This window comes from Dromaius novaehollandiae, chromosome 20, assembly GCF_036370855.1.
Source record: "Dromaius novaehollandiae isolate bDroNov1 chromosome 20, bDroNov1.hap1, whole genome shotgun sequence".
NCBI classification, from domain to species: Eukaryota; Metazoa; Chordata; class Aves; order Casuariiformes; family Dromaiidae; genus Dromaius; species Dromaius novaehollandiae.
The window spans coordinates 1,846,122-2,364,081 of record NC_088117.1 but is presented as its reverse complement, the minus strand read 5'-3'; the positions used below and the strand labels follow the sequence as shown (position 1 = coordinate 2,364,081).

General features: G+C 49.8%; 14 protein-coding genes across 40 annotated transcripts; 7 read left to right on the top strand and 7 right to left on the bottom strand.

Moving 5' to 3' along the window:
- Window positions 1-9,896: 9,896 nt before the first annotated feature.
- LRRC26 (leucine rich repeat containing 26) lies at window positions 9,897-13,898 on the bottom strand. Its single transcript, XM_026106221.2, has 2 exons — window positions 13,080-13,898; window positions 9,897-12,087 (listed from the first exon to the last, which is right to left on the bottom strand). Exons 1-2 carry the CDS (start codon window positions 13,621-13,623, stop codon window positions 11,828-11,830), a joined length of 804 nt encoding a protein of 267 aa, XP_025962006.2. The 5' UTR covers window positions 13,624-13,898; the 3' UTR covers window positions 9,897-11,827.
- A 5,464-nt stretch (window positions 13,899-19,362) lies between these two features.
- RNF224 (ring finger protein 224) lies at window positions 19,363-21,476 on the bottom strand. Its single transcript, XM_026106248.2, has 2 exons — window positions 21,218-21,476; window positions 19,363-20,478 (listed from the first exon to the last, which is right to left on the bottom strand). Exon 2 carries the CDS (start codon window positions 20,475-20,477, stop codon window positions 19,971-19,973), a length of 507 nt encoding a protein of 168 aa, XP_025962033.2. The 5' UTR covers window position 20,478; window positions 21,218-21,476; the 3' UTR covers window positions 19,363-19,970.
- Window positions 21,477-26,860: 5,384 nt separating this feature from the next.
- On the bottom strand, window positions 26,861-29,465 carry CYSRT1 (cysteine rich tail 1). Its single transcript, XM_026106217.2, has 2 exons — window positions 29,391-29,465; window positions 26,861-28,732 (listed from the first exon to the last, which is right to left on the bottom strand). Exon 2 carries the CDS (start codon window positions 28,643-28,645, stop codon window positions 28,247-28,249), a length of 399 nt encoding a protein of 132 aa, XP_025962002.2. The 5' UTR covers window positions 28,646-28,732; window positions 29,391-29,465; the 3' UTR covers window positions 26,861-28,246.
- A 2,831-nt stretch (window positions 29,466-32,296) lies between these two features.
- LOC112986754 (zinc finger protein 239-like) lies at window positions 32,297-39,077 on the top strand. Its single transcript, XM_026106190.2, is given in 2 exon segments — window positions 32,297-32,738; window positions 37,358-39,077. Coding segments are annotated over 2 exon segments (1,164 nt in total). The 5' UTR covers window positions 32,297-32,731; the 3' UTR covers window positions 38,515-39,077.
- Window positions 39,078-57,320: 18,243 nt separating this feature from the next.
- On the top strand, window positions 57,321-63,667 carry RNF208 (ring finger protein 208). Its single transcript, XM_026106270.2, has 2 exons — window positions 57,321-58,639; window positions 60,139-63,667. The coding sequence occupies exon 2, from the start codon at window positions 60,950-60,952 to the stop codon at window positions 61,769-61,771; it is 822 nt and encodes a 273-aa protein (XP_025962055.1). The 5' UTR covers window positions 57,321-58,639; window positions 60,139-60,949; the 3' UTR covers window positions 61,772-63,667.
- Window positions 63,668-72,371: 8,704 nt separating this feature from the next.
- LOC135330363 (uncharacterized) lies at window positions 72,372-74,529 on the bottom strand. The gene has a single exon (XM_064523569.1). It carries the CDS (start codon window positions 74,003-74,005, stop codon window positions 72,956-72,958), a length of 1,050 nt encoding a protein of 349 aa, XP_064379639.1. The 5' UTR covers window positions 74,006-74,529; the 3' UTR covers window positions 72,372-72,955.
- A 2,228-nt stretch (window positions 74,530-76,757) lies between these two features.
- On the bottom strand, window positions 76,758-94,788 carry NDOR1 (NADPH dependent diflavin oxidoreductase 1). 3 transcript variants are annotated; one of them, XM_026106254.2, is made up of 16 exons: window positions 94,675-94,788; window positions 93,054-93,188; window positions 92,486-92,563; window positions 91,848-91,945; window positions 90,943-91,041; window positions 90,376-90,477; window positions 89,622-89,828; window positions 88,891-89,012; window positions 86,794-87,014; window positions 86,307-86,414; window positions 85,304-85,418; window positions 84,139-84,285; window positions 83,517-83,615; window positions 83,285-83,403; window positions 80,516-80,610; window positions 76,758-76,983 (listed from the first exon to the last, which is right to left on the bottom strand). In XM_026106254.2, the coding sequence occupies exons 2-16, from the start codon at window positions 93,186-93,188 to the stop codon at window positions 76,839-76,841; spliced, it is 1,890 nt and encodes a 629-aa protein (XP_025962039.2). In that variant the 5' UTR covers window positions 94,675-94,788; the 3' UTR covers window positions 76,758-76,838. The 3 variants fall into 3 exon arrangements, with proteins under 3 accessions (XP_025962039.2, XP_025962040.2, XP_025962041.2); XM_026106255.2 differs by lacking the exon at window positions 94,675-94,788 and adding an exon at window positions 93,285-93,626; XM_026106256.2 differs by lacking the exon at window positions 83,517-83,615.
- Window positions 94,762-96,947, top strand: TMEM203 (transmembrane protein 203). The gene has a single exon (XM_026106269.2). The coding sequence runs from the start codon at window positions 94,995-94,997 to the stop codon at window positions 95,403-95,405; it is 411 nt and encodes a 136-aa protein (XP_025962054.2). The 5' UTR covers window positions 94,762-94,994; the 3' UTR covers window positions 95,406-96,947.
- Window positions 96,948-100,380: 3,433 nt separating this feature from the next.
- Window positions 100,381-121,667, top strand: LOC112986757 (ectonucleoside triphosphate diphosphohydrolase 8). 4 transcript variants are annotated; one of them, XM_064523565.1, is made up of 10 exons: window positions 100,381-100,502; window positions 111,807-111,943; window positions 113,187-113,304; window positions 114,443-114,593; window positions 115,701-115,860; window positions 116,828-117,061; window positions 118,150-118,422; window positions 119,146-119,256; window positions 119,966-120,103; window positions 120,456-121,667. In XM_064523565.1, the coding sequence occupies exons 2-10, from the start codon at window positions 111,821-111,823 to the stop codon at window positions 120,636-120,638; spliced, it is 1,491 nt and encodes a 496-aa protein (XP_064379635.1). In that variant the 5' UTR covers window positions 100,381-100,502; window positions 111,807-111,820; the 3' UTR covers window positions 120,639-121,667. The 4 variants fall into 4 exon arrangements, with proteins under 4 accessions (XP_064379635.1, XP_064379637.1, XP_064379636.1 ...); XM_064523567.1 differs by having other exon boundaries at window positions 120,460-120,618; XM_026106195.2 differs by lacking the exon at window positions 100,381-100,502 and adding an exon at window positions 111,108-111,365.
- A 1,692-nt stretch (window positions 121,668-123,359) lies between these two features.
- On the bottom strand, window positions 123,360-130,756 carry LOC112986795 (ectonucleoside triphosphate diphosphohydrolase 8-like). Its single transcript, XM_064523564.1, has 10 exons — window positions 130,569-130,756; window positions 129,936-130,073; window positions 129,117-129,234; window positions 128,147-128,297; window positions 127,449-127,608; window positions 126,669-126,899; window positions 125,735-125,998; window positions 125,050-125,160; window positions 124,537-124,671; window positions 123,360-123,751 (listed from the first exon to the last, which is right to left on the bottom strand). The coding sequence occupies exons 2-10, from the start codon at window positions 130,059-130,061 to the stop codon at window positions 123,542-123,544; spliced, it is 1,506 nt and encodes a 501-aa protein (XP_064379634.1). The 5' UTR covers window positions 130,062-130,073; window positions 130,569-130,756; the 3' UTR covers window positions 123,360-123,541.
- Window positions 130,757-131,498: 742 nt separating this feature from the next.
- ENTPD8 (ectonucleoside triphosphate diphosphohydrolase 8) lies at window positions 131,499-141,383 on the top strand. The gene is made up of 10 exons (XM_064523563.1): window positions 131,499-131,609; window positions 134,607-134,738; window positions 135,235-135,352; window positions 136,468-136,618; window positions 137,157-137,316; window positions 137,866-138,096; window positions 138,767-139,030; window positions 139,605-139,715; window positions 140,094-140,228; window positions 140,888-141,383. The coding sequence occupies exons 2-10, from the start codon at window positions 134,619-134,621 to the stop codon at window positions 141,077-141,079; spliced, it is 1,482 nt and encodes a 493-aa protein (XP_064379633.1). The 5' UTR covers window positions 131,499-131,609; window positions 134,607-134,618; the 3' UTR covers window positions 141,080-141,383.
- On the bottom strand, window positions 140,492-156,489 carry NOXA1 (NADPH oxidase activator 1). Of its 3 annotated transcripts, none has more exons than XM_064523562.1 (15): window positions 155,886-156,489; window positions 154,681-154,763; window positions 153,523-153,631; window positions 151,372-151,506; window positions 150,484-150,591; window positions 149,628-149,687; window positions 148,954-148,991; window positions 148,073-148,214; window positions 147,022-147,081; window positions 145,741-145,813; window positions 145,462-145,520; window positions 144,251-144,420; window positions 143,571-143,676; window positions 143,360-143,483; window positions 140,492-141,654 (listed from the first exon to the last, which is right to left on the bottom strand). In XM_064523562.1, exons 1-15 carry the CDS (start codon window positions 156,057-156,059, stop codon window positions 141,617-141,619), a joined length of 1,479 nt encoding a protein of 492 aa, XP_064379632.1. In that variant the 5' UTR covers window positions 156,060-156,489; the 3' UTR covers window positions 140,492-141,616. The 3 variants fall into 3 exon arrangements, with proteins under 3 accessions (XP_064379632.1, XP_025962027.2, XP_064379631.1); XM_026106242.2 differs by lacking the exon at window positions 140,492-141,654 and adding an exon at window positions 141,922-143,120 and having other exon boundaries at window positions 155,886-156,472; XM_064523561.1 differs by lacking the exons at window positions 140,492-141,654; window positions 149,628-149,687 and adding an exon at window positions 141,922-143,120 and having other exon boundaries at window positions 155,886-156,472.
- A 371-nt stretch (window positions 156,490-156,860) lies between these two features.
- EXD3 (exonuclease 3'-5' domain containing 3) lies at window positions 156,861-490,094 on the top strand. 20 transcript variants are annotated; one of them, XM_064523548.1, is made up of 24 exons: window positions 156,926-157,316; window positions 164,760-164,827; window positions 190,247-190,328; window positions 222,623-222,737; window positions 224,618-225,407; window positions 251,429-251,493; window positions 255,705-255,875; window positions 257,148-257,315; window positions 266,699-266,752; window positions 267,404-267,543; window positions 268,349-268,449; window positions 276,347-276,420; window positions 279,777-279,815; window positions 298,005-298,171; window positions 303,380-303,518; window positions 303,923-304,136; window positions 304,926-305,035; window positions 306,124-306,334; window positions 307,607-307,773; window positions 310,127-310,297; window positions 316,830-316,883; window positions 318,595-318,726; window positions 476,298-476,391; window positions 489,497-490,094. In XM_064523548.1, the coding sequence occupies exons 5-24, from the start codon at window positions 225,365-225,367 to the stop codon at window positions 489,829-489,831; spliced, it is 2,649 nt and encodes an 882-aa protein (XP_064379618.1). In that variant the 5' UTR covers window positions 156,926-157,316; window positions 164,760-164,827; window positions 190,247-190,328; window positions 222,623-222,737; window positions 224,618-225,364; the 3' UTR covers window positions 489,832-490,094. The 20 variants fall into 20 exon arrangements, with proteins under 20 accessions (XP_025962010.2, XP_025962008.2, XP_025962021.2 ...); XM_064523549.1 differs by lacking the exon at window positions 156,926-157,316 and adding an exon at window positions 157,376-157,506; XM_064523553.1 differs by lacking the exon at window positions 156,926-157,316 and adding an exon at window positions 157,794-157,926 and having other exon boundaries at window positions 255,708-255,875.
- Window positions 490,095-504,901: 14,807 nt separating this feature from the next.
- Window positions 504,902-508,405, top strand: NRARP (NOTCH regulated ankyrin repeat protein). The gene has a single exon (XM_026106259.2). The coding sequence runs from the start codon at window positions 505,188-505,190 to the stop codon at window positions 505,530-505,532; it is 345 nt and encodes a 114-aa protein (XP_025962044.1). The 5' UTR covers window positions 504,902-505,187; the 3' UTR covers window positions 505,533-508,405.
- The last annotated feature ends 9,555 nt before the right edge of the window (window positions 508,406-517,960 follow it).

Here is a 517,960-nt window from a genome sequence, read left to right as displayed (position 1 = left end):
GTACCGCGTCGGAGGCTCCGGGCAGGGCTCTTGGGCACGCCAGCCCCGAGGGAGAGTTCCTGCCTGGCTTTTGGCAAGGAGGCGGCAGCAGCGGCAGCGGTCTTCCGCTCGCCGGCACAGGAGCTCCTCCGTGCCCCTTTATGACCGTGGCCCCTCGGGGGCGCGCGAGAGGGTGCGAAGCAGGTCCCTGAGGCGGGACCGTGGTGGCCAGCGTCAGCCTCAGCCCCCAAGGGGCAACGCCTCCTTCCTCCAGAGGGTCAGGGCCGAGGAGCGGGGCTCGGGCGACCACCGACGACGACAGGCGAGCTCCTAGCTCCGAGTCGGGGACGCCAGGCCTTCTCGGGGAGGACCGAGCGGTGACACCAGAGAGGAGGCCAGGAGAGCTGCGATCGCTCCTGGCAAAGGCAGCGAGCGGGCAGACGATGGCAGCGGAGGTCCTGCGGCCGTCCTGCGCACAGGGACTGGGAGCACGCGATGCAAACCCAGGCTGCCCAGCGCTTGCCCTTTGGCCACCGGGGCAAATCCGTGCTTCGCCTCTGGTCGAGTCGTGCTTTTGTGGAAAATAAACCACCTCCTCCATGCGCCAATCTCCTCGTGCTGGAAGGGGCGTTTGCGTCGTGCTGGGGGGGCACGGGGAGGGGCTGGGCGGGGCTGGGCGGGGAGACAGGCCTTGCTCTGGGGCAGGAAAGGCACTTTCCCCACTTTGCAGGCTGTGACGCCCGGGGGGGTGCCGGGCGGGTGTCCGTCGGCACGGGGGGACACTGCCCGGCGGGGAGTCGTGGTGCCGGCGCTGCCACGTGCCGCAGCTGTCTCCCGGCAGCCATCTTGGGAGCGCGGCTCCGTGGGGGAAAGGCGTGGGAAAGCAGGCGCCAGGTCCTGTCCCTGCAGCGCCAGCGCAAACGCCGCGCTGCCCCAGCTCCAGCGGCCTTTGCTGTGGCCCACGAAGCCCTCAGCAACCTGGCTGTGGCTGCGCGGCTGAGGCGGCACGGCACGGCCGCACGGCCACTGGCGCCCAGCTGCCGAAGCCGTTCCCCGCGTGGCCGACCTCGCCGACAGCCCCGAGAGCACGACACAGACCTCTTAGCCAGGGGCCTTGCTTTCTCGGCTTTCTCTGATGGCCTTGGGAGCACGGGCGGGGCCCTGGCAGGGGCACTTGCTCGTCCCTGGGGCTCTGTCCACTGCTTTTCTAGTTTCTGTAGTGCTCTAGCAGGCAGCACATGGTGACAACGCAGACAAGGAGCATCAGCAGCATGATCTCTGCATAGGAAACAGGAGCGAAGCTTTTCAGGTGCTCCTTCACTCCTTCCAGACGTTTCTACATCCGCTCGAGGTCGCACACCGACACCTTTCCTCCTATGGAACGTGCCTGTCCCTCGCGCCGCCAGTCCGGCCGGATCTGGTTTGAACCGGCAGCTCTGCTCACCGCTGGTTCATGAGGGAAAGTGCCAGAACAGCTGAGAAGACTCCACCATAGGCCTCAGCTGCGATTGCCTTTTACATCCCTAAACAGTCAATAAACCTTAAAGTGCAGCCCATAGTGTGTACGTACACACCAGCAAGCACAACCAGCAACAGCGATGCTGCGGGGACCCGGGAAGAAATGGCCTGGGCTACGCTGGGGCTGGGGGTGGGGGCTGCTGGAGCTGGGGGGGACAGGCCCAGCGTGCAGAGCCGCCCGCCTGCCCCTGCCTGGGGAGCCCAATGCTTCAGCTCTGTATTTGGGAAAGTGCCCTCAGTTTCTCTGGGTGCTTTTTCTCTATTAAAAGACTCATGTTCTTCCGCCTGCGGGCTGCTGAGAGCTGCTAGTCCACCTCTTGCCCACCCCCCGTGCTAGCCAGCTGGGGCTACCATTTCAGCCTCCAGCTGGAGCTGCAGAAAGTGAGCGAGCTTGTTTCCCAGAGGCACCCACTGAAGGACGGGGGACTCAGTTTCTGCTCCCATCGCAGGGCACTGCTCGGCGTGGGGCTGTGTTGCCTGCTGTTGCTTTCTGGGTGCTGCCAGGCAGGTCCTTCCGGGGAGCCGCTGGCATGCCGGGCTCCTGCTCAGCAGGCAGTCAGCTCTCAGCCAGCACTTCTCAGGGTGGAGTTGGCAGGGCAGCAGCCTGACCTGGCATCTGGGGCGCTGGGGACAGCTGCGTTGCTCCGGCCCCAAGGCTGCTCTCATTTACTCGCCAGGGGCTTGTGTTCAGCACAGGCGGTGCTCTGTCCCTGAAATGAAGCGCCCAAAGCCCCTGTCAAGGAGCACAGCCCTGACAATACAGGAGCCAGGTGCAGGAGGAGATGCTGGGGAAATGCCGCCAAGCGTCGAGTGACCCCAGCTGAGCCCCGCGGTGCCTTTGGGCACGCTCAACACCCCAAGCCTGGAGGGTCCCTTGTTCCCAGCACAGCCGGGCAGGAGGGCCTGGAGGGCACGCCTCGCTGCCTGGTGGCCCCATCGCGGCCAAAGTGCCAGGGATGGCCGTGCAGGTAGGCCTGGTGCCGCTTAGCAACCTGCCAGCAACAGCAAGGCTGTTGGGGCTGGGAACGGAAGGCCGGGGAGGGGCTGGGGCTGGGGCCTGGGAGCTCGGAAAGCCATGCGCAGACTGCCAGGCAGGCCAGCCGCTGCTCAGGCTCCTTCCCAAGCAACAAGAGCATCCCTGCCAAAGAGCCCAAAGGAGGGAAAAGGGGCGAAGCGTCCTGTCAGATGGACTTCCCAAGCACAGGGTTGGGCTTCCCAGTTGGGGGATCTGCCGGCTGCTGCCCCTGAGAGTCCTGTGATGTCACTGGGGCGTCCCTGTGACTCCCCTTACATCACGCCTGTGAGGCGGCCGCAGAGGCGGGGCCTGCTCCGAGTGCGGCAGGTAGTGTGGGGGGTACGTGGGGTGCTGGGGTGGCTTTGAGCTGCCAGCTCTTCTCCTGCCAGGGCTGCGGGGCAGGCAGCAGGGGCTCGTGCAAAGCGCGGGGCAAAGCGTGGCTCCCTGCCTTGGCAAGCGGAGCGGGAAACAGGGCCTTGCTCTTGTGCCCTGCCGGCCACGCACCACCAGACTGTCCCCAGCCACCAAAGAGCTCTCCAAAGCCCTGCCAGAGCTCTCCTCTTCCACGGCTCGTCCCTCTCTGCTCCGGCAGCAGCAGAGACAAAACATTCCCACCCTGCCCCTTGGCCCCACGCCTCCCTTCCCCTCGCTGGCCACGGCCACTCTTTGCCCAGGAGCCCCACTTGCCCAGGGGAAGCCCACCTGCAGGAAGCCCAGCACCGCAGGTGTGCAGGGGGGCCTTTTGCCCGGCCACCTTGCCAACAGGGCTCCGGGGGGGGTGGTTTTCTCAGCCCTCAAGGAGAAGCCTGGGCCTCTCTGGAGCTCTCGAGGTCGGCAGCTTTGCTGCCGCTTCGTTCTCAGCTTGCGTGGCTGCTCATGAGCTTTGTCCCCCCCTTTCTTTGGTAGGACTCAACGTTGGCAGCGGAGGATGTTCCAGAGCACAGCGGCTTTTCCCCGGGAGCCAGCATGAGCCAGGTGCCCGGGACAATGCCGCTGGATGCCTCTGGAGAGCAGACGTGCCCCATCTGCCTGGGCACAGTGGAAAACCTTGCCTACCTTGCCGTTTGCCTGCACGAGTTCTGTTTCGGCTGCATCCGGGAGTGGTCTGCCACCAAAGCGGAGTGCCCACTCTGCAGGCGGCCTTTTGAGGCCATCCTCCACCGGATGCAAGGGGACGCTGCCGTGCAGGAGTACCGCGTCGGAGGCTCCGGGCAGGGCTCTTGGGCACGCCAGCCCCGAGGGAGAGTTCCTGCCTGGCTTTTGGCAAGGAGGCGGCAGCAGCGGCAGCGGTCTTCCGCTCGCCGGCACAGGAGCTCCTCCGTGCCCCTTTATGACCGTGGCCCCTCGGGGGCGCGCGAGAGGGTGCGAAGCAGGTCCCTGAGGCGGGACCGTGGTGGCCAGCGTCAGCCTCAGCCCCCAAGGGGCAACGCCTCCTTCCTCCAGAGGGTCAGGGCCGAGGAGCGGGGCTCGGGCGACCACCGACGACGACAGGCGAGCTCCTAGCTCCGAGTCGGGGACGCCAGGCCTTCTCGGGGAGGACCGAGCGGTGACACCAGAGAGGAGGCCAGGAGAGCTGCGATCGCTCCTGGCAAAGGCAGCGAGCGGGCAGACGATGGCAGCGGAGGTCCTGCGGCCGTCCTGCGCACAGGGACTGGGAGCACGCGATGCAAACCCAGGCTGCCCAGCGCTTGCCCTTTGGCCACCGGGGCAAATCCGTGCTTCGCCTCTGGTCGAGTCGTGCTTTTGTGGAAAATAAACCACCTCCTCCATGCGCCAATCTCCTCGTGCTGGAAGGGGCGTTTGCGTCGTGCTGGGGGGGCACGGGGAGGGGCTGGGCGGGGCTGGGCGGGGAGACAGGCCTTGCTCTGGGGCAGGAAAGGCACTTTCCCCACTTTGCAGGCTGTGACGCCCGGGGGGGTGCCGGGCGGGTGTCCGTCGGCACGGGGGGACACTGCCCGGCGGGGAGTCGTGGTGCCGGCGCTGCCACGTGCCGCAGCTGTCTCCCGGCAGCCATCTTGGGAGCGCGGCTCCGTGGGGGAAAGGCGTGGGAAAGCAGGCGCCAGGTCCTGTCCCTGCAGGGCCAGCGCAAACGCCGCGCTGCCCCAGCTCCAGCGGCCTTTGCTGTGGCCCACGAAGCCCTCAGCAACCTGGCTGTGGCTGCGCGGCTGAGGCGGCACGGCACGGCCGCACGGCCACTGGCGCCCAGCTGCCGAAGCCGTTCCCCGCGTGGCCGACCTCGCCGACAGCCCCGAGAGCACGACACAGACCTCTTAGCCAGGGGCCTTGCTTTCTCGGCTTTCTCTGATGGCCTTGGGAGCACGGGCGGGGCCCTGGCAGGGGCACTTGCTCGTCCCTGGGGCTCTGTCCACTGCTTTTCTAGTTTCTGTAGTGCTCTAGCAGGCAGCACATGGTGACAACGCAGACAAGGAGCATCAGCAGCATGATCTCTGCATAGGAAACAGGAGCGAAGCTTTTCAGGTGCTCCTTCACTCCTTCCAGACGTTTCTACATCCGCTCGAGGTCGCACACCGACACCTTTCCTCCTATGGAACGTGCCTGTCCCTCGCGCCGCCAGTCCGGCCGGATCCGGTTTGAACCGGCAGCTCTGCTCACCGCTGGTTCATGAGGGAAAGTGCCAGAACAGCTGAGAAGACTCCACCATAGGCCTCAGCTGCGATTGCCTTTTACATCCCTAAACAGTCAATAAACCTTAAAGTGCAGCCCATAGTGTGTACGTACACACCAGCAAGCACAACCAGCAACAGCGATGCTGCGGGGACCCGGGAAGAAATGGCCTGGGCTACGCTGGGGCTGGGGGTGGGGGCTGCTGGAGCTGGGGGGGACAGGCCCAGCGTGCAGAGCCGCCCGCCTGCCCCTGCCTGGGGAGCCCAATGCTTCAGCTCTGTATTTGGGAAAGTGCCCTCAGTTTCTCTGGGTGCTTTTTCTCTATTAAAAGACTCATGTTCTTCCGCCTGCGGGCTGCTGAGAGCTGCTAGTCCACCTCTTGCCCACCCCCCGTGCTAGCCAGCTGGGGCTACCATTTCAGCCTCCAGCTGGAGCTGCAGAAAGTGAGCGAGCTTGTTTCCCAGAGGCACCCACTGAAGGACGGGGGACTCAGTTTCTGCTCCCATCGCAGGGCACTGCTCGGCGTGGGGCTGTGTTGCCTGCTGTTGCTTTCTGGGTGCTGCCAGGCAGGTCCTTCCGGGGAGCCGCTGGCATGCCGGGCTCCTGCTCAGCAGGCAGTCAGCTCTCAGCCAGCACTTCTCAGGGTGGAGTTGGCAGGGCAGCAGCCTGACCTGGCATCTGGGGCGCTGGGGACAGCTGCGTTGCTCCGGCCCCAAGGCTGCTCTCATTTACTCGCCAGGGGCTTGTGTTCAGCACAGGCGGTGCTCTGTCCCTGAAATGAAGCGCCCAAAGCCCCTGTCAAGGAGCACAGCCCTGACAATACAGGAGCCAGGTGCAGGAGGAGATGCTGGGGAAATGCCGCCAAGCGTCGAGTGACCCCAGCTGAGCCCCGCGGTGCCTTTGGGCACGCTCAACACCCCAAGCCTGGAGGGTCCCTTGTTCCCAGCACAGCCGGGCAGGAGGGCCTGGAGGGCACGCCTCGCTGCCTGGTGGCCCCATCGCGGCCAAAGTGCCAGGGATGGCCGTGCAGGTAGGCCTGGTGCCGCTTAGCAACCTGCCAGCAACAGCAAGGCTGTTGGGGCTGGGAACGGAAGGCCGGGGAGGGGCTGGGGCTGGGGCCTGGGAGCTCGGAAAGCCATGCGCAGACTGCCAGGCAGGCCAGCCGCTGCTCAGGCTCCTTCCCAAGCAACAAGAGCATCCCTGCCAAAGAGCCCAAAGGAGGGAAAAGGGGCGAAGCGTCCTGTCAGATGGACTTCCCAAGCACAGGGTTGGGCTTCCCAGTTGGGGGATCTGCCGGCTGCTGCCCCTGAGAGTCCTGTGATGTCACTGGGGCGTCCCTGTGACTCCCCTTACATCACGCCTGTGAGGCGGCCGCAGAGGCGGGGCCTGCTCCGAGTGCGGCAGGTAGTGTGGGGGGTACGTGGGGTGCTGGGGTGGCTTTGAGCTGCCAGCTCTTCTCCTGCCAGGGCTGCGGGGCAGGCAGCAGGGGCTCGTGCAAAGCGCGGGGCAAAGCGTGGCTCCCTGCCTTGGCAAGCGGAGCGGGAAACAGGGCCTTGCCCTTGTGCCCTGCCGGCCACGCACCACCAGACTGTCCCCAGCCACCAAAGAGCTCTCCAAAGCCCTGCCAGAGCTCTCCTCTTCCACGGCTCGTCCCTCTCTGCTCCGGCAGCAGCAGAGACAAAACATTCCCACCCTGCCCCTTGGCCCCACGCCTCCCTTCCCCTCGCTGGCCACGGCCACTCTTTGCCCAGGAGCCCCACTTGCCCAGGGGAAGCCCACCTGCAGGAAGCCCAGCACCGCAGGTGTGCAGGGGGGCCTTTTGCCCGGCCACCTTGCCAACAGGGCTCCGGGGGGGGGTGGTTTTCTCAGCCCTCAAGGAGAAGCCTGGGCCTCTCTGGAGCTCTCGAGGTCGGCAGCTTTGCTGCCGCTTCGTTCTCAGCTTGCGTGGCTGCTCATGAGCTTTGTCCCCCCCTTTCTTTGGTAGGACTCAACGTTGGCAGCGGAGGATGTTCCAGAGCACAGCGGCTTTTCCCCGGGAGCCAGCATGAGCCAGGTGCCCGGGACAATGCCGCTGGATGCCTCTGGAGAGCAGACGTGCCCCATCTGCCTGGGCACAGTGGAAAACCTTGCCTACCTTGCCGTTTGCCTGCACGAGTTCTGTTTCGGCTGCATCCGGGAGTGGTCTGCCACCAAAGCGGAGTGCCCACTCTGCAGGCGGCCTTTTGAGGCCATCCTCCACCGGATGCAAGGGGACGCTGCCGTGCAGGAGTACCGCGTCGGAGGCTCCGGGCAGGGCTCTTGGGCACGCCAGCCCCGAGGGAGAGTTCCTGCCTGGCTTTTGGCAAGGAGGCGGCAGCAGCGGCAGCGGTCTTCCGCTCGCCGGCACAGGAGCTCCTCCGTGCCCCTTTATGACCGTGGCCCCTCGGGGGCGCGCGAGAGGGTGCGAAGCAGGTCCCTGAGGCGGGACCGTGGTGGCCAGCGTCAGCCTCAGCCCCCAAGGGGCAACGCCTCCTTCCTCCAGAGGGTCAGGGCCGAGGAGCGGGGCTCGGGCGACCACCGACGACGACAGGCGAGCTCCTAGCTCCGAGTCGGGGACGCCAGGCCTTCTCGGGGAGGACCGAGCGGTGACACCAGAGAGGAGGCCAGGAGAGCTGCGATCGCTCCTGGCAAAGGCAGCGAGCGGGCAGACGATGGCAGCGGAGGTCCTGCGGCCGTCCTGCGCACAGGGACTGGGAGCACGCGATGCAAACCCAGGCTGCCCAGCGCTTGCCCTTTGGCCACCGGGGCAAATCCGTGCTTCGCCTCTGGTCGAGTCGTGCTTTTGTGGAAAATAAACCACCTCCTCCATGCGCCAATCTCCTCGTGCTGGAAGGGGCGTTTGCGTCGTGCTGGGGGGGCACGGGGAGGGGCTGGGCGGGGCTGGGCGGGGAGACAGGCCTTGCTCTGGGGCAGGAAAGGCACTTTCCCCACTTTGCAGGCTGTGACGCCCGGGGGGGTGCCGGGCGGGTGTCCGTCGGCACGGGGGGACACTGCCCGGCGGGGAGTCGTGGTGCCGGCGCTGCCACGTGCCGCAGCTGTCTCCCGGCAGCCATCTTGGGAGCGCGGCTCCGTGGGGGAAAGGCGTGGGAAAGCAGGCGCCAGGTCCTGTCCCTGCAGCGCCAGCGCAAACGCCGCGCTGCCCCAGCTCCAGCGGCCTTTGCTGTGGCCCACGAAGCCCTCAGCAACCTGGCTGTGGCTGCGCGGCTGAGGCGGCACGGCACGGCCGCACGGCCACTGGCGCCCAGCTGCCGAAGCCGTTCCCCGCGTGGCCGACCTCGCCGACAGCCCCGAGAGCACGACACAGACCTCTTAGCCAGGGGCCTTGCTTTCTCGGCTTTCTCTGATGGCCTTGGGAGCACGGGCGGGGCCCTGGCAGGGGCACTTGCTCGTCCCTGGGGCTCTGTCCACTGCTTTTCTAGTTTCTGTAGTGCTCTAGCAGGCAGCACATGGTGACAACGCAGACAAGGAGCATCAGCAGCATGATCTCTGCATAGGAAACAGGAGCGAAGCTTTTCAGGTGCTCCTTCACTCCTTCCAGACGTTTCTACATCCGCTCGAGGTCGCACACCGACACCTTTCCTCCTATGGAACGTGCCTGTCCCTCGCGCCGCCAGTCCGGCCGGATCCGGTTTGAACCGGCAGCTCTGCTCACCGCTGGTTCATGAGGGAAAGTGCCAGAACAGCTGAGAAGACTCCACCATAGGCCTCAGCTGCGATTGCCTTTTACATCCCTAAACAGTCAATAAACCTTAAAGTGCAGCCCATAGTGTGTACGTACACACCAGCAAGCACAACCAGCAACAGCGATGCTGCGGGGACCCGGGAAGAAATGGCCTGGGCTACGCTGGGGCTGGGGGTGGGGGCTGCTGGAGCTGGGGGGGACAGGCCCAGCGTGCAGAGCCGCCCGCCTGCCCCTGCCTGGGGAGCCCAATGCTTCAGCTCTGTATTTGGGAAAGTGCCCTCAGTTTCTCTGGGTGCTTTTTCTCTATTAAAAGACTCATGTTCTTCCGCCTGCGGGCTGCTGAGAGCTGCTAGTCCACCTCTTGCCCACCCCCCGTGCTAGCCAGCTGGGGCTACCATTTCAGCCTCCAGCTGGAGCTGCAGAAAGTGAGCGAGCTTGTTTCCCAGAGGCACCCACTGAAGGACGGGGGACTCAGTTTCTGCTCCCATCGCAGGGCACTGCTCGGCGTGGGGCTGTGTTGCCTGCTGTTGCTTTCTGGGTGCTGCCAGGCAGGTCCTTCCGGGGAGCCGCTGGCATGCCGGGCTCCTGCTCAGCAGGCAGTCAGCTCTCAGCCAGCACTTCTCAGGGTGGAGTTGGACCCCCGAGGGGTCATGACTCTTCAACCCAGACGGCCAAGGTGGAGGAGCAGGGATTGGGTGACCACCGACGACGACAGGCGAGCTCCTAGCTCCGAGTCGGGGATGCCAGGCCTTCTCGGGGAGGACCAAGTGGCGACACCATAGAGGCGGCCAGGAGAGATGGGATTGCTCCCGGGATAAGCGTCAAGCACATGGACAATGGAAGCAGAGGGACCGTCAGCATTCAAGGAGTTGTTGCAGGTGTAATGGGCCTACATTTTCTGGCTTGCTCTTCTCCCCACAGCCCTCACACCCCTCACCATGGAGCTGCGCTGTGGGAAGAGTTTACTGGGAACTGGGCACTGTAACACCTTGTTGGTTTGTTTTTTCTTTTGGAAAAAATAATTGGAGCCAACAACAGTTGAGACAAGGTTTCATTTGTTTTTTATCATGGCATGGTTTATTTAACCTCTGGCAACGGCTCTTGAAAGGATTTCCTCCACCCCATTCCTAGCTTTTTCTTCAGCTTCTGTGTGGGGAAGCATTCCTTGCTGCTCTGCTGGACCTAAAAGGGAGTAGCTGATAGCTGCAGCCGTCTCACTGGGGCTGTTACTGTCTTACAGTGCTTAAGAGCTCGTGTCAGATGGGGTGTTTCTCCTTCATGACTGATGCTCCCTTCACCCTGCTTGCACTTTCATCTTGCTTTTCTGTATCTTGGCTGTTCTAATCATAGCTCCAGCTAGCTCCAGTGTATATTACAGTATCCCCACCGAGCATTTCCATGCGATGCAGGAGAGGAGCATTTCTGCAGGGAAGTGCAGGTGGCAGCAGGGTTGTGGGATGGTATGGGCTGCCCCATCCCCTTTTTGTGGATGGGGATAGTCAAGGAAGCACCGAGGGAAGCAGGCACTAAGTGCCTGCAGTGGGGGCTGGAACCCCATGGGGCTTTTTGTCCCCCACATAACTCACACAGGCTTTGTAGCACATGGGTCTGGCCCTCTTCCTTGGATGCTCCAGCTAAGCTGGGTCCTGCCCACAGTCCCCACCATGGGAGCCTCTCAGTTCCGGGCCTTTCCTGCTGCCCATGGCTGCACTAAAAGGGAATCTCTTAGAGAATTTTAACAGTTTTATGAGTAAAGTCTCTGAGAGACTTCCTTTATGTGTGGATGCCAAAGGAATGCTATGGAAGGCACCAAAAGGCACCCGGAGGCCACCAGCATGCATGGAAAGACACATGGAGGTCTGGGGTGCATGGAAAGGAATCCAATCATGCTGGCTTAGACTGACAGGTAAAATGGGGACTTTGGGGGCAACAAAGTGAGTATGAAGGTTTTGGGGGCAATTATCTTACTCCCAACCTTAATGCTAAACCTAGACCTTCACCCCAGATGAGCTTTGGCCAATCTCCCAACTATAGCACAGTGGAAAAGCTGTCGGAGAGAAACTTTTTTGCAGTCCACACCTTCTTTTGGCAGCTTCTTTGCAGCCCCACACTAATAGGAGCTCTAGGCATTCTCTCTTTCCAAACTATAACTTTTACCCTAACCCTAGTCCTAGGCTGTTGGCTGAGCCAACCCAGCTCAGGGGAAAAGCTATCAGGGGAGAAACATTTTGCAATCTATTCCCCTCTTGGGCAGCACATGGTGGGGTCTTCGGCTCTCTGAGAGACACATGGAGACTCTGGGACACCCTGAAAGCCAAATAAAGGGTTCTGGTTTGCATGGAAAGGCATACAGGGTCTTCAGGTGCACCAGAAGGCACATGGATGACTCTGGGGTGCACCAAAAGGCAGACCAAGGCCTGGCAAGGGTACAGAAAGGCAAACAGAAGGTGTTTGGATGCACCAAAAGCCAAAACAAGGGATCTGGGGGACACTGAAAGGCACCCTGAGGCTGCTTGGGTCACTGAATGCCAGATGGAGGAGACGGGGGCACCAAAAGGCACAGGGAGGGCTTTGGAAGGCATTGAAAGGCAAACAATGACCCCTAGGACGCACCCAGAGGCAGACAGAGGCCTCTGGGGAGCAGGAGGGAGAGGATGGGATGCACTAGAGGAAAAAGGTCCCCAGGGAAATGGATGTGCAGATCTAGGGGTGCCTCCTGAAACGTGGAGAGTATTTGCAACCAGTCTGTGTCCTGCATGGGGGCTGGGCTGGAGGCTGTTTACCCTGGTAGAGCGTGCAGAGGATCCTGGCTTGGCATCAACTCTGGGGACACTGGGAGGAAGAAAGAGAACAAATTCCAGGAATAGAACATCCTCTCACTGGTTCGCGGGGAAACATTTCCAATGGCTGGGTGTAGGCATCTGCGAAGGGCATAGACCACGGCCTGTCAAGTGCCTCCTTGCCTTGCCTCAGTGCCACCTGCAGACAGGAGATCTCTTCCAGGAGTGTGATTGTTTGTGCAGGTTGTGGCAGACAACAGTGATGGAGCCCATGAAGATGCAGAGGAAGATGCTGGCCAGGAAACAGAATGGTCCAATGAGCAGAAAGAAGGCATAGTCCTGGGCACGCAGTGAGTTCTCCTGGCATTGCCTGAAGGACTCATTCGTGAAGGCCATGACTGGATAGTTGATCAGCTGCTCTGGGGACGTGCACAAGAGCAAACTCTTCTCTGGAAGAGAAAAGTAGCACTGAAGGGCAGGTACCTGGGCACACTGGGCAGCTGGGACAGGGTAGGTGGGTGTCATGGGCAGGGGGATGGTAGTTCTGTATGGGACAGATGGGACCAGGGCAGGTGGACAAGGACTGCGCAGCCAGGTGGACCAAGACAGTCCAGGGTAGGATGCTAAGATGGGGAGCAGGAAGGGCGTGGGGCTTTCCTACATCCTGTGGCTTGGGGAGAGGGAGGAGATGGTGGGGCTGGGACAGTGCTGGAGAGGGCATGACAAGACTGGAAAATGGGGTTGGGGCAGGATGGGATGTGATGGGACATGGGGAGCAGTGGGCAGCCAGCCTGGCAATGCCACAGAAAGTCCCCAGCCAGCTCAGGCAAAGTCAGGCAGGCACCCAAGGCAGCAGCAAATGGGAACAGACGGCAGCAGAGGAAGAGACCTCACAGACAGCTTTCTCTCACTAAGGTTCCCAATATAAGGAAATGAAGGATCAGACTGACATGAAGACACTGGCGAAGGGGTGAGGCAATGAAGGCAGTGAGCTATGGCAGAGCCAGGGGTAACGCCCATCCTGATATGCAGGCTCTTTTTGGCACCTCAGGTGCCCATTGCCCAATGCCCATTACCCTCACCATGGCTGGACTGGTGTCAGTGGTGGTGACATTGCCCCATCCAGCTCTCCAGAAAATCCTTGCTAGTGGCCGAGGACCATGCACCAGCCACCTGAGGATGGACACCAGGGACCAGACCCAGGGACATGGCCACCCAGGGAGACACAAGAGACTCCATGGTCTGGTATGGGACATGGGGAACCTCACTGTACTGTGCACCGGGCAGTGGACTGTGTTGTGGTGCCCAAAGTGTAGGCTCCTATATGGGCCCACAGCTGCTGGCAGTCACGGTGCTGGGGTCCAGCCTCAGGCCTGACACAGGTGCCTGGCCTGCCTGGAGAGGGTGAGGAGGATGGGGACAGAGCCCTCTGCACACTTACCTTTAATTTTTTCCTTGTTGTGGCTGAGCCAGTACCAGAGGGGCTGGATGCTGCAGGTGCACACCCAGGGGTTGCTGTGCAGGAAGAGCGCTTGGAGCTGGGGCAGGGCGTACAGGACCCTGGGCTCCAGCTCCCCCAGCCTGTTGCTCCCCAGGTTGAGTGTGACCAAGCTGATGAGGGGCAGGAAGGTTTCCGAGGTCAGCACAGTAAGGTAGTTGTTGCTGAGGTCCAGCTCCTGCAGCTCCCCAAGCCCCACAAGGGCCTGGCTGTGGATTGTCCCCAGGTGGTTGTGAGGCAGGCTGAGTCGCAGCAGCACCGGCAGGAAGGGGAAAGAGCCTGGTCTGAGCGCGGTGATGAAGTTGTAGCCAAGCCACAGAGTGCTGGTATTGGCTGATAGGTTATGTGGCACCTCGTGCAGGTCATGTTCGGTGCAGTCCACGTCCCCCAAGGAGCAATGGCAGGCAGCTGGGCATGCTGGAGAGGGCAGCGGGTGCAGGAGGAATAGGCAGGTGATCCAGGTGCCCAGGCCCCTCCAGCTGCCCATAGCTGCCCACTGAGATGGCAACGGCTCCCTACCTCCAGTGTCGGGATTCCCCTACAAGTGCGTTCCTAGTGCCCGTCGCCCTGCCCAGCCACGCACAGCCTGTGGGCCTACCCTGCTGGGCACCCTTGGGTGGGCCCGAGGGTGCAGAGCAGAGGTGCCGCAGTGTGCCTGGCTCCGAGGTTGATGTGCTCGGCTCCTGGTAGCCACTCGCGTTTGCCGGAACGCAGCTCACCACCACCCTCCGTCTGCAAACCTGGAGCCAGCTGCACGTCCGGCCTCAGCTTTCCTCAGGGTGGAGCTGCACTTTTCTTAGCAAATATTTTTGCAGTGATGCCTGCCCTGGCAAGGTGCAGAGCCGTGCCCTCATCCCTCCCCCTTCCAGGCACTGTTCCAGCCAGGTAAGGAGCCAGCTCTGCACAGCCTGGGATTAACTGCTTGTGTGTGCTGCAGGCTGGAGAGCTGTAAGAAAAACAGACTCATCTCTTGGTCTCCATATTCCCCTCAGAGTAGCCCCCACAGATGTGCGGGCCCCCACCCCGCCATGCACAGAGGGGTATATGGACCTAGGGCCCCTGTAGCTGGCTGCGATGGGACAAAGCTTAAGCCATATTATGGACAGATCTAATCCCATCTCCTGTGCTGGCCCTACCATGGCCAGGAACTCCTCAATGGGGAGCTCTGCTAGGAGCCACTGCCCACCCCACTCCTTGCTCTGGGCTCTGTTTGCATGTAGCAGGAGACCACAAGCCATGTCAGTATGTGGAGGGATGGAGGGCTGAGTCTGCTGGGTCAACCAGCCTCCTTATCCCCAGAAGGATCCTCTGGAGCTCCTGCCCTGGGGTGGTGGAGGTGTATTGCAGCTGGTGGGACACAGGCTGCTGGCCCACACCACTGCCAGCCCATCCAGGTATCCTTGCTGACCAGGGTACTCTGACCACTACTCCAGACTGCCCCAGGACAGTTTGTGCTGAAGGAGTTGGGAGACTTGGGCTATCCCCTCACACACACGCACATGCAGAAATACATCAGCATGCACGCGGGGGCAACCTGGGAGCCTCCACATGAGAACGAGTGAGAAACATGAACATTTGGGGCTTTAGCCGCCTGACCTGAGCGTGCCTTCACCTTGGAACGGCAGTGCCAGTGTGAGAGGGCTCAAAGTCTAACTCCACCCTGTTTACACCTCCTCTGGTTTCAAAGCTGTCTGATACCCCATAACAGAAGGCTAGTGAGGAGAAGGTTCAATCCCCCGCACCTGCTTTCCCTGGCAAAGCTGAAGTCTGCTGGCCACACCAGAGCCAGAGCCAGGCTTTCCTTGCAGCCCTGCAAAGGCCTGCTCGATGCCTGTATGGAGACTTGTGGGCAGCAGGACATTTTACCCATCAGCAAGACACAGAAGACTCATGGGGGAGGGTCAGCTGGAAGTGCTGACCCAGAGTCAGGCACCCCACCCAGAGTCCAACGTGATGGCTGGAAGCAAAGAGACTGTCCTCAAAATATGCTCTCACAGCCCCTTTGCCATTTGGGATCCCTCAGCATTCGTGGCCCAAAGGGAATCGCTGCCACCTCTGCCCCACGGCAAAAGCACTAGAAGGGCAGCAAGGCAGAGTGTACACCTGCGCCCCAGGCTGGGAATGAGGCGCACCTAGAGCAGGGGCAGAAGCGGTGGGCAGACCGGTTTATTAACAGCATCTAGAGGAACTTCGGTTTGTTTATCTATCCTGCAGCAAACTCAGTTTGCTGCATTAATCCCCATCTGGAAATAATTCAGAAGAATCCTCCAGCCCAGCCTAGCCCTGCCCTGAAGCAGGGCATGAACCCGCAGCCACGTGGAGTGGTAATACTGACTCACCCTGCTAGCACCCCCAGCAGCTGCAGACTCTTTGGGGAGCTGAATCATAGGGGACCCCAGTCCCACAACGCTCTTCCTCCTTGCAGGATGCATTGCCCACTTCTTCTGGCTCTGAGGTCACGTGGGATGTGCAAAATGTATTGCAGGGAAAAAAACATCTTATCAAAAGCATGGCTATTTCCAGCTATTGTGCCTAGAGAACCCAGGAGGCCCCGAACCCACCTCAACTCCCTCTTCCAGCCCCCTCATTGCCAGTCTGCTGCTCCCTCTGACGGTACGCAGGATGAAGAATGTCCACGCCGTGCTCCCTGCTGTAGCCACAGGCCGAGAACGGGGCCGTCGCTAGTCGTGCCTGGCCTCGCTCCCGTTTCGCATGCCTAGGCTGCACCCAGCAGACTGCCTAGTGTGGTGCATGCCGCAGCTGTGGGGCCACAGCTTTGCCCTCTTGCCAGACTGGTTTGGAGTTGGTCGGGAGGGCTGGCACCCGCACTGTAGCCCCACCAACCCTGCTGTTGCACTTGCGAGCTGGTGACTCCCCTTTGCGGCCCTGTGTCCTGGCAGTACCCACCACTATTCCCCCTCATTTGTACTGCGAGCACTCAGCAGCGTGCTGGGCCCCTGGCATCACTGTCTGTTTGGCCCTTTCTGGGTGCCCTTGCATCCCGCAGATGATGTCTCCTTTGTGTTCAGAGAGGTGGATACACAGGGCACAAGCATTTCTCTTAGCTGTCCCCTTGACAGCCTACCCAGCTGCTTTCTTCAGCCCTGCAACCTTGCAGCTAACTCAGGGCCATAGGAAAGGGGCACCAAGGACACCCAGTCTCCAGGCACTCCTTCCCAAAGCCAATCTATCCCATTTGACATAGTCCCCCTCTTGCCTGGGTCCCTGTCGCCACCTCCTTCACCTGAGAGGGGGACATAGCACCCTGCAGAAAGAGCCCAGGTCCCATTCCCTGGAAAGAGTTGTAGTCACTAGGCCAGATGCTCACAGGGCAGCAGTGGCAGTCCAATGCCCTCCTCCCTTACCATGATGCCTCCTCCTGTGGTTTTGGGCTCCAACCCAAATGGCACTGTCTGCAACCCCCCAGCCCAGGGCTCAAAATCACCAGCTCTATGGGGCTCCCAGTCAGTGTCCCTACCCTCCTGGGGCACCACTGGCTGTGCGGGGAGCTGCTGTCTCCCTCAGGAGCCTTCCTGTGCCTAAGCCCATCACCAGGTCTGGGGCATAATGTTTCGGGGGGCCCAAGTTTGCAAAGGAAAGCTCCCTGTGTCCCTGCAGGCTGGAGCTGTCTCAGACTGCACGGAGCAGTGTGATGTCGTACTGCAGCTCCCAAGCTTTGGGTTCACAGCACAGGCCTGCGACCTGCACCTTTAACATCTGCTGCATGGAGCACCACGCAAGAACAGATCTGGAGAGGAATGATGAAGCAGTTCCCAAAGGCAGAGGACTCAAAGCCAGCCCTGCTCTGACTGAGGAGAGTGAATCCAGGGTGTCCAACCAGCATGCCAACATCATTCCCAAAATGATGTGGTGGAGACACAAATAAACTCCTTCAGAGATCAGCCCCTGACTGCATGCAGCAGGGACATGCAGAGACGCATGGCCAGGGACACAGCTTTCTAGTTTGTTCTTGAGGCTGGAGGGATGCAATGGAGCAGGGGTAGGGGGCATGAAGGTGAAGAAACAGGACCAGGGACAAGGAGCCAGGGGCATTTGTCATCCTCCACCACTGAAGAGCCAGGCCAGGGTGCCAGGTCAGCTCAGAGTCCCGCTAACAGCTGCTCTGTTTTGCATGGAGCTATGACTGGAGCAGAGATGGAGCTGTTCCCAGCCAGTTCTCACCTCCCAGCTGTGGAGTATTTGCAAACCAAAGCAGCTCAGTGAGGACTGGAGCAAACATGTCCTGCCAGGTGACAGCAATCTCCTAGTGATGGCCTCAAACCCTCCAGCAGTGGAAGGCATTGGCAGCTCCTCCACAGCCCAAGCATCTTGGTGTGATGGGACCCCTCCCTTTCCAAAGGCTCCAACACCAACCCAGGAGAGGCTGTGTCTCTACTGGGAGCAGGATGTTCGGGGCCTGCAATGCTCAGTTTCACAGCACTGACATTTGCATTTACCACTCTGCTATTGCATTTCTCTGAGGCTCCCTGCTCCAGTGCTTGCTCCCAAGGGGAGTTCTGCTCGGGTAGGGAGGCAGGAGGTCTCCATGCCTGAGCCTGCAAGGGTGAGAGCAGGACCCTGGCCAGCCTGGGCCAGGGAAACATAAAGATGGAGGGGGGTGAGCTTTAGGACTCTATGGCCAATTTTTATCCCATCCTTGAAGACTTTAATTTCTTGAGTGGTTCCATGTAATTGAAGATCTGAGGATCTCCCCTGACTCCCACTGTGCCTGGGCTGCTCCCACTCAGAGCGAAGGGGAAGGGGTGAGTGAGGGGGCTTGTCCAGTGGCAGGATCCAGCCAGCTCAGCCCAGGTACACCAAGCCCAGTAGAGCACCTCACTGTGCCACCATCCCGGGAGCACTGGTGGGGCAGAAGGCTGGGGTATGGTGCTGCACTCACAGGAACTCATACCCTGGTGCCAGAGAGGCTGACAGCATCACACAGTCAGTGGTGGACCCATGGCACAAAACAGATGCCCTCAAAGATGCATCTGAGCCCATTCAAGAGAATAAGGAGAAAAAGGCTCACTGTTCAGACCTTGAAAAAAGCAGGGGTCCTGGAGGGGTCCCCCCCACAACTCGAGTCTTGGTGGTCACCAAAGGACTCTGGTGAGGGTGTAAATACAGAATGGAGCAGAGGTGCAGAGGGGTTACAGTCCCTGAACCACACCATGCTTCTGCTATCCCGCTGGGCACCCTCACCTCTGCCCAGTCCTGTCTGACTTGGGCATGCCAGGTAGCACTATTTCTGCAGTGCCTGCTCCTGTTGCCATAGGGTCCCCATTCTGAGCAGATCTCAGAGCACTGACTTTTTTATAACAAGTGACACCCTGTGGCAGAATTGTGAACGGGCATCGCACACAACATGGGTGCTGTACATGGCATGGGAGCTGGGCTCCGGCCACAGCCCTGGCAGCCAGTGCAGTGGACAGCCAAGTGCCAGGAGGGGAACATGAAATCACTGCTGGCTCCAAGGAGGCACACACTGAGGTCCCCTGCTGAGGCCTGAGGGCTAGCCAGCAATGCTTCAAGCTGGGATACTGTAAGAGCTCGTAAACCACATGGGAAAAGGAAGCAGAAAATGGACTCTGAGGAAGGACCACAAGAGCTGCACAGGCAACCCTCAGTCTTTCCAGCCCTACCTAAGAACTTTATGATCACCCCAGTGTGCCCCAGACCTCTCCGTGTGGTCTCTGATACAATCCAGAGCCTTCTGTTTAGGGTGTTGTCTTTGCAGCCCCCCATTTGGATTCAGGCAGGGAACGCAGTGCTGACAGCCCAGGTATGGAAACAGTGGTGGGGTTTAGGTACAGGCTATGTATGTGCATGCAAGCAGGGAGGTGGGAAGAATTTTAGACAGCACAACTAAAACCAGCATGAGCAGCAGAGATGGGGCCAGTCAGGAGCTCGCTTTGGGTGGGCCTCTCAGATCTGAGCAAAGCAAGTGACAGACAGATAAATCTCAGATGGAGCTGTGTCATGGCAAAAGCCTCCTTGCTACTGCTACTGGCCCCCTAATGACTGTGTTGTCCTCACTCTTAACTGTCCAGCTACCCCAGCACCCAAATTTCTCATGCAAATGACAAACAGAGCAAACAGAGTAGAGTAACTGGCAAGCCACATCACTTCGTTCTCCTGCACCAGGCAGCAGGGCTTACCGCAGGCTAACGTGAGGCTTGCAAACAAATAGGACTGACACATGCAGCACAGCTGGGCCAACAGAGACTTGTTTAATAGACATGAAGTTTTTGGGTATCAGACATACTCTCCAAAGTATCTCTGCTTTGCTGTGTTGTGCCAGGCTCCCCTTGTACCCTGCCTGATGGGACACTTGGCTGAGGTGTCCCTGCTGTGGAGTGGCACGCATGGAGAAGCCAGGCATCAGCAAGTCCTGGGCCAGGCTCCAGGGGACATCTGTGATGGCTGGACAAGATTTCAGAGTTGTCAAAGGGATAAATAGGCAGGATGAAGGGGCAGATATATCCTCATCCCACCCTCTGTTGCACCCCAAATCCTGGCAGGATAGGCAACGAGCTCTGTACAAGCTGAGTCCCCTTACGAGTTGCTGGGACCCGGGAACAGCCCCTCTGCGACTCTCCACATGTGGACTCAGGGCATGGTTGGGGCTGAGCTGCTTTCAAGGGGCGGCTAGTCCTCAAAAAGGGCCCAGGCAGCGCCCTAGGAGCTTGACTGCCTGCAGCATGCTGGGCACAGGAAGCCCTGGCTCCATCTGCTGAGCTATGCAGAGCTTCTGCCTGCCCTGCCAGTCCGTGTGCCCCCAGGCAGCACCATCCTCCCACTGCCCACAGCAGCCCCAGCCTGCCAAGAGCCTGCTCAGCTCTCAAAGTCAGCTGTCACCCCACAGCAAAGGCATCGCCGGCAGCAGCCACTTCGGGGGAACGGTGCCTGGGGCACTGGGTCTTGGCACAGTCCTGACGGCTGCTGGGTGACCACCTTCTCTTTGCATGACCCTTTGGTGGCCAAGTCGGGCTCGGGCCTGCCAGCCACCCAGGGATGCTCCTTGTCGGCCTTAATGGCAAGGAAAGTGGCCAGGTCCAGGTCAAGCATTGCCACTCCGCCACGTGGTGTGGGTGTGTTTTGGCGGCATTGCGGGCAGGGGATCCAGCGCTGTTCATTGGCGATGGCGTCAAGGCGTTTGAGGCAGGCCTGGCAGAAGGTATGGCCACAGTACAGCCGGCGTGGCAGTCGGCTGCACAGGTCGTAGGAGGAGTAGCAGATGATGCAGTCAATCCTGTGGCTACCTCGGCTCAGGGTACAGGAGTGGGCTTCGGTGCCTGGCCCTGTGTCCTCTGCACAGGCATTGCCACCAGCCTGGGACATGCTGGAGAGGGGAAGGTGAGAGATGTCCATCAGCCCTGCAGCTGGGGAGGGCATCTGGACATGGAGAAGGCCAGAGGGATGGTTGCCACCCCTGAGAGGACCAGGATGCATCAGAGATGTGGGAGAGAGACACCAGCACTGCGTGCCAGGTTCCTGGGGCTGTCTGGGCAAGTCCCCTGCCCAGCACATCCCTGCCTGCTCCATATTGGGCCCTGCCTGTGAAAGCAGGACCCTGCTGCTACAGTGGGTCCTAGAGTCTCCCCTGCAGCCATGGGAGGATGCATTTTCCCCCCCGTGCCACTCAGCATCCCTGCTGGGAGCTCTGCCAAATGCCCCTTCCTGCTCCAGGCAGTAAATGCAGATGAGTAGCTACTGGCTGGATCTTGGCCACCTGCCTGGAGGCCTGTGTGGGCCCTGGGTCCATGAGAACCCCTCTGTAGGAGGGAACGGGTCAGCCGTCTGGGCTGGGGAACAGCTCCTGGGGGCTAAGCTGTGCCACATCTCTACTCCTCCCCCACCCAGGCTGCCCCAAGCCACCCCCCAGCAGCAGGGGGACAGCCACACAAGCTGGTGGAAATGAACTGAGGGGTCCAGCCTCATGTGAAGGGGGGGCCTGGTAGCCGCCAGCATCTTTCAGGCCCTCTCCCATAGCCCACCAGGACCCAGCTCCCTCTATACCCATGATCTCAAGCATTTTGGTGTGTGCAGGCATCACCTCCTCCCCAATACCCCATCCCCACCTGTCCTGAGGTGCTCTTCTCCCTCCAGGGCCTCAGGTGAGGTGGCAGAAGGGCTGCACTGTCCCAGGGCTGTGGCGGTCCCACAAAGAGCATCAGGGGCCTGAGCTGTGAGCAGCTCCCCGGCCAGGTCCAGGTGTCTGCTCGTGGCTCTGGCAGCGGGAAGAGGCTCACCTTTCAGGGACAAGTGTGCTATTGGATCTGCCACTGGGAAGCCAAGCCTGTGCGATTGGGTTACAAGCATCCAGATAACAAAGCCCTCCGAAATCTAACCCCTCCCTCCCTTACTGCTGCCTTGGGAGTGTTTACTGCATTAACCAGCAGAAGAAACCCTCTGCATGAGGCTGAGGAGCCCTGGGCTACACCCACATGCAGAAAGGTCTTGGAAATCAGCTGTACTTGAACAGCAGCAGCCCAGTCCTCCACATCCTCCAGCCACTTGCCAGCAGCAGGGCACATCCAGGAAGATGCTGGCCAGCGGTGATTTCCCGCGACTTGCCACCAAAGCTGCTCCTGGGCACACACGGCTAACACCTTTCCAGGTGGTCAAGGCTTCTGGGGAGGGGGTGCAACTGGAGGGTGATGGGTAGAGCGGGGGGCCCAGACTAGGGAGACTGGGCAAGCAGCAGGGGAGATGTGGAGGGCCTGGTGCTGGGGCAGGTGCTGGCACAGGTGCAGGGACACTGAGACTCCAGCCTTGCCTGGCATGTGGGTCCAAGCTGGCAGTGCCCATGTGTGGGGCAGTGCAGCAGGATAGGCTCTGTCCGGTGTCTGCAGGTGACCACTGTGACTGGTGCCAGCAAGCTGCCAGGGGTGAGTAGGTTGTGGAGGGGAGATGAACTGGGCAGATGTGGGAAGTCTGGATGGAAGGACTGGGGCACTTCAGAGATGTCCCAGCTCCCCTGTGCCTTTCATAAGCTTGCTTATCACAGGAGCTGAGGGACACAAGCTTTACACTAGCAGAAGTGGCTTGGAGGGTGCCTGATGCCTGTGGTCAGTGTGCGGGCTGGGAGCAGGGGCAGAGTGGGATTGGGGGAGACCAGTAGCTCACCTTCCCTGGAAAAGCCACCAAACACATCACTGGGACCTGCCCTTGCCCTTCCAGCAGAGGCTACAGGCTCTCATGTTGAGTACGTGGAGTCCAGGCTTTCCACGCGGCTGTTAGCACCCCACTTTGCTGTCTCAGGCTGCATCCTGCTCAGTCCTGTGCTTTCCTCTTCGGGTTGGCCCCAGAGCATCCTTGGTCTCCTCCACCCTGGAGCAACACTAGTATGGGGCATATGGGAGAGAAGGTTGCCAAGCAACCCTTGGTCCTCAGCTCTGGGTGATGATGGGATGATGTTGATCACTAGGCATGGCTGGGGAAGGACCCGGCACCCCCTCAACCAGGCCTTCAAGGTTTATGCTTATGCATGACCCAGGGGAGGTGCCAGCAATGCCAAGCTCTGTCCCTGCGGCTGCCAGCCCCCCTTGCACAGCCTTCGGTCCAGCAGGGAATCGCACCCTCTGCAAGGAGGGTGGTCAGCAGGAGTAGCAGGGAAGACTAAAAAGGGGATGTGCGGAGGCAGCCCCTGAACCCAGCCTGACTCAGGATCCTGGGCAAAAAAAGCACATCATGGAGCGAGGGCAGGGCTGCCAGGCCTGGGACACCCAGCAGCATTTCTGCTTGGGAGCAGGAGAGGGCAGCAGCCCCTGCTCCAGGCACGAGCAGGCCGTGAAGCAGGCAGAGAGCCAGGCAGTGCTCTCCTTTGCTGCCTGCTTGCCAAACATTTAGGCCACCCTTGGGCCACATTTCCAGCACTCCTTGGCAGCAAGAAATAGGTTTTTTGAATTGGAGACCGAGCCTCACAGAGTCACTGTACTCGGGGAACTGGGGCTTTGTGGAAAGACTTGACTCTCCCACTCAGTGCTCAGGAGCAAGGCAGCAGACCTGGCAGCACAGCAGCGTCCAGGTCACAAGCTTTCCTCAGGCTGCCCAGATGCTCCCAAGCTCCCCCCACACTGCCAGAGAGCCCAGCATGGGGCTGGGAAGTGCCTGTCCTCCCTGGGTGTGCAGGGCGCTGGCACCTCCTGAGCAATGCAGCCATGTCCCATTCCCCCCTTGGCACCGCGATGCCCTGACACTGCCCCGGCCAGTCCCATAGCTTGCCATCCCACACGTGTGCCCTCTTCCTGCCCCGCAGCAGCTCAACAGCCATCGCTCCTGTGACACAGGCTTTTCACCACCTCTGGGCGTGAGGCAGAGCTCTGCTGGCCCAGGCTGCGAGCACTGGGTGGGCTCCTGATGCATGTGTCCACCCAGGATGGCACCCTGTGGCAGGGCTTTGCGCTCCCCTCACCCAGCTGGCCACGGTCCAGGGGCTGAAGGGCAGCAAGTCTGGAGAAGGTCTGTGCTGGGGACCTCGGGCGGCCAGTTTCCACTGAATCAGCTGACGGCTTGTGCCCCGGCTGAAGCAGGAACCAGCTGAGTGGGATTCCTGCTGTGCCCTGACATCCGAGGGCAAGGCCAAGCTGGGATCCGTGCTTCCCAGCTTGCTCTGTGGAGTTAATGAATGTTTAAGACCAGTCCCCCCCCCCGCCACTTCTCCCTGCCAACAGCCATTTGGCATGTTGCCACGCTTGCCTGCACACAGCTGCACACTCACACATGTACGTTGTCGAGACGCAGTTGGTGGACTGTGCAAACAGAAAGGCATGTGCACCTGCATGCAGAAAGCCATGCACATGCATACACTGCCATCTTGCCCTTGATGTGTGCCCAGAGACTGGCACATAGGTGCACATGAAGCCACACAGCCGCACGCGCGCACACACACACACACACACACACACGCACACAGAGCTGGAAGGATTCACCCCTTCTTCCAGCTCATGGTGGTGCCTCCCCAGCCGCCCGGCTGCCCATTGCTCCCAGCCTGGTAAATGGGCAGCTTGGAAAGGCTCATTCGGCCCAGCAGCAGCGATTTCCCATGCATGCTTGGGGGATGTGAGTGGCAGCAGGTTCCACGCCAGCAGACAGGGGAGAGCTGGGCACCCCGACAGGCACCGCTCCAGCTCCTCCCTGGTCACAGCGTGCTCCATCCAAAGTCTGTGTGCCCAGGGATGCCCTGCATGTCCCAAAGCTGGTGAGAAGTCACCCTCCCTTCAAAAGAGTTGCAGTGCCAATGCCAGCCTGGCCTGACTCACCTGCCCCAGGGTGCCTGGCAGGCAGACATCGGTCTCCTTTGGCCACAGGAAATCAGGCCCAGGGGAGAGGGATGGTCTCGGCTGTGCACACACCCAGATATACACATGGCCCTGCCCAGGGACAGCGATCACTTCCCTGTGGCTGGCCATCCTCATAGAAACACCCCCCCCCCCAAAAAAAAAAAAAAATACACAGACATCTCTCTGCCCTCTCACCCCATCCCAGTGCTTGCCAAGGCCCCTGCCCCACACATACACATTCAGCCCACTGTGTCCCTGGCCCAGAGGGGTGGCAGGGCCTCTGCAATGCCCGGGTGCTGCGTCCCACCCAGGGCTCAGACATCCAGGCAGCTTTAGCCGCATCTGCCTATTGCACATGTGCCATACGGGGCTCTCCCGCACCGGCCCACCCCCTCGCAGGGCCAGGAGCCTGCAGACACACTCTGTCCCTTGGAGGCTGGTTGCTGCGGCTGTGCACAGCACACAAGGGCCTTGGCCTCCCCAGAGCTACAGGTGTGGGGGAGCCCTTGGGTGACAAGGCACTGGACTACACATCTGCTAAGCCATGCAGGATGGCACCAAGGGGCACGCTGCCTGAAACCAGCCTTCAGCCCTGGCTTTGCTCCCTGTGCCCTGCTGCAGGGTGTACCTGAGAAACCCCCCAAATCTGGGTACAGTGGAGGGTATATCTGGAAACAGCAGCTACAAGCACTGGTGGGAAAAGGGGGAAGGGCCTGTCAAAGCCAGACACTTCCCTATCCTCTTCCCAAGGTCTAGCTTAAACCCAGCCCCAAGAGCTGCAGAGACCTTGAACACAGCGGGACAAGGAGCAGGTGCCATCAGGAGAGTGCAAAGGTCTGGGCCGGATGGGCCAGGCTCTCCTTGGGCTATGCATCACCGCCCGTACTTAATGCACGTAGGCGATACCAGTCACCCAGCACAAACCTCCATGTGCCCAAGCCTCGGTGAACACAAACCATACCCAGGGAGCACCCACAGGACCTGGATGCACGCACTCAGCAAGCTGCACACTGTGCAGACAGGTGCCCGCCACTGTCCATGTCACCCAAAGCCCTGCACATCCATGCCGAGGCCTGGGCCCTCCGTGTGGGTGGCAGTATTCAGCCCTCTGGCACTCTGGTCTCTGCCCACCACTATTCCTCTCCACCTTTTCTGCTGGCTTCAGCTTAATTATTGCCCAGGTGACTGGCGGGGAGTGCTCTGCCCGGCCTCTTCTAGCTTGTTTGCCATCACCCCAAGGTTAAGCAGAGCGAAGGGCAGTGGTGACACGTACCGTGCTGCCAGCGGACACTGTGTCCTGCCAGCACTTTGCCTGGGCGAGGCTACCACATCCTCTCTTCCTTCAGCCACATCATGGGGGCAGAGCAGAGCCGCCCGACCCTCCCCAGTGAAGCAGAACCTGCCAGCCTGAGGGCTCTGCTGAAAGTGCCACGCATGATGCTCTTCTGCTTTGGGCCAGCCCCTGGGAACCACATTTGCCCACGCAGAGCTTGCTGGACCTTAGGGATGCCAAGCCACCTCTGTGGGCAGCGCATTTCAGCCAAGCACCCATGGTGGCTGTGACACCACCTCCCTGCCCAGAGGAGCTCAGCCAGCCTGTGGGTGGGCTCTGCGGCAGGGAAAGCCTGGCATCAAGGACAGGGCAGCGGGGAAAGCAAACAAGGGGTGGATCTCCCTGGTTTCCATGTTAGCACTGACAGCAGTCCAGACAGGCTGAACAAGAGCTCCTTGTGCTGGGATGGGCTGTGCCCCTGCCAACATCTTCCTGCAAGCAGCACCACCCCTCCACCACCCACAGGCACAGGCTCTGCTGGCAAGTGGGGGGGGTCTGGGCAGAGGGGCTAGACTGGCAGGGCCATGTCATGCACCTCTGCCAAACCCTCACCACCCAGAAGCACTGCAAAGGGCAAAGCAGAGCCGCAGGGCTCCCAGGGGGTGGTGGGCTCCTAGGTGGGTCTCAGCAAGCTTGGGCAGTGCCTCAGAGACCTCCCCCCCAGCACCCAGCTGACCCTGCCAGGAACCTACCCGTTCCTCAGCCCCTTGCAAAGTTGAGCTTTCTCTTTCCAAGGGACGGACATCCAACCTGGCACAGGTTGGCCTAGCACCAGCCAGTATCTCCAGGCAAGCAGTGGTGATGTTGGAAATGCCTTGGCGATGGGGGCAGTGGGAGGCAAGCTAGCAGCAGGGGCAATGGGCAGCTGCAAGATTAACAGCTCAGCAGGCCATTTCTGCTGCTGCAGTCAGCAGTGAAGCAGTTAAGTGTCCTGCCCCCTGGTTTTGGGAGGAGGAGAAGGCTGTGTGCCATCCTGCACTGTCCTGACACAGCCCTGGGTCCCCCAGCCCCACTTGGGGCCTGGCACAGCCTAACTGAAGAAGCAAGAAGTAACATAAGGAACCCGGAAAAAACAGGGTGGAGGGAAGAGGCGTACCTTGGCAGGGGAGGAGATGTCTGTAATTTTATTTGCAGTGCACTGAAGTCATCTGCTAACACACACATTCTTTCCAAGCCCCTGTCCTGACCGCCAGCCTGGAGACAGAGGCAGTTCCTGCAGCAGACGCATTTGCTTGCGCAGACTATTACCTGGCAGTACAGCCAGCCAGCCGTGGGACGCGCTGCTCCACAAGGACAACAGCATGCTTGTTCCAGGTCTGGTGTGCCAGCTTCAGCTGAAAATGAAGTCAGAGGCTGCCCCAGCAAGCTGCAAAGAGGATAGTGGGCTCCACACTTGCCTTTCTCCTCTTCCAGTTGTTGTAGAAAGTTCACACTGGGAACCCACTTTGGGAACTGCTTGAAGCGGGATGCCCCAGTACTACCCCACTTCTGATGCTGGGTGCCTGGACGGTGCTGGGGCCAAGCCGAACCGGGCTCAGAGCCCAAACACAGATGAGGGTGGGGGGATGTGCTGCCACGGGGCACTCCACCAAGCCTGGTGAGCCCAGGAGGAGGAAATGAGGCAGGCCAGTGGTTTCCTAGCACCCGGACTTTAGACACCTGAACCTGTGCTGTCAGGCACTGCCCTGGAGCAGTGCCCAGCACTCTGCCACACTTTGTCTGCCTGTCCTTCCTGTCTCCTTCCCTCCGTCCCGTGGGCAGTGTGGCGAAGAGAAGCGGTATCCACTCAGACCTGCTTGGCACAGGGCTTTACGGCACCCCTGTGATGTTGCATGGAGGTGACCCCTTGGCTCTGAGGAGGTGGGGATCTCTGTCCCAGCCTGGGGGGCACAGTCTGAGCTCCAGAAAGTCCCAGGCATGGCCTGATTGTTTGCCCCCACTCTGAGACAGCAACGCTGCCTGCCTTCCCCACCAACTTCTGCCACGTGCTAATTGTTGCCATCATCCAGATTTGCCTCCCGGTGTGCATACAAAGCCTGGGCCTTCTTCAGAGTTGTAGGTTTCCCTGCAAGGCTGGATTGGCAGCCATGGCCAAGGATGGCAGGTTCACAGGCTCAAACTGCCCCAGCCCCAATTTAAGCCTTTCTTGGTGGGCATCTGCATTGGCACACACCATCCTCAGGACACTCCAGACCTCAGTGGGGCAGGGGGGAGACTTTTGTTTCTACCCAGCCACACCACATTGGGCTCTCAGGACGTTGTAGGTGCCTGTCACCGATGTATCTGGCTGCATTGCGCTCAAGGGTGACAACCAACAGTGGAGTCAAATTAGTGCTACCTCCAAGCTGCCAGCTCTGGTGGGTAACGGGGGCAGCTCTGCTGCCACCTCCCAGCCCAGCCCACCAGGAAGTCCAGGCTGGGCAGCCAGGTCCCATCGGGGCTGCCCGGCACCGACCCGAGGTTGGCACACCCAGAGCTCGCAGTGAGGGTCTTTAGGAGACGACACAGCAGCACTTTCTGCAGCAGGGGCAATACTTAGAGCAGCAGTTTCCCCCATTCACCTGGTGCTCACGGCCCTTGGATGGCTTGTCCAGACTGACTGTGTAGAAGGAGTCAGGGGATGTCCCATTGGGCATCTTCAGGCTGGCATAGGGGTTATACGGCCGAGACCAAGACTTCTCGGTGGAAATGGTCTGACTATTCCAGCTGGCCATGCCGGCATGGTTCGCCTGCTCCTCCAAGCTGTATGTGGGCACGGTGGCAGGGTTGGCAATCACGGTGGGTGAAGAGGGCTCATCCTGCAGGTATCGAGTGATGAAGCTCTGCTGAAACTGAGCCCGTGGGATGTCCACAGTGGCATAGGGATTCTCGAGGGTGACACCACGATCCATGTCCCCTGCTCCTCCCAGCTCCTCGTCAGCACACACGTCCCAGCTGGCAGCGGCAGAGCACGCAGGTTGCCTCTCACCTCCCACCACCTACAAAAGAAAGACCGCTTTAACCCAGGACACAGGGGGATCTGCCAGCTCCAAAGTGCCGTAGGGCATCAGTGCCAAGGGCTGTTCCCATGGCACTAGGGAAAGGACCCCCAGTTTGGGACCAGGGTACAGAACTTAGTTCACCCCTCCCTGCCAGTCCCATGAGCCCCCAACGCACGACTGTCCATTTCAGATGGGTGGTCTGAGAGCAGAGATGGCAGAGCAGGGCGGGAGGAGGCAGAGGACACTGGGGCAGGGTGCTGGGATGAAGGAGGGGGTCCTGGGTGGGTAGGTGGGGTGCAAATAGGGCAGTGGGGTGGGGTAAGAGATTTTGGGGGGAGGCCGATTTCTGAGAAAGGAGAGGCAGGTGCCGGGGAGAGGTGGGGGAGGAAGGGGCTGGGGGCGAAGGGCAAGCAGAGGCAGGGGCAATGGAGGGACAGGGCAGGGGCGAGCAGGCAGAAGGGAAGGCGGACGGCAGGCAAAGGGGAGAAGGAGAACGGGAGCAGGGGGAGAGGGGGGAAGCGAGGCGAGCTGGGACGGGACCGGGACGGGGCAGGCAAAGCGGCAGAGAAGGGGAGCGAGACAGGCAGCGAGGGGTCCCGGGCAGGCAGGGAAGGGCCCGAGCAGAGGGAGCAGCCGGGCCGACCCCGGCACTCACCGAGCCGCGCTCCGGCCGGCCGCGGGCGGCAGCTCTGCCCGCGGGCTGCGCTTCCTCCGCCGCACGGCCCGCCCCGGGCGGGGCCGCCCCGCCGCGCACCCGCGCCGCGCCCCGGCCCCGGCCCCGGCCCCCGCACGGGCACGGGCATGGGCACGGGCACCGGTACCGGTACCGGCACCGGCACAGACACCGGCCCCGGCCCCCGCATGGGCACGGGCATGGGCACGGACACCGGTACCGGCACCGGCACGGACACCGGCCCCGGCCCCCGCACGGGCACGGGCACGGGCACCGGTACCAGCACGGGCACCGGCACAGACACTGGCACCAGCACCGGCACTGGCATGGACCCCGGCATGGACACCCGCACCAGCACTGGGCACTGGCATGGGCACCAGCACTGGCACTGGCGTGGACACTGCCAATGGCATCAGCGCCGGCCCTGACACCAGCACGGACACTGACAGCGGCACTGGCGCAGACACCGGCAGCAGCACCAGCATGAGCACTAGCCCTGACACCAGCATAGGCGCAGGCACCAGCACTGGCACTGGGCACTGGCATGGCCGTGGGCACAGGCATGGGCACTGGCATTAACACCAGCACTGGTACTGGACACCGACATGGACACCAGCACAAACACCAGCATGGGCATGGGCACAGGCAATGGCATGGGCACCAGCATGGACAGTGGCCCAGACACCAGTATGAGCATGGACACCGGCACCAGGCATGGACACCAGGACTAGCATGGGCACAGGCACTGGCATGGGGCATGGGCACTGACACTAGCACCGGACACTGTCACCATGCACCAGCACCAAACTGTCATGCACACTGGCACCAGCATAGAAAGTGGCACCGGCACTGGGCACCAGGCACCTGCACTGGGCGCTTGGTATCCACCCCACACTCCAGCACCGAGTACAGTGCTCCAGCACCAGGCACCACACGCTGGAATGGGTCACCACGCACTGGCTGCACACTGGCTCCAGTACTGGCACTGCACACCTTGCACCAACACTGGGCACCGCGAGCCAGGCACTGTGCACCAGCACAGCGCACCAGCACCAGGCACCAGCACTGCTCCCCAGGCACCAGCACTGCACTCTGGCATTGGGCACTGGCATTGCAACTGGCACCATACGCCACACACTGCACCTGCATCGGACAGGGGACCCTGGGAACCTCGGGCCAGGAAGCACGGACTGGGTGCCCAGAGCTGCAAATGGGACACTATGGACCAGGCAGAGCGCACCGGGAGCTGGGCACCAAGATCTGCTCATGCCCTACCCAGAGCCGTGCACCAGGCACTGCACACCAGGAGCTGGGGACCGAGAACCGGGCCCTGGATACCTGCACCCTCCACATCCTCTGCCAGCCCTCAGTGTCCCCTGCTGCCTTGTATAAAGTGCCTGCCTGGGCCCACAGAACAAATCCTTTTTGAGGCAGGCTTGGGTGGTTTAGCCTATGGATTGCCAGGGCCCAGGCTGTGCCTACCCCTAGGACATGCTTGAAGGGTGAACTACACTGGGCTGGATGAACAGTGAGGGACACAACTGGAGCAAGGGCAAGGGAGAAGGATGCTGGCACAGATGCCAATCCGCAGGACAAGACATTCTGTAGAAGCCGCTAATTTTTAGCACCTTCCACCTAAGACCCAGGCAGGAGAAACCCTGTGTGAGCTCCCCCCTGGCCAGTTCTGCTCTAGGGTAAGGCTTTTCAGAAGGTGCCAATTTGAAACTCAGCCCAGAGGCCAAAGTGCCTTCTGCAGTCCTGCTGCCTTGGAGCCCTGACCCTGCCACACTCCCACAGCCACAAAGCTGGCTTCCCTGCTCCCAGCATCACTGGCCAGCAGGCATCTGGGGCTTCTCTGGCATTTGCCTTGCTCTGTACCCTGCCAGTACCTGCTGGGACCATGGAGAGGCTCTGGAGCAGTGTGAGCCCTGCCTGGCTGCTTGCTTCCGCTCTACCCCCTGCCAGGGCAGCAGAAAGGGGCTTGGGCAGGGCAGTACTGCCCAGCAAGGTCTCCAGCCTCCTTGCTTCACTCCAGCAAGAAAAATGCTAGAACTGATGGAGCTGGGCTCCAGAACCGGCATGGGGACACTGCCCCAAACACCAGAAGCTATGGAGGGTGTTCCCAGCCTGCTGCAGCTACCTCTGGCATCAGCTCTGCAAGGGGCAGTTCCTCTGGGGTACCATGATCCTGCCACCCCGCAGCAAGGGTGGGGCTTTTCTGCTGGGCAGAGTCACTTTTGGGGAGAGAGACCCAGCATGGAGCTGAGCTCTTGAGTCAAACCCCAGCGGCAGTGCAGCATCTCCATGCCCTCCCGTCTGCTGCAACAGCGCAACTCCCACTAGCCTGGCCCTCGGGGGAAACCGCGTATGAATTTTGCTGGCATCTGCTCCAGCATGACCCTGGCACACCTGCCCAATGGCTCCAGTTGTGGCTGCCACCTTTCCCGGATGCAGTGGGAAGGCCCAGCAGCTTGTGATACTCCTGAAGGGAATGTGGGAGGTGGTGAGGCAGTGGGAAAGCCCCCCACACAGGTCCAAGGTGGGGTTGTGGAAAGAAAGGGGGACTGTCTAGCTGGTACCCAACAGCAACAGCTCCTGCAAGCCCCAAACTGTGAGCAAAGCCAGAGGGCAAATGGCAGAGCCCCACATAACCAGCCCCTCCACCCCAAACATCTCCACGTGCTTGCACAGCTACCCCTGGCTCAGCCCCTACACTGGCGGTATGGGGCAGGAGGAAAGGGCCATCTGCAGATGGAGGTAGCTCAGAGCAAGAGCTGAGTCCTGGCAGGGGGCCCGGCCTGCCAGCTGTGGGCACCCCATGGGGAAGGAAGCATGGGAGCACAGCCAGGCCCACAAGCAGAGCTGGCACCCTCCTTCCAGGGGGTCTGGGTCCCCACACCGGCCAGTGCTGCTGGGTCCTGGGGAAGCTGAAGGGAAAGCAGGAAGGTGCAGGGAGATGCTGCTGGCCAGGCCTGGAGAAACAAGGCTTGGCACAAGTCACAGGGATGTGGCACTACCATGGGCAGGAGCCTTTGCTGCTCTGTCCTGCCCCAACTCCCTGCCATGGGCAGCGCACCCCTGCATTCCCTATGTTCCTCAGCGGGTCTTGAACTACGTTTCCCACAGCACTTTGCAAAGGGAAATGCCTCATTGCACGGGTTATTGCATAAGAAAACTACATTTCCCAGAGCCCTTTGCCAGAGGAAAAATTACACAAACGAGGAGAGCGGCCAACCTCTCACTGCAACGAGGAGCGGGGGTTGCACAGCCCGGCCGGACCGCCGCTCACAGCAGTGCCCTCCGGTGCCCCTGCCCATCAGGTGATGCCAGGTGAGTGCGAGTGGGGACAGCGGGCTGGAGGGCTGTGCCATTGGCACCCACAAAGCCATCTGGAGAGCTGGGCAGCGGGGAGAACCCCTGGGCTGGCAGAGAGGTGGCCGGGCTCCGGGGGTTCCCGAGGGACTTGCTGCCTGCCTGCAGGGCACTGAGACCTAGGGCTGCAAGGCAGAGCGATGGCACGATGCTCCTGAGCTTCCTGCCTGGGTGGCATGGTCCTCTTTGGGGAGTTTCTGCAGCAGAAAAATTCCTCCGGAGGGTGACATTATCCTGCCTGGCCGTGCCAGCGCAGATGCTGGTGGGTGCTGGGCTGGCTAGGCACCCACGGTATCCTCCGAAAGCTCCCCGCTGCCAGCACCTTGCATGCAAATCCCAGTATCCCCTGCCTACCGTCCTAGGCTGATTCTGCAGCTGATCCCTGTGTCTTATGCAAGCCTTGCTGGGCTTGCAGGTCCCAAAATGTGGTTAGCACTGTAAAGCAGCTAAGCGACCTCTTTGGAGGCTGAAGGAAGGGAAGAAGGAGCCCTGGGAACTTTTTTGGAGAAGCTATGGAGAAGGTGGAAGGTTAAACCCCTCTCTAGTTCTAGCCCCATGTAGCTGGCAGCTCTGTGCCTCAGTTTCCCATCTGGCTGGGGACGGAGAGCAGGTGCGCAGTAGAGCATGCACTCTCCGTAACCAGCACAGCAGCCAGCTCTTGGGTTTTCCACAACCCAAGACTGGCTTTGCTCAGCCCCTGAGGGGAAAAGCCTGCTGCTCCTCCTGGCAAGGGAGACTAGTCCGGGGAAGGCTGTCTTTAAGCCTCCGTGGCTTTAATTTCTCATGCACTGCCAGCAAAGATGTGGCTCCCAGCAGGTCTCCTGGGGGAGAGCAACTGATAGCCCCTGTCCCTTTCCCATGTCTTGCTGCTGCCAGGCTTTCCCATGCTGAGCTGTCTCCCCAAAGCAGGACTGATATTTTTTCCTATGTGAGCTTACAGGAAGAGTCCGCATCCTCCCCTTGCCCAGCATCTGTGGTCTGCTGGTGTGGACGTGCAGCTGGTGGCTGTGTCGGCAGTGCCGCCGTGTCCTGCCCACCTCTTCCCTGTTGTTGGCCCTGGACCAACACTCCCACGTAGCTCGGGAGGGGTTGTAGCTCCCTCCTGCCTGCTTGAGAGCAGGTACATGTCACTTCTCACACGGAGGATGTCGCTGTTGTCACTCTTCAGCTCAGTAGCTTCTTTTCCTTCCAGAGCAGCCCCAGTGCCTCAGGAGCACTGGCTCGTTTTGGCTTTCTGCTCCAGATTTCTGTGTTGTAGCCCTGTTTGCAAGAGGCTCTGCTTGCACGTAGCAGAAGCTCTAAAGCTGCACCCTAGACACGTCTCAGAACAGCATGCCCTGGTCTGGGCAGCCAGCCTGCACCTCTGAGGTGCTTGAGGGCTGCTCAGCACTCCCCTCCCACCTCAGCTGCTTGGCAGGGCTATGGACCTTGCCAAGGAGGGTCTTTGTACAGCCTGTTCAATCAGGGTAATAGCCTTAATGTGAAGAGCCTCTGTCCCACTGTCTGCCAGCCAACATCCCTTTGTGGTGTCTTGCAGCAGCAACACGAAGCGCTGGGGAACCAGCTGCTGGCAGGCAGAAAACAAAGGGGTCCTGGCTTTGAGTCCAGCCCTTGCTCTCACAGGCGCCTTCTGCATAATCTGATTCATCAAAGTACCTGGTGCCAGCTCTAAAGCAGCTGGGCTTTTTGCAGTCTTGTCTCAGGAGGGCCATTCCAGCCCATGCTGCTCTCATGGTCCACAGCTGCTTTCTTTCCAGCCTAAATTTACTGGTGGCCAATTTGTTCTTGTGCCAACAATATCTTGAATAACTCTTCTTCCTGCTGGATAGTGCTGCTGTGTATTTCTAGGCCTGCAGTTGGCTAGGCTGAACCTGCCGAGTTCTCCCCATCTCCCCACAGGACAGATTGCTGTTCCCTTCCAGGCTCCCCTTCCAGGTTTGTGTATCCGTTTTGCACATGGGTGCCCTGGACACATGAACATTTCCCGTGTGAACCTTTTGCAACCAATTTCTCTTCTCCCATTGCTGGAAGTGCCTCCCCTGGCCCTGGGGTCTTTGTTGTCCCAGGCATGCCCTGTTCAGCTAGTCCATGGAGTGTCCCTCGTCGATCGTTTCTGACGGTAGAGGTCCCAGTGTGACATTTCTGTGGCTCGTCCACACTAGCCTGAGGTCACAGATATGCAAAATATCAAGGGTATGCCTGGCATGTCTTGCCTGCCAGGTTTGAGCCGGTAACCTTGGTCTTTAAGAAAAAAGGAGAGGCAACCTCAGGGGAAGCAGAGGCAAGTGAAGCTTGAAGGTACCCTTGCAAGACGGGGGTGGGCTGGGGAACAATGCTGGGGAGGCTGCAGGATTTCTGTCCTGGGGAAGGACCAGCTTGACCCAGCTCTTCCCTTGCTTCTGCTGCTAACCCCATCCTGGTCTCCAGTAGGACGAGCCCTGGAGCATTTAGGGCATACAAACGATCCTTAAGGGGAAAGGGATTTTGTGGTTGCAGAAGCCGGGCTCTACATGAGATGTCCATGATGCTCAGAGGCCGAGCGCGTGGCTGGGAGCGTGGCCAGCCTGCAGCAGAAGCAGCAGCCTACGCTCTCCCAGGAAGGAAGGGCTGCACTTCGCTCTTCCTGCCCTGCTGGGCTGGCAGCGCCCCTCACCTTGCTCTCGTACACGCCCGTGGGGTTGGGAGGGGGGACGCTGTCTTTGGGAAGCCCAGGGGCTGGAACCCTGCACACGCCCTGGGAGGAATCCAGCCAAGATGATGTGTTCATACCCGTGTTCAGTCCCCTCCTTGCCCTTAGGCTTTCCTTAGCCTGAAACCAAATCCGATGACGTTAAACCTCTTCCTTCCACAGTTGCCTTGAAAGACCCCAAGGCTATGCAGAGAGGGGGCAGGAACTTCTTAAGACTCTCCCATGCCTCCTGAGCTACCAACAACTGCGAGCCTGAAGACCTTCCCAAAAGCATCCTTTTGCTTTGCCTGGGTTGTACCAACACCAAAATCCACATGTGCTCTTGTGCACCAGATGTGTCCACAACAGTAATGTACTTCTGCCAGCTCTAGTATGAAACCAGTCCTAGAACAAGGTCCAAAATAGCATGCTGGCATTTAAAACATCACCAGTGATTTAAAGACATATTAATGTGTCCTGAAGATCCCAACCTGGTGGCTCCAGAGCCTATTGAATTCAAAGTCATAACAGTGCCCCCCTGCTTTGAAGCTGCCTGGTTACCAGCCCTGCAAGTTTCTAGGCCTGCTTCAGCATCAGGGAGCTTCAACCCTCTTCTTCCACATCTTAGATAAATTCCCCAGCAGTGAGGCTGGTAGGAGGGCACTGACCTTGCATGGAAATGGGGCTGGAGACACCAGGAAGAGCTGGGCTTTCCAGCAGTGCTTGCAGGCCTGGCGCTCCAAGCCAATGCATTTTGTATTAGACACTTGGAGGATGAAGAACTCCCTGTAAGGATGTTGGGAGCAAACACGGAGGCCTCCACTCCCTGTGAAGCACCCTTGCTCCCAGGCAGCAGAGTGCCTGCAAGCCCCTGGGCCTGGGAGGTGCCCTGAAGCGGATGGGCTGGGGGCAGAGCAGCTTGCTGAGAGCTGAGCCCATGAATTCCCTCCTGCTGCAGCTCCTGCAGTTGAAGATCGCAGGCCCTTCTGGATATAGCCCCTGCTTCTCCAACTTCCAGTGCTGCCAAGTTCAAACTGCTGGTGAAATATCTGCCTCCAGGCACCTGTGCCAGGTTCTTCTTGTTTTCAGTGCAGGTGATTAGGGAAGACTGTGGACCCCTGAGTTTGTCTCTGTCACAGTCAGACAGCTTGATGCAGTGCTTGTGTTTGCCACCACGTGACACTTGTCATCTTTTACGAGGCCTGGGAATTGCCAGCCACCAGCTCTTCCTCCTGCCAGCTGTCCTGCTTCATGCCAGTTCGGGCCATGTCTTTGTTCTGTCCCCAGCTTTTGAACATTAACGCTGCCCTCTGGGGTGCTTGTGCGCACACCCTTACTGGGCACTGGCATCAAAGGTGTACCTTGCCTACCTTCACATCCATGCAGTCAGTAAAGTATCCAGTGTGCTCTGCTCCTTTTGGTCCTCCTTGAGGCTTCCTTGGTGTCTCAGAATGAAAGCTGGTGGTTTCAAACTCTTTCTCTGCCATCCCCAGGCCTTTAGGAGGTATCTGTAGCAAAATGAAGCCGGGCAGCTGGACCAGCACTGCTCCCCAGTACTCTCTCTGATCCCTTGGAGGGATCACCTACAAGGATTTTACTCCTAGCCACTTTCTTTATTTTCCTCATTTCTGCACCCTTCTCATGCATAAAGTTAGGGTTTACTGCATGCGGTACATGTTGTGTGTGTTTTCCTCCCTTCCCTGAGGATATCCAGTGTTACCAAGTGACTCCTCAACTGAGGTCCTGTGCAGTCCCTGGAGGTGTTTGTGTCCTTGTGGGTACTTTGAATGGGCTCCTGGCTCCAGCTCTGCTTGGGGTGATTTCCGTGGAAGCAGGGGCTCTGCCTTGCGCTGGAATGTCTGGACAGTCCATGGGAGAAGTTACAGCTGGGTTTTCTTTCTCCTGGCAGATGATGAGAACATGGAAGAGGAAGAGATGAAGGCTCCTGCTGCTGAGATGGCTGAGCCATCTGGCATGCCCGGGGACCCCAGGGACACCCTCTCCCAGGCTTCTGGGGACAGAGCAGAGTGGCAATGGCAGGCCCTCACTGGCCCCAGGGATCTCAGGGAAGGTGCGGAGAGCCCTGCTCCCAAAAGTTCCCTACCCAAGGTCCCTGCAGCAGAGAGAACCTATAAACGCGAATGCGGGAAGGGCTTTGTGCAGAGCTCTGACCTGATAAGACACCTGCGAATCCACACTGGTGAGCGCCCCTACGAATGTCCCACTTGCAGGAAGGACTTTGGCAACAGCTCCATGCTGCTGAAGCACCACCGCATGCACACCGACGAGCACCCCTACAAGTGCACCGAGCGTGGCAAGGCCTTCATCCTCAGCTCCTACCTGATCCAGCACCAGCATGTGCACAGCCAGGAGAAGCCCCACAAATGCCCCAGCCGTGGGCGCTGCTTTGGGCTGAGCACAGAGCTGGTGCAGCATCAGCGAGCCCACGCAGGTGAGAAACCCTACAAGTGCAGTGAGTGCTGCAAGGCCTTTGCCCAGAGCTCCGACCTCATCTGCCACCAGTGCACACACACTGGTGAGCGCCCCTACAAATGCCCTGCCTGCGAGAAAGGCTTCAGCGACAGCTCGACCCCCATCAAGCACCAGTGCACACACACCGGCAAGTGCCCATGCGTGTGCCCGGCTTGCAGGAAGGGCTTCAGCGAGAGCTCAACCCTCATCAAGCACGAACGCACGCACATGGGCGAGCACCCCTATGCATGCACCGCTTGCGGGAAAAGCTTCAGCCTCAGCTCCACTCTCCTCAAGCATCAGCGCACGCACACTGGTGAGCACCCATAGCAGTGCTCCCTGTGCGGCAAGACCTTCGGCCTCAGCGCCAACCTGCCACAGCACCGGCAGACACATGCTGATGAGCAGCCGTTTGCCTGCACCCAGTGCGGGAAACACTTGACTCAGAGCTCCAACCTGCTGCAACACCAGTGCACCCACACTGGCGAGCGGCCCTACCAGTGCTCCCAGCGCGGCCGCCACTTCAGCCTCTGCTCCAACCTGCTGCAGCATCAGCGGACGCATGTGGGCGAGCGCCCCTATGCCTGCGCCTGATGTGGGACGCACTTCAGGGACAGCTGAAGTGGGGCACTTTGCAAATGTGGACTTGTGTAAACAGTGCTGGGAAGGGGGAGACCCACAAGAGAGGGAGATGGGAGGCAAAAAACCACCATGGAGTGGGAAAGGAGGTGGTAGCTGGTGTGAGCTGGAGGGGCAAATGGAGGCCACGCAGCAAACGCAAGCCAAGGGGAGTGAGGCAGCCTTGTGTAAAGCTGGGTTAGGTACAGACCCTTTTCCTCGCTGCGAAAATCCATGTCCATGAGCAGCAGAGCCGTCAGAGGGAGGTGTGATGGTTGGAGCGATGGGAGTGTGGAAGCACTGCACAGGTGCCGTGGCAGGAGCCGGGAGGGATGCTGTCCAACACGTGTGCAGGGGGGGCACCTGGTACCCGGGGTGCGAGAGGGCTCACTGACAGCAGCGGCTCTTCCTTCGCTCCCCTCTCAGCACCCTCGCCACAGAGCATGTGGTTTCTGTGCACAATGTTTCTGTGAGCTTTAATGGAGAGGTGTCACAGCACGCAGCCAGTAAACACACTTTGTAGGGTTAACATGACAGAACTGGTTGCCCTGTCTTTTCTTTCTGTGCCCTGGGGTAGTGTTTCTGTCCCTCGCTACCTGCAGAGTATCTTAGGCATCTTTCGGCCTTGCATCTGCACAGCTGTCTGGCCCTGGATGCTAATGGCCATCCCTCTGTCCCCCAGGACAGATGTCACAGCCATCACCAGGCCTTAGGGAGGGAGCCAGTGCTCCCCACCAGGATTCCCACAGGCAGGAAAGGCAGCTCAGAGCCCCCCTCTCCTGGCTGGTGGCTGAGGACAGGCAGCAGTATCTGCAGGAAGGTGCTCAGGCCACATCTCTGAAAGGCCTCCACTAAGTCCCTTGGATGGAAGTAGACAGGTCCTTCAAATGCAGGGCTGTTCCCCAGGAGGGAAGTTCTGATGTGAAAGCCTTCATCTGCCCTCTTAGGCGTTCAGATGCTACTATGAAGGCATCGTTCCCTTCTCTGTCCCTGGGAAGCAGAAATCGGTCCATGCTGTGAGAACCATGAAGGGAACCTTAGTCACAACAGAATTATTTCGTGTACCTACCTCAAATGCTAGAAGCTGCAATACAGACGATTAGGTAGATCTGCGGCATAGCAGACCCCGCCCTAATATGGCCGAGGTGAATTACTAACAGACTGCAAATAGTAACCAGTAATCTTAAAGTCACATATTGAAGTTCAAACATTTAATTGGTTGGCAAGATATGACTCTGAATTGAACTATGAAAGCCACATCTGGCAGTCTTGTGCGGCTCCTTAGAGGTTTTATAAGTGGTAGATAATCCTCAGATAGAAAAGCTACAGCGCCCAAGACAAAGTTGCTATTTTGGACTCATCACGTACAAAGGGAAGGACTCACTGAGCTGGAAGCCGGTGGTTGCTTAGGAACTGTGCATTCATTATGAGTAAACGGACGACCCAAACTAATGCATATCTATTTGTCGCTTCAAAAGAGCCTAATTTCCTGCAATTGTTTTGAAGAAAAATTTCAGCAGAAAAATACGAATGAAAACTAGGTGCCCACTTGAGCGAAGTCCTACTCTAGGAAGGGGAATAGAGAGTGAGGTCCTCATGAGAAGTAGTGGCCGCACTTACAAAGAAATATTTTCTGACTTTCTATGCATCCTTTTCTCCATTTGCAAACAGAAGTTGTGACGCAGTGATGAGGTCAGAGGAGCGACGGAAGAGAGAAAAATCCAAGAGCTAAAGATAAAAAAAATGTGGGCTGCACAAAGTGAGGCCCTTGTATGTGGTGCAGCTGTGCAAGCCATGTCCTCCATCATCTGAAACCTCTGGGAACATTGCACATGCACCCATGAGACAATCTGAGTGATTCAAGGAGGAGACTGGGAAAACCAGGAGAAACAGGAAAAGATCAAACCCTCATTTGCCTTTTTTTAACTGATTCTGTGAGCTGCTTGCTTTCAGCCTGTGCCAGCTCCCAGCAGCCCCTCGCATTCAGCCCTTAGTCATGCGTATTTGAAAGACATCCTGGCTATTTAGGGGATGCAGTCAGTCCTGGCCTTGATTATCAGTGAGCACCATATGGAAAACTGAGCTGGACACTCAGCGGTTTACAGCTCTTGGGAAGAGTCCAGCAGTGCCTGTGGCTGGGCTGGTCCCCATGCCCTCAGCAGAGGCTGGCCCTTACCCCAGCACCCACGGGCGGTCCCACGAAGGAGCAGCGGGTGAGCAGCCTGCACCCGGGAAGGAGGTCTGCACTGCAGGAGGTGGCCAGCAGCATCTCCATCCCCAAAGACAGAGCAGCTGCTGGGAGAATATGGGAAAGCGCCGTTCCAAAGGAAGGGAGCTGGGACGGGTACTTGCAGTGACGCCTTCCCAAGGGCTTGAGGACCCTCGGCTGGACTTCAGGAGGAGTTTTGTCCTGCAGAGGACCCCCATTGGAGTATTTAAGCTGGAGGCTGCTTCCACCAGGGAAAACACTCAGATGTGAAGTGGATCCAGCCCCAGAGAGGTTGAAAATACTGCCTTCGCAGATGCGAGCTCCTGCCAGACATGGGTGATGCGTTGCTTTTGGGGAAAGACCCGCAGGGCCAAGTCGTGAGGCAGCACCTGTTTGTGCACAGCCTCGGAGCGGAAGGGCCCAATTCCTCACCTGGATGTCTTTCTCAAAGGAGGTTTGTCCCACCGCAGCCTCTGGGCTGCACTGGGGTCGGCTTCAAGGGTCAGTGTGTGGGATTAGGGCACCCACGAGTCCCTTTGCCTCTGGGTGGGACCAGGCTGGGATAAGCAGGCAGCAGTGCAGGGCTTGGGTGAGAAAGAAAGGACGAAAGATCTCTTGCATGTCCTTCCTGCAGCACTGCTGGTGCTCCCCATGGGTCCCTGGCGTGGGACGCAGCCCCCTCGGACGTGGCCCCTCCAGCACTGGGAGGTTTCACATCCCGCCGTGAGGGAACGGGTGCAATTTCAGCTTGGAGCTGATCTCAGCTCTACACACCAGCTTTGGCACCTCTGTTCTGCAAATGCTTCTGTGCTATCCTGGCCTGGAGAAAGGTGCTGGGCTCAGAGCAACTCCTACAGTATCGATCCAGAAAAGATCTTGGTCTTTGCACCAGTACTGGAGTGGAAAACCCACAGTGCCTGATCCTGCATAGCTGAACACAAGGTTTTAGGAGCTACAACAATCTCCCAGGATGCCTGAACTCACTTGAGTCTCAAGAAACTTCTGGCTTCACCACACAGCAAAAGGGACATTTATTTTGTCAAAAGAAACACCAGAAAGCCATGGGTATGTCCAGCTGCGGGTTGTTGTTCACCAGGGGACAAGAGCACGTGTGGCAGCAGGGTCAGTCTAGCAGGGTCGGGGAGGTCCCAGTTTCCTGCAGAGCTCAGGGGCTCTCCTAGTCACAGCAAACCAAACCACCAGACCTGTTCACTGATTGTTTCCCTTCCTCTAGTGGGAAGACGCAGTGTCGCATCCCAGGCACATGAGGGTGATGAAGTTCTTTCCAGCCCATTCGTATCTAAGGATGATATCAAACAGCATCTCCTAGAGGGAAAGATTTTTATATCAGCAGCCCAAATACTGTCTCAAAAGCTGGGAGTCTTAGCACAGCATTGTGAACAGCTTCCCCCTGCAAATGACAATTTTTCAGCAAATCTTCGCATGCTGAGGAGTTTTTCAAACCTAAAGAAAGCTCATAGTTGTGCAAAAGGGGCACATGAATGAGTTAGTCTGGACGGAATAACAGGAAGCCAATCCCTAAATTCAGTCTGTGCAAAATAGTTAAAGCCAGACAGACGGGTTCATTGTTTTAAGAACGTCACAAGACTCCCTCGGAAGGGACCCTCCACTGTTTGACATATCCCCTGAAGTGTTTGGCTTAGCTGAGGTAAGGGCCCTTATCGAAAGGGCAAGGCAAGGCAAGAGCGGGTGGCTGGCCACCAAAACCGGCAGGATTAGCAGCCAGGCCAGCCCTGAGGGCAATTAATAGCTGGAGGAACATGGCAAACTCCAAACCTTTCCAGAAAGAGAAATAAGCCCACCTGCCTGGCACCATCACTAGGATGACTCACTTCATTCGGAGGCTAGATCTGGGCTTCTCCCCAGATTTTCTCCCCTGTGAAACGTATGCCCAGGCTTTTCCTGCTGCCTGCCCAGTGGGGTTTGGTGGCTCACAGAGGCCACAGAAGTTTTTGATCTGTCTAATGAAGGGCCCTCAGAAATGCTGGTGTCTCTGCAGGGGCTGAACAGGCATCACCTGCACAACCTGGCATTGCAGTTGTAAACCCCCAGCATGGTTGCTGCCCTTATGCCCTTCTATAACACAGCCCAGTGTCCAGCACTCTGGTTTGGAAAAGCCTAGTAAGGGTAATATTAAGGTTTTCCCTTCAAACCAGCCCTCAGCCTGTGCTCTGCAGCACATGCCATGTGTCCCTGTGCCGAGCTGTCCCTGCTTTCAGTGTCGTGAGTGAGTGCAGCACTTTCCTGCACATGCAACCTGGCTACCGCGCAACCGTGTCGCACAGTGGGGGGGGTCCAGGCTCGCTCACGCTGCATGCACCAAGCCTCAGTGTGTGCAGTCACAACCTTGCACTGCTCACCTCGGTGTATTATGCTTGTGGCATGCGATGAGTTTTCTCATCCTCAGTTCTCGAGAGAAAGTGATGTATCCCAAAGGATAGCATCAGCTTTTAAAGCCAAAATGCAACCTGCAAATGACCTTCGAAGTCTGCTCAAAAGGGGTGATTGCCTGCTCTGCCTCGGGATGGATGATACAAAGCCCAAGTGTGATTTTTTCCTGGCTGCGTTGGCAGTGCCACGTGCACCCATCTGCTTGCAGGGACCTGGCCACATCCGTGCTGCCACATTAACTCTTTTCTAGTTCCTTCCTGTGATCCCACCGTGGCTGCAGTGCCAGGACATGTCCCACTGCTTGGGTCAACATGCACGCTGTGCACACCAGGGACAGGAGCTCTAGGCGATGCACCAGTCATGGGGCAGGCCTGATCCTGCTCTCTAGACCAGCTCCTAGGATTCAACTCCGTACCAACAGATTGGAGTTGGAGTTTCCTGGGGGCAGCACAGGCTTGTCTACAAAACTCCCTGATGCTTTTGCATGATGAATGAACCACGCAGGGCTGGTGCTAGCCCTGCAGCAAGAGCCCCTAGCAAATCCCTGGAAAGGATTGGCAGCTCCCTAGATCCAACAGGATCCCTCATCAGCTCTGTCCTATATGGATTATACAGTCTCCTGCTGGGGCATCTCAGCCTGCACCACAGGGGTGAGAGTCAGGAACAGGCACCTCGGGAGCACCCGGGAGGCTGAGCAGAGCGGAGCATCGCTGGGGGCATGGAAAATGCCACGGGCATTGTGCACATCTGGGCGTTGTGCACGTGTGCGCATACAGCGTGTACAGGCTTAGCGAAGGAGCACGGCGCCCGTGCAGTGCATTCACGCAGCCCTGTGGTTTTCTGTGTGTTCCTGCAGGAGGGAACGAGGGTGTTGGAGAGAGTATTCCCCAGCCCACACACAGGTGCACGTAGACACACACACGTGCCTGGTGCATTCGGGTTCTTCCAGGCGTACCAGGCATGTCATTGCTATACATGGAGGGAGGCCTTGAGCTGTGGCTGCACAGCCCAGAGCCTTTCTATTTTAAGTCCCCGTTGTGCCCTGGCAAGGGGATGCTCACATTCCCCAAGAGTAAATGCTGTCAGAAAAATAAATCGGTGCCTGGGCTGGCACGGCCAGGGCAGGCATCGCATGAGTCACTCTGCGCCTGCTCTGCTGCCTGGTGTCTCCCCGGGCCTCGAGCTGGCCTGCAGGAACCAGGAGAGGAGCTGGTTTCCTTATCACCTCCCCGCACTCGCCCTGCGTCGCTCTTCCCTGCGGCTCGCCGGCCGGGCTGGCCGGCCCCGGGTCAGGCAGGGCCTTGGCAGCGGCGCAGGGGGAAGCTCACATTGTGGCTGCCCACTGCGGGCCTGGCTGGAGGAGAAAGCAAGGATTTCCTGGCCTGGACTAAGTCCTTCCCGTCTCCTCCCAGCAGCAGCGTGCTTTCAGGGCTGAGGGGAGGCCATTCCCACCGGGCTTTGTACTGGGAGCCAGCAGCTACCCCGGCGCAGCACTGCTGTGAAGCAAAGGGTCTCGAGAAGGGCAGGGCTGCCGGTGGCCCTGGCAATCAGGGACCGTCAAAGCCGGTGGGGCAGCAGGCAGGGGCTCCAAATGCAGAGCTGGAGGAGGAGATGTGGGGACAGGCACGTCAGCCGGGCAAGCACAGCCCCTGCCAGGCTCTGGTCCCCGGCAGCCCCTTGCTGGGCTGAGAACTGCAGGGTCCCACATGTGAGAAACCCCCCCAAAACACCACCTGACACAGCACAGCTCCCAGATGCTGCAGTGGGACCAGCACCAGTCCCTCCACAAATCAGCCAGACACCGGAAGGGGCCAGTTTGGACAATGCCATCCTCCCCGAAAATCTCACCCTGCCAACTCTTTCCTACCCAGGCAATGTCTGAGGCTGGCGCGGAGGAAGCCTTCACCCCTTCTCACCATAGGAGCATCACGCCACCGAGGCTGGGACACTCCAGGGACTTGTGCCCCTGCTTCTCCCTCGCTGGGGAGAAGCAATGGGAGAGAGTAGCTCCACAGGTCCCTGCAGCTCAGCCCACTACACACGCCCATCTTCAGGGCCAGCCTGGTGCCTTGCGCAGCACTGTGGCATTGCACAAAGATGCACCCTCAGGTGAAAGCCCGACCTGGGAACAGCAACACTGCTGCTGGCCCAGCGCCCGTGGGCTGTTCCTGGCTGTGGAAATTGTGTGCAGGTGCTGTTCGCATGCAGCTCCCCGCTCGGAGTCTAACAGGAACTAACAGCCCGGGGTATCTTCTGAGGCTGAATACTCACTCGCATGCTGAGACCCAGAAAACTGGCTGTAAGAGCCCCAGCTGGGGACACCTGGTATGGCACTTGCTGCTCACATGCGCAGCCAGAGCTTTCCCTCCTCAAATTTCAGTTCCTCCTCTGAGCAAAGAAAGCATTTCCTGCAAATGAGCAAGGCGAGCCAAGACTTGGGTTAGCTGTTGACATTCACATTTAAACAGGGTCCCTGCACACATAGGTTTTGGTTTTTGTTGCAAAGAGCTGCACTCAACAATGCCGTTGCTTCACGCTTCCGGTACGCTGAAACCACATGGAGAATTGTGTGTAGGCTACACCTGGCTATATTTTTTAGGACAAGTGGCTGATTTCCTGTTATTTTTTCATGAATGAAAGTTTTACGTCCCAGAGACAGTCTCAGTGGGAGGGGGAGAAGGGCTGCCCCCCATGTCCTGACCTGGAGCATCCAGGGCACTTTGCCATCATTCATTGCCCTGCCCTGGGGAAGGACTTAGGGGATGGCACCATCCTGCCTGATATGAAGAAGGGAAGATCTTCTCACTGGGAACAGGAGAAGCCCGAGCCAACGCCATGCAGCAGCACCCTGCTCCTGGCTAAGCCCTTGGCTCCAGCTCTCTCCCAGCAGACGTCTGTTTTCTGTCCTGCTGTCTGCTTGTTCCCCCTGCTTCAAACAGTCCCCATTTGTTTGGCTCTCGCTGCCGGCAGGAGCTGGGGCCGTGTGCCTGGGCCGCCTGTGCACAACAGCTCCTTGTTCCCCGCCTCTCGCTGGCCTTCCTCCCTCCTTGCTCTCCCCTCCTTGGCTTTAGCAAAGGATGCCCCCGTTTTGCTCTCCACCTCTCCAACTGCACTGCAGGTCCTTGGCCCTCCTGACCCACAGCAGCCAACCTGGCCGCCGGGCAGCACTGCCTCGCGCCAGGGGCCACCTCCCAGGCCACCAACACTTGGGCACCTGCGAGATGGCTACCTGCTCCCAGAGTACAGCTTGGGAGTTGGAAACGGTTGGGTTGTGCAGCGATGGAGGTGTCTGGAGGCCCATGCTGGATCCAGGGGTCTGGGAGCTTCTTTGAAGCTCGTCAGAGGCTGGAAGAGGATGCACAAGTCGTGCTTTGGACCTGCACCTTCCCAGCTGGCTGTCGTGGTCCACCTAGGTCCACCTTTGCTTCTCCACGTCTGCTCGTGCCTTCGGGCCGCCCCACTGTGGCTGCACAGCCCTGTGGGAGCAGGCACGCGCTGAGCGTGGGCGCTGCAAGTACGTTTCCTGCGCGCTTCGAGCCGCACTGCAGCACCGTCACCTTCCTCCCACAGCCACCGGCTTCGCAAAAGCCCCTGGCAGGCGGTTGAAGTTTCCACTCGCGGAAGGAGGCCAGGGCTGCCACACAGGCTACCACGGGAAGTGAGCTTTCCGAGCCACAGTGCTGCGCAACATTTCCCAGCGGGGCTGCGTTTCTGGGACCACCTTCCCCTCGTCCTTCCTGAATCCGTGGAGAAACCAGGCCACAGCCCTGGGCTGTCCTGGAGAGGTGCCAGCAGGTACCAAGCAGGATCATCCCCATCTGCCCTAACAGCTGAGGGGACTGCTAGAGCCACAGCTGCTGAGGACCAACGCCATTCATTACCTGGATCCTGGCTGTGGCATGCGCAGCCACCCATGTATCAGAGGTCCAGGGCAAGCGTGTATCCCTAGATGCTCTGTATCCCTGCTAATTAGCATGGTCCTCAACCATGGGGGAAGAAGCGAGGCCAGTCCATGCTGCGGTTTCTCCCCCCGCAGCATTGCAGTGCTGCAGCGTGACAGCAGTGTGGGCTGGCTCTGCCCTCAGCCTCTGCAAGCAGCCAGACAGGATCCTATCCAGCGCTCTGCCAGCAGGACTGCACTGCAGTCGCGCCGGGACACAGCTCTTTTGGTGGGGGCATCACCAGGAGGGGCAGGCGATGTAGCAGCAGCTGTGCCTCCAGCTCCTGGGATGGCTCTGAGTGCCTCGTCTTGCTGACAGCAGCCCTGGGCTCCCGGGATTTGATCTTTACCACTCGAGCCAGCCTGTCTGCTTCCATTTGTGTCTGTTGTGCTTCAGAGGGACCGCAAGCGCCGGGCACACAGCATCCTGCCTGGCAGCTCCGTGCTGGCACCCTGACAGCTGCTGGGCAGGCAGCGGGCCTGCAGCTTCTGCCTTGGGTGCTGAGCCTTCTCCACAGCTCTCCAGGCCCCAGATCCCTGTGCGCAGGTCAGGGTCCTCCAATAACCTCTCAACAGGGTCGGCAGGGAGCAGCAGTGCCAGAACCGGGGTAAGCCCAGTAGGCAGTGGGTCCCCCAGAAAGCTGTGATTGTGGCTGTGAGATGCCAAAGGTGTTCAGCGAGAGGCTGGAGCCATCCTCCTCCCAGAGGAGAGTCGACGGGCGGGCTGGATGGGGCTTCATGCTTCTTTTCTAGGGGACTGCCCTTGTCCTTGAGCATGCACACCTGACAATACCTTCTTCCCCAGCACTGATGCTGCTGAGACCTGCTCTGTGGAGCAGCCTGAGGACAGCGTCCATGCCAGGTACTCAGCACAGCCTTCCTTCCCTTTTCAGCTCCATTAGTGCCTCCAGCGGACAGGGATTTAGCTCATGGTGGTACAAGTTTCTCTGGATACCTCTGTCCTGCCCCAAGGACACAACTCAACCCTGGCACCTCAATGGCTCCTCCAGCAGCCTGAGCATGCCAGGGTCCCCTTCCCGGCTGGGGCACTGTGTGGGAAGGCCTCACATCCCTGCACCATCGGAGCCTGCAGCGGGGACGGAGCTAGCTCCGAAGTGACTGCTCGCTTCCCACCTCGGCCTACACAAGGGCACCAGGCTGGAGTGACTCTCTCATTCCTGAGAATCCTTCCCCTGGACAAGGGGGCCTCTCTAGAGGGAGCAGCTTTAAGAGAGGGGCCACAGGAGTCGAGAGGAAGTGATGCACAGTATTGTGATTCAGGTGAGCCCCAGCTCATCTCCATCTCAGTAAGGCCAAAGAAACTCTCAGGCCACCCTTTCACCAGGGAATGAGAGCCCTAGACCTTGGTGATGAGCCCTGAATTAGAGAGAGGTCAGGCTTGGGTACCATGTCAGCCTGATGGAAATAGGAGCAGGACCAATGCCATCAGCCCGCTTGGAAACAACATCCCTGGCGGTGCAGTTGAGAAAGGAGGGGAAGAGCCCCGGGGCTTGCTGCCAAGAGCTCTGCAGCCACTGCCAGAGCTGGATTTCCAGCTCCCTGCTGAGCTGAGCTGCATTAACAAGCCAGCCCTGGCTTTGCAAGTGCTCTCTGGGCAGATGCATCCCGGCCCTGCTAAGTGGTGGCAGCCCCGCAGGAGACACGGGCTGCATGCAGGCAGGCAGTGGCTGGCCTGCCAGCGGCCACCCTGCCCGCCCACTCTGCCCTGGTGCCACCGCAGCCTCGGAGAGGCTGCCTGCACGCTCCAGCAGCCCACTCGTGGGTGCTTGCTCACTGGCATTTGGCCTGGCCCGGGAGCAGGGACACAGCTGGTCTTTCTCTCGGGGGGGACACCCCCCTTCCCCCTGAGCATCTTTCTCCCTGGCCATCGGGACTACTCGCTGCCCTGGTGATAGCAGCTGAGACCTTGGAGGACTGAAGAAGTGAGGGAGAGGAAAGAGGTTGTGGGTCTGCCTGGGGTCCAGGTCCCACAGGGCCAGATGGGAGGATGCTCCCACTCCCTTCTGCAGTCATTCTCATGGCCTCCTGCTCCTGGACACTGCCTCTTCCCAGATTCCTGAAGACTCCCATACTTTGGCAACTAGAGGCTGGAGCATGGCTGGAGGCATCACAAGCAAGTGCTTTCCCCTCCCAAGTCAACAGCCTGAGCTCTGTGCAACCTGCCCCATGCCAGCACCTGGCAGGGACCCTTGGAGCTCTCCACATGCCCCTCCCCACGAGCTCTGTCACCCCACAGAGTACATGTCCCCACCTTGGCGCAGACTCAGCAGGATGCCTGTCAGCCCTATGGGGAGCCTCCCCAACTGCTTGTGACTGCCTGTAGAGCTGGTATAACACACACGGTCACCGTCGCGCAGGAAACAACCTCCCCCAGTGGTCCCCCACCACAGACCCTGCATGGCTTCAAGCTTTCAATCAAGGTGATGCCAGGGAATTAGCTCCCATGTTTCCCAGGATCACTCATCCCTCTGTCCATGCATCCCCTCATCTCCTCCATGTAATAACCTTTCTGCAGGTCGGTGAGCCACTGCTCTCTCCCCAGACAAGCCCCTGTTTGAAGCTCTCCCTGCTGCCTGCTGCACGCTCAGAGCAACCAGCAGCTCAGATCAGCTGTGCTTAAGCCACAGCAAAGCAGCAAGCGCTTCCGCAAGAACGCATGCAGGTGCAGGCCTCACCGCTGCTGCTCTGTGGAGCCGGGTGGGCAGGAAGCCACCAACGCGCAAGAGGGCTCAGCCCAGCCAGACGCGCAAGGCTGGCTCCAGCAAACGTCAAGTGGGAGCCACGTGGGGAGCAGCTCCTGGCCAAGCAATCACATAGCTCCTCAGGAGCTTAGGGGCACCTATGGAAAATAAAACCTCAGCTTTCTGAGGGCCTTCGCTGACAGATAAACCCAAACTGACCTAGGACTATAACCATCATCCCCTGTTTAAGAACATTAATTATACAAGCCAGCAGCAGAAACTATACTGGGAGACCAGGTAGGCTCCTTCCAGCTGCTGGTAGCCAGGACTGGGGAAGGAAGAACAAGCTGTGTCTCCAAGTCCCACTGTGAAACCTTAGAAAGCCGTGTTTGGATAGCAGGATCACCCACCCGCAGGCACAGCCAAGGCCTCATGTGTGGGGATGCCTTCAGAGCACGAGATTGCACCAGCCCCATCCCGGAGCAAGCCAGGGCTCGGTGGGGTCCTGTCTAGTGCAGTTTTCACTGACCCTGAAAAAGCTGAAATTCTGCATGGGTATACAAAAACTACAAAACCAAATGGCTGCTTCGGTGCTCAGCTGCTCTTTAGAGCTGTACCCCATCTAACCCAGTCCTTCAGCCTTTGGGAGAGATGTGCAGGAGCTTGGGCAGATCCTAACCAGTGCCAGAACCACCTTGTGCTTGGCTGTGCCAGGGAGCTAGCCCATCCAAAATTGTGTGAGGACCCTGCTGAGCTGCTGACAGGCATCTCAAAGGCACACACAGCCAGCATGCCGCCTCCTTCTCCGTGACCCAGTTTGAGTCTCACTGCTACATCCAGTTGAGCAGTGCTGTCAGGTTACAAGCTCAGACAGCGCTGAGCTCTCCAAGGAAGGCAGTAAAGCAAACGCTAAATGCCACTGAAATTACAAGGAGTCTGCCTCAATATCAGCATCTCCAGTGCCAGAGATGCTCTACCAGCTCTGCAGCCACCAAACCCAGCAAAACAGGGTGAGGAAGGATTGCCATATCCCCACTCTGATACATGCTCTGGCTTCACCTGAGCTTAAAACCCCTCAGGCTCTAATAAACCCAGCTTCAGCTGGGCTGGATTTGAAGGGGAAGGGTTTCTGTTCCATTTCTCCTACATGCTTTTCTAAAGGACACTGGTCTGCCTTGCTTTCTCTTGCCCCCAAAATGCAAGACTAGGTCATGTGGCCAGCTTCCCTTCCAACCTCCCCAGCCAGCAGCCCTTCGGAAGCTCCAGATTTCCCCAGCAGTCCCTATAATCACAGCAGGATGGGGAGGGAGCTTCTCATGTGCTGCTACTCAGTCACAGGAAAGACGTGAAAACCTCTTTGCCTTCAGAGTCCACGTGAAGCTTTACACACATGGGGCTGGGGCAGATGCAGCCTCCAACTGAAGAAGGGGGCTTGAAGGGGAGCCGGGGGATCCCACCTGTATCTGTGCAGCCACGTCTCTAGCACGCCCAGAAGAAGCTTTCTTCTGAGCACAGAAATACCTTGTTCAGGCCTGCAGAGTCTGTGCTGCATGGACCAACACCCACCGCTGCCTCTGGGTCTCAAATGTCTGCTTACCCCATGCAGTATCGCTTACCCTGGAGCACACCCTGAGAAGGCAGCTCGGGCACAGCCCTGCAGCGATTGTGGATGTTCCCACTTCCATAGTGGAGTCCAAGTCCCAGCTCAAAGCATGACCAGCAGTTTGCTCATGGCCTTGTGCAGTGGAGTTCTGAGCATCTCCGAGGTCAGATATCCTACTGCCTTGCTGGGCCCTGGTCCAGTGTTTGACCTTCACTGTGAAAAAGTTTTTCCCTATATATAGTTGGAATTTCCCATGTCCCAGCTTTTGGCCATTGCCTCTCGTCCTTTCAGTGCACCCATGTGAGAAGAGTCTGTCTCTCTCTTCTTTCTTTCCTCCCGTGAGATAGCTGTGGAGAACGACATGATCTCCCCCAAGCCTTCTTTTCTGATGACAGAAAAAATCCAGCCCTCTGGGCAGAGATGTGGCAGGGAGGGGAATGAAGGTCACCACTTTTGAGGAGATAGGAGACTGTTTTTCTGGCCCTGCTGCCATGCTTCTTTGCCCCCTAACTCTCTCTGCATCCTCCTCCTCCCTCCTATCCTACAGTTGAAGGATGGAGATCTTCGGGGTGCCCTCCTCGTGCTGCGTGAGGTACCATACCAGCACGGTGGGGTCCCACTTCATGCCAGTGGCTCCCAGAAGTGGCCCCAGTATTAACCACTGAAAAGAGTTGGCAATAAAGACAATAATTAGACCTCTTTGGATCACTTCAGAGCTTTAGGAATATCCATAACCCTCGAGCTAGTCAAATCGTGATCTCTCTAAGTCTTTCATGCCATTAAGGATATAATTCATATAATCTCAAGAAAGAGCAAGACTCCTGTGTGGTAGTTTGTTGGTAGAGTGTGTAATAGTTAAAGGCTTTGGATCACTTTGCAGACCTTCTGAGCACCATCCTCCTCACAGCAGAGTCTCTGTGGAGAGTTGTAAGCCTAGAAACGACCACTTTCAAACCATGGAAAATGCTTTAGGACTGTACTGCAAGTGCTTAAATGGCTAGCTGCTGCCCATCATCAGCACACACACCTCTGCTGCTTCGTAACAGCAGCCAGGGCAGAAATAATTGGCTTGCAACAAAAAAATAGGATAGTTTTTTGGTAGGTTTTTTTAATAGCTTTTCTCCTTTAAAACTCTGTTTACTCTGCCTGGACTAGCTGCACTTCCCAGGAGCTGCAGACAACTTCTGCAACTGTTTTGGTAGAGCCGGGTGAAAACGCATGCCAGGCACGCAGCATGAGAGCTGCCTGGCTTTCCATTTATGAACGCGTTCCCTGCACGTCCCCACTGTTTGTTGGTGTCTCTGCACACTGTCAAGGCTGGGAGCATGTGAGCGAAGCTGGAGCCCGCAGCCCTGTGCCCTGATGGAGACCGTCCCACAGAGCTCAACCCTCGCCGCCCCGGAGCCGCCCCGCCTGCCCCGCTCTGAGCCAGAACGCACCTTCGGGGGCTGACGGCGTGCTGCTGCCTGGCTGGGCGCCACGCCAGCTAGGCCCGGAGGGACTCCAACCTGGGAGGGTGGTGGCCACGGCACCTGATGCCCCCTCCTTGTCCCCTGAGCACCGTGCTCTACACGGAGCAGGAGCAGGAGAGAAAGTACTGAGGGGATGGAGCAGGGCACCTGAAAAGACTTAATACAGGGCAAGATTACAAAATATGAGTCTCCCCCAGCGATGAGATGAGTGCCAGGCTGGGTTCGCTCTCCCAGCGCTGCGGAGTGGAGCAGTCACCGGTACTAGCGCCTGGTCCGTTACAGACCTGTGGATTAAAGCTGCTCTCTGTAAATCTGAAAATGAGCTCATTTTTTTGTGGGTGAATTGTCTGCATTACGAGTGATTCACTAGCAGAAAACAGGATCATTGCAAGAAATAGACTGGATTTTGGAAAGAGCTGTTGATGTTGCACAGGACGCGGTCAGACAGACTCTTTAACAAAAGCAGTAAGCAGTAAATAAAAGAGGCATGAGTCATTGTAAAAGCACCCCGAGGTACTGAAGCCAGATGCAGAGACAACAAAGAGCAATGCCCAGGTGTGTGCCTGGTAAATGGGATCCGGGAGAGCATGGGAAGAAGGCCTGTGCGATGCCAGGTTTAGCATTCATGGAGCTGTTGGCTAGCTCAGGTTTAATGAAAAGCGGTCAAAGATATGGACGTGATCACAGGCCAGAGGTCAGTGCCAAGCAATGAAGAATTACCGTCCTGGTAAAGCCACAAAGATCACAAATCCAAAAGTGTAATAAAATCCTGAATGTGCGGCTGGAGGACCAAGCTGATGACGACTGATGTAGATGATGAGGAAGAAACTTTGGGTCAAATTATCCTCTGGCATAACTGTTCATCTTGGTGGAGTTATGCCAGCAGAGAAACTGGCCAGCATTATCACATCTCTCAATACATTTGTAAAGCAAAGGATGAGAAACAATTGATCTGTGACACTGTAAACAAATGAACTCCCAGAGAGAAGCTGTAGTCAAATGCAGGACAATCACAGCAATCCTGTACCAGGGAACAACTACCACTGGATTTTGAAAAGCGAAACTTAGTTTGTCTGGGTTGCATGAAATAAACCTCCTGGCAAAGCTGCTGTTGTGTGTCTGTCCAAGTAGAGCTTGAAACAGCACAACAGGAATTGCAAGTATACTTGACCTAAGAAGTTCTCTCCAAATCCAGCGGCCTGCTGGAAAGGTCACAAAGAAAGGTAGAATAATTCAGTGATGTTTATAATACCCAGAAATCCATGATATATCACATCAACAGAGAGCTCAAAAGACACACTTAGAATATCCCCATGCAGCATAAAGATGTATGTTTTTGATAACACATATAAGATACATGCTTATGAAGAATAATGCAGCAGATGGACTTGTGCGTATGGTGAAATTAGATGGTATAACCAGGGACCAGGTAGCAGGAGGAAGAGTATGGCCATACATAAAGCCAACAGGTTAGAGATGGCAACAAGAGCTAGGATTTGTGTGAAGACCTCACATGGAAATGCAGCTTCCTGAGCCCAGCTGAAGAGTAAGTGTCCAGGTTTTGAAAGACAAAATTATTTTCAATTTGGGATGGAAACCAGAAAACCCAACTTGCAATCAGGCACAAGTAACTCTCAAAGACCTGCTGTTCTGGGGCAAAAATAGCCAAGAAAAGCAAGCCTAGAGGAGCTCTGTAAGTCTTATTCAGTGCTCACTTGTTGAAATCAGTGGAAAACTGAACGTGTCAGTCAGTGGAAACTTGGGGGCAAAAGTCTCCCTTGCAGAAGACATAACAAGTAGCACTTGCTCCCAAGGACCACACTAAGCCTAATACAAGAAAAGGAAGTGCCAGGACTTGGCTCAGGCTGTAAAATTTGCAAGTAAATGAATAGGTAGACAGTGACCACAAAACTTCGAAAGCTACACAGAAGCTTTGCACAGATTTGCAGCACAGAAACAATTGTTTGTAGTTAATTAAGACTGCAGGGTTGAACTGCTGCAAGTAAGAGGCCAATTTTGTGCTCAGTCAGTGGCTAGCGATACTACGCAGGCGAGTGAGAAATGCTCCCTCACTCGCAGAGGCATAGAGGCACTTGAGAGCGTAAGAGAAGGGGCCAAACAGTGCTGCTCCAGCATGTAGGAATACTGCCTGGCTGGGGAGGAATCCAGCGTGACATCCACCAAGCACAGGAAGCAGAGGACAACAGAGCCATTGGGGCAACATGAGGATCCCCTGCATCTTGGCACGAATACATTCTCATTCAGCAGAAAAGACTCCTGATACCATTTATGATTATTTTTAAATAGAGCTGTTGCTTAACTCACTGAATAGCAGTGTAATAACACAGTGTAGCTAGGTCAGCATGGGGATGCCATATGAATTAATAACAGAAAATGGCTCACAATCGCTTACTTCCTGCAATTTCCTTTGCTCTGTGAGTTCAAGCATAACACACCAGTTCATGCTTGCTGCATCCGAAAGTGTTAGCAGGAAAGTAAGCAAAAAATGGCATAGGGAAGATTAAGGGAATCCCTATTTAGCACTGTTAGGGTGCAAGAAAGCAGGTGCCTCATGCTGATTTTGACATATACTCAGATCAAAGAATTATGCTTAGAAGGACTAGAGGCAAAGTTGTTAGAAAATCTCTTATCCAACAAAAAAACTAGAAGATTAAAAATACAACCACTAACACTGTCCACAGGAGAGCACTGATTTCCAAACAGAGGCAGCTGGCAGGTGAAGCAAAATGATCCCAAACCACACAAACAGGCTCAGTGCGGCCAAGCCCAAGTGTTTGTCTCACCGAGTTGGGCTTGGTTGTCTCCTCCAAGCCAGACATCTTTTGGGAGACAAATTAGGCAGGACGAGTCCCTTCCCCATACGGTCAGCAGAGGAAGAAGCCCCTCCAGACAACAGTTCATCGTGTGCTAAGATAAAATCTACGGGATGCATAAAGCCCGATGCAGCTGAGCGCTCCCCTGGCCTGACAGCAGGGATGCAAACCCCCTCTTGAAACACATGAGGCTCCAGCTTCTGTACCAGTCCTGGGGCTCAAGAAGCTGTGGGAAAGTGGTGGTGTAAAAGCAAGACGTGACTGTGTGGTCAGAGAGTGGATCCAGGCCAGAGATCCTTGCAACGCCTCCACATAGACCCCTTATTATAGAGGGAATTGTGTGGCTGAGCCGCGGCCGGGGCTTCGCTGCAGCGAGGGATGGAGGGCCAAGGAGCAGGGCCCAAGCATGGTACCCTTCGCCCATCAGAAATAAATGCAAGGCAGGGGGAAGGGGATCAAAATCCAGTCAGACTGATTCAAGGAGATAACTGACCAAAGGGAAGGAGGAGGATAAAGAGCTCCAGGGTGCCCAGGGGAGACGGGAGCAGAGAAACCCCAGCAGCACCTGAAAGACCCCCCTGGAGAGCTGCTGGCTGGAGCCCTGCCGTGGCCCGGGTGCTGTGGGGGACTGGAGCGTTTTGGGTTGGCGTGTGCGTTCACCCGGGTCACCGCTGCTGGTGGAGTTTGGCTGTGACCACGGGGTTCAAACGTGGCTGCTGTCGAGGCTGCTCTGAGCTGGGGGAGACCGGGAGCTCCTCGCAGGGCAGGACCCTCACACCAGCTGCGTGCCTGGGGCGTCCCCCAGCCGGAGACACCTGCGATGGGGAAAAGGGACCCGCTGGGCCCCGGGACATGACGCGGGGTGTCCCCCACCCGCCGGCTCAAGTTCACTTGTACCAGGGAGGGGATCAAAACATCACGAGCAGAGCAAAGCATGATGCTTCCCCATACAGCCAGGCTCTCCAGGGACCAGACAGCATTGCTGCCCCCCAGACGGCAATGTGACCCCCACGTGCACACCGGGTGCACCAAATCCCTCGCAGATCAGCGGGACCTGTGCCCCGGCCCCGCTCCCTAGAGCCCAGGGGGGATCGGGATGCTCGGTCGGGTTTTCAGCAACGGAGAAGCCCCTCTGCTCCAGGGCTGGGGCGGCCGTGGGTCCTGGCTGCCCCCGAGGGTCCCTCCGTATCAGGTCCCAGATGTGGCAGTGGGGTCGGCAGGCCGTGGGGCGCGGAAGGGGCAGCCGGGACAGGGAGGGGAGGCCGTTCCCGGCGCTGCGGCTGGCGGGGGGCTTCTCTCCCGGCCGCGACGCGCTGGGTTTTCTCCCCAGGCCCCGAGCGACGCGGTCTCGGGGCGGCCGGGCCCCCTCTTGCCCCGTCCTGCTCCCCGCGGAGCCGTTTCCAGCAGCGTCGGCTGCTGAGTCACCGCAGGCCCCTCCGAAGTCCCCGCTGGGCCCCGGGCTGCGCGGGGCAGGGGGAAGCGCCGGCCCGGCGCCCTGACGGGCGGGAGGCCGCGGGGGTGTTTTGGGGAGGCTCGGGGCCCGCCGGGGAGGCTCGGGGGGCCTCGCCGTGGCGCGCGCATGGCGGAGCCGGCGCGAGGGGGAGGAAGGAAGCGGCGCCCGCAGCGTGTGCCGCGCGCACCCGGGGCTGCGGCCGGCCAGGCGGCGGCGGGGGACAGGCCCCCTCGGCCCCAGCGGGGCCCCGGGCGCCCGGAGGGAGCCCCGCCGCTGCGGGAAGGCCGCGGCTGATGAATGGCGAGGGGGAGGGCGCCGGCGCGGGACGGAGGGCACTGCGGCCCGCCGGGCTCCGCGCGCTGCTGATTGAGAGAAATGTGAGCCGGCTGCATCACTGCAGTACCCACTGCAGACGCGGAGCGAGGCAGCGAGAGCGCGCAGCGCACCGGCAGCCCCTGGGCGCGCAGCATCCCGGCCGAGCGGCCGCCAGCGAGCAGCCCCCGCCGCCCATCGGCCCCCGGCGGGGAAGAAGCGGAGGGCGGCCGCCTCCGCGAGCCGGGAGGGCGGCCCGAAAGCAGCCTCCGGCCCCGGGCGGCCCGGAGGAAACAGCGAAGGAGCCGCCGGCGACGGAGAGCATCCAGCCAGGCCGCCTCTGCCGGGCGGCCCTGCACCTGCTGCGCGGCTGAGCAGCTCGTCCTTGCGGACACGGGCACGGCGGAGAGCCCGCAGCCTCCCGCGTGCTGCCGGCAGCCCCGCAGCCCACAGATACCCCGTGCCGGGAGTGTTGCATCAGCTCTTATCGGGGCGAGCGCGACTGCGGCGTGCCGGCCAGCGCGGGGGCACCGGCTTGCCCAGCGCGGGCAGCGGCGGCGGAGGCAGCGCGGGAGGCACGGACCCCGCCGGGGGAGGCTGCCCGTTAGCGCTGCAGCCCCGGGGGGGCGAGTCACATCGCGGGGACCGGAGATGCAGGCACAGGCGGCAGCGCGGAAGCTGGCTTGCTGACAGCACCCTCGTCGGTGTTACCTGGCAGGTCTGAAAGCCTGCTCGCCCCGAGGCACCCCGGACATCTGGCCTCTGCAGAGCATCTGGAGCAGCCGGTGCTGGAGAGGAGCCTGGCTCGGCCAGCACTGCCTTTGTGCCCTGCCGCCCAGGGATAATCCCCCCTCGCTGCGGGCTTACAGCCGAGGAAGCCGCTCCAGCCGGAGGTGGGGGGGCCGCGGGAAGCCAGACTGGACGTGCGGCCCAGCGGCGAGGTTTGGGGAGGCTGTGGAGACCTGCCAGCATCCCCAGGGAGCCAGGACCTTGTACAGGCAGTGCCAGGCCGGCATCCCTCTGCCTTTCAGATAACCTTTAGCAACTCAGGCCTCCAAGCTCCTGCCGGGGACAGACAGGGGCTCCGGGGGCTAAGCCAGGGAGGCAGCGACACCGGGATCCTCTGCCCGAGGCACGGCAGTCCAGCGCTGCAGCCCGACACAGGTAACCGCTGGTAGGGACTGGCATCCCCCACCAGGCACGCACGCGCAGGCGTGCGGACGTGTGTGCGTGCACATGTGTGTGCACACAGCTGGGCCGTGAGTGTGCCAGTGCTGCACGGGGCGCGGGGGTGAGCACTGCATGGGGACGCGCGTGCCAGGGCGGCCGGGGTGTGCACGTCCGCGGGGACTGCAGCGGGGGACCGCGCGCCGGCGGGAAGGTCCTGACCGGGCACCTGTGCATGTGTGTTGGGGTGGGTGCTGTGCATGGCGAGAGGGCTGTGTCGCCTGGTGCAAACGTGGGGTACGACCGGGGCGTTGTGCGAGGGCCGTGCACGGAGGGGTGTGCCAGCACAGGGGCTGCGGGTCAGGGTGCAGAACTGCCGCAGCCGTGCGCGGCGGCTGCCCGCGCGGGTGCCCGTCGGGTGCTGCAGGTGTGTGCCGCGTGGCACTGCAGGCCGTGAGCCCGTGGGGGCTGCTTCTGCGTGGAGTGGGGGTGCGTGTGCTAGCTGCACGGTGTGGGGTGCAGGAGTCAGGGCTGCAGGGTGCAAGGCACAAGGTGCAGGCCACCCTCCTTGGGATGGGTGTCACGATGCTCCACAGGACCCCATCCTGCAGCCGGGGCACGTCCCCGCGGGAACACGCGGGCCAGGGTCGGGCAGTGGCTTTGCCCACGGAGCACCCGGCACCTCTCGGGGATCCAGCGGGTGGGAAAGGGCTGAAATCCACAGGCCTCTCCCCGACCCTGAGGGCTGTTGTCGCAACCAGATGGTCCCCTTGGGCCACCTCCATCAGGCCTGGCAGGGCTTGACTGGAGCAGGCATCCCGCTAACAGGATTTGCAGCATGATGGAGGAGAGTGCCTTCGCCCTTCCCAGAGGAGAGGCAGGCTGTCGCCAGGGCTGCCTAAGGAAGAAAATGGCCACGGGCTGACTAGTGCCCGTCCCCATCTCCTGCCCCCCAAATGCGTCTTCTCCAGCAGCCCCTGGGCAAGAGCGGGGGGCTGCAGAGGCAGAGAGGAGCAGGGCCAGAGCAGAAGGAGGGAGAGAGAATAGCAGGGACAGATCAGGAGCAAGCGAGAGAGGTAAAAATAGATCCACAGAGCAGAGGAGGGGCTAAACGTGAGCGAAAACCCTGTGGAAAGGCAAAGCTGGCTGGGGAGCCCCTCCGGGAAGGACCCAGCAGGGCACAGGGGCCTGGGGCTGGCACCGAGGATGCCGAGGGCAGGTCCCCCAGGGCAGCGAGGGGCTGCGGGCCCCTTCCCAGCCATCCTCCTCTTGGGACCGCCTCGGAGTCGCCGGGGGGGAAATACCTGGCTTCTCCCACTTCCGCCAGCCAGCCGAAGCGCGCAGGGCAGGTGGGTGGGATGGGCAGGGCCACTGCCTCAGGGAGCAGAGCGCCAAACTGCCAGGATGCGGCCAGCCACCCCTCCTGAGGGAATGCTGGCGGCCAGAAGAGCCCCGAAGAGCCTGGGAGCCAAATCCTTCTTGCTTTTCGTTTCCAGCCTTTGCGCGAAGCTGAGCTGGGGACAGAGGCGCCGGAGCCCGTAGGGACGGTGGGGAGACGGCGCTTTGCAGCCCCAGCACAAGCCGAGGTGAGCGTGGCCCGGTGCCGGCCGGCACGGGATGCTCTCTGACCCCGGGGCCGGCCCTTGCCCGGTGCCCTGCGGGAGCTGCCGGCTCCGCGGATACCAGTGACGGCACGTGGGAGAGCCGGGAAGTCAGAGCAAAGGAATTTGCAAACACATTCTTCAGCGCCACGAGGATCCTACAGCACATAAACAGGAATAAAGGCCGGGCGGAGGCAGGGGCTGGGGCGACGTGTGGGCCGCCCTCGGCACGGGCAGCACTGCCCACATTCCTGCTGGGAGCCGGCCGGGCCGCGGCCCCTCCTGACTCACCTGCTCCCGGTGAGCACCCGGCACCGGGAACGCCGGGCCTCCCCGCGGCCTCCGGGTCCAGTTTGCTGTTTCCAGCTGCAGCTGGGAAGCGCCAGCAAAACCGAAGGGGGGAGCTGCCGAGTGACAGGCAATGTCATCTTATTAACGTGCCGGCAAAGCGCGGCGGGGAGCAGATGCTTTGATCGCCCGCCCGCGCCTTGTCCTCAAAGGCGGGTGGGCGCAGGCAGGATGTCGCCGTGAGCGCAGCGCCTTCCCGTGCGCGCCTCCGGCCTCGCGAGTGGCACCTTCGGGGCTGAGCGCCGACGAAGGACCCCGGGCCTGCCCGCGCCGCACCGGTTCCCCAGGATGTGCTCCTGCTCCAGCCGCTTTCCCCGGTGCTGCTGCTTCACGGCCAGAACGCGATTGAAAGCCCTGCATGCTGCCGGCATGTTTTAGCCTCATGCAGGCGTCCCTCGGAGATCCCAGAGCAGTGGACAGTAATGTAAAAACGATACTCATGTCGTGTCTGAAAGGGCAACAGGTCATCATTAAAATGGAGGCGATGAAAATCATCCACCCGGAGAAGTTCTCGGAGCTGCAGGCCTCGCAGCCCCGCTACACGCCAGCCCCGCGCCGCGAGCCGCCCCTCGTGGCCAAGCGCGCCTGGCCGTCCGAGTCCGAGATCATCGTGAACCAGGCCTGCGGAGACATCCCCGCGCTGGACGCTGCCCCCGGCTCCCTGGGGCTGCCCCGGACTCCCCCCCTGCCGCGGCGAGAGCGACTGTACCAGGGGCAGCGGAAGGGCAGCTCGGAGGTGTGCTACCACCGGCAGCCGCCGTCGGACGAGGTGATCGTGAACCAGTACGTGCTGCACCCCTCGACGCCCTGCGAGCCGCTCGAGTGCCCCACCTGCGGCCACATGTACAACTTCACCAACAAGCGGCCCCGCATCCTCTCCTGCCTGCACTCGGTGTGCGAGGAGTGCCTGCAGATCCTCTACGAGTCCTGCCCCAAGTACAAGTTCATCTCCTGCCCCACCTGCAAGCGGGAGACCGTGCTCTTCACCGACTACGGGCTGGCGGCGCTGGCGGTGAACACCAGTATCCTCAACAGACTGCCCGCCGAGGCCCTGGCCGCCAACCCCGTGCAGTGGAGCAGCGACACCGACCGCAGCTGCTACCAGACCTTTCGCCAGTACTGCGGGGCGGCCTGCACCTGCCACATCCGAAATCCGCTGTCCTCCTGCACCATCATGTAAGCTGCGCGCCCAGCCCCGCCGTCGCCCGCGCCGCTCGCCGCACCCGCCCGCGGGCCCGGCCCGGGGGAGGGAGAGGACAGCGCTGCCACCGCGGGGCTGCGGCACCCCCCTCTTTCCCGTTTGTGCAGCGGCGGGGGGGGGACGCTCCGATCCGCTCCACGGCCCAGAGGCTGCCCGGGGGGCTGGGGGGGATGCTGCAGCCTGGGACGTGGCGTGGACGCGGGGCACGGCGTGGACCTGGGCTGGGATGTGGTGGTTCCCCACACCCTGGCGGTGCTCAGGGAGAGGAACGCTGGGATCGGGAGCAGGTCCATCAGCAAGTCCATGGGCTCCAGTCCCCCCGTCCTGCGGCTTGCACCCCTGCCACCCCCGTTGTCGTGCCGGGCATCGAGCAGCCCTCTGTGCTCCTTCCCCGGGTGGCTTCGCGCTCCTCTTTCCCCTTGGCTCCTGAGACACGGCTGAGAGCGGATGCTCAGTCCCCACCGGTGACCTGCCAGCGACACCATCCCCGTCACCCTGCGGCCAGCGAGGCCGCCTGAGGCGGGCTGGTCACGGGACGAAGAGCCCTGGAAGTGCACGGTGCTGTGTGGGGTCACCCAGGCGGCACGGGACAGGAGTGTGCTTGAGGACAGGCCCCCAGCTGCCCCTTCTTCTCTGTAAGTTATTTGCCAAAGCTTTCATCTCGGTGGCCAATCCAACATGCGTCTGAGTCACTGTAGCCAAGTCAAGCCATTGCGCTGGCCCCTCGGTTACGAGCAGACACGCGGCCCATTTCCTCCGCAGGCCCTTGAGGAAAGCTCCAGTTTATCCTCGTTTTGGAGGATTCTTGTTTTCTCCCGTCTGTCCCAGGCCGCCCCCTTCCAGGCCGCTGTATGTTAATAAAGGCATTGAGTTGTGCCCGTTCTCCGGGGGCCCCGTGCGCACGGGGCTTGGGGGGGGACCCCCAGGCTCCAAACCGGCGTCCTGAAGGATGGCTCGGGGTCACGGCTACGCAGCCGCCGCGCTGGGTCCGATGCCCTTCATATGCCTCCGACACGACCACCCAGCTCCTGCGCAGCCCTGGGCTGAGCCGGGGGATTCAGCTGGCCGAGGCAGGGAGGGCCGGAGGCAAAGCCTGGCTCCTGGCCACGGTCCCGGCCATGGTCCCTTCTCCAGGTGAGCGGAGCCCAGGGGCTCTGGCGTAACCAGCGCCAGCCTCAGCAGTCTCTGTGGGGACGCGGTGGGGTTGGCAGGGTGGCAGCGTCCTGTGCACAGCCTTGCTTTCTCCAGGGCTTCTGGAGGGGTAAGTTTGCCGCCAAAAAGCAAAAAAACAAATCTAAAACAAAAAAAAAAAAAAAAAAAAAAAGAAAAAGCCATAATTTGCAGGTGCTCCCGAGGGGCTGAGAGCTGCACCCCGGGGCAGCCACACGACTAAGGGGAGGAGGCTGGGGACCGACACAGCCCTGGGGATGCGCGCATGTGCCTCCTCGTCCCAGGACACCAGGGAAGCAGGAGGGAGCTGTGCGGAGCCGCCCCTCTCCCACCCCGGCAGGCTGGCGCTTCTGGAGGGAAGAGCAGCTCCTGACACTGGCCGAAGCCCAGCATCCATCCGGGGAGAGGGGCCAAGCTGTCCCTCCCTCCCGCGGTGCTGGGGCTGGGCTTGCCCACCCCGGGGTGCCAAGGGAGCAGGCGATGCCACCAGCTCTGCTAGCGAAGCCCTGGGGACCACCTCGCTCCCAGCCCCTCTGCCCGGGGCCCCGCAGGGGAGGGTGGGGGGACTCGGAGAACAGGGGCCGATATCGTTTCTGTTTTGCTCTGCCAATGCCTCCCGCTGCTGGTTGTGATGATGATCATGTTTTATACCCGGCCTTGTTCAACCCCGATCAATCTCCCCAATAAAGATTATATTGGAACGAATGGCGAGCCAGCGTGTCGGTGGCGTGTTGCAGCGGGGAGAAGCAGGGCCCAGGCACCAGCACGACCGCTGGGATGTCGCCCGCCTGTGCTGGCACCAGCATTCCCACCTCCAGGCCCCAAGCTGATGACAACCCCGTATCTCTCAGCACACAGTGCTCTGTCCCAGTTCGCTCGTGGGGAAAGTGGTGGGGTGAGATCCCTGGAGGAAAGGCTTTCTCCAAGGACGAGGGGCTGCCAGTTCTCCTGCTGACCTGGCGCTCAGCTCTGAAATGGCTGGGTCCTTCCCCTGGACTTGCCATATCCCTGCTTAGTCCCCAGTCTCACTGGATGTGACTCACCACCCTGCGGTGTCCTGTGGTGGGATCCTGGCCCCCATCTGCCTTCCTTCTGGGCAAGCAGAGTCCCCATCCACACCAAAATCTGCTAAAAAGCTGGAGGGTTTCTGGTTCCTTCCGTAGTGGCGTGGAAGGGCTCTTGGCACCCCTGGCTGCTCCGTCTTGCTGCCTGTGCTCCCACCTCAAGGCAGGGCCACCCTTGGCCTTTGCAGCAGACACCCAGCACGTGGGCTGCTTCCCGGTGGGATGGCTGGCGCAGGGGGACCCGAATGGGCTGGCAGCCCGTGGGCAGCAGGCATGGGGCCGGGCACTGCATCTCTGAGCAGGGAGCGGGGAACAGCACCCAGAGCCACCGCTGGATGTGACCGGCTGGTATCACACTTCAGTCACCTTTGGGAGGGAGCACGGGGGTGCGAGTGAAAACCCACGGCACAATTTGTAACCTCCCGCGTCTTGGACACGGCCCACCAGCCAGCACATGCACCGGCTGCAGCACCGCTGCTACGCCAGTGCCAGGCAGCTGTTTTTGTGCTGAGGAGGAGGTTCTGCATGAATCCGAACCCTCGGCTGTGCACAGGCACCCGCTGGGCTCTGCCGCGCTCGCAGCCCCTTGCTGCCCTACTTGCCAGGCAGCAAGGTCCAGATCGGGCATGGGAACGGCCCCAAGGGACTGTACCCTGCCTGGGGCAGCATGTGCAGCTAGGAGCTGCAGGGAGTACCCACGGTCTGCTCCAAAAACAGTTTGCTGCAATGGGAAAACTCTATCTGGGACGGGCAGACAAAAAGGAGGGAGGAAGAGCTGAGGTTATGTTCCCTGGGGCACCTTTCTTTGGCAGGAGCAGCGTGAGACTCTGTTTAACCAGGGAAGCGATGTGAAAGAGCCTCCTCTTGGCTGGAGCCGCTGGTGAGGCCAGGGCAGGGTGGGTGCCAGGCTGCGTGCATGCAGGATGGCGTGTGCACACGTGTGTGCATGCATGAGGATGCTTGTGTGCACGCACATCTGCAGCGTCCTTTTGTGCTCACGTATCCGTGCCGTCTGTCGCTGTGCTCTGCTAGCGCCCTGTAGTCAGGGCGTCTGCTCCCGAGGGAAGCCCCTGGGGCAGCCCGTGGAGCATGAGGGAACCTTTGCCCCGCAGTGCGGGATGTCTGCAGACCCTCCCCATGCCCCCGCAGCCCTGACCGTGCTGGAGGGGTGCTCGGCTCCAGCTCACTCCATTCAGCTCGGCATGAGCACTGCCAGCTCCCAGCAGCCCAAATACTGCCTTGGCAAAGGGAAGGAGACAGAGTGGGTCTGGCGAGGGGCTCCCAGCCAGGCGCACGGCTCACGCTGGCAGCGAGAGCTTACTTGTCCAGCGCCCATGGCCCTGTTGGAGTGCACCCAGCACTTCGCGTTTTTTTCTTTCCGGTGAAAACGAAACCAGTTAAGAGTCCATTGGTGCTGAATTACAGCATCAATAATGCAGCCTGTGCTGTCCCTGGCCCTGAGCACACCACGGGGCGGTGACCCGGCTCCTCCGGCTCTGCACCTGAACGCCTGCCATCGCTTGATGGATGTGGGACACGCGCGCTGCCCGGGCAGCAGCGCTGGGTGTTTTGTGGGTCAGGCTGCGTTTTCTGGCCTTTTACCGCTCCGGCCAGGTCACCGCTACTGATGGAGGAGCGTTGCTTCCCCGCGCTGCGGTCAGGCGGCTGGCACGGTCCAGCACCAGCACCAGCACCAGCACCGACGTCAGCCCCGGAGAGCTGGGGCGCCCGGCAGTTCCCGTCCCCCCACGATCCCGCCGTGGCCAGTCCAGCAAGCGGCAGGTCCCAGCGGCTCGGGGAAGCGCTACCGCAGACTGGGGCTGGAGATCAAAACCAGGAGGGCTAATCCCAGGCACAGGCTGGGCAAGGAGCATCCCGGGCTTGCCAAGAGACCGCGTCCCCCCCAAAGTCCTGGCACAGATGCAGAAAGTGAAGAGACAGTCGAGCTCTGCCGTGGTCCCAGCAGGTCTTGCAGGAACAAGGTCGGAGCACGGGGCCAGGGCAAACACCTTCAGCTGCCTGACCATGTGGTGCTGGCACAGCACGGTGTTTTGGGAGCTCCAAAGAGATCAAGCCCATCCCTCGTAGAGCCAGGGCAGAGGTGGCAGTGGTGGGGAATCTTGCACTTGAAGCAGGAATTTGCCCTTTTTATTACGTAAAGATGAAAGGTACAGCATGTCCTCCCCTCTCCGCAGTACCTCCGGGGCACAGAGTAAATTTAAAACCGCTAATTTGATTTTGAGTTGCATTTAATGAAGAAATGGGGCCTTTTAGGACGAAGTGCTGGGTGACAGCCCATTTTTCCAGCCCTATTAATCTCGAACGAGCACACGCTGAAAGAGGGGCAACCTGAGCACACTGCGGGTGGATGGAAACTACGAGGTGGTTTCGGAGCGCATGCGCAGCAGTTTTGGGTGAACTAAAAGTCTGTCAAAGTTACTCTGGTATCCCAAGTCCCAAAACACTTTCATGGCTGTTGAGACCAAGCTCAGCTTTCTGTCTCCAAGCTCAATTTTCAAAGTTCGCCAAGTCCCACTGGCCAGCTTAAACTGTCAAAGATTGCCGTGGGAGAGTTTATGGTACAAATCTGGCCTCATGTGAGTGAAGGTTGCTCCACAATGAATTAATTTTAAAATCTCGTGGTTGTAAAATCTTTGTCCTGGGTTGGGGTGAATTTCTGGGCTCTCTCTGCTTCAGGCTCCCAACCCAGCACCCCTCCAGTGTCAAGGGTGGACTGTGATGGGAGAGGGTCCTTGGAGGGTTAAATGGCTCTTGGGAATTAACCTTCCCCAAATAGCCTCATTTTAAATGTTAAAATAGTCCTAATTGCACACGGAAAGGGCCATTCCCTTGGGAACCGGTAGCTCTCCGGAGATGCCCTTATGGGGACTTCATTCGGCATGGTTTCAGGAGATGTTTCCCAGATATTTCCTCCCCAAAATCAGCGCCTTCAGACCAGCTGGCTGATGCCGTATTTTGTGCAGGGCTGGGGTGAAAGAGGAGCTTTGCATTCCTCGTGGCGATGAACCATGGGCTGCCAGCAGCAAAAAGCCAGCCCAGAGCCCGAAGTTCTCCTGACCTTGACCCTGGGTGTGTGGCAGCGGTGTGAGCCGTTGTAGTCCGCAAATACCCCGTACTCCCACGTTGTCCTGCAACAGCCGGGGCACCGAGCTGGCTTCCCTCCCCAGCGGGTTGCACAACATCGACAGCAGCCGGTTCCCTTTCGGGGAGCGCTGGGGGAGGATCTGGCCCTGCAGGCCGGCTCCATGGGGGACCACAACGTGCTTTATTTTTGCCAGGTCGGGAAGGGAGATGGCTAAACATTGGGCAGGCTGTGTCCTCCTCAGGGAAGCACAGCCTGCATGCTCAAACCTGGATCCTTTGCAGTCATGCACCTGAAACGGCTGTTGTAGCAGAGAGGAAGCTGCTTGCAACAACATCTTTCAGTGCCAGGCCTTTCACAACAGAGTGCAACCCAGGATGAAGAGCTGACTGGCAGGTTAATGCAACGAGCGTGAAAGGCTGTGACAGGTCCCTGGGGCAGTGCTGGCCCTACAGACAGGGAGGGACTGCTGAGATCAGGCATTTTTCTTGGGGTTAAAAAGCCAGTGTGAGGTCTGCCGACAACCCCGCCAGCACCGGGCGCCTGTTCCTGCTGACTCGGTGGCTCCATGTTCAAAGCCGGCTCCCAGCGCGTGATCTGCGTGCGTGCTCCCGGTGGCCTCATTGCCTTCCCACCGGCCCTTCAGCCACCGGGCCCTCGCTCTCGTGGCTGCGGGGGGACCCGCCAGCACAGCCCCCGCACAGGGCAGCTCCGGTGCTGCTGCAGTCAAGGCTGAGCCAGGCAGGGGCGGGAGGGCAGAAGCTGCTGCTGGATGAAGCAGCCAAAGCAACCTGCTGCCTCTGGCCTGAGCTGGATGGGCATCCCCAAATCCCTGCCCTGCTGCAGTGGCCACGTGGGAGGTGAGAACTGGCACGCTCGGTGCATGGCCTGAGGCTGGCTGTGCATGCGATGCTCTGCGAGCTCGGCTGGGCACCCCGAGGCACCCGTGCGGGGCACAGCACCGGTGCAGCTCCCTTGCTTGACCCTGCTCCAGCTGCAGCTCCAGCACCCTCACTGCGCCCTGGGTGCTGCTGGGGACCGGGAGGCGGAGAGGAGGATAGATCCATCCCCGAGTGGAGACAGATCACTCTGCGGGGATGGGGATGGGCCACAGCCCCAGGGCTGGGGGGCCCATGCAGCCCTCCCCAGTGCTGGCCAGCTGGGAGCGAGCCGAGCGGGGGGACAGGCAGGATGAGGGGTGCCCGTGGGGGTGGATATGGGGGCTGTGATGGGAGCTTGTGGGGGGGCTGCAATGGGAGGTTGGGGGTGTTTTGTGAGCGGATGGATGTCAAGAGACATGGGGATGGCAGGGTGCATTTGGGGGGGGCTGCAATGGGGTATTGGGGGGCTGCAAAGGAGTGCTGAGAAGCTGGTGAGAAGGTGGGGGAGGGCTGCAAGGGGGTGCGCAGGGAGGGACTGGGGGATGCTGGTGTGCATGTGGGGGCTGTTATGGGGTGGGGGGTTGGAGGGTCCCTGGGGGGGCTGCAATGAGGTATTGGGGGGCTGCAATGGGGTGAGGGGGGGGCCTGTGAGAGGGTGCGGGGAGGGCTGCAAGGAAGTGTGCAGGGGAGGGCGGTGCAGGGGGGCTATGGGGGGTCTGTGAGAAGGCACATGGGGGGATGAGGGGACACATGCGAGGCTGCGAGAAGGGCTTGGGGAAGGGCTGCGTGCAGGAACAGCGTCCCCACACCGGCCTCCCCCTGCTTTCGGCGCGCCGCCTCGGCGAGCTCCCCGGCCCCAGGCTCGACGAGCTCCGGCACACCCTCTGCGCCGCTCGCTGCTATCTCGGCACGCTAAATATAACCGAGTCCTTGTGAGCGGACGTTGCAGCCAAATTCCTGCGGGCCAGCCCTTCCTGCGCGCCAGGTCCGGCTGCTAGCACCCGCGCTGCCTTCAGCCCTGCTCCGTGCGCCCTGGCTGGAGCTGCGGCCTCGCCGTCGTCCCTTTTGCCCCAGCCGGGAGCCAGGCTGGGCACCTTCTGCCTGAGGCCGGTCCCGGACCTCGGGACCCCCAGGAAACCCCTTCCCCAGAGGGATTTAGGTGCCCAGCTCTGATTTTTAGTGCCCCCAGCGGTGCTACGGTCCTGCCAGAGGAGCCTGGACCCTGCTCCGGGCACCGAGTGTCCCCTGGGGGTGGCATCCTCGGCCGGTCCCCCACATCTGCCTGTAGCGCTGTGTTATCCAGCCGCGTGGGGAGGCCTGGTTTGTTCAAAAGACCATGTCGTGTCCCCCCCCCCAGCTAATGTAGAGCAGGGGCATGTGCCAGGCGTCCCACATGGTGGCAGGTCCCCCCCACCCCGGGTGATTTGAGCATTGCCTTCCCCTCCCCGCAGGCCCAGTCTAGCTGCAGATGCCCCCCGGATGGGGCTGAGCTCACGGTGCTCCTGATGGAGCTGTTCCACTTTGCATAAATAAATGTTCGTCGGGCAGGAGGGAGTGAGCTGGGGATTGAAGCGGGGGGGCTCTGCCTATCTCCGCTTTCTCCCAGCCTGACCCGGTTTAGGGTGCCCTGCTCCTGCTGGCTGCCTCCCAAGAGCTTTTCTCCAGCCCAGGGTGAGCAGCACGACTTCTCCTGCCTCTGCATCTCTGTCCCCCCCCCCCCCCCCCAATCACTGCCACGTCTTCTGCGCAGTGCTGGCAGTGCGGCATCCTCTTGGGAGGCTTTTCCAGGCAACCAGCTGCTCCCCAAAGCATCCAGGGTGGTCTTCGGGATGACGGGGAGATGCACACCCTGAGGTGGGGTGGCAGGAGCATCCCCTGCAGTGCTGGGTGTAGGCAGGGGGTTGGTGGGCAGGGTGGAAACAGCATTTCTGACCATGGGGATACAGGGACTCACTGCAAAGTAGCGCTTAGAGATTCAGGTGTTTTGCACTGGAGTGAAAAATCTGACATTTTCTGATGATGATGATCACAGTGAAAAGAAGTGTGTTTTGGATATGAAGGAGTGTTTGCTGTTTCTTCAGAGCAGAGCCCTTCACCCACATCTCTGCCCTGTTGGACCAGATCCTTTTATTCCCTGCAGCGCTGTCTGCCAGCTGGAAATGAGTGTGGGACAGGGCTGGAGGGGGAGGCAGGAGATCCCTTACTCGTTTACCCCTGCCTGTTGGTCTTGAGTTGCAATTTCAGGCCAAGCTCCATCGTTTGCCCTGGATCCTCATCCAATGCTCCACCACCACTCGCAGGCTCAGCCCGGCTTACCGTGTCCTACACTTGCGACTAGGTGCTGGTGGGAACTGCAGAGACACCTGCCCGGACAGGCACCCTGGTGCCCTGGCGCGTGGGAACTGCCTTGGGTGCCCTTGCGCTCACATCTCCTGCTCCCTGAGTTGAGGAAAGGACACGGGGAGGCCGGGACCTGGGGCCCCTGGGTGCTGCAGCCCTGGGTGCCTGGCCCTGGGTTACAGGGTGGCGGGGACCGCCCTGTGCACTGGCTGGGCCCCAGGAAGGCGCTGGGCTCGGGGAGGGAGCAGGGATGCAGGCGGCGCAGGATGGGGCCCTGAGGCAGGAGGGCTGCAGGGGCGACGCTGGGCCCAGGCTGGTTCCCTTTGCGGGAGGAAAGGGGAAGAGATGCCCGTGACTAAGCCGAGCGAAGGGGCCGCGGTGGCACGCCAGGCTGCTAAAATCCCCCGCGGTTCCCGGAGCAAAGCCCCGCACCAGAGCCCAGCCCTGGGGAAGCGGCCGTGGCCCGTTTCCGGGGCTGGCAGGGCTCTGCCCTCCCTGGCCCGTGGGAGAAGGGCAAGGCCGGGCTGCTTGGCCGCTTGCACAACCCTGTGCGGCCGGGTGCAGGGCAAGGCAGCGTTAGACCAGCCGCTGTGCGGGGGCACGGCGGGGACAGAGGGGTGCCAGCACGGTGAGGCTTTTTGGCCTGGGCCCTGAGCCCGATACACCGAGTCGGGGCCGCGGTAGGGCTCTGGCAGGGTGCCGCCGGCCCCGTGCTGCCCAGCATGGGTGGGAGCCAGAGCGCAGCAGGCGCCGTGCCATGGCCCGGGCATCACCCCGGGCTGGATGTGCAGGGCCCAGCGCATCGCACTGGGCTGGGATGTGGCCAGCAGCCACGGCGCTGGGCCGGCCCGCGGAGAGGCCAGTTGCCAGGTAACGAGCGCAGCCCGCATCCCTCCTCGCTGCTGAAATATTCATGCCCGCCGCAGTCAGCTCCCCGGCCGCGGGCTGCAGCCAAGGCCGCTCACCACCGCTCTGGGCCCCGCGGCCGCCGAGAGCCCAGCCGCATGCGGGGAACCCGGCTTGCCCCCGCGCTGCCGCCCTGCAGATACCTGGGACCCCCAATCTGCTCCTTACTGCAGGGGGTCATTTGGGGGCTCTGTTTGGGGGTGTTTCCCTGGCTTCCCATGCGCTGCAGCCAGCCTGGGAGGCAGGAGCCATGGGGGGCTGCAGGGGTCCGGCCCCGTGCCCCAGGGCAGCCTGGCACAGCCCCAGCACCACGCTCCGGCACTGGTGGTGCCTGGCAGGGGCTGAACCCTCCCATCGTTGTCCGCGCAGTGCTGGGGGGGCTCGGGGCTCCGGCAGGCCCGTCCTGCTGGTGCTGCCAGTGCAAATCCCTTGGAGAGCAGAGCAGTGTTTGTTCTCTTATCTCCAGGCAGGGAAAGGCAGGCAGACGTGCGAAAGGCACAAGCGCAGGCTGGCACCGCTTGGGCCTGGGTGCTGGGGCAGCCGCAAGAGCCCGGGTGCTGCGATGTGGGGCAGCACCCTTGCTGTCCTCTCCCAGGGCGGCTTGCGACCGTTGTCACCATCCCCTCCTTGCATCACAGCTGGGCTGGGTGTGAAGGATGCAACCACCACCTTGCCATTCCTGCGCCCCTGCCGCTGCCCGGGCAGGGAGCACAGATGCTCCCAGGCCCTGGCTGGAAGAGCGAAGCCTCGGCTGCGGGTGCCGCAGTCCTGCGCCGGTGCCAGCCGTCGGCACAGCGTGGGTGTGCTAGAACAAGAGCCCGGCTGTGCCCTGGCGTCACAAGGCTGCCGGCAGCCAGCAGCAGGCTGCGACCCACCGCCGCCGTGCAAGCCGTGATCCGAGCTCGCTGTCAGCTCGCCATGGCCATGAGCCGGGGAAGCAAGGGGTGGAGGTGTGCGTGAGCGCTTGTGCACACACACGTGTGTGCGCAAGAGGTGCGAGGGGTAGGGGAGGCTCTGGGGAAGCAAGATTGTGGCCGAGCAGTGCTGGACCCGCTCAGCACCACCTGACGTGCCTGTCTCCATCCAGCACGGCACTGAACTCAGCCAGACACTGCTGCAGTACAAATGCAATTTATATTTTCAGTCTGTGGGGAGACTGTGTGGAGAGAATCTGGGCTGGGCGAGAGGGAGGCAGAGCCCCCAGCTCAGCCCCGCTCTGCCAGCTGTGCACCTCCGGCTTCACCAGCTCCACTCCCATGCCAGCACCAGGGCTTTGCTCCTAGAGTGAGTAGGGCTGGAGCATTGCCCTGGTCCTGCTTTCACCTGGCAATACCAGGGCACCAGCCATCCTTCAGCTGCCGCAGGACTGGGGCGCTCGGTGCCCGGCAGAAGATGCCTGCCCCTCCGGGTGCTGGGCGCAGGCGACGTGCTGGCTCCCAGGCCGCCTGCCCCATAGCCAGCCTCTGGTCCTCCCTCTCCCCGGCTCGCCCCGCTCCTCCGCTGTCTCACCTGCTCTGGGCTCACTGACAGTGGAGAGGCCTCCCGGACACCTGGGTTCACAGGCTGGTTCTCGGACAGATCATCTCCATGCAGCGCCCCAGCCCCCGGGGCGAGGGCAGGAGGGCGGCTGCTCCCGCTCCCAGTGGGGCAGAGCCCACTGGGGCCACTGTCCCTCTGTTCAGCACATCCCAGGTGTGGGCTATTTATCGAGGATGAGGAAGAGCAGCACCAGTAGGACAATGGGGAGGAAGATGAGGAGCAGGCTGAGCATCTCAGCCGCCAGCAGCACGGCCAGCAGGACGAGGTAACAGCAGCGGCACCGGCGCTCCAGGCGCCCCAGCCCGCGGATGAGGCACAGGGGGTAGCGCACGCAGGGGAGGCAGCCGAACATGCGGCTGGTGTGGAAGCGCACCTGGAAGTGGTGCTCCAGGGCGCCGGCGATGCCCGGGCGCCGGGGCGGCAGGGCGGCGGGGCTGGGCGCAGCCCGGGCCGAGGCCGGGGCCGGCTGGGCGTGCAGCAGGAGCAGCTCCTCCTGCAGCTTGCAGATCTCCCACTCCAGCATGGGGGTCTTCTGGCGGCAGATGGGGCAGCGCACGCGCCCGAACTCGGCGCTGCCGGCCGCGTCCATGATGGCGCGGAGGCAGGCGCTGCACAGCACGTGGTTGCAGTTCAGCAGCGCCTGCTTGTGCCGCTGGCCGTCGTAGGGCTCCGTGCAGATGGGGCACTCCTCCTCGCCGTCGCCCACCGCCGCCTGGATGCAGCACGCCGCCGCCGCCGCCCCCACCTCGCTGCCCGACGTCTCGCCTTCCTCGCCGGAGAGGCTCAGGATGGAGCTGGAGGCGCTTTCCAGGCTGGGGGATCCCCCCCGGGATGCCGGGCTGGCCCTGCCTCCGGCCTCCTGGGCCAGCGCGGCGCCCGCGGTGCCGGGGGGGACCAGCTCTGCCGACGGAGAGGGGCCGCGGTGGCCGCGGGCAGGCGGCTCGTGGGCTCCGTACGGCAGCGGCTCCCCCGTGTCCTCCGCCGCCGGGCTCCACCGGCCCCAGGGAGCAGCGGGCGCCTCTCCCAGCAGCGGGGCCAGGTCGCTCGGCTCAGCGGCCACCGCCTGGTCCCCCGGTTGCGGAGTCCCACCCGGTGCGGGGTGCTGGGGGCTCTCGCTCCGCTTCCCGGCGCTTCCCTCCGTGCCAGCCTCGTGCAGGGGCCGGGGGCCAGGCCCTGCCTCCTCACCCGCCTGCTCCGGCTCCTGCTCCATGGGGCAGCCGCGTCCTGCAGCAGGTCCGGCGAGCCGCGGGGCAGCCGGCTCCCCTCTCCCGGCCGCCCGCCGCGGGCGGCGACGTGGGTGCTGCTCAGAGGGCAGGAGGTGGCATTCAGTGCTGCTTGCAGTAGGATTTAAAGGCACCAGCGTCTGCCCCGAGTCCTGTCATCCCTTCGGCATGGTTTCGTGCCGCCTCCCAGGCTGACGGGTCAGGAGCCCCCAAGGTGCGGCGCTTGCCCATCTCCCTCAGCAACACGCCACCCCGACTGGGGCATAGCCGTGACCATCCGGCAGCCGCTTCGTCGTCCTCCTCCTCCTCCCCGGCGCCGCTGCAGCACTGACCCGCCGCAGTCCGGAAGAAAGCAAAGAGCTGGGTGATGCCAGGTGCTCCTGTAGCCCGGTTCCCCGCGACGGCGAGGGCGAAGCTGTGCCAGGCACCTGCCCGGCCGCGCAGGGAGCTCCTGCCCGGCTCGGCTGGGGCTGAGCCCTACTCCAACCAGTCTGGTTTGTCAGCTTCTGGAAGCAGCTCAAGTGCCGGCAGCCCTGGGCAGCTGGCCCGTGCCCGCACCAATCAGCTCCCACAGGAGCCCGGGGAGGAGCTGGCCCCGCTCGCCGCCTCTTCCCCCTCACCCGGGCACCTCCACAGCTTATCAGCACAAATCAGTGCACTTCTGCAGCGAAGACACCTGAGGCTGCTCCCCATAGGGCCCAGCAGCGTGGACCCCATGCTGCCCCGGGACGGCACACCCAGGACAGACCCCACACTGCCCCAACACAGACCCCCCACCCCACCTTCCCGCCGCGAAACCCAGTGCTTCTTCGCCTTGCCTGCTCTCTGTCACTCCCGTCCCATCGCTTCCTCACCTTATGGATAGCTTGGGTGGTTTCTGCTTTTGGAGGAGGCCAGTTCTCCCCCAGCGCCCTCCTGGGCTGGGTGATCTCTGCTGGCCGCACCCCACCTGGCCGATGACCCCAGCAACTCGCAGGCCTTTGCAGGAAGAGCGTAGCTTGGCTTCGTGCCTGCACGCAAGGGGACACTGCCACCAGCGTGAGGACTAATGCACGGCTCGGTGCAGCTGGAGACGCTGCGTCTCAGCTCCGCATCGGCCCCCCAGGGCACAGGGAAACCTGCTCGCCCTGGCCCAGGTCCGCGGACGCAAGGGCGACAGGTCTGTCAAGGCGATTCCTTGCAGCGAGGCACTGCTGACTAGGCAACCGGGTGGAGAGAGGCCCAAGGAACACCCCGCGTCCCCTTGGTGCTACAAGAAAACCATCCGCCAGTGCCGCGGCTCTAGCAATGCCCTGCGGCGCTGCTCACCCCACACAGGACCCTGTGATCCAGCGCATGGGAGAGTGGCTGGGTCATGGGCATGATGTGTCACCACTGTCCCTTCCTGCCCCGGCTCACCCCACCCGGCTCCCAGCCCTCCTGGCTGCCAGGGACTGTTCCCGGCTGACTCACGCCGAGGGCCCTAATTGCTGTTTACACAGCAGCAAGGAGTTGGGTGAATGGGGTGAGGAAGGTGGTGGCACTGGCCCCAGTGGGACAGGCTGCAGCAGGGGAAGGGCTGGGATTGCTCGCGGCGCTGAGGCTGGAAGGGAAAGGGCTGGGCGGACGCCGGCTCATCCAGCCCTGGCTGGAAGCGGCTGCCGCACCCGGCCCCAGAGCCCGCCAGCCTCGCGTGGTGCAGGGGGAGGCAGGGATCCCCGCTGTCCCGCACCGCAGAAGGGAAGAGGCACGCACCCACGGCGAGGCTGGCAGAGGGACCACCGACCGCCACGCTAGGCAGCTTCTGCTCTGCCACACGGGACCCCGGGGAAGGAAGAGCACAGCATCGGTGCTGGTTGGCAGGATGAGCTAGAGGACGGGCTCAGCAGAGCAGCAGCTCACAAATCTTGAGGATAACGCAGGGAACGGGATAACTTAATGGAAACAGTCCCTGGTAATTGGGGAGCTCAGGCTTCAGCTTTGAGCAGATGCAGGAAGATGAACTGGCAGGTGTGATAAAGGGATGGAAGCCTTCCTCCTTCTCCCTGTCCCCGCTGGCCTCAGTGAGTGGAGATGGGGAACAGGTCCGTCGAGGCAGTCTCCTCCAGCAAGCAGTGCTGCTGCTGACTAATACCAGGGTGGAGAGACTCCCAAGGAACAGCTCATTTCCTTTAGGTCCTACCATAAACAGAGGCCACCGCCATAGCTCCAGCAATGCCCGCTGTTCGCCCAGCATAGGGACGCTATGAGCTAGAGCACCCAGGAAGGTAGCTCAGTCCCACCCAAGAACCAGCCAGCAGCATCCCACTGCAGAGACGTCTGGGCTCTGCTCCAGTTGGGTCAGGGCATGGGGAGCTGGACTTAATCCACACCAAATCGGTGCTTGCTGCGCCTTCCTCTCCCACCGTCCCCCTTTGAATGGGGAGGCGCAGTTCCTGGGGGATGCTTTCTGCTCTTGCTAGGACGGGATGGATGAGGGCTCTTGGTGCCTGCATCAGCCACGTCCAGCACGTGGTGACCCTGCAGGGACTGTGGCCTCAGTGAATGTGAAAGTGTCACCATTCCTCCTGTTCATCAGCACAGCCGGCAGTAATCAGGCTGAGCCTGGGGGGAAGATGGGATCCCCCTGCCCACTTGGCTGGCGAGAGGAACCCTGGCCCTGCAGCCATCAGGGAAAAGCCGGTTGGGTAAATCTGCCTCCTCTGCTAGGCCTTGCCCTATCTCAGATAATCTCAGCCCAAGGACGATGCCAGAGGCAGATCATTTTGCTCCTCCTTTATTCAGGCCCAGGCTCTCCCACGCAGCTTGCAGGGAGGAAGGAGGAAGGCTTGGAAGCCAGGTTTATGACCAGGTTTCAGACTGGAAGCGCTGGGATCGTTCCAGGGCTGTGAAATACTCCTCAGCTTCGGAGGGCGACAGGCCACCTTCTGACTGCAACACCGACTGCAGGGCTTCAGCCACTGCTGCTGGCATCTGCTTGGCATTCCTGGAAGAGAGAGCAAGTGTTGCGATGCAGCGCAAGCAGGAAAACTGGGGCTGCATCAGCATCCCCAGTGCTCCTCGGAGAACAGCTCTGTCTGCTCCAGGCCAGAGGAGCAGGGCGACCAGCTACTCCCGCTCTAAGCCATCATCACGTCTTGCGAGCAAGGCGGGAGAGCTGAGGAGCTGGGCCAGCAGCTGCTTCCAGCTCTGCTGCCCCGGGCATTGGGATTCAACCCCACAGCCCCAACGAGGTGAGGCGGCAGCTCTGGCTCCTGCTGCAAGCCAGGCACACAGCGGGGCAGCTGTGTCACCGTGGCCGGACCCCCAGCACCCGTCCTGGCCCGCACAGGCTGCCGCTGAACCAGGGCGAGGGGAACCTGCCTCAGCCTGCAACACTGGCTCCCTGGCACTGAATAAATGACAGGGTTCAAAAGGCAGCTAGCACCACTCCCTAGAGAGTGGTGCCGTTATCCACACACGGTTTTTAAGTGCTGGCATTTGCAGGCTAAGAGGTGGCCTGGGTACCCAGGAGCACCCTTGCTTGTTAGCCTTAACTGTGGCCAACATTTCGCCTCATTTCCCATCAGGATCGTTAGATGGACACAGACAGTGATTTGAAACAGGGAATAAGCACATGTCATAATTTATCTGCAGGAGGGCAGGAGACTATTCTTTCATCCCATGGGAAATGCTCAATGGAAAACATGCCTGGTCCTGGGCCGGATACAAAAGACTGATGGGAAGGAGCAGGCTGAGAATGCAGCCGTTTCAGTCCATCTAAATGCCTCCTTTTAGCAAATCTGAAATGACTTGTTTTGATGTTGACAATTGTAAGCAAAGCCAGTTCAAAATTCAAAACAAAAGAAATGAAGTAAACATGAGTTCTTATGTAGAAAATACTCAAGTGGGATTCAACAATTCCAAATGCAATTTCTTACGGGAAAAAAGAAATTCAGACTTTTTCCTGGAGAGAGTTTCATTTTGATGGACTGACTGTGCAACAAAAAACATCTAAGGAAAAAATTCCCAGGCAGCTCCAATTGGCACCAACACCTGGCAAAATCCTTGCTGTTTCCCAAGAATAAGGCAGAACTTTGACTTTCATTTGAAGCTGATTAATGTACCAAAATACACAGAAAGCAGGTTTTCTTTTTCTGGAAGGGTTGTATTGTTCCTGAGTCAGGCATTGATATGCAAGTAGCAGCCAATGTAGCTGGGCTTGCAATGGAGAACATGTCAAATATCTATCTTTTGCAGAAACAAAGATGTATTTTTAACATTTTAGCCCATGGGCTAGATGAGCTGGGCACAGTTCAAGACAAGACACAGCCCTGGCTCCCCAGATCCTGGCCCAGCCAACAAGACCCGGGGAAGGCAGGAACACTGCACTACAAGGTCCAGGGCTATTTCTCAGGAATGTGCAGCCCAAGATTCAGTTTTGTCATCTTTCTCCTAGTGCAGCTGAACCTGTCAATACTATTTCTAAGAAAAAAGGCCATTTTCAGGTCAACCCCCTGCACCTTCCCATTTGGCAAACTGTGAAAGCCCGGTGGCCCACTAGAAGTTTACAGCAGATGTCTGCAATCCAGGGAGCAGGACTACCATGAACTTGGGCATCTTTACAAACGGAACGATCTGTTCAGTAGGGGTGGGAAAGCATCTGCTGGGAACAGGACAGCCTGCTCATCCAAGGGAGATGGTCAAGGCTCTGAGATCCCATCTGCCTGATCAGGGCTGAGGGCCACCTCAGTGAGAGGGACAAAGACTGTTGGCCATGCTAGGGCCAGCAAGCTGGGTCTCAGGGTAACCTTGACACCAGAAATACCATCCTCACAGCTACTCCAAAATCCTGAAACAGGAGAAGCCATGTATCCTCTGCTCTTTTCAAGACTCTGAGAGGGAGAAATCATTTCAAATTTCTAGGTAGATTCCAGAGCACCTCCAGCAATCAGCACCAGAAAGTAGCAAACAGCATGGAAAAGGGTGCTCAGACTGCCAAGGAATTTGGACTGGCACAGGTGGTCCCACGGGTCTGCGCAGCACCAGGACACCATGCCTGGGCCCCCAACCGACTGCCCAACAAATGCGGTCTTGGCATTTGGGCTGTGAGTGGAGGTACAACCCTCACATGTTGTCCTTAGGGCAACTTGATGGAGAAAATCAAACCTGAATCCCAGATCTGTAGGTAGGAACCACAAGTCTGGGATAAGGCCTTCTAGAAGGCCCTGTGACACAATGAGGCATGTCAGATCAGGCAGCAGCACAGGAGTGAGTTACGGAGCAGTCGGCAGCCTGGCCTTTACACTTCCTGGGTAGTAAACAAAAAACCTCCTTCTCCCAGGAATGCAGCAAGGCCAGACTCACCCTGCGAGGCAGCAGGGAAGTTCCTGCTCTTGTGTGGGGCAAACAGGAAAAAGCTTCCTGCAATTAACTCTTCATGTTGGCAGGAAGGCATAGCTCGGGGTTTGCACAGTGCTCTCCAGGTCACGGGGGTGCAGGACAAACACTATTCTCTACTTCTTGCCAGTTCAAGGAGCCCAAAGCATTTCACAATCATGTGGCCATGCCCTGGGCAGCAGGCAAGCAGGCCTCCTCCCCACCACACTGGCAGGGACTAAGGCAGATGAGTTAAGGAACTTGACCAGTGAATTAGCCGCAGAGTCAGGTACGGTGCTGCAGATCCTCCGTCTCTGACTGCCCCCAGTCTAACAGCCAGACACCACTTCTTGGCCAACAGTTGGAAATTTCAAACCAGCACAAGGCAGAGGCAAAGCATTTAGCAAATGACTACGTTCTCAAGGGAAGCAGGCTGCGGTTCAAAGCGGCTCATCCAGGCCTGTCCCAGGAAGGCAGTCTCAGGTGCTAAGAGACAGTCAGGATGCGCCAAGGATCCCAAAAGTTATTGCTCAAAAGCTACAGCATAGAGGCGTAGGCCCTGGCTGCATACCACTTTAAAAGCCTCCTGCTCACCTGAGCAGCCACAGAAATTGCACGAACTTTTGCTCCAGTTTCACTAATCCCACTAGACAGGGTCTGTACAAGGAGTGGCCAGAGCTCTCCCACACTCACATTTGCCGTGGGTCAGAAGCCAGGGAGCCTATAATCCGAGTGGCGCCTCTTCAGTTACCATGTACCAAGCTGAAGCCCTCAGGGTCTTGGCAATCAGGTACCTTTGGTGTCACAGCCTCTTCCATAACATTCATTTTCACACCAGAACCACTGTCCCCAGCTTTTCAGGTGCACCCCAGTGATCACCCCAACCCCATTTGTAAGACAGCCTGGCTGAATGTAGTGCAGCTACAACCAACCTGACTGCAGGAACAGCTATGTCCAGGGCTCTGAGGGTCCATGCTGAGGGGCGCCGGGCCTTGTAGCCCCACAGAGGACTGCAGGGGTGCAGGGCGTGCTTGTTCTGGAGGCTGTGCAGCTCTACCCTGCTGAACCAGCCTCCTGGGAGGTGGGATACAGAAAGGCTCCCAGAGAGCCTGAGCGACGTGCAGTTCCTGTGGGGAGACCTGTGCTCCCGAGGCACTTACCCGGCCAGGTAGACGTGAGCGTTCCTGCTACTCAGCAGCTCCCACACCAGCTTTCGGTTCTCTCGGATGCGGTGCTGAACATACACCTTCTCCTCCTGCAGGGAAACGCAGTGCTGAGTCCACCAGCTCCACCAGCCCCGGGAGCATCCCCATCACCCACACGCCTGCCCAGCCCTTGGAGCACGGCCCAATTGTTCCCAGGGGCCGTTTCCAAGAGCTCAGGGAAGTACAGCCCCTTTGGAGAGCAGGTGGCACTAGATGCTCAGAGAAGCAGCTGAATCAATTCTCTTGCACAGAGGGGATCCGGAGGCCCCCGGGCAGGTGTACTGGGACAAGGCAGCAGGAGACGGGTACAGCGGTGGGAGCTTTGGTGGGGAAAGCCCCCTGAACAGCTGTTGGAAGAGAGATCCCTCCACTGCTCCCTGTCTGCTGCCAACTCTGGTGAACAGCAAGGGTTTGCAAGGCTGAGCCTGGGTGCCCCTGGGAGTGCTCCTCTCCTCTGCCAGCATGGAGAGAAGCAGCCAGGCTCTGTGGCTTTCTGTGCCAGGGCTGCACAAGGGTGGGGAGATCCCCCTGTGAACCTTTTTGATGCCAATCCCAGCCCTAGCACTAGCTGGAGGTCTGAAAGGGCTTGAAAGGGCAGGAAGCCTCAAGGAACAGCCTCAGTCCCATTCCCTGCCCCTTCACTGTGGTGAGAGACTGGATATAAGAGGCTTTTGGAATAGTACGGACCAGCTGAGGGAAGTTCCCAAAGGGTTAATCTACAAGGCTTTAAGCATCCAACCAACTGCCCACAGCCCTGGCTTCTGCCCAAGAGGAACACCATTGCCAACGTGCTTGAACTCACTGCCGGCCTGGACGGCTCCTCTGTGACAAAGGTGACACTGTGATGCAGGCCAGGCCTTCTGCTGCATGTCCCACCATGCCAGACTCTGCAAAGTGGTGAGCTGAGCTGCAAGCACAGCCTCCACCCCATGTCCTCCCCCTCCTGTCTAGCCCCAAAGGCAAAAAGGCTTTTGTTGGGTTTCAGGCTCCCTCTGAGCTAGTCCAGAGGTGTGTGTGGGCAACACCCCAAACAGCCTCCAACCCTGGCTGTCACAAGAACTGGTCACTGCATAGTCAGCTGGTCCCACACAGCTACAGCAGTTGTGATGTAGAAGGACAGAGCCAGGTCACCCCCGAGCACAGCTCTGCTGATCCAACTCCAGCCACAGGAGCTGCAGAAGGTAAACAAGCCCACTGCAAGCACCAACACAGCCAGTCAGTAGCCCAGCTTCAGCATCATTAGCATTAATCAGCTAAGTGCTGAGAGAGACTCTGCCGATAAGGCTGGGGCTCCGAGCAGGTCGTTAAATGACCTGCAGCTACCTGGAAGCCACAGCACCCCAAAAGACAAACTCTGGTCACAGTGTCTCAGCTAAACCCCAATGCATCCTGCTGAGAATGAGCAACAGTCACATTAGGCAGGGATCAGTCTGCACCGCTGGGGCAGAAGTGATGCGACAGAAGGTCACTACAGAGGTGACCTCAGCAATGGAGCATCACAACTCCTGCCAGGCTCTTTGAAAAGATGTACTCGATGGCTTAATATCTGTGGCATCCCCCAGAATTGCAGGTACAAGGCCTACAGCAAGCACTCCTGCCTAATGCAGTACACACTGTGTGGCTGCACTCCCACTCACCTCCCTGTGCGGTATTGCAAGGGCTCCATAGCAAAAGACCCTCATGACAAGCAGCTTTGCCCCATGAAGGAGGCAAAGCAGTGAGGCCAGGGGACACAGACACGAGTCCTGTCCCTCCAGAGTCTGTGAGGGCAGAAGGTGGCTCTGGGGCTGGGGTAGCAGCAGGTCCCCCTGTCACTGTGTGAACCATCAGAAAAAAAAGGCAGAGTAGTCATCCAGCAAACCTCAGCAATGCAGCTCTTGTTAATCAAAGAGTGGGAAAGCTTTTACAGAGAGATTCAACTCATGCTTTATAAGTGACCAGATAACAGATGCTGGCTTAAAGTCAATGCATGCACACACCAAGGAAGTAAGGACTGGTACAGTTAGGTTACCTGGAAATACCGATTCTCACTGACCATTTTTGGCAGATATCTCTGTTTCAAAGCCAGGCTGAGCTTTCAGTACCATCAAGGGAGAGGGCTAAGCAGTGAAACAAAAAAGTCCGAGCTCACTGAGCCTCTCAAGCAGCAGAAAAAACCCTGCAGCCCAGAGGGAAGAAAGAGGCTGAGGGAGAGCTGCCCATGAAAACACAGCCTGGGAAAGAAGGGAGGGAGCAAAGTGAGAGGCTGAGGTGTTGGGGTGCTCTTACCTCTGGGGAGGTTTCTCCTGAATGGCTGGGGAGAGCTAGCATGGAGGTACCGAGGGCTGGGGCAGGAGGCCAAGCTGCTCAACTTCAGCCAGCGCTCAGTCAGAGGGACACAATTGGGAGGGTGGCATTCAACAGAAAAAGGGTATTGTCTGGTGACCCCTCCTGGGAGGCTTGGGAGCCTTTTATCACTCACGTGTTCCAGCCAAACAAAGCTGACTAACACCCTATCTGCTCTGGCACTTGCCAGCCTGTCCCAGTGACCTTCCCAGCTCAATTCAGCCAGTCCATGCCCGGCTGGGCAGCGGCTCTGTGCTCCTAGTGGGGATCCCTGGCTTGCACCCCAGCAGGCCCTTTGCAGGCCACGCCAATGGGCTCAGGGGCCCAGAAACATTGGCAGGGCCCTGTTAGTGCTGCCTAGGCCGTTTCCACGTACACCCTCCTCCTCTGGGAACTAACCTGGTCCCTGGAGAAGGCTGTAAAAAGCATCAGGAAGCCCTTCGTCACCAGCTCTTCCCACTCCAACTGGCAGTAGAAGTCCTTGGATTTCTGTCGGCAGCCAAAGAATAAGCAGTTCCCTGCAGAGAGCAGAGCAAAAGGGCCATGCTGGGACGGACTGCATGCCCCACGAGGGCTGGGGAATGCCGGTGTCCACAGCACCCACAGGCAAGGCCCCAAGGCCAGCTCTCACCTAACGCTCCTGGCTGATAGCCCTGGCCGGGGAAGAGCCAGGAGGACTCAAGAACGACATGAGCTCGAAGCCAGGTGGCCTGTGACAATCTTAGGTCCCCTGTGGGGGGGGGCAAGCAAGAGCTGTGGGGTACGTAGAGCGGGGACAGCCAGCCCCAGAGTTGCATGTTCACCTCTGTCAGCCCATTCTCAGCTTCCTGCTGAGACCTGCAGCTGAGCTGGGGGAGAGGAGGATGGGACAAGGGCAGGTGAAGGACTGATTCCTTGTCCAGCAGATGATGAGCTCCACAACCCTTCTTTGCTCACAGTCAGTCAAGAAAGAGCCTCTGCACAGCTTGCAACTCAATGCTAGGCCCTACCCTGACCCCAGGGACAGCCCTGCAACACAGCCTGTGAATAACCACATGGCTTGCACACACCAGGCTCTAGTCCTTGCCTCCTCCAGAGCACACATACCTGTGGTCTGTCCTGCCACAGCTGAGCTGAGATTTCTCCCACTTAACCACAGCAGAGCCCGTGCCTGTCCAAAGCCTCAGGAGCCCCCAGCCCTTCCTTTGTGTATGCTGAACAAACCTGCCTGCTGCAAGAGGCAGCCCGGAGTCCCTACAAAGATCCTCCCTCACCTCTCCGTCCCTGTACTACACGCTCCTGTATTGCTGCTCGGAAAGGTGCCACTCCTGTGCCAGGGCCAATCATGATCACGGGGGTGTCAGGGTCAACTGGGAACTTCATTCCTCCTTTCTTCACCCAAAGAGGTACCCGGACATCTCCTGCAAAACAAACAGACTGACTAGCATCACTCCACTGCATCCATAAGCCACCCATAACACACCCTGCAGAGGGCACTGCTTAGGCCAGCCCAAAGCTAGGCCAGCCTCCAGCTATTCCCCAATGCTCTGGGAATCTGTGCCTGGCTTAACATCACCCCAGCACCAAGGCACCCATGGTACTACAGCACACTGTGTGTGTGAAAAGCCTTTCGGCTGTCCCAGCAAGGGCTTTGTCACTCTGAACAGTGCTTGAGTGAATCCCAGAGTAAGGCAAAAGCGCCACAGCACTGGGGCTGTAGGATAGCCCCCTCCTCACACAGACACTGGGCACCATGAAAGACAGCAGTGGAAGTAAGCAGAGATCTCTACCTGGCTCTTGTGTAAGGGAGACAGAGGAGAGGTGAAGATACCCATCTGGGTACTCTAAGAAGACCCAGTCATGCTCTGGAGTCATACAGAGCAATCACCTGCTGTCCTGCAGCAGGGAGACCCTGTGAGCTTATTGCACTCGCCAAGGGACCCAGCTGCAGAGGTTTTGTGATTAGAGCAGCACACAGAGGCTTAGGGGGACAGGACAGATGTGCTCAAAGGAATCAGCTTCTTCACAGAGCTGGTGCTGTGGGGCTGGAGGCATCCAACAACCAGAACACTTCTAGCTCCAGGATGCCAGGAGCAGCCAACTGTGGGGACAGCAAGGCACACTAGCACTGGGAGCAGGATGGTCGAGTAGCTGGGAGAAAACCAGGAATGCATGGTGCTCAGGGCAGGCTGGGGAGAGGCTCAGGAATGCTGTTCTGTGAAGAGCATGGGAGCAGTGAGGAAGGACAGCTACTGTGAGTTCAGCCATCCTGCTCAGCTATTTTGCTCCAGTTCCCTGAAGCAGTGGTGCTCCACCTGAGGTCCAGGCAGCTCTGGTGCGTGGCTAACAAACACAGAGCTCCACCATTGTCCCATGGGATCAGCACTGTGCTTTGTGGCAGTGCACAGAGCCCTCCACATAGTCCCAGCAATTTGTTACCATGTTGCGGGTTGAGGGAAGCCAACCAGGTAGAGCAGAGACCACGGCGGGGTTTGCTGAGCCGCGTCTTGTATTGCACTACTGCCATGAGGATCTGGATCCGGTTGGGGTGAGCCTGTGTGCAGACAGGAACCATGAGAAATGAGACATCCAGGCCAAAAAAAAAGAAGTAACACAGGCTACAGTGGAGCACCAGAGCAGCAAGAACCAATGGCCAAAAAGCATCCCTGGGCAGAAGGCAACTTCTCACACATCACCAGCCACTAGTGACAGGTGCCAGCCTGCAGGCAGGGAGCAGGTCCCAGGGGAGCGGGACAGGCCAGACACAGCACAGCTCTGCAAGAAAAGTCCGGCGACTCTTCCAGGAACAGATCTGGTGCCCACTTCTCACTGAGAACCTAACCTGAAACGACTGCTCGGACATATAACTGGGTACATCCTTGCCCAAAGCCTTTCCACTGCGGAAAAGGACTTTCCAGAGGAGCACTGCTGCAGGAAGGCTCTGCACAGCTGAAAAGGCAGGCAGAGACAATCCAACCCAAGAGGCCTCTGGGGAGGAAGAACACGGCGGGTGCTTGGGCTGATGCCTGCCAGGCTACCGGGCCCAGGTCCCCCTGCCACCTCCTGGCAGCAGCAGGAAACACCACCACCCCAGCCTTCCCATGTCCACACCACGCAGGGACGCTCCCAGCCTCCATGGCACATCCCACAGCTCCACAGGACAAGGACCCCAGGCCTCTGTAGGATGCCTTGCCAGCCCCCAGCACTTGCAGGGCTGCAGGAGGGCAAATGTCCCAAGTCAGAGGCTGGCCAGGGCACAGGGGTTAACACCCAGCAGGTCAGCATGCTGCAGGCTCCCAGCAGAGTGGGTGTCTGGGTGTGCTGTGGGTCTGGGAGCGTATCCTCAACATCTGCAGCATGCACATCACAAGCTGTTAGGCCAGGGCCTGCCAGGACCTCAGTTCAGTGCCTGACGTTAGGTCTGGAATGACTGAGCTCTTACCAGCAAAGAGGAGGCGATGGAGAAGGCGCGAGGTCTGATGCGAGGAATGAGGTCCAGCAGATACTCGGGTGGAATGGCACACGTGGTGTGAGGGAAATCCCAAAGGGCCTGGCAAAGCCAAGCAGAGATGAGAACTGGTGCAGCCCTACCTGCTCTTCGGGATGCCACAGGCTCCCCCCTACTGCTTTCCCACACTGCCCATGCCACTCGACTGAAGGTACCATATCAGGTACTTCCAAGCACCAACTTACCACCCAGTGCCCTCCCCTTGTCCCCAGAGTCCTGCACACAGCAATCCCCCAGCTGCAGCACAGGGCACACCACAGAGCCAAAGAATTTGGAGCAGGTGTTAACCACCAGTGGCAATCAGCAGAAGTTTCAGAAAATGGGTGAACTAAATTAAATTCCCCAGACAATAAACATCTTGGTGCTTGATGCCAAGACACAGTCCTCATTGTGTAGGCTTGCCGTGCTCCCCCAGCCCTACCTCCAGAGTGGTCCTGCGGGGTCGGTTACAGTAGCTGTACAGTTCTTCCTGGCCCTGTGCAGAGCTGAACTCCTGCAGCTTCTCCCGCTCTAGTTCATCCGGAGAGAAGGAGGACAAGAGCTCGAAGAAGGAGCGCCGGGGCACGCAGGAGATGTCAAGGTAATGGGTAACCAGGTGCCGGATGGTGCAGGGCTGTGGCAAAAAGGGAGGGAGGGCTGTGCCTGCAAGGCAAAGCACCAGGGAGAGGTCAGGGCCAGCACCCACGCAGGATGTCTGAGTACTGCCTGCCTGCTGCCCCTGTAGGCTCTGGTACTCCTCAGGTGCCCAAAGCAAGGGCAGCCCTGCTGTTTGGGAGCACCCACACATCACGTGAAGGTACTGGTGGAGCTGACTTTAACTACCACCATCCCTGCAAGCCCACCGGCTTGTGACAGAGAAATTTGGCAGGGTCAAACAGGCAGCAGTCCCTTACTGTATGTAAGTGCTTCTGGACACTGCCTCATCTGTACAGGTTCCACCTTGTGCAAATACACTGTACTGGAAATAACTAGCAGTGTCCTGTGTGTCAGGCCTGTCCTTGTCTCCTACTTCCCCCAAGAATATGAGGAACAGTCTGAACTTCTCTTGGATTTGCTTGCTAGGTCAAAATCCCAGTACTGCTGGACAGGAAAAAGGAGGAGAGAGAAGGGAAGACACACTGTCTCAAAGCATCTGTCACTGTAGATTAAGTGGCAGATGTCTGCTGTAAATTGTATGAGTGCCGAGAACATCTCTACATGCAGCAGCAGACACTAGGAAAGGAAGGATGAAAAGAGCCCTGAGTGCTGCTACCTAAATTAGGACTGAAGAACCGCTCTCCTGAATTTGGCGTCTGACTAATTAAACTAGACTGATGCGCCAACATGTTTTACGGTCTGACAGATTCCATGCTGATCTGGAGATGCATCAATCAAGATCTGTGATCCTTCAAGAGAAGCAGATCCCTGCAGGTGGGTCGAAATGCCAGAGTGGCAATGCTGGGACAGATTGGAATCAAGAACGTTCAGAGACAGTGGGAATGGAGCTCTGGCATCTTGGAGACAGAGAAGTCCTTTCCTATCTTGGTGGCTTGGACACTTCCTGGGCCACAGAAGCCCATCAGAGGGTCCTCACAGCACCGCCCAGCTTCAGCTGGCATCAAGCAGAGGAGCTGGTGATTACTCTGTGTCCTCTGCAAGGTCCAGGACTTCTCCTTTCTTGGTACAGACCACACCAGGGAGACCGGTATCAAGTGATTCATGTGCTCTCCCTGTATGGGCAAAAAGAGTTCGATGCTGAAGATGTCTGCTATGTTCCCCCCCATTCCTGGAGGCAGTCAGAAAAGGAGGGAGCATATCAGAGCACAGGTCAGAGCATCATGAGGTGAGGGAAAGGAATGAAGTTTTCCAGTAGATATCATGGTGAGTCACTCTCTTCCTGCCATCTTCAATTCTTTGTGATCTCTATGGGATCCTATTTCCCAGTCAGTCTGGACAGTGCTCTGACCAGGGAGGGGATGGGCACTCGGGAGAGGAGAGAAGGGAGGACTCTCCTGGCATCAGGCACATGGCAGAGCCATGGCAGTGCCTGGAAAGGGAGTTGTGGGTGCCTCCAAAGGGTTTCTCCAGTTGCTGGTGCCAGTGTGTGGCTGCAGAAGTAACTGCAGTAGGTCTCCGGGGCACAGGTATAGTGGGGAGACCAACACACCGAGAGCAAGGAACCACAGGTACAGGACAGCAGTCTGAGCAACCCAGCTTGGGTCTTGGCCTGGGAAAAGAGAGGGGCCTTCATGCTCTGGGCTGGGGGATGTGGAGACACAAGGCACGGGTGCAGCCCAGACACAGCCGGTTTCCTTCCATGAACTGCGTCGGCCCTAACACAGGATCCACACAGGCAAAAGAGCTGGGAGGGAAGGAGACCCTCAGCATAGCAAGACAGGTGGATGTTCTGTATGCATCAGTCACTCCCAACTCCTCATTTACCAGGTCTAAAAGGAAAAGTGGAGCTCCAAGCTGGGCCAGAGCTCAGTGGGCTGCCCCATCCCAGTAGGAAGGGAAAGCAGCAGCCAGAAGGACCTACCAGGCTCCGAGGGCTTCAGCACGAAGTGTCTGTCTGGATCCAGGCGCAGGAGCTGGCAGAACTGCTGCACGTCTTCAGGGGAGTTCTGGGGCTGGATCATCACCACGTCTCCGGCGCTGAACCTGCAGATACAGCAGGATCTGTTGAGCACAGCCACAGGGCAGGCCCACGGGCAGAGCACTGGGACCCTGACCAGTATCCACCAGAGGCCAAAACTTAGCCAAAAATGCAGCATCACTAACATGATGTTCTTTGACTTGACAAGGCAAAGACAGCTGGCCCACGGGCACAACCCACACTGTGTCATACAGCCCACCATACCCCAAATTCAGCACAGCAGGGACACGACCACAGAAAATAGGCAGCAGCCTTGGACATTGCTGAAGAAGGGGAGTGGAAGGGGAAGGAAGCCATGGGGTACGTGACTCCCCTTCACGAGAGTAGTATGAACACAGATCTGCGGCAGGTTGGGAGGCAGCGGATCGTTCCCCATAACAAAAGGGGCAGAGGGGTCCTGCAGAAGCCAAGGGACCTGGAACGAGCAGGGGAGGTGCAGAAACCCAAACGCAGATGGACAGAACAAGCTGGCACTTCAGGTCAGCCAGACATCCTGCAAGGCCAGAACCCCAAAAATCAGCAGGGAAGGACAGCAGAGCTCCCACATCAAGCTGTGGCAGGAGGAGGCAGCTTCCCACACAGCAAAACTTGGGGGAAGCCAGGAAAATGCTCACGTGATCCCTGAGCCTGTGACATCAAACTCAATGAGCCGGACATCCTGGAAATGGGATTCTGCTGTGACTCGCTGATTGGACACCATCCGAGCAGCAAAGGGATGCAGTTCAGAGGGAACAGCCCTGGGTGCTGTTGGCTGGAGCAGGTCGCCGTCAGAGCACGAGGAGTCCTCAGCCAGGTAGTGCAGGGTGTATTTTGGGGGCAGGCTGTGGGGAAGACAGCAGTGCAATACAGTTACCTGCATGCCATAGCTCCTCTACTGTCTTAGCTCTAGAGGCTAGAGCCAGGGAGAGGACCTGACGTATCCCACAGTATCCACCACCCATGGTCCCTGACCCTTGAAGTTGACACGTGGTGAGAGAACGCAACGCAGCCGGACTGCCAGAAGAAGGAGAGAGGCACTCCTGAAGGTGTCAGAGCAGGCAGACCTCAGCTGGCCAGGCAAACGCTCTCCACAAACCTGCCGAGTACAGGGGCGTATCGGGACAGTGAGGTGGGCAGAACCCTGCCAGGGCAGCTAGCACACACCAAGGGCACAAGAGAATACCCCATCCAGAGGCAGAAGATGGACCACCCAAGGCCAAAGTCTAAGGGATACTTGAGACACTGACAGCTGTGCAGGGAGGTTTCCTGGTGAAAAAAGAGCATATCTCCACCCCAGGGAACAGCCAAGGAAGCAAGACATTCCACACCAGCCAGCTCCTGGTGGGGCTGGAAAGCTGTCGACACCCTCTGTTCACTCTCTGCACTCACCGTGCATCTGGACTGATGATCTCAAGGCCAGGAGGGAGAGGATACAAGGCAAGGATCTTGTCCCATAAGTCCAGGAGCCATGGATCAACCACTGCATCTGGTCTGCAAGGGGGAGATCCAGGCTGCAGCAGAGCTGTGATTCTCCCACCACCTCTCCAAACTCAAAGGCTGTTACCCCTGCAGCCTGCACTGGAGCTGTCATGGCAGAAGGGCACGGCGGTGCCATGTACCACTATGGCTCTGTGCCTTCATCCTGCCAGTCTGATGTTTCCCGCTGCACACAGACAATGCTAGACTGTCCCTCAGGAAAACCTGCTTCTGCTCCCTTTTACCAGCACAGACAGTAACTCCACACTGTTCCCCTTCCAGATTCAGATGAGGAAATCTGCCTCTCAGCTGCTCTCAGCACTCACCCATCCTCTGGGCCACAACCACTGACAACTGAACAGAACAGCTGACCCACTGAGAGCATGCAATTGCAATCACTGACACCCCAAACCCAAATACAGCTTCTGACATGTGACCCAGGGCTCTCCCTCTTGCCATCCGCCCACACTGGGCTCTTACCCCAAGTCATGCTGGTCATCTCCCAACGACACTGGCAACAGAGGGCTGCCCCCAAGCTGTAGCACCCGTTTGTGCAGCTTCTTCGCAACAAAATTAAACCTGGGCAAAGAATAATTGCAGCTGTAGTGGGCAGCACTCCTCCAACAGGACAGCAGACACCGGTTACACGAGCCCGCACATGCTCCCAGAACCACGCTGGAGCAGCAGAGAGGCAGGTCCAGCCAGTTGCAGCACACACAAGCTGGCCCTATGCCCTGCCCAGCCCAGCCCGTGCTGGGACAGCTCAGAGAAGCAGCTGGCTGCCACTTGCTGGGCAAAACAGGCTCCTCAGGACTCGAGCAGGGGGACTGAAGCAGCATCCAGCTTCCTTTCAGGGCAGCTTGCACTGCAGACAAAAAAAAATACTTCCTTCCCTCTAGCCTCCCACTCCACTGCAGCACTCAACGGCACTCCTGCCCTATCTCACAGCAGCCCTGCAGGGCACACAGGAGCAATCTTTTGGGATTGGATGCCACCTACAACTCTGTGTTTGGTGACTCCTGTTGCCTGGGCCCACTGAAACTACTGCACACAGGCTTTCTTGGGATGCAAAGAGAATACCACTTGACTGTAGTACCTGGCCGGGCAACAGTGTCTAAGACACTCCAGCAAAGCATCTGCTTGAAGGGGTTGGGAGGAGAGAAACAGGCAGCAGCCCAGTTCCGGGGGGTAGCAGGAACATGGACTCATAGCACAAGGATTTTTAAGGATAGTGGAAATTTCACCTTGTCCAAGCTGCTGCTCTAGAGCCAGACTCTGTCTCCCTCTGCCCCCTCCGTTCCGCAGGTACTCGGATCCTGCTTGCAGCCAGAGTTGCGAGGAGCTGCTGTTGCAGGGCAGGCAAAGAGCCGAGGAGATCTGCTTACTTGGGATAGGAGGAGTCCCCGAGGCCCAGCACAGCATAGTCCATCTGGCACAGGGAACTGGCTGGCAGGTTCTTCCGGAACAGAAACCGCCAGAACATCTACAAAGGAGCAGGTTGGGGAGTCACACTGCTGCAGCAAGGACACCTTCCCTCAGAGACCCCCACTTCCACTCCTCCACAGGGTCCCTCCCGCCCTGCTGCTGAGTCCTGACAGTGCAGGGAGCACAGCCCGGCAGCTTCCTCTGCTGAGCACGTCTGGTCAGCCAGTGGCTGTAACCACCTTAAAGCGTCTTATTCTACAAAAGCAATCCCTGGAGCTAGCTGCTAGTGCTACCTGCCAGAAAGGTGATGCTCGGTGAGGTCTCCGCAAATCTGAGGCTCTTGCTAAAGCAGGGGCCCCTCTAGCTGTTAAGCTGCTGAAATCTCACCAGCTTTCCTGTTCACATTCCACCAGTAACATGAGATGCTTCTCAGTCCCACTTAGTGAGCAAACATCCACTTGACGCTACCCTGCAGGGATGGCTGGTATTGTTTCAAAGCCTCCAGCTCCAAAAAAACTGTAACTCAAGCTGCTCAGAGGAGTAAATCCAGTCACAGGACCAGATACATAAAAGCAACATAGACCAGAATGTATCCTACCTTCATGTTGTCAGGTGGGTCACCCTGGCCGGTGGTTGCACACACAAATACCACCAGCAGCTCATTGATGAGGTTTGCCTGTGGGCACAGACAAGCACAGAAAGGTGTACTAAGGTCAGCAGCCTACAAACACGTGCCCCTAGCGAACCAGACCCAGCTGCTCGCATTAGATTCAGTTCATAGACAGACTACACTCGGCATAAATCCACAGCCCTGCGTGGCGCATCCTCCTCTAACAGCACTGCAGCAGCATCCATTCCCCACACACACTGCCTGCAGCAACAGCTCCTCGGTGCTCCTTGCCTTGTAGGAACCGGGCCTGATGAAACACAGGATAAGGCTGGGCATCTGTCACCTAACAGTGATTCTATCCCAAGAGTCACTGCTCAGTTTTCACATTTTCAGCTGAGCTAAGCACAAGCTGCCCTCACGGAGGGCACAGAGCCATGATCTGATGAAATACAGGAGGTCACAGCAAGCGTGGGGGATGCCCAAGCTCTAGAAATAGGATTAGTAGAGATGGAGCAAGACTAGAACTGCCTGGAGCACCTCTCTGCATCACACTCACCACGTCATAGCTGTCCAGTGCCTCCACTCTGCACTGAAAGTGGCGTCGTTTGGCTTCTCTGCCAATTCTCTCAGCTGTGTCTTCAGCTGTCCCAGTCTGGCTGCCAAAAAGAATGAGCAGTTTCCGTTCTGCCATCTGAAGGAGAAAGAACCACAGAAATCATCAAGAGACAAGGCAAGAAAAAGTTGGACCTGCTCTCTGCTCTGGGCTAGGAGTCACCCTGAAACCTACCCAGTCTTCGAAGGAGTTCTGGTAACTGTTTGTTCAAGTGTACTTTGGGGGAATGACACTGCATACGTTGGCAAACAACAAGGACAGAGACAGTCTAATAACTGAATGAAAGTGTCAGGATTCAAGGTTCCTGGCCTCTCTTTCCATCCCCAGACAGCATTGAGCGGCATCCTCTTCGCCGCAGCGTCCTTTTCTGTAGGAGCAGGAGTGACAGTATTGCACTGCTCACCCTTGCTGTCACGGCAAAGGGAGGGGGCTGACTTGGGGGTATGAAATCCAGAGACAGTGATTCACATCCTAGCTCATTTTAGCTGGCCTCCCCAGCTGTGGTCAGCACATCCCTGAAATCTGTCTTTCCATGTTTCCCATTTTAACACATTCGTTTCCCCTAATGCTGTGAGAATTGCCACCCGAGGAGGTGAGGCAGGCGGGAGGAGAGCCTGGGAGCTCAGCAACAGAGAAAAGTTTGACTAGACACAGTGCTCTCAACTGCAGGAGAAGAAGCCACCTGTGCTGCTTGCCCCCAGCAGCCCTAGGTATGACTGGAAATCACAGCACAGAGGAAATCCATCCAGGCTGGATGCCAGAGCTGCAAATTTACAGCACCCCTACAGGGAACATATACCACTTCTAGAAAAGCTGCAGGTAAAAACCAAGGAGGGAACACTACTGGCCTTTCTACAGACCAATTCCTGCAGAGGGGCTGCAGCTCCAAGGGACTTTCCCCTTGCCCAGAGCCATACGGATTTTTCCAGAAGAGCTGGCACACCCTGAGTACCCTTCTGGACATGCACGCTGCCTGCTCAGCTCCAGGAACAGGACTATTCATCCCTGTGCACAGCCACACTTCCAGACACGACCACCCACCGAGGAGAGGCAGGTTCCCCACCACCCTGCCTTCGGGCCCCTCTGGGCGCTGCCTTTCGCAGCGGGCAGCAGACTCTACCGCGGACAACCAGTGCCCACAGGGGCCCGAGCTCCCCGGGGGATGGAAGCCACCCTGCACAGGGGGCCTCTGCCCCAGGCTGGGGAGCCCCAGGGTCTCCCATCGGCAGCCTGGGCCACCCCTCACCCCGCCTGCGGGCTCCCGCGGGCCGGGAGAAGGGGCACCCCGGGGAAGGTGGCGCCCCCGGGAGGGGACACCCTGGGGAAGGGGGGCGTCCCGGGGCGGGGGAGGGGGCGCGCCGGGGGCACCGAGGGAAGGGGGGTCCGCGGCTGGGGGGCACCCCGGTACCGGGCCCTGCGAGCGGAGAGGCGGTGGGAGCCGGGGAGAGACAGCGAGGAGCGGGGAAGGCCCGGCGCGGCCCCGGCAGCGACTGCCACAGCCCCGCACCACGGAGCCGGGGGGCGCCGAGAAGGGCGCGAACCGCGGCGGGGCCCCAGCACCCACCGTGTACCGGCATCGCCGCTGCCGCTTCCGTCAACGTCATCAGCCGGCGCCGGTGCTGGTGCGACCTGTCGGTTGGGCCGCAGCAACCACTGCGCGCCTGGCGAGGTGCTTCCGGTGACGTCATCAGCCGGCGCCGGCGCTGGCACGACCTGCTAGCGGGGCTGGGGCTGAGGGGCGGCGCGGGTGCGCAGCGGCGCCGGGCCGGGGCCGGGGCCGGGGCCGGGGCTGGGGGGTCCTGAGGACATGCAGCGCTGAGAGCGTCCCCTGGGCAGGGCCCGTGTGCCCGCGGTGGCCCCTGCGCCGGGCCGCGCCGCGGGAAGATGCTGTTTTCCCTGCGGGAGCTGGTGCAATGGCTGGGCTTCGCCACCTTCGAGATCTTCCTGCACGTCCTGGCTCTGCTGGTCTTCTCCGTGCTCCTCGTCCTGAAGGTGGACAGCGAGGGCTCGGCGCTCCCCTGGTGGGCCGTGTTCATCCCCTTCTTCGCCGCCGACGGCCTCAGCACTTACTTCACCACCATCGTCTCCGTGCGGCTCTTCCAGGACGGGGAGAAGCGCCTGGCCGTGCTGCGGCTCTTCTGGATCCTCACCATCCTCAGCCTGAAGTTTGTTTTTGAGATGCTCCTGTGTCAGAAGCTGGTGGAGCACACCCGGGAGCTGTGGTATGGACTCATCATGTCGCCCGTCTTCATCCTCCTCCAGCTGCTCATGATCCGAGCCTGCCGGGTGAACTGATACTGAGGGGAAGGCTCCCAAATGACTGCCTCTTACCCTGGGTAGGGCTGTGCCTGAGCCACCGGGGTGTCCTGAGCTCTGAGTTAGCTACCCTGGGCTTTTGCCCTTTTTTTGTTTTTGTGCAGAGTGATAGATGTTGCTAGGTTATGCAGGTCTGGTGTTATGAGAGGAATGGTTTGTAAATAGCCAGGTTCTTATGTTGTATAGCTTAGCATTTCTTCAGAAGACCTTTTTATACAGCAACATTGATTTCAGGTTCACTCAGCTCTTGATGTTAATGTTAATATATCCTGACATACAAGCGCTGTTTGACATGCCAGTTAATTTAAAATAAAAATGTACAGGTAGTGTAGTTTTATTTATAAAACTCTTTTTTCCCTGGAAAGTTTATGTACTTAAAACTGCTGCCTGGAGAATAAGAATTATCTGGAGGTTAGCTGTTTGTTGTAGATATCCTTGTAAGCCTCAAACTGCTATTAGCCTTAAACAAAGAAGCTGTTATCTTGCTTGCCCCGACCAGTCTGAGGCCATGATTTTAACAATGTGTTTTCTTCGGTGACAATACTGGTGTAATATATTCCCGTTTTTCCTCTCACTTCCCTGAGCAATACTTCATGCCTTCAGTGTGCCAGCAAGATTTTTCATGAGGTCGTGCCGTGAGTCAGAAGGAACTGATGTGTGCTTTTGAACAGATATGTAATTCTTTTTCTTTGTGTTTCAGATCCATTCCTCAAATATAGTTATAAGGGTGTTGGGAGGGCAAAGCACAGGGACAGAAGTATGAACAGCTGATGCTGCTTCTGAAGATGGGTTTTCACTGAATCACAGCTTTGGTGTGAAACGCTATCCTCCAATATCTAGAAATGACCCACCTTAAATGAGGGTAGTTTAGTCTTTCTAGAGGAGTTAGAGATAAGCAAGTTAACGTGAGTTTCACAAGGAACTGCTAATGCAAAAGACACTTTAGTGTCATTTAGCTCCTACCGTGAGGGTATTCAGGACTATAGATCCCTTATCTATCTGTGAGGAAAAGAATGAATGTTACTTTGGTGCCCAGGTCCAGAGGACCCTTCTCCTTTTGACACTGGATTTGAGAGACCTCTGTACTATAATGATGATGGCTGCAAGAAACATTTCCCAGCAGTCGTGGGCTTCCCTTCCAACCTCAGCAGTGCTCTGTGACCCACCCCTGTCTTTGCCCCACCTACCTAACTCCTGGTATCGTCACGTGTTCTCTGCTGCTCTCAGGTTACATTTCATGGAGATAGGATCTTGAAATGGAGAATGGCTGCATACATCACTGGAATTCAGGAGATGGAATGTGACTGGCAGAGGATGCCTTGAAGAAAGTTGAGAATTGCCACAGGGGAGGACTTTATCGTAATCTAACAAAGTCAGGTGCTTCTCAAATTGCGTTGAGCAGATTTTTTCCGGCTTCATATCTGAAATCTAGAAAATCGGTAATTACCTAGCCTCTTGTGTAACTTGTATTTGCTTTTAGCCTTTTGGAAGCATGCAGGTAAGAAAGAACCAATTTCCCAAGTTTATTTTTCCCGTGTACTGATTTTATAAACTTGTGGCTGCGAGTTCAGAGCAGATCTCACTGGATATTCCCTTAACAGGTTGTCTGTTGAAAAAGCTCTCCACAGTGAGAGGTCTGGTGTTTTTCTGAAAAAAAAAAATCCGATAGTGCTGGGAAAAAGAGCTTTGTTACAAACTGCCTCATGACCCCTGTACTGTGCCAAAACAGCAGCCAAAACTCATACTAACCACTCCTTTATATATACTGAATCAGTTCCTTCTACTATCCAAGTTTTGTAATACTGTATTTATCCCTACAGGTAATCCCCTTCCCTCATCTGGTGGTTACCACCCGATCTGAGACAGGCACCTCTCTTGTGTGCTTTTTAACTGGTTTGTTGTGTTGTGCAGACACAGCCTGCAGTCCCTGGCAGCGCGGTGTGTTCGGTTTGTGCCATATCTCCTTGCTGCTGAATTTGAAATTTCCCACTCTGCGCATCCTCATGCAGCCCCTGGATGGACTCTGCAGGTCTGCTGGCAGACAGCCAGGGTGGCAGTCCAGGACTATCTCCTCATCACTCACACACTAAACTTACTGACACTTCGGTGGCAATAATACAACACCGTATTTTTTCAGGGTGTCTTTTTTTAGTAATGCAACACCACATTTTTTGTCATTTTTTCCACCTATCTTGGTGTTGCTTTAGCTTACAGGGAACAAGGGATGTAGGGAACCAAGCTACGTTAGCTCTGCTGCTCTCAGAATGACTTGTTTAGAGCTACTCTAGTCATTTTTTTTCTGAACCTATCAGTTTGCTTGCTGTCTGCTCAGAGCTAACGTTGGGAAATGAACCGATTCGCTTTTGAGTCAAAAGAATGTTTAAGTGCAAGAATAAACAAATGTGAAGGAAAGCTATCTTTCCTTTGGAAAGCTTCCCTGGAGAGTTTGTCTCTTGTGGACAGTATTTGGAGAACAAAATAATCAGTCACATGGAATAGGAAGGTGGCTCTTTCTTCTGTGGCTCAGAAGCACTAGGCTCTTCTGGAGTCTAGAAAGCATCTATCTGAAGTGAGTAATTGTTGCTATAGCAGGTAAGTGGCTTTTCATGTTTTCAGCACAATATTTTCAAGTCTTTGCCTAGATTCAACATCCATCAGATTATCTTCAATGGCTGCTGCAGCAGAAATGCAAAAGAATGTATAGGATTACTGGATTATGATGACAAATTGTTTTAAGTTATGCTCTTTGCTGCTATTTCCTTTCCTGGGCTACACTACTTCTTAGGCTGTGTGCCTAGATCTTCTCACAAAGACTAAGAATAGGACCTCCTGCTCCAGCTCCAAGTCAAGAGCAGCCCCTTGGGAAGGGGTTCTTTATCACTAACTTTTCCTCCAAGTTCCTTTCTGCGCAAAAATTTTCTTGTTCCACATGCCGTGCAAAGGAGACTCTGACCTGCAAGTCAGACCACAGACCCCCTAGCACACCTGGCACTTCCCCAGGCGTCAGCAAGCTTTGAAGCCCCCAGCTCCTGCCATTTAACAACACAGTGATGCTACTCTTGCTGTCTGCTGTGCTAATAAAGAAACGTGCTGACAAACCTGGTGCTGAGTAGAGCTGCATGGCCAGGCAGAGCAGGGCGAATCTGAGCCCTAGGAAGGTGGGCTTTGGAGCCCATCAGGGAGCAGCTGCGCCCAAAAGACCATCATGAGAAAGTACCCCTGGCCAGTGGGAGAGGCAGGTTTGCTGCTCTTCCATCCCAGCCAGGTCTTCTTACGGTCTCTTACCTTCCCCCGCATCCCAAGGGAGGCGGCACCCTGGGGCTACCTAGCCCTGTGCGTGTGCAGCTGGCTGTCGCTGAGACCCTGCCACAGCCAAGATGCCTGCTGAGATCCCCACCCTGCTGAGTCTCACTGAGTTTAGTTGGGGCTACCCAGCACATCCAGCCATCATTAGCTGAGCAACAGTGGACAGGTGGAGAGGCCACCATGATGGCTTAGACCTTGTCTTCAGAAATCGGACGAGCCTGAGAGCTTCTAGGCAGGGGGATGGTGTTTGAGGGCATGGCCAGGGACAACCTCCCTGGACTGAGCCAGCCTGGTGTGACATCGGCAGTGATGCTGTGAGCACGAGTATCTCAGAGTCACTTTGCACAGATCTGAGGCGGGGCCAGAACGTCCATGGGGCTGATTGTCCCCAGCCCTGTGGGATGCTCTGATGATCATGAAACAAGTGATTGCCTTTCTTTTCTCCCTAGAAAGCTAATGGGCATTGGGAGGAAATTTCCCACAGGTGATATGATTGTCCTTTCACACTGATTCTGGTTCATCCAGGTTGTGACGGGAAGTGGTCTGGTCCAGGAGGATCCCGGGGCTGACACAGAAAGACTTAGTCCAAATTTGGCTGAACTGGGGCTTAGTGCCTGATGTGTGGTGTGACTTGGCTCCGCATTGGCCTCGGTTCAGGTCACATCTAGCTCCAGCCCCGGCCCAGTGACTCCAAATGGCCTGTCCTGGGCTGGCTGCGTCTGGGGGAGAAACACAGCATAGGAGCACCCATCTTTTCGGTCCTGTGCACCCTTAGGTGGCGCTGAGACCAAGCACTAGGCCTCACAGAAGCTCCTCAGCTCCTGCCTCACCTTGTTATGCTGTTTTTAAGGCTTCAGGATGATCCGGATGCTGCCGTAATGTCCCCAAGCACTCGTCCAGTCTGTCTCCTGGGAGCCAGCGCCTTGCTCACGTGGGTCTAGCTAAAGCAAACCAAGGACACATCATTCGGAAGGAGGGCAGCTGGCTACTCCTTACCCTCTTCCCCCACAGGCCACCATGACTTCATTCCCGCTGTTGGTGTCCCCATGCCGTGGCTGTGCCCGTGATGTGACAAGTCAGTCTGAGTGCACAAGCCGCAGATATTGCATCACACCAGCCACAGAGTCGCTTGTGTGGGCCTGGGGAGGGAGAGAGCCAGGGGAGTGAGGCCTGTCTGCAATAGGGGGTTGTGGGGAAGCAAGGCTGGGATGATTTGGTGGGATTGCCAGTGTCTGCTGAAGGGCATGAAGAATTGGAGCAGCAGAGGAGGGAGGACATGGTAGGTGAAGGTTGAGATGAACAGCAGGGAGCAGGAAGAGCAGCAAAGCCTCTGACTCAGGAGATGGCACTGGTAGAGCTGCTTTGGGGACTGCTTTTAGACTCTCCCAAAGCTCCCCAGGCACCAAACTGATTAAATCAAAGATGGGACAACTTCCTCACCCCCCAAATCCACTCACTCATCTTTCAGCGTAGGTGCAGTGCTTTCCAGAGGAACAGGAGCAGTTCCCTGATGCTGAGCCATGGCTTGGCTTGCCGGGGACTGTCAGGGCAGGAGCTGAGACCCAGCCTTACAAACAGCCGTGTCACAGGGGTGTGGTGCCCAGCGCTGGCTCATTGCCACGGCTCACTGGGACAGGGGGTCAATGCCACATCCACCTGCGTTCGTCTCCGCGCTGCTGCCTGCCGAGCTTTCCGGCAGCAACTCCGGCAATTTGTGGCTATCTTTGGGGACAGCCAGGAGCCAGCGTTTCCCAGCTCCGCTTGTCCAAGGTAAGGCAAGCTCCCAGGTGTGTCCGGGGGACAAGAGGGCGGCATGTTCCTGAACTGTGGCACGTGCGGTGCCGAGCTAGACAGGGGTGCGAGGGCTGAGCGCGTGGCTGGGGGCAGCAAGGTTTGCCTTGCAGTGTGGACCCAGTCCTGTCCCTCTCTCAGGACTCGTTCCTTGTGCAAAGGAGTCACTTCTCCCTCTGTGCCCAGGGGAATCAAGTCCCCCCACAAAACTTCTCGGGGCCTTTGGGTCCCTTCTGCCCCAGCAACATGCCATCCCAGCCATCTTGCCTGCAGCCGGGGAGACGTGGGCCGGCCACAAAAGCTGCTTCTTTCTGTGAACATCCGCTCCAGTGAAAACCTTCTGGATAGCCATCAAAGGTCCCAGGGCAGAGCCCTGTGTAAATAACGTGGGCAAAGGGCTGTGAAGCTGGAGTAGGATTTACCCAGGTAGGTGAGGAAAAGCCTACGTGTTTATTCTCCTCATGTGCAGGCTTCTGGCAGCACAGCGGGGAAGTAAAGTGTTTTTTAGGGCTAAAGCTGAGTGTCACGAAGCTAGGTCAGGAGTGTCCTGGGACTGTCACCTCTGATGGTCAGGGCAAACGAGTGGGTTGGGGAGCTGGGCACCCCCTTCCCACTGCATCTCCAGCCTGTCGTGGGGCCAGGGGCTGTGCCCCTAGGCTGGGGGTCTGCACTAGCCCCACATGCTCTGTGCCACCTGCCTCACCCTGCCTTCTCCACAGGCTGCCACGGGGTCTCATGTCGCTTGTGGTGGCTGACACCATGTCCCTGGGCACCAGAAGGTAACGGCCCCTGCTCAGTACGAGCTGCGAGGTCCCTGGCTGTCCCTGGCGTGGGGAGGAAGGCTCCTCAAGCCCTGGGCTGACAGACTCTTATACGCAGGAATACGCTCTGCCAAAGATAAAAATCTAGCCTCTGGGTTTATTTTTGTTGCTGTGCCCAGGCAAGTCAGGTATTGCTGCCAGCTGGGCTTTGCCCAAACCAGACTGCAGCGGCTTAGCTAGGAGTGTATGTACCTTAGGGAAGTGCCCCAGCTCGGTTCCAGCCCATAGCTTTGCACCTGGCGACATGATGAGGGGAGCTGCATGGCTCGATGGTGCTTCCCCCCACTGCATGCCCCACACCCGTGTGGGTGCCAGAGATCTGTGCCTCTCCGGACCCCCTTGGTGGGGCAGTGGGGAAAGAGCCTCTGCACAGCCCAGCCTTCTCCCAGCCCTGTCCAGAGAATTGGAGATATCAAACCATCATCGCCGTGACCAGAGGGACAGTACTGGCCCCTCTGAAGCCCTCGCGGTCACCCATCTCCATGTGTCCCACTGCCTTGAGGCTGCTGCTGCAGCAGGAGCAGCTCTTAAACAGAGATTCGAATTTGGGGATGATGGAGTCTGTGTTTTACTGCCAAAGCTGTGACAGCCTAGAATATGCCACACAGCCACTGTCCCCACTTGTCATGTCTAGGGTGGGCAACAGGCAGAGGCAGAGCTGGGGCAGAAGGGCTTAGTGCCACCGAATGGCTCGAGAGCAGGCCCTGGTGTCCATGCCAGCAGGTGCTCACCGCTTCTTGAAGTCCGCACGCACGCTCTCAGAGCCCCCGTGCACACGGCTGCTGTGAGGGGGTTGGGAAAAACCTTCCACCTCATCACGGCCTGCCAGAGCCACATTTTCCTGTCGTGAAACCCAGGGAACGTGTTGCACACACAGGGCTGTGGCATAAAGGCTTGCGGGGAGTGGGACAAGTGTGCAACACCTGCCGGGAGGACTGTACAGGATGGAGGCAGACCACGCTGGTGCAGTCATGCCCATGCTGCAACGGTGGAGCAGAGCCCAGCCCTGGGGTGGCTCAGCTATGCTTCACACACAAGGAGGGTCAAGGTCCAGCACAACCTGAGCTACCACAGGGGCATGAGGTCTCCTAAAGGAGATAGCCGGGAATAGATGATCTTAGGGGCTCCATCTCCCCTGTCATCTTGACATGGGCAGAGCCTGGGGACTGCAAGATCTGTTCAGTGCAGCAGTGGCTTTAGCTTGTGTTGCGTTGTGGTGAATGGCCCCCAGTCAGGAACAGGCCCTTATGTCTCTGGAAGGACTCTGGTGTAGTGGTTACAGCAGTGTCCTGGCTTGCCCAGGGCTGGTGCAAGTCATGGTGGGAGCAGAAGCCCCCACGTGAGTGCAAGGCTGTGAGAACAGCAGCCACACTTCCCTCCGCTGTGTTCGAGAGAAGGACAGTGCGGGAGCACAAGAAAAAGAGCATGGCTGAGGAGGTCCCATTCACAGGGCACAGCCCAGCCCGTGCTAGGAAGTGCAGGGTGTCCAGACCAAACAACAGCATTGGTGCTACAGCCATGCCTTGAGAGCCGAGATCGTGGGACCTGGAGACTGGCCCTGTCTCTACAGCATTTCTGTCACGCATGGAGTTTTGGAGCTGCACAAAAAGTAAAGCCAAGTCCTGCAAGCCCTAAGCAAGGAGCAGTTGCTGACCACCCAAAAGTCTGTGTGGAAGGGATCAAGGGGCCAGGGGATGAAGATAGGCAGTTGGTCAGCCTGTTCCTACCTCAAATTCTTAAAAGGAGACTAAAAACCTGCTAAAATATTGGGTGCCTCCAAATGGCTCTTGAGACAGATCCAGGCACAGTCCCGTTTCAGATTTAGGAGTGTTGGCTTTTGCTGCTGTCATGATTGGCAGCTGTCACTCATTTCACATTAGGGCCTGAACTTGCTTTCCAACAACCCTGCAGTGTGCAGGTCAAAGGCCTCTTCCTGCACGTGCTCAGGTGCTGTGTCAGGGAGTCAGAGGAGAACCACCAAACATCTCCCCACCCACTGGACTTCTCTAGAGCCTTCCAACTTGTGCTGAGTCTGGCTTTCCCATATCTCTGCCCTGGCTGGCTTCCCTTCTTGCCCTGGGCACTCCTCAGCTCTGAGCAGGTTTCAGAAACTGCTACTTCCATCAAAAAGCTCCTGAAAGCCTGGGCTGGCCCCTTGCCTGTGTTTGCTCAGTGCCTAGGGGAGAAAAAGGCCTAATTTTAGTTGGTCCTCAAGGCTGTCACGAACGCTCGCTATGGTGCAGGGTGAGAGGAGGAGCACAACCATATTACGTAACTGCACATCCCCTGCCATAAGCACGTCCTTCTAACAGAGGATGGATGCAGAGAAAGGTGGATTTGTCCTAGGTTGCCCCAGAAATCTGCGCAGAGGCTGGGATTGCTCTTTGGAAACCCTCTGTCTTACAAAGGCGGTCATCCCCATGGTACTCACCACAGCAGTGCTAGGGGTACAGGGAGAGACAGAAAACAAGGCTCTGCTGTTTCCCAGGACTCAGAAGTGGAGGGAGGAAGACACCGGTGCTCATGAGGGACTGAAAACACTGGGTGTTTCTCCTGGTCGGGCTCCAGTGATGGTGCCAAGTCTGTGCAGCAGGTCTGAGGTGTGTCCTGGACACCCTGGACTCACAGTTGCACAATGCAGCAGGCTGGCAGCTGATACCTGGGGCTCTCTCAGCTCTTTGTTTCCTAGAGATTTGGGTCTGCGGGTGGGACGTCCTTGCTAAAGCATCTCCCCCAGCAGCTCTCCAAGTTTTTAGCTCTTTGGCCTTTTGTGATGCTGTTTGCAGAGCATTAGTAATCCTGGCAGTAGGCCCAGCTGCTTTATTGTTTTCAACCATTCATTTTCACAAGTGCCAGCAAAAGAAAATTAAAGCAAAACCAACTGTTGCTCAGAAAGAAGCCCTTAATTGCAGTGCTTTACCTTCCTAGCTTCCCCTGACTGGCTCCCACAGCCTCCCTTCCCCACCTTGTCCATCCTAGATGCCATCTCCAGAGCAGATAGATCCAGTCCATGGACTCCTGGCATTTGTTGAGGGATGCCTCCATCAGAGATATCATTTCACCTCTGGCTTGTTTCCCTACAGCCCTATTGATTGCGTTGGAGGAAATCAAATACCTCCAGGACAGCTCACCTCAGTGCTCCTTCCCAGTGCCGTTCCCACGCACTTGTGACAGCAGTGCAAGGGAGAATCCTGCCCTAAGTGTACTTCAGCCTTGTTTCCCTGTGCTCCACAGTCTCAGAAAGACAAAAGCTTCCAGATACTGAGGGCCAGAGGATAACCCATGCCCGGGGCTCTTCTGGATGGGCACAAGACACACTGAACCATAGCTCCTCTCACCTACAGGCAACGTGGCTGATGAGTGAGCAACAAACAATTTCAACCTCCCAGAGCTTTCCCGTGCCACATCCCTCCATCCCAGCCTGCCTGGGCACTACCATCCTGCAGCGCTGACCGCCAGGGCTGTCTCCTGCCCACACAGCTTCAGCTCAACAGGCTCACACCCCACGGCTGCCCTGCTGCCGCATTGCACAGCGGATCCCACTCCCCCAGCAGAGAGACATCAGCAGACAGCCTGCCTTGAGAGGCCGGACCAACCACGCTGCCACCGAGATGGCTGTGTTGCCTAAGTGTCCGGGCAGTGGTGCTTCAGCTGCAGCCTGATCCTCCCATACAGATGCCACAGAGCATGTAAACAAGGTTTCCTGGGCCAGGTAGAGATGAGGAAGCAGTGAAAAGTGGAATGGAGAATGGGGAAGAGACTGAGGAATCTTCTTGCACTTTTTACTAATATCTTTAATCTCGGAGATCTCATTAGGATCCAGGTGTTGTTGTGCTAAGCCCCATCTAGCAACAGGAAGGAAATGATCTCTGGTGGTGAGAGTTCTCAGCCAGAGGCAACCCCAGAGCAACCTGCCAGCGCACGAGCGGCAGCCCAGGCTCAGGGCCTTGCAGAGACTGGAGTGTTTTAGCTGGGAGATGGTGTTTAAAGGAAGGGGGACATGGCAGAGGAACTGACAAATTTCCCATGAGACCAACCACAGTTTGAGGTCAGAGGAGATTTAACGGCTATTAGAGCCAACAACCTGCTAGCAGCAGAAAAGCACCCCTTCTGTCCTCTCCTTAACTTTAGCAGTAGTTTCTTTTCAGGAAAATACTTACCTTGGACAGTATTTCTCCATCCAGCAGATTGAGTATCTCTTGCCCAATTTCTGAGATTGTTAATCACCAGGAATGGCAGCTAATGATGCTGTGGATTGGAGTTAAATGCTCCAGCAGTATGTACATCCCCAGAGCACAACACAGGCACAGCACTCAAGAGCAGTTACCAGTAATGTTTGTTGAGGCCCTGGTGAGGTGGGAACCATGTAACTGCACTTGTGTACAGCTGTTTACAATCACCAGCTCACATTAGCTTGCAGTTCACTCCTGCAAGGAGACCTCTGTGTTAGGATGGTCCCATCCTAATTAGTGTTGGATAATTCAAGGGCTTGGGTCGAGAGAGAAAAAGTAATGGCCAGTGGGCTTTCGGGAGGGAAACGCAGTGAGCAGGACTTTTGTTGCCCTCCAGTCTGAGGGCTCTGAATGAGCGCTGGCCCAGCAAGGGAATTTGGATCCTCGTGTATCACGCTGCTGCCTCTGCTGCCACGCTCGGAGTGGGGCAGACGGCCTGAACAGCAGTAGTGATGGAGCGCGGTGGAGGCTAGACCTCCAGCTGGTGCACAAGGTGGCCTGAAGCCACTCAGCGAATAACTGGGTGGGTCTGCGTTGAAGACTCAGAGCTCCTACTGTGGAGCAGACATGTCATTGCTCTGTGAGGTCTGCAAGCAGGAATGTGGGGTGAATGGGACACCAGAGGGACCCAAAAATGTGACCATCCACCTGAGTCTTTGAACAGATCACCAAAATGTCCAGCACAGCCTGCCCAGCATGCTGGGCTTCTGCAAAACCCAGTTCAGGTGGTCTGGGGCAAACCTGAACTGCTGCACAGGATATTCTCCTCCACCAAGGACTTTGTTGCTGTTTGCAAAGAAGGGGAAAGGCACAGGGTGTCCCAACTCTGTGGCAGGCACTAGCAGCCAGCTCCAGACTCATGCAGCTTTAAATGTCTCAAGCTCCATCAATCTTAAAAGAATCAGGCTACTGCAAAGACAGTGGTGCAGGGAGAGGAGCTTCTACCGGCTCCCTGCCGGGTGGGAGCCACAGTGAGCCTCAGGGGTGCTCCTGCTTGCTGAAAGGGGAAAGAGAGGAAGGAGCAAGTGGCACAGCTTGCATTGACCCATGGGGAGCCAGCATTGAGCCACTGCCTGGCCTCCACCACCCCATGGCCCGGAAAGAGCTGGAGCGACCTCATGGTGCAAAAATGGTGGGGAAATGAGAGACTCCCCTTCCACCTTGAGTCAGAGCGCTTTCTTTTAGGAAGGCCAAGGAAAGACATTAGCAGTTGAGGTGATTTCATCTCACAAACACCAGCCATTTTGATGACTGACAGTAATGGCTGTGCTTTGAACCGTGAAGTGACTGCACCAGCTTGGCAACCCCCTTCTGGGCCTCAGAGAGCCATTTGGAGTGCTGAGAACAAAGACATATACGTTAAATACATCAAATAGGTGTGTGTATGTACTCTAGCCGTGCTTTTCATTAGCAGATTTGTCAACCAGCAGTCAGAAAAATGGCACCTTTAGACTGGTTTTCCAATTATGAGCACATCGCATATTTAGCTCTCATCCGAACACATCCCTGAAGGCAAACAAGGCTGGGTCTGCCCAAAACTTGGACAGGAAGATCCGAGGGAAGCCACGTGAGAGGGCGTTAATTCCTGCAAGCCAGACACCCTTCGACCCTTCCAGGCCCAGCGATACTCTGTGCTTGGGTGCCGGGATCACTCCGAGACCCAGCCACATTTTAACAGACAAACATGCCTTTGGATGGGATTACTGGTGAAATCCAGGGCCTGACTGAATGCAGCATGGAGATGGGGTATTGTCACTTTACCAGAGCCAAGCTGGAGCAGTGTCGCCCCTGCAAGAGAGCGCAGGGTGCTGTACACGGGGAAAACACAGATAGTAAGTGAGGAGATAGCGTTCTCCATCCTGCAGTGCAAAGGTGGAACACGAAGGGGCCTGGTGCTCAGCCTTTTCTGCAAGAGGAGGTAAAAGTTAAGGTATTTAAGTAAATAGCTTATCAAGTGGCTTCTGTGGGTACTTGCCTACAGGCAGGGACAAAGCAAGCCCACAAAGGGAGGAGGCACATGTGCAATAGGGGCTGTGTGCAATGCCGCATGCTGGGAACATGAAGTGAGCAGGTTTGGGAAGATGGTCTCCAGCAAGCCTTTCACTTAGCCCACTCAGAGCACTTTTGTTCATGGCTTACAGTGCCTCCTCTCCGTGTTATTCTTCTGTGGCAACTACCCAGCCCTAAAGTTTCTGCAAGAAGGATTTTGTCAACAAAATTATCAAGCCATTACCTGTGACCTGGCTCAGGAATATCTAGCATAACAGAAAGAGGTAGTATCTTTAATCAGACTTTTAATTAGTCTATTTAAGATAGTATTATCTCTCCCAGCAAGACCTCTGTCCTGGCTTCTATCCCTCTGTGAGTCCTTGTTTGCCAGCACGGTCCATGGGGCCTGTGGGTACTTGCAGACATCAGGAAAGAGGGTGCTAGGAAAATAGAGATTCCTGATCTTGTATGCAGGGTAGCTTGGAGCCCTGCAACTCCCACTGGGTTTCACGGAGGGGCTAGCTAGATCCAACAGGACTGACCTTGTCCTGTAGCAGGGCAGGACAAAAGAATAGCTACAGCAGATGGAAGATTCCCCCCACACACCCCCATCCGAGGGCTTCCTCAAACCATTCATCCACCCAGATAGCTGTGGTGCTGTGTGCCCTCCCCTTGGCACAGCCCCATCCTGAAGCTCTGCCCAAGACCCTGCCAGGCCTTCAGCTCCCAGGCTGGCTCTTTGCTCAGGGAAAGTGCTGGTGAAACTGGTTCTCCTGCTTTCGCGCATCTGCATTTCCTCTGAAGAGGAAGGCACACATTTGAGGCCCAGGAAGGCAGATGAAGGGCTCTGGCGTGTGGGAGTTGTATCCCAGCCCCACTCAACTGTATGGCTGAGCTGTGTGATGAGCGAAAGGCACAGGGCTGCTGTGCAGGGAACAGACACATCTGCCCATGTTAAGAAGAAATGGTGCATCACAAACACTGCCTTTATGATGACTAAAGCACTGTCAGGAGCAGCTGCCCATGCTCCGCTCGGTGTTGTCCTTGGCTTGCTCTCACCACCTTGCCTTCATCTGCGAGCCACCTGGGCTGTGCCCATCTCAGAAGCACGGCTGAGTTTGGTCCTGCCGGCCTTCTAGGACAAGATCCATGGAAGATGGGTGGACAAGTGCTCCTGAAGCTCCAGAGCAACCATGGCTGCTCTAAGGTCCCCTCAGAGTGAACCCAGTTCCTCGAGGGACCTGGGGCTGGATGCCTGTGCTGGGACCATTGACAGACATATGTCCCTGTAAGATGGCATATATCCTGGCTTGCCTGAGTGTGCTGTCCCACTCACCACATTCATGAGGGGTTCTCCACTCTCAGAGGCTGCAGTGGGGCTGGCAGACCTCAGAGCATTGCCAAATTCTGCATTTCATATGTGACCCCAGCTGCATCCCAGTTCCCTACTGGGACAAGCGCTAGGCTGTGCCCTTCCTTCCCATGCCCTCACCTGCACAGAGTGAAATCTGAGCTCACAGGCTGGTTGCAGACTCGGGGTACTCTCACCTGGCCCTTGCTTTAGGCAGCCCAGGGGCTGGGACCCTGCCATGCACTGCGGCCATTCACTGTCAGGTCAGCTTAGACCCAGCAAGGTCCGTCCATCCCCTGCCCTTGTGCTCATGTGGAAAAGGGCCTTTCCTGGTGGCAGAGCTGGGGTTGCCAGAGCAGGTTTGCCAAAGGGCTGAGCCTGGTAAAGAGATCCAGATTCCTGAGAACAGAGACAGAGGTCGCATCCCTGAGGCAGGCCTGTTGCCCAGTGTTCAGCCATCCACCTGAGACGTGAGCTGAGGAAAGGGAAACCATAGCTCCCTCCCAGCTGGAAAATCATTACCTGTCCTTATGATGCAGGATGCAATTAAGATATTATCAGGTAACCTCTGGAACTTAATATTCATTAAGGAAGAATCCAGAGAAACAAACTTACCAGATATTCAGCCCAGGCTCAGAGGCAGGAGCTAGACAGTTTGGTGGGGGTGGCTGCCTGTGCGTGGCAGCTCCCCAGGCAGCGAGCTGTCTGGCTGCAGCACGGCCACATGTGTGTCCGGGAAGGAGTCAGGGGTGGTCAGTGCCCCCATGTCCTACACAAGGACAAGTCACCTTAACTCAGCAAGGCCCTGTCCCAGCCACTGTGCTGGGGGTTTCCAGACTTCAGAAGGCAGCAAACATTTTCTCACTCCATCTAGTGAAGCAGGTGAATCCAAAGGTTTTTCGGTGGGTGGAGGTGGCAATGCAGGAGTGGTAGCAGCTGTTTGAGTTCCAGGCTGTTGCTTCAGCAGCAGCACATGTCAGTGTGAAGGGGACTGTCATGGAAAGAGTGACTGGTGTGGAGTTTGGACCTGTTCAGCTGGCATGGGCCTGGCCCTGTTTAGTCTCAACTGCAGACATACCTATCCTGAGACTGCGAGTCTCCAGGGGACTGCTCAGCCCCCATCTCCACCAGCGGGTACTTCCGTTTCAGTGCACAGGGTGGGACTTACCACTGTCCCTGCCTGGCCACCTCCAGCAGCAGGGCAAGGTGCTCTGGAAGGTTACACCACACAGTGTGGGTTCCTTGGGGTGCATTTCCCTTCTGACACCTCTGTCTTTGACTCAGCTGAGACAAAGCAGCTGGAAACTGGGTCTTTCCAATGTGCTCAGCCTTATGGTAACACTGGCAGCCTCTTATCTGTGAGCAGAATCAGTGAGAAACAGCTCTGCTGCCTCACCTGGAAGGAGCAGGTCCCCTATATCCATGAGTCCTTCCCAGCTCCAAGCCAAGACAGCTGGGTGCAGGGTGAGCTGGGGCTCAGCAGCTGCCAATGCAACATGCTGAGGCCAGGACCAGCTCAGAGATGAGTTTTGGATGTGTGCCAAGGGACGGAGGCAGCGGGTCCTGACTGGCTCTGCTGAGGGGCCGCAGGATCAGCAGCTCTTCCCCACTCCCTCCCAGCTCACCACTGTTTCCAGGTGCCCATGGCTGCAGGGACTCCAGCTACACCAGGCCCAGGAACACCTTGAAGGTGGGTCGTACATGGGGAAGGGATGACCGGAGTCCCAGGTGCTAAGTGCCAGGCCATGTTTCTGTCCACATGAAGATATCCTTGCCTTCTTGGCAGGAGAGTAACTTATGTCTCCCCTGGCTCAGCAAGCTTTGTGCGAATCCCCTTTGCAAGGTCACCCCTGCTATTCCAATGTGATTTTCCTTCTCATTTTAATAAAACTTTATGTCAAGATACCTGCTGCTCTTTGTGTGTTTTCAGGGCATTGGATACTGCAAATGTTACTCTCACCTCTTAAAGATGTACCCATGTACCTCTTAAAGAGGTGAGAGATTTGTAATAGAAATATTAAGATTGGTAAGAGTGAAGAAAGGACAGAAATGTGTGTGTGTATGTGTATGTGTGTGAAAGCACCAAAGGAACAGGGAAGCAAGGGTTAAAAGGAAAGGTGTGTACTAATCGCTGCAGAACATCATATTTGTGATTCCATTCAAATGAGGAAGAGGAACAAACCGGCCTAAGTTAAGGTGTCGGGAAGATGCAAAACAAGGCTGGAGCAGTAAATACTCAGATAAGGTAAACAAGAGAACTATGAAATTCTAGAGTTTTGCCTACGTCAGAACTTGGACTGTTGCTGCCGGTCAGGAAACCCGGAGCGGCAGTGAGGACTAGTGAGCTGGCTTCCCCAATTCTCCCTCCCACGCGCAAGCGATCCTGGCTTCACCCCTGGGTGCACATGTCTACGTGCTGGGGAGTGCGTGGGCCTGAGAGCGAGAGGAGGTGAGATGATCTTACTTACCTATTGTAAAATGAAATCACCTTCCTTTTCCACAGTATCTTGTGTTGAGTTTTGCTACAATTTCCCACAAACTCCCCTGTTTGACACAGTGTTCCTTCTGCGCTTCCTTGACCTGAGCCTTCAAGCTAGCAGTGAGCTGAGCAAGAGCTGGGGACCTGTTGTGTTCTCGTCATGGCTGCGTCAGGCTCCTGGGCGACCGGCCGCTCTTTCTCTCCAGTCCCCCTGTTTTATCCTAACACAGCTCTTCTCAAAGGAAGAGCTGAATATCCACCCGGACCTCTGAGATACACGCAGCTTCCTTAAGGAAAACGTCAACTTGGAGAGAGCTTTTGGGAACGGCATCCTTGCAGCTTTAACTGATCAACACTCTTCCCAGCTGGCCATGTCCAAACACTTTTCTCCTTCTGTGTTTACGTTTGCAGGCTCCTTTCCCACGATGTTCACTAACAAGCAGCACCTCATCCCTGCTGCTCTGGGGGCGCTGGCCATGCTCTCAATCATTGCCCTTGTTCTCAGCCTGGTGAAGACTAAAGATGTTACTCTGCCGCCCACAGTCAAGGTGAGCACCACTGCCGAGACCAGTTATCTGGGACAGGTGCTCTGAGACCACAGCTCATCTTAGGGGTTATGAGTGAGTGGGGCTCAGTAGGAACTGTCTTGCAGTAGGTATGTGGATCTTCTCTACCCATCCCAAAATGCAGGCAGAAGAAACAAGGCACAGGCACCTAGGAGCTGGGGTCACCATGTGCCAGGCTGAATAACACCTCTGGCTGACTCCTTGCCCTTCATCTTAGACTGCATCGCCCTGCTGTGCCTGTGGAGTGGCTAGCACAGCAGTATCATGGCTCATGCACAGTGTTAAAATAGCAAAAGCAGTAAGAAAAAATCACTACAGGGAGAGCCCTGTGAATTGATGGCAACCAATGACTCAGCCAGGGTCAGAGTCTCTCTTGCCAGGCATTGTGGGGGCAGCAGATAGGAGCCTCCTCTGAAAGCTAGCCACAGTGCTGTGCACTCAGTGAGTTTCAAAGGAAATTACCTGAGGCAGGTGGGTAGGGCTGCAACAGCAAAGCCCTGCCCTGCTGAGTCTGCATCCCAGCACACAGCACCGCACGTCAATACACCCCTACATGACCTTTGTCCCTGACAGCTCCCAATAGCCTCGTCCTGCCTGCCCAGATTGCAGAACAAACATCACCGCTCCTCCCCATCCCTCCCCCATGGCTTGGCATCCCCCTTCATCCAAACTGGAAGAGGGTCAGTGAGATCTCAGAGTGAGAGGGAGGGTTTCCCAAGGAAAAGGCACACAGCCAGATCCTCATGGACCAGGGCTGGTGTCACCCTGCCATTCTCTGCCCAAGGTGGCTGCAATGATAGGGGGAGCAGAGAGCTCAGGAGATCGGGGTGCTGCTGGCCCTGAGGTAGAGCCAGTGTGGACACAAAAAATATTTAACCAATAGAGATAATAAAAGAGCTTTATAAACCACCAAGAAAGTGCTTGTGTGAGTTGGCATCATTGCATATACCTCAGCAGAGGGAATGAGAAAGTTGCTCAATTGCCATGAGAAATGCCCATGCTGAGGCCATACATAGAAGGGACTTTCCTATCACTGCTCTGCTCTGCCATGGTGTAGATTGCCATAACTTAAAGAGGATCTATGGATTAAGAGTGCTGCTCTTTGGGGCATGCTATGGCATCTCAGCTTGAACAACCTGACTAGGGTCATGGCAGGGCTGGGCTCCAGTCCCACCGTCCCTGCTGCTCTTCCTGCCAGCCATGATGTCTTCATTTTTCCTTCCAGTACGGGATAGTGTTCGACGCAGGCTCGTCCCACACCTCTATGTTCATCTACGAGTGGGACTCGGACAAAGAGAACAACACTGGTGTGGTCAGCCAGACCTTGTCCTGTGATGTCGAGGGTCAGTATCCCCCCTGCCGTGGGCTTGATGCTGTCCTCTGTGGCTGTATGGCAGATGGGATGACCTGGCCTCCCTTTCCTTGGCCTGACAAAGCTGGGGTATTGCTTGGCCAAGCGGCTTCCCACTCCCAGGTTATCACGGACAGCATGGTGAGGAGGGCCTGGCTACAGTCAGTGTGGTCCCTAACTCCCCAGCAGCTTCACTCACAGTCATGGGCCCTCAGCATCAGCTAGTGCCCAAATGCTTGATGGGACTGAAGTGCCTTGGTGTTCTTGTGAACTTTCACTCCTACACCTGGGACTACCCCTAACAGCAAAAGCCACTGTCCTGAGAGGGAAACATCTCATTCACAGAGCTGGGGACAAAGTGTAGCTGAAGAACACATGAGTGAACCATTGGGTGAGAATATCGCTAGCTCTTGCCCCTTCCTTTTGGTGCCTTGGTTCATTCACTGCTTGGAGGTGACATGTCCCATTATCTCTGCTTTCAGCCAGGGCTGTTTCTGCCTCTAAGAACAAGTGGAAACAACTCCTTGGGCTCTGTTTTGCCTTGGTGCTCTTGGTCACAAGCTTGGCTTCTGTATTGTCATCCAAAGAGGCACTGGAGCACGGAGCCAGGCCTCAAAGTCACAGTATGGGACTGAAACCTGCACTGCGTGTCACACACAGTCAGATTTTATGGTGGGACAGGGAAGGGACTTTGCAAATTTGCACTCTGGCTTTTGCTGTCTGGTTGCAAGAAGCCCGAGCCTGCACTATCCCGTTGATGAAACATGACCCAAGCGGCACTCTAGGCAGTTCAGAGCCCAGGCCCCAAGCACAGTGTAAAGCATCTCAGATCCTCAGCCTGGAGCACAGAGGCAGCCTGCCAGTGGATGGATGCAAGCCAGCAGGCAGCATGTGGCACATGGGGCCAGACGCTGCAGAGCCCTGCTGAAAACATGGGAGACAGGGGGATGCTGTAGGAAAGGAACATAAGGGAAGAGCTGGGTGAGCCAGGTCTCACGGGCCCAGGTGACCTGGCAAAGGACCCTCACTTGCTAAGAGATGACCAGCCTTACTACCCCCATGTCCACTTGCTTCTGCATCCCTGTCTCCAGCCATTCCCATCAGCCTGTTCCAGCCTGACTCTCTTCCAGGGCAAGGCATATCAAGCTATGCCAGTGATCCCTCGAAAGCTGGTGAGTCCCTAAGAGAGTGCCTGGACAAAGCTCTGAAGGTCATTCCTCCTGCGAAACAGAGGGAGGTACCAACTTATCTCGGAGCAACAGCAGGCATGAGGCTACTGAGGTACTTCTGTGGGGCACTGGGGTGAAGGCGAGGTGGCCGAGCTGCAATCAGCTGTCAGCAGCTTGGCTAATGCAGCATCCTGCACGGGGCCAGGAGCTCCTAACTCTCATGCTACCCTGAGCAAGCAACTCAGGAATGGGAGGAAGCCAGCACAATGGGGACATGCGGGTGGCTGAGCTGTCCTGAGCTGCTGGTCCTGGGGGCTGAGAGGCTGCCCAGAGACATACATTGGCATTCTTGGGACCCCACAACGCAGAAGGATGCTGCGTAGCTCATTTCCAAGCATGAAGTACTTCTCAATGCTCTTTGTTTGCTCTTCATTATTCCTTAAACATAAGGGAGTTGTTCCCACCAGTGAATGTACCTTCCGCAAACATGGTTGGGTGCTGACAGGGGAGTGGATTAGAGGTACAAAGCAAAGGGGTATTGTGTAACCTGATCTTACTTTTCACTAGCTCATATTAGCTCTTTCAAATGTCAGTGTTAATTTCATGGATCTTGGTTTTATGGCTTCAGTTTTCTAACATAATTTCTGTGCACCGATAATCTGACCACTTCCCTGGGAAGGGAACCGAATCATAGCCTGACGCTTACTCTCTTCAGAGAGAGAGAGAGCAAACACCAGCAGCCCCAAGAAACCTTTCCCCTGCTCAGAAGTCTGAAACCAGACTGACATCTTCCTAAAAGACCCACTGTAGTTCAGCTACCAGCCCTGGCTTTGATGGTACAATCAGTTCAATGGCCTGTGCTATGTAACATACCAGATGAGCTGGTCAGTAAAGGTCTCCTCTGGTCTTGAATGCTATGAAGATAGGTAGGGAAGGGTGGCCTGGCAAACCACCATGCAACTGGAATCAGGCTGCCATGGAGGGAGGAGATCGATATTGCTCCTCAATTTGTGATCCCATGTCTAGGCAGAAGGATGGCTGGGATTTATACAACAGAAGCTGCATGAGCAGCTTCTACAACCTAGATAGCAGGAAACGTCATTTCACACAAACTGCTCATTACCAAAAGCTGGAGTCTGTGAAACTGGGAGAAGGCAAAGTGTTTCCTTGTGTTTTCTCTGTAGTAATGATTTCATTGGATGATTTGGATCCTTCTTAGGGAACAGAACAGCTTAGCTGCAGACCAAGTCCTGGCTGAAATTTCCAAGACCATGCAAGAGTATCCTATGGATTTCCAGGGGGCTCGAATCATCACAGGGGAAGAGGAGGGAGCTTATGGCTGGATCACCATCAACTACCTACTGGATTCCTTCACTAAGGTAGGAGAAGGGTGAAATACCCACCCTTCTTTGCTAACATGGGTTTTTTTTTTTTTTTTTTTTTGATCTTTCTTAGCTTCTTAATTTAACCTAGCTCAGAAGAAAAGGTCTGGGTCATTGCCATTCAGGAATGATCTAGGAGAAGCAGCCAGTTATTCTCTGACTTTTCTACAGTGAAAGAGAAGGGAGAAACCAGGAATGAGGGTGTCACTGTTAAAAGCTAAGGGCACATCTCCATACCATGTGGACACAGGGAAGAAAGCCCCATGCTAACATTGGCCAGGGCTGGAAAAGCCAAGCACAGCCCTGAAGGACATCCCTTCCACTTGATTCTGTTTGGCTGAGATCCAATCTAGTTCTGCACCAGGTGTCTTACTTCACTCACCACTCGTGTTCTGGCCCCCTCAGAATTACGAAACCAAGTCAAACGTGTGGACTGTGCCTTTTCCTGCTCCTGTCCTTGCACGGACAAACTGTGAGCCAGCTAGTGTCCTGGAAAGGGTGCAGAGGTTGCTGTGCTTGACAAGGGAGCGCTGCCTTCCCAATAGGTTAAACAGACAGCAAGGTTGGCCTTGCAGCGAGATGGTTACAGTTTACCCCTTAGGACTTTGCCTTGCTGCCCTGGGAAGGCCTGTCTCCCGTATGACACTTTGGGGGTCCCAGTTTTCATCTGAAGTTGCACTCTGAAAGAAGCTTAAGCCAAACCTGTTTCCTGTCACTCTCCTCACGCTGGAAAATATTGACCATCGGCTGGTTCCATCTCTGGATTTTATGGCTCTGGCAAATGCCCAGAGTGGGTTTGTGCAGAGGGCAGTGGGACCTCAGGTACAGAATGAGCCAGCTGAGACCCTTCCCCAATGCATTTAGCAACAAAACTCAGCTGACTTATATGGGAGGAGAATTTTGCTTGGGCAGAGTAATTATGGCTGTCTCCTACTCCTCTTCCTCTCCTATCTTGTCTTGGCAGTACTCCCCCAAAGAACACACGTGGGTCCATCCAGAAGTGACCGACATTTTCGGGGCGCTGGATCTTGGAGGAGCATCCACTCAAATCAGCTTTATCCCCCAAGGTTCAGTTATAAAGTGGAATGAAACCTCCAAGTTCACACTTTATGGGTATAACTACAACATCTACACACACAGCTACCTCTGCTATGGACAGAACGAGGTGCTGAAGCGCCTGGCAAAAGAATTAATCGTGGTGAGAGGGAAACCGGGTGGTAATCAGATTCTACTGTCATGCTACCAATCACAACATTTTTAAAGAGTGAAATAAGAACAGATAATGCTCTTTCAGAGAGGTTTCAGCAGGGTCCGAGAGCTAGTAGAGACTCCCTGGCGTGTGGGTAAGCAGACCTGGGGAGGAGCATGCAAAGTCATCAGAAGAGAAGGCTCAGGGGAGCTCTTACTGCTGTCTGCAGCTACCTCATGGGAGGGTACAGAAAAGACAGATCAGACTCTTTTCAGAGGTGCAAAGTGGCAGGGCAAGAGGCAACTGGCACAAGCTGGAAAATGAGAGATTCTGGCCAGACAGAGGGAAAAACTTTTTCGGAATAATGGCGGTTAAATATCAGAATAGGGCCCAGAAAGGCTGTGGAGTTTCCATCCTTGGAGACAGTCAAAACTTGACTGGGCAAGACCTTGTGCAACCTGGTCATGCTTTAGGCTGAGGGGTGGCATAGAGATCCCTACAGGTCCCTTCAAACCTCAACTATTCTGTGACTGTAGGGATCTGAGAAAAGAGAACCAGAGACTTTTCTTGGGCAATTTTTTGGAAGATCAGAGGGGAATGGCATTTTCATGGAGTTGAACCTTGTCAAAGGGAGCAGCCAGGAGACTCAGAAGGGTTTGCTTCTGCTGCACAGCCAATAAGACACATTAGAGGGCTGTAACTAGAGACAGAGCTAGAAATGGGGTGGAGAAGGCTTCATCTGTCCCAGACCACAATCCTGCTAGTGTGGGGAGAGACTTGCTAGATCCCTGAAATCTATCTGCCTCAGTGGCAGAGGAGGGTGATGAAGAGTGGGAAGAGGTTGGAATTAGACAAGGTGAAATGTGAGTTAGTGTTAAGCTCAGGTTAGGACTGCAGACAGACAAAGAGACCCGGGGCACACCAGGATTAAATAGATGAGGAGCATTCCCTGATAAGGAGGTGGGAGATGACTACACCTATGGCCATGGGAGGGAAGCCCTGGGTGAATCCCAACATATCCCGGCTATGGGACATATCCGCCATGAGGATTTGGACAAGGCTGCAGCCTGCAAATCAGAGGATTTTCCTATTCCCAGGAGTCATCCTCCAGCACACGAGTTGAACACCCTTGCTACCCGAAAAACTACAATGAAACCATCTCGTTGTCTTCCTTCCACACCAGCCCCTGCACAAGCCATAATGACTCACACCTATCTCTTGCTGACGGAAACGTGACCCTGGAGGGCAGAGGAAATGCCAGCGGGTGCCTGGCTGCCATCAGGAAGCTGTTCAACTTCTCTGCGTGCAGCCAGAGCCAGGACTGCACCTTCAATGGTGTCTACCAGCCCCCTGTCAGCGGGCAGTTCTTTGTAAGGCAAATCCTATCCTTTCACTTCTCTTGTTGTCTTTAGAAACCGCTGTCCTGTTCAGGGGGACCTTTTGTATCCTAGTAAGAGGTCCCTTTCCAGGCCTTTGCAGAGCTGTGGTCAAGGGGCAAAGTAAGGGTTGCTTGCGGCAGTCTGCATGGTGTGTTTCCCCTGGTGACAGGGTGCTGCTGTCAGACACAGAGGTGTTTCCTCTCAGGAGTAAATGCTGTTTGCAAAGTGCATCTCTCTTGGGGCTGTGGTCTCCCTGCATGCTGGGCCACGTGGCCCATCCTGGGCATCTCATGGCAATGTCACCTTCCCATGGCAGAATGGGGGTGCAAAGCACTCAAATTACCATTCTCCCGGGGCACACCAGGAATTTCTGCTGTCTGGTTTTCCAGCCAGCACTCCAAAAGGAATTATTTCAATAAGAGATGCTTACTTGAAAACCAAGTTTTGAGTCAAAATCCAGCACAGCCAGAAGCCTACAGACTAGGTCTTGCCTGTGCTCCACACACTGCTGTGGCCAGTAGACATGTATGCTTTTCAGCTGATCATTTTTGCTGTGACATGGGCAATAATGCACTGGGATTATGCAAGGGTGGGACAAACCTGGTGGAAGCTGCCCCTGCTGACAGCCCTGACTCAAGGGAGACCAGAGCAGCTGCCCGAGGGCACTTTTTTCCCCACTGTTACTCAATGCCATTTCTACTTCTTGCCTTTCAGGCCTTCTCAGCCTTTTACTATACCTTCAAATTCCTCAACCTGACCAACGGGCAGCCTCTGGCCACTGTCAGGGAGGCCATCCAGAATTTCTGCTCAAGAAGCTGGGAAGACGTATGTTTCCCATGATGGGTCATGGGAGGCTATGGGGAAGCTTCACAAGTGAAGGAGTCCTGGGGCAGGGGAAGAAGAGTGCAGATGCCCCAGGGCAAGGCTCCCTGGTTCCTGAGCGGTGCCCTACACATCAGAGCCATCCCTGAGCCCTGTGAGGGAGCCATGGCCATCTTGCACCAACCCTTGGGGTCCCTCCTTGTTCATTGTGTGCATGAGCAACATAGAGAAAGCAGCAGCCAGGGCAGGTGAAGACAACAGTCACTCCCTTGTCACAGGAGCTCGATCTGGGGATGGAGCCCTGGAGAAGGGTGAGAGAGGAGCTGGCTGCTGGCACCACTCTGGAGGGGAGTCAGACGGGGATGGATACAATCCAGAGACATGTTAGGACCATCATGGGGCAGAGAGCAGAAGCCCCTTGCACAGGAAGGCTGAGATGGGAGAATCTGGGGCAGGAGGAGCTCCAAAATGTTTCTATTTTCCTGTGGAAATGGTTAGTAAATCCTCCTGGGAGAAGTTGCCTTGTCTGGACAGGTCCAAAATACCTGCCTAGTCCAGAAGCAAGTGTCTTTCTCTGGATGATGGGGATTACAGAGCCATCACCCTTCATGCAGTAGTCTTCAGAGCATTGCCTCTGCACGGAAATTGCCTGCTGTCAGCTCATTGCTATGCTCTGGAAATAACTTCCCTTCCTTCTCACACATATCCCCAGCTGTCTTCTAGCTACCCTGAAGAAAAGTCTGAGCGACTGCGTAGCTATTGCGCCAGCGCCAACTACATTCTCACACTCCTCCTTGATGGCTACAAGTTCAATGAGACCAGCTGGAACAACATCATCTTCCAGATGAAGGTAAGCAGCAAACTCAGCCTGCAGGCAGGAATAGAGGCAGTGCTGGGAAAAAAGAGCCAGCTGCCTACATTGGGTGCAGGCATTTTTATCAAAGCCTTGAGCAGCACTGGTCAGAAAAGTCCTGCCGGCTTCACATCCCAGCATGGCAATGCACTCAGTCACCGCTGTCCAGCAGCACCGTGCCCAGCTAACATCCAGCTGTGCAGCCCAGTCATGTGGCCAGGCTGATGGAGACATCCTGCTTTGAGATGTGCGCTGTGCCTGTGCCCAGCCTGGCACACAGTGGCACCAGTGCTACCAGTGGGAGCTCTGTGCTGGAGCTGCCCTCAGTATCCCCTCTCTCCTTGGGCAGGCAGGGAGGACGGATATCGGCTGGACCCTGGGCTACATGCTGAACCTCACCAACATGATCCCAGCGGAGGCTCTGGAGTGGGTGAAGGGACATGATCCCTCCCTGTGGTCTGCAGCCGTCGCCCTCATTGCGCTCACTCTTGCCTTGGGTCTTGTTGCCCTGCTCATGCACTTATGGCTGTAGGAGCTGGGCTGCATCTCAGAGCCTGGTAGGAGTGCATCGGGGCTGGGGGCTGACTTAGCCAGGGTCCCCCAAGCATTGGCCAGCAGGACTGACAGCCCATTCCTCGAGCTTGGGTCAATGACGTTGAGCATATTAACCTCTACAGTAATGAAGAAACAAAGACTGGCCTCCCATGGGACTGTGCCCAAAAAATGGAGCTGGGCATCACATGACATTTCCAAAGGAGCTCCATTCCCACTGAGGACTGCTAGGATCAGCCTATGCCCTGCAGAAATCCCAGCCAGTGCCTATCTGCCTTCTTACTCACCTACGCCTGTTACATATTTGGCCTTTATCCTGCAGGCTGCAGCTTGGGACTCTGGAAAGCCAACCTGGCTGTGGAAGAGCTCCCCAAGTGTTAGGCTGTTGGTGCACAGCTACATGCACCTGCTGGCAGGGTGCTTGGTGCAATGTCAGGTCTAATCATGGTCCTCAAGAGCCAGGAAGCTCCCTGCCAAGTCTGCCAGCCTGGGGGCATGCCAGGCTCTGGAGTACCCAGGCTGGCTCTCCTAAATGTGTATCATATGAGCTCAGCTGATGGCTTTGGAGATAAAAGTCAAATTGAGTATCTAGACTCAGAAGGAGGGTCCATGTCTTCCCAGGGTGTCTATCTCATCTTCATTCTCTTACGTGATAAAGGGATTTCTGTTCTTGGGTGTCTTCCTGAAGACCAGACTGTGACCCACCAGCAGAAGGTCTGTGCACTGTGGGTGCCAGGCTGAGACTCCAGTAGGCTACAAGGCCTGCTCTGGTGCTGGGCACAGGCCTGAACCAGATTCTGGGGGGGGGGGAGGGGGGTTGCTGTCTGTGACTGCTTTCTTGCCTTTGCTTTTGCTTCTGCTCATTCATTAGCTGCCCTGTGGGTGATTCATCCAGTTATTTGTCAGGAGCATGTTCACCTCCTGGCAGCAAGGGGCTGACCTTTGCTGTCTCTGCAGAAAGGAAGGCATCTCTCAGCTTTTCTATTATCCAAATAAACATTAAAAAGGCACCAAAGAGAGAAAATCGTGTTATTTTGCTTCTGAATCAAAAGGATTTTAATGCTTGTTTGTCCCAGGTAAGGGCTGGTAATGATGGTGGGGACCTGAGGAGAGGGGGACAGAACAAGTGCCTTGGACATGGGTAGCTGCTCTGCAAAATCCAGCCCTCCTTCAACATTGCTCAGTGCTATGGGAAACAGATATTTGAGAGAAAAATGCTGTATTACTGATGGTGCCCTGGAAGGGAAAAGGTGTCTGTGGGTACAGCACAGCACTGCACAGAGACACTGGTGTGAGGTCTGAGCAAGCCAGTCCAGAAACCATCCAGCTAGAAATGATGAGCCTGACCAGAGTGCTGGAGCAGGACCTGGTGCTGCCAAAGGGTCCTCCCAGCTGAGGGTCAGGAGCAAAAGGCATAAGTGGGCACTGCCTTCACCCCTGGAGACCTCACAGCTTTTGTCAGACCTCTGAAGCGAGCCAGCAGGGCAGAAGGACAAGGACCTTTTCCTTCTGAGAGCCAGGGTGTCCTCACCTCTCCCTAGCCACTCCACCAACAGCACAGCAGCTCCTGGCCTCTGGCTGTCCTGGGCACAGTCAATCCCTGCATGAGTCCCAGTGCCTGAGGTGATGGGTAAGTAGACAGGGCAGAATGAGAGGAAAATGTGAGTGAGAATCTCTATTTCCTGCAGGGTGTTTGCGAAATGTGGTGGTGGGGCCTGATGTGCATGCAGAGCGCAGGGCTTTGGGGCAGCAGTGGTGCTGCTGTGGGTTGGCTGCTGGTTCTGCAGTCGCCAGGGAAGGCTTGTGCCTCGGCATGGGCAGAGTGGTCTCTGCCCCCGCACGGGGATGCTCACAGACACGCACTCTGACCTAGTGGCACAGGTTCAGTCTAGGGAGCAGGGCGTTTACCCATGCGCCAGTAAAAGGTAGAAGGGATGCATGAGGACTGCAGCAGCAGGCCTTCTGTCAGCTGCCTCCCTTGCTTCAGAGCCCGTTTTTATCTTAAGCGTGCATGGAAATGAAGCCCTTAAACTAGGACCTTCAGAACTGGCAGATCCTGGGCTGCTCAGGGCAGATGTGCGAGAACCACGGCAAGAACAGGTACCTGCAGCCTCTGTCCTGGGTCTGGAGCTCTCACCCATCCACTGCCTGCCAGTGGGACGCCCCGAAACTGCAAGGGGAACCCCAGGAACTGCCCACTTACAGCTCCCAGCAGATTTCCCAAATCCCATTGCATGCTGGAAAGGGATGGTGAGATGTCTGCCAGGCACAGACACGTGGCATAGCCAGATGAAAGAGGAACCTTGCACAGGATAAGAGGGTGGTGAAGCGATCTCCCCACCTCACAGAGCTTCCCATCCTGCGTAGAGCCCAAGTCCCACCTAGCAGACCAGCTTGGGTCTGCTTTGCTCACTGGCACTGGCAGCAGGAGATGCCGGTCCTTGCCACCAGACAGGACAGGACCTGTTTAAGTCTACCTCACATGGGGTATCTGTTGCAGGCAATAACCAGTCCTAGAAGAATCCCTTTGCTGCCAGATGCCACTTTTCTCTTCCTTGACCCACAGTTGCCATCACCTCCAGCTGTCCCATGCCACTGCTATCCCCACATCTTCAGTGCTGAGCCCCTGCCCTACAGAGCTGTCTCGTCTCTTCAAAAGTATCTCTAACCAACATGAAGGGGAAAGGAAAACAACACAGCACACAGTTACAGAGAGATTTTATAAGGCCTGTGCCAGTACCAGATCACCAGGCTGGGGTGCTGGTACCTTATATTAAAAGTTCATAGCTCCTGGACATGGGTGTGATTCCCCCAGTCTGCAGCTCCTCACACAAGTGTGACAGCAGGACCAAGGAGCTTCGACAGCTTCTGGGGACGGTGTCACTAGAAAGTCTCATAACTGACTAATTTTCTCTGGTGACATATGGCCGTGAACAGCCAGAAGCAGAGGAATAGCATGATGAACAATGTGACTGTGGCTGCCATCCACATGCTTCTTTGGAGAGCTATGCCTTGCTGGGGAGTCTCCGAGGGAATCATGTTGGTGAGATTGAGCATGTAGCCAAGAGTCCAACCCACATCTGTGTTAGCAACCTGGGCAGATGGAGAAAGAAGAGGAACATGAAGGGCTGCAAAGTACCAGGCAAGCTGGAGAGCTACAGAAGACCTTTGCCATGGCACCTCAAGGGCCTGCTCCACAGCCACAGAGCCTGCACACACCTTGGGTTGCAAATACGCCATTACCAAGACAAGCTGTGGGAGAGCATATTCCAGACCGGAATTTGCAATTATAGATGCCCCAGCAGGTGCCTGTGAACATAACTCAAGAGCTGCTCAGTCTGTGCTATCACTGCCCTGCCAGAGAGGCATGGGCAGGGGACTGTGCCACCTTGTTATCTCCTGCTTCCTCACCCAGGAGGCATGGAGTGGATGCAACTCATTTAATGGCACAAAGCATGAAAGCCAGCTGCAGCTAGGAGCTTTCCTACCTTTTGGATGAAGCAGATGTTGGGCCATGTCTTGTCATTGAATTTGTAGCCTTGCAGCAGGAGAGTGAGGACGTAGGAGTCCTGCACAGTAATTACGGAGATAGGCCTTGCCCACGTCAGGGAACTGGCTCTGCCCTTCTCTGATCCCCTTAAAATTAGCTCATGTCCTCACCCGCGTAAATGAGAGAAGAGTATGTGTCAGAGGCTTTTGGGCAGGTAGAAGTGATGCTGTGCCAGGATCACAGGGTGGCAGACATAAGGCAGGGTCACTTTTCTAGCCCAGTGGACTCCAGGGATGCTTCTCCTGAACACCTCTTCCTCCTCTTGCCAGGGGAAGGATGCAGCCAGCAGCTGCCTCCCCCAACTCCCACTGCCCCTCAGGGCTTTTACCTTCCTGCTGAAGTGGATGCTGCTCCAGGTGTGCTCATCAAACTTGTAGCCATCGAGGAGTAGCGTCAGGATGTAAACAGCAAAGGAGCAGTACATGTGCAGGCGTTCCTTCTCCTCCGGGAAGTTCTCCACCAGCTGGGAAGGCCATTGGGGGACACAGTGTGATGAGGAATAAAATAGATGCTCAGAAGCCTTCTCTGCCCCAAGGAACAGCATGCTATGTTCCTCCTGGGCATCCCAAGCATCGCTCTTGAATGACCCCACTCCTGAAGCAGGGACACCAGTACCAAGAAGCTCTTCAGCAGCATGCTCTTTCCAAGCTGGAGCTGCTGGACTGCCCCTTCCACCCCTAGCCCAGTGCACCTGCACATGCCTCAGGCAAGCCTAACTGTGGCAATGGGTGTGGGAAGCCCCATAGGAGGTGGCTTGCCAAAGCTCTCCTGCCCTTCTAAGCCCAGAATACTGGGCCTGGACAGGCACAAGGTTCCTAGCTGCTCTTCACAGTGCTCCTACCTCTTTCCAGGTGGTGTTGCAGAAGGCCCAGATCGTGGAGTTGACGTGGCCTAGAGACTGCTGGCCAGTCAGGTTCAGGAAGTGGAAGGTGTAATAGAACCCAGAGAAGGCCTAGGCAATAACAGAGGGCTGTAAAAGCTACCAAGGAGGACAAAAACTACACCTCCCTTCTCACCCCAAAGAAGGCCCCTCTGCAGCCCTTCTGGGATGGGGTCAGCATTGCCATCTCCGCCCTAGAGGAGTGAGATGACAGGGCTCAGGACAGGAGGAGGGCTGACCGAGAGAGCTGCAGAGCATCTGAGTGCTACTTCCTGGGCCAAATCCTAGCCCGATCCAGGGTCTCTTTTAGCCAGGAGACAGAGTCCCAGGTATTCCCAGGGTTCTGCATCCAGCACATGCTTGAGGATCTGCCAAAGACTAGGAGCTAGTAGGCAAACCTCAGGGCTGCTGCTTGTGTTTGGGAGCCCAGCCAGCCCAGACATGTCTCGTGGGGGGACGAGATCTTTCCGCTTTCCTCAGGTATGGCTCGGACATTGCAGGAAGTGGAAGCTTAGGCGGAGAGTTCTGCAGGTGGGACCAGCTCTGAGGTACCCTCTCTCCCCTGCTCTCCCACAAACAGTGGGAGAGGAAACTCCCAGGCCCTGCCCTCCCAGTGCCACAATCACACGAATGGAGGGCTCCTTACGAAGAACTGCCCCTGCACAGGGGGCTGATAAATGCCATTGAACCCACACGTCCTGTGGGCCCCACAGGTGAAGTTGAAGAGTTTCTGGATGGCGGTCCTGCACGCCACTGGGTCTCCTGTCCCCGTCACCGTGAGGACCTGGGCAGTGCTGGGTGTGCTCGGTGCGGGGACACAGGGACTGTCGTAGAGGTCTGTCGTGGTGATGTTCTCCTGGTATCCCTTCGGGTAGCAGGGGTGCAATATCCGCTGGGGAGAAGAGCTGCCCTAGAGAGAGCAGGAGCTGTTAGCAGTGCTTGGCTTGGCCTGGCAGCCAGACCCTTCCTCCACAGCCCATCCTGTGCTTAGACCCTCCCCAAAAGCAGGATCTGGACCCGAGGAGGATGTGGGGGGGAGCGGGATGCATCCTTTGCATGACTTAACCTGCCCACAGCGGGAGAGGTCTCCCTTTCTCCCCCACTGTAGCATCCCAGCTTTTGAGAGTGCTGCTGTTGGCCCATCTCCATTCAGCATGATCAGACTTGGTGGCTTTCGAGACCACTCTGTTTTCAGTGGAGCTAGAAACCACCCATGCCAGGGAACCCTTCCTGCCCATGTCTGTGGGGATAGGGAAGAACCAGAGGATACCGCTGGGCTCAGGAAACAATTTGGTTCTGTGATGAAAAATGTCCTCACAAAAACCAATTCTGGGGAGAAGGGAGCTCTGGTGGACAACTACGTCCTTCTACCCAAGGGAGAGCATTTTTTAGTTCGCGAGAGAACATCTCAGCTAGGCTCTTGACTTCATGACAGCTTCCAAATTCCTTAACCCTCTCTCCACAGGCAGGCACATCTACTGTTTCTGGAAGGCATCTTTCATCAACATGGGAAGTGGTTGAGCAGAGCCTTGTAGCCAATGCCTGAGGAAGTCAGCAGGCGCTGGCTCCATCTCTAGTACCTCACGCAGAGCCGCCAGCAGCATCTTCAAGGCCTGCGTCTGCCCATAGCAGAGATAGCTGTGGGTGTAGAGCGAGTAGTTGGTGCCGTAGAGCCTGAAGAGGACGGAGGTGTTTTTGTCCTCAATGGTACCTCCAGGCTGGAAGGTGATTTGTGTGGAGGCGCCTCCAAGGTCCAGAGCTCCCAGCACCTCCGTGGCCTGTGGATGTTCCCATTTCTCTGCGAAGGAAAACTAGCCGCACAAGAGAGCAAGTGTTAGTCTGAAATGTGGGAAATCACAGTCCCTGTCCCTTTCATCAGGGCTTTGCGGGCTCAGAGGGCCCTGAGGGACCTTCCGTGGTCCAGATCCCTGCTTCACCCCTTGCAGCCCATGTCCTCCCACACCCACGTAGGCCTCAGTGTAGCTCTGAGATCTGGCCCCTTAGCTGCTGCCCGTCAGCTTGGCTCCAGCAACCTTAAGGGAGGGAAAGGGTATCGGAGAAGCCCCTTTCTTTGCTCTGTTTGCAGGAGCTGGTGGGGTCTGACATTGCTGCACCCTTTTGGCACCAAAATCAACTCAGAGCCCAGGGGTGAGGGCAGGGCCAGGCAGAGCGGGACACAAAGACCCTCCTGCCCTTGGCTCTGTTAATGACCTCAGCGGAGCCAAAGGTGCAGCTCACACCAGGCTGCCTTCGTTTGGGAGACTAGTGCCTTCAGACGACATGTTTCTCTCCTCTGGGTATACAGAAATCCGTCTCTAGCTGAGATGGACGTATGTACTCTGCTCCCCCCAGGCCCGAACCTTGACGAGCGTCTCCAGCAGGTAGTTGACAGTGATCCAGCCAAAGGAGCCCTCCTCGTTCCCCGTGAGGATCTGAGCTCCACGGAAGTCCACCGGGTACTGGCGAATGGCCTTGACGACCTCGGCAAAGACCTGCTCAGCTTTGGTGCTGTTCTGCTCCCTGCCGAGGGAGGAGAGAGATGCCACGAGGTGGAGGAGGCAGCTGCCAGCGTGTTTCCAGAGCGGTGCTCTCGGGAAAGGCCTGGTGTCTTCCGCAGAGGAGTGGGACTGCTCGGAGAGAGGTTCTGTCCCTCCCGCCTGTCCACTTCCCTGCCTCTGGGCTGGCGCTGGCCTCAGGCCACCAAAGCCGGGTCACTAAGCCGGTGGATTGGGAGTCTCCCTAAAATCGCTACCTGGCGGCTTTGTGCGAGCATGTGTGCCCCGTCTAGCCCAGAAGGTTCCTCTTCCTCCTGGACCACCGCCAGCCTCTGGGGCTTCCCTGAGGGCTCGCCAAGCCAGCTCCGTTGGAAACTGTGGGCAGGCTGTGGAAATGGATGCTCTGCCCACTGCCACGGCATGGCCTCCCCCTGATGGGGCAGCAGCCCCCCCACACCAGCCCCCCAGCCCCAGCCCCCTACATCGGCCATGGTGGTCACCCAGCGCGTGTGGTGGGGAAGGGCCTGCAGAGGTGCCCAGGCTCGCGAGGCAACGCCAGGTACCTCAGCAGCCGCATGCCTGCCGTAGCCCCGAGGTAGGTGGGGGTGTCCCGCTGCAGCTTTGCTGGGATGATCGTCATGGCCTTGTCTAGGCAGGGCTTCAGGCTGGCTCCAGCCAGAGCAGGGTTGTCTGCATAGCTGGAGATGCCGGGTCCTGAAACACGACATCCCATGAGGGAGCAAACTTAGAGAGACCTTTCCAGCCCATTTCCCAGGCCCAAAGAGCTCCCTAGACCTTATTGGCAATATCTACAATCCTCAGTCACAGCTCAAGACTCTGCTGTGTTTGGTGCTCTTCAAATACACACCAAAAAGACAGCTTCCTTCCCAAAGAGCAATTAGAAACTGCATACAAACTACTAGCAGACACACAGCAACATTTAGGGGCTTCTGCAGGTGTTTTAGGATACCTTGTGGAATCACGAAGCTGAAGTTATGAGAGAAACTGTAAAGAGATGTTATGGGAGGAAGAGCCAAAGAAGCAGTTGCATGACAGAAGTACCAAACTCATCATGTCTAACATCTGAGGCTGCAAGATCATGCATTGCCACAAGCTGCAAGATTGGACTAGTTCCAGAAATTGCTGAGGGCCTAATTTCTTAGCCACCTCTCGGCAGCTTTGATCCTCCCCTTTGCCCTCAGGCTCCCTAAACCACAGCTTCTCACCTGTGAAAGCTTCCTTTCATTCTTCTGCCCAGGACACCCCTTTCTGGCCCCATGTAGGCTAAAAGTCTGAATTAACTAACTGTATTTTAGGAGGCACATGGTGCAGCAGCCCAAAGCACCCTCAGGCCTCCTGAGGGATCGGCAGAAATCCAGGAGCTCTGCTTTGCCTCAAGCCCCTTCCCACTGGCTCTCCAGGCGTCCACTCCATCAGGTCGTGCTCTGCACCGAGGAAACCTGCTGTCAGGGCGCCTGGGACACTGGCCCGGGAGGCAGGGTGAGAGGCACGGACGTGCCCAAGCACACTGACCAGGCACGGCGCAGGTCTCCACCTGGTTGACGATGCCTGTGTCATTCTCCTTGTCTGCTGGCCACTGGTAGATGTAGAGAGCCGTGTGCGTGGAGCCGGCGTCGAACACCAGGCCGTACTGCGGGGAGGCAGAGGGACACAGGGCTCACAGAGTGCGCGGGGCTGCATCAAGTGCTGGGGGGGTGTCTGAGAGCTTCTGTTCTCGGTTCCCATGTGCAGAGGAGAGCAGCACACCCAGGATTACACTACCAGCTTCCCATCAACAGCCCCACTTCATTTTTGACCCCCCTGATTTAGCCAGCGAGAGATTTATAACATGGAAAGGGAAGACATGCAGGAGAGCACCACAAACACACCCAAGAGATATTTAAATGCCTCACGCTGCCAGAGCTACTCACAGACCTTCAGGACTGGTAAATCTCACAAACAATGGTTATTTTATAACAGTCTCCAAAAGCCATAAACAGAGAACAGCACAAAGCCACAGGACCCAGAGATGGAAACCCACCATATGCTCTGGGTTTCTGAGAAGGGAGAGAAGGTTCCTGGGGTGGAAGGTGGAGTAGTACCAGGAGAAGGGTCACATCGTTTGTCCTCTTTCTCCTCCTTAGCAAGGAGGCAGTACTCTGATTTTGGGGGGGGGGGGGGGGGGGGTTGATCTACCCAGCACTGCCCAGGTTAGGTTAAGCCCCCAAAAGCTGGGCAGGTTACAGGAAAGCTCATAAGCAGAGAGTAGGACAGGGCTGGTGCAAGGATGACAGAGGTGGGAAAAGGCTGGCAGTTCTTCCAGGGCTCTTCCAGGCCCCACTGTGCACCTACTTTAGTCCTCGGAAGAAGGAAAACGTCCTTCATTGGAGCCAGGATCAGGAAGAGGGTGATAATTCCCAGCAGTGCCAGCAAGGCCACAAGGTACCGGACATCTGCCTTTAGCAGGCACTTTGACATTTCTGCGCTGAGCTGCAAAGAGAAAAGATCATGTAAGGCCAGTGCCAACCTAACTGTCTGCTCCCTGAGTGTCTCCTGCTCCTTCAAGCTCCCTATTTTCCCTGCGATCTCAGGAGCTGCCTAACTGGTGAAAAAGCACACCAGGGCAGCAGTGTTGCCTCGGGGAAATGTGCCATCCTGGAGCTTTAGGGAGACTTTACAGCTGGGGCACAGAGCCCAGGTCACTCTGAATGTGGAAACTACCCCTCCAGGGCCTAACAGCCTCACAAACCTGCTCTTCGCAAGCAGGAGAAAAACCCCAGTCACTAGGGACCCCTAAAACTGAGCTGGGAAGGCTTGGCCCTCTTTCCAGGCCCAGGACCGTATGCTGGGAAGATAACCCCAATGCGATCACACCAGCAACTCCCTACTATGGGAAAAGGCAGAGTCGAAGGCTGCCCTTCTGCCTTGCACATGCCCAGCCCTTGGGAAGGGGGTGGCAGGCAAACCCGGCCACCCCTGCCATACCTGTTCCCGAGAGGGCCCCACTCCTTCCTCCTTGGGTGTGGGTGCACCGAGCTGGGCAGGGCTGAGCAGACCCCAGGGCTCCCTCTGCAGAGGGCGGCCCTCCCTCCGCGGGCCCTGCCAGAGCCCAGTCCTAGCAGAGGAGCTCAAAGTGAAAGCGCAACCAGAGCTGGGCTCCAACGTCCGGGTTCCCCCGCCTGCTTGTCCTGGGCGGGCACTTTGCACCGGCTCAGCGCTTCAGGAGGAGCCGCGCTCTTCCAAGCCAGTTCCAGCAGCCGTGTTTAGGGTATGGACTTAGCCCTCCCCACTTGTGTGCATCTGCATCAGTACCTGGAGATGGGTCCCCAGGCCATGGAGGTGGGTCCCTGCCTGCCAGGGCCCTCCCGTTTTGGCCCTGGGCCCCTCTGCCTGCCTGACTCTGCCTGCAGTGGGGCAGTGCAGGTGACAGCAGAGCTCAGCAATAGCAGCAGTGCTGTGGTAAACAGGTTTGGCCCATGCAATGTGTTTATGCAGCAAAGGTGGGCAGGGGTGTCTGTGGGACAGGACCCCCCTCTCCCAGACCTCAGGTGGTACCCTCATCCTTGGCTCAGCCTGCCTGCGAGACCTGGGATTCCCCGAGATGGCCATGGTGATGGCCAGGATTCATCATGAACTTCAGGGAGAGCTGCATCCAGGCTGAACCCTTTCCATGCTTCAGGGCACTGCAGGGACCCAGAACCACCCCCTGCCATGGGTATCTTAGGTAGTGCCTGGCAAGACAGACTGCTGTGCCCACCAGCAAGTAAATGGTTAATACTGCAGGCTATTTCCATGCTGGCTCTCCAACCAAGAGCCTTGCCTCAGCCTTCCTGCTGCCTCCTGGACAAGCTGCCTCCCTGGGCAGGTTGTTGGTCCTGGGCCAAGGGGAGGGCCATATCCTGGGGACTCCAGGGCAGCCTTTGTCCCAGGAGCAGGGCTCCGCACTCCCAGGTTTGCACTGACGCTAACACGAGCTGGCCGTCCAGCCCCAGTCTCAGCATCACCCCCACGCTGGGAGCAGCACAGGTGAGCATCGGGCAAAGGAGGGTGCCAGGGATGTTTTCTCTCTGGAAGCATGGCTCTGCTCACGGGAGGCTGTGCATGGGTGGGCTGAGACCCAGCTGAGCACCCCTGGGCAGCAGCAGAGCTGGGTGCTGGGGCATGGACACACTCCGCTGGCTCCTTGCTAGGAGAGGCTGGAGGGAGATGGCTGGTACTTGAAATGCTGCGAGAGCTGTGTCCTGAAATGCTGGTTGTTCACCAGTGCGATGTCCCTGTGGTGCTGGGGCACAGGGGGATGGTGGCACTGCAGAGTCCCAGTGCTGGGGACTGAGACTGAGAGAGATGGGAAGGAGGGGACCACTCAGCATGGCAAAGATTCATGCTCCCAAAATGCAAATTTGTCTCCTTGCTTATAGATCTTAAGAGTCTTTCTGACTTCCAAATCTCAAATCTGCGTGGTAGGGAAATCCAGTTTTCCATTTTCCTAAGAAACACAGAGTTTAGATACAGCAGTGTCTCTAAGCCTTATCTCCTGAATTTTAAGGCCGCCCTCCCTCCTAGTGAGGAACACTGCAAGATGAGTGATGTCCCACAGATGTTTATATAGCACTTTATTGTGTCCAGTCAATAAACTAGTGCAAGAACAATCAAAGCGATATGTGCAGCTGTGAACTTTCCACATTGGAAAGCTGAACTGTCTGGGATTGCTTCTTTCAGAGCCATGCAGCAACACACCTCTTTTTTAACTTTGGGAGCATCACCACTGCCGCCCTATCCCTTCTGTTCATGCACTGAACTTGCTTCCCTAAGGGCGACGGGCCCATGTAGAGGAGTGGGTATCACTGCCCACCATTCCTGAGGTGCCAATGAAACACTGGGTGGTTTGATCAGCTTTTTGCACTCCTCCTTCTTTGCTTTCGTCCTCCTGGGCTTGCTCCTCATATCCTGCTCTCCTCCCTTGGGCCTCATGGACTCTGTGCTTCCTTCAGCTGTTACCTCCTGCAGAATCAAAGTATAAATTTGTTCCTACCAAGAGGTGGTAGAGCTGGTTTCCCACCTGCTTCTGCATGCAGGATGGCACAGAGTTAACTCACAGAAGCTAAAAAAAAATCCTTACTGACCCATCACATGGTGCTCAGGACAGATTTTTCCAGGATGTGGGCTGGGCTAGGCTTTCTCCACTGCAGTATTGCCTTGAGCAGAGGAATTACTTCCCAAAGACACATTTATGTCCACACAAACTCTAGGGCGGACAGGTTCTTGCTGGCAAGCATGCCCCTGCCAGACAAGCTGTGTCCACACTGGACTGCTCTTGCAAGCAAGGTTCCGCCTGCAAAGCCCCAAGTACAAACAAAGTCTAGCAGAGATTCTCACAGGGCTGATCGGACTAGAGATGTGATGATATGGGAATTTGTAACCTACTTATATACAATTTCTTCTTGCTGTAGCTACAATACAGAGAAGGGCTCTTGGCTGTAAGAAAAGGTTTAATAAAGGTTTCTTGTATTCCCATGTTCCCTGTTTGAAGTATGTGAGACATAAGAGAATGGCTGCTATTTATCATAATACATCCCATGTTATACAGGGCATTGGTAGCCCTTTTTCATGACTGGAGATGCTGACTCCGAAACATGACATTGCCAAATGTCTTTCCTCTCCTGTCAGAGTCACTGAACTGGTCTGGCTAAGGGGCAAGAGAATTCCTCTGTCTTTTTATGTGCTCCCAGGAGAACTGCATAAAAAGTGACAGCTCCAAGGCCCAAAGCACTGGTTGGGTTAAATGACTCTTTGTCCAGGGTTCTCAAGGTGTCTGCCACTCATCTAGAGTCTGGATTGCAATCCAGCACAGTAGATGTAGGTTAGCCTCCCTCCTTGCTGGTGCATGCTGGCTGGGAGAAGCAGGGCAATGGAGGAAGAGGTGGGAGAGGTTTGTGTGTGTTGAAGACCACACCTGCACTGTCCATGGAGATGTATTAGCTGCTGTGTGTTGAAGCTGTTGCAGAGAGCCAGATTCTCTGGCTTTGCTTCTCAGCTGCAATTTCTTACTGATGCCTTAGGGCTGATTCTGCCAGGAACCGAGCTCCTGCTCAAATAAGGGGGAGGTGCAGCACTTCACTTCATTTACTCAGGGCTCTTCAGTGCCCTGCTAGCCTTGCCTTCTTTCAAGCAAAATACTGTGTCTGTCTGCACACAGGCATCTTGGTTGGTGGGCTCATGTGCACCCCAAATCAGTGAGAACTTTCGGACTCTAACACCTTTCAGCCTACCCTTCGGGCTACAGGAGGGGCTTGGAGATTGCCTGCAGGCTGGGACACAGTCCCTGTGTGTTTGCTTATCTGCTGTGTATTTACCAAGAGCCAAGGATATCCGGACAAGGCAGGAGGAGTCACGCAGTCAAGGAGATGCTGTTCCCCTACCTGAAGCAGAGAGAAGCCTCTCAGGGCAGTCATGGGACTGCTGGGCAACATATGTGTCCTGGTGGTCCCAAGTCTCATGGGACAAGTTTTGTGAGGGTGCAGGGTATGATGACAGCAAGCAGGTGCCAAAGGGATGTGGCTCTGCATCCCAGAGGGGATGGCCCACTTGGGAGCTGCCAGTGTACGGTCCCACTACCAGTCTGTGACTCAGGTTAGCCACTGCCACGCCTATCCTGTTGATGCTACTAGGTAGGGAGCTGCTGACCTGCCACCCAGCTGTTAGATCAAGCAGGGCAGAGGGATCCAGACTGTGTGGGGAGAGGAGCCTGATGGGGGAGACAGGGACTGAGGTTGAAAAGAGTGAAAATGTCAAGCTGAAAATCCCCGAGGTTGGGAGAACTCAGAGAGAGGGTGTCCCTGCCCCTAGATTGCAAAGAGCCTCCTATAACACCAGCTGTGCATTGCAGAATGGCTTCAAGCTCTTGTTAGGACATGAGAGAAACCCCTCCTTGAGAAGTCCCATGTCCATTCATGAGACTGGCATTTCAAAACTGACCTTGCAAACACAATGGTGCTGAGCAGGGTACTGGGGCTGTCCTTGCAGGTCGAAGGAAGAATGGAGTACAAAGCCAAGGCTGTGGCAGCTCTCCTGGCAGCCACCTGTGTCTTCAGCATCATTGCCCTCATACTGACTGTCGTAAATGTGAAGGAGGTACTTCTGCCTCCCAGCACCAAGGTAGGGTCCTTGGGAAGAACTCAGCTACCAGTTCTCAATTTGATGCCAGCTCCTCCTTGGTAAGGCCAGTTCTTCCCCAAACTTCAGGCAGGCTTTATGGTTTGTCACCAAGATGGGGATAAACACTCATCTCGACTGGCATGCCCAGTGAGCCTGAGCAGAGTTTTGTTCCTGTGACTGGCCTTACAGCACATACAGCCTTTTCATCACAGAGCACCAAGGAGTCTTCCCTGCTAGCTGGAAGGGCTTGTGATGGAGCCATCTCTGTGATATAGCTGGTGGCTGCAATGTCACAGCACTTTCTCCTGCCGTGGTGACTCTTCCCTCAGCCAGTCAGGTTTCCCGTGCCCACCAGGGCTCCTGGAGCTGTCCTGGTTCTGTGGCCAGATAAAGCTGGCCTTAGCCATTCCTTCCATCCAATGCAGGCAGCTCAGCACATGAGTCCCCAAATCTGGTCTGCACACCTTAATGCCCCGTTCCTTCTGCTTCCCCGCAGTACGGCCTGGTGTTCGACGCCGGCTCCACGCACACGGCTCTCTACATCTACCAGTGGCCAGCAGACAAGGAGAATGACACAGGCATCGTCAGCCAGGTGGAGTCCTGTGCTGTGTCTGGTCAGTGTGCCCGCACGTGTCCCTCCCTGTCCCCCTGCCTCCCCTTCACTCAGACGTGTTGGGGCTGGCTGGCCCCAGTGGCAGCAGTGGCTGTCCCCACATGCCAGGGCTTGCAGCCCCATGGGCTGGTGGCTGAGAGGAGCTAGTCTGCTAGCCTGGCTCTCCTGGCTTGCTACGCACACACTGAAGGCAAGTTGGCTGGTTCTCAGCCAGAGGGGCATTTGTTTCTATCACAAAGATGCTCTCTTTGCTTTGGTACAAGGACTAATCTGTTTGGAAGCAAGGACCAGGCTAGTGAGGGTGGGTAGGGAGATCCAGATGATGCATGGAGCTGGGCTGAGACTAGTAGATGCCAGTGAGCTGGGCCAGAGTTTTTGGGCAGAGGGGTAAGAGGGCTCAGAATTGCCTCGACACCAAATCAAGGCTCTGAGGCTACTGTGTGCCAGTTACTGGTTAACTGTGCTCCAAAGCAAAGGTCTGGGAGAGGGCAAAAGGTAAGAGAGGGAACGCTTAAGCTAATGGCATGATTGGCATGCAAAGTTCTAGGGAAGGTAAATAGTGACATTTCCATTCCAGAGCCTGCCCCCAGCCAGCACAGGACCTTGCTGAAAGTTCGGGTCTGACGCTGGCCTCTAAAAATAGAACAAGCTTGTCTGAATTTACGTGAGCAGAGGGCACCTCTGTGTGTATTGACTCTGCATGTCCTCCTGGCAGGACAAACGAGAGTCTCCCCCTTCTTTGGGGAAATAAGGAACTGCCCATTTATGGACCAAGTTTGCAGGACCGGTGGGCCATGTCCAGGCTCTACAGACACCCTGGATTATGCATGTGCTCAGCATCAGAAGATAGTCATACTGTGGTTCTCCCCACCTTTGAGACAAGGAGCTCACCATCAGCTCTTCTAGTGTGCCGTGGTCCTGCCGAGCATGCTGCCTCCAGGCTGCCTGGCTTTGATCGGTGCCCTTCTAGGGACGATCTTGGCAAACTTGGCACCACGAGCTCAAGCACTCAGGGAAAATTCCCTGCTGGATTTCTGACTGTGTGGGTGAAGAGTCTGTCCTCTGCCCGTCCTGAGTCGAGCTGAGTTCGCTCCCTCATGGGATGTCGTGTTTCAGGACCCGGCATCTCCAGCTATGCAGACAACCCTGCTCTGGCTGGAGCCAGCCTGAAGCCCTGCCTAGACAAGGCCATGACGATCATCCCAGCAAAGCTGCAGCGGGACACCCCCGCCTACCTCGGGGCTACGGCAGGCATGCGGCTGCTGAGGTACCTGGCGTTGCCTCGCGAGCCTGGGCACCTCTGCAGGCCCTTCCCCACCACACGCGCTGGGTGACCACCATGGCCGATGTAGGGGGCTGGGGCTGGGGGGCTGGTGTGGGGGGGCTGCTGCCCCATCAGGGGGAGGCCATGCCGTGGCAGTGGGCAGAGCATCCATTTCCACAGCCTGCCCACAGTTTCCAACGGAGCTGGCTTGGCGAGCCCTCAGGGAAGCCCCAGAGGCTGGCGGTGGTCCAGGAGGAAGAGGAACCTTCTGGGCTAGACTGGGCACACATGCTCGCACAAAGCCGCCAGGTAGCGATTTTAGGGAGACTCCCAATCCACCGGCTTAGTGACCCGGCTTTGGTGGCCTGAGGCCAGCGCCAGCCCAGAGGCAGGGAAGTGGACAGGCGGGAGGGACAGAACCTCTCTCCGAGCAGTCCCACTCCTCTGCGGAAGACACCAGGCCTTTCCCGTGAGCACCGCTCTGGAAACACGCTGGCAGCTGCCTCCTCCACCTCGTGGCATCTCTCTCCTCCCTCGGCAGGGAGCAGAACAGCACCAAAGCTGAGCAGGTCTTTGCCGAGGTCGTCAAGGCCATTCGCCAGTACCCGGTGGACTTCCGTGGAGCTCAGATCCTCACGGGGAACGAGGAGGGCTCCTTTGGCTGGATCACTGTCAACTACCTGCTGGAGACGCTCGTCAAGGTTCGGGCCTGGGGGGAGCAGAGTACATACGTCCATCTCAGCTAGAGACGGATTTCTGTATACCCAGAGGAGAGAAACATGTCGTCTGAAGGCACTAGTCTCCCAAACGAAGGCAGCCTGGTGTGAGCTGCACCTTTGGCTCCGCTGAGGTCATTAACAGAGCCAAGGGCAGGAGGGTCTTTGTGTCCCGCTCAGCCTGGCCCTGCCCTCACCCCTGGGCTCTGAGTTGATTTTGGTGCCAAAAGGGTGCAGCAATGTCAGACCCCACCAGCTCCTGCAAACAGAGCAAAGAAAGGGGCTTCTCCGATACCCTTTCCCTCCCTTAAGGTTGCTGGAGCCAAGCTGACGGGCAGCAGCTAAGGGGCCAGATCTCAGAGCTACGCTGAGGCCTACGTGGGTGTGGGAGGACATGGGCTGCAAGGGGTGAAGCAGGGATCTGGACCACGGAAGGTCCCTCAGGGCCCTCTGAGCCCGCAAAGCCCTGATGAAAGGGACAGGGACTGTGATTTCCCACATTTCAGACTAACACTTGCTCTCTTGTGCGGCTAGTTTTCCTTCGCAGAGAAATGGGAACATCCACAGGCCACGGAGGTGCTGGGAGCTCTGGACCTTGGAGGCGCCTCCACACAAATCACCTTCCAGCCTGGAGGTACCATTGAGGACAAAAACACCTCCGTCCTCTTCAGGCTCTACGGCACCAACTACTCGCTCTACACCCACAGCTATCTCTGCTATGGGCAGACGCAGGCCTTGAAGATGCTGCTGGCGGCTCTGCGTGAGGTACTAGAGATGGAGCCAGCGCCTGCTGACTTCCTCAGGCATTGGCTACAAGGCTCTGCTCAACCACTTCCCATGTTGATGAAAGATGCCTTCCAGAAACAGTAGATGTGCCTGCCTGTGGAGAGAGGGTTAAGGAATTTGGAAGCTGTCATGAAGTCAAGAGCCTAGCTGAGATGTTCTCTCGCGAACTATAAAATGCTCTCCCTTGGGTAGAAGGACGTAGTTGTCCGCCAGAGCTCCCTTCTCCCCAGAACTGGTTTTTGTGAGGACATTTTTCATCACAGAACCAAATTGTTTCCTGAGCCCAGCAGTATCCTCTGGTTCTTCCCTATCCCCACAGACATGGGCAGGAAGGGTTCCCTGGCATGGGTGGTTTCTAGCTCCACTGAAAACAGAGTGGTCTCGAAAGCCACCAAGTCTGATCATGCTGAATGGAGATGGGCCAACAGCAGCACTCTCAAAAGCTGGGATGCTACAGCGGGGAAGAAAGGGAGACCTCTCCCACTGTGGGCAGGTTAAGTCATGCAAAGGATGCATCCCGCTCCCCCCCACATCCTCCTCGGGTCCAGATCCTGCTTTTGGGGAGGGTCTAAGCACAGGATGGGCTGTGGAGGAAGGGTCTGGCTGCCAGGCCAAGCCAAGCACTGCTAACAGCTCCTGCTCTCTCTAGGGCAGCTCTTCTCCCCAGCGGATATTGCATCCCTGCTACCCTAAGGGATACCAGGAGAACATCACCACAACAGACCTCTATGACAGTCCCTGTGTCCCCACACCGAGCACACCCAGCACTGCCCAGGTCCTCACGGTGACGGGGACAGGAGACCCAGTGGCGTGCAGGACCGCCATCCAGAAACTCTTCAACTTCAGCTGTGGGGCCCACAGGACGTGTGGGTTCAATGGCATTTATCAGCCCCCTGTGCAGGGGCAGTTCTTCGTAAGGAGCCCTCCATTCGTGTGATTGTGGCACTGGGAGGGCAGGGCCTGGGAGTTTCCTCTCCCACTGTTTGTGGGAGAGCAGGGGAGAGAGGGTACCTCAGAGCTGGTCCCACCTGCAGAACTCTCCGCCTAAGCTTCCACTTCCTGCAATGTCCGAGCCATACCTGAGGAAAGCGGAAAGATCTCGTCCCCCCACGAGACATGTCTGGGCTGGCTGGGCTCCAAAACACAAGCAGCAGCCCTGAGGTTTGCCTACTAGCTCCTAGTCTTTGGCAGATCCTCAAGCATGTGCTGGATGCAGAACCCTGGGAATACCTGGGACTCTGTCTCCTGGCTAAAGGAGACCCTGGATCGGGCTAGGATTTGGCCCAGGAAGTAGCACTCAGATGCTCTGCAGCTCTCTCGGTCAGCCCTCCTCCTGTCCTGAGCCCTGTCATCTCACTCCTCTAGGGCGGAGATGGCAATGCTGACCCCATCCCAGAAGGGCTGCAACGGGGCCTTCTTTGGGGTGAGAAGGGAGGTGTAGTTTTTGTCCTCCTTGGTAGCTTTTACAGCCCTCTGTTATTGCCTAGGCCTTCTCTGGGTTCTATTACACCTTCCACTTCCTGAACCTGACTGGCCAGCAGTCTCTAGGCCACGTCAACTCCACGATCTGGGCCTTCTGCAACACCACCTGGAAAGAGGTAGGAGCACTGTGAAGAGCAGCTAGGAACCTTGTGCCTGTCCAGGCCCAGTATTCTGGGCTTAGAAGGGCAGGAGAGCTTTGGCAAGCCACCTCCTATGGGGCTTCCCACACCCATTGCCACAGTTAGGCTTGCCTGAGGCATGTGCAGGTGCACTGGGCTAGGGGTGGAAGGGGCAGTCCAGCAGCTCCAGCTTGGAAAGAGCATGCTGCTGAAGAGCTTCTTGGTACTGGTGTCCCTGCTTCAGGAGTGGGGTCATTCAAGAGCGATGCTTGGGATGCCCAGGAGGAACATAGCATGCTGTTCCTTGGGGCAGAGAAGGCTTCTGAGCATCTATTTTATTCCTCATCACACTGTGTCCCCCAATGGCCTTCCCAGCTGGTGGAGAACTTCCCGGAGGAGAAGGAACGCCTGCACATGTACTGCTCCTTTGCTGTTTACATCCTGACACTACTCCTCGATGGCTACAAGTTTGATGAGCACACCTGGAGCAGCATCCACTTCAGCAGGAAGGTAAAAGCCCTGAGGGGCAGTGGGAGTTGGGGGAGGCAGCTGCTGGCTGCATCCTTCCCCTGGCAAGAGGAGGAAGAGGTGTTCAGGAGAAGCATCCCTGGAGTCCACTGGGCTAGAAAAGTGACCCTGCCTTATGTCTGCCACCCTGTGATCCCGGCACAGCACCACTTCTACCTGCCCAAAAGCCTCTGACACATACTCTTCTCTCATTTACGCGGGTGAGGACATGAGCTAATTTTAAGGGGATCAGAGAAGGGCAGAGCAAGATTTGGTAACTTTAATGTCTGATACAGGGCAGAACTGACATGAATGTACAAGAGGGGATGGTGGAACCCTGACCCCTTTGCACCAGAATATAATGATACCCAAAGGATCATGGAGGTGGAAAGTTCCAGTCCAAAATCACATGCAGGTCACAGAGGGCAACATCTGGACCACAGCAGTCATTCATGTTTAGCTCCTCTTTAGTCCTTGGGAAGGGAAAAATGCCAAAGCTCTGTGTAACTGGTGCTGGTAAGACCAGGTTTGCAACAGCCAGGTCCATATGTGAAATCACAGCTGGGGCAGCTCTTGGGAGAGATGCCTGTCACTCCCTTGTGCCAGAGATATCAGTGCCTGGGAAAGGCACTTCTTGATGACCTCTTCTGCTCTTGTCTCAGGCAGCAAACACGGACATCGGCTGGACTCTGGGTTTCATGCTGAACCTCACCAACATGATCCCCACAGAGGCTCTGGTGTACGTCAAGGGGCAGCAGCCTGGTCTCTGGGCAAGTGCCATCTTCTTCATTGTGCTGACCATTGTGGTGGGCTTGGTGGCCATTTTTCTCCAGTGTTTCTGGAAACCCAAGTAGCTCCCTGGATCCTGGCTCGGATGGCCCTGCCCACCGAAACAGGCAGGAAGAAGTGGTATGAGAGAAGACGGAAAACGATGAGGGCATAAGACCCTCTACATTGTTCCGGAGGTCCGACTGGGTCATCTCTGTGAATACCTCAAAGATGGCAAAGGCAACTTGAGCTCTCTACACCCCTCCAAGAGGAGAAGACTCCTGACTACAGAAACTTCTTCAATCTGGCTGATAAAGGCTGAGACTTGGTGGCTGGAAGATGAAGCCAGATAAATTCACACTAGAAATAAAATCCTTTTTCTTTTTCAAATCTGGAGGTTGCTAACCATTGAGATTTCCAGCCTTGCACACAGACAGTTTTCATCTCTTGGCAATTCCAGTCCTGTTGACACACTCTCCCACGAGGTGCCCCACAGCTCTGTAAGAAGGTGCAGGTGAGGTGCAGGGATGGTGGGAGAAGCTCTGCAGCTGCAGGGTGGCAGAAGCAGATCGGGAAGTGCAAGTAGCCTGTATTGCTTCACAGCCATCCTGTGTGAATTTGAGTCAGGCTCCGTAGTACTGGAAAGCAAAGCCAAATCCGCCTGCAGATGGAAGGGAATCAGTGCTGGCAAACAGTGGTGGCCAGCAAAACTCTCATGAGGCCCCCAGCCCGGCACTGCTCTGAGGAGAGGGGTGACCTTTTCTGTATCTTGCCCTGTGCACTGGGATAGACACCTTGAATTGGACCAAGATCCATTTCTTTTCCTTTTTTGAATATGTGACAGATTATCTTCCCAAGGATGGACTGTCAGCTGTCTTTAAAATCTTTACTGGCATATTTCAGCAGAAAAAATATAATCAGCAGTTGATTTAATAGCTGCCAAAATCTTTACTGGCATATTTCAGCAGAAAAATACAATCAGCAGTTGATTTAATAGTTGCCATCTGATCCAGGGTTTATTTTATATTCAGGTTACATAGACCAGCTTAGTCAGACACTAAATCCATAGCAGGTTCCAGCTCCAGGCACTTGAGTATTTTATTTCAAACAGCACAGCACAGCCCAGCTCAGCTGGAGGAACCAGACAATCATTTCTCCCCTGCCGTTCCAATCGACCACCTCTGCCAGAGCCCAAGGCCCCTGTGAGCAGGAGTGTTTCCACGGCTTCCTCTCCTCCATGCTGCAAGACTGCTGCTCACATGAGATAGGGCAGTAAAATCCAGACAGCACTTTTCAAGGACTTCAAAAAACAACCAAAGGCATCTGAGCACAGAAGTGACGTGCCCTTTGCTCTCTTACAGATCTACAGGGTACTTGCTGTGATGATACATGGAGCTGATACGTGGTGGGCCTAACCCCTGATGCCACCCCATATACCCCACTGCAAACCAGTTACAGAAGGCTTTCAAAAGAGAGCAGCAGCTTGCTCTCTGGTGCAAATAAGAATACATGGCACAGGGGCAGAGGGAACTGGGTCTGCCTCCTGCTCACAGATGGCTATGCTCAGCCCCATTAGAGCAAGCTCAGCCTCCCCAGCCTGAACTTGAGCAGCAGAGGGAGAGGTGGTAAACTCCTCCATTCAGAGGAACCTCTTCCCACCCATTAGTCTGAGCTCTTGAAGTCTAGGTGGGCTCCTCTGGTTGCTGCATGAGCATTTCCTGTAGCCAAATACCAAATCCCTCACTCTTCTCTCTGCCCCATACAAACGTATCTCTGGCACTGTTAGAACAGAGGTAAAAATGCCAAGTCTTGGAACAGGCTTTAGAAAATGCTGCCAGACTGCTGGAACTGACCCCATGGGATCCATAGGCACAGGACATCTCCTGTCCAGTGTAGCCAGCTTCATCAGAGCGCCTTGATGGGCTGGCTGTGGCCAGAATGAGCTGGTACTAGTGTCTCTGACCCATGGGAGACAGGACTGATGGCAGTGGGCTCTTTGTGTAGTCTGGCAGGAATAGGTCCCTGTTGCCTATAGGGATGTAGTACTACAACCAGACTGAGTTGCAAAGCATTTGGGGAAGATGCCAGTCTTGCCATTGCAGTGTCCTTCAAGCCAGTCCTCGTTCACTGGGAAAACATAAAAGAGCAGCGTGAGCCCTGACCCATATGAGCAGGGTTAATGAGAGTTTTCACGGCTGCAGTTCAACTCTGGGCAAAAAACAGTGCAAGCCTGCAAACCTTGAAGGCTCAACACTGAAACAGCACTGCAGAGAGGCCATCTACGCCTCACTGTCCCCACTCCCTCCCTGCAACAGATTCTGAAAGCCTTGCCCAGTACAGCCCTGTGGACAGGACTAGAGAGCTACCTTCAGAGAGAATGTCCAGCGTGTCTCCTTTGCTGAACTCCAGGTCTCCTGGCCCCTGAGCAAGGTAACTGTGCTGAGCCAGCATCCTGTAGAGGACCGGTCTGCCTGAGTGGGAATCTGAGCCCTACAGGAGAAAGCCAGTGTAGAGATTGCAAGGCAAAGCAGAGACTAGAGTCCAGCACAGCATAAAAGCATGTCACAGCCCACATACCTCGCACCAGAGTGTCAGCCTGCCGTCTGCCAACTGTTGCCATATCTTCCCCAGATCTTCCTCTCCCAAAACTGCAACCAGTTCTTTTCTGTCCGAATGCCTGTAGCTGCAATGATTCATTGAGACGGATCAAATCACCTGACTTAAAGCCAAACTTAGAGGCAATTCTAGCACTCTAAAACCTTGAGTCTTACAAAGCCCCCTTTGTAAACCAGCTCTGAGCTTGTCACTGTGACTCCCTGCATGCTCACTGGGCAGATATGGCCCTGTCGGGGAGCAACTCATGTGCTTGGACACTTAACTTGAGGGTAAGAACCTAAATTCTCTTGACTACACTGACTGCACTCCCCCAGGGATGTTACAGTCAGGGACACCTCATGACAGGACTAACGCACACTTATATCTGATTCCCAAATTGCCCTGCGTTGATCCTAGTATATTTTAAAAGCTGAGATGAGCTGGAGAAAATCAGATATACATCAGCTGCATCTGTACAGAGTATTTCTTTGTGTTCACTCCTGTTTCTCTACCATTGAGCAGCTTCCTGGGAAGATCCTTTGGGTCTCCAGAGCCTCCCTGGCCCACTGACTGGTCATCACTGCAGCTTCTCTGTCACATGCTGCAGGCTTCAGTGCATGCACTGAGAGCACGGATGCCCCCCAGACCGTTCCACAGCATACCTCAACTTCCCTTGCTCTGCTTGCTGGCTGAACTTCTCCCTCAGCAGAGCCCGCAGGTCTGGCAGAGATGGCACCTCGCCTGCTCTCAGCGCTATGGTGCAGTCACAGTGGACTCTCAGTACAACGGGTTTGTCTGTGCTGGATAAAGCTTCTTCTCGTGCCGGTGGGATCTGTTGAGAAAAATGGCGCAGTGGACAATCTGGTTATTCAGGACTCTCTCTCATATTGAGAGAGGTGACACAGACACAAACCTCTCAGCTCAATGCTACCACTTAATGATAGTGCAGTGTCAAAATGCAGATCTGAATTTCAGAAGAGGAACAACGTGGTGGGTCAAAGACCAGGATCTAATGTTCCTACTGTGACCCCAGGAACCCCATCTCTGAGTCAGATGGCACAGACCCCTCCCAAATCCATACAGGCCTTTAACTATACAAGCAGGGCTCCAGTTCTTCTAGTCAGCTGGAGAGATGCAGGCAAGGCCCCCTGTTCTGCTGCCTTTCTGCTTACAGTACAGATGCCAAAAGATGACTCCAAAATCACTAGATATGTGTGGCAAAGACAAAGGCAGCAAGGCTGATGGAGATCTGCAGCTGACAGTGACACAGAAAGGTATCGTTCCCATGTGGACACAGCAGTGATTCCAGCTCTCTCAGACACACCGCACTTTCCAGTGTAGAGCACACTGGTTGGTAATGATATGGAGACGCATTAGAGGACATCATCCCAGAAGAAATCAAATATGAATGTTCAGATTGCTGCAGTACTTGGTTTGGTAGCGATAGAAAATACCACACAGGAAGAGAGGAAAGGGAAGAGCGGGTAGTTCAGAGACTGCTCTCTTACAAAAACAGGCTGCAAAATGCATGCCTGAGAATGCTCTGGTATCTGGGCCTTGGGCACTTGATGCAGTGGCAGCCAGCACAGCTCAGCTCCTTGGAAGGTGGCAAATGGGCACTGCCTTGGCAAGCCACAACTTTGGGCTGCCTCACAAAGTAGTATGGTCACAGACTTGGGGGTGGTGGAGGAAAGAACATGACAGCCTGTCTCTGGAATGGGAAAATGGACAGAAGTTTTTCCAGTGATTTTGGGGCAGCTCAGGAATTTTGAAGGATCTGGCTAGGAATTCCCCTTGCAGTTTTTACAATGTTGTTCTCTTGAGGCTGCAGCAGCTTTACTTCATGAAACTTTTGGTTTGTGAAACACCTCACCTTAGAGTCCATTTGGGAAACATCATCATTTGCAGAGGCATTTTCTCCTTCAGCAGATTCTGCAGAACAGGAAAAAACAAAACGAAACAAAACAAAACAAACCACATAAACAGTTCATGCAGAAAGTGCAGACCCCAAACAACTATTTTGCAACCTGCTAGCATACAGGCAGCCACTGCTGCAGTAAGCTGCCAGCCTCCCCACACACCCCTAAAGCAGCGGGATGCTGGCACAGCAATTTCACATAATACCCATTGACATCCTTGGCCCAGGGGCTACCTGGCTTTTGTTTCACATGGAGTCGGCTGGGAGGCACTTTGGCAGGAGGGAGGGGAATCCCATTGCTGATCTTCTGCAACAGAACAACACAGCAAAGCATTAAGCAGAAGACACTGGAAATTGGGCAAGGCCACTGTTCAGGACAGAGGCTGCGACAGGTTATAATGTTCTGAGTATAGCTCTGGACAGAGCACTGGGGACACCAGCTCATTAACCAACTGGATGAAGTAAAGCCGTCAGGCTCTTAGGGGTTTCTGCAGCTCTCGTGGTTATCGTGTAGCAGGTGGTGATGAGCAGGTTGATGGGCTGTTTTGCTACCTGGCCTCCTGCCCCTTCCTGGGTTGCTGCTGGAGCAGAGGGGGCTGCTCACACTGCACTGAAGGCTCTTCTCACCATCTCCCAGCTCTGCCAGCTCATCTGATCGAGCTTGGGCTGGTACATAGGGAGACACCAGCAGAGCAAATGCCCATGCAAAGGCTAGTGTCCATGCAGCAAATGCACAAGTGAGTGCCACAGCCACGGATTCATTTGGAGGAGAAAATGAGAGCAATATCAGAAGAGCTGTGTGCTTCAAAGACTCTCCCAACCACTGTACTGGGGTCTGAGTCACGCCTTGGCCACTTTGCGTTCAGATGGTAAGAGATCAAGATCATGTGTAGACATATCTATGGGGTAGAAGGGAGATGAAGGAAGTTTTCCTAAGTGAAAGGTCAGAGTGCAGGGTTTAAGTACATGGCCTCGAAGCAAGGAGCAGTGCTTGTTTAGGATGTTACTGTCCCACTGCAAGAGTGAGCACTTCTCATCCGCTTCTGTGCTAAATCTGTGCTAAATCTGGTCACTCTGCAGACATCACAGGAGGAGGCTGGAGGCCACATGACTGCGTGCCTCAGGTCCTGAAATCCATTACTGTTTCAGTGGCTCAGCAAGTTACAGTGGGTCAGAAGAGCCATGGCAGCTACTCATGTTTGTGTGCTCCATCAGCCCAGAACAAATAAAAGATAACAATACCTAGGTCAGCCTGAAATGAAAGCCATTATGGTTTGGACACGTGTCTAAGCCCTTAGATTGTGCTGGAAAGAGATCAGAAGCGCAGAAAAAACCCCCGCATTTTTCCTGCTCTTTTCTTTTGCAGTTCAAAAAACACTTGGTCTTTGCTGAAGGTGAAACAGAGAGTGTTAATATCACACAGTTATCCTATCCTGTGATAATCTTACAAACAAATGCCCTGAATGTATTTCCTGGCCCTTTCCTCACCCCCTAGTTACAAGGTTGCCATCTCACCCATTTATCTGTCTTCAGGGCAGGAGCAGGCTCCAGGAGAGAGGCTGGTATACGCAGTTTCTGCAGAACACAAAGCAGAGCAGAATATGAGACAAGAGCTGGCTGTGATGGTAGATGCAGCCCCTAGTCTGCCCAGTGCCACCTTGCTTTGCACCACTTCTGTCCTTCCCTTCTCACCCTGTTGAAATATGAATGTGTCCATGCAGGGCCCAGTGGAGGGCAGGGTAACCAATGATAAGGACTGTGGTTTGTGTTCAGTAATTGCTGCACAAATTTTGACGGCACTTTTGCATCTTTTTCTGCAGAAAGCAATGTTACTAATTGAGTGGCTGCAGTGTAACAGACCAAACATCCACTGAGACCACCGCTGGCTCCTAGAATGGAGGCTTAGGGGGAGTAATAAGGGGCAAGTAATAAGTAATAAAACTAACCCAGCAACATTTTGTGTCTTCTGGCAATCACTGGTTTAGAACTATTAATATCAACTGATGATTGTGAGAAATTACGGTTATTTTTTTCCAATGTGCATTATTTTACCTTTATTGACTTTGAATTTCATCTGACACTTTAGTGACCAGTCAACTAGAATATTCAAAGCCTTCTGTAACTTTTCACTGTTAGCTTCAAATTTGAGTATTTTGAATGATTTGATATTGTCATAGACCGTTGATGCCTTATAACGCACTCCCTTTACAAGATGACTTAGGAATACATTGAATCCCACTGAATACATCGGTCACAGCAGAGTCTCTGTGGCGACATCCTTTCTTTAAAAAAACTGTTGATTTATGCCTGTCCTTTATTTTATTTCTACCTGTTAATCTATTATCAGTCCTTAGAGGACTACCTCTCTTTTTCCAATACCTCAGGACGGTTTTTTGAGCATTTTTGTGAAGAATCTTTTGACAGGTTTTTTTTTTGGAAATATGGGCAGATAATATATTCACTGACCTAACCCAGATGTGCACTGACTCAACGAACTTAACTAAATTCGTAAGGAATGGCTTCTCTCAACAAAAGAAGTGCTGGGAAGTCCATCCTTTTGCCTTACCTGTCCATCATGTATGGCTGTAGCCCAGTCATCTGCTCCTCTAGTCAGCACAAAGACCAAACTGTTGGCTTTCACTGCCAACTTTTCTGAGTCCTCAGGGTAATAATGGGACAAAACTCGATAGTAGCCTGAATCACAGTCTCTAGAGAGAATGGGAATAAAAGTACCTTTAGTAACTTTGGAGTTCTGATACTGGGATGACTTTTATCCAAAACACTGCACTGATGCAAAATGGCATGTGTCAAAACTTTCAGGTGGCAGAAAATTCTGATTTCCATTGTTATTCTTTTGTTCCAGCTGGGAATAAAAGAAGCCTGAAAAACACTCAGATTTCCCAAATGTAACTGCCACATTTCCATTGTGCTAAGAAACATCTTCTGGATCAAAGCAATGATTAAAATTTAGCCCTGAAGTACTGTTGGCACAATATTATCAAAACAAATGACTTCCATGCTTTTTGAACCAGGGCTGAATTTGGCTTAGCAGGGCAGGGTTGGTAGCCAGCATTTGGAAGCTTTCTCCTGGGAACTAGACCTGGACACCCAAGCACCCTCTGCTGCTGAGCTGGGCAGGAGTCACAATCTCATTTCCCAGCCATGACACGATTATTATCTGTTTCCCAAGACCACTGAATTTACTCCTGCAAAGTGCTCTGAGATTCCTGAATTAAGAGACACTATTATCTGCAAAACTCTTGTTAGCTGCAGCATCTCCTGCAGCCACACAAGCCTTTTGCACATGCAGGATTCTCTCCACCAAGGGTGAGAGGTGGGTGTGGATCATGCAGAGTTTTCAAAACAAAGATATCAGAGGACAAAACATGACTTTCTGAACAGAAATAGTGAGAGGAGAGTGAGACCAGGGTGGGACTGGCCACTTACCGCAGAGCATCGGCACTGGGTTCGTAAAAGCCCTGTTTCTGTGGGGGGAACAACAGCATCTATTTAGAACAGTACGTGACTGAGCAAAAGTGCCACCTTATTTATTGCTTCTCTGAAAAGGAGGGAGCTTCACACCATGGCATTTTCTCTCTTCTCCTTTTGACCACATTTGTCACACCACAGCCTCCAGTTTGCTGCTCCACGTTACCAGGATGTACCTTCCATTTCTCCCACTCCCTCTTTATCCCACTAGGTAGAGAGTAATGAATTCTTTCCCTCCTACTCTTTGCTCTAGGTAATTCATGTTACAGTGCAAGCCAGCCATGTTTATGCTGACAAATTTACTAAATTGCTTCGCAAAAATGTATGTGGAGCACAGCAGAGACTCCACTGATGCTTTGGCATGGTGAGGAGACAAATACGCATCTTCCAAGGGATGGAGACTCACATCGTTGCCTGAGTCCCCTCCAGCCAATGCTGGAGCACCCCAGCTGGCTTTGAAAGACCCCAAGGTATCTGGTCTGATATGGGGCTTCATAGGCAGAAACTGCACTTTTTTTTCAGTGATGCATTCTTACCCTGATGGTGTCAGGATTTGAGGACCTACATGGAGCTTTATGACAGCAGCATGATATTTCTGTGTATTCTTCCTTTCACAGCTATGCCCTGCTCACCTGAGGCCTAAGAGGCTCGAAGCCAATGTATTCATCATTGGGAATGATGGAGGAGATCACCTGCCGGAAGACAAATTAATGACTGAATCCAAGCTGCATGAAGAGACAGCAGGGCCCTCTCAAGCTTCCTGCAAGACCAGCCACTCAGACTCATTTCCTTCTGACCTCTCTAGTGGTCAGGCATAAAGCAGATCCATGCATATCAGGAAAAGTGCAACTGGATCCCAAAAACAACTTCAACTGCCCTCGTCCCTTTTTTCCCAAGTTCTTCAAAAAGTATGCAAGTTATTCTCCCTTCTCTTTATTTATGTAAGAGTTCTCTGGCCTGTGACATTTATGCCATGTGCCACAGCCACAGAAGGGATCAGAGAAATTCTCTGCTGACTTGTTTTTAACTACATGACAAAACATTTGTCTCCCAAGTGCACGTCTGTCACACTGGGAATGCAGCAGTAAGAGTGGGCTAGAGGAATCTGCTCCTCTTGAGAATGTAATTGTCAGCAAAATGACAATCACAAGGTTCCCTAAGTACCTGCTTTGCTTTTTCAGACTTACAGTGACTAAGATGGGGAAGGTTTTTTAGCAGCAATGTTCAGTTTTGATAGAAAAGGGTGCAATTCTAATAAATCTCATCTTGTGTTTCCCAGATGCCCCGAGTGGCTGAAAGCCCTGCGAGTGTTGCTTTGGGGTCTCTACCAACACAGGGACTGATGGAGTGGCCAGCAGTAATGGTCTCTGGAGATGTCGGAAGTTGTGATTATAATCTGCTTGTTGTTAATCCTAGTCATCATGTGCGTCACAAGTTTTTCTATGCTGTGTTTGACTTTTCTGCAGATAAGATGATGTTACCTTTTACCTTGGGTTTACCCAAAAAATCTTTTGAATCCAGTTCTTCAACTTCCTTCTTTCGTGGTCTGAAAAATTCCCCAGGTGGAACCTGCATAGGCTCTAAAAACAGATGCTCCTAGGGTATGGAAAAAAGATCAAGGAAAAACCATCAATTAATATTAAATTACCATCAGTGAAAAGCAGGTACTGCTTCCCTATGTGTATGAAATCAGGTCCAGGGCAGCATTAGGGAAAAAATTATAGCTGTGAACTTGATAAGTGACACTTGGATTTAACAAGCATATGCAAACCAAAAGCACGGAGGCCACTGCTCAGTGTTGAGTCACAGGCTGACTCTGTTGACATTGGATGGGTGGTAAGTGACGTCAGTGAAGTAAAGTTGGTTAAACAAATCTCTGACCAGTTTTTCTAGCTGATTTTGAATGTTGTTGTTCAGTCAGTCTGTGCACCCACAGCGTAGCATCCAATAGCAGATAAAAATAATACACTGACAGAAAAGGACAAAGGTGGTGCTAGAAGAGATTATCAGATTATAAAAAGCCATTGTCCTTTAGAAAGGATATAAATAAGATAAGGGAGTACGGAGGTAGCAAAATAATGGCTCTTCCAGGAAAAATAAATCAGAGAACTGTAAGTTGCGCCTGATCAAACAAGAGTGGAGGTACATTCAGTCTAATAGGAAACTGTTATTTAGAACCAGCCTCAGAAGGGTATCACAGCCTCCATATATATATTCAACCTTTCTATTTGAAATGGCTTAGACTCTGTCACTAGGTGACCATGCAGGTGGGTAGGCAGGAAGGCATGAACGTATAACAACTGGCACATTTTTATCTTAGATTTTTTAACTTGAACCCAATGCACCCCCAGGAACAGCCCGTAGAGGTGGTCTTACCTGCACCTGCTCAAGGGCCAGGTCCAGGATTGCTGTTCTTCCTTCAGGTCTCCACACAACAGCCTTTTCTAAGGTAACTCTAGCTTCCTGCCACTGCCTCAGCCGGCACTGTGCTGCTGCAGTGCTGTACAGCACCTAGAAGTGAGAAGGGAGCAGAACCACCTGGCTCTTAACTCAGAACGCTGAGACCGAGGGGAAATCCAACCCAGCCTACTGCACTCAGCAACCTAGGCAAGAGGGACCAGGTACTGAAACACCAGGCCAGAAAGGCCAGAAAAGATTTCCTTGGCAAGCTGCATGCTTTTCTCTCCATATGCAACTGGGTAGTATTTTTTTGCTGTGCAAAGCCACTCTGACTCTCTCTCACTGCAGAATAACCTAACAGAAATTGCTGCACCTTGCAGTGGGCTGTGAATGGGCAAATTGTCAGCTGCAGCTTGCTACCTTTAGCAGCTTACATGTTCCTTGCTGACGTGCAAGGTGTGGGAGCATTACAGACTGGGTGTAGGGAAGCCTTGCGTAGGAAAGCTCTTCTTGTCACTGCCCAACAGTTAGTGTATAGAAGTGGCCCAACAGATTGCCCTGTTAGATCTCTTGCTACCTTATATGATACGGTTCTTCGCTTGCAAGTTGCTTTAAAATATTTGGATGTAAATAGTGCTTGAAACAGAGATGCAGATAAGAAGATGCTTTTCCTTCACTCATTCATCATGCTACTAGAATATTGCTGTTTCTGGGTAGAATGGCCATGCTGAACAACTACGGGAACTGTGGAGATGCTCCCCCCTGGAGAAGCAAGGCACCTGCCACTCAAGCCTCTGAGAAGCAGAAACTCCCCCTAAGCTCAGAAGCACCGCCCATGCGAGTGGCAGAAAGCCTGTGCATTTTAGAACCACACACCACATCTCCTCTCCCTTGAGAGGATCACATGAGAGGCCATGCATGGAGAAATCTGATGGCACAGTTCTCTGGAAAGATTTTATTTCCATGTTAAAAAAAAAGAGAGAGACCCATAGCAAGATCTGAGTAGAATGAGATACAGTTGAATCAGGAGGCAAATTCTGAGTCCAGAGTGTCAGCACAGTGACAGCACATATTCTGGCAAAGGTCTACAGCATGTGGAGGGAGGAGCCGTTTTTTCATACCAAGGAAGGTCCTGATTTCCTCCTGAGGCACTTTGGGCATTTTTGCAGCCCGGTATTCTTGAAGGGGAACGCATTGTTTTCAAGGGTGTGTGAGCTGAGAGAAGGGAGTGCTGGGGACATTCATATTGTTCAAAGGCACTGAAACTTTTAAAAGCAATCGGGTTTAAGTGAAAACCACAAATGTCAAGTACGACTTCTTCCTGCCAGGAATAAGGCACACAAAAATTGAACAAATCTGAATGACGAGTTCTTGGGCACGCTTGGTTTGAGATACACAATGACTCTTCACTCTTGCAGAAGTGAAGGATTAAATACTTTTTCCTGCATCTGCTTTTCAGTCCATGGACATAGATTCAGGACGGAAAAGAAATGAAACTTGCAGTCAGGCACTTGCATCTTCTATAAAAAGAACTGCATTTTTACAAAAATATTTACAATCCATTCAGGCATAGGTCTTTTTAGAAGGAGATGTGGCAGGATCAATCCATGGAACAGTGTAAGAGCTAGAGACTGAAGTGCTACAGAAGTGATAAGTATCATCAAGCAGCTTGAGGCCCAGTGTGTAAGGTTAGACCCAGAGGTAATATTAAGACTAGTGTCTATAGTCAGAAAAACAGGCTTTCATGCACATAAGCTTCATCATGAACAAATTAAGCCTCAATTATAAACAAATTATGCTCCCATCTGTCTATACTTCAAGCTATTTCTGCTTTTACAGCAGAAGAGTTCACAAAATGTACATGTGTATTTACACAGATAAGCTAAAAAATACATCGCTATGCAAGGAGCTGTACAACTGCTCAGAACAATTTTAATTTTCAAATTATGAGTAATTTGCTACAATTTTTCAAAGATCCTTTAAAAAAAAAGAGCTGCAAGCAGAAATTTACTTCTGTTCTAATGTACTCTCTTGAAAAGCAGTTAGGTTAATAATACCTATTGCTGAAAACCTGATGAATACCTCCAACAGAGAGGAAGGACTACCGAGACACAGAGTGACTCTTACCTCCCATGCATTGAGTATGTGTCTCAGCCCCAGCTGCTTGTAATCGATGAATGGATTCTTTCTTAGATGAGTGAAGGCCGTACGATAGTCAGAGAGAGCTTCTTCATACCTACAATGCAGAGATGACATTGAGAATGAAAACATGAATAGACTCTAATTAGGAAGTTCAAGAATCAAAGTAGCAAGGAAAATCATTCCCTTCCCAATAGTTTGGATTAGGAGAGCTTCCCTGGAGACATGTCTGTAATCCTGTGACCACAAAAAACTCCCTGTCCTCCCTTCACTGGTCTTTAGTACAAAATGAACGTGGTTTGTCTCTCCTCTGGGATTATCTGCACTATTTTACTGTTTGGGATGAACAACAGTTTTTGGTACCTGAAGTGCAGTCACAATTCCAAGGAGGAGAAAGTGCAAAGAACAAGGACTAACAAATCCTGTGAGCTTTAGGCAGTGATCCCTCCCCTGCTCGCTGCTGGCAACTTTGTCCTAGAAGACATCTCAAGGGAAATGAAGTGATGGCTGCGTAACCCTTGCTGACAGTGAGCAGTAAACACACATGAATGGCCAGAGCAATAGTAGCAGAAATCTAGAGACCTGTGAAATCCTCCACCCACCTCTATGTGTAGGATGTCACTGTGGCCTCATTCTAGGAACAATGAGGCACCTATCCAGTGCCACTAATGGAGCAATCCCAATGTTAAATCAGTGAGATCGAGATCAGGGCACATAATCCACTCTCAGCAGAGAGCGAGTGTCAGACGCCCTGGGCAGACTGCCTTTTTAGGAAGTCCTGGCTCATGCGTAACACGTAAAAACACACCAACCAGTGCAATTATATTTTTCATTCCCAATCAAAAAGTGAATGGCAACATAAACTGCCAGCCTCACATGCAGGAGTGACTTCTTTCTCCTTGGGTACATGATAATAATGTCACATATTAGTCTGCCACTCCTGACGTCACAGAGTTGTATAACTCATATCTTCTTATTTCTCCTCCGTAAACAGGAGATAACACTGGCCAACCTGTGACGTGGCTTACAAGGCCAAACTGGACCTTATGAACCATTTAAGATCACTGGAAGAAGTGAATTTTAGGAAGATAAATTATTACTGAAAAGAGAAAAACAAAGAATGAAATGGGCAAGCACTTCACTTACATTTCTAACTGCAGGTGGACAAACCCCCTCTGAAAGAAGCCAACAGCTAGAGAATTGTCCTTGGCAACTGTTTTATTGAACGCCTAAGGAGAAAAACACAGACACATCCCAAAGAGCAGTTAAGATCGCTGCTAGAGGCAGCGGCTGGGCACACGGACACAGCCCACACGGCCACCACGGCTGACCTCCACTTGCACTCTGAGCGGGGAGTGGAGGCCAACCGCCCCCTCAGTGCTGCTCGGAGAGCTCCGGCACGGCTGCGCGACACACACAGTCTCGCGCAAGGCATGGACCTACACCGATGTCACCATGTGGCTTTAGAAAGGGCTCACGGCAACGCTTTCGGTTGTCGTCACAAGCAGACGGTGCTCAGATGACGAATCAAGCCTGAAGCCCTGGGCTTTCTTTACACTGCCTAGGTGGGCTGTGCTACGGCAGTGGAAAATAGGCTGCAGGAGATCGGGGAGTGACCGTGCCTCTCGCTGCGGTGACGGCTGTGTCCTCCGGTGACTCAGCCAGCACACCTTATTTTAACAGTCTGCTTTATTATGCTATAGAAGAGAAAAGAAGAAAAATCAGCCGTTGATCTACGCGGAAGTATTGCTGAGCTTCTTCCCAGCCAGTTTATGTCCGTCAGGGCTAAAAAAAAAGCTCTTGGGCACCACCCTAGGACATCGCCGCCATGCCACTCTGCTGGGGGGCACGGGGGGCCGGTCTCACTTTCCAAAAGACAGTGATTTTTACAACGTAGCTGCTTCTTTTTTGGCGGTCTTGACAATTCCTACAGGATTATCTGGGGGCCCACAGGGCTGCCGTGCTCCGTGTCTTATACCCGCACCATCCACTCCACCACCACCTACACTTGCGCTGTTAGCCAGACAGGTAGAACGAGAAACCCTGCGTTTTGGGTTGAGGGAGATTTCTCCGACAGGTACATTTTTACGGCATTATCCCCTCAAAAAACACAAGGAAAGTAGTGTCACGTACTACAGAGCCCTCAGACCATTTCTCTACTGGAATTTCAAGCCCCATAAAGTCTGTTCGTTGCCTCACAGCTCTGTCTCCCAGCAGGTCCACGCAACAGCAGCACTGAAAAAACACCTGAATTTGCCTCCCTGTTTCCCCTTTCAGCCGAAAGCACAGGCAAAGCGAAAAACATCGCCCGGGTGTTTTTTACAGCCTGCACTTTCCTCCCTCCCGCTCACCTGCAGAGCCTGCTCCAGGTTCCCCGTGATGAGGTGCACGCAGCCTATGTTGAAGCAAATCCGAGACGGGGGGTCCTCGAGGCTGGAGAAGGTCCTCAAAGCGCCGTCCCAGTCCCTGCTGTCGGCCGCCCGCACGCCCTCGTGCCAGCTCCTCACCAGCTCGCGGTACGCCATGGTCCTCCGGCGGGCGCAGCAGGAACGGGCTCTTCCTCCGGCGCCTCGGCTGCCGCCCGGAGCCTCGCCTGCGGCCCGGCGGGCGCTGCCCCTGCGCGGGGAGCCCGGCTGACCAGGAAGCGGAGCAGCCCGCCGAGATTTCCTTCATTCCTCCGAGGTTAATGACTCCTGACGGAGAAAGGCGCCAAGGAGGGGGCGAGCGGCCTGGCCGGGCCCGCGGCGGGACCCTGACGGGCTGTACGCGCTGTCGTAACCGGCCAGCGGGGCGGTGAGGGGGACCCCGCTGGGCCCAGCGTTGTTTGGGGGAGGAAGGCGGGATGAGGCACGATAAACCAGGGAATCCTAGCTCGTTCAGCCTGTGAAAGTGAGGGGCAACCCAGTGGAAGAGTCATCAGGAGAAATTCCCTGGCAGTACAATGAACAACAACGTGTGAAACAGACGCAAGATTGGCAGAGCCCATCGGGATTTTATTTTTTTAATTTATCCTCGTGGCCATATTCTGATGCACGTTAGCTGTGGTAAATACGGTAGCCGTGCCAGCCTCGCTCTGTGGGAAATACGGTAAATCCCTCACGCTCCAGGGCCCCCCGCACCCTCTGTCGTCCCCGCCCGGCCCGGGGCCGCCCCGGTGACGCAGGCGTCCCCGCGCTGGTTGCTAGGGCGACACCGCCACCTGCAGGCGCGGTGCCTCGGTGCCTCCGCAAAGGCCAGTCGGTTGGACGCGCGGGGCTCGGCACGGGAAGTTCCGTCTCGGGCCGCGAAGCTGGTGTGCCACCCGGAGCGGAGGAGAGGGTGCACCGGGGAAGGTTTTTAGCGACGGACAGCGCAGCCCCAGCCGCCGTTTCCGGGTTGGTGCCAGGTGAGTGGCAGGAGCTGGCGGCCGCGCCATCGTGCCGGGGCAGCTGCCCGGCCGGGGCGCGGCTCCGCGCAGCCCAGCCCTATGAGGGGCCGGGGCTGCCCCTGGGCCGCGGGGCTGCCGGGGTGAAGCTGGGCCCCGTTCCCCGCGCAGTGCCAGGGTGGGGGGGAGCAGGGCCCGGCGCTGTGAGGCGGAGCCCGGCGCGTCGTTGCCGGCCCGGCGGGGCGAAGTGGACTTGAGCCTCGAAAGCGAGAGAGGAGCGGCGAGCAGGGGCCGGGGCGGGGCTCGGCGGCGGGGCCGCTCCGGGTGTACGCACTTCTCAGCCGAAATAAAGCCATGACGCGTCTCACGGCCTCCTTGGTGCCTCTCGGTGGAGCTGCGCGCACGGGGCGCCAATACGGTGCTTGAAGGGGGGGGTGCTCTACGGGGGGTGCACTCGAGCCGTATTTATGGTACCGCGCGGTACGGGTGCCGCGGCGGGGCGCTCTGTGAGGCCCAGTGCTTGGAGGAGCGCCCGGCTCGGCGCTGCTGGCGGGGGGGCTCCGGGCGCCCGCCCTGCCGGTGGGACAGCGGGGCCCGACGGGCCGCAGGTAACGCCGGGCGCTGCCCCGCCGCGGCCTCCCGTCCCCCGGCGGGGGGAGCCTGGCGGCGCCGGGGCGGGGCGCGGCCTGGCCGCGGGGCCGGGTGGTGGCTCGGCTGCCGCCGCCGGAGCGCTGTGCTGCCGCGGGGGAAGGAGGTGGCGGTGCTGCCTGAGAGGCGTTTGCTTGAGGGAGGTTCTGCGCCCAGCACAGGGCAGCTGGACGCTGGATTCTTATTTTTACTTTTGAAGGGCAGGAAACTCCTAATCCAGCCTCAACCATTGCTGTTTCTTAGGTGCAACCAGTTTGAGCTGACTGTTGCGGATGGAACATGGCACCAATGATAGGTGTGCTCTGGATGAAAAAAGGCAGTCTGCTGAAGTTCCAGCCAGCTGCTGGCGCATCTTACTGGGAACATAGAACTTTACCTTAGTAGCAACATGAACTTTTTATGTTTTGGGGGAAAATGCTCGTGAAAAATGGGAGTTTTTCAAGGGTGCAGAGTCAGCTCTAACTGCAGGTGTGGGGAAAAACTTCTGGGCCCAAAGGCCTCCTTAGTTTTAAACAAAAAAACCCAAAAGACTGGGGAAGCAATGATCAGGTGTCAGGTATATAGGATAGAAATGGACAGTGAGTGGACATTACAAGTTCATAATTACAAATAATTATGTATTTTATAATTTTACATCATTAAAGTATTACATTACTTACAGGCAGTTACATAATTACAGATAATTGGAATGAATTCTAAGCTACCAATGGAAGCCAAAGGAATTCATGGCAGTCGTGTTATAAGCAACACGTTTTTCAAATATTAGTAGGAAAAAAGCAAGATGGAACTGGTAACACTGTTGAGTGTTTACATTTTCCATATTGCTGTTAATCTTTACACAGTATCTGGGTCAAATATCCTACTGTTTTTCATGTGATTGAGATAGAACAGTGAGTTCTTTTTTTAATGAAGGCGTGTTGTCTCTTTGAACTAAAAGACTCTCATTTAAATAAATTAGTTGAGCTCCCTGTCACTGATTTTAAACACATTGGAAAACTGGGGGAAAAATGCAGTAGGACTAGAAGTACTGTGAATGTTGTTCCTGTATATAAAAAGATGAAGTATGCTTTAGAAAAAAAGTACATATTTCTTAACCTGATGTCGATTGCAGGTGAAAAATAACAAAAAATGAGCAAATTAGAACTTTCTACATAATTAGATACTGCAAGTACAATGAACATTTGTAGGCCTTAAGGCCAAACATACCATTAAAAAAGTTGTGTGGATTGTGTTTTCTTTTTATTTGCTCATTTTTAACAAACCTGGTGTCCTTTCTTTGGAGGGGATTACAAGATCTGTTTAAGCAAGTCAGCTGTTAATACAGTTACTATCGCATACTTGAAATTCTCAGAGGAATTTGACTTGATTTAACATTTTGATTAAATGAAGGTACTGATATATGGCATTAAGGCAAAATTTAAGAATGAGCTTAGGACCAAATGTGGTATCTTAATTATTAACAGGAAGACATAAATGAGGGTGTTATTTCTAATTGGATCTGCTACTTACCAGTTCTTTGTTCAAATACTAATACATCTTAATGACTGACTTAAATTTTAGCAAAGACAGTCTCTAATCTTTTTGATAAAGTTTGCTGATGATGGATTGGTGGGATGGTCAGTGACAGAGATGTTACTGCTATAGCATGGTTTGAGCCTCCTGGTTAAATGGTCCCAAGGGTAGGAAGGTTCTTAATATAGTTAAAAGGAATGCGTTAAGTCCAGAAACCAATATTGCCACCTCTGTGTGGTAGGAAACTGTTAGACAGTGACTTGTGGGATTTAGTTGCATCACAACTTAAGTGTTGTGGGAAAAGAGCTGATTTTATTTAAGAGAATCAAATTGAAGTTACCATGTTTGTGTGTACAGTGTTGTTAGAACTGCTACTGGAAAACAATGTCCAGTTATAGTAGCTCTTCAAGTAGGATATGAAAATACTGGAGTGTTAAAGAGGCCACAGATGTTCTGGGTCTGGAAAACACTGCATGTAAAAAAAAAAAAAAAAAAAAGACTTGATGAGCTCAGTTTATTCAGGCGCATCTAAGGGAAGAGGGTCAAGAAGTGACTCAGTCATTCTGTGGAAATCCATGCATGTGAAAGAGTTATCTGATAGTGGAGTATTTTCAGTCTTTTCAACAAAGATGTAATGAGATCTGGTAACTGGAAGTCAAAGCTACACAAAATTCTTCTAAACATGATACAATTTCCTAGCAGTGATAGAGGCTAATTATATGGGTAGTTTATGGGAGAGGTTAAAGGCTGTGCATTATTTGGAGCCTTTAAGTTGAAACTAGATCACATTTTACAAGAAAGGCTTAAACCTGAATACTCAGGGAGCTTACTGGTACAAGGGTGTCCATGTGGTTTGCGGGAAGTCAGTGAGATTCAGTAGCCCTTGTGGAGATTTGTGGTTCTTAGTCTGCTTGTTCATCATCTTTGCTTGCCTGCAGAATTTTTGTCTTGCTTAAAAGGGATTTAGTTCTAAATTAAGATAACTAACTAGCCTTGTGCTTTTGGATGCTTTGCAGGAGTCAGGAAGGATTTTTTATTATTACTCTTTAGAGGCGAATTAGATAAAGGTAGTGTATTTTTTCACTATTTTCTAAAACATCAGAGTTTAGATGCTGAGTTGGGCAAATCAGCATGCAGTACTACTTCAGAGAATCCCGTTCCTCATTGTCAGTTTACTATGTCTTCCTCATGTTTGCAGTTGGAGCCAGATTTGAGGTCAGGAAGGGATTTTCACCCGGGACGGATTGTTAAGGCATTATACAAGGTTTGCGTTTTCAGTGAGAGAGTAATCTTTGTGCTAGGACTTTCTGGGCACTTGTGTCATCTCATCAGGTTCTCATAAAGGGATCTTGGATCTCTCTCTAAAGTTATTGTTTTGGTAGGATCATAGTGCTTTCAGTTGGTATGTTTTGTAAAAGAATATTGGATGATGGGCTCAACTAGAGCATCTGTTGACTCACCCTGGCCTCTAACTCTGAAATTATGGCTTTCTATTAAAAAGTCTCCTGTGTTTCTGTGAATAGTGAAACTAACAGTGACTTGCTCAAGGCCATGTGTCATATTTTTGGCACAAGAATCACTAAAATCCATGACTTGTGGTGCCACTTTTTTCCCTCAGTTGCTTGTACTTGCTTATGCACAAGCAAGTAGTGCAGGGATAGTCAGAATTTTTAGTGTGTAGAGAACCACAAAATGTATTCTGGAATACAAGTCAGTCTATCAGAAAATCTTTTTGGAGTGTTTGAGGCAGTAGTTCTATTAGAAGTAATCATAACAGATTCATCTGCACAAAATTTTGCTGACAGAGTTTAGCAGTTGCAGCACACTCAGCTCTTTATTGGGGGAGCTGGATATGCTCATCGTATGAAATTGCATCGGGCCAATGTGGGATGCGCAGAGCGCACAGTTCAGGGAGGCTAAACACAACATTACCTTGTGTCCCAGGAAAAGGAACATTTTGTAGCATAGGTCATTAGCATGAGCCATAGTAAATATGAATTTGCAAAGCTGAAACATGTAGTTTCTGTTGTGCTTCAAAATCAGCTTGGAGAGGAGTGAAGGAGAGAAGTGAGGGATTGTTCTCTGCAGTGTGGTGAGTTCTCTTTGCTAGACTATGCAAGGAAGTTCTCATACGTTATAGCTCAGATCTTAATGCAGAGGTTGCAGATATGGGGATGTAGGATGTTGTTGGGATGGGGCCAGACTCTTCTCAGTGGTGCCCAGTGACAGGATGAGAGGCAGTGGGCACAAACTGTAACGCAGGAAGTTCCAGCTGAACGTAAGGAAAATCTTTTTTAATGGGAAGGAGGCCGAGCACTGGAACAGGTTGCCCAGAGAAGCTGTAGAGTCTCCATCCTTGGAGATACTCAAAACCGAACTAGATGTGGTCCTGGTCAACCTGCTGTAGATCACCCTGCTTGAGCAGAGGTGGTTGGACTAGATCTCCAGAGGTCCCTTCCAACCTCAAGTGTCCTGCGATTCAGTGATACCTCTGCTTACAGTTGGTAAGAACTGTAAGAGGAGCAGGGTCTGTGTACTCTTTGACAACCAAAGCAGTTGCTCATGTGATAAAATAACCTTAGTCCAGCTTGCATTAAATACTTGCCTATGTGTGATGCAGCCTGGGAGGAGAGGGGATGAAGGGTAGGGAGTATGCGGCAGCAGTGTCCCACCAGCAGAGCCTCTGAAGAGCAGGTCACCTGAGCTATATGAGAAGCAGTTTGACATTTTTCGTAGTTCTTAAGGGTGCTCTTCTCTTGAACTAAGTTTCAATAGTTTGATTTGAAAGCTAGTTACTGAGTTTGTGTTCTATGCCAGTGGCTTTAAAATAATTCATGTTTTTCTGCAGCTCTCTGAGTATGCTTGATACTATGCAGCCAAATAATGACAGCCTGCTCGAGCAGCTCCCTGTCCTAATTGCACACACTGGAGGAAGGGATGATAAAAACAACAGGCAAAGTGTGTGAAAGGAGTAGAATTAACAGAAGTGAGACAAACTGAGCACTGAACATCTTGATGTTTCCCATTTTCATTTTTTAATTAAACTAATGTCTAGTAAATTACTGTAATACAGGAAGAGCTGTGGTAGAGGTCAGTGATAAAAGCTTGGAAAATTCTTGAGGGAGAAAATGAAAGAGGAGAGAGTCTGCATGGGATCAGGGAGGGTTGAAGAGAAATTCCAGTTAGATTTGTATCAGGAGAGAAGGCTGGAAAGCTGTTTTCCCAGGAAGTAGGTCTGTTTCTTTTGTCAACCCACATGTGGTTTTGATGTTGCAACACAACCAAATGGCAAAACTGGGGCCTGGAAGGTGAGTGTTGTCCAACTGTTTGAGATCGAGCAGTGTATTCTTTCCCAGCTCTGCTAATTTCCTGTTGGATGATTTTGGGCAAGTAGTGCTTTATGATCTGCAGATAAAAATCAAGCAAGAAAACCCAGGCCGTGTAATTAATAATTTTTGTCTCAACCTTGCTGCTCACTTGGAATAACACTTTGGGCATAGCCCTTGGTGTTGGCTGTAAGGTTTGAGGGTGGAGGCAACTGCTATTTTCCAATAAATTTCTGTATAAGGTTGGAAAAAAATCCTGTGTTAATTTTTCATACAGAGAAAATTCAGCCATCTGAGTTTCAGTTTCATGGGTGGACCAGTGAAGCTAATTAATAATGAAGCGTTTCAGAATTTGGTCATACCAGAAAAAGCTAAAACTCCTGTCCCATAGACTGTTATGTTTTATAGGTTATTTGCTCTCTGAGCAATATATCACACTGGCGCTAAGTTGTGCATTAACCCTACTTAAAGTTGTAATGGGATTTGGAAGAAGAAGGGAGTTGCTAATAAAGAAAATGTAAACATAAATAATGGAAGAATTAAAGGAAAGAAGTTCTAAGTTATGTTGTATGAACATTTAAGCAGCAGTGGTGCTAGAACCAGTTCTGAAACGGATTTATAAGGCAAGGGTAACATTGGTGTCTTGATACAGAGCTAGAAATTGCTAGTGCTAGAGGTCTTATATGCCACTGCTAGTGATGGTAGCTTTCAAAGAGAAAGTAGTGTCAACTCCTTATTTTTGTGTAGTGGTACAGAAGCCAATTCAGTCTTAAACCCTTGTTGAGTCTACTAACAAAATATGTCTGCACACGTCTATTTAGGTGAGATCTGTCCCCTGTTAGTTTTGCGAAGTACGTGTTGCTAAGCTTAGCATTATGATCCTTGTTGTATGTTCCCACAGTGGAGCGAGAAGAGGCTGGTGTGTGACACTTATGTTTAAATATGTTCCTTCCCTTTTTGTTGCTTTTCCAGTTGTGCCAAGGGTATATACAGATTTCAAGTTAAGTCTAAATGTGTAGCTACTGTCATTTTTAGATTATTCTTTTCTGATTAAAACAATGCTGCATTTTTTTTCTGTTTCAGGATTTGCTATACAGGATTTGCTATACCCTTACAATGCAATTTATTCTTGGTTGTTGCTGATGTTTCCTTCAAAAAGCAGAATACTTTACGATACAAGGTGTTACCCTGATAGCTATGTGTGTAGCTGTACTATTTAGTTACTAGGATGCGCTGTATCCTTCATTGAACTTCACTATTTTAAAAATTTGTCATACGTGAATTGCTGCTTCTCTATTAATAACTGTATTCATTATCATACTTAAAAAAAATCACAAGGATGTGATTTTTTTTTCTGGTAGCAGCCATTATAGCTTAGGATGTAAAATATTTTAATTTTCAGTTCTTGCTTTTTCTTGATCTTACATTTTTCTAAAACCTTCATTCAGTACTGAAACTTTCTGCTATATGGTTCTGAAGGCACTTTATTATTTTTGAATCTCATGCAATTTCATTGACTCTTGTTCGGGTTATGTGTTCACAAAAGAAAAATCTTTTTAAAAAAACATCCAGGACGCTGTCTATCTACTGCTGATCTTTTTAATGTCAAACTCTGCCTGAACCTCCTCAAGGAATAAGTTGTTATGTCAGGGAAAAAAAGTTGGCTGGAAAATAGCAGCACTTGGAGGAACGTTTGAAAATGTGGGAGAAAGCACAGGAGGAACTTTGCGCTGCTTGGGAAACATTTGCTGTATAAAATTGATCCACATGGGTTTTCTTAGATTATACAATTGTCTGTACATTTTTGGAAAGTATTCTTTGGGGACTGAAATCTCATACTCTTACAAAAGAAGGGAAATTGGGTTAGCTTTTTGTGCAATTTTGCTTTTAATGATAAATAGCTGCAGGTCCAGACTGCAAAGCAGGTTTTTAGTAGGAGAGTAGTTGAAAACTTCATTGTTTTTTGGTTTTGTAAGCAATTGTTGCTACTAGTTCATTCAGATGAATGGGAGTGGAGGTTTCCTGATGATGATCTGTTTGTCAAAATGGATAATCTGTGAAATAGGGCAGTGGTTCTATTAATGCTTTGTAATGTCTTTGTCTTGTTTTTGTTAGTCTTTTGTGACTCTTTGTCACATGATCTTAACATTATAGTAAAGATGTTTAGCAAGAAGTAAAAATATTGATAAGTATGTAAGGTCTCAGTTCAAAAGAGCATTTCAGCGTTTACTTGAGTCCATGTCTTTCCAAGATGGCACTTAAATAGGTACTTAAGTGCTTGCCTAAATTGAGATTGCTTCAGTGGAACTTAGGTGTTGTGTTGGTAAGTGTGCAAAAAGCTGCAGATGTTAACAGGCCTGTTTAATTCCTTGCAGATCTGTGATCACCAGGGAATTGTCCAGACATCACTCTGCAAACAACACGCTCACATCCTCCTTCAGGGGTAAGTTTGCTGCCTCTGGACCCGAGTCCAAAGTGTAGTTTGACGGGGGGCGGGCAGTACAGTTTAAGGAGTTCCTGCCCCTTTCTAGTCTGTCTTATCTAGGCTTTTAGAAACTTTTTAAATTTTGGTCACTTGATTGATCTCTTTCACCTTATGCCTGTAGTCTGGGTGTTTGGGGGACAACTGAGCAGGGTGCCTTGGCGCAAAACGGGTGGGAGGGAGAGGGCAGCAACTGCTTAGGCTGGCATCACTTCTCGGACCCCCACCCTGAGAAGCTATACCCTCCGTGGGTATTTATAGGTAGATCAGTAAGTGGAGCAGTTTGACATAGAGATCGTTAAAACTGCTTTCTGTTCTGAGGATCAGTGTCAGTTTTTCCATACAGACTTTTTCTTTGAAAGTGATACTGTCTTGTGTTTGTAGGATATTTTATTAGTGTATTGTGCTTTTGTAGACAGGTGAAAGTGAACTTGACCATAGAGCAAGTACCAGCTGTACAAACTTGCAGCAGATACTGTTTCATCATTGTACTTTGTATGACCACTCTTCAAAGAAGGCATCCCTTCAAAGCAATATTTTTATGCTATAGCAATGTATTAGCAAATAGACTTATGAGGATTCCACTTTGATTTTTAAGCTTCACTTCTGTTTTTTTTCCACTCGTTTTCTAAAAGTTGATTTCACTACATCCCATGTGGAAAAGTTACCCTGCCGTTCCCTACAGATACAGTAAATTGCGAAGAACTTGGTTTATCTTGGAAAAGTTGCACTGGGTTAACTGCCCAGGGACCTGAGCTTTGTTTTGCCTGTCATATTCTCTAGCCCATTTTTTCCCTTATCTGTTTCACTATCCTTTCTTCTCTCAGCATAGGAGAAGGGTGTGCTCTCCTGTCTTTCTCTATAGTACCAACTACCTACCAAGATATGTACCAATGAGGGTCTGCATAATACAAGGAAATCCAAGGTGTCTGTGCAGGAACATTTGCCATTTAGTTTATATGATCTGTTTTCCCCATTTGTTCAAATGGAAACAAAGTGTGGCATTTAATGAGAAATGTCTGGAAAGTCTCATTTCATTTTTTTGTAGTCTCTCTTGTATGTGTTGTGAAATGGAACTGTGGCTTCGTTAGAGGGCACTCTTTAATAACATGTAGTGAGACTGCTGTTTTGGACAGGGTTCACCACATCCTGTTTGGAGGAGAAAAAAAGTACTGATGGAAATGTAGTTATTAATTTGCAGTTCTGGAGTAGAAAGTATAAAGTCTGAGACAGTGAAGTATATAGCATAATCTATCTTAGGATGCTAGCAGCAGGCAAGATTGACTATATTGTGGGCTGATCTAATGCTTGTGTTGTATGTGGAAGATAGCAGCAATCTGTTAGATAATTCACCATACTTTTCCAACTGTGGATTAATTCATTTAAATAATCTGCTTTTCTCATAGCCTTTACCCCATCAGCTATCTTGATTCTAGATGTGTTCTCATTTGGCAACTGTCTATTTTTTTCGTGTGGCTGTCATCGTATTCTTAAAAAATCCTTCAGAAACAGTAAGTTGCTTCAGAAGACTTCAATTCCAGCCCTTCAGAAGTTCCTTCTGTGTATTTGATAAATTGCTTATTGTGTGTTCTTTCACTCTCTTTGTGAAATAAAGAAGATAATCATTTTTACCTTGGGAGAATTAGGCTATGTATGTAAGTGCAATTTGAAATCTGAAATGTTTTAGAATTTGTGAAATTTAATTAAATATATTGAACAAAACAGGAGTCAGAGGAGTCGTATTTAAGACCATGTTTATTGCCCAGCTTCTTTGGTGCTTTTTTTATTTGGGCAAGATGATACAGCCAGATCATTTGCATTAGTTTTGAATTTTCTTGATATTTGTTTTTTGTCTACAGAAGCATTCTTTATATACAGGAATCAGATGGTCTGTAAACATAATTTTAACTCAAACATACCTTGTTTTGCCTTTAAAAAAGCATACCAAACTGGTGTAACTTGACACATTTCTCTGAGCAATTAGCACTGAATCATATCCACACTGGATAGGCTTGGCTAAACCGAAGCGCATGTCTCCTGTGCTGGAACTGTGCCTATGTAGCATAAATCTCAGTTTCAGTATATTGCTTTGCTTAGCCTTTCAATTCCCATTTCTGTTTTAGCATTTCTACTAGTAGGTGATTTCTGTGTAGCCACTTGTCAGGGGTGCTCATGTGCTTTTTAAAGGTGAGAAAAGAGGTATTAAGTAGGGATGTGAGAGAGACTAGCTTCTTTGGGGTGAAGTCCAGATGTAGTCAGCAGACCAGACCTGATCCGAGGGCTGTTGTGTGACTCCCCTGGATTGTTTCAGTGAGCTTGAGCTACGGCAGAATGCAAGGCAGGTTGGTCAGCGATAGTGTCTGAGTAACTGCATCAGCACTTGTTTCTGAGAAAAGCTTTATTTGCCTTACTGGCAAATGGAATTTAAGGTGAAATGGAATAAATAAGGAATTTCTTGGTGGGGGGGGGGGGGAACCCAGCACGTGTAAAGCATTTTCATCTGTGGGGCTAGAGGTTATATTTTTATTGGTTTTTGAAGAGCTCATCCCTTGTGATTTCTGCAAGTGATATTAGGAGTGACTTTTTAATGACAGAAGGTTCAGCTAAAATCTTTACCGCCCTCGGTGTTATACTCAACCCATATGTTGATGCCCTATCATGTGTTTTACCACGCTTGATGTTTGGGTGTTCTAAAAAATAATAAACTTGCAGCAAATGACATCTACAGAAAGTGCTGATAAGGAGCTCCAGCAAGCTTTTATGCAATACTTTTTTCCAGTGTTGAGTAGCATCTCCTACAAATATTTTCTCACAGAACATTTCTATGGAACGGAAAGTTTTTTTTTTTTTTTGACAATTTACATTTTGGTTTTCAGCGCTCTTTGAAGACTTTTTGGAGTAGTGTGGTGACTTGTTCACATTGGTTAGCCAATGCCATCTTCATGGCATGATGTATTAAATGTCATTAATGGATGCTAGTGTCATCTGTAATCAGTTCCAGGTACCATCTTATTTTTATTAAAAAAGACTGCTGCAGTTCTTGGTCCCATTTATAGTTATCAGTGTTGTGCTTCAAATGTTCTGCCAAGTCCTTGTTTTTTAATGTGTATCAGCAACAGCCTGTCCTTTTGGGATCTGGAGAGCAAATGCATATTTCTTGGCAGTATTTTGGGGATACAGTTGTGGTTGTAGTTTCTTGAGCACCTCTCTGTTGTTAGCCTGCCTCAGGATTGAGATTCTAATGTGACAGGCTTTTCCGTTGGTCTCGGACATTGCAGGCCAAGTTGCTGTCTGGTGGGTAGCAGTGACTGAAGAGTGCTTTCTGCTTCAGTAAGTGTGAAAAAAGCCTCTACTAGTAGAAGTTAGGGAAAGGAATAGAACATGCACTTGTAAAAACACAGACAAGGAACATGATAGGGGAAAGCGTAAGTTTAGGCCAGTCCTCTGCCTAATGCAATAATGCAGATGGAGTAAGCAACTCTTTTCGGTAGGAGCGGCTTAGCTAAGAGCCCAGCGGTTCTGGCTGGCTGACTCGGAGTAGATTTAAGTGCCAAAAAGTAAATGTTTTTAAGCAAAGCAAATGCAAAACTTTGGGCATATACTTAAAAAAAGAGAAAACAAAAAAGAACAAAACCAAAGAGACCCTTTTATGTACAGTATCTAGAGCAATTTTAAAATGTTCTTGTTCTGTGCCTAAATAATGGTTGGTTCAGCCAAACAGAAATCTTTTCTATTGATTTATTATACCAATTTAGATATAAGCCCTCTGTGCAGAACTGTCAGTGTAATAGAACAGCTTTCTTTCTCCTTTTAGATTTAATCCACATGTTGTATCAACAGAGCCTTTGTCTCTGGTTATGAGCTATCCTTAAAAAAAAAAGGCAAAAACATGTTATTTAATAGCCCTATTACGAAAGAGTGTAGGATGACATACAGAGGTGGCCATCAAACAGTGACTCTGTGCAGGTAACTTCAAAGTGGTGGTGTAAATAAGAGTGAAAAATGGCCCTTTTGCCTCTCCCCTTCCTAATGACTGTGGAAAGCCCAACAGTTACAGGAGGAGGCAGCATTATCTTTAGCTAGGATTTCCTAGGTTTTCTTCCCAGCTTGTGCAGTGATGCTCAACGTATTCTTTTTAATTAATGCCAATTTCCTTCCTTTTTTTAAAGGGGGACTTTTCCAGAGGTGTATGTAATTCACGTTTCCTTCCTGCCTACCTTCCTCTCCTGCAGAGAAGGAGTTCTTTCTTGGACCTCTCCTGTTTTCCAGATGGAGGAGAATTTTTCTCAGGAAACTGATGAATTTGGCATCACTGTTATGCTTGTTTTGCAAGAAAACATTTGAGTAGCAAGGCTCACTTGATATCTGCATGAGGGTTCATAAATGAATGTTAGAGCTGTTCGATAAAGCAGTTCACTTAAATCATTCGATTATAACCTTTACCTGGCACTTTTCACCCAACTAATCCCTGTAGCGTCACGAATCACTTCTGAAGGCGTACATCTGTCCATCCTCTGCTGGCAGCCTGGTGGGCTGCGTGCAGTCAAAGGCAAAACACTTCTAATATCTGTCTCTTTGGTGCTAGTTCCAGTTTGTGTTGGACTGCTGGCAGCTGTCAGCGTCTCCCTTAGTTCTCCTTCTCATGTCAGCACAGCAGATCTTACCTCAAGTGTCAATATATTTATTTACAGTGATGTGAAAAGAAGAAAATAATACTGTGTTTTCAGCCAGAAGAAATTTGTCTGGCATTTTAAAAAATGCGGCATGATTTTATCCTACATGTAAAGGTTATGGAATAGAATAAGAAAAGATCTACCTTAAAAGCTTGGCAGTCAGCGGTAGGAAAAAGTTGCTGCCTGAACCAGATGGCAGGCCTGGCAGCAGAAGAAATGGTCTTGCCATACCAGGCAGGTCCCTTGGTGGAAAGCTCTTGGAAGAACGCACAATCTTTGGCAGTGCGTGTGCAGACTTTAGGAACTGGCAGGCATCCTTTAGCAGAAAAACTGGTCAGGGATTGTCAGGACCATTAAGCCAGGGGACGGTTAGAGCCTGTGCTAAAAGAAGCAGACTGTTCATCTCTAAGACAAGTTAGATACTATCAGGTCCTCTGCATGTTAACTCTGCAAATTTTTCTTGCATAAAAAGAAAAACCCAACCCTTTGAACATGGCTGTGGAATGCAGACGTACTGGGGCTTTTGTTTATTTTCCTGCAGCCCGGCCTTTTGTCACTGCCAGAGTTTGTCTTAGGAGGGCTGAGCGTACCTTTCCAACATAAAATAAAACATGGAACTTGGGAGGATTTTACTTCCTAAGCTCTCTGACTCTGTCCTGTCCTTAAGTCTCCTTTCTACCAGGTCAAGTTCTCCAAACCTTCATAATAATGTTCAAATAGAATTTGTTTCTTTTTCAGATGACTGCTATTCTTAATGGCTGCTGTCACATCAATTACTTTTTTGGAAACATCTTAGAATTTGAATCTTCCCAGAGCAGTAGTAAATGAAAGGGGCATTCCACTAGTATGAACAATTTCTTTATTTGTAGATTTTGCGGAGTATTGCACTATGTTGTGCTTTTATCTAACATTCTTGGACAACCATATCCAACTTTGTAGTCGGCCTTGCTTTGAACAGGGCATTGGGCTGGAGACCTCCAGAAGTCCCTCCCAAACTGACTTAATCTGTTCCTGTATTCTGATAGAGTTCTGGCTAAGATGCTTCTTTTGGCTTCATTTATGTCATCTTTCATGCTCAACAGCTTTCATCATGTTCCCATCATAAGCAGTTCTTTAAACTGAAGTGATGTGTAAACATCAGGAAAAGTTTCTAAACTGTAAGATGAATTTCCTTCCTTCATAGTTTAGGCTATTTTTTATGTTGCCATATTCAGATGATCTGAATAATCCATTTTTTTTGGCAGCTATTTATTGTGAGATGATTGCTTTATGCTGCACCTTAGTTTAAAAAAGAATTGTGCTTTAGTTAAGAAAAAATAAATAGTTTCTAAAAGCTAATGGGTCTTGCTCTTAGGTCAGCTTTGTTCCTTTGCACTTTTTTGTTGGGAGCTGCAGAAGGAAAGACCAAGAGAAAAGAGGCTTGTTTAGGATTTGTGAGATTATTGTTGTTGCTTTCCAAGTGAGACTGTTGCTTTTTTGAGTTATAAAAACAAAAACCTGAGGTTAAAAAGATTTAAAGTGTTTCTTTTGGAGTGGATGTTGGTACCTATTATTCAAACACTTTAGCTTATACTCTTTACAGCATTTTGCTTAAAACATAAGCAATTGCTTAAGCACTCTGAATAGTAATGAAATTAAGCATGTGTCTTATTAATTCAGAAACTGTATGCTTGACAAGGGCATGCTGACAGCTTGCTGGTTTGCTTGGATTTATGTTTTTTTTTTTCCCTGAGGGCAAAACAGGATGGTGGGGCAATTAGATGGAGTTACATATACTAACCATGTATAATTTATCACATATGTACTGAAAACTGAAGTTGACTAATCTTGTAGTTCATGCTTGCTGTATGTTCAGACTTTAACCTCTCTGTTTAGATTGCCAACATGGTGCCAATTAATGTGACTGTGATGTGGACACTAAGGAATATAACTCACTTCACATGGGTTACCAAACAGCTAGCAGATGTGAGGCTAATGGTTTTTGGCTACTACCACCCTGACTTGGATTTCAGTCCAGAGGTGAAAGAATTTTTCTCTCCCATTACCACTTCCCTTGGGCCATATTGTCCCTAACACTGAAAATTCTTTTGACTGAATCTGGAAGATGGTGTAAACACTTTCCCTCCCTGTTAAACCTGCGCTCAGGGTGCCGTGTGCATCACCTTATTTTTATGTTAGCTTACCCCCTTTAGTATTTGTTGTTATATTGGTAGGCTTGGTAAATAAAAATGCAAATGCTTTAAACATCAAATAAAGCTTAAATTTTTAACAAGAGAAGTCTGTGCTGAGCACATGGTGTGGTTCTGTGGTGGTTTGTACCCTGTACATGCAGTTATATCTCAGATTTGACAAAATGACTATCTTGGGACTACTATTACTACTTTGAGATTGTGCCTCATAATAGAGGCCACAGAAGGTGGTGGCTTGGCTTGCTTGGGAGTTTGCCTTTCGTTGTTCTCATTGCTGGATATTGTACTCTGAAACCCTATAAAACATCTGTAACTGCAAGGCCTGTAGTGTGTGTGTGATTTTTTTTTGTTGTTTTGTTTTTCCCCCCCCCAGTAGTAAGTCAATGCTGAATAACGAATAACTGACGTTCTGTAGCTGCTTTGGTGTGACCTATAGCAATATGCAGTATTTCTTAAGGGTTTGAAATACGTTATAATTGAAAAACTTGCCTTTTTTGAAATTGAAATCACTTGCCTTTTTTCTGTGCTCTTGCAAGTGGTAAGTATGATAGGGAGGTCTTTGTCTTTATAATGTTAGCAGCTTCAGAAACAGGTAGGATAACAGAGGGGAGGGGTCAGCTGAAGAAACACTAGCAAGAAGTATATACTTATTGCTGTCTAAATCCCATTATATAACCTGCTGTATGGTCATCTGTCATGTTTAACCAGTCTGTGTTCAACCAAAGCAAGTACTAAAAGCATCACTCCAATTAAGATGCTTTTAGGGTTTTTTGGTAATTTTCTTGTCCGTCCTTCTGTGAGGATTTAGCCTTTGATCTAAGAATTTTTTATGTAATGTGTCCAGCTCCCAGTGTTCAGCAATTTCTTTAAATCACTCATTTTATACTATAGTAAGGGCCATTGCAGCTTTGGGGTGTCAGAGATGATCAGCATCAACATGACCAAAAGAGGAAGATTTGGGTGAAGGTTAAATAACTGTCATAGTTATTTTGCAGTGAGTCTTGAAAGCAAATCACTTGCAAGGTTATATCTGTTCCTTTCCTTCCAGGTTTTAATGCAAATATTTCACTCAGTGATGCATTTGGTCTTGAAGTTCCAAAGAAAGCAGTTTTTAAAAATATCTTGAGATGAGCAGAACTTTTTCTTTCTTGTGGATTAATTTTTCTGCATACTTATGTATTCATTAAGGAAGACCTAGCAAGAAGGAATGAGAACAGTTCTGTACTTAGATGACGGATAATAGCTAAATGCTAACTACCTTTCTTGAGTAATTATAGCTTTCACACTTTCTGTAGAATGAATAGTGATAGTTGAGTGAACTCAGCTTGATTTAATAAAACAAAACCAAAAAAACCTAAAAGTTGAACTATCAGTTTAAGAATGGCAGGTTATCAAGGGTCAGTTTCTGGGTGTCAGGAAACAAAACCCAACAGCAGTTTACAACTATAATTGCTTTTCTCTTTTTCAATATCTAGATAACTTATTCAGTCCAGTTGATGCAGCCTTGCTCAAGTGATTTCATTGGCTGTCTTTCCCTGCAGACTTCAATGTAGTTCTGTATGACAAATTACTATTCTTGGGTTGTCTCTCTTCTAAGAGATTTAGAAAGCACTAAAACTTAGAGCCAACATATTTACTTCGTGCAAACTTTGTCACTGAAAATTTTCATCATATGTTGGACAGATTTTTGCCCCTTGGAACATCACTGACATGGCATGAGAAAAAGTAGAAAACTGGGCCAAATGCGTATGTATGTCCACACAGACTCTAAAATCGTAAGAAATAAGGTGGATAGACTAGGATGTTGGTTTTTTGAGACTGTTGAATAGGGCTGTAAGAAAGTTAATGGAAGGAAAACATCTGTTGGAAAACCCTAAAACCAATGTATAGGCTACATAGAAAAGGCAGAGTGGTTCAAACCAGTGGGGGAATAATGCAGTGGCTTTTAAAGCTAAAAGCTGAATCAGGAACCTAACTGTATTAAGAGCTTGTGGATAGGAAACCTATAGCACTAGAGTAGGAAACGGTGGGGGAAAAAATGGCACCCCAATAACCCCAATCCCCTTGGGCATCATAAATGACTGTTTTGGAAAACATCTGGTCAGGGAATCCGAAGCAAGGAAGATACTTCTCACTCTCTCTGAGAATTGAGCAGAACTTGGTGCAAAATTTTACTAGTAGTGGGCCCTTCTGTAACAGTGAACACTAGTGTGTACTTAAACATTCTTGCAGAAATAATCAAAGCCAAAAATTCACTGAAGTGATTCCAAAAGGGTAAACTACATCAGAATCGGGAAGCTTGTTAAAAAGAAAATGAAAGGAGCAGGAAGAAGGGTAAAAAGTTTTTTTTAAAAAAAATTAAGACTATAAGCCACAACATATTGCAGAGCAAATTCCCCACCCTATTAAAGGTAAGGAGCAAGAGTGGCAGTGAGAGAGATGGATAGAGATGAGGAGGTGAGGGGGAGAGAGGAAAGAGAGACAGACAGTGAAAGGGATGAGCTATTACATGAAGCAGCAGGAAAGAAAGGCTTTTAAAGTTAAAAAGGCATTCTTCCAAAAGCTGAAGTCATGACCAAGTGAAGAAGATGGAAAAGAACAAACACTTTGGCAGGTGAAATGTAAAGCACAGTAAGGCTGGCCAAGAAACTTGGAGGAACAGTTTTCAGAGGGTATAAATAGTAACACTTTTTTTTAGCTATGTTGGAAATAAGAAACTTGTCCAGAAGTTTGTAAAAACCCTTGCAGACTTAAAGTGTGAAAGAATCACTCAAGGAAGATGGAGCAGACAGAAACAGATGAGTTTTATGGCATCTGTGTTCATCATGGTCTCTGCACCAGATCTGGTCTTAAACTGAGCTATTAGTAAAAATTTCTAGAATGTAGTGAGGTATAACAGACTGCAAGGGCCAGATGATATTTAGAGCCCAGGAATTACGGAGAGGTCCAATGGAGAAATTATTGAATTAACCCCTGTGTTCAGCCTCTTATGGAAGACCTCAGTGTTAGAGAATGGGTCAGGCAAGTATGACGCCAGCTAGAGAAAGTTCCAAGGGCATCGGAGGAGCTGCAGAGTAGAAAATCTGGATTTGTACTATGCAGTGTAGTTGAAAGAGTAGTATAGATTAGAATTAGCGGACATATGGATAAATTTTACATGAATACAGAAGAGTCGGTGTGTATTTTGTAAAGGGAAGTTACACTTGACAAATCTACAAGGACTTGAAAGGCTCACTGAACATCTTAACTGGGATCCTGCAATATACTATATAGATACTGTACTATATATATACACTATCCTATACATACTATATAGATATTATATAGATACTATACAGATATGATGCAATGTGTTACTATCCTCAGATTTTCAAAAAGTTTGACAGCATCCTTTGCCACAGGCTCCTGAGGAGGAATCGAGGTTTTTTGGGATAAGAGTGTTCTTTAGTAAACTAGTGACTGGTTAAAAGATGAGAAACTGTGGGTATAGTCATTATCATAACAGGTTACCATTAGAGTCACACTGGAGTTTTGAGACCTGTGCTGTTTAATACTTTCACAGATGATCTGAGGAATGAGATAGATAAAGCAATAACAAAGTATTATCCCAATAACTTGGGATAGTTGAATCTAAAGTAGCAGAAGTACTTTGTGGTGCTGTGTGATCAGAAAATAAAAAAGCAGGTAAAACTAGGTGTCAGTAAATGTAGTTAATGAGCTGAATGAAAGAAAAGATGAGCGATCATTCCCTATTTCTCTTCCATCCCCTATCAAAAAGTAGTTACATCAAATGGAACTAGGAAGTTCAAAAGAAACAGAAGGAGATGCTGCTTTTCATGATGGATAGAATGTGGAAGCATTTGAAACAGGACTCTGGTAGTAAGAGTTTTCATGAAAGCAATTGAACACGTTCTTGGAAGAAAAATCTACGAAGTCTACTAAATGTTAAGACAGAAGACCCAGCATGTGAAATTCTTAAGGTACAAGTTGTTGCAGGCTGGGGAAATACGCTGGGGAGTATAGTTGCCTGGTTCTCTTCCTTAGGCATTAGTTACTGACCACTGTTCAAGGCAGGATCCTGGATAGGTGGACGCATGATCTTACCTGGTACAGCGCCTCTTTGGTGCCTTACTTTCTTCTTAATTGTATTTTGCCATGTCTATACTTGTTATGATAGTTATTTCTATGATTTGTCTATTCTCAGATACTCCTTGTACAAAATAAATGAAGCTTGTTTTTTAAGGAAAATATGGAACTTCTTTGGTTATTTTTGTGTAGTACGTTGAGTTGCTGTGTACATAACTTACTGTATTTGTTTATTGTATTTGTCTACAGACTGCTTGGACAGAAAATGGAACTGCTTGGTAAGCATTTCCATATGTGCTCAGCTCTATTGTTCACCTAATGTAAAAACTAATGTCTTTAAATTTTTCTTTACTGACACACAAAAGTAGTTAATGTAACTGTAAAATATACCAGATTTGTTTGTCCCTACTGTGGCTCATAAGAAGGCTGTCATGTCTTGCTAGGTTTTAAGCAACCTATGGCTTCATCTCTGTTAATTTGATGGCCAATTAGTTGATCCCTCCAGGAGACTTAGCTGAATACAATCCTTCTGACATTTGAACACAGCAGAATACTTGAACGTTAGCAAGTTTTCCATTTATAAGCGAGTATTTTGTTAAAAGTGCAGAGAACAATCCAGGCTCTGCCAAGTACATGTTAGGCGTATGCAGCCCTGCTGGCCTCAAACATAATGTGTTGTCAATTTTGTTTTTATTTAGGGTAGATTTGCAAAGTTGGTGTGTTGATAGAGACATAAGGGAGTGTGTGATATGTCCCATCTGTGTAAACTCAGTTTCCTCTACTGTCTTGCACAGATGGTATGCTTTTGTAGGGTTTTTTATTTCACACTGTAAGCTGAGAGGCCAGGTTTGAGGAGATGTGCTGTATTAATTTAGTTAAACTGTGTAAGTCAAATAGTTAAGTGCATTTGCAGTCTGCAAGATGCAGGAAGATGGGGAACAAGGGGTAATCACTTTCCTCCCTTGTGCTTGAAAATAAGTTAGGTTGATCTGTAGACAGTGGGAATACGTTTTGCAGAACCTTCAGAATTATGGCTGAACATATCTTGAGATTTGGTTTAAGTTCTGACAGTCTGACCAGACTTTTCTAATAATGTAGCCTTTCATAGTCAGGAAGAGCATAAAGGAGATAGTTACATCTGCTGAACAGAAGCAGCTGGGGAGACATGGGTTAATTCAGAAGACAGAGGTGACCACTCTTTCCTGCTTCCTAGCCCTTCTTCAACAAAACTATCTCCACTTTTAGCTGCCTGTGGAGTTTAACTCTTGTCTGCAGTGATAAATGGTTCATGGGAGTCCTGACATGGAGAATGTTATTGCTTTTTATTCTGCTTGAAAACATGTTTACAGAAGTTAAAACTGTGGTGGTTGCTTTAACTTTGTCTGTTTTTTAATTCCCAGCTTTTCTGTCACCACTGGAAGTGAATGGAATAGGAATAGCAGGGTGAGGTTTGAGGAGCCCAATAGCAGGGCAAAGACTGTAGCTTTTATGAACAGAAGCAAATCAGTCCTAGACTCCTGGAGGGTGTGGGATGAAACTGGTGCTGCCCTAGGAGCCTGTTGGTTGTTCCCGGTTAAAATTGGCCAGTGTCTCCTTCATGTAGCTATGAGAAGTATGCTTACAGAAAGCCAGAATGGAGACAAGACTTCATGGCATTGAAGCACAGGGGATGCTGTAAGTGTTGGTCATGCTTTTTGGTGAAGTCTGATCACCCCCAGTAGTATTTCAAGATCATGTGTGACTTTGTCTAGGTTGGATTCAAAGAGTGAATCCGTAAATACAATCCTCAAAATGAGAATTTGGTTGAAAGTTCAAGTTAGCTTTGGAGCATATTATTTTTACAATTCCATTTGAGGGGAACTAGCCACACAGAATACTTGACAGATTTAGATATGCTTAGAAGGAAGGGAATCTGGGTGGCTTGGAAGAGTCTCCACAAAGGAAATACTAAAGCACAGCTCATTAGTAACAGAATGAGAACATTGGCTGAAATGACTGTGCTTTTGTGCCAGGGCTGCAGGAAGCAAGTTCAGGTTCTGTGGAAGAGTTTCTGGTACAGGTGCTGCTCCATGGGAAAGGGAGAGAAAGTTGGATGAAGTGTGACTTGCCATCCCTTGGCTGAGGTTGTCTTACACCTGGAAACTGAACTCCTGTTACCCAATAACCAGAGTAGGGTGGCAGAAGGAACAAGGATTTAGGTTCACTGCCCTGGTCTACGTTCGATCTTTATAAGCATGCTTTATAAGAGTACAGCTATACATAGTGATAGCTGCTGCATTTCCTTCCAACCATCATTCCATGCTCAATACCTAATCCTGAGTTTTAGGCATTTTGGCATACGCTGTAGGACTTGGATGGAGGAAATCTCCTTTGCAGTAGTTACTCTCTTGTGACGGCAATAGCTGAGGTTGCAAAAGAGGTTCCAGCTTTTTTCTTGTGTTTATTAATTAGATGCATGTTTTTTGCTGTAATTTCTCAGACTTCTCTTTGCTCAACTGTGTAAATCTTTTTATAGAAAAACCATGACAGAAATGTCTTATCTACAGTGTTTAACATACTAATACATACCCATGTGTCTCTGATATGCCTTCAGGAAAACAGCGGAAATTGAAAAATTGTCTTGGAAAGCACCTTGGAAGAAAGTATTGCTTCTGGTGGGCTTGAAAAATATTGGCTTTTAAGAGAGGTAGGAGTGTTAAGACTGGAAATGATTACAAGAACAATACAGTTTCCTCTCTTGCATAACATGATCCACTTCTGTTGGTATTTAGTCTTTGTATACAGACTTTCTTTACTATCTTATGATCATTTAAAAATGGCATTCTTGCAGAAACACAGCATCCCTCTGAGAGTGACCCCCCCCCCCATTAGCTTTTTGTCTATTGGTGTATCTAATGGGGAATTCTGATGCTAAGTTGAAGTCCTTACTGGATTACACTGCCACCCCACCCCTCTTCCTGACTTCTCCAATTTGTCAGGATCGGTTTGTGGTTTTATTCCTGTCTCTGTGTGCTGGCAGTCATGCCTACTTTGTCTTTTGCAGACTCAATCATACCTTAATTTCAAAACTTTTTTTTACTCAAGTTGTAGCTTTGAGCAAGAAGCAATTTCAGCAATCCCCACTGACTGAGTTTCCTTGCCAGCTTGTTGCGTTGTTGCCTCCTGCCTCCAGTTCATCTTTTTCTTCTCTGTTCCAGTGCTTGATCATAGCCTGGTTTGCAAGTTCCCAGAATTGTAATTGGAAGGGAGTTTGCTCATAGCCCTGGGCTGGAGCGAGCTATGTTTAGGAGGAATCTTTAAGAAATGCGAATTTGACCTTCTAGCCGTTCTTTACTGAACATTTACAAATGATGGTTTTTCTGTGGGTCTCAACTTAGTGTAATTTAGGAGCACATTAATGAGAATGGCAAAAAATACTTCCTGGTGTGGAAAACATTTCAGAAATGGAGGAAATGCTGATGAATGAGTCTTGCTGAAATAGTTCAATCTGGAATTTCCATCAAGGAAATATCCTCCTGGATAAAGTTTGTAAAACCACAAACAATTACAAATGAGAAGTTTCTTACAGTTCTGTTGTTGGGGTTCTGTAAACCCTGTTTATAATTCCATATTTTTTTAGAATGAAACAACTTATACCTTGAAAAAACTAGTTGGGCACCTCACTAGACTCTCTGCATATTTTTCATTATTAGCATTCTACATTTTTTTTCCCTTTTCTCTTTGCTAAGTCTTTTTCTAGGTGTTTTTTTTAAATGATCCTATTGGGTTCCAGTCCAGAAGAAATGCAGTGCTTAGGGGCTACTCCAGTGAGTTCAGTAGAGCTCTGAAAGTGCGTAGGACTTATTTGTGTGGAGTTCATTGAAAGCTTAGAGCACCAGCCTTCAAAATGTTGTAGGTAACAGCAAGATTCTAGCTGTTGTATTCCCCTCTCTGACCTTCAGCAGCCTATAAGCTAGATGCCTTGTCTAGTTAAATGCTTAATGGAGAGGGGCGGACACATCCAGATGGTGGTTCATCCTACTCAACTCGTAATGGGAGGAATACCTATTTGTTTTTCCATTATATAGGTAGGGTGAGACCAGTGATGAGCTGAGGTTTTTTGGCTGAAGTGAGGTGAGAAGAATCCCACCTTTGGGTCTCTCAATGGGACTGAACGTAGACATCTGCTGTGGCTCTGTACACTGTGGAGCTAGTAACATGGGGAGCTATGTAGTCAGTGCAGAGATGTTTCTAAGGCATGATTCAGATTATCCTAAAACATGTTAGCTGAATGACTTCGTAAAAGTACCTTTTTCTTTTGACTATTAGAGTAGATGGCCAGACAGTACCTGCCAGAATTTCATAGGAATACTGGAGAACAAAAGGAGAAAACAAGGTAACGTACCCTGGCTAAATAGGAGTCTGATTCAACGCAAATAGCAGGATGGGGATGTTCTTGTTCAGATGTTGCTATTAAGCAATCACTGTGAAGCCTTTTTCAGGAGCAAAATTCTTGAGACTGCTTTACCCTTTGCTTGTTTGGGTTCTTTTGTCTTGATTTCCATTTCCTATGTAGTTATTACAGTACTTTTCAATGAGCTGTTGAGGCTTAACTGTGGACAAGCTAAATGGCCTGCCATATGTATAAAGACATTTGCCAGAAAACCCCTAAGCAGAATGGTGTGCAAAGCAAAATATGCTCGTTCTTCTTCTGCCCTTCCCCATCTGTGCTCACACCAAAACCCACAGGGATACGGTTGTACGGTTCTGTGCAGCAGGAGGTAGAGAGGATCCCTGGTGACTTTGTCGATGGGGTGTGTGTATGATTGGAAGATTATGGAGTACAACAGGAGGCTGAAACTGCAGTGATTAAGATCTGTTTCAGCTGACTAAGTATATATTGTCTTTTAACCAACATTTTACTGGAAGTGATCAGTAAATACATATGGGAGTCTCTTTAAATGAGCCTAGTATGTTTTTTCAGCTGAAGGAGTCATCCTCCCCAAGTCCTCAATGAACGTGTCAGTATGACTTTTAAGAACTGAACAGGATCATCCTGTGAAAGTGATGACTGAAGGGCTCCACATTAATGAAGCTGAGATCTGAAAGATGTTTCCTTTGAGGTTTTGGACCCGTTGTGGCCAAAGGCAGCTGAATAAGGAGGTGTACACTGGTGCTCATAAAACATTCAGAATCTTAATTTATACTTACTGATCCTCTTGCCACCAGAAAGAAGCTGGTATCCATGTGCCATTGAACCGTATGTTTAAGGAAACTAAATTTCATCCTCATGCAGAATAATTTTCTTCTATTCTCTATTAGCCAGTCCTTATTGTTCTTGTTACTGGGAAATGTTTCTGTCATTTGTGAGCACTCATGAGATGCAGCTTTGGGTTATGGCAAATTCATAAATAGTTTAACATTTAAAGGCATTCAAAGAATAAAAGTAATAGAGAGGTTCCCTTTCCTCTGTCTCTGCACAGTGAGAGGATTGTTGCCTGTCTTCCTAAGTCTCCCCCACTGCATCCTACCTTCTGGAAAGGAATCCAGCTATAGTAGTGCAGAAATACCAAGTTTCCTAAATGATTCTGTTACTTCCTTTAACATGTGTGATATGGAATACATCCAGAAATAAGATGCCTTTTTGAAATAACCCACTTCTATTGAACAGAGAAATTTCTAGATGTTCTCCAAGGAAAACATGTTTTAGTGAACTTTTTTAAATGTGGAATATCATGTAAATTTGAGCCTGATCTAATAGTGCCCCTAAGCTTGTGCTTAATTACAAGCAATTCCTAACTTCAAACCATAAAAGTAGATTTTGCAGATATATATGAGGTGATTTGCCACACTGGGACCTTAAGAGGATATTGGAAACAGTGAAGCCTGAATGTTGTATGAAGTGTTTGTTTGACTTTCCTTTTTCACCCAGTGACAGCTGCATGGGCAATACTTGAAAGCTACTGTGTCTGATACAGTCTGGTTTTCCGAGTCTGCTGAACTGGAGAACAGAATCGTCCTTTCTTAACTCTGTGTTGCTGAAGATTAAGTACATTCTTGGAAGAAGGGTTGTCCGTAATTTCATATTCACACAGGCTTGGACGTGTTTGTGCCTTTCTACTCGGTATTGCTGGGTGCAGCACGCAGATGTTAATGTGGTTTTGTCCCCTCTTAAACTGGAGGGTGCATCGGGAGCTAACCTGCTTATCTCATTGCCTGTCTGCCTGCTGAATTCTCAGGAGAGCCCTTGACCAAATAGCTGAGGGAGGTTAAAAGTATACTGCTCCCCAAAGTCCTTTCCAGGCACATGGTCTCATTCTTATAATTGGGAAGGATTTAAATGACAATCCATGCTGGTGGCTTACTCGCAGCTCTCCTATCCATTTTATGTTTATCGCTGCCTCTAAAAACAGCAGCGTTAAATTTGGAGGAATGTACACCATTATGTTTCTCCATATTGGAGGCAGGAGACTCCTTTTCCACAGTGTTGGACAATGGGTTGAAAGTAAGTGAAAAGGTATACTGAGGCTCAGCAAATATTTTTGTTTAACCAAAGCTGTACTGTCTTCTGCCTTTACTCAAGCAGATGTTCTGGAGAAGTTTAGTGATTGATGTTACAGTAAATAATGGATAAATTCTGTAGTTAAGATAGTACAATTGTCCCATCTTCTCACTAGCTAGTGCTGAATTTCATGTAAGGCTGGCTGGGGAGGAGGGGGCTCTGTTAGCTCTTACAACCTCCACTGGAGCTCTTGGCCGCCTTCTTCCAAAGGCTTGGAGAGTGACTGAGAAAGCAGAGATGTAGTGAGCCGGGCGCCCGTGATACTGGAAGAGCATGTGCTTACCGGTGGAGAGCGATCCAAGTTCAGATTCTGCTTAATTGCGAAAGTGGATTAACTTGCCCATTCAGAACTGTGCGTATGTGATTTATTTAGTTGTATGTTTGTGTCCAGTTATATTTCTGGAAGTATAAGAACAGAAAGCACTACTTTTTTTTTTTTCTGCTGACCTACCTAATGGCCAAAAGAAAATGAAGGTTATTTCCCCCAATTTATATTCATAAAATCTTATCATTCAGCATTCCTGAGACCAAAACAGGCCAAAACTTTGCTCTTCTAAAAGGGGATCAAATTTAGAAGACTTCTCCACTGTTAGCTGTATGTTTGCATATTATCTGCTTTTCATCTAGTGTGACAATTCAGTGGGACGGTTGGTTTTTGATACCAAGGATCCCAGCTGCTTCACATCTTATGCAGTTGATCGTTATTGAAATAATGAACAGGAGTAGGGAGAGACTGTTCACAGTCTCTTCTAAGACAAGAATATGGAGCTTCAAATTAACAGTGGAAAGGTTTAGGTCAAATATCAGGAGATACTTTCTCATATAGCATGTAGATGAATACTAGGAGACTTTGACAGAGTGGCGCGCGTGCTAAAGCTTTTGTAAATTCAAAAAGCAACCGAACAAATGAATGGAAGAAAGTTCTATCAGATTTTTACAAGCACAGCCTTGGCTGTGTGGCTCAGTCTTCCTGAGCTGCAGATTTTTGGCAGCTGGAATAATATGCCAGGGGAGTATCATTTCACACCTGCCCCATTTTAATAATAGTCCCCCAGCATCTGCTCTTATCCACTGTTGAAGACAGGATGCTGGCTGGATGAGCCTTTGGTCTGGCTGTGCTTCAGTGTTTGCAATGGAGTGAATACACCTCTGACTTTGAGGTTTGGCGGTGCAGTAATCCAGCCAGAGGCTAGCACAAAGGAGAGTTAACTTTTGGGAGCACTCACATAAAGAGATGACAAAATGCAGATAGCCTCAAGTATTATCTCTAGGCGTGAAGACCTCCCACTAACCAAACTGTCTTTATATTCAGTGAAAAACTGTTGTAGGCTCTTGCAATCCCACAGTCTGAAGAAGAGGGCGGTGTTAAACATTGTACTAATGTAGAACTATCCTAGGATGCTGACAGCAGCTTGGAGCGGTGCAGTGAGGTTTATCTCTTTCAGTCCTGTTTTTAACTTGTCAAGTAATCCTCCAGTCTGACTGCCAAGTTAATCGGCTGTCTCATTTTCCTGTGGTGTTGCATTGAGGGGCCAATAAATTCAACACCTAAAGGTGTCCCATGGGGGAGCAAACTGTTCTTACAAGAGGGGAAGGATATTTTAATTGGGCAGGATGAGTGTTTGTAGTGGGCTAATCCCTTGATTAAACGGATGTTTGCTTGCTGAGCTCCTGTTTGTTTGGATGATGTGGCCAATTCCAACAAGTCCGGGTGAAAGGGAAACTTTTGCATTTCTTTTTTTTTTTTTCCTCCAGCTGCATTTCAAAGGGCTGCATTGGTTCGGAAGTGCTAGGTACGCTGCGTACCTGCAGTCAGCTCGGGCGCTGATAGCTGCAGAGCTTGCTCCTGGTTTGCTACAGCTGTGGAAACTCTGCACGCCGAAAGGCTGTTGGCACTTTTACTGTACTTCAGTGAACTGCAGCAAGCTGGAAAGGACAAGGCAGATACAGAAAAGCAGTTTGGCCAACCAGCCATTTTCAGTGTTTCCATTGCTGCTGTCCTTGGAAAAGAGTTGATTCTCCCCCATGTGTCTTCAAATGTTCTCTTCCTCTTGTCTTTTTTATAATCAAGTTCAGACCTCTTGTTTTCCCCAAAAGCTTTATTCTGTGTCTTGGTTTTCTGTTCCTCAGTGTCCCTAGTGAATTCTGCCTTACAAAGGCTGTGGACATAAATTGACCCATCGTTAATACAAAAATAAAATAACAATGAGGAGACACTCCCAGATCCCTCTGCCTTTGGTGTGGTCCCTCTCAAGTCATACCCATGCTAGTAAGGGACTTGGGGCCTGAATGGGGCAGTACTTAATGGTAACACCACAGATCCAGTGGTGAGATCATGGTCTTCTCTTCACAGAAATCGGATCTGGAAATTGTCTTACTAACACGTTTAATCCATTTCCTTGCCATTGTCTGATTCTTTCCTGCAGTACATTTGTTGGTGGTATGCCCAGTCTCATAAAATACCCACGCAGAAGTGCTTCCACTGTGTCCCTTAGGGATAATTCCCTGTATTGATTCACACTCTTCAAGACTTTTTCCCAGCTACTCAGCCTACCTTTCAGCTTAACTTCATTGCTGCCTTGCCTGCCTGTTTGCAGAGACCTTGGTACCCCTGTGCATGAATTGTTGTACCCTTTGGGCTTGCACCTCTCAGATCTTTGTCTTTCATAGGCTGTTGTGTGGTGTGTGGTTTTAATGTCCCTTCAATCTTGTCTCCTAATCCCGTGTTTAAGAGCTTTCTGATCCCTGTTAGTACTGGTTGAAGCATGTTGTGTAGCAATATTTTCCTGGTAAAGAGATGCCTAGATTGGAGAAGCAGCATGGTCATGTAGAAGGACAACTCTGGCAGACGATTAACACCTGCTTTTTGGATGTTTCTGCATATTCTAACCAGAACACACGTTTGTGTAGCCTGTGTCTATGTTATGATATATTTGAAAAAATCTTACATTCCTGTACACATAGGTATTTTACTGCTTACTCTCACCCATTTATTTAAGAATGCTTTTCTGAAGTACACTTAGTTTACTTTTTTCTCCAACTTTCCTCAATTTTTCATTCGGAAGCTCAAGGTTATGCAGGGTTTCTCTGTCTCTATAGACTTTTGCCAAAACTTTTGAATGAGGATAATCTGCTTATGTTTTAATTTATTTACCAGTCTCAGTTGTATAAGAAAGATGAAGCCAAACACCAATATCTGGGCAGTCTTTCCAAAGGAATCTAATGAGTGTTGACTGCAAGATTTTATGTGATATTGCTAGACCTTTTAGCTGGAGTTTGCTGCTCTATGAAAATGAAGTTAGTCCTTCCAGTTAGTCAGGCAAGGCTTATTCTTCATGTACTTGTCTGTGGTTCACTTGTCCTTTTAGAAGATAAATCCTAAATCTGTGGAAGCCAACCACAAATGATAAAGAGTTAAGCTATTGATATTTTTTCTGTTTTTTTTTTTTTCTTAGCAAGAGATTGACATTAGGAGTTGGATGATAATATCAGGGATATCTTCTTTTTGTGAAAGTGTCATGCAACAAATTTAGTATTAGTGTTTCAGGATTTAGAAAAAAAGTGTTGAAACTTCTGTGTTGCATTGACAGCCAAAAGTAGATTACTTGTGGGGGAGAAAAAAGGGAAAGGTGAATGGATCTGTGTAACTGATTTATTCCAAAGGTCCTCATTAGAGTGTTTTCTATATACAGGTGTGGTAAGAAACAACTAGCAAATGCTTGCTAAGATGGAGCATCCCTCCTTTTGTTTTTAACATGTTAAAGTAATATCTCTTACTTTCAGCAAGAGGAATGGTGCTCTCAGTCTTGAGAACTGGTGCCATATTTAGCTCTGTGTGTGTAATATTTCTTCCACTTTGCTGACAAGGTTAAACAGCTGAATAATTTTCCCTTTCACTTTTGTTTATTTTTACTGGTACATTTTATTGCTGCTTTATAAGATAACATTTCTTGCTAAGTGGTAACGGTCAGCTGAGATTATCTGCTTAAACTGTGTGGCAGATAGGAACTGAAGTTTGTTACTTTATGGAGCTAAAATTTTGCTGCTGTATAACGTATTGAAAGAACTGTAAAGAAGCAAGAGGACTTGGTCCATGTCTGCACTGGAAAAGTGTGTCTGAAAGGGGTGCTCGTAACTGGAGAACTCTTACTCAATAGTTGTCCTTTGCAAAGCAGGGAAGGGGTAGTAGGTGCTTATGGCTGCAAGAGCGCCAGGTTAATGCTCTTCTCTGCTGGGAGTCATCTTGCCTGGCTTGCTGTACAGGCAAGCTAGCGATGGCTTGTTCTCACTAGGTTGGTCCTCATGCAAGAACAAATGTGTGTTCGTGCTCTCAGCGAAAATACATATTTTCTGGAAGGAAATACAAAGCCTGTGTCATGTCAGTGACTTTGAAGTTCCCAGTTTGAAAAGAGTGATGCAATGATCCTTAATGTTTTCATGCCAGATCTTCAGAAGCTCTCGGCAGCCAACAAGTACCATTGTTCTCAATAGGAGCTGCTGGCACTGAATGGTTTGGAAGATCTGGCTTTAGCAGCGTGTCTTAGTATCCAGCCCGCTTGAAATGCTAGGCAAAGGGAGGTAAATAACACTGTTCCCATCCCACAGATGGGGAAACGGGTGCTTGAGATGCCTTGACCAAGGTAATGAACTGAGCCGGGTATAGAAATAACTACAGGTTTCAATGGGGCAATTGGAGCATTATTTTGAAGTTATGAACGAATGAGCTATGATGACTATGATTCTGATTACATTTGGAACAACTATACCCCTGATTTCCTTATGAACTAACTTGCTGGCATCTGCTTTAAGTGACAGCTGAGTCTGTAAATGCAATAGTTTTGAATAAATTATTACTTTTTTTTTTAACGGTACCTTGTTTGCAGGATATGTAACTGTATGGGAAGAACATTACCTGTCCCATGCTTGCAAGCACTGCTGTCTTCAGTGGGAGTCTCAAACACTGAGATGCAACCTTCAGGACAAGGGAACTTCTCTTTCAGTCTAGGCCATATGAGATTTCCACTGCTCTAAGTGGAGTAGGAGTTAAATTTTGTGTTGTGCAAGGGAAATCTGGAGGTCCCGGACTCTGCTTCTACTCGATCCTAAGTGTAGGGAGGGAATTAATGAGGCCGAAGCTCTCCAGTCAAGATGCTCCTAAAAATGACTGTTCTTTTCTGAGTGATTTGGCTTAAAATGGCTACAACATCACTGCCTCCATGGGTGATGTGCAAAAGAGAAAAAGGTCATCCCATCTTTTTCATGCACCTGGTCTTTTTTAAAACAATACTGGCTACTGTCAGTTTTAATTCTTACCAGAAGTTGTGTTAAAACTGGGTAAATCCTGTCAATACACTTTTAAAACTATTTACTCATTTGTAAGATAGTATTTGTTGCACAACTGGAATAATTTCCAGTCAAACATGCACAGAACACATTTCTTTATATACTTATTTCATCAAGTAAAAGTAGAGATGTGTATGGCAGTACGACTGACCTGGAACTTGAGTAAATATTGGAAGACTCGTTAAAATTGTGGGATTTGTTAGGAATAAGCAGTAGGACGTAAGGCTTACTTCTAGATGATGGTCAGATTTCAGTAACAGTATGAAGTTTCTGTGATAGTTCTAAGCGCATTTTTGTAAGTATTTTGCTCGGGGTATCAGTTGTGACTCACTGGGCACAGTGATGATCTGCCATTGGTATTTTTGGAAAGGCATTATGTGCGATAATCTTCCCAAGGTCTGGAAATGGTTTTAAATAATGATCCTGGTGTGAAATCCTTAAAGGAGAAGAAAAAAGTTAGTTGCATGCAATTCCTAGAGACTGGACAAATGAGTCGGTACAGTTTTTAGCAACAGTGAGTCGGTACAGTTTTTAGCAACAGTGAGCAAGATCTAGAAAAGCGCATTCCTGGCTGAGACATTGGAGTTAACCAACAGAGGTTTCAAAGAGCGCTGCTCTGGGAAGTCATCTTGGGATGCATGGAGAGACGGAGCCTGCAAGGGGTCTACATGTGTGTGGCTTTAACAGGGGCAAAAATCCTGGTTTCTCCGAGCTCGTGCACAAGAGAACATGATGTTCCCTTTAGGAGAAGGCCACTTGAAGAACAGCTGTCTCACAGCGTTGCAATGTTTAGCGAGCATGCTGTGCATTTGGAAATGCATTAAAAAATAAGCTGCAATCTAAAGCTATTCACTTCAGTGTTTAAACAGTCTGGCAGTTAGTTGGAGTAAGCAGTCAGCAAATCTGTGTTGTTGCCTGAAGATGCAGTTTCTTTCTGCAACCTGCTTTTTTTTTTTTTTTTTGAAATGATTGTATTTGCCTTCCAAAAAAACCCCCCAAAACAAAAACCCTCATCCTTCTCTTTAAAGGTATGTGGATTATTGATGAGTGGGCATTGTTGCTTGTCAGCCCTGGTATGAGAAACACGCTGGGGTGAGATCTCTTCGTGCCAGGAAGTCTGGTGACAAAGCTGCTTCGTCTGCCCTTTTCCCATGTGGGTGGCGATAGCTGCTATTATTAATGGGCTGTCTGCTCCTTTGAAAGCCCCCCCTCTGCCCCCCCATTCAGCTCAACTTGAATGCAAGCTTGGAAGGAAAGTGTGTGAACGTGTGCACACTCGTGTGTGTCTACTTGGGGAGGAGGGAAGCGATCTGGAAGCTCAATCTGTGTCAACGTGTGCTGATGGGAAACTTCTGCAATATACTTTTTACTCCTAAACTTTCGACTGTGGCATCTGCTTTCGAGTTATAAGTAGTAAGCACGGCTGTCTAGTCTCATTCAGGGCTTTTTTAGGTTGGCATTGTAACTTAAGTTGGTAATTGGCTATTTCCTCCTAATTACAATAACAAGGCTTTGTGTAGTCAGATTCCCTTAATTTCCTTCATTTACTGCTGTAATTCCCTCACTTAATTTATGCATCTCTTACTTCTAAGGACTGCATGGGGGTGCCCAGGGGAAGGTGGAGATGGGGTGTCCGAGACAGCTCACTGACAGGGTGGATTGGTAACCTTCATTTTTATTGCAAGGGAGATTAAATGCTGTACAGAGAAGCATCTGTTTTACTTTGGCCGTTCACATGGACATGAGTAGGAATGAATTGCCGGTGATGAATAAATGCACAATTCGTAATCACTCGTTTGTTTTTTATCAGGCTTGTAACAATACAAGTGAACTAAGGTGCATGAACATTTTGCTGCTATTATATATCTATTTTCGAAGTTCTGATTTTTTTTTGACTGCATATGTAAACAGAGTAGTAATTTGTTATTCTGGGCCCAAAGAACAACTGTTTTTTTATTGTGACTCTAATAAATGTGAATAATGATAGCTGATTTCCATTCTTGTTTCCAGACTGACTGATACAATAACATACACTATGTCATCAGTGCAAAAACAGGACTTAAAGAAGATCTGGCTTTTTAATTGCACATTTATGTATTAAATGTTTCTTTAAGCTTTTGGGAGTCTTTTCTTATTACAATGTTTGTTTATGTCCACTGTTGTAGCCTGTCTCAATTAGAAGCACTGTAGGAGTAGGTATAGTGCTGGTCTGGTGCAGCTGAAGTCCATGACAATTCATGCTGTCTTGCTAAGTAATCTTCAAAAACAGCCTCATAAAACTGTGCAAACATTTTGGCAGAGAACCCTGAACTTTATGTGCAACAAAAGATTGAACAGACACTTAAGACTTAAATATTTGCCAGAAAGTTAGATTTAATGTTTTACATTTGTATGTGGTGGTTCTTACAAAAGGATTAATAAAATGATCAGTCACCACTAGATGTTGAAAAGCTCTATGGTACCACATAATTTAATTCTTTGTCTGTTCCTTAGGCTTTTATCCATACTTCTAAGTAATCTGTTTTTTATTTCCATATCATTATCACAGGGTAGACACCCGTCAAAGCCTCATCCTCTGGCTGGCAGCTTTGTTAATGTGGAAGCAGAGTAGCTGTGCACCCGTTTTCATGGTATGTTGAGACCTGAGCTTGTACAGAGCACAGCTTCCCAAAACTTCGCTCCTGCCCTAGTTGCATTCAAGGCAACCCGTGTTGTTTAGGTGCTTCATATTTCTTTAAAATGTCCCCACTGGTTAAGTGCTTCCTGTAGTTCTGGAGTTCATGGACATGCAGCTGTGCTCACAGGACATATTGCAGCTTACCTTGGTTAACCATTAGTTGCTACACTTAGCCGTGGTTGGCAAGAAAGGAGAGAGAACTGGTATAACAGCGATTTATTTACTCATGGTGATCACTTGGGAGCATGCATGTGTTGCTGGCCTGCAGTTTCTCTTTCCTGATTTTTCTTTAATTTTATTTCAGATTTTTTTTCTACTCCTATCTGTTAATGTGCTCTTGAGTAGGTTTAGTTGTGCTTCATTTTGCAAAGCACTGCTTTTTTTGAAAAATTAGTTAAGAATTGCACCAAATGGCTCTTGTATCTTGAAAAAATCTTGTAGTTATTTTACATATTTTCTTGGTGAATTTTGACTAACTACCTGTGGGATCCCATCTCTGCAGAGCTGTTGTGCACCTTCACTGATATACCTGAATTTAGTTGCATGCTAACCGTTGTCATGTGATAAAATACCATGGTAAAATTGGGTGTGAACTATGAGAAGCTTTTAGCAGTCAGGATAACTGTGTTGACAACTGCTTGAAGTGCACTATAAATTAATTTAACACACCATTGATAGTGAAGGACATAAGATAAAAATACTTGGAACTGTCAGCTGACTAAGTATTCAGAGCTGTTTTTGAAAATTCTTTAACTCTTATACTTTCTCCTTTAGCACTCTACTACATATCTGTAAAAGATGATTATACAAGGCCATGAATAATCAAAATTAAGATAAACTACCTAGATGTGTGTCTCCATGTAGAACATAACTGACCACATACTTCACTGTTAATACAGTAAATAGGATTAATATGCTTTGTATGTCACATCATATTCATTAAATACGTATTTGTTTCAGGGTTAAAAAATTAAACTGTGTCAAATGTCAATGACGTACAAATAGGCTAGAACTAGGAATCTATTGTAGCAAGGAAGGTGTTAATAAGTTTGGGAGGGATTATTTTAGGTGCCAGAATGTTAAATACAAAATTGAAATCTTTGCGAGATTGAAGAAATGTCCTAAAAAGAGGTGTAGTTCAGTTAAGGTGAGTTCAAGGCTCTACATTTAATGCAAGAATAATCATGAGTTCAGGATGGGAAACAAGTGACAGGGCAACAGTTGTGTAGAATGCAGTCAGTCATGTTTACTCAGTCTGCTATAGCCCTCTATGTTGTGCTTCTGTAGGAAAAAAGAAAACATGTGGATACATTCTCTCTTTAAAATGCGTGAAATAATCCTGTTATTCCAATGAATCACGATAAGACCTCTGCTTGGAGTTGTGTCTGGGTTGGGATGTTGCATTTTGGGAAAATTGCGAACTAATTGGAGAACAAGAGCTGAATAACAAGGAGATCTGTAAAACAAGATCTGAGGCGAGGTGGGAGAGGGATGGTTCAGACTAGGCAAGGGAAGATGTAATAACACCTGGCAGCTATGCAAAAGCTAAAAGAGAAATAAACTGCTATTCCTGTACGTTTAGAACAGGACAAGACATGATGGGATTAAATTGCAGAAAGGAAGACTTAGTTCAGGCATTTGGAAAAGATTTCTGGTAGCAAAGATAAGGAAACATGGGAAATACATCCATGGGTGAGTTGTCAAATTTGTGTTGAAAAGTTTTGAAGACAAGGTTAGATGAGTGCCCATTGGAAACAGGTGCTACAGTTGACTCTGCCTTAAGGCATAGAGGATGAACTAGATGAGTTCTTAAGGGCCCTTCTAGCTCTGTTCTTCTCTGATTCCCTGGTATAAATGTTCTCTAAATGTTTTCATACTGTTCGCTTGTGCTGATCACAAATGTAGGTGCAGCTTACTCTTAAAATGTACCGCTGTGTTGATGTTGCCAGACAGACTAAATGACATGTTTTACACTAAGTACAAGCTTATTCCCAAGAACTGTCCAACCTTTTCCAGCATGCAAACATAAAGAAGAAGCTAGAGCAAACAATTATCTGTATTTCATTTTAAATCCGATCAAACTTGGGTTCATCAGAATTTGAGAGTGGAGTCAAGGAGGGTACTTTATACCCAGTCATCTGGAGGAGAATACAAAGGTAGCTGGGGATGTTGCATGAATTATCTTCAAGAGCTCTAGATTGAAAACATGTGGATGGTGAAAGGCAAAATGTAAACAGTGAACATGAAAGAAATATTAAAACTGGCCTGGGTGTAGCATGACATTTTGACTGCGAGTTCCAGACAGTGAGGATTGCATTAGTCAAACAGGAAATTGGAGGAATTTTTCTTCAGTGTCTCTCTTTCCAGATCCTGGAAATGGAGAAGCGTTATTAGCTAATCATTAGGCTGTGCTGGAACTGGGCTGATAATGAGGAGAAATTTGTCCTGGAGCTGCAGTATTGCTATTCCTAGGAAAGCTGAAGGGACCTGCAAACCATGTGCAGTTTCTGTCCCTAAGCAGTTCTACTTCCCGAAAAAACAGCATGAGCTTCTGCCATTCTCCTTCTGTCCAGTAGGATCACATTTGAATTACCAGCTTGGTCTCTTTTGGAGCTTGAAAGAGGCTTAGCCCAGAGAAAAGGGGTCTTTACCTGCTGGTTGGGCTCATGGATCTCCTAATCAAAGCCAGACATGTCATTTGGAAGTCAACAAAGACAGCGGCATTAGATGAGCTAACGAAGTTGTACCTGGCATGAGCTGTGCAGAGAAGTAGGAGCTTTCAGCTGATTTCTCAAGGATTCCTCAACTGTAGTAGCTTTCTGTTGAACAGAAATTCAGAAAGGTCAAAATAGAATTGTTGTTACTCTTTGCCTATTTTGCCCCCAGAGCTGTATTTGATAGCATTCTTCATCTGGTAAGCAATCTATTGACTGTTGCTCTGTGCAGGTGTTGTGGGTTTCTCTGTAGTGGTCATTAGTGATATACTCAGCAGTACAGTGATTCTAAAATATACCATATTGATATCATGGTGATGTATTCGATATGAATCTTGTGTTCCTGTACTGCTCTGTATCTGCCTTTCCCCTGTTCTGCTTTCTTTTCTTTGATTGTGGGGCAATGCTGCAGGAGGAATGTTCAGAGGGCAAAGACTCTTTGCTTTCTCTGCAGACAGAGTTAGATCAGAGCTGCTACGTGAGACATCGGAGATCCCCTAACCCTCCCTCACTGAAGGCAGTGGGTGAAAGAGCGGCGCTGCAGTGGAGGATCTTCTGGGGAGGAATAATGAGATTAAAACTGCTTCTGCCCTGAAACTTTGCATCATTTGCGTTGAAATCTTTGAAAGAGTCTGCTTACATTTGAAGATAATGAAGTCTGTGATGATTCCTAACAGTGATTGCATCTTTCTCACGATCTCAGGCATGATTTCAGTGGTTCTTTGGGGTGCCGTCATCCTTTGGTCGATCAGAATGATTGTGGTACGTGTGCTCTCACTCACGTGACAGCTTATGACCACACAGCTGTGGGTCTCCCTGCGTCTTGCTTGTATTTTTCTTTATCGTGGACAGTGTGCCATTTAACCATTCTTGATGCCTTTGGCAAGTAGGGTGTTTTTGTATTCAGAGATGTCACTTCAGGACACTCACTTTAGATTATCTGTAGGAATAGGCATCATGAAAGTCATTAGAAGGTTAAAAAGAATCAAAACTCACTGTAGAAAACTCTTAAATATAACGTATTCAAACCCAGTTACAGCAGAGTAAAATCTGTTAACTTTAAAGGCATGATGGAAAACCCATTGCTTTGGTTAGCAAACACTGTCTTTTTCCTACTGTTTGCTTAAAATTTGACACTGGGAAATGTCTGTATGTAAAAAGGCTCAACTAGCTGTAATCCATTTTGCTTTTTCAGATGTGAATACAAAGAATAATACTCATTCTTAGTGATGACTTATACATGTTTTACTAATGTACATCCTGTCTTAAAGTATTTTTTCATTTCTCCTTCTTGTGAATAACTCCATCACTGAAGTATTTAAATTTAAACATCAGTGATTACTGTTGTTATTTTATACCCCAGGGTTCTTAGGGAATCTTTTAATGACTCTCTCGAGATGGCTTTGTTTTATCCTTTGTTTGAGCCTTCAGAACGACTACAATGTAACCTCAGTGTTTTAAGATCTCAGTGGGGACCTGACATTTGGGTAATTGGGGAAAAACGTGGTAGTAGAGATTTCAGAGTTCACCGTTATACTTGGATGTAGGAATGAACATCTGGGGATACAGGGAGATGGCTTGTGGAAGAGGACTCCTGGCAGAGGCTTCCTGGTGAAGAATACAGCTCCTCATGGCACACCTTTGAGGAACCTTTACAACACCCTGGGTGAGCCAAAAAGTACGGGGTTTACAAACAGGAGTGCTTGATGAGTAACTAGAATTACAGTTGCAAAATGAGCTTATAACTAACATTAAATAATCATGTACAGTACCTGAAGCTCAGAAAGCAAATAAAGCTACAAACATCTTTATAGTCCTCTCTCACCATAATTTGCTTTGTTCGTTCCCCAGTCTTGCCAAATGTTATCTGTTGCGTCACACCAAGAAAGTCACTGACTCTGGGGTTATTTCAGGCAAAGGCTGTGTGTGTGTGTGTGCGAGCGCACATGTGCAATATTCCTGACCTTTGAGAATGTCCTGCCAGAATGAGAATCCTTTATAATGAGAATCCAGTTTGTGTCAGCTGTAGCAGTGTTGAGCAGGGAGAGGGGCAGGAATCAAGAAAGCAACTCTAGGGTAAGCTGAACTCCATCTGGAGTTCAGTCTGCTGCCAGTGTAAATCCCTGGGTGCTTGTGCTAAGGCTTTGCAGTGATGTGTCCTGCCGAATAAATGAGATAGTATGGTCTGCGTTATCTTTGAACTCTCTGTACTTCTAATTTGCATTTCTGTGGGTAGTAGGAGTAGGGGCCATCTGCAAGAGGAAGTCACATCTTCTGAACCTTGGTATAGATGGTTGCATGCTGGTATTACAGTAGGAGTTTTCTTTGCATTTCCACCTTGTTTTTCTCTAATGTTCTGAATGCTTATCTTCTGCCAGTAAGAACAAGTTTGAGTTGTATTTTATATAGTTAGCTTGCCCAGAACATGGCTTCAAGTCCAAGTGGAAGAATCACAATTGAGAAGTGGCCACAGGGGAAAAAAAGTTGTCTGACAACTACTTGCCTAATCCTGTGAAAAGAGGGGTTTCTCATATTTGGAAAATTCACCAGCCATGCTGTTTTCAACTTCTTAGGTTAGGTATATGAAAAAGCAATAACAAACTGAAGCATGACAGCAAAACAGGTAAGCAGACATCTGCCAGAGAGACTGCAGGGGCAGGAGGGAATTCTTGGCCTGAATGCTGACTCTCTTGATGCATGGGAGAAGTGAGACTGGCCCTGTCACTGTGATCCATTTCTGACTATTTTCTTTTTTCTGATTTAATTCATGGGTGTTTCAAGAATAAAGTGACAGTGGTGAAGAAATTTCTCAGCTAGGCCTGTGTTTCCTGCTTTGTTGTAAGTGTCTGAGACCATGCAGTTGTGTCCTTTCACAACACGCTTTCTGGTGCAGAATCACACTAAACCAGATTAAGTGAGTAACCTACAGTTGGGAGGTTTATAGTTCATTTTGAGTTGACCAGTGAGTGGACAGTCAGTCCTCCATGAGAGGTGCCAGTGCAACCTCCCCCAACTCCTGTTCTGTATCTTTAAACCTGCACCCAGCAGTCCCAGTTTTTCAGAGGAGTCATAGATAACATCATAGAATAATAAAATGATTTAGGTAGGAAGGGACTTCTGGAGATTATCCTCTCATAATCTCAGAGTAGGACCGACTTCAAGGCTGCATCTAGGTTTTCACGGCCCTTGTCTAGTTGTGTTGTGTCTTTAAGGATGGAGATACCATAACCTTTCTGGGCATCTGTTCTTGTATTTCACTACCCCGTGAATTTTTTTCCCTTAATATCTAATTAGAATTTCCCTAGCTGGAACTTGTATCCACTGCTCTTTATCTTTGTACAAGCTTCACCTTGAGAGCACTGTGGGAAGAGGAACAGTTGGGTGATTGTGTGTGGTTTTTATTTTATTTTTTGAGTGTAAAGATGATAAAAACTGCCAAAGGGCAGCCCTGTCCCTTCCCTTTTGCACTTGGATCTGCTAATTGGTGGTGACGACGTATGTAGTGATGCCAGCAAGGTTTCAATTGCATCCATCACCAGCAGGAGAACATTTACAAGCAAAACATGTAGTGTTTGTTATGTTTTTTTTACTATGATCAAGTCTGTAGCTGCCCAACAAGGTTTATGGAGATGACAAGGTTATTATAGAGTGAGTGATGATAGGCCAACTGCATCCCCAAAAAGCTCATTGTTCCCTTCTGACTGGCTTTCTATATTGTGTATTGTGAAGCTTGTCGGAAGCCAAGAGTGAGAATTCCTCCTAGACCTGTGGTTTCAATCTACATTGAGGTGAGGAAGATGTCTGCTTCTGCCTCCCTTTTCTGATTCTGTCCCTCAAGTGTGGCTTTCCTGTCACAAGACTGACTAATTATGTTGCTTCTTATGAGGTGTATCAGTGTTGTGCGTGGCCCAAGGGAAGATGGAGCCTCTTATTCAGCTGGCTTGCATTTTAAACAAGGTGGACAATGAAGTAGAGACAATCTATATCACGCATCAGAGTGTTTTCTGAGTTACCTTGATGTTAAGAGGCTCAGCTTTATTGCCCTAAATAAATAAGGGAATTTTAAAATGAAGATGGAAATCTGATTTAAATGCTTTTGGGGGACTTAGAAGTATGGTTCAAAGGAACACCTTTAGTCTTCCTAACTCTGGCTCCTGTTACTGTAGAAAGCTGAGGTGTCTGAGAGGACATTACTTGCTTCTGAGAGCTGCCTGAAGATCCTCTGTTGCATGGCTCCATTCATGGATATATTTGATGGTAAAGACTCTCAGATTTGGTGGTAAAGGCTCTCAGAATTGTTTCTGAGAAAAACTGCCCTAGCTGGCATGTCTTCTCAATGTTTCATCTAGCATCTAACATTTAGCACTGGACAAATGCTGACAACGGTGTGTCTAATTCTTGGCACTCTTCCATTTAAGGTTTTAACCCACTCCTGTTTCTCACACAGGAATTCCTTCCTTACAGCTGGATGAAAACTTCTTCTAAGTTTTATTCTTAAACCTGAATGCACTTGGTCCAATCCCCCTCTCAGAAATGGGCTATTATATTAATCCTTTCCCTAGAGGAGTCACCTTCAGTTTAATGTGATGAGTCTGATAGAAAATGAGAGGTTTTAGAAACTGGTTTGTTCTGTATATTAGAAGAGAAGTTTTCTGTTTCATGTAATCGTGCACTGAGCATTGCCAAGCATTTTTATTTTATCAGGTAGTTACTGTTGATTCTGGCAAAATACAGCTGATGAAATGCACGTCTTGGCTTCGAGTGCAGAGGGAGCCCTGCTTAGGAAGTGGGGACTCCTGCAGGATGAGTAACTGATTAGTACTGGATTGCAAGAACCCATAAAATGATTTGATTTTGGTTGGAGAAATAAGAAATAAAATAAGAACCTAGAATGAATTGCAGATGTGCATTGTAGATTTTAAACTGGGAATCCTGAAACCACTTGCCTGGGTTGAACCACATTAAGGGCTTGAGAAACACCAGGTCCATGAGAATCCTGTGCTTATTGGCATTGTGTCCAGAAGCCTCTGTTTTTTAGGCTAGACACCACATTTTCAGTTAGGGACTATTTGGGTTCCAAGCAGATTTTTTTCATTTTGCTTTAAGCTAAATTTTAAAAAAATTGGGGGGGGGGGGGGGGGAGCAGGGAGAAGCAGCCAGCAGTCAGAATATTTTTGGCTTTTGTTTCCTTACCAGCTGTTTTTATTCTCGGAAGCTCATTTCAGCTCCTGGTGTGTTTCTTCAATTTGTAGCTTATGAATTGCAGGAGCGGATGATACGCTGCTGTACGAAGTTGTGCGTGAGAACCGAGCGGTTGTGTGTGAACAGGGACAGTCGAGCAAGTTCTCTGTCATTAATTCCTAGAAAGAAGGAGCTTTTGTGCAAAGGTTGCTAGATGGGATCTCGTGACCCAAGTGTTGGCTGCTTTGGAAATTCTTGATTTGCAAGAAGACTTCAATGACCTTTATCTTGATGTTTTTGCCCGTAAGCAAGCTGCGGGTAATGTCTGGTGCTCTGGAGCCAATTTCCACAAAACACACAGAGCAAAGACTATAAGTGGTCTACATATAGAGATCTTATTTACTTCTTCCTCTTCTCTTTTTAGTTTGAGGGAGCTCCCCAGCTCTGCAAACCCTCATCTCTGGCCGGGGAGCTGGATGCCCTTTCTTGCAGCCTGGTCCCTCTGTAGCTCTGTACTGGCCTGCCAACTCTTGCTCCTTGGGCAATCTCCGGCCACTCCATCATCCCCCTGTCCTCCCCCTTTTCTCTAGGCTGGGGTCCTCTAATGCTTTTGTATTTCCTTTGATCTCTTGGCGCTTAGCTTCAGCAAAGCGGCTGCATCGCTGAGGTGGGGGCTGACATGTTGTCTCTTTGCAGCTACGAACCCAGAAGCTCTGGTTACGTATTTGTGGGGATGCTTCTCATCTCCGCCATGGTTTCACCTTTCTTGCTTGTTCCCTTAACAACCGCTTTTGATCCAGCTCCATAGCAACTAACCTATCATACACCCACACGCTGAGGTATGCATCATCGGCACCGAAAACAATGCAGTTATCTCCTGTTTATTGCTAATGGCATTGATGCTACTCTTCATTTGTCTGGTTTAAGAATCAAAAAGAAAAAAAATTGCCTTCCAACCTCTAATGGTGTGAATGCATGGCCTTGTCAAGTTAAGTCCTTTCTGGATGCATTTACTTTACAGTTTCTTCTCTTCTTTGATCTCAGCCCTGCGTGTTTTCTCTGGAGCTTTGTTTTTTTTAAAGCATGTAGTGCTTTGTCATGAGCTTAATTTTAAGCGCAGTGAGAGTGCTTATGCACTCAAGCTTGTTCACAGATGCTTTTCTGTCTAGGGATTGTTGTGTGGATGAGAAAGTAGGGATTGTGGCTTCATTTTAGCAGAGGATGGCACTGGGCTTTCATTCTGAAGAATTATTTTTGAAGGCATTATTTTTTCTGTCCAATTAATTTATGGTCTGGTATGATAAAAACAAAAGAAAAGATTTAGATTTCAAATGCAAGTAGCCTAAAATGAGGAAATGCCAGAGTTAAGGATGCCTGCACAACACCAACCTACCACAATGTGGGTGTGAATTATGACAGTCTTGAATTACATGATCACATACCATCTTTTTTTCTTTCTCCCCAAAGAACTATTGCCTTTCACAGTACTGAAGATGGATGTGCGCTGGAGTGTGTAGTTAAGAAAGCTCTTGTCTTTTGGGCTCTCCCTCATTTGTTACAGTAACTTGAGGCTGTGAAGGGAACCAAGCAGCGTATTGCAGGGGGGGAAAAAGGAAAGATTTCATTCTTACAAAAGCTTAAGCTCTATTCTTATTTTTTCCATAGAGTTCTCATATAAAAGCAGCTGTCATGAAGCTAAGCACAATGGAGAGCAATTTTTCAGGGTCTGGTTAGATATGTATCATTTAACTATCTCTGAAAGGAAAAAGAGATGGGCCCTGTGGAACAGAGTGAGGAGTAGCGGTGATGGGGGAGAGGGAAGGGCAGAAGGGAAAGGTGATAAAGGAATTATCTGGCTCTTTTCCTACAGGAGAAGTAGCTTAACCCCTGGAAGGTGATTGATGGAGGGAGAAGGAGGTATAAATGGCACACAGTCCCTTCTGCAGTGTTACCTGGAGAAGGTCTTCTGGGCCTAAAAGCTTTCCTAATTTTTCCCGCCATACTGGTTGGGATAGTTTAAAAGATACTTACTTACAAACCTAGAGCAGCTTAGCTATAATGGTACCACTTGTGTAGTCAAGCTAAATGCTTTAAAAAAATAAGGTTTCTGCAATCTCAAGGTGTGTGACTAATGGTAGTGGGAACTTTCCCTCTTCCTCTGTGTGTGCTGAAAAATAAAGATAATACTACCTGTTACACTTCCATTCCCACCTGCTGGCTTCTAGTCTCTGTACTGTTGTCCCTCTTTTGGAGGTGGCGACACTGGAGACGGAAGCCTTTTACAAAACAGTAGTTGTTGTTCCTCTGACTTCATTCCTCACTGAAAACTCCAAATGGACATCTTTGTACTTTCCAGGTAAAATAACATTATATTTTTTTCATCCTAAAACTGGTCCTAACAGCACTCCCATTCCTGTATTGTCAGGCTAGGCGCATGGCAAGTTCAGGAGGGTAGCGCTGAGGATGTACCATCTGGTGAGGCAAGGCATACAGCCTGGTGCTGGTGAAGCCACCGATGTGCTCAGCCAGCAAGCTTCTCCTCTTCATAGACTGGGAAAAGGGGAAACGGAAGAGGTTTGAGGAAGCTCTCTGACTTCTGACTGTGTTTAAAAACCTGCTTAGTCAATGGGAAGGGTTTAAATCAGGCTTTTAGTCCTGAGTTCGTGTGAGATCTGAGCTCTCCTTGCCGAATCCAGTCTTGCCTTGAGATGCAGTGCTGCCAAGTGCTGATGTTGGTTATCTCGCTCTGGGGCTGGAGGCTCTTTTGAACACCTCTGTCTCACTGTGGATATTGCCCCTAGAATTACAGTTAAAATAGCACTGTATCAGTGGCACTGATAATATAGATATTTATTATACTGTATTTTGTGTCATGTTTCTCTATACTTTTAAGCTGAATATTTTTATAAGGCTAAAGAACGAATGAAGAGACAACAGCTTTGGAGAACATTGTACATGTTTGCAGAGTCTTTGGCAAGAGGTTTAATTTGATTGCTTCTAAATCATCATCTCCTCCTCACGCTGGTTTGCTGCGGTTAGATTGTGTTCGTGGTATGCTGTAACTGCTCTATGTAATGTGAAGAACTTTGTTATTTCAAGAGCTGACAATGCTCCAATTTTTTTCAGGGATATTGTACTTCTGAAAAAAGAAAATCCAATAGGGTGGCTTAGTTTAAGTCTTAAAATATGAATATGGATAATTTCTAAATCCTCTTCAGCAGGTCGGTTGCACTGTCTGTCCTAGACCCACAAAATCTCTTTGCTTTATACTGAATGCCACAGTGCTAAAAGAAGGGAGACTTTTTTTGGACGCATCACAGCTTACCATAATCTCTTCTGTATGAAACATGTTCTTGCTGCGGCTCGGGCCTTTCCGAAGAAATCTATGAGCAATTTACTTTTAGTTTCTGTCTTACTAAGCCTGATTATTGGTTTTAGTTATGCGTGGTTTGGGTTTGTGACCTTCGTTAGGGTACCTCGGTGTGAGCTGAGGAAGATTTCTGCTTTTACGTGAAGAGGGTGCAATGGTGTGTGGAAACGCTTGTTCAGTTGGGTGGAACAGCTTCTCCCTCTTGTTCGGTCTTTGGGACGTTCTTCAGCCGAATGCGGCAGTATCACTTGCTGAATTGTTTATTGCCTCCGAAAAGAAAATGATATTTTGGATTTAGTGGATTAAGTCCTGTGCGCGCCTAATACCATCAGGTGTTCGTTGGGGTGAAATGCTTGAAGGATACAGGGATGCTGTTACTACTCCGTCTTTTTGCAGATGGGGAAAGGAAAGGAGCAAAGGGGTGGGGGAAAGGGACTGGGCCAACCTAAATTCTGCGGAAGCTGCCAGCTGCCATCAAGAACTTTTGAACTTGGATTGTTCAGTGTAGCCATGAGGCAGTTGGTCAACATGCATTCGTGACCAAAAGTCTTAAAATTGTCACCACCCAATTTGCAGTTAGTGTATCTGCTTTGCATCTTCAGGAGTTAAATTCCAGCGCGGTGGAGTCAGGGTCCTGATGTAACTTTGGAAAGCAAATGCTGCCAACTTGGAGACCATGACTTCTTGTAATTGGCGGTCCTGCTGCGTTATCCATAACAAATGGACAGTTCAAATGCTTTATGTTTATAGAACTAATTTCCTAATTTAAATGCCTGTTTAAAAGCTCTGGTTTAATGTTTCGTTTCTCAATGACCCTATTGTATTGAGGGATTAAGTTTCAGATCGGAGTATTTCTGGATGTTGCCCCACAGTGCGTTCCAGGGGTGCTGTGCGATCTGAACTGTGGTGAATATGAGAGAATGCAATGAAAAACACTCTTGTTTGCATCCAAATTATGTGAAACAGTGGAGATCAGAAAATGTCAAATGTGTGGCTGAGTAACAATTATTGTGGAAAGTTTTATACATGTGCAGCTTAACCATCATGCTGCAGAATCTGTATGTTATTAATGAAATTAGTTCTTTGTTTTCCAGTTAGTCACTTAGTGGATACTCGCTATATGAGATGAAACATAGAGCATTTAGTGGATGCTATTTTAAATGTGTCTAACAAGTCAGGTTTGATTTCCAGCATTTTAAGTAAGGAGAACTACATAGACATATTTTGCAATGATCTATGCACCTGACTTTAGTTTCTGAATCGTAAGTCCCTATCTGCCTTTAAAACTAGTGGGAAACAGTCATATGTTTTACATCCAGTCAGGGTTTGAGTGACTTGTTTTGGGCAGTGAGAAAGGCAAATAACCACAGGGTTGACCTTTTTGTGTCTTGCAAAGATTTCAGTGGAGTTATGATATGCAAATTAGATGTTTATTGTGCATGTAGCTGTGACCAGTAAAATAATATTTGCTAAAAATAACTTAGTGGCTGTGCAAACTTTTGAAATTGCAGACTATGGAAAATAATGTAGCGTTTTAGAACACATGCATATTTGGAAACAGGTTTATGTTGTAGCTTTTTAAGACCATCACCTCTTGTTTTAATCAGTAGCATGCTTGCTGAAAATAAACCGAACCTCCCAGGGGAGGGGGCAAAAATGTATAGTGTCCCACTTTTCATTAGAATCTCATTAGTTTTGCAGTTATGAGGTATAAATCAAAAAAACACAAGCAAAACCAGCAGTTCCCAAACCATGGTATTGTTTAGATTGCTGCTAGTGTCTCGCTCCTTAGGCTTTATGTAGGTCTGTGACTGGAGTTCAGCAGGGCTCTGCAAGGCTTTTAGGCTTGGTCTGGTACATAGAGATAGCATGAGAAAAATATGTGTTAACTTATGTGTTTAAGAGTCATTTCTGATCCACATAGATTTGAATAGGTGTCAAGTCTGTTCGCCAATGTAGTCTCAGGGTTTTTCCTACAAACTGTATTTGTGCACATACTTGAGCTAAAAAAAAAGATACATTTGTAAGGAATTTCTGCCATGATTGTGAAAAGCATTAAAAAAAAAAAAAGCTTAATTAAAACCTTTTTGTCTTGGATGTGTTTTGCAATGCAGTAATTTTATTTTAGCATAATACGGACGTTGTGAAACAACAGAGATCTGAAAATGGGCATGAAAATAAAGCGAGGTTAAAATGTGTCCCCTTCACACACACGCACAGTCTTTGCAAACTTGTGTTAAACCAGACCATTGCAAAAGCCAGAGTGTGACGTTCGTGACTCGAGCAGCCAGTAAAACTTCCAGGGGCCAAGATGAGGAGGGCACACTTCTTTCTACATAGTAGCTGTAGTGGTATTGGGGAAAAAGTGCCCGGCTGCTGTAGAAAGATTGATTTTATTGCTGAACCTGACTATGGTACTTTGCTCCGAGTCCTCACAAATATCACTCTTCCCACTTCTGTCACATCGCTGCTGTTCTTGGCATCCTTTTCTTCTTGATCCAATACACGTTTTCTGCTGCAGAGGTGAAAATCCCTAAGGATTCACTGCTGTATGTTTATGTACACGTAAGACCTGCTCTGAACCAGGGAGACTTTTCATCTTAAGGCCTTTAGGACAAAGCTAGACTTGTTTCCTTTTTGCTGTCTGCTTAACCATGTCTTTTATTCTAAATATACTAGATAATATTTGCAGCAGTTTACAGAGAAGAAAATGTCTCTGGTTGAACTAAGTTCTATGGGAAAAATCAATTCTACCTTTTCGTATTGCAACAGAAAGATTAGTTGTTTGTGTTTATGTAATACAGAGCATGTGTAATTTTGCAAAGTGGTACCTTCTTTCATCCGAAATTGGAGCTCACTGGGCCCAAACAGATTTAATAGCTGAGATTGGAGGGTGCATGCAAGTCTGTTCAAAATCTATTGTAATTTGGCATGAACTTTGATTTCCTGCCAACCTGAGGATGTAGGTCAGGAAAAACAGGTACTCGTTTCTGCAACAATAATTTGACTGCTTTGGTATAGTTTGCAGAAGTGCTCTGCTTTTTTGAAAAAGATTTGCTTTGATTTATAAATCTTTAAGTTTAGAAAGGGAAATGGGTCTTTCATTGTCTCCAGAAGTGCTTCATTCTTTCCCCAGTATGTGTTGGAAATCTGAATGCTCTTTTACTTGGAGATTGGGGAGAAAGAAAGCGAAATACTAGCCGGTCTGAAATTTTTTACATTTTTTAGAGCAGTACAGACTGCACTAACGAGCATTTTTGAACCCTTCCCTCCAGAGTGCTCTGGGATGCCATGTGGCCTCATTAACTTGGCTAGTCCAGGAACAGATTGAAAGCTGCTGTTTTCATGTATATTGTTTAAAACTTGGCTGCAGTGATGAGGTGGGGAGGGAGCATGAGGGAGGCAAAAAAAAAAACAAAAAAGGGAGAGAGCAGGAAAAAGAGCCTTAAGGCTAATATTGTTAGTTGTTTTGTTAAAGATAGGGAAATTTTTGCAATTCTGCTAGGATAACATCACTTTGGCTTTTCTTTGATATGTTTCATTTGGGATGTCTTCTTTACACTTGCTGAGTTTGACTTGGATAGAGATGAGGAGCTTGTACAGATTGGAGCACGACTCTATAATCTCTCTCTTGGTGGTAGATTAAAAATAAAAATACAGCAGTTTTGCATTTTTCTTCCTGCTGTGGTCGAGATGTGGTACAAAAAGAAACAGACTTTCTATTGTACATACTCTCTCCTGGGTCTCATTCCATCTTGAGCAAAGGCACATCTACGTTATGCCTCATTTAGAGGAGGAGTAGCTTTACGTAGACTAACAACTCATTCAAGGTGGAGTCGAATGAAATCAGGTGGACTGACAGCTCGAAGATATCCAGGTGCTTTTTAGTGGTGCACACTGCTTGACCATCTTGGATTCCTTGTTTATTAGCCTCAGTGAATCTGTGATGGAGCAAATTTGCTTCGTTCTCTAGATAGTCATTGAATCACTCCCTAAAATGGGCATTTGGATACTTTATGGAGCAGCAGGCGACGGGTTTTCTTCTCAAAGCTGGGCGCTCATGAAGTGAAGTTGGCCAGGACAAGAAGAAAAGAATTGTCCCAGTTGTACTAAGCTTTTCATTCTCTGCTGTTCATTGCATTACAGATAATTTTTAGGTGTGGCCTGGAAATCTAGTGAAGATTTTGGTAACAGCGGTATTTCTGATGATACAACCACAACACAGTGGTCTTCAGAGGGCCTTGGGCTCGCTTTGGGTGCTCAAAGGTTTTGGGTGAAGCATTTGGATACTATTCAGCCTTCTGTTCCCAGTGTCCTCCACCTACTTCTTCTCTCCCTCCTCCTTGTCTTTTATACAAAAATACCACATTTTCCTTCTTAGTCAAGCCAGCAGACATGATATGACTCTCCTGACATCACATGAAACTGGTTATCACTAATTATATTCTGTGAGGCCATTTGTAGCCATTGCTCCGTGGAATTTTTGAGGCAGCATGTTGCTCTTGGGGGCCAGCTTTCAGGTCGAGAGCAGGCAGACTTTGCATGGTCTGTGCCCCAGAGGGCTGGGGAATGAGACCTGGGATTCGAAACAGGTCTGTCCTTCCAGCTTGGAGTCTCCCGTTCTTTCCTCCAGAGTCCTGGGAATGACAGTTCTGCAAAATCTGCATTTTCTAAGTGATTAATTTTTGCTCTCAGACTACTGCCTTGGACTTCAAAATTTCAAATACTGGTCATTCTAAATTTCCTATTGAAAATGTGCCAAGATCATGGGTTGTGTCATGCTGTTGGTGTAAATAGGAAAACAGAAGCTTTCATGAAGGACCGCTGTGACAGGTAATAGTTTTTTTTTCATGATTATTTCTATGGGGTAACTGAACTGTACAGCTTTTCTTGACAAAAGTAACTAAATAGTCCTTTCACAAATTCTGCTGAAAAGGGAGACGCTGCCGTACATGAGGAATATAGTAAATAGGGTGAGCTATCAAACCCTTGATTTTCGCAGTCTACATAAAGACTCATTTTCAGTGTTTCACATAAGAAAATAGTTGCCCTCTACTATTTGTTAATTATGGCATGTCCACATACAGAGCTATGGAGATGCACTATTTCTTTGGGTATCTGGCATTGGAGTTCGTATTAGGAACTGAAGCTTTTTGAATTCTTAACGGTTGACTAACGGCTTTTGCTGCTGCAACTGTGCAGATGCAAAAGCAAGCCTGATGCCATCTGATAAAAGCTTTATCATTTGCAAAGTCTTTCTTCCTTGGTCCTGAAGTCAAAAGAGGGTACTGGAAATGCGTACATTTTAGCATCTTTCGCAGTTTGTAGGTCAATATGGCTTTAATGGTCAATTCTATCTAGGAATCGCTTCTTTTTTTCCCTGCTAATTGTTTGCGCGGCCCTTCAGAGACCTGGGCCCGCTTTAATGGCACGGTATCGGATTGATCGTTGGTCCATCCGAGGCGTTATTGTGTCAAGCTTGGCTTGGGATGCTGCGTGCCGCAGCAGTGGGCGGCTAGCAGGGGAGGATGACAGATGAGTGGAGACTTCCTGGCGAGCGGGCGAGCATCACCCAGCTGTTTAGAAGAATTGGGGGAGAAAAAAAGGAGAAAGGCAGATTATCCCATTATGTTTACAGGGCACTGGTCACACAAACAATGACCGTTCTCTTTGACAAGGGGATTGCTTAATTAGTTAGGGGTTTAATAAAGAGATGACTAAACATGCAGGGCTCTGAAGGCATCTGCCTTTTAGTACGGCAGGCACGTTCTCTGGGCTAGTGCTTTGTTTTTCCTTTTTCCTGCGGCACTTTGGAGGTCTCCAGAGCTTTGTTCCAAGTCTCAGAGCTGGTTACTGTGAGCATATTAAATAAAGTTTGTTATCTGAGAAACAAAACTAAAATTTAGCTGCCTGTGAACCAGTTTTGAGTGTTCAGAAGGAGCGACAAGATGTAAGCTATATTTGGGAAGGCATGTTTTTAATGTATGTATTCTAGTATCTTTAGTCCTCGTATCTTTATAGCTTTTATCCCTGCTGCTTTTTTGCTGGTTTTAATGTGTGACAGACATCCTCATGTTAGACTTCCTCATGCAGACTCTGAACTGGACCACAATTATTAATTATGCATAGGTAAGCGCATGTGAAATCAATGGAGTTTTAGTTTAAAATATGTTTTGCAGTGTCATAAGTTTAATGTTGCACCAACTTAGACTTGCTTCTGAATCTGACCATAAAAATCCTATTTAAAATATTAAATTCAGATAGCAGATTGAAATGTTGGTGTTAGCATTGATTCTAGTCTGGATACCTTCTCAGAAAAAAGGAATATACAGAAATAAAGCCACTATTCAGTACTTTGGAAGGTGTTTTAGCCTAGCCATAAAATGATACGCATTTAACATCCTGCTGCACTTACAATGGTTTGCTTGTTTTTAAATTGGCATCCACCTTTATAAATTAATAGTAACTAGAATAGCATAATGAATTGTCTGTGATGAGAAATAAAGTTGTAGCAAACAACTTTTTTTATGGAAGCTACCTAAAATCTTCCTGCTGCTGCGTTGTTTCGTTAAGTCATCATTAGGAACCACTTATTTTTAGCGTTTTGAGTCTACTAGTATTTTTGTCTTGGAGACTTTTCATGCTTTCTAATGTTTTGTGACCATAGACCAAATACTTTTAAATTTAATTTATCATGGAGTGTGTGTTGTTAGATAGTAGGTGCTTTATCCCTGCCAGAGATGGTATGAATCAAGCATTTTTTAAAATCACCGGGGGATTGCGTATCAGGATTAACTCTCCAGCGTCGGGAACACGCTGCTGCCGTGTCTTCCAGTTACTGATGCCGCATTTGCAAGCTTCCTCTTTGTGTGCCGAGTGCGACAAGCGGCTTGGCCGTGCCCCGCGTCAGCGTCCTTCCTCCTCCGTGCTGGGCAGGACAATGCGCCCGGGCCTCGCAAGCTCTGGGGGAAACGGCGATAAAGCTGCAAACGCCGATTTGAGCGTAGGTCCAAAATGCCTCGCGCTCGAACAGCTTTTCTCAGTGTTCCTTTCTTAAAATAGCCGGGCGGCGAGTTTGCCCCAGCGTTCAGGAAAATGAGCTGTTACTGCTGTTCTTAAGATTAATTAAAATGTACAGACGTGGCTGCAGCCTGATGATTCAAAGATCTTATCTGAACGTGGGCACTGCCCTGTGCCTCTTGGGGCCTCTTTCTGCTCATTTTCCTTTTGTGCACCAGCACACGGCTTGACGCTGTATGGACACAAGGGAGTTGCAAAAGGACAGTGAAGCATTTACGACTGTTTGCTATTTGCAGAAGACTGTGGTGTGCAGCATTATTAGTGCCTCACTTACTGAATTTCCATTATCTCTTTGTAGAGAGATGCACAGTATTTCCTTTCCAGTAAACAGTGAGCAGCTCTTCAATCATCATCAATGCCATATCACACCTGTGTGATGTCTCCAGTCCAGGTCAGTGTTGCCCCAGTCTTTCTTGTTTTCTCATCTTCCACAAAGCATTAGACTTCAGGAGACTGCAGAAGGCCCTCTGAAAGAATTTCGGATCTAGTGTCTTGTCAGCACGGGTTGCCGCTTTGTGCTTTCATAGCAGTGAAGATAAAGTTGCTCTTCAGGGTGAGCTGTGCTGACTTGACCACCCGCAGCTTTGACAGTATTGTTTCAGCAGTAGTTCAGTGGAAGGCAGAAGCATTTGAAGTTATTAATAATTTTTAGGAGGTTGCAGCTTTCTATTTTGAGTGTGTTGCCTCTGACTCCTTTTTGTGTCCCAGAAAACTGAGGAGAAGCTGAGAAACACGGTGAGGAGTGTTTGTGCAGTCAGGCTTACCTGCATGAGGGAAGGAATATTGCAGTTCTTCCTAAAATGCGGTGTGTCCATCTGCTCCTAATTGAGAACAAAATGATTGGTTTCCTCAGTTGCAGTATGTAAACCTCATTGGGGCAGGAAAGCCCCACTTCTCGGGGAGCTTTTTTCTTTAAGGTTCTCACGAACAGGTCCCAAAGTGTTGCACCTTGGGCAGTTCCCCTGCCTCTGCCCTTTGCAGCGTTGCCCTACTCTTGTGGATTTTTTTTTTGCTTTTTAAACACGTATCACTTTCTCTAAGCACCATCAGCCTGTGAGAAATTTCCTCTTTGATAATCAGTTTAAATAATGACTTTCCTGGACCTCATTTCTGTCCTTAGTCCGACAGAAGTCCCTGAAGGTGCACTGGCACAGCCCATCATGCCATTATGCACTGTGCTTTAAGAAACTGGGCTGCATTTCTGCAAGGGATACGGTCAGTTAATCGCTGAATGCAAAGGTACCTCAAACAAGTCGAACGCACAGGACAGCCACAAACAGCGTTGCATAGCTTTCAGCTAGCCCCTTGGTTTAACAAGACCCCTGTGTGTTTTCTGTGGTCTCGCCTCCCTGAAACACCCTGCAGGGAGAGCTGTGCTTACAGTTTTCGAGCTTGCTCTGTGCTGCACATAGCTCTTTGAAACCAGACAGAAGAAATATTCTTCTCTTCAGGTATGTGGATGTGGACAGTAAGTACCTGTGTGTTTCTAGCTTCTTGTAGCAGTATAGCAGCGGTACTCGGAGCCGGAGGGAGCAATTCTGGTGCCTGGATTGTTGCCTCCTGTGTCGAAGTGTTGCCGCTGCGGACCTGCGGCTGCTCTGGCCGCAGCAGGGTTGTGTGCATCTGCCCTCCTTTAGTATCTGTAAAATGTGACCGGTCTGAATCCAGAGTTAGTACCTGCAGGGAGGCTGAGACAACTTCCACTAAGAATGGAAGTGAGAGGATTTTATTTTTTCTCTCTCTCCAAACTAATGCATGTACACTGCTGAGGGCCTTTCTTAAGACAGCGGGCATAGCTGGCGTTCCTCTTGCACTTTTGAAACAGCCAGGAGAAATAACTAGTTAAGTAGCATTGCTGTCTAGCTTCCCAGCATGGAGGGCCATTAAGGCAGAGAGGTGAAGGAAGGGCTAATTTTTAGGGCTATTCGTAAAACTTTCAAGAAAGCATGTGGCCTTGAAGAGGGATGCTATGCAGACAAGGTAGAGGCAAGCAGATGCAGTAGAGCACCTTCGGTTGTTGAGATCAGCCAAAGCACCCAACACTTCTGTTGTCCTGCATCCTTTGGACATTGCAAAGTGCTGATCCCATACAGCATGCAACCCCTTTGAGGTTTAAGAAGGAGCTTGAGGACCTGATCTCTCTTTAGCTGAGAAATGCCTCAGTTCTGCCAATTTTGAAAAAAACGCACAATGTCCTGTTCTTTCTACTGACCTACCATAAGCAGACAACCAGCAGCATCTCTTCCACAGCACCTGGCAGCAGCATGAAAAGGGTGGCAGCTAAATTAATAATACCAAAGCAGAAGTTATAGTTCCCTTTTAGTTTGCTTTTCAGACGCTTCAGTTTCTGATACACATCTGCATGAGCAAACTCACAGTGGGATCTCTCTCCAGAATGCTCTCTCCAGCGGTTACTTTGATCTAGTGTGGACTTGTGCATGCATAATGCTTAATGAGAGAGGAACTGTACAGCACTGTGGCAAAGTGATGTGGATGCATACTAGCTTGATGAAGCAACTTTCTGTGCTGTGAAGATGTGAAATTGTAACATCCCAGAGTACACATGATATTTCATGCTGAAATGAAAAGGGTGTGAACCTGAACCTTTCCAGCAGTTGCCCACAGCTCTCCTGTTTAACTTTGAATCTGTTGCCAGTTGTTCAGATGCCACATCATTTGCAGAGGGTAAATCAGAGGTTCCTGCTCATGCCTAAAGGAGAATAGTATGATGTTTATAACATTTGTGTTGTTTTATGGGTTGATTCATCATAACTTAAAGGTCTTTCAAAAGATAGTTAAAACTATGCATAAACTGTAATACTTTGAAAAAAATGAGACCATGGTTATAGCAACTATAACTGTAGCTAATAAATCTTACTCAGAAAAACACATGCCTTTCAGGTTAATCACATTGGACTGTTACATATCCCTAAACAAAAGCTGGCTAATATGGTGTTTCTCAACTTCTTCTGAAGATAATGTTAGAGGCTTTTGTAGTGCATTGGAATCTCCTGATCTAAGCAGTCCATTTCATGGTGACTTTGTGCAGCACTGCTCTCAACACTTCCAAAGATCAGTCTAAGCCTTTGGACTTAGGTAATCAGTTCCTCTGAAACTTTGACCCTTTTGCTGGATGATAATGCAGAGGGAGATTGCAGCCTAAAAAGCCCTTGCTTTTTTATCATAATAAGAACCAACAAGCAATAAGATTCACAAAGATCAGTCTTGCAGTCATAAAAAGAAATAACTGAAGGGGGCCTGAATCACTACCCAAATATTTAAGGAGTGCCTGTCTGACCATGCAGTGCCAACCTTCAAGCTGAACGCTGGAAGGAGAACAGAACCCTGACTTCAAAATTTTCCTTATTTTTGACAATACCATCTCCTACAAACTTGATTACAAGACTGTGCCCAATGTAAAAGTTGTTTCTGGCACCAAAGGTGACCCCGTTATTCCAATTGATGGCACAATCCCTGTATTCAAAGCCTACTCTCTGGGAAACATATTCTCTAAGATTATTCAGGAGATGACAGATGAGGAAAAGCCCTCCCTGAAGGACTTTTGAAAGGAATTTATTATCATGTGTGGTGTAGATAACACTGATAGGGCTTGGAACCAGACCAAAATGCAGTGTGCAATCAGTATATGGTGAATAATGTGATCAGACTTTCATGACATTCATGACTTTGCAGGGTTTGACACTGTCTCTGTGCTCCAGGAAGACGTTGTTTCTTTTGCTGTGGATGCAAGTTTGAGGAGGCTTATGAGGAGAATGTGGTGGAGTTGTTGACTCTGCTCTCTGGAAACTTAGACTTAATTGACTTTGAACAGTGTGCATCTGGTGAGGTCAGGGAAAATAAAATTGTCGAGCAGGATGCAGCAAGAACACTCACACTGGAAGATTAATGTAGGGTTTTCAGTCCCTCAGATGAAACAGCTGAAATTTTCCAGAATAGTGGTCTTTTCTGAGGGTGATCAAACAAGGTCACTAGTGCATTGTAAGATTTGATCTTATATTTTGAAGAGGTCTGCTAGTCCAAATCTCGGGACAGTAATCAGTCATCCCTTTATGTATTTTAAATAGCAGTCAGCATCTTCAGCTGCTGCAAAGCCAGCATCTCCTCCAAGTCTTTGGTCATTATCAAACGTTGACAGTTGATAATCTGATTGCTGCCGCTTCTGCCTTTCCATCCCCCGTATCACCCAGTTTTCTTCCCTTTTTACCACCTTCCAACTCGGCACATCAGGACACTCTGAAACTGATGATGTTCTTAAAACCAATTGAGCTTTAGAAGAAAGATCAGGTTGTTTGGTAAGAGGTTTATGGAATAAAAAACATCATAAGAGGCCCTGTAACTAATGTTTCAAGCATTTAACAAACAGGATGTTCTCTGAAGGAGACAGGAGAACCTGTAGGTAAAAGTATGGGCAAAAGACAAACTGCAGTGAGATGTAAAACTTAGTAAAACAGCAAGCTGCTTCTTGTTGACAAGAAGCATCAATGGCACAAGATCTCAAGTGAGAAAAAGCTGTGAAGAAAATCTAGGTCCAGCCAGAAAAGATAACCCAGAAATTATAATGCCAATAGCTTGTGGGATTCTTTCTGAATTCTAAAAATGTTTACAAGACACAAGAACAGTCTATTCAGGAGAAAGAAAAAGGAGCTACCTACAAACATGAGTGTTGTCTGAAACCTGTGTAAGCCACAAACCCGCTAGCCTCATTTCGAGTGTGGATAGCCTGTTAATAACTATGAAAGAGGGTGGTAGATGAAGAGCTGTAGACAGTTGGGATTTGCTAACAATAACAGAAGAAATGTTAATTTGAGAGGAAATCGTTGGATAATTCTGCTCTGATTCTAGTAGCATTTAGACATGGTCTGGAATGAAAGTTATCATGGAGAAAGCAACATGGCATAGCTTAAGCTCCTTGGAGTCAATAGAAAGAGATTAGCGAGGGAAGCAGATTGCAGTGGAGAAAACTTAGCTGCATTGCTGAAAGTACTCATCCATCCAGCAAAGGCCTGTGTGTTTAGTATTGCTTCTACAGCTAAAGCTATTCAAGCAATGTCCCCAGAAGAGAGAAAGCTTGTTATTTAAAAAAACAAAAACAAAAACAAAAAAAAGACCTCCCTCCCTCCCTCAATGACACGCTTCTTGAAATTGTATCTCTTGAGCTTGTTTGAGTGTCTGTCAGTCAGGGTGTGTGGTTTCCCCCCACCCCCTGCACTTTTGCCAGTATAATTTTACTTCCAAAACTTTGTAGTGCAGATAAGCCTGAAGAATCTCTCTTGGTGATCCCAGAAGATCAGCACCCCAAAGTGAAGTATTCAGCAGGAGGCAAGAGTTCAGATCGCGTTCGTACATGCAGTGATCTTTATGTTAGGGCTCTGACTCATGTCTGCTGGCCAAACAGCTGCAGTGATTTAGGACACGACTGTCCCCCGCTGTTTATTAGTGCCGCAAAAGGAATGTGTCCTTGTATCTCCGTTTCTGTAGTTCAGAGCGCAGCAGTTCAGTCCAAATACTTTCACCCGCTGTTCATGTTAACGTGCCAAGTAGAGAACTGAGGCATCTGATGCGCAGGCTTTCAGCCAGCTGTGCTGTCCACGCAGTATCTTCTGCCAGAGGAAGGTAGGACAAACAGCTGGCGAGGATAAAGTCTTAAAGTATCCCAGCTATGTTTGCCAGAGCTTGCCAGTCAAAGCCTTTTGGAAGCGTCAAACTCTGGAGGATGGTTAACGCATTTAAAAAAAAAGAAAATTCAGTGCAAGATGATTTTGTCAGGGAGTAGATTTATGTAAGATTATGAAGCTTCATCAGCAGCGTGGGAGAAAAATCTTCAAATGGTCTCTGTCACGGAGTACTAGACAGATGTTAATGGCTGGGTTCATTGCTTAACAGTTGTGTTTAAACTTGTAATCAAAATACTAGGCAACAGACATAAAGATCCTGAAGAAGTCAAAATGAAACTATTCTGGCTCTGTTTTAGGAAGTAATGAAGTCACACATTAACTACCCAATGTTGTTCTGCTTACAGTGTTAATACAAAGCTATTCTAGGATTGGAAATGGTAAAACAAAGCAAGCTACTTTGTTTAAGGGAACTCAGGAGATACTGAATTGTCAGCATTTAAAGTAACTACACTGCATCTTCCAGTAAGAAGGAATTTATGTGTTACCATGGTAATCATCTTGGTTATTTAGTCAGCTGGCATTTTAAAGCTTCTTTTTTGTTTCTTGTGTGCTGTAGTGGCTAACAAATTGGAATTAAATTTGTAATGTGTTCCACACTGACCTGTTGTTCTGTTTGCTGGGAACTTTTTTTACTCTTTGATTCTGGTTGAAATTCTGCATTGTGTCGGTTACTTAACTTTTTTCTTTTTAAATTTGTTAGTTTGAAAGCCAAATGCTACTTTGGGGGTGATTCTACTGAAGTGGAGATCCTTTGGTAGGTTAAATACAACTTGCATGTGCTTGAAATAGCATTGAGAATATGCCAGCCTGAGTGTCTGCTGAGGCTGCTGGTTGCCCTTGGGTTTACCCAGCGTATGCTAACTGGGAAGCAGTGCTTATTCTGGCCTTTCCCTCACGTAAATAAAGAGAAAACAATGAGCAGAAAAATGAAGACAACAACAAGGCTGAAAATCAAACTCTAAAGCTAACGTATTTCAAAAGATTAGGGTTATATCTTGCTATTGCATTTACAAAGTATTATCTGTTCTTGGTATTCATTGTTCAACTGAAATCTTAAAAGTGCAATACAAAATGTTTCGGGGTGTATCACATTAGTGATTTAGTTGAGCAAACCCTTTGACTTTTGACATCTGCTGACTGCAGGGTTTGCGTTTCATTAGCTCTTTGCACTGAATCGCATTCAAACTTCTCAGTGTACCTGCATGTCTTTGCAGAGACGTTGTGTTTTGGATATGTTACAAGATTTGAGTTGGGTACGTGACAAAGACACATGCGATCACATCCTTCCTTTTGGGAGGAATGGGATGGCATGGAGCCTTCCTGCCGGGCTCTGCCTTCCAGGTGCTGCTGCAGCTGCCCCGCTCCTGCTGCGTGATCCTTTTGCCCAGTGTAGCTCAGGGACTTGGCGAGTCATGATGCTGTGTTGCACACGGGAGGTGAGAAGTGTGAGTTGGGGCCACCTGAGGGAATCTTCCATCAAAAGCATGAGCTGCAGGGGGTCTCTATGGCTGGCTGATGTCTGAGCAAGAGCATTGCGTTTTGGTTTATTGCCCTCTTCATTCTTCAAATTAGTACTGGAGTTTGGGTCATCTCCCTGGAACGTGTGTTTTTGGAAAGAATGGAGAGGATGGATGCTGCAAACAAGGTGTTGGAGGGTATTGGAAGGTGAAAAGGATGAGAAATCAAGAGTGTTAGGTAACATCAAAGATACGAGAAGAGGGTGGCTTCCTTTTTGCAGTGTGGTCACGTAGTGGAGCAATCCAAGGGGAAGGAGGGTTATCTGGGATTAGTATTGTTTTACAGAAAGATCTGGGCAAACAAATGAGAAGAGTTTAGACAAGGTGAAACGTTCGCAGAGAAAAAGACATGGAGTATGTTAGCGGGATATGGCCCTTCCAGCCAAAAACGTCTGTGCTTGTTCTAGACACTGGATGGGTTTGCAGGGATGAGGCAGGTCAGTGGTGTTCTGTCAGCAGAGGGTGCCAGAGACCAGCAAACAAACTCGCATTCACGAGCCTCCGAAGGGAAAAGAGGTGTGAACCACAACACCTTGTGGTCTAGAGCAAGCATCCTTCCTGGGGCCAGGGAGCCATAGAGGAGAAACACCTCGGATACCAAGAAAACTCTGGCCTTGCCCTGTGTTTCAGCAGTCCCCTTTTTTGGGCTGGTTGTTTCCAGGGTGAGTTTGCTAAGAGACTGAATGAAAGTAACTTGCAAGATGAGCAGAGAGAGCTTGGTCTGGGGACTGTGATCTGTTCATGTTGCTGGTAGAGTATGAGACCTTCATAAAGCTTTGGGGAGGCAGGAGGAAAAGCCAGAGATCGGCAGCCCTGGTACCAGTTTTGAATTTGTAGAGGAGACAAACTTGCGTGTGCTGTCAGCCTGCTCTGCGAGAGCCTCTTGGTGGGAGTGGAGACTTGCAGGTGATGAGGGAGGTTGTTCTCGGGAGCCTTTCAGAAGAAGGTCAGGTCCAGCCATGTGGTGACATGGGAGAGGCTCTTGGCGGATGATCTTCTCTTGGTGCAATGACCCTCTTAGATGCTTTGTTGCAATTAGCTTGCAGGAAGTGAGATAGCAAACGGCCTCCCAAGTAATTCAGAAGGTTGCAGGAATACTTAAGAATCACTGATCGTATTTACTTCCTCCTCCTTATCTGTGCCTCCTTGAGATCTACAAGGAAAAGGGCCAAACACTGTTCTTATCAGAGGCCCTGATGGGAAAATGCCTGGGTTTAGATACGAGTGAGGCGGGCAGCACCAGAAACCCTATGTGGAAGCGTGTGTGCCTGGGCCTCTTCCCTGCAGCTCGCACTTGTCGTGGTAGGAGTCATGGTCTACCTCAAATGGGAGAGCTTTGAGGCAGAAATCACTGAAGCATCATGTTTTAAAAGTCTTGCTATGTTTTCAGAAACTAAAATCCAAGCTGTGAAGTTACTCTCCTTCTCCCTTCTTTTTTCTCCCTTCTTTGGAAAGCAGGATTCATCTCATCGCAGACCGTTGGGTTAGGTTGCCTTTGCCCACCTTCTGGGATAAACCTTCCTTCCTGCACAGCTGAAAACAGAGCGAAGTAGTGTGCAGTACATTAACTTCAGTTGGACACTGCTGGTAAACTGTTTATTCTGGCTAGAAGGGGAAGTGGTGACCCAGCCTTTTGAAGTTGCTGCTTTTATCATGTAGGGTCAACTCTACTGTCACGAACAAAATATACAGAAATTAGCTGCTGTCCTGCGATTTGCACAGTCAGCTAGAGATTATGAAAGGCTGGATGTGAACTTCTCCTTGCTTTTGAATGTTGCTTCACGTAGTTGTTTGATACCACCGTACTACGATTGTGTTATAGTTGGTATCTGGTTGATGCCCATGATGTGCTGTACACTATGCATGCTTGCAAGAAGACACGTTCTCTGGTGTACAGAGCTTTCCCAAAGGTTTGAGATTTTATTTATGCTCTTGATGTCACAACAGTTTGCTTATTATTGATGTTAGTTACTTGGACAGGAACTTCCATTAAAAATACGTGCTTGTCAAGCTGGCCAGCTTCTCCGTGCTGAGGATGGTAGCCTTCATAATTTAACAGATTTTGATAGAAATCTGTTGATACTTTGTGAGCCACTTAAAAAGTACGGAAGAAGGCTTTTAGCTGTATGGTCTTGTCCTGGTGTGTTCTCCATAACACTTAGTGTTGGCTTCAGCTGTACTGCTGTTCCTCGGGATGTTAGGCAGGCCATGTCTGGATGGGTCAGAAGGGAGCTTGCTGGGCAGCTTGTTGGGGTCCAGTGGAGATCTGCCCATTTCAGGCCATTGGTAACAAAGTGCTCTTTTGCACAGAATTCAAGTCAGGTTGCTTGCAGGCACTGCCTAGCAGCTTCTGCTGCTTTTTCTTTTTGGTGGCATCGTGCTTTTCTTTTTTTCTATACCCTTACCACAGAGCAATGAAGTTTCAATTTCTGAGTAGTTAAAAGGCTTCTGTGATAAAGGAATGACTATATAAAAGTAGTTTGTAAGTGCCCTTTGCTTTTCAACCGTTTCTATGAAGAGGGATCTAATATATGTTGCTTGTTTCCGCTTTGGAATAACATTGGCTGTTGACATTGCTTGTAAATAGTGTCAGTAGGTAGGTAATGATAATAGCAACAAAGTGAAGTCTGAGATGATACAATTATAACCATGGAGCAGAGATTTCAGGTGGTGTAGTTCAGCTGGTGCCTTGCAAGACTGGCATAAGTGTTGCTGGGTTTGTGGTGGATGGGGGCTCCTAAAAGCCAAATCTGGCCCCAGAACTGCTGATTTGGATTTAATGCATGATCCAAAATCTGCAAAACTCAGTGAAAAGACACCAGTGGACTGTCTTGGATAATGCTTTTGTTAGGACTTCCGCCTAACTATTTCTATGTCCTTTCTTTCTGGAAAGGGATCTGTGGTGCTAGACATCTTTCCTCTGTATGCCTGTGCATTCTGTAATGATAAAGCAATAAAAGGTTGCAAAAATGTGAGATAAGCTTAGAATTCAGTCTTGAAATGAACAGAAATAAACATTGCTTCCTAGTATTCGTTGTCTTGTTTCTAAAGCTTTAGGTTACTCTCACTTCACACTTTCAAATCTTTCTCCATAACCAAGCGGAATAGAAACTTATTCTTTATTTTTGTGTTGTTTTCTGAGAGGAGAGAGATGGTCTTTACGCAGTCTCTTCAGTCCAGCTGGTGGGCGTCAAGAAAAACACCCGTTACTGCAAGGCCTGAGACAGCGTCGCAGAAGTTGACAACGCAGTGTTGTGAAAATAGGAGAAAGTTTTCCTCGTCCGCTTTGCGTGGCTCTCAGCCTCGGGGTTCAAGATTCTCATGTTTGCTCCAGCACCTCAGTGGCCCTGCTTGAACTGAAAATGCTCGAAAGGAAACGGGTGGCCTTCAGTTCCCTGTCTGGTGTTTGTTGTAGCTGTTGGTAAGGAAGCAGGACTGTGAACTCAGTGTGTCAGGTTAAAAACCTTTCCCATCCACCTGGACATTACTTTTGCCCTTGAGGCAGTTATGAACAGGAGAGTTAGTGGAGGCTATCATAGGTTTCCTAGACACTCATTCATTTTACTTCAGACTGTGTGTATTATTCAGGATGACTGGCTACAAGCATTAGCTCATTTTGCTTAAATAAGAAGCAGAACACCCCTGCATGGCACTAGTCCCCACATCAAGAGCTCAACAGTAACAACAGCTGCTCTGAAGGGAAATCAGGAGTCTTCAGTGAAGCAGCTCAGCAGCTCTTTGCAGAAGCCTTTCTCTTTAGCCAGCTACTCGTGCAGGTTTTCTTACGGGGAATACTTTGAATCAAGCAGAACAAATACCTGGCAGTGATTATCTTCTAATGTGCCATCATTCACCACTGTAAACTGGTGAGAACGTCATGCAAGATCAAAGATGTGGAGTTATGTTCCCCCTCTGAATGTGCTTGACTTAGACCTTAGGTTAGGCTGACCTAATAGGAAAAAAGCAAGCTTGAGCCTGATTACAAAAATAGCATACGAAGACTGAGAAAATAACCTTTTTAATGAAGAACAGTTGAACTGCTTCTAAGATTAATTCCAAGTTACTCTAATATGGTGTAAGAAAGGCAAGGTTTGGGTTTTTTTAAATAACTTCATGGTTGCAAGAAGCCTCAAGGAGCAATTCTGACTCATCTTTTCTTTTTGAACAGTAAAAAAAAGTAGTGCGGAAAGTATCTTCCATCAAGAAACTTTCACTTTAGTAAACTGAGATGTGTCCTTTTAATGCCTGTGACTTGAGAAACTACGAACTGCTGCAGAATTAGCTGAAGCAGGAGTTCTGTAGCAGGCAGCATTCCCTGCTGGGGTAGAGAAAAGGGAGCAAACTCTGATAGCAAAGTAGTTTCTCTGGAAAACTCAGACCTTATCTCTGGGTAATAAGGTAACCTCTCTAATCAGCCTGTTCGTGTTTGATTACCTTCAGAGTAAAATAAAATTTTTAATACGTTAAAACAGACTTTCCTGTATTTAGTTTGTGCCCATTGCCTCTTTACTGGGCACTGCTGATAAATTTTAAGATAACTATGAAAACTGCAGGCAACTAAAATATGAGAATGGGTAGATGATAGATTCCACAATTCCGGGAATGGAAATACCAAGCTTCGAAACAGTGGCACTTGAATTTATTCAATATTGCTGCTTTGCCTGACTGTTTCTGAGGTGTTTCTCCGGGTGCCAATGGGCCAGCAGAGCCATTACATTCAGCTGCGGTGTAAAGTAATGGCAGAGGGTGGCATTCAGCTAGTTGAACACAAGTGCCATCACATGAGGTAGCCACCGAGCCTCTCAAGGGCGTCAGCAGAGAAATGTCTGGAGACATCTGCTTCAGGTCAGCTCCCTGGAGGTGCCTTTTTCTCTCCACTGGTTGTGGAGGAGCACCAACACTCTCTGCAGCCCATCTGAGAGGCTTCTGGTGGGATCTGGAAGTTAGTGTATCTTGGAGCTTTAATGAGCCAACATGGTGTGGGGGGTGGCTGCCCTCAGACCAGGCTCCTCTGTGGAGATGACTGGGCCTTCCAGTGGGGCTGGTGTCTCCAGGAGAGCCTTTCTGTGGGCGTTGATGGGCTGACCTGGCCCTTGGCTGTCTGGCACGCACAGGAGGCAGAGCACGACCTGCTCCTGGCTGCTTTTGAGTCTGCTTTGCAGTCACAGATAGGCATATCCGATGTGTCAGATAAAAGCTGCTCTAGATCTATGAATTTGACCCCAGGATGCTGTGATTGAGGGTTTGGTTTTGTTTTCCTGCCCCTCAAAAGCCAGTCCTTCTGGAGTTTCTGTGCAATAACATTTAAGGAGTGTAAAAGAAATCTTGTCAGAGTTCTGGGAATCTGCCCAAATGCATGTTTGTGGCAGTTACTATGGCGGGGGGTCTCCCGGGATGCAACCTGAAAAGCCGTTGCTCGCAAGTGGGGAAATTCTTCTCCTTTGCCCAACTACTGAACAGAGCCAAATTCATCCGAGTCGCGGACCATGAACTTGCCATTTCAGTGGGTTTGTGTTCTCTAACTGATCACAACTGCGTTATGACCCTTTGTGTTTTCTAGGAGACTAATGGGATAAATGGCATTTAGCTTAAATATTTGTTCCACTTTTGGTGTCCCTTGCCCTGCCCCTCCTGCATCTTTGTTTTTCTTCTCCTAAAGAAAGACAGTGCTTGTATGACATGTTGAGGTTAATTCTGACTTACTAGATCACCTACTTGTGCTGCTTGCAATCAGCAGCTTAGTGTGTGTTGCTACTGATGATGCTGTCTGCAGCACCTGGTAAGAATATAAACCTTTCGAGTGTCCCTCTTGGGCTGATGCTAAACCTGGGATAGATATTTTCTAAGTTGTGTCATCTGTTGAAGAGCATGAGGCTATTACCCTGGCCACAGCCAGATGCATTGTTGACTCCATATGACGTCCTGTTTGGTGCTTTACATGCCACTTCTAACAGCGACAAAAACCAATATATCTGATGTGTATCTTCAGTGTGTTGGACAGTGACTTAAATCACTTGTTGTTTTCCCTAGTACATTTGTATTTTTCTAAGCATTTGTGTTCTACCAGCACACTTGGTGTGAGTACTCTCGAGGGGGAATTTCCTTCCTGATAAACAATTCTGCAATGTGATTCAGCAGGAAGGATGTTGTGGTTAAGGCACTGGATTGGGATTTGCGAGACCTGGGTTCTGTTCCCAACTCTACCACAGTCAAGATGTGATGAGTGGAAGGGTGAGCAAACAAAGAGGAGGAGCTGTTGAACCATGGCAAAAATATCTTTTCATGTGGATTGTTTGTCCGCTTTGGAGGTCACATAGGTCTGTCCTTAGGTTTTGTTATTCAGGCAAGTAAACAGCTTTAAAGACTCCTGTTTGTCCAATTGAGATCTGACAGGTAATCTTGCATTATGCCAGAAAGCCAGATGTGGTTTTAACTGCATGTAATGACTTGCATGAGGTTTCAGGCACCATTTCTCAGTGTTTCTTGGTTGACTTAGTTCACCAAGTCCCCACGTAGTTTTCTGACCTTCAGACAATGTATATCACCTCTATGAGACGTTATATGCCCACACAGTTTCTCCACTATCTTGCTAGACACAAACACATGATAAACCATGCGCATGATATTTCCTTTGTCACACCAGATGAAGTTTCTATAGCTTGATAGTAACTCTGGATTTTTGCTTTCAGAAGCAAGAGCTTTGGCTACTGACTTTGAGCTGTAGACCATTAAGCTCAGCATCCTAATTTGGTGCCATCCTAGGGAGGATGAATCAGGAGAGCAACTCAAGTGATCAGCCTGGCGGTGAGTTTTTTTTACTTGTCCAAATATTCACGCATCTTCTGTTCGTTCAGCATGTTTGCTTTTCATTTATTTTCCTAGCTTCTACTGGAGGGGAAAATAAGTCACAGGCAGAGCAAAAGCTGTGAATTCTGTGGTAAATGGAATGCCATGAAGGTGACTGAATCTTTTAGGTTTCCTAGGACCACGTCTAGATACCAGAATTCTTAGAATTACATTCCAGGCTGAAAATGTTTATAATAATTGGGTTTTATAACTTCCTACCTATTCAAAAGAGCATATGATTTTTATTATAGCGTATTTCACAATTCATTCAGATTTTATCTGTGTTTGTTTTTTTTCACCCTATTAATTGCTTTACCCTATAAAACAAGACTTGGGAAAGATACGCACGCATACCATTGTCATGAAGTTGCAGTGTCAGGGTTCTTGGGGTAGAGATTGAATGGACAGGAATTTGTTACTTATTCTGGCTCAGTCCTGCCAAGAGTTTCCTCTCTTCTTCCTTCCCCATCTTTGGTTATTGGCATTCAGTAACATCCATTACTTCTGGCAGTTTCTGCAGAGAAGAAAAGCCTGAAAGACATGTAATCCAGTAGTGCCTAACAGTCTCCCAGGCTCTTGCTCAGCTGTGTGCTTTTTTGGATGTAGAAAGGGGCATTCTTATTTCTGATGTGAGAGCTATTTTTTTTCGTATTTTCCATTGTTCTTCCCTCTTGGTTTGTGGGTGAGGCCTCTTTGTCCAATTCCTTTTTCAGAAACAGAGGCTGCTATGAGAGCTGTCCGCTCACAGGTTTGGGTTTTTTCTTTTGTTGTCAGGAGTCATGAGAGTTTCTTCTTCTCTTTTTAAGACTCAGTTGGGTGAACTCATCCAGACTATCTGCCAGAGGTTATTAGAATATTGCATTGCTGGGATAGCAAGGAAAGCAATCCTCGGGTAGATACCACCCTTGTGCCCTGCTCTCTTACTGTCACAATCCACATGGCTGTAAACAGAGCAGGTCTACAAGTCTGGGACTCTGAATGCTTTTCTATACTAAGGATCCTGTTGCCATATCTGGATTTGAATCTGGGAGCTCAAGAATGGAAAATTGTAGGAAAATTCTTGTGGCAGTATGAAAGAGAAAGATATCATCTGTCATTCTTCTCTACACTGCCCAGCTGACCACAGGGTTAAGAGAGAATTTCCACTCTTTAATACTCTGCACGTGTTTTTATTCCTGCGAGCAGATGATGATTATGTGGCAGGATGTCATGTAGGTTTGTGAATCATCTACAAAAGGACTCAGAAGCAGGGTCTACAAAACAAACAAACAAACAAAAAAACCCACGTTCTAGGAAAGTCTCAGTAACATAGACCATCCTGGGTGCTCATGAGAAATGTGTAGATTAGATGACCACAGTACTCAGATTTGCTCATTGCAACATTATTTTCGTAGAGGTGCACCTTGAGTTTAGATCCACTCTCTAAGAAATAGACACTAGATTGAAGCTGTCCAGAGGGACACATGTCCAACATGCTACTGCTATGGATTTTACATCTTCCTCTGAAGTGCTTAGTACCAGTTACCCTTGGAGTCAAGGTACTGGATTAGACAGGTGTGATCCACTGATGAATTCTATCTTGGCTGAAGATAATGTTCTTCAAATTTGGATCTGCATTCAGCTTCCAGGACCAGCTTCTGTAGCTACCTAATAGGTTTTAGATTGGGGTCATTTCATTATCTAAGCCTTGCTACCGCTGTAGCTATAGTTAGAGAGGAAGGATATTATCTTGTGAAAGATTAAAATATTTTTACTGTAATCCAGCTGGAAGGGTAGCACTTTTCTCAGGGTAAGAGACAGCCACGGTTTTTCCCATTCTGTCCTCCCCTTGTATACAGGAAGGAAGTGCTGGCAAGGGCTTCCTCAGCTTCCTGTCGACTTCGGAGCATATTTCCAGGCACAATCTTCTCCACCATCCATCACCCAGTCCAGCCAAACAATCACTGCAGTGCAACGGGAAAAACACACGTCTCACATAAACACTTTGGAGGCAGCAGGAGCCCAGACCACCGGAATTTGTGCTCAAGCCAGTTTGATCTGTAAGCTCTGTCCGACAGCAGGTTACCGTGGATTTTCTTCTCTTCCTTTTCTAATCAAACGTCTCAATTAAAATTCTTATTTAAAAGAAACATTAAAAAAAAGAAAAAAAAAAGACTGATGCTTAGGAAAGAAGCAACTACTTTGAGCTGGAAATTTCTTTGTGGTTCTGATAGTGGAAACCTCACCTGCAAAATCTGCTGTGAAGAGATGAGCAGTTACTGGAACACTTCTCAAGACTGCTGTATAATCGTATTACACAGCAAGATATGGCAGAATATAACGAGTCTAACTTGAAGGACAAACTACTTTTTAATGACTGAAGCTTTTTTCCTCTGTACAACTAGCCTGAATGATCCATGTGCAAGTCTGAACACCTAGCTTTGTCTGGGTGTGGGCATCCACACAGAGCCCTGTCTCCATTACTGTCTTCTCACAGTTTTTCTGTGGGTATTTCAGAAATCATTCTATTGTTCTTTGGGCTAAGATGCTCCAAAATGACCACTTAGGCTGTATTCAGCAGCAAGGGGACTGGTTTGTATAAGGGAATGGAAGAAGAGGGACTTGGAAGACTCTTGGCCATCAAAGCAAGTGAGCCTGCCCTCCTTGTTTCAAGTTGACAGATTGCAGCCCATGTTGAATTGCGGTGTGCATCCGAGCCCGCACCTCTGGGTTAGTTAGGCATAATAGCTTGTAAACTAGAGTGGAGTCAAAGCACCTCTAAGATTTCTGTTTGGATCATGGGAGGGTTTGGGATAGAACTCAATTAAGAGTCCAGGGCAGTGGTGACATTAAAACTTACACTGAGAACTGCTGAAACTGTAGGATAAGAAAACTACATTCTGTGGGTTTGTGCTCTTTCTAAATTAACTGACACAACATGATTGCTCCAACTCTTTCCTCTGGCTGTTCTCCCTGAAAAGGGCTGCTGTCATTAACTTCTGCATTGTGGCTGCCTTTGTAGTGTGCTTAGTGTATTGCTGGTCAAAATAATATTTACTTAAGGCTACATTTTGGCTAAATTAGATAAAACTTGAATATGGGAGTAAGTTCTGGAAGTGAAATGTGTCTTATTTTAATGGCATGGTTTTCAGGCTAGATTTGTAGAGGTAATTGGTGAAGACTGCTTAGCAAGTTGTATACTACTGAAATCTGGCTGTTCTGACCTCTTGTGCATACTGGCCTGTGAGGTGGTTTTAACATTCAGTGCAATTCTGTTATACTTACCATGCACACAGCAGCTCGTAACTTTTAATAGGCTTGAGACTCGGGGGAAAAAAAAAGTCCCCAGTTCAGTGCTGCACCAGCACCTAGTCTGTCCAGCCAGATGTGCCTGTCTCTCTCATTCACTCTCCTCTGTTTTACTGCTTTGCATTGGCTTGTAGCAGGGTACTTGTGGGCAGTTAGCCTTTACATGCCTTTAAAATACTGTGTGGGACAGAAATTACATCTTATCTAAGGTCTTCACTGAATCCAGTACTACAGGGTCTTCATACAAAATCTGAAGGTGCTTTTGAAATACTGATCATCATTTTTAAATCCACCAAAAATGCAGATGAGTAACACTGATTTAGAAAGAACAGAAGCTGAAATGGATTGGGGTGGGTGGATGGGATGATGAATACAGTAGTAATAGCTGTCATGTAAAAAACAAAAATAACCAAAACACCAAAAGAACCCTTTTTTTGAACTACCAAAGAAACCTTGAGGTATTTGTTCCCTTATGTGGGAAAATGATCTGAAACAGCTGTGTGGGTGGAGTGGTCTGTTCCCTCAGCACCAACATCCCAAACAGTAACTGACTTGAAACATAGAAGCTGAATCACCAAAAAGTGCAGGTACAAACATGTGCCTACCTGCAAGGGCAAAGCCTGAGATAACTAGAAAAGCAGCAGACTCTACCGGTGTTCAGGGCTGGAAGTGGATGCTGTCAGATTGAAGTAGTAGGAACTTTTAAAGAAAAGAGCAAAACTCAACCACCTAATTTCAGGTCATGTCTTAAACCCTAAGTGCTCAGACAGTTTGTGGCATTTGACAGTCTCATTTCCCTGTTTTATAGAAATATCAGGCTTCCTCTTTGTGAAGCTGCTTGACTACCCATGAGAAAGCATTTAAATAACAGTATGCAAACTTTCTTCATTTCCTTATAGAAAATAATTTATCACGGCATTGCTTGCCCTGACTCTTCTGAGGAGGAAGACATCACTTTAATGGGTAGCGGGTGTAATTTTGCTCTGTTCCTAAATACACTGATCTCTTTTATTTATTTTCCTCATTTAATTATGTGTTGTAACAGCAACGGGTTAAAAGAAAACGAGACAGGACTGTGATTTGTTGACAGTGTCCCTTTTAAATACGAGAGTGCCAACTTGAAATCGATCCACCGCATTCTGGCCGAACAATGTGAGGAACGCAGGACAGCAGTAATATGATCAGATTTGCTCAAACCGCTGAGCAAAAGTGCTGCTGTGTTCTGAGAAACTGCAAGCGATGGAGATGTTTATTTCAAGAGACCGGGAATTATCAGTCCTCGTAGCCACAAAGATGTCAAAGGCGACGGGGACCTGAGAGCCCCTTCGGACATGTGCTAATGGCTGTCACGGTTCATTGCTCAAGGGAAGACAAACTGATTTAGTCCTGGTTAAGAAGCAAGAAAAGAAATCCTCAGGACTTCATAAGTCTCTGAGAAGTCAAAGAAACAGACGCGTGTGATACGAAATGCTGTTTGCCCAGGGATAGAGAAACACACCATGTGACAGAGAATTGTGTTTAGATCGAATATCCAGTCATAGGACACAGACTGATCAATAGCAAGGAGGTTTTCCATGAACTGCCTCCTGGTCCCTATGTTATCCTTTGCAAAAAGGGGTAAACTGTTAGAGCTGCCTCTTCCCCCTCTCATTCTTTCATATAAATCTAGTGGATTGCAAAGGATCCAGTTAAATCCAGCTCCTCCAAACAGCCTTCACAAACTCTAACCACATCCAGGTAACAAACCTTGGTGGGAAAACATCCTGCAGAATCAAACAAGCCTTCATCTGGGTCAGTGGGTTGGAGGTGGTTAGTAATGAGAAAAATCAGAGGTGAAATCAAAATGTCCTACATCCCAGGGCCACGTTGCTGACCTTTGGTGCCCGCTTTCAATGCGGGACTTTGAGAGATTTCTTTTTTCTGTTTTCCCTAGCTCGATGGCCCTTGTCTACTAGATAGGCTGCCTCAGCTCCAGTTTAAAAAGACCATGCAGGGTGATGTATGCTCTGTAGGAGCACAGGGGAATTGCCTGCAGCAGTTATCTTCAGATCCTCTCACCCAAAGGTGTCTACCCCTAAACAAAAGGGTTTGGGAGTAGAAATACCACCTCCATTTGTATGTGGGTGGAGAGGAATGATTCTGCCCCTGCAGGGATTCATTTGTGCTTTAGTGGGAACTGTAAGGCAACAGAAATGTCCTGCTCGGAGGCTAAAGAAGTGTTTGCTGTGTATGTGATTGTGCGTTCTTTTAAATTAAACTATTTTGCAAGCACTTCCTTCCTGCATTTCTCAGAAGGAGGGAGGGGGGTGTGCAAAGAATGTTTAACTGCCTTTGACGGAGGAGGAAAACTGAAGAAAACAAGAGATGCAATCCTAACTACTGACCTTTTACTTGAGCTTGGTGATGTTTTTCAGCAGCAGAGCCTCCAGGGAGTAACAGCATCCTCCTTGCTATTGTGCTGCCTGCCCAAAAAGGGGGCTAAAGTTCAGCTTTTATGATGTTCTCACTCTGGGCTTGTGGGAAAAAGGCCACATTCCCTTTCTTAGGTCATACGAGTGCAAGAGATGACAGAGTCCTACAGTCTAACCCCAGGGCATCAGGCCAGTTCAGAATGAGACTGGGAGAGACATCTTGGTAAATATGCAGCCAGCTTTTTCTCCTTATGGAGAGTCACAGCAGGTGGGAGGGTAATTTACATTGTTAAATTAAAAAGCACTGATTTATTTTATGTTGGTGTGTTATTGTTTCATAAAAGCACATGGGTTGCCATTACTTATAATGGGCTCTTGCACTTTATTGTTAAATTCTCCTTTTCCACTTTAGTCAACAGTTACTGGAAATGAATGTTAGCCACCAAGACAAAAAAAAAAAAAGGGGGCGAATAAGCATGAAACACAAACCTAACCTCCTCCCTAACAAACCAGTGTTTTGTAAGGAACCTTCCACAGGCTTGAGGTGTGAGACCATTACTGTCCATAATCTCAAACAGTGCTCCTTGTCCATCAAATTGTTCATATTTTGCTCACCTGGTGGGGGCAAGGGGCTAGAGAGCCATCAGTCCCTTTGCTCAGTGGTTCAGGTAAGACTCCCCACCTCGTAGGTGTCAACTGCTGTCTCCTGCAGCATCATGGCATGCTGACTTTGCCCGGTTGCCTTAACAGCTTCTCGTGTTGTGCAGAGAACTTTCTCCTTTCTGTTGAAATTTCCTTCAGCCTCATTATTGAAATGTCTTTCGGTAAATATTGAGCTGCATATATTTGAGTGGCATGACTCTGGCCATGGAAAGACAGTTGTGCTGCTTCAAGAGCTGAGCAGAGCTTGGGGGAGAGGAGGACAGCCAAAAGACTGCCTTATCTTAAGGACAGGAGTACTGTTTTTAAAAGGTATTGTTGAAAAATAAATGTGGATGATCCTGAAGTCTGTGCATTTGCATCCTTTCAACAGTGCTTGCAATTCCTGGTTGAGGTGACAGTGCTGTGGCATCTAAGCCTGGCTGTATTGTAATGTGCTGCAGTAGGCTAAGCAGAGATCCTGCTGGCTGCTGATAATTAGTGTAAGTTTTAACTTACAGTTACGTCCTTGTCTTCTGCATTGTAAAGCACAAAAATATCATACCTAGCTACATAGCAGTTCATTAAAGAATATGTATTCCTATGTATTATATCTACCTGTTATATAACTAATAATAGTGTGCCTGTATATATTGTAGGTAAAGATGCATGCTCTATCAGGACAGAGCACGAAGGAAAATGCTGACCGATCTAGCGGGTTAATCCCAAACGAGAGGGGAAGGTCTTGCTTCCCTGCATTTCTCCCTCAAGCCCGTGTACCCAGGCCTGGCTACGTGAGTCATTCTCTTCTTTGCTCCAGTGCTGGTACCCACTGGACCCTTCCGTGAGTTGATTCAATTCACTGGCCCAGCAAAAAATGATCTATGCTTGGGTTAAGTTAGTTTTGTGCCAACAGAATGAGTGGGACTGGCTTGTAAAGATCCGATGTCAAAGTCTGTGTAAGGTGCAGGAGGGAAGGGGCTCTCCTCAGCGGTGGTGAGCTGTCGGGAGGGTTTTAGTTGTTTTGTGCAGCTTCCCTCTTGCATGCAATATGGAATAGCGGTAATGGGGACAAGTTACTTTGCTTTCGGATGGCTTAGACTGGCCCCAGTAAAATTTCGTAGCACCAGTGAAGGGATGAAATACTACCAAAGATGTTAATTCAGATAAACTTGAAATACGTACACATGCCAAACTATACCTTTGGGTGGTTGTTTTATGGGTGCAGAACTGTCAGGTGTTCCCTTGCAGTCACGCTCTTGCCTTCCTGGATAGCATCTGCCTCTGATGTTCTGGAGCATGTGACTGTGGTGAGATGAGTGCTGGCTTGACACACCTTGTGATGTTCTTTGGTCTTTTTAACAGTGCTTATATTCTGCAGCATCTTTCTGACCCTCGAATTTGGTTAACATAAATATCTGGCTTTCTGAGGTATGCAGGCAGATATTTGTTTTGGAGATAGGAAATGAGAGTCTTTGAATCTGTCAACTCTGCAATTTCCAGTTTTCATGGTGAGTGAAAGAGAACAGATTAATGGCAGGAAGATGAGTTTGAGGATGAGAGAGGTTTGCCGCAGAAGAGCTAGTTCGGACTGACATGAAGGCAGCAGACAGTAGCATTTGGATATCAGATATAGAACAGATATAAAAGTGTATCTGAGGCAGAGTCGCACTTTTTCTTAGCTACCTTGAGAACTGCTTAATATTAATCTGTCTTTCTGGCTTGCAGGTATTGATTTTCATGTATACAAGAACATGCATGTGGCAGTCAGGGCATACGGTGCTATCTTGACATAGGTGCTAGATGTTAGCGCTCACCCAACTGCACACTTCTCATCAAACGGCTGGTGAGTGGCTTTAAAGGCTGTGGAAGAGCCACTATCTGCTGATGGAAATCCTGTTGATTTCCACGAAATTATGCCATTTTACGGAATTGGAGGCTTCGGCTCTGCAGATCATTCATTTCTCCTTGTACCGATGCATTTAATTTTGCCTAATTTGATGAGGTATCTCCTTTCATTTTCTTCTTGATGCTCTTTGATCTTAGCTTTCCAGAGGCTGGGAGGGACAGGAAAGAATTTCTCTAGAATTATTTGTTGTTTTTTCTCTTTGGAAAAAAAGAAAATAAGATTTATTATCTGTTTTTGTTCTCCAGTGTTTTACCTCAGAAAAATTTTCTGTGAAGCAGTTTGCAGCTTTTACTGCAAGCACGTATCAAGCTATCAGTAATTCAGCGTAACAAAAGTTTGTGCACTTCAGAGCTTTCATGATTGCAGGGAAGCTTTTTTTGGGAATTTTTAAATGTCCTAGACACAATTAAAAGAATTTCTCAGCAAGGAGAGAGCAAGCTGGGGACTCTCCAGCAGATGTAATCACTCAAGGAAAACTTTGTTTGGCTTGGCCGAGTCCTGCCTTCAGTCTCTTCTCTTTCATCCCGCCGCCAGTCTTTGTCTCTCAGTCTTTCTCAGCGTCGCCCTGTATGTCTTTGTCTTCGTCTGTCTTTCCTTCTTTCTATCTGCCCCGCGTTCCCTTGTAGTTTGAAAGGAACAGCATTAACCTGGCTACATCCAAGACAAACACCAAATCAAACTGGAAGGGGGGGGGCCTTGGCTGTCATAAGAATTCGCGGTCGCTCACTTCCTAGAATTAAAGGCTGGGAGTTGATCTGTAAGGCAGCCAAGCCAGCGACAATGATTGGGTTTCCATTTTGTTCCTTTGATACTGCCTTAAATATGTGCACCAAATGGGAAAACAGAATTTACATGAAAAACAAATAGAAATCCACTTTCTCATATAGATGCGTTCTACTTTGCCGCTTCTGTTCTCTCCCAAGGAGCAAAACTCGTCTGGTTTTCCCTGAAGGAGTTTGGAAGTCAGGCCTGTGCTGCAGACAACAGATTTGCAGTCGTATTCGTGACTGTGTTGGGTTTTTGGCAGCTCTGATAGCAGTGGACCAGTGTGGCTAGAATCGTGGTGGGCAAGGGGGGACCTCATGGACGTATAGTAGCTCCAGACACTGCTCATGGGGATATTAGCAGTCCCTGTAGACCCTGCCACCTCAGTCTGTGCCACCAGTGAGGGACTGGGAGACGGATCCCCAGAGCTGCTGATACCAGGCTAGAAAAAGTGAGAAGCAGCTGTTAAAATAGATCCATAGCGATATGAGCAGGAGGGAGATCCCAATCGAGCATGTGCCCTCACTTCTTTGGTGGTTCTGTTGGGAGACCTTGAGTAAGTGGCTTCACTCTTCATGCCTCTCCCTTTGTGTGAAAAGTGCAGTATTTGTCTGCCTTATAAAGAGGCTGGAAAGACTGTTACGGCTTAAATTAAAATGATAGGTCTGTCCTAGTAAGAAGTAACTGTGATTTGTAGCCTGAGGTACAACTCTTGAAGGAAAACAACACCTGCTCAGTAGAAAAAAAGGAAAAATACAAACATGGAGGGCAGTTATCTTCTGAGTAATATACACTATTTCCAGGTCTTTGTGGTAGTGCTCTCATTAAACACGGTGGCTTCTGGCTATGTCTTGGTAGCATCACTGATATGCGCAGAGGAAGGACTGCAGTGGTCACAGTAACCACTGTAAAAGGACTGTATTTGGAAGATCAGTATGTTCTTGGCTGAGTGAAAATCTGGTAAATGGGATGAGTTTCAAAGATCTTTATTTCAAGTGTCTTAAAGAAGCGGGGGGGATGTGGTGGTGAAGGGGAGGAATCAGCTGGAAAGGACTGGAGATAACTGCAGCTTGCCACATCATGTGGAGAATGTTAGGTTCTTCAGGTAGCTCTGTGTAGAGCTCGGTGGTCTTTTTGTGTTGCTTGGCTGAGGAGACCAGTGCAGACTTCCTCATGTATTCATTTTAGTACTTCCCAGTGCTCCAAAGCCAACTTCTTTGCCTTTGAACCAGCTGTGAGTGATTATAGCTCATAAAAGCTATTGCAACTCCTGGATGGGGGATGCTCTAGAGAGCACAAAGAATCGTTAAAGGTGAGTATTGCTTTCAGTCGCATCTCGCTCATGCTGTGTGATCCCTTTTGGGGATCAAGGTATTGCGACAGTGCAGCAGACACTGTGGGCTTTGGTCTTTTAATCCCTAGCAGCTGCGTTGTGCTCTCCTTTAAGTCTACCTTGTTCTACTCCCCACTGCTCACTTATTTAGATACTGCTGAGCCCATGTATTTATTACCATTCACTTCAATATGGGATTGTACTCATTTTTTATTTTAAGAGGTTTTACGTTCTCTGTTCCGTTGTCATTATTCCAGCCATGTGCTCAAATAGATCTGTGGTGGCCGATGTGCTGTAAGGAGAAGTCTTGTTAATGTCTGGTCTCTAGCTTCAGCCTCTGTCTCTAAGACTGCAATGAAATCATACTCTTGAATGATCAGAGCAGTGTGGCTTTCTTCCGTGGGATATGAGGAAATGCAGAATAAATACTAGCATTTTAGAATATACATGTATTTTAAATAGGTAAAGCTTGAATAAATATGTAGGTGGAAAAACTGATCTTCCATGTTTCAATGCGAGCAGAGACCTAAACCCAAAATTTTTATCAGTATAAATTTATCTCTAAGGCTGAAGACTGAGGAGATTTTGAGTCCAGTTCATGGTAATTCTTAGTAAAAATGAATCCTCTGGAAATTTGGCTGAACCGTGCTATTCTTTTTGGGGTTTTTTTGTTGTTGTTTGATTCCTTGTAAAGCATTCTGCATAGTGGCTTTATGCTCCAAAGGCTTCCTAAAGCGTAGAGGGGTGTCCCACCTCCAGCTTCCCTGAGCTGTTGCATCTTCCTTGTTGAGCCCTCCATTCTTCCCACTGCTCCTGCAAGACAGCAGCTTACGCTGATTTTTCCGAGCTGTGTTTTTTTTAGGTTTTTCTAGTATACCCATCTCTGTGTCCCGTAGCCTGCCTTCTTGCCTGTGGGGAGCCTGTTTCCCCTTTTCCCACATGAAGGCGAGTGATGTATTAAACCAAATGTGAGTTAATGTCAGGGTGCTCCATGGTACTGTTCAACTAGTTCCTGCTTTCATTATTATGAGAGTTTGGCCTGCAGCTAGAAGTTTCCAGCCAAGTGTATTGCCTGTGCATCCAGGTGACGAGAGCATAGGTATGAACGTCAGTACCTTTTCCATGCTCCAGATCCATGACTAACGCTGTTGTGCTTTTTGGGCCTGAGCTAGTTTTCTTCTTTTTAACTGCATTGTGCTATTTGGCTGTACCACCTTGCCGTACCTTAACTTGCTTAGTGATTGCAGGACCATCAACCTCTACCATGTGATCTTGACATGCCATAAGTTCCCTAATTGATTAAATTGTGATAAGGAGTGATAAGGCACCCTCTCAGACATTTAAAATGCTCCTAAGTATCTGAGATGATTACCCAGATTAAGCAAAAGCTCCTGGGCCTCTGCAGAGCAGGTCCTGAGGACAGATTGCTGCCTGTCCATGGTGCGCATTGCCACAGGCTGCTTTACAGTTGAGCTTGGCATCTGTACCTAGGAGTAGTACCATTGCAAAACCCTGATTCACGGTATCCCCGTCCCATCAACCATCCCACTGAAATGAATACAATGTTTGGAGGCAGCAAGATACTGCAAACTAAAGCTAGTTGCAATATCTTGCAAGCTAGCAAAACTTTCTCAATTTTGATTCAGCAGCATAACCCCGTATCTCACACGATACTCTTCCCATTGGTATTCGTGGCTCATATAGCAGCTTCTCAACTGTTTCCTCTGAAAGAGAAGGGAAAGAGTCTTTCCATGCATAATTTAATCACATCCAGCAGTTCATCGTTTGGTTTCTTTTTTTTTCCACAGAAATTCTATAACGTGTTGTTACTTAAATTGTATACTTTTAGAAATGTCAGTGAGCTTGCTTATCTTGTTCATTCAGATAAACACCTCTCGACATCCTGTTTTTCTTATGTCATACGAACAGGAAGAGAACGATTGTTTGAGATGTGCGTCAGTCAGAATTGTAACCAGGCAGTCACGTTACCCTCCCCATTTACCATAGAAACCAGCAAATCTCTTCAAATATGTTGGTGGTATGTTGACAGGTAGCCTTTCTTTTATACTTAACTTCCCAAGAGCTGTAACTAAACAAGTTAGTTTATATATTTAGTAGAACCTCTCAATATTTTTTATTTTAGCTAAGGTAAGAGGATACACCTATGAATTCTGTAAGTGAATAAGTATTGCTGCTTTTATCTTAAGTAGCTGTGATATCTCTGTTTCTGTCCCATACCTATTATTAGAAACACTGAAAAATCAGAGTTACACAGTCTAAAGAACTGGACAAGTTTTTACCTGACCCTGCTTGTAGCACCTATAACTTGTTATAGAGGAGAATTTTTTGAGCTGGCCTGCTTATGAAAAAGCATTTGGCTATTTTGCAATCACTCAGAGGTAACCTGGAGACCTTTACATGTGTGGGGAACAGATTCAGAGTTTGGGGCACCTTTTGGAGGAATCGGTAGTGTTCTTGGCACTTCTGGACAGGATTTTTGAAAGCAGCAAAGGGAGTGAAGGTACTTCTGAAGAACACGAGATTCGAAGATTTTTGTTTTCTCTGGTAATGTTTAGCATCAGTATTGGTGACAGTTTTTACCATGATGATCTGGGATGTGAGTAGCTAGAGGAAGAAGTAATTTTACCATATTTTCTTTTTAAAGTAAGGAAAGTTATAACTCCACTCTGCACACAGAGAGCCTGATTCTCACGTATCCATCAATTCAGATTCAGCATGGACAAATGGGTCTTTTCACCTTTGTTTACTCGAGTCTTTTAATTACATTATATAACCTGAAGGAAAGCTCAAAAGTTAATTTACAAGATGTTTTTGATTGTTGAAAACAATTGATTTGTTTTGTTTGATGAAAGTTTCAATATTTTTTTCAAATTAGTGTTTAAAGCCAATCACTTCCAGTTCAAGAAAGGCAACATACTGTCCCATAAGAACATGCACTGTGGATGCCCACCTCTGTCCTCTCCCTTCAGCTGTTTTTTCATAGCCCATCTCCATGCAGAGGAAGAGGGAGGAGGAGAAAAGGAGGAATGCATGAAGCTGCTAAGACTGAGACCTCATCTCTTGTAACCAAGCCTGAGGAACAGAAAATGAGCCAGGTGTGACTGTGGGTAGTTGGGGAATATGGTAGGGCTAAGGTGACCTTGCCAAAGAGCTTGTGCCAGCAGTGCTTTGCAGAAAGGGGACCATTGCACTTAAGACTACCTATTTGACTTGCTGTTTACCACCAGATGGCATAAAAATAAACCATGTCTTCCATTTGTGAAGTGTGGTTGGCCACTGACTGCAGAGTAGATGCAAGTAGGATGGAGCTACCCAAAATATAGTCTGTCTGATTCATATACCTCTATATTAAAAAAAAAAAAAAAAATCGAGAGGTAAAAACTACAGACACATCTGTTTCAGTTTTCTGTATCTTTCCTCCCAGCAGATTTGTTAAAGTTTGAAATACCCGTGTATTTTACTGTCGGGGAAGAAGACACTAAATATATGCTATAGTTCTAAGCTTTGTGGACTTTTTTTGGTTTGTTTGATTTTTGTAGGGTTTTTTGTTTTATTTTTGTTTTTTAGCAATGAAAAGGTTTTTACAGGTTTTAATATATGCTGGATGAAGAAGAGTTCTCCCACAAATATTGGAAAGCTGTGAAATTCAAAGTCAGTACACTAAAAGCAATAAGCTACAAAATGCAGTGTGTTCTTAAATATCTTGACCTTGTTCTGATAGTCATGCCTTCTTTTTGATTCCTTCTTTGTCAGGTAATCAGACAATAAAAGCTGTAGGTATTTTCTGTGTTAGAAAAGCTAGTTTCGGTAGCAATTCTAACAGGCAACTTCAGTCTCTAATGACCACTATTAACTGGAGCTTTTACACAGCTGAAAGCTTTAGTTTTTGTTAGTCAATTTGTGTGCTGAGGAAAGAATTATAATTATTGTGATAACCCTCTTCCAGAAAGAAAATATGCCAGAAAACTTGGAGGTATTGTCTGTCACAGTGCTGCAGTCTGTCTGTTTTTTTTCCTCTTTTTACCTGAGGAAATCTGGTAAATGTAGTAAGAGCTACCAAAACAGCTTTATAAAATAATAATGTCCAAAACTGCATGGAAAGAACATCGGGAGGGGGGATCTGCTTCTGATGTGAATTTCTGCTTTCCCAACACGTAGTTCTGCCATTAGCTTCCCGTCTTAAGCAGACCTTGGCAGTGTTTTTCAGCAGTCTAGTGCAGGGGTTTGCAAGTGATCCCATTGCACATGAGATGCCCTGTGCCCAAGTGAGAAAGCTCTGCTGGACCTTCACTGGCTTCACTAAGCAGGCTCAACGCCTCACAACCTTACAGCGCAGATCAGAAAATTATCCCTATCCTCCTCTGTGAAACAAGGTTTGGAGTGTCTCTTGAATATTTTGTTTATTATCACAACTTCACCGAAAGCTACCATGAACCCTAAGGTGAAATTTTCACTAATTTAAGCCAGAATTAAGCAAAATAAAAACCAGGTAAAAAAGTTAAGATGTGCACCAGTCCAGTAAAGTGCTTCCTCTGGTGATGCCTGTAGAAATTTTAATGTCAGCTTTGCTGGGCAAGAATCTTTATGGATAAGGTTTTCCTTTCAAGGAGTATTTTGATTTAAAGCTTTTGCTGAAATCAGTTGGTATCACTTAATTGGAATAGATTAATTTACACTGACGTTTTCAGCTGAAGATCTGATGTTTTGTGATGGAGTGATGAAAACAGACCATATGCTTTCAGCAGTGTATTTGAAAATGGATTTGAACACACAGTTTAAATGCTTTGCTAACATAACTCTCGGCAGGCAAAAGCTTCTGTTTCACCTTCTGTTTTTAACAACAATGTAATTCCCATTTAGATTCTTTTAAAGCAAAACTTCCTTGAAAGTGATAACCTCTTTGGTGATCTAAATGGTCTTGGCTAGTACAACAAAAAGAAAGAAATTCTTTACTGAAATGGTTATTTTAATATGCTTCTGAAATGCCAACATAACCCTGAAGAATGCTTCAGCTTTTAAGTTGTCTTTCTCAAGTGTAACCTGCCCATTTCTTAGGGCTATCTAGCTAAACATGAAAACAGATTTTGTGATTGATACTAAATACATGCATCATCTTTACAAATTCTGAACTATTGATTTTCACTACAAATGAAAGACTAAATTACTACTAGCTTATTAGTGAGTCATCAAATCTTGCTGGTTTTCCCAGGGAAAGCATCTTTGGACTTGCTTGTCTTTTTTTGCCTGAGCCTCCTAAGTCATCCAGTGTCATTACGGCAGCTGCCTCTTGTGTAACATCAGAGATAGTTAGGTATATCTTAGGTGAGGTGGTTTTACACTTTTTTGAAACTGCGACTGTTCTTAGGTTGTTCATCTTGCATGACCTATGAGTCTGCGATTCACAGATTCGCTGCTTTAAGGACAAGGGATTGAGAAGGAGGTGAATTCTGGACCTTGAGTGTCCATTCATCCTCCTGTAGCAGAAAGAGCAGCTGTCAATAATTCAAAACAATAACTTTGTAGCTAGTGTTGACCATTGCAGTCCATTTTTCTTCACCTGCCTTGGGAGAACTGAGCTGCTGCCAGCCTTTAGTTACCTGTTGCCCAGCTGGGGTCAATGTTTGCAGCCAGTAATTTGACTGGTCTCCTGTCTCCTGTGGCACAAGGTGCTGGTGAGCTGGGAAGGACTGAGCTGGCATTGACTGCTGCTTTCAAAAATTAGTGACTGAAGTGAATTGAAACTGATGGGTTGGGAATACTTTTCTAAATCTAAGGCAGCTGGACTACAAAGTCCTTGAAATTATTTTTGCTGAGAGCAAAAATGCTGTTAATTGACATGAGGAATGTGTGTTCCTTCTACCCTTTCCTTAAGGTATTTATCAGATACTGGATTTCTTCCCTACAGAAAGCATTCAGGTTCTGGGATATGGAATCCCTTAGAAACTGTGGTTTTGATTATTCAAGCAGCTAGAGGTACAGAAATAGAAACCTTTTGGAGGTAGGAGAACTTGGATTCCTTTGGTGTGTTTTACCTAGCTGATATGGATGAAGCCTGCAGTGTTTTTGATGCAGCAAAGGCCGTGATTGCCTGTCCATACCAGGGAAGTGCAGCGGTGTGAGCGTACACATCTGCCTCAGAAAAGGAGAGATTCTGGCTCAGATTTGGTGTCTGCTGTACTTCTTAGGTAGAAGTGAGGAACTGACCGGAAAGAGAAATGGGTATGACATTTAAACAAGAATCAAACAAATGTTACTGTTTTAAAAGAAGGTTGGTAGGCTTCAAAACATGTACTAGGACCTTTTAGTATTGATAGCTTGTTTTACTGAGCTGCTAGGGGAGACAGTTAAAAGCTATTAGTTTTAGAACTTGGGGATTTCCAGAGATGTCTGGAGGAGGAGAAAAAAAATTTTAAAGCTTTATGATAGTACTAAGCATCAGATACTTTTTTCTTAAGTTATAGTTTGGTCTACCAAACTGCTGTTGTCCCCTGCCAATGATATTCTCAGCACTAACTAGCAAAAAGTTACTGGAATATATAAAAAGTTGCCCTTTTTACCCTGGGCAATATCAGGTTTTTTTTTTTTTTTTTTTTTTTTTTGGGGGGGGGGGGGGGGGGACAGGATTTATGGATTTGACAGGAACAATTGGTTTTCCAGAATTTTTTTTCCCCTTGAGTTTTCATTTCCGTGAAACTTATTAACTTAATATAGAGACATTCACTTATATGCTGGCATTATGACAGGTCTCCTCTGCTCTTAGACTAGCAGGCTTGATGAGGTGTGATAAGACAGAGCACCAAACACTTCCAGCAATTAGATGTGATAAGTGGCTACATCCACAGCTCGGAGTTTAATGAGTGCTTCCAGGAGTATGATGACTCACTCCTCACCCTTCCCTCCTTTTTATAAGAAAAAGAAAATATTTCTATGTATCACTGAAAAAAATGTATGAAGCTGATGGCTAAAAATGAGTAGAAATAACTTTGCTGAATTTTGGGGAGAAAAAATATTTTATGAAGAAACTGATGTTTTAACTGAAATGGACTTAAAATGCAGGAACTGTGAGTTTAGCAGGGCAGGAGTCCACCCAGCTCAGTGTGTCCTCTTTGACCATGGCTGATGGTGAATACGTTAGGAGAGGGTATTAAAAATCAGAAGGGAAATGCACAGGTACCCTTTCCTCCAGCGTGTGCCGTAACTTCCATTAGTCAGAAAGTCAGTGTCTTTCCACATCAGGGACTGTATTGTCATCTCTGTGCTTAATGGCCCTTGAGGTTGAGGTCATAGTTCATGTAACAGATGAGGAAACCATTAAAGTATTGCCAGTTCCATTGAAAAGGTTAAGAGTTATGGGTTTTTTAGGCTTTTATTAATTTAGATTTCACTACTTGCCTCGAAAGCAAATTTTTAGTACCATTTTTAGAATTGCCTACTTTAGGTAAAAATAGTTGCGCTTCTCCTTGCAAAGCCAGGGTGTATTTCCGAACGTGCCTTCTGTTCAAGGTGAAGATCGGCACGCGTGTTCGCTGTGATGGGGTAAGGTGCTCTCCTCTGTCGCATGGGTGTATAGAGCGGGTCCTCTTTGCCAGCACAGCTGCACTAGTGCTAGGGTCTTCCCAGAACAGGGTAACTTTTCTATTATGCTTCACTTTTATTTCTCTGGTTGACACCAGTTCCAGTGCCGCGTGACTATCATTTCATTGCATCTTCTTGTCTTTCTGAAGGACATCTTTTGCTCACATGCCATTTGCAATACCTAGTTTTGGGGGGTTTATTGTTTGTTTTTGTCAGCCTTTATTTCAGATGTCTCTATGCATTAAATTGGTGAGAAAATGTGAGTGTACTTTCAGGGCTGACATGGGGAGGGCAGAAAGGACCTGGTCTGGAGTAAGAAGGTATATGTGTATGCAGGGGTGAAGGTGCATTGAACCTGCTTGCCTTAAACTGAGCTTTTTGGTAAGTAACCTGCTTTTCCCTTCACTGATTAAAAAAGAAATGCTAATAAAATAAGAGGAAAATATTATTGACTGTTCTGCCAAGACAAGCAAGCCTTTTATTGTAATGAGAGTGCATTTTGTCTGATTCGTGTTTTTGGAAGGAAAAAAATGAATTTTAGCCATTATGGAAACACAACCCATGGTTATTTGTAAGGATTGTTTTATAAGAAGCATATGTGTGCTGTATTATTCCTTTACTTGAAGTGTGGGGATTGTTTGCAGTTGGGAGGTTGCCTTAGAAGAATGTGAACTTCTGACTCACTGAGAAATAGAGCATGTGTTTGCAAAATTATGAGGTTTCCTATTATATTTTCATAACTTGAATTTCTCAGAATGGAAGGAATATATTTTGCTGTTAGTGAAAGAACGACTTTTACTACCATTGAGGAAGAAAGGATTCTTTTTCTAGAAGTACTTGTTTTGCTTTCAAAAGTGGTGTGTTCTTTAAAGAACCTATCTATTCTCTCTCTCCTTATATATGTGTGTGTGTGTGTGTGTATATATATATACACACATCTACACCCCTTGTCCAATCCACTTTTACTGGTGTGGTCTCTCTCTTTCCCAGTTTTATTCTACTCCCTTTACTCATTTCCTTTTTCCTCTCTCTGACATGGTAATTTCTCTTTTTCAGTGTTCTGCTTTTGCAGCTCATTCTCCACTGTATTTCTGTTTGGTCTCTAAATTTTGACTTTTCCATGACTATGAACTGGTCAGCAGTGTAGAGCCAACTCTAGCAGAATATTCTGATGCCCAGAAGAGATGGGTTCAGTTAATGGCTCCTGAGGCACTCCAGCGTTTCTCCAAGAAAATCAAGTGACAAACATGAAATCATTATTGAATGGGTTGGTAGGATGCCTTTGTGCTAAACTCCTAAACGGATATTGGAGAAAATAAAAGTAGTGCCAACCCTGTGATATTGCGCTGCATGTTATCACATTCGTACAGTATATCAAAATCAGACTACAATGCAGGTACAGCCAACCCATACTTCCCTATCTTACATCCAAATTACGTAATTACATTACTTAGATGCTTTTATTTAATCAGGTGGCACCAGAAGACAAGCTGGTAGATGCCAACCCCCATTCTCCCTCTCTGCCCCAAATCAAGCAAAATGTTTCCTGCTGAGTTGAAACAAACATCTCATGAGCTTCCCCCCCCATGTTTTTGATACAAGGAGAAGACTGGAGTGGGGGAAATTGTTATGGGTCGACCTGACTTAATTTCAGTTCAGCTAGCTAGTGAACGAAACCCATAAATTGATTGTGCAGTTCTAAATAGACCATGGACCATGTTGTGGTAGTGCGTTTGGTGACACCAACACCTTTCAGTAATGAGCCTAGCAGGACAGCAGGGAAGGCCCAGCTGTGGTCCATGGGCCATGGCTGTAGAAATCCTCACCTGCAGCAGATGGGCAATGACAGTTGCCTAACGGGAAGGCCGGAGTGGGAAGGGAGCAGGGCTGGGAGCAATGTGTCAGGAACAGTCACAGCTGGTGACAAGCTGAGAAGTAAGAACTGTAGTTAGATGAGGATTCTGACTATTGAAAATGAAGTGATGCTGCTCAGCAGGTGATTACAGACCAGGAACTCACCTGCTTTTGTTGCTTTCTCCTGGCTGAAGGTGGAGGTAGCTCCAACGGGTATGCTAGTGCAGAAGGTGAATCTGAATGTGTGAATGAAGACTTGGAGGAACAAGTAATGAATGCTTTTCCTTCAGTGGGATCTAGACTCCCAGACCTCCCAAAAGGCTAAATCTTTAATGTTAAAATTACAGGGGAGGTGTGTGATGTGGGGGGGTTTTAAGACTGCGGTAACTGTGTGTGTGGTTACTTCCCTTCAAGATCTGAAGCAGTCTGGGCGGTGGAGTTCAAAAGCCCTTTTGATTAGAAAGTTGTAACTAAAATTGGAAACTAAGCCAAAGGCTGAAGCGAACCAGACATACCTTTTAAAGAAGGACCCTCTCCATGCTGTTACTTCATTTCCTTATTGTTTGAATCTGGTTAAACCGACATAGTTAGGCATTAAAAAGCATGTTTGTCTTTTGCGGGAGACAAATTTAAGAGATGGTAACTGGGTATGGTGAGTGAGCTTTGGAGCTCTGAAAATTGTGCTTAAAGAAAAGCAGTTTATTGCTTTGGAAATGAAATAGTTTTGTGACATCTGATCCTTCTGTAAATTTTGCACTGGAGAGTTCGGTGGTGGGGTATAATTACCGTTCGAACTGATCCGGCTCTCAGGGCAGCATTCCTCTGCCGGTCTGCAGACAGACACTGGTGCTGTAGACGTTTCCTCGTGAGCTAATAACTCTGGGCTGCTTTTAGTCTTAATGGAAATCTCATCAGTACAGTCAGTGGAGATTCAGATGAATCACCGAGTGCTTAGCCCTTAGTCATAGTATTCTTGGAAATGAAGTGGTATTATTCCTGGAAAAATCAGTTTCTCCTAAGACACAGAATCAGCGATGAGAAATTGTCAGAGCCATCGACCCCCCTCCTCGGTGCAGGTACATCCTGAAATAGGAATAGTCATTTGATCAGACAAGTTGCACTCTAACATGCCTGTTTTTTTTTTTTTTTTTTTTTTCCCCTTGAGTGTGAAGAAAGTCTCTGCTGTCTAGCTCGGGGCAGATGCTAAATGAACGTGCCTGGATGCCACTTCATGTTACTACTCTGTAACGGTTTAGGTGAATTTGGAGATTTCTCTAAAGTTGTCTAACAGTATGATTAACTCTTTAATATATTCCATGCAACTGCTGTGTTATGTGCTGTAGAATATTCTGAGCTCAGTAGAAAACCTCACTGAGGATGAGCCATCTCTTTTCCTCTTTCTTTCATGAAATGTTGTGAATAAGTTATTCTTCCTTCCACTTGTAAGTGCAAAACTTGCCAGTCTCCAAAGCAGTGCTGATTTCATTGAAGAGTGACCACACGAGTGGAGAAGGATACGCCAGAAGTTTGTCCTTGTCGTGGTGTTCCTGGAATGGGAGTGATACTCCTGAAAAAATCAATCTCTCAAAACAGCAGATTCTGTAGTGACAAAGTGTCTAAGAGTCATAGGCTCCCTCAGTTCAGGTGAACTTCTAGATCGGAGCTGAACGTGATACGGAGTCTCCGTAGATCGTCGATGGGGAGTTCTCTGCTGCCTCCATGATGGTGGCTCTTGTTTGAGCCAGGGACACTGAGGTACCATGTGCTTGAATGCTGGGCTAGAGAGAAGAGCTTTATGCAGTCCTCTCTGTCAGTCTTGCAGTCTCTCCTGTAAAACCTGACTCCAAAAGCTGAGACAGCCTTCCCTCCCTCTGGGTGGGGAAAAGCAATTTACAGAAGAAAAATTTCCAGAAGTGGTTTCCAGGAAGGCTTTTTTACCTGTCCATAGGGTTCCCAGAGTGCATTTTCTGCACAGACCCATACTTGCTTTGCACTCTCTAAGAGTGTGTTTGTTGAGATTTAGTTTTGGAAGAAGTCTTGTGGGCATTGGGCCCCCAGGTGCTTCAACAGCACCCGCAGATATTCACTTAAACATGAGGAATATGGGTCAGCCCAGCAGCTATGGCTGATAAAGGCTTCCAGACCTCACTGAAGCAACATCTGTTTTGTGGGCATGGATGTATAAAGGGAATAGAGTGCAAACACAGCAGTTGTGTGGTAGGCGCTGCCATTCCTTTGGTCCTAATCTTGTTAACAGGGTTTATCTGTAGTTTGGAGCTGTGCCTTCTTGGTTGCTTCTTGAGTTGTTTGGGTTTTGATTCTTTATAGGGAGACTTCATACTGGGCAAAACTACATTTTTATTTACCTCTTCTCCTCATCCCCGGTTATAACTTGCTCGTTAAAGTGCTGTGTCTATTCAGCAAAACTCTTTGTGACTTTTATATTCAAGAAAGTGAATTGAATGAGCACACTCAAAAAAATGACACTAGAGTTGCAGAAAGCAGTGGCTGTCTTAGCTGTGCTCTTGTATCAGCATGAATGCAAAATAAGCAGAGGTTGCATTTCATTGTGGATAAAGTAGGAAATACGATCTTTGGCACTGTTTGGAAAAATATGGGCAAATTATGGCTATCCCATTAAATGTCATTTAGAACACATGTTCTTAATAATAAGTGCAGAATGGATTGGTACACAGGGGATGGAACAGTAATACTGAGAAACCCCCTTCTCAGTGTTGTACCTTTTAAGTCCTGATCAGCTCAGTATTAGGAAACTGAGTTCTGCCTGGGTCTTCTGCAGATTCTGATGCACTGATTTTTCTCTGTTCCTTTCCTCTGAAACCAAGGAAGGGCTATGGCTTTGCCACGAGATTTCTAATTGGATATACCTAGTACTGAAATACAAGACTTTTTCCAAAAGGAACAGTAAAAAGCCCAAAGTTCCACAAAGTTCCCAGCTTTTGGGAATGTGTTTCATGAGGGTGCTCGGGGGCAGTGGGTGGTTTCTGTCATTGGATTTCTAACAGTTTTCAAAGCCACTTCCTGATTTAGCTCCTGGATTTGTCAGAGACCTTGTCTCCTGCTCACGCTGCTGACAGCATTAAACATCTCTTGAATGGTGAGTCTTCAGCACAAGACAGGGATGTTGTGACAGGACCCAACAGTTTTGTGATACCATCCTCCTAACTTTAAAAAAAGTGATGAAATCCTTCTCAATCTGTTTTGACAGGTGACAGTGAATTCTAGTATGTATGATATCTTTACCCACACCGCTGGTTATTCAGCATGTTAGTTTTCTCTCCCCAGACTCTGGAATAAATCCAAATAAAATCAAATTATAGAAAAGGCTTCCTACAAAGCAGAAGGTAAATGGCACTCCCGTGCTCTGATACCTGATATCCACATACTCATGTATACATACTTTTCCTGAAGTCTTTCTGTTTATTTTAAAATAATATAGCAGTTAGTACAGCACTTCTTTTGTGTCCTCCTTGTATCCACTTCACTTGTAGTGAGTTTTTGTGTGAAATTACAAGCCAGAGTTTCACGATGCATACTGTAGAATGTAACACCTGTATATTCCAAATTTGTTCTTGTGTATTTTAAATGTCACTTCACTTGCATGACATGCATTTATTGTAGGTTTGAAGGTATAATTGTGAAGAGAGAGGTGTATAATTCACATTGACAGGAGAAATTCTGTATGGAATCTTTTCTCAGATCAAAAATATTTAAACATGGCTGGAACTTATTTTTAAGTGTACTCATTAAAAGCAGGCACAGCAAAAAAAAAAAAAAAGAAAACAAACTTAGAAGGTGTAAAATTCTATGACTTCCTATAGAGGATTTATTTTTATCTTTTTAGTTAAGTTAACCACTCAGTTTCAAAATTTGTCACCAGAAAATGTATCTGTTCATATTTTGCATCATTCAAGTGATGATATTTCTGATCCCTAACAGCCGTCTCTTCTGTAAATTTAGCACACCTTTGGTGTGAAATACAAGACTTTTTCAGAAAAACTTTTGAGAAAGTAGATTTGGATACAAGTCTTTGATTAATCTGTGATCCACTTAGTGTACCTCTTGATGGGTTTCAGATGTAATCACAGCATTTTGAAGTACACAGCTTTGGGTGTACCCATCTGTTGTTGAAACATGAGTTTGACTGCTGAATAGCTCTGCTCCCCCCTGCCTTCAGATGTATATTGCCTATACATTTATATCACAGAATGAATCACAAAACAGTTGAGGTTGGCAGGGACCCCAGAAGATCATCAGGTGCAACCCCCTGCTCCATCAGGGTGAGCTGGAGCAGGTTGCCCAGGAGTAGATTGTCCATATATTTTAATTCTGAAGTGCAAATGTGCTAGCTACAGATATGGTGACATTGAAGTGTCTGGGACCTTTATTTTCCTGTCAGAAAAATATCTCAAATGCTTGTTCAGGTGAACAGCAGTTTTCACAGAGGACAGATTTGGGGGATTTATGGGAGGGAAGGAGGAAAAAGAAAAAATAGTTAAAATTCAGCGATTATTTACTGGGTGGCTTGTACTTGTTGCATATTTCTTGCTATGTATTCCATTAAATATTTATTAAAATTTTGTTAATTTGCAAGGCAGAGATATAAGCTGTCTTCACCTAAAGAAGGCTTAAATGTTATCGTTCTTGGCCTCTTTCATCCTTGAATTTCAGCTGTAGTTGACCATTTAGTTGATGCGATCCTGTGTTTGAGTCATGTTATCTTCTTTTTTTTTTTACGTTCTGTAACTTTTGGTTGACCATAACTCTTCCAGGTCTCAAGCTGTGGGACGTTTAATGGCTTTTGACACAAAGAAAAAGTGTTGAGAGATTTTTTCATTGGTAAATTCCTCCTTTGGGGTTTGTCTCACTTTCCCCATGCAAGACACACAAGTAGCCTCAGTCAGAAAGTGGCAGTTTCCGTTGGCAGTGCGTTTCGGCAGAATCGGTGAATAGTGCAGGAGAATTTTGCAAGGACATCATACCAAAACCACTGCTTTACCTCCCCAGCCTGCAGGCACCACTTCTGTTCTGATCGCAGCAGGTTTCGAGTGATCTGTGCACAAAGGAAGAAAGAGAATGAGCAGGACGAAGTTTATGGCTTTCCTCAAAGACACTTTTCTAACTCAAAAATATAAGCCTTGTGGTTTATATGGTTTTGAAATGTAACCACAGATATTGAGAACTGGAAAAGATTTGATTTACCATCTTCCCCACTTTTGTTACCAGATTCAGGGTGGGGAAAATTTGTTTTCATAATCAAAAATGCAGAAAGCAAACAGGTTACTGTCAAAATTTTTAAAACAGGAATGTATTTGGAGAAACTGTTGGATGAAGATATCTAGTTCATTTGCCTTTACAGAGTGGCTGCAGAGATGTCTCTCTGAGATGTCTGGTGCTATAATCTTATTTTAGTGAAGTTTTGTTAGCTCTTTTATGGTCTACAACCCTCTTTTGGAGCTGTGAAGGAAAGGGCAGATCAGTATCAGACTAAGCAAGTTCTCTTTGAGCTTGATCTAGGAGCTGAGGCTGCTGGGGACGCTTCTCAGACTTTGACTTGGAGCGTGGTAGACCTGGCCATGCTTCTGCTGCTCTTCAGGGATGAATAGCTGAGAGCAAAGAGGGGCGGCATCTGAGACCCTGGATTATTACTCTACTTTGTGTGGCCTCATCCTCGTTTTGTTGTTTTGCTCATGCAGGCCTTGAGTGACCCATTTGCTGATACTTTGGTATCTCTTTGGCATGTAAGAGTCTCTGCAGAATTGAACTTTTCTTTAAAAGTAAAGATTCTGTGTGTTCTTGATGTGTGGAGTGCGAAGGAATTTTTCTGGTCTTCATGACCTATCCCTTGCTGTTGCAGACGTGTCTGCATATGTTCTGTAGCCCGTCGATACGTGTAGCAAGCTTTATCTTAGCAATTGCTGTTTCTTACTGTTATTGCTTTGGCTGGAGACTATTCCAGGATTTTCTCATTCTGATATTTAGAGTCTTCTGTCTCCTGATTTGAGCCCAGATGTATTTGTGGTTTAGTTAGGACTGGCTTGCAGTCGCTTTGCTTTGTTCTTTCTTCCCTTGTATTTCTTCCTCTCTCCCTCTTACATTGAGCAATCATCTGCTCTCCAGATTCGTTCTGGAAGGCTTGGAGACTCCTCGTAAGGTCCTGTCCTTTCTGCTTGGACGTCTTGGCATTAGTTTCCTGCTGCTGCTTGGTCTTTCTCAGATGTGGGTGAGCAGGCTCATAGCTGGTGCTCTAGCTGGGAACGTAACAGTAGTGTTACTGCTTCAGCGTTCCTACCAAAGACAGTAACTTTTATTTCTTAGGGGTGCCAGGAAGACCAAGGAGAGACTGGTCCTCCAAAGCAGTTTTGATTGAGGAAGAACAGATGAATTCTTCATTTCTTTTAGTAGGCAAAGAGATGTCAAACTTCACATTTTTATCTTTTTTCTTAGGTGGAGAGTAGCTAGATACAGTAATTCAAGATCCAGTATGAACTTCAGCATTTTTTCCATTTTGGTGGGATGAGGCAAAAGAATAATGTTGCTTTGCACTCTCATTTGTGTTTTGCTCTAGAAGTATCTGCTCTAGCTACTGGTTGTTTTGTTGTTAAGCCTTTGACTGCATTTCACCCTTCGGTTTTGCAAGGTAAAGAAGGAACTGGAACTGTTGCTGATGCTAATGCGAAGCAGTTGCTATTTCAGTAGTCTCTCCTCGTTTTATCCTTGTTCTGGAGAATCAAGGGAGTTGCTTCCTCCTTCAACACAGACAGGAAAGGGAGCAAAACAGGTTGCCTTTTCCTCAGGTCATCCCAGAAGATGCTGCCTAGTTGCACTCCATATCAAATGCCTTTTACCCACCCCTTGATTACCTTATTTTTGGGGGATGAGGGGGAAAAGGTGTTGATTTATATCTGCCTGTGCTTGCACGCTGCTATGCCAGCAACATACTGAGTCATTTAAAATGGACTGGAGAGACAGTTTTCATGCTTCTGTGTATTGAAATAACGGTGAGATTATCTTCAGTTACCGGGCAGTTCAGTAGGGAGAATATCACCTAAGCAAAGGGCTTGAGTAGTTGATTCAGGTTGCAAAAGCTTTTTATAACAAGTCGAATTATTGGCTGCATCTGAGCTGAAACACTGCTTCCCTAACTGCTCTCATTTCCTGTATTCCAGATTGTTCGCTGCATTAATTGCGGTTCGGATTTACAGTGTATTTAGTTACACACTGGGTTGCATTCTGTTTCTTTTTTTATTATTTTTTTTTTCCTGCATGTGTATAAATTTCTTTGGGAGTCAGGCCAAGTGTATATATGCATGCACACACACACGGGCTGAATTTGACTGTTAGTTGCTAATTTGGTGGGGAGTGGGGATTTTTTTGTTGTTTTGTTGTAAAAAGACTTTTCTCTTTCCAAGGAGAGCCAGTAGCTGAGGACAGACAGTTTTTTTGGAGAGCTCAAGTTTTCAGAAAAGCCAGAGATAAGAAATTATTATCTTATGAATAGTAAATGTGGCATTTTTAGTTTGACCTGTTTCCCAGAGGTTACTAGGTAATGGGGATAGTGTCATTCCCCTGGCTCAAGCAGTAATCAGCTTGCTACTTAAAATATTTTATAAATACTGGGCTTCAGAGCTTAGCTCGATAAGGCTGAGCTTTTCACACTTGAAGTAACTTTTTGTGACCCAAAATATGAAGTGAGATACAGAGTAATAAGTGAGAAACCTGCCATTTCCATATCATCTGTTTAGGAACTGTAGAGTGCAGAAGGTTATTTAAAGGATGTTTCTTTTTCAGGTTAACGTTTTTCTTTTGGCCTTATGAAAATATAACAGGAGACACGTAAAATGTATGAGGAACGTTTCTTTGAGAATTCTTTCAGATTTTTAAACTGTCTTCACATTTAAACTGTTCATGCCACAGATTTCTGCTCAAAATATTCCGAAAAGTTTAAGTAAATGATCAAGAATTAAATAGAACCAGATAAGTAAAAACATTATTGCCTTAAAAATTAAATATGCAGAAACATTTGTTTCAGAAATAGTTTTTATTGGCTTGGTGAGTAATAGTAGATACAAAATAACAGCGGCATGTAAGTTTTCAATTAAGCAGGCAAAAATTTGGAAAAAATTCCAAATAACCGTTTTCTGAAATATTCAATTTGTGCTTTTTTAAGCTTGATCCTAATCACAGCAACCTTTCGTCTTTCCTTCTTCCTCGAGCACGGTCTTGCCAGAATCGCATCGAGCGCCAGCGTAGCTGGCCGCCGTGGCCTGGCGTTTCCGCCCCGCTCGCCGAGGCTCTCCCGCCGTTGCCAGGCATCTGCTGGTCTTGCAGACAAACTCACCCACTCGCGTCTTCCAGCCACAGGTTGGAAGGAGGTTAACACATTAGAGCTGTTTCTCTAAAAATTAGTGGATGCTGATAATCCCTTCTAAGCTGTGCAAGAAGCTGACTCTTCTAGGACCATTTTGCTTTAATATTAAAAAGGGGAGATGGGGGGAGAGACCGGTGCAAATGTATTTGATGCATGGCAGCGGCATGATTTAGTTGTAAATTCACCGATAGAGCTTTTCAGGATTTGCGCTCCTGCGGCAGTGGGTGTTTAGTTAAAGCCGTGCATGGATGATGCTAGGGTTTCGGAGCAAGGGGTTTTAGCGCTTTAATCCTGACTGGCAGTTGGAAGGGTGGTGGTTTCAAACACAGCGGCACGGAGTAGCCGATTTCTCTTCAGCCAAACAATGCACCAGTGTGTCTAGGCTGCCTGTACGGAGCCAATAAATCTGTTTTGTTTTTGTTTTTTCTCCCCCTTCTCTCTCTCTCTTTCCCCTTCCTCCAGGCCAGGACCCACTGCTATTGCTGAAAACCCTTCAGCTTCTCTGGACAAAGAAAGAGATGAAGAAGGTAAGGCTGGGCAGTCGCACCTCCCCTCCGCGCTGCAGTTGTTAACTGCATGCAGAGCATGTCCAGGCGCCGAGCCCGTGGGTCAGACCTGCAATTCTTCACGATTGCTTTCAGTGCCAGTGCACAGGGGAAGGACCTTCGCCTTTGCAGCGAGCTGTGAAAAGAAAAGGTAGCTCTGTGTGACGTGAAGCAGTTAAGGGGCACATATAAAAGAGCTGAAGTTTACAGGGGCTGAGTTGCAGGAAAAAAAATAAATAAATCAAAGTTGCTTTTGTTTTCTTTTAAACACATTTTTATCCATTAGACAGAATATCTTTGGGGCGAGGAGTATTTCTAGTAGCAAAATAAGGAGAGGGTTGAAGTCAATAGAAATGCAGTCTTTGCCAAGTGGATTGATATTGAGACCTTTGTGTTCATGACGTTTTACTCTCTTTTCTGTTTGGTTTGTTTTTGTCTTGGAGCAGTGGAAGCAATTCACACTGCCTCACTAAAATTAGTATTATATTTTTATACAGGCCCCTATGGGCTCTGTGTGGAGAATTTCTCATAGGGAGCAAAATATACTTCATCTAAATTTGAGAGCTTGAAAACTAACAAAAACACTAGGCATATCGGCTTACTGTCGAGTTACTCATGTTTCACCCTCTTGTACAGGGAGGTTAATAGCTGAAATTTTTTTTTTTTTTCTTTTCTGAAAGACCCAAGAACTTGCTCATGGTGTAGCCACATGGGCATTATCCAACACACTGTGTGAAATGGCTAGCGAGGCAGAGTCCCGTTGTGTGCGTGCTCCATCCTAGGTGTCTGAAATGTTTAGTCACAGTGTCCTTGTCCGGCACATGTAGACTTTCCATTACTGATAGTCTGTGGTTCCCAGCCCAAATAATCAGGCAACTGGAAGCACAGCATGAGGTGTCTTTCAAATGGCCAGTTGCTAGCATAGACTTGAGCTCAGCAACTGTGAAGCCTTGGGCTTTCTCTCAAGTTTTGTTAGAGTTGGACAAAAAACATTATTTGTTAGGTCTCGAGGGCAGTTAATTCCACAAAAACAACAGTAGGGAAGAATAATCATCAGAATCTCTATACTGTGTAAACTGGGATGTGTGTGGATCGTGAAGAAAAATACTCTGAAAAAGACAGAGGCGCATCCTCGGGCAGAGAGCACCGCAGCTTTTTTGCTGAGGGTGGAAAAGCTGGAGGATCCCCACAAGTCATGCTTGCGGCTTAGCTTATTCAGTTTGTTTGCTTCTGGGACTGTCAGCCCGGTTAAATGCGTGTTTTCAGGTGGCTTGTCAGGAGCTGCTGATCATTTTAGGGAGGGCACGCTGACTGTGCACGCAGTGGCTTCACGGTGGGGCAGGCTTGGCCTCGTTGGGCGCATGGCTGCACATGCGGACAAAACCATCCATGCTTTTGAAACTGGAAGGTGCATTTCTGGACCACGAGGAAGGTCTCTTTAGTGAGATGCAGAGGGATGTAGTGGCACCGGGTGATGGCGTAGCAGCAGCTGGCTCTAAGGTGGGGAGGACAGCGCAGATGTCCCCTATGGTTGCTGACACGTGCCCACCATGCTAGCACGGAGATGAACTACTCCACTGTTCAGAGCATTGCCATCCTTCAGACGTGCAATGCACTCACAGAAGTTGCAGCCGCTTCTGATGACTGAAGCAGGGAAACCTGCTGCTCTACTCCTCTGAAGTTGTTCCAAGGTGTGTGGTGCTGCTGCTGTCCGAAGTAAATCAGTTTCTAGCCTTCCAGTGATGGGAACTAAAGGAAGTTCACTTAAATACAGCTCGGCTTGCTCCACTGACATTTAAATGGCAGCAGCCTTCTTTCCCTTCACTGTGTGGATGTGAGTGAATACGATGTATTAACTGGTGTGAATCACTTTCCATTGTTTGGTGCCCTTTTGTCTCAAATCAGTGAACGTGAGCAGAAGGAGGGTTCGTATCTGTGGCAGGACTCCGGTCCTGCAACATGACTTTAAGAATTGTCCATTTTCTGCATAGGAAAGACAGCTTTGGGATGACAAATGTATGAACTTTAGCTAGAAATAAGGAGCCAAAACTGCACGGAGGAGTGTGAAGTTTGAGCCTCAGCAAAATATTCCTACTCCCATGATCTGTTAGGCTTTGGAAAAACCCCCAGGAGCATGTAAGCCCTGCCATGGGAATAGATTGGAATGGAAATGCCAATTATACTTTGGAGAGTATGACACTGACAGAGGGATAAGCTAGGCAACACAACACTTTTCTCTCCGATTTAGATGTCTCAAGCAGTGGGGTTTTTTGTTTGTTGTTTTCGTTTGGTTTTTTTTGAACAGTACATGCCATTAGCTGAAGCCTTTGGATTGCTAGGAAGTTTTAAAGAAGGCTTTCCCCCCTGCTTTAAAAAAATCTAAATGATCTGAAATTAAAACTCATTCGAGATATGTTGTTACTGCTCTTGCCAGTGCTATAAGTGTTCGGAGATACTCTGTGTGTGAAAACAGGCTTGCAGTCTCGCAAGGCTTGTTGTCCGCTCTACACATCCTGCCAAAGCCCAAATTCGGTTTCCAGATGAAGGAGGAGACGAGCTGTGCAGCGAAAGCTCTCGTTTGGTCTAAATGTGCTGAAGTGGGGCTTTGGGGAAAAAGAGAAAGAAGGGAGGCCATTTATACACAGGGCAATTTACTTGGCCAGTTGCTTTGTTTTCCTTTGGCTCTTGTGTTGGATATTTGTGGTTGGATAAGAGCTTGCCTGTTCCTTCTGCTGAATCTTGCAGTGAAGTTGGAGCCCTGTGTTTAACATCACAATTTCTTGCCACAGGGAAAAATACTTAAGAGGGAGAAAACTGTTATCTAAAGTCACATCTTTGTTAGTCATTGGCTTTTTCATGCTGCATTTGATAATTTAGTGAGAAAGAAGCAGTTTCTGTCATGAATGATATGTTTTGTGGTTTTTTCCCAACGTGAAAGACTATGGAAAATAACCATCTTCCAGTAAATTTTAGGTGAATAAAAAAAGAAGAATCACTGGCAAACTTTCGCTAGATTTTTCTTTGTCTTCCGTGTCATTCTTCAAACTATGTTGTTTCCATTGGAAGCTGCAACTGGGACCGTCATATACAGTAAATTACAAGTGCTGGCTGCGAGCAGGAATGAGCATCTTTTGGATTTTGCTTTTTAGCCAGAAAAGAAAGAGAGCAGCTGCTCTTAGTGATTTCTTGTTTTCTGTCTCTGCTTTTGCCTTCCTCCACGCCAGTACATGTACCATGTGGTGAAAGGTCCTGTGTGGGTACTGAAGGATGCCACTTGTTCACCCTGCCAACCCTGCGAGCTCCTTGGAAACTACTTCTAATGTAAACATTATAAAGATATTGCTCAGTACTGCTAATTTATCACTTCTACCAGATGGGTAGTAAGTAGCCTATTAACATTCACAAAGTGAGTGTCCAATTCCTTCACATTTCTAAACACATCGCCCTGGGATTCCTAAGATTTACGGCGTGGAGTTTTTCCCATGTTCCCAACCTCTTAGCCCTGCCTTACGCTTTTGCAGAGGTGTGCAGTGTCAGACACGCAGTGGCAGCAGGTAGTCTACAGCAGATACCTTGCCCAGGTAGGTTTGGAGAAAAGGAGAATAGATTTACAATATGGCAGTCTGGGTTTTCAGCTCTGCTTCATTCTTTTTATTCTTGTATGCAAAATCAGAACTATTCCAGTACTCCCACATATTCTGTTATGGTGAAGAGTGTTTATGCCCTTGTGGCTGAAGTGGGTTTAAGGTCAAATATGAAAGCTGGTGCTACAAGAATGGGCAGGTAGTTTTATTTACTTTATTACTTGTAGGTCTGTTAGAAGGTAAGTAGGTTTTGAGCTCTGTTTACCTTTATTGCCATTTTCCTAACAACACCTCTTTCTCCAGTTCACTTCTTTTCTTCCCCTCCCCCAAATCCCAAGCCCCTTTGTCTGCCCCACAGAACAACTTCTCTGTCTTTATGGGATAATTAGTGTGGACAATTGCTGCTTTTCCCATTGGGTTTGAGGTGCAGTGAGCCATGAAGGAATCTGTAATGACATGAAAAGTCACTGGAGGCGCGGATGGTGGCTGAATAGCAACAGTTACCTCTCTGAATAGATTAAATTAAAAAAAATAAAGCTTTGTGTTCAGTTGGGGGAAGGGAGGATTCACTAATCTTTTTGTACATGACAATGTGTTTTTGTATCTCAGCAGCTCAAGGAAGAAATCAGGCGGGGCTTTGCAGGACTGGAGGACCCACTGGCAGGACTCCTGGACATGTTGGAGAACAGCAGTGATTGGAAGGGGAAAGGGCATTCCCTGGGGTATCACATCACCAGTGAGTTGCAGCTTTGGATAAAAGAGCATCCTGCTGTTCAACAGGTTAGAAAAAGAGAGCAAGAGACACCATGGAGAAAAGAAAGGGCAGTTGATTTTAATGTCCCTAAAGTGTTCCTAGTTTCACTTCTTTCCATAGTCCAGTGTCTTTTCTGTAGTCTCATATGAATGCAATATGACTTGGTGGTGAAATTCTTACTGTGATGCTGTCATCTGGTGATGCTGGCCTGAAAAATGACATGACATTAAAAGCTGTGATGCCACAGTACCTTTCTGTTTCCCCTCCCAAGCTGGGATTTCCATCTTTCCAGATCAAACCACTTTGAGCATGGATCTTTCAGTCTTTGCCTGCCTGGACTTTCCCACTGGAGCTGACATCTCTGCCATCAGGATAAAACCAGTTGCAGTGGTCTACTCTGCATATTCTTCCAGTTCTGCAAATAGAAGCCAGTTACTGTACGATTGCTTAACTCTTGCCATATGGTCGGGAGCTTTTATCATTCAGAATGCAGAAAATGGTAACAGTATGACTTTTCAGCAGCTGAATGATTAGCTTTGTAACATTGGTTCATCGGATTATATGCCCTAATGTTTACCATTCCTTATGCCGCCTTATATTCTGACCTCGTGAGATTTTCCCTTTTCCTGTGCTTTTACTTCTGAGCCGTTAGGTGCTTCTGTATTTGTGGTGTTTCATTTCCCACTTTTCTAAATGGCTCTTTTTAGATACTGACCTCTCAAAGATCACTGCCAGTACGGTATCTGTGATGTTTCAGTTAAGTGCTACTGGCACTGACATTCCTGCGTCCTAAGAGAATGATCATGTAGGAACACAGTGATGAATACTTGCATTTCTGCGTCTTACTATGATGCTTTTGCTTTTCGTGACCTTCCTGCACCCAGGAGCAAGCCTGGGAATGAAAATTGAGTTGTTACGTGTGATAGGTGAGATCAGCGTTGAGGGGAGTTGGTGGATTCAAAGATTTTTCAGCTGGGAACTAGACAGGAGAATTTTTAAATAGCTGTGTTAGTAAAAGAGGGCATTTTTCCAGTTTCATATTTGCCTCTTTTACAAGACCATATGCCTTTTCCAGAATTATCCCGCAAATGTTTAATGTTTTCAAATTGGATGCTGTGAAAAAAATGTGCATCATATTGTTCTGATTTCTGCATGCAGACTCCATGGGGAAATTGGAGAATCCCTTCCCAAGGAGTTGGCCTCTTCCACTGTTTAAACAAGCTGCATTTTCAACTGCCATTGAATTGTAGCCATCTTGACTAAATCTGTGTTTGATATTTTTTTTTCTTTTTTTGAAGTCTGGCATGAAGCTGAAGAAGCTGCAGGCCCGTGTATTCAGAATACTAGCCCAGTGCCCAGCTAATCTTCTTGACCCTCTGATTAGCATTTACCAGCTCCATACAGCAGACCGGAACTATTTGCTTGGACATGTCAGTCATCTTTATCACAAGGGCGATTACAAAGAGGTGGGTCATGTCTTTCAAATAAATTTACCTTCTTAGCTCTCTAGTTCTCTATTAATGCCTGTGTCCATTTTTGGATGCATTTCAATGTAAATTCCGTTTCATCACAGCAGCTGCACACTGTGAATGGTACAGCTTAGCATGGCCTTCTGATGTACATGAGTAGACTGTCTTCAACCTCATTTTTTCTAATGGCTGAGTGCAGAATGCCAGTGAATCCTTCCTCCACCCTTTTCTTGACCTTTGAACGTAATGGGTTAATAGGGTTTAATTTGGAGAATTTAAGAGGATGGTTGTGCACTTTTTTTGTGTTCCTTGGCCCTGGCAAGAAAAGGGATTTTAGTAGGCGGTCATAGACCTGCTGTGGTAACTCCAATCTGCCTACAGCAAGAAAGGGTTGGAAAATCTCTCTGTTCCCAAGCGATTACCCTAACCAAAGGGGCTTCTCAGTTCAAGGAGGTCTGAAGCCTCTTAACACTGGAGGCTCATGTCCAAAATGTGTGTGTGTTAGTAAGTACTCATGCATATGAATCTGACTGACACTAACAGGAGTTCACCAAAACCCAAATTTGGTATTTTACCCTGTGACTTAGGGTACTCCCAGCATCTCTGACATCACTGTGATATACAGATATTCTTGAGAGTGTTCTCATGAGCAAAACACACTATTGCAATGTTTAAAAAAAACCCTTCTCATAGGGAAATGAGTCACTTTGGGTAAAACAACCTAATCTTTTCTAAAAAAATTTTTAAAAACATTTTTTTAATCCTATTCTTCAGCAAAACATAATTCCCAAGAGACCTCTGAATTCTACTCCAAGTGATTTCTGAATACAGAACCAAGGATAATTCATATTTGATTAGAAGTTCACAGAGCTGCTTGTGACTTGCTTTTTGCTCAGTAAGTCTTTGAGCATGAATGTCTGAAAATACTAACAAACTTAGTATTTGCCTATATTTAAGTGTGATTTTTAAATGCACGGCTCCACAAATATTTATTATTTTCTGTTAGAAATTCAGTTCTAGAAAGAAGGCCTGGTTTCGGAAAGGTCTAAATTTTTTGGTGGAATTGTTCTTCTTGTTCTTTCCTTCCACAGAAAAGCTCATTTACTCATTACTCGCAGTGTGAAGCACAGGGAACCTCAACTGGTGAAAACCCTTAGCCGTAATTTTCTTCTAGCTATGGGGTTAGCTGAAGGGTGAATAGAATTGTCTTCAAGAGTGATGGTCATGTAGCAGGAAATCTTTTACTCCTGTTGGGATAGATCATAACTAAACCCAAAAACCTGGAACTAGGGCGCTGAGCATTTGGAATGGTCTGTGACATGTCCATTCGTCCTGTGATTCCCTATCTTTCAGATGAGACAATAAACCAGATTCAAATGTAAGATTCTTGGCTCTTTTCCCTCTTGCCTGCAATGACAGAAATCCTTATAAGCCGTTAATGTCATTATTTGTTTTCTGTCTCATTTTTTGTATTTAGAATAAGGCACCAGACTTTTATCCCAAAGCAATTTATTTTCTTTAAAGTATTTTGATGTGTTTCATATTATTGCGTGTAAATCTTAGAGGTCTGCAGCCCTGCTCCATGGGTTAAGGTTCCTTTCCCTCAAAAAGGTTTTGGAGGAAGATCTCTTTAGAAAATGAGAACGCAGAGATTCCTAGGGATTGGCATGGTTGTTGTTTGCTTCTGAAGCACATCTGGTCCTCCCTGTATCCCTAAAACTAGTCAAAAACTGAGCCAGTTTGTTAATCAGAACCACAAGTTTTGCAGCTGTGTGAAACTGCTGCTTGTGGTTCATGAACATTGATAATGCTACCCTAAGTAGCAATAGATCCTCCACATACCAGGGTGGAAATTTCATGGGGATGGCAGTTCATAATGGGCAGATAAATCAATAACTATGCAAAGACAGTGCCGTAGTTTTTGGAAGATGATGCAGGTGTTGGTACCTTCCTGCTTTGGTTTAGTAGCATAAATAGTAGCTGTGTTCTGGGAGGCACCTGAAGGAGATGATGGATATGGTTAGCTGGCCAGTGGATGGCACTATTGCTCCCACGACACAATGAGCTGATAAAGTAACAGTTCAAGAAGATGGCAAAGACACGGAAGTGTTTTTGGAGGCGTCTGGCATTTGGGGGGTTTTATCCATTTTTTTGTAAATGGGGGTTTGCTGCAGCTGCTACGGGAATGTGGCGTGGGGCCTTGCACAGTGCTCCAAAGCTGCGAAAAGGGCTTCCAAGTCGGCTCCCGTCACCTGTCTCGAATAAAACACGAATTCCTATTTTACAAGAGCATCCACACCGAAGGGTCTTAAAATTCCAGCTTGCGTCGTTTCAGCTGAAATGCCTGCAGCTTTATTCCTTTTTCAGCCCGTAACTGCTCTTTAGCTAGGCCCAGTTGCGAGGCCTCCAGTAGTCCTCCGACACCCGCGACGCAGCCGGCAGCGCTTGCCGGATTCATCCCCCACGCCGGCCTCAGCCCGGCCGAAACGCAGCGCGCGCTGGGCAGCGCGTGGAGCCCCCGACGGCGTCGTCGCTGCCTTGCATAGGCCTTCCCGCGGGCGCGCTGCTCCGGTGTCGGCCCGACGGCTTTGTGGGAAGCAAGATGGCCGTGATGGGGCCGGAACAATGCGGGGATTCAGCAGAGCGGGGGTAATACAGTGCGATGCGAGTCTGTGAAGAGGCCCTGAATAGGCCAGGCTGTGCTTTAGAAGAATGAGGGGTAGGCAGAAGGCAAGCTAGTGTTTCATGGTCATCTTATGTTACACTTCAGCCTTTCAAAGAGTGTCTGGGGCTGGTTGAATGAACCTCTCTTGCACTCCCAATGCAGGAATCTAAAGACAAAGGAGACTCTTGTCACTCGCAGGCCCCTTTCGGGAATAAAAGCCATTGTCACATGAACAGGGGCAGTCTGGCAGGCTGTGCATGCTTCAGTGCCCCATGATATCGCTAAGTCTCAGCAGCAATCACATTCAGGCCCCTGTCAGCTTTGATTAGCGGGGTCTCATGACTTAATGTGCTGCGATATTTCATGTCTAAGGGTGGCGGCTGTCTTTCTGCGGAATGAATGCCCTCTATTGTCCACGGAGTTATTTTATTTACATTTTTTTTAAACAGCTTATAAAGGTAAAAAGATAGCTGTGCTTTTAAAAAAAAATCAAATTCCTTTGCTTCTGGATCAGTAGTAAGTGCTGCTCGGGTCAGATACAGTGAAACTTGTTTTCACAGTCAGCATCAAAGTTCTCGTCTTGTTTAACAGCTTTATAGTAAATTCTGAACAGGTGGCAGTGGAGCTGGGTTTAGGAAGGAAACAATAAATAATCTTTTTAGCCTCTGACAACCAGAAATATTCTTGGGCCTGAGAGAGCTCCCACTCAGACTTCTCTGCATCAGTGACTAGCAACGTGTTTCTTTTCCCTTGTTTGTTAAGCGAGACTATTGCCCTAAGCTTTTAGTGGGACAGGGAGTATTTCATTTTTAATAAATTATTGTTGTTGCCTCTCCAGATTTCTCCATTTTCAGAAAATGGTGTATTCTATTAATGTTTCATCTGTTAATCCCTATATTTTATGCAAATAGGGGGGAGATATTCTCTATATTAAATTCTGTTAATGCATACTCTTTCAAGTAAAATAATGTGGTTAAGAAGTTAAGGTTTTAAAATTTCACACAAAATACGCTTATGTTGGAGTACCCAGAGAAAGAGCTCTGTAGACGCAGCATTCAAAGTGTTTGTCAGCAGTGCATAGCACACAAATTATAGAAGTAGTTTAATAATTCTATAGGAAGGATGATTGACCCAAAGGTTAAACTTAAAGGCATACAAATATGCTAAGGTCTAGAAATGCATAGTTCTCCCACTAGCATAAACCTAAATTTTCACTGTAGTGATGTTTTGCAAGCTGATTCAGAGATGTTGTTGTTTGTAGTCCTACTTTATACTAATGGTTGAATATATATGGCATATTTTTGCAACTGTCAATACAAATCAGTGCTAAGGTTGATTGACCTCTTAATGGATATTCAGATTTTGGATTTCTTCACTCTGAACTTTTTTGAACTGTTCTCGGTACAATGAAAATATTTCTGTTATTGCTTCTTCCCCTGGTGTACATTTTGAATTTCTCTGTCTCCCACTGTCCTTTCTGGAGCCACTTTCTGCTATGGGCATTTCTCTAGTGAAGTTGTTTAGAGAGGAGCTTGAGTGTTGCTGGGAAGAAATAACTCAGAGGGTTGTATTCTGCTCCTGCTGCCAGCTTTTCTGAGCTCTCATCAAACCAGGAGTGGGCTCCTGGAGAAGGGGTGCACCTGTGCAGCCGGCCTGGCCATACAGAGAATCTGGTGAAGGTGGGTGGCCAGCATCCCCAAGAATTTGGGCAGCACTTTAGAGGCTTACTAAGCTGCAAGGATGCACTGACTAGTTAAACCAGGTTTAAAACTGCTTGAATGACCAGAGGAAGGCAAATCACTCAAGTTTTTGTTCCACTTCCCTCTTCCTTTCAGCTACATGCACATGTTTTCCAACCTTGACTTTCACTTCTTTCCCTCTGCTTCAAATCTTTCTCTACATATACTCATACCCTTCATTAGTTATTTTTGATTATCTCACCCCTTACGAAATATTGTCATGCTCTCTTGAAACAAGCGGACCTGGGAAATCTTATATTTGCTCTTTTCTGAAGATCTTCCTGAAGACAGTGTATATTGTGTGCTGTTTAAGCAGCAAGTAATTAAACATGTTACCTGATGTCATACATTATACAGTGATGGACTCTAGGAGTTTGAGCAGAAGTTGGTTAGGCACAAGTTTGAAGGGAATGAGTCCAAAAAAACCCAAAACAGGTGTTCGCTGTGATTTGTAAGTGGTGTGCCTTTCAGTCAGTTACTTCTACCATCATTATGTATCTACACTTTGATCATCATGATTTTCTTAGAACTGATGTTGGATCCTACCCTGTAAGGTCATATTCCCTTGTTTAGTATGTGATACGGGTTTTCAGAAATTCCTTCACCATTGGTTCAGAAGTACTACACTAAATGAGGCACAAGCATATTTACTGCTGTGTTGTCTCAACTTGCTTACAGCAGAGCTAAGTAATGCAAAAGTCGTCAGAAACCATTTGTGTCTGTCCTGCATCATCACTCCAATCAGTGCTACTAGCAAAAGGTTATTCCTCTGATGCTAACCCCACCGTGGGAAAATTGCCTAAATCGTCAGTGTAGACACCACCCAAGTGCACATGCTCTTGCAGATAACATCTTGTGTGGCTTCCTGCACTTCATACTGTATATGGAAAGAGCAGTCACTTTTAGATGATACAGAGCCAACTGCATTCAAAACAAGTGCAGAGGATCAGGTATTGGTGCAGGGTGCTCTGGGCTCATGTGTTTGCTTGAAAACAGCCACCACTTTCTCATACTGTTATTTTTACAATCACGTGGCTAGAAGACTGGTCTCCCTTCACAGCAGCTGCTCTGTCCCTCACAGCTTAGTCAGAATGCTTCAGGTTTGAGTAGCTTCCCCCATGCTATGGTCAATGCACTGCCAGACACTTTAGATACAGCTTAACATAGTATTGCCCAAATTCAGATTCTTAAACTTGTAGATCCTGGCCATTTGTAAGACTATGCACTCCTCAAGCTTCAGCTGGATTAAGCAGATATCAGAAAAATACATTTGCATTTTGGATGGTGCTTTTGTGATAACAACTAGTTGTGCTGTTGCACTAACTGTGCCTTGAGTATGGGACTCCACATCCATCCCTCTTTAGATGCCTTTTTTTTTTTTTTTTAAGTGTTTATCCTCAGGGGACAGAACTACAAGAAGATGTTGTCCAAATACAACTTTGATTCTCACCACAAAGCAAAGAAGGACCCAGAGCTCCCTGAAGACAATGAAAAGACTTGCTGATTTTGGGATTCGAATCAGGCAATGGGTCATCACATTTTTTTTTCCTGTATTGAGCTACGGTCTCATTATGTACCTTCCTCTTCCAGGCTAGGGGAACAAAGGCAAGAGAGGGACCAGCCCTTCTCATGCTTTTCTTCAGATCAGCTCTGGATCTGGGGCTGGGACAGAAGGGTTTCAGTATAGGTTAAATGCTTTTATGTGTTATTTCTTTGCTGTTATTACATTACATTCTAGGAACTCTCTGTGAATGGAATACATTTTTGTGGAGAAGACTGTTTGTACTACCAGTCAGGACTGTAATGCATTTTCTTCCATAGTTTGAGGGAGGGTGGACAGACTCTTCTAATACAATGACAATATGTTCATCAGAGTTTTTTTCAGAGTTCCTGAGTAGTAGGTTAGGGTTTTTTACTCTTAATTATGAGATGATGAAGTGGGGGAGGCATCTGCTACTTAGGATTCTCACTGCCTTGCTGGTCCAGTGTTAGTCTGAGAATCTGTAATTAGATTAACATGATTGCTAGTTTCCAGTTACCCTGGCTAGTCTTCTGGTACAGCTTGGAGAATGCAGCCCTGTATAGGGGGAAATGCTTGTTTCTTGGGTGAGCAGGGGGGTTCTTACCATTTCAGTTAAAGCAGGCTGCCTGCCTAATCAAAATGTTTGTTTTCTAACTTCAAAACGAGTCTGAATGAGGTGTTGCTTTTCTGAAGCTCTTATCCTCTATAAACAGACTGTTAAAAATAGGGTCATTTTACAGAAAACTTGTTTGTGGAGTGAAACAATTCAAAACATGATAATAACTAAACAAGTATCTTAAAATAGCTTTAAGTTAAGACCACAGAAACAGCTGCCAAACACTTTCATCTTTATTACTGTTGCTCATATCTCTTCTTTTATTATTCCCATTGTAAACACGCTGATTTTATCTAAGTTGTCCTCACTGTTCAGCCAGCCAGCCCATATAACTACACCCTGCACTGCAGCCTGTTTGTTTGTGTCTAAGGCCCAGGTCGGGCGGCTCCTTCCACAATTAGCTGTGTGCAAGGAAGAGGCTGCTGCCCTGTTACCTATGGCTTTCCTCTGCAGGAGGTTACTGCCACCGACTGCCAGCAGAGAAATTTGTCCGACTGCTCCATCACCTCCTGCGGTTGGATGATGTTAACATGACATTAGCAACCAGCTCATCTGAATTGCTTGAAGTGGAGGAGAGCGTTCATGGCAGAGCAGGGTTCCTCTAACCTGTTGCAGTGGTGATGGTGGTCAGCAGGTGAGGACTGGGTCCTCTTCCACTGCCACAGCTGGATCTGGGAGGTGATGTCTCTCCACCGCTTAAATGAATATTCGTTGCTCTACACCCTTTAGTGCAGGGTAGACGTTACATCTAGTAAGAGGTGAACGCAGCCTAACACAGCACTTGTTCATCTGATTACATCACCTGTGCTGTTAATAAAGATGGAGATAAAACTAGGCCATTTAGATAACAGCTATGCAATTAGGTTCATCTAACATTTACATGAACATTATAAAGTTATTAGAGAAACCATTGTATGCTTGCATGTTAAAACTAACAAATTACTTGTTTAATGCAAGGTACTAATGAGGTCAAATGGTGAAACAAGATTTTGGGAGATGCTAGTCTCTTTTTATTCAGCAGACTAAGATAGCTGTGAGGAAAAAAAACCAAAGCTGTCAAGCTTTTGGAGGCACAAAGCCTTTCTTCAGGTCAAAAATAGAAGCAGCAACCTTCAGCTTGTATACAAGTTGAGAATAATTACTGAACTTGAACTTTATTATGTTAATCAGATAATTTGAAAGAAAAGGTAGTTGCTGCTTGTGGAACAGAGTAGCACATTAGCATATAAACAGATGGAATAGTTTGGAATAGTTATCAGGTCTGGAGTGAGAAGTCCTTGTGGAGTTAGATTATAAAATGCCTTTCTCTTCAGTATCGGATTTGAAGCATACAGTCAATTTATTAACGTTAGTTCCTGGGTTTGTCTCTTAAAGTTCTGTTGGTTTCTGTTTGGGATGAAGACTAAACAGTGATGGAGTGTGTGTTTTGTTTAAAAAAAAAAAAAAAAAAAAAGTTTTCCCACTGATAACTGGGTATTTGTGTTCTCTCTGGTTGCAATAAACTTATAAGGCATGTGTTGGCTATTTGCTTTCGCACGCTCAGTCTTTGGGGCAGTGGATGAAATATGCACATGAATTTCCTAGAGGGTAATAAAATCCACAGCTTCTGGTGATTCTGTTGTGGGTGATGATAGGATGAGTTGTTAAATGCTGCCTGTGATGCTCTGGCTGGGTCTGGTTCCCTTCAGTGTGTGGGTCTGCAGAATATGGGCTTCCAGTGATGGTATAAGCTGAGGTGTCATATGTTAGCTAGGAGGGGGATCATAGAAAATTTATTTCAAGGTACACTCTTACCCCAGCTTCAGGTTATTTTTCTTTTTAAACTTTTCTATAAAGATTTCACACGTGGTGATGCGCAACATCGAGGTTTACAAGTTGCTTTGTTTTGGGGTACTTTTTGCTGTATTATGTTTGTTCATGTATTCTAGCAAGTAACACAATTCTAAAATAAAACTATTTTAAGAAGCAAATACCTCATACTCATGATCACTTTTTCTCAAAGCAAAATAAATAGCAGATATCAGAGAAAAAACAGCTGAAGAGAGCAGCTTTTCCTCTAAGCCCGTTCATGTTGAATAGATAGGCATTTATGAACTATATTGATAATATGCTCTATTCCTTACTCTGTTGTTCAGTGTTACATGCATGCTGCAGTAGGGTCAGAAATACAGTGCTAGCAAACACTAAGTTTACTGTCTTGGAAAATATAGCCTAACTTTCCTAAGTTATTAGAAGGACAGTGTAAAGTATCCTTATTCCCTAGTTTGCAATTATGTCAGTACTAATACATAAATGCACTAAAGAGTTCCTCGCTTGTATTACTCCATTTACTGGAACAATGTTTTATTAAAGAATGCCATTATATGCTTATTTTTCTCTTATATTTGAGACCCAAACACTCTTAAACATTACAGAGATTAAAGATACTGTTAACCTTTTAGAATCCTAATTAGTTTGTTTGTGGGGGTATTCAAGTTCATTCAGAAAATGTATGGTGAGTCAAGTTTTTCTTACAATTATACTGTTGGAAAAAATTTTTTCTTAGCAGTTCTGTCCAAGGACTTTACTTTCTCTCTTTCTGCCAGACAACCTGATCTTTAATTTTTGCCCCAAGGTGTGCTGCTGCTTGGAATATGTAATACTGCCAGGAGTGGTTTTGTCGATTTCTAAGTGGGATGTATGTGGCCAAATATTTATGATTTCTGCTTTAACATACAACAGAAGTAATTATCGTGTTAAAAATTTGTGGAAGAACATATATACTTCACTTTGGAATAATGCACATTTACCTGCCATGGTGTTCTTTTCCTAAACGTGCAACTTTTTTGTGTTTTCTAGGCAGTGATACTGAGTATTAAGCTAAAATTGCAACCAGATCAAGATGTGGAGAAGGTGAGTCACTTCCTCTGCAGGCCTCTCTGTCTTCAGGTCCATCTTGTGTTAGGCGGAAGATCCATTGTGGCCCTATAAGTTGTGATGGTTCACATGAGGCTTTATCTTGTTCATGAGAAGTCGCTACAGTATTGCTGATGTAATAAAGCATCCAGGGAAGTGACAATGTATTTTGTTAGACCTCATTGCAGCTTACTACTGTCTGTTTTGAGAAATAGTTACCAGTGTGATAAAGTTCACTTAATGTAAAACTGGTCCCTAGATGTTGCTTGTGGTATCCATTCAGAACAGTGAATTTACTGAGAGGTGGTAAAATACAATCTTGACTAAACTTTGATTAAATAAACTCTGAGGTTGAAACTTTTGCTGTTTTGGCTAATACTTGCATTGAAAATGCCACGTCACTCCTAGACAGTAGTGATGGGTGAAACAAGGATTTTGTGACTTGCTCTCCATGTTTGACCAGTAGGAAATAGGACAGCCCTCCATCAGGTTTTGGCCTCTGTTGCTGCACATGAGCTGGATGTCATGGACGTCCTCCATGCCTGCTTCATGCTTGAAGCACACAGATTGAACACGGGAAGGCCATGTTCAAAGGCAGGGTATGGTGCCTCTAATGTTATATGCTCTAGATGTTATTTCTTTTTCTAGATGTGTACACCACTACTGCTTCAAGATAAAACTAACTTGGTGGAAGCTTATGTGGGAGAATATCCTGAGCTCCAGTGCAAGCTCTTGCAGATCCTGGACACGTGGTGTGAACCCAGTTTTAATATCAAAGACATCTCAAGGTAGAAAAGTTTAATTTCTAAACAGCTGGGACCAACCAGTTGTCAGAGGACAGCATGTTCTTTCATTGTCTAAGATGGTTTTTTCAGCATAATGGTGTGCAATATATATACTGTTCAGCTGAGAAAGGAGAAATTCTGGTGTCTGTGCCAAACTCTTTTCAGACTCCTCCTCTCGTTAAGATACTGAGGTATCATTCCTATTGACAGATGTTCAGTTCCTGACAGGAGAGAGGAGTGTAAAATGAAAGCTCTGCAGTAGATCCTAGCAATTTAACAATATCAAAGCTCCCTGCAGGAGGCTGTAATAATCTGACTCCTGTGCTTTGCTGCAGACAAGGTTAAGTTTCAATATCTGTTGTACAGGTTTGGCAGAAAGATAATACTGTGATGAAGTGGCAGAAAAACAAGAGGTGCAAGTGGTTAACCTTCATGTTCTAGGGAAATAGTCGTGTGTATTTTAATTTATAAATTGCCTTTCACTAGAATAGCTCCTGTCAGTCACAAAGCCAACAGAACAGTCAAACTCGCCATGTGGATGCACTGGTTGCAGTCTCTATTCTGGAAGAAGAACACAAAGTGCATACTGGCTTTCTCTTTCTTTATAGTGGACTTGCTTGTCATTGGCTGGAAAATTTATATAGTTGTCCTGTGGGCTTTTTGCTGAAACTCAAGCAAGATAGAGGACTGTTCTTACCAGTGCCTTGCAAAACCTAAAATCTCTACTGCTAAATGTCTGTTCTTTAAGAAGTGTATCTTAGTTGTTTCCACGTGTATTTTTTTATTGATTTTGTTTGTTTTGTTACAGACAATATCAAGGCCTGTCCAAATACAAACCAGATAAATTTAACCACAAAATGCTAAGCAAGCTGGTCTTCAGGCTCCTAGAACGATTTAACTTAGATCCAGGTATGTGGTATTGCAACATATTCTGGAGTTACCTCTCCAGTAAAGAACAGATGAAGTCAATTTGTCTTCTTCCATGTTCAGCAAGGAATTTGTGCCGTAATTTATCATGGGGAGTTTCAGGGTTTAATTAATGGTGTTTAAAAACAAAGCTGGTAAGTTATGGGAATTATCACTTTGTACTGTCGAAGAATGAAGTGCTTGTGACTAATAGACTGCTTCTTCCATGATATGAAATAAATCTTGACCTCAGAATGGCTCTATATAAACACATGATGGTCAGCTTTGAGTTATGACTCCATTCCACTCACATAAGAGGCAAATCATTACTCATCTAGGGATCTGTTTTCTTGAATTATGAGTCCGTCAGTTGAGAAGAGATAACCCTTGAGAAGCAGGAGCCTCACAGCCCTATTTATCCTTTCTGTAAAATAGGGTTGGCGGCAGGGAATTTTAAGGTTCTCGCAGCCTTCTGGGAAGAGTAACAGATTTTACATCATTGGATAGATCTGCTTCACTGCCAGTTGTCTGACAAAATCTGCTTTGCTTCAATTATTAGTGGGGGCTGTTGATTTTCTATTTGGGACCGTATCTCAGAAACCTTTAGATGCGCCGTTAGGTTTTACCTAACAAAACTCTCTATGATCAACACAAGATATGCAGTTCTCTTTTCTTTCTTGGACTGGAAAATGTTTTCTAACCACAAATTGAGTCTCATTACACCTGGCAGCAACATTATATTAATCTTCACATCTTCAGACTGCTCTTCAAAAGTTACTAAGGTAATCGTTACGAACCCTCCTTGGAGGATATGTAAATATAATTAAACTAAACACATTGGTGTGAAAGCTGAGACACAAGGGGGTGATTTATTTAAAATATTAAACCTGTCCAGTAGTTTACTGTTTTCTTCAGTAATTTTTCATGCTTTATAACATTTGTCATTCAGTAGGCTTTGTCCTTTATGATCTGTAAAGAGAATTGAATTGTTTTTCCCTTTATTTCGTGAGATATCCACCAAGAAGATGATGTTAACTGTAGAGGAGAAATGATAAAATTGTTCACACGCACAATCCTGAGAACCATAAAAATGAGTGTGAGAAAGAGGGGTATGTGCCTGTTGGTCTCAGGTGCTGTGTGTGGGACAGCGGTGTGCCTTAGCTGCTGATGGTGCCCCAGCTGTTGTAGCAGGTGATGATAATGGCAGACTCTCCCTGGACTTCCACATCAGGCTCACTGGTGAGAGGGTTCCTTGAGCTGTGCAGAACCAGAGTCCTTCCTACAGGCCGCATTCCCACCTGCATTTCCAGGGAGTAATTTATCCCACACCAAGGGCAGTGTCTATCGTGCAGGATAAGTCACTTGCTAGATGTGGCTGTCCCCCTCTATTGATGTGAGAGGAAATGTGAGCTACTAATTTAGATGACATGCCAGACTTGAGGTGGCTGAACCAAGGTCAGATGATCTCACACATTCTCTCTTAGATGAAAAGTCAGTGTTTGTTTTTTACCTAATACCACGTGTAAGTCAGAGCAGGACTTAATATTTTGCTAAATTGTTGGGCCTCTCAGTCTCCTTTGAAGCCCTTTGGAAGAGGAAGAGGATGAATGCATGCAAAGGCAGTTTGGCCTTAATGCCAGGTCTGCTTGAGTTGAATTGGGAAATGGTGGCAGCTGAAATAATGTGGCTTTCCTTTCCTTCCCTTTTCTTTTCTCTTCCTTTCCTCCCTCTTTCCAAGTGTTCCTCTCCCTTCTTTAGTGGAAGTAAACCTGACTGTGAGGAAGGAGCATACAAAAAGGAAGCAGGCTAGGTAAAATGTGCAGGTTTAAAAAACTCACTTCTCTTGCTCTGAGCAGCTCCACCAAAAAACAACGGTGAGGTGGAACTCACACTTCTTGTTACCTAACCTAATTGTGGGCTTGTTCAATGCCACAGTCTGCTGCCGCTTTCTATCTCCTCTTCAGTCATGACTCCTACTCACTGATGGAGGCTGAGAGCAGCAGCAGAAACGGGAAGTGGCTTTCAGCGCGAGAGGCTAGAGGAGGACAGGGTTTCTTGGTGTGAGAAGGCAAGCTCGTATGTGACGGAATTCTTGCAATTCCAAATTTGCTTTTATATTTCGCTAGCCAAAATCTCACTGTTATCCACTCACAGAAAATTTCACCGACTCCTAAGCAAGATTTAGGGGTTGACCAGCACTTAAGATTTGAAGCATTTCTTGGTGCAGCCAGGCATAAATTTCGGAACCTGACAGGAGATGACCTAATATAAAGCAGGTTTGGAACCTCACAAAAAATAAGTGAACATGTTAGATTGATCCACCTTCTCAGCTGTATCCCAGCAAGCCTGTTAACACACAAAGCCATGCATGTTAAGTGGATGATTTTCTGCTGAATCCCAGAGGTGTCCCCATAAACTCTGCTTGTGTGTTCCATTTAATTGGCTTTACTGGGGAGGGAAGAAGGTGGGCAGAAATGGCATGTGCTTGAAGAAAATCAGTTTTATAGAGTAATTTCTCACACTTGGGTCAGTATGCTCTGATTTAACAAGCCTGTAGTTGTTACAGGCTAATTACTTAGTACTCTTTGTAGACCCTGTGAGAGAGACTTAGCAGATTTACAAATGCATGTTTCAGTCAAAACAGTTCTCAGAAATGAAGGGACAGACCCTAACTAAATATGAAATAGTTTAGTCTATTTTCTGTTGTGTTTTCACAAAGCCAGTATACCACAAAGAGCTCAGTGGTGGGTTTTTTTTAGACACTGCTCGGTGAGTATGAGGTGGAAACAGTAGCACTTGGAAAGGTACAACTGACCTCATACGTTGGGCCTTAGTTTGTGTGGCAATAAAGCAGATATTAATGGTGTGGATGGAGAAGAAATGGTAGTTGATTGCATGGTTGAAAGACCTATGTAGTTATTGTCCTATAGCAGCAGAATAAATTAGCTGAGCACCTTACATCCTGAAAGCTGAGAATGTTGTTTTACCTTAGCCTCTAAAAAGCTTTTTTAGCATAAACCAAGGGACACTTTTCTCTTGATTTTGCTACCAGGTTATCCTTTTGGTCTAACTATTAATTTAAATTTGATGCGTCTTGGATGGAGCCCCAGAACTCATGTGTGTGACAGTGTTATCACTGCTTTAGTGCTGAGGCAGTAGAGGGCAGACGAGGGCTGCTCAGCAGTCTGCCTTTGCTCAGGTAAGTCGCAACTGTCCTTAAACTTCATCAGGTCTGCAAGAGTTTGGAGCACGTCGCAGGACAGTCACCAGGGAGAGCTGCAGCAGGAACGCACAGGGTTCTCTGCATAAAGCATTTTCAAAAGATGTTGTTCGGGAAAGAAATGAATGAGTGCTGTAACTCTACAGGAATGCCTTTGGAAGGAGGATGTTTCTTTTTTTTAGTTTGTTTCATTTTAAAACAGTAGAAGGTTATTCCTTTCCTTTAAATTTGCTTTGTAGGGTTCCCCCCGCCCCCCACTTCCATAGTGATTTTCCTGCAGAGTTTCTATAGGTTTTTTTGTCAAATACCAGCACATTTTAATGTAATACTATGCGAGAAGAACCTCTACACTGAGATAATAGAAGGGAGGAGCCTTCCACTCCTGAGGTTACACACTTTGATCCAGTGACTGCTGAAGGAGAAAGGGATTGAACATGCCAGGGTCCTTCCTTGACCCTTGCCTTTTCAGCTACGTTTTTGCCTGCTGAAGTACGGATAGTAGATGATCTGCTCTAGACCAAGACAAGCTGGACAGCAGCTCCAAGGTTTCCATCAGAAAAGCTAGCACAGCCCTTGCAGTTCTGAGTGTGAATTCACCATATCTAGACATGTGTCAAAAGACTCTACTATAATGTTTTTTTTTCTTTAGACATAGATCTAAACCCTTATGCCATGCTTTGTCCTTCTTCCATAGGAGGTCAGCTCCAGACAGCCAGGCTAGCAGGCAGCTCAGGCATCTTTGGCCAGTCTGGCTTTGCTGCTGTCTCCCCTTGCCTTCTGCTCACCCTTATCAGTAATGGCGCAGAGCATATTGTGAGAAATGAATGCATCTTGGAGGTTACAACAAAGAGGTTTTCTTGAGTCCTTCCCTGTCCTCTGCTAGCTCACACGTAGAGACTCCTCTCATAATATACTGAGAGACTAATGCGTATCTTGCTTCTCATCAGACCCCCCAAAAGAATCCTTTCAATACCCAGGTAAAAATCAAGGCTCCCTTACTTTACACAAAGCAGTGATAAAGTATGCTTCATCTTGGGATCTTCTGTTTTGCCAGGACAGATTAAAGGAGAATGGAAGTCATGCCCTCAATGCAACTTTGTATGTTTATGCCTCAGTGCATTAGAGAGGTCTCCATCCCAGTTCAGGAGTTGTGTATGACCTGGGAGCAGTAGTCTAGCACCACATCTGAAAATGTGTTCCGCTACATCCCCAGTGGACACATTTTACCTATTTTACACCAGTGAAATAGGTGTGTATTGCCTACTTCAGACCCTGTGTGACAAGTAAATTCATTTTTGCTTCCTCTCTGTTGTTAATAGGCTTTAATTTTCTGCTAATGGCAGAGAGCAGGTGGGAATTTTTACTTTTGAGTCAGTCCCAAATGTGAAACATAATCTAGATTAAGTACTGTTGTGGTTGAACTGCCAGGTCAAGAATTAACACATGTCCATGGAAGTAATTTTATAGTATTCTTATACCATTTGTATTCTACTGGTGCGCCACAATCCAGTCATGGTCCCAAAATCCTGTTATACAAACACTGAACAGAAGGATGGTCCCTGTTCTAAGCAGCTTAGGACATTGTCTTTTGCTATAGCAAGCAGAACATTGGTTTTGACTCAGGAGACCTGAGTTCAGACTCCTGCTCAGTCTTAACTAGGTGTGTGACCTTGAGTAGGTTGCTCTTGGAGCGCTTTGATTTGCGCAAATACCACCTGCAGGTATCTTTCTTAAACAGCATCTTTTGGAGGGGGATGAGAGGTAATTTCTCTACTGTCTCAAGATGACTTTGAAGTCTAATGCCTGCAGCCCTTCTGATGGTAGCGTTCTGTGTAAGTGTAATAAGTATTGTCTTCTGTCATTAAGCCATTAATGAAAGTATTGCATACAATGTAGGATACAGGATGTACTCTTGTAAGGCCTCACTCAGTATGTCTTTAATTTTGAATGTGAACTGCTGATAATTACTTTGAGATTTGTTTTCGAGCAGTTCGTTGTCAGTCTTTCAGTAATTTCATCTAGACCTTACATTTTCCCAGCTTGCTAATGAGAATATTTGTAGGCTTATAGGAGAATTCAGATTGGAAGGGACCTCTGGACTCTACTCCAACCTCCTACTCCAAGCCCTGAGGTCAGACCAGGTTGCTCAGAGCTTTATCTGGTGTGGTCTTGAAATGTCAAAATGTTGCATTTGACAGTATAGAAAACCTTACTGTAATCAAGATAGGCAGCAGCTATTGCTTCATCTTTGTTCGGTAGGCTGGTTACTGAGTCATAGAAGGATATTGGATTGATGCAGCGTGGTTTGTTTGTTTGGGTTTTTTTGGACAGTGCAGGTTGGCTGTTACCTGTCTATCTGTTATTTTCTAGGTGCTCTAGACACTAATTTATTTGCTGCAGTATTTTTCCAGAAAATTTTTTCTCTTTTTCCAAATACAGGTGATATTTGCACTTTTCCCAGCTTTCTCACCCATGCTTCACACCTTAACAAAAATGAGTTTTAAGCAATCACAGATTGATTTCACAAATGCATATAATATATCTAAGTGCACATGCTAACCTCTTCTTTCTTCAGCCTGAGATGTAATCCCTTTGTTGTTCTTTTTTAGTTAGTGCCTCTAGTCCTTCTCTAATGAAGAGAGAAGCAAAACAAATACCATAATGTTTTATATTCTTGGTATCCTCATTCATTAACTTTCCTTTTCTAATGAGTAGTTGGCAAATGCAAAAGCTCAGCAAAACAATAGTCACCTCCCTCCATGTATGGATATGGAGCCTTTCATGGATACGGAGTCTTTCATGGATACATACTATTTTATTGGATAAGCTTTAGCCACAATGCTGGTCTTCCTTTTTCTACTAATATGTTTTGAGAATGATTTTTTGCTGGCCTTTTTATGGCTCTTGATAGATGCATCTCATATTTTACTTTAGACTTTCTGACTTTGTTTTTATACGATTGTGCTGTCATTTTGTATGTGTGTGACCCGGTTGCCACTTTTGGTATACCTTTGTATACTTCCTGGTGTATGAGGTCAACAAAAGCTTCTGATTTAGCCAAGTTAGTTTCTTTCTTCACTTCTTGTTTTTTCATTAGTGGCTCTTCTTAACTCCTTTCCTCCTTATAAATTTATATTTCCCACGAAATCTTATTTGCCAGCTCTCTGACTATATTCCAGTCCATTTCATTGTTTTTACTTTTCTGTTCTCCATTTCCTAAGTTTTCAACTCTTCATTTCATCTCTTACCAAGTTATCTTTCATCATCACGCTTTCAGCTAGGCTTTCTCTATTTTTTATAAGAAAATATTGAAAGCTAGAATCAAACTCAGTTCTCTGAGTAGAGAATGTGCTTTAATTTTTCTAGTCTGTCTATGTTCCTCTGTCCTGCTTTCTCAACAGGTAGCTGGCCATTTAAAATCCCTCGGTTCCACCATGTCCTGTGCTTTGGACATTTCCTCTAGAGGATCACAAAAAGAAGCATTCAGTTAATTTTCCTTTTTTTTTTTTTTTTTTGAGATCTAGACCAGTTGTGCCGACGTGCTTTCTGAAGTGCTTTGGAATCTGTAATTTAGATAACACTATTACATCTTATTTATATCTCTCTTTCAAAGTGTTACTTTCTGTGAGCTGGGGGTCTTTCCTCAGGATGTTCAGTTGAGTCAGGTCCTATGCAGGTAAGGATATGTTGTCACGGTACAGAAGATAACTTAAAAATAAGAGCTTAAAACACTTCTATTTGGGATGGGAATGTTCAGGTTATGCCCTGTGGCCCCTTGAATCAGTAGCACAAATTTCTGTTGGTGTATGCAGATACAAAGTAAAGTTGTGGAGAAGTTTCACTTTACTGTTTTCAGTTACTGTGTTTCATTGCTGGTCCTGCTCCTTCTGGCTGCCAGGTGGATGGTTTCAGCCACTTAAAGCCTGGTGAAGGGTTTGGTTACATCTTTCTCTATGTATCCATACCAGCATCTGGCAAGAACTGACAGATACATATGCTAATCTTAATGCATTTTATCTTCTACATTTATCTCTAGTTGCACTGGATTTCAGAACAAGGTACTATGTGAAGATCTTGTTTTTTGCCATTGTAATGAGACATATCAAATGAGGATGACAGTAATACAAATAACAACTGTTGTTTGCTAGCTCAGCAAAATGGTAGTCACCTTTCTCCATGCATGGATATGGAGTCTTTCATGGATACATACTATTTTATCGGATAAACTTTAGCCACAATGCTGAGCCAAGTTTGAATCCTGAGTAACATGTTCAAAACTGCTTCAGTGAGTTAACAGCATAGGTTCTATTTAAATCAAAATGAATGCAGCCTTTAGAAACTGGAAGTAGTGCCCATATGGGGGTGTGACATAATAAAAAGGTGTAAAGTCATTAAGTGTGAAGCATATTGAACTGGCAAGTGGATCTTATCATTCAGGGGTGGTAGAACCAGCGATATCAGTAGGATTAGCATTGCTAATCATTGTTTAAACTGTAAATAACAGTTATAACTTAGATAAAATGAGAGTCTGGCTGTCCTTCATTGTTCCAAGTTTGATGGCAACCTGCCTTCCATACACTGATTTTGAAATTGGGGAAGGAAAAATGTCATGTCTAGACAGTAGAACTTCAAGAAAGTTCAGCTGTGTTGCATACGTAAATGTCTTTTTCCTTCTTTTAGCTCTTTGCCCTAATGTCATAAATCAGCGGCACTTGAGAACTCTGAATTATCTCTTCTACAAGAGGTTTGTTGAGGTACGTTTCTATACTGTGTAACACGGGTGTGAATGAGGGTTTTTTGTTTGAATAATATAATCGACATGATAGAAAGATGTTGGTGGTATGTGAACAAGTTGTTATATAGAAATGCATTGGATGTGCCATGAGATCTGTTCTTTCTGTGAGTGACAGTCTGTGTCCCTTCATATTGTAATGATTGGGAGTCATGATTGCTCCAAGCTGGATGCTTTTTCACTTCAGCATCCTCTGGAGTGATCTGAGACATATCTATATTAGGGGCTTAGATGGGCAAGGGCACGCTCTCCATATATTCCATTTCAGCCATTTCAGCTAAGCCAGGTGCATTATTCTTCTGGCATCATTCCAATACTAGAAAAAGAAGAGTGCTTTTTTGTTTTGTTTTTTTAAACCTGTCTTGTTTTCATCCTGGTTTTAATTGTAACCTATAACCCCAGCTCTTAAGCATTTTGCCTTGCTGGGTTCTTTTTAGCTGTGGTACATGTGGCCTGGTTGTCTTTTTAGCATGCTGTCTGACCAGGTAGTCAGTGCAGAGAGCTATTTTCCTTAGCACCTGGTGCTGAAAGCACATGCTGGTGGTGTTTCCATCCCTCTGCTTGTGCTGTTCTGTTGTCAGGCTTGTGCTCTTCTGGTGGAGCTGGATTAGTAAGTCATGCAGTAAAGCTCGCATGTCCAGAGAAAACTGACTCCAGGGCTTCCCTATTGCTAAGTGTGATGTGATCCACGTTAGACTCAGGAATTCAGTAATACTAGAGCATCCATCAGCAGGTCATGTGAAAGAAGATCGATCATTTCCAACCTTAACGTTATAACAGACTTTGACATCTCTTTCAGTGGCCATACAAGCTCATAGAATCCACCGGTTTTCTTCCTCCTATCATTCTTATCTTCTAGCCTTCATCTATGCTGCAGGACAAAGACGACCTTGATGTGTTATCCCCCAGCTCCTTTCTTGGGACCAACAGATTTCACATAGGCAGTCAAGACTGGACTTGAGACCCAGCCTAAAGAACAGTCCAATATAAAGCAAGAAACAAAAGGAAGAATCAGTGCACCAACCCAAAGCCAGCAGGTGCTATACTATTTTGCTGTTGATGGTTACGGCCCCAGATCTGCCACAAAAGCTTTTTTATGCTGAGATAACAGCCTTGTCACCACTGAGCAATTTGATAATATTTTCAGTTCTTGAACGGCTCTCCTCTGAGCTAGCTTTACTTGTGTCCAGTCTCCAAGTCCTCTCTTTCCAAATATGCTTTTACTCCTCCTGGGAGTGACAGATCTTGGAAGTGAGAAGATAGCACTAATGCTTTCTAGGAAGCAGGTTTCTATCCATCAGCTTGAAGGCTGACTATCTGCAGTATTACTTCACGAGATAGCCTGCCTGTGCTTTCCCCTCCCCTCTCAGGAGTGTGCTGTTGGACGTTCTTGAGCACATTTCTCTGGCATTCACCATCATCCTCTGACTGGAGGCAGATTGTCCCAACTCTTGTTCTGCCTCTTTTGAAAGCGGCAGCTTGGAAGTGTTGTATCCAGATGTATCATTTGGGCTGTGAAGAACAGGGACCGCAAGAGGCTAGACATCATAGGGAAATGTTTTCATCTATTGAATGTTGAATTATAAAGTCGTATCTGCCAAACGTGGCCATGGAGTGGTGGTTCATCTGCAGTTCATAAAGACTCTTCCCTGTAGATATGAGAAGACTTTCTAGAAAAGCTTTCATAAACCCACCAGATTGTTCAGCCCTCCCTACATACAGTACTACCAATCTAGTCTTCAGACAACCAGTTTTCAGGAAATGAAATGCCTCTTCCAGAAGTGCCTGCTCTTTTGTTCAGCAGGGGACTAATCTGATGTTTTCCTGATAGGCGAAGGTAGATGCATATGTTTTCTCTGACCCTCCTTTCCCCAGAGTACTTTGAACAGTAAGATGGTTTTGAGTGGTGGTAACTCTGACACCATCCTGGCACAGACATTTCTCTTTCCAAGACTTCCCAGTCAATCAGCAAAGCCTCTGATTTGTCTTTCCTCCCTGCCAGATCAATTAACATCAGACTTAAGGATTATTAAGCATTTCACTGTCTCAAGGCTTTAATATCATATGGCATCACTCTAGAGAGCTTGATCTGCAACAGTGGGAGAAAAGATTTCTGCAATTGTATTTATTTAGCAAAAGAAAAAAACATTCTCAATCTGATGTTCCGCTCTCCCTGGCCTTCTGTTTTCTTTGTTTTGAAATGTTTGCTTGACTTAAAGTATCTGAGTTGGTCAGTTACCTCTGTTAAGGTACATTTGGCAGCTGTTTCTGGCCACCACCACTACTTCTGAGAGCTCCTTGGTGTTCTGTGTTTACCATTCTCAGCTGTGTATGAGGTCTGGCTAAATGGCTCCTTTATCTCAGTAGTATTTAAGTTACATGCTTGTATATCTCAAAGATGTTTCCTTTGGGGTTCTTGTTGCCTTTTTGTTCATGTACCTTTCCATCAAAGTGGTACTAGTAGTCCTTGTTACCTCTGCCAGAAGTGGGAGCGTGACTCAGGGCTTTATGGCTGATCAATCTTACGCAGCCTGCGTTCTTGGCAGCATGTAGGGAAAGTCGCATCCCAAGTTGCTCCCCAAGGTTGGCTCTGAACTACGTTTGAGTGAGGATATTAACTTATCAGTTTCCTTTCCCAGACCTCATGATTCCGGAGGATATTTCATGACTTGGCTGTTGAGAAAAGTTTGTCTTAGTATATTCTGAAGGCTCAGCCTTGCAGATAATCCATGAGATCACTTCCTTTACTGGAGTCTATGGAGATGTCTGTCTCCATGGGCTAGCTATTGAGATGAACAGCCTAAGGACATGCTGCAAATCTTGAGGTAAAGGCAACATTAATGATCCACATGTTCCACCAGAGTAGGGCTTGTTTCAGCTTTGCGCAGCAACATCACTGTCTCTGCAAGAGCACAATGTGAGCTTTGAGACATTCAGAAATGATGCAGCACTTTGCAGAGTCTTGTTAAGGTGATTTTTTTTTATTTTATTTATTTTTTGTGAAGGAGTCCATGACCCAGCTCCAGACAATAATGACCCAGTGCTGGGTAGGGATCTGGGTTGCCTGTATGCTTTGATTGCAGATCGACGTTTTGTCTTATGTTTTGTAGTCCAACATTTGTCTGATTTAATTGATCTAAGCCATGTTTTTCTGCCATACCCTGCTTGGTGACATATGAGAAGCCAAAGTTTTCAGTGCATTCCTAAAACGCATTCCTCAATCACAGTTGATGCCAAGGTGTAAGATGGTGTGTTAAATTTCAGCATGTTGTGTTCTCCCTTTTCTAAGATGTCTCAGAAGTAGCTTTGTCTTTTCAGAAAAGCATGACTCAGGAGAACTGGACAGATCATGTTCAGGTGAGTACAGACTTCCCTCTCCCGTTTTCTCAGAGTTTATTTGCTTGGAGCTTATTTTAAGATCATCAAAATATCCAACTCTGGTATTACAGTTTTTTGCTTTGTCATAACTTTATAAACATATAGCAAAAGTGTGCATGACAGGGAGGGGACAGAAGAGAATATATTTGAATTCCTGTTACGTATTTAAGAATACTCTGGTTTAGCTGTAGCATTTAGGTAGGATTATCAAATACATTCTTTTACTTCCATGCACTGAAAAGCAAACACTACAAATATTGAGTTTGCTTAATTACAAGGCAGGGAAAAGGAATAATCTAAGGCAACTACCAAGGTATGTGACTAAATCTGGACAAACGTTAAGTTCCTTTTACATGCTCTACTCTGACAATTTTCAGCAGGCTTATTATATAACTGTTAGATATCAAGACTGCTGTGCCTTGTACTGTAATACACAAGTAGTTTTAGTAACACAGGAAGAAGGGTAGCAATATTAATTCTTTTCCTCCCGAAGTATAAACAGGAGAGTTCAGACAGCCATGTTCTGGCCTGATACTACAATAAATGTGTATGTGACAATGAAATATTAGGAAATTCCGTGGTGACAAACCATTACTCATGATTTATGTACCTATGACATCCCTGTGGAATTGCAACTTCATAGGGAGTGTTTGCTCTTTTTCTCTAACTCGTCTCAGTTTGAATTTTGCAGCCACTGAAAATTCCTGTGTCAGCTAGACTCTCTCTATGAAATCCTGTTTGAATTATGAGTGTGGGCCTTTGAGTGGTAACAGGACAGTCCTAGGACTGGTGATCTCATGCACTTGAGATCTCCTGCCCTAAGTGTACACACTGGCAAAATGACTGCATTTTAGACATGAGATGTAGTTTGTCTCTTTTCTGGATCAGCAGGAAAAAAGACAGTACAAAAGGCATGAGAATGTGAGGGCTAGGGCTTTTCTTTTAAGACCAAAGAGAGTTGATAAGATACCCAGCATCCCTTCATGGTAACTGTTATACCTACTTAAGTATCTCCAGTGATGAACATTCAACTTCTATGTGTTGTTTATCATACGCATGCTAGAAGCCAGGTTTGTGAGGAAAAGAAGGGGTCTTGCCTCTTCAGCTCAGTGATCTTACCCAGTGAATGTACTTCTGAGCGTATTTGTGAGTTCCCTTTGATTTTAGTGGGGCTCTTGCAGACTTAAAGGCCAGCACTAGCACAGGTGCCTTGCTGAATCAAGACCTGAGAGGGGATCAGCTATGAATTTGTAGTAGACATCTTTTTCACAACTTCCGGATGTACTTTAATGTATGCAATGAAGGGGTCTGTACTAGTACTATGGTGGGTAGTGGAAATAACCCCCCAACTGACCTATACAGTTACTGAATATGTCAATCACTTGTGGTGTCAGCAGGCTTGGGAATAGCTGCTCTCAGAGACATGTTTGTTTTGCACCTGGGTAAGGCAACTCCCTCAACCACCCAGAGCTCATCTGGCTGGTGGACTATAGCAAGAGGCCCTCTTTGCTCCCTCAAACTATTGCGAACGTTGTATTTTCTGAGTGCCACCAGTTTGCCTGTTTTTGACAACTGAGCAATTATCGCAAGGGCAGTGCTTAAACTTGTCTGTTATCAGTCCTGACTCTTAGTGCTATCAGAGATTACTGTCTTTGGCATCACATTAAAGCAATCGGAACCTGTACCTGTGCATCTGGAGGAAACTGAAATAATCACACGTGCAGATAAGCCTCACGTTGCGAGCAGCCTGACTGCACTCAACAAAAAGGTTCTGAGTGTGTTTTGAGTTTTGGTGCAAAATCCAATGTTGCCCAAGCCTTTTTTTTCTTCTTCTCAGTTGGGCTTTACTTTAGGGAAAGGTTCTGCTTTCCACTCAGATTTTCACCTATAATGTGACATATTTTGAGAAAAAAGAACAAAACTTTATTAGGCTGTGCCTTGTGGAGCTGGAGAGTGTTGAGGTTTAAGTGCCGTGTGGCCCATTCTTATATTTGGGTCATGTTCAGAGGCAATTTCTATGTCCCATGCTGTGCCTGGAGATGCAATATTAAAGATGCATCGTGTTGAGTAGGAAGGAGAGAATGGGGTGCAGCATGAACACTGGGTCACCTGGGGGAATAGGAACCAAAACTCCCAGAAGACTCCACAATGGCAAACTCTGAATCAGAATTTTTGAGTAAGAATTTTCAATTTTAAGTCGAAAGAGGTTGAAAGTTTCCATGGGTTTAAAACCCATTTTTGTCCAGTTCTGTGCTGCAGCCACAGTTAAGAGCCTGGATTAAATCATGCACATACCAAGAGCTGTGGTCAAAGTGGAGTCACTCCCTGTTCAATAGTGGTGGCCACTGTCACGTTCGGTGTGGCAGGCAGTAGACGTTTCCTTTTGTTCGCCCAAAGCAGTACAAGTCCAGAATTTTCTTCTTCCTGCCCTGTGGGATGAATCAAAGGTGTGATCTTGACTGTTCCTACAAAAGGCAGAAAGTCTGTAGTTAATTGCAGGGCCAACAGAACCTGTTTGCAGCCCTGTGGCAAACTGTTGCCCCTCCTTGCTGCCAGCTCTCTGCTGTCTGGGCTGTGGCTGAATTGGCAGAGATAGCAGCTGTAGGCAGGCAGAGGAGGCCGGAGGGAAAGCAAAGGGATCAAAATGTCTTTATACCCTAGGGAAACTGCCCTCATCACAGCTATTTATTGGCAAGCCTGGTTAGCCCAGAAAGAGTGCTACAGTTCGTATCATCTTCTCCAAGCACAGATACCTGGAGGGTAGAGGGAGGGGAAAAGTGCTTCTCTTTCACGGTGCCAGTTGCATTGCTATTCATTAGCTCACCTAACTGATTCTGTGAGCTGCATGGAAACGCGCCGGAGAGAGTGCCTGTCTTCACAAGCAGAGGGAAGGTCTAGAATATTGATGTTAGATATGCAATTAAAAAAAAAAAAAAAAAAAAAAGATCAGCCAATTATCTGCTTTGCTGTGTACCTTTCTACTACCATTTTTGCATGTTTAATATTTTAATAGCTTTTATCAGCTGCATAAAGATGATGGGACTGGGTACAGCAGCCACAAGATAGTGTATGACACTGTATGTGACGTGTTCAGGAGTGGTCTTCCCGCTAGTGGCTGCAGGGACTACTTGGTCAGTGGCAAGAGGGGCTTCTTGCATACTGATGTTTCCCTGGAAGTTCTGCAGGATAAAATAACTTTGAGGCTAAAAAGCATGGATGGTATTTTTCAGTTTTCTGCCAAGCGTTTAAAAAGCGAACACACATGGAACAGTCATAAATATGAGGAGCATAGTAGGGAAGCAACTCTGATTGTAAACGTCACATCAAACTCTGTTTTAGAAGTTGTCTGAGATACTTGCATGAGTCCAGCAATATGACACGGGACCTACCAGAGAGCATTCCCTTCTGGAATGGCAGCCGGAGGCCGAGGGCATCTCAAATAGCGGTAGATAGCTGCGTGTTGGCTACCTGAAATGCTCCTGGTTTGGCAGAGAGCTTGGGCTGGGTACTTTGCTGCACCACTTTCAGTCCATGCACTAATGTTTCAGGTATGGTCTTGCAGATGTGTCCTGCCTCAGCTCGGTTTATTATTGCCAAATTGCCCATCTCATGTGGAGTCATCTGTGCCTCTTCAAACCTGGTTGAGTCCATGCTGAAGCTGTGCTTGTCTACATAAGGGCCGAGCTGCCCGGGAAGCTCCAACGCCCTTATCCTGCCCACAGGTGACAGTCTCAGCTTGGCAAAGAAAGACAGGGGTAGTTTTAAGGTGTGTATTGGGGTGAGGGAAACAACAGAATATTATGAGTGTTTTCTGAACAGTTAGAACCCAAAAGGCATGAGCTTGCCAGCAAAGTGGTTCTAACATCCAGACTATTTCAGCAAGTAGTAGCTTGGCTGTATTGGAGCTAACCAGCTGATACAGTTTAAAGTGATTTTCAGAGCACTTTAGTCCAGGAACCATGAATGTGTTTGTATGGAGTTCCTGCTGTGAAATTCCTTCTGCCCTGGAGCAGAACAGGGTAACAGTGCAGAGCAGTGCGGCCCTTCGTTTGGGGCAATAACTAGAATAATGTTAAGGAGGGTTAAAACTGAGTAGCTTATTTAGGACTGTCAGCACATAATCACTTGTTTTGCAAGGTGACCAAGACAGTGAGGGGGCAGATAGTGTCCTACCACATTTTCTGACCTTGAGTCAAGGGGGTCTTTTACTGCTAAATCAGAAAGAGGTTGTGGAGTTTCCATCCCTGGAGATATTCAAAAGCCCTCTGGACACAATCCTGGGGAACATGCTCTGCGTGACCCTGCTTGAGCAGGGGGTTTGGACTAGGTGATCTTCAGAGGTCCCTTCCAAACTCAGCCATTCTGTGATTCTGTGAAAAAGCTGTCTCTGCTAGAGTCTAGAGTAGTGTTTGCATAGGAAAAACTGTCCCTTAGTTTCTGATGAGTAAAATTTTAAACCCTTCCAAAATCAATGCTTAGAAAAGAGCTGGAGTTTGAAACAATGTTACTTGTCCTTTGGGCACTCATGAGCTGTAGCCCATCATCCATCTCTTTTGCCAGCAGCAATCTGTGCTTCAGTTTGGCATGTGTAACTTGAGAAGTGTACTGTGATACAGGACCTAGAAAACAGTCTGTTTAGGCCTCTGTTTTGCAGTTATTCAGCTTGCTCTGGTCCTGCATGAGAAAAAAGTAGATGGGATCTGGAGCCAGCTGTTCAACATGTACCGCATTGGGAGATGCTGCAGCTAATGTCCTCTTCTTCTCCAGCTGTGACAGTGAGATAACCTATTTTAAAACTTCTGACCATGAAAGTGAAACACTGAGCTCATAAGTCTCATTTGCTGAGTGACCAGGGTGAGATGCTAGTAATTCATAGCAAATGTAAAATGCTAGTTCCACAAAAAGTTCTAGGCTTGTTTTTACTGGTACTTTATGGATATTCAGGACAGAGCAAGAGCTGGGTAGAGTGTAGTGCTGTTTCCAGGTGAGTGCTCAGGTAATATTCAGAGATATGCCCAAGCGGTGGACATAAAAATAAAGTGCCCTCCTTTATGTATAACACATTTGAACAACTTTCACAATTCAGTGCCATTATAAAGGGTAAATTACCTTACACTAGAGCAAGGAGTTGATGGAATTTTATTTATTCAATCAGTTAACTTCTAAATGGCAAACATCCTTAATGACTGATGCCAAGATCCTAATGCCCTCTGTCTGCACAGGAACCATTTCAACCTCAATTAAATTGTAACTACTTTCTGAATCAAATGTAATAGCTATTCTGCTTAAGGAGGTTAATTTTTTTAGGGGAATTTAATGGGCAGAATGCAATTTTCTTTTTGTAAGCTTTTGTGGCCGGAACACCTGGCCCAAAATCTTGCTCTGGGGAGCTTTAATAAGAACAAGAGGTTGAAAAGGCCACTTTGCAAATACGCACATCTAGTGTGCCTCGATAGGGCTCCTGAGTTTAGACAAACTTTTTAAATCGGTTCAAGATTTTTTTTTTTTTTTTGAGTACAGCAACATCTCTATAGTACAAGGAACTTAGTATCTATAGGGAAGTAGGCAATCTGTGCAATGCAAATAGGAATGATATTTGGGAGGTTGTTAATAAATGACGTATCTTTCAGTGTAAGTCTGCCTGTCAGATTATCTTTCAGTCTGAGTGAACTATTTATTCAGTGATGTAATGGATTTCATCACTCAGACACCAAATCAAGACTGTTTTCCTGGAAGGTAGAAACCAAAACTAGTTCAATCAGCTGTTGTGTGGAGCTCCTTACCAGTATTTACGGCCTCCCTTTAAGCAAGAAGTTGGAGTCAGTGGGTGATTATTATTGTTCCTTCTGGCCTTTACAGTCTCAGGGAGGATCATCTGCTGAAATAAATTTTCATGGTTCTTCCAAAGAAACTGCAGGAACGCACTTGAGCTAAGGAGCTGTCCCTTGAGTCTTGGTAGCTCTGAGTATGCTTGTGAATATATAAATATGTAGTCGCTACCAGTCACCTCAGACTGTTTTGCCTGCAGCCTGCCTGTTAAGCTATCCGCAAAAGAATTGTATTTATCTTCCCACAACTTTGAGCATCTTCTTTGTAGCTGCCATTTAAAAGCAAAGAGAAGGTTCTCTTCCATTTCCCTTTTGAAGAATGGGTGGTGCTTAGATCTGGAGCAATGACAGGTTTAAAATTTGATATCTATATTGTGAAGCTAGGAGGGATGGAATTGCTTTATATCAGCTGAGAACTGGCAGTCTTTCTTCTGCAAACTTCCCCTTGCTGCTCCCATTGCTTCTTTCATTTTGCTTCCTGTATTTTGTCCCCTGTTCAAGGACTGGCCAGAAATTCGGTGGTGGTGGGAGCATTTCCAGAGTCTCAGTTATGGAGATACCTCAGCTTTTGCCCTTTGCCCTCTTCTTTCCATTTACTGTTCTGTCAGAGGTCTCTGGAGAGTGCATATAGCCACAATGTGATGTAAAAGTATATTGTACCTAAGGGAATATTAAGCTTGGAGAAACTGGGCAATGAAAATAGCAGGTAGAGTACAGATTTCCTTCCATTTGTCAGTTCAGTTTGTAAATGGTGTCATATATTTATTGATACTGAAATAACACCAGAGTCATTGTAAAGTAAAAGGACATACTGATAGGGCTGATGCAGAAAACAGGCACATCTGTGAGTGTTTCAAGAAAAGCATAACGTAATTCTTCGGTTACGTTCTGCTTTCTGGTTATAGAGCAGTAAAATATGCCTGTGTGCTAATGAAGTTAGCACTGTTGGTCTAAAAGAAATTGGACGGTCTCATTTAACAAACCCACAGCTGTTGTGGCAGAAATACATGGGAAAAGCCAAACATTGTGTTCCACGCCTTCACATCTAAAAAAGTCTAACAAAAGATGAGGTATACAGTTTAATGTAAACACCTCAGAGTACCTCTTGCATGGCTTAGAGGATTGTTTCCTATAAGGCCTTGAGGGTTGCCATGCCTAATAATGACAAGAGTTTAATTTATAACAAATCCAGCCATTTCTAGATCAATAAATTGTGGTTAAGCACAAACATATTAATGAATTTTGGTGGAATGTTACAGTAGGAACAAATAAATATGTTAAGAAAAACTGCCAATTTTTTCTCAACTATCTACCAAAATAGAGGCTCCTGATTTCATTGTCAAAAGTATAAAAAGAAATTGGCCACAAATTTCCCTGGAGAGATGGAAGATGTGTTTGCTCAATGACTTTGAAAAATCAGGTTACTTAAGTATGGATCTACAGGGTCAAGCTCTGTGGACTCAGCAGAAGCTAAAGGGAGTTGGGTATCTGTTTGTTTTAGTGAGGTATTAGCAAATAATTTGCGATGAATCTTTGAAAGCTCAGGACCTCAATTTTAAGAGTTGTGGCCTGATAGCCTTATAAATATTGTTTACTGGAGAGTGGCGAAAGGAAATTGGAGAGAACACACTGAAAAAAAAAAAAACTTTTAAATTGCTTGAAAATGTTAGCGATATGTTCTGACCTTAAAACCTCTCCAGCCAGCCAGGGCTAGCTTGCTGCTAAGCAGTATAATAACATTCTGTCACTAATGCGTGTTCATCTGAAAGCACAACTTCATCAGAAAGAGATTTGGTATGGTATAAAAAGGGGGTAATTGGCTTATGGTTGTAGGTTGAGAGGTCAGCATTAGGTTAAAGAGGAAGACCATCAACCAGCTGTTAGACTCAACTGATGGGCCCTGGTGGTACATTCAGCTAAATGGGAGAAACTTGCTCCTGTGAACAATAGGAAATATAATCATCCAAAAACCTCATAGGAAGATGTGGGACATCCTGGAATCCAAGCTCGTTCAAAGCTATGTCAGGAGTCCAGTACATTGGTTCCAAGCGTGCCTGCTGCTGGCTACAAACTGCATCAGCTATAGGATTGTGTACCACAAAAAAAAAGACAAGTAGGCAATCTCACTGCTTTAGAACTCAAATTCCTGTGTTACTTTTGCAATAAGACAAGGGGACTCTTACGAGGTGAACCAACATTAGACTCTCCAGCAGAAATAGGGAAAGGCAAAGAAGATGATGGGCCACTGAACTTGCCTGCTTCCAGTATTAGTCAGCACAGGAGGAGGATGCTCACTGCATTTTGTAGAAGTAGGAGGCAAAGATGTCTTCAACAGGGCTCTGCAGGTATTCTGTTTGCAAGTAGGAGATGACTCTTACTTGCAGTTCTTTGACATGAAGCTTAATGCGGTAGTCTTCGGTAGTTTCTGCACGCTCGGGGATGTTCAGATGCAGGGGGCTACATTTGCCCAGTGTTAATAAAGTTTTAAGTCTTGTGCATATTCACATGTATGCACAGATCCACTCGTAATTTCTTATACAGCCAACGGTAAAACTATCTGCTCATTCAGTAATCATCCCAGATTATTTAAAAACCCTGTAATTGATCGGTACCTGCCTGAGTGCCCCTACAGATAGATATTGGGTTCTAAAGGCCTGTGCAAATCAACTGCCTTTTCACAAAAATGTTTGGGCTATTTGCAATTGATAGTTTGGTTGTATTATACTTTTAGGCTAGATTAGTTCACCAGTTCCCTGCCAAGAAGGGAACCACATAAACAGAGGATTGTTTAACATGAAAAAACGTTCCTCTTGACAGCAAAGTCATGTAAATGGGAAGAAACAGGAAACTAATCTTCCCTTGTTCGCTCTGAAAGAATGCATATCTCTGAGGAATGTTGTAATTATGGATTTAGGAAATCAGCCCAATTTGCCAGGGTGTGAATTTCAAAGTTCATTCAGTCAACCCTCTCAAGGATTTCTCTTTCAGAACAGAAAACACCAGGAGTTTAAATGTACCAAAAGAGATTAAAGGAGAGAGAAATCTACTGCCAAGCTTTTCTTTTGGTAAAGATCCTGCAAAGATACTTATTATTGCTTTGGCTATGAGCCAGATGAGGTTTTGAATGGTAAAATAGAAAAAAACAAAAAAACAAACAAAAAAACAAACCCATGTTTTTCCTATGGGCTTCTATTTTTCATAGACTAATGATGGGAAGAGCTAGTACTCCTGAGCAGATGTTTTCATCATCAAGATTTTGCTTATGCAGTTTGAAGACTATCCTAAATAGAAAGTGTCCCCTACTGGGAATCTCGCTTTAACATGTTCTTAGAGAGAAGAGATCCTAAAGCCAAGTTCCTAGCTATTCTAGGAATTTGGTTTTAGGATCCTAAAGCTACTTCCTAGCTAGACTCAAACAGATCCATAAGCACAGTGAAGCCAGTGAGGGTGCTAGGTGTGAATAGAAGGTGCAGTGAGGCTCAAGAAAATTAATGAAATGGTCCACAGTTAACATCACTGAAGAATTTCCAAGTGACCTGGGGAAGAGCTTTCAAAGACAGGTCATAAACTCTCAGAAACCTGCTTAAGAGTGAGGCAGCAGAGGAGGAGACCCAGGAAGTCTGATGCAAGTGAAGCTCAGGACTGGTTAGAAATTAGCTTCTCTTTTCTGTTCTTCAGCAATAATCAGAAGAGATTTTAAGCTAATTCTATGTGAAGAGCTTACAGGCCTTTTAATTAAGGTAGTGATATAGCTGAGAACATGAAGCTCTTTGACCAAGCTTTTGAGTAGCTATTCCCACAAGAAAGCTGCAGATCTAAGGGGAGTTGCCACATACGAGGAGAAAGTCTGGGTGGAACGACAGTGTCCTGGTGTTTGAGGACCCCTATAGAAAGCTGTTGAAGTACAGCCGCTGTTGCGACAATCTGAGCCAGGACCAAGTAACAGGAGGTTCCTGCTTTGTTGCTTGGCTTTATAACTTGGAATTTGACTGGAGTAGGAAGGATGGAATAGGGGAGAGAACAAGAAAGAGGTTTCTGAGGCTCTGCCCCCACCCTCAGGTCCTTTTTCCTGAAAAGTCTGCATCTGCTGTATGGCACTGTTGCAGGTTGATCTCGAGCACTAAATCCTCCCACCCCTTTTGGGGACCAATTGTAATGGAATTTCACATCTTTTCAGAAAGGCAAATAGAGGTTATGCATTCTCATTATGTACGTGACAGGGTATGGGAATATTTACTTGACTGGTTGGATTAATTGATATATGGGTTTAGCTCATTAAGGCTAATATTAGGGCTAACCAAAACAAATGGGAAGGCGTCATGGTGGCTGGAGTTCATATACGTCCTGAGGAAATGATTAAGAGCAATCCAGCTAGTTTTTGTAACAGCAGTGGAGACATGGTGACGATAGTTTAATTGCTGCATCTAGTGAGTCTTTACACATCTGCAGCTCTCGGAGTCCTGCAGGGCAACTGAAGTAGTGGTTTCGTTCTCTGCTCTTGCCCCCCTCAGTGCTGTTGCTCTTTACCAGTCTGTGTGGCTGTTGCTCCAGTGCCTTGCTGTGCTTTTGTAGCTTGAGTGGAATTCCTGGGGACAGATATTGTGGTAAGAATGGATGTCATACATACATGCAAGTCAGATTTTGGAGTAATCTCATGTTTTGATAGAAATCCTTCAGGCAGCCTCACAGCCTAATAGAAAGGCTTGCATTTTCTTCATGCAGGCTTTCATGCTTCAAGACAAAAAATAATAGAATTATGTAACAGTAATATTTTAGGAAGTTTATGAAAGTGCTTGGCAATTGTATAAACCTTAGGCTTGAGAGACCAGAGCAATGTCGTCAGGTCACTTGAGGACTGGATTCAGTGAAGTTAGATATCAGTGCAGGTCACCTAATGTGCAGTATATGATGGGAGCCCTCACTTTTTTAAACTGGAGAACACAATTGCCTATTTGCCACAGTGATACTTTGTTCTTGTGTTTGAGACTCATAATGGCAAAAGGCAGATAGATAAATGCTGCTGTACAATACACTGGGAAGATAAGGTTTGCCAGTTTGAGTTCAATGCACTGTGTTACTGGACTTAGACAAAGCATCTACTGTGATAAGTTATACATTACTTTGTGCTCTGAAGAAGTTTGGCCAATTTCCCCAACCTCGTTCTTCAGTCTTGCCAAGTGTTGGAATACTCCCAGAAAATATCTCCAGCCTGCCATTATGGCACGGAGAGGTGTGAAAAATCTGGAAACATATCAAAATTCTGTGTGGCTTATTTATTCAGAGCAAGTCCTTGGTCCTTTGCTGATCTCTGGGATGAATAATGTTCAGCAATCCTGGGACTTGAGTTTGCTAAGACTTGAGAGGAAGCCTCTGTAGTAATTGGGACAGAGGGTTTTCAAGGAAAAGCACAGACCTCAGAACAGAATTCACACTGAACTGGATGACTAGGCTGAAGGAAAAAGAAATGCTATCTTAAAAAGAGAGAAAGGTGAAGTTATCTCAGTCTGTTAAGAAATTGTATTTTTTTATGGATGCCCTGTCAGAATTTTCTCTCTGAATAAAGCCTGTTTTAATGGAGTTAGCCTTGCTGTTACAGCTCTTGAAAGACAAATATGTATGACATTCCCTGAACAAGTAATTGTGAGGAGCAAAGGTACTTGAGGTGAAAATGCCCTAGTTTTGTGTATCAGCATGTCTGGAGTGCTCAGCAGTTGTGGGATGTAGTTGAGGAAAAGGAGGCAATTATGATTTAAAAAAAAATAAGTTCTGATGCTCCCACTGTGAAAGTCCTCAAAAGTGTCAGGCTACATCTAAACAAAAGATGACCATAAACCGATCCGTGGCCCCAAAGACAAGTGGCAGTGAGTGACTCACATCCACATGGCCTCAGGATACCTTTCTTCATGGAAGATTTGTCTGAAATCAGCAGTGACATGTGGAGTGACTGGATTCCTTCGCTAATGCGTTCTGCAAGCACAGCAGCAGTGGCTAATCAGTAAAAGCAGACTTTTAATGACAGCATTGAAGTGGCTGCAGTTGAATTCTGGTGAGTAATGTAATTCAGTCTCAGTGCTGAGCTTTACATTTGTACAGATGTACCATTATGCCATCTTTTCTAAATCCACAGGCTTCCTGAAAGAGCCAGTAGATTAGGTGACCAACAGTTCACTTGTGCGCTTTAGCAAAGCTGTTGTAGAATATTACACCTGTGTTAAATCTGGATTTCTGTCTAGGCTTGTGTTTCCTTCAGCCAAGAAACACTGATACCTATGTTCTGGTCAACTGCTGAAGTGAAATCTAGTAATGTTCAAGCTGGGTTTACTGAGGAGGTAATATTTTGTATACAGAGCCTTTTCATCTCTGAAGTAGGAAGTATCATGTGCCCTGTGCACATGAATTGTTGATGAGCTGTTACCCACAAACATTTTATCTGTTATATGTCTCTGAGCTAGGTGAAGGCTGGTAGGAGCAAATGTTTGGTTGTCCAGCATTGGATTTAAAAAAAAAAAAAAAATCCCTCAACCTCTTGTTTAATGTTTGTTGAAAATACTCTTCTCAGATCTGACTTTGAAAGCAGAGTTCATTTTTTACTTCAAATTCATACCTTGTCTCATGTATGCCAGTGTGAGTAGATTTGACAAATGTGATGATTTCATCTGGTGAAGATGAATGACTTCCTTCAGGGGTTGCCTGATATAAATTTGGAAAGAATTCCCAGTGCAACAAATATATTTTGGATCTCTATGTAATATTGTTGAGCCTGATCACAATCATCTTGGGTGTTCTTAGCTTGGGAGGAGCTTGGAGCTTGAAAGCAATAGTCACTGCAAGAAGCCTCCTGCCTATAAGAATAGGAATCTCAGTGCTGTGGAAGATACATCACTACCAATCACAGATTCATAAGCTAATTTAAGTTTGAAGGAACATGTGGAGGTCCCTAGTCCACCCTCTTGCCCAGAGCAGGGCCAACTTCAAAGTTAGACCACATGTTGCAAGGCCTTGCCTGGATGAGCTTGGAAAATCTCCTGAGGATGGAAATTCCACAGCCCCTCTGGGCCCCTGTTTCAGTGCTTTGTGACTTAAAATTTCTGAACAAGCCTCCCTCCATCAGCCTCTCCAGCCTGTTAACCATCTTAGAGGCTCTTTGCTGCGTTCCCTCCTGTTTGTCAGCATTTCCCTTAAACTGGGGAGCCAAAACCAGACACAGCATCCTGGTGTGGTCTCACAAGTGCTGAATAGAGGGGAGTAATCACTAAAATGCAGTTGGTTGTGCAGTTGGCTTGATGAATTTTAACAGACAAGCTATACATTTCCGCCTTTTGATAGTGATGTCTAGACTTCTGAATGAGAAATTGCGTTGGCGAGATTGTGAGAGCAGCAGAGAGAAGAGAAGCCAGATGCATCTTGTCTCGCAATATTGTCACAGCTGATTGTCACAACCTAGCGACTTCATTCAGGTTGGCCAGTAACAATAAGCTCATCGTGAGGAACACCCCTACGGCTGCGAGTTGCCTTTGCCTTGATCAGTTTAAGTGATACTGTAAGTTAGGCTCCACTGAATTGCCTTTTTGGAAGACCTGTCTCTCCCAGTTGATCATATGAGGAGACTGGGAAGCTGAGTCTCCTGTCTCCCAAAGCTGAAGTTAGGTAGTGTGAACATGCCCCAGGGAGCCCCATTGCCAAAGCTTTGTTGAAAGAGAGAAGAAAGACCACTTCCCCACCATTGATGTGGTAATGGCTTCCCAAAACGCTGAAGTTTGGCTCTGTCAGTGACTCACTGATTGCTATCTGAAAGCCAGTCTACTGGGATATGAATGAAGACTATTTTGTTCTTCAGTTCATAAATTAGGGCATCTGAGTAGCCAGTGCCTGTGTGTGAGAGAGAGAACAGTTCAAGTAGTGAGAAAGTAAATCTTGCTCATCTTTGTCTTTTGTACGTTGGCCTTGTGTGACCGGCCTGCTCATTTTACAAGAAACCCTGGTCAGAAGTAAGCATAAGAAAAATCAGCATCTCTTATCAGGGTGCCATCTGTTTAAGACTGCTGGAAGTCAGGAGCCCCTTCTTTCCTGGAATAGGCTGTGACACTGGTCTGAGCTTGTGCTCAAGATCCCTACTTGCATAAAGGATTTTCCTTACATGATGTACTAATGCAGTATCTCTCTATGTAGTATAAATAATACTAACTTCAAAACAGAAATTTCAGTCACAAATAAAGCAACAATGAAAACAATGTGGCAGGATGTTCCACGGAATCTGTAAAACAGGCCAATCTAGACACTAGCTGTAACACTACAGTGATTTTAGAAATACCATTGCTGGCCTCCACTGCTTAAAATTGTTTTGTCCATTCAAAGTCCACGTTTCTTTTTCCCTTTTTAAAGCTTCTGGCTCTAAAATTTTCTACTTGATATTTTCTTTACACTAAAAGGATTTTTGTGTTGTTTCTGGAAGCGCTTGAGAACAGGGGAAATTGGCCAAGACATTCAAAAGTTAAATTAAAATCTGACTCTGCAAATAACCAGTGTCACTTGTGTGAATAACTTCACTCTCCAGTAAAAGATATGGGGGGAAAGTGGGGAATTGTATCAGACAGAAGTGCAAGAGAAATGTCACACACAGATAAATGTAATCTAAGGTTGGCAAGGGTGACTTTCAGAAAAGATACTGGATATTTGGATCCAGAATTATTGATGATAATAGAAGAATTGCTGACACTATGGCTTAAGCTCAGGACATTGCTAAGCTTGCTCTATGCTGCTTATTATGAGCTCAGTAAAGCATTCAGCTGGGTAAGAACAGGATTTACGGGTAGGTGATCTGTAGCAGTCATTTTGGAAAGCTTTAATCATGGGTTATTGTTGGTGTCAGGAATTTCTGTGTGTGCCTGTGGATTAAAGAAAGTATGATATGTCTGAAATTGAGAGGGATGTAAACAAGCCTCATGGTATACATAATCTTTTCTTGCTTGGAGGTGTCGCTGATGTTGATCAGAACAACTGTGCTGGTTTCCTCTTCAAAAGTGTCCGCATCCTGAAAACAAAACACATGAAATGTCATCCCAAGTGAAATGTTTGTCTCTGCATCTGTGCCCACATCTTCTGGGGCCAAAATTTCCACATTCTTGCCTCTTGCAAAGCTGTTGCGGTGGAAGCCTTTCCCCTTTATAGCAATGTTATTTTTTCAATAAAAACAAAACAAAGCTATTTTCCGTTTCAGAATGCAAGATGTAATATCTCTGGAGATTAACCTTCTTCTCAGAGTTGCTTTTGTGGTTGAAAGATTAAATCTGTTATCATTAAAAGAAAAAAATCCTGCACCTCATTATATCCAGAAATAAAGCTGACATAATAAGATTTGTTCAGCATTGACGCTGGATGAATTGAAGAGAGATCCAGCCCCGAAGACTGTGTTGCCGGAAAAAGGCAGAAAGACAATAGGATGGACACTGGGGAACCTAGAAGAGGGCATTGCACTGTGATGTTAATAAGAAAATATGTTCTTTCTGGGAAGGACTCTGAAAAGTGGCTTTACAAAATAGACAGAAAAAGTTGTTCAAGCCTGCTTCACATGTTAGGTGCTTGGCTGAGCTCAGTTGCATAAGGCAGAGACATGCGAGACGCACAAAGCATCTGGACTGGTATGGCCAGGAGAAGAGATTCGGAGAGGAAATGTAGCTTAGCTGAAAGGCTGTACGTGGATTGCTCTAGGACAAAAACGGACTTCCCCATGATGAGTGGGGGCCTAGTCAAGTACTTGTGTTCATTAACAAGGAAAGACTTGAATTTAATTCTGGGAGTGCCCGGCTGTGCCACCTGATGGGCTGGTTCTAGTCAGTGGTCTGCGGAGTTGGGCACTCCAGGGCCTGCCAGAGCTTCAGCAGAGTCCAGCTCTCCAGGCACAAATCTTGACTGCAGGTAACAGCCAAACAACCTTAGGTGGAGAGAGCACACTTCCTCTCTGTAGGAGCTTTCAGGGTGACAAGCCTTAATGTGATAACTTCTCCTTTCCTGCTTGCTTTCCTCAGTTCCCTCTCCTCCTTCTCTCCTGTAATTGAGATCCCTGGTTAGATTGTGTCCCCAAGCCCAGCTCTTGGACCCCTGTCTCACTGGCATCAGCTGCTTGCTGTATCACCAGCCTCTTAGGAACAATAGTAAAAATAGTCCTCCACACATCTATGAGAAGAAATGTCTTGGCACTTGGCAGAGTCTTAGCAGTGCAGCCTTGGTGCCAAGGCAGCAGCTGTTATGGGCAGGCTGGCTTCTCCCACACGCAGTACCTGGGATGCAGAATTTCTCTGTGGCTTTTCTTCCAAGTCATAGTCTACCCATTCCTGCACCTCTGTGGGATTTTGGGGGTGGTTGTTGTTTCTTTCCTTTTACCTCGGGGCCATCAACAGGTTTGTTTCCTGATCTCTGCACAGGGCGTCTGCTTTGAAGACAACTTCTCACCTTTTAGTTACTAAAAGAATGTGAGGAATGAAGCCCAGTGGCCCCCAGCATGCCACGCCGTCAGGCTTTGTTTATGCATGCTGTGAAGAAAAAGCAAGGTGCCTACAGTCCCTGGGAACAGCTTCTGACCCTGCTAGTGCTGTTTGCCTGGGTGGCCAAGGAGAGATGGTTGTGGTATGTGTGGAAAGAGGGACAGACTTAAAGTTCACATCTGGGCATTTCATTCTTGCGGCCTTTTGCTACGCTAGAAAGTGCCTGTTGGTAGCACTAGCAGCAATGTAGCAATATAGCTTCAAATCCTGACCTACCATGTAGAGTTTCAACTTGTTTTGGCAATAAATTTCTCTTGACAATGTTAACTTTTGAGGCAGATCCGCAAATAAATCAGTCAACAGAACTGGCAACAGGAATGAGTTGCTGATATTGCTGTAGTGGCTCTGGGCTGGTTGCACATGCCGGTAGGCTGGCTGGGGGGACGAGGAGGATTATTCCCACCGCCATAAAGCAGTGTTGCTGTATTTGTATTTCCTCACAACTGCAGTGCCACGGCACCAGATAGAGCATGTGGGCATCCACCAAGTGGGTTAAGACAAAAGAGGTTTGGTGAATCTGTCACCGTCAAGACTTCTATGGCCCCTCGTGCTGGTGTGGTCAGCGTGTTGTGCCTCAGCCGCTCTGGGTCACAGCTGGGTGTTTGAGCTGAAACTGCAGACAGCAGTGAGTTTGTGCTTGCACTTTGCAGGCTCTGAAGTGTGCCGAGGCCTGGGCATCTCTGGGAATGAGGAACATCTTAAGCCACCCTGGTTGCTGGGTGCATATAGGATTCCTGCAGTGACTCTTGAGGTCACTGTGTGTGTTCGTATCACTGAAGCAGTAATCCACTTGTCAGGTCCCCAGAGGCTTTGAGTGCTCACAAAGAGAGGAATTACTTGCACCCAGTGTTAGTTTTTCACAACTCGAACAACCATTCCAGGTTCCTTTTGTAATCAGTGGGGACAAAGTTCATACAACCCCCTTGAGAGACAAAATGAGACCAGTCAAACCCTGGACCCCAGCAGCAGTCTTGGCTAGGTCTGTGCTGATTGCAAAGGATGTCTGTCTGCACAGCGTAGTTACCTTTTGCCAGATGAGGGGACTCGGCACTTGTTTTAGCTGAGGGATGTACAGGTGAGCTGTAAGCAGATGAATGAGCATTTTCTTCTCAGCAGCTGCCTGTTGCTCTGGAAAGCCTTGCTGACATGTCCCACCTGGAGCCTGTATGTAGCTGGTGAAAAGCACAAGCCCAGTCACCCATGCAGGTTCACGCAAGGCTGGAGGAGAGCCCATGCCGCTGTCTATTTTCTCTCCCTAGGTCAAGTCATCATATGATTTCAGGGCCATGTGTAGGTGCAAGAACAGGACTAAAGCAATCCAAACCCAAGGCCTGGCCATAATTAATTACCTAACAAGCCCAAAGACCTCTACACTCTGGTCAGTCTTGTGTTCTGATTTTGCTTGATTTGATCAGTACCTGAGAGAAACCAAATTATATGCTAGTCATCAGTCAGGCTAAGTGGCAGTTTTACCTTCATTTCTCTGGGCTGCACCTGCAACCTTCAGATGAGGTGAACAAATGCAGTTCAGAGCCTCCTTGTTGTCGAGAGCGCAGAGAGCCTGGCTCGCTCTCTGTTGCGATATGTGCTCTTCATCTCTTGGCAGAAAAAAATGTAGCACTCGCTGGATTTAAACAGCATCAGGTGTGTGGTGGGGAGAGTCTTGCTCCTTCCTCCACTTGTCCAAACCCATTGGATGGTGACCCAAATAGTGCTGTCTCTTGGGGGGGGGGGAGGGTAAAATATACTCATGATGAAACTTTCACTGACAGTCTTCATCCATGTTTGATTCCTTGCAGAACACAGTTGGAGAGAACCAATGGCTACAAGGACACCTGATACAGTTGCTAATCAGCTATACTGATATGAGCACAGCCGCGAGATGGGCTCAACGCTGCAATTTGCCCAAGGAGATGCTGCCTTATGGAGTGGCTGATGAACTGCAAAAGCTTAAGATCCAAGAGAGGTATATAGCTTATTTCATGCCTGTTCAATGTTGACTACATATCATACAAAGACTGTGTATTTGCTTAAAATAATCTGCTGTAATGTTTCTTTGAGGAGATAATTTTGCAAAAACTTACTCCATTTCCAGATCATGTCTATGCTTTGGGCACACTGCATTTGCTTTTCATAAGCCTGGAAATGTCTGTGAAAGGTGCATTTTAACCTCACTCTGAGCATTTAGAAGATGTATGAGCATGTTTCATGCTGTGGACAGGTCTTTAGACCTCCTTTGCCAGGTCGCTAGCACTAATGAAATTAAATAACATGGGTAGGATGTGAAGATATATTTATTTTATATGGGCTGATTATATCCGTCTGTAAATTTTCCATATACTCTACACTGCTTTCTGTATTGGTATAATGCCTTTTGAGAGACTTGTGGCTAAGAAAATAATTTTAAATTTCCTCAAAATTTTCTAATCATACATATTTTCTTCTTTCTTTGACAGCTCTTTAACCATTTTTAGCTCAATCTATAATTTTTCCTCATCCAAAAATCTCAGAAGTAATGGGGATTTTTGACATTTGGCATCAGATCCTGGGAGAGTCGCATTAATTGAAGTTGGGATAAAACCATTCTTTCAGGCACTTAAGCCTTTAGTCCCTTAATCAGTCTTTGTTCCCTTTTCTTCCTCAGGGCTGGTAACTCATGCAATCCCAGTAGTGCAGTGCCATGGTTCCTCTCCTACTTTAGGGCCCCTTCGGTGGTACACAGCAGATTGGCCTGCAGCACCCAGAGTTCTTCCCCCAGTGGTAGCTTCACTCTGTTGTGGGACCTCATCTAGATACAAAGGCAGACCTGCAAAAAAAAAAAAAAAAAATTCTTATCTGAGGAAGGTTCTTACCTCTTACAACCTTACCTCTTACAACTCTGAAGGAGTTGTAAGAACCTGATTTCAGGTGCAGAACCTGGGCAAACAGCCACAGTCAAGGATCTTTGTGCACCTCCTGGTGCAGGAGGTGCAGCGGGAGAGGATGGAGGATGTGCTGAGGGAAGAGGTGGGGCCAGGTTAACTGCTGCATGCAAGCAAAGCCGTGGGAAGCTGACAAGAGACTCTTAAAATTTAGGAAGTCCCATGTGGCCACCTAAACTATTAGGAGTTGTCCGGTCCCCACAGCAAGCTAAATCTGGAGGCATTACAGTGCTTTGTAGTTTTTCTGGTTATGGGTATTCTGTGCTTTATCTCTTAGAGAAAACAGCCCAAGATCATCTCCTTTAAGTAAAGGGAGTTCATGGAGCAATATCCTAGGCAGTTGCTCAGCTATGCTATATGCAGGAAGAAAAGGTGTATTTGGATAAGTGTCTCATTGCAAATGATTTGCTGAGCTTCAGTAATTTGTTCTTATACTCATATTAGCGTGATGGTCTTTCTGCTATGCTCCAATGTCTCTGTCTGCAAGCTTTCTATAACAAATTATTGAGAGATTGCTTTGTTCAGTACCTTTTTTCTTTTACTTATTTAACTTTTATTTTTCTGCAGAAAGGCCTGCACATATACAGGCTATTGTAAGTCTTGGGGAAATGTGGAGATTGCAGATGATACTTTGTGAGGGGCATATTCTGTTCATTTGCTGTGGACACATGAAAGTAACTGTTTAAAGAATGGTGTAGTTATGCTATTCAATGGCATAGCACATGATAGAAGTCATGTAGGCAGTGCCCAGTACCTGCTTACAATAAACATGCTCTTACAGTTCAAAAAACATCTACCCTGGTAGTCACTGTGCCCTTGTGTGCTCACGAGCCAAAATCGTGCAAGGCTGCAAGTTATTGCAGTCTTTGGGTTCAGAGAAATTACACAATCACTTTGCTGGCCCAGTGCAATCAAAGAAAGCAGCTTTTTCCTCTACTCATTTATGAGTATCAATTAATCTAATTGGAGTCATTGCACAGAAGAGGACTTATACCTGAATGCTCAGTGCAAATTCAGGAGAACTCTGGGCTGTGTTGTTTTAGTGCAGCATAGCTCAAAGCCTTGTCATTCCATCTTATGTTTCCAGATAGAGTCAAGGTATGTGTAAAAAAAGAAGTAGGAAAGAAGAAACAGATTCATAGCTTTTTGGGCCCCTTAGGACTCTTACATTGTTTTACCCCTCAGTCATGTTATTCCAGAGTGTTGTGCTTATCTGGAACTGGCACCATTTGCCTGATGTCTCTTTTATCCTCATTGGTGAAATGTGGAGGTGGGTTTTTTCTTTCTTTTTTAGCTTAGAAATGGGTCTTTCTAGTTCAGAAGACAGGTGAAATCGGAGGAAAGTTTGCAGGAAAATCCTGACCACTCCCAAGGGTTAATTATTTACTACTTTGTGCGAGCTGATAATCCATATCTATAGCATCCTTCAAACATAGCCCGTGCTACTAGTAACACCGAGGAGTAACTTCATAGATGGAGTTCAGCCTTTCAGTGTAGGTGGAAATCTGAATCTATCTTGAAATGAACTGTGTGTCCAAGAAGAGTTGGTGGTGATATCGTACATTACGTATTTGAGGAGGCATAAAGGCAGGAGAAAGTTGATGATCGCTGCTTAGTGGAAAGCAAGCTGGAACCTTTCTGCTCTGTGCTCTTAGGACAAGGAGCAGGGGTGGGGAGCCTCTTGGCATTGCCGTTGCACAGGTCTGCATGCCCTTCCTCTTCTGCTACCTCTGCATGGTCCGGGCCTTTCTCCTGTTACTGTAGGACATGCAATTGCATCCATGGGATTTGAATGCTTCCTCTTACCTTAGGTTCTTAGTGCAGCACTCTCCTACTGACGTCATATGTCAGATTTGTGACCTCTAGCTGTCAGTTAGGATCTGTCACTGGCTGCCCGGTTAATGTTGCCCCCTAAGTGCTGGGTAGGAGACCCTTCTAAAAAGTGCAAACCTAACAGCTGCACAGTGTTATGTGCACCCTCACTTTATCATTAGAATTGTTGTCTTCAATGTTACAGCAAATTTCCATCTCCAGGAACAAGTCAGTCTGCAAAAACTACAGCTTTAATAACTGAAAATAATGTTTTGGGGGCATAGCTCGGACTGGAATTACGTAGAAGGCAGATGAAAACTTCAAGTGTATTCATATTTTTTTTTAATGCTGACAATTTTGAATGGTTTGTGTGTTGAACTTCATGGATCTGATCCTAGTGAAGATCACCTGCAGTGGTTCATGTTCAAGACACATGTACCTTCAGGAAATACGGCATAGGTATATTCACCCTTGAAGCACTGTCTGCAAAGGCCCGCTTCTCGCAGACAGTACGTGGCTTTCTTGGAGCGCAGGAAACTCTTGTGTGTCTAGGACATGTTCTGCCTTGCTCTGATGCAGCTGCTTTGGCGGAGCTGCCCTCTTCCTCCTTCCTGAAGCTGCCCCAGCTGCCTGCTGGGAGCCAGAAGGTTTTTGCGTGAGGTGTAATCCCACAAAACACAAAGGGGTGATTAACAGGAGTGTGACCTAGCCACAGACTCAGGGCATCTAGTGAGGTAGAAAACAAAGAGGTCAGGAATATCACTTCAACTCTGTACTCTAGGAAGCCTGCATCATGTGAAGGACAGAGTGAAGGCAAGCCAAATAAGACGTGCACTGCCATTCATGAGGTGTTGTGATGGATGAGTGAAGCCTTTTGTGCCTCAGTTTATTCCTCCGGTCATTCTACCTGTGTTACAGTAGCTGCTTTAAAATCCATGGAGCCGTGAAACCTAACGAAACAATGTTTCTGCTGCACTGTTGTTTGAGCCAACAAAGCAGCAGGAGGGTCTTCATGGAGAGGGTGTTCATGCTGTGGAGAAACAAGGTGCTACCAGCATATAAATGACATCATCTCTGCTCCCAGTCACACCACATGCCGCCCCTGAACTCTGCAGATGAGAATATTCTTGGAGACTTGAGACTTCACACCTTCATTAAATATTTTACATAAATATTGACTTCCCCGTGCACACAACCCCCTGGAAGAGTGTGTTTGTACAGTGAAAGCTGCTATGCTACAAAATCAGTCACACAGTCCCCTAAACTTAAGGTTAGTAAATATTTTCTCAAATAATAAACCATTTCAAGTCTCTATGGGAAAGAGACTATCCAGAAGTTCATGATATGTCCAAAATAGCTGGATATTTTTTATTAGTCTCTTTCCTCTGATTGCATCATCTGGCTGAGACACCATAGCAGTGTGCTGACCTTCCAGTTACAGGGCTGTTTCAAGAGACTCTGCTGCATTTTGAAAAGAGAATGTGCTGTGTAAGATCCTGTTGTAGGAAATCAGTTAGCTCATTTTTGCAGGCATCTTCCCAACAATCCCAGTGTTATTAATACACAAATCCTAAGCTTCTCTGTATGATTTCATTCGATGCCCAAATGGAGTAGCACAGGCCAGGCACTCAGTCTGCAGTCTTCCCCTAAATATAGAAGATTTTGAAACTTTATTTCTGAACTTTGCTCATTTCATTCCCATGCGACAAAGGACAAATATTCTTGTACAGTTTTTGAGGACATTGTACAGGGAAGAGAATGGACTAGAAGAAGCTGGATAGCAACAGGAAGGTCCCTGAACCCTTCCCAAGCCTTTGCACTGTAAATTCATGAGGCAGACTCGCCCATTCCTGGGTGGTAGTGATCTAAGTGTGGAGCAATGTGAGATTCTCTTTTTGAGACTGTTTCTGTCGTAGGGAATCATGAAGCTCCTGTATGGGCACCTAGTTGATCTGAGATGATTTCTCTGTTATATATTGCCCTGTGGGATCTAGCAGACTTCCATATTAACTTCAGGGGCTTCAGTAGTAAATTTAAAATGTAGAATCTTTGAATCTAGAAACAGCTACCCAACTTTGTCATCTATCAAGTTGCATCAGTTCTGGGGAAGAGAGCTGAGGACAGAGTCTGGGAGTCTGGTTATAGCATATTTTCTGGTTTGGGTGTTCTCTGCAGTGGGTACAGTGTATGTGCATGGTGAGGTCTCAGATGCAGTGCCATTTTTGTGATGGTGTATAAAATGGAAGGAGTGCATGAGTCAAGATGAAGGAAATAGAAATTACAGGGAAATGAAAAAAGGGGAAATAAGAGAAAGAATTGAGTGATGTGGGAAAATAGGGGATTATGAGTGAAATTAGAGGCTTAAGACTTCCAGATGTTCCTCCAAGCCAGGGATCCCCCTCATGGCATGGTTAAAAGCTTTCGGATCTGGTTCTGTGCAGGGTAGAAGAGGCTGAGAAAGCAGAGAATTATGAAGAGGGTAAGAAGAAGGATTATTACCAGTTGTCTATTCCACGGGCAAATATTCACTTTCTGCAGACGTGGGAAGAGATGCTGCAGTGCTGGGAAAAGGTGCTGCAGGTGAGTTTTATTCTGGTACTTACTTTGCTGGATTGAGGAGCAGAAACTCCACAGCAGGCTGCTATGCGGGGTTGTGTGCCCGTCACTGCCATCAAACGTCTCTCTCCCGGAGTCAGGGGAAGCTGCTGCTGCAAGAGAGGCCTAAAGGCTTGTCTGATTGGGGAACAGGTTGGAAATTACCACACTTGGAAAAGTCTCCACAGGGATAACTTTGCTGTGCGATGAAAGTCCCTTTACTCTGTAGTAGCTCACACAGCAGTAATTCAAAAAGGAAGTCATTCAAAAGGAAACACTAGTGTTCAGGAGTAGTGCCCCCCGGACAGAGTTTGTTTCTCAAGAGCTGGTCCGTACCAACCAGGTGTAGACAGCCTGTAAATGAAGAAGGCCTGTTGTCTGTGTTGCAGCCTGGGCAGGTGGTGGGCATTGACATGGAATGGAGGCCTTCGTTCGGCATTGTTGGGAAGCCACGTGTCTCCCTCCTTCAAATCGCTGTGGGTGAGGAGGTGTTCCTGCTGGACTTGCCACAGCTCCTTGAGCAAGCTGAAAGGGAGGATGAGAAGGAGAAGCTTTCCCATTTCATCCAGAGGCTCTATTTGGATCCAGCCATCACTAAACTCGGTAACTTGCTTCTCTTCTTCCCTGCTCGTGTCTTTACAGTAAGTCAACCTCTCTTACTGTCTGAAATTCCTAGCCCTTGTTGGGGTTGTCAGCTTTTGTAGCACTGGGTATTCAAAGATTGCTATACCAGGAAGCAGGGTGGACGGCATACCTGGGAATGATAGAAATGTCCCCATTTCAGGCCAGACCCAAGGTTTCTGAGTTAGCCCAACCCCCTCAGACTTGGGATTGTCTTGGTTAGCTCTGTACTAAGCCCTGACTTGCACCCAACCTTGGGTGGACTATGCAAGTCTGCCATCCGGAGCTTTCTGGATTTGCTTGCCCTGTCCTGAAGCTACCCTGCTGGACACCAGGCCTCTGCAGTTTAGCATACCTGGGTTTAGATTCTGTTTGGAGGTTTTGGGGGAGTGTTAAACTTTGACTTCAAGGCTATTTTCATAATTCTCCAGTGCAAGTTGTTGGAGGCTTAAAGACTCCTCGTGGAGCTGCTCTGTTAGCCTTTCACTGCTCTAGCAGATTTTAACTCAGTTGAGAAGTGCAACTTTAGAAGCTATGCAAGAATATGCAGCAAGCCTTTTCCATCCACCTTTATGCTCCCAATCTTGATCAGCAGGAGTATTTTTTAGGAACAGGAGTCAGGAGGCTGCCTCTTTCCTTACCTTGAACAGTCTTTTCACCAAAGTTTGTACATATATTGTGAGCATTTTGCCTCCAAACTAGAGAAAGCTGCAGTGAATTAGCCATGATTTGAGCTTTATTAGCTGTTTGATTTGGGGTTTGTTTCTCCAGGTTATGGGATGTCTGGAGACCTTAACAGCCTTGCAGCCACATGCTCTGCTTTGAAAGACATGGATAAGCAAGCTCAAGGTGTAGTGGATCTACTCACAGTAGACAAACAAGTAAGGATGGACTTTGAAGATAATGAAAATTATCTAGTCTTTGCTGGTAGATAACTGTCATTGTTTGACAACATTTGTCTTTGTATCCTGTATTGGCAGGGAAATGGCTGAATGAGTTAGTAGACCTTTTCTGCTTCTGGTTTCAAGGATAGTGTGATTCTTTAAAGAAAAAAGCATTTCGTTTTTGTCAACTGAAAAGTCAGAGCTTGATATTCTAACAACTCTTTCATAGCCTGTATGAAAGCTATGAAGAAGCAACTGAAATGGAGACATGGCTCTGTTCAGCGAGGAGGAGGAAGTTTCTTGTAGAAACTCTGATACTCCAACATCATGTGGTACCGAAGCAGATATTATGGAGTTAATGATTTGTAGAGAAGTCACAGTGTTTCAGGAGGGCCGTAGGTGGATGCAGTACAGGAATTTCTGTTCAGTTGAAATGCAGCTGTCTCTGGGTTAGAATGCAATAATTCTTAACTGTCTGCAGAAATGATAAGGAAAAACGTTTCGACAGGTGAAATTTGCAGAGTTTGTTAAAGGCTGTAGGTTGGGATGAACCCAGATCTTCAGGACTGATAGCTTAACCTGGGAAGTGCTGTGGAGTGTGAAGTGCTCAGTAGCAGCCACTGCCTCAGTTTTATCTGAGACGTGGAAACTTCAGAAAGGCCATTGGCTCCTCTGTTGCAGAAGCACCTTTTCTCACCGGAACCATGAGGGAAAAGATGCTGAACTGTTGCTTCTGTGTTATTTTATTGAGATTGTGTCTGACAGCCCTCAGTGTGGCTGAGAGCCCTGCAAATCTGAGAAGTCACAGTCAGCCCCATTGCTCTGATGCAATGCTGTCAGACAACGCAGTTGTTCTTCCCTGGTTATGAAACAGATTTCCTTCCAGCAAGGGTGTTTGTTAAACAAATAACCAGACTGCGTATATATCTACTGCCATCCCAGCCCTTGTCTGAGACAACGGGATACAGTGTGCCATGCAAGAGATGAGGATGATAGGGTTGCTGCGTGGCTCCACCTACTGAAACAGGAAGTGTTGCAGAAGCTGTTTTATAACCATGCGTTTTACATCTTTCTCCTTCCATTAGCTGCAGAAGAGCTCCGTTGACTGGAAGAAGGGTGGCCGGAAGGTCGACGTCCTGGCCCCGGAGCGGAGCTGTGAGGACAGGGCGTTCAGGCAGCCGGAAAGAGGGCTCAGCCTGTTGGTGCAACATGTGCTGGGGAAACCTCTAGATAAAACGGAGCAGCTGTCTAACTGGGAGAAACGGCCTCTCCGGGAGGAACAGATCCTCTATGCAGGTGTGGTCACTAACTCCATGGCAGGGTGCTCTGGAGAATCCGTTACAGGCCATGTTTGTCTGCTGCCTGTCACTGGAAAAATCGTTAGATAGCAAACAGAGAAGATGGCTTTGTGGATTAGTTCCTGTTCAGAGAAGCCAGCACATGTTACATTTGTCCTTTTGCGGACGTGGCTTTAATGGTTGAAGTTTAAACTGTCCAGTGATTCATTATTTCCCTTATGAAAGAATTCCTGTGCTTGGCTGATTGTATCTGATGAAACATCATCTCAGTGGAAATTCCTCTGTATAACTGAAAAAGAAGAAAGTCCACTTCCTTCTGCCTCATTTCACCACACAGCCTTTCTCGGAAACAAGTATCGTGTTCATTTGTCATGGTGAAGTGCTTGTTAGAGCAGGGTTAAAAGTGGGTAGACATGGTGTCAGAGACTGTAGCACAGAGTCAGTACTGCAGAAGGAGCAGTGGAGTTTAGTGTTGATTACCCCAGAGTCAGAAGTCTGGGTCTAAATATTTTCCTGAGGCATCAAAGGACAGTCTGCTGAAGCAAACCAGCCCTTTGTTAAATTCAGCTATCCTTGAAGTTGACACAGTTCCCACAAAAGTTAATCACCAGGACTTGTAAAACTGGCTTGGAGACTTAGACAGTTCCCGTTGCAAGGAGCAGAGGCCACATGGCAGTGTGTGTGGGCAGGTGATTGCAAACAACTCGGTTATTACATTTTAAGATACCGCATCTAATAGGGAAGTTACCTTCCCAGAGCTGCGATGCGGTAATAAACCGTGGGCACAAGCTGCTGCTCTGTAACAATGACGAGTAAAATGGGTTGGCTAAAGCTACCCTACATGGCAGCTTAAGCAGGCCCACTTTAATTTGCATTACATTAGGGCTCAGCAATGACATCTCAGCGGAGGGCCTGTCACTTTTTTCAGTTCCTCTGCCTTGATTCTTTGTGTTCATGTGTTTCTGCCCAGCAAGGGAAAAAAATCTCAGTGTGAATAGCAGCCCCTTTATGCTAGACTGAGTTTGGTTCTCTGTCTTAATTACCTGAAGGCAAAAAGGTATTGTGTATTGCTCTGAATTGGTCAAGTGATTGTGCCATGGCCTGTAGATTATGATACTGAATAAGTAAAAGAGGACAGGGTAAGTTGCATCTTCACAAGATGTTTGTATTCAGTAGCACTTAAAAAGGTGAAGGCTCTTCCTTACATCAAAAAATGCCTCTGTTTTACTTTTGGATGAAACCACCTGATGCTCATGTTCTGTTCTTTTAGCTTCGGATGCATACTGCTTATTGGAGGTCTATGGGAAACTGCGTAAGGATCCAGCGAGCTTTGGTCTAAGTTCAAACCTGACTGAGAGTCTGGTGGGAAAACCAAGCATAAAACCCAGGGCGAAAAAGCAGCTGAATAAACAAGAAGTACCGTCATCTTCTGGACAGGTTTGTAAACATCTTCAAAGAGCTGCATGTTGCTCAGGACCCCTTCCAACTAAACATTACCTTGTCTTTCAGTCATACTGTTAGCTCTGCCTGATATGCCTGTTGTAGTCCATTCTCAGGACTATTGCAGCAAACATCTTCCTCACTCCACCCCTTTACTGGTAAGATACGCTTTCCCCTTTTGGTGCCTTCGTTCAGCTTTCCTTGCAATATTAGGTTCATTTATCTTTCCTGGAAGAACGTCAGTACAAATCCGTGTGGCAGAATCCAGTTAACCTTGCTGGCAGAAGCGCCACTTCCACGCTTCCTCGTCATTGTGCGTTTGAACTCTGTGGCCTAGATGTTGCGTTAATTAGGTTTCAAAACTCTGGCCTCTTTACTTTTGCTTCTAATTGAGCTTCCACACACTGGTTTCACATTGGGAGTGCCTCCTTTATTGTACTGGGAGTAGAAGTCTACAAAAGTAAAAAGAGCTCTTTTTCTGATGGTCTGTCTCTGTCTCCCTGCCTACGACTGCGTATTCCATGACTGGTCTCCTCCTGCAACGTATGTTGTGGCAGAGCCTTAAAACCCAGCTGGCGATAGCTTGGGGCTATGTGAGTGCTTAAATATCTTCCATTATGACTGATCCCTCTCTCTTAGTGATAAAGAAGGTACATGTTTTACTTTCAAAATGCAGCCATCCAATTGTTTAGGCACCTATGAAAACATCAGTGGAAAACTGGCTTTGTCGATTAACTGGCAAGGTTCACTATGGCTGTGTATCCTTCAAAGTAGTCCTAAATGTGTATTTAGCTCCTTATGTCAGTAGTACCTTCCATGGTTGGAGTGAGATGCTATTGTGATGACAGCTACCTTTTCAGGATCCTCCTATCAAGTGTGTGTAAATGTACAATATTCCGTTAGTCTTAGTAAAACACACAGCTACTCAGTAGTTTCCTAAGTGCTCCATGTGCATGGGACATGACTGCCTGCCACAGAGATGGGAAAAGTAAGTACTTCAGGCTTGAATTACCTTGTGAACTCATGGGTCATCTTTGTATTCTGTACAGTCAAATTCATTAGCCAAGAGGTAGTTAGTAAAACCTGGACTGGGACTCAGAAAAACAGAGTTCTCTGCCTGACTCTGCTTCATGCAGAACTCCAAGCTCTTTTTCACAGTGTTTCCTGGTCTACTCTGAAGTGGGGCTAGTGACACTGTCCTCCTTTATAAGCCCTCTGAGCTCTACTGGCATGAAACATGAGAAAAAGCCTACATGTAACATTGCTGGTCACTGAATAATCACCAGTTAAGAGCCAGCTGCTGCTCCTTTATATCTCTTTGAGCAGAAGCAACATTGTGGGGTTAGTGTCTTCTGACTACCTCAACACTGAAGGGTCAGCTCGATCCATTATCATGCTCTCTGTCTCAGGGCATATCTGCATCTGCCAAGGTCCTTCCAGGAGCCAGTGATGGTTCAGTCAGTCCACATAGTGCTGCAGAGCTCTGAGTGCATGTACCAGCTTCTGGGAGACGTAGCATCATGCAAATGTATCTCTGATGCTTGCGGAGCAGAGCAAGTTCATGCAATCAGCCGAGGTGTATCTGCATTGTGCTCCCCCGCATTTCCAGGCCTGAGTTAGCTCCTGCATAGATGATGGCAGTGTCCTTCAGTCATTCCAGCTGATTCAAGTTCCTAGAGGCAAAGCTGAACACTAGAGGTTCTTTAATAACTTCCCTTCTCCATGAATTTAGCTATTGTACTTCTGGAAGTCTCCGAAAGACAAAGTATCCAACTACAGGAACTTCCCCAGGAGCAGTAATCTGAAATAAAATAAACAGAATTCAGGCACTATCTATTTTTAAACTTCCGAAGATAACAAGGCTGACGTGATTGCTTTGTCTACCTGTTTCTCTTTCTGTCTGACAGATCCCCTTCCCTAGCAATAACTTATATTGCTTGCAGCCTAATGTGACAAGGGAATAGCAGTCTCGAAGATGAATTTCTGTGACTTCATGAAAATTGATGTCTGGGTAGAGCAGAGAAGGCCAGCTTAGCATTTCCCCAGGGAAAGGCTGCAAATCTTGTTTTGTGTGGCCGTTTAGTCAATGCCAGTTGGCCAGCAAGTGAATGATTAACTCAGAATTAGCCCCATCATGTGCTGCCTCCTGCCCGAGTAGTGGGCGGTTGATGTGGAAGGGTCTAGGGGACATGAAGAAGAAGCTAAAGGTATTGCAGAGGTGGAAATTGTAGTGCAGGTGATAGAGGGCAGTTGGATTTGTCATGGTGGGCGAATGCAGGGAGGCAAAACACAACTGTGTTGGAAATCAGCCTTCTGTTCTGCTGATTATGGATCTGTTGTTTTTCTGTAGCAATGCAAAAGGTTTGACGAGGAGGCTTCATGTCCCCCTGATCCCATCTCCCCGAAGGAGTTCAGTGTGGTCTGTGATAACATGCTGCAAGGCCTCGGGCGCTATCTTCGCTGCCTTGGCGTGGATGTCCGGATTCTGGAGAATGAAGATGACCATAGGAAAGCTGCTGAGGTTAGTCATGTGTGTGTGTGTTTGTAACTCCTGTCTGCGCTCCTTGGAGAAGGCCTGCTGCTTCATGAGTAACTGCACTGTTTATTACTCACAGCAAAGGCAGTGCTGACAGCAGGTTGGTGGGACATGTCCATCACATGCTTCCTCCTGTGCCCTTGCTGAGATCCAGTTCTCATGTTCGGTCCTAGAAGCTGGGTAATGTGGCAGCTGGTATTCCTTAGTCCCTACATCAGTGTGGGGCTTCGGCACTCCATTTCAGGAGAGAGAAGGTGAATAAACCATACTTTGCATAGAGTGCTGTGATCTCGAATCTTATTTGTGTCTCTTTGTTTCTGTTGTTTTAAGTCAATAAAGAATACAAAACCTATAGGTGTGACCTGCGATCTCCAGTGTCTTGAATGGGGTGTTGGTGCACTTATAACAAAAAAAAAACAAAAGAAACCAGAAAAAGGAACCAAAATTCACTTTGTTTTCTAATGGACTCCAGTTTGGGCTTGCTGGGAAGCTATTTGCCTGCCTTACACCTGGACCAATCCAGCTGAAACATAATCAAAGGACAGCTGTGCAGCATGGAAGGGAAAATTGCCATAATAAATTACCAGGTGACTTCCTGTTTGGCTACCACCGTGTGAGATGACTCAAAGGTGATCAGTGACAAATTGCAGTGAAAAGTTTGGGAAAGGAAAAGTCTCTAACATACGTGGGGACAACTTACACTGATCTGGAATCCCTATAACCACTTTGACCCTCCACATCTTGGAGGAGAGAGACACATGCTTCTTCATTTCAGACATATTTCTGCTGTGCTAGAAATGGAGATATCCAGCCCACACAGTGTGTTGCTATCGAGCATGCACTGATCACCCGTCCTGGTGCACAGGATGTTTCCTCTTCAGATGTCTGCTTGGCCTGAATCCTGGGCAGGCTCTAACTTCTGCAAAAATAATTAATATCTCATCTCTGCCAAACTTGCACAAGTCATTTAAACAAACTAGCTCTCACTACCTCCCCGCAGAGCCCCGTCTCCTCTTCTCATCCTGATACCTTATCATGCTATGAACAGGATGTTTTACATTGCTTTCTCTATGGTGACCGGACAAACATCCTTTCACTATCAAAAACCCTTGGAGTGTTACTGTATTGGAGAGCCTTTGATCTGTGCTTGGATAATCAAAGATAAAAGTGAACTTCTCCCACCCTGCTTTATATCCGACAATCCTGATTTAATAAAAGTTGGATGTTAACTACTGTACACCAGAAAACCAGCAAATGCTTTTGCAAAGTCCAGGAGAAACATTTGAATACTGGTCACCAAACACAAGATAGACAGTTCTGGTGTTGTCCCAAAACAACCTCAAACTAATGTCACCTCACCAGGAATATATATATATATGTGTGCAGAGTTGGTGTTTGTTCTTCATTACTGTAATTTCACTAAAATGATTTATCAGTGATATCACATGTCTCCTTGTGTCAAGAACTACTGAATACTTTGGCATTTGTTCTTTGTTCTTATTATTGGCAGTTGTTAAAGTAACTTCAAGTATCAGAAGGCAAATGGATCATATCATTCACCTTATATTATTTGAGAGAGAACTTAAAAGCCTGAGGGCTGTGTAAGGTGTGCTTGCACAGCCATGGATACTCTTTTTCCCTCTAATTTCTTCAGCTAATGCGTGTGGCAGTAATAAGAATAATGCTCATGCATTGGTTTAAGAAATCCTATTTCCAGGCTAAACTTGAAATCTCTCCTATGTACTGCTTCATGTTGTGCTGCCATCATTGGCAAAATGTCTTGTCTTGGATGACATTTGTCATGGCAAACTTATCATGCCAGCTCAGCAACTTCAGATCTGCTGTTCTGTGAGAGAAGGACCTAGCTGATGTGCCCTGACAGCTCGAGACGGTGTATTCCATTTGTTTGCCCACGTTCAGTTGCTGTGAAAAAAAACCCACCAGCTTACACTCTGCATGTTTACTGGTGCCATTTAAATTAGGTCTTGATTGGACAAGTGACAAATTAAAACTCCACTGTCATAAGAGTAGAGATAGAAAATTGTTAAAAATGGAGAAATATTAGAACTTCTTGCCAAAACTTTCTTTCTCTGTTTAAATCTGCTCTCATGTTGAAAGCAGGGAGCTCCCAGCCTTGTGTTCTCACACAAGCATTTTAGGCTTTTCTTCATGAGCACTAACCTCTTTGGGAAGAGCAGCTTTGTGTCCAAGTGTGGATATCATGTCATTTTTCAAGTCTTCAGTGGCAGTAATATTTATAGCATGTATTGCATTTATATCCTAGCTGCTGCAGTGCAGTGCACGGAGCTTTTTGGCTAAGCAGCTATGCAGCTGGAGGCTAAATGCTTGACCCAGATGTGCTGGACAAGCTCCCTTACCTGAATTATAGAAGCCTTTGAACTGAGAGGCAGGGTTTTTTTGCCATGTGCTTCCTCTGAAACATGTCCCCTTGTCTGGCCACACTACTCCAGTCCTGCACCTCGGGTAGAAGGCCCTTCAGCAGTGCTTTTGCTAATGGCCCAGCCTGGAGCCTCCTTCCCTAAGTCTGGCTCCCTGCTATTTGGCAAAACAGGGCAACCTCTCTTGAGAAGGGCTATGTGTGTCCAGCTGTTCTTTGCCAAGAGCTTCCAACTCCATCCCAAGTTAGGTTATTTCTGCATGCACCCATTCCCCGGGGGCTTATGTTCTCATATTGGTGAAGAGTGTGGAGATTCTCTTTTTCAGGCAACATCCTTCTGTGTTTGTAGCTGCTTTTAAACCTGGCCCTGTTGGGGGAAGCCACCCTTTGCATTTGCAGTTATTCCTGTAAGGAACAAATGTTTTATCTATTTAAATATATTTTTACTTTAATCGTGTTGTATGCCTGTTGTGTTTCCAGTCATGTCTACCGGCAAATTTCTCTTTGCAGAGAATCTTAAACCTATCTTGTATTTTTTTTAATGGCCTGTGCTCTTCAACTTCAAAACCATCATCATCTTTAAGAATAATCTTCATGCTAAGGCGAACTTGGTATCTTTTGAAGTGTGATAACATCCAGAAGGCTGGTAGAACTGGCTTCTTGCAGCTCTCATGGTGCAGGAGGTTCCTTTGTAAGGTTATACCTACTCCCCCAAAACTCCAGCCTAACCAGCAAGTTGGAAAGGAGGACCAGGTTTAGATGGATCTCAGGAGCCAGCTAGAGCAACGTGCACCTGGAACTAAATTGGCCCTGGATTAGTTTGGAGCCAGGGGACACAAAGGGGACTTCTGATACTACAGCGAGTGGAGCTTCACGTGGTGGGAGGCTGATCTGTGATCTCACCTCTGCTTTGAATGCCTTTTTCCATTCTTTAGGTTTGCCAGTCTCTCTGCCTCCCCACCAGTCTGCAAAGTAAATGCACAGGGCATAGATATAGAGAGCTAAAAATCTGTCTTTAAGACTTAGCTTTTTACATTTGGTCAGCAAAAGAGTATTTTTTTTTCTTTGGAGATCTTGGTACAAATAGGTCTACATTAAGAAACAATATTAGTGCAGTGGCTTTGGTCTGATACTTAAGGCCACGTTACCAAATCATGCCATGACTTTGTGCAATTTATGATTTTCACAAATGCTGAAGAGAAGTCTAATTTTAAAATACCAGCAGTACAGCAAATACGCAGCAAGTCTGGACTAAGTGCAGTTATAGTTGATTAAAGCTCCAAGTTATTATACTGTCTGGGGCACTGTATTTTAACAGAACCTGAGACAATAGGTAAGGAGTTTCAAGGTTGAACTGAGGCTTGTGATCTGCTTTTCTAGTAGATCCTACCTGGGTGCTTTTCCACCACGCAGCCCAGAGCAGATACTCTCTGTCCATTTTCTTTTTGTTTAAATGTTCCCTTGCTGGCGCAGGACCATTCCTGAACCTCTGCCCTACAAGGAGGTCGCACCTTTTCCTAGACAACTATCTTGCAAGAGGTGCGCTGCACTTTGCCTCTTCAAGGACATGTAATATTGCCTGGCGCACATCAGGCAAGGGCTTGGCAACTGCATAAAGCACAGTTTCTCCTTCCCTTAAATTACAAGGCTACAGCCCTGTGTTGCTGTTTCTTGAAACTTTCTTTAGACTTAAATCTGCATTCTTTAGGTTGTAAGTGCTTGCTTTGCAACATAGGGTCTCTCCCTTTTCTTCCTTCTTCAGTTCTTGCCCTTCCAGGTCTCTTTTGCCCATGAATCACTTGTGTTCGTTCATCTCTGCAGAATTAAAATTAGCTGAAAATTCAGGCTTCTTAAGGGCTAAATAGTAATCACAAGTTCTTAGGTAGTACTTTTTATCCAGAAGATCTAAGTCATTTCCAGAGGAAACTGATAGCATCTTTTTAATAGATTGTGAAACTGGGGCCAGTGACCTCTCTACAGTGCTTGGGATGGAGCACAAGTCCCTGACTCCCACCCCAGCAAGCTGCACTAATCATTTCTTTCCTTTTATCTGCATTTCCGATTACAGTGTCTCCCAGTTGGTCCTGAAGCTGCACTCAGTTACCTCTTTCAAGGGAACAGAAAGAATTGTGCTCTTTTCTCCAGCACGTGTCCTCCGCAGGTTTCAGTCAGATGTGTGCTATCACATGGCTTTTCTGGCTTTGCCTGCTTCTCCCAGTCATTGTTCCAGAGGTGGAAAAACATGCTGGAAGAGTTACTGCTTTCCTCCTTTTTATTTGATGTTCCTTGCTTGTTTCTGCAGAGCCATTTAGATAAGGAGATTTATCAAGCTTGAACTAATTAACTCTGGATGCAGGAAGTCAGAATTGAGTGCTCCAGCTGTGAAATCCTCCAACTTACCCTAAAACGCACATAGGAATTTCAGAGATCTCTTTTCCATTGTTGGCTTCCCCCGCTATGGTGGAGTGTAGCTGATGCCTTGCTGGACTTCTCTGGTGGATGTGCCATGAGGTTCGTTTGTTGGCCAGTTGCACGCAGGGCTGTTCAGTAGTGCTGACTGCGTAGTAGGATTGCACTGAGCAAGGGATGTCTCAGCTGCCACTTCAAGATTCCAGTTCTTTGAGATTTTTTGCTTTACTGAGAGAGGAAGTTGGTTTTGAGAGAAATCCAGTAATTTTGGCTGCAGGAAGTTACTTTAGAGGTTGTTACCAATTCCTGTCTCAGTGCAGAATCGGCAGTCAGACCAGTGACTTGGCAAAAGAAAGGAGGGAAAAGGCTACCTGGAAGGTCAAGTTAGGAAGAAAATGATTGTTGGATTGACTGAAAGGGTAGTTTGTGCCTTCAGAGCCGCCTTCTTCTCGTTATATGTCTCCATAGGTCGAATGGTCTTGAGAGAATCGATATCCAGGAGAGAGTTTAAGAAAACTCGATTTGTTTTCTAAAGCTTGACGTTCCCTGGCTATGCTTGGTGTTGTCAAAGCTCTCTGGGAAGTGCAGCAAGACTCCGATCGCCAGATGTATCCTGCTGGGGTTAAAGAGTGATCCAGAGAAAGCTTCTGAAACTCTGAACCAGAAGAGAGATGGCCATGACATGCATCTGGAAATAGTGAAAAATGCAGGGGCTTCCAACAGAATTCAAGCCGGACGAGGAAAATAACCTCATGCCTACCTCGAAGTGCCAATTGCGTGTCAGCACTAGCAGAGGAGAAGTGTTGCTTCACGTGGGAATCCTTCTCTCACAGTGGCCCTGAAATTATTTTCCTCCTAGAGGGAGGGGTAAAGGAGTAGGAGGGAGAGATGTCATTTAACCATATGAAGATCAGTCACTTTTGTCTTTGTGAAGAATTGCAGTTCCAGATGTAGTGTCTTCTTTTGGCACCAAACCGTTCAAAAATGTCTCTTACTCTGTTGCGAAGGTCAGAAGCATGGGTAATGAGTCCCCTGATAATTCTTTGCAGACCTTCCCCTTGAAGGAGAAGACCTCTGGTAAAAGCACAAGATTGCAAGTCAGGAGATGATAAACTCTGATGGAGACTTTCTTTGTAGACTGGAAAGGGTGTGTAATTTCTGTACACCTATTTCTGTTTTGCAGGAAAATAATACTGCCTTATCTTTAAGCGGTGGAGTAAGCATCACTTTCTTAATGTCTGTGAAGCTTACAGACACATTCAATGGTACATTTTTTGCTGGATTTACCTGCTTAAGGTATTTTCCTTTCTCCTCTGTGTAGTGCTGAGCGAGCAGGACTGCTTGCTTCTTTGTCAGCCAGATTAGGGAAATAAAAATAGCCTGGCTTAAGGGGGGAAAAAAAACCCTAAAAAGGCTTTTTGATAGGATTTTTTCAAGGTAGATCAGTTTCTTGGTCATTCTGCAGTGCAGATACACAAGTAGTTGTTCCAGCACATGTGCAGTGAGAGAGCAATACCTTAAGCTGCTATTGCTGTCAAAAACAAATTGTTGAGCTAGACCCAGATACTCCTGGCCTAGTATATGTCGACACTGTAGAGAAGGACTCCATGTGACCAGTTCATGTTCTATGTGTTTTGACTGGAAGGAAAGCTTGAATTCACTGGTAACTTCAACCCATGTTAATTAATGGTTTTTACTGTTTTTTTCCAGATTGCCCGACAGGAAGGAAGGGTCATTTTAACCTCTGGACTCCCATATCAGACTGTAAGTGCTTAGAGCTTCTGGCATTTCTCTGGCATTGTGTCATTGCATGGTCTGGGATGTGCAGTGTAGAGAAGAGGAAAAGCCAGATGTGAAAGAACAGCTGGCTTGGCTTTTTTGTCTATTTTCTGCGCTGAAAACTACAAAACGGGTCTTGTGAGGTTTGCTCTTGTTCTGAACAGCCAAAGGTTGGGTTGAAGTTTCTTTTATGCATGATACTTCATCAGCGGGAGAGCAATTGACCTCCATGTCAAAAAAATCAAGCCAAAGTGTTTCTGTATAGTCTTACTGGCAAGTGAAATGCAACTCACTTCCCATGCATTTTATCACAAAGATCCTTGTTTGCTGACTGGCTCCATACTGACATAGCACTCTGCTGGCTTTTGATACTTAAAGACTTTTCTTTGGGCTCAAAAGAGAGACAATTGAAGCCACTAAGCATGGGTCCAGGTGAGAGTTTGAGTTGCTCTACAGACACACAAAAAACAAAGCAAAACCCAACCTTACCCTCAGCACCAGACATTCAGAGCCCTTCATGAAACGTACTGCAAAGCAGAGTGTTGGTGGGAATATCCTGAACCTGTCAAGTCAATGGCTGCAGTGTCATGATGCCTGCTGCAAGTTCTGTGCCCTCTGTTATCGCCCCAAAATTCATCTGGAGAAGTGAAATTATTCAAGATTACGTGCATGAGCCAGAGTGCAGAACTTCATTTCAAACTATAGATATTAGAGATCCCAACTATTCAAATAGTTAAGTGGGGCATTTGCAGAACTTACATTGGTAATTTCCTAGTTTATAGCTGAACATTCAAGAAAACTACCCCCATGATGAGATACTGTGAGGCAAGTGCAGCCATGCCATGTTACAGGTTCCTTATCCGGACTGTGGTTGCTAGCATCTACAGCTGATGCTGTAGGTATTTCAGAGTCCGGCATAATCTTACTTGGCAAAGCTCTAACTCCAAAGCACTGTGTGGAAATTGGAAAAGGAAAATAATTGCCTCCCAGTGTGCAATATTGTCCTGGGAAATGTCTGGTTCCCTTTGTTCGCTTGCCTTTGTATGCCTTACTTGTGGACAGAATGGCTCTGCCAGGCTCTTTTACTTGCATTTAGCTGATCCCAGCTCACTGTCAGTTTTTATCACATTCATAAAGATGTGTCTGGACACTTCCCAGTGCTCGTTCCCAGATACAGACTTTTGCGCTAAATGTGGAACAAACAGCGAGGGAGTGTCTGCATCAACCACTTGAAATTCATTGGCCGTCTATGAACTCCAGGTGAAAAAGTGTATAAACTAGAAGGGGTGAATTGATAAAACTGTCATTAGACACTGTCTCCTTGCTTGTGCTTTTGCAAACAGTGTGTGATCTGGCCAGGTTTCATGTGAAAGCTGTGATTAAATTCAGTTTCCTCTTGCTATCACTGTCAGCACCACACCATTGAATAATAAGTTAAAGGGAACTTAGGCTATCACGTATGATATGTTGAACACTACTGCTTCAGTAGTCTCAAAGCTATTTGCAACAGTGACAAAGTGTTAAATTACCTGTTGTGCTTGTTAGATCAAAATTTAGACCGTAAACACAAATTAACTCCAAATGTTACTGTTATCAAAACCAAACCAAGTATATTAGGAAAAAAAAACCACAACAGATCATTATGCATGGAGTGCCTCACTTGTTATCTTTTTGGTTTATGATTCGTCTTTTGAAGCTGCAGTCCCAGATAGGAGAAGGAAGGTGTTTCTCTGTGAACTGCTCAGAAAAGGCAAAAGAACAGGCCCTGCAGGTTCTGAAGCACTTCAATGTTCAAGTAACCTTGGCGGATATCTTCAGTCGCTGCCAGGTAGGACTAGCCTTTTCTGAATTAAAGCCAGTGTTCACTAACTGTTCCTTGCACAACAGACACCATTTCAGCTTTTTGCATTTTGCATTCAGTGGCTTGCTCTTGGTTGCCAAGATTTCTGCTTGGACTTTGGCAATGCCTTGCAAAGCTGTGCGGGGTTTTTGAGTGTGCTAATATCGTTCATGAGTGCTGATGACTAAGTCAAACAGAACAGGCCTTGCATGTGCAACTTGCTAGAAACTGTTGGTTTTCACATTTTTGGTACTTGGCATGTTTTTTGGCATTGACTATCATGGTTATGTTCTTTTTGTTCCTGCATTCTCTGTCTAGGACATACGGTGTTTTAATTATAAACCAAGTTTAATTATGTCTTTGTGATTCTGATAACAATTATTTTAATAGCGGGATTTTTTTTAAGGTCTTATTTTTTTAAGGAGCTATTTGGTTAATTCATGTCCATGCTAGCTGATGATTCCAGATTGTGTTTGGCACTGGATATCTGTGGATTGTTTTTTAAGAAGAAATCTTGATTGTGTTAGCTCAAATTTGCTCCCTCTCTTCCAGTTTCACTGTTGTATGTGTTAACAGTAACACGCTGAAACTTATCCCTTCAAAAGCAGTAATATAAACCATCTTCCAACTTCAACTTTTCTCATCTTATCAGTGTTTAAAGAAAGAAAAAGAAGAAACTGCAAATCTGGCTAGAAAAAGAGCTTTCTCTTATGAGTAAACATGCCAGCTGAGCACTTCAGTGAAGTCTGGCTCAGTGCCTTTTGGTAGACAGCTAACAGGGTCTCCTAGCTTGGTGGAACTGTACAAATGTTGTAGAAATGACTATTGAGCAAACACAACAGGGTATGTTTTTCTAGGACTCCGCTTGTATCTGATGTTAGAAGTTATTAGAATCATGTCTGTAACTTGTACAGAAAATGAGAGTTGTCCGGCTGTTCAGATTGTCTATAGGATAAGAATGACATAACACCATGCAGATGTAGACATAATATGGGTTGACCTGTTGATCTTCAGGATAAATGTGTGTACTCAGATACAAGATCGCATGTTCAGTCTTGTGGTTTCGTTGTTATGTAGTGACACACTGGCTTCTTTGCTATTTGAAAAAAATCTTACAAGAAATCTGGTGGATTCTCTGATCCCCTGAGATTCCATCATATAGTAGTTTTTTTTCCCCCTGGCTGTTTGAGAGGCTGTGAGAATAAGCACATGCGAAAAAAACACGCTGAAGAAAACTGTGTGATATCCGTAATAAATGCAGAAGACAGTGCAGCATGGAACATAAAACTGACCCCTCGCTCATGAGCTGGAGTCTGAAACTGCTTAACTCTACAGCTTTTTAGTGTATGCTGTCTTCGTTTACAGTATAAATAGGGATAATTAATCTGGCTAGGAATATATACTAAGTGTTCTCTTAGTTCCAGGAGAAATGTCTTCCCTGTAAATTGTGGTGGTAGAACAGCTGCATGTTTTACACTGCTACGCCTGGGAAGATGCTATTATTTGTCAAACTGTTCTGTGTTCTGAATCATGTATTTACCTACATTTAAGGCTTTGGCATTTTGGAGTTGATTTGGTTCAGCTGTCCGCTGCAGATTGCACCACAAGTTTCATTGATATAATACTGTTGCTCTCAAGGAGAATCCCAGGCTTTCTGCAGCTGTATATTGCTAGCAGGCACCCAGCTAGCTGCGCAGGAGCGCTCTGCACCTGCAGTTCTCGGGAAATTTATGTGTGAGGAGGCGAGTTGTGGTCAGTAAATTGAAAAGGATCATAGTACATGACTATAAAGAAAAGAATATTGACTGCCCACATAAAAAATGGCAATTTTTTTCCTTTTAAAAGGGCACTCTGGGACGCCTGCAGCCAACGCAGAGACCTCAGCACTTCATTTGCAAGTTCTTTCCAAAACATCCTACTTCTCTGCAAACCTAGTGAAGCTGATCGGGCTTAATCAGGATGGAAGACTAGATCCTTCCCTTTGTGCTGCCTCTTCTGGTTGCAGACTGGTTTGAGGTCTGCCAGCTCCTTGCAGAAACATCTGTTGCTAATGGGCGACCAAGGATTTAGCCTGTCCCTGTGGCATGGGAAGTCTGATTGCGTGGCCGAGCTCCCAGGAGCATGTTAGGTGCTCAGCGAAGTGGAGGGCCCAGGCAGTACTAATTTGCAAGCGTGGCCTTCCTTGCATTCACGGAGCTTGGCCGAACAGGCTGAACTGCAGCCCCGTCAGTGAGGGATGGCTCCGTTCCGCTGCTGGAGCACTGGAGACTCGTTATCAGCTGTGATCATCCATCGTAGATAAGTGTTTTCTGTGTGTCACAGGAAGCAATGTGGCATCCTGCCTGACTCACTCTGTCTCGTGGAGCAAAGGCTTGTTTTGTCTCTTGGGCTTCTGTTCTGTAAATGATTTGAGTGACTATGTCAGCAAATATTGTTGCTATAACAATTAATGCGTGTAACACAGAGCACATGGTAAAAATAGGTCCTAATTCAATGTTGGACCCGAGATTGCTATAAAACATGTTTCCTTTGTCAGCTCCCTCAGCAGGGATGGACGGCCTCTCTTTTGCAGATGCAAAGAATGGACTTGCTTTGTAAACCTGCCAAAATATTGAACCTTTTTTCTGTTAAAACAATGGCGAATACTGGCTACCTCTGTCTGACTTCTCGCAGCGAATGCAAAGAGAACATCACCTGCGTGCTGCTTGTCCTCACTTCTGCTTTCACGTGTACTGGGCTTCTGCTTGATTGTTTTGGTCAGATGCTCTGGCACTGGAGGCTGCTGTCAGTTAGAGCCTTCCAAATATGACCATTGAGTGTGTTTTTCAAGTGCTGCATCTTAAGGACTCTCTGATCATCATGAAGTCACCTGTGCATAGCACCTTTAGCTAGGCCTGGTATTGCCTTCAGTGAGCAATGGTTTAGGGGGCCTGAATGGAGATGAAACAAGTTCTGTCTTTGAGGGACGTGCAAAGAGCCCCCAGGAAGCTATATGCTTCCTAGCCTTAAAATCTTTGAAATAAACCCATTTCCTCTAGCTGTTTGAAATGCAAATGTCTTTTGTCTCTCAGCTCTGCACACATTTGAATGTCTTGTATACAGGTTTTTTCTTCTCAGATATCCCCAAATAGCGCCTTCAGAAATGGGCAGATGTGAAAAGCATGTTGGAGATGTTTCTTACATGATAAATTCAGCGCATTGGTCTCTGATACTAGTCCCTAAGATCTTTATGAAGTCGTCAGAGGCTGTAGTAAGCATCTGTGGGGTCAGCTACCAAATTAGCTTGAGTGGAAGACGGGCTGTCTGATCCTGCTAATTTGGAGGAAGTTCTAGCACAGAACTTGGATTAAAAAAAAAAATCCTGCTAAAGAAAGTGTCTTACTGGACTGCTACAGTTATGGATACAAATATCTGAGAAGTAGGTCATTCTAAATGGAGTTTAATGTTTGGCAGGTCTCACAGCTCAGCAAAATCGATGATAAGATTGTCTCCCAATCCTACCGTGGTGCGGCACCCACCCACACTCCTGTGGCCAGGATCTGTGCACGGGGCACGTGTAATGGCTGCGATAGCTGAGCTATGGACTCATCGCAGGGCAGCAAAGGAACAGGAACTCAATTGCAGCCTAGTAAAGAAACTCTTGAAAATTAACTTTTCTTGGGAAGTATTGCCCGGATGACTTGGCCTTTCCATCTCTCGTTTCTATACCGTCTTTGAACACTGAACTTAGAAGTTTTACCTAAACGTGAGAGAAGCAGGTGTAGATAACCATCTATTTACTGACCTTGTAGTGTGGCTAATGCGTCTTCATTTCTTGCTCTCTTTCTCAGTGAGCCTGAGGTATTGAGGCCTTTCACTTCCCTTGGCTGAGGTATGGTATCTGGCCTAGCGGGGTTCTTGTCAGTGAAAAACCACTTTCGCCAAGGGAGATAATTCAGGAAGGGGAATGGGAGCCCTCGGCTGCGAGTAATGCCGCTTTGTGCAATATTGTCAGGGTGAAATTACGTTTTGAATGGTGATAAACCGAGGAGGTAAACGGCGCAAGTTGTTAGCTTTAAATCTTTATATCGCAAGCGTTTGTCGCGACGGTTCGAAGGGAAGACAGTATGTTCTGTGTTGTCGAAGATAGCCAGTAAATTAGTCTTGTTACATAAGAACTGCGTCGTTCAAAGTTTATAACTGCTGTAAAATTCTTGCTGGTTTGAGACTCTGCAGACAGGTTTGGAGCCAGGAGGGCCCCTGTCCGTCTTCCGAAAAGCCGAGTTCTGCCCTGCTTGAGACAGTCCACTGCTGGTTAGCTGGACGCCGAGAGCAGGCAGCTCTGCCTCTCCACCCAGCATGGGAAAAGCCAGCTCCTCTCCTGCCCAGCCTGCGCGTGGTCAGCGGGGCTCAGCAGACCTGGGTCCTGCTGCGTGGCCGTGGCCGTGGCCGCGTCCTTTCTGCTTTGGCCTCTCTTTCCTTTCCCACCCCCTGTTTGACATGACCCTTTATAGCTTTTAAGCTGTCCAGGGCACAGACTCTATTGGAACAAAACCTCGTGCGGTGGGAGTTTTATCCTAGGTGAGGTTTCGAGGCATTCCTGCAAGAAAGGGAGATTGTAATTATATCCTCCTGCAAAAATAAATGTGCAGGGAAAAATCTCTTTGGCCCCAGCTGCAGTTTCTGCAGCTGAGCTGCTCTGCATTTATTATCGGATTATCAGTCAATTCAAATAGGTTGTCTCTTTCGCTTCGCCGAGAGCTCTGATCCTAAATAAGCAAATTACATCACCTGTTCTGATGTCCTGTTTAACTCCTGACCTCAGCCTGAGCTCTGCAGGATGTGAGAGATAGCTGCTTTATTTCATTGTCTGGAGATCTGATATCTTCCCCCCCCCCCCCCCTTCCCTGCTCTTTATGTTTCAAAGCGAATCACCCCAGCCTTTGAGAAAGGTGTTAGCATGGGATTAGGAGTAGGCGGGGAGGAGGGGGGAGGAGAGAGGAAACCACCATTTTTTTGAAATTAGGTGCAAAAGTGTTATAACAGTTGCAGCAAATGTTTCTGGTTTTGTGTGGTTAAGGTAACGAATTTCATTGCTGCAAAGCTCGTCATGTGCAAACTGATTTATGCTGAGTGAACCTCGTATGGAGCAATCCATTTAGCAGGGACAAAGAAAAAGGCCTTATGATTAGATGAAAAACCCTGTGCTTGGGGCACTTTGTGAGAACCTTTGAAGCCAGCCTGGGAACTCTGGCAATATTAGTCAATAATTAGTAATATAGATCCCTCAAGCTGTCGTTTAGGTTGAAAATGTGCATGTCTCTCATGAGCCTCTGTCACACCAATCTGATCAGCAGGCTTTTTTGTTCCTTTTATGTGGGCTGCTCTGTCGGTCCAGAGGATGATGAGAACTCCCAGACATCATCTTTCTCACTAACTTGTGAGCCAAATAGCTATCTGCCTGCTCTATCATGCCATGGAAGTGGGACCAGCGCAATTTTGTTTTGTGGTCACCTTGCTTGGCTTGGTCAGCAGTCTTTTTATTCTTTTAAATACAGCAGTTGTCCTTCCCAATATGCAGTAGAATTGAAAGGCTAAGTATTTCCTAAAATCTCTGAGAGACAACAAGGAAGTTGCTTAGGATAAAAAGCATCTCACGCTGAAATGGGACTGAGGAGATCATCACCACATTTAGAAAATGTCACTTCTCAGAGTCCACATTTCAGCTTTGAGTTGCCTTCCACTTCTGTAGTATTGGACCTCTATTTACTTCTTCTCAGCCCTGAAATCTTTTTAGAACGGCTGTGTCACCATCTAAATGAAGAGTTAAGAAGGGCCATGTGCACTGGCTTTTACAGATTCGGGAATGTTGAGAAAGAGAATATTGTTTTAAAACCCTTTGTGGTTTAATAAAAGGTTCATCCATAGGATGCAATTTGTCAGCGCCTACAGGTCAGGAAAACCTATGATTAACAGCATCTGTGGTTTCCCCAGATGTGTGTTAGCTGCTTATTCCTCACCAGCCCTTAGCCTCAACTGAAACGCAGCCCTGTGCCTGCCCACTATGTAGGCTGTGATTTCTTGCTTCAGAGTGTGATTGTTCAACACAAAGGGTAAGGCCCTCTTAATCTTTCTGTTTATCCTGGGCCTGGCAATTTAGATGTAATCTGCAACTTGTACTGCTCAGATTCTGGCCAGGAAGCACAGCTGGTATTATTCTGTCTTTAGAGACATTGTTGAAGGAGTGAATTGACCTCAAAAGGTACTTGTCCCTGGAAGCGTCTGAATGTGAGCATTCACTTGTGAATATACCTAACCCTGAAATAGCAGCTTTTCATTCAGAGAGTTGTCTCTCTTTTGATTTGGAGTAGATCTACAAGACAGTCGTTAAATGGCATCAGGGAATGTGAAAATTTGTCATAGCAATTTGCGCTCCTTTAGAGGCTTGAGCTGAGATTATTTTCTCATTGCTAAGGCTTTATAAACCTTAGGGAGAGCTCATAGTGAGCGGCCAGGGTTACGGGCAGGGAAATGTGGGCGCACAGAAGTAATGTGCCTCGTCCAGGCTCCGACGAGGAGTTCCCAGCGGGAATACAGCCCGCGACTCCTGACTCCCAGGCTGCACCTAACTGTTAGAGATTGCCAGGTGCTTTCCTGGGCTTAGCTGTGTTTGTGTGTCTTAAGTGGGTAAAAGAATGCTTTATCTGCTGCTAATGTTGGAGTGGGATCATGGGGAACGTACCATAAATACACTGATTTACAGAAGATGCTCGTGGGCAGGTTGGGCTCTCCCATGTGCAAGGACAGGAACATGGAAAGCGTGTTGCCCATACCAGTTCCGCAGCGTGATGCACCAGTGGGGCGAAAGCATGATGCACAAGCAGGGCCCTGTAAAATTCCCAGCCTTTAATTTTCTTAGCATTGTGTTATCATACGTGTGGAACACAGAGCCCCCCCCAAAAAAGGGCTTGACTGGGCCTAATTCTCACCAGCGAGCCTGGACAGTCCTGCCTGGTTCCCACAGACTGTACACTTTCCTGCCAAGATTTCAGTATCTTCAGAAATTCAGTGGAGCATGAAGGTCACAGCAAGGGAAGAATGACAGCCTGAGATTTTTTTTCCCCTTTCACCAGCTAGGAGCAGACTGTTGTCTCTCTCGCATGTTGACTGTTTTCATAGGGTTAGCGTGAAGTTTATGTTTTACACAGACCAGTGGAAGTCAGATATGGGAATGCAGCAGATCAGCTGTGTTTCTTCAAGGAAGACAGTCTCATGTTGCAGATTTTCTTTCTCAGTGTCTGCAGAAGCTTGATTTCCAGTGAAATTTCTTTTACAGATCTTTGTCTTTAGCTTCTTTTTGTGGAAGTACATGAAAGACTGTACCCACGGTTTTGGTTCGTGTTTATCTCCTTTCTCTTTTTTTGCTTGCAAAGCTGTGGGAGAATATTAAACTTCAGAGGAAAAAAAGCTGTTAATTATTCATGGTGTTATGTATTACAGTGCTGAAAATGATGATGCCAAATTAGCTATTAGAAGTCAAACCTCAGCTGACAGTAAATGTTTTCTTTTGAGGAAGTCATCCCTGTTCCTGGGAACCAGCTTTGTTCTCTTGGGCTAAATGCAAGAAAGGTATGAATGTGTGTTTTTTTTCCTGGAGGGCAACACTAGCTGGAAAAATGCTGGTTTTAGCCAGTGGAAACAGAACAAGCAAACAACGATTGGCAGTGAAAACAGCACTTGTATTTAGACTAGCATAGAAAAGAAGACACAATGTGGTGCAGAGTAAACGTCCTTTTATACAGTTCTGTACCAGGCTTTTTCTTCCTCTCTTGGGTTTGGACAGATTGGGGAAGTACATTGGTCAGCAGTGATGCTGGTGCACTGGGAGAAAGTAATGAAAGGTCAGTGGGTGACAGTGATTGAGTGACTGTAAGGAAAATGAAGAACTCTCTGGAGAAGGCAGTGACACAGCCATAACTCCCATGTGTCCTAAAGAAATTGTCCCCATGTTTTCTCTCAAATGTCATGAGAAAACAAGAGATTTGTAGCCAATTTAAGTTCTGTTGGCTTCCAGTCCCCTGTGCCTCCCGAGGTCAGAGGTCAGTGTATTGACTCTGTCAAGAAGTCAAAATTCCCATGTTTTATACACTGTAGAGTTTCTCCTCCTTTTTGACATTGGTGCCCTTATAATGCTCATTGTTTGTATGTCATGTTAAGGATGGGATGTCCAACTCTGTTAAGGTTTGAATAGCTGTATATTTATACTGGTGGGTTCTCATGATGATAATCCTACGCGTAGACCAGCAATACCATTAGTGGGTCTCATTATTTGAGATATCTTGTGCATTAAAAGTTAAATAATGTCAAAGGTCTTGTTTTCACAATGAAGGGACCAGCTTCATCAGTAGTTCAGGTGAACTGAATTGATTTGAACACACCCAAATGTCTCCAGGGCCTTATTTTCACTTCATACATCAAGACACTGAAAGAGTGTTGGATAGGAAACTTTCTAGTAAACAGTTTGATGAAGACCATCTTGTAACACAGGTAATATCACACCAATGTTTTCTTACTTCCTGCTGAGAATCTTGCACAAAAATGTTGTCCAGTTGTTGCAAACGCATTTAAAATCCTGTTATATCCTTCATGGAGAATGAACAGTTTTGCAGTCATCCAACTCTAAAATTTGCAGTGTTTGCCCGGACAGCTGTTTTGGCAGTAGAGACCTATGTTGTTTCAGGAGAGTACATGATCTCTAGGCATTTTTGAAACTGTCATTTCAGTCAGCATTATATACTGAGATTATACATACTTGACTTCATCATAGGATTTAACAGATTTGTAATCGCTTGACAACATTCATCTGAAGATCTTCAGGCACTAAACTGTGCAGCTTCTTGTGGGCATAAAATTAACAGTATCTGTTACTGATGATATTAATTGTATGAAATGACACCCCACACCAAAGAAAACCATAGTTCTATGTACCACTGTGGGATGTGGTACATGATTCCCTGTTTTGTCTACTGCTGCAAGGCATTTTCAGCTAGAAGCAACTAATGATGAAGACAGTAAGCAACATATATAAAGTCTGGGCTTTTCAAGACCTCATGCCCCAAAATTACACACCATCCAAGTGACATACTTGATGTAATAAGAGACCACTTTATGTTTGTATAAACCCTTTCATCCAAGGATTTTACGGTGTTTCAGAAACGCAAACAGGTAAAGTGGTATCTCAATGAAACCTGAAAAGAGAAACAGGAAGATTTAAAAGAGTTTCTCAACTCATACGTAATGTTTGTCATGAAGCAAGCGATATTTTCCAGTTATCTTGATGAAATACAGCTAGATTATGTGCAGTAACCCAAGACAGGGTTTTATTCAGCTAGGCACAGATGTTGTCTTTGAGTCAGTCATTTACAAGAGGCTCAGAATAAATTTGTTTCTCTCTCTACTCCAGAAAGGCAACAGGAATCCCTTGGTACCACCAAGCTTTTTATTGTTGACTTAGAATCTGAGACTGGGGTGATCTGGAATGAAGTCTTCTGAGAGGCACAAACTTTACTCCTAGAGGGCAGTTCAGTACCCTCCAATTTCCCAAAAAAGTGTGATAAAAGAGTGATATCTCAGAGGGAGAATGAGTGCATAGGAGTTTTGGCAAAGGTGAAAAACGTAACACTCTGGGCGCACTTCTTGGGTGTCACGATGTTTTCTTTGAAGAACCATCTCAGTTTGGTTTACACAGTCTGAGTTGACCATCCGTTTGATCAAGGAAGTGTTGGGGAAGGTGCGGATGAAAGCCTTGTTTTCTCTCATCCTTACTATTTTCTCTGTTTCTTCCCTTTCCCTCTCCTCATCTTTTTTTCTTTGTCATTCCTGTGTGAGCTGCTCCTACTAAGGTATTTTCATGAAGGAGGAGGAGGTCTTATGTTTGACATTAGCACAACCAGACAGTTTTATTTTCCTGAAGGCAGTCTTATTTTCCTGAGGCCCTTTATAATGACTGTGCTTGCAATCAGGTGAGTCCAGGCTAAGTCTGTCTTGCTGCCAGGAGGATGACCCAGCACCCCCTCAGCCCCTTCACCCTCATCGCTCCCTCAGGCTTGCCCTAGTGTTTGGGAGGTTCACATGGCAAGCCAGATGTTGAGACCTATCTGGCTGAAAGAAGACAGAGAGGCCCTGTGCACCTGGATCAGTGTTTCAGAGGCCCAAGGGGCTGAAGGAGCAAATCGAGGCTCCGGTATAACGGCAGCTTGGACCACTTCATCTCTGGTGGCCAGTTCCTGGTATAAAGCCCCTGCCTGTAGCCTGAAGCATAGCAATGGATATAGCTGTCTGGAGAACTGTGAGCGGACACAAACCTCTGCAGCTGTTAGGTTTCTAATTTGACTCTAAATTCATGGACTTTAAAGAAGGCGAGCTCACCGAGCTGGGACATGCAGGAGGAAATTAGCCGGTAGTTGGACAGAAGGAAGTTGGTGACAGAGAAGTCAGACAAAGAACGCAGTTCCCCACAAACAGGGTCACGTGAGTGGCTATTTGGTGACAAGCTGGAGTGATCGATGTGGAAGGATAATAGGTCACTGGGGAGTCAGCCTGAAAGCTGAAGTCTCTCCAAATGTGTGTGGGACACTAGAAAGGGAGGTTAAGAAGACATCGACTAAAGCCAAACAGCTTCTTGCACACCAGCCTGAGTCAGGGCTCTGGTTAGTGTGCTTCCCTCGGCTTATTTCTGCCCACTCCAATTTCTGAATATTGAAATGATCTGGGCACTAAAATATTAATTGTGCTTCCTTCTTAGCCAAGCCTGACCTGTGCTGAAGGATTCAGCCTTCACTCTCAGGAGTAAACTCAGCCCGCAGGTGGGACCAGCCCTTCTTCACCCTGGCGGGCTTTAGTCTGGCTGCCTTCTGCAGTTGGGTTGTTTCTTCCCTGAGCAGGGCCTTCCCTGGATCAGCAGCATTTAGTGGCATTTACCGAAGGGCTCAGATTACCGCAGTGAAAATAATCGGTTATGCAAAGTTACGCTGTTTAGATTGGGTTTCTTCTGTGTGGCCAGCGAGGTGTGAAAGTCAATCTGCTCTGCAAACCCTGAGGGCTCTTGCTCTGTGCTAACCCGATATGATACCTTTGGGGTTTAGCTCTCAAGGGGGGAAAAGCTGGCCCTGCAGTTCAGTTCAAAGGGACACAAAGCACCGATGGTTACGGCGGGGCAGGGCTCCTAAGCAAAATAGCGCTCCTAAATCCAGATGGGGCTGAGCTAGCCCCTGCCTGACAAAGAAAACCCATCACCCAAAAGGAGGCTGCAAGGTTTGGCTCTTGCCGTGATTGCAGAGTCTTTCCGGTATTTCAGTTGGGAGAAGGCTGATGTGGGCAGAGCATGGCTTAAAATTCAGTAATCATGTTTGCAGTTGTGTTAGCGGACTTTTTTTTCCACAGATTCATCTGGTTGCCCTGAGGCATTAGTCCATGCAGTACATAGTCAGTTGTCCTGGTTAGGAGACAGGCTTTCTGCTGCAGGAATGTCTCTCCCTGCAGCCTGGAGTCCGTCGTATAGTTTCTTCATTCTTGATCATCTCCTTTTTCTCCCCGATATAACCACGGAATTGGAATTGTGGTGTGAGATCAGGAGTGGGAAAGTCTCTGTGTACAAACGTCCCCTCCTGACTCTGCCATCTGCCCGACGGGGGTTTCTGTGTCATTCCTGCCCAGTGAGCTGCCAGTTCACTCCAAATTTGAGCTAGTGATCCAGTGGGGAGGCTGTGTGGACGACCAAGGAGTTTGGGCTGAAGCCCTGAGCTAACGTGCAGGTATGGTGGTGGACTGTCCATCTGTAAGATCACAGTAATGGTACTTAGTAGCCGTCATAAGGGGCTTGCCAGCTACTTATTAATGCTTATGTGCACTCAAGGGACCCATGATGATAAGCTTGAGGGATGGACCAAGGGCTGCTGTCTTGGCCAGGTAATGCAGAACCTATGTAAGGGGAACAGTAATGAAAAGCAGTACATGCATATTTAAATCAGTGTCAATTTATGCCGTTGCTGGTCTGTGACTTACCACAGTATCATTCATATTCAGCTTTAGTGCCAAAACCACGACTCAGTTCCTTTCTTATTTCTTAATGAAAAATACCTCTTTAGGGTCTCTTTGAAGTCCCCACTCCTGAAAATCCCCAATATATTGTCATCATTGTTACTGTTAACAGCCCCTGCCAGTATCAGGAGCCTTTCCTGACAGATATCTCTGCAGGGCCTTTGTCAGGCTCTGCAATTCAGACCCATACTATAGTCAGTTTTAAATGGCTAATGACGGGCCTCCCAGGGGATTTCTGCCAAACTCTCAAAGACCTCCCAGGTTTAAAAGTGGCAGGGTGTCCTTTTCCTGGGGCCAGTTGCAGGAGGAATGCACACAGTCAGATTCTCCTACCTAAGCTGCATCAGGCTAGTTATTTTTTCAGTTGCAAAGACTCATCCATGCGTATATAGCTGGTTGCTTAGCAGAAGAGAGATAGCTGTGTCAGTAGAGGACATGGAATAAATAGAGCAAACTTCCAGAGGAAAAAGATTAGGTTAGGGGGAAAGTACCCAACTAGTTTGAGGTTTTATTGTATTTTGACATGAAAATGTCTTAATTTGAAAGCAACAGAAAAATGTAAAAGACATTGAAAAATTCTAGTAGTGAATGAATCTGGAATCTGTATCAGAGGTACGATAAGATTCATTCGTCTGCAGTGTACAGCGATGATATAGTGATATTTATGGGATAAAAGTAATAATGTGAATAATGCCTACATGAGTTGGGCTCCTACGTACCATTTTCAGAGAAGAGAGAAAAATACTTGAGCGTCATTGAAGGTCTGTTGGAAATGGGACTCAGGCTCTTATGACTGGGGTTTTCTAAGAGCTTTAAGTCAGTACAGGCTGACACTGCTGCCGCATGAAGCCATCCCTCTCTTCTCACCTCTTTCCTACCCTAGTGCCTCTTTGCCCCTCTTGTCCCAACACAAGCGCTTGATTAGCTGCAGGTTGGCTGAATCAGGGAACTGATCCCAGTTGAAACAGACCTGTCAAAACCAGATGGTTAATTTTAACCTGGATCAGTTCTCCAGTGTGGTTCACTGCACAGCTGGCCAGATGTGTGCGGGGTACAATAAGGGCACGGTGCGGGGCGGGAGGGTGGAGGACTCTGCTCCTGCTGTGTCAGCACAGGCTTATGCTGGTCCAAAGCCCTCACAAGGCTACAGCTGAAAGAGCTCAGGCTGGCGTGTCTACAGCCCTTGCCTGTTAAATCCCAGTATTAAGAGAACTTGGTTGGTGACCTGACAGTTTGCCAGTTAGGAGGGTGACGAGGGTGGGTGGTCACCTACCTTTCCTCATTGGATGTCCAGGCTTGGCTTGAGTTTCAGCCTTGGGAGATGAGGACTGTGAAATTGTGCTCTCAGCCTGTCTCAGCCCAGCCCTGCTATTATCCATTAATTTTGGATCTTACTGACAGTTCAAAATCTGTTTAGGTTCAAATTTGAAATTGATCTTCAGATTGGTAAATGTACAGAGTCGGGTAAAATGTGCCTCCACTTATTCCCATGTGAACAGAAACTGTACTGTTTTGATCAGCTCGTAGCTGGTGTGTGCCTTACCACATTTTTGCATCGTGGCTGAATATGGTTCTTAGTTTCTGATTGCATTTCTCATTTTATTCATAGTGAAAAGGCCGCTTCTTAGAGGTTAGCAAATGACTTTCCCAGAGAATACGTAAGAATTGGTTCTTTGCTTGCACTTGTGCAACTAAACATTTACAGAATCTTTCCCCTTCTAAAGGCCTTAAGGTTCTCTTTTGTATTGAAATGACCGATCTTTTGGGGGGAAAAGTAGCGTCTCTTAAAGTCATTCTGTGCCTTTAACTGAGCTACTGTTGTACAGAGCACTTGAAGCTTCATTTAGCCTGAATGAAACACTTGATGCATGTTGCGGAAGAGAGGAAACTGGTAGTGGATGATTTACTCAAAATGCCCTCCAGCAATGAAGTTATAAATGAAGAGGGGGAACACCAAGAGCACTGAGATCTGAACCAGAGGAAATGCATGAAGTCTTGGAGTGACCTTATGCAAATTTCTAATGACGAGACTTGACTGCACTCATTTTTTCAGGGGTGGTAAAGAACAAAATAACAACAGCCTTGAAATGCAATGGTCTCTAGATAACGTGCATTAGTATATGGTTACATACAGCAGAAAAACTGAGATGCTGTCACCAGCCAGCCCAGAAGCTGGACTCTGGATCTGCTCTTGCTCTGGAAGCTGCCCTGTTGCCTGCCCCGGGGCTGGTCGCTGGCCCCGGGGGCCCATCGCAAGCCTCAACCACTACTGCACTTTCCGGTGAGCCAGGCTGGGGTCTGTTGCCATCTGCTTCGCTGCCTTTCTCAGGCAACAGGGCTGGTCAAGGTGCGAAAGTAATGCTCCGAGTGGAAGTCCTTCCTTCTGTCCCTGTGTCAAAGCTACCTCCACTTAACTGCATATTTTAAACTGGAAGCTAATGTGTTTCTGCATCAAGTCCCAAGAAGTCTGACGTGCCCTCGGCCGTTGACAGTGTGCAGAGCAGCCGTGGCAGGCGCGCAGCTGGGAGACCGGCTTGTGAAATGAGCTCATGGCTTCAGCCCAGCTCCTCATGGGCAAATGCCCCATTACATAAGACGCGGAAATCCCAGTGAAGAGAAACAGAGCAGCTCTTGGTGGGTCACCAGGCTGTGGCCAGTCGTAGTTTTGCTGAGGTTGGTTCCTGTCTTGAAATAATGTGTGGCTGCATTCTGCCGTGACAGTGTCGGAAACTGATGTGGAGACTGTCAAGACCGAACTCCCGTGCCATTTCTAAAGTACGGGATTTTTTCCTCCGCGCTTGTATTCAGCTCTGGGGTTCATTTCCCTCCTGAGTATTAATGGAGTTGTCATAACACGATGAAGTATTTATCTGGGAAGGAGAATCAAGTGATCGCTTTTGTGAAAGATGCTTATCACTTGCTCTGGTTCCTGAACACTTCACTTTATTTCTCTGAGCCAATATTTTCCAAGGGCTTGTAAAGAGTTAGGTACCCGAATGCACCAATCGCCCGGGGAACGCCAGCTGCCAAAACTTCCCGAGTTTCATTCAAAATACCAGATTAATTGCTTTATTTAGATTCGTAAGCAGTGGTAGAAAGCAGGAGGCTCTGACCCGGTGAGAAACTACGGATGTGGCTGTGAACAGCAGGCTAATGAAGATGAAAAACCTACCCTGTCCAGAATAATCCAAACACAGCCTCGCATATTAGTCTGTTGGCCCAAGTGCAGCTGTTTGTCTTTTCAGTAATCTGAAGCTGGAGCAGTACCCTGAGAAGCAAAGGGGACAGTAAGTGTTTGTACGTAGCAGAGGTCAGTCGTGCCCTCGTGCAAAATGCACGGCTTCCTGCTACGGAGGTGAAATCAGATGGCGTCCCGGTGCTGCCGGGGCCACCGGGGCCCTAGTCCCGCAGGGCAGAGCCCGCTCGCCCGCGCGCGTTCAGGCACAAAGCGAGAGCGAGGAGCCAAGTGTCTTCCCTTCGGAGGGGAGCTGGAAAATCTTCCCTGTATTTAAAGTTCCCATGGCTGCAGTTTGAATTTGGCACGCAGTTGGCCGTGGGGTTATCTGAGGTCATGTACTCAAATAGTTGTAGATAAAACAAGGGCCTGTTTGGATTGGAAATCTCCAGAGGGCTTTTCCTTTGCGCGAGGGTAATGATATTGCAAGAGGACGTGAGCCAAAATAAAGATTCGGCTCCGTATGCAGTAGCTCAGTAAAATAAAATGAGCAATGGGAAAAAAAAAAAAAAAGGAAAAAAGGAGAGAGAAAAAAAAAAAAGGCTGTTTTCATTACGTTATTTTCTGAATTTGCTGTCGAGATGGAAGAATTACAGCCAAGGAGAGGGAGTCCTGCAGCGAGGCGCCATCCAGGGCTCAGCTCACCGCGCCGCTCTTCCAGGAAAGCCGTCCTCGCTGGGAAGAGGCGCCGCGAGGGCTGCGGGCCGCGCTCACCCGCGGGCCCGGGGCCCGGGTGCACCTGCGCCGCGCTCCCGGCTGCGCTCCCCGCGGGCCGAGCCGGCAGGGCAGCTCAGGGGATGGCCACGCGGCAGCTTCTCCTGCTCCCCGTGTGCCGGCTCCTGCCGGAACGAGTCTCTTATCTCTCGATCCGCTGTTGAAGAAGTTGCATTTCCAGAAATCCTTACCCATTGTGGCAGTTAGGGAGAAGTTAATGGTTTTTGAACGTTAAAGAGGGAATAAGATTCTGTGAGGCTCTTTCACAGACCCTTGGGCTTTTATGGGAAACTACTTACTCACCACTTACTAGAAGACGGCGGAGCAGAGCGCATTTGGACAAGAAATGAGATCCAGTACTTTTCCAAGTTGCCATTAGAGAAAAGCGTATGCTTGTAATAGCAGCTCTCCCCCTTGCTCGCTGCCTGCTGCCACAATCTTTATGATTTCACAGCCTGCCGTTACGAAAATAATTGAAATTCAAAAGCAAAATGACAAAGTTGGGAAGAAAATTAGGCCTTCGGGGGCTTTTTGGCTTCCTGTGGTGCACTGAGATGCTTGCGGTGATAGATGCTGCTATAAAAGCGTCACTAAGCAGGTAATGAGAAGGTAGAGACAAGACAAGAATGAGGAGGAAAAGCCCCTGGAAAAGGTATTTACCCCACTCCTCTGCGTGCTGGAGGCCAGAGGCTCAGGGCATCCGGTGCTCCTTCTTCAGCACTGAAATGGGAATCGTCTTTGCTCCCTCGGTGCATCGAGCTCCTACCTGTGAGCCTGGTTAAAGCCCGCAAAAGCTGCCGTGAGGTTTGGAGCTGGGGTGCTCTCAGCTTTGCAGGCCCCCGAAGCACTGGCGCTGTCGCGAGCCCGTGCTGCCGCTCTGCGTCATGCCGAGCACTCATTTCTAGAGCTCTCAGTTCCTGCACGTGGGCAACGTAAGAGGCATCCCTCCGCCCACGTGCAGCGCCCGCGCTGCAATCTCTGTTCAGTGTGGTTGGGCGAGTCCCGCCGAGCTGGCGGATTACAGATGCGCGCTGCAGATTGCGTTGTGATGGGTGGCACGTAGGCACCGCCGCCTCCTCGCTGCCCGAAAGAGCGGAGGTTAGTCCTGAGCAAAGAGTTGCTGTTTCAGAATGTGGCATGTGGCACCATGGCCAACCCCACAGAGGATCGCCCAGTTTGCGTGGACCTGCCGCGTGTCCTTTAGGGCTTTACACCGGGAACAAGGAACATGCCAACCTTGTATTGATATGAATTTCATTTCTGCAGAGTAGTCTGAGGACCGCTTGCAACTTTCTTGCACTTGTTTATGATGTTGTTTTTAAGATTTCTTGCTGAGGAACTCCAGACGTGAATTTTTGTTGGTGGCTGCGGAAATGAGGAACCCAACTCCCACCAAATTTAATGGGATTTGTATGTCTGTCTCCTTTAGGCTGCTTAGAAGAATTCAGCCTCCATCAACAAATCTTTATCTATGAGTTCATTCAAGAAGTTCACTGGAGAATTTGGGGAGTTTGAAATGTTGAGTTCATTGATTGATTGATTGCAGTTCCCTGTTCGGATGGGAACAACTGATAAATTTTGGGTTCTGGTACAGATTCTGGAGTTTACATCTTCACAATTCAGTTTCTACCAGTGTATGCTCAAAATGTATGTTCACATTCTTTCTCCTAAGCCAGTTTATTAGTAGGGAAGGAGTCATAAAAAGGTCGCATATTCATCAGGATTCATTTTTAGAAAGGGAACAAGCCTGTATATATGTCTCCTCGGAGCATTGGCCCTGCTTTTCTCCTTATAGGGAGTATTTTAATAATGGTAACACTGTGGCTTTTTCAGCTTATGGCGACATACAGTATTTTTTTCCAAGAAATCTTAGTGACAATCGATGCAACCAAGAGGTTTTCTCTCTTTGTGCAGCCTATGTTTTTACGTGGTGCACATTACTGCAGGCTTTCAGTATCTCAAGGTGTTTCTTAGTGTGCTTATAGTGTGCTTTTAGTACTTGTCTCCCATGACAAATAGCTAATCAAATACTTTAGGTCCATAATACTACATCAAATGCACTTATGGTCTGCAGGGTTTCTTTCTCAACATATGTGGACAGTCTGTGAAAAAATAAGTCCCTGCTGACCAGAAGAGGATGAAACTGGAGGACTTGGCACTTGTATAGATACTTACAGTAACATATGGTCCTGTATAAAAATTACATTTTCTTCATACAAGGCTTGAGTGAAAATCTTCTTTGGGTCATCATTAAAGAGGAGTGATGCATTAACACCAGTCCTGCTGCAGATCATGTGGTGTCACATGTCTGGTCTGGGCCAGGGCTGGGTGCGTGACTGCGCTGCGGTCCACCTGGCACGTAGTCATGTAGTGCAGAGGGCAGATGGTAACTGGTGTGACATGAAGCTAGGGTAGTGCAAAAGGGCAGTTCCTTCCAGCATAAAGCCAGCTGGGACAAGTTAGTTCATCATTTTTTTGTTTGTTTTTGAAGGAGTTTGAATTGGCTCCCTTATTTTTGTGATGCATTGGTGTTGAGTGTCATGTGCCTTTGCTGCTTTTGATGCAATCTGAGAAGCCTTGGCTGTATTGTCAAACTGCAGCCTGTATCTCTTGTTTACCTCTCTCGGGCAATAATCCATTTTACAAAACCACACCTGGGTTTAGCAGGATCATTATCCTGGCTCAAAAGAAGCTGAGGACTCAACAGAAAGAAGTGTCAAAGATCTGGTTTGAAATACACTGGCAAAGCTATGAGGACTAGGGAGAAACTTGTCATCTGAAGAAAGCCTGAAAGGTTCTGTATGATTTAACTGAATAAACACATTTGGCTGTTTTATGATAGTGACATTTTGCGTTTTGTTCCCCAGAGATAGAGTAAAATTCATCGGAAAAACTTCAGAAGGACAGCTGCTTTACAGTGATCGTGACGTTAGCTTGAGAGGAGGCTTGTCATCATGGCAGTCTGGAAGCTAATTTGCTGAGACGTTCAACTGCCTTTTAAACCTCCACTGGAGAATTTTTGCATTTCTGGTTGTGGGTCACTTGTGCTAATTTGGCATCTGTTTGAACAGCAATTTAAATTTTTCTTTCAGCACAAACACTTATCCTCTCTAATAATGAGAACGCTCCTGTGCTTGTTTTTGGGGGTGGTGGTGAAAGTAGTTCAAATGTGAAAAGAGGCAGCTGTTCTCTTTGGCTCACCAGTGTGTTTCAGGCATTTGTTGAGCCTACAGAGGAAACACATTCTTAAAGTCTGTGTCAAGAAAACAGCTTTTAAAGCAAAAAAGTTGTGTGAATTTTCAGTGTTTCTGTAAGGCCTCTGATTTGTTACAGCATAGTGGGCGCTGCAGTTTTTGTGGTGTCTATTAGTGAGGCCCTCACGGGATTTACGCTGAAACACATTTAGTAGATTTTATTCTAATGTTATGGAGTTGAATCAGAAGATGCTACAGAAGGAGGTACGGTTGGGATGTGTGGCCTTTAGTACACAGAGACGTACTCCCGACGAGAGTGCAGGCCCTTGGGTTTGAGTGTACACTGGCCAAGAAATGGAAACGTTTGCCAATGAAAAAGATGTGAGACTGGTCCTAAAATGTTTTATGTTGAATACATGAAGCAGGCCTCAGATCCCCACCTCTCCGAGGCGTTTCAGCGTTGGAAGGATGGGAGACAGTTGTCCCTGAGCTGCTTGATGGTGATAAGCCTGAAGACTTGGGAAAGGTCATTTATCAGTGAGATCAGAAGGATGTTTTAGTTGTTGCAAAATATGAAGGGACCAACAGCTTCTGGTGGGGGACAGTGTTACGTAGATATGAGATTGGTAAAGTACCAGGAAAGCTCATGCATGAGCAAAATGCAAAGTAAAGAGCAAAGCAGAAGAGTCACAGCAGAAGAACTAGGCATTGGTGACCCAGCCTCTCTCTGGAAAGTCCTGGGAAGGCTTAGCCCTCATGCTAGATGAACAGGAAATGAAATGAGGGATTTCTGTTAGAAAAAGAGATGATAGGACTGAACCTGGACTCAGATTCTTGAATAGGCTTTGCAAATTCCCCCTTCTGTGCCAATAAGCCTGGCCTTGATTTCAGGTTTAAAGTAAAAACCTTAATCCAGATAAGTTTCTCAGGCTTATATAACATTTTTCCAAAACAGAACAGCCACTTCCCAGGAGCAGAAGACCTCTGAAAGGGGAATTATTTGTATGTTGCTTGTCCAAGGGACAGTGATTAAAGATTTCTCAGGAGGCTCATTCCCTTGTTAGAGATTTGAGTATCTGCTTTGAAGTTCCATCTCCAGCTGGAAAGTCGCACAAACCCTTGGGCCAAGAGCATTCTTTTTCCCTGAAATATTTGATATCATTGTTTTGGTGCAAATCTACAACTTGTGTGCTGCTTCTGCTCTGCCACTCTTCTGCCTTGCCCAGGTGAGGCCATAAGACAGACAACGGCAAACTAGGATTACTGAGTGAGGAAAAATCAACGTTGCTCTGGAAAGAACGCCGGGGACTTCAGAATCCTTACTCTTGGGCTAGACTTTCATCATGGGCAGTTTGGGAGATGGAAATATTTTGCATCCCTTCCTTTTCTGGGAATATAGGAACTTGCAACTCTCCTCCGTATCAGCAATGGATTGTTTGGAAATACGGAGCATAATAATGTGTGTCTGAAAGACCTTGTCTTCTTAGATCTAGGAAATATTTTAAGTAAAGCTTCTGTGGGCACCCATTGTGTGTAACGCTGCACTGACTTGCCAGCTCCAGATCACAATGCAGACACCTATTGCTGATGATAAAACTCTGTGTTGTCTGCATTTGTTGAGGTCAGGGCACACTGGACTGCTCTGTTTGCACTCTCGCTTGTTTTGGTTGTCTTTTCTCTGCAGCAGTATCAGAGGAACAAGGAGATGGGCATGGAGCAATTATATGGGTGCATCTATTCCTTCTTCCCTTGAAAACGTATTCTCAAGGAACCTAGGAAAAACGAGTGGCCAACAGACAAGTAGTCCCATGGTCCAGTTGCCACAGAAGGAAACTGATGTTGGTGGCAGTTGGACATGCAGTAAAGTGTGCAACTGGACTCTGGATTTTCCTTCTCAATGTTGGGAGACATTCATACTATTCATGTATGACCCCTTAAACAAAATTTGTTCCCCCTACTGCCGCTGTAGCATTCCAGCCTGGCTTGGCAGTTGTGGGATGGATGTTGGGTAGCTGCATCTTTCTTATTGGACTGGTCGGTAAAAGCGTTTAGAAAGCCTTTCCATGGAAGAAAGTCCTGTCCTGTCCCGTCATCTCTTCCCCCACCCCCAATCACCAGCATCTTTGTGTAGCCCTTCACTGTCGCTGTTTTCCCATGGCAAGAAGTGCCTAGTTCAGAAAGCATCAGCCCCAAGGCCTTTGATCTTTTCTTTCTCAAGAGAAAAAAGATTAAAAAGAGACAAGAAGTTAAGGATTTGTGAGGGGGAACGGAACATGAATAGCAAATTCTGCTGCGGAGGTCACCTCCCCCCCTCCCCGGCTTTCTTCCTGTGTGATCACCAGGCCCGGGTGGTGTGGGAAGGGTGCTGAGGAGGTCTATTGGGCTATCCAAGCAGGAGGGGAGTAGATTGGGGGCAGAGGAGTGGGGGTGGAGTGGTGAGCCCTTCAAAGGGAACAATGCTCGCAAGCTCCCGCATTGTTAGGCGGCCTTTTACAGAGAGTGCCATGAATACAGGTTATAAATTCTTTGGCCATTGAGAGAGCTCTCCAAACCTGACTCCATCCTGCACTAAACCAGGCCTGAGCCCTATCAGTTGCATAGCAATGAATTCATTTACATCTGGATAGTTAATCTCCAATTCACTTGGCAGTTTATCTCACCCTTGGAAGAGTGAGCAATGCCTGTTCTATTGTGTGGAAGCAAGTCTATGATCATCAGCTAGGCTAGCACCTCTTTTTTGTGCGCAGCACAGATAAGAAGGGTGGGTGTTGGTGTAGCTTATGAAACACCAAGTTATTACACCAAGCCATTTGATTCTGCTTTACTTTCGCTTGACATCCTCCCCATTTTTACCCTTTGCCTCTTCAGTGTGGAAACGCTGTCTGACTATACCCCCTCCCTCAATTACTGACACAAGATGCTACAAACTGAAATGCTTCTTTTCTAATATGGCTGGCATATATGGACGATTTACACATCCACAGCTGTTCAGTTAATTATTATCGCTGTGTAACTTACTGAGGTGTCCTAATTTTAACTCTACTCTCTGGATGTTTTGCGCAGATCCCCCAAGCAGAAAGCACTGTTCGTGTTCCAGCTTGGCTGAGCAGAGTATCTTCCTGGCGGGTGCCAATGACAGTGCCCTGCAGCTGCTTCCCAGGAGGCTGCTGGGAGGCCTGGGATGTCCCACAGGCATGGGAAAGATGTCATTCAGCCAAAACCCTGGCAGGATGAGGCAAATAAGCTTGTGAGCCAAGTCCTTTTGAGTAGTCCTGCTCTGGTGCATTGTAACTGCAGGAATCATGAAAGTACATACGAATGGGGCAGCGATGCGGAGAGAGAACTCATCCCTTTCAGGCAGTGTGGGCATGCAGAAGTGAGAGCAGGACCTCTTTTGGAAGACTGACCAATGTTCAGTTAATGTTAGGAGAGTGTATCAGGAAAGGAGACCTTGGGGGTCAGAGGGTAAAGTTAAGCATGAGAATTCCTTGATTTAATCGTATTTTTAAGTCTCTAACTTTAATTTCCTGCAGTCACTACTTGTATGTATTTGATGTGGTTTGGACATGATCTGTAGAAAGGCTACTCTAATTAAAATATCCCTCTTCTTTTATGTAGAGTAGCTGCAAATCTTTAACTGGTCTTTTTGTTTCCTCTAAAACACAGTGCACTTAGTTTGGCTCTGATCATGAGAATTATATCTGAAAGGCTGTCTGAAAGGTTTAGTGTTGTTAACACTAAACAGTGAAAAATGGTGAGGTAAAGGAAGAAGTGATTCCATTTAAAAATTAATAATACAAATTAATAAATTAAAGGGGAAAGCAACTTAAGCTTTTTTTTTTTAAGTACTAAAAAAATCCTTTGTTTGCCTGTAACCAAAAAAGCTAGAAAGATTTCCTTTTCCAATGAAAGCTCAAATTGTCACTTTGTCACAGCAGTCCAGGGACTGGAACTGGAAACATAGCTCCAAATCTCAAAAGACTGGTAGTAGGCTGGTGACTGTTGGGGTATTCCTACTATGATCTTCCTCTCGCCTTACCTCTCCTTGGTGTAGAAGCTGTGGCATCAAGGTCACAGGGAGACTCTTTCAGTTGAGCGAAGAGGAGCTTTGGATTCAAGCAGTATGTCTTGAATGTGGGGTGTGACTGTATTATTTGTGTTGGTGACCTTTAAATTGTTTTTTTTTTTTGGTTTTGGAAGAACTGGTCCAACAATGTGGCCATCACTTGTTGCTGATCTTCCTTCAGCATAAGACTGGAGGAGTCTCTGATGCTAGCTGGGTATCTCTGATTGATTTTGGCTTCCTTTTCACTTTGCTTATAGGAGGCCTGTGAGCAGCTGGTGATCCAGCAACTTTAAACCAGCCTGCAGTGTCTCCTGGGTGTAAAGCATGATGGGGTGGATATTACTTGCTTGAATAACACTGTTACTAGTATTGTAATGGTAATATGGTAAGTGCAGTACAAACATAGGACAAAAAGATAAATCCTTGCCCAACAGAACTTATAATTTAAGAATGGAAACAGAAGGGAGAGCATTAAGAGATCGGACCCATGAGCAGGCTGCAGAGATCCTAACCCGTCCTGAGGTTGGGGGAGAATGTAGAAATACTTATTTAAGGGTAACATGCAGTTGAATGTCACAGTATGGAAGGGATGGACCAGAAATGAGAGTTGGCCCATCAACACTGAATGAGAAATGATAGGTGTGAATGGGACAAGCCAGCAAAAACCTTGGAAGTGAAGACAAGCAGCTGATGTTGGATTTCAGACTGAGAGGAGAGCTAAGGAGAGGATGCGCAGAGAGGGGTAAGGTGGCCATTAACATGGCTAGGAAATGATCATTGCAGTAACATTCTAGTGAAGGAGAGCGGGACAAAATGCCATTTGCTGAGGCTGAAAGCAAAGATGTTGCAGTAATTGAGAGGACGTGTATACCTGGGAGTGTATTGGCATTGCAAAGAGAGGTAACAGCATTTTCCCGTGGTTGGTGTCACCCATGCCGAGTGGTAATGTGAATAACAGCTGTAGCTCAGTCAAGGTTGAGTAATGCTTTTATCCCTTCCCTATTCCAAGACATAGGTCCCTCTCTGCCCTCAGGACCAGGGTCAGAGTTCAGTAGCAATGTCACGGGAGTCAGAGCAGTCTCCTTGCAGCCAGCGCAGGAATGCTTTTCACCAGCCTCTGCCATTTGCCCGCCTGTGAATGGAGCAGCTTCTGCCCCTGAGGAGCTGCAAGCAAACAAGGAGGAAGACCTCCACAAGAAGAGCTGTGGTGAAGGAGCTTGGGGAAATTTGTAATGGGGGAATGCAAAGGTACGCCACTGAGCACCACCAGCTTGCTGGAGGCAGAATGGGGAACAGGTAGGGATGTGAGGCTGAAAGGGGGAGAGGTGGAGCTGTGAGCAGCTGAGCGAGTTTATTCTGATTTTCTAGGTGGTGTTAAAAGCTTCAGAAACACTTGTATTCCTGTGCTGATCTTGGGCTGTGTCTTCATTAAGTAATATCCATCATGGCTGACTGTCTTCAATTCCTGTTGCAGTCTCTGATGAAGATGTTTTGGGGGATACTCTTACATATGAGGTAGAAAGCTTACAGAGCCCAGTCTTCATAAGCAAACCAACCAGAGAAGCCTTTTCTTAGCCTGTGCCTGGGTTTGAGGGACATCCCTGCAAGCCGTGGTTTCAGAATCGCTGTTCTTGCAGTCAGCTCCTAACAGAGACTTCTGCTGTGTGCCTGGAGATGACTGAATTCTTATTTTGCTGACCACTGGGTTGAACTTTGTTTTTGCAGCATGTGGACATGCTATAAATACATTATTTTTGGTTATTAAACAGTAACATTTTTATTTGCCACAACAATTTTTCAATTCCATTTTCTCCTCACTTTTTGTTTTCTGAGGGCATTGCTCTGAAAAGTGCAAAATCCAGGAGTCCTGGGCTTGTTTCTAGGGTCAGCTTGTAGTGATTAGACCTCAGAGCATGGTGGATCGCTGTCTGTGGGGACTGCTGATCACTAACGTGTTCAAAGGAGAGAGCTTGTATCCACCATCAGTGTAATACCCTGCCCTGGGGTGGAGGGTAGATTTCTGTTCATGTGATGTAGTCATTTGTAGAAGTATAATAATGACTTGGAAGTGTTCATTAATTAATGCTGGTGTTCTGGAGACTTTCTGTGGAGCTGGAGGCATTGTGTGAAACCTAATGAGTAAATCTGCCAAAGCTGCATATCACTTCCCTGCCTGATCTCCTCCAGGTTTGTATTCTCTCTCATCCCTCACAGCTGAGGATGAGCGTGGGTTTGCCTGCTCATCAAATGAAGGCATCCTGGCTTTGATACCACATGCTCAGGCCTGTGCTTCTAGCTCATCTTTGGTGCCATGCTTCAGCTTCGGTGCCAGCAAACCCATCTGCTGCCTCCTGCATCCCAGATGCACTTTGTTTCATCCCATGTTTTAATTATGATACTGTTCAGTTAAAAAGAGACAAGTGAGTCCAATCCCGTGGTATACTCTGGGTCTTGCCAGGACTATGTTGACAGCTGTAGACCAGGTGTTGGTTGTTGTTGGAAACATCAGGGAAGTAGGAGGTTTGTATAAGAGGACACAAAGTAGAATTTGCTCTTTTCAGTGAGTTTATATCTTCTTTTGAAATGGGCAGTTTTGCTGCAGGTTGGTCCCTTTCCCATTCTTTGAATTACCTGCTCTGTGCAAGGCCTCTCCCCACATTGTGCCAGGGTTTTCCTGCAGCTGGAAACACAGTTTCTGTTTCTTCTAGTGAGACACCAGTGAAGATGGTAGAGTCCTCATAAACTTTCAGTTTTAGTTGTTAGCATCTATTGGTATTTCTTTCTTGCTTTTTTCCTGCTTCATAAGAGAAGGGCAGTTTTATTTCAGTTTAAGGTAGGAAGACATTTGGGATTGGCTGCCTGCTGAACAATGGCAAACTTAGAAATAAGACAATTAATCATTGGAAAAATTCAGATACCAGCGTGGTGCATTCTTCAACCCTTGCAGTATTTAAGCCAAGACCGAATGCCATTTCAAAGTGTGCGATAGCAGAACCAGGATTTATCTGTGCAGGATGATGTTATCGACCTTAAAATCTATGGGCAGTTTCAGTGTTTGGTGAATGAATGAAATGGATATGAACAAGCAACATCCTGTTCCAAGATGCTAAGACTACCTTTTTTCCTATGGAAAATGGACAGATTTTTTTTTGTATGTGTGTGTGTTTTCATTTTTTTTGGTTTGGTTTTTATTTTCTTTTTGCATTCCTCTGGAACACCTACAAGGGAATCGTTTCTTCTTGTGGAATTTACCCTGCGTTGCCTTCGCTACTCCTCACCTAAGCGTTTAAAAGCATTTTTTATTGTTCCTTGGCATAGGAGCAAACTGCTTTTTCTTTTGCTTGTGCTAAGCATCTAGTGACCCACAACCATCTCTCCACATGAAAGATGTTTTCTATCTATCTTATCTGGCCTGTGGTTTTTGTTTTTTAAAACAGCCTAACACAACTTTATTTTATTTTACTTTTCTGTATGTGTTTAAATAAAAATAAATTATAATAAATAACATTAACATAAATATTATGGTTAAGATTTAAACTAAACAAAATTAGAATATTTAAAGCTGTTTTTTCCATAGCAGCTAACAAAGTTCCCTTCTGCTTCATTTTATGATATTCTGTAAAACGTGACTTGTGGCGCATTACGTGCAGGTGATGTAGACAAGACAGAGACACTCTGCACTTGGCATATTTGAAATTTCAATCATAACGTCTCACTAACGCAGTCGCTTGGGTTTAAGTTCCTTGCATTTTTTTTTAATTAAAAAATAAAGCGGTCCTTTCGTTTAGTCTTCCACTGAATCAGAGCTTGAGCACGGACTTTGGTGAGCCCAGATGAGTCACTGCATGAGGCTGTTCTCAACATGAAAAATAGCGTTGTGTCATTATTTATAAATTACATTTCCTTGTGCAAGCAAAGGGATCGAGTTCTTGCTTAGGACTCTCTCCACACTGGGTCTGAAGGTTTAGATTTTGTTGTTTTTATCAGTAAGTTTTAGAATTTGTACATGCACATAGGACGCCTCTGGGAAACATCTTAATTAACTGATGATAAATGATGATTTCGTGCTCAGCTCCCTGAAAACCAGCCAGCCAGGCTTGTGCCAAATGTTTTATTTCGGATGGATGTTTGTCGGTGTCTAGGTACGGGAATTAGCGCCGAATTTACTCCTGGTCAACCCAGCCACCGCTCCCGAGGCAGCTCGGGTGAGGCGGGACGGCGCCTTCCCTGCCTCAGGGAGCCGCGTTCCTCTTTCCCGCTGCCGCTTCGTGTGAATATTTGTTATCTTCCATAACAGAAGCCGGGTGAATAGTTGCTGCTACTTACGCTGTTGAACTTGCCTAAAGAAATTCTCCGCCAGGTTAAGAGCAAGCATGACAAATTTCAACCCAAAGGATTGGGGGGGCGGGGGGGGGGTTAACTTTTAATGCACGAAAAAGAAGACTTTTTAATGGAAACTGGCTTCACACCTCGCGGATCCGTGCTTGAACCTGCACGCTCGATACAGGCGAGAGAAAATGGAGAGCCTGTTTATGCCTTTAGCTATTAAAGTATTTATCTCTCCGCAGGTGCCGGGCACAGCCTGCCGCGCCGTTCGCTTCATGGCAGATTTGGCTGGCGGGCAAATATGAAATAGCCTCTTTTTGCTCGGGGCTGAGGGCAGCGGAGCCCCCGGGGATCTGAGGGGCGGATTAAGCGCTGGGGCTGTCTGGCGAGGGCCGGGGCGCGTGGCCGGCTAATGGCCGCGGCTCGCTCGGGGCTGCGAGGCCCCGGCGGGGGATCCCCCGCGCGCCAGGCCAGGCGTCGGGCCGCTCGGTGGTGGCTCTCCGTAGTTCACGTCCGAGACTTTGGTGTTGCCGATTCACTGGTGTGCTCATGTCCTTCCCCTTGCGCCGCCCTCCCTGGGGGAGTGTGATCGGTGGGAGGAGACCAGCGCCCTGCCGCGGCCTCCAAGCCGCCATGGAGCCCCTTTGCCCCTACTTTTTGGTGATGGCGTCATCGGTAACGTGCTACCATTTTCCCACAAAGCCCCAAGTTGGCCCTGACCTCTGTGTGGGACCGTTATTTCTGTGCGTGTCTCAGTGGGGATCAAAGGACCATGGCCAAGTGCAGGCCGGCTCTGAGCGGTGGCCAGGCCCGCAGCCAGCCCGCCATGGCCACATCGCCCGACAGTGGGGCAGGAGGCCGTGGGGAGGCCGGAGGAGCCGGCCATGGCCTGGGGGCCGAGGGGGACATTTCGCTGTGTGGCCCGGGAAGGGTTACCGAGAGGCAGCTGTCGGCAAACAGGTTATTGCGGTGTTTTGCCGCGGTCCTGAGAGTGCTACCGGCCAGTGTGCTCCAAGCGTGCCAAAAGTGGGGGCTAGAGATGCTATTTAAACCTCAGGAATACATGGGAAAAAAAGGGCTTTCTCCTTGAACTAGCGCGGAAAACAGAGAGCTCATTTTATTGCTTTCCTCATCTCAAACCGGACGCGATCCTGGATCTTTAAAAAGAAACAAAGTGCGTTTCGCAGTTTTTCTTTTATTCTTTTTTCCTCCAGTTTGCTGGCAGAAATGTCTATGCCCTGGGGAAGGTACATCTGCCGGTGGTAACCTCGGCTTGCCAGGAGTCCCAGCGCGCGCGTGAAGGTCCCCGCGGCCCTGCTCCTCTGCTCGCTTCTGCTGCCCCTTCCGCGCTGAGGAGGGCCAGAGCCGCCATGACAAGGGCTTGATCCGTAATGGGAAACAAACGGCTTTAGACTGGATGCCCAAGCCCTAATCTGCTCTCCAAACCTCCTATTTAGCATGCTCACTCCATGTGTTCTTGGCCTCCATGATGCTATTTTCATTTAAAGGATCAGGCCGTTCTCGACAGGCGTTGATGCCCATTTGTGCGTGCTGTCGAATAGTGGCCGTCAGCCCCCTCTTTTATTCCAGGAGAAACTGAGGCAGGGAAACAATTCATCTCATGGTTTAGGGGAAAATAGCCAGCAAAAGCCCAAATTTCTGGAGTTAAACCTCTGGAACGCACTGGCTGGACAAGTGATGTTGGGCCCATGTTGTAGCGTTAGCTTGATTGACCTATACTTACAATATTGGATGCAAAAGGGAATTTTTCAATGGAAATCTTCTGATAATTGTTTTTTTAGCCAAGTAGCAGTATAATTAGGGCATGTCCACCATAGGGTCAGGGTACCTTGGCTCGCTGTAGAGACTTGAAGTCCCTTTGACCCTCTATTTTTTGCCATTTTGATGCATGCTTTGCTCGAGTTTAAATTTGTGTGCTGAGAGTTGAAGAACACCCCGAACATCCCCTTAAGAGCTCTCCAGTGGCTCTAAGGGATCACCAGCGAGGAAGCCAAACTTATGTGCAGGAGGTGAGCACCGCACTTCTGCCGTGCTCCTTGCTGCTGCCGTGGTGTGCAAGAGAAAGGCATCTGGGAAGGAATGCAAATTCTCGCACTAATTGAAGTTTCTGACAGCGTTTCTTGCTGTGATTTATAAGCATTGTTGGGATAATACACCAACTTTTTTTTTTTTTTTTTGCTTGTTTTAACAAGTTCTCCTAAATAATTCTGATGTTCAGTCTCTATTTATAAACTAGACTCAGAACAACCTTTCAGAGGGTGGTCATAAATATTTGATTGTAATTTAACGTGCTGCTCATTTCCCCTGATCTTTGCCTTTTTCTTCCTTTCCTGCTATCTTCTCATCCATAAAGATCCCTTTGTACAATTTCTGCGAAAAGTCAGTGCTGGATAATTGGCCAATTTCCTGCATGCTGACTTTTTTGTGGATTCATTGTGCTCACATACATCTCCCTTGCTGTGTGTCAAGATCATCTCTACTGGTAAAGAGTGGTAGTTAGACCCAGCTGCGTCTGCAGGTCAGCCCTTGAAAAGTGCTGTGCAAAACCTAGAGCTTCAAATGCCCTGTGCTGGCAGACTATGCTATTGTAATAAGCTCATTCAATAGAAGAGGAAATGTGTGCTTCACTGATTGATGCTGAGACCGTCCTTCAGGGAGAGCATTAGAAAAAATCTAGAGGTGATTCGGATCAGATTGCTGGGTCCAGCATTAGGTAACCATGGAAAAAATGCAAATTGAACTTGAAGCCCCATCTCCCAATTGTTTATGTGGAATCTCTTGGCATCTCGCATCTCCTTTCTGAAAAGCTGGTATTTTCAGATTTATGGCAGATTATTTTTGATGCTGGAGGCCTTAAAACTGTTCTGTCGTGAATCCAAGCTATTCTACTGTCTTAGAAAATGTAGTTTTAAATGAGATCTGAAATTTATTGAACTATGCCTCAATTCCAGGATAGCAGAGCACTTTAACATATGCATGGAAACAGCCCTGGGAGAAAAGGGAACAAACCTTAAAATGGATCAGAAACTGGAGCTTTTCAGAGCATTGTGCATTGGTTACCCCTCTCTGGAGCTGTACCCTGGAGAAATCAGCTTTGCATGTGAGGAGATCACAGTCCAGCTGTGAAACCCAGCTGACATATTAACTTCTCCCAACTGTTCACAGGAGGCTTGTGTCTGTATCAGTGCCTGATTAGCTGGAATTGTGCAACTGCAGTAATTTTTGTTGCCAGTTTCTTCCTTCTTACCTTCACCCCTGGTTTTATTCACTCAAGTGTTCTGTCTAGTCTTTGTACAGAGACCGTCATGCTCTGTATAAGTTCAGCAGCAAATGCAGTGAAACCCCCGCTTCATTGGTTTCTAGAAAACAGTACGGTGTAAAGGGTGAATAATGATTCTGATTCCAAGGGACGTTGATTGTGCAGGAGATGGCAAGATCGATCACCTGGATTCAGGAAGGATGAACTCAAGACTGGAGGTAGCCACAAATACAGACTTTTTGTAATAGGATTTTCATGATGATTTGCTTCCCCTGTCATGTTGTTTCAAATTCCTTACAAGCCATACTTTTCACAGTCTGGATTTTCTCTCAAGAATTTCTCAAGGGGCTATCTGGAGGGGAAACTATTTCTCACCATAACAAACAACCAAAGCCTTCATCGTTAAAAAATAAAGCACGAACATGGTCCTACAATGGACCCCTTTGTCAAGTCCCATCTGTTTAGATCACCAGAAATGATAAGCCTTTACTTTTGAAAGTAACTTTCTTTTATCAAAGTAGGAAAGTGGACTGCAAAACATTCGGAAGAAATCTGCATGAAAGTTAAGGCATGTGACAGTAGTGCTGTATGGTTTACAAAGAGAAATTAGATTAAATTGCTTATATAGAGAGATAGTGGACTTATGCTCTTTAGCCCAACTTAGGGCTGACTCTATAGCAAAGATTGTTGTTGTGCTAGTATAAAATCAATGTGAACAAAGAATCTGGCCTGCTAGATAGGAAAGCTCTTATTTCAGTGCAACTACAAATTACTTTGTTTTTCAACCCCAAAGTTTAAATCCATTTCCCAGAAGTCATCTGACAGTAATTGCCAAATTGCAAAACAGGAAAGATTCACATTGGGAATGATTTAAAATAATATTTGAGGTGTATTTGATCATTTGAATTAAATAGTTCCTATATATTTGCCCCCAAGTAATAAAAGTATGTGTGCACCCATAAAAAGTTAGAAGTGTTGTTATACCCCCATTAGACCACTATAAAATTAGCCAGGTAATTGAGTACATACACGGATAGTGTATGTTGATGCTGTGGCAGGAATAGCTGCCAAGAAACCTGCCAGCTAGGCAGCAGGTGACAGTGATGCTTCTCATCTTCCTTACGATGTGTACTGCCTTTCTGCAGGTGGCAATCTCCAGGGAGAAGCTGGTAACCACCATCAAGGAAACAGCACATCACATCTGCGTTCTTGGCGCTTGCCCAAATCAATCCTCTGTTTTAGAAAACAAGTTGTCTTCCTCTGGAACAAGGGAAAGATTTTTGCTAGGCAGCGAGCTTTGAACGTAGAGTAGGATTTTGGACAGAGGCTGTAGTTCAGCTCTCACTGGTTAATAAAGCTTTCCAAGGTGCCCTTGAAAATCCTCTGATACAGAATATTTGCATTTAGAGAAGATAATTGGGCTGAATTCATCAGGTTTGAATTCTGCTAGGTCTCTGAACCTGGTGTTTCTATTGACAAGATGCCTTGGAAGGCCTAGAGGCAGCCAGTAGGAATGATAGGTGGAACTGAGATGAGCTCGAGTGAGCCATGGTACTAAGGGAAGGGAGCCAGCTGGGTTTGGGTTCTTAAGCTAGAAGTATTTTGTGAAAAATCCTGCTCCCTCCGAAGTCACGTCAGGCTTGCTACTGGCTCTAGTGGAGCAAGGAGCAAATTGTTGTTTTCCGTCTAGCCAGCTGAAACACAAACTGTTCTCGTCCTTTGGTTCACCTACAACTTTTAAACTGTCTTTACTGCATAATCATGGAAAGTTGCACTAGCAGTTAAGTGAAATCTCCCATGCCTTGAATCTGGTGTGAATCTGGAAATAAACCCTAAATTCAGCTACACTCAGAACTGAAGACCTTGTGTTCATATTAATCATTTTTCCTGGAAAAGGGGAAGGAGAAAAAGAGGCAAATTTGTCTCGATGAATTTTCTTTCCTATTAGAACATCCTTCAAAGCATGAGGCACCATCAGTAAAGGTAAATTACAGATCACCGCTGTGCATTCAACAGGGGGAATGGTTGTGGAAATTCATCTAATTACATGTGTAATTGGTTTTGAAATTAAATGATCTGGAATTTCTGTGATTGACTGTGAGAAGGATTATTGGCTAAGAAAGAGGAGCAGAGCAGCCTGTTGGAAAGAGAGATACATGGAAGTAATTACAGCAATAGTTAATTTCAAGACTCATGATACCAGAATAAATTAGGCCAGTTTAGATTAATACAGGTAGACAGTTTCATGGAGTTAACTCTTGCATTGCAGATTATGCTCTGTCAACTCTAGAGTTATAAGAGTACGTTTAGCTTCTTTAGGGGGAAAGCCTAGCAGTATGTGTGCTCAGGGAAAGTTGTAAGATGTCAGTCCTTCATATTTTCAATGTTAAGTGATACAAAGCAGAGCTGCTTCTTGACTGTCCTTTCCCCAAGCATTTGATTCTGTCAAGCGATTTTATTCATTCGTAAATGCTGCTTGGATTGCACAGTCATGCCAAATATGCAACAGTCTGGGTAAAAATGTACAAACAAGGTGTGCCCGATTCCTGCATATAGTTACCATAACAAGTGCAAACACGCAGTAGGAATTTGAATACACGAATGAGCAGACATCCAGATTAACAAAGAATTTCTGGTGCAGAGAACTGATTTGAGCAGCTAGTCATGGCATCTCTATATATATGACAATTGTGTGTGCAATTTCGCGTGGCTTTTGAAACTCTTTTTCTGAGGAATGTAGGTATTTCTATGTATTAGACCACAAAGCCCATCTGAGTTCCCTTTTTTAACCATAGTTTTGACATCACTGGAAAAAGAGCTACCCACTGCACATTACCCTTCCTTATTTTTAATGCCCACACGTTAAACATCATGCAATGCTTATTTCAGAGCTTGAATAGCTACGGAAAATAAGATCCAGAGGTGGAGATAAAGAATAAGGGAACTCACAGACTGTGGAGCCGTGGTGGGAACAGAAAGGTTCTTTGCAGGCCAAGCACAGAAAGACTGAACAAATATAGAAAATAGTTGCTTGCAACAGACTTCTCTCATGTTTCTCCCCTCATCAGTATTTCACACTGTGCTATTGCAGTAAGAATGCAGCTCTCACAGCACAGAATCAGGTACTGAATTTCTCCAGCAGTCACCTGCCTCTTCCGATGGAGCCTCCCGTGAGAGACAGGCAGCTCCCAGCCCAGGGCCTGTGTCCAGCTCCATGAATGGGATCATCCCAGGAGCTGGTAGCCTGGTGGCGGTTCAGGCTGGTCAGTCCTACGTGTGTGCAGTCCAGTGTGAGAAGCAAATTTCTGTTGCTGTCGAAGTCACCGGGATCCTTTCCGCTGTAATCAGTAGCAACAGGATGAAATGCTAAAGAAGCGAAACGTTATGGAGATCTGCTTAAGGAGATCCCTGCTTGCCGCCTCTGTCCATTCAGGCCCCGTGGAGGCTGCGACAGAGGTTCTGCTTTTAGGGATTGTTGCATTTTAGACCATAGCAGTATGTATATCTTTCCTCCTGCACTTCTCCTGGAAAAAAAGACAGAGGAAAAGATAAGGACATTGACCTCTGTGGTCTGCCAGACACTTTAGCAATTGCTAGTGGCCTGCCTTGAAGTATCTGCCTACAATTCCTCTGTTACTGGAAGCATCCTTGCCTACCGCTTTCAAACTGCGATTTTTAAATGCAGTAAAAAGATACCTCCTAAGTAGCTCTCAGCTGAGTCACGGGGATGGATAATCTGAGGCCAAAAGCTTAGAGAGCTGGTTCCTTCTGAGCATTTTCTATTCAGGTGATCTTTCTTTGAGTTCTTCTTACATTTAGCATCAGTGTTATCTGTGCTTCTCTTTTCAGCCCTTCTGTAGCAGGAGTCGCCTTTTCTGTTATTTTTGTGCTAGTTTGAAGAGGAAATACTATTGCCTTCTTTTGGACTTTTAAAGAATATTATTTTTTCAAAATCACTTCTAAAAAACCCAGCTGGAAAAATGGAGTTTAACTAGCAGATGCTTGCTGCCACCAGACAGCTGAAGCAAAAAAAGGCATATGATGTATGGCTACTTAAAGTATGAAAGAAAAAAAAAGTAAGGGAGTGCAAATCATTTTTCCCTTTACAGGGTTACATGCCATGCAGATTAGTTCAAAGAGCTGGTTTACTACATTGGTCCACAAACAGTTGTGTCAGCACAAACACAGGAGCAGCGTGCCAGTGCTGGGCGGAAGAACGCCCTGAGCTAGTATTGCTGGCAAGAGAAGGGGACACAGACTGGGCCTTCAGAGGCTGAGTATCCTTGGGTATAGAGCCAATAGTTTCTTTATTATTCCCTTTTCTTGTCACTTTGTTCGCATAGAATAAACTTGGGGACATTGAGGATGACCCTACTGTATCACTGAGTAACTAGAGTGCATTGTAGGTATCTGGAAAAGATCCATGCATCTATGTTGTGCTTCATTTCTCACTTTTCTATTTTGTCTTGATTTTCTATTCCTGCATTTGCAGAATTCTCTTGCTGTCTTTTAAATCCCCGTCTGCTTTCAGTCCGCTATGAGTGTAGGTGCAAGTGCAAACGAGGAGCGTGGTGATGAAGCTTAAATGTTGACGTCCCCTCCTGCTTGCGTCAGTGACATTCGCTTTACAGTGCGAGGGTTCATATGTGAAGAGCTCCTCTTCGGCAGCCATGGCCACAGAGGGGAGCAGTGGTGTGTGCACGTGGGGGCTGGCTTTCTCCTTTTGTTCTGCTACTGCTAGGTAGCTCTCACTACCATGAATGCAAGGCAAGGTAAAATCTCTGTAGGTCTGATGAGCCTGTAGAGCATGAAGACAACACTGAGGTTTAGCCACTGCGCTCAGTGGCATGACGTGACCTGACCAGCTGGGCTCGCAGAACAGACGAGGGAAGAGGAGCTGCTGTGGCAGAGAAGTGTGTTGTGGCCTCCTGCGAATGACAACTGTATAGAGCTTGTTGGAGGCGAGCGGGGTACAGGCAGGAGGATGACAGGCGGGCATTGACTGACAGGCAGACGAGACTCTCTTCCGTTCTGTTCTCCAACACAGTGCAAAGCCAGCGCTTGGGGTTTCCCAAGGGAGCCTCTTGCTGCCGAGCACGGTGGGAGTCCTCTGTCTCCCCAGGTTAGCGTTGTGCATCATGCTCTGTCGGGCCTTATCCATGTGAGACATCAACGAATTTCAGCCTCACAGGAAGAAGCTTTATGTGAACTAGCAACCTGTGTCTTCACAAGGAAGGGGACCTCATCAGGGTGCTGCCGAAACAAGAAGCTGCGAGTTTCAGCTGTGAGAAACCCAGAATTGTGCTTAGCCTTTTAAGACTGACATGCAATGGCTTTCAGTGCCGGCTCCCCAGATCCAAATGGTTTGGACTGTATCTGACTGGGCTCCCTGCATCGGCAGTCATGCTGGTTCTGAAGATAATTTTCTGTTTTGCTTTTGTTCACCATCAGAACTCGTTAAAAAAAAGTCTCATCCTCAGAAGCAGTAGCCAAATTTCTGCCTGTTTACATCTCCTGTTGGACGCTGGGTAATTGGTGCAGATTAGGCAGTAAACAGAGTTGTAAACAGAATAAAGCTGGAGAGCATTGCAAAGGGCAGCCTTGTTAAATGTTGTGCTTAGTGCCAGCGTAATTTGTGTGTGGTTTCATTTAGTTTATAAAGTCAGCACAGTGATTGGATGCACTGGATGAGATAACTGGAAAATGCCTCGCTCACCGGGATGTCTTAAAGGTTTCGCTATAGCCTTAAATTCACTGGTAATTCCAGCCAAGTGGTTAGCCCTGGTTTTTAAGTCTGTATGTAATCATGGCTGTTTCTCTAATGGAAGAGCAGAATTAACTTTTTATTGCCCTGGCCAGGTGTGCGTGAGTGATTCTGCCCCAGAAATTGAGACTGAGATTGTGCAGACCCTCCTGGCAGTTCTTTGCATGGGAGCTTCCACAGTTACGAAGTAATGGTTTGGTTCTCAGGCTATTTTTGAAGCTAGAAATGCAAGTGTAACCAACTCTTCAGCATTTTCCCACACCTTTCATGTGACACAGGACTGTGCCCTGTCATAGGACTCTGTCCTTAGGACTTAATAAATTGTCGCAGTTTCACTTCCCTGGTATTCTTTTTGTTCCTTTTTGGAGGCAGCAGAGTTGGTTCCCTTTGCTGTCCTGGTGGCTGAGAGAACTGCGTGGTTCTGCTCCTTTCCAAAAAATTACTTTAATTGGAAAATTCTCCCCAGTTTTGAACTCTCTTCTGCAGCCAGGTAGTGCCCTTTGCACACATTTAATATGTGTTTTGCACTGGCTGTTTGAGATATTGAAATACAGAAACAACTCCCAGGGCAAAGAATCAGCTTTACTGGTTGTTTTATACATAATTCTCACCATGGTTAAGCACTGACATTAATAAAATTAAGCTCAATATGTAAAAACAATAAAATGTACAGCTATTCACATCTTTATAATGGAACGATTAATTTAAAGAAAGCCAAAACATAGCTACAGCATGCACCCCTTTTCCATCCACAGCTTTTGGAGGTAGTGCTACCTATTCCTCTTCAGTTTTCACAGAGCTTTTCTCTCCTATTGCTCTGTGAAAGTCACAACCAGAGGGGAACCTCCTAGCAAACATATGGAGAGAAATCGGCTGTACACAAAATGTTTCGTTATACATATAAAAACCCAAACTACACCTAGAAGTGCTGGTTCTCTGATGTGTTTCAATTACAGTCCTTCTAGGGGTTACTGTGATACTAGTCGTTAAAAGTGCTCAAACAGATCTATGATTTTTAAGTTGATGTTATTCCTTTAATTCTAATGTACTATTAGAATGTTAATTAAAAAAACACACCAAAATGAAATACCCTTTAGAGAATCAAGAACCTGTCAGTTGTGTGAATACCCTGGATTATAAACTGCCTCTTCTACTTTTGCTGCCAAATATGCAGAGTAAATTGCACAATTTCAGGGATGCAGTTGAGCTGCTTTGTGTTTTTCTTTCTTTAACCAAGAAGAAACATTTTCTTCAGTCTGAGAAGGAGTCATTTGTTGTTCTTTCAGTTTAACACATGTGGGCCCTCATCAAAGATAATGCAGTAAGTTTTCCCCGTTGCTTATCTCACTTTATCATGAGGTTAAGATTTTGTAAGACAAGGATTGTTTGCTTGCTTGTTTGCTCTGCAGGTTCTTAGTTATTTTTCTCAGTAAAGTTTAGCAAGAAAAGCAGCAATCACAGTTATGTGTCGTACGAGGGCACTTGGTCTTACTCCCATCCCTGTTCAGTCGTGAGAACGTTCCCAGCAAGTGGGACTGTTCTTATCCAAATTTTTCTTTTCCTTAATTGTCAAATACCCAAATCCAAACTTCATCCGTAGATTGCACAATCAGTCATTGCTTTATGACAGATATTGGGATGTTTTCTTATTCTTTTCTTAGCATCTTTTTAAATAGCAAGATTATGAAATGCTGGATAATGTAGCACCAGTTTTGTAGCATACCCCAGGAGAGTGGGATGGACAGGTGTTTAGGAAGCTCTCTAAGTCCTCCAGTTCACATGCCTGCAACTCAGTAGTTGATAATGGATTTATGAGTGCAATCTCCTAAGTGGAAGAGGCACACTGAATGTGAAGATGTGTGCTGATCTCAGTTGCAGGGGTAGGAGGCAATAGGTTGGCACAGAACTTAAATATTTCATGGGGAAGATTTATACTCTCAGGGAGAGCTTTAACTGTATTTTTAGAGTATTTGAAATCTGATGGACTTCTGATAGTTTATGTTAATTATATAAATCACAATTAGTTTCAGTCATGGTCTCTTTAAATGCAAATTGTGTTAAAAGTTCAATGGCTTACCATAAGTGTCCAAATCTTGTCTCACAGCTAAGATATCCAGTTTCTCATAAATATTACATTTACCAGAGTTTGGTAATTTTTCCATCATACATAACTTTACTGTCTTTGTCTAAATTGTCACTTTGGATTTTTGTTTTGTTTTATACTGACAGATGTCTTGTCAGATATTTCAGGACTGTGCAATAGTAAACAAGACTAGAGGCTGTTATTAACCATTGCTGGCTCAGTTCAGCCACAGCTTCTGATACAGCTGCTAGCAAGGGCCAACCACAGCTTTCTTCCAGTTTTGTAGCAATCCCAACAGAATATCCTGTCCCAACAACATATCTCGGCCCCCATAAAGATGCAAAACATTTGTCTGTTTTACTGATGACGATGAACTCGGTGTCTTTGTCTCCAGAAACATACAGCAAGCAAAAACGACGGAAATTATTTGGAATCCTAGAATAACTTAGGTTGGAAAGGACATCTGGCGGTCATCGGGGTTGATATAGGACTGATGGATAGCTTGATCTGAAGTACAGAAAAGGGCTGTGAGTGTTAATGAGAAATGTTTCTCTCTTGGGGCCCATCTCAGCTCCTTCTGAAGTCACTGCAGAGCCTTGCTTTGACTTTAGTGGCAGAACTAGGATCCTGGTGGTGGCATTCATGTCTCCGAACTTTGGTCTAATAATTACACAGCTGCCCTGAGCTCCTGGCAGAGACACACGTATCTCCAGGGCCTCTTCCACCAGGCCTAAGGCGCCTGTTACCAAGGTGGTGGGAATGACCTGCTGCAGGTCCCTGTGTCTCTTCTCAGACTTTTGAGAAGGTCTCTGTGACCTGCCAAATGCTTCCAGGTGCTCAGAGTCAGGTGAGAGGGATTATTTCCTTGATGAGAAGGTTACAGCACCAGCCTCTGCTCTGAAATCAATTCATATATTCATACTTATTTCAGGAAACGTATTTGCTAGAGGGATTTTAGTCTGTGATAAAACAAATGACGTGTGAGTTCACCACAACTCTGAGGATTTGCCGAGTTTCAGAGCCCAAGTGCTGCTGGTTTTCCTGCTGTTACACTTCTGCACTGCTTGTGCAGGAGCAGAGAACAGTGCAACCAGCAGGATCTAAGCCCCGAAGCTGAAGGCTTTAGGCTGTTACCATAACTTGGAACTATTTGCTCTCAAAATATGTTCATACACAAAATCTTGTGGGTTTTCAGTGTATCGACAAAGCAAATGGAGGGACTGCATCTGTGACAGACCATGAAGTAAGACCACAGCAGTGTAAAGCAGCTGAACTTCCTAAGAAAGAGGCAGGGGCTCCATTGTAAAGAAAATCAGGGGTTAAAAACCCCTGTGCTATTTTTGCAGGCGCTGTTCAGCCCCCACCATGAATGTTACGAAGTCGAAAAGAAAATCCAGTGCAGAATGGTAAAACTAACCTGTTGCAAAGGAGTGGAGTTTCATGACCAAACATTTTTGCAGTGAGCAGTTTTTGCTCTCGAGGACAGAAGTCAATATTTGTGCTAAAAGCCTGAACACCTGAAGAGCAAAGCACCTTGGTTAATCAGCGTTCTTGCAGTGTATTACAGTGGTTGCTCATGTCCCCATGGCTTGTCTGCATCACCCCTTGCTTTCTTACAGTAGGTGCTCTAGAAGAAGCCGTGGGGACATGTGGCTGCGTTGCCCAGGTACCTGCCAGCTGTGTGCAGGAGGGTGCTTGCCATCGCAGCGCGGGTCGCTTCTGCATAGCCCCTCTCCCCCATCCATCTCTAGGTGCAGGTTTCCTGTGGCTCGCACGCAGAATAAATTACAGCGGGATGCAGTGGGGTTTCTGCCTGTGAGCCAGCCTGGGTTGAGCTCCCGGCAGCAGGCAAGGCATGTAAGTTGGGGAGATCAGGTTGCAGGAGTCTGGCTTGCAGTGCTCTGGGGTGTCCTTAGCACAGCTGCCTGCCTCTGTTTTTATTCTCATTCCTGGACCTGTTTTGCAGCCTGACCTGAGCTCTGTGTTGCTGTAGCTGCTCTACAACTGCAAGCTACCTAGTTCAGAGATTCAGAAGCTTCTGTGATAGCAGCACAGTGTAGCCTCCAGTAGCATTTCGAAATCCAAAAGCGTTATTTTCTTTACAGCCCAGTAGCTCTGCGTGGTGAAAATTGAGGACTGAGTTTTTCGTACGCCGATGAAGGCTTTATCCATAGCCCTTCCTAATCCCAAAATATTGGATAATGTAGAACCTTAATGTGTTTGCGTGTCTCGACCACCAGGCTAGAAATGCGTTAGAGCCAGGCCTATATCCATTGAAGATGGTATCTTATTGACTAATGCAGACCTGAAATTACCCCTTATGACTTCAAACACAGCTAGATCCGACAGCAACACAACAAAAGCCTGGTATCTCATGGGGCAGAGCAGGGTTGTCTGATCCTGGCGCTTCACCAGACACCATACTTGAAAACTTTGCCTTGGTTTAGGACTGAATTTGGCAGGTCTGCATCTCAGCCTGGTGTCATTTTTCAAGCAGGAAGCTCAATGGAGAGGGGAGCAGAGCAGGAAGAAAGGAAGAATTTGCTGCAAGATAATGGCAGCTGGTCAGGGATGCTTTGGGGCTGCCCTGTTTGTAACTGTGCTTCAGGGGTCCGTGGCCCCGCAGCCAGCACTCGCTCACATAATCGTCCTGTAAAGCTGATGGTGAGTTCCTGACAGGCTCCTAATCCTTTCTGACACGCACCCAGATGCTCGGCTGAGTGTCATTTCCTGTTCAAGGAGCCTAGAGTGTTCCCGACCGGCCCTTGGGTTTGAGCAATCGGTTTCATTTTTATCTCCCATTTATTTCCTTTGACTAGGGAACCGCGCTTCGTCCCCCTTCTGTAAGGCTCCTTATCGTACGGCGTATGAGATGCACTCAGCAGGGGCGAGAGCGTTATTTATTAGCTGAACTCTGCTAGTTTCACTGGTGCTACGGTGCAGGAAGATTGCTTTGAGGGTGCTGCTGTTCTCAGCTCCAGTTATATGCATCCGAGCTTGTTGCAAGCATGCTTGTTGTCTATGAGTGCTCTGAGCAATGGCTTGGTGCTGATGCCTGGCAGCGGGCAGAAGAAGGAGCTCCACTGCTGATAGGAGGTGCATAAGGTTGAAGGTTTGTTGAACCAAAGCAGGTTTTAGGCTGAGCGAAGAGCAAGGTGCAGCTGCTCTCCAGTTTGCTTGCTCCAGCTCTTGTCCCTGGGACGGTTCAGGGCATGTTGAGGGGAAAAGCCCGGCAGCGGCTGCCGCTGCAGAGCAGAACCGGGGGCAGCTGCAGCATTTCTGCACGGGGGCTTGGGCCGGCGGCGCAGGGCTGCAGCAGCAGATGTTTTGGGACAGCTTGGGCTGCCTGTGTGTCTGAAGGGAACTCTCCGCTTGGAGTCGCTTCCAAAGCAATTTGAGGTTAATTAGCAACTTCTGGCTTCCCTATCTAGCTGTTCTGTTTATCTTTTGTCTGAGCGAGTTCTCTTCTCTTCCTGTTGTTGTTCCTTCTTCCTGAGTAAAAGAGGGGCCATGCAGACACCCTAGCCCGCCACGTTCGAGGGATTTGCTGGACTCTGCAGGCTCCCTGCTGCTGCCTCCTCCCCGCTTCCAGATGTGCAGCCTGGTCACTCCCTTGTGAAATGTCTCTCTGAACCCATGTGACCCTTTAATTTTCCTTCTGCATAAATGAGGCTTATTTTAATGCAAGGTGGCTGAGGCAAGAAGCGTGGTGTTGGGCTCAGAAGCAGTTACGGGAAGTGTTCTCAACAGCCCCAGGAGCTGGCCCGGCTTCGATTCTGCTGCTGCCTCCCAGATGTTGGGGGGCTGCGCCAGCCCCCTTGCTTCAGCCTCGGGCAGCCGGCAGCTCCACTTGGCCCTGGGAAGAGCAGGGTGGCACCGGTTTGGGGAGTTCGTGGAAGTGGAGCAGGCAAAGTTACAGGCCATGAGAGTGCTTTGTCTTTGCCAACTGCTATGAAAGCTACAGCCAGCCTGGCCTCTGCAAACCTCCCTTTAGTTCCCACAAAGCACAAACATCGTGGCCACGCTAGTGCCTAAGGCTAGACCTGAGTGCTTGGTCCTTCCCCATTCCCAGTGCTGGGGTGCCTGGGGCCCGTTCGAGCATTGCCCCAGGCCTTGGGTGGGTCTCAGAGTGGAGATACCATGTCTGAGCAACTGCTGGACTCGGCCACTCCTCAGAGCCCAGCTGTTAATGCCGATGGCAATGATCCAAATACCAGAGCATGGGCTCAAGCTAATCCTTGAGGTAACCCCCGGCTTTGCAGTGGACATACACCAGCCATAAATATAGGCCACTGTGTTACAAATGCACCCTCCATAAATATTTTATGTAACCTCATAAACTCGTAGTAGCTGTAATCTTATAAAGCCTGTGGCCTTTCCTAGGCTTGTATCTTAGGCAAAAGGCCTGCAATAGCCAAGCCATCTGTGATGGTAATGAGTTTCTCATCCTTTCAGAAAGAGAATAGTCCCTTGGTGGCCTTCCCTGTAACTCTCGTGTGCTGAAGACTGCATGGGGTTTTCCTAACTTGCCCTTCAGCTGTGGCTCTAGCACAGAGTGGAACTACTAGATATGACCTTTAAATCCATTTATCAGACTGCTGCCATTGTAGGACAGGTGAAACAACAGATACTGAGCAAGGAAAGATCATCTGTATGCAGAGCAATTTATTCGGTCTAATGAGACCCCCAGATCCGTTCAAGCCCAGAGGTACTTATGAACTCAGCTGTTTCTTTTAGGTTGAGTCAAGCTTTTCCCTCTTAACCGTGACAGCAACCTGCCCAAATACTCTGTACAGACTGGGTGGCCAAAGTTACCACCAGATCTTTGCTAGGGGCTGTTTTTGCAGAGCCTGTTTCCCATCCCCTAATGCTTCTGTCTCTGTCCCGATCCTTTCTGAACTCTCGTTACAGAGGACTCAACCCTCCCGCTCCTTCCCTTTTTCCCGACTGCCCCATTCTCCGCTGTGGGGTAACCCAAGCCCAGGCTGCCCTGAAGTGACGGTTATTCCAGTAATATCTCCGCCAGACTCGGCCTCACAGGAGACCCTGGCTCCCTTTTGGCCCTCTCATCCTGGAAATCCTTCCTGCTCTCCTCCCGGCCATGCAATGCGGCGCGTGGGCAGATGGTTTCTGTTGCAGCTGCCTGACCGCAGCTGTGTCGGCCGAACCTCGGCCTCTCTAAACAGTAGCACCGCTCGCATCCTGCTCGCTCCGTGCCGCGGCTCCAGCCTGCCTCCTGCCATGATCTCAGCGTAACTGTCGCACAGGTGACACGGTTCAGCCAGTTAATAGCCAGCACTAAACAGGATGGGTCAGATTCTTCTCTCCTTTACTCTGGGGATTTTAATTCCCGCTCTGCGCCTGCACAAGCGAGTCAGGAGACTTGAGCAATGCGCGCAGTTGAAGACATTCCCTTTGCTCCTCAGTGCGTGATGTCTTAACCCCAGCCCCCAGATTTAACCTTTGAGTGATTCTGCTGCGTGTTTTGGGTCTCTTCCTTTCACGCCTTTCAGCAGTGACCAGCGCAACCCATGTACACGTTCCCTTGGAAAAGCTTTCTGTTCCTTCTGGCTCTTGGAGCACTTCCCCCAGACTGCCTCCCCAAGGGCCTCAAGTGTATTTGGCCTGATAACGGCATGATAACGAGATAACAGAGGAAGAGCAGTGCTGTGGAAAGGACCCTTCCTTCAGCTGGGGACTGGGGAGAAAGTGGTTTTGGAAATACCCGATGAGAGCGCTGCGTGGACATGCATCTCCAAGTATCAGATGGTTTGTTCCTGGAGCCAGTCATCTGGTCACATTGAAGAGAAGGCGTCTGTCTGGAAATCTCATTTTCACACTCCCACTGTCTGGGTTTTCAATTGAAATACTGACCCACACATGCATCTGCTTTCCCTTCCATTTTTTGGCTTTTACTTCTTGCCTTTTTTTCCTCCCCATTTGAAGTGGTACCATTTTCTGTACTAAGCTAAGGAAGGTTTGGAAGGTAAGGAGGAGCTGGGGTTCCTCGAGTCCTGAAATGCCTCCTGGACCCCAGCCTGTTTTGACCACAGATCTCCCTGTCACAAGCCTGCGCCCGAGCTGCTCCGCCAGCCCTCAGGCCTGCGTCCGCAGTGCTGCCAGCTGTCCCAGTCCAGACCTGCCGCCCACCCGCCGTCTCTATGGAGCCCAAATCATAAAGACTTTTCTCCCAGGGTGAGCCCAGAATTTGAATTTTAGCTTATGGGTCCTTACTAAACAGCTTTTCTCGGAAATCGAGGTCACGAGAAATGTGTGCAAATGCTTTCCAGCTTTCCTGTCACCCACTTTCCCCCATTAACCTGAGACGTTCGGTGGTAGGCAGTGCCGTTCTTTACCAGTCCTGGGTTTCATGAGCTCGCCAGAGACTTGGGGTGTCTCCTGTGAAGGAAGAGCAACTGAGCAGTGTTTTCTGTTTATCTGGTGAGCAGGTGAGAGACACCAGTGCTTGTTCTCCGTGCTGCCAGCTTGGCTCTAGAAAGACCATGCACTTATCACTGTGTCGAATGCGCTCTGATTTCAGTGAGATTTCATTTCCACTTTTAGTGGTTCACATGATGCAGCTCAGCTTCTGGACTCAGACTAGTACAGTCAACTTTCAGCTCTGTGCCAGAGAGTTTGTGTCTTGGAGAAACGAGCCAGCTCCTAACAGTACGTGGGTCTGATATCATTGCAACCGATCTTGGCCCCATGCATGGGAGAAATGAGTCTTGGCAGCGAATAGTCCTTTGCTCGTCTGTTTTCCTCCCTCTTGCCGACTTTCTCCCAGAGGGCTGAGCGAGGATGAGTGCCCTGCTCCAGGTGGCTGCTGGGGGCGAGGGAGACCCTCCTTCACCCTTGCTCTCTGAGGCGTTTCTGGGATCTTCTGACCAACCCACCAGTCACTGTTACAGGCTGTTCAGCTCTGTTAATTGTGTCCAGGGCTCCTCTGTGCCAGCAGACCTGTCTGTCCTTTCTGCAGAAACATCTGGGCCTGTGCACAAGCTAGGGAATCCGCTCAAGCTCTTTTTTGGGGAAGAGGCAGGAGGCTGGTGGAAGCAGTATGCTACGTTCTGGGTTGAAGCTCTCCCTTTTCCAGCCATGCACCACGTGACCATATTCACACAAAGTGTCTCCCATATCCAAGCTGTGGAGTGGCACTGAAAGGGCTGCTCAGAGGTGCTCTGCAGGCCTTTCTGCCCACCTGCCTGGAGGGGAAGGTGGAGGAGATGCCTGAGAGGAAGGCTAGTCCCAGCTCAGGGTTGGAGCTTCCTTCCTCTTGCTCTCTTGTGGGGTGGGAGGTTTGCCCTGTGAGCTTTTAGAGCAGGTCCTGGGAAAGAGCTTTCAGTCTCCTCCACCCCACAGTGTTTCGGCTCTGGGAAGGCACCATCTGGATAGGTGAGGTGGGACTCCCAGCTTTTCAAGGTGGTTTTATTCACTGCGACCTCCCCAGGCCAAGGGATCGGAGATTGCCTCGGGCCATCCCTGTACGGAGAGGGGAGCACCGCTGCTGCAGTGCTGTGGGCAGAGACCTGCCCCTAGCCTGGCACTGTGGTGGAAACCAGGACAACTGATGGGGCCAGATCAGGGGAAGGGCTCCAGCCCACCTCCTCTAGCCAGTGCCTCTGGCTGCTTAGAGCAATGGGCAGATTACACAGAGGAAAACTAGAGAAGAATCCATGTGGACCCTCTGGAGGACTGAGCCCATCTTAACCCTTAGAGATGACTGGACACAGCCTGGGACTTCTTCTTGCTGATCATGAACTTGTTGGGTTGTCTCTAGTTGCTGTCTTCCTCTCTCCCAGATTATTAGTTTATGCCTTACTGTAGCTCTAGCCTATGTGCCAAGTGTGGAAACTCCTCTAACATTCCCTCAGCTGCATCCGTAAACCATAAAAAGTAGTAAGAGTTGTTAGGAGATGAGATTTCAGAATTGCAGTGATGCATGGGGCAGGCTAGGGCTCCATTTGCCCTGCTACCACTGGGTCTGCAGGGACATGCGAATGTACCTGAGAGGCAGCAAAGCAGCAAATAGGGAGTCAAGGGAGTGCAAGGTCAAGAGCTGAGTTTGGAGGTGACACATTTGCCACTGTTTCTCAGCAACAGTGCAAGTCATGGCTGGGAAAATCATTACTAATTGGTGGAAATTTGGATCAAGTGGATTAAGAGCAGGACTGGTAATGTGCCAAGATAGGCCATTCCTCTCTTGATCTTTAAAATGCGCGGTGGGCTAATACACAGGCAGTGAGGAAAGCAGTTTATGTGACCCATAAATCTTTCAAACTTCGTGTGCACGACAGAATTCACGGACAGGCTGGTCCTTACCTCCCTCGCCTGCTTCCACTTTCTCCCTTTCCCCGCAGTGCCTCCCACGTGCTTGCTCAGCACAGGATTAGCCTCACCTCTTGCTTTCGGGGAAGTTACTCAGCAGTAGACTGCGTAGACTAATGGTTAGAGCCAGAACATCAGACTCCAGGTTGACTGCGGGTAAAACTCACCCTTTCTTGGTGCATCATTTTGTCTCCTCTAAAATGGAAGACACAATGTCTGTGCGTTTACCGCTGTGGGATCTCACAAATGCGTAAGCAGCTTGCTGCGAGCTTTGCCTCGAAGCCAGTGGTGCTGACCACAAATTAGGAGTATTTAGTCAGTCAAATTCATTTCCGTTCCCATGCTGCTGTTGTAGTTATCATGGTGCAGGTCAAAAGGCACGGTGCCGTGATTTGCAAAAAAGTCCCATGACTTGACATTTCTTTCTCCTTGGGAGGGCTGACACCCAGTGCAGAGGTGTGGCGAAAATAAATAGAGCAAATCTGAAAGGAGAAAATGCAGACCGGCTTTTGACACACCAGGACCTCACCCCGTAGCTTCATCTAGCAACTGTTACCTATGATTAAGAGTCCGTATCAATCTTAATGTCATGAAAGTCACATAGACCGTGAAATCTCCATGTTCAGTGTGGAAATACAGCATTTGATGCATTTTTGTTTGAAATGCGTTAAATCTGAGTTAGAGGGGCCATGGGGAGCGCTCTGGGCCTTGTCAGGCAGGAGTAATTGTGCCGTTTCACTCCCTTGCAAAACAGAGCTTGCAGATTCACAGCGATTCGTAACATTTTCTCCCCTGCTCATCCATGACAAACTGTAAAAATTGGAGAGATTTTTGCCACGGTCAGCCTATGAAATCAACCTCCTCTCTAGGAATGAAAAGCCTTCTGCACCACAGCACAGAGCTGCTCTGCTGGGTTTGAATTTCCCTTCTGGAGAGCAGCTCCTGGCAGCGGCCGGGTGGGCAAGGTGGCCAGGGCAGGGCTTGGGCTCGCCTGCATGTTTGGTTGCACAACCTCCTGCGTGCAAGAAGGACAAGAAAGTGGAGTGAAAATGAGAGGCCACATTAACCTGGCCCTTGCGTACTTGTTGGGAAGAGGGTTTAAGCACTTGTGGCCTTTCTTTCCCAAGCTGTGCTTGGACCTTGCTGAGCGTTGGTCCTGTACTTGGACTTGCATGCTTTGGGTGAGATTCTCTGCTGGCAGATACGATCTGTTTTAGCAGCCAGATAGCCCTAGGCGGCGGGGATGTCCCCGCTCGTTCCAGACGTCCCTCAGGATTACTGCTTGCACCTGCAGCCAGAAAGGGAAGCGGTGAAGTCTGCTCTGCCTTGCAAAGGAGCTGTTTCAGGCTCTGTCCTGGGTTTTGTACAGCTCCACTGCTTACAGGTACAAGTTGCACGTTACAAGTGCTGATTGATATCTCTCCGGAGTGCGTTTTCCCTTTCTTTCCACATATGTCCCAAGCTCAGCTATGCCTTTGACATTTCCCACTTGTGGAGCAAAGATTGGGGTTTGTCCGAAAAAGGGGCACGGCGGAGAGGCCAGAAGCGGATCCCTCTCTGAGCCCGGTGGCCTGGCAGCATTTGTTTGTTCGAGGTAGAGTTCTCACGCTCTAAATATACAGTCTGCGATAAGGGAAGGGAAAAAGCCCAGCATGGAAATATTCCTTCTGTAAGAGAAATAATTTGCTGCTGCTAAAAATATATGTTCATATTATTCCTGCCTTGGGCTCTAGCTCGATGGGAGCGAGTGCACGCAGGCTGCCCTCAGGGGACTCGGCTCCGCTGCACATACCCAAAGCGCTCAGAAAAGGCCGTGTGTCCGCTGGGGATGGAGGACTCGCAAGGGGGAGGGGATGGGCTCGTCGTCTTCGCTCTTTTTTATCATTCTCATCTCTTTCTCAGGGCAGTAAAACCACGATACAGGGTTACCCCGAAGGTCATAGGAAGTAACCTCTAAGCAGGTGCTGACAGTGGGAAAGGAAAGTGATCTGGTGCGTTCTCAGAGCAGCTGGGAGCCCTTTCCCAGCGCCGTCTGCGCGGAGAGGCAGGAATGGCTTTGTTCGAGGGGGACGCGTGTTTGGATCGGTGGGATATGTGTAATCCCTTCCTGTCTCATCTGCAAGCATCCCGAGCCTGGTGCTTCCTTCCCCGATTGATGCTCCTGGGATCTCGGTTCCGGTTTGCCGGGCTTCCGGGCCGCGGCGGGAGAACAGAGCGGCAGGCCCTGCGGGGCAACGCCGGATTTCCCCGGGACTGCCGCGCAGCCAGCGAGACAAAGCCGGGATCGGAGCATACTGCCTGTTTGCTTTTCCTCGGCTGAATGAGAGAGGAATGGCTTTTTCTTCTGATGTTGGGGCCCAGCTTCTCGGCCGGCAGAGCCTGGCGTGGCTCTCCCGAAGCTGGGCGGCAATGCCTCTGTCACCCGGAGGCCGAGCCAGGCCATCGGCTCAGCCGGGACCCCGGCCCTGCTCAGCCCTTTCTGTGCCCGCCACCACCGGTGTTGCAAACAGTCCCAATGGTTCATTTTGCTGGATGAAAGCTTTAACCTTTGCAGTGTGGGTAGTGACGGATGTGCCCTTGCTTCTACATCGCAAGGTTTGAAGTCATGTCCACGGTGGAGCTTTTTGCCAGCCCCTGACACATGGGCACCAGTGGACCTGGGAGGTGAGGTACTTCTGTATGCCAATCCCTGAGGCTACACGGGGTGTGGAGGTCAGAAACCCCAGGTGAAGTCTTTGGCCTTTCCTTGGGAATGCCTCTCTAGAGCATGGTAGATGGACATAGTGTTTTCTCAGGAGGAATCGTGCTCGTCATATCTCCCATCCCAAGCATATGCTCAAGGAGCTGACCTGGCAGAAGGATCGCTGTTGAGGAGCTGTCAGCAATGTCAGACCATAAGCCTTAGCAGACCTTTCTGCATTTTTTCTTTCTTCACTTAGTGCCTTGGCGTTACTTTTTCGGTTCGCAAAGAACTTTCACTTTGAGGCCCAGAGCCCTGAGCCCAGAGCATGCACTGATGACTATTTGCAAAGTCACATTAATTTCCAGATAGGTGAAAATGACGGGAGGTGCTAACAATATAGTTTTAGTTCAGGCTCCAGCAACTGAGCTGGCTGGCAGGGAAAGCATCACTGTGAAAGTTGAAAGATGCCTTTTTTGTATACATTCTCATTCATACATCCTTTCTGAAACTCAAACATACCCAGAAGGACCAAGCATCTTTATTAACCATGCTCCTTTCAAAAAGGAAATGAGAAAAATCTTTGCTGCTCAGACATGTGCTCCGGAAAGCCCTTTGCGAGCTGCTCGCTGAAGGCGGTATTGAAGCACTGCTTGCTTTGCCGGGTGAGTTCATGAAGGGCCAGGTCCAAGACTTGTGCTTGCTGGGGTTACGATCCCTGCCATATCTGTGCTCCACCTTGCCGGAAGGGTCTTTGGAAGGCTCTTGCAAGGCTCGGAGGAGAACTGAGAGGATTTCCTCTCTAGATTTGCTTTAGGTAAATGTAACATGGGTGGAGGTGCCGGTTAAGCGCCCTGAGGCCCAGGATGCCATGTTCGTTGGTGCAGAACATGTTGCACCCTGACATGCCACGATTGCCCCCAGCTTTGGTCCAGTTTAGAGAGCAACAGGGTAGGGGTTGGCAGGGAGACAGCAGGCTCTGCCCTGTGTTTGAAGAGGGAATGTATGTCCATGAGGTGTGGGTTTGATGCGCTGATCACTGCATTTGGAGATGCAGCAGTAGCACTGTATGTTTTAGGTAAGGTTAAGTACTGGGAGAAATGCAAAATATCTGTAGAGCAGCCCAAATGCTAGGCTGCTCCCGACGCGTTTCCGTACGGCCTTTGGGGAATGGTTTTGTGAGGACGTTTCACTCGACTTGCCTGTCTGAGGAATGCTGGCTGGATGAGTCAGAGCCTCGTATCGACCTTAGCAGCGAGCTGCAGGTTTCCTTCTGGCCTCTGCGGAGCCTGCTGTGACTTTGCCTACGCCCAGATGGGGCATTCATTCAGCTGCGAAACGCTGCGGCTCGGCTCGTCTAATGTCCATCCTGGCACAGCGTCAAGAATGCGTGTGTGTGCCGGGCGGGCACGGGGAGGGAGGGGGGGTCGCCACCGAAAGAAAGGGAAAAGCTGCCTCCTTGTTTTTCCTGCTTCAGCCCCTCTCCCATTTCAATCGCTGGGAAAGGCAGGGTTCGGCCAGGCTCAAGGTTACGTCCTTCTGCTGCCTGGCCCCGGTCCAATAAGCGTGAGAGAGAGCTAGACACAGTAACAAGTATGTCAAATACAGGATCACTTCCCTGCAGGCTCCAGCGAGTAGTGTGCAAGCAGCACTGGAAAGGGATTAGCAGGAGCTAGGCTAGCAGCGGGGTTAAAGCATGTCGAAGCTATTAAATAATTTTTCACCAGGTATTGTTTCAAAAAAGGGTGCCTCGCACCTGTGCAGAGCTGGCTTTCAGTGTGCCCAGTGCCTGCCCGCCAAGTCATTCTGCTGCCCCCAGGATGTGATGAACTCCTGGAAGAGAAGGCTGCGCACAGACGGTGATTGCAGCCTGAGTGCAGCCCAGGAGAAGGCTCAAGGTCCTGCTCAGCTGTTGATCTAGGCAACCGAATGCTGGCCAGGGCCTCTTCTCCTGCTCCCATCCTCAAACCCAGGCAGTATTTGCCTTTTAGATGTTTTACCTTAATGAAATGTTTGGAAGTGGATAACGGTTACAGCAAAATCAGGACAGCTGCTGCATTGGCGAGTCAGCCTATCAGTGTAGGATAGCCATAGCAGCATGTATTATTTAGGGTCAGTTGCTAACTATTTTAAAATAGCCCTTATCTTGCTTTAAACGTGAGGAAGATAAAGGGGATCTTAATGTGTGCAGACATTGTCAGAATTATTTCTTGGTGCCTGCTTGGCATAATCTCGTTGTTCAGCCTACCGTGTGCTCTACTGGGGAGAAAGGTTATGCTAGGTATTAAGAAACTTGTAGATTTTTTTCTCCTTTCCCCCAGGACGGCTCATTGCTGGCATTGCTGTGATAAAATGTTAGAGGTTCTCCGTATGGATGGAGTTGGGTTTTGGGAATGGAGCTGAGAAAGAACAGAAGTCCTTTCCCCTCCCTCCCTGCCCGCTGATTGCTGCCTGCTTTAGGACAAGTCCTTGTGTTCCTGCATGACTCATCTCAGCCCTTACCAGAAAGAGGAAAAGGAGACAAGATAGTTGGTTTAAGGCAGAAGGTGGTGGCTGTTAGCTTTAATCTTTGGGATAATTAAGGACAGACAGTGGAATAGGTGGTGAGAAAGGACAGGGACCGATCAGAGATTTCCCCCTAAGCTCTATTAGACTATCACTTCAGTGTTAATCTTACTGAAACTGTTGCTTTGTGGGTTTTTTTTTCTCACCTTGCTGCTATATCAGTTGGCTAGAAAAAGGACACCAGTTTGCACACTATCTTTCGCTTGCTAAAAGAGAGGTGTTGAAATGTAAGCTGTCAGCTGTGGTCTGCAGAGTTCACACGCGGCCGGGGTGACTCTCCCACGGGGCCGTTGGCGCGGTGGGACTGAGATGGGGCAGACGTCGCCTTGCCAGGCCCCTGGGAACTGTGCAGACCGACCCCACGCGTCACACACTCGGCCCAGACGGCGAAGTGAGTGCGCTGGGCAGTGCTTCGCCGGTTGGAAATGTGTTGGTGGATGTTGCAGGAGCCTAAGAAGAAAGCGATGCCCTCTTAGCTATCCCAGTCCTGCACCTCTGTGCCAGCTCACCAGAACGGTCAGGACAGGTAGCTCTGCACTTTGCTCAGTTTCAAAGTATGAAAATCATAAAATTCTTCTCTTTTGCAGAGATGCACTCCCATTTTGTGACAGTTTAATGTACTTTTTTCTTTAATTGTTACTTGCTTTCCTCTCCTCACCTTTTGGAGACTGGGGATTCAGTATAGTGGTACTGTCCCGGGCACACGACAGGGGCTAGACCATGTCACAGAGAGCTCGTAGGCACTGGGGGAATGACCGCTTTCCAGCCTGGAAATGGAGGCCAAAGATGTTACGTGACACATCCAAGGTGACAGGAGAAGCTGTGGCAGAAGCAGGGCCTGGTCCCTTGAGTCCTGCTCTGGCGTACAAGCCTCATGGTACCGCTGAGGGTCATCCCTTTGAGGGAAAGTCAGGGCAGGTCTTGAGTGGGCACCTACCCAACCTTGCCCTGCGTGGTACCATGTCCACGTGTCCTTGCTTTAAGCAGTGGAGAGGCTGGAGTCAGACCAAATCACTCCACGGTTGCAGTTTGGTCTTCCATTGACCAGCAAACCTTACGTCTCCTTTGCCCCTTGGAAGGTATTTTCAGATAAGTGGGTTATGAAAAATCCTGGCGATCTCGTTCCAGTTGCACCCTGGTAGGCAAGAACCTCCGGAGCAGCAGCTCCTGACTGCCCAGCGTCGTCTCCTGAGTTCCTCACTGTCAGGCTGCTGCGGAGGAGCAGCTCCAGCAAGTGCGTGTGGTTCGAACTGAGAGTCCTCGCTGCGAAAAGTTGGCACGTTAGTCCCCCACGCCTGGGAACCCTTCGGCGCCGTTTGGACTAGATCCAACCCACTGTAGCAATGTCACTTTGCGGAGCAGCCCAAGGTATGAAAACTCTGGCTCCGATAGCAGAAATCTGCTGCGGAGAATGGTTTCGCCGGGCTCGCGACGCTGGGAATTCGTTTGCCCTGGAGTAACCCTGGCCCTCCGGCGCCGTTGCTGGGACCCAGGTAGAGCAGGGTTAACGCGAGCGAAGTGTCCCTGTGTAATGGTCTTTTTATCTGATGCGATCCAGCGCATTTCCTGGTGGAGTGGTTCGCGTCCGGTCGTTAAGGCTGCTTGGCAGCTGAGCAGAGAGGAAGGCTGGAAGTAAACACAGGCACTCTTGGATCGGTAGCTGGGAAAACCAGCGAGAAGCTGCATGGGATTGCCGTCTCCAAAACCTCCTTGTTTCCTTGCCTCGCAGACAAACGGCTTCCTGCCAGGGAAAGCACACTGCAAGGCTTCAGCGACAGCGCTGTCACCAGGCAGCCCCTCTCCCCCTCCTCCAGGCCCGGCTTGGCTGCCAACCTCTTCCGCATCATGCTCCGTGACTCTCTTGGGGATTTCCAAGGAGCTGAAAAGATGTGGAGCTCAAAATCTTTTGCAGCTTTGCATGCCTGACTTCAACAGGCCCCTTAGAAAGTCCCAGGCTGTATTAAGCAGAAGCAGAAGTATTGATCTGCCCTGGATCGAAAACATTGATCTGCCCTGGATCACTGAGCAGGACACAGCAGAAGCGAGGCTCTTTCCTCCCTGCATCTGCTGTGTGTAGCTAGGGGTGGGGAGACCTGCTACATCAAACTCCGGCCTTTGAGTCCTCTCTTAGTGTTCAGACTGTTTCACCTTTTCGCGTTCAGTTGCTCCTGGGGAGGAGATGACTGAGAGTTTTTGGCTGCTAAAGTCCATATTTCTAAGCATTCTCATTAGACCTTTGAACCAGACGCTTGTTTTGAGCATGTCCTGGGATTCGTAGAATCAGTCAAGGAAATGTGTTTCTAGGTCCCTGACTCTCTGGGGTCAGATAGGAAGACGTCGTCTTTTTTGAGCAGCTCAGTACTGAGTCATTAAAGATGACTTGACACTCACAGGCTAATTCAGCAGTGAAAGAGCTCACAGGCAGCAAGACCCCATCCCCAGAGCTCTTGGTCTTGAGCAGCAGCCACATAGCTGCCCCGGGTAGAGATGTCAGTGTTTGGTTTGGATATGTGATGCCAGAGCTACAGTACTGTGGGCTTCCCTGCAATCACCTCACCTCTTCAAGGTTTTGCTCTTTTCTAGTTCCCAGTGAAGGATTGTCCGCTTTGTGGTTTCTCCCTGGATTTGGGTAAATGTCAATGTACAATCTCCAAGATCAATGGGACATCAAAGATCAAAGAGACAGCTGCAGAAATGCCCATCGCAGAGTAAGGAGAGGCAGGTTGTCTGAGTCTGTTGTGCCGAGTATGTCTGCCCCAAGGATTTCCCGGATAATGAAGTCATTAGCCTGTTTCTACTGTTCTTTATACCAGAAATTAAAAAAAAATCTTTTGAAAGAAACAAAAGAATGAAGCTGGAAGGTTTGGGTTTTTTTCTTCATGTCTCCATTTTAAATGATGTATCTAGTTCTTGGCTATAGAAATAAATAATCCATCACATGGAGCCATAGCTGAGGCTCCTAGTCTGAACATTGCTCTGCTTCACTCTGTTTTGTGCAGAGGAGGAAAGCAGTCATCCAGGCTAATTCAGTGGAAATACCCTTAGTTTCTCATGGAGGCATGAAATAAAAAGAAGCCTGTTTCCTAGAAGCCTGTTTCCTTAGCCTGGGCTTTCCACTATAGGGTCAATAATCACAAAATGCACCAGACTGGAGGGAACTGGGATCCCAGTCACAGCATTTTCCACGTCACAGACTTATTCTGAAGCCTCTCTGTAGCTGTGAATTGAAATCAATAATGACTTCACTGGTCTGCAATGTAGTCGCTGCTGGCCATGCAAACGGCAGCCTTTATCCTGGGGGTGAGTTTGCGTTAGGTTCCCGTGGGGCCTCATTTGAATTTCATGTCTCAGTGCAGAAGGGCAGTTGGCTGGTTTCGTGTTCCCACTGTCTCAACACTTCTCAACTCTTTGTATCCATGGACTTTTCTGGATTTTCCCTTGAAGAAAAGTCCAACCTGCCAGGTTCTCTTTTTCCTGTCTTTTCTGTTTTGGCAAGCAACTAGATGTATGAACAACCAGTTTACGTTTCCCTGTGAATGTGCTGGCAACTTGGAGGCGAAGGCTCACATGGGCTGTTGCAGGGTGCTGTGGGTACCGTGGGGCTGGCATTGGAAATGCCAACCAGCAGCGTCACGCACAGACCCTGGCACTTGAGTCATATCCCACGTGGGTATGCTGGCTGCTGAGCTGAGCACTGTGTCTCCAGGTATCATTCAGAAGAGGGGTGGGTTCGTTTCTGCCATCCTGGAGACGTCCAGCAAGGCCAAGTCAAGTCAGCAGTGAGCTGATCTCTGAGTCTTTTGCTCCCCTTAAAGGGATTTCTTTAAGATTTGGGCCTTGCTGTCGGTATATGCTGTTGCCTAGTCTGTAAATGCCTCTTCTTCCTTCAGACATCACCAGATAATTGGGCGTTCCCACTCGAGCCCGATGCTCTCTGCGAAGTAGCAGTATGTGCTCTACTTACACAAAATACTTGTGTCCTGACTACAGAGAATTGCCCTCTGTAGGGATGTGGGACATCACCCCGTTCTGTTCGTGGAAAATGAGATGGATTCAACAAAGGAGCATTTTTTACCATAAGGAGAATTAACCACTTGAGCAGCATCTCTTTGAACACTGGATCCCTCATCAAGGGAAGTCTTTGAGCCAAGATCAGATGTGTCTTTCTCAGAGACAAGCCCTTGTTTAATCAGAGCTTATGGGCTGGATCCTGGAAGTGCACTTGCCTTGCTCTGTTCTGTGCAGCGCAGCATACGTTCAGCTTATTTTATTGATCCCCAGTGCTTTAATATCTGTCAGCCTGTGACAGAATATGTGTCAGCCCTTATCTCAGTCACACAGACCAAGAGCCACTACTAGAAAAGCTTTTTGTCCTTAAATATCAAGACTTCTGTGTTTACTTAGAAGGAGAAAAAGGCTCTGCTGCTCTGATAGATCCACAGGGCTGGAGACCTGACAATTACCTTTCGGTTTAGCATCATTGCAGAGATGTTAGGAAGAACCAGCCCAACCCAGCATGCGAGCGTGCTTTTCCCAGGCAAGAGGCAGCCAGCAGGGACGTCAGGGCTAATTGAGCAGCATCTTTTTCACATGATAAACAGGCAAAATGACATACTCAGCGTCTTTGCATTTTAGAGGCAGGTTCAGGCCCTTCCCTGAGTTTTTCCTACAGTTTGTGTATCAGGGATTACCTCCCAACTCTGCTTTGCATGTTGGTGTCTTAGAGGAGCAGTTGCTCCCTTTCGCGCTGAGAAAAGAGCAGCTACTGGGTCACAGCCAGACCCTCTTGTTTTCCAGCAGTCTGCTTAAACCCAAATCTGATGCTTGCTAGGGTCTGTGTCTAACTTGCTACCACTCCCACTTTCTCCACTTAGGCCCATGTAGTACAAACCGAGTGGATTTTCACAGGAGATCTTGCCAGGCGCCTGGATCAAAATAAAATATTTGGAGACTTGCGTTTTTCATGAGCATGTTCTCTGAATCTCTTCATAAAAGGAGCCAAATTCCTTTGCCAAACAGCCTCCTCCTTGTTGCAACATGCACCCACTCGCCTTAAAATTTGCCTGTCTGAATCCTTGCTCATACCTCAGGGATGCACAGCACCGTGTGTCTCCCTGGGAATTGGAAGTGGGAACAGTGGAATGATTGGTGATGCCGTATGCTGTAGGGGAGCAATGTGAGATAGAGAGTGTGTTTGTCTGTATCGTTGGGTGAAGGCAGGATGTTCCACTTCATTTGATGGGAAAAGGAGTGTCAAAGCCTTTTTCAGTCCGTGTGCTTGGATTCCTGACTTGCAGTGGATTCCGGTCCTGCCTCTGCTCATCAGTACTGCAGTAGCCTCTTGGCTGGAAAATACTATTTGACAGGAGCAGTAAGTAGAGCTGGAAACTTCCTTCAGCTGTGCCAGGGGAATCTGCTGTAGTTGGAGCCTCTCTTTTTCCCTTCCTACAGCTTGTGACCCTGTTCATGGGCACAGGGGTTGGGGAAAGTCCAAGAAAACACAGCTGTGCACGAGCACCGTTAGAAAGTGTCCTCGGTCAGTTGTTCTGCCAAGCGTTTGCAACAGGAATTGAGGTTTCCTTCTTGGCTGAGTGCTGTGCACCAGTTTGGGGTATAGCAATCTCTGGTGTTGCTCTAGCACCAGCCCTCGGAGGCTCTCAAGCCACTTTCTCTCCACTAGTAAATGAACTCAGCATGCCCGTGAAAGACAACCAGTTTTTCCTATAATCCTGCTGGTAGAGCTAAGGAAACTGAGGCATATGCAGGTAAAGTGACAGCTCTGTGGTCCTACCCAGGCCTGCAAGGTGCCAGGGATACAGTTTGTGTCTCTTGGCTGCCCTCAGCCATCAGACCCGAGTTGTTTAGTCAGTGTGTGACCTTTACTGCTATGTATAAACATCACCGTGACTATAATATATCATCAGGCTCTGGTTATTCCCTGAACATGTGTACGACTGCTTTCAGAGCTGCAGAACAGCTGAGGAATCTGATTCTGCTTTTCTGTCCAACATTAAGTGAATTTAGCTGGCCTGTGAGATACAATGTGAGCTTCTAAGTTAATCTGTGAAGTCAAACCACCATATAATGTCGGTAGGGAGCAGCCTCCCTGCAAACATCATAGACGCTGCCACTGCTTCAGGGGTTCTGCTTGGAGTTCTCCAACCAAGGGCCCTTTCTGGGATTCTCACTGCTTATCGTAGAGGATGATGTTGCTCTGACTCTGGATCCCATGAAGCACTGATGGTCCGTGGCCACCCACATCCTGCTGGTATTTAACTCTTTTGCTTCTGGTTGCAGAGAAGTTCTGCATTTAACTTATTCTGTTAGCCAAGTGCCCTGCTGTCAAGAGCCGGAGTCTGCATCTGAAAAATGTTTGGGGTTTCTTCCTGGATTAAGGTAGTGAAGGGAAATGTGTCTGTCACCAGCCACAGAGAGCAAGGTTCTGCTCCTGCATAAGCACAGGGGGGAAGGCAGCCAGCTATTAAATATGGCATCCTCTCTGGAGAGTATTGCTCTGAAGCAGACTGCCTGTTGCAGGATCACAGCTGTAGTGGAGACGTGCAGAACAGATGTGCTGCAGAGCCCTGGGTGCTACAGATGGCCAGTGACTGAGGGACACTGGACTTGTTGCTCTGGATGAGCCCTTCCAGTCTTGTTTCTGCCAGTCTAGCCAGTGCTGCTATGGCAGGAACACGCTGTGATGGACCCTGGGAGGCGCCCCAAAAAACTGCGGAAACAGGCAGGTTGCTTTAGCAAAGGAAGAGGCTGGTAGGGCCGAGAGGTGAGCAATAGGGACGGTTGTCATCTGGGGGCTGGCAGGAGCCAGTGCAGCACTGGACACACCACTGGTTTCTTGTACAGTGGCCAGGGAGCCACTGGCATTATTGTTTGAATGGAAGGAGATGAACAAAATGGTCTTTCTGCATCCTACAAGGGCTGGCGTCATCCCAGCATCTTGGGAGCACCTGGAAAATGTGCTTTCTAATTTAGAAGAGCCCTCTGGAGATGACATCCCTCCATCACAGCTTTTCACTGGCCTGCTCTGGGCTGCAGTGGGAGTTTGGAGATTCTCCTCCACTGTGCCACCACCCTTCCCAAGTGTCTGTAGTTCACAAGGGGTGACCAGGAGCCTCTTTGCCTCGGAGCACCTCACATCGATGTGTATGTCATTTCTGCTGTGAGCAGAGGCACAGTCTTGTGGTGGGGTGGGGGTGGAGAACCAGCTTTCTGACTTCGCTGACTTTGTAAACAGAAGGAAGTAACAGAGACTCAAAATCTCTGATTATCTTCCAAGGGGACTCCCATCCCCTCCAAGGCATGTCTCAACTTCCCAGCCAAGGCTGGAGGGGATCCAAGAGCTGGAATGTTTCTTGTTCTCTTTTGAAGCACACTTTTCTTTGCTCCTCTCCGGTAAAAACCTTCTAAGGTATCAAAGCCCTGAGTCCTCGTGCACCGACAGCCTGTAGCCGGTCATCCGGAGAGTATGCAGCTGACTAGCAGGCTGCCGCTTATATTCCTGCCAGAGGGGAGAACCGTTCCAGGCAGCACATCTACGAAGGTGCTCTGGAGGAGTGACTTCAAGCAGAGCTACAGGTTTATGAGTCCTGCTACTGGGAAGTTTGGGGGAACCTCGAGTAGCCAAGAGCTGTATGTGTCGGTAGGACCCTCTGGCACTGTTGCTGCTGCGTGGCAAATCTTTGTGGGTGACCGGGGCACTTTTCCTCAAGCAAGAGATGCTACTGCAGAGCTGTTTCTCAGGGCAAGTTTTAAGGGTTTCTCCCCTTTCACTTACATCTTTCCCCTAATTTTGAAGGTATTTGTGGGTTTACACTAATGGTATCCTGTGCTCTACGGCTCAGCAGAGCTCTTCATTGCTTTGGACAGCTGCCGAAAGGAAAGATCTAAAAATAATAATTATCATTATGAAGTTCCATTTAATTCCAAGAATCTCACCTTGCCCTTGAGGCTGCATTAGGCCAGCTGGGGAGCAAAGCCCTGCCCGAACAGATGCAAACCCCTCCCTAAGTTACTTCTGTACTAACAGGGAATGGGCTGCGTAGTGCAGTGGGCCGCAGGGGTGCAGGGCTTTGGCTCGCGAGCACATTTTGAGCGTTGTCGTTCTCTTTGGCAGGACATCTCTGCCCGCCCGCTACGTCCAAGGTAGAATTAGGCTCTGTCTTGTCGGCGCCCGCTCCCCTGGCCGAACACAAACAGGATGGCCACTGGCCTTGCAACCAGGAAGGCTGTGAGTCAACAGCAGCTCCCTCCTGCTGACAAAAAGCCCTGCCTGTTTCCCATGGCGGTAAGGCAGGGGCTCGAGACTCTGCATGAGGAAGGAGTGGGTTGAGGGGCTGGTGGATGGGAGGAAGACGTGCTGCTGAAGGAGACCAGGGAGTCCCCAGGTAGTGGCAAAAAGGCTGGCAATGAAAAGCAATTTTTACAGGGATGAAAAGCAAGCAAGTCTGAAAGTAAGGCTGAATGCAGCCTTGTGAAGGTTATTAAAGGAAATAACAAAAGATGGGTTGCACAACTCTTGGAAACTGTCCAGCCATATAAATGAAAGGGGAAGCAGGAAAGAAGAAGTGGGACTGGTATGCGCTGAGGATGGGACAGAGATTAAAGATAATCTAAGTATAGTCCTGAAACTAAATGAAAGCTTTGCCCTAGTTTTTGGTAGTGATGGGGATGCTGGCCAAGGGGACAGAGGCAGAATGACTCATGGAAAGGTATGGGAATGGGAAATGCCACAACCAAAATGGATGCAGCAGTCAAAGATCTTGGATCATGCAAACAGGTAGGACCAGCTAGCTTCTCCTGCAGGAATTAGAAAGGACTGGCACAAAGCTGAAGTCACGGAAGAAGTGTTTGTAATAAATCTGTCAAACCACAGGGGTTGGATGGTTTGGCTGGAGAACAGCAAATAAAGGTCTATTTATTGGGGCAGGGTGAATGTTTTCCTGGCATGTAGAGGTCTATTAGTCTGAATCTATTAGTATGCAAAACTTTATAATAAACATTAAAATGGAGAATAATTAAGAACATGGATAAGATGAGATATAAATTTTCTGAAAGTAAATGATGCCAGAGTAGATAGAAAAACCTGATCTTCTTGACAAAGCAGACAGGATGCATATAAGTTGTTTGGCCTTCAGTAAAGTAGAATTGTTAAATCAATTGGAATAGGAAAGTGCTGGACTGCAATGATGGGTTTCACAAATATTGGTCTTGGAAATTCTGTTTTTTCATATTTTTCTTAATGGCCCTGGCACAATACGTAGAAATTGCTAATGAAATTTCATAATTACCTGTAATTGGGAATCATCATCAGAACAAAGGCATTTGGGGAAATTACAACAAACTGGATGCTCTTCTGGATAGGAAAAATAGGAATGGGATGAAATGACAGTGAAGTGTGGAGTCATGCAGTGAGGGACATATAGCTTGAATTTCTGCTCCCTCTGAGGAGCAGATGTTCATGTGGAATCCTACAAACTGTCAAGAATATGAAAGGTCCCAGTGTACGAGACAGCCATGGAGTTCCTGGAAAAAGGGCAAAGGGAAGTTGTTAAGAGAGAGTTGCAGTAAGACTGCTGGAAGGATAAAGCTGTTGCACAAAGCCCGAGAGAGCTCTTGACTGTGATTTCTCTGGGATGATCCAGGTGCATGTCGAAAGGTGCATATCCTCCTGCTGCTACCAGGAGCAGGAGGTGCTCTGTGGCATGATCAGGCAGTAATGCGAAAAGTGCTGCCCTCTTTCACATAAGGCATAGTTGAATTTGGAGTTTGTTTCGGCATGGTGTTGTAGAGTGCAAATACATCAATGAGCTAAAAATTAACAGAGACATCTATGGTTCTGAGGTCCCACTTTTGCTTGTAGGATGCTGTGATTTGTGCAGTCTGCTTCCCCTGATGTGCCCAACTTGTTTGTTCTTGAAGCCTGCGGTGAATTCACCCTTTCATGCCCTGTTCGCGTTTCCTTCTCACAGGATGTGATTTCATGGGATGGCCTGAGCTCATTTTACTACATCACTGCTGCCAAAAGGAGAAGGTCCCACTCCACCCACCTCTCCACTTGGCACTCCGCTAGCCTTGAGCTGCTTCTGAGGCTCCTCCAAACAGTGAGGAAACCAGTTCAGCACGCTGCAATGGCAGAAAACAAGCCTGTCGAAAAAAGAGGGGTTCATTTCCACGTTTGCAAGCAGAATTGGCTCCTGTGTGATCTACTGTGTGCCAGAGCCAATACAGTGGTGTGAGCAGGTGCTGAGAAAGGGAGGTCAAAAATGGTGCAGGGAAAGAGCTGGTGAGATGTCCTCCCTTGCAGCAGGGAGCTTTGAAGCTGGCTCAGCTGTAACATGAAACTCTACCCTGAGCATCTGCTGCTGCTGAATGTCCAAGACAGGTTACTGGGCTAGAAGGACCTCTGCTCTGACTTTACTCTTCTTGGGTAACGCTCATGTCATATCATATCCCATTCGTGTTCCCACCAGATGAAATCAGATGAGAGGTGCAGGGAAAAGCTAGGGAGATCAGGGAAATGAAGATCCTGTTGTACAAGGGGGGACCTAAAAGAGCTTGGCGTGGTCAGTTTAAGGTCAGTTTAAGGAGAGGGGCTGGCTGAGAGGGGCTCTGACTGCTCCCTGAAGGTGCAAAGGCTGGCGTGCATGTAGCGGGGAGAAGAGCTTTGGGAGCTAATCAGCAATCATGGCGCAGAAACAAAGGTGCACATTGCCATGAATGAAACCACACTGGAGTTTAGAAGAAGGCTCTGAATCCCTGTAAAAGCCAGTTTCCACCAGTTGTCTCCGTGTCCCAGTTCCTGACTGAAGGATGTGGCGCTTCAGGAGCAAAGCTCGGTAACGCAGCAAGTCCCTTCTGGTCCAGCATTCAGGACTCTACATCTGTCTGGTCTCTAGAAACCACAGTCCAGGCGGACTGTGCAGAAAGCAGGCTTTCTGGGGCACTGTGGTGCACGGAAACCTGGAGTGAGGGAGTAGACAAGAATGCACCGGTGACCTGCAGATCTTTTACTGTCGCCAGTTGAGGAAGGGCTGTATGCTGGTTTTCCCACAGTTACAACCCTTCGAGGTGTCCTTGTGTGTGCTCCTTACATGCATGGAAGCATTAGGTTTGCGTTGCATGTATTAACACCACCAGGCACAGTGCGATCCTGCCGTGTTATTATGTCTCCTAGTTACGCTGTATTGCAGATAGTAAGTAATGCTCCAACCTCAAGGAAAGCCCTCCTGGATGTTTTTTTTCTGCAGTTTGCCAAATATATTGCCATTTGCACCATTTACCATAGAGTCCCTACCAGATATTGGCACTGGCAGAGCGTGTCAGAGAAATGACGATTTGAGCATGTCCCCTTTCTTGCTTCTAATAATCCCATGATACGCTATTTTGTGTTGCAACACAATGGATCACCTGAGGCGGTAGAATGGTGAGAAAATAAGCCTATTAAAATGTTCAAGCTTACTTAACTCTCAGACAACATCAGAGGATAACTAGTGAGTTTTTAGCCAAGTCTGTGAGTCATATTGTCCTGCACAGTTGTCACAGCTCAGCTCATCTGCTTGGCTGCAATGGCTGCGATACAATTATGGGGGCAGAACTGCTCTTAGCAAAATAGGATACATCTTACTCCCAAGAGCAAAGGGACAGCAACCTGGTTACTGGTCAGTGTTATCGAGTCACCAAAGCCTGGCACCTGGAATTAAAAAAAAATAAAACACACTGTATTACTGAGGTCGGAAGCTACCGGAAAACTACCCGCATGTTCCTGACAATTATTCTGTCTATGTGAAGCTTTTCAGTAAAATTGGATTATTATTTTATGTAAATAAGATGACAAATCAGTACCATTTGGATCATCTCCTATCTCAGGTACTGGCATAAAGCCTCCGGCCTTCTCGTGTAAAACGCTGGGAAAGTAGCCCATTCATTACCAGCCACTGTAAAGTGTTTTTTCAATCTGTTCCTGTTTAAGCAGCATGGTATCAAGGGGATAATTGCTCTTTGGAATTGATCCCAGAAGAAAATCATTCAGTTCTTTCTTATCAGGTCCTTTCTTGCAGAGCTAGATACCCACAAGACTTATCTCCCTCTTCAGTGCTGGCCTCTAATTACTATTTAAACAGCTCATTAGAAAACCTTCATTAAAGTGTAATAGTTGAAGCTGGAAATAAATTAAGGATTATGCTGCGGTGAAGCGCTGCCCTCCCACACGCAGGTTGGTGCACCGATCACGGCCCCGCGGGGCGTCAGCGCAGGATGTAACAGTTGTCTCTGCCGGAGTCGCACAACCCGGGAACGTCTTGCAGGGTAGAAGCAGGGCTGTCGCTTTCCAAGGCACATACCAAACCTTGGGTATGTGTCTTGTCTGGGCGCCAACCTGCCTGTTAACTGTGCTGGTTGCACCATGGCATCACTCCCGTCTGGGCTGGAAGCATCCCAGGAATATAGCTACACGTTGAGCCCATTTCCATGCATAGCACAGTATTTCAACAGCTGTGAAGCATTGCAGAGTTATGATTGCAGTCCCGAGGAAATTAGAGACCATGGCAAGCCCATTTTAAAGAAAAAAAATTACATACATGGGAAATATTTTTATATGAATTTATTTGCTGGTGAAATGTTCATGAGCGCAGGCCTAAAGCCCTCCCTGTTTCTCTGGAGGATGGAGAACATGGTCAGCATTAGCACCGATTTCCCCCATAAATGTGCTGCAGTCTTGGCCAGGCTGGATCTTATTTATCTGGTGGTAAAATAAGTTCGGGAAGGAGTGGACATGCAGGCACTCTACTTCCTTGCGTTCTGGCTCCCTGACAGTTTCAGCCCCAGAGGAGTCCCTTTTTGGCATTAATCTTTTGCTGTTTTTTTCAGCAGGAAAACCACAAATGTTTAATAAAAATCACTGTGAAAAGCATGCCAGGCAGCACCAGTGCAGCGTGCATGTGTGCCCTTTGGGCTGGCGTGCGGGCTTTGCAGAAGTGGGCCTGTAAATATTTTCGTGGCATTTAAGAAGTTAGAGAAGCATTTATTATTTTGCTGCCAACTTGATAATCGTAATATGAAAAACACAGAAGATGTTCACGGTTCTTTTCCCTACCAAAGGCAGCATGCAGACACTCATTACAGCGAAGCAGAACTATAGGATTCATGGTGGGTTTTGCACTGATTTGATTTTAAAAAGTAAGAAGTTCTGGCTGGTGTAGGGCCTGGGTACTCCTTCCCTTCCTTCCGCTATTGCCATATCTCTGGAAGTCAAGGGTGACAAGGTAACTCTAGGTCTCATTTGTTCAGCCCCAGTCCCTCGGGCATGAGCATCCCGTCCATGAGGAACACGCGTGGCTCAGGTGACGCTTTCAGGTACTCCTGGCCTGCTATACTGACTTGTAATCAGACATCTAAAAATGGGGGAAAAAAACCACGGCCCATCTGTGAATCGATTCAAAGCTACCTTGCCCAAAAAAGAGCCAGTGTTAGCAGTGTTATAGTCATCATCAACTTTACAAGAAATGCACCAAATACACCAAATATTGTGAGTCCCTGCATCTTACAAAAAAATCCCTCTACACTCAAGAACAGACTTTCTCCTCCTTGATTTTATGAACCTTGCAGAGTTACCGAAAACGCCAAAATACGTAACTATTCTGTTTGCCCCAGATGCAGTAATGTAGCTACTAACCTCCTGCAACTTCTCTTTACGAAGTAATGCAGTAATGCAGTAACTGTAGTGGCTGTAATGAGGTCTGTGCTAAGGGACTGTGCAAGTATAGCTGCTTGGCTTCCTAAATCAGGTTAGTTAAAGTGGTAACCAGCTTTAGATATCCAGGTACAAGGCTCTCTCCTGTTCTGAAGGTGCAGAACAACGTGTCTAGGGCCAGTGTGTTGCGGTCTTTATTCACTGCACTGGCTGACGTCCTCGCAACAAGCAGGAATGGAGTTGCAAGAGCTCTAGAGGGAAAGAGCGCACAGCTTGGAGAGGAGGAAATTAGGGACTTTTTGCAGAATGAGCTAATGGTGTAGGTCTGGAAAAAAGCTTCTTGGAAAGAAGGATTATAACAGCTTCAGAATGGGAATCGTCTTCTGATACAGCGTAGTGACCAGCCTACTCTGAGCGCCACCATCATGTAAACAACTTGCTACAGAGTTGAGGAAAGGTAGATAGATGTTTCTGCAAATATCAGTTTAAATCCTTTTATCATTTTGGTGAGGAATTTACATGTTTATCAATTTCTGATACAGCCTTAATGGAATGGCTGTATGTTGAGGATTCTTTGAGTCTGTAAGTGAAAAACTGGGCATGAACTGATACTAAAATATTGTCAAAAAGTCCATTGTCAGTTGTCTTGTTTTATAGAAAGCTCATTTGGGAATAATTCTATGTAGTTTAGATACATCTCAACTAGCTTTTGTCTCTCTGTCTGTGTCTTCTAGCAGGCTCTGCTTTGTATCTGAGCAAACTAAATGACCACTACTTAGGTGTGTCTGTCTTCTCGCAGTCACCCTTCAGACTGCAGTATATTCCTGTTAGATGTATTCCAGCAAGTATATGAATGATGGAAAATTCTTGTTTTTGGAAAAGTCTCAATTCTGTATTTTGTGATTCTCAGTATTTCTCTTTTAATCAGAATAGCCTGCAATGGGCTGTCAGGACAGAAGAGGCCTCCCATTCAGTCCCTGCCACACGGGCAATATAAAATGTTGTGTCTGTGCATCTCAGTTGTCTTCTTCAGTTTCCCCAATTCTGCCCATCTGTTTTTCATACTCATTCTTTGCTGTTTCTTTTTCTCTCGGTCTTTGTTTCAGTGTCTCCTAAATGGAGTCAGGCGTCACTACTGCCGCAAACATTTCTCTGTATTTGCTTGACAGTTTTTCAAGTAGATCAATAACCTTGGTGTCACACTAGATGTGTGTTGAACAGAAAAAAAAGGCAGTTGCCAAAGCTAAAAATGACAATCAAATAACTAACTCATGACTTGAATGAAGACTCTGTCCCCAAAAGACCCGCTACCAGAAGGACTTCTACCTACCTCGGCAGGATCAGAAAGAAGATCCAGGCCAACGCAGGGGAGACTGAAACACAATGGTTAGTGTTGTGTGTAACCGAAGAGTTGAACGCAACAGGTCTGGATCGTCTGGTGGTATTAGGTCTTACAGTTCATATTGGGAGAATTGAGTCAAGTTTAGGAAAAGTATCACATGCATGGCACATGCCTGTCCTTTGTGAAGAAAGGACCTTTCCATCCCGTGCTCTGCTCTGCATGCTGTTCACCTGAGCTTGATTCGGTTCCATTCCCTGAAGACTTTGTGGAAGGAAACAGGAGGCAGCTGCAGACGATTTGGGGAAGGAAAGGAGAGAACTGAGTAATTGAAACTTCCTAGAATTGCAGTGGCTGAAGTAGTACATGCTGCAATACAACTGGAAATGGTATTTCCAAGGTGCGAACTAAACACATTCATATAGGACTGAAACTCTGTTTCCTATAGGAACCTAGCTGAGAATGATGAATCTAGCAGACTGCAGCAAAAAATAGCAGTTGTTTTCATTAGATGCTGTCTTTCTCAAGATTGTAATAGAAACCCTTACGATTAAACAAGCCAGGCAAACACTTCAGTCCCTCAAAATGAATGACTAGGAATATACTTGAAAAACTGAGATTTTAGAAGACTTGGTCCTTCAGCACTGCAAAGGGATATTTAGCATCATTGAATGAGGGATGATTAGCATCTCAAAGACTGGTACACACTAGTGAAATGTTAGCCAAGCCTGATAAAATTTCAGGGGCTGAGTCTGAAGCATGTAAACCAACCCTAAATTATTCTCCCGTGATTTTAATCTGTTGATTTTTCTAACATTTAAATGCAAGTATTTTCTAGCTCCACAGCTAATTTAGTTTGTACTGCTGGACACTCCTGTCTTTGAGAGGAAATCCACCAAAATGTGTCCTTATGTGATCACTGCTAAGATTTTCCAAGACTAACTCCCTCGTGATCCCTAAATGAAGGAATTGCATTCTCTTTTGTGTGAGATGGAGAACCTGAGCAGTTTTATAAGGCTTAAGTAAGGTGACAGAAATGGCATGCTTTCTCCAGGGAAGGCAGCAGCTGGATTAGGGGAAAATATCACACTCCAGTGTCCAAGAGGCTTGTCTAAAAATGGCCTTCCAGAGATTGCAGAATGAGCCACTTCCTGGGATTTTGTCCATTAGCGCTAACAGAGTGACAACCCCTCTGGCATAAGGAGTGTCACTTAAAAGCATGCATCAAGGGCAGGGCAGCTGCTGTATTAGATACCACTGGGACTAATTGAAATGCTTCCTTTGAAACGTGTTTTCTACATAAAACAGACTTTTAACACAGACACTTTCTTTCAAATCCTTTTTCTGTCAATTTTTTTTTGTCAAAAATGTCATCCCCGTGCTTCCAAAACTCGAACAGTGAAATGCTTCCGAATTTTGTTGTTTTTCATCAAAAATGCTTTAATAAGAAATATTTTTAAAAATCAAAATGTTTTAAGCAGAATGAATAATTTCCCCATGAGTCTAAGTCGCAAGCAAAGTATTGATGTTGAACCAAGATAAAACTCCAGAAAGCTTTGTGTGATCCTCAGCTACCGTGTTTGCTTGGAAGTCTCTTTCCAGGTACATTTATTTCCAGCTCTCTTCCCATATGTATATGAATGTATATGTTCTGTTCTACTTTATTAACAAAGTGAGTATAATTACATACCCACGGCATCATGAAGCAGCAGTGGGAGTTCAGATCAGTGGCTCTTTCTCTCCCATTGAACTTTTCTCTGTTTTTCTTAGGGAAGTTGACCGGGGTCAACCCCAGCCAGAGAAATGAGGTCTGGGGCTATGGAAAACTCGGACCCCTGAGCCACCTCCTATTATATAGATATAAATGGAATGGAAAATTATTTCAAATAAAAGTGCACTGCCCTCTGAGAAATGTTCTCACAGAACCGCCTCGGAGAGCTTCTTAACTCTTTATCAGTGTACAGTGCTTTGCCGGAGGGAGGACTTTCCCACTGCGGTTACAGTAAATGCAGTGTGCCCGAGGCAGGGATGTGCCAGAGCTGCCTGCCGGCTCGTGCAGCGAGCGCAGGATCCGGCAAAGCTGCCCAAATGATCCGTGCTGCTTTCCAAGCACGGCTCGAGAGGGTGATTCCCTTTCGCTCTGAATCTGCATCAGCGTTGCCCGTTGACCAAGCCAGAGTTACGCCAGAGTCATTGGGATGAAAGCGGGACTCGCCGGAGTCTCCCTCCCTCTCTTTAGGGCTGCGTGAAGCACCACGTGGACAGCTTGGGGTGTAAAGTGCAGCTCGCATCTCTCCAGGCCACATCCAAATCAGTCGGAGTTTTTGAAGCCATCTTAGAAGTGTGGTGCTGGACTCGCAGAGCACGATAGTAAGCAGGGTCGTATGCCACCCGTTCCCCATCTGTCCCCCGCCTTCAGCAGCGGTCCGGCTGCTTCTCTCTGCACATGAGGGTTAAGCATTCGTCCTCACTGACAAAAATAGAAGCAGAGAATCGCTCCTCTCCCAGGGCGCTCATATGCTGCCACGTGCAAGCTCCTGCAGCTGAGCGATAGCAGGGCGAGGAGGTGCCGAGCGGGCAGGGGATATTCAACGAGGTACAATAAACAGGGAAAGACCAGGGAAGGAACAAAGAGACTGTGTCGCTCCAGTGCACAGCCATTGGTCTTGCCTTCTCCTGGCACTGCCAGCCGAGTCACCTGCCCTTGTGTTAGCGACAAGCCCTTGAAAGAGAATTAAGTGCCAGGGCGCAGGAGAAAAGGCTGCACTGCATGCCCACACGCTGCTGGGAAAGCTCATGAGAAGAAAGGAAAAACAGCACAGGGAGATGGGAAAGCTGGTGGTGCACATCTGTAGCAAGAAGTGGTAGCTTTCCTTAGACCAACAGACACAGCTGGAAGTCAGGAGACGAGCCTTATGCATACCTGAGGTTGAAAGTGGAGTGGGAAGCTGCAAGCTGAGATCCGATTGGAAATGGTTTGTTCAGGGGGTTCACAGCACGCAGTTCAGTTCTTCTTCCCATCTGGAATGCCAGACTCAGTCTCTCCTGCTGCCTCTCAGCACCTCCTGAAAAGCAGAGGTGTTTGGTTTTTTTCTTGTTTAGGTGTTGAAACACAGCTGCATCATTTTCTGGTCAGTAACTACAACATCTGCACAGGCAGAGTGCTGTAATTACAGCTTAGTTTGCAGGATGTGAGTGAGTTGAAACAAGTCAAGGAGCTCATACACACATGCAAAAGAATGCAACTGGGCAGATATTTGATTTGGTTTTTAAAGAAGCAGCCATTTAGGGACTTTATCAAAGCCAGAAAGCAAAAATCTAATGGACCAATTGTCCAAAGCCTTGTGGCAAAACACTGAATCCTAATTCAGTACCCAGAAATTGGGTTGGTTCATTAAAAAATCAATTTGTAAGTACCCAAAAGAAAATACTCTGATAAAATGCAGGCACCAGAGGTTGGTCAAGAACAAGACATGCAAACCAGTTTCATGTCATTTTTCTGCTATATCTAAGTGACCTCTTGGATATGGCAAGGAAACACACAATATATCATTGAGCTTGCAAATATAAGTGGGCAGATTCATGCAATCTTGGTCAAAATCTGCTGTGTCAGGTTTTGGATGGACAGAGAGCATTTGAGGACCATACTCTTCAGCCTTTTGTCATCAGGTGGCATGCCTTACACGTGCCCAGTGATATGGCAGATCTGCAGGTAGTCTTTTTCTTGGGTCTCCTGTGCCCTCTCATGACATATTTAGGAATGCACCTATTAGATAATGCAAGTTATTTATGTGTCAGATACGTGATGGGGAAAGGGCAGTGGAGGGAAGAAAGGAGAACAGAAATAATCAATATCATTATTAACCATGAGGACCCCAGTAAAGGCTGTGGAAATTTCCACCAAAATCAATGGGAATTTTCCATGGAAATTCCAAATCTGATAACTAGATGCCTAATGTCCACAGCCCCTTTCCCAACCCAGTTTCTGTGGCCATGCGATCAGTATGATTTTTTGCTCTACATGGAAGAGAAGCCATAAAAGAAACAGCCAAAAGTAGGTAAAGGTCTTCTATTTTCACAAGGTGGAGACAAAAATGACAGGGCTCCAGATTTTAGCTATGACTGTTTTTTTGTGTATGTCTTATTTCAGTTCTGAAGAGGAGGACAGATGTCAAACATGAGCTTGTCTGCAGATTCAGGAATACGTCTCAGCCTAAATTCATGAAGTGCATTTCTGAGCCTTCCTGAGCCTTCCTGAGCTTCCTGCAGTGCAAAGGAGTTATGCCCTAAAGCTGTATATTTTATATGTTTATTTTAATTGTTGTAATTGTTATTAAATGTATCTTTTCATCCATTACTTAGGAGGATTTTAATGAAGTGATTTACTGAAAATGCTAGTACTAAAGTTTAAAAAAAGAAAATTGATCTAGTTACACTTGCCGCAGAGGTCATTAGAGTGCCTGTAACAGCCCCCTAAAGCCTCTCTCCACTCATCCAGCATGATACCTTGAAGGCAATAAAATGCAGAAGATAATATGGCAAGTTTCAAAAGGGTGATTTAAGCCAAGCAAGAATCTGTAGAAAATAAAGATGCAGCGTTAGTAAAGCCAATAACAAGTTGCATACAAGCAGGGTAGTCAAAATGTAATGGGATTTTGAAAGACAAGCAGGACTAGTGGTCAGTGCTGCCAAAAAGATCAACGGCCTGCTGCATGTATGAGAAGAAAAGAAAGATAAGGACACTGCAAGAAACTAAAATGCTTTATACCATACCCTGTGGAGGATGTGGCAAAAATACCAGTTCATTCAGACAAGAAATACTTAAGAGTTCTTGCTGGGTTTATGTGTTTTACCTACTTAAGTAGTGATATAAGTATAGCATTTGGAGTCTTATATGGAATAGCTTCGAGATACTTGTTCCATCTCTCCTGTCCACTACTTTGACCTCATGCTTTTAACACTCTTTGAGGGGTGTATTAAAAGCCGAGAGTGTGAGCAGGATTCTGTGCAGCCGTGTTGACAAGCTCTGCCACAAAGACAGGCAGAAGCAGCCACAGCGGACAGGAAAGCCGCTCTCCACGTGGACCGATTAGTGGGAGATCAAGGGAGCCCAGTGTGAGCTGCGTTAGCAACAGCTGCACTATAACTGCAGTGAAACATGCTGAGGAGCAGAGGGTGTGTGTCCATGCTTTGAACTGAGCTGATAACTCTGCTTGGCTGTGGTAGATGGAGCATCTCCTAAGCTGTCGATGAATTCTGGTATTCAGTGCTCAGGGTGGATAGGGGCTTCCTAGCAGGGTTGCTCTTTCTCCTCTGTAACTAGCCAGTCATGAACAATGCTCAAGACTACGTAAGAATTAGAGGGAAAAAACCTGATGTCTGGGAGCAGTTTTGCTGATATGGGATTAGTCATTGTGGATTTTGGAGCAGAATGAATTTGAAGTAGATTGGAGAATTTTCATTTGCGCAAAGAGGAGGTTGCCCGCCCTGAGATAACAGACGTTGCAGTCGTAGGTAGCTGACCTGCTCTCAACTGCGTCTGGAGAACTGCTCTGTTAAGGCTTGTGCTAGTTTTTAATGTCTGCTTTTCTTCATTATGGTAATCTTATGGGCAGGATATTGCATGTTTCACCCTCATGCTGTCCTCTGAGATCCTGGTGTTGTTGCAGTTGGATCCCGCTGTTAGCCAGTCCAGCAGTAATAATGTGTTGTGTATATCCTAGGCAGTCCAGGGATTGCTCTGTTGTGCAGTTGCTGCTAAGTTTTGCCAGGGAAAGCTCAAGCAATTATTTAACCCACTCTCTCCTGGGTTCAAGATATGCCCTTAGACAAAAAGGCAGAGGTTGGAAATATTTTTGTTTTACGTAGGAATACCAGACATTGGCCCTACTCAGCATACTTCCTGCAGGTTCCTAGCTGGTGTTGCTTAAGGAAAGTAACACTTTGGTGAGGAAAAAATGATATTGCCAGCATCATTATCATGAGATTTTAACTGTCTGCTGATCTGAGTGAATCCTGCTGGCCTTACGTCTTGAAATAAAGCCCAACACTAGTGCCCGTGCTGCCTGTCTGCACCGGCTGCTCCTGGGGATGCTCCTTCACGGAAAGTGAAGAATGGCAGGGTGCTTGGGTGGATTCCCCTCCACTCCCATATGGAAAGGGAAGGATAGTGGAATGGTCAGGTAGATCCACCTCCGCTCTCTTACGGAAAGCTAAGGATGGTCATGTAGATTCACCTCTACTCCCTTATGCAAAGAAAGGGTGATGGCATGCTCAGGTAGATTCACCTGCCCTCAATCTCTCTGTCTAAGGGTGAGGAACCTCGTGTTGACTCATCACCTTGATTTCCTTGACGGTTCTCACACTCAGGTTAGGTGGGATGAACCATGTTCTGCAGGCACTCTTTGGTGCTACTATTGTAGAGGTATCTAGGGGACAGTCTTTGTCTGCATGCTGTGTTTTGGCACAGCTGAAGTTAGGAGAAATGAACTTCTGCTCAGCCAGAAGTTAGCAAAGCCCTGGCTGACCACATGGGAGGACACAGGACTCTAAAGGAGGCTGGTTCAGCCTCAAGACCTCTCTCTGCCATGGCTGAAAGCATCGCAAGATTGACCCCCTGTTTGGAGGAGCTGTGGGACAGGGCTGAGAGTGAGCTGGGTATCAATACCACACATGGACCCTCTTGAGGGACATCTGCCTGCCTTGTCTTCAAATGCCGATCTCAGGCACTGCAGCCAAAAGGGCGAGTTATAGGCAGGCAGAGCAGTCTCGTGATGAGGATGTGGAGTGGGAGGCCGGATCCCAGGCTGCCTTCTCAGCTTGATGTTCAGGGTGATCCTGAGCAAGTAACTTCTCCAGGCCGTAATTCTCCCATCTGTGCCTGCACAGAATGTTCTTCCCTTTGAAGTGCTGCCATTCGAGAGCCTCAAGGAGGGCAAATTTCGCATGCGGCCCTGCAATGGGCCTCTCAAGAAAGTTCCTCTTTGGCCATCAGCACAGGTCTCGCCCCGAAGGAGCTGTGTGGCCTCTGCGCCGGCCGAGTGCCACCAGCAGGGCAAAGGGGAGAGCTGGTCCTTCCCGTCCTGGGAGCTGGGCGCCGAGCAAAGCGTGGTGGCAGTTGGCTCTCCTCAACGCGTGTCAAGCTGAACTGCCCTCTCTGCACAGCGGCAATCAGATGGACAGGCTCATGAGCACTGTTGAAAGTGCTTTTTTTTCCCAGGCAGATTACGTAGCCTTTTTAACTTGATTCCCCCCAGCACGCCCCCCTTCCTCTGTTATTTTGGTGCCTTTCCCCAAGGGAAACAAAGTTAGCTCAAACACTGTTCCCACCAGAAAGGCAAAAGCTCCCCACCCCCCTTTTTCCTTCCTCTTTTGGGTTCATGGTAATGTGTCCCATGACAAAACAAGCACAAATCTGTGCACGAAGAGCTTTGCCTTTCTCCTTAAAGGGAGAGTCTTTCTCCAGGGCTGGTGCTTTGGGCCAAACCGCCATCATTCAAAGGTGCCTGTCTGAGGGAAGGAAGGTCAAATTTGACTTTCTTTGTTTGTGGTAAAAGCAGCCTATGTTTGCCAAGACACAAGAGGCCACACTGATGGATGGAAATTGGCTTTACAGGTGGGTAATATAGAGGGGGGAGAAGCAGCATGCCCAAGAGAGCTTGTCCAGAAGTCTTGTTGCTTGGCTTCCGATGTCCATGATGGAGATGTCTCCATGTGAATGGATTGTTCCAACCCCTCTGTAGTAAATGGAGAGAAAAGGCCATTTCTGAGACCCTAAAGCAAATGTCTGAAATGGAGCAGCTGAATCATGCTCCCAAAATGCTGATTTCTCTCTATACCACATTTAGAAGAGAGGGGCAATGAGGCTTGCCATCGTTTCCCGCTGAAGGAAGATTCAACAGGCCCTAAGGAGCTGCTGGTTGCATAGCTCAAGGCCACCCCAAGCAAAGCAGCCCAGCAGTTCCTGTAGCCAGAGGCATACGTGGAGGCAGCGTGGCCAGCGTGGCAGCCTGACGCTTCTGCGTCCTGTGCCCCAGGTCTGGGTGGATTGGTGGACGAGCCTTCAGCAGATGTCACGGCTGAACCTTGAATCTCCTTCATACTAACTGCCCGAGGACAGTTTATCCATTGCACCCCGAGGCTTTCAGGGAGTAGCTGTAAGTTCTTTTGGGTCAAAGGTGGAGCTCTAACATAAATTTTAATGGACACCAAGATGTCTCTTTTTCCCAACGTGTCAGTGACGTTTTTCAATGTGGGCTTTCACGCAATGTTGCTTTCAACACCTAGTGTTTTCTGTATTGTGCTGTTTGGCTCTGTGTTACAAACACTTAATTGGAAGTGACTGGTATTGGCCTGCAGAGAAGTATCATCAGACTGTCTCATCTCTGGTCATTCATGTCTCTGTCTACGCTCACACTGGCAGCAGTAACTCTGGAGCGTAACTAGTGCCATAACATTAAAAAAAATGCGATATACGAATATGGGTCTTTTCCTACTGCTTTGGGACAGATTTGTGCTTTTTTTGTAGACGATAAATAAAACCTCCTTCCCAGAAATCACTGCTCACCACTTCCCTGCCTACCATGTTAAAGAAAGGTTAAGGTACCTTTAGTGTACCCAGCCGCCATCTCTTCCTGTGCCAGTGGGAGCAAAGCCACATCCCTCTTTGGAAAGCGCCCAGTGCGTGGGGAGCCCCTCCGCAGAGCATTGCTGTCCGTGCTGTCTGGAAGGACGCAGCCGTTTCTTAGGAAAGGGACAACAACGTGCAATTTTTCACAGAACGCTAATGGGCGACTGTGAGCAAGACTGATCCTTCAAATGCAATTCATGCAATACCAGTATCAGAAACTAGCTGCAAATCTAGCAAAAAATGAGCCCCAAAAGTGGGGCTGAGTGGTAATTATCTGGAGCAAAAGGTGTGATTTTAGTGGCTCACAGGAGATGAGCATCACACTGTGGTTCGCTGTTAATCATTAATTATTATTTTTGGTATCATAGTCACATCTCTGCTCCTCCAGAGAAGCAACCAAAATATTTTGACTAACATTTTTGCCTGCAAACACTTTTTTCAGTATTCCCTTCTCCCTACTTTGATTTCTTTGAACAAAATGGAATTTTTAACAAATGGGATTTTAATACATCCCCCTTAAATAAAGAAGCAATAAATGTTTATATTTCCCCTACAGGCGATAAATGAATGGTGGGAACCTGGGGAAAGAGAGGTGTTTCCTATTTTTGCAACTCAGTAATTTTTCATAATGAAACCTTGCCACACACCCTTGGAACCTGCTCTTGGGGGAATGTGTTTGAAAAGCAAAAATTAAAAAAAAATTGATAGAAAACTCGAAGGCTAGGCATTTCTCATGATGAAGAAAGAGGGGAAAGGCAAATCAAAAATTTAATTTAGATTCACACTTTTTAAAAAAAGGACCAAATATTTTGATTTAAAGATTTTGAAATCTGACTTTCATTTTGTTTCAAATGTTTCCAAGAAAAATAGAATCTGGGAAAGGGAGGAAAGTTTTTTTCTGATTTTTCACACCTGGTAGCAGCATGGACACTCAGTGGCCTGGAAGCAAAGTAGGGGAGCTGTCTTCTGGGATCCCTTTCTAAGTAGTGATATCTCGGATATGTTTTGCTTTAGCATCAAGCAGGCAGCTGCTCTTAATGAGATGAATTGCACTGTTTTCCTCCCATGAATATGAACAGAGCCATGGTGCTGAGCCAAGGTGTAGACATTCCCATTGTAACCAGGTGAGATGAACCCCACCAGGTCTCTGCAGAGCGTAGGTCTGGGCATCCACAGAGCGAGAATGAGCCTGTGCACTGGGAAGCTCACCGTCTGGAGGGCAGGCATGCCAAACAGTGAAACATCCATTTTCTACCAGTATCAGTGGGACCTGTGGCTGTAAAATCTCCCTGCTGAAAATCTTACCTACTACTCACCAGTGTAGGAGCCAAGAAGAAACCTGGTCCCCATCTAGTCCTTGCTATCTAACACTGCTTCCTTTCCGTACTATTTCCAACATGATGTCCCTGCCTTGAGAGGTACCTTCCTGGCTGGTACATGCTGATGAATGGCTTCCGGGTCCCAAAGGTGTGGATGTGGGAGTGAGAATTGTGGAGCAGAGGGAATACAATTCTCCTGGCATATGATCTGCGACAGCCTGGCTCATCCATCAGGAATGCCGTGATGAAGGGGACATTCCAAGTGTATTCAGCATGGGAAAATATTTTATCAAGAAACTTGGAATAAAAAATAAAATTAAAATCTAAACATGAACAGTTGACACAGTGCCACATGAAGGCTATTTTTAATTTCCTTCCTGATCATTCCGCTTGTTTTCATCATCGTCAACTCTTTAAATGATGGAATTACTCACCATATATGCGATGAAGTAAACAGAGAGCTCATGGTTTCCAAATGAGCATCATCTTTACTCTCCTAAGGGAAGAGTTTTCATCATCTTAACTCTCTTAAGGGAAATGAGAGCCATGGCACAAAGATGCCTATGGATCTGTCATCAGCCACCAGTGTCCCGGCAGCACCTGGGACAGTAGTTTGGGACGGTGCAGTTGGGTGTATCTGGGAGCAGTGGCACCCGAACTCAAGAGAGGATTGTGGGTTGCAGGCTGGACAGACATGCATGGGTAGATGTCAGAGTTGCACTTATATCTTATTTTGTGTACAGTGGCCAGCATAAAAGAAAGTACAGTGATTTTTGGGAAGAGGGAAACCAGGCTGGTGCTTTGTGCTCTCTCTCCAGTATCTTTGTTCTGATTACTTTTGCTACATACCTAATGAACCCCTTGCTGAGAGCTTTACCTGACACAAGTATGGACTTGACATCCCTCCTGGGGGCATGTGCAGAAAGGAAGAAAAGATGAGTTCCAAATTTTAGAATAGGCAAATGCTAAACCTGATCTTCCCTGAGCATGAAGTCCCAAAATCATGGGCTGTCCTCCCGAGGAGGGGCTGGAGAAGGATTTGGTTCAAAGATGCGGGCATGACCCACAAAGACACCTCGTAAGACACACTGTTTTCACAAGGCTGGTGCTGGTGGGGCAATCCATGGGGCTCCCTGCCCTTTGCAGATGACACAGCAGCTGCCCCAAAGCACAAACCCCGTTTACTGTAAGTGTTGTGGAAATGCAGATTACTTGGTACATTTTCATTCTGGCTATTCAGTTTCTCAATATACTTAGCTAAGAGCAACATTAATTTCTTGAATTTCTAGTTGCATTGCTAGGTCTGTGCTCAGTGTTTTCCATGGGAAAAAAAAGAATGTTATTTGTCTGATGTCACAGCTGAAAAATACTTGACAATATAACTCAATAAGTCACCTCTTTGAGTGATACACAGTTTAGGATCCCGGTGATTATCCCTAATTACAATGCATATCAATTACAGAGCACTTTCCATTTTGCAGAATGCAGTCCAGACTTTAGCTAATCTATTTACTAATCCTTTGAATTGATCTCCTGAAGTTAATGGAAGTTATTTGAAAGCCTAAGGAGGAGTATGTACACTAATGGCTTTAGAGCTGGATTTTAATAATACCTGTTTATTCGAGACTGGCATTGTATTTCTTGGGAATTTCTTTCTAGGCAACCTCTGACGTATTTAAGATTTGATTTCTTAACCACTGTATCTGTTCCATATTTCTCTGATATCCCAGCAACTGATAAGTAAGGCTCCAATTTAATTGCAATGCTAAATAAAACAATTTAATATCCAGCTAGGGCTCTGATTCCAGTGCTGGTATTGCCTGTGACTTAGGTTTCACAATAAATTAATGTTAAGTCCAAGAAGAATTAAGAAGGTCACCTGATAAAATGACACTGGTCTCCTCAAATGGTTTTATATTTTGTTTTATTTTTTTAATGGCAGATTTTGTCATGGGTTTGAGCTGCCTTGCTGTGCTATGAAGAGGAGCCAGAGATAATGAGGGTTTTCACTTGTACTGGGAAATGTAGCTTCCATTTCTTGACACAGAAGGCAGCTACCCAAAGCAGAGCACACTGTTCGGACTCCCCTGCCTCTCCAGGTCTAACAAGATCCCTGTGTTACAGAGCTTTATGAAGAAGAATTCGGTTGGCATTGGATTATTTAAAAATAAAAACTCATGCGCAAAAGGAGACTATTTGTTTTTATAAAAGTCTGGATTTTCCCACAGTGGCTTGTTACATTTGGGGACTATTTGAAATGACATCCATTTTTTCTAAGGTAAGGAGCCTTCCTTACCAGGACTGTTAGAATAATAATAGCAACAGACATTTCCTAATTAGTCGTTAATCATGGGCTGGCCTTTCTGACATGGCCAAGTGGTAATTTACTGGGAGCTGATGTTCCCAGCTTGCAGAGAAACATAACCTCTCCCTCTTAAGGTTGAAACCTAGGTTATATCCCAGGGCTGACTTCAGCCTCACAGCTCTGGAAATGCAGATGCCTTTGTCCGCAGATTTTGAAGGTTAGCTCTTGCGGTGGAGGTTTCCTTCCAGCCAGCTGCAGAGAAGCCAGCACTCGCCTGTGGCACTTCACATGGGGACTGGTGGCTTTGGTGGTCTGAGGTCTCCCGGTCTCCAGCTGGTATGGATGGTACCCGTAGCCACCTCCATAGCTTGCTGTGTGGAGCAAGCAAGACATGCAGAGAGAAGGGGAGTTAGTAGTGTTTGCTGCTGCGGTAGGATTCTCCGTCGCTGCCTTTGCCTCCTGAGTCAGGGCCGTGGGGTCTTCAAGGGCCAAAGTCCTGCGCAGGCCCCTCTCGGCCCGCTTCCTTCGGCCACGAGAACCTTGCTGCGCAGGTCGCTGCACCGCAGGAACGTAGCTCAGCACGTCCACGTGCCCCCACCTCTCAGCCCGCTTGGGTCTAGCCTGAAGGCACAGCACAACTTCTTTGGGTGCTGGTGTCTGCTGCCAAACCCTTCACCCTCAATCTGCTGTGGCATCCCATCCTGTCCTGGGTTTGGATTTTAGCCTTGGAGGGAACACAAGATGGTCCATGGGCTGCAAGGAGAGTCACAGAGAGTCTTGAAATGAAAGATTTCTGGCCATGCAGAGGTGCCTTGTCCTCCTAACCCTGGTGCGTGCACATCAGGATCCCCTCCCCATCCAAGTGCTCCCCTCAAAGGCAGATGTGCTGGGAGGAGACGCATGGAGAAGACACAGGCTCTCCTCTCTACGAAGAAGGCATTTGATAGTGCCAGGCCATAGGGAGATCTTCAAGGGGAATAGCTAGAGCTGCCCTGGTGCAGGCTGGCACCTGCCCCTGCTTGTTGACCAGGAACATCTCATGTTCAGCCCCTGGCAGCTGGGTAGGCTTGCGTAGGTCCAGGGCTGTGGGAGCAGAGAGGGGGAGAAGGAGAGGGAGGATTTGGAAGGATCCTGCTAGTCTGCTCTGTCTTTGAGGTTTTGATAGTGCAGTGAATGAGAATTAGATACCCAGTGAGTCTCACCCAGCCCGTGCATAGCGACCACAGTGAGGAGCCGTTTCAGCCGTCTCACTAAATTCGCAAGTCCGGTCTTTAGCGAAGGTCCCTTTGGTTATGGGATTCATTGCTCCCTGATTTACCAGGATTTCCAAGCTTTGGGCAAAGTGCATTTGCAGTCTCTCACGGAGGGTCATGAGAGACGGCTGGTGTCAGGTCTCATGGGAATGGCTGCTGCGGGGATGCGTGGAGCCACGGGAAAGCCCCGCATGGCGTCTCCGCTTTTGATGTTTGTAACGCTGCTTTGTGCTGGGAATGGAAACGCAAGCGCGGAGCAAATGGTTAAAGGCAGAGCTGTGTTCCCCAGCCCTGCCAGCCTCTGCTTCTCCCTTCAAAAAGAGCTGGAGCGATTTTCTCACCGCCTTTTTTCCCCCACCAAGACTCGCTCTCGCCTTTGTGCGACTGCAAGGCCCGCAGGACAGCGCAGGGCACCCTCGCAGCCCGCGTTCCCACACTCATAATTCCTGGGTCACAGGAGACACAAAGGGAGCTGCCGCGCGCCTGGGACACGGGGAGGGGAGGCAGGAAGGGCGGCAGGGGGAGTAGCGCAGAGCCGGCTCCCTGCGTGCTACCTCATTTCTTTCTTGCTGAGGATGACCTTCATTTTTTTCCCCTGCTAATCCCTCTGCTTAATCCCCTTCTCCTCTCCGCTCCCAGGTCAGGGGCTTTCTTGTGTTTTTCCCCGCTCAGCAGCTCTGTTCCGGTGGGTGTTGGTAAAGCCCAGCTCCAAGTCAAGATGTCTCCATCACTCCTGCAAAGCGGCATCTTGCTGATGGGCAGAGGCCAAAAAAAGGATTGCCTGAGTGTGAGAGATGCTGCTACTAATTCAGGGCTCTTCTTGTGCTCCGATGTACATGAAATGTTAGTTGTCGTCATTTATAGGCACAGAAAGGTACCACTAAGCCCACTTCCTACCTCCTTGGGGATCCCTGCCTGGTTTCTGGTATTTTAGAGCCACTGGTTTGTGCTGCAGTTCGTAGCTGAAGTCTGCGGCTCCTCTTTGCCAGGCAGCAGAAGGAGAAGTGTGACCTTGGGAATAAAGGCAAATGTTCCCATGGGTCCCATGGCGATACTTTGATCTCAGTTTTACTCCCTAGATGAATCCTCACCCCTGGCCTCCCCGTTACAGACTTCATCAAACCTCTCAGGAGGTCCCTTTCCGTCTCCAGACTGAGGTTTATGGCTGTAACAGGGCTCTAATTTGAACCATCGTTGGTGTTGAAAGCATCACTGGAAGGTAATGCCAGTCTTTAATGCAAAACTTCCACAGGAGGCTATCCAAAACAGTGGGTCCAGAGCTGGGATTTTTGAAGCAGTTTTGGTCCCATGTAAGAACTTAAGCAAAGAAGATGTTTCCATGGCTCTCACTGCTGAACACTAGTGATGCATCCTTATGTCAGCAACAAATATCACGGAGCAGACAGCTCAGGGTGGACTAGTGCCCTGGATCAGCTAATCCAGCTTTCTGGGCAGATTTTGCAGCCTGTGTTGAGTGCCATGGTGCTACAGCTAGACTGGGACCAGAGTCTGAGCTCAGGCGCCCAAAACCAGCTTGGATATGTCTATCCGAGATGTACTCTGAGACTGGCAGGTGTTTGAACCCTTCTTTTCATTCGTTGTTAATACAGAGCCTAGCACAACGGTATCCTAAACCACAGCCTGGACTCCTAGATGCTTCCTCAAGACAGATAATGAATGCGATGAGTAACAGCTAGTTGAGTTAATTGTAATTACATTACTATCAAGAGACCTAGAGCTACAGTTCAGATTCCATAAGGGCTCAACTGCTTTGAATGCCAGTGTTTTTATATAGAAATCTGACTAAAGATTCACTATCCAACTTTAAGTACTGATTTGTGGAAGTCTTGGCCTAACACTAAAAGACCAATATGTTCTTAAAAGCTGTCTAATGCACCTGATTTCCTGTCCATACTGCAGCTATTAGATGAAGTGCTGAGCAGCTCTGTTCATGAAAGGAAAGAAAGTCAATGTGGTATCTGCTAGGCTTTGTGGAGAGCCTGGGGAGCGTGCCTGCAGGTCTATCCTGATGAGATCCGGGTGCTCGGGGGCTTGGTGGTGCCTCCTAAAGAGCTGCTTGGAGGCTCAGGCACAAAGCAGCAGCACGAAGCCCACTCAGCGGACACATAGCATTTTGTATCAGGCGAGCCAGTGAAAAGAAAGCAAGGCTGTGACAGGAGAAGCAGCTTGGGATGGGAGATAAGGTCTTCCTGCTTCCCACAACACCCTGGGATTCTTATCTGCAGTGCTGCAAATAAAAAACAAGGAGCCAGCGAGGCTGATTCCCACAGTACGTTGGACACTTCAGCATCTGTTCTCACTGTGGCTCCCTCGTCTGTAGGGGAGATGCCAGGGATCCAGGACAGGGCCCCTGGTGAGATGGCAGCTCCTGCCAACACACTGGATGGTGTTCGCCCTCCGTGCTTTTGAGGCAGGGCTTTGCAGTGTCTTCTTCATGTCCTGCGGGAACAGGGCTCCCATGAGCCGAGTGGGAACGGGCCTTACAGCATCTCGCAGGAGCTCATAGAAGCCACATTGCATGAAGCTACTTCTGAAGAGCTTTAGCATCACTGGTGCAGTGCAGTGTGTCTGGGGTGCTGGCTTTCATCAGCTTGTTGGCACTTCCAAAGCATCAAATCCCTCCTGATCCTGCTTTTGTTGTAATGCCCCTGGCTGCCAAGGATAAAACACACCAGGTTCTGTCACATGGCCAAGCATGAGCCATGCTGTGGACAGCCCCGGAGCCGCTCGGCATTGACCGTTGCATTGCAGGGTTCAGAGTCCATCTCGCAGAAGCGTTTCAGTTGCTGACGGTCAGGAAAGTACCTCGTTAGCTGACCCATACATTCAGGTAACGAGAGGCATGTACCAAAACTCACTAGAAGGACTTAGGATCCAAAAGGGGCTTGATCTGTGTTTCTTGGCCATCACTTGTGTGCAGAAGCCCAGTCTTTAAACGAGCAGCTCTTACAGGTCTCTTGAACAAATGTTGAACATTCACAGTATCTGCTCATTTTTTTTATGAAGTTTGATTGGTTTTTAAAATGTGGCATTAGTCATTTATCATCTGCACTAAAAATAAGGCAACTTATTTCTATATCAGTCTTTACAAAAAGATGAGTGTTTCTCTGTGCAGTTGCCCTATTTGTGTCACCGCTTTCCAAGGATCTTCATGTTTTATGGTTATTCTTTAGCTCAGTGGAAGCTAATGAGAAAAATTAAGGTGCTTCTGGTCTGGAAGAATTTTATCAAGCAGGGTTTTGTTTAGTAAATCCTAGTACAGTTTGGCAGTTATAGTCAAATCTCTGATTTTCCAGAAGTCAGGGATGTTGATTAGAAAGTTAAAGGTTGCTCAGTCTGCCATTAATAATGACTGATCATCGCAGTGCAGATTTAGCTTGGACTGGTTCTGGAAGCATATAAATAGAGCAGGATTGGTACCCACAAGCCCAGGAGTTACTGTTTTGCTTTGGGATTTGTTAAGCCAGAGGGAATTTCACAGTCTGAGAAAAGAAAATGATGTGAGAGGGATTCATTTTGCCAGGGGCATCTTAGTAAAGGTGTTTTTTTCTGCCTTTTAATGAACTGCAGAATCCCACCATAACAAAGCTTTTAAGTGTAACAATGTAGAAAGCTTTAAGTAGTTGTACGGACTTTAAAGGTATCTAACCTTTGACTTCCCTGGAAAAAGCAGGGAAGGAGATTCCTTTTTCCGCTGGAGTAAGTCCAGATTGGCAGTCCGTGCCCAATTAGCAGCAAAAGCCAGTAACGACACAGCATGTGCAGCTCAGCCTCTAACTATTCTCACAGACCCTGTGAACTCTGGTAATATTTTCTTTTCAACCACCATTCACTGGCAAACTAAACACACTTGATTATCTGTCCCAGCAGACACCAGCTCCGTTGGACTCTGAACCATGGAAGGAGGAAAGGGAAGACTTGTGGGTCTTGCGGGCAGCCTGCGGTGAAAGGCAAGGTGCTCTGCTGGGTTAGCCCAGCCAAGACCTTTTTGCTGGCAACTGGGCAGCTTTAGTAGGAGAGTGAGGCCAGGGTCAGTCAAGCCTGCTATAGGGGGACTGCTATAGGGATGCAGATTTTCCATCACTGAGTAGCTATAGAGATGAGAAATGTAGGTCTGTAGAGGAAGTCTGTTTGCACAGAGTTTGTAGCGTCTCATGCAGTAGATAGCTGAAGCAGTGTACGGCTGGCTGTTCATTCCTCTCCTAGATAAAATACCTCGTGTGCAGATAAAAGCAATGTTGCACCTTTACTGTTGCTGTAATAGTTTCTCGGTGAGTCCTCAGGAAAATACCAAAATTCCCACAGCAAGTCACACTGGAATAAGGGTCTGTTCAGGGCCATGTGCTGATGCCATTAAATCCCCGCAAAGTCTTTCACCATGAATAGTCCCTTTGAGGCTGGTGGGGTGGAGCAAGGTGTTACCCAGGCTGAGTCCAGGCACGGGCTGACCCTTATACCTCTGCCCAGGCCTGCCTTCCCTTGGGGCTGTTTCCTTCCAACAGAAGCAGTGCTCTGGATTTTGCTTTTCCCATGGGCAGATACATTCCTCTCTAGCCCCTTTTCTAGGTTATTAATTACAAGCTTCCTCCCCTCTAATAGCTTTGTCCTGCCACTTCTCCCATGAGGAGATCCTGGGCAGAACAACTGGGAACGTATCCCTCTCGCTGACCTTTTCACAAAGCCCCGGCAAAGCTCTTTGTTCGGCGTTTCCCTTCCGAAGGATGGATGTGCGGGTCTAATGGGTCTTTTCTCTTTTCAGTCGCTGTGAGCTTGGCAATAAACGTGATCGTTTCTCCTGTCGCGCTGGGCTTTCTATTGCCACGTAATGAGCTAAAGGCCTGCCAGCCCACGGGTGTGCTGCCCCTCCGTTCTCAGTGTGCCTGTGCCTTTTTCTTTCTTTTTTAACCTGAAAAAGGTGGGTGGGGTGTCTGGCACTGTGTAGCTCACATCTGATCCTGAACTCTTTTTTGAGTTAACATTAGAGCGAGTGATCTTCTTGCCTGGCCACAGAAATGCTTGGTCAGTCCAGCTCAGGCATGGTGTGGGGACCCATGAGTCCTTTTTTGAGGGATGTTGTGAGCAGGGTTTCCTGGGCCAAACTACCTGCTCTGCTCACAGGGTCCACGGTCTGCCCCAGAGCTGCTCTCCCAGCACCTCTCTGCCACGCAGAAATCATTGCAGGAATGCGTTCAGAGTTAAATGCCTGGGGGCTCTGGCCATGAAAGGGATGAAAAGGTTATTCTGACAAATGTGGGAGATGCCAGCACAGCGCAGTTGGCGACCTGCTGGGTCTGGCATGTGGATGCTGGAAACTGGCAGGGAAAGGAGATCTTTTGGAAAAAGAACAGTTGGAAGGGAAGTTTCCCTTTGCAAGAACTGGCGTTGCTAATGGAGAGACCAGAGCCCTTGGAGGACTGAACGTGTTGTTCTCCCCTGAAAAAAAGCTCCCCCTCCAGCAAACTGCCTGGCCATGTATATGCAGTTAGCTTTGTTGACTTAAGAAGCCATAGTTTTTAGCTGCATTTCTTCCCATGATCTTTAAGAATGAACACAACTGTGGAGAGGGAGCTGGAGCCCATTCGCTCCCAGAAAATTGATTCATCGTGTTATTATGGGCCATGGAGTTGCTCTTGTGCCAGTCATGGGTCTCCAGGGCTTTGAGCCTCACTGTGGTTGTACATGAAGCTAAGGAATTACTCAGAGCCTTGCCTGTCACCAGCTGCTCTGCTTGCTTTGTTCTTCCTTTTCTGCTCCTTTTCTGAGTGATTTGTCCCTAAAAATGAGGATGGACCTCACAGCCCTGCTTCACAGCTCCAACTCCAGTATCACATAGCAAAATTTCTGTCTGTCCTGCTCCTGAATACCCAGCCTTGCAAGACCACCATCTATCTCCATTATGGCATGGGCAGATTTCCCATTCCCAGTGATTTCCCCAGATACCCCTGAGCTTTCTTGCCCTGCAGCTAGAATAATTGCCAGTAATCACAGGATTATCTGCTCAGTTTTTCTTCTGTCAGCCACGGCTTGGCGAGGTGGGTGCCCAATGCTTGGTTCAGGACCACGGTCTGTCCTCGATGCTGTGGTGGGCATGGCTCAGCCGTGGAGCAGTCTCGCAAGGAGACCTGCTCTTTCCAAGCTCGCGGTGGCCAGCCAGCCAGCCCGGTTCCTTTCCTCCAAATCGACCCTTCCACCAGTGTGGGCAATGGCATATTTTACCCGGGGAAGATTAAAACGAGTTGGATGTGTCTTCGAGTGCACGTTTCCACTGGCTGATGGTCTGCTCTGCGTTACTCTGCTAACGATTACCATCTGATCGAGGAACCTGCATTGTCTCCCAGTGCTGCTGAGGACTATTTAAAACTGTGATTTTTTTACTTTATAGTCCAACTGCCCAATAGGGCAAAATCCTACTTTATTAAAAACCCTGGAAAACGACTTCATTAACGTCATAAAACTGCAAAGCAGCTAAAAGCAGGTAAATCTACTAATTATTTGCTCATTAAAAAAGCCCTCCCATAAATCCTTTTAAGGTGATCCAATAAATCTCTCCAACATCATTAAGGTCGGTCGCCTTCAATTCTTATCTCCCCCTAGGGAAGCCTTTTATGGGTCTACAAACAGAGTGTTTTTAGTTTTTTTATCGCAAATATAACCAAGGTTTGATGAGGTCACACAACAAAAGTGACCCTCTGTTCCCCATGGAAATAATCAGAGAAAAACAGATCCTCTCTGGGGAAACAGATAAATACAGTCACCACTAGGACTGGCTGTATGAGGCCATCAGCTCACATCTCCCATCTTCAGTGGTGATCCCTGCGATATCACCAAGCCAGGCTTTCTGGAGGGCCATATCGACACCAGGGCTTGGCCCAAGGTGCTGCATACTTTTTTCTTGGACATTGCACAAATGTTTGAGCACAAGACAAGCCTGTGGGCTGCCGTTAGGCCTCCTGCACTGGGTGCACATGAGGATTTGCCTACAAAACTGCATTTGCACATGCGAAGATACCTAGCCCTTTGGAAATGGGCTCTGATTGGCATGCTTGGGCATTTTGCAGCAGGAGAGGTTGAGTAAAGGCATCTCTAGCTAGCTCATAGCCTTTACACCTACGCCTTAATTTTCAGATTTTCCTGTTAAGGGACTGTGCAGCACAGACCACTTTGCTGGACTGTTAACAAAAACCAAAAGCCTCTCGCATGTGCTTACCCTCCCTTTGCAATTTGACTGTAGCTACAGGGGAACAGCCCAGACTCCAGCCCAGATGTGCTCTCAGGGCCTGTTTCAAGGCCCTGTTCCCCAGGGCCTCTTAAAAACCTGCAGGAAGAGCATCTCCCCGCCACCCTTCACAGGCATTTCCCAAATGGCAAAAAACTCATGAGAACATGAAATGGTTGCAAAAGACTTTTTAGCTTGTGATTTGCCGATGCAGGACTGTTTCTGGAGACCATATCGGGTGCCGCCTTCTGTTCCACATCCATCACCAGGATTTCTTTCTTTCCTACCTGTGACCTTCTCTCCCACGGCCTTCAGCCCTGCTTCCTCCTCTCCTTGGCACCAGCACTTGGCACCTCTTGCTCCTGTCCCAAGGAGCTTGTAGCTGAGCAGGACCTGGTATCCTCAAGGCTAGCCTCAGCAGTCCACCTTCCCCGGGTGAGCCGGAGTCCTGGCTGTGGTGCTGTCTCCATTTGCAGCACTGAATTCAATAGACCATTTTCTAACCAGCACCTTTTTTATTAACATTCATCTTCATTTGCACATTGCAGCAGATGCAAGTTGTTATGCTCTTTCAGCTTTAGGGGGGAGATTTCCAAAGGGCTGAGTAGCAGTTCAGTATCCTGGCTCAGTGGCATTGGTACCTTCTGGTTATCTACCTTCACCTACTGAGTTAGATCCGAAAGGTGAGAGACGCTAAATGAAAAGCTCCTGGACTTTGGCATCTGGGTTTTGCTATGTATGAGATGCTCCAGAGAGAAAGCCTGCTGAGACACCAAGTTGGTTTTCTCTCTCAGTTTTCCTGGGGTTTTGAGATGGGGAAACCTGGGCTCTTTTTTGCCTCTCCTTGTTGAAGTGGCAGTGATTTTATTGTCCAATTTCATTTATTTTTCATGACAAGACCACCTGGTGGCTTCCCAGCAATATTCAGGGTGTGTTTCTCTTTCTTTCTAACTGGAATTTTGTGCTGACGACTCTTCTTGCCAGCTGGGCAGGCTGTTCGACTCGGCGAGATATCTGTGTTTGGGAGACCAGCTCCTGGGATCTGGGCATGGTGCCATCGGTGCAGCTCCTGGAGATGTGGCTGTGCTGGAGCTGTCTTCTCCAATTACCACCCCACCCTCTCCCACTGCTCCCACAGGGGTCTGGGAGCATTAGAAAATGTCATTAGCAGCCTGATTTAAACTGACAGCAGTGGGGAAATTCAGACGTAAGCCCGACACTCGCTCTCAAACGTGCATCCTCGTCCCCTGCTTCTGTTCAGGCTGCAGCCACAGGCTGTGTTTCATATTCAAGTTTTACTGCTCGGAGATTACAGGCGACGCAGGGCGGGGGATGTCTCTAACCATCTTTCTCTTACTGAGACGATGTGTCACATGGCTTTGTATGTGTTTTCCTGATGGTCGTGCTCGCTGCCTGTGAAAATCCTTGCGTCGATTTTTATGGAATCAGGCCAGTTCAGGCAGTGCCACTAAAATTCTCCTCAGGCACCCGGGATCCTTATCCCAGACACCCGAGAGTGTAATCACTCTTCCCAAAAAAATGTGCAGAAATTGTTTATTTTGCATCTCAGCATATGCAAAGGCTTCGGTCTCCGGGCCAGGACGTTAGGCAATTCTGGCTCTCTCGCAGGCTGCATCTCAGTATAAAACTGCCTATCGCTGACACCCACCGACCTGGGGTAGCACAGGGGCTTTCTTCCGCTCTCCGAGCACACGCGGCTCTGAGTTACCCCCGTGCCTGGGGCTCTGGGAAATGATCGGGGAGGCAGCAGACGAGCGTGCCGTGGGTGCAAAGCACTGCTTTGGGAGGAGGGTCTGCAGGGCAGGTCGGGGTACCCTCGCGGGGTGCAGGCGTGCGCGGGAATGGGGAGGACTTGGGTTTTGCATCGGCCAGGCCACCGCGGGAACCGGAGATGATTTCTCCTCCTCCGGGTGCCTCCTGAAGGACGTGGGGCCGGCTCTCCGCTGCGGCGCGGGCACCAGCGGCTCCGGCGCTCACGTTCGCTGCCTCTCCTCGGCGGCGGCGGCAAGTGGAGCTGCCTTCCCACGCCGAAACGCCGCGCTCCCGCGCCCTTCCCCCTGTTTTTCTCTCTGATGTGGCTGCCGAAGGATGTGGTGACAATAAAAGTGTTAATACAGAGAGGTGCTAATGTAGGTGAGGCCGTTGGTTTCCTGTTAGCACCAGGGCGACAAGGCGAGAGCTCTTCCCCTGCCGCCTGGAGCGAGTCGGTTCCCATCCTGCTCCCTGCACCACAAGCTCCATTTGCAGTTATTTACTAAAACAACACACACTGTGTGAACTCCCTCTAGGCCAAAAATAACTGCCGCCCCATTAAGTCGAACTGTTTGTTTGTTTTCGGCTGTTTTGAGCCCTTATCTCGGTCAGCGGCCAGGCCGGTGGGGTGAGCGGTGTTATCGCCCCGCTCTGCAACCCCGAAGGAGCGTGGCCGGGGGCTTCGAGCCCTCCTGGGTTTGTGCTGCAGGATTTTCTCGCGCGGGATGAAGCATGCAGAAGGAGCAGCGATCAGAGCCTGCCTCCCGCCCGTTAGGATTTTTGCTTTATGATGTGCGATCGGCCTCCTGGAGGATTTGCTACGGTCTCCCTGCCGTGAGATGAAGCAGCTGCGGTTGAGCTGACGTCTCCCAGCCCTGGCTAGTTGCGTCGGCTGGGTCTTGGAGGCCCTTCGCTCAACGGGGCTTCAGAGCCGCAGCGGAGGCTCGTGGCCTCCTGCAGCTGCAGCCCTTGGGGAACGTGGACAACGAGTGTCCTTGGTAGGTGTTAAGCCGGGTCTCCGCTGCGCTCCTGGGTTTCATGAACGAAACCGTTCAGGAACAAATGACAGCAGCTCCTCAGGATGTAGATCCTTGGCGGGCGGCCAGGCTGCAAGAGGCAGCATCACTGCCCCTCGATGGGTGCTCGGGCGATGTGCCCTTTGCCGGGTGCTTGGGTGATGTGCTTCTCGGGTGAGGAGCCCGTGCTGGGTGCTGGGGTGGTGTGCCCCTCACCAGGGTGCTTGGGCCATGCGCCCCTCGCCGGGTGCTCGGGCAGTGTGCCCCTCGCTGGGTGCCCAGATGACGTGCCTCTTGATAGGTGCTCAGGAGATATACTGCTTGCTGAGGTGCTCAGACGATGTATCCCTCACCAGGTACTTGGGCAACCTTCCCCTTGCCAGGGTGACTGGGTGATGTGCCCCTCACCAGGCGCTTGGGCAACGTGCTTTCTTCGGGTGCTCGGGCAACACATCCCTCGCTGGGTGCTTGGGCGATGCACCCCTTGCTGGGTGCTCAGGTGACGAGCTCCTCGGGTGACGTGCTCCTCGCACCTCCTGGCACAGCTGCCCTGGGCTGCCTGGGGAGGCCCACAGCTCGCTCCGACCGCAGCGTGGGGCGGCCAGGCCACTGGAGCAGGGTCCGGGTGCGGAGCGAGTGCTGATGGGGGAGCCTGCACCCCCTTCCCCCTCCTCCAGCTCTCCTTAACCCCATACGTGGGACACCTTTTGCTTGTCTTTCACCGAGATATGCTTCAGGGGGAAACACCCAGAAATAGCCTTTAATATCAATCCTTAGTGCTTTCAGCCCCTTTTCAGTGATAACGACGACAATTTTTACCTGCAGAAAATTTCCTGGGAAGCCCATCTTGCTTTTCAGCCAGCTCTGAAGGGAGGTGAAAAATTTCAAAATCAGAAAGCTCCATGAAAAATGACCTAGACACCTGGATAAACTACTTTAAAGCAAAAAAAAAAAAAAAAAAAAAAAAAAAACCACTTTTCGCATTTGTTCCACTACACATCATTGCCTGTGACCAAATTCTTACTCCGATGGGGCAGTCGACAGGGGCCATCCAAGCTGACATCCCTAGTGTTGTTTGCCAGGATGCTGAATATATCCAGCCTGCTAAGTGCTGCGTAGCATGGGTGCACCCACGCCTGCTTTACGCTGGTCAGCCAGGGCACCGGATGGGCCAGTTCTTCCTTCTCATGCTCTTTAGTAGAAGCCAATGTGGGAAGATTTGGCAGTATCCTTCCCAGCAGGGATGGATTTACTGGGCAGGGAGAGGACTGTGGAGGGCTGCAGCCCTTCCCTTTCCCTGTGCTCACAGCCCCCTGTGTTGTGTGCCCTTCTGCCTGGGTGAAAAGACATTAAATGTGCATCTCTGCTTTCCCGTACAATGTTTTGCTCTTTGGCTACTTTTCTGTGGTTGCAATCTAACTACAGCTCCCTTTGTGCTTTCTCTGCCCTGACTTTTTCAGTTCAGTCTGTGAGATTTGTGGAATATTTCATTCCGTGTCTTACATTCCATAGGATATGCTTTTTCTTTTTTCTGCCTTTGAAAAATCATGTTTATTTAGCAGGTTTTGCTTGCACTTCAGAGCATGTACGGATTGCAGTCTATTCTGCTTTCTTGCTTATTCAGAAGCTGTCTGACTCAGTAACTGCCGTGGTGGGCAGGGATCTTCCAAGTCCTCAGCCTTGGGCTTGTGTCTAGTCAAGATAGCAGGGGCAGAATTCGTGCATCAAGGAGCGCTGCCAAAACCCCAGGCACTGTTGGTGTCTGCAGCTCTCGCTGGGTGCAGGCACCAATGCCCTGAATGCAGCATCCTGCCTTCCCTTCACGCAGCGGGATTGTCAGGATATGATGTCCTACCCAAGCACAAGTAACTCAGCTGCTGCAGAGCGGGGAATACCGCAGGACAGTTAAACTCTGTGTCCTGTCACCTCACACCCGCAGCCAGAAAGTCCCTTCATGCTCTGTTCCACAGTCAGAAATAAGAAGTTGTGTCTGTCACAAAAAAGAAGGGAATATTTTGTGGGTTTGGTGAAATCAAAGCACTCCACTCCCGCATGTGTTCCTTACTCTAGCACCTCTACACCATGCCCTCTGCTTTCCAAAATACCCTCCCTCTGAGCTCCCTTCTCCATCGTGCGCTTGTGTATTTGGCAGGACTCTGGCCACCTTGCAGAGTTTATGGAAGTTCAGGGTGTCTGTAATTAAATCAACACTGTAGAGACCCAGCCTAAGAAATTCATTTTAAAAAGTCCTCTATATACCTCATCTGAGACTCTGAAAGCACGATTTAATTTGTGAGGAAGAACCGAGGCCAATTCTCCATAGGCTGCAGCTCTGTCGTCTTGGGGAAAGGCTTCTCAGTGGTCAGCTGTGGGAGGTGTGTCAGATATATTAAAATGTTCTTTTTGTTTCTGTGAGGAAGATCTGGCCATATATTGAAAAATCACAGCCTTCAGTAAGTACTAGCAGCCTCTATCAAATCTTCCCAATATAAAACATCACATCCAATGGCTGTTGCACTAACAGCTACATGCATGTGTTAGCCTTATTTAATAAAGTGGAAAATCAATGAGGAATTGATGGATCGGAAAAAAAATATTATCTAGTAAGTTACTGGGCTACTGTAAGGATCAAAATGTGGAGCAAAGCACTTCCTTTGGCGATAGTTGTTAAAGTTGATTCTTTGGGGCAGGGAATGCCCCAGGCTACCGCTGGCCTTTGAATTGTCGTTCAAGACTGGTTTATCTCCCCTAGAGTGTCCATGGAGGAGGTTAGTAGTGCCAGAACTGGAAACTGAGCTTCTGGCCATGAAGAACACGGTAGGAATAGAGAAAATTTCTTCCTGTTCAGAATAACTGGAAGATTTTGCAGTTGGGGGTTTCATTTGTGCAGATGCAGCAAACAGCTTGTGTGTTTTATCGGTTGACCCTACTGAAGTGTTTATAGTTGTCACCAAAGTGATCTCTAATTTCAGAGTATTCTTTCCAATATTTCTCTCCTCTTCTGACAGTTGAACATTTTTCCCACCCAAACAGCTTCCTCTTACGTGATAGATGAGGATAATTGCTCACAGCAGATGAGCACTCCTCATCTTATTTTACAGACAGGCTACATCCTCTGTTTTTAATTTAAGCAGGTGTCTCTCTAAATCTGTTTGCAGGGAGATGCGGCCCTGTCTTAATCCGTGGAAAGACTAGCCCAGCCCTCTTTAAAGTTCCACTCGTGTTTTGCAAAAGCTTTAAATTGACATCTCCCATCTAGTTTACCTGGGAGAAGCAAAGGCTTAGGGGGGACCTAAGAGTAGTCAGTACCCAAGAGGAGGTTTTGAAAAGACAGTCAAGCTCTTTAGGGAGGTGCATGCTGAGCAAGAGGCATTGGTTGCAAATTGAAATGGAGGACATTCCCACTGGATATAAGGAAAAGTGTTTCACTGTGACAATAATTAAGCATTCATGATCTGGGCTCTTGGCTGAGCCATCCCTGGCTCTGCCGTGCTCACTTCATGCCGGGGTGATGGGACAGGGTCCTGGCTGCTGAGGCCCCTGCCCTGCCAGTTGCATTACTGCGCTCGACTCCCTGTCCCTTGGGGAGCAGCTGGCCCTCGCCGCGCCTGGACGCTTAGTACCATTTGATTTGCAGGACAAAACTGAAGTCCAAATAATGTGCATTAACCAGCTGGCCTGTTGGCTTAGCCAAAAGCTGTTACAGCGTAGGAGCTCAGTAATGGACATAGCTCCTTTGCCGAGAGGTAATGGAAGCCAAGTGTCCTGCATGGATTTTGTGTTGATGTCTGGGATAATTGTGCAGCCCAAAGGCTCCCTGGTGTGCTCCGTAGGAATGCATTGGTCACTACTGCACTGAGTTGGTGGCTGAGGACGAAGAGATGGCCTGATGGCAAGCGCTGGGGCAATGAGGCAGCAAGTAGGTCATTTGCAATGCTCAGTCAGGATTTTGCCTACCGAGAGAGGAAGGCCATCTCAGTATTACCCGCTGCATGGACACCTAAGGGGATGCCATGCCTGCCTTGACGATGCTGCCTCAGATCCTTCCTGCTAGTGTGCGTGAAGTGCTAGCAGGGGCTTCTCGGCAGGTTTGGCACAGGTGATGCAGACGGGTGTCTTCAGCCTGGGCCCAGTTATTGCACCGGACACCTCTGTGCTCAGCGCTTGTCACTCAAGGAAGAATCCTCCTTTCTCATCCTTTCGGTTTCCCACTTCCTTTGAAGAAAGCAGGACCTCCTTCCGTTCTGCTGCTTTCCATGAGGGCTTGTTGACCAAGGCCACTGAGTCCACAAGCCTGCAGTTGGTGTTTGTTTTTAAAAAAGGCACTGGGGAACTTTTCACATGGCTCTTTTGAATTGCCTTTTATACTTTAATAAACAAAACATCATTCTTCTTTGCGCTCAGAAAAGCGAGAGAGAGAAGCACCCTTGTTGTCTGTAATTTATTTTTTTCTTTTTGGGAGCCACTTCCCAGATGAGAAAGCAGAAGCGAACTTTCAGCGGGCCATATTGCCAAATGGCATCTGACCAGGAGAGAGAAGCATCAGCTGTCTCTCAGCAAACACTTGTGTAAAAAGGATATGACTTCAGTTTGAGCTTGAGTCCCACCACGAAGGGCAGTCAGCTCCCTTGCAGTGGTTGTCATCGACCTCCATTCACATTTGAAGTGCTCTGGGAGGCCCGGGAGGATTCATGGCTAGAGGCTGCTGTCTTGTGGCCTTTGCAAGACAGCTAAGGGCGGCCCGATCCCATCCCCAGCGGGAAACGAGCAGAGCAGGTGCCCTGATAACGTGTGTTTCCTTCCTGGCACTGCCAGTGCAGAGGGCCGGACTGAATGGGCTGTGAAGATTTGTCTCCCGGCCATAGCAGGGGACATCAAGGATGAGAGTGGGTGATGAAGCTGGAGCTGTGATCAAGTCAGGTGATGTCTTGCTGCTTCAGAAGCACATAGTTGCTTTAAGCCAGTCTGTGAGCAGACCTTCTGAGATCCTCCAAAATGGGCAAGGGAAACTCCAGGCATGTCATTTTTGAGATTTACCATTAGTAACTGTGCCAGATAAGTATCTCAATCACCCTGTAAACATAGAGCATCTGTAAACATGTTGAGCACCTGTATCGATGGCGCAGGAAAGAGGAAAGTCTCTAGTAAGAGGGAATCCAGCTGACAAGGCAGTTGTCCCATTTGACCCAGGATTAAGGGCTGTCCAGAGAAGTGAATAATCATTCTCTTTCCCCAAATAATGACAGTCTTAAGACTAAAAAGAGCAGAGCAGTAAAACCTCTGGTGCTCTTGAAAATGATGGGATTTATTTATAATCAAGGGAGATCAAAGATATTGAAAGCACCTTTGCCAAAAAGAGTGACTTACCAGATAATCTGTGGCTTGTTCACTTCAGTGGGTTGAGGACTAGTTTGGGGAGGTCTCTGGAACCAGAAGGCTGCGTGTATGTAAAGACAGTGACAGATACTTTATTCCAGGATGAAGAGGTACCCCAGACAAGTGGCTGGCCATAAAGTGGGCTGTGATGTCCCGTTGGCAAGCACGGGGTATCTTGGCTATGTGGTTAGGCTGCTGAGGCCAACAAGCCAGGCTGAGCATGTTTCAGGATCGTATGAGCCAACCCACGCCTGACCAGAGAGCCGACATCTCATTTTCCCAGGACTGAAAGGCAGCGATCGTCACCCTCCAATTCCGCCTTCACAAGATGTGGCAAGCTCCCTCGGAAATGGGTTCCCACTGCCTTCCCTGCCCTGCCCCGGGACTCATCTGTTGGAAAATGCTGCAGCGTTTCCTGCAGGAACAGCAGTCCCTGTTTTGGATTTCTGCTCTGCAGATCTGCATCGCCTCTCTCAGCCAAGTGAGCGTGCCAGGCCAACGGCCACTACCCCAGGCAACAGGGACTGAGAAACCAATCCTCTGTTCGAGCATGTGTTTGGGGGAAAGATATGTCACTGGCTGTGCCCTGTATATGGGAGGAGGGGCAGCTGATCCTGTCCTTGTGGCCTCCCTGGTGATCTCTGCTCTGATCAGAGGATGTGGATCCACCAGGTGCCCCCAGGCTTCTTGCCTTCAGCCCCATCCAGCCGTGCCAGCCCCACAGCAAGGGAGCCTTTGCTGTATCTGCCCCAGCAGGATCAAGCAGTGAGGGCAGCTGAGGTGCTGCTGCCACCAGGAGCGGTCTCGCAAGACAACAGAAGCCTTGGGAGGGGATCAGTTGCTTAGCAAGGCCACCATCTGTCAATATGGTGAGGCAGGGTTGGGTCCTGCTGCACGTTGGCTGCAGAATGGATGGTCTGGGGGTTCTGGCACTGCCAAGCGTGGAGGAGCAGCCCCAGAGGCATTGAGCACGTACCTGCAGCTTTGCCCAGCACTTGGGCAATCCAGTGAGCTTTGGGTCTCCTGCAGTGGCCACAACTCCCGTCATTCAGATGTGCTGTCGTGGGGGTGCCGGGATGAGCAGGACCAGTCCAGACTTTGCAGGAACCTGGCTGTGAAAGTTGCCGGGTACCACTTTCACAACACATTGGTGCTCAGGTATGAATTGCAATCATAAGATAACAGAGGGGGTGGATGTTTACCACGCAGAAGAAGCCACACCTGGTTTGTTCACAAGTCGATCATCTCCATGGCCTCCAACAATTCACACAGAGTGAGCAGAGAATTTGGAAATCCTGGAGCTGTCTTTAAAGTATACATGGACTCAGTGCAAATCCTGTCTATGGTGCCTGTGAACATTGGTCTGGCTCTCACCCAGCTCTAGCCCTGCAGCTAGACCATTTTCTGAATGTTCTTTGACTGCAGGGAACTTTGAAACCTGCCTCTGGCTTTCATGGAGCAGAAATCTCCCCTTTTCCTGTCTGATTATGTCTTAAGGTTTCAATGTGGTAGCAGAATATCTATGGCTGGAAAAACATACTTAGAAATAATTTGATGTCAATAGAGGGTCTAAAAGACTTTGGAGAGCTGGAAATGCATGTGCTCGTGCACTGAGTATAGGTTGGCAAATATGCCTAGAGTGTTTAGGGCAACATGTAGAATTACATGCACAGGGGCTCAGGGCAACCCAGAGAAGCTGCCTGTACACCAGTAGGTCTGGGTGTCCGTCAGTGTCCGCAGTGGCGGCTGGCAGAGGCCAGGGCACTTGTTTGGCTCTGCTTGGCACTGTGCTTGCATGATGGAAAGTTGTCTAGTCCTCCAGTCCTGGTCCCTGCTTTCAGGCAACCACCCCCTTGGCAGGTCTGAAGTTTGGGGAGGTTCATATCACCTACCTGCACACCTCTAAAGGTAGATGCTTCGATCCGAGCTATTCACCCCCAGCATCAGTGTGAAGAGAAATACATCTTAATCCCTTTCACACCTAAGTGCTGGGAAGAGTGGCCCTCAGCTGGTGTCTCTTTCTCCCTGTTGACTACAACAGGATCCCATAGCCTGCAAGTGGTTGAACACCTTACTCAGGGCAGTCTGAGTCCTGTCTTTGGGGCCTCTGTTGCACACACGGTAGTGGAAAATCAGGCAAACAGGGTAGAGAGGTGAGTCAGTCTGCGCTGCAGGTGGGTGCATGCCAGCCACCTTCTCCTGGCCCTCTGACGGGGCTGCTTCTGCCGGCAGAATATGGAGAGAGAATTGAAAAAAAATCAGTTATTTCTGCCCGGAGGCACAAATGCAAGCGTTTGGTGGAGTGCCTGGTCGCTGGCTCAAACCTTAGCAGCTCAGTCACCTGCTGTGGAGCATTTCTCACCAGCGTGACTGCAGCCCACGTGCTCACCCAGCTCTTGTAGCAAAAACTCGTTGCAACATCTAGGGCACATTTTACTTATGGTGAGGTTTCAGTGCAGCTGGGAAACGAACAGCAGCGGCGGCAGCGTGAGTTCACACGCGTTCCAGGCAGGAGCCTCACCCCCGGCAGCGCCTGCGCGGCACTGCCAGCGCCGATGGCCGGGCGGCACCGCTGCTCGCCCGCGACGCTGCTCCCGGGTGGGCACTGGCACGCCGGGTCGGATGCAGCGAACATCCCAAGCTTGGTGCTGGAAGGTGTTTGGGCTCCTGCCACAGCAGCAGGCTCGTTTTTCCCTCTGAGCCCTCTTCCAGTTCGTCCCTGTGTTTGCTTTGCGGTGATCCCGGTCTCCAGCGTATCTCTCCGAGGCGTTGTCCGCAGCCCTGCGCCTTGGCAGCGGGATGCAGAGAGATGACAAATATACACATGCAACGATTGTTATTTATTTATTGTCATAGCCCTGCCGGCCCCCAGCCGAGCTTCTTGGCACTCCAGACACTTCGTCTTTTTGTTTCCGTCTTCACACATTTTTCTGGATGCAGTGGCGAAGCTGCTTTTTCACATCTCCTGTTTGTTTTGAATGACGGGGCGGGGGGAACAGCGAATTCCCAGCCTAGACCACGCTGTGCCTGCCGCCTTCGAGACACAAGGCAGGGCAGTGTGAAAGCGCCTGGTGAGACAGCGATCACGTTGCAGCAGCGAAACCAGACGTCTGCAACCACCGCGCTCTTCATGTGGTCACGATGGCCAAGGCCCCCAAGGGAGAAATGCGAAGCCGAGCGGGCTCCCCGTGCTGCACTTGTCCCCCCGGCTCCTGACACACGTGGGCAGGACAGTGCAGCAGCAGGAGCGACATGAGAGGTGCTTCCAGCTCATGAAGGTCTCTGCACGCAATGTTTTGTGGAGGATGTTGCACTGGACTCCCAGCAGTAGCCAGATGGAGGAAGTCTGGTGTTTTTTCTATTTTATTCTGCAGGGCTAGGATCAAGGGAAGAGGAAGGTCCCATCTTTCTGCAGGTCCGAGCAGCTGGGAGAGTTACTGCAGCTCTGGGGAAGCCAGGCTCAGGCCAGCAGCTCGCCAGCACTGGTGCGTAAAGCAGGTGTCGGGATAGTTTTCTGCTGCCCTGAAGTTTCCATGCAGCTTGCTGTGGCTCAGTTGCTGTTCAGCTCCCTGCAGCTCTTTGCCACCAAATCCAATGAGGTGTGGGTCTGGGCCATGCAATATATGGGGCGCACTTGGAGAGGGCCTTTTGCTCCCCCAGCAGCTGAGCAGTGCAAAGACAGCAAGCCCCCTTTTAAAGTTTCGCAGAAAGGTATCAAGCTGGATTAACCAAAGAAGGTCAAGAAGCTCTGCTGAGAAGGGCTGGAGTCACCTCTCGGTATCGGTAGTGTCATCGTAGGTACAGAGTCGAAACCCGCCTGGTTGAGCAGAGCGTCAGCTTTCTTTTTGCGAGCACAAATTTTTCCCCCTGGATTTTGTTGGGCTGCAGGTTCTGGATGACATTCAGCCAGGCTGGCAGTACGCAGGGGAGCACATCCCAGCCTCTTAGGGAAACACAGCGGCACCTTCTCCTTAGCCTTTGGTTTAAAGCAACATGAAAGGAGTTTCATGCCAACCTCAGCAGTTCTGGCTCGTGATTATCCTGTGTCCTGGCACTGGTACAAGGTACTCTGCAGAATCCACACCTAAAAAGTGGAGCATTTTTGGGTGATCAGGGTTATCCAGCTTTGCCCTGTCTCCAGGGTCACGTAGGCCTGGGCTGGGAGCTGGCTGTGTCCGCTGGCAGCTGGGAGCGCACGGGCCGGCTTCCCGGAGGGAATCTCCTGTGATCCCGGCGGGGCCACTTTCAGCATTCACTGCCGTCCCGCCTCTCCCAGCTGGCCTTTCCTTGACCATGTTCAGGACCTCCTCCCTTTCCTTCCCCACATCCTCCCCTGTCATTTGGGAACGGATCCTGTTTGTGGTAGACCCTTGAGGGTTTCGCCCTTTGGGCAGTTCCTTGTTTCTGGCTGCCTGTTTGTTAGATCCGGTTGGGGGTTTTTTTTTCTGACTGCTTCTTAGTACTTTTGTGTTTTCATTTATGTTGCATGTGGCCTGAGCGGATTTGCCACAGGTGCCCTCCGCAGCCGTCCAACAATACATAGAAATAAAGCCAGGCTGAGAATATGCAGGGACAAAAAGCAGGAAACGGAATGCGAACACCTCCTTGCAACACGGCACAGTGCCCAAATAGGAGCATTTGGGCCTCGGATGGTAGAGATGGGCCTCTGCTCTCTTCCAGCTCTGGCGGGGGAGGACCCTGAGGATGGCAGGACTGAGCCAGACAAGGCTCCATCTCCTCCGGTACCCCGTGGCAGTAGGACTCACCTCACACATACAGGTCCTGGTCATGTCCTCAGTGGTATGTGTCCTCTGAGCAACATGTGGGGCACATATGGGGTGACCATATCGGAAAGGGGAGCTGGCGGGAACCATCGCTTAGCCTGGCAGGCAGTCAGCCCTGCGGGGCCATTCGCATACCCCTCTTGATGCTCTTCTGTCTATACCTGTGCCTTGAGGAGGCTGATGCTGAGAAATAAGTGTCAGGAAGACAAGCTGCCCTGCGAAACGGGTTCTCAGCTCCACCACGGGTGCTGATGAGCCCTCCAGGAGGCTGGAGCTCCCTTCAGAGAACGTGGCTTCCTTATTGTTCCTGCAGCTCGAGGAAGGTGAGTCTTGTAGCTGCAAGCGGTTGGCCTTGTGCTTCAGCAGGGAGACTGGATTCAGTAACGTTTGTCTGGCATTGGCACCCAGGCTGGCATTGGCACCCAGGCTGGCATTAAGCACCCAGGCTGGCATAGACACCCAGGCTGGTGTTAGCAGCCAGGCTGGTGTTAGCAGCCAGGCTGACCTTACCACCCAGCTGGCATTAGTACCTGGGCTGGCATTAAACACCCAGGCTGGCATAGACACCCAGGCTGGCATTGGCACCCAAGCTAGTGTTGGCACCCAGGCTGGCATTGGCACCCAGGCTGGCGTTGGCACCCAGCTGGCATTAGCACGCCGGCTGGCTGTAGCACCCAGGCTAGTGTTAGCACCAGGGCTGGCACTGGCACCCGGACTGGCTTTGACACCTGGACTGGCATTTCTTGAGTCCCTTGGATGCCGAGTGAGGAAGGATGGGCTCAGGGTGCAGCCAGGGGAAATGTGTCAGGCTGGAAAAGAGGTCTAATTGGATTTCGTGGAGTTTGCAGGAAAACAATAACTGCTCTGGTAGAGCTGAGGAAACCTGGAGAGATTTAGAGTAAAGCCAGCAGCTATTCACTGCTCCCTGTGGGGTCCCGGGAGTCTGAAAACACACCCTTATCAAATTCCCTAGGGCCCTATGTTTCTCCTTAGGCAGCAGTGCCTTCCCAGCCGGAGGGCGAGGACTCCCTGCACCGGCTCCTCAAGAGCTATTTTGGGTCTCAGAGGAAGAAAAAAGTCCAGATCATATTGCAGTCTGCCATAAATCGTTGGACAAATGGAGCCAGTTTGTGCTAGCTCAGCACCTCGGGTCTCCAGGCCCAGCCAGAGCAGTGGGTGCTTCAGCAGGGTCCTGCGCCCTGTCTGGCTGCTCCAAGCACAACATCCCTCCCTCCCCATCCTCCGTCAGCCGAGGTGGCAGACAGACAGACAGACAGACAGCTGTCAGCGGCGTCACACTGCAGGCACTGATTTTCACACACTCGCCCTTTCGGCTGTCCCCAACGCAGTGCAGCCCTGCCCTTTCCCAGGGCGTGCCATCTGGGTTAGCGTTGGAAGGCAGTTGGATGAGCCCCTTGACAGAGGTGTCAAGGTCTAAAGAGCGTCTGAAAATCATGGAAACATTTACCAGCATGTGAGTTTTTAGGACTCCCGGGATCCCCCACGTCACTGCCTGGCCTTGGCGAGGCTGGGATAGGAAAAGTGGCATTTGGCAGCTTGGGGTCTGCAAATCTTGTTGACCAAGGTGTCAAGGATGAGCAACTTGGTGGGGTTGCCAAGCGTGGTTGTATCAGCTCCTTTTCCCTCTTCTGTCACGGCTGTGCATGAGCACATCTGGCCAGAGGGAAAATTATTGAAAATAGTTGCAAAGGGAAATATTGGAGAGGGTCCTGCTCTGGTTTCTGTGGCTTGCTTGCCACAGGCTACAGGCTTAAATCTTCTGGCCAGTTTCCAAGGTGGCCTTTGAATTGGGCAAGAGCCAATTGGGCTGTTCCTCGGCCTGCGGAGGCACATGAGGCAACCAGGCCTCCGAGAGGTGTAACAGCTCTGCTCCTCCAGCATCCCTGACTGGTCCTTTCCCACCCTCTCTTAGCACCTTGCTAACACCTTCCTCTTCCTTCTCTCCAGCCATCTCTGCCCTGGTAGAAACTAGAGTTTCACTGGCCCCCACAAGTTTGCACCTGAGCAAGGGCTAAGCAAAACCCTCAAAATTTGGCCTTAATATTTCAGCGTGAGCTGCAAAAGTGCCCCCCCCCTCCTGTTAAGTCCCCAAGACAGACCGGTTTCTGGGGCATTTGCACCCAGAGCCAGCGATCCCACCGGCGTGATGTGCCCCACGGAGGGGACTCAGCAAGGTGGTGGCGGGAGCTGGCAGGCACATAGGCTCCTGTAGGTGACAGCAAACCCCGAATACACTGCAGGGGCAGGAGGGCACGGTGTCCGGGGGCAGGATGCGTGCCAACCGCAGCCTCGCAGTGCTGCCGCGTGCGGGGACGGGGAGTCAGCCCTGCCGAGGGTGCTTCGTCCCAGGTGAGCAGAAAGAAGGTGTTTCTAAACCTTTCTTCTTTTCCTGTCCAAGGGTCACTGTTTTCGGTTTTGGGCAGCAGGAAATAAGCCCTGGGGACATCGCTGGTCACCACCGAAAGGTGCAACCGCGGCGGTGGCAAAGGGGTGTCCCCTGCAGCAAGCGGCCGGGTGACCGAGGGCCTCGGTCTCTCCCGTCTGAGCCGAATGCCCCTTCCCGGGTACCGCGACCTGCCCCGCTTCCGTGCTGCACACACGCACGCACACACACGCACGCACACACACGGGGAGAGCCGGGGCGAAATTCCCAGCCGCGGCCGCCGCTTCCCGGCCTCGGCCGCGCTCGGGGCCTCGCTCGCGCAGGCTGTTTGTTTCCCACTGCTTTTGCTGTGACTAAAGCCTGGCCGCCCGGGCGGCCCATCCTCCCACTTTCCCACAGCGCTCAGCAATCAGCAGGTTCTCACACTTGGCTCCCCTGGGGCCGCGGCTGCTCCGGGCAGGCATGTCCGCCCGGCCGGGAGCTTCCCCCGCGCTGGGAACTGGGCCTCACTTTCTCCCGGCCGCGCACGGAGCCCCGCCGGTGGAAAGGCGAGAGGGGAAGCGAGTGCAGCGGCCGCCGGCGCGCGGTTTGGAGCCTGCAGCCCTGTCGCGATGCTGCTGCTTTTCGGCGTTGCGAGGCTGGGGCTGGGGTGCAGGGGAAACGCCTGTTTCTGCCACGGCGGAGGAAAAAAAATAAATAAAAGAGGCTTGGAGGAAGGGGCGGGCTGTGGGATGGGCAGAGCGGGAGGTTTGCCTGGGAATCAGCAGATCTCCCAGCCAGGTGGAGGGTTTCTGTCACCTTGGTAAGCGAGCGCAGGAAAGTGCCGGCTGCGGAGCAGAGGTGTTGCAAAGCCCATGCAATCCCCAGACAGAAATCCCCCCGGCCCAGCAGCACCGTTGCCGTGGCCTGGACCAGCCTCAGGTTTTTCTACCCTGGCATGAGGCTTGGCTTTCGGATGGGTGCTCGTGGCTCCTTCAAAACCCCAGCGAGCCCCGCGGAGGTTTGCTGGGAAGCCCCAGCCCGGTGCAAGCCCAGTGGTGAGAGGTGCCTGGCAGCCGAGGCGCTGGCTGCGCCGAGCCTTTTTGGGGAGCCACACAGGGCTGATCGGGAGCTGCTGGGCACCTCTGTGCCGGGCTCCCCAGCAAGGCAAACGCCTCTCATTGCTGGCATTTGTGGGGTGCCCAGAGGTTGCAGGGCCAGGAGGAGATGGGGGACGGTGCCCGTGCAGCCTCTCGGTCCCCTGCTGCTCCCCGGGGCTCTGCCAGCCCGGCGCTGGCGGGCGAGGACCATGTCAGCAGTGAAGGGGTTTGGGTTAATCTGAACCGCCTGTGCCGAGTGCCGAAGTGACACTTTCTCAGCTCCCTCCCCTCGGCTGCCCCCGGCTGCGACCAGAAGCGAAAGTGCTAACCCCGGGCGGCCTTTCCCACATCCCCGCCAGCCCCGCGGGAGCAGCACTTGCCGGACACCCAGCGAGGGGCCGTGCCGGCGGGCAGCGGCCGCAGTTGCTTCACCCTGTGGGTCCTGGGGAGCCTCAGACCCTCCGGCTGTGATTTTTCATGCCTCTCGAGGGATTTAGGGGCACGGCTCCCGTTCACAGCAGCAAAACTGGATGCACAAAACTTCCAGGAAAACTGCAGCTTTACAATGCTTGCAAGTCGGTCCTGAAGCGTGTCCTGACAGACACTGCATGGCCTGACGGCAGCCGTGCCAGAGGCTGCCATCCCCAGTGTCCTCCCCACATGCTCCGCACAGGGAGCAGCTCGAAAGTAGGTTGAGCTCCGAGGGAGCTGGAGGGTGGCTTTTTGCAGGGTCTTCCCTGGAAGATGCCACAGCAGTGGGCGTGACGGGGCATGGGAAGGCATGACCTGAGCTGGTCAGTCCTGCAGGCAGTCAGTACCTTCTTTCCTTCTCTACTTGGCTCATTTGAGGTGCCCTGGGCCTTCGCCTCGCACTCGCCCTTAATAAAACTGAAGCCTGGAGCCGAGGCTCAGGGAAGCTTTGTCCCGGAGAGCCCGCTAGAATAAAGGAGAAGTAAATCCCGGGCTGAACTCCCCAATCCCCACCTTACCAGCTCAGCTCGGAGCATTTGTTACCACTTTACTTTCTACTTGCTTTTGTGACACAAAGACCAAAGCTGCCAGTTTGCCCGGAATGACCTCTGGTGCCCTACAAATCTAACCCCTTCGTAGAGAAGACAAAAATCCCATTGCCTTCCACCTCCATCTGTTTAGAGAACAGTTTAACCTAACAAGATTAGCATTTGAGGTCGTCTCTTCTTCTTTTACTTTTTCTCCCTGCCATTTGCAAAGAAAACAGCATTGGATTTAGGACAATGGGTTGAAAAACCCTCATTTGTAAGTAGCACGGCCTTTGGAAACTGTTTTGTTCCAAAGTTATCTTGGGAAAGGGCTTGCGAATCCTCCGCTAATGCAAACAGGAGTTGGCGAAGGGGTTTCACCGCGCAAGAGAATGGTGTTAGCACCTAGCGCCAAGCAGCTGCTGGGAAAGCATCCAACTTTGGCCATTCTGCGCGTGGAGATGTTGTGTCACGCTGCTCCCCTAGAGCAAGGGCTTTGCCTGCGGGAGAGGGACGACTTCGTGAGGAGAGGATGGAGCGTGGCGCTTGGAACAGGACCGGGATTCCCGTGTTCTGTTCCCCGTAGACACCCGCCGGCACAGTTTCGCTCCGTTGACCTGCACGCAGCGCGCCTCAATTCCTGTCCGGAAACCGTGGGGAGAGCGGCCCGATTTTCGGAGGCGGTGAGCGAAGCCGTTGCAAGGGGACTGTCATGAAAGGACCGCAGTGAGCGTCAAAGCTGAATTAACCTGCGAGGATGCAAGTGCTTTTTTTTTGCGCGCGTCGTTTGTTCTTTAAACACCGTCACATCCAGTTACGAGCCGCTTCCCGCGGGCCGCCTTCCTCCCGGCTCCCCGCTGCAGGCCGGCGCTGCGAGGAGAGGTAGAGGGCTCGCGAGTCCCCAGGGAGTCGTCGGGGGAAAGGTAAAAAGGGTTTGATTTTCATTCTTTGGGACTGTTTCCCCTCCCTCTCGCCCTCCCCCCTCCCTTTTCGCTACATTGTACTGAGCTTGAATCAGACCTTCACAAAAGGGATTAGGGGATCGTTGCTGATAAATAGCGAAGCAGGTTGGAACCGTGGGAACCAGCCATGGCGCGCGGCGCAAAGGGACATTCCTGCTCCAGAGGGCCAGGCGGTAGCAAAAGTCCAGGCTAACCCCGGGTCACCCGGGGGACCCAGCGCCTGAGAAGATTTGTTCGGACACTGGCTTTTGTTGTGCACAGTTCCGTGTCAGCCCAGCGTGTATCTCGGGGGCCTATTGACGGCGAAGGAAAGCGCTATTGTTAGACTTGAAAGGGCCCCCCTTTCACTGCTCCGCTCTCAGGTTCGCCTGGTTACGTCAAGGCGGTACGTGGGAACCGGAGCGCCGGAGCGCGGCGGGCGAGCCAGCCTGGCCGCTGCCTGGCATCCCGGCGGGCGCTCGCGGGAATTCGCCCTCCTTCGCCGGCCGGCCCGGCGGGCTGGGGGCGAATGCGCTGGCGGAGCTTCTGCTTCGGCGGCGCCGCGTGAGGCTGCGGCGTTTGTTGACACAAGCTCTGCGTGCGGAGTAACCTCTTGGGCTTTAGCCGGGAGCCTGTTCAGGCCGAGTCCTGTTTTAGTGCTGCTTTGAGGGGATTATTGGTGCTTTAGGGAACTCCAGCAAGTGGTGTGGATCCCACGGGACACGCGCTGCCCGGCAGCGCAGGAGCCATGGGCCGGGCAGCGCCCAGGGTCTGCGTGCGGGATGGTGGTCCCCTCGCGCCGGCCAGTCGTGCACTGGCTCACAGGAAGAGGTGGAACAGGAGGGACCTTGGAAACAGCCTTGTCTGCAGCATCGGGGCTGCCATTCCGGGCTGGAAGTTGTGCTTCCCCACGTGCAAGCCTTCCCCGTGCTCCCGGGCTCAGGGAAGCAGGTGAGAATTGAAAGGCCGGGTCTTGGAGGTGCTGAGACTGCAGCAGGAAATCTGCTGGGTGTTTGGGTGGGAACATTGAGGGTGTTTTTGCTTTATCTCAGCCTCAGTGTTATCAGTAAAGTTTCCCAGGCTCAGGGGATGAGGCAGAATCATGCCAAAATTCACGCCAGCAAACTGCTGCTTGAAGAGAGCAAATCTACCCAGACTGCCTCCAGCCACATCCCCTGTCTAAACACAAGGAATCTCCTTGCGTATTAGCTCTCACTGCCCCTGGAGAGCTGCTGATAGGTTAGGAGTTTCCCTCATCCACAGAATCAGAGACTCACAGAATGGTTGAGGTTGGAAGAAACCTCTGGAGATCATCTAGCCCAACCCTCCTGCTCCAGTAGGGCCATCTAGATCACATTGCCCAGGACCCTGTCCAGATGGCTTTTGAATATCAACAAGGATGGAGGCTCCACAGCCTTTTGGGGCATCCTGTTCCAGTGCTCGGTTACCCTCACAGTAATAACATCTTCAGGATGTTATTTGCTGACATGGTTTTAATTTCCACCTGGATACCTTGTGAGAGGTGGGAGAAAGGTGTGGGGAGGTGTGCAGAGCTGGCTTTGACCCACACCTCCGTCCAGCTTCTGTTGGACTTCATCTTTTAGTGATAAGGACAAGCAGAGAATTTCCCCAATGAAGTGCTATGAGGCATACAATAAATCCATCCTAAAGTCAGTGAAAAGCAAAATGAAGCTGAGCTGCTTTGCGTCTGGCACTGAGACTTGCTACAACCTAGCAGAGCATCTGGGGACATGCAGGAAAGCCAGGGAGAGAACCCGCTGAGAAAATCCTCCATGGGCCCTGAAGTGTTTTCCTGCGTGACCGGAAAGCAAGGATCCTGCAGGTGACCTGAAATCTTGCAAAGTGCCTTTCTGTTCAGCGCTTTCGATATTTCTTTGCTGTCCTTCATCTCAGAAAATGAGCCAAGCACCAATAGTGTCCGCCAAAGTGCCTGAGACTTTTAATGAGCCATCGAGTTGGGCCTTGGCTTTTGTCTCCGCAGAGCTAGAAGATTGCTCCCCGTCCCAGTCTTTGCTTTGAAGCCTGATTTTGTAGCTGTCTCATTCTGCTGTCAGTGGCTTACCAAGACCTAAGGCTGCAAACTCGCTTCACAGCATCTTGTTCTCCAGGGTCAGTCAGATGTGTGACTCCAGATCCACCTCCCAAAAGATGAGAGCTCAGACAAACTGATGGAGAACAGTCTAAATAGCCGCATCCAAGTGACCCGAAAGCTTCGTGTTTAGGCTGCCAGCAGGAAGACAAGGGGGGAGAGCGACAAACATGTTTGCTGCTGCCTGTCCTCTGATTGTGCTCCGCCACGTCAGAGATTTCAGGAATGAAAAACAAAAGCCTCGTCTCTGAGTCGGGATTACCCCGGAGAAACGAAGCAGCCTGGAACAGAGCTGGGACAGCAGGGAACCTGGCTCCAGCTGAAAGCCGGAGCGCTGCTCCACCATGCTGCAGCTCGTTGAGGATACGCGTGGCCCTTCCTGGGAAATCTGTGTGGGCAGCAGTAGAAATATTCTTAGAGGCCACTTGGGAGTCTCGGAGCTGATGGGGCAGCTTAGCTCTGTTAAGGCTGGGTAGCAGCCAATTCTTTCAGAGAGCTGTGAAAAAAAAAGTTGGGAACGGCTTCCGAGAAATAGGATTTCAGTGTGCGCCGTTTCAGTTCTCCCTGGTGGGTGGAACGAGAGAGTCGCCACCTGCCCACATTTTGGGGGCCTTTCCCGAGCACCAAGCCGGGGCTTCTCCAGTCGCGCCATCCTGCAAGCTGGGAAGTGGGAGGGGCGGGCAGTGGGCAAGGCTCTGCCACGCTGCTGCCGTCGCTCGCTCTGCGCCCAGGTGCTGAGTCAGCACTTAGCAAGCCCAGTGCATCCTTAGTGAGCCCCGGGATGGGGACAGGGATGGGGCCTCGCTCCCATTCTGCTTGCTCGGAGCAAATGGGTGAAGTAGAAGAGCCAAGCGGAGGAGGGTAGGGGGTAAGAGGCTGGGGAAGCCCGGGGCGGCTTGTGTTTGAAGACACGAGGTTGCTCCTGCTGTGGCGGGGGAGGAGAAGGGTCAGCAGGGACGTGGTGACAGGACAGGGGATTGTGCCAGCCGGGGGGGGGGGCCTGAGAAAGGAGAGCTGGTAGCTATTACAAGGCCATGTGATACTGATAAAAGGAGGATGCTTTCGGCCACACCACCCTCAGTGGCTGGACACACCACCCTTACCTAGGAAGGCGAGCAGAGCAGTGCTGGTAGATCACCAAAGAAGGGACGTGATTTCTGGAGGTGCTGGGAAGGGCTAACTTCTGCCTCTGCCAGCCTCCTCGCAGCACACGGAGACACGGCATGGGAGACAAGTGAAGCCCAGATTCTTTCTCTTTCCTTCTTGACCAAAGGATCCTTTACTTGCGGAAAGACCATTATATATTACTAATATAGGAGAAATTCTGTGGTTTCTGCACAGCCTGCTTTCTTAAGGGAGGAGCCTCACAGGCCTCCTGGGGCCCCTGTATCTCTGAGTCTGGGTGTCCTGAGCAAAAGCTGCTGTGTTGCCCAGGCTACTCCTGCTGCCGGCCAGCACCCTGTGCCCCGGCTGCCACCTCCGCACTCCTCCTCTTCTTCCCAGGGTGCAGAGGCAGGCAGGGTCGGAGGGAGCTCGAGTGGGAATGGCCCAAGGTGGCCAAGCCTCTGTGTTGCGATGTTGTCCTCCACTGCTGGTGCGTACCTTGGGGAAGCGCTCTGCAGGCATGGCGAGGATGGATGCCCCGGCATGGGGACGGGGAGCACTCTGGGGACAACGATGCTCCTTCTGGCCACAGCTGCGTTCGGGGGCCTGGGAACCTCAGTAGATTGGAGGACAGGGGCAGGAGGGGATGTCATTCTTTAGCAGGTGCCAGGATGTCCCCTTCTTCCTCTGACTGCCCTTGTTGGCTGGCTCCTGCAGAGCTGAGCTAACAGGAGCCCCTGGTAGGGTGACGAGCAGGTGACTGCTTGGATGGACACATGCAATCTCCCGGAAATTCGTGCCAGACCTGCTGCAAAGACATCATTTGCATCCCTCCTTTGTCTCTGCATATGCTGTCCTGCCTCCGAGACCACCACCCACCCTGGGGTCCATCGCCCTCCCAGGCCAGACAGTGGGGCGTTAGGATGAGCCATCAGTCCAGCTTTATCACTGGCCTCTCCCAGCCCTGCCTAGCCCCTTCAGATGTGCTGAAAGGGACCCAGCCGGCTGCCTCCTGCGGTGTGGTGGGGGGCTTACGTTCTGTTTGATTTTCTGTAGGAAATAAATAGTGCTGTGGCAGGAGGGGATTCTTTTCTTTTTTTTTATTCCCAGGCTATCAGAGTCACCAAATTAGCCCTGCCTAATTGAATACAGCTGTTTCCTGTTCGCTCAATAACAGGCCTGACACCCCACCATCCTCCCGGCATGTTTATTTAAATAGGTAAGATCTGGATTTCCGGAGTGAAACAAACAGTGTTGGGCTCCTTAACCATTTCAGCCCTGACCTGCCTCTCGACAAACCCCTGCACCCCGGCAGTGCCTCTGCCCACGTCTCTCAGCCCATCCATTTCGGAGTCCCTGCTGCGATGGTGACGGGGCAGATAAGGCTCAGAAGGTGCTTGGGGAGGTGCAGCCAATGACCTGTTCTATTCCTCACTGTGGGAGACTGCTACATCCAAAGCTTAAATAGTGTCCGAGCTTCCACAAGTAACCGGGCAGGTTGAATCCTGCTGTTGGAGGAGAAGGACTCTCGAAAGCTGAAGTCCTACTGGAAGCGGGTGGGACTGGTGCTTCTCACTGCCACAGACAATTTGGAAGTGTTTCTCCATTACTTCTTCCTACTCAAGCAGTTCTAGACAGATACTCCTTATTTCTAATTTCTGATCATCCACTAGCCATTTCATCACCCAGTGCTCTCTGTACACACCTGCCTCATTCATTCTGCACCGATAAAATACACCCAAGTAGAGCATATGCCAGGCAATGGCCAAGAGCAAATGCGGCCTTGACCCAGAAGACTTCATTTCCTTGGCTGGAGTCTTTAAGACATTTTCAGGGTCACTAGAACTGAAGGCCTGAATCCAAATCCCAGCAAATACTTTGCCTGCAGTAGGAGCTGGGCTGGATCTTTAATGACCTGGTGCCTCTCTGTCCCCTCTTGACCTGTGGTCATGCACATGGAGCTGTTGAGCTTCATGTCCTTCTCTCTCTCAATATCCCGTATCTTCCCCCAGTAACCCCATCCCGGAGGGGAGCAGAGTTTTCATGCTGACACCAGGCACCTCTGCCACTCCTGAGAGCCAGACCGACCCCGCGTCATGGTTTATTTGGAGTGTGCACTGGGAGGGAGAAATGGCAGAGAGCACTTTCAATAAAGGCAAGAATGGACTCCAAACTGGAAGCAGCCTGAAGTGCAGGCATCCCCAATGAGCCTACCCAAGCCGAGTAACTCCCTGCTTTGTTTCCCTTAATTCACTCCTTTGCCCTAAAAAGACTGAGCCAGAGGGCCAGCTTTCCATGATCTGCCCTTCACCAGCTCTGCAGACCTCAGACCTTTCTCCTGCCATTAGCTTGGTGTGGTGTGTCCCAGCTGCTAGGGAAAATAAATTAACTAAGTCACACTATCTGTGATGAGTTTGAAGGGTAAATAGAAAATGTGAGAAAAAAAGAACAGCCAAGGGTGATTGGGTTTGGAGTAGGAAGACAGGCTGCATACATTGGTGTGTTGTAAGAGTGGACTATTAGATTGCTCTGGGCTTAAAGGCTTTTGTGATGCTTTTACAAGGTTAGAATAGATTTAGCTATATATTAACCTTCCACTTTCTACAATCATATAAATGAATTCAATAAAAAAAACATTGCTAAGCACTTACTTTTAATTGATTTTCAACAGTTAGTCATCAAATAGATGTACTTCCTCCAGTACAAAAGTCAGATTTGAAATACTGATTACCACCTGTGATCAACCTTGGGTTTTTCACAAGCCTTCATCTTGCTCTTAAAGTTCAGTTTGCTATGCTGAAACTCCACTCAAGGAAACTAAACCTGAACGTAATCTGAAATCTGGATGGTTTGTTTGGGTTCTTTCGTTCTTCATGTGAATGACTGTAGGAAAAGGATATGTGCTACAAAAGCCTTTGGCCTCCAGGGTCATTGATCTGCTACTAAAACCATTTTTAGAGAATGGTGGTGGAATAGTCAACAGCTCTGCACATGGCGAGAAATAGAGCCCACGCAGCTGTGGGCCAGCTCTGGACGGGCTGCTGGGCAACGGGGTCAGCTGATGTCCTGGGCAGGACTGTGGTCCTCTCTCTCTTCTTTGCATTTGTTTTTTGCAGTTCAACAGGAAAAGCTTCTGCTTCAGCACTGCCCACTTCGTATGTCCTGGGAAGGCTTCCCACGGGACCTCTAGGTCCATGCGTGGCATTTGCTGTGGAGGGCTTGGGAGTCAGAAAGTGGGTTTGAAAATTGGGCCTCTCTAAGATGTCATGAATCCTAAAGACATGTGGTGGAAACTGGAGCATAGGAACTGGATCTTCACGGTGGACTTGAAGTCAAGGGACTTGTGTGAGGATACTGTGTCTGGCAGCCTGGCTCCTTGCGTCGCCACGGCTCTCGTTGGCCATCAGACACTGCAGAGCAAACTGGAGACATTTGTTCCCTTCTAAATCTCCCTCTGTGTGAGAGATTTCAGATAAGGACAGGATGTTTTTTTTTCTTGTCAGAAATTGTTGTGTTCCTTGTTAAGCAATTGCACCAGATAGGCAACTAGTTCCATAGAAGTCTTCTTGCAAGGGTGGTGAGTCCTGCCCTCCGCACACGCGCACGTAGCTGCTCCCATCCATCCTCCTTCGCCCCATGATTCCTGACATCACCGCAAACAGGTTTAGAACTACCCACAACCAAACAGCCTCACTGTGGTTTCTTTTGTCATCTCGCTGGTGTTTTCTCAGTCACATCTCGACTGCTTCCCGACTTTCTTTGACCAGGGATCCCGACGCTGTGCTGCAGGCCCGCGCTCAGGGCAGGGGAGGTGCAGAGTAGCTCTGCCGTGGGGCGGCGTTGGCTCAGCCCGCCAGCCCAGCCTGGGACCTCTCCTCACTGCGTGACTGTCATTCGAGAGCTGCCCCCCTTGCCCACAAGCTTGCAGTGACGCCGTTCACGCAACTCGGCCCTTTGACTCCTAGCAAAAGAATCGTTTGGGAGGGTATAAACTATGCTCCTTTAGCTCCCTGAGGTGAGGTCAGACTGTCACCAGAGCCCATGTGTCCCCAGGCCAGTCATGATGCCAGCGGGGCTCTGCAGGAACCACCTGGGACAGGATCCCAGCTCGGTCCGGGTGATGATGCTCGTGTGCTCTTTTGTAACTGGTCTTTGTGCAAGACCTGCTTGGCCCCATTGCTAGTGCGGGTGTGAGCCAGACCAGCCTCGTGGGTCTGAAGCAATATTTAATACTCTCTCTCTGATGGCACAGTTAGTGCTCCTTATCAGGCTTAGTTAGTTAAGTAACGCTTCCTCAGCATGTGACACAGCCCGGGCCACCATCTCCTTCCAGGGCCACCACTGGGATATGTGCTCACTCCCCTGAAGCGAGGTGGGCGAGTGGCTTTCTGGTGATGTAAATCAGATCAGAACTGCCTCCGGAGGCACATCTGCCTGTGGGCATGCAGCTAAGCCGGGCAGCGTGCGTCTGTGCACCAAGGTCTGGCCAGCGGTGCAGGACATGGATGGGGACTGCTGGAGGCATGATGGACAGCATGGGAGCAGAGAGCCCGCGGACTTTGATGAGAGTCCTGAAGCTCTGGGATGCTCTGGATGATCTTGCTGCCCTTTCGCTTTTGCTTCTGCTTTCTCCTTCACTTTCTCACCCAGGTTTTTAGGCTATCCAGCAGGCCTTTCTTTGCAGTTTTGTGCCAATCAAGCATCTGGTTAATGCTGCTTGTCAGGATTCAGAGTCCTGCTCAGAGGTGGTTCCCGGCACCGCATTGCCTCTGTGTCCAAGCAGAACAGCAGAGGTATTGCTTTGTCCTTTTACCCAGACACCCCAACATGCAGCGTAATAGTGATTTATCGGATTTTCGTTTTAGAGCTTCTGTTGGCATTGGTGTCCCCAGTGAGCCCGTTTGACCTCATGGAGCGAGTCCTCGTGCTGCAGCTGGCACATTTTGTTCTCCCAGCCTGTCCCGCACTGCTGAAGTCTGGCCCTGCTCGCTTTCCTTCGCAACTGCCCCATTAATAGGAACCGTTTATCAAGGCTTGTGCTGCGCTCCCCCGTTGCTGGAAATTTTAAAATCGAGATAGGATGTTTTCCTAGAAATTTGGTTCAAATGCTTTGAACTTTCAAGTGCTTTGGTTCAAATGAGAGTCGATATGGGGGAGTTAGAAGCAAGGGCAGGCTGGCTTCAGAGACTCTGAAAGATGCATGGAGCATGCTGACGTCAGGTCAACACATCAACTGCTGCTAACTTTATTCCTGTTTTTGTGAATGGTTGTGAGAGGATCTGGGTTTTTTTCCTAGGGAACTGGTGACTTTCCAGAGTCGATGATTTCTCTGTGGCTCATGATGTGAAGACTTCTCACTTTTAAACCAGAATCTTTAAGATAAGCTCTAGCTGAACCATAAATTGTAGGGTTATTTGCCAGGATCATTTGTGAGAGTTTCCTTCCTGGGCAGGAAGTCAGACAAGGTGATCATGACTGTTCCTTTAGGCTTTAAGATTAGGGAACCACCTAATAATTCCTTTCAAACAGCTTTCCAAGGGCAGTGTGGAAGTCTGCCTGCTCAGTTAGAAAGATCCTGATCTTGGCAAGTTGGGTGGTTTTGCATCAGCACAAACTATCAAAGATGAGCTGAGTTATTCCTGGTTTAAATAAACAAGATCCAACTCAAGCCTGGCATCTTCTTCTTTGCACTCCACAATAGCAGGGAGGACAGGAAAACAAGCCCAACACCTCAGTCTTTCTGTAGGCACCTGAGAGTAGCCAGATTTTCAGGGTCCTGAGCACCCAGTTTGCCTGTAATTGCAGAGGCCACCAGGCCACCAACTAATCATTGCCACTTTAGAGCAGACATTTTGGCCCCAATCCAGTCATTCGTCACCCATCAGGAACAGCTTCCTTCTGGCAAGCAGGATTTTGCTGGGCTGGTCAGGCCTATGACACTCATTACCCACTGGGTGTTACAGTGCTGAGTAAAAAATCATTTGATCCTGGCGGCCTCCGTCAAATTAACTGCTGAGGTTCGTGAAAACCGCGGAGGCTGTCTGCAGAGTGCCTCTGCTGTTAGAGAGGAGCTGCTGTGCACGTCTCATCTAGGTACAGTCAGGCTGAGATAAAAGAGCCACTTGCTCTCTGAGATGAAAGAGCCGTGAGGGCCAAGGAGCGGGGAGAAGATGAGCGATGAGGGGAAGCCCAGCAGTTGTTTTCGTTTCGTCTCTGGTGTGCCGCACTGAGCACGGTGTGAAGGTATCAGCCAAGCTTTGCACTTTCCCAGGGTAGCGGCAGCGCCGCGTCGAGCACGTGTTCTGTGCAGAGACCAACTGCAGGGCCAGCCCAGAGCTGAGGTGCACTCCCTGCTCCCACTCGTGGGAAATTCAGGGCTGAGATACCTAAAGCATCCATTTTCTCAGCTGCAGAGGGAGACCAAGAGCATTGGCTCAGCGTGCCGCACCACCAGGATGTTACTGAAGGAGTGGAGGTCTCCAGGGGCATTTGCCAAAGGAGACAGTCATCCTGGAGGGTTTGAAAATGGTGGTGCAGAGCAGTGTCCCTGCACAGAGCCAGCCACACCAAGCAAACCCTCCCAGAGCTGTTCCTTGCCCCTCCCACGTTTGCACCAGGCTGGCCAGGGTTGTTATATGAAACGGGTGCTTGGGGTGTCACAGACCTTCCCCAAGGACCTCGTGATGAGTGGGAGTTCAGGCTCCGCAGCTTGGTTGGTCCCCAGCGCAAGACAAGTGGAGTGGCATGTGCAAGACAAACCTTACTGTCCCCCGTTGTGGTGAGCCCATGTGTCTGTAGCCTTCTGGCCCTGAGCAGGAGCTTTTCCATGTCCCATCATCCGTGGGTAGCATTGGCTGCCACACTCTGCCTTGCCCTCAGTACTAATATGCTGTGACCTACCCAACACGCCTTGAGCATCCAAAAGGCTTCAAGTCACTGTGTTTCCCACAGCTTCTGCAAAGGCTCTGCTCCTGGGACACAGCTGCGCTGCTCAACTCCTGCTTTGCCTGTTGAGCAGAGACTGGAAAGCCTCCCTGTGCAAGGCCGTCCATGTACAGCGCCCGGCGCCAGCTCTCTATGGCAGAACTGTGACCATTAATGGTCAGTCTGAGAACATCGGAAGCTGGAGGGAAAATTTTACAGCTGTAATTCTACCTTTTTTCTGGTCCTATGTGTACATTTTATACACTCAATTAATGACACAGGCAGTGGAACTACAGCTTTTTTCTCAGTGAATCATTGCATTTAGTATGAGGGCTCCTCTAGCTCCACTTCTTCCACGCTGACAACTGGGATGTGCCCCAGCATCTCCTGCACAAAAGCCAGCCCCGGCCTCAGGTGTCCTTTGGCTGCAATGTGACTGGGCCAGTGCTGTCCCCCGTGGTGCCGGTTCTGCAGGCTTGCTGCTTAGTGAGGAGCGCAGGGCCCACATAGCAACACCCCTGGATTTTTCCTTAACACAAAAAACTTGTGTTTTTCTACTTAGATCCCCTTGTCTTCTCCCTTTCTGCCCAGCTCCTGCTGAGAGCCGCCAACAGCCGTGCCGAGCCCGGCGGCTGCGCTCCGGCTGCCGGGGCTGGTGATGGTGCAGAACAAGGTGCGTGGGGCCGAGCAGGGCGGATCTGCCCAGCTGCGTTGTGCACCTGCTTTCTTGGGCAGGTTCACAAGCATGAATGGGAAGCAGAAAGTGGCTCTAGCCGGACCCTGAGGCCTGCTGTGACGTGCAGCCGTGGCACCTCATGGTGCTTATTGGGCTGATCATTAGATCAGACTTCGAATTTTGGATGCAGATGTGGATTTCGTGGCACTGGGAGTGAGGTGGTTTCCCATAAGACTGCAGGACCACCTGGTATCCTCTGCACCAGGACTCAATACTATCACTAGAAGTTTTCCGTAATTCTGCTTCCCTTCACAACAAAAACACGGAAGCAGGTAGTGTGTGAATCCTGACAGTCAGCAGCACTTTTAATAACTATATGAGAAGCCACTGGCTGAGGGTGGGGAGAAGGGCGGAAACAGGGAAGGGTGAGATGCCTTTCTGGATCTTGGATCTTTTCGTTCATACCATTCTGTGAGGAAATAAGTGACAGCCTCCAGGCTTCGTGCATATTCACTGTTGACATAGGTAAAGCTTGTGCTCCTTTCCAGACACAGAACCCAGCCCAGCCTCGAGGGGCATGAAATTTTCTGGGCAATTTGGACTGATTTATGCTTCCATGCTGATGGTGAGAAAATCTTGATGCTTTTCCCAGAGTCTTGGGAGCAGGCAATACTTGGCAGGAGGGGCTGAGCACTGCTTTGGATGGGAACTTTGAATGCCAGAGGGAAATGCGGAGTCTTGAACCTGAAGGGGTCCAGGGTCCATGAACCCCACACGCTGAGATCTTCCACATTTCACATGTAGCTCTACGCTCTTCAGAGCTGGGGTAGCAAGGTTGGGAGGTGCAACTGCACATTTGGTGGTGAGACCATATACTGAAGGCCTGGGAGCGTATTGCAGGAGACAGAAAGGAAAAGCTCATTCAGTAGATGCATATCGAGAAGAGTGCGGCTTCCACTTGAACCCAGTGGGATGATTTTGTGCTGCAGATGGTGGCACGGTCTGATCTAGCCCATCCAGCGTGATGGTCCCTAGGCCACCACGCAGCTGAGCTGGGCAAACTGCACATGCAGGTGTTGCAGCAGCAAAGGCCTGTCGCACCCAGTGATGGGGCAAGTGCATGGGCAGCAACCTCAAATCAATCTGGTTGCCTTCGCAATCAGGGCGTCTTGTGGGCATAGTCACATTCCATGTTTATTCGGTGGCCTTTCCATCCATGGATTTCTGTGCTTTATGGGGCTGGGCAAATCCTGTTATCCCCAGGTCCCAGATCACTAGCAAAGGGGTAAGCTGGCAGCTGTGTGACAGTAATAGGTTGCATCTGGCTACATCTTGATAGGACTAAGCAAGGACGCATCCTCTAGCTACCAGAAAAAGCTGTGCTATTTGCGTTTCCCAGGCCTTCCAGACTAAAGACAGATAGCAACAGAGGGAAAGAGAGGGGCTCTGGGGTTTGTCATGGAATTGCAGGTGCTCCTCAGTGGGGTGGCTTTCCAAGAGCAACTTAGCCCAGGACATCTCTCCAGGAGAGCTTTCTTATGGATGCTGGGCTGGCTGAAGTCACGTGAGCATTGCAGAGGAGTTAGGAGGTACATGTGCAGGTGAAGAGCAGGTAGCTGGCAGTGGGATCACTGAGGACTGGAAGAGGAGGGACCCTCAGCACTCCTTGGCCAGTGGAGGGATCTCTCCATACTGCACTAGACTGCAGTATTGTTCTTCCTAGACACAAGCACCGATCCAGTCCCCAAAAGGACCAGAGCGTGGCTCACTGAAACCTTTGTGAGTGCCTCAAGCATCTGCCTCGACATCATGCAGAGCGCAGGAGCAGTCTGGCTGGGAAATAAAAGCCAACGAGCTTTGGTATGGTTGCTGCAGGCATCTGCTGCCATCCCCCCACTCTGCATGCCATGAGCAGCCCTGCAGCAGCCTCGCTGCTGGACCAGAGCAGGGCTGTTCCTAGAAAGTGAACTCAGAGGTGAGTGCTTCAGGCACAGAGCAAAGGAACCACTTTCCCTCGTTACCTCAGTACATTGGATTCCCATTGTTGGGACAGAGGAGAGAGATGGTATTTGCAGCATTTTCAGCCCCAGAGCTTTTCCTTTCTTTTCTTCTGAACTTTAACCAACATCTAATTAGCCCTGGATGCTCTCCAAAGGGGTGGCTGTGTGTCAGGCTGATCTTTCAGTGCCTCATCTGCTCTCTCCACTTGGACTCTGTAATTTAGCAGGGTACAGACAGCACAGACACAGGTCCCCTTTTATTATGAGCAATCCTTTGGCCAAGACAAAAGCTGGAGGAGCAATAAGCTTGAGAGGAGTCAGACTAAACAGGAGCTGAGTGGACGTTTCTCTGGCAGCCAGGCTGCCAAGGATATTCTGCTTCAAAAGTCCCTGTCACCTTCAGCATTTGTGCATTTTTTTCTCAGATGTCTCATAGAGGGCAGTGATACCGCTGCTCGGAAAGACGTGCATTCACACCTTCCCCAGAAAGCCTTGGACTTTGAGGTTTGGACTTTGACATGCCTTGGTCTTCTAGGTTCAGCTTCAAAGACCAAATCACAAGTTGCCTTCCCCTAAAGACTCTACTCAGGTACCTGATTAAGGCCTGTTTTTCATTTCTATGTATTTTTTGTATGCAAGACAGTTTAGTGCAAGGGCCTGGGCTGTTGCTGTGGGGAGCTTCAGCCTCCCAGGTACCCATGAAATGGGGCTGATCGGGGACGCTCCCACCCAACTGCTCCCTCCAATGTGGTGGTTCCCTGGGCTGGGCTCCCCCAGTGAATATCGAGTCTGCTCTCCTCAGGGTGCTCAGGCAGAGGGGCTTGATCTTCCAGCCCTTGCCCAGGGACTCCCCAGAGCTCTACAAATTGCTGGACCTCCTGGCAGGCTGGTGGTGACCAGAGGAGCCCTGACCAGCTCTAGCCATAAGCAAAGAGCTGCTAGGGAAAGGGCACTGAGGCCTCTGGCATCCCAGGTGGGGACCAGCAAAGCTTTGGGGACCAGCAGAGGGTATTTGACAGGGGTGTGAAACTGCTGTGTGGCTGGGAGTGTGAAAGGCCAGGACTGAGATGTGCTCTTTGCCACTTACCGGTTTGTGAACTGAAAAATGGAAAGATTGTTTGTTTCGAGTTAAAATGTTGTATTTGAAGTCAAATTCCTCATTTAGTTGCCTGAGGGCTGTTTGGTTGCTTCTTAACCTTTTTGAAATGATTATATTCAGGCACCTCAAAATGGGGAAGCAGAAGATACGTATTCATCTTCTAAAATGATTTTTCCATTTGTGTCTTCTGGCTGGAGTTCAGGTCTCCCGACAGGTTCGGGGACCTGCCTTGTTTGGGGCTGCGAGTGTTCGCTTGGACACCACTGCCCAGTTTCCACGCTGGGCTGGGGTGTACGCTGACTGTGACGCTGAGGAGAGCGCCGAGAAACCAGCCTTCCCTGTGGTTCCTGCAGCGCCTGCCTCTCACCTCTGCACTGAGTGTGTGTGTGCTCTGCGTACGGACTCAGCAGGCTGCCCTGGATGCCTTCAGCTGTGATGGCCACCCAAGAGAGCCTGCTTAACAGGCCCCCCTCTGCCCCTGGAAGAGCCCAACTGCCAAGAGCTGCAGCCAGATAGAAACCCAAGGGCTGTGGGCTTGTGCCAGCCCCCCAGTCCAGGCCCAGTGTGGCCTGTGAAGGGCTACATTGAAATGCATGGGTCAGGGCAACCGTGCAAGGCAAATCTTTGTGTCTGCAGTGTGCGTGTTTGCTCCGCGATGCTGACAGGTTTAAGGAGTATCGGGAAATCAAAATCATATTGCTGAGTGGTGCTTCTTCAGAGAAGGGTGCTGAAGTCGGATGCCATCCCAGCAGGATGCTTTGCTGTGGAGAGTGCAAGCATTTGGGGAGTCTGTGGGATCTGAGGAGCACAGGGAAGCCCAAGCACAATGCCCTGGGGGACAGTGTCCACAGGTTTGTCCCTGGCTCCACCCAGCCCCTCTCCTCTGCACAAGCTCTTTCTCCTCCCGTCTTGTCCGCTCAGGCCGCTGGGTAAGGATTGCTTCTCACTTTGCACAAGACTTAACTCCCGTGGCCCTGGTTTGATTTGCAGTTCAGAAATGCTTGTGAACTGCAAGCAGTGAACCATAACTCAGCCATGTGTGGCATCTCTGCGCCATGCACACATTTGTACAGAGATGTGGCCATGCTCAGTGTAACTCCCGTGGACGAGCCTTGCCCTAATGGCTGGCAGCGCTGAGGTGCCCGTGTCAAGCAATGAGTTAACCTCCTGCCAGCTTTCCCAGCCCATCTGCAGGACAGGCATCTTGCACTAAGAGTGAACCAAGAGCTTTTGAAACCAGCCCAGAAACGGACTGGTAGACAGCACACATTTATCATGCTTTTGCTTCCCCCTGAATTCCAGTCCTCTGACATGCTTAGATCAAACCTGATGACCCAAATCTGACTACAGCAACTGAGAAGAAAAGTGATCTTCTGAAAAGAGCAGCTCAGCCAACCCAGGAGAGTAACTGCTTGTGCTCTGGGCCACCCCCTGGGCTGCTGCACCCGGACACGCTACGGAGAGGAGGCAGCCATGCAGCACTGAAACATTTTACTAGTTCTAATTGAATTACTTTGCAAAGCAGTATGTATCACTAAGGACACCTTTGCACCATCACGTGGCACCAGCAGTGAAACCTCTGGAAGCTGTTGCTGGCTCACCAGTGGCACGTGGGAAACAGCTTCATGGTCTTGGACAGGGATGTAATGAACATATGTGCATGATGCAAAAAAGCACCTGCCTGCTTGGAGCAGGCTTGGCAGAAGGAACTGCCTGCTCCCGCGAAAGCCATAGTGCCCATGCCCAGCCAGCCAGGCAGGCACTACCTTAGTCCAGGGGAGCAGAGGGCCATGTGCTGTGTCCCCTGCCTGCCCCATGCTAGGGGACTGGGAATGGGCCACAGGCTGGTTGAGAGTCCTGGAAAGGTCCCTCAGCCCAAAGGGTCAGGCAGGTTGTCAGGTCAGCATGGGAGCTGTCTTCACAGCCAGCTGCAGAGTGGGCTCAGGTGGAGACTGACAGGGAAGGAAGCAATAGGCAATCTGCAAAAAATAAAATAAAAAAGGGGGGGGAAAAAAAGGGAGCCCACTCCCCCTTCCTCCTGCTTTCTTCATTAGAAACTTGGGAGTTGGCTGAGGCTGGAAGACTGTGAATGAATCTGGAATTTGTGGGGTCTCCCGCTGATGGAGAAAGGCAGAGGTCTGTGCACAGCTGTTGAACTGTGTAGGTTGTGTTGCTGAAGCCTGTTTAAGCCTTCAGCACTGTGGCCCTGGGCACCTCTCAAGTCCACTTCCCTAAGCTGTTAAAGGTCTCTAGACAAAAATTGAGCAGATCAGATATTTTTAAAGAAACTAGGAAAACATTTTTCTTTTCAAGATGTCTCCTCTAGAGTCTTTATCTCATCATCAAAAAGCTGAAATGGTCAAAAGCTCAAATTTCTGTCCTAGGCAGGTCTCATTTAATGGAGAGCCTGAGAAAGAAGGATGCTATCCCAACTGTTCATCTTCTCAGGCGATGTCTGCCAACTTCTCAGGAAGGGAGATGTGGTCCATGGTGACATGGTCCCCCAGTCCTGCTATGGCCAGGTCCAAGAGAAGCCATCACCTGCAGTGCTCAGCTCTCTGGGAAATCTGACCACCTTAAATGCTAACTGGGACTTCAGTTGTTATGGAGATGCTTTTTCTGCAGGTTAAACAGGCCTGGTGATACTTTTCCAGCCTTGCTGAGCAATCGCTGTGGAGCCTCCAACTGAAGGACCAGCAGTGGCTGGGATGGAGAGGGCTGTGGCTTATGCACGGGGCCAGGCTGGGGCCAGCATTTTCTGCCCTAATGAGCCCAGGGTAGCCTGAAGGAAAGAGGGAATCAGATCTTTGCAAAGCCAAATGCATTTTGGTTAGCAGCACAGAGAAAAAGGAGAGAGGAGCAGCCTGGGCCCTGCAAGCTGGTTAGGGAGGGCCTGAGGGGAGCTGCATCGGCTCCCGGGGCTGAAGGGGGTTTGCCAGCCCTGAGACCCCTCTCTAGGGGATGGCAGGGGCAGTCCGCCCCGACGGAGGAGGACTCTGCACTGTAAGCACCAGAGGATGGTGCCCCCTTTGCATCCCTACCTGTAGCCCCTGTGAATCCCATGGCGGGGGGAGGCCGATAGGGAAGGGGAGCCAGCACCAGCTGTCTGTCAGCCTGGTTCTGTTCTCACCCACATCCACCAGTGAGGTGCTGTGGGATGCAGTGGGCGATGCTGGAAAAAAGACACCCCCTCTGCACCTGGGATTTGCCTGTGCCACTGCAGGCAGGGCCAGGGCCAGGCTGTCCCCCTCCCTTGCAAAGCCCCTTCCTTTCCCGCAGAGCCTTGGGCTCCTGCGGCGGCTGGTCCCAGAGTCCCTGCTAAGTGGTAGTTGAGTTGGTTTTTTTCCACTCCTGGGAACTAACCGACAGCTTTTGTTGGCGAACAGACTGTAGCTTTCATGTGAAAAGGTTAGTACAGTATGTTAGTTCCTAATGAGGGGATAATAGAGGCTGATTCTCACACCCCGGGGACTGTGAGGTGACAGCGGCATGGGAGAAGGGTATTTAACACCTTCGCCCTGGGAACCTTTTCCCTTTGGAGCCCGGCTCCCACTTCCTTGCCAAGAACAGAGGAGAAGCGCATTGCAGAGCTGTTGTCCTGACTTCTCTCTCTCATCCCTGATCCTCTCCCATTGGCACACGCTCCCTTCCGGGGGGGTGGCAGCTGGCGGAAGAGTCAGAGAAACTATCAGCAAATAAATCAGAAAGCAGCCCATCATCACCTGCTTGCAGAACTGCTCACAGTACCAAAACCAGGCAGAGAGGGACTAATGTGGGCAGTGAGAGGAGTGCATGAAGGCACAGGATTATGGTGCCTGGCGGGGACACGGTCCCCAGGGCCTTGGTGGACCCCTTGGTGGGCCAGGAGCTGCATATCCACCTGCCAGGGCAGGCATGTCCTGCAAACCGTGGGCAGAGCAGCACAGCCATTCTGTACAGTCTGCTATGCAGACCAGACTGGGCATCTAGTCCCCTCCAGGAGATGCTGAAATCAGCCAAATCCCTGCATTCCAGTGTTAGCCTTGCCTGGCCACGTTTTCAGCAAACTTTCTGCATGGACACCTATCAGCAGCCCAGCTGCCTTGCTGGGCCGATTTGGCTTCTGCTGCTTTTTAGCAGCTCTGCCTTGCTTTTCCTAGAGAAATCATGAGTCCTTCCTAGAAATCTGCCCTCCAACCCTTCTTGCTACCGCAGCTTCATTAGGAAGAGGGTGAGCCCTGCAAGTCAGTGCGCCTTCCCAGGGACATCCCCGCACATGGCTCCGTGTCCTGCTCCCAGAGCTGTGAGCCATTTGCGGTGATCTCTTTATGCTGCTCCCAGAGATGTCCCAGATACAGGTTGGTTTTCCTCTTTTTGCCAGGTAACTCTCTGTTTCCCACGAAGGCAGCCCCAGCTGCTCCAGCCGAGGTTTCTAAGAGGCAGTCGTCTGTCTGGAGGACAAACTGGTGTGGCAGGAACCACAGCTCTGCACTATTGCCCCAGCTCATCCCACTGCCCGCAACCATGATGTGTGGCAGCTCCTCGAGGCGTGGGACTCCTCCGGGGCGGGCCAGGAGTACGCTTGCACCCAGATGAGCCTACCACAGATTAGTGTGCAGTTGTTTTTGTAACCAAAGTGCCCTGAGATGAAGAAAAACCCAGCTACCTTGTTTATTCAGGGAGTTCAATTCAGACTGCCCGCGCAGGGAGTTGGAATGCTCTCTGAGCAGGAGAGACCAGTTTTGCCAAATTCCACCCACATGGGATACCAAATTACAAGTGTCATCAGCCCAAGCTGTCACTCTGAGCTGAGACTTTCAGGGCACAACGCTTTCCCAGTACACAGCAATTTCAGATTTTTGTAGTAGCCCTTTTTTGGGTGTAAAGAGTGTCGGCCAGAACCAATGTTTTTTTTTTGACATGGACATCTCTCTGAGAGGTGATGAACTTGCAGCTGCGTTCATTTGGGCTTCCAGAGAGCTGTCTCATGATGGTGACTTAGATTGCAGATCTGGGCTGTGATCTACTGACAAAAGCCACTATGTTGCACCATGTGGACTGGCAGCAAGTCAGAGGTTATTTCGTTGATTTAACTCTCTCCAGGAGTGCCTATTTCTTAAGTTATGTTTGCGCATGGGAGCCACCAGATCATGATATCACAAGGAGTCCAAGCTGTCCACCTTTGATTTTCTGCTCTCACCTCGACCTTGCTCAGGTGAGACCAGTCATGCAGCAAAATAGCATCTGAGCTACGTGGTGTGTTTGTTGTCAGCAGCTCAAAGCCACTGCGTCCCCTCAGCATGGCTGGTTTGAACATTAGAGCACTCAAATTTTAATCCTATGCTCTCTGGCCCGCCCATGCTCTCATGGTGAATCACTGCTTCCCTTTAGCTAGAGATCTTTCATATGTGGCCTTGAGTGAGATTTAAGAGTAGCACTAGGGCTGTACATTAGGGAAGGCAGTCACCTTAGAAGTGCTGCTCACTCACCCAATGGGATGTCTAGATCTCAGAAAATGCTGCATTTTGGTCAAAGCTTGGTCTTTTGAGAAGGCAGAGATACTATTACTAGCACTGATGCCTTCAAAGGCAGCCTGCCTGCCCCAGGCTGGCTCACCAGCCCAAAGCTGCTCCCCACAGGGACTGCCCAAGTGACCAAGCCAACAAAGCCTACGTGGAGCTGCTGCAGCTCCTGCACGCTTAACTCAGCCAGGGCAGCATCATGTTGGCTTTCCGAGTGGCACATCAGGTCCTGGGATGTGCTGGTGAAAATTGGCCCAGAAGATGCAGATGTTCAGCTTCTGTGGGCAGCAAAGCAGAGATGCAGCTTTTAAATTAGACTCAGCCTTTAGTTCCTGAAAAGAGATTCTGGAAACATGCCGTCAAATTTGGGAGAGGGGGCTGTTAGACTGGAGTCCTGTAACTAAATGATTAACCACTTCCCGCAGCAGGCTCCAATCCATGCGGTTGTGGCATTTGTATGGTCTGTGCATGCCTGGAAACAAGGTGCTGAGGTATTATTGCGACTAATATTCAAGTCTGCATCTGTGTTTAATAAACTAGAGAGGGCTAGAGGCTGGGTGCTTGGAGGAGGCCTGGCTCCTGAGGCGCTCCGGCTGGCGTCAGACTTCTCTGTCTAGCCATTGCTGTACGGGTCGTAGGTATTCAGGGTGATCTGCAAAGAGGTCTTCAAACTGCTGTGCCCCTTTCTACTTATTTACTGTGGTTAAGGAGTTCCTGAAAGCTTCCCTCTCTCCCAGCAGCTCTTGGCTTTGTTCCTCTGCTCTTTTGTGCTGTTTTGTTTGCCCTTTATTCTTTAAAATAGCAGGATGTCAGCTCCGTTCTTTCCCCGTTTTACGGTAGCACCGCATGAAGGATGTGTGCTCTTGGTTCCTGTATCTCAATTAGAAAGTGATATTAAGCCTTCAACAATGACTTCCTTTTCTCCCCGATGATACGCGGCTGCCAGAGTCACGCAGGTGTGCTAGGCAAACAGCAAGCCGCTCTCGGCTGAGCCAGAGGCGAGCTTGGGGCTGGCTCCGGGCTCTTTGCGGGGACATCCTTTCCTCTGCTCCCCAGCCGCCCTCACCATAAAGCCTAGCTAAAAGCAAGGCATGGAAGCACTTCAGAAGGACTCCGACCTAGTGCTGACTCTTTCCACAGGGTCTCCTGTATCCTGAGGGCGATACTCTCTCGCGGCCTGCTGAGCTTTGCAGACTTCTAGGTAAAACAAGACTGTGTGAGCACCTCTGCTGGAGGAAAACAGAAAAGAGGTTCAAGCCCGGTTTTGCCTGCCCAAATGTAGTGAAGGCTGCAGATGGTAGGATGGAGGACTTTGGAAAAGCGTTTGCTTAAGTTCAACAGAAATGTCACAGCTAGGTGCGATGATGGTCAAACATATGACTGAGCAGCAGAGAGTTGTCTATATGTCAGCGTCACAAAGACCAAGACTCCAACATTTTGCTTGTTTGTTGGGTTATTTTTAAATGTCCGAACCTATTAGGCTGGTCTCATGAACTGGAGGTGGGAAACTGAACCGCAAATCCAAGCCTAGGGACTGCACACTGTGCCTCAAGGAATTTGTGCAATATTTTGGGGCAGCAGGTCAAACAAGGCTACCTCTCTTAGTGGTAATTCTGTTGCAGGTGAAGGATGTTGACCTAAAAAGCAAATAGGAACCTGGGCCCTGAATGCTCAGGGGATGGTTAGCAAAGGTAGCTGGCTGTGAGAGCAGTGAAGTTTGGGAAGAATTTGCTTTACTGAAATAGGAGTTTGGAGGTCAAAGAACCTACCTGTTCTGCAGGCAGCGCTTGCTCCGTGGGCAATCGGTGCTATACGGCTACAGTAAGGGTGATATCAAATGTTTTGAGGACACTGGGAGAGAGAGGTAGTGACCTTGTGTAAGGTGCTGCACAGACACATACAGACAAGGCAGAGTCACTGTCCTTCTTTATCAGTGGGCAACTTCAGGGTCTTAAAAGCTGGATTCAAAACTTACCTTGAGCCGCTACTGCCTGGCTAACCTTTGCACCAAGCATAGGTGGGTTGGCCTAACTCAGAAAAGGAGAGGTGCATGTGGGCTGGTAGGAGCCTGAGTAAGGCCGCAGGCTATGCGAAGCACCGAGGGGACACGCACAGCACTGCTTGCATCCGGGCTGAGCCCTTGCTGACTCAGATGCAAACAGTGCCTCTTTCTTCTCTGGGCTCTCCTCCGTGGGATGCTGCTCTGGGGGGTGGAGGGATTCCTTCCAGCTGCACGGCAGGGCTGCACTGTCGGGGAGATGGGGTGAGGATACGTGTGTGGGAGCTGGCTGACAGGTCCCTGGAGGGAGAGGGATTAGTCCCAGGAGCAGTGGCTGCTGGCTGTGACACTGCCTTTGGTCTGCCTGGCTGTGCAGCCCATGCCGGGCTGCTAACTCAGGGCTGCTCCAGCGCTGCCCTGCCTGGTCCTGTGTCTCTGGAAAGGTGAGAAACAAGTGGTCCCAGGCTCCTTGCTCCTCTGAAGCCGAGCGGCTGGGAGCAGGTTGCCCACCCTGATGTGTGCACTGCTGCATCATCCCCGGGCTGAAGGGGCATCTTTCTGGGTCACCCTGTACAAGCTTGTTTCCACTGGAGATGTTTTCCAACTGCGATAGTCTGGGCCTGAGAAGCAGACATTCCCTTGCTTAAGTGTGCTGAAATGTTTAATTAGAATTTAACAGCAGCCTGGGAAAAAGGTGTCTTGTCATATTTCTGGGCTGTGTTTTGTTTTTTAACTACTAGCCCTGTATGAATACAGCCGAGAGAGACTTGCTGCACAATGAGCCCTTTATGTGCCTCTCCCTGCGGCTCGCCCCGACCCTGAACTTTCCCATTAGCTGCTGGCGCGGTGCCCTCGTGCATGTGCCCAGGAGGGAGCCAGCTCCGCTCCGTGCGGGGCTAGCGAGTGCCCCTTGCCCCGCCGGCGGGAGCTGCTGCAGCGCAGCGTGGAGGGCTTGGAAATGGCAGCGTGGAGAAATGCAAAGTCCTGACGTGCCGAAGCTCACAAAATCCTCCGCGGGGCCGCAGCGCAGGGGCTGGGGTGTTGGCTGTCTGAGAATCACATAGACAGCCCAGCTCTGCTCCCCGCTGCTGGGATACCTGGCGATATCCGGCGGCTCCTGATTTCCAGACTGGTGGCTCCGGAGAGGAAACGTTTCCTCCTCTGAAGCAGTTTCCAGTGTGTGGCCAAGCAATGAGTCTCCCCCAAGTCATTTAGCCACAGGCAGGCAAATGTAGGAGAAAAATAGGTGATAGCTCGGGATACGAATAGGCCAGCTGGCATAGTCCCCTGGCCTTCCCTGTGCTGGCTGGCTGCAGGGGCCCGACGCGCTGGCCGTGCGTGTGGCAGCACGCTGGGGTCCAGCACGCAGCGGGAGGGCACGTGGGAATAGCGCCTAGCCTGTGAGGCGGCCCCATCCCAGTATTTCTGAGGAGTGTGGGAGCTGCCTGGCTCCCACAGAGCCAGATCAGAGGCTTAAGCCAGACTCCACTGGAATTCAGACCTTGGTCCTGTCCCCTGTCACGCCATGCTAAGCTAAGGTCTTCAACCCCGCCCAGCATGTAGGGTCAGTGAGGCTGTGGGACTGGGTTTCTCAGCTTCTGCTGGCCTTGCCCTTCATCCCCTGAGGCACCTCGTGTGCCCAGCAGCAGTTCCTAGCCGCGGTTAACCCAGGTGCTGCGTGGTAGCACTCCTGAGAGGGCCGTGGGAGGAATGCAAGGAATGGAGCACACACCTTCCTTCCCCTGACTTAACCTGCACAAAAAGCCAATCAGCATTTTCAACTTGCAGGTATTTTTTGTGAGGTGAAATTTAAGTTCTGCAGCCACTTTCCCCTTGATGTTCTGATTTTTCAGTGAAAGAGTGAAAACAAATAAGTTTTGTGGGACTGGATCACTCTTCTTTCCATCTGTAGCCCTCTCCTGCTTTTCTTTCTTCCAGTTTGCCCCTAAAACAGTAGAGAGGAAATCCCTTGGGACCAGCAATAGCTTAGAAAATACTACAAGTTAATGTGTATTATTACTTTTTTACCTTTTTTGTGGGACACAAATGCACCGTCATTTGGGTAGCTCCCTGGGCTCCTGCTAAGAAGACTCTGAGGTGTGTGGGCCACCTCAGAAGAACTCTGCCTATCTCACTGCACTGACTTCATGAGCAGAGGCAGTGTCCAATGCTTCAGAGCCCACTGAGGTAACTTTACACATCACTGACATGCAGTGCTTTTGCATCACGTTAGTATGTCTGGATGGTGTCAGGCTGGAAACCCTGGGAATCAGTGAAATGTCTCATTGAAGAGCCATCTCCTGAGGCTTCCTCCTTGCTCCAGCAGGGACATAGCCTGGGCAACAGCGGCTCATCCCTCCAGACTGTCCAAGAGTGGGAATGTGCAGGGGTGCACACATACGCATCAGACCTGGACCATGGCGCTGCTTTCCAAAGCAGAGCCAGCAGCAGACATGTTGGGTGGATCACAAAGTCACATTGCTGCTTCCTCCCCCAGGGTAGTTCAGTCCTCACTGCACCAAAGCAGAGGATCTGTTCTCCTGGACCCATCTGGTCCTGATATCTCCAGGGAAACCATCCCCAGTTAGGGTCATCCAGACCATTAGGGAGTCAGCTCCTTCACCATCAATTGTTCAAATGGATTACAACCCAGGCTTAGCTGGAATAAATGTCCTCACTCCTGCTAAAGCTTACGGTCCACTTATTTAGCTGCTGCCATTGCATGTTGTCTCAGAGTGAAAATCCCCTCACTGGTTATGTAGGCCGCCTTTGCTCTTTGCTGTGCTAGTAAACTCCTTGTTCACAGAAATCTTGCCTGCAGCCCTGGGGGAAAAACAGCACTAGCAAGGCAGACCCCAAGGCAGTCTGACTCCCATAGACTTTCCTCTTGTGGGTCCCAGTTATCAGCTTCCATGGGCTTCTTTCTGAAACCGTTTATAGGGGATGCTTTTGGAGATGTCCTGCAAAAGCAGATGTTTCTTCCTGGAGATAAGATACACACGTTCACTCTCAAAGAAGACAGTGCTCCCTGTGAGTTGCTCTGTGCTGGAGATGTTGCCAAAGCCCAGCCTCTCTGCTTGATGCTCTGACTCCCCATAGAATTAGCTGTACTGCTAAGACCAGCCATTACATTGTATCCTTAAGCCTTCCAAAGGTGCTTGGCTTTAACCTGTTCCTCACTAAAATCTCTGGGTTTTTTTCCACCCATGTTCTACCAAAGGCTTATCAGTAAGTTTGCATCTCCTTTGATGGCACCTGGCACATGCACCTTTGTTCACTTTGTGTCCTGTGGACATGCCAGTCCAGCTTTGGCCCGTGAGACTCATCTGTATTCAACGATGTGTGTGTGATGGCAAACTGTGTTGCAAAGCTTCTTTGGCTGGTGGCCATGCCCCTCCTGCAGCAGAAGGCCTCTCCAAATGAAATACCTACCTGTCATGGGAACCCAGAGGCTGCTCTGGCTGTTACTGTATTGATTTTACCTGTTTTGGAGAAGAGCCAGATCAAAAAATCTTCATACAGCTGTGGCATTTCTTAACTGGGTGGAGCTGCAAGAAACCGGAAAGACTTCCAGGGACCACAGTACAAGGGGTTGGAAGCAGGCCAGGCCAAGATGTTGTGCAGTTGCTTTCTTTCCCCAACCTCCCCAAGGGCTGTCTCAAGAGCTGGCAGGATGGGTGGGGACCGTGGTCTTGTGTGTTTAAAGTTGCTCCCTATTGCCCACTGTCCTCCTCTCTCTCACTCCTGACTTGCAAACATTCCAGGAAGATACCGATGTCTTTGCTCGGATGTTGGTAGATGATGCCATGGAGGACCTCCTTGGAGTTCCCACTCCTGTTCCCTACAGGTCCCTGCATGCTCCAAGCGTGGTGAGGGAGATGAACTGCAGCAGAGAACATCTCAGATTTCCTTGGAGGTTTGCGTAGAGGGACTGGCTGTCACTGAATTTGGTGGCAAGGACATGCCAGTTCCATGGTGACATCTTGGTCAAGCCATATGACCAGCAACCCAAACTGGCACTGTGGTCCCCTCTGTTGCTGTCAGGTCCCATCCTGGAATCCCTCCTGGATGTTGCTGGATGTGAGCTGCTGGAAAGCGTGTGGGTCCAGTGCTGTCACCCGTGGCAGCATAGTTGTTGACACACAAGGCAGCATTTGCTGAGGGAGGAGTAATTGACTCTAATAGCCACCAACAGAGGCTGTGGCTTGCTCCATGCTGACCATTTCTGGAGAGCTAAAAGCAATGTTGGTCTCACAGACTAAACACAAAAAGGAAGGAAGGATGGAGATGTTCAGGCAGATCTTTGCCAACCCCCAAAGTCAGGTGGCTCTGGACACTTACACTTCTGTAGCAGGTTGATACTTTCCTACTTGATCAAAAAGGATGATGTATGGCCTGTGAGAGCTAGGCACGAGTTGATGTCAGAGCTGCTTTGCTCCGAAATGGGACAAGTGAGATGTGGGCTTTGTGGACAGTGTGAAGGACACTGGGGATCTGCAGTGGCCATCATATTGTTGCTGTACCATGCAGATGAAACCTTTTTTAGCTCTGCATATCCTGGCCCTTGGCTACATGGGTCAGGGAGAAGAGGACAGGAGTTGTGCCAGGCTGCAGTGAGAGGGTGAACAGTTACAAGGCAGCAAGTCTGCATTAAAGCCTGGTGGGACACAAGGGCACCTGACTGGAGCAAGGCAGAGGGATTCATGAACAGGTCATGGCCAGAGGAAGGTCAAAACCATCCCCACATCCCCTGCTCCCCTTGCTAAGGTGCAGTATGGTCAAACCACCTCTGAGGGAGAGGAAGCATTGGGAAAATAACTTGCGGAAGAATTTTTTTGTGGAAGGAAGTGGAGGGATTCCCAAGTGGTAGCAACTTTCCCTCTCCTGGCAGTGGCTTTAAGGAGCATCCTGGCACTCCTGCCTCTCTTCCCCATTCCCTCTTCATCTCCTGCTCCTCTTCCCTCAGCAAAGGATTTGGCAGGAAGCTCTTGTGGCCTCAGTGAACCTCCAAGACTGCAGGGTCTGTAGCAAGAAATACTTTCTCCCCAACAAAATTGGCTCTCATTTGAGTTAATAGGGGCTGGCAAATGAGGGCTTTGATCTCTGCCAGTTCAGGTCAGTTGTGAGACACTCCTCTGCTCACTAATGAGGAGGGGCTGTTTACACAAGAGCAGCAGTCTCACTAGGTTAGCAGGCCAGGGCCAGGACAGCGGGGCGGTGGCGAAGTGAGTGAAGAGTGTTGGGCCCATTTCCCCTTGATGTATTCAGTCACCAGAGATGAGCATCTTCTTAGATGCTGAGTACCAAATCCCTGGCCTATGAGCCTGTGAGTGTCTGAAGAGTCCTGCTGCGGGGGCAGTCTTAGCAGGCAGGCTCAGGGTTGCATCCTCCATCACCACCACTACATGGCACGTGAGCTGAAATACTGCTCTCATGCCATTCTCATACACAAGGGATGGAAGCACCAATTAGAATAAACTCCTGTGAGGCGGCTGGAAAAGTTGGACTCTGAATCCGGACTCAGAAAACAGTGATCAGTGGCGCATGTCAAGACCAAAGGACATGCTGAGCAGGAGCAGAGTTCTGCAAAGCTCTCCTCTGGCTCTAGTCTTGTTCAATATTTCTTCGCACTTATCTCAGCATCAGCAAGACCTCAGCTGGAGTCTTGGGTCCACCTTTGGACACTGCTTTCAAGACAGCTTTCAGGAAAGCCATTAGGACAGTTTGAATAAGAGCAGAAAGAGTGCGCAAGATCCAGCAAACATGGCTCCAGAAGGAAGATGGAGTGACTGGGGGCATTTAGCCTGGACTGGGGAAAATTTGGCACTCTGCCAGTCTGCAGTTATACAAAGAATATTGCAAGTACAAGGGATTTAATGCTTACCATGAGCATGAAGGCAAGGTTATGTCTTGAATCACAGACGGGAAGATTCAAGCTAGATCTTGAGCTGTGAGGAGAGCCTGAAGTCTCCATCACCAGGCACTGTTAAGAATGACAGACAGCTCTTAGGAGTGCCCTGGGTAGGGCTGATCTTGACCAAGGGCTGTGTAGGGCCCAGGTGGTGTCTGACAGGCCTTCCCAGCCCTGTGATCCATGCTGTGCTCAGCCCCATGCAGTGCGTGGTCCAGGCCACTTGTAGGAAGCAGCTTGAGCTATGTGTGCACCCCCATAGACCTGTTCCCAACAGCCCAATAGCAGCAGATGTTCAAGTTCGGCAAGATCAGATGGGTTTTGTCCACATGACAAAGCCATCAAACACCCTCTGGGGATGAACAGAGGGTGCTGAGCAAGGCCAGAGCCTGCTCCACCAGGCCAGGAGGTCGTGGAGTTACCACCAGCACTGTGCTGCTGCAACCTGCGCTGATGTTCCTCTCATCATGTGGTGGCCCTCCAGATCTGGAACATCTGGGCAGCTGCTGCCTCCATGGAAGGATGAGCACCTGAGCACTGCTGAGCCGTATCTGGGCTAGGACCAAGGAAAAGTGCCCTGCCTGGAGATCTGTAGGGCCAGTGCTCTCTGATTGCTCCATCAAAGAGCAGCTGCAGTGCCACAGCGAGGGACATCTTAGACGGAAATGTTTCTACATTTTTTTTTTTCTCCTGGAGATAGCCAGAATGGGTTGAGCACCAACAGACAGAGTAATGCAAAGACGTGCATGATGTCGACCAGAAACTCTGGCCCAAGGAAAGCACGGCCTTGTATAAAATGGGACAAGGGTGGAGAACAGAGGGTGGCACCCCCGGTTGGGGTGGGTCAGTCTGAAGTGTCCTGCAGAGCCCTGACCTCGGTGCTGTTTGTCTCCTCCTTGTTGCAGCCCTGCCAGACCCTCTCTCCATGCACAAGCTCTCAGCCAGTTTTACGAGCTTCCCAGACAGCTGTTCAAACGGGCAAATGAACTGGCCTCTTGTCAGGACGCCTCGGCAAGCGTGCTTCTGTTTTGTTAGTAAATAATGCTCTCGCCATGGGACCGGCTCCCAGTGCATCAGTGAGAGGCCGAGGCTGGTCGGGAGGCGTCAGAGGAGAGTAAACAAGGAGGAGAGACACTCCGTCCTGCCGGATCTGGCGTTCCCAGGGGCTGGGTTAGCCAGTGAAGTGTGTGCTTTTCCGTGGGTGAGAGGCAAGCTGGAAAATGCAGTAATGGAGCTGTTGGCTCAGAGCTCGGTGCCAGAGAGCAGTACTCTCTCGGGCACCCTGGCTCACCTCTGCTGCTCCGCTGGGGATGAAGGGGGAGCGGGTGGCAAATAACGCCAGCCCTGTACAAACAGGGCACCAAGCTCATGCATTTCACCAGTCGTGTGTGCAAAGACACCCATTTTTTCCCTCCCATTTGTGCCCCTCGATCCCTGTCCTGCCAACCAGGGCAGCGCAATGTCCCCGTGCAGGTGGTGGGACAGAAACCTCATGTCGCAGGAGTCCTGCTGCCCCCCAACTCCCTCCTGGCCAGGGAGCACCCGCTGGCGCTGCACAAGGACTCAAGTCTGTGGTCAAGCTGTTTCCAAGCGCAGTGCCTGGGCTTAGGCACCCCAAAGTCCCTTTCTATTGCCAGCGCCAAATCACAAAGGTCAAGCTGGGAGATCCCACAGCCACTCTCCTAAACCCACGCTCAAGCCCTGAGCCGAGAGCCCAGCTCAGCCATGTGCTGGGTGCAAGCCTGAGGGGCGGAAGCCGAGGAGAGCCTCAGTGACATCCGTGCACCTTTGGGTGTGCAAAGTCCAGCATGGACACCTCTGCCTGCAAGCACTTAGGTGAAGGAGGGTTTCCCCAGCCCGTGCAGGGGCACGGTGCTGAGCTCCGTCATGGAGCACTAGGGCAACAAGGAAAGAGGGCCTTTTTCTGCCCCAGCAGGCTCTTAGCACCTACACAGGTCAGGCGCTTCCTCCACGCTGCTTGGGTGGCTGCACGCCCACGGATGAGCATGGCCCAGCCTGCCATAAGGGGGAAGTGAGCAGTGGTGGGTTGGCGCAGTCCCCGGTGCAGACGGGAACCGGGATGAGGCCGCAAGTCTGTGCCTGGCTCCTGACTTGCTTCTGACACAGCTGAGCCACGCGCTGCCCTTTCCTCGCAGCAGCACCGCTCTGAAACCCAGCGATGTCGTTGCCCGACTTCTGCATGAAACCACTGGCAGGATCGGGCCCTCTGCCAAGCACCCATGCCCTGGCTTAGGTCCCCCATAGGATTAAGTGCCATAACTTGGGCTGAGACCATAAGAAGGGGAACGATGAACCTGCCTGAGCGCCTGCAGCCCCGTGGCATGTTGCTGTGCTGGCCTGCACCTGGCCAGAGTCTTGCTTGGCTGGATGTGGGCACCTCAGCCTCATGGCGTGCCTCCTTCCTTCCTAAGAAATCCACTTTTTTGCCCAGAACGCCCATTGCGGCCCCAGCTGCTGGAAGCTTCTGGCTCCCCGCCATGTCTTCCTGCCACCTTCCTTGGGTTTGAACACTGGGTGAAAGGGGCTGGTGTCAAAAGTGTCTCTAGAAAAGGCTGCAGGAGCCCCTGTGCTCCCAGCCGTGATGCAGAGGAGGTGGTCAGTGTGCTCAGCACTTGTTTGGCTTCTGGAGGTGGCTCCTCCAGGAATAAATGCAGAGCTCTTCGGGATTTCTTCTGGCCATGGAGAGGAAATGGAAAGCAGTCCCAGCCCCTGGTCACTGGGGGAGGCCTGGGGGACAATTTGGTGACAAATGGCACTGGGCGAAAAGGTGGCCTCAGGAGAGGAGACTCCACCTGGGCAGTGCAGTGGCTGGCCTGTGTCCCTGCTCTGGGCATCTGAGAGATTACGTGAGAGAGTGAGCAGGTTCCTACTTTGAAATAATAATAACGGCGACAATTGCTGCAAAGGCAAGTATTTGCTCCTTCTCCCCACCCCCAGTCTCAGGAAAACCACCTTTCATTTGGTCCCCAAGGCACCGGCTTCCCTTCTGCCACCAAGCAACTTTGCAGCTTTCCATGAATTTTCCTTGCACATTTGTCCCTCCTCTTCAAATTTGGTATGGTGGTGCAGCAAAATGCAGGTGAAATACTGGCTGTGCTGGGTCCTTTGCTGTGTTTCAGTCTGCTTCCCAAAATCTCCCTCACTAGCTGCACCTCGGTCCTGCTGGAGCCCCCCTGCCAACCCACAGTCGTGCATGGCCAGCCAGTGCCCTTGGACCCGGCGTTCCTCACGTCCTGCAGTGCCTGCAGGGTGCCCAGTCTCCACGAGGAGTTTGCACCCAAGTCCGCACCTCCTTGCAGGTGCAAAGCCCGGGGCGAAGGGGACAGTGTGCATGTGGGGGCAAGTGGAGATTTTGCTGCTGCTTTCTGTTGCTGTTGAGCTCACTTTATGGCAGATAGACCCACTGGTGCATCTCCCTAGGAAGGGCAGGAAGACACGATGTCTTTGGGCGACCTGTCTTTGGGTCTGTGCACTGGACGGCGCGGTCAGGGCAGCCCTGCCGCTCTCCCATACGGCAGAGGGCCCTGCAGGCCACCCAGCGCCAGCACAACCAGAGTCCCTGGGTCATAGGTGGAAATAAAATGCATAGCTTGAATGTGCAAGAGGGGGAAAAAAGCTTTCAAGGGCCACAGTGACATTCCCATCTTACCAGTCGGGCTTCCAGTTAGCTGTATCCATGGGTATGCTGCCTTTCGGCGCCGGCAGGGCTGTGCAAGGCCAGCGTGGGAGGTTCTTTTTGCCCTTATGTGTGGGGCAGTAAGACCAGATGATTTCAGAGCTGCTCAGAGTCTCGGCTCTGCCTGGCATCCCCTCCATCCCCTCACGCACCCCGGTCCCACCATCCTGCTCAGCTCCAGGACTGGCATCATTTTCAGGAGCGACGCCAGATTTTCCGTGGCCTGTTTGAGGCAGGGTCTGCCCCGAGATGGGGCCATGGTCAAATGTGCGGGAGCCCCTGAGCAGCTTCCCCTGGCCGGCGTCGGGGCACGCGGCGTCGTGGCAGGGCACCTTGGCAGGCGGCGGGGCTCGGCTGGGAGCAGCGCGCCCGCGGGGACCGGCCGGCCGCCCCGCTGTCGCTTCCTCAGCCGTGACGGGCAGACGCCAAGGCTTGCTGAGATCTGTGGATAAGCCCACGGCGAATGCAGAGTGCGCGGCCCCCCCGCCTCGAGAGTGGGGGGAGCATCCCGCTTCCTCCCTGCGCCGGGATTCCCCTGCTCTCCGATGGGGCTCGGCACCGAGGTCCGAGTCTGAGGTCGAGCTCAGGACGGAGCCCCGGCGTAGCCTGCCTGGGCCGGCGGATGGGTCCTGGCTCCTGCCACTCACCCTGGGGAAGGCGGCAGCAGCCGGGTCTCTGCTGCGAGCGCAGACGCTGCGTGTGAAAGCTTTTGTTGCTCTCAGTGAGAAGCCACATCCGCCGGGACAGGCTGCGCCAAGCCGGGTGTCTGCCAGCTCTCGCCACACCTGCAACAAAAAAACAATGCACCCAAACACGCTGGCATGGTCGGCAGCACCTTCGGGTGGGGACCCGTGAGCAGGGACTGCCCTGCTCCCTCCAAGCTGTGTTTTTTCTTACTGGCTGCCTGTGGGTGGATGGGGGCTGCCAGCAAACAGCCCGTGGCTCTGCACATCCCCTGCCCGCTGCCCTAGCGCCCCGGGGCCCCGGCAGTCCAGCACGCGTCCTGACTGCACCTGCTGCGTCTGGCCAGGTCGTGATGTTTGTCATCTGGCGCACTGTGCGTGGAGCGCGTGTCCGGCTTGGATGTGCCCACCGGGAGCCCAGGCAGCAGCCGTTCTCGCCTGCTAGTCCAGCTATCCCACCCATCCCAGGACAGGCAGCGTGCCCAGGAGGTGATGGACTGTGATGGAGCTCTGACGGGAGCGCATGGGTTGTCTGAGCGCTGCTCCTGTCCCATGTGACTGCTCAGCAGCTCTGCACAGCATCGTGCCCAGAGCTCTCCTTGGCAAAGCAAGGGTTCTGCGGTCCTCATGTGCTGTGCTAGGGCATGCAGGATCCAGCATGACTGGTGACAAAGGTGCTTCTCTGCCAGCTTTCTGCCCAGGCAGGGAGGTTTTTGGAGCAGTCCTGCGCTCACGAGGGCCAGCATGGGTGAGAAGTCACGCAGCTGTGACACCCAGGCTCTGGCCAAGGCTCTCCCTAGGATCTTAGGCTGCTTCCATGGGTTGCCTGAAAAGGAAAGAATAAATCTCTGGTCTGTGTCTTCTTTCCTAAGCCCAAAGCCTCAGTGGAGAAGGCCAAGCTGAAGAGCCACTTGCCCTCTTCCAGAGTGCATCAGTGTGATGGAGTTGTCCAGGAAGGCTGGTCGGGGCAGGGAGCTGGTTTAGGAGCAGTGTTGTGGCAGCCTAGCAAAAGCAGTGTCGCTATTGCAGGGACCTGATGCATAATCTAGTGACAGACATGTCCAGGGTATGATGTGTCGAATGTCAAGCAGAACAGAGAGGCAGAGGAGAAACCTCCTCCACCGGTGGGAGATCTGCTTTAGGTCATTTCCCTTCAGTCCCCAGCATAGCTCCTTCCCCATCTGTTCTGCAAAACGTCAAATCCTTTTTTATTTACTAGTTTCTTCTCTAACCATTTTTTTCTAAACCATTTGTGGATGTGCTTCCTACTAGTCAAGCCCTATGGTGCTAAGATGTCCCATCATCTTCTGGGCTGCATTTTGGGTTTCTGACCATTTTCTGCAAGTGAGCAGTGAGGCTTGGGCTGCGGGACGAGGGAAGTTGAACCTGTGTTGAACCTGAGTCTGCAGCCGAGAAGGCTGCAGTCTCTCTCTGCAGAAACAGGCTGAGCTGTTGCCAGAGCTTAGCTCATTTTCTGATCACGTCTGTTGGGTGCAACAGAAATGGCTTTGCTCAAGGACTATCTTTGCAAATTCTTGGCTTTTCAATGTAGGGCATGGCATGGGCACAGGTTTATGTTCATTATTAGAGGGCTGCCAGTGGGCTACTGCGCACCAAAGTATTCCTCAGAAGTGAAAAAAAACTTTGCAGACCTTGAGAATGAGGAAAGTAGAGAAGGAATCAGAAGGACTGGAGGGGCTTTGCTAAATCTAAGAGGAGAAAGCTGCTGGGAACGATACTGGGACTCATAAGCCTCTAGCTTTGTCCACAGCTGAGGTGGCTCGTAGCTTTAGACTGCGTGCCCCTTGCAGCATCCCGCCCCAGCAGGAGCGGGGCAGTGAGCGGTGTAAGCCCAGCCCAGGGGCCGAAGCTGCCGGAGAGCCTGCAGACACTGAAGCAGACAGTGACAATGTTTCCATGCCGAGTGCCACAGCCTCGATTTGCCTAGGCTGATTACACAACCTGAGCCCTATGGTGGGATCAGCAAATCAGAGAAACAGTACATTGGTGCTCAGCTTGTTCTGCTGTCCCTGTGGCCATGACCCCCTGGGCTGAGAGCCCTTAACTGCCTCTGCTCTGGAGTGGCAACGTGGTGTGGGGAGTGGCTGGAAGTCAGGGACAGCCAGAATTTGTCAAATCAAGGGCTCTTGCAGCAGCAAAGGCGTAAAATCATCTGGAGCAAAAATGGCTTAAAAGAAGGGAGCCTGGCACAGAAGTAGAATAAGTAACAGCAGCCATGAGGGATGGTGTTGGAGCAAAACTGTTGTGGCCGACAATCAAGAGTTCACAAGTCCCATCAAAGTCCTTAAAAGCAAAAGACACCAAGCAGCCCCCATTGGCATCCTGGGTCTTGCTCACTTCCCTTCTTGATTTTCAGCTTTTCGGGCTGATAGTTCTCACGGTCTCTTCAGATCACCAAGATCCACTGCTGGCTGAGCTTGACCTACAGTCCAGGCAAGCCGGCTTGTGTCCAGGATTTGTTCAGTCCTGGATGGCAGGAGCACTGGTTTTACCCCCATGCTGCAGAGCGCCATGTGCAAACTGCTCTCTGAGCCTGCAGAAACCTGGAGGGCCCCAAGGACCAGGCTGGCACATACAAAAGGGATGCTTTAAGCCAGACCTCAGGTGAAAGTCTTCTCCAGCATGCTGTAGATGTCTGAAAGCCAGTGAAGCAGTGTAAGCCTCGACAGTTAGTGGATGGTCTGAGGGGAGAAGTAACTGCTTTGTGGTGTAATTATAACAAGGTCAAAGAAAGGTTATCTAAAGAAATGGTCTTGGCTTTGGCAAGTCAAGTGGATATCTGTAGGGCAAGAGAGCATAGTCTCCTTAAGCAAACACATGCACAAGAAGTGAAAGAACTCAAGTCCAAAAGCAGAAAGTAATTAGAAATGCCTCCAAAAGCAGAAAGTCAAAACACAAGGGAAAACATCAGACAGAGAAAGTTTTACTTTGAGCAAATGTGGAAGTGATGAGACTGGGGTGATAGAAGTGGGGGTGATAAGCATGGAGGTGATCAGCATGGAGATGATCGGAGTGGGTGTGATCAGAGTGGGGGTGATTGGAGCAGAGGTGATAGGAACAGGGGTGATCAGTGTGAAGGCGATGGGAGTGGAAGTCAAAGGCTCCATCACTGGGTTTGTTGTTGCACAGGCAAGAAAAACATCCAGTCTGCAGGATACCCTCCAAAGCACACATGAGAGTGAAACACAGCATCGGCGATCCAGCAGACTCCCAGTGTGCTCAGAGCCAGACCTCCTGCCTCCCAGGTTCTCCAGAAGTTTCATTCTGGCATTAAAGAGGATGTTGGCCACTTGGTCTGTGTTGCACTTTAGGCGTTACCATCTCAGAGTGTCTCCTCACCAAGGAGGGGGCCGTGCTCAGGGAGAAGAGGCCCAGCTTTGCAGCCACGTGGGTTGCACACCTTTGCATGCCTGTGGGCCATGCAGCTGGATGATGGACAGTGCCTAGCTGGGTTTATTTCTAGCCTGGATTTTGTGGACGTTAACATGCAAACCAAGATGCAAAGTGCGTGCTTTCACTGTGCTGCTGGCAAGCTGCCCAAGGGGCCCCACAGTGTTGCAAATGTGCTATCTCTGCCCTAGGATCTTTCTTTCTTTATTAAACTAAAGGCTGGATTTGGATGTCGGGTGTCCGGGGCTTGTCTCACCACGTGTCCTGGGCAGTTGCACCACAGCTGATTTCTACAGGCTCCCAATCCGCAAAGCTGAGAGTCTGAACAATTTGGGAGCTCTCGTTAAGCACTGAGACTGGCACGCTGCAAGCCCCGAGGGCAGTTTGCATTGCTCCAGGCCATCGAGATACCCATGCCTGTGACTTAAACTGGTAACTTCTGCCGGCCTTGCGCAGTTGTCCTGCTGCTGCTTCCTGCCAGATATTTCAGGAAGCCAGGGCCCCATGTGCTGCTCACTGAGACGGAGAAGGCTGGGAAGCCAACTTGGCATGCTGGGAACCCAGCTGTAGCACTGAGTGGGCTTGCAAGTGTGTCAAAGCAGAAAAATGTGCTGGGAACAGCTTTGCCCTTGCTCCCTTTGGCTCCTCTTTGTGCGCACCGGGCGAGGCCAAGTTTTGGTGCAGGCAGAGCTCTACTTCCTAGCAAGGTTGTCCAGCCTGCCATTGCTTCCTCCGATCCCCGCAGAAGAGTGGGCAGGAAGGTATTTGGAGGGTGCTGAGAACTGTTCAACCCATAGCAAACTGGCAGGGGACCCTCCCCTTCTTGTTCCCCCCAGCTCTGATCCAAGGTGGAGAGGATGAGAAGACAAATCTAGCTCAGCCTGCTCTGACAGGATAGGCAGAAGCTTGTGGCTCATCCCAATGGACCCAGAAGGATCTCAGAAGTGGCATGGGGTGGACAGCTCTGTGCTGGAGGCCAGGCGCGTGCAGGTCTTGCAGTGGCGAGACCTGCTGTCTGCAGAGCTGGGGCTGGAAGGAATTGAAATCCTCAGGTGCAGGAAAGTCCCTGCAGCTCATAGTGCAGGTCATGATGTCTTAGGGTTTTTTTCAGACAAATTTTAAGCTTCTGCTTCAAAAATGAAAGTATCTGGCTCTTCTGGCTGCAAGATCCTATTGTGAACACCGTCCTCCAGCCTTGGCTTCGTGCCAGGCTGGGCAGCAGAGCTGCATGAGCTTGGGCAGAAGCTCCCAACCATGCCTTTTGTGGCCCGCCAAGCAGCAGAGGGGCCTAATCCAGTGCTTAGATGCACCTGTGGATGTGTCCAGGCAAGGTGCAGGCCAGAGCCCGGTGGTGTCGGCACCCTAAAGGGCACTGGCGGCTCTGGGCAGTTGTCCCCACTGCTCACCCCTAGCACCTCACTGCTTTGCACTTGCAGTGTCACCTTCCCTCCCCAGTTGCTCTGTGGGGTAAGGCAGCAGGATGCTGTATAGTCCTTAACGTATGGCAATGGCCAGAAATGGCATGTATCATTCTTAGCCCTGAAGGCAAAACCCATCTTCACCCATAAACTGGGCTGGCAAATAATTTATGCTACAGCCTGAGGGCTTACATGCCGGGGTTTGCTGCCTAGGAGGGACAGGCAGACAGATTGTCATAGCAATGAATTGCCCACGTAATTTATTTGTGTTGGTTCCTGTAGCTTTTTAATCAGCAGCCACTCATCCCAGTCTGCCCTCAGCTGCTGGAATTTGGGGAGGTTAAAAGGTGTGTCCGCAGTCGTTTCCCCAAAGGGCCGTATTTGTAGCTTTGCATCATGGGCAGGCCTGTGCTGGCCCATGACCGGGTATTACGAACAACTCGTTACCTCTGTAAAATACCAGATTTGCTTCCGCGCCCCAGAACGGCAGGGCCAAGTTGGCAGGAGCTCCTCTTCCCAGGTAGGCACCTGCCCAGGACCAGCATCTCAGCAGCGCTCAGCCCCAGCCCTGCGCGCTCCAGCCCGGGAGCCCAGTCGTGTTTCCTGTGCTGCTCTTTGATGGCCTGACTCAGTCTGGGGGCTGAGCCCAGCCTGGGTGCTAATCCCATTCCAGCCTGCGTGCTAAGCCCTGCCAAATCCAATCTGGAGGCAAGACGCTGTGTGTTGCTCTGTCCATCCCCCTAGGGCATATGACAGCCCAGCCTGGCTGAGGGATGCATGCCTCACCAAGGAGTTAGCATTTTCCCAGCAAACCCGCTATCTCCGGCTCCCAGACCAGGGTCCGAGGCAGACCCTTCTCCTTCCTTCACCCCGGTCCTCACTGAGAGGCAGCAACAGCCTCTGGGGCTCCCCGGCCAGGGCAGGCATGTTCCCCACACTGCCCATCTTGATTTCCCGGGAGCCCCTGGGAAAAGGGGGGCAAATTGCCCTTGGCAGCCTGGAGGCTAATAATGCCCATGTTGTTTTCCAGGCTTGGAGTGCATGGGGTTAGCCTTCCCGTGCCCCTCCTCCAGCCCATTCCCAGCCTATTCTACCTTATGTGTAGGAACTGGTTTTTCTTCCTGGGCTATTGTTTCCGCTGGATTGGTTAGATTGCTCCAGGCCTTGCTCAGATTTCCTTTCTCACGCTTTTTTTTTTTTTTTTAATTCACGTTTTCTGCTGCAGCTTCTATTCTCGCCCCAATTAAAGAAGCAGACACTGTAACGTCGGGCTTGGGGAGGAAGGGGTCCCGCGTCCTCCCGCTGGGGTCTGTCTGCGGGAGCCCGAAAGCCAGGGCTTTACCGTGATGCCGTCTGAGACTGCTCCGTGACCAAGAGGCTGGGCCCCAAAACACGGTTCTCCTACTGGGGACCCTGCTCTTGGGCCGGGTGGCCCAGGAGCCTGTGTGCCGTCTTGAGTAAATACAGTCCCTGCCTGGAAGACCTTGAAAGTTAAGCAAACTCCTGGGACTTGAGGTACTAAAGTTTATATTTTGCTGTAACTATGTGGACTAATTTTTTTTTTAATAAAATAGCTCCCCATCTTGTACAATCCTACAATGCCAGGCACTAGCGCCCTCAAAAAAACAAAAAAGGATGCAGTTTTCTGATCTGCACAATCAAACTGCTGGAGTTTCCAATGTAATATAACTCTGCTCTGAGCCGGTGACTGAAACAGGCTGGGCTTAGGTGGCAGCGTATCAAACACAACGTGGTTCCTTTTAGCAATGCTGCTACAGGACAAGTGTCCTTTTACCTTTCCAGGCCAAGCTTGTACAGCTCCAGTTCACCCACTGCTTTCACTGGCACTGCTGGTCCAGTGCTGCCCCTGTGAACATCCGTGGCATGGATTTAAGGCCAGGCTTGAAAAGGGACACCCGCACCTTCCCGCTATCGCTAGCAGTGGTGCAGCGAGCGCGAGAGAGGACTCAGTGGCCCACTGGTGTCTCTAGCAAGTTGGCTGTAGTGAAGTGTTCCCAGTCTCAGCATGGACGTAGGGAGGGAGCCATGCCAGGAGGACGCGGGAGTGCTTCCCAGATGCTTTCCTGCGGTGTAGATCCCTGTGCCACCCCACACCACGGACAGGGGAAAGGAGCACATGGGATATCCCAGCACCTCAGAAGATGCTGCCCTCTACGAGGAGCTCTGGCATGCCGACAGGGAAAGAGCAGCAAGGAGCGATCAGATGGTATCTGCCTCCAGCCGGGGAGGCAACACATCCCCTGGGGGCCTCCGGATTGCACCATATGCACGCTTTGGTTCCCAGATAAAAATAGAAGCTGAAACATGAGCCCCACTTCCCCGGACGCTGCTGCAGCCACCCTGCTCTCGCTCCCTGCCCCGCACGCACGCACCCTTCCTGGCCGGTGTCCCGTCCCTTGGCCATCTAGTGCAGGAGGGAGCAGGGATCGCACTGGCCCTGGCGACTGGGGTGGGGAGCTGAGTGCTGTCCTTGAAGCCCAGGGCTCCCTGAGGAGAGGCTGAGGAGGATGAAGCAGTGGGGAGACGAGCGAGAGTGGGCAGGTTGTGGTGTGAGACAGCCCTGGAAGAGAGGAGCTGTGAAGCCCTGACCCAGGGTGGCCTTAGCCCCTTGGACAGGGTGGAGACCCTTTGGGGCACAGAGTTTAGCCAGACGTGCCTAAGAGGACTTAGTTCAAGGCAAGTGGAGAAATTCTCTGACATATGTTATACAGATGGTCCCATGACCTCAACTGTCCAGAGGAGGGCCAGCTGCCAGGGGAAACCAGGAAGAGCGGGAATAAGGGCAGATATTGGCTTAATATGTAATAAAAATCATTTCATAAAGCTTGTCTAGCACTTGGTGAAAAACATGGAGCTTCAGATATGGTTGCGTGTTCACTCGTGTGACCCCACAACAGGAGGAGGATGCAGGGACAGAGATGAGACTCTGGTTGCAGCTTTAAGGTTTCCTGGTACCTGAAATTTAGGCAGGAAACTCTCTGCTTCCAACAGTGGCCGGCTTGCATTTGGGTAACAGCAATTGTGCATGGCTAGTAACATTCTGAGTATTGGACTTATTTATAGAAAGAAAAGCTTCAGTCCTTCACAGTTTCCGGGGCTCTGACTCTCATGGTCAGAAAATGTCTCTATGGCCCTTTCTTTCTGCTATCAAAGTCAGAAAGTTCCTGGAGGTCTGGGGATCAGGACAGCCTGATGCTTTTTAAGCAGATCTCTGCTTGCAGTTGAGTTTTCAGATGAGACCATTTCTAACATGAGCTGGCTGGAGGTGGACTCTCATACTGTTTTTAGAGCCCAGACAACTGAACTCCAGTCTTTTTCGGTTGGGTTGGGCTTTTTTGGAACTCACGTTCACCAAACCTGAGCATCTCAGGCCAAGAGGTGAGATCTCAATACAGCTGGATAAAACTGCATAGCCATAACACAGCTTATTTAAGAGTAACAGCAATTAGTTACACTGCGGATGGGGAAAGTTAACCCTTCTTCTGCCGTGATGCAGCCTCCCTTGGGATAGCTCGGGGACAGACTTGCAGGAGGCGTGCTCCCAGGAACCGATGGCAGCACGTTGCATGCTTGTGTACGCAGGAAGGGTTAACTCTCTTCCCGGAGGTAAATACAAAGCAGGAAAGCGTATTTATACAGGCAGGAAGGCAGCATGCTGGGGTAGGGCTGTAGGAGCCAGCGCATGAGCGTTCGGGCAGGGCAGGGAGAAGGGTGGGGAGGAATGGTTCACCCAACGACCGCTCAGCCACCCGGGCCCCCCGGGAGCTCCTGGCATGGAGCTCACCCTAAAATGAAGGGTTTGGGGATGCTGAGATGCAACTGCATCGTGAGGCAGCTATTACTGGTTTGGCTTTGTTATTAAACTTGCTGTAACCCCTAGAAACCTGTCCTGGAGCAGCACCCCATTGTGCTAGGTGCTGTATAAACAGGGCTTGCAGCTATGGTTAAGGTTGGGTCAAGGTTGCTGTTGCAGACTTTAACTTCCTGAAGGGGCTCTGCAGCTCTGAACCCAGCTCAGCTGGTCGAGAGGCAAAATTAGCAAATGAGTCTTGAGACAGCTGAAATGCAGCTGGAGGAAACAGAGGGACTAAAGGGGTGTGTGCACGGGGTGGGGGTAGGGGTAGGGGGGGGGGTGAGCATCTTTTTTTTCCCCTGGGAAATTCAGCTTTGCATGTGGGTTTAGGTATAAGGTTGGGTGAGATTCTCATCACTGCAAAGCCTTGAGGTAGTGAAAAGGGCTTTCGGTGTCGCTGACAATTAGTCGCCTCAAGTGCCGTTCCGACTACCCGCGGCAGTGTCATAGCGAGGCGGCAGCGGGATGGGGTTTGTGGTTAGTGACTTGCAGCTGTGTGTGTGAAGCTGGAGGGAGCATGTGTACCTAAAGAGAGGAGCAAACGCGTCCAACCTGCAGGGAGCTGCAGTCAGCACAGCACAGCGGCAAGCACAGCGGCAAGCACAGCCCGCTCCGCCGTGCAGAGGGGCCAGATGCTGTCCGGCTGCCTGGTCCCTCCGGGCACGGGGTCAGGGCTCAGCAGGCTGCTGGGGCAGTTGGGCTGGATGTCAGCCCCCCCAGATGCACAGCCTGTGCTGGGAGCTGTGAGGGCACCCCAGGGAGAGCGTGGGCAGGCGAGCCGCGTGCCAGGGTGCCTGCAAGGAACCTGCATGCTCAGCCAGGGTTGTTGACCTTGCACGTGTGTCTCCTGGGCCGTGCGCCCTGCAGGGACGTGCATGGTTGTGCAGAGGAAGGGATGAGTGTGCACAGGGACACATGACGGGCTTTGCGTTTCCCTGTGGTCTCTGTGCTGCTCCTGTACCATCCGTGTGCTGGGATTAGCAAAAGTATGTTGCAAGCTGCAGAATTGCACTTTGGCAGTGATGGTGACAGGGTCCTTGCTCATGTGTGACGGAGCCGTGGGGCTGCGCTGTGCCTGCTGCTATGCAATAGTGGATCCGTGCTGCACGGTGCCATCAGTTTCAGAAATGGCTCGGGGCAGGGCACTGCAGGCAAAAACCCTGGTCCCATCCCTGCCAGATGCTGAGCCCTTTCCAGCAGCTGCCCAGAGCTCTTTTTTAACCAGGGACTTGCTTGTGCTTCTCCTGTCCCCCCCATCCCTGCCTCCTCTCCATCTCCAGGGGAGCTGAGCACCTGTTGGACCTGCACCACCCAAAATTGTATCCTGTGACTCTTCTCTCTCTCCGAGCAGCTGTAAAATGGCCCGTGTAAATTGAGAGGGGGAGATGCCCTGAAAAGGGAGGCCCGACAGAGGAACACAGCTGGAGCTGGTATGTTTGAAAAGCAGGCCGCCTCCAGGGTTGCCTTCAGTTCTGGCCACTTTTCCTCTGCCCCGTGGCTGACCTCACATTTGTGCTATCTCCCCAATCTTGTCAGCAGACAAGCTCCGCTAACCTGCCCGTTTCAGTGCCCGTGGTTCTTGTTTCGTACTCCCAGACAAATGAGGCCCTTCTAGCTGTCAGGTGAGCCTTTCCCAGAGTTTATGCAAATGATACTAATTAAAGGCATTCTTATCTGTTCCATTTCCCACACCTTTTGCCTCCAAGGGGGATAGAAAACTTCATGTTTTAACGCCGTGCTTCGTGGCAGTCGGAAGGACTGCCTAGGGAAAGCATTGGGAAATCCAGCAGGTCACTCCTGATGAGAAGAGCTGGCTTATGCAACTGTTGAAACACTTTATTATGCATGAGAAACCTTCCAGAAATGGATGACTAATAGAAAAGCAGGAGCAGAGAAAGCAGTGGGAACGCCATACCAGGCTGGCATGGGATCCCATGTCATCTTACCAGCTTAGCAGGGTTGGGCTAGGTCAGCACTTGCCTAAGAGACCTCTCAAAGTACCTGGCTGGTGATGAGGGAAGTGATATTAATGATTCAATAAACACAGCCTTTCCCTCTTTCTGGAGCCTGAACCAAAATGCCCCCACTCGTTCCCAGGGACCCACCAGCAGCCCCAGATTTCCACTGACGATATGGTACCTCGCAGGGTCATAAAAATAGCAGCACTCATTGCACAGCCAGGTCTGGTGGAAGATGCCACACAGTGCAGGCGTGGGACATCATGGTCCATTTCCCATCATGGCTCTTGCTGTTTTATTAGGAGACAGTGCTGCCCAGGTTTTGCTGGCCACTGAGTCTGTTGTGTGCACTGAGAGCTGTTGCATCCCCGAAGCACTGGGCTAACGTACCTGTGCATGTGATCTGCTGGTTGAGTGCATGTGCTGGGACCCAAGGACGTGGGAAGATGTTAGACCATTTGTAACGGAGCAGGAGCAGCAACATGAACCTTTAAAATTCCCAGGTGCTGGTGGTAAGAAGCTTGGTAAGAAAAGGAGTTCTTGGCACAAAGGGGAAAGGAAACGGCCTGGCCCATGGCTGACCCAGCCTGAGTGGTGGCAGTTCTCTCCAAGGGGAGATGCAGATACCCAAAGTGCCTGACTCACCACTGCTCTGCACCTAGAGAGTGTGTTTGAGTCATGGGAAGGAGGTGCCAAGGTGCCAAACCTGTGTATGTGTAATGCCTGGGCTTGGAGGTTTCACATAGACAACCTGCTCTGTTGAGATAGCTGGCTGAGTTTGAGGTTCCGGCATCCCCGTTCTAATGATTTTTCTGGTCTCAATATGTCCCCAAAGGAAGCTCTTGGATGCTCAAGGACAGGGGTTGCACAATCAAAATGAGAGTTGGCACCTCTATCCAGAGGAGTGGCCCTTTCACCAGATGATATCCATCTGAGAGAAAGAAAGGGAAAAGGGTAGGCGGTGAGTAGGAAGAGAGATGTCTCTCCAGGTGGCTGGTGAATAGCCCTCTGATATGGCGAGCAGAAGACGCCCATGGAATTGTCCTGACATGAGGTGTCCTGAATTGCCCCAGCACTACGTGTTGTCCTTTGACAGCTGGTTTTGGGATGTTGTGGATTTCATAAGCCAGAGGCTCTCCAGGCAGAGAGAGGTGCATTTTTACCTGTCAAACCACAGCCAAAGTGGTCCTTCAGCTTTGGTAAATGAGGTTAGCCCAGTGCCATTTGTCAGCAGAGACAATGGAAGAAGCCCTGTGATCTGGGGGACCTTTTTGGGTACCTGCTCTTCTGGGCAGTGTTCAGCATGATGAAGGTAATTCTCCAAGTGCTTCAGCACTTTGGTGGTGCAGCTTTCAGGTTTATCAAAGGAACGAGCAAAAATGACTCCACTCCAGTCTGAACCACTAATTTTTCGTGCATATTGTACACCAGCCTATGGACCTCCAGCTGAGCTCACACCTGCATCTTCAGCAAAACTCACACCAGCCCCCAGGGCCCTTTTTGAATCCCCGAAAATTTGGCTCCTGTTGTCTGTTTGTCCTGAGTTTTCTTTAAGCATCTCAGCTCTTGGTTTGGCACTGGAATGGAAGCCCAGCAAGGGGCTGGGTTGATCCCCCTGAGCTTGAGCAATGGTGGAGATGGCCCAGAAGCTCCATGCCAAAGCATCCGGTCCTGGGAGTCTTGGGAGGTTCGTGTGTTACTGCCAGGTGATGCTAACCGGGCCAGAGGAAGAGTATTAGTGGCCCAGATCTCCAGTGTCATCCCTGGCTGAAATAACCAGCTGTGAAATCCCCACCCAGGACAGAGGAGAGAGACAGGGATAATCCTAAACAAAAAAGCTGCCAGACTGTCTGCCATTAGTACAAAAGGACTTCTCACCCGTGCTCTCCTCCTTGACTAGTACAGGCAAGGAAAATCTCATGATAGCCCTGTGATTCCTTTGGACTAACTCGCTAAAGAGGAAGGTCCAAAATGCCAGCGGGCCTGAGATGTCTCAGGCTGCCGTAGGTTCATGCTGGTGGGGTTGACAGCCTTGCTGCGCTTGGGGAGCTCACAGGAACGTGGGCACCAGCGCCAGGAAACCAGGGTATGAGCTCTCCCTGTCTGACTCGCTCTGTTGTCACAGTTTTGTGCAGATGACATCACTCCTTCTAATCCGCATGTCATAACTCTTGGATGGTGACATCACAGAGCAGGCTGGGCCAGCGAAGCAGGGAGAGGCGTTTCTGTGAGAGGCAGCAGATACCCTGCCAGAGCTGGGAGGCCTGGGGGAAGTGGGACAGGAGTGCCGTGGCCATCGCCGCGGTGGCGGCAGTGCCCCGAGGCCACATGCCCCAAGACACAGCACCTCATTCAGAGGGGAGCAGGCAGCAAGCGGGACCAGCAGAACCAAGGACTTGCCAAAGACGCTGTTGACCCGCTTCTTGCCCTTGGCTTGGACAATGAGTGCAGAGCTCAGGGAAGCAGGGGAAAAAATCATAGCCTTGGTGGAAGCAGGCACTGACCAACCACCCTTCCCAGCTCAAGAGCTTGCATTCAGCATGGGCTTTGCTAAAGCATCTGTCCTTTCTGCCAAGCCACAGCGGTGATCTGAGCTAGGAAATGTGCTCTCCTAGCTTTTGCCCTAGCTGGCTGCGAGCAGGCGCCCGCACCTTGTGTGCCAGCACGTGCAGGGTGCCCAGCACGCCTGCCCCACTCTCCGTGCCCAGGAAGGGGCTGATTCACACGGGGTGCTGGAAGCAGGGCTGCCGTGGGAAAATACACCCGCCATGGCTCCCGAGCGCTGGGATTGCTTCAGCGGGGGTGCAGCCAAGATCCATTTCACAGAGGGCAGAACAGATCTAGTCTGGGATTTACCAGTGACTAAGCGTGTGCTGGCAAGGGCTGCCCTAGCGTGAGAAAGTGAGAGCTACTCCTCCTCGGAGGTGTGCTCACCGGGAAGAAAGGCTCCACAGTGACCTGGATTCCTCTGCTCCCCGGGGCCAGGGCTCCCCTGGGGCAGAGGGGAGGACTGGGGCGCCCCAACTTCACCATGGGAGTGTGAGTGGTGGCCTGGGCAGTGCCACGTGGAGGGAAGGGGGCTGCAGCCCCCCATTACCACTCCTCACAGGCTGAAGTCACTCTCATCTTCCCTGTGACCCAGATCTGGAGTCCTGGCCCCATGGTCACCCTGCAGCTTCCCCAGCCCCACGGAATGGGCAGGCACCCTAGGGCAGCACGAGCAGAAACCCTGCAGACTCAGCCCACTTGACAGGCCATCTCCAGGACAGGGCTGGGGCATGGGACAGAAGCGCCCTTCACCCCCCTGGCTGGGCACGGTAGATGGAGAGCCTGTGGTATGCCCTCAGGCTGCTGGGGGAGGAGGAGAGGGGAAGCTCACGGCAGTGCCCCTGGCCCTGGGGCTGGTCCTGGTGTTCTGCTCTTGGTGGTTCCAGCTCCTTTGGCCAGTGGCCTGGGGGGCCACGGGGCTCCTGCTGGTGTCTCGCCACCATGAAGGGTTTTACCTCCATACATGCCTCACCTCATGCAGGCAATGGCTGATCCTTCCATGATGGATCTGGGGAAACCATGCTGTTCTGAGGAGGAAAAACCCATCCTTTACCCATTCGAGAGGCTCCCCCCTTCCCTACCCTTAAGAAAACAAAGAAGGCAAGCCACACACACTCACACACACACGCACTCACACAGCAGACACACACAAGTGCTCCAGCCCCACAGGCAGTGAAGCTGAGATGGAGAAGGCTTCTTTGGGTAGCTGGGTCCCCAGGCAGGAGCGGAGCATCCAGCCCAAGGCCACGGGTGCCCGTGTAGCAGCCAGCCAGTCCAGCCTTATCAAGGTGGCAGGCTGCCCTGCTCATTTGATTTCTTATGTGTCATTTTGGCAAGGTATTAAAAAAAAAATTGCAATTTTTATTACAGCTAATTGGCTCTGCTGCTAGGTGGCTTATCTAGCCCTGAGCCTGCGCCCTGCTTTTGCGAAGCTGACGATGGCAAAGGCCTGGAGGCTTAGGAGATGGCATGGGCTATAGCCTTGTTACCAGAGCGTCTGGAAGCCCCACGCAAGAGGGAAATGCTCTGCTGTCTGTGGGCTGCCAGGGCATACCTCAGCCCAAGGAAACAGGTTGCCTCATTTTATAAAGATGCTGAAATTCAGAAAAGCAGAGAGATTTGCCTAAGGCACCTAAGAGAATTATGGGACCCAGGAGTCCTTGTTCAGCATGCCTGGCACCTCTTGCCAAACACTGTGGAGACATCGTGCTATCCCCATCTGCTTCCCCATTCATGCCTGCTGGGGAAGTGCACGTGGAGACATCACGCTTAAAAATGCCGAGACTGGTTATTGAGGTGGGTTTTGTGGGCTGTCCGTGCATACTTCCCCAGCAGGCATGAATGGGGAAGCAGATGCCGTTTGCCCTGTGGGCTCCAGCTACGTCCATGTTGGGGTGGAGGCTTGGGGGCCTTGTGGTCCGGAGCTTCTTTGGGCAGTTGCCAACATGCTGGAGCGGCTGTCACATGCTGCAGCCATGCCCAGGAGGTAAGAGCTGGGAGACCCCCTTCACCTCTTCTCTCCTCTTTGCACCTGTGCATGCCTCCCACACCTCCGCTACCGTCCCTGTGTGTCTCCCACACACACAGGCTAAATGCCGCTTTCTAGCTTGCAGCCTCCGTTGATCCCTTTCTTTCCCTCAGGTTAGCTAGGTTTGCTACCCTGTTGTCACTGTCCCACCAGGAGCGAGGCCAATTTGAACAAAGCTTGGCACGAGTCTCTGGGACCTGCTGGCATTACCAGGAGGAAAGCTGCAGCCGCCGGGGCCTGTTCATCCTTGGCTGCAGGCTGCAGTCCTGCAAATTGCACGAGGCACCTTGTGAGCCACGCAAGGACTTCGGGTGGCTCACAGGGCAGCGATGCTGTTTGCTCCCTTTATTTTCTAGCGTAACATGGGAACCTCACCTTGAGGAAGGCAGCAGCCTTCAGTTTGGCATGGGCTGCAGCACTCGAAGGTGGCTTTGCCTGGACAAAAAAGAGGAGAAGTCCCATGGCTGCCTGGGGAGGCTGTGGGATCTCCACGCAAACATCTGCTCTGCTTTTGGAGGGAAGGAGCAACTGTCAGCCTCCATCAGGAACACAAATGAAGGAGGACAGCAAGCAAATGCACCCATCCACTCAGCGCCCTGAAAGCCACAAGCTGCACAGGATGAGCCTTTGGGAGTCACAGTTAAAATTCTCCAAAATAGACGATGCAGCAGGACTCCTGGAAATTTGGGGGTGCAGTCTGCCTGGAGGGCTGCATCTCTGGCCTTCATAGGCTAGGACTTCCCTCACTCAAGCCCTGAGGCCTCTTTGACTATCCCACAGCATCAATATGAGCTCCGAAATCAGAGCTGGCAGGACAGAGCATGGCTCTGCTGTGCAGCTGCATCAGGGTCTGTGCAGAGCCCCAGGACCACTGCGGTTGAGTGTTTAGCCAAAAGGAAAGACTTGGTCTGTCTTCCCTGCACATCCCTGAATTCAGTTGTGTTCCTCTTTCCTTTTTCACAGCCGTCTTTCAGGAGGGAGCATAAACAGGCCCTGCCTGCGCAGCTGATGGGTTGGTCACACCAAGGTGGCTGAATTCGTGAGCCCGTGCAAAGCAGAGCCAGGGAGAGGGAGTGGAAAGGCGAGAGGCAGATGTGTGAAAGTGAGCCGGCGATATCTCCGGTCTTTGTTTTTTCAGGCAGTTAAATACTGAGAAGATCAGATGAGATTGTATCAGGTAGCCTCCTTAGGTTATAGTGTAACCCTCCCTCATGTGATGTTCTCAGTGAAATTAGAAGTGACATCTCCCTTATGATCTGATAACTTGAACTGCTGATCTGGCCCCTCTGAAAATTCACGTTCTCTCAAATAAGATCTTCTTTCTGCTTTCCTGGGGTTTTGTGCAGTTTCACTTCCTCTGGGTACCTCTTTTTTAATGCGAGAGTGGAGGAGGACTCTGTTTCAGGGCTGCACGGGGAGGGCTTGGGACATTCCCGGGAAGAGGAGACTGGCAGAGGTGGGCCCAGGTCCCGCTCCCGCAGGGGCCCCTGGGCACCCTTAGCCCATGATGTCCTGAGCATTTGCTGAGGTTTTTCACAGTGTGAGGGAAGAAAAAGGAAAAAAAATATAGTGACTAGGAGCAGTATGCAAGCACGCAAACTGTATTTGATGCCTTAGGCTGTAAAGTTGAGGGGGATTTGGATGAAATTCGCTTTTAAAAGTGGTGCAAAGACTTCCAAGAAATTTGGGTTGTTTCAAGATGGTGCCTTGTCCATCCGTGTGTCTGTCTGTCTGAGGCATTTCCCTGTCAACGTCAGAGCGGTGGATTTAGGCTTTGAGCAAAAATTAGCCATGGGTTGTGACAGTGCGATATCCAGAGCTGCATCTACTGAAGCCTTTCTCATTGGTGGCCGAGGCTGTGGGATTTTGGCTGCTGCCTTCAGCCAGGAGCTCACCCTCCTCCTCTTCCTCTGTTCCCGGCAGGCCCAGCTGGAGGCAGGGCAGAGGGGCAGCAGACGCTGCGGGGATCGGGAGGATTTTTGCACAGCAGCACAGCTTTCCTTCTGCTAAGCAACAAGAGGGCTCAGGGTGTGCTCCTGCTGCCGTGCTCAGCGGCCCAGCTTGCCCTCACTTTCCTGTTCGGCAGGCAATGCAGCAGGTCTCGGTGGGAGCTGGAGGCCAGCTCATCTGATCGGATGCCGAGGAGAGGAGGGAGGTTTTGCTTTGCTGAATTCAGGCCACGCAGTGCTCTGCAGAGCCACCGCGGAGGGCCGGGAGGAAGTGGCTGCAACTCGGGTGCCTTTGCTGAGCTGCCTGGGAAAGGAGGTCCCTGGAGAGCTCTTGGCCCCGATGGCCTTGCTGCCACACGGCTTTCTCTCTCGCTCAGATCAGGCTCTGCCTGCAGTGCGGCTTCAGGGAGTGGAGCCCTGGCATCATCTCATGGTCAAAATCGTGCCCAGGCTGGGGACTGTGCGCTGCTTTTGCAGCTGCTGTGTAGGTTGTGGGTGGAAATATCTCTTGGGGACCAGAGAGAGCGGTACACTGTGGCAAGGTCATTTTCAAGCAAATCATCCTTCCACCTCCCTCTTTTACGCAGCTGGGTGGGAAGAAGGGGCATCTTTGCGCCGCTCCGTGACCCCAGCACCGTTCCAGCTAGCGCACCACAAACACCGAGCTGCTGGAGGGCTGCTCCAATGCCCGTTCAAGCAATGGAAAGACTTTCTGGTTTCAACAGGCTTTGGAGCAAACCCCCAGGCAGGCAACTTGTTCTGGTTGGTGAAGTTATGCAGCTGTTTCACTGCTTTCTTTGGGTGCAGCATGTTCAAAATGCTCCGCAAGCAAAGATCGTTCCCTTAAAACAAATAACAAGCTAAAGGTGTTGTAGCACATCCCAGGAATCGGCTCGAGTCTGCCTGGTAGTTTCCACTGCCTTAAAATACTTTCTTCCAAACTGGGAGGGTAAGAGAAGAGCAAGGCTGTGAAGTGGAGCATGCTGAAATGCACAGGTTAGGACTCTGTCCAGGGGAGGTTTAGTGCTAATTGCTTCTGGGTGAGCACATCTGGCTGCACCCTGATTTCAGCTCAAGAAACCTTGCTCTGGGTCTTCCTTGCTGGCCAGTGTTTTCAGGAATTCCGTACCTGGTACCGACCCCTTGGAGAGGGGTGGCTCCTTAAGGGCACTTGCAGGAGCTCAGGCCACTTGGAGAGCTCTGAAGGGGCATTTCCCAGACCAAGAGTCAGTTTAGAAAACGTGTTTGTATGTATTACTGGTGCTACATAAAAGATGGACCCAGCAGAGCAGCCTCTGCCAGTTGAGACCCCAGCTTGTCCCTTCGGCATACACTGCAGTCTCAGCAGGTCTTATGGGACAGGAGAGAACAAGTTTTGAAGCTGTGGCCCAAACTCTTTTTGATGCTTTAGGCCAGCCTCTGTTTCTGGCATTTTATGGCATTATACAGGGGACGGTCTGAGTGAGAAATGCCAGGGAGAAAGGAGGCAGTGGGTATCTGCTGCCCTGATGTGGTTGCCAGGCATGCAATGCCTTCGTTGCTGGGAGGGGGCTAAATCTCAAACGCTCCTCTGAATTTTCTGTGTTCACTTCTGGGCTCCTAATGAATAGCTCTATTATGGGCTTTTAACAGGCTTCTCTGATAACATTGTTCTTTACAGGAGCATTTATACCAGAGGCTGGGCTCGACTTTGCCCTAGGGTTCAGCTGGGAGCAGGAGCTGTGTCTGCTAGGGCACCTACCTCCTCTGGTGCCCCCTCGGGTGCCTCGGCACCGCAGGGTGCTGGGGCAGCCTCTGCCACGGAGCTGCTGCATCATGAGCCTGGAGGTCACCTTCTGCCTGGCTGGCTGTGAAGGCCCATCCTTCACACCGCCTGGATCCCGACAGATCCTCCACAGGTGCTTCTTGCAGCCCAGAGCATGAGCCAGTCCCAGGCGCTGCTCCAGGTGTTCACGGGAAGGAGCCACTGACAGATGTGGCTAAGCGCTGTAAAATGGGGTCTTTCTGGGAAGGAGGATTTTGTGACCATGTATAGAGCTGCAGACCCAAAAGCCTGCCTCTGCTCCCCTTCTGCCACCCAGTATGTGGTAGGACAGGCCTTGTCTCAATTTCCCGGTGCGGTGATGTTCTCCTGGGCGCAGAGATATCTTGGAAGCGTGGCTGTCATCTCACTGACCTTGTCCCCTCTCTTTCACCAGGTGTGCAACTGCGACAAGTACCTGAAGATCTCCAAAGAGAGGATGAGGCAGCTAATGGAGGGCAGCAGACGCTTGACGGCAGAGGATGATGCAAGTAAGAGAGCGGGTGCCAATGGCTTGGTGCAGTGATGAGGCACCTGTCTCTTAGGGTCTCACTTCCCAGCTGGGAGTCACTGCCCTGTGGCCGGCTCTACTCTGCTGCAGGGCCCAGACAGCAGCTTGTGAGTTGTAAAGCATCGTAGATTTCCCCCAGTCCCTGGCTAGGACCAGCGCAGGGCAACAGCTGTGAACACTGGTGCTCAGCAGCTGTGAATCTGGCCTGACTTACTGGGAGGGGAGTGACACTTTAATGTGTTCTTTTTCCCCGTGGGATTTCTTGGTCTCGTATGCTCCAGGTCTCCCTGGGGGCTGGGAGAAGCAGCAGGCTGAGGCTGTGTCATCTCTGGCTGCAGTGTACCCGTTCCCAGGTCCCCATGTGCTCTCATCTCTCTAGGGTTTTGTGCTGGCTGCTCCTGGTTGTTCTCTATGGCTTTTCCTGCCAGCGAGTTGTTCTGGGCTCTTCCTTCCCAAGGTTGCGCCTCTGGGAGATAAAAACGAGGGACAGAGTTTCTGATGGGATGAGGATGCCTCCATGCAGTGGAAATGGACGAGGTGGGATGGGAGAGTCTCCTAACCCCCTTTGGAGAGCTCAGCCTCAGGCAAGAGACACACAGGCCCTGGTCCCAGTCTCCAGGGCAGAAAGGGACCTTCCCAGGTCAGCCTGAGACTCTCAGATGGAGAGTAGGGGTCCCCCCCACCCCCACCTGCTGCTGTTGTAACTGTGCCTGATTAAGCTTGTACATGTCCAAGTAGAGCCTCCCAGCTCTTTCCTCCTGCAGTCCCATGTGGAAGAGCTGATCTGCCTTGAGAGAAGCTCTGCTGGGTTTTGCATGTGATTGCCTGGACTTGGGATGTTTTAGGTAGGTGAGATGCCAGCAGTGGCCCAAGTGACAGCCTGAGGCCATTACTACCTGCCTTGGGAAACTAAGCTTCAGCTGTGAAATGCCTCCTTGCTGTGAGTGGTTGCTAATGCATGACACGATCCCTTTCTCACCTGCACAATCGCTGTTAAACTAGGTCAGGTTGCAGGAGGAGTCAGTAAGTGCTGCCTGCCCAGAAAAGCTCTTGCAGGCTCCTTTGGGAGGCCTCCTCCGCTCCCTGCCCCGAGCTGCTCCGCAGAACTGGTGTTTACTCTTCTGTGCTTCTCCCTGGAGGGAGCCGCATTTTGGTGGTGAGTGACACATGCCACAGACATGCTGTCTGCACGGAGGTGTGTGCAGCCAGGCGCGCTGGGACGGAAACATTTGCTCTTTCTGCCACCGTTCCTGAGCCCAGGTTCTCTCAACAGTTTTTAAGCACATCATTGACCGCCTCTGTGCCTCAGTTTCCCCATCTATGTGATAGGGGACAGGCAGGACCAGCACAACATGCTTTGCGATTGCTGGCTGCAAAGCGCTCCCGGGAGGCTGCGGCTTCGTCGGCACCGCATGTGTGGCTCTGCAGGATGGAGAGACGTGGTGGGGCGGCTTTTCCCATGGTGCTGGCAGCTGGGAGCACAGCGCTTTCCGAAAGGCCAGGGCATCCTCCCAGAGGTTTTTCTGGGGAGGGCACTCACTGTTTATATGTACCCAGAGACCAGCCTGGCCTGTTCAGCCAGTTTTAGAGTATGGGAAATAGAAATGCTGTGGTTTGTGTTCAGCTATGTGAGCGGTTTCCCCTTCCCCCTCTGTATGGAATGACTGGACTGGGGATGTCTCACACATCATCCTTCAGTCGACATCCCTGTGCTCCTCCACGCACGCTCTTATGGGGCTCCCCCACTTCTCTGTCCTTTACACCGTATCTGCACAGCCCCTGTGCCCCCTGTGTGCCATGAGGCCCCTCTTCTCCCTCTGCCTCTCACTGGGTCCCCCTCCAGCCCTGCTTCCCATGTGACAGAATGATGCAGCTTCCATCAAGGGAAAGACATCGGTCTGCTGGGCGAGGTTCGAGCCACATGCCTGTTGCATTGGATGAGATGTTACCAGGATGTGTCCTTAGACACGGAGAGGTCAAGGCCAGAAAATGTCTCAGCATCCTCCAGTGACACGTCAGGACTCTTTGTTCCACCAAAGCAGCTCCCAGAAGGACAGCCAGGGTTGGCAAGAGAGCACCAAGAGGTGCTGCATCCTCCTAAATCTCAGCACTTTGTTCCTGTCATTTCTTCCCTGCCTGCATGCCTGACCTGGCTAGGCTGCATCTCAATAACCCATCAACATGTGCATTGCAACAGGATTGATCTCACCAAACCAGGAGCAGGTGTTTCGGTGTTTTGCTGCAATGGGGATATAGAATATAGGTTGGCCCATGTAAGCTGAGTTGTGTCTGTGCCAGGGAGGATCTGGACTGGGCAGATGGCCACAGCTAGGCAAGTAATACCTGGCCTGAAGCGAAGCCCTCCTAGGGATTTGCCTGTGAGGTCCCCTGTGCCCCAGGGCTCAAACCGGCTTGGGATTTCTATTTCTATTTAGATTTCTGCCAGGGTTGCTGGGATTGAGAGACCATCAGTGTGAGCTAAACTAGGCTGTCCCAGGAAAATGACCCACTTTTGGTCAAATGTTGTGGAGCAGAAACATGGAAAGGTCGCTGCTAAATCCTTGATAATGTCCTTCCAACCTTCTGCCCTCCAGTGAGTGCTTTCTTGGCAGATGGCAGAAGACAGCAGTTGCCGTCTGCCATTCCCCGATTTACTTTGCATTTTCCTTCTGGAGGAGGCAGGTGGAAGGGACCTGCTCTGCCCTCGAATGCAGGTTCAGTGCACAGTCTGTGGCACTCAGCATGGGGAGCCCTGCACTTAGGTTACCCAGGCGACTTGCCTGTGCTGCCACAGCTCTGTCCAGGGTCATGTTGTCTCATTCATGCTGCTGAGCATGGATTAAGCTCCTCAAGACTGGTCAGATCATGCTGGTTGTCTAGCACCCAGTTCCTTAGGAAGAAAATGCTCTTTCCACCACACCAACCCCTTCCCCAGGCAAGGAGATAAAGCCGGCTCCCACTTGGTTTCACCTCTGTGAGAAGAAGCAAGCAGGGTCTGAGTAGGGGCAGATGGAGCCAAGGATGTTGGGACGCCCACCAGCTGTGCATGGAGACTATTTCTGCAGGAGAAACCTTTGATAGAAGTCTGCAGCTCCCCAGGTGTTCTTGGAGTCAGGGCCTGGAGCTGCACAGAGCCAGGGCTGCTTACATTTTGGAGTTTATTGCAGCAAAATCTGGGTCAGTGCCACTGTGTTTGGCTCCCAGATCTTTATGACAGTGCTTCCAAGTGATGAAAGGCAAATTATTCATCCTGTAATAACTCACTTGAATTTGGACCTAGGACTTTCCCAGGTTTTAGAGAACATTTTCCCTGACACAGCCACATTTTCCCCGCATGAGGGCTTTGATGGAAGTGTTGGAAATTGTTTCAAGTCCAGACAGTTTTGCCCTGTAATGCCCTTTTCCCAGTGGGGTGCTCTGAGCAGCTTTCTTTAGGGGGTTCACATGCCTAAAGCAGGCAGAGAGGGGCAGAGGGAGGTGGTAGTGCTGTGGGTCACCACGTGGCACCAGCAAGATGTGATCACAGTGGAAGCCATTGGCAAATTACAGGCTCCTAAGTGAGCAGGCGGACTGGATGTGTCACAGGGCTCTAGTCTGGCCAGGGGAAGCTTCTTGCCTAGTCAGTGTGGTGAAAACCGGTGCTTGGGTGATGCTCTGCCAGATGAAGTCTGGCAAGATGGAAAGGCAAGGATGTATCACATTAGATCTGGTTAGGATTTGCCCAACAGAAAAGGCTTGTTTAGTCATAAAATCACCCCTTTCCGTTTGAAACATTTTGCAAAATACAAAAAGAGCTATTCTTCCTCTTTTCTGAGCTGCGCTACTGACCAGGCTTATCTGATCCTCATCGGGCACTTGAGTGCTTCCCTATCTCCCTGCCACGTGAGGGAAGAAGTGATGGTGGCTGAATGCTATACAGGGAGAAATCACAATAACAAGCAAGCCTCGTGCAGCCCCGCAACATCAGCCTTGTATGGCCTCTGATCGTCATCTGCCTTAAAAACCTGCTCTGCCTCACCCATGGTGCAGGAATAGTAGGTCTGAGCAAACTAATCCTTCTGGCCTTCACCGGCTTGAGAAACTGTTGCTCTTGCTATCTCCATGATGTTGCTTTGCTGGCAGGGCCTCCCTCTGCTGCTCCAAGTTAGAGAGGCAGAGGCTTCAGATACAGCAACAGGGATGCTTGGAGAGTCCAACACAGCTTGGGAAGCCCAAAGTGTGGCAGAGATGGGCAAGCTGGGCTGTACTCAGGGGTCCTATATGACCAGCCCTCAGCGGGTTGCTCACATGCCCACACTGGTATTTCAGATTGACAAGCACAAGACATCAGTGATGGCTCTTCTGAGTGCAACACCCTGCTTGGTCCCAGGGCCCATGGAGGCTGGGGGGCTGGGGTCCATGCATGGCATGGAGATGAGCAGCGCTGTACTCAGAGCAGCACGGTTCCGGGGCTCCCGGCCTTGAGGCTGGCCGCGTGCTTGGACCCAAGCATGATTCAAGACCTGGCGTGGTCAGCAGAGCGATGGTTGCAATCTCAATCAATCCCGCTTTGCTGCCAGCACTTCACAGAGGAGCCTGCTGTAGGAATGGGAGCACAGAGAGGAGAGGGCCTGCCAGGAGCCCAGGGAAGCTGAGAAGCCTCCTTGTAGGGGCTGGAGACATGGGGAATGCTGGCTGGCTGTTGTGGGCAGCAGAGTCATCACAGCACTCTGCAGTCGAGACAGATACTGCTGGAAAACTCAGCTGGCGTTGGGGTCCTCCTGCCCCCTGCATTTATCAAGATGTTTCTTTTGGATCCACCTGCATTGCTGAGGATAGAGGAGAGAGAAATAGGGGAGTCTTGCTCCAGACATCCCCACCCTGCTCCCACCCCAGTAGCAATCCAGCAACCCCTAGCATTTTCTGTGTCCTCTCCCCTTCTACACTATCTATTTTTATTCTCCTCAAACTTTGCATCCTGCAGCTTCAAGATAAACCCCAGGGAGCCTCGTGACCTTTTGGAGGAGCAGTCGTGGTAGCTGGGAAGTCCCCATGCTGCGCGACAGGATGGTGTGGGGTTGGCAGGGCACTTGGAGTGGCAGCAGGGCAGACTGGCCGAGTTGCCACTTTGCACCTTCCTCATGGCACATTTCCTACGCACTGGCCTGGATCAGCGATCAGTGTTTCTTTCCTTTCCTTCCCCTTGGCTTCACTCAAGAGGTTGCGTCGCACAACTCTGTGGCTGAGCCTTGGTGAAACCCTGGTGGGACGTGTGTGGAGGCAGCGTGCAAGGAGGCAGGAGGAAGAGCTGCAAGACAGCAGCGAGTGAGCTGGGGGAGCTTCACAGCAACTCCAAGCCAGGGTTGATGCTAATAAGATGCAGAGCTTCTCTCCCCTTCTTCCGCCACACCAGGATTTTCCTCAGCCATGGGCTCTGACCCACAGCCAGAGGGGGACACACTGTGTCCAAAGCCTTGATGCTAGATGCAGTTTTTTCCTGCCCTGCTTCCCTGTCTACAGCATTTGGCTTTGCCATGAGCATCAAACCAGTCTTACTGCCACAGGGCCAAGGGCGGGCAATCCTCGTGCTGTCCCGCAATGGCTCTCACACCCACGGTGCAACCCACGCATCTCCAGTGCCTCAGCCGTAAGACCAGGCCAGCACAGGGCCAGGCACGCAGGGGAGCTCGGCACATCGTGAATACTTCAGGCTGCTCTGTGCACTTCTCTAGGGTCCCCAGCCGCCTGGCAAGTGAGGAGGTTGCTTGCTGCAGCCATCCATCCACAGTGCTTGGGCCCCTCAGACACAGCCCTGATGGCTGGGGAAGGGCACAGGTCCTCGAGGTTCTGCATCTATGGACCCAAGGGCTTCCCTGCCCTCCCTGGCCCCCTTCTTCCTCAGAGCGGGGAACCACTGCTTTTAGGCTCTCTTCACCCCAGGGCACAGCAGGGCAATGGGGCTTTCCCCCCTCTGCCTCTGCAAGGGGCAGGGGTGGGGGCTGCCGTGCTGCCGCGCAGGCCTGGGAATGAAGGCTGCAGCAGTGAGACTGGCCAGAAATACCTCCCAAGCATGACTGGGTTCGGGGCCTGCCAGCTCCGCCTGTTCAGAAGAATTTTGTTTGCTCATGTGAGAAAACACTGCTGGGCTGTGAACTGAGTGACATTTTTGGGGCTGTGGGTTTGCAGAGTTGTGCATGTACCTGCTGACATCAGTGTCATGCCAAAAGCGCCCCAGGAAGAAGCTAGAGGCATGTCAGCCGCGTGTGTGCCAAAGCCACAGAAAACATTGCTCTTTCCGTCTTTGGGGCACAGGATCCAGCAGGATTTTCTCCCACAATGGGAAGCAAAAAGAGATTGTAGCAACTTAACCTGGCCTGTTGCTTTGAGCAAGCTCATCCTCCCTTCTACACCTGAGAGCTCACCCGAGAACATCTTAAGAACATGGCCTGGCTAATGCAGCCCAGGTTGCATAACCCCAAGTCCTTTGTCCTCTGCTTATCTGACTTATCTAGAAGGAAAAGATAACCAGGCATCTTCAGTGCCCTGCAATCGAGTGCGTTTCTCAGGCTCGTAACTCCTCTTATCAGGTTCAATCTCTCACCACGGCAAGGTTTCCCATGCACCTTTGTACTCCAAGAATGCTCCCAGGTCTGCTTTCAGACTTGTGCAAAGTCTTTACGATGTGCGCTTTCTCCAAAACACCTAATCCTTAATTGCCTAATTATGGACAAATCTCGTGTGTGTGCGCGCGCGCACACAAAGCGGTTGCGATGACAGCTGGGTGCGGCTGCAAGGCTGTGAGAAGGGGCCCGGCTTGCACAAGCGCTGCCAGATCCGAGCGCCTCTCAGGACTTGGCAGGAGGCTCCGGTTCCCACTGGGAAGCCGAGGAGGTGAGCGCAAGATTCCCCACGTGAGCCAGCCGGGGCAAACACCTTGCTCTTCGCCTCAAGGCCTTGTGCTTGAATCTCAGCTTGGGTGACGCAGAGGGACTTGTGCTAGAAATGGGGCCTGAGGGCAGGACTGTGTAGAAATACCTGGTCCCCCAAGAGAGCTCGGGTTGTCCATTAAGACCCCTGACACTGAAACCCCTAGGGGAAGGTCCCCTGGGCTTCCCAGGGCTCACACACATGTGGGCAGATTGTTCCTAGGCAAGTCAGGACTGTGTAGTCTGAGAAAGGGAAGGTTCAAACTCGGTTTACCCTGATCCAGCTCCATCTGGGCTTTCCAGGCCCTCCTGTGCCCCTCTGTACCACAGTGAGAGCGTCCCAGGGCTGTCCCAGTAAAGCTGACCCGGGACTCACATGTTATGGGTGTAGGCTGTAGGGGATCCAACTCGCTGGTGTCACTGCCACAGTGACCTTCGCATACAACCCCTGAAGCCCAAAAGGCTTCTCGTTGGTCATGGGTGGGTGGCCCATTGCTGCTGCCCACCCTGGGCAGACCACGCCACGCCCGGCTCGACAGCTCTGCCCTTGGGCATCCCTCCCTTCTGGCTGCACCCGTCAGCAGCCGCAGATCTGGACTCTTTGGACATGTCATATTGCCCATCACAGCCCTCCCTCTCCTATAGTTCACGCCCAGGGCTCCTCCGGGACTGACACCTAAGTGATCACTTGTGGCTGCAGGTCCTGGGATGCCGCTCTCATCTTGGGGCACACTGCTGGCTCTTTGTCCCCCAGGATTAAGGTACTGTTTGTTTTTAGGCCTCAGGAACCATGCAGTGCCACAGGGCACAGGAGGTGTGCAGAGTGGCATTGCTGTGGGTCTTTCTCACTATGCTTTTGCTGGTGACCCATTGTTGAAGGCAAGGTGATCTCGCCCAGGCTGAAGAGTGTGTGGAGAGCAGAGCTGTGGGTTCACTGGGCCACGTGGCCATGGCTTGGGCATGAAGCAGGGCTATTTCAGAGGAGACAAGTGCATCTCCTGGTCTGGGTGATCCTAGTAGAAAACAAGACCACTCACGGACATCATTTGTTGCTACTCCTTGTTCCTGGGCACAGAGTCAAGCTGCAGAGAAGTCTGTGTCTTCCTGCATCCCACGTTGTCCCATTCGTACCAGGCTTGTCTTTCTCCTTGTCTGCACAGACCCGAGGCTTGAGCAGTGCCACTGCAGGGCAGTGGAGCCAGGGAGCCCACTGGTCACTGCTGGGTGCCTCCTGCCTGTCTCTGGCTCCGGGGACCCAAACTGAACAACTAGTTCACCCAAGTGACTCGCCACTGCCTCAGCAGCAGCTGCTGGCTTTCAGACCCACCGCTCCATCAGCGTTTCTTACTGACAAACTACTGCTGCAGGCACACCTGGAATTTGCACCTCCTGCAGAAAGATGGGATCCCTCTGCTAAGGATGGCCCTGCTCAGCCAGAGGAGGAATCTGATCCAGAAATAAGAGGAATTGCAGTCATACAGCATCTTCTTTCCTATGGACACACCAGTGCTTGGCTGGAAGGACTCGGATGGAGATGTCGCTGTTAGGAGGGAACAGCAGCGGTTCGTGTGGTGTGTTACGATGGGCACTAATTTCCCCACCCATGCACGGGTGTGCGGGAGCTGGAGCGAGTGCGATGTAGTAGAAGCCATGTGCTGAGGGAAGGGTAGTATCACAGCTTGCAAGCAGTGGAAGGGAGATCGCTGTGGGAAGACCTCTCTGCTTTGCTGAGCAGGGCTTCTGGTTTCAGGAAAGGAGCTTGGGGAGGATCATTCCTTGGTTCCTGTGCAGCTCTCTAGCACTAACACACCTGGGTGCTCCGTCTTGGGGAGAATCTGCTCAGCCATTTCCCAGTGTGCTTGCAAAGTCCGCAGATCTCAGCCTCCAAGAGCTCTTTGCACAGAGCCTGTTGGGTTCCGTCATCCTTGGGTGACCCGGGCAAGAGGGGGAGAGGTGAGGGAGAGGGAAAAGGCCTTTCTATTTTCAAGATGTTTTATAATGGGATTATTAGTTCCCAAGAGGTGTTTCTAATTGATTTGATAAGGAATTGCTTTCATTTCTCCTCTCCAGAGATACAGTGGGAATCCAGCCTTTGGCATGAATGGTCACAGATCTCTTGAAACTGTAGATCTAAAAACTCCCGGCACATTGTAATGACATATTCGGCTTCCCTTGGCCTCACACACGCACGCACACCCACACATGCCTTTTGCTCCGTCTCAGGCACGGTCATTGCTCAGCTCTGCAAATCACTTAGCAAGTGATTTTTTGGTTTGGTGAGCAGCATCGGACTGAGCTGGGGTGCCAGCACTGCTGGAGGAGCAGCTCTGTTGGGAAGAGCTCTGCCCGGGGCTGGGTTTTGCGGCAGGCCTGGCTCGAGGGGTGGTTTCCCGCAGGACCAGGGAAGAGCAGATTTACCCTGCCAGGATGCCCAAAACAGCCAGAAAGCTTGTGAGAGGTTCACTGTGAGAGAGGGCTCGGCACATGTCCAGTGCGCTAGGAAGAGTGTGCATGTGTGTGCACGCACGTGTGCGCTGAGGCTGGTCTGCTTTGCAGGATAAGCATGGTTTTGGGCCCTATATTGCAGGAGGCCCCTGTGCCGCGGGTGCCGAGCGGTCGTGGGAGCGTGGGGCCTCTGTGAGCACTGTCTCAGGGCTGCCCCATGTTTTAGTGCTCTCACTCAGATAAGGCAGCCACATTTACTCTGCTTGGAGAAGGCAAGGGAAGAAGGGGAGAAGCGGAGCAGAGGGAAGAAATAAAACCTCTTTAAAGAAATCTCCCCTTTCTCCATTCCCTCCATGGTCTTCCCAAGAAAACCTTTTTCTGCAGGGCTGTGGAGGACCTGACCTTTTCACAGCAACTTTTTCCCCCCTGTAAGGCTGTTTGCCTGGTTGGCACCCTGCGACTGGCGCCCAGTGGCCTTTTCAGCCGCGCTGCAACAGGAGCACAGGCATCTTCAAAAGCCGTGAAAAGAATTCGGCCGGAGGAGGGGGGCAGGGGGAGAGGAGTTTTACAAGCTCCCATTCAAAAATTGTTACTTTGAAGTGATGTAGCATTTTCAACCCTTTGAAGCACCACAATTAGGAGGGGGGCTGGTGCAACCTAAAGGCAAAACACTGGGTGACTATCACGGCCTTTCTCTCCCCATGCTTTTAAGAGATGAACTTTTCCTCCCTGCCTGCCTGTTTCTCACGAGTCACCTACCAGGGGGATGGGATAGGAGGTGGTTGGGGGGTGCGGAGACTTTGCACTCCGCATACCAGGAAGGAGAGCGTCTCCAGTTTGCTTTGCCCACCAGCAAGACCTGAGGTCAGTGCTGCTGTGGGCCAGCTGGGCTGCACCGTGGCGAATGCACGGAGAGTTTCCAAAGAAAGGGCAAATGACCAGTCGTTCTTGCAAAAGCATCAAGGCTCAACCAGCTATCAGAAAGTCCCAGCACGGGCGCTGGAGCACCCTGGGATGCTGAGAGCGGCCGGGGCACAGCTGAACGTGCCTCCCGCTGGCATGGCTTTCACAGCGGTGCCAGGGCTGGCCGTGTACAAGCCTTTCTATACCTGGTAGCACTGATGAGCCACAAACACCTCTGAGCAAAGGACAGGCAAGGGTCTTACAGAGCCTGTGCCAGAGAAGACAACCAGTCAGGCAGTAGTTCTCTAAAGACTTTGTTAACTGGATTTTTCTTGAAAGCAGAGCACTCTGCCTTTAATGCCTTTTTCGATGCCAAAATAGTTTAGAAGAAAACAAGATAGCAAGCCAAGCTCTGCACAGAAATAGCCTGTTTCAACAAGAGAAAGCCACAGGGAGAAGCGCTGAAGAGTCGTAGCATGGCTGAAGCCAAGATTTGCACAGATGACTCTGTTGCTTTGCTGGAGAGACAACCTAGACAACCAGGCAAAAGCTTTGCAGCTTTTCAGATTTGTGGAGTTGCCTTTTCCTGAACCTGCTGCCTCCTGGCATGGAACCCTGAGAGATCTCCAAAGGAGCAGGGCTTCTTCTGAGATGTTCGCACTCTGGACAGCTCAGGTATCTTCTGAGAACCGCCCATGTTCTTCACCAGATGCCAAAAATTGGAGAAAATGAGAAACTGAGGTCACTGTTTTTTCTCCAGGAATGGATTTTAGTGTCCCAAACAGATTCAGAGCTTCAAGGAATGGCTAAGGGTTGCTGATGGACACTTGCTCAGAGTGCAGCAATGATGAATCCAGCTCTTTGCTGATGGGCAGTGAGTAGGACTGCGTTTCAGGCTGGTTCCTGATATGTGAGCAGTCCCCAAATCTGCATGGCTGTCAGGTTGCTTGGTGGTCCAGTGCTGGTCTGCAAAACCCTACAGGCCAGTGACACTGAGAATATCTTCAGTTAGAGCTTTGACACTGAGTGTGGTTGTCTGTCTGCCAGGAATGGGGAGGCTGGCCATATCCCACTAGTTCGGACACTTTGGGAACGACCATGATTACTGGTTTCCTGTTGCTCTGAGGTTCCCTCATTAGAAGATTTTGCATTTCCTTGTGTCTAACATCAGCTTTAAGCCCACATTTTCCAGCCTGTATTGCTCCCGTGAAGGGGAAGGAAATGCCAATGTATCCTCAATGAGGAGAGAGTGAGGCAAGCAGAGCGGGAATTGGGTGCCGTGAGCCAAGGATGCAGCATGATTGGAGCCAGCATAACCCAGTCCTTGCAGGCTATAGGGCAGCCCTAGTGCACATGTGCTTTGGTTGTGATTTGTGATCTGTGCAGATCCAAGGGGGTTGGGCAGCATCTTGCAGCCTGTGCCGTGTGGGACTCTTCACAGTGGCGTGGGGCTGGTGGGAGGGGATGGCTGTTACAAGGCAGGCCTTGATTGCCACGAGGCCGTGCAGTGATGCAGGTGACCCAGTCCTGCTCGGTGTTCCCCATGCAGCTGCGTAGTTTTTTTCCTTTTTTTACAGAGGCTCATCACAGCATCAAGGCCCTAGTGTTTCCAATTCTGAATTTTCCTGAAAAGCTTCCCCAGGAGTTTGAATCCCAGGCTCCATCCTCCAAGGCCTTTCTGGCCAAGTGGGCAGGCTCCTGGGGACCACTGTTGACCCTGCCTCCTGACCTTCATGTTCCCAACCTCAACCTTGCTTTCCCCAGCCATAATTCATGGCACAGCACAGCTCCTGGAGGCTTTGGGATCCGGTTGGAAGAGCCAGCCAAGACTGCTGGTTTCATTTTCCTTCGGCAAGGCTAAGTCCTGACAAAGCTTCCTCTTATCCTCACAAGGGGCAGGTTGAGAGCCCCAGAGATGTCACTGGAAAGATGCAAGATGCCTTTTGTTGTCTAATTGATGTCCAGGCAGGACAAGCTTCCCCTGCCAAAAATGAGTCATCCCAGAGTAATAACTGCAGACTGCCTCCCTGTGTCACTTGCTGCCAGACATCCTGATGGATGACAGTCAACTGAGCCCACGGCTTCCGCCTTCCGGATCCCAGGAATCCGTCGGGCCTCAGTTACGGGGCCTTGAGCAGTGAGAACCTGCACTGAGCTGCCAAAAATGTCATGGGTTTTGTGGCACTTCATTTGCGACAGCAGCAGTCGGTCGGCTCGGGGCAGGAGCCCGCAGCACGGCATGTACGGGCTGGCCCCAGGCAGAAAGCCCGCAGCAGGCTGAGGGCCAGGCCAGGGCTCGGGGTGCGTGGGGACCCCTTGCCTGCCACTGTGGGTTGTTGGCGGTAGTGCCCCTGTTCCAGGGATGCAGGGCAGGAGCAAGGGGTTGCACGATGGGAGGGAGATGGCATGCCAGTGCCCAGCACACTTGGGCAAGCCAGGATAGCTTGTTGATTTACTGATTTATGTCTCCAGGACCCTGGCTAATCCCACTGCTCTTAAGGCAGGTTCGTTAATGAGTCCCGGCCATAGGGACCCCGCATCCGCAGTGGCACACCGCAGACGGCGATTGCCAGTGCTTCAATGCTCCTCACGTGCAGCATTTCTTACCCAAGCTCTACCCAGCCCTGGTGCCACTTGCAGTGTCCTGGCAGCCCTCAGCGGGGTAAAGTGAGGCCACAGCAGGGTTCTTCCCCACAGACATCCAGAGCGGCATCCACTGCAGGTGCCCCCACACGGCAGTGAGGGGACAGCACGGGGGCTTTGCTCCTGCATCCCCCCCCCACTCGTCACACCAGTGGCTCATGATTTATCTGCTGTTTTCTGTCCCTGCAGGCCACCTGACAACGTCTGAAGAGAAGGCAAGCCAAACCTGTGATGCTGCCACACCAGCCCATGACTCACCCCAGCCCATTTACAACCCAAACTGCCAGTGCCTGGAGGAGTTAGACCTCACCGGGGAGTCTGTGACGCTGGCCAATGGCACAGTCCTGCAGGTCTCCGCCATCCCGCCTGGGGTGCTGGACAAAACCGACCTCACCTACTTCTACTGCTGCACCTGCTGCGGGAAGGTGTTCTGGGAAGGGTCTCATTTTGGACGTGTCGTCTCTCAGTTTAAGGATGTTCTTGCTGCCATGGAGGATGACCAAAGCTTCTATGACCTGAGTTGAGGGGGTCATTCACTGCTTGGGAAGGCTGAGGAACGGGCTGGGGAGCCCAGGGGACACTGCCTCCCTGATAAACCTCGGCAGGTTTTCCAGGCCACGGGCTTGGGTTTGAGGTGAAAGGTTGCAAGCTGGGCTATTAGGGAGAGCCTTGTTTTGGGGTCTGTGGTGGAGGGGACTGTCACGTTTACACTGATGAGGTGGTTGTATGCAACAGCCTTAAATCACTTGGCCTCTGTGAGATCATTAAATCAGAGGTGTCTGGGAAACAGACCCTTTTCTTTATTGCACAGGAGCTGTTGGGTCCCTCCAACCCAGTCTGCCCTCTCAGAGGAACCTCTGCCACACTGGCTCCCACACTGGCTCCCTTCAGGCCAGGCACGGCCGGGGGATGGCAAGGTCTCAGGAGTGCCACCCAGGTGGTGCCAACCCTGCAGTACCCATCAGTCCCTGGCACCCTCACCCTGGGGTACCCCCATTCTTTGAAGAAGAGGAATGCCATCCCTTCTCCCCCCCTCCTGGACTGCCCCGTGCTGCATGGACCTGCCCTTTGCAGTCCCCCTTCCTCGACCCCTAGTGTCTCCCGCTCGCCTGTGCCTCCTTTGTGGTGGGGAGCAGCAAGGTGTAGGGATGCTGCTACTCCTGCCGAGGAGCATTTGCTCAGCCGGGCTGCTCAGCTCCATCCTCGCTCCCCAAGTCCCGGGATCCCGCTCTGGTGGGCAGCATGAGTGCAGGGCAGATGACCAATACTGGCCTGGCTGGCTTGGTGAGCCCTGGCTAGAGAGCCCCTGTTTCTTGCCATGGGTCACCAAGCAGCCCCAAGCGCCCGGGAGCTTTGTGCGATGTGCACAGAAACGGCAGCAAAGCATGTGCTCCTGCCATCGTGGGGAACCGGAGCTGCTGGCAGCCACTGCCCGAGGCGAGCTCGGGGTACCAGGGTCCAGAAGAGGCTGAAGTGGCCAGTGGGGGAGACAGGCCCCCATTTCGTGGCAGCAGAGGTCTCAGGGAGGCGGAGAACCTGCTGGGTCAGTCCTGCAGCTCTGGGTACTGCTGGCTGATGACTCTCAGCCCGTGGACTGGCTCAAAACACTCCACCCTGTAAAGGAGGAGTATTTGCAGAATTCCTCCCCTAATCCCGGTTAACTGCCAGGCACTGATGTTATTGCTAACAGGGCCCGAGGGGCTCTTGGCTTAAGTGTGACATTTACGGGCCAGTGAAGTGCCTGCCCAGACAACTTACACTGAAATCTAAGACTTGCTTTTCCTCTCTATGTGCTCCTGGCCACACTGGTGCGGAGGGCTCCTTCCATCCACCCCTCCCTCTGGCTTTCATCGGACATTGCATCCAAAGCTTCTCGCTCCCATGGCTGAGCCTTTTGGCAAAGGTGAGCCTGCAGCTATAGCATCATGTGGCCAAAAAAGGTGGCTGGCTGCAAGCATGCATTTGGAGCCCGAGAGCAGAGCTCTTCCTGGCGGCATCCTCCCCCGCCACACTGCCACGTCTCCTCTCCCCTCTGTGTCCCCTGTGGCCAGGGCCAGCTGCTGGGGCTGCGCTGGCGGCTGGCGGGAGTTGCCCTACCCCGGAGGCTTGCAGGCCAGCAGTGGCGGCAGGCGGCAGCGAGGCGGGTGCAGGACCCCCTTCCTGCAGGGCAGGGAGGGCAGCCACGTGGCCAGCTCTCTGGTTCTCCTTCGCAGCAGTGAAAGGCCCTAACCACAGCCCATAATTTTCTATTGCAGAGCTCGATTTCTTTCAAGTGGAAGTGTAAAATAACAGCATCTCATTCCACAGCAAGCACCGGCGTTGAAATGAATCACTACGCAGGCAGGAAATGAGAAAGCAAAGGTGGTTGTGGCATGAACGAAACACATTTTTCTAAAACTAAGTCAAGGCAGACACTGGCAGGCACTCCCAAAGGCCACTGGCATCACACATCAGTGGGTCTTTAGGACTCAGTATATGCTTAAAATTAAGGACATGTTGTGCTGGAGTAGGGACTCTGTGCCGGGCTCCTTCTCATCAGGACACACTGGGATGTGAGTCTGGTTCCGGCCAGAGGCACCTACAAGGGTTTGTGCAGCATTAGGGTTTGTTTGGGGTTATTTTCCCTTCTTTCATGTGCATGAATTGGGAGACCCTTCAGCGCAAACCTCCCCTCCGGCTGAGCATCACCCTTCCCCCATCACTGTCACAGCAATGTCTGCCAGACTGTGCTCTTGTACCAGCAAGACCCCAACAGTCCGGGCTGTGGTCACCACGCTGATGTGAAGTGACGGACGTGCTTCTGCACAGAGCTTGGCTTTCTGATGCTGGCTGCTTGCAGGTTGGCCCCAAATACACTTTTCCCACCCTCCCAGCCCATGCTTGGGGGCCAAAAAGCAAAGCCTTTTTGATGACACCCCAGGCGAAGACCTCCACGTCGAGCACAGTGCGCTGTTCAGCCCATGCACGCGGAGGACTTGGGGACCTCGTTTCCTGCCGCCGAGGCTTCGGCTACGGTAGGGCAAGAGAAGGGGGAAGTCAGGTCCCCGGGGGGGAATTCCTCCGTGGAAGTGCTGGCTGCCTTTCCTGGCGCGGCAGCTTGGTGATTCCGGAAGGGAATTCCATTTGCCTTCCTCATCACTTCCACGGCCTGGGGAGGCGCAAGCAGGCCAGATCCTCACCTCAGGCACACTGCGGGAACCCAGTGGCGATGCCTGTGCAGCCAAGGACAGGCTTGCCTGCACACGGTTGGAGGCAGGACCGTTCAGGACCATTATAAAGCCACTGGCTCGGGATGTCCCCTGGTGTGCATGGTGCCCTCCCTTTGCTTTGCTTTCTAGAGTACGCAACCACAAGCCAGCATCAGATGCTGATACACAGCGTCTTGGCTAGCCAAGCCCAGGCAGTTAAGGCAGTTAAACATCCTGAGGTTATTCCCATACCAAGGCAGGCTTGGCCCCAGGTGTTGTACGTCAGGCACAGCTGACAGCCACATCTGCAAAGACCCACGGAGTCATGGCAAGGGGCGTTTGCATCTGTTAGCCTCTAATTCCCTATTCCCAGTGTGGTCTCTTGCCCCACTGAGCCCTTTGCAGCACCGGAGGTGCTGGCAGCCTTCCCAAGCCACAGTGCTCCTCAGCTTCCCTGAGGGCTGCTCACCATAGCTTCTTCCAGGCTTGCAGGTGCAAGGTACTAGGGCTTGCCGACCTGAAAAATCTTCCTTTTTAGGAAGAGCTGCCCCAATCCGTCCCTGCAGCAGCGCCAAGTTTTCCCTTCCAGTCACTGCTGTTTGCACGGCAGGCACCTCCTCCTCCATCACTGGCAGGCGAAGCACTGCAAAGCTGCCTGTTTGTCTGCACTGCAGCAGGCAGTTTTGCTGTTTGCCCCAGCAAACATGGTTTGGTTTTCCCAGGAGATGGGCATTTCCAACCATTGGTAGAAAAAAGAGGTATCTTCCCATTTGTTTGGAAGTTTCTGTTGCCCCAGACAGATGTCCATGGCATAGACTCAGGTCTGCAGAACACTCATGCCAGGGTCCAGCACACAGCATGTTCCTGCATATGCATTTCCACCTCAAGCAATAAAATATATTGGGAGTTATTTCTCCTAATGGGATTAAAATGCCTTCTTCTGATCTTGCCCTCAGGGGCAATCATTTTTGCATTGATTCTTTCAGTTTTCCTTCTCAGTTGTCTACATTTTTGCATATAACCTAAAGGAACTGTGTTTCATTTCCTAGTTTTCCATCTTCACTCTCTTTCTTTCTAGGTGTTAATACACTATTCTTAATCCCATTTCTTAACTGAAATTGGAATTCCCTTTTCTCTCTTTCCCCCCAAGGTAATTTCTGTCATGTTTCCAATGCAACAGTTTGGGGCCAGCCAGTGGTATCTGAGAATAATCTGTGTTTCATTAATCTTGCACCTTTAAATGTGCATTCCTGGCCTGTTGTGCTGAAAATTGCTTTTAGCCTTTCTAGTGCTGGAAAACCGATTTATGTACCACCACCACTTTGCTGGTGATGATACAGTCTGGCTGCAGACAGAGGACCTGTTACTGCATACAGTGTGCCAGCCACCAATCTTTGGGCCACAATTAACTTGTCTTTGGCCATCAGGATGAGATCCACTACTGAATCCTGTGTTGGTCCAGGACTTTGTGTGCTAGAAAATGACCATCTATTACTTGTGGAAACTCTGATGTGGTTTTGTTACTTGTGCCACCAAACATCCCACAGATGACGTCATCCTTGATAACAGGTTTTCTTCCTATGCATTAAGGGCAGATGTTTAAGAACTGTCTGTCCTGTATTCCCAACGGCAGTGTTAAAAGCGAGTGTGCTCATTCTGAGCAATTGAGGTCTCACCAGCTTCAGTCATCAGAGATGACTGTAACAGAACAGTGGCCTTGCTTGGACATGGACATGCTTTCCATGGACATGCTTGGATCTATGTGCTTTCAGTATGCCAGCTGCAATTTCGGTAGTACTGACTGCAGCATTTTCCTTCTCATCCACCAGTGTCTCCAGCTTGGAAGCATTCATTTCTGGTGAGACTTTCTCTCAAGGGTCAGAAAGGCTGTCTAAGGCTGTCTGGATGTTTTTCTTCTTTGAGCCCTTCCCAGAGCCCCTAAGTTTCCAGGCTGTGTGGAAGGAGACCTGCTTCAATGTGCCAACATGATGCCTTTGATATGCATTGCTGCGTGGCTGCAGGCATTGTGTCCAGCCTCTTGAGGATGTTCTGCCTGCTGTCTCTAGCTCAGAGGGTGCAGTCTTTGCAGTCTAGGGGTGGCATTCTTGTGGCTTGAGCCTGCTGGAGTTGAGCAGTTGAGCTGTTCTGGGGTCTTTCCAGTTGTCCCTGTGGGTCCTGATGACCTATTCAACACCTAGTAGCAATGCAGCACTGAGCAAACCCTTATGCGCTCCTGCTCCTGGTACCAACATCCTTAATGCTTTGAAAAACAGTCATCAGCTCCTCCAGCACATGAGCCACCTCCTCCACCAGTGCTCCTGGCTTCTTCCTTGCCATGTCTTTCTGGCAATCACACCCCTCTTGCTTCTCTAGAGCAGCGTGTGGGAACCCTACAGAGAGATGGCTCTGGTTTCCTTAGCAGCAGAGGGAGGAAGAAGCTGACCCCTAGGCCAGGAGCAAGACTGAGCCCATTTGGAAGCATGCGTCGGGCCCTGCATGCTCCTCAGCAGCACTTCTACACTAGCCTCTTTTGGGTGGTACTGGTGGGGCCACCCCAGCCAGCGAGTGTTGGACTCCCACTGTTGGAGACTGGGCAGCCCAAGCACCGCAGGCTCTGCACAGACTCATACACGTCAGCATCCTGCTGCACCTTGGGGTTGCTCTCCAGCTTTGCTCTGAGACTGCAGAAGCCAAAGATGAAATAAAGCAGGAAATGCCTGTTCAGCATCACCATCTCCCCGACTCCACGGTGAGCGATATTTCCACCCCCTCCACAGTATCATGTGATGACATGAGCCTTTCTGGATTCAGTTTTGGGGAAGCTTTTGAGTCGTATGAACATCTGAGTCATCCCATCCCCTGACTGGAGCGAGGGTGCCCGAGCCCCTGTCCTTCTGTAGAACATTTTCAGCCAAGTCATGGATATTTCTGTGCTTTTCTTACTGCTTTTCTTACTTTTCTTACTGTTTCTGAGCTGTGGTTTCACGTCTACCACCTCTTCTCACCTCAAAGACACGCTGGCTGAGAGCTGGTCAGAGGAACAGCAGGCCACACTAACCCTGTCCCTATCCCCAGAGACAGATCTTGGCCACACAGTCCCTTGAATGGAGGTGCTCCTCTGATCCTCAGTTACAGAGGTCACCTCCTGGTGACCTCTAGGAGTTAATGTTGTCTCCAAGAATTTGGGAGGCAAGTTCTCCTACTTTGGCAGGACAGACTAGGTATATCCAGTCAGCTGCTCTGGAGCAGGTTAACCACAGTGGGACTTGCTTTCTCTGGCCCAACTAGGGCAAATGCTGGCCCACCAGAGTGCATAGCCAGGGTAGCTTGCTGTGACCTTGCAGAATGATATAGCCTGCTCTTCTCCCTTTAGCCATGTCTCCCTACACGGACAATCATGCCCTCCTCCCTCCTGCTTTACACCAGAGGCCATGCTGTGTGCTAGGGTGGAGGAGAGATACTCTGGGGAGAACAGTGCTCATAAAACTGGCTGTGGCACCCAGAAGCTGCGCAGGAATTGCTTTCCATGGGAATGCGTTAAGAAGTGGTTATATTGGCACCTTTGCTGCTGGAACCCACAGCCCATGGAGTGTCCATTTTTTCTGTCCATCCTCCTTGGGCTCTCTAGCAGCATGTGATTTACTGCCTCTAATAAAGCCCTGCTGTGATCCACAGTGCTCTTCTGTGAGGCCCCTTCACCAGGGACTTTCTCCTACCCCAGTCGCCTGCTCCTGACCCTGTCCTTGCATCAGACAAATGAGCAAGCCCGGCTCCCTAGACAACAGAGAATGTGTTGTTACTTCTGGTGTTTTGCCCTTCCACTCGTTCAGCAGACCAAGGTGAAGCAACCCACGGCCACTGGCCCAGAAAGCAGTGGGGGAGCACAGCAGAGGACAAGGAGAGCCCAGGGTGGGACAGTCCTTCAGCAGCAGCCTGCAGGTATTTTGTGTGGGCATAGCATGAAATGATTCCCAAAGGGTCTGATCCAGCTCAGAGCTCCTGGAGATGAGAGGTGGTGGCTGAGGCCCAAGTATGCCAGCCCAGGCTCAGAACAGCACCTCTCCCTTTCTCGTGCCCCAAGGAGGTGATGCTGACGTGCAATCTGTGCACTAAGGTTATCGCTCATGATAGACGTAGTCGACATAAAACTTCAAGTCACACTGGCCTTGAGCAGCATCCAGGAAGTCATAAATTGTCCAGTTTTGAATGGTGGATACACATCAAAGAGAATGAAACTAGCTTTTCCATCAGACTACAATATTGTTTCCCTATCTGGCTACTTAAAAAAAAAAAAAAACAACATTGTCTGTGCCATACTAATGTTTAACATTTATTAGCGCAGTAATGAGTCCTTCATATTTTTATGGAGCTGTTTGATCATGTGTTCGAAGGGCAGCTTGGGCAACCTCTACAGAGCGTCACAGGAATAAATGTACTGGGTGGACTGCACGTGCCAGGAGCCACTCAAACCCCAGGACATTTCATCTGAGTTCAGTCCTTGCCAGTGCATTTCAAGCCGTGATCACAGGAGGACCCTATGTTAAAACAGTGTTAAGACCCACGCACATCTAACACAGATTCTAGCGTAACCCATAATCATTCCTCTTCTTTCACTCCCTTTGATGCAGTGATATCCAAACACTTTAAAGCCACCAGCCCTAATGAGACCTTCTAGCTCTGGATTCAGCAACTGGCAGTAGCCAGAGCGGAGGGGACGAGAACAGCTCTGGCCTCACTGTTTTCCCCATGAAACCCTCAAGACCTGGCTTCACACTGGCTTAATCTTTGGGCCCTGAAGTTTTCTGCCCTGTGAAAGAAGGGTACGGGCTGGATCTAAACAATGACCCTGGGTCTGGCCTGTGAAAAAAAATTGTTTTCTTGGTATTATTTAGCAATATCTCAGGACATTCCTGCTGGCGCTGAAACGCCCTGGTCTCTCGGAGCACCTGCTAAGTGCTTTTTGTGCTAGCACACTAGCATCTCCACCAAATGTGGGATGAAGGTGAGCAGACAGTATTTCTGAGCCTTGCAAAAACCACTGCCTGACTCAGATCGTGCTGAAAACCAGCCCTCCTGGCAGCCCTGGGGCAGGTCTTCTGTTCTGGGTGCTGCCTCTGGCACTGCGCTGGGGCTGTGCGGTGCGGGGCTCCTCCGGCTCCCTTGCAGGGGTGACCTGAATTTGCCCAGCTGAACCACAAAGCCCTGAGAAATAACACGCTGCATCGGATATCAGCCGAGTTCCCTTCCTCGCCTTGTGTATTTCTTAAATATCCTTCGGAGTTTGATGGGGACAAGGTGTTTGCCGTTCAGGCCAGATTTAGTTTACAAATGAATATATCAACATTGTTCCTCATCAGCCAGGAATGCGCTTCCCTCCCTTCTCCCCCACCTTATCCCCATCCCCTTCCAAGCAAACTTCCTTCCTTGTGTAATCTGGATCGGAAACCTTGCTGCATATTTGAGCAGCTCAGAAAAATCAGCTTAGCTTTCCCTGGTGTGACTTTGTGGCTTGAACTAGCACTGGTCAGTCCCTATCGCAGCCGGCAACTCATGGCAGGAGGAGGGTCGAGGTTGCCTGTCCTCTGCCTGGAGCACAGTGCAGAGGCTCTTCAAGCCTGCCAGTACGTGGGCATGACTTTCAGGCAAATAAGCTTCTATGCACTAACCAGACACATTGCTACCTCACCGTGTGTCCTGCAGAAAGTTATGGCTATGCCACAGCCCCAAAAGCCCTGCCTCGACCCCAGGAACATCTCCGTGGGGTGCTCGTCCCGCCCCCAGGCCAGGCCCCAGAGGCCATATGGAGTTTACAGAATCAAGCAGTGGGGCCTGTGGGCTGATATACTCTGATTCCGTGGCCACCGCAAAGGAAAAATCGTGTAGGTCGGTCAAATGAACGATCCTTGGGGACTGGATGGGGCTGAAGCCAAGCTGGTCTGATTCAAGCATGCTAAACAGCAGCAGGCACATCATGCAGCGAGGTGCCCAAGGGATGCCCTCCCAGGCCAGGAGCAGGCACAGCTGGAGAGCCCAGTACGCAGCCAAAAGCAGGAGCAGGAACATCTCCCCATCTCTGAGTGTGTCCAATCTGGTGGCCTTTTGCCTGAACAGCATTTTCCTGCTGTCAGAGGTGGAGGCTGTAGGCTTTAGGCAGAGTTTGAACATCAGAAGAGCTGAAGCATTTCCAACAGGATAAGACCTGACACTGTGTAAGACTGATAAGGCCGATAAGACAGGGCACCGAAATGATTAAATGGGCTGAAAGCCAAGCCACAGAGTGACAACTGAATCTGCACAGGCAGCTGCCAAATCACTGCAGACCCTACAAGGAGCTGGGCACCTCCAGCACTGGGGCCCGCACGCGGGGGTGCTGTGCATCCCCCCGAGGACAACGAGCGAACGCAGAATTACAACCATGCTCAAGTCTTGGGGCGGTGGCAGCCCCATGGCAGGGTGGGAGGGAGCGAGCGCACGGTGCAGGATCCGAGGTGGCCTCGCAGGGAGAGGCAGTTCCCAGCCTGGATGCCTGTGCCACCCCCCGCGCAGCGCGGGGCCAGGCGAGCTCCCAGGAGGATGGAGGATGCCCAGGGCCTCTCCTTGTCCCCAGGGCTCTCCGCTCCCTGAGACGCAGCAGCTGCCCGCGGGAGATTTGCTTGCAGGGGCTTGCTCTCCGCCAGCGCTGCCTGGCAGCCTCGGCGCTGCAGAGGCAACAGGGGACCCACACACGGGCCCTCGCTGCCCCCCCAGCACGGGGACAAGGTTTCTTTTGCAAACCTCAGCTTCTGGCCTCACGAGGTTTCTACATGCAGGGGACGTAGCCCAGCCTGGGGCGCATTTTGGGTGTTGCTGCGGGCTTGCAGGATGTGGTGTGCCCTCACCTCCCGGTCGGGGAGACCACGAGGCACGTCCCTCCTCCGTGCTCCCGGTCACCTCTCCCCGCGCGCGGGCGGCCGGCAGCTCCCAGCGCCTCGGCGAGGAGGGTTTCCCAGTGCTTTCCCCGTGCCACCTCCTCGCTCGGCCCCCCCTTGCCCTGCGGCTCCTTCTCTCGCTGCCTCGATTCGGCAACCAGCCGCCTGCAGCAGGTCCCTGCCTCGCCTCCCCGCCACCCGAGCCGGCTGGAGGTGCATCCCCGCGACGGGGAGCGTTGCCAACCCCACGCGCCGAAACAGCAGCCGCGGCAGCTGCGCCGGGCTCCGCCAGCCGCGCGTGGGCTCCCCTCTCCTCCCCGCTTCCCCCGGGGACGGCCGGGCAGGGAGCGTCGGCAGAGCCCCGCGTTTGCCTGCAGCGGCTCTGCTGACTGATTTGCAGAAGAGACGGGAGCCAAAGAGCGGGCCTGCCCAGCGCCGGTCTGCGGCAGTTCCTGCACAGCCCTTGAGCTTCCTCCGTCTCGCGCCCAGCCGAGGCTGCGTGCAGCTCGATTTCTCACTCTCTCTCTCTCTCTCTCTCTCTCTAGCCTTTTGCTGGGGCTCTGTGCTGGGAAGAAAAGCTCTCGTCTTTCCCACGCTCTCCGACACATTTTAATGAATTAAGTGGGGGCACGCCCCCTCGCCGCCTGCCCCGGCTCCGTCCCCCTGGCTCTCCGGCTCCCTTCGAGGAGGCCTCCGCGGGTGGCTGGACTCGCGCTCCTCGCCCCAAGGACGGGCACTGCCTGCTTTGCTTTTCGGAGAGGCCCCCGACATGCCCAGCCCAAAGCGCCGAGCCCGGCGCAACGGCGAGCGGCTCGGAGCCTCTCCGCTGGTGCCACCAGGCATTCAAGCGGGAGGGGAGGGAACGGTCCCGTCTGCTCTCGCCCTCAAACTCCCTGAAGCAGGGGAAATTCGGGCAGTGCACTGGCTTCTGCGCTTCCCTGCGTGACCGTTTGCTAAATGCGTTACAGCGCTGCGCTCCTTCTCCCCTCCTCCCGCGGCCGTCTGCGGCACCGGAGCTCTCTGCGGCTTCCCCTGCTCCCAGAGCAGAGCAGATAAATCACTGGGTGGGACTACTGGTTTTGCAAGGAATTACCGAGCGAGCGCCGGCTGAGGTGGAATGTCTCCCGGGGCCTTGCAAAGCGACTGCCACCCGTCCGCCTGCAGCCCCGGCTCATCCCAGCCCGTCCGGCCACCTGAAACCCAGACCGGTGCCAGAAGGCCGGCCGGGCTCGCGGAGGGACGGAGCAGCGCACCAAACTCCTCTCCGATTCCCAAACCGAAACGCAAATTGGAGCTGAAATGCACTGTTCAAAAATTGCCTTTTTTTTTTTCCTTTCCTTCCTGGCTCTGTTCCCAAGCGGAGTCCTGCCCCCACCTGCCAGTAATGAATATTTGCATGGCTGGTTCCCCGCCGGAGTTGTTATTTTTCTCACCAGTGTCACTGGCAAATGCAGATTTGCTTGCAAGGAGGTAACCCTGGCCAAATCCCAGTCCGGGGAAGTGTGAGCAATTCCCAGTCTCCCACGGCCGGCTCAGTGCTAGAGAGTGCTTGACACCTTGCAGGATGCGGCCCACAAGAGACACCAAGGCAGTTTGCCCCAAATCAGCTGCTTTGGGGCATTTGCAAGTGGAAAGGATGGTGCGAGGTGGCACGAGCAGAGCCGTGAAACCCAGACCCCCGGCAGCCACCTGCGCGGCTTCAAAGCGCCAGGAGGGGGGTGCCCGGGGTGGCCGGGCTCCAGCTCCCAGTGGCCAAGGGGAAGGTGACACTTGTCGAGTGACCCCAAGCCTGGCAATGCGATGAAGCTTTTCCCATCCTGGGTATCACAAAGCCGCTAACGCAGCGCCCGTCCAGCACGGGCAGGAGCAGCCGGTGCAACCCGTTGCTTTCCCGGCTTTGCCACGCTGGCTCGGCAAAGCGGGAGGCAAATTCCTCCTCCACCAGGGATGTGGTGAGCACAGCGGGCCCCCTTGGTGACCTGCCCCGACGGGTGGCTTTTAGGGTTGTGCTTATTTTAGTACAAGGGCAGCTTTTATGGGCTGCCGTGGCTTGAGTGCACGGCCCAAACTTTGCACTGTGGTTGTTTGCATTACTCGGTTATGACGGGCCCTTGGGCACAGCTCAGAGCAAGGGGTGAGCTGCAACACCCTGTGAGTCACCGTGACTCACAGCACGTCCCTCCATTCACCCTGCACGGGGAGAGGAGACCAAGGACTGCCACTCGTCCCCCAGTGCCACCACAACTGGGTTGATGGTGGTGAAGAGCCACTGTCTCCTCCCCGGGCAGTGCTCTCAGGAGAGGGATGGCGGAGGCAGAAAGAGGCTCCTCTTCACTGTCTGCAGATGAAACAAGCCTTTGCACCCCCGTGAATCCCACCGCCACGTGCCCACCACCGTGTCCTGCGTTAGGGGATGGTGACGTTTGCCAGGGGCTGAGCACACAGCCCTACAAAGAGGCAAGGCTCACCTTCCCCAGCGCTGCAAGGTCTCCGCGTGGCAGTGCGCGGGGGTTACTCTGAGAAAAGCTGTACGGGCACAGGAGACCAAAACGAGAGCATCTACAGCCCAACTGCAATAGCAAGCACGGTACTTCCCCGGCCCCAAGCCCTGCAGACCTTTATCGTGTTGAACCCCTCACCTTCAATGTTAAAATGACGGGCTTCAATCTGCTTGTGTTAGAAAGACGTGATTCAGAGTGCGCTGGCTGCGGGAAACTAGACAAGGCGACACCAGACAGGGATGGATGGGAATGGGGATGGCGATGAGGTTGGGAAGAACCAGCCTCAGCAGATGGGCTTAGGGAAGCGGACCTTTTTGGGAGCAGAAGAAGGGGCTGCACTGGTGACAGGGCAACGCTCCAGGAGAGCATGGAGCAGGCAGCCGCTAGCTCACACTCACTTCGCTGCCGGCCTAGACTTCTGCTGTCACAGCAAGAGCTGCCTTCTCTGGCTGAGTGGCCCAGGTGGCATCGCTGAGCTCATTACAGCCAAAATCAGGCTGTTTTAATCTCTTTGGACAAATGAGCAGGACCTAGTGGGGGTAAAGCAGAGGAGTTCACAGCACACCCTGCTCCCCGTGCCACTGCCAAGGCCACCCACGGGTGGCACAGCACGGCCCCCCCACCTGCCGTGGGGCCAGCCCTCCAGCTTGCCCAAGTCAATGGGGAGGTTTCTCCTTGCGGTCGGGCAGCATCAAGAGGGGGGGCTGAAAGTGTGAGAAACCAATGGAGGGACCAGGAGCTGAATGTTGGCCACCAAGATCCTCATTCCCAGCCCCCCAGCCCTAGCAGTACCCTCTCTCCTCTGGGCTGGCCAAGCTGAATGCTCTGATGGGTCTCCATCCCAGCTGTGTGCATCTCAGAAGTTGCCCTGCAGGGAAATGCCCCTGAAAAATGCCGGGGTGCAAGTCATCCGAAGGCCATTCTGCCCCAAGCTTACAGCAAATGCCCTCCCCTGCTGTCCAAAGGTCCCCTGTGCCTGGAAGAGGTGGGAGGGAAGCAGGACGGGTGCTCTGATAGCAGTGAGACGGGATCTTCTAGCAAGAGCCAGCTGGTTCTTGGCCCATATTTCATCCAAGTGCTTTCACTTGATCTGGCCAGAATTTGGCATTTGGATGAGTTTTCCCCCCAATTCCCATCTCATTCCAGAATCGACGCACTGGCATGGCCAGCTAGAGGAAAGCTGACATGACAGCAGCTTGTTGGCCAGCTGCAAAGGTCCTCAGCTCACGCAGGCGGCCACCACAGCGCGGGCATCACCTCGTTTTACAACACACTCCTTCCTTCCTCCCTTAATGCATTCCTGCCACGCTACACTTCAGCGGACCAAATGCCCTAAAGACATCCCAAGCGGCCTTCCCGGGGAGGCACCAGCTTCCCGTTCCTCACTGAACCTGTACCATTTGCTCTCCACCAGGGCCAAATGGAGCACATTAAGGGCTCTGCTCCTCACGGCAGCCAGATGGAGAGACACAAGGCGACGTTTTCGATGAAGCGGTTATTAGTCATCATAGGTGAGCGGTGCTGGGAAGCAGGAGCGTGGGATTCGGGGCTGGGATCTGCCGCGGCAAGAGCAGGACAGCCTTTGAGAAAGCCGTCGGGGGATGTCCAGCACAGCGGAGATCATAAAACGCCGCAGCACCTGTCACTCAATCACGTTTTTGTTTGATGCCACATTTGGGGAGCATTTTTTCCCGATTTCCAGCGTACTTTCAGGGCCCACATTTTCCAGCCTCGGCAGCCAGCAGCTCCTGCGCTTCCATACCCAGCGATTCAGCCGTTTGCTTTGAAGCAGATTTGATTCGAGATAAAGCCCCGTGTGACTGAGCGATACTGAATCACCGCCGGGGCCGGCTGGTGATCTGGCTCAGCCATCGAGTTCCCATCCGCCTCCGCATCAGAAGGTCAGCGTGGGCTTGGTCTTCCCTCCGCATGAATAAATCACACTCGTGCATCTCCAAAGGGTCACAAAACACCCGCGATATGAACAGTTTAAGCACGCTTAGCATTCCCGAAGGATAGGGCAGATCCCACAGGCTTGCGGTTTACCCCGTTTCTGGCCACGCATTTTGTGGACCTTCCCGATCTGCTTGCAAGGAAGATCAACCTGCACCTGAACCGTGTCACCCTCGCCCGAGACAGTGCTCTCCTGGGCGGCAGGGGAGGCTCGGTGGCCCTGGCCCAGCGCAGGTGCCCCGAGATTGGGTTTCCCGGCAGGTCTCTGCACCCCAAAAAGCCTAACTCCAAAAGGCAGGATAATGCCCCCAGATTGGAGGACTTTTTCAGAAGACCACCTGAGCAGTCACAGCCCGCACGGGGCTGCAGGACCCAAGACGGGTTGTTTTCTGTGCATTGGGGGGTCTTTGAGGGCCACAGGCAGAGCTCTGCTTTTAGGAAAGCCCTGCCATGCCGCTTGGGGGGGGGGCACCCAGGGGTGCTGCCCGGGCACGCAGGGGCCCAACCGCGCTGGGCACGGTGGGACTGGAAAAGGGGGCGGGGGGGGGGGATGCTCTCCCGGGGCAGCCCGGGCCGGGGCAGCCCGGCGGCGGCGCCGACAGCAGCTCCGAGGCGCGGAGCGGCCCCGCACGTCTGTGCGCGGGTGCCCCCTGCCTGCGGCGAGCTCCGCCGCCGCGCCGAGCCGCGCCGGGCTCTGCCGAACCGAGCCGCGCCGCGCCGAGCCGAGCGGGGCCGATCTGGGCTCTGCCGGGCCGGGCCGGGCCTTGCGCGCCGCCCCTGCGCGGCGGACCCGGCCGACCCCCAGCCCCCACCGGGCGCGGCCCCCACCGGGCCGGGGCCCGACCCCGCCGCGGCGCCGCTCCCCCCCAGCACCGCCGCCGCGGCGCCCTTGGGGGCGTGGCCTCGGCCAGGCAGCCCCGCCCCCCCGCACGAACGTTCCCCCCCCCGCGGCTGGGCGGCACCCAATCAGCGCGCGCTCGGCGCGGCCCCGCCCCCCGGCGCGGGCGCGTCACGGCCGTGCTATTGTTATGCAAATAAAAGGCTGGGTAAAAGGCGCGGCGCGGGGCCGGCTCCGCTCCAGAGAGGCCCGGGGCGCGGCGGCGGCGGCGGCGGCGCAGCGACGGCGGCGGCGGCGGCGGCGGCGGAGGCGGGCGATCCGCGGGAGCAGGGCCGCTGTCGGCCGGGAGCCCGCGTGCCGCCGCGCACGGATGCGCGGCCGCGCGGGGTAGGCGCAGCGGCGGGCGGGGCGCCGCTCCCCCGCGCCGTCCATGCGCAGCCGGGCGGCGGGCAGGCGGCGAGCGGCGGCGGCGCGGCGGGGCCGGCGGGCAGCATGAGCCAGAGCGAGGTGTCCACCTGCTCGGCGCCGCCGAGCCAGCGCGTCTTCCAGGAGGCGGTGCGGCGCGGCAACACCAAGGAGCTGCAGTCGCTGCTGCAGAACATGACGAACTGCGAGTTCAACGTGAACTCCTTCGGGCCCGAGGGGCAGACGGCGCTGCACCAGTCCGTCATCGACGGCAACCTCGAGCTCGTCAAGCTCCTCGTCAAGTTCGGCGCCGACATCCGCCTGGCCAACCGCGACGGCTGGAGCGCCCTGCACATCGCCGCCTTCGGGGGCCACCAGGACATCGTCCTCTACCTGATCACCAAGGCCAAATACTCCGCCGGCGCCCGGTGATGCCGCGGCGCCGCGCCCGGGGGCCGCGCGCTGCCCCCGCCGCTGTTACTGCTTTCGGTGGGTGTTTTCGAGAGGTTGCGTGTGGTTTTTGTTTTTTTTTAAATGTCAAAGCTGCTTGGACTCCATGTTTTTGTTTTTTGGCAAAGAAATTTGGGGCCCCACAAAGATTTACTGAAAAAAAACCCCCATCATTTACCTTCTTTTTTTTTTTTTCTTCCAAGGGTTGTTTTCCTACTGTAATTTTTTTTTCCATCTACCTCGGCTGCACTCACAGTATTCACAGTTTCAGTTTGACATCTGGTCAGATGCTTTAAAACGCTCCCTTCCCTTTGCCCGGCAATATTTAATCCTTCTCTCCCCTGCCCCCCCCCCCCCCAACTCGTGTGGCGGCCTGTCCCTTGGTTTTAAAGTATTCTGGCTCAGAAACGAATTCATTTCAACACTTCCTGAAAAACCAAGCCACGTTACTCCTCTAGGAACCGAGTGGTGCTTTTCCCCCCGCCCCGTTAGCGGGTGCGGAGGATGCGAGCGCCGAGCGCGGCGGCCCGCGGCCTCCCGGGGACGGGACGGGACGGGCAGGTGCCGGTGCCGGTGCCTCGCGCCGCCTCGACCCTTTTCCGCAGTGACAGTGGACGAGTGTCGCTCCTTTTGCAGTCTCCTCCCGGTGTTTTCCTCCCGTTAATTTTTTTGAGGCAACTCTATCGGAATACGACTCGTTTTTCTCACCCTGCCTGGTTGCTCCTTTTTTTTTGCGTTGGGTTTTCTTTATTTTTTTTCTGCCCCTCGTTTTATTTTTGGGTGTCCGAAGAAAGTCTGCATCCTCACCTGATTCTTGAATCCATTTAGCACACGTGAGATCACAGGAAAAGACATTTAATCCTTCTATTTTTTTTGTGTGTAAAGGGGGATTAGCAAATCCTGAACTTTTCTTTTTAAAAAAAGTGAAATAAACTCTAGAGGCAGAGGATTTGCTTTTGCACAGAAAAGGGCCGCGAGCGCTCTCTGCTGTCTAGAGAGATGCCTGAAAACTACTGAGAAATAGTTTGGGAACTTTTTTCTTTTGGTGAAACTTGGATAACACTTCTCAATGCAGAATGATTCATTTGACTTGTATAGATTCACCTGCCTTTTATACTATATATATGTCTAAATATATATATTTATAAAAGAAAGGGAGGAAGAAGAGAAAGCTACCCTAAATCGCATTTTGAAGTGACTGCACGTATAATCGCAATGCTGCTTTTTATTGCTATGGCACAAGAACATCCATTTGGAAAATGCGGAAAATTTCAGAAGTCTCCTTTCTCCCACTGGTCTTTCATCCCTCTTTTATTCGTCTGCACTAAAAACAACCGTATCACTGCCATCTCCCTGCTCTTTCCTTTCTTACTCCCTTTATCCAAACCATTACAATTAAAAAAAAAAATAGTTACCTGCTGTTTTTTTTGGTTGTGTCTTAACTATTTATCATGTATGTATATATTTGTGGGTGAAGTTTGTGAGCCTGGTTTTGTTTGAAGCTGGTGGTGAGTGTTTCAAAATATGGTTTGGGAAATATGCTTTTTTCCTAGTCTTAAAACTAAAAACTTGAGTCTGCCATTGTTGTTTCCCATTGCACTGAATATTCTGCTTTGTCTCTGATGGTTTCACCTGCAGCCTTTTTTTTTTTTTTTTTTTTTTTTTTTTTTTTGCTTCAACAATTTGAGACGATTAAAAAGCTCCAGATTTAAAGAAGAAAAAGGAAAAAAGCCCTGTCGAAAGTGTCTACTGTTAATGCTGTAATTTTTCGAGGAACTGCTTTGTTGAAATCTTTCTGTGAGCATTGAAGGTGGTGTTCAGCACTTCCATTGGTGCTTCTGTGTAATAGTTACGGGGTGGGAACAATATCTTTTCTAGAGAGGTTTTATTATGGTTACCAGATGGTTGCACATTTTTTTGGACTAAATGGATTTGCCACAATGAAATGTCATAACATTTATGACATGATATTAAAAAGTGTATTTTAAAGCCAAGTTCTAGATGGATTTTTAAAAAAGAAATCTTGGTTATAAACCCAGTCTAAAGGGAGCTCTGTCCAGTGTTGTAAAGACAACATAATGTAACCCATATTTATATTTTTATAAAATACCTATTAAGACTGTGAATCTCCTGTGTGAATTGCTGAGTGAGTTTAAGAAAAGTATTGTTCCTTTCCAGCTTCCTGGAGCTTTAGACACGCTGAGATTTTGGAAATTGTACGTCGGGGAAGGGGGTTTGCTCTGAAATTGTGAGTTGATGTATTTTTACATCCCTTTGTATTTTACTGAAAAGCTGCTGCCCTTCCTAGTCCCTAGAGTTTCAATTTTCTATGCAACCCCCACACCCTGTCTCTCTTTCTCCTGAGAAGTAAAAGGGATGCAGATTGATTCAAATTGAAATGAGGGTCCCCCGCCCCCCTTGTTGGCTCATAGTGCTGCTGACCCTTCACGCCAAAACGGGGAGTACAAGAGAAGAGGCAGGTGGGGGAGGCTCTTTCGTGCATGACTGGTCACCTTACGGCAGTCATCTTTTTAATTATTATTATTATTTTTGTAAGAAGAATATATTGATAATGTCAGTGAAATAAGCAGACATTGAAGCTGATGCACAGATTGCTCCAGAAAGGAGTTTTTCTGTAGATTTTTCTTTAGATGCGAATACCTTTTTTAATTATGTTAATTAATGTTAAGAATTTTTAGGCTTATATTGAAGCTGTATGTGGGTCACTATATGATCATTTCTAACTGGATAAAGTCTGTACAGTACAGCATATTCCTGAGTGTATGATATAGACATGTAGCCCCAGAGTGCGAAATTTATAAATAAATTTTTCATTGATCTTTTTATAAAAAAAAGTTGTTTTTTTGTTTGTTCTTTTCCCTGCATGGTCATCAACGGAGCTGCAGTCTTAGGAGCGTGGCAGTCCCCCACAGCCTGGGGACAATTCGGCTGCTAGAGGCTCTGGGGGTAAAACACCGTGGAGAAGCGGGCCACCAGCCTCGACGTAGCCTTGCAACGGGAGGTGGCTGGCTGAGTCCCGTGGGTCTTGGTTTCGGCACGGTGTGCGCCAAACTGCGTTAGCCAAATTTGGGTTTCCGGGGTGGTGCTGGTGCTACCCTCGCTGGTGGCCGTTTGGTTTGGATGTCCCCATCCCAGTGTTCATTGCTGGTCCTTGGTGGGAAAGGTGACCCAGCAGCCCTTCTGGAGTTGACTATATCCCCCAAAGGGTTGCTTGCGTGGTAGCTGGGGTGGTTTCAGCTCCTGAAGTTTGCAGGATGTGCTGCCCCCTCCTATGCCCTGGAGAAAACACACTGTTGGTCCGGGTCATGCAGCACGCTGATTTGGGTATCCCAGCCCTGTGTCCACGTATGCCAGTCACTCACTCATAGACACATGGATGAGGACCCTGCAGTGCCCGGGCTTAGACTGAAGTCCAGTGTCAGCCTAAGTATGCAGGGTTTAAGGCATTAATAAAAACAAGCTGGGGGAGCAAGGTGGAGGACCTGCAGCCAGGCTCTCCGAGGCTAATCCATGGGGTATCTCCCAATGGCAGGACTCCTGGGCCACAGAAACGCATAATTTGCCGCATGCTGCCCCAGCCTTGTCGGCAGGGCACCAGGATGGCTCACTGCAAACCTCTCTGAGTTTTTTTTCTCCGTTGCACCCCAGCAAGGGTTGGAGGTGGCTCAGCCCTCTCCCTTGGGCTGCCATGACGGGGTGGTGTCTGTTTCGAAATTGCTGTCAGATTGATGCAGTTGGTGGCTTCAGGTGGCGAAGCTCAGGGAGTCGGTAGGAGGAGGACATGGGATGTGGGTCTGTGGCGGCAGAGACATCTGCCATCCTCTCACATGGCTAAGAGCAGGCTGGTACCCAAACATGGGCTGAGCTCTGCGTCTTTGGATGCTTTCCAGGTGGGATTAGGCTGGTCCGGGGAAGTGGGAAGAGCAGGGACAGCCCAACGCCTTCATCTGCTGGGCTCCCTTCCCGAAACTTGGGCTTGTGGAGGCAGGGCATGGAGGAGAGCCTTGGTTGTTATCAGGAATGGACATTTGTGATCAGGCTTTTTTCAGGTTGATAGTTTGGGGGGATTTTGAAACTCCCCAAATCCCTGGGAAATTTCTGCCTTGCCCAAATCAGTGCCTGGAGAGGATCCTTGCTGCATGTAGCTGCCAAGAACAGTGTCCTGTGAAGGCGGTGGAAAGGAGCCCCAGCAGAAAAGCCTGGCATGGGACAACACGGGCGTGAGCTCCTGATCCTGGCGTGACCTCACTGGCCTGGCTGGCCTTCCTCCCCTTTGCCAAGGCCTGAGCCCCAGGCCCTGCTCTAGCTCTCTGTTCAGGTGCCAGAGTGCATCAGGCTGGGATGGGTGCTGGGATGCAGCCATCTCCACCAGCGTGCCCTGGGCACCACCCATGATGCAGCACTGTGTGGAAAAGATGGGCATGAGCTGACCTGGCTGATTTTTAGCAGGAAGAAAAAGCTCATGCCAAAAACACCGGTCCCAACAGCTAGTCTTTATTGCCTGGGGTCCCTAAGCAGCAACCTGATGGAGACAGGTCTAGGGGGGTGCATGTGCAGGGTGGCCAAGCAGCACAGGCTGGTGAATGCTGCTTCGCTTTCTTGCCATGGTACAATTTGATCCCATTTGGGCCCTGCGTGATACTGACCCTTCCCTGGCAGAAACCACGGGATCTGGAGCCAGCTCTGCAGAGTCAGTCCAGAGAGCCAGACGCAGCTCCAGGCTGCCCTGCTCGGCGAGCGCCCTGTGTGCTCGGGGCAGCACACACCAGTGATGCACCGCTGGCATTAGCATCGCTTTGACTATCCGTTGGTACCTCCTCTTGCAGTGAGGTACCTTTAGCAGGACCCCTGTCACCAAGAGGGAGACAGGCCTGGACCAGCTCAGAAGAGCCCTGTGAGCCAGAGCCCTGCAGCGCTGGTCCCTGAGCCAGGCGCAGGTGATGGGAACCCATCAAGGTAAGGGCACCACCAAACGTCCCGATCTCCCACCATCGCATTGCTGTCCCAGGACCTGGGGGAGCTGCAGGGTTACACCTATGGGTGCTGTCACCAGTTCACCCTGTGCCACTTTCCTCCTGAAGGATGGTGCATGTCCCTTGCATCATGCCTTGCTTTCCCTGCCCCTAAGCCTGTGATTTCCTCATCCCTCAGTCATTACGAGCCACCATCGAAGCGCCCTGCCTGTCCTCCCAAGGCAGTGGCAGCCTGGGGACAGAGCAGGATGGCAGGAACCACCGAGCCCTACAGCCCACGTGGATGGCTGGGTGCTCAGAGCAGCACTGCTGCCTCCCTCCTGTGGCAGGGACCCTCTGGGCACCGTCGCTAAGCCCGGCAGTGAGATGGATGGGTGACGTTGCCACCTTCTCCCATTTGGGCGCTGCCCTGGAAACCGCTCTCCCCCCAGGCACAGGCAACAGAACTGCTGCAAAAAAATTATCCTGGTGCTGGCTCTTTGTTGCCACTGAGAGCAACCCAGGGCTGAGCCCAGCTCAGCTCAGCTCAGCTCAGCCCTGCTGCTTTGCTTCCCTCACCTTGTCCTAGGGCTTTTAGCCAGCCGGTCCACACGAGACTTGCAGGAGGGCTCATATTGCCCAGTTTTCCAAGGAGCTGAAGCATTTCTGCACAAACCTTGTCTCTCCCCAGGCAGAGGGAACAGGCTGAGGCCTCGGCAGAGCCCCTTTGCAGGGGATTTCGGCTGGGCGGTGAATACAAATTGCGCACCCCTGGCTCCAAGCCCAACATTGAAGAAGCTACGCTGTGCCGCGGGCTTGCACGTGCGCGGACTCCAGGGCAGCCCGGAGCAGCGCGGGAAGCGGCCACCTCTTGTCACGCAGAGGGCGAGAGCACAGCCAAACCGTGCCAGCGTGGCTGAGGGGCAGTGAAGAACGTGGGGCTGGTGGGTTTGATCCCTCAGGCTGGGCCATGGGCCACGGGGGAGGCAGAGAGTGACCGTGCACAGTGCCGCACTCGCTGCTTAGACCGTTGCCACCGTGCTCCGCAGCTCTCAGTGCTAAAGAAACCCAGTCCAAGAAATCTAGGAACTCCAAAGTGCTGGGTTTTTTTTTTCTTCCCCTTTTCTATTTTTGTTCCAATAAAACAAAAATAATTGGAACGTTTCGTGTCGTAAGCACATTCTTCTGGCATTTTTGTGTCCCTGGCCGCGTGTTATTGTCCGCCAGCCACATTACGTAGGTTCTGTTGTTCCAAGAGAAACCAAAGAAAGAATTTGAACTTTCAAGTGCTTCCTGCCATTGTCTTTTGCTTTTGTTTGTGCTACTGACTCCAAAACAGATGGATCAGTCTCCCCTCAGTCCACAGGGGTGATGGGAAGTCAACATAGCCCGGAGAAGTTTGACAGCTTTGTCTTCTGTTATATTCCCCTTCATTCGTCAAGCCTAGACATCAGAGCTGAATCAAACAACGCATATGGATGGGGGGGCGGGGAGGTGGGATTTTATTTGAATTTCAGGGAGCTTAACACAGTAAGTAATGAATGAGAAAGAAAGACAGAGAGCGAGCAAGCGAGAGGGGAAGGGCTGCAATCAAAATTCAGTACATTTTAAATAGATGCTTTGTTGGGCATTTGTATGACTATGATAATGCCACAGCCTGGAGATCCGAATAGGAGTTACCTTTTTAAAAAATCACAATTGACTACTGTTCAGTGTTGGGGAGGAGATGGGGGCTTAGTCTATCTGTTTCAGGGTGCCCTTGTTCGCAGGCTTAATATTCTGCCACTTCTTGATGCCTTCTGGACTAGATTCCCCACTATCAGGATAAAAACCCCACTGCATGGGAGTAATGGGGCTGATGGGGGAAAGCTGTTAGCACAGAGACCACGGGAACACTAACAAGTGAGAGCATGTTGCTGCAGGACCTGCTGGCTGTGCTTCATGGGATGTTCTTAGCTTTAATCCACTTTGCTGCTGACCCAAAGTTCCTGCGGTGTTTGGTACAGGAACTCATCCAGAAGTGCCAAGCTTGGCTGCAAAGGTCTGGACCCTCAGTAATCCCTCCCAGGCCTGGGCTGGTGCCTGGTCCACACTGTTCCCAGTGGGACAATGTCCATCTGGTTGGCACAGGGACCGCAAGCAGCTCCTCTGGTGGCAGTGTGAGCATCCCAGAGAATGACACTGCTTCATCGTGCCAGGTAGGAGAAATATCTTTTTCCCTTCCCCAGAATTCTTCAGTTCTTGTGTCCTAATGCCACCATGGGCACCCATTACAGTTACCCTCCTAGGGCCCCAGCAGCCAAGCAAGGGAGTGCATAGGAAGAGGTCATCGTCTCTGTCTCACACAGATGTGGCAAGCTGAGATGTGACTGCAATGCAGTTTTTGTCTTCTTCATGTTAACAGCTTATCTTCCTACCAAACTTCACCTTAGTAAGATGTCCAAGCAGGGCAACAACATGGTTTGGTTTGTTTGGGGAGGGCAGTGGGTAGGGCTTGGGCCTGGAGAGGTGCAAGGCTTGTTGGGTGGAGGGATGGGTAGAGGAAGGGATAAAGGGAAAGCTGGATGGCTGGAAGGATGTCATGATGCAGGGCTGACTGGGACCACTGCTTGCGCTGGAAACTCTTCATTCAGCCCGAATCCTTCATATGTACACTTGATACCTCTCTGCCGCTGGCAGCAACCTCTGTGAGCAGTCCAAGGCAAGAGGCACCTCCCGCAGCAGCACTGACCAACGTGGCAGATCCTGGGCTGGAGCTGCTGTGCTGCTGCTTTTTAGGAAGACACCTTAATTGCCTGGCAATTCTTAGGAGTGCTGAGAGGCACAGAAACATGGACGGGAGCACTTGCTGGCCACTTCAGCTCTTCGGTGGTGCACAGCCGACCATCTCTGCGGTGAGGTGGGCCGTCCTCAGCTGCAGACAGCACTTGCACCCGCTCACTGACATATCCTTGTCTCTAATTCAGCAGGGCGTGAATCTGCATCATATTTAACCCAAGCAGGACCAACACACCATCAGCGTGCCTGGCTCTGCCAATCCATCCATCCGCGCCTGTCTTCTGGCAGGTGCAAATGCTGGTGGAGGAGTGGAGGACCTCTTGGAGAGCCCAAGGGACGATGACATCTGAGTGCAGCCACTGCCAGATTTCAGCAAGACGCTCTGGTATAACTCAGAGCAGGAGCAGGGTTAGCCCAGCTGTGTGTGGGCTCATGTACCCCTGCCTGAAGGGGACATTGGCCAGGAAACTGCTGCCAACCCTGTCAAGTTTCTACAGTGCTTTGGTGGGGCACTCAACCATGCCAGCCTGAGCCTTCACACAGGACCCAACTGCTCAGTGCCTGGCATCTTAGGGCAAATGTAGTTTGTGAGCTGATGCACCCTGAAATCGAGCCTTGACACATGAGCAGATTCCAAGCACTAAATTAATTCTACAGCTAAGGAGAACCTCTATTTGTAAATGGCACCTCTGAGGTCATCTTTCAGCCTGGGGATTGCACTGCAACATCCTTTTTCAGTTTTTTTTTTTTTTTTTTTTTTTCATCTGAAAAAACACTTCTCACCAATTCCCAGTCAAAAGCAATGTTGTTACATCGGATATAATCGCACAGATGGACTCTGAATGTGCCCCACCTCTCTCAGGTTTTCTGCATCGGACCAAACCTCTGCCTACATGTCCCTGCTTGCTTGAGAGCTCTCTCTGGGACATCTCATTTTGGGGATGGCCTTGGCTGCAGTGACCATGAGATGGTGGAGTTCAGGATTCTGTGAAGAGGGAGCAGGGCAAAAAGTAAGATCCTGACCCTGCACTCCAGGAGAGCAGACCTGGGCCTCTTTAGGGATCTTCTTGAAAGAATCCCATGGGATATAGCCCGAGAAGGAAGGGGGATCCAAGGGAGCTGGTTAATATTCAAGGCTCACCTCTTCCAAGCTCAAGAACGGTCCACCCCAATGAGCAGGAAGTCGAGCACAGGGAGCAGGAGACCTGCATGGATGAACAAGAAGCTCCTGGCAAAACTCAAACAGAAGGAAGTGCACAGAAGATGGAAGCAGGGACAGGCCACTTGGACGGAATATAGGAACATCGTCCGAGTATGCAGGGATGGGGCTAGCAAGACCAAGGCCCTCTGGAGTTGAATCTGGTGAGATATGTCAAGAACAGAAAAAAGAGCTTCTTTAAATACATCAATAACAAAAGGAAGATGAAGGGAAATGGGGGCCTGCTGCTGCATGGGGCAGCAGCCCTGATGACAAAAGATGCAGAAAAGGCAGAGATGCTGAATGCCGCCTTTGCCTCGGTCTTTACTGGTAAGACCGGCCCTCAGGATTCCCAGGCCTCAGACACCAGGCAGAAAGTCTGGAGAAAGGAAGACCTTGGTAGGGGCAGATGCAGATGTTAAGCAAACTGGACACATAGAAGTCCATGGGCCCTGATGGGATGCACCCATTAGTGTTGAGGGAACTCGCAGATGTCATTGCTAGGCCACTCTCAATCATCTTTGAAAGGACATGGGAAACAGGAGGGGTGCCTGAGGACTGGAAGAAAGAAGATGTCACTCCAGTCTCCAAAAGGGCAAGGAGGATCCTGGGAACTACAGGGCCGTCAGCCTCACCTCAATCCCTGGAAAGGTGGTGGAGCAGCTCATCCTAGATGCTATCCCTAAGCATGTGAAGGACAAGAAGGTGATGAGGAGTAGCCAGCATGGATTCACAAAGGGAAAATCATGCTTAACCAATCTGGTAGCCTTCTATGATGGGATGACTAGCTGGGTAGATGAGGGGAGAGCAATGGATGTTGTCTGCCTTGACTTCAGTAAGGCTTTTGATGTTGTCTCCCATAACATCCTCATCAGCAAGCTCTGGAAGTGCGGGCTAGATGAGTAGACAGTGAGGTGGATTGGGAACTGGCTGAAGGCCTGAGCTCGGAGGGTTGCAGTGAGCAGTGCGAAGTGTAGTTGGAGGCTTGTGGCTAGTGGTGATCCCCAGGGGTCAATATTGGCTCCACTACTGTTCAGTTTATTCATTAATGACCTGGATGAAGGGACAGAGCGCACCCTCAGCAAGTTTGCTGATGATATAAAATGGGGAGGAGTGGCTGATACACCAGAGGGCTGTGCTGCCATTCAGAGGGACCTCAAGAGGCTGGAGAGATGGGCTCATGAAGTTCAACAAAGGGAAGTGCAGGGTCTTGCACTTGTGGAGCAGTAACCCCCTACCAGCCACCAGCCTGTACTGATGCCTGACCTGCTGGAAAGCAGCCCTGCAGAGAAGGACCCGGGAGTCCTGAAGGACAACAAGTGGACCACGAGCCAGCAAGGTGCCCTTGCGGCAAAGAAGGCCAACAGTATCCTGGGCTGCATTAGGAAGAACATTGCCAGCAGGTCGAGGGAGATGATCCTTCCCCTCTGCTCAGCCATGGTGAGGCCACACCTGGAGTGCTGTGTCCAGTTCTGAGCTCCTCGATACAAAAGATACATGGAGCTACTGGTGAGTCCAGTGGAGAGCTACTAAGATGCTGAAAGGACTAGAGCATCTCTCATATGAGGAAAGGCTGAGAGCGAGCTGTGCCTGTTGAGCGTGGAGAAGAGAAGACTGTAGGAGGATCTTATCCATTTGTATAACTATCTGAAGGGAGGTTGTAAAGAGGATGGGACCAGACTCTTTTCAGTGGTGCCCAGCAATAGGACAAGAGGCAATGGGCACAAACGGAAATACAGGAAGTTCCAGCTAAACATGAGGAAAATCTTTTTTAATGGGAAGGTGACAGAGCACTGGAACAGGTTGCCCAGAGAGGCTGTGGAATCTCCTTCCTTGGAGATATTCAGAAGCTGTCTGGACAGGGTCCTGGGCAACGTGCTCTAGGTGACTCTGCTTGGGCAAGGGGATTGGGCTAGATGACCTCCAGAGGTCCCTTCCAACCTCAACCATTCTGTGATTCCATCATCCCAGCACAAGCAGGTCTCTGCAAGTTGGAGGCAAGGGCCCTTGTTGCAGGAGCAGTGTGGTGGCTTGCCAGACACCTCATTTTCTGAAAGCATCTTTACTTATGCCTAAAACACTCCATCATCCCAAGCTCCCAGTCGCATGGGGAAGGAGCAGCAATGACGCAGGGTCAGGGCTCCCCAAACACCTACAGAGAGTGGGGAGCAGGGCTGGTCCGGGCAGCCCAAGAGAGCAGGGCTGTGGGTGCAGCAGGGTGCTGGTTTAGCACCCACCTCCCTGCAGGTCCCTGCGAGCCGGGCAAGCACTGGGCCAGGGAGCAGGGCAGCCCTGGCCTCGTTTGCCAGCGTGAGGAGCGGGTCATCGTCCCCCCAGCCACAGCACCCTGCCGGGGCGGCCGCCCCCGTGGCTCTGCGCCATCCCCCGCGTTTCACCCTGTTTGCATTCAAAACTACGGTGACAACTTCGAGCCTCCCCCTGCCCCCTTTTCCACTCATGACTCCCCCCCATTCAAAGCCTCTGTCCTTTTAAGCTATTTTTTTTCCCTCCTATTCATTTCCCGGACGCCTCTGTCCTTTTCCCTTGACTAGCCCCTCTCACGGAGCAGCTGCTATGCTAATAAGCATGAGGCAGAAAAGGGAGAGAGCCTTTGCAGTGGCTGGGGAGGAGAGAAAGACCCCGAGCCCTCCAAATGCTAAATAAATCCAGGGCTGGAGCAGCATCCCCGAACAAAGAGGCCTGGTCTCCCCCCTCTCCTCTCCTTCTTCCCAATTCCACCACCTTTTCACATTCAAATCCATTAAACAGCGAGCAGAAAGACCCTGAGTATTCATAGCATTGCATTAAAGAGAAAGCCCCGTGGTCCCTCTCCACCCCAGGGCCCAGCAGAGGGAAGGTCTCCCCAGCCCGCCGCGCTGCCTGGGCGTTGCGTCTGCGGCGGGGTTGGTAAATGCCGCTCTTCCCAGCCCCTTGACAGAGCGGAAGAGGAACAAAAGGCCCCCGGCTACCGCACAGGGAGATTATTTTCTTTTCACCTGTGTCACTAATTTTATTTTTCTTCCCTGCCCGAGAGCTTTTTGCTCCTCCACTGAAATGATGCTCCTTGCGGCGCCGGGTTTCTGCAAGCAGCACGGCCAACTGTTGGGTGTCATAGTCCCTCAGATGGAAAGGATCTGGGCCAGGACAATTTAGGGGGATGAGAGGCAGTGGGGACCAGCTGTGTGATAAGTTGGGGAGCCAGCCTTGATGCATGGGACTGTTTGTGAGTGCACCATTGACAAGGCCAGTGAAGGGGAGTGTCACGGCAGTAAGGGGACATCCATGAAACCCAAATCAAGGGGAGAGGCAAAGGTCTGGCACCCCAAACCCAAAAGACAGGGCAGAAAGTCTTAGAAGAAGGGTGGAGGGACAGAGAGCCCACCAGCTGGGCTCCTGCTGAGCTGAAACAACCAGCAGCAGCCCCGGCACGGTCCGTGGCACAGCTGATGACCCACCAGTCA

What these genes read in the sequence shown, in the direction of transcription:
- RNF224 (XM_026106248.2), bottom strand. Translation starts at nt 20,477, where the DNA reads ATGTCCCAGGCTGGTGGCAATGCCTGTGCAGAGGACACAGGGCCAGGC.
- EXD3 (XM_026106223.2), top strand. Translation starts at nt 157,819, where the DNA reads ATGGAACATGGCACCAATGATAG. An exon ending in CAGATCAAGATGTGGAGAAG is followed by an intron (nt 266,753 to 267,403) that starts GTGAGTCACTTC and finishes TTCTTTTTCTAG; the next exon opens with ATGTGTACACCACTACTGCT. An exon ending in ACCATAGGAAAGCTGCTGAG is followed by an intron (nt 310,298 to 316,829) that starts GTTAGTCATGTG and finishes GTTTTTTTCCAG; the next exon opens with ATTGCCCGACAGGAAGGAAG.
- LOC112986795 (XM_064523564.1), bottom strand. Translation starts at nt 130,061, where the DNA reads ATGTCAAAGTGCCTGCTAAAGGCAGATGTCCGGTACCTTGTGGCCTTG. An exon ending in TGCTGGAGACGCTCGTCAAG is followed by an intron (nt 126,900 to 127,448) that starts GTTCGGGCCTGG and finishes TTGTGCGGCTAG; the next exon opens with TTTTCCTTCGCAGAGAAATG. An exon ending in GCATCCACTTCAGCAGGAAG is followed by an intron (nt 123,752 to 124,536) that starts GTAAAAGCCCTG and finishes CCATCTGCCCAG; the next exon opens with GTTGCTAACACAGATGTGGG.
- CYSRT1 (XM_026106217.2), bottom strand. Translation starts at nt 28,645, where the DNA reads ATGGATCGTGGTGTCACCCTCGAGAATCCCTATGCCACTGTGGACATC.
- LRRC26 (XM_026106221.2), bottom strand. Translation starts at nt 13,623, where the DNA reads ATGGGCAGCTGGAGGGGCCTGGGCACCTGGATCACCTGCCTATTCCTC. An exon ending in CAACAAGGAAAAAATTAAAG is followed by an intron (nt 12,088 to 13,079) that starts GTAAGTGTGCAG and finishes TTTCTCTTCCAG; the next exon opens with AGAAGAGTTTGCTCTTGTGC.
- TMEM203 (XM_026106269.2), top strand. Translation starts at nt 94,995, where the DNA reads ATGCTGTTTTCCCTGCGGGAGCTGGTGCAATGGCTGGGCTTCGCCACC.
- NRARP (XM_026106259.2), top strand. Translation starts at nt 505,188, where the DNA reads ATGAGCCAGAGCGAGGTGTCCACCTGCTCGGCGCCGCCGAGCCAGCGC.
- ENTPD8 (XM_064523563.1), top strand. Translation starts at nt 134,619, where the DNA reads ATGGAGTACAAAGCCAAGGCTGTGGCAGCTCTCCTGGCAGCCACCTGT. An exon ending in GGAGTCCTGTGCTGTGTCTG is followed by an intron (nt 135,353 to 136,467) that starts GTCAGTGTGCCC and finishes GTCGTGTTTCAG; the next exon opens with GACCCGGCATCTCCAGCTAT. An exon ending in GCATCCACTTCAGCAGGAAG is followed by an intron (nt 140,229 to 140,887) that starts GTAAAAGCCCTG and finishes CTCTTGTCTCAG; the next exon opens with GCAGCAAACACGGACATCGG.
- LOC135330363 (XM_064523569.1), bottom strand. Translation starts at nt 74,005, where the DNA reads ATGGAGCAGGAGCCGGAGCAGGCGGGTGAGGAGGCAGGGCCTGGCCCC.
- NOXA1 (XM_026106242.2), bottom strand. Translation starts at nt 156,059, where the DNA reads ATGGCGTACCGCGAGCTGGTGAGGAGCTGGCACGAGGGCGTGCGGGCG. An exon ending in CCCAGTGCCGATGCTCTGCG is followed by an intron (nt 148,215 to 148,953) that starts GTAAGTGGCCAG and finishes CATTCTCTCTAG; the next exon opens with AGACTGTGATTCAGGCTACT. An exon ending in GGCTGACACTCTGGTGCGAG is followed by an intron (nt 143,484 to 143,570) that starts GTATGTGGGCTG and finishes TTTCTCCTGTAG; the next exon opens with GGCTCAGATTCCCACTCAGG.
- NDOR1 (XM_026106254.2), bottom strand. Translation starts at nt 93,188, where the DNA reads ATGGCAGAACGGAAACTGCTCATTCTTTTTGGCAGCCAGACTGGGACA. An exon ending in GGGGACTCCTCCTATCCCAA is followed by an intron (nt 91,042 to 91,847) that starts GTAAGCAGATCT and finishes TTCTTTGCCCAG; the next exon opens with GTTTAATTTTGTTGCGAAGA. An exon ending in TTCCCTCAACCCGCAACATG is followed by an intron (nt 84,286 to 85,303) that starts GTAACAAATTGC and finishes TTTGTTTTGCAG; the next exon opens with GAGATGTCCGGGTACCTCTT.
- LOC112986757 (XM_064523565.1), top strand. Translation starts at nt 111,821, where the DNA reads ATGTTCACTAACAAGCAGCACCTCATCCCTGCTGCTCTGGGGGCGCTG. An exon ending in TGGCAAAAGAATTAATCGTG is followed by an intron (nt 117,062 to 118,149) that starts GTGAGAGGGAAA and finishes TCCTATTCCCAG; the next exon opens with GAGTCATCCTCCAGCACACG. An exon ending in ACATCATCTTCCAGATGAAG is followed by an intron (nt 120,104 to 120,455) that starts GTAAGCAGCAAA and finishes CTCCTTGGGCAG; the next exon opens with GCAGGGAGGACGGATATCGG.
- RNF208 (XM_026106270.2), top strand. Translation starts at nt 60,950, where the DNA reads ATGCTGCCGGCATGTTTTAGCCTCATGCAGGCGTCCCTCGGAGATCCC.